This window comes from Brachyistius frenatus, unplaced genomic scaffold, assembly GCF_029030835.1.
Source record: "Brachyistius frenatus isolate BFR_SWC_R1_liver_20210118 unplaced genomic scaffold, ASM2903083v1 Contig_40, whole genome shotgun sequence".
In the NCBI taxonomy this organism is placed as follows: Eukaryota; Metazoa; Chordata; class Actinopteri; family Embiotocidae; genus Brachyistius; species Brachyistius frenatus.
Window position 1 is genome coordinate 1137022 of NW_027210639.1, and position 560479 is coordinate 1697500.

The 560479-nt window shown below is 42.1% G+C and overlaps 12 protein-coding genes across 27 annotated transcripts in view; 7 read left to right on the top strand and 5 right to left on the bottom strand.

The window, feature by feature from the left end:
* cdk14 (cyclin dependent kinase 14) overlaps window positions 1–43456 on the top strand; it is a 205327-nt gene extending 161871 nt beyond the window's left edge. For all 4 annotated transcript variants that reach the window (XM_069702140.1, XM_069702141.1, XM_069702143.1 and 1 more), the window contains one exon: window positions 43158–43456. The gene's annotated coding sequence lies outside the window, so the exon portion shown is untranslated. The remainder of the gene's footprint in view (window positions 1–43157) is intronic.
* A 12126-nt stretch (window positions 43457–55582) lies between these two features.
* fzd1 (frizzled class receptor 1) lies at window positions 55583–57643 on the top strand. The gene has a single exon (XM_069702139.1). It carries the CDS (start codon window positions 55805–55807, stop codon window positions 57476–57478), a length of 1674 nt encoding a protein of 557 aa, XP_069558240.1. The 5' UTR covers window positions 55583–55804; the 3' UTR covers window positions 57479–57643.
* A 94807-nt stretch (window positions 57644–152450) lies between these two features.
* Window positions 152451–188842, top strand: znrf2b (zinc and ring finger 2b). Its single transcript, XM_069702153.1, has 5 exons — window positions 152451–153285; window positions 171694–171789; window positions 181652–181757; window positions 183849–183922; window positions 184070–188842. The coding sequence occupies exons 1-4, from the start codon at window positions 152877–152879 to the stop codon at window positions 183904–183906; spliced, it is 669 nt and encodes a 222-aa protein (XP_069558254.1). The 5' UTR covers window positions 152451–152876; the 3' UTR covers window positions 183907–183922; window positions 184070–188842.
* Window positions 188843–189694: 852 nt separating this feature from the next.
* On the bottom strand, window positions 189695–202189 carry nod1 (nucleotide-binding oligomerization domain containing 1). Of its 2 annotated transcripts, XM_069702111.1 has the most exons (12): window positions 202058–202189; window positions 200455–200651; window positions 200173–200347; window positions 197198–199010; window positions 197014–197097; window positions 195568–195651; window positions 195402–195485; window positions 194917–195000; window positions 194757–194840; window positions 193370–193453; window positions 193182–193265; window positions 189695–191004 (listed from the first exon to the last, which is right to left on the bottom strand). In XM_069702111.1, the coding sequence occupies exons 1-12, from the start codon at window positions 202074–202076 to the stop codon at window positions 190932–190934; spliced, it is 2865 nt and encodes a 954-aa protein (XP_069558212.1). In that variant the 5' UTR covers window positions 202077–202189; the 3' UTR covers window positions 189695–190931. The 2 variants fall into 2 exon arrangements, with proteins under 2 accessions (XP_069558212.1, XP_069558213.1); XM_069702112.1 differs by lacking the exons at window positions 189695–191004; window positions 193182–193265; window positions 193370–193453; window positions 194757–194840; window positions 194917–195000 and having other exon boundaries at window positions 195401–195485; window positions 197203–199010.
* A 3654-nt stretch (window positions 202190–205843) lies between these two features.
* On the bottom strand, window positions 205844–240670 carry enpp2 (ectonucleotide pyrophosphatase/phosphodiesterase 2). Its single transcript, XM_069702121.1, has 25 exons — window positions 240606–240670; window positions 239787–239892; window positions 234047–234202; window positions 231333–231458; window positions 230692–230752; window positions 230519–230616; window positions 230302–230381; window positions 227735–227854; window positions 227067–227122; window positions 225153–225218; window positions 224232–224304; window positions 223855–223963; window positions 223016–223141; window positions 222592–222623; window positions 222279–222406; window positions 218103–218178; window positions 217194–217281; window positions 216837–217006; window positions 213393–213438; window positions 212684–212823; window positions 210968–211103; window positions 210807–210884; window positions 210579–210711; window positions 209052–209205; window positions 205844–208118 (listed from the first exon to the last, which is right to left on the bottom strand). Exons 1-25 carry the CDS (start codon window positions 240621–240623, stop codon window positions 207948–207950), a joined length of 2547 nt encoding a protein of 848 aa, XP_069558222.1. The 5' UTR covers window positions 240624–240670; the 3' UTR covers window positions 205844–207947.
* sqlea (squalene epoxidase a) lies at window positions 222162–310114 on the top strand. 2 transcript variants are annotated; one of them, XM_069702138.1, is made up of 12 exons: window positions 222162–222170; window positions 301959–302295; window positions 302619–302877; window positions 303818–303995; window positions 304309–304405; window positions 304535–304648; window positions 305377–305548; window positions 306067–306162; window positions 307069–307211; window positions 307794–307890; window positions 308032–308119; window positions 309048–310114. In XM_069702138.1, the coding sequence occupies exons 2-12, from the start codon at window positions 302017–302019 to the stop codon at window positions 309238–309240; spliced, it is 1716 nt and encodes a 571-aa protein (XP_069558239.1). In that variant the 5' UTR covers window positions 222162–222170; window positions 301959–302016; the 3' UTR covers window positions 309241–310114. The 2 variants fall into 2 exon arrangements, with proteins under 2 accessions (XP_069558239.1, XP_069558238.1); XM_069702137.1 differs by lacking the exon at window positions 222162–222170 and having other exon boundaries at window positions 300014–302295.
* Window positions 242749–279641, bottom strand: taf2 (TAF2 RNA polymerase II, TATA box binding protein (TBP)-associated factor). The gene is made up of 28 exons (XM_069702066.1): window positions 279610–279641; window positions 279368–279500; window positions 279012–279089; window positions 278472–278632; window positions 276704–276822; window positions 276323–276464; window positions 275954–276185; window positions 272866–273050; window positions 272572–272685; window positions 269154–269253; window positions 267122–267207; window positions 266857–266992; window positions 266028–266182; window positions 265622–265736; window positions 265336–265445; window positions 264437–264502; window positions 264009–264135; window positions 263405–263530; window positions 259904–260044; window positions 258450–258560; window positions 257740–257933; window positions 256748–256887; window positions 256481–256550; window positions 255196–255305; window positions 249987–250216; window positions 248442–248606; window positions 247370–247472; window positions 242749–244020 (listed from the first exon to the last, which is right to left on the bottom strand). The coding sequence occupies exons 1-28, from the start codon at window positions 279639–279641 to the stop codon at window positions 243722–243724; spliced, it is 3780 nt and encodes a 1259-aa protein (XP_069558167.1). The 3' UTR covers window positions 242749–243721.
* LOC138622956 (syntaxin-12-like) lies at window positions 279523–291854 on the top strand. 3 transcript variants are annotated; one of them, XM_069702152.1, is made up of 10 exons: window positions 279523–279541; window positions 285810–285957; window positions 286100–286169; window positions 286257–286356; window positions 286508–286645; window positions 286736–286779; window positions 288839–288947; window positions 289032–289104; window positions 289205–289287; window positions 291450–291854. In XM_069702152.1, exons 2-10 carry the CDS (start codon window positions 285858–285860, stop codon window positions 291540–291542), a joined length of 810 nt encoding a protein of 269 aa, XP_069558253.1. In that variant the 5' UTR covers window positions 279523–279541; window positions 285810–285857; the 3' UTR covers window positions 291543–291854. The 3 variants fall into 3 exon arrangements, with proteins under 3 accessions (XP_069558253.1, XP_069558252.1, XP_069558251.1); XM_069702151.1 differs by lacking the exon at window positions 279523–279541 and adding an exon at window positions 282482–282636; XM_069702150.1 differs by lacking the exon at window positions 279523–279541 and adding an exon at window positions 282482–282607.
* On the top strand, window positions 293187–297889 carry LOC138622955 (dynein regulatory complex protein 9-like). Of its 2 annotated transcripts, XM_069702148.1 has the most exons (11): window positions 293187–294470; window positions 294544–294591; window positions 295322–295451; window positions 295752–295786; window positions 295863–295961; window positions 296130–296250; window positions 296410–296571; window positions 296675–296749; window positions 297184–297315; window positions 297390–297458; window positions 297573–297889. In XM_069702148.1, the coding sequence occupies exons 3-11, from the start codon at window positions 295323–295325 to the stop codon at window positions 297684–297686; spliced, it is 936 nt and encodes a 311-aa protein (XP_069558249.1). In that variant the 5' UTR covers window positions 293187–294470; window positions 294544–294591; window position 295322; the 3' UTR covers window positions 297687–297889. The 2 variants fall into 2 exon arrangements, with proteins under 2 accessions (XP_069558249.1, XP_069558250.1); XM_069702149.1 differs by having other exon boundaries at window positions 293187–294591.
* Window positions 310115–311451: 1337 nt separating the features above from the next.
* On the bottom strand, window positions 311452–481327 carry oxr1a (oxidation resistance 1a). 6 transcript variants are annotated; one of them, XM_069702116.1, is made up of 17 exons: window positions 481221–481327; window positions 466789–466874; window positions 408756–408952; window positions 364215–364297; window positions 349175–349282; window positions 346581–346694; window positions 334720–334872; window positions 333050–333234; window positions 330309–330988; window positions 327723–327888; window positions 324475–324640; window positions 320049–320129; window positions 318516–318641; window positions 316520–316672; window positions 316299–316394; window positions 313726–313799; window positions 311452–312957 (listed from the first exon to the last, which is right to left on the bottom strand). In XM_069702116.1, the coding sequence occupies exons 2-17, from the start codon at window positions 466803–466805 to the stop codon at window positions 312822–312824; spliced, it is 2535 nt and encodes an 844-aa protein (XP_069558217.1). In that variant the 5' UTR covers window positions 466806–466874; window positions 481221–481327; the 3' UTR covers window positions 311452–312821. The 6 variants fall into 6 exon arrangements, with proteins under 6 accessions (XP_069558217.1, XP_069558216.1, XP_069558219.1 ...); XM_069702115.1 differs by lacking the exons at window positions 466789–466874; window positions 481221–481327 and adding an exon at window positions 433155–433195; XM_069702118.1 differs by lacking the exons at window positions 320049–320129; window positions 466789–466874; window positions 481221–481327 and adding an exon at window positions 433155–433195.
* A 7475-nt stretch (window positions 481328–488802) lies between these two features.
* LOC138622954 (uncharacterized) lies at window positions 488803–511718 on the top strand. Of its 2 annotated transcripts, XM_069702146.1 has the most exons (11): window positions 488803–488969; window positions 489469–489631; window positions 489805–489876; window positions 489959–490035; window positions 490641–490741; window positions 493010–493126; window positions 495047–495121; window positions 506914–507052; window positions 511009–511091; window positions 511243–511339; window positions 511450–511718. In XM_069702146.1, exons 1-11 carry the CDS (start codon window positions 488910–488912, stop codon window positions 511615–511617), a joined length of 1152 nt encoding a protein of 383 aa, XP_069558247.1. In that variant the 5' UTR covers window positions 488803–488909; the 3' UTR covers window positions 511618–511718. The 2 variants fall into 2 exon arrangements, with proteins under 2 accessions (XP_069558247.1, XP_069558248.1); XM_069702147.1 differs by lacking the exons at window positions 511009–511091; window positions 511243–511339; window positions 511450–511718 and adding an exon at window positions 508077–509664.
* Window positions 511719–512274: 556 nt separating this feature from the next.
* zfpm2a (zinc finger protein, FOG family member 2a) overlaps window positions 512275–560479 on the bottom strand; it is a 119134-nt gene continuing 70929 nt past the window's right edge. Inside the window, exons 5-8 of one of the 2 annotated variants that reach the window (XM_069702110.1) lie at window positions 557633–557741; window positions 517362–517568; window positions 516324–516551; window positions 512275–515948 (exon numbers count right to left, since the gene is read on the bottom strand). In XM_069702110.1, the coding sequence (XP_069558211.1) occupies window positions 513361–515948; window positions 516324–516551; window positions 517362–517568; window positions 557633–557741 (3132 nt within the window). In that variant the 3' untranslated portion in view covers window positions 512275–513360. Of the gene's footprint in view, window positions 515949–516323; window positions 516552–517361; window positions 517569–557632; window positions 557745–560479 lie in introns of both variants that reach the window. The other variant, XM_069702109.1, reaches the window with a different exon arrangement.

The window sequence follows — 560479 nt, forward strand, 5'->3', positions numbered from 1 at the left end:
GGATAAAGCAGCACTATTTGCATGTAATAAGAGGTGCAGAGGCCAGGACTGGGGATAATGGTGCGCCTAATGATGGACCTGAAGCAGCACAGGGACACAACGCAGCACCGTGGACCACATTATATCTGTAATCACAGACAGGTGCAGAGACACAGGAGACGCATCAGCTCTTTGACTCGTCATCTCCAACTTGCTTCAGCACTTATTCGCTCGATGTTCATCTTCAATAGAAAGTAGATGTAGCTGCCGTACCGCTGAATATGGTCAAGTGGGACGAGGAGACCAGGAGAGTTTCTCTCTCTCTCTCTCTCTCTGTGTGTGTGTGTGTGTGTGTGTGTGTGTGTGTGTGTGTGTGTGTGTGTGTGTGTGTGTGTGTGTGTGTGTGTGTGTGTGTGTGTGGAAGTCACCCTGCAGAGAGAGTTGTGTCCTCTCAGCTGCTGCATTTCCATTGAAATCAGTGTCTTTGTCCTGAGGCCTGACGGGCTGAGAGCTGCACAGATCGCAGCCTAATCCCTCTGCACACATTCCTATTAACACACTGACAAATTACACCAACACATGCACACAGCTATTTATAACTCTCACAAATGAAACTTTCTATATTTACAGTAAGCACACGTATTTATACTTGAGCCAAAAAAAAAGTTTTAATTATAATTCAAAAATATAGAAAAAAAAATGTATATTCCCACGTATTTATACAAACTTATCTATCTTTAAAGCGCTTCATGTCCATCTGAGTAAAATGATGAAAAGTAACAAAAATTATTCATCCTGCCTTCCTCTTAATTGCCCATTTTCTTTATTTCCTCTTTAAAAATAATTTCTCAAGATAAGATATTCATTTCTTTTGTCTCTCTGTTTGTGTATTTGTTTATTTATTTATTTCCCACAATTTGTATTTATTGTGCATTCTGGTAATACATTGTTAAACAGTTGAGTTGTCTTATTATCAGCCTGATTTACAAGTGGCTGAAGTAACAATATGAGTATTAATAATGTAAATGTTTTAACATATTATTTGTGTGTATCTACTACATTTCTTTCACCTCCTGCAGCCAAATCATCCAGTTCGTTAAAAGTGTGTCGGTTGTCAGTTTGACCAGTTTTTCTTTTTTTCCCTCCATTCAGTCGTTCAGCTGATCTGATCTCGGCCTGCTCTTCTTCTATTTTTTTAAAGTGCAGCCGACCGACAGCAGGAGAATTTTACTGCAAACTGACGTTATGAAGCAGCTGATTAGTGAATTAAAACACACGACGCTGGTTTCACCAAAGCCTCCTCTGGGTTTATCTTTGTTTCTTTTAGTTAATATCGTGTTATTCCGACACACGTCACCCACAGCAGTGGGAGAGATGCAGCGGAGATCAATAATTCATTAATAACGAATTAATGTAGAGAGCTGAATGTTTCAGGCTGTGAATTAGACTTACAAATGTTTAGACATTAATAACAAATTTCTGAAAACATCAGAGCCACAGCTGAGAGGCCCCGCCCCCTCTGATCCACAGCCCCGCCCCTTTCGGTCCACTGGAGACGCGCCGGAACAATGAATTCATCTGACCCGAATCATTGTGGTTCTGGTGTTCAGGTTCTTGTTCTTGTGCTCATTTACTCGTATATTTTCGGGACGTAGCCTACGTGTTCATTTGCATAAACAGCGGGGGAAGTGAGATCCCTCAGGTGGTCACCCATGTTGACGCGAGGTGGAAACACTCGGCCCGAAGTAGCTAAATGGAAACAGCAGTGTTCACCGTCTGCACGCCAGCTTCCGCGTGAAGGGTGCGTTTGTTTTAAATCCCGTTTAGGACAAGTGTTAGTCCCTCTGTGAGAACAGGAAAAAAAGGTATCAGCGTTGTTACTTGTGGGATCGATACAGACATCTGCTAACTGTCCACGACAGGAGGCGCAGCCGACTTCTCTCTTTGCTTCCGCAGGGAGAAATAACAAGCGCTCCCGCAGCAGGGCTGCAGTTAATATCAGTAACATGAACCCTTTAGAAAGCCACCACAATTATTATTATTATTATTATTATTATTATTATTTTTATTTTTTTTTAAAGCCAAACTTATCATGAATTTATCACGTGGATGCAATTTGAAACCACAGTGGTCGGAGATCGCAGTAACGGCGAGGCCACAGGGCGTTGAACAATGATTAAATATTGGCATGCTAAAACAACCGAAGTTAACCAGACAAACACTGAATTGTATTAAAGAGTAATATGAAGTTTAGTAGCCTGTCAGTGTAGCTAAGCTAACATTGCATCGGCATTTAACTTGCTTCAAACACACTTCAGAGCTGTAAGTAGTCGGCTTTCTATATCAAAACATGTTTCTAAGTATTAATAAACCTCCGTTAAAGTAAAACTACTTCCAAGTAATAGGAAGTGCCGATTTACCCAAATTACAGATCCTTAATTCAGCATGTGGATCTTTCACCACCAGAATGTGGCAGGCCCCGGCGGTATGTGTATGGGCATGCGCAAATGGAGCAGGAAATATGCCCATATTTGGCATACATGTCTTTTTCTAGTTACATTTACTCACATTTTGTTTTTCTAACATCAGAAAAGCAGATTGTTTAGGATTCATTAAACAATATAAGAAAAGCTAAAAACAAATTAAAATCTTCAAAAGAAGCTTGATTAAATCATGCAACATTTACGAGGGATCAGAATCTGTTTTTTCAATAAATAAATAGAACCTGCTCGGAGACGCTCTTACGGCCTTTTCCTTTGACTTCTCTCTGCTTTGCTTTCTCTCCTCCATGTTGTGGTGCACGCAATGAAACCAAACGGCAGTGACCATTTATCCAAGACTGAGTGCGTGGGGGATACTAAATTGTGCTCACGTTTTAATTCATTTGTGCGCACGAGATAAGCTTATATATAGAGACAGCACAACAGGCTTTCTCCTCTCAGCGTGGAGTTCACTGCACCTGCTTCAAGTGTCAGTTGACCAACTATAAAGTCAATAGCATCCTCAAAGTTATCATATTCACTCCAGGGCTCCGTACATGTGTGATACTAATCAAAGGAAGGGAGTTCATTTGAAATATCACTTTAATTCCAATTATTTATGGTATTTTCTATAGACGAGGTGCTGATGTTGATGTTTTCTCACATTCAGCCAGTGATACTCGAATCATGTAACAAACATAAACAGAATAAATTCACGTTATGGCAACATATTCGTGCCCTGGTGGACTTTTTGGAGTGTAGTGCATTGATAGTATAAGGCAGCAAAGTATAGTGTGCATAATGAACACTACTTTAAGAATTCACATACATTATTTATTGTAACGTGTAAGCGAATGTGTAGAAGTCCGGTCTTGAAGCGCTGGTTTTCTGTTACAATCGGAGGTAAAAGAGGTGAGGAGAAGGGAGACGGGGGGAAAGGCAGCGTGAGGGAGGGAATAGAGGAGAGATGGAAGCAGAGGCTTGCGGGAGCAGGGCAGGATTTCTTTTTGTTGAGGCAGCGTTGTATTATTTATAGGAGGTGGTGGAGGCAGGCCGCTTCAGACGGAGCAGAGCAAAGGAGGCGAGCAGCCCCCTTTCTCTTTTGTGGGTCTATTCCCAGTGGGCAGGCTTTGTGCTGGCTGGATGGCTGCCTTTGAGGAAACCCGGGCAGCTATTGAGTTGAGAGTGAAGGCCGGGCCCGACTCGCCCGCACTGAGAGACAGCAACACTACAGCACTACAATGTCTGTCACTGTTGTGGCCGGAGAGGAAAGGAAAGGGACGGCGAGAGAGTGACAGAGGATGAGGGAAGAGTGGGAGGGATTGATTTTGGCAGGGATGGAAGGAAGAAATGGTGTTTTTGTGGTGGGAAAAGATAAAGGCAGAAAAGGATAGAAGGAGTGGACTGAAAGAATGGAGGCGGGGTGGAGAGGAGAGGAAAGAAGGGAAAGGGATGAAAAAAAAAAAAGAAAGAAAAAAGGCAGGTCTCCTTTACAGTACTGCACTGCATTGATCTATGTTTATTCATGATTCTGCATTATTCACAAGATTAGCTGATGCAACTTGTGCCGAGGGTAGGCAATGGCTCCCCCCATCAATCCACTCAGTGACCACACAGTTCAACTCCAAGTCTCAACAACAAGTAGGAGACAGCTGCCCCCTCTCTGAGCTGCAACACACTTCGCTTTAGGCTACACTATATGAAGAATTGGATGCAGTGTGCTCACAGTCAGAATACATAACAGAGCATGAAACATTGATTCAATCAGGGAGGAAAAAGCAACATGAAAGCGGTAAATTCAACAGCTCTGCGCCTCAGTCCAAACAAGAATTTTGTTCGTTGTACTTTTGAAAGCAAATCATCTGTGGCAACGGATCTAATAGATATTATCCATCCATTCATTAACTATACCCACCTTATCCTGTACCGGGTCCCAGGACAGGTCACCAGTCCATCACAGACCCGACACACAAAGACAGACAACAGTTCCTACTCACCTTCACACCGACGGTCCATTTAGATTCAGATGATGAGGAGAAGCAGGAGACAGAGAGGCCTGATCGGTATTTCAATGTGAGATTTGGATGTTTGTCTAATATAATGTTAGGCCTTTAGTCCATGGTGAATATAACTCATTTAGAGTTTAAACTAAACTATAATATTTGTATATGATCATTGACTCAATTGACAACATGTAATGTTAATTGGGTCCTCAGAGAAGCGTCACCAGCCGCCGGAGTTCCCTGAGCGTCAAGGATCATTTTAGCATCTTTCAGCTTGTTGTTTTGGTTTTGCAGCCCACAACGTTACTGTTTTATTCACTTTACTGCTCCCATCCACTTGTCCCGAGCAGCAGCAGTTCGGCAATATAATTTCAAATACTACCAGAGCCGGTGAAAGCGCTGGAGCATTTAGCAGCTGGAGTGCCAGACAGATTTCTTAAGACTTGGTGTGGACCAAAAACAGCCCGTAGAAGAGTGAATCTCTATTTATTTTGTTGGCAGAGAGAGGACGCCAGCTTAAGCTAATTATTGCTCACGGATATTGAACAGGAATTGGTTTGCTAACAAAACAGAAGAGACCACAAGCAGTTTAAAACCACGACGGAGCTGATGGACGGAGCGCCAGATCAGGAAATACCTGCAGCATACATTGAAGGGTTCATTTGTATCAGACACTGTTAATCTTTTATTTTTCCAAATCATGTGAAAATGCGGTCTTGGTAGCGACAGTGCAGTTGGATCTGTTCTGACAGCTGATGTCGCACGATTGAGTGTTGTTCTCGGTGCTTCTGTCGGTCACCTGGCCGGGCTTCACACAAAGCAGCAGCCTTTGTACAGTGTGTCTGTGCAGTCAGCCATCACAGGTCGGACACAGGACACTCTGGCCCTGAAGCATCGCTGTGCCACTTTGAAGATAACAGCTACAGGCAAAGCTCGACTGGAGTGTCCGGAATGTGGGGGTGCCAGCTATTTATCTGACTGCATGCACAGACACACTCGCCTCGGGTATCATCTCAGTGACCGCGTATATTTCTTTTTAGGGAAGAGGATATAATGCAGGAAACCTTCATCGCTGTGCAGGCATTTCTCTTGAAAGTAAAAACACCATTTGTCCTCTGGTGTTTTTCTACCCTGATGCCCGTCTACTAAAGCCGTCACTGTCCAGAACTTACAAAGTCAAATGGACAGAGAAGAAATATTTTTGTCTCTGTTGCGGGAAGAAATAGATTTGTGCAGTCCACAAAACAACCTGTCAGAAAGTTATTCTGGGTAGAGGACAAAGTGATTTAAAGTATATCCCTGCTGTGAGCCTGAGGGAGGGGGGGGTAGGAGGTGGGGGAAGGAAGGATAACCGGAGGCATAGCCTTGAGAAATAGAGAGCCTTCAGTCAAATCAGCCAGCTTTACTCTCCCACTGCCTCTTATAACCGTACAGTTTCAGTGCCTGGCAGTAATGTGGGCTTTCATTTCATCCTCTTCTTATGGAAAAGCATTGTGAGCGCAGTAGATATGAACTGCAGCTCGACGCTGTATGTCAGAACGTCTGGGGACTAACTTTCCAGCCCTGTTTACCTCATTTACCATTTGCTTTTGTGGTTGTGATGTTTGCACCACAGGCTCTCATTAAAACTAATCCATGAAATGCTGAGCATTTCACACAAAGACATATGTTACATTCTCGTCCGAGGGTAGGTCAACAGGCTCCGAGACGACTGCTCGTGCGCACGCACGGAGCCGGAGAGCGATATAACACTAAGTTAAGTTAATAAGTACTAACTGGTACAAATTTTGTCGCTTGATCATCATCAGTTCCTGAGTTAGACACATTTTCGTGCTAAAAGTTGTTGCCCCGTGTCACATGACCGTGGGAACCAATGAGACACGAGGATAGAGTGATCGAGCGCCTGCTGCACAGGTGCCAACTGCACACCTCTCTTCCGCATATTGAATTTACTCGACATGAGAGAATGGCAGAGAGGAAACGTAGCGTGGTGGTGCTACTTTTCATCGGTAGACAAAAACACAGCAAGATGCACAAACTGTGACAAAAGGGTTCCACTCAGCTGCAACACTAGTAACCTTTTCAAGCATTTAAAAACAACCCAGGGGTCTACCCTGAGCTCCAAAACATCTTTATCACAATTTAATTTTAAGGCCAGACACTACAATAGAGTTAATAGTTAATAAAGTAACAAATAAATGAATAAACTATAAGATATCACAGTGAAACTTCCGCAGTTGGTTGCTTAAGGTACAATATGTGAATCATTAATGTAAGTGTAATGAACTTTTTTTCTAAAAACTATCATTATTATGAAAAATCACATACCCATTTAAGAAAGTATCGGTGTCAGTAAAATTCTTGCTAAAAGTATCGGTCTCATATCGAAATTAAAAAGCTATCGTCCATCCTAATGTTAACTGACCCGCTCACATTTGTGACAGATTATTTCAAAATGTATCGCCCGATTTATATATTTGTCATGGCATTTATAGATTCATTTCATTTGAACATAACATATACATATAACAGATAGTCTCAGTAACCTGTCTACTACAGTGTATTTCGAGGGGCAGTGTACATAGTTTATTATGTCCCTTATCTGAACACATGAAGCCATTGTAAAAAGGATCGACATCGCAGAGTCCACTGCTCTCAAACACAAGTGGAACTCAGGAACTGGTGGTGATCAAGTGACGGAATTTGTACCAGTTACTCATTAGGGTTAAATCTCTCTCCGGCTCCGTGCACATTACCATATTATCATATTAGGATTATTGGTGGTTTTTTTCTGCTGTTTTTTAAATAAAATGCCTTTCCACACACATTTACCCCTCTGAGAAAACAGGAGAAATGAGACACTGAGATGACAAAATAATACGACGGAAGTTTAGTGGATGCCTCCGAATCGCTGTAAACAAATCTCAACAACAGAGGATGTTTTCCAGTGATGCAGAAGTCCCATACCTTTTTCACTCCATCTCTCCCTCTCGCAGTTTTTCCTTCTTCTCCTCCTCTTTCCTCCACCATATGGCTTCCCCTAATGAGCGTCGCACATGTACCTCCTTCCTTTTTTGCCACTCCAAAATGAAAAGAAAGAGCAATTCCTTCTTATGTGGTGCAGCCAACAGCTCCTCTACAGCAGCAGTTCTGGAGCTTCTCGTATCAGCTGAGTGAATTAGTGTCAAACAAAGCATGATAATGAGTTTAAAAAAAAGAAAGAAAAATGGTGCGATAATGAGTTCAACTCAGATTGATACAAAGAGGGATTGTCCACATTGTTATGCATGTACTGTATGTAAGTTGCCTCATTCTTTCCATCACAACCTCTGATTGCAGAGGCACAGTTTCTGAGCAGGAGGCTCGTTTTCTGTTGTTGAGTCAGAATGACTGCAATGATAGCAAAAAAAGTACAGAGAAGCTTTATGATAAGCTTCAGTTGAGGAGGCTACATGGCGTGAAATATCCTCACTACTAAACTAAGGCTGTGTTCAGACTGCAGGCAAATCAGTTGTTTCCTCCAGTCAGTTCCTTAGGACTGACTATCCGCATTGTTATCTGCATGTGAACAGATTGTATTTGATGTGTCCAGTTATGAGCAACCTATCTGCATGTTGCTGTGGTAACCAAGCGTAGTATACATTTATGGAACGTCTGTGTAATTGTAGATACAATTCAAAACGTAAGGAAATGCAAACACAAAAAAGCATTCACATGCTGTTGAATTTAAGCTGTTGTGATACAAATTGTTAGTTTTGAGGGGGGGCGTTATCATATCATATCGTTCACGATAATACGGGTATATTTCTTCAGACAATGTAAAAATCTAATATCGTCATAAAGACAATTTTCCGACCTGTTGACGTAATGACGTCATACCGTTACGCAGCAGAACCGTATGAAATAGGTTTGCAGCTTATCGGACAACAAGCGTGGCTGAGAGCCGCTGGATTCTGCAGGTTTTCAGCAGAGTGCGAGTTTCGTCCACGGTTTGTCCTCCTCTGTCCCTCCTCTGTCCCTCCTCCGTCCCTCCTCCGTCCTCTCTGTGTTTCACACCGGGAAGCTCCGCCCCCTTTCACACACACGGAGCAGCAGACGCTCCGGTGAACTTCTCCACTCGTTACGTTACAAGAGTGCAACAAAAGCCCAAAACTACGTTATTAATGAGCAAAACCCTCGATCATAAACTCGATCAAATCCGACCCCGACATCTCTGAATGTGTCGACAGCGGTGAGGAAGTAGTTGGAAGCTCTGCTGCTGATGGTCGTCGTCCTGACGGAGCAGCAGCTCTCCTGCATCGCTGCACCTCCAGATCCTCCTCAGCGCTGTTCACAGGATCTCAATCTCACTTTGAGTTACTGCTGTTTACAAGCTAAAGAACTAACAGGTCATTTTTGGTGGTTTTAATGAATATTTGAAGCCATAACGTTACGTTTACGCTGACATATAATCTATAACACTTATTTTGTTCAAATGTTATGTTATTAAAATTTTAAAATCTATTTTTTTCTCTATTTTGTCATGTTAAGAATATCGTTATCGCAAAAATACCCAGATATATCGTGATATTATTTTATATATATATAATATCGCCCACCCCTAGTGTTCAGTGTCAATTTGTTACTGTTCATATAAAAGAAGCTCATTCAGCTGGTTTGGGTGGAGCTCAGCTATGTGAATTAATATTACTAAATATGAGTAGTCCTTGGACATTTAGAACCCCCGCCATAGATGTTTCTTATGCCTTTTTTTTAGGGTGTCAGGTTGGTTGTCCATCCATCTCATTTTCATGAACACGATATCTGAAGAATACCTTGAGGCCGCAAACGTCCACCTAATCCCAAGGATGAACTGATTCGATTTTGGGGGTCAAAGGTCAAGATTAGTGTGACCTCATATATGTCCCATCCATTTGTTCCACTCTCATTAACGCAATATCTCAGGAACGCCTTGACAGAATTTCTTCAAATTTGGTAAAAACAATAAACTGATAGACTGTCAAAGGTCAAGGTCACTGTGACCTTACTAAACCATAACTCAGGAATGTATACGCCAATTATGACAAAATCTCCAACAAATATATGTAATAGAATAAAATACTTCTAATGACATCAGGATGTACTGGCCATCGTTCAACAGCATATCTCGGGAACAGAAGGGGAGATTGTGAACTTGATACAGAATTGGTGACACTGATCAGATATGGATTGAAGCTGACTGGTTGATGGAAGCAAACAACAACAAGCTGGTCATTTTGAAAAAAGTCAAGTTTGATAACAGCTTTGAAATCAGGTCTACAGGCTCACTGTAGTTCTGGTTCAACATGTTTCATCACCCTGAGTCGGCAGCTGTGACTTTCCCCTGATGGTCTCAATTCTCTGTTCCACCATGACACTACAAACAAGTGAGAACTTTGAAAAATGATTATTAATAGCTTGGCAGGAAACGGTCATGTTTAATGATACGGTTCAGCACAACACATGACAACTTCAGTCTAAAACTGTCGAGTCATTCTTCGGCATCTCACGCTGGTTGTTGGCCCCAGCTCGAGGGTCTTGTGACGGCTGTACTGCGGTAGATTTGTTTTCCCAGCGTTCACCAGCGAGCTGAGGCAGGAAGTCAGCAGGAGTCTCACTGGATCTGAATTGGACACGACTCACAAATTATACACTCGTGGGGGAGTCTGCATGTTAACAGCACACTGCCGTCCTGTATGTGAGCAAGTGGCCTGGAAACACTGGGCCCAGTATACATGAGCCCCCTCTGCAGGGGAAGAGAGCGGCAAGAAATGAATGTCAGTGCATGAAAGGGAGGAGTGTTAGAGGAGAAGCGGGGGAAAGATTCCCCGCCACTCAGCCTGTTTAGAGAAAAAGTGCAAGGAAATATTATGATTATTAATCGTCTTTTGAAGTTGTATTCAGTTGACCTGCTCCTGCAGTGAGATAAGTGAACTTATTCTGCCTTCACCCCGACATGTTGATGAATACTAAGTGTGGGATCTGGAAGTGCCTGATTTTATTTTCATTCAATTCAGGTGCCTGGTTGACCTTAGGCTCTCTGTAGTTATCTTTCAAATGTTGCTGTGGTTAAATGTCAGCAATATAAATAACGCGTGAATGTGGGCAAGTTGCTTTTAACAGGGCCTGATTTTGTCGGGAGTATTGCTGGTATAGCGCATAATTTCATTGATTCCGGTAAATTTAATATTTATAACGCGGGAAAGTCACGCACGCATCTGCAGCGATGCCACATTTAGTTCAGCTTAGTTCAGCTAATTAAAAGTGCAGAGCGAGGGCCGACTTCCGACCGAGCGTACCAGGTACGTAGCGTGCCGTGTGTTCCTCCCTACAAGGCCACGAGCACCCGCTGCTGTTGCAGGATCTCTGGCTAGCGTACACACACACACACACAAGTTTCATTCATGTAGACTTGAAAACAGGCCAACGTGGAGCGCTGGCTAAAACGTAAAGCTGAACCATCTGCAGTGGAACCCGCTCAGAAAAAAAAAAAAACAGAACCAGAAAGAACTAGCGTTAGTGCAAGCTACAGTTACAGTGATGTTAACGGTAACCCTCTGACACTCAGACAGGGAAGTCAGGTTACGAAGGAGCAGCAGTCCAAAGATAAGAAAGGAAAAGATGAGAAAAATGAGGCCGATGCAGAAGTGCCTTCAACTGCAATACCACCGAGGGCCGCCAGAGGTCGGCTCCAAAGAAAACACCAGTTATCTCGGTGTTGTTAGCTAAAGTCGCTCCTTCTTATTCGTTTTCTGGCGGTCCATCTGAAAATGATCCCATCTTCAATCATAAAATAGACTTTTTCCAAATAAAAACACTTTAAACTAGCAAGATGTCGCCAATACCCGAACATCGAGGGTCATGACGACCGTTTACAAAAGGGTGTCGTCGCTGTCGGCTGCTGCTTGGTGCCACACTGCGATAAATGGTGGCGGGTTGCATTTCTGATAACGCAGCCCGGTCCTGGTGCAGACAACAGCAGGGTGCAAACGTTCAATGTGGAAAACATCAGGAAGAACCACAGAGGACGGACCCAGACATTCGACAGAACATCAGACATTTGCGGTATGAACAGTCAGAACGACGTGATTACATAGATACTGAGAACATGCTGTATTCAAAGATTAGGAACACAAAAACACTTCTACATTCAGCGCCGGCCTTCAGTCGCCCTTTTTAGTGCGACGTATCGTCACCCACCGGGCCACACTGCCCTCGCCCTAACCCTCCCAGCACGGCACGCTACCACTCCCAGCCCGGCGCCCAACCATCTGATCCGGGACCAGGCTGACGGCGCCGAGCTTTATCGGGGCAGCGCAGGGCCCTCGTACTGGCTGGTACAACACTGGCTGGCTCTGCAACAGAAACGCATTCCTCTCCAAAAAAAAACCCACCCCCTTCATCTGGTCCACGCTCCCATCCCCTACGCCCCCCTCCCCCTCCTCCCGCCCCCCTTCATCACTCTGCTCTCTCTTCGTTTTCTTACAGCTTCGCTTAAAATTCTTCACTGCTGTTTGTTTTTTTCCTGAACTGACATTTACCTATAATCTACACTTTTACATGTCTAACCGGTGGTTTTGGTCCAGACATGATGTATGTTTCAGCTCCACATAAACTTTAAGCATAAGCATTTATTGGATTACATGCAGGCGGAGAAACACCCTGAACTCACCATTCATTCAGACTTCTGGTTGGATACAATGCAAAATTTTGTGTTTTATAAAATTCACGCAAGCTGAATTTGCGACATGCTACATTGTTCTTCTTGGCTTTCTGCAGTCATGCTGGCAGGTTTGATTTCAATACCCAGGATTGAAAAATGACGTTCCAAAAACAGGAAGTTATTTTCCGGAAACACTTTTACTTTGGCTAAAAACATGATTTGAAGACCTTACTGTGTACAAGTTTTTAGGTTAACTGCTTTCTGGTTCAGAAAATGTCTTCATGAAAATGGTTAAAAGTGGGTTGCAAGAAGTAAATTCAATCATTACTGAATTGCACGTAAATATTATTTTGTACCTGAAATTGTTGCAAATTGGTTTAAAGCAAGACAGCAGTTGTTGGAGGTGTAATGATGTATTCAGACCAAATGCTCAGCAAATTATGTAAAAAAAAAAAAAAAAAGTACGCGAATTTGTGCCGGGACACGCTAAAGGAAGTGAATTCACATCCGTGCGAGTTGAAAATATTTAACTGAAAGCGTCTGTAATGGAGTAAAGCCAGTCGAAAAATGTGCTCCGTGTTCGGTCTGACCGCAAAGGAGTGGGTTCATTTCTGCAGGCTCTATCGGGTTATCCAATAGTTTTGTCTTTTTGAATACAGGTACTGAAAGATCTTGAAGGATGAACCGGCCAACCTCTACCAGATTATAGATTTCTCGTGCTGCCAGAAGAGTTTGGGCTGGCTGGTTTGATTGTAGCGGCCGGGCCACACAAGCCCGTCTGTGCCGTGTGTGTTTTTTGTAAAGTAGAAATGTTTAAATGTTATAACTCCTGGAAAGATGTTGCACTTGAGTTTTTATGAATGTAATTGTTCTCAACGCTGTGAGCATCATAAAGTAAATTCATGTGCTGCTATTCCAGCGTTGTTGCAGCAGAAGTTTCAGAGAGACACGACGAAGTGCAAAGTGCAATTTACTAAGTTTTACGTCGACATATTTTGGTGAGACACAGAATTTTCTCCTGATTATTATCATGATGAATTCAAACAAGTTGTACATTGCATCATTTTTTTGAGCGGCCCTCCTGATTCATTGTGGTCTTCCTGGGTTCACTAGAGTCTCTGAGGCCAGAGGTTTCCCGGCAAAAAAACCTCCCTCAGCCTGATCCTCTGAGGGCTAAATAGGAGCCGGCACCTCCCCGCGGTCCTCTCCGTGTCTTCCCATGCCCCAGCCAGTCTGTCCCGTAATGGGTTCACTCTCCCATACAATCCTTTCACTCCTCAATGCTCTGAATATCCCTTTTGCTGCCTTTCTTTCTGACCAGCAAGCCCCCTCCCTCCACCCAACCCCCTCGCCCTTCCTCCACCCCTCGCTCTATCCCTTTAGGAGTGTGTCCATGAGTTTAGAAGAAGGGGGGACTGATGTGTCTCTCAGTGGCTGGTCTTGTCTGATGCAGTGAGGCCACCTCTCTCCCACGGGGAACATGTTATGTTGGACTTTGTCTCGGTGAGCTTCACACTGAGCTCTTTGCCCCTGGAAGAAAAGTTGAAGCGAGCTCTGAAGTTATTCCAGCTTCTCACTTCAGAGTGCAGCAACATGTGTAAACTTAGTTCAACACAGTTCCCACTCTGTCAGTTCTGACACACTCAAAGCAAAGCAACAAAACACCAGCTATCACACATGTTAGGCATCATAAAATCCATTCCTGCACTCCTCTCCCTGTTGGCAAAACTATAAAACATTTTGTATATTTGTTATGTTGCAGCAGCGAGAGCAGAGCCTTTCTTCTGTGCCATTCTTCTGCCTAATGTATGCATGTGACTGGGTGAGATGGTTGAACGCAGCGCGGCGAGCAACAGAAAGGAGACGGAGGATTGCGAGGAAGCTGTTGCATTATTCATCATGTTGGATAAGGTTTAATTAAAAGTGCTGCTCGGCATTGTGAGAGGAATGAATGTGTGTTTTGCCTCGCCTGTCGCTGCCTCATTCACGTTCGCCATGCTCGACTTATCAAAGCAGACCTTTGGCCCCTCCCCCTTTTTGCCAGTGTAAGTTAGCATAATGCCGCAGCCGAGAACCTTGTGATTACCGAGAGAGAACGAGCGGCGCAGAGCTTCAATGCGGCAACTTGCTGGCACTCACCAGACTCTGTAAAGAACTGCACTGGCACACAACAGAGAAGTGCAGCAGGAAGTGTTGGTGTCTGTAGTGTGTTTTTCTCTGGCAGCGTGAACCTTGAAGTGAGAGTGAAGGTGATGCTCGCGTTCAGTGTTTGTTTCCATGCACTTCTTCTTTTTTTTCAAAAGAGTGTGTGTGTGTGTGTGTGTGTGTGTGTGTGTGTGTGTGTGCGTGCGTGCGTGCGTGCGTGCGTGCGTGCGTGCGTGCGTGCGTGTGTGTATGTGTGACGCGTGAATCGGTGTATTATTATCAGCCTAATAAGTGCTTACAACTCTCTATTGCTGCTTCCCAGCTCAAATTGCATTTCGAGATGAAACGACTGGTTTAGTGATAAACTACAGTCACATTTAGTTCGTGTTACAATTTCAAATTATAATTTTCATTAAAAAATGTGTTTGATTACTATGCTTTGATAAAGTCACAGTCAATAAAGTTAGCAACCGTCTCCAGACACAGGCGCCATATGGGTTTGTTCTGCGTCAGTGGAAACATGGCGGGCAGCGACAGTCTAAAGAAGAGCTGCCCAATGTGGGGCCCGCGGGCTGGGTTTGGACCGCATTTTCTTTGTTTTGGCCACCATAGCATTTGACAAGCTTATTATTCTCCTTGTGTTTATTCTCCTACGAACTGTAAATTTTGTTTTACAGCAATGCACAGCTTAGTGCTGTTAAACTTCCCTATTATAATTATAATTACATTGACCTACGTCTTAAAGGAAGAGTTATGGTATTCTCTCTTTCTCTCCTGCTGTTTGTGTATCACTGAATTTAGGCTGCCAGTTAAGATGAAGAGTTCGGGGTAGTGGCACAATGATAACACAAGATTTAGAAAAATCTTTGACCATTTCTAGAAAATAATAAAATTTCTATAAAATTAGTAGTGTTTTAATAATTCAAACATTTTATTTTAGATTTAGAATATTCAGTTTTTGTAATATATATTACATTTTAATGAAATGTAATGTCACATGACATAAATATTTGTTTTTGGCCCGCGCCCGTGCATCAAGATGAATTTTTGGCCCTTCATAGGTACGAATTTGGGCAACTTTGGTCAACAGTGTGGTCGTGTTTTGCTTCGCCAGGAGTGCTCAGGGAAATTGGATTGAAGGTGACTAACCGGTGTGCAGAACATGCAGAAAGAAAATTCCTGCTGAAGGGGAGAACACTTGAAACCTCACGAGATATCTTTGTGACCACCATCCACTACTTTACAGTGAATGCATCTCAGCTCTGCTCGGTGCACGACGTGGGAAAAATGTTCCAGCTTGTCTGACTTCATTCACTATTAGCTCATCAATACTATAAACAGCATGACTTACACTTGTAAAAATGCAACATCTTGTTGTGCTGCTGTCTCATTGTGTGTCTGCGTGTGCAATTCACCCTCCGCACACGATATTAAACGTATTGCATAGTTTTGTTCTCAAACCAACTTATTTCATTTGAAATCCCAGCAGTCATCGAATTGGTTGTAAAAGTTTTCCAAAAGGAGAAACATTATTTAATCCTACGCAAGACTCATCTGTATATGCCAGTTTTTTAGTTCGTTCCTATCATTTTTCTATCTTCTATCTTCTTAAGACTCATTTGCGTTTATATATGTTTTGCACGGGGCCATTGGAAAGCATGCATTAACAACACTATGACAATACTGATGACCATGATCATGTTTTGTCACTATACATAAAATTGTCATACAATTACATCTGTGATTGTTTACGTTACTCACATTTGCATATATACATGTGCATTTTTTGGTCTTTTTAACAGAAAGACAGCGATGTGGAACTCTTCTGGTTGAAGCCGCCACCGTTCTAGTTTTTCAGAGACCAAAACCAGCCACACATTAGACCGTCTCTCCCGTCTTTCTTGCTTCCCCATCCATCGGTTTATAAAAGGCTCAGTAGTCTTCTAAAACTACTGGGATTAGCAGATGTAAATGTTCCTCACACAGCAGGAAACAGAACATTTACTTGGGACTATTTTCAGCTGTGGATGAATCCACATTTAGCTGACTACTGGGTATTTGTAGCAGCAGGACGTTGTATATGTGGGACACAGTGAAAATAAACCACAGTGTTCATGGTAATGAAGAAACATGATGCTCAGTACAACAGTGAGGATCACTTATGAATACTTTTTGGACTACAATGAAGCTCGTGGCACAGAGGAATTAAACATGCCAGGCCTTGATGCAGACTCAACACTAGTTTGTAGATGCATTCAGTTGAAGCCTTAGAAGAAAACTTTGCTCAACAGCATGTCGGCAAGTCACGCTATTCTGGACATGTATTAATTTAACAAAAAATAATCCAATATCGCTTCTACTTAATATTTCTGTTTTTAGCATCCATCAAACCAAAGAGGTTACACTTTAAGCTAGCTTGACTCAACTGACGCCAGTCAAGTAGTGAGCTAAGAGAGGGTTGCAGGACAAGTTCTTTAAACTGCAGAGGTCACAACTATAAAGGCTGAGAACTAATGATGGCCAAGTCACGGGAGCTGTAGTCTTTAGGATGCTAACAAATTGTCATAAAGGCGTCAAGTACATAGACAATGAAAAAAAACCTCAATGACAGCTTTTAGTTACAAAAGCTTGCGAAGCAGCAGCGACGTAACCCGAGGTTCACCACAGCGCCTCTCTTCTATCACCTTACATTCAAGCCCCAAAGCCAAACACATAAATGCTTCTCACATAAATGACCACGATTCTGAAGGTGTTTCCAGGATCCGCAAAGACTCTTCGAATTATCGAGATAAAAAACAATCACCTCTGGTGCACCGGTAAAAGAAAAACAGTTTTTTCATGTTTAAGTGAGACAAGACAAAAAGCGCCACCAGCAGTGGGCCATAATGCCCCGTTTACACATTTGGACGTGCTCGGCAGAACTAATGTATGTCTGTATACAGCATTTCCACAAACACATTACCGACTCCATTCTGCTAAATTTCAACTTTCTGTTTCCACCAAAGAAAAAAGAGGTTCAGAAGCCAACAAGATGGTTCCACTGGGGAACCACAAAATACTTGAACCTGAAAAATGATCAGTGTGCATTTAAAATGGAAAATCTGGTCAGAGACAAACTGGGGCTCGTTGGAGGGGATGTCAAACCTGGAAATAAGACAATAAGTCTAAAAACATCTTGATTAGGAATCATTCTTCTTCAGCGTCTGTCAAATTTTCTGTTTGACAGGACAAAAAATAAGTTATTAGTAAGTTAACTTTATAGCTTAGCAAAAGTGGGGGAATAATATTTACATGATGTAGAGCTTTTTTCACATTTCAGACATTTTCAGCCAGCTCCAATCGTGCAGAAGAACAGGTGTATGGAAATGTGCCCGATGAAGAGCGTCTCATTTAAAGTCGGGAAAGTTAACTTAATCCTCTGATACTGTGTTTAGGATGCACAGCGTGAGGTGTGTGTCAGAGCGGAGCTGCAGAGGAGTCTAAACAAAAGACAGGCAGCCAGTCAAAGATAGAGCTCTGCGTGGCCTGGAGGAAAACCAGCAAACACACTCATCCTGAGCGTGCACACACACACACACACACACACACACACACACACACACACACACACACACACACACACACACACACACACACACACACACACACACACACACACACACACACACACACACACACACACACACACACACACACACACACACACACACACACACACACACACACACACACACACACACACACACACACACACACACACACACACACACACACACACACACAGAGAGGCATGAACAAAGAGAAACAGGAGGTATAGATTGACTCATCGTGGTGGGAGTACGGTGCAGTGATTTCACGCCTGGTTGTTGGCTAACAAGGCCCTACGCTTTCTGCACTGCAGGGCCTGTTATTATGTGTGTGTGTGTGTGTGTGTGTGTGTGTGTGTGTGTGTGTGTGTGTGTGTGTGTGTGTGTGTGTGTGTGTGTGTGTGTGTGTGTGTGTGTGTGTGTGCGTGTGTGTATCTGTCTGTCTGTCAACAGCTGTGTGTTACCTGGGAGACGGAGTTAAACCCCCAGCACTCTGGGAGAGGGAGGAGTGGTGGTGAGGGGGCGGGGAGGGGGGCTCCGGCCTCCCCCTTCCCTCCCCCCTCCAGCCCTGCTCCCGGTCCCAGCGCCGCCCGGGCTCCTGTGAAGCCCGGCACCGGGGGGTGTTTGGCAGCTTATTACCAACCCAGTTGCAGCTTCACGTCTGTTCTCAGCTGGACGTCACGTCTCTCTCCTGTTCAGAGAAAAAAGAAAGTAGCATCTGATCGTGCCCACACCATCCAGGCTAATCTGATTATATTGTTATGTTATTACTGTGTTTATTTGCTTTGCTGACTTCCTGATGCGGAGACAGAATAGTTAGCATTTTTCACATGCTATGCCTCGCAGCAGCTCAGCCTCTTTTAATGAAAGATTAGAGCTTTACTGGCCGACTTTCCGTCGCTACGCGAGCTCACTGAAAGTCTACTTTCTGCTCGGCTGCCATATCAAACACCAGCAGCTAATACGAAGAAGAACGGCTTGGCAGAAATGAATTGACAAACGCTATAAAAATATTCTTGACTCTAGCTTCTCCCCAAAAAATATCTCACCATAATGGCATTTAGTTTGCTGTATTATTCATAATGTTATCATATGATCCAGTCAGTGTGACCTACTTGTGTTATTATGGATACAAAACAGTTTGACTGATGCTACAAAGCAGCATGAGTCTGTATTACTGTCTACACGACATCACACCGATTCTGTGTTCAGGCAGATACATGCTGCTCCGTTTCACATTCATGTGGCTTCATTCAAACACACCAAGACCGCTTGAGAGAGAGAGACACGGTTCTTTGGGCTAAACAGGAAATTACATATAATGTGTGGTCCCATCAAGTCCTGACCGTCTATCTGGTCGTCTGTGTGAAGGGAAAGCAGCTCTCTGATCTCAGTCAGACACATTTCAGTCTCTCCAGGATTTCACTGAGTTTGTTTTTGATTGTTACGATAAAAAATTGTAGATTTTGCAGTGGATTTCCTCATAAATGTCGATGCAACTTGTGGAGTTTTTTTTGTAAGAGTTTTTGGCAGAAAATTGCGAGAATTCTAAAAAAATTGCAAGTCAAGAAAGAAAAATGGGATTTTTTTTTTTTTTAAGCACTACCTGATAGAGAAATATATATGTAATCAATTCCTGTGCTAATAATCATGATGCACATGACAGAAATATTTTAGTTGTAATCTTTTATAAATCTATTTATTGAACTTATAGAACCATGGGGCTTAAAGTTACAAAAATAATTAATAAAAGTGGCGTGTGTTTCCAGAACAGACCGTCTGTGACTGTAATATAAAATACAACGACTACATCAGATGTCAAAATAAGAGCTTAAGATGTTAATTCAACACAGGCGTACTGTATACACAAAATAAAGTGCAGTCTCTTACAACTTGACGTGTGTATACATTTTCTGTAGCATACAGTAATGTGTAATCACGTCCATTATAAACGTTTAATTCAAAATCTTTATTGTGAAGGCCAGATTTTCCGAAAACCCTGTCGCTTCCTGTTTTTTTTCCTCTTGTTCCGGTTTCCTCCGGTGAACAGTTTTATTTGTTGACAAGAAAACAGGAGTGGAGTCTTTCTAAATACAAATGTCGAGTTATTTTTGTTTGAAAAGATGTTTTTTTTTGGTGGAAAAATAGCGGGAATTGCAAGCTCCTGCAAATTTTGTGGAATCTGTGTTAATTATTGCAATCACAGGATGGTGATTTCCTGGAGGGACTGACATTTCCTCCCATTTTCGCTTCATATTTTCACGTGTTGCAGTCAAACTTGCAGCTTCTAAATACCATCTGGATCTAGGTCTGTGCTTTTCAGGCGTCACTTTCACAGCTTTTTGAATTAGTCGACACACTAAATGTAAAAACGTTTTGAGCGTGCAGATCCCTCAATATGACAAATTTCACGTTGAAATTATATCAAGCGATGGTTTGCCTTGGAGCCAATTGCGCCATCTTTTCTGCTTGCAGCCGGGACGTTCAGACGTTCACCAGTTTATTGGAAGCACCAAGCTGTGGTGGCTGCTTTGGCTTTTGCTAACAGGACATTCAGCATTATGAACTACAAACACCAGAACATCCTGTTAGGGCTTTCTGAGTGTAACCCTTCACCAACATACATTTAAATGTTATTCTCTGAAATGAAGCTCAGTCCAACTCGATGTGAGTTCAGGATGAAGAGGGCAACAGAAGAGCCAACTGTCAATCAAACATGTCAATCAATGGCCACACAGCAGGCATCAAAGCCATCGTTAAGCCTTCAGATCTTATTAATGGAGCGATAGTTACCAAAATAACCATCAGTACACTTAAACAAACCCAATTTAGCAATTCAGGTCAGAATGGCTTTTTGAAAAACATTATTAAGAGGAGAGTCAAGGAGATCTGATCAGTGTGGATGAAGGAGACGACTGAGGTTTGTTGTTGCTGCTGTTCACTTAAGTTCAAACAAAAATATGTCAGGTCTGTTGGCAGACCTGAGAATGGAGCCGTGTTTCCACAACATCCACGAAAAGTAGTGACAAATCCAAACACTAGTGACGGCCATTTCAAGCACAACTATGATTAGAAATTCTCTCTGAACCCTATGCGAGCTTTACCTGCATGGTTTGCACCGGCCCTCATCATGATTATGTTTTGAATGACTATTTGTCGATACCTCGTTAAAAAAAAACCGGTCTGCTGACGAGCTTTTCTGTGTGTTTCCAGCTAGTTTGCTCAGCTTCATGCAGTTGGTTCAGTGGTCCTCATCCTACATATCAAACATTCATGTGACAGGCAGGTGCTTGTGTGCAGAGGTGAAAAGGAAGGTCATTAGATGCTGCAGTAAGCTTTTAAAAAAAAGCTGGTAAGCAGACCTCGAGTGAATATCACTTTACAAAGGAATTTTTCACACTTGAATATTTACCTAATTGTATTAATACAAGTTGAGGAGACGTGGTGGTATCGCTGTTTAGAGTATACTGTCAGCCATGTGCATCAGAACATGAAGCTGACCGTGCTTCTGTTAGACCTCCGGTTAAATACAAATTATTATTTTCTTAATGAAGGAATTTAAATGTCAATGTCTGCCTCCGTCCTCTGTGTCCAAGCAGCCATAATAAACCCACCAATAACAGCGTGCTCGTGTTGATACGTCTGTTGAATCTGAGCAGATGCTGAGCTGCAGCTTCAGTTTGAACTATCGGGGCCTTATCAGTGGAAACCCAGCATACAGTACGTGTGCCTGCTCGCTGCAGTGCAGCCTGGTAATTAGTCTTTTTTAAGTGTAAATGGGATCTCTGGTGGTTTGTCATGGACCGCAAGCTTCGTACAGAATACGTGCTCTTCAATCTCTGCTCATCTACTGTGCGTGTGCGTGTGTGTGTGCGTGTGTGTGTGCGTGTGTGCGTGTGTGTGTGTGTGTGTGTGTGTGTGTGTGTGTGTGTGTGTGTGTGTGTGTGTGTGTGTGTGTGTGTGTGTGTGTGTGTGTGTGTGTGTGTGTGTGTGTGTGTGTGTGTGTGTGTGAGAGAGTTTGTGTGTGTCCATGTGTTAGCGCTGCAGGCTTGAAACAAAGTGGCTGCTCTAACAGAAGGCACAATTATTGAATGATTTTTTTTTCTTTTTTTTCTGGAAGCCAAAAATATTTTTTCTAATTGTTTGTGTAAGCAGCCTCAGACTGACTTGTGGGGGTCTCAGCAGGGGTGCTTGGATTGAGGAGGAGGAGGAGGAGGAGGAGGAGGAGGAGGAGCAAGGGGGGCGCACTGGTACTGTAGATCCATACTGTCATCTTCAGAAAATCCTACTATTACATGGTGTTTAGGTTGGCCACTATTGATATAGTCCAAGTCTTCAGAGTATCTGGCTTCACATTCACAGGGAGGAAGTGAAAATATTACATTTAAAGAGTGCTCATCTGAGCAACCTCAGTGCCAGACCCCATGCTTGGAAAATGAATTATACATATGCTTGATTAACCAGCTGAGTCCCTGTGCACAATCCCTGAGCAAACACAAGCCTTTTGGAATAAATTAAATCCCAAAATTTCAGTTTCAGCATCAGCAGGAGCTTCTATATAATTATGTAAATATGAAACAAATTTCCCAAGCAGATTTCCTCCTCTGCAATCCTCCTCCATCATTCTTATGCATGCCCCGTAAATTAACTAAACTATGCAGATCGTTATACTTACACAAAATAGGCTAATTAATACACTTGACAATAGTGTTCTCCAGAGGGGACGATGCTGAACTAAATCTTCATCACACAGAATTGTAAACCGGAGGCCAGACAGCAGCACGTTGAACTGAAGCTGCTTCAGGACAAAAGATGGGAGGTTTATAAAAGAATCACATTTTTCCTACTCGGTCACACCACAGTGTTTCTTGTAGAGGGTGAAACAGAAGGAGGAAAGAGGAAGGATCTGGATCAAGAACAGCTTTGGTTGTTTTGGTTTTTTTGTCTGTAAAAGAGAGGCTCATTGTCCAAACCAGTGGTCCCTCAAATTACAGTCCAAATCCTCCCAAACACCCGGCAACGCATCCCCGAGTGATAGCTTGTCTTTGGTCTTCGGCACGCTGTTTCTGTGTCAGTGCTGCATTTGAATATGGATTATGGAATGTACAGCTGGTGGGGAGGAGGGGGTTGGACCGCCTAATTACATCCCGTGTTATAATGACCATCCCTCCTCCATTTCCCTCTCCTCTCTCCTTCAGAACTTCTAATGAGGGGAGAGTGTGAATCTAATGTAAATCCACTGCTGCTCTTGTTTTCTATAGGGAGAACATGGAGGGAGATTCATGACCGCATGATTACTTTCAAAAGTGCACATTTTTTTTGCCATTTATTTGCTCTCTCTACACTGGAGAAAGTGTCCATTTGTCGTGTTTACCCACCATAGACTTTACATGAAAGTGGACGCAGCTTCCGGGTCTGATAAATGAGGCCGATGCAGAAGTGTCTTAAACTGTAATACCACCGAGTGCCACTAGAGGTTGGCTCCAAAAAGCATCCGGCTCCTTAGACTCCCAGTTAAATTCTCAGTCAATAAAATGTCTCCACCAGTTATCTCTGTGTTCTTAGTTTAAGTTGCTCCTTCTTATTAGTTTTCTGGCGGTCCATCTGAAAATAATCACGTCATTAATTAGAAAATAAGCTTCAAAAAGATGTTTTTGGGGGCGTGTCTGTTTGACTGACGGGCTCGTCCAAATATGGTCACTTCCTGCTCCAAACCGCTCAGAAACTGGCGAGATGGTGACGGACAGAATCTGAACTGGAGGATTCATAACGGCTGTTCACAGACCAACGGGTGACGTCACTGCTGGTTGCTGCTTGTTGCCACACGCAGGAGCTTTTAGTTATTGTTCCAAGGGGAGAAAGGTGGTGCACAGCCAGACCACACATTTATTAGACACATTTATTTTATGCAAACTGAAGGCCTCTGGAAAAGCCCCCTGTGTATGTTATGGTGGGCATTTTGGTTCCACCACAGAGTCTGTTGATTTAATTTGTCTCTGTTTAGTCTGTGAGACCGCAGCACCTCAGAACTCTGTGAACTTGACACCAGCACAGTCTCACTGAACCACACTCTGTCTATAAGCCTATTCAGTACAATCCATTGGAATAATAATGTCAGACACAGAGGGATGACAGACATCAGGTGAATGTAAAAATACCAACATGAAATCTCTTCGTAAGTGTCGATCCATCACGTGCCTGCAGAAATGATTATTAATTTCTCATTCGGTGTTTTAATAATGAAGGTGGAGAGTGCTGTCTAAGACACAAAGGGTCTGTTTGGTTGAGATCTGGCCACAGCATCTGATTCAAGTTACTTTTACACTCATCAAACCATGAAAAAGCAAAATTTGTTAAGTTTGTCTACTCATTGATCGCCCATCTGCATCAAAAGGTTCAAGATTAAAAGTTAATGTATTTTCCATATCAATACACATACAGTGGAACGAGATTACATTTCTCAGGACCAGGGTGCAAAGATAATTATCTAAAAATTGCTAAAAACATACATAAAACATACTGCAGAATTAGAAGACAATAACAGAACAGCAGAGACCAGCTGAAAATCTAAAAGTGCATCAAGTAAGAGGTAATAAATATAAGACATAAAATTCCATGCAGACCTTTGAGTGGTTGCTGGAGCCTTTCAATGCCACAAAAAGTTCAAACAGCACAAAACAACACTGGGAGTTTAGTTCATCAGTGTCAATGCAGATTAGGAAATATCCAACACCATCACCAGACAGAACTTTATGTGAGTTGTGGTATTTAACAGCTTTTTTATCATCAGAGTTACAAAGTGTTCAACAACAGAAGCAGCTGAGTAAACAGCAAAAAATGCTAAGTTAGTTAAATGAGAAGAGGAATGTGATGAGATTAAAACAGATGAGAAGATAAAGAAAAGCTGGACGGGAGCAAGGAAATAAAAAATGTGTTTTTAGAGGTGCCTTAAAAGATGCTCCAGAGATGCTCCTGAGGATCTCAGGCTCCACCAGGGATCATAAGCAACGTAGTGACAATATGAGTTGGCTCCCGACCTGACCTTAAGACTTGCTAACTTATTAGCAAAATTAAAATCACAGGGTTGAACACAACTGTTGAACTGCAGCGCTCTGATTTCAATAAGTGGAGACACACACATGACAGGATACATGAGCATGCAGTAACAAACACACACACACACACACACACACACACACACACACACACACACACACACACACACACACACACACACAAATTCATGCAGCTGTAGGCTTTTACTCACACTCGCTCCCCCCTTCCAAACACCTAAATGTTCTCTATGTGCCGTGCCCTCTCTGTCTCTATTTGCCTATAATCCCATTAGAAAGAGAGAGGAGAACGTACATAAATAGAATGGTATGTTCAAGCTGATTTCCTCACTAAATGCAGCCGTTTATGCCTCAATAAAGCAGCTTTCACAACCACCAACAGCAGCCCCACCGCTCCGATGTGCAGGAACACTAACATGCCTAGATGGTAGTGTTGTGTACATGCTCACAGGCACATGAATGGTAGTAATGGAAATGTAGCTGCACATTTTTTTTACTGGATTGAATTTGGATCTAGATAGATAGATTAGATAGATAGTTACTTTATTAATCCCCAAGGGGAAATGTTTTCGCTACAGCAGCATTTATAGATACAGGAAAGAAATAAAATAACAGTAAAAAATATTAAATCTAAAAATGCACAGTATATACAATAAAATAGAATAAAATAGAATAATTCAATTAAAACTAACTAAACAATAGTGCAACTTTTTTTTATTTTTGTATTTAAACAACCAAGAAAACCAGACAACAGACAACTTTATTATTGTGTTATTGTTGTGTGATGGATTTTGCCAGAGGTGAGTTATTGTACAAACAATACGTGCTGCAGTGGCACCTTTTAAAGTGTTGTTCTTTCAGTCAAGAACTTGTACAAAGTTCTAGTTCGAACTAACTAAATAAAATATGTAATCAAAATGTATTCATATTGTGGGGCAATTTCCTCTCAAAATATAAAACTGTTTGTGAGTGCGATCTCCGTTTCCATGGCGATACATGGGGTAGGACTAATAACTAATGTAATGTTTGCAATGTTTACTACTCCAGGAAGTAGGCCGACCCTTAGCAACGGCCCTAGCAACAGAGAGGATTTCTAGTCCGTTTTATTAGTTTCTAGAGATGGTTTCTCAAACTGAATAAATACAGCACATAGAAACACTAAACTGCTCAGCTAGCTCACTCTGGTAGTAACTAAGATATCTGATGAAAAAAGATATCGATGAACTCATGTATTTTGAAGATTTTAGCATCACGTCGTGTTAAAACCAAACCGGTCAAGCTAGCCGTCGCAAGGATTTTAAGTGCGTGACTATCCGTGGTGTTACCGTACGGGTGCTCGGAGCGACAAAAACGGACCAAAAGAGACCCGACTTCACCAAATGGGTCACATTTAATATAACAAGTAAAAACAACATTATATTGCATATTATATAAAACTCAATTCAAGTTATATATTGCTACTGAGAAGGCGGAGTGATATCTCTCGTGATGAGCAGGGTGTGATGTCACGATGATTTGAGCACGTTCCAAATGTCCAGTTGACCAATCAGATCGCTGGGTCGGAACTACTTGTTGCATAATCACCAGTTCACAATGTCAGGGTGGCTTTCCAAACAAATGTTCTCTTGAATAGGACAGAGTATCCACGTTCCAGTGTGGGCAACACCCAGTCATTTTAACACAAGCTGTAGCTCACAGTAAAGTGACACCACGGCGGCCAGAACGCGACCACAACTCCCTCTGTCTGATCTCGCTGTCCTCTCACGACCAACCGCCTCGCATGTATTTTAGAGTGCGCATACGAAGCTCAAGCAGTCTCGCAAACAGACCGAACAGAGGGCCAGCGACCGTCTCCCAACGACACCGCAGAGCTCTAAAATTAAACTGCCGGCCTCACAGCGCTTCACTTGACCATACAAACCCCAAACAGTTAGCTGCAGCGACTGTCGGGTCTCACTGTCATTTCAAAGCTCCCCGGAGCCCAGAACGAAACCGCCCAGCGTTCACATTCACCTCTGGTGAAACATCGTGTTTCTGAGCTCTGGAATTGAAACTGTTCTCATCCGAAAAATAACGCCATGGGTCATATTTGTCATATTAGTCGAGTGAACGGCTTTCTTTGTTTTGACAACCAAAAACCTAAATCCTCTTAGGAAGTAGATGTTTGGAAGTATGTGACTGAGGCTATCATCCTGCCTTCTACCACCTGTCAGCATCAGTGTAGTTCAGCTCTGACCACAACCTTTCCTTTAAGCAGGCAGTGGGAATTTCTTAACTAAACCGTCCACTTGTTCTCCTTTTTTCCATCATCTTTGTACCTCAGGATACGTTTTTCACTAAAGTTGAAGCATTTTGAACTTGTGCATCTTTGTCAGTTTGGACCATTTTAAACAAATTTGCATCTCACCGAAACTTTCCATCAACTTCGTATGCAATTGTGCTGCCTCAAAAATGTGAAGCAGTGTGTTCAATGTGAACACACTGGAAGGATCAAAGACAACATTTTAGGAAGCCAAAAGTAACTTTTTAATTGTTGCTCTTTTGGTAGAGGTAGCACAGATGTGCAATATATTGTAGATACAGTAAAAAAAATTTAAAAAAAAAGTTTAAAGTCCCAGAATTGTATTATCGTATTGACAAAAAGGTACAAAAAAAATATATGCATCAAAAAACACGGCTGAACATCGAAGTTCAGCTACAGTCTACAGGTTGCTCCTGTCATGATACTACAAGAACTACAAAATGAAAATCATGAATTAATTAATGTAAAATATTAGATAATTGTTTTTAACAAAAAATGATTTGGGTTAAAAACAAAAAGGTCCATTTCCTTGAAACCATTATTATGTCGGAAGGGAATGAAAACATTTTGATATTTGTTGCATACAAGCAGAAATGTTGGCGTCATCGTGAGGCAGAGCAGATCATCCAAACCACTGATTGTAAGAGTCAGAAGACTCGACACTCTTTTTTCCAACAGTCTTCTCGGTGCCATTAATTGTATCAGCAAATCCTTGAAAACCTTTTTGCATTTAACTGTCTCGGGCCTTATGAAATATTAATCTGTCTAAATTTGAATTTGTAAAGTCTTCAGTTCCATATAAATAATGTATGATGTTTGTTTTTCTTCCTGTCGAAATTGGTGAATTTCTTCAATAGCGGTTTTGATGGTGTCAAAAACAATGAGCTAACATAATACTGGCCTCAATGGTCGGTAGACCGTTGAACCTACCTGCTGCCTCTATTTTTAAAATGAATGCCCTGAGTTTGGACATACTCAGGCTTTAAACTGTAATGAAAGTCCAACCTCAGACAATCACATTTCCGTACTTATTAGTACTCGAAATATGAACGCAGCCAATTTAAGGTAATTTATTTTTCTCGTGTAGAGAAGAGATACTTTGCCAGTATCACAGGAATCCTGTTATATGTTCTGCCAACATGTTGTTGCTGTTCAGGATCTCAGCTCTTTGATGAATTTCTAAATTCCCATCCTTGCTACATTCTCACTAAATCTCCTGTACTTGTCCTTCAGGTTGTGAGTATGACTTCACATGGCCCCTGCGCTCCTGTTTTAAGACCAGTTGTCACAGAGCGTGTGAGGATTTAATCTGTATATGCAGGGACTGGATGGGGACACCGAAAAGATAAAGCAGTTTGGAAAACAGCCTTTAAAGTAGTGCAAATCTTTTTCTTTCTGCTATCATTTTCATGACAGATTTATCTTGAGAGAGATTAGGCTGGCTGCGGTGTGTTGATGTCTTCATCATGTGCCTCGGTTGGGTGAGGGTTTAAGCCTGGCTTTATAAATAGTCTGTCAAAGAGATCAAACTGTGCAGTGTTTCTGCAATGTTCAGGCTTTAATGTTTTAACTGGTCATAGAGAGGCATTGAATTCTTCCCCAGAATGTATTATGGTGAGCAGGCAGGAGATGAATGGCTGTTTTACAATCCTGAAGTTGTAAGAAGTTACACCCACCATCTTGTTGCCTTGTGATTGGTGGGGGCCTGAGGACGGAAGGTGTTGGTTGGTCAATCTATCTGCCCATCTAACACTTTGGTCTCAGGCAGGTTATCTCAGAACACACATTTTTTTTAAATCCAGAAAAAATGTTTTTACTTCCTTGCAGCTTGAAAGATTTCTGAAATCTTGGGTCTGACTTCAGGAAACATCAGGATAGCGAACACAGACTGGTGATTGATTGATATAGGTTAATGGGAGGAGGTAGAAAGAGGTGCAGTATAATCCATATGGATGTAGAGATGTGAATAGATGAATCTGTGCCAGCAGCAGGATCGATCAACCCTTCCCCCACCGCTTCATCGGCACGCAGCGATGGATATGAAGATGAGATGTGATCGCAGGGTCCTGATCCATCAGTGTGCCCCCTCGGCTGATCCGATGAATAAACCATCAGTAGTATTGTCATGGAGTCCGACGACAGTCAGTGTAGCAGAGGTGTGCAGAGGCACAAAGTACTTTCTGACAGAACCTTCAGCTAGTTTGATTTTCCGTCGCACAGGGGTTGGGTATCATTCAGGAGGAGCGGTGCAGCAACCTGATCGTCACCTGCCTTTCCTGAGGCCTTTGTGCTCGTCTGAAAGCAAACTTCTCCCCAGATACTTCAGCCTGGGACACACCACCTGCGTGGTGGTCGCAGGTTGTCTTGGTTTCCATGTTAACATGTTAGAGCAGCCACATAGCAGGCCTGAGGTGCTTCATCAAAATCTTCTTCATCTTGCCTATTTTTCACATGGGATCCATGCAGTTCTCAGCAAAAACAGAAAGGACAAAGACATGTGATCACATGTGCTCTATATAGTCATAGCAGGATCTCAATTTAGGGTCTGTATTATGTCATTCATTTACCAAGTGAAGGGCAGCGTTTTTCTGATGGGCTTTCTTTCTATAGTTCTCTCTCTGAGTGTACATGTGTCTTTCTCCGAAGTGGGTTAATAAAAATCACGTGACTGCTGTTTGGTTTCAACTCTTCACTTGTTGGACTTCAAATATTTGATTACTGATGGCTGTTATCCAAGAGAAACTCCATGTAGAAAGATAGGGAGGGCAGTAGCGTCACTGCAGCAGACATGCTGGTATTTGTGGAAATCCACACCCGAGAGCTCTGCAGCCAGGCAGTAGTCATGCTTCAACCCAGTATCAAGGCAGTGTGTGAAATAGACACGCCTGTCCACTGCAGTAAAATGTGAAATAGCCACGCATTGGCCTGTCTAGTTGTTTTGAAAGTGTGAAACTTACACGCATATATGTGTTGCGGGATCGTGTGATCAAAATCCCACAATAGAGAAAACAAAGGACATTTTTTGGTGTTATTAGCGGGAAGGAGAGGTGGCTTGACGGCATTAGTCACACACTGCCATGCTGGACGATGAGATTCAAATCCAGGAGGTGACAACATTTTTGTTGAGCTGATTTTTGTTTTCTAACCCCAACCATGTGTTTTACCTACAAGTTTCATTTCCCTGTAAATCACGGCTCTACTCATGCAGTAGGTTTAATTTCCGTCCACTACAGGAAAACATTTAAGTGTCACGCCTACACAGGCCAAACCGTGTCTATTTCACGTTTTGCTGTAGTGGACCAACTTGTCTATTTCACGTTTTGCCCTGATGCCACACATGCAGTGTGTTCCTGGTATTATGGCCTTCTTTGGTCTTTCAACAACCAGACTGCTGGTGAATCCTACAAGAGCTCACTTTAGAAAATTTCCACAAGCTTTTTAATGTAATGAGGTATCTCGGGGCTTTTAGCAAATTGGCTGTAGATACACGCCCGAGGTTCACCATGCTCATCATGTGTCTCGCTGTAATCCCACCATCACGTCAAAATTTCCACTTTTAGAGGAAAAATGTACGACATAGATGAGCTGTACCAAAACCATGACTTCAGCTTTGAATAGGAGATATCCCATAATGAAGAAGGCAAATAGCTATAAATTCACTTTCTGCTCCCAGGAGGATAAACCTTTTTTATTAATAACAATTGTATCCAGTCTAAAACAGACATTATTTTTTTAAATCCTATCAATATAAGTTGATTCTGACATCGATTCTTTCTTGTTTCTGTCTGAGTCTATTTGTGTGGGATGTAAATACCATTGCAGCCTCCAGGGGGCATTTTTTCTTGTTACAGTTTTTCTTGGTGCAGTTGCATGACATGCAGGGACACACACACACACACACACACACATACACACATACACATACACACAAACACACACACACACACAGATTTTTCTTGCAAACACCCCAGAAGAGCTACTGAAGTTGTCGTGGGAATGATGATGATTTTAATAGAGTCTTTCACCATGCGTTTGGCAACTACTCAGCTGGCTCAACAAAGCTAACTGCCCTCAAATAAAAACTTGTAATTACGCCAAGTTTCCAAACTGCTTTTTTCTTCCCCAAGTTGCCTTTTAAAGTCGTGCAATCCAACACAGCTTTAACAGAGGGAGCTCAACAAACATTCATGTGATTATTCTACCATAAACTGAAAATACTGCATATCAGAGATGTTTTGTAAAAGTCTAAATAGAGACAACGTCAGTAGTTTTGTATTCTGTTTTAAATCGCAAGTGTTTTCAAATAGTGAAGAACACTGTGATCAATGTTAATATTACATACTTCTTCAGCAGCCCCATGAGTTAGTTTCCAACAGAGAAGCATGTTAATAATTCAGTGTTAAGAATTTCAAATGTAATGTTCGAACTTGTTTCTTTTGTCCATTCAATAGATTCTGTGCCTGTTTTTTTTTACAAGCTTTTAAGTCAAAGTTTTTTTATTTGTTGTTTTTTTGGCGGGGGGAAGGTAAAAATCACAGACAGATTTTTCAGCCACACAAGCATTAATGACAATAACTGCCTTTGAGTAGGTTCTCTCGATATTTCCCCAATTTAAATTCAGGCTGAAATATCTCAATATGGACTTTAGTTTAGTTTTTGATAACTGCCTGTGGATGCATCTGAGTGACTTTAGTTCAACCCCCCCGAGGCCACCATCAGATCAAAAATGTTTCACTTAACCAGTGAAATATTGCTACATTTACAGTTTTGCACAAAATGATGCTACATATATTCGTATTTCCAAAAGAATGAAACCTATTTGGTAATTCGCAGACTTTACCTGCAGTGCCACCACCGAGGTTGACGCTTCAGGAGAAATGTGAAATGTCATGACACAGGAGTTAATGCAGACGTTCATGTTCCCCACACGATGAGTTTTAATAACGTTGTTGATTGTCTCATTTTCACCCTAATTTGGCTAATTTCAAATTATTCACATCTTTAGTTTATTAGCATATACCTTCAAAATGAATTAGTGCTCATTAGCAAAGGATAGCATGTGAACATTACCTGCTAAACATTGGCATGTTAACATCTTCATTGTGAACATCTAAGCATAAAGTGAGGCTTCCTAGGACTGCGTGTAAACTATCAGGTTTCTCAAAAACACAAGCTGTAAGATATGTTTTCAAAGATATACAAGTCTTTATGTACACAAACAGATATTTCATCAGACTTTCAGGTGAAGTTCCTGAACAACCTTGTGGGTGGAGGGGGCGTTGGGGTCAGCTCATTGAATCTCTGTGTTGTCAACAATGGTTTTATAGGGGAAAGCAAACACAGCCGGACTCTAACAGGACAAGAGCTCCATGCCTGCCCCGTACTATCTACTCTGTCCAGATAACAGACACCGTAGACCCAGCAGCCTGCCGGGACTCAGGCCTAAAACATGAGCCCCTACCTTTCAATGATGCTGTATTTTACTGAGGCTGGTTTACACTCTGTTGGAAATACCTTCCCTGCAGAGACAAGCGTTCCCATGCTGAGCAGAGCACCAGAGCGGCTCCTTCTCCAAGTTCAAACAGCCAAAGCTAAACTCTGTTATTTGTCTTCTGCATCAGGCCCAAGGAATGCAAAAGTTTCTGTCTCCACACCTTGCATTTACCCACCTCTGTGGGCTTTTACTCTCCTCCAGTCCTTGCTGTAGTGCCCCGCCCCGCACCAGGAAGTAGATGTATTTACATTGAATTTTTTCTCCACTAGTTATCTCGGTGTTGTGAGCTAAAGTCGCTCCTTCTTATTAGTTTTCTGTCCATCTGAAAATAATCCCATCATTAATTAGAAAAAAGCCCTAAAAAAAATCTGTGTTTTTAGGTGGACGGGACGTAGTATCGGCAGGTTTCCAATCAGATCAGTCATATCCACCGCTCGTTCCTCCAAATATGGTCACTTCCTGCTCCAAACTGCTCCAAACTAGCAAAATGGCACCGGCCAAATCCCGAACTCTGGGCTTCATAACGGCCATTCACAAACCACCGGGTGACGTCACTGCTGGTTGCCGCTTTAATTATTGTTCCAGGGGGAGGAAGGTGTTGCACAGCCAGACCGCACATTTATTAAATAATTCATGCACTGAATTTGCATCAAGAAACACCAGGCAACAGAAACTCTGTACTTTGCTGATATGTGAAACAAAACTTAACTTGTTATTGGTTGATTGCTAACACTATGTTGAGTTTAGTGGCTGGGCTGCACTACAGAGCCGTTCCACGGTAGATCAGTTTATCCCGTGTGGTGGTGTACAGGTAAAGCAGATTGAAGTCTTAAATTATGTCTGCAATGTTCTGATTATTTATAATGCCTGTCTGTGCTAATGGAAGGTGATGGTGGTCTATCTGATTTAAAGTGCGCGGTCACATTGTAACGGTCACCTAAATTTGCCATTTATATAGTAATTGTGATGGGGGACATGTCATTTGTTCATTTTTTTTCTATCACGTCAATTACTGTCAAATATTTATTGTCAGTGACTGTTGCATCTGCTCTGAAACTGGACCTTTGTGATTATTGTTTTCATTACCGGAGTCTATAAATGAGGGAAGTGACATCCCTGTGAGGAGAGCGCATGGCTAGGTGGAGAAGTCTGCGTCCGGAGAACGTTACCTGCCAGTGAGTCCAGCGATCTTGCTAAGGAAGTCACATTTTTTGGTCTATTTCCTTTAGATTATTATTAAACCTGGATTTTTACTGCATGACAGTTCTAACTTCTGGACAAACAGCAGTGGTGGAGATCTGCGCGGCTTTGATTGGAGGCATTAAGCCGCGGCGGCTCGCCACTCTTCACCTGTCATCACACCTTTTTTGTTTGGGACTATTCTTAAAGACAGTTTGAATTCATTTAAGTTTGCGCACTTTGGGAACAGTCAGACTTTGTGGGGCTTTGGGGGTAATTGGGCGTGTATTAATTGTGTAGACGGGTTTGTTAATTGTCGTCCAGGTGGGACGTGTCCTAATTTGAATCTTTTGTTTAATATATTGCATAATGACAACCCACTTGTGTCACTTTTATGAATATATATTTTTTATTGATATTATAGTAAGGTAAATGGTAGGCTATTATGTTTATTTCTTGAGTTTTTTATTTAATCAGGAGGCCAGACAGCGGTTTCCATATATGGCAAATCAGGTCCGCCCGTTCCTTAAAAAATCAGCCTTGTCACTTTCCCCTTAAACGTTTTTTAGTTGGGGTGAATTATTACAATATAAACAGTGAAACTGCTTCTAAAAATATCAGGCAGCAGCCTCTCATGGCTCCTGACCGTACTGCCGTGTCTGGTTCAAAGGATCTCCTCCTCCTCTCCTCTTCATCACCTCTGTTTAAATCTCTCTCCCAGTCCAACTTCTCACTTGACAAATGCACTAACCCTGCATGTTCTTCTTTGCTTTCCTTTCCCATTCCCATTTGAAGGCTCTCCTCCACCCATCTGCATGCTTCACCCTCCTCCCAGTGTTTCTGTTACCTTGCATAAACCCCAGTGAGGGAAAAGTCCGCCAGGCCTCAGACAAGAAAAACATACCCCCAAACAAGGATTTATGGAATGGGAACCTGGCAAACCTCAAAAGTGGGTGTGTTTGTGGATGAAGGCATTTTCCTGTGGGCCTTTTCTGACCCTCAGTATACACTCATTACTCCTCAGCACAGCTCCACACGCAGCAGGACACAGGCTGAGCTCAGGAATGGTGGTAGTTTACCTTAAACTGCACTTTGAGTGAGACTGCAACTCACCATGTCTTTAAAATGGGTCACAGTGTCAGTCCAAATAAGTGTCTTTGGTTTGAAGGGGAACGTTTTAATGTCCCACTAAGGTCTAGCCTCCATTTCTAACTTGACAGTAGTGAAAGTCAAGTGGAAAACACTTAACTTTTATGGAGGAATCTGTGGAGGAAATACATATTACTGCTACTTTAAAAATATTACATTCAGATGTTTCATTTTAACTGGACAGAAAGTCTGGTCTGCAATGTTCAAGACAGCAAAGAACATTTCTGGATTGACTTTAAAAATAACCTGAGACTGATTGTTATTTTGGCCTCATGTCATCCAGCAGGCAGTTCTAAACAATGCGACCAACGGAGAACATGACTTCCCTTGATGGCTGCGTGCTTTGTGGTATGGTGGTTTATTGGTTGCAACAAGCACCTTATTATTTATTTATGCATTATAAAAGTACTTTGATTAAGATGCTGGTTGAGTTTTCCTGACAGATTCATTTTAGCTTTTAGAATGCAAAGATTATTACGAATACTTGCGTACAAGGATAATTGGTGATTGGTTGTAGGTGTTAATTTTTGTGTGAATTGTTTTCTATCTTTCTGTGTTGGACTGGTGACCTTTCTGCAGCTCACCATGACCCTGCTCAGCATTAAGTGGGTATACAGGATGGATGGATGGATGGATGGATGGATGGATGGATGGATAGATGGATGGATGGATAGATGATGGATGGACGGACGGACGGACGGATGGACGGATGGACGGATGGATGGATGGACGGACGGATGGATGGATGGATGGAGGGAGAGATAGATAGATCCATTTCCTCCCCTGTATCAAAGTGCAGCTTAAATCATTCATGTAGATTTTGATAAATATTGAATACATGGAATTTAATTTAATTTCTTTGACTTTATAAAAAATTGAAGATTGTTTACTTCCAGTAGTTTTTTTACTGAAAGTTTTTGCTCAGGGGATTATCAGGAGGTTTTGGTGTGTTGGCAGACTTGGATATAGGTTGCCATGTTGAGGATGTAAGGAGTCCCTGATGCCACAAAAAACCCGGTGACCTCGATGCATGCAGGAATGTGAGCGCAACACGTCGTCGCACCTGCAGGAGAAGAGTCAGGTCTCACTGTGGTGAGAACGTGTGAGCGAGGACTGGCGGGCTTGTATGTTATTCTTCCCGCTGCAGTTATTACAGAGTTAATGTTTGTATGTCGGGTGTATGGAGAACGTGGGAGAACTAGGTATGTGTTTGCGTGTGTGCATGTGTGTGCTCGCGTGTGTGTGTGTGTGTGTGTGTGTGTGTGTGTGTGTGTGTGTGTGTGTGTGTGTGTGTGTGTGTGTGTGTGTGTGTGTGTGTGTGTGTGTGTGTGTGTGCGCGTGTGTGCAGAATTAGTCGGGCTTTGTGATTCCTGCTATTAACTGCTGATTCTGGTGAAAATGAACAGAAAGAGTGCTGCGAGGACACGGGTTAATAAGAAACACATGAATGTGCTGCACAGTGCCGGCTGCTTGTGTTACAGAACTGTGTGTGTGTGTGTGTGTGTGTGTGTGTGTGTGTGTGTGTGTGTGTGTGTGTGTGTGTGTGTGTGTAGGATTGTGTCTGTGCATGCTTTAAAGACTCACACTCAGTGACTCTGGCCCAGACAACTGAGGCAAAGAAAAATAAAGAAGAAAGTGTTTGTGTTAAAGCGGAGAGAGCTGGCAGGTCTGCAAGTTGCAGAGCTGAGTGTTCATTTTCCGGCTTCCTACTGACTGGATCTGGAACACTTTTATTTCTCAGCCACATTACTGAGACAGAAATACACAGCATGGTTTGCTAAACTCCTAATACACCGAAGAGACAGACTGATTTTTATTCCGGTCCATTTTGATCGGTGCAGTTCTGGGGGGAAAATGGTCGAATGGAATCAACCATGAGTTGTTCAACAGCTTCTGACATCTGTAATCCCAACAAAAATACTGCAATCAACCTTGAACAAGCAAGTCCGAATCGGTCATGTAGCTTCCAAGAGCTTGTGAGATGGTGTGTTGGGGCTGAAAGCCATGAGCATGAAGATAAAACAACTTTCCCAGCTAAAGCAGCAGAGCCTGGTCAGTGGGCGGAGCCTCTGTGGAATGTGGGCGGAGCCTCTGTGGAATGTAGCTGGAGGCCCCCTGAGGTGTGACAACTGTTCACCAACACACCACTTCATCGCCAATCTCAGATAATTCTTTGTAGACTGGCGACAGTCAAATCAAGAGAAATCAGCCCCATCAGTCTCCTTCTGTTCAGTCTTTTGTTTGGATTTTACACTTTGTAAAGCTCAGATATCTTTCCACATCTCAAAATGATTGATCCCCCAGAGCTCTTTGTGGAAGCGCTGCCAGACCAGATGGTTGTTCTACATGTAAACAAAGCAGCAGTTTTTCTGACCACATGGGGGCAGCAGAACCAGCTGAAAGCATATGAAGTTGTTATCATAGATGCGTTATCATTTGGAGAAGTTTTATTGGCCAACTGATGAATGAATTTTAAGTTCCAAATTTACCACCAACTCCCATGAAAAATGCTTTTCTCGTTTTGTGTCGGTTATTGAAGGCAGTAAAAACAGCTACGGAGAAGCACTGTGTTTGTGTGTTGGTGTGGAAACAGTCCTCTGAGCTGTGTTTAGTGTGATGCCTATCGTGTCTTTCTGCCGTAGCGACGGTAGAGAGTTTGTTGGAGATGTGGCAGTTTATCACAAACTTGGCCACGACGCCGCATTCCTGTCCAAATTACTGTCATCTCTTAAGTCGAGTTTAGTTCCAGAAAAAAAGGGAATTCTGCATAAAAAAAGGAATGGAAAATATATTTATGTACGTCAAAATGATTCAAAATCCTCATTTCACACATTCATATTCAACACATACCAGTCACAAACACACTCATACACACATATATATGCACACACACACAGAACCATCAAAAAGCAGCTTATTAAACCATCAGCACTTTCCAGGCCGAGGTATTCAATGACATTTAAAGGCCGTCGGACTCACTTCATTAAACAAGATCAGATGTAACGGCACCTCCCTGCAGGGAGGGGTCGGAGGCTGTGACCCGGGGAGGGGGGGGTAGAGCCATGTATCAAAATAGCTGAAAATGGGTTCCACAATTGTATGACATCTAAGAAATCAGGTTCCTCCATTCAGTCAACAATAACCAGGTCACTGAAGTGCACAGATGCAGCACTGCATCTCTGTCCAGTGTGGGGTTGTTTATGTTTCCACGAGTGCGTCTCCCTGATGGTGACAGCTCTTTGATCGATCAGAAATCAGGGATTAAAATTGTGTTTTGGAGAGCAGTGCCTGCTTGGAAGTGGAGAGGATTAAGAAGATATTTTATGAAAAAGCAGGTGAAAAGGAGAATGAGGAGCGGCAGTAGTGAGTAGGGGGGAGATTCCTGAGTTTGTGGTTTTATGGTTGGACCATAGGCTGTATATAAAAGTGGACGTAGCTTCCGGCTCCGAAAAATAAGGCCCATGCCGAAGTGCGTTAAACTGTAATACCACCGAGTGCCACTAGAGGTTGGCTCCAAAAAGCATCCAGCTCCATAGACTCCCATTCAACTTCTCTCGTTACATTCTCAGTCAATAAAATTTCTCCACCAGTTATCTGTGTTCTTAGTTGAAGTCGCTCCTTCTTATTAGTTTTTTGGCGTCCCATCTGAAAATAATCCCGTCATTAACTATGAAATAATCTTAAAAAATAAGTGTTTTGAGGGCGTGTCTGTTTGATTGACAGGCCTGTGTTGCAGTCAGGTTACAGCTATCGGTGGGCGGGATGTAATATCGTCATGTTTCCAATCAGATCAGTCAGATGCACCGCTGGCTCCTCCCCCAGCTCGTCCAAATATGGTCACTTCCTGCTCCAAACCGCTCCGAACTAGCAAGATGGTGACGGACAGAATCTGAACTGGAGGATTCATAACGTTCACAAACCAACAAGGTGACGTCACTGCTGGTTGCCGCCTGCTCTGAACAGACAAAGCTTGTGAGGTGCTCCATGTCAGCAGTGAGGCAGTCGCCACTCTGAGAATGGACAAATGATGAACGAGCAGGGTGTGTGTGGAACCGTTAGCATATCGGACAGGGTCGACATAATGTTGTGACTCGTTATAGGGTATGACACAACTGAGGAGGATTGAATCTTGAATGGTTTTTAAAGACACTATCAGAGGATTTTAGACCAACGTGTGTCCCTCTCAGGTGTCACAGTGAAACTTTCTGTCCTTCCCGATCTTATTACTTCTCCTTGCTTTTACTTTTTTTTCCATTTGTGTTGTAGAATTGTGTTTCATTGTCGTGCGTCTGCCTGTCCCGACACACACAACATTTTCAGGATTTCATTTTTGGGGGGAGGGGGGACAGCCAGCAGCTGGCCTTGCCTGCTAAATCCTCCCCACAAAGTCCACCCAGGAGCTCCATCTGCTTCCCAAGTGGAACCCCCACACACACACACACACACACACACACACACACACACACACACACACACACACACACACACACACACACACACACACACACACACACACACACACACACACACACACACACACCCTCGTGGTGCTCTTTGATCCCAGGAGAGCGGAAGCCTACATCTGTTCTCACTACATCGGATCCTTTAAAACAATGAGTCCCTTTGTTGACTTGCAGTGTGACAGTGTAGTGAGAGGTGATGACATCCATTCACACACACACACACACACACACACACACACACACACACACACACACACACACACACACACACACACACACACACACACACACACACACACACACACACACACACACACACACACACACACTTACTGTATTTTCTCACACACTGTAACGGTGACCTTGACCTTGACAGCTGAACCGCGACTTGAACTATTTCTCACAACAAGCTGTTAACGTTTAGTCCTTCTGCATCCTGAAAAAAAGACACAGAAAGATCCAGTTGGAGGTCACCATGGTTCTTTCTAAATGGACATTTAAACTAGAAGGATTCTCCTCCTGGACCAACCACTGGTCAAACATGAGATCTGTTCAGCCTTGGACTTGATTTTAAAGGCTTTGTATCACACAGTAAAGCCACATATGATGATTTGTATTATTTTGGATGTGGACACACTTCGTCTGTCTCACCAGCTGTGAGTGCAGCAATCTGACTAGAAAACTGCTTTTATTGCTTTTACTGTTTTATCTTTTACCTTCAATATGGAGGAAGTCACACATTGAACTTCTACCTGGTGACCTCAAAATATGCAGAGGTCTAATCAACCTTATAACAGATAACGTATATGCAGGAGCCAGAAACAGAAAGCTGTCGATTAAAACGGTGGAGGTTTTAAAGTTATTGATTCGGGAAGTTTGAACCTCCTCATATATTTTCTATCCGTACCAAAGTTGTGTCTCCGTGTCCTCCCGTCTGATGAGGGTGTTTGCTGTGTGACACTCAGGTGGAGCTGATGGACTCTTTTTTTTCAGTGAATAATAATCGTGGAAAAGTGATCACCTTCGTTCTGCTCTCATTATCAGCTCAACACAAAGTTTATGTGCTTCACAGGTGTGTAAATGGACCTGGATCTGAACTGTGCGTAGCGAAAAAAATAATACAACGTTGCAAAACATTTTAGGAGCGGTCCTGTTTCAACAGCTGAGGGGCTAAATGCATACGAGGGAAACGCCAGGTCACAAAGACTTTTTGTATTTCAGAATTCTTCCCAGTGTCTCTCATCCATAAAATCCACTCTTGTTCATTTTGGCCTCAAAGCTTGGGGATGTTTTTTCAGGCACAAATTCAAAAACTGAGCCTCCAACCTGCTGTGTAGCAGCTTTAATCCTTCTTAACGTGTCTCTCACAGCTCACTTCCATTCTCCATCACTGACCTCCCAACAGTTTAAAACTTACAGTCACAGGAAGATCGTTCATCACCAGGAAGTCAATAGACTGGTTCGGCTCACATCTGTACAGATGTTATTTTAAGAACACCAGCTGCATATTGTGACAGTTGCTGGCGAACAATTTTGGAAATATCCTATTTCTTTTATTACAAATGTGGTTGGTTACACAGCACGAGAGACGAGAACTTTAAGGTGACTCCTCTCTGGGTGCTGTGAAGAAATGTAGTTGTTACACCTCATTTATATATATATACATATATACACATACATATATATGTATATATAAAATATGTAATCTACATGTAATCATATTGTGGAGCAATTCGCTCTCAAAATATAAAACTTTTTATTACTGCGAGATCATTTCCATTCATGGGGTATGACTAACAACTGGAAAACAATCAGTCGTGTCAGTAGACTCTTATGTAAAGTATGCCATTTTTACTACTCCAGGAAGTAGGCCGACTCTTAGCAAGCTCAGTCTGGTTGTAACTAAGATATCTGATGAAGAAAGATATCGATGGACTCTAGGATTTTAAGTGCCCGACTCTCCATGGTGTTACGGTACGGGTGCTCGGAGAGACAAAAAAGGACCAAAAGAGACACGATCTCACCAAATGGGTCACATTTAATATAACAAGTAAAAACAACATTATATTGCATATAAGATGCAATTCAATTACTCTAACATAATACCATTGAGAGGGCGGAGTAATATTTCTAGTGATGAGCAGGGTGTGATGTCATGATGATTTGGGAACGTTCCAAATGTCCAGTTGACCAATCAGATCTCTGGATCAGAACTACTTGTTGTATAATCCTAAATAAATCTGGTTTAAATCATTTGAATAAAGTGGCTCCACAGGGTCCGACCATCCTCCTGACCCCCAGTTACAGAACAACAGAATCATTTGATGCTGATTTTATTTGGACTCGTCATTTAGTGATGTCTAGAAACACATGTTCACATGTGCAGTATGTATATGTTTGGAGTCAGGAGGCTGCAGATAAACGAGACATTCATCCAACATCTGAGACTCCTGTTCAACAACGGCCTGCTTCCTCTGAGCCGACCACATCCAGAGACTCGGAGAGAGACGAGGGAGGGAAGGAGGGACGAGAGAGAGCTATGCATTATTTATTAAGCTGCAGCTCCCTCCTCCTCTTCATCCATTACCCCTCCTCCTCTTTCTCTGTTCACTCCTCCTCTTGTTCCTCTGCGCCTTCTCCCTCTTCGTACTCTCCTCCTCCTCCTCTACTCCCTCCAACTCACCATCCTCTGCTCCCTCCTGCTCCACATCTTCGAGTCCTTCCCTTTCATCTTTTACTCCCTCGTTCTGCCCTTCATCATCTGCTCCCTCTTGGTCATCTCCCTCCTCCTCCACCTCCTCCCTTTCCAATCTGCCATTCTACTTCTGGTTCCTCTCCTTCTGTCTTCACCTGTGACCCTTGACTATTCTCCAGAGTTGTTCTTATGGTTCTTTCTGCTGTGTTGTGACTTCCAGAGGTGACGAAAGCCAAGACCACCTTCCAAATGACAGTTCACAGCATCAGGCCATTCACATACTGAATGTGTGTATGTGTTCAGGTTGGACACGTCTGTCTCTGACATGTCTGACAGATTAGACGCTTGACATCAATCTCATCATTTATTGTCACACTGTTTTTTGGTTATTCGTTTGTTGGTTTCGTGCTGGTACGATTTCCTGACAGGTCAGTTATCTGCCCAGTTATTTTATGCAGTGTCACCAGCTGCTCACCATATATAGCTGCTGAGCACGTTTTGGTCTCTATAAAGGCGAGATGGTACCAAAACAAAGAAAAAGACTAAAACTGCAAAGTATTACTATACATTTAATTTGATTTCTTTTGGGGGAAATGGTTCCAACATGTTAGTTAGCTTTAAATGTTGGTGTATGTTTTTGTCCACATTCGAGACACTTCCTGTTTTCTAACTGTATTCCTACTCCAGCTCCATACTCGGCACACGGACATGAAACTGACATCAGCATTTTTTTCTGAATTTAGTTGAGAAGACGTAATAAGCTAAATGCTAAACTATTCCTTTACCTTCCCTTTGGTTGGTCTCTGTTAAATAACTGTTGATTTCCAGCTGCAAGAAAACGTGTAAAACAAGCGTGCTGTGATTTCTGCAGTGTTTTCAGGAGTGTGTCACTGACGGATGCTTTTTCTCTCTCTGTTTGTGTTTCAGGTGGCTGATGTGAAGAAAACAAGACAAAGATGCTGACATGGAGGATCCAGACAGATGACAGAGCCCCTGTTCTCTTTATTTATTACCTTCACAATATATGTGAGCGTGTGTGTGTGTGTGTGTGTGTGTGTGTGTGTTTGGTGTGTGCATGAGGAAGAGTGAGCATTGAGCATGTGTGCATTATGAAGGGTACCTAAGATTTCAGGCTATCATTTGCAAATTTTGTTTTTTCTTTTTATAAGGTTCCAATAACTCATATATCATCGTCACAGTATAAACAAAGGACTTTACTATTGGTACATATTGTGTTCTGTGTTTCTAACTAGCCTCCTATTTAAGAATGTATATTTGTATGTATAATATACTCATCTAGAAACTATATAATGGACAGTTTAATATTGCTTCATCTTCCCACCACTATACTGCTCTCGCCAAGACACGTAACTCAGCAGACACACACAGGAGACACGAACAAGGACTCATCTGACAAACAAATAATACAGTCAGTTCTGAGAAAACAATGAACGCTGAAGAACTCGTTTTCTATTTCTGATTTATGGAACTGTAGACAACAACAATAATAATAATGATGATGATGATGATGGAGGGCTTTCAAGTGACGTAACACATCCTCTAGCAGCCATATTGGAGGTCTTCTGGTCTTTGGTAGCTGAGAACAACAACTCAATAGTCACTGCCTGGTTCATGTGCTTTTTGAAATGACTGGCACACCACGTCAGTAGCTAGCTACTGTATTTGTCAGCTATCTGTTGCCATTTTGGTTACAATAAATCTCACTGCAGTGCACATGCAGTAAGCAGTACTAAATAGCTGTTAGTTTCACTGAACATATTGATCTCTGCCAGATACTACCTTCCCTGTTTGTCGGCCTGACTGGGTGAAGGTTGAACAGTTAAAAGAAAAACATTTTTACAGCTTTATTTTGGTAGTTTTGACCGTCATTCCTGTCAGTTCACTCACAAATACTGAGACTGGCGGACTTCACTGTTGAACAACTTATAATGGACAATTTGATCAACCAATAGTTGGACTGAGGTGAAAATCCACACAACGCGCTGGTGAGCTTCGAAGCTCTTCTACTTGGCTCCTCTGTGAGTTTGTGCGACCTACATTCACTGAGATGTTCTTGTGTATCTACACAGAAACATTACTCCACAGGGTGAGTTTCAATTTAGCCTGACCGCTGTTTTCACCCAGTGGTCTGCTGCAGTACTGCAACAAAAAGACCTTTTCCTTAATGAACACCATTATAACCAAAGTGTTCTGGACCATGACGTTCCTTTACATCCACATATTTTTCTGTGCATTTTTTTTTAATCTGCACGTAAAATACTTGAATGGAAATTTAAAAAATGCACGATATCACTGAAGTGAAAAAGTTGGCACACAGTTATAAGCAAAATGCGACAAAGTGGAGTGGAGACAGATGTACTTGAAACATGTGACTTGATCGTTTACTGAAGCTTCCACTTCACCAAAGAGACCTCAGATAACTGTGAAGTCTTTTTCACCATTTGACTGGTGGCCTTTCAATTACATCATCTTGTTGCGACCACAGGTGCCGCTCGGCTTCAGGGATGGGAAAGCCTAATTAGGAGAGGGGACGGGGGCCGCTGCACAACCCAAGTCCCGACCCGGTGATCTTCATGTCCATTCTGATTCCATTATTGGTAGACGAAGCTGCTGGGTTAAACCAAAGTCCTCGTCGTCTTGCTAAAATATGACTTAATAAACCTTTTTAACCTGTGAGCATTTAACACAGAATTATAATCAAATTTCTTATTAGGCCTATATCTTAATATGGTTTCATCAGACTAGACCTTAATGTTACGAGGCTAAGACACTGCAGAGTCAACAGGATATGCCTTTAAAATAGAGTTTTATGCCAACATTTAGACAAACAGTCCAGTTATATAGTTCAAGGAAGGCACAATAATGTGCTGTGGTTGACAAGTGTGTCAGAAAAGTATGAGATGAAACTTTTGTTGCAAGAGCAACTAAAATGAAGATGCGACGTCTTATAATAATAATAATAATAATAATAATAATCTAGGATCCAATTCATTATATTACATCGATCATAATGCTCACATTTGCCCTCATTTTCACTTCTTAATAATACACCAGTTTAAATCTGGATTCACTTATTTACAATGAAATGCAGTGATTATTGTGGACTTTTATACTTGCTCAGAGAGAGAGAGAGAGAGAGAGAGAGAGAGAGAGAGAGAGAGAGAGAGAGAGAGAGAGAGAGAGAGAGAGAGAGAGAGAGAGAGAGAGAGAGAGAGAGAGAGAGAGAGAGAGAGAGAGAGAGAGAGAGAGAGAGAGAGAGAGAGAGAGAGAGAGAGAGAGAGAGAGAGAGAGAGAGAGAGAGAGAGAGAGAGAGAGAGAGAGAGAGAGAGAGAGAGAGAGAGAGAGAGAGAGAGAGAGAGAGAGAGAGAGAGAGAGAGAGAGAGAGAGAGAGAGAGAAGAGAGAGAGAGAGAGAGAGAGAGAGAGAGAGAGAGAGAGAGAGAGAGAGAGAGAGAGAGAGAGAGAGAGAGAGAGAGAGAGAGAGAGAGAGAGAGAGAGAGAGAGAGAGAGAGAGAGAGAGAGAGAGAGAGAGAGAGAGAGAGAGAGAGAGAGAGAGAGAGAGAGAGAGAGAGAGAGAGAGAGAGAGAGAGAGAGAGAGAGAGAGAGAGAGAGAATTCAAATCACAGTTTGTGAGTAAAATTATAATGAATAAATTTGATCAATTGTGAATGATGGCCAAAACTCCCAAAGCAAGCCTCGGTTGTAGAAAACTACCAGAGATAATGATTCTCCTTTGATTTTTCCGTGGACCAGATGTGGCTAACATGATTCTTGTGTTGTGACTTGAAACGCCTGCACCGACCAGAGAGACGCAATACTGTAACTGACAACAGCTGTGTGTCTGATCCAAACGTGTGTGTGTGTGTGTGTGTGTGTGTGTGTGTGTGTGTGTGTGTGTGTGTGTGTGTGTGTGTGTGTGTGTGTGTGTGTGTGTGTGTGTGTGTGTGTGTGTGAGCGTATTAAACATGGGCAATAGCTACAATAGCTAAGCATTGGTGCTTCCATCCATGTATATGAGCTAATGAACAAAAGGTAAAACACCACCGAGCCCACGACAATCCTCAACTCGTTCACTCATCTGAGAGTCAGAAGATCTGCAATATTCTATCAGAAAGAGATGATCGAGAACTGAAACGTGTTGTTCAGTTCTTGAGTGAAATGTCTCAACTGATCTGGAGCGTTTCTTTTTTTGACGTAAGTGCGTGTCAGGATGAGTGTTTTTCTGTGTGTGTGTGTGTGTGTGTGTGTGTGTGTGTGTGTGTGTGTGTGTGTGTGTGTGTGTGTGTGTGTGTGTGTGTGTGTGTGTGTGTGTGTGTGTGTGTGTAGTGCAGGTGGTGAATAACTGTGATCAGTCCCCGGACCACCAACAGACGCTCTCGCGCAGAGATCCTCCCCCCCATACGTGTGCATGTGCTCCTCGACACGCTACATGTTCTAAATGTTTTGGGAACTTTTTATGCTGTCACGACGAAGGTCAGCTGCATATCGTAGTATCATCTGCAAAGATGTTTACCGGGTTTTTCGTCTTTCTTTTGATGTTTTGTGATAAAATATCGGAGTATTCCAGCTTTAGACGTCTGGTGATAATTGTGAAGTACTATCAATACAACGACTTCCTTTTGATCAATCAGTTTGAAATAGACTGAGACAATAATATTGGCCCTGCACTGTTTATTAGCCAAAAAGATGAGGCTGCACAAAGCTTGGGGATGAACACAAACACACACACACACACACACACACACACACACACACACACACACACACACACACACACACACACACACACACACACACACACACACACACACACACACACACACACACACACACACACACACACACACACACACACACACACACACACACACACACACACACACACACACACACACACACACACACACACACACACACACACACACACACACACACACACACACACACACACACACACACACACACACACACACACACACACACACAATATAGATGTCTTGCCTGCTAGAAAAAACCTCTTCCACCCATCCAGTCCTGTCACCTTCAGCACCGTGTCACCCTGTGGCCCCTCCATGCCCCCTTCAGCTGGTTCTGCTCTGCAGTCTGTCATACTCAAAGATAACTTTTCATGTCTTCCTTGATACGACACTTCCATAATGTAATTAACCCTCTTCTCCACGCTGGCCATGAAGTGATGCTTTCATGTGAGTGATTACGCTGTAAGAAATGTCATTCCAAAGCTCAACTGGAGCTAACGTGACGGTTCAGCTGTGGTCACGTTCATATCCAGCTGGTGGACCAAACCAGAGCTACAATGACTGACGAGTGCGTCGGCTGCGTTGGGATGCTCCTGGTGTCGTGTAGTAAGAGATATAAGCGGCCAGTTATCTGCTAACACGTTAGCTGAAAGACTTACTGCACGTTCAGTGAGTTGATCACTGCTGTCTGAAACAAAAATTCCAAACACGAAGGCAGAAATCGTGAAGTTTTAGCTCCAATGAAGAAACAAAAATAACAGCAGACAAAAACATAAAATCTGTGTAGAGCGAGGATGAATCTGTGACCTTCCTAAAATAGTTGTGTTGGTTTTTTTTAACGACCATTTTAGATTGGAAACCGAACTGTAGAATTACCACCTCCCAACTATTCACCTGTCAGTAGTTTTTGCTGATTTTCTGGAAAGTTTCACTTGAACTTTGGAATGTAATTTTATGGATTTTGGCCCCTTGTCTTTAACTGTGTAGTCACTGGTTGAATGGATCGCCTTTAGACAAAGTGTTGAGAGGAGGGATGAACACAGCGACCCTTAACTCTTTCAACCTGCATATGGTATGAGAGTATTGTGTTCAGATAGACTTGAAAATATCTGATCCCAACCTTTAAACCCGATGAAGAGAAGGAAGTCTTGCAGCGCTTTGACATCTTACCTCGACTGTGTTTCCAAACCAGCTTCTTCAACCATCGGGAGAAATGGTTCAGAGGCAAAAGAGAAGATTACGGGCTAAAACTCTGCCAGCAATGTTTTAAAAATGCACTTTAAGAAGAATCAGTTTGCCCTACATTCCAGCCTGTACGGTCACTTTTATGCACTGGCTTTGCCCGTAATGATAAATATATAAATATGTATGGTTTTGCCTGATGCAGAGCGAACCGGCCTTCCTCACAAATGTAAATATGGTCCCTGGTTTTGAACCTTTACGGCAGATTGAGGAAAGCTCGTAGAAATGCTGTACTTGAAGTTATCTCGCGGCTTTTCGGTGTCATCCCCGGGCTGTGATTGTGCGGCAGAAAGAAGGGGAGGAGAGGCGGTGGGTAATGCCAGTAAAGCGGCGTGACAGAAGAGGGTTAATACCATCGAGCTGAGCTGAGATTGCCCGGCCTCGTGTGGCTTTAAGGGATTGCAGGCAGTATTAGCAGCTGAATAATTATTTTTGGTATGTTTCTCCTTGTGTGCACACTTCTGGTGTGGCACACATTGCTCCATTTAACACTGCCACCCCCCCCCTCCCTCCCAACACACACACACACACACACTCACCCACCCACCCACCCACCCACCCCACCCCCAAACACTCTTCTGTGGAGCTTCAGCAGCCTGCAGTCTTGTATAAAATGTATATTTTGGAGTCCAGTGTGTGCAGAGTTCAAACTCTGTTCAAACTGGAACGCTCTTCATTTATTTCAAAGTCCAGTGAAGGAAACACTCGGTGGAATTGCACATTTAGCACTGTGAGCGGAAAAATGAGGAATCAATAAAATGTCAGTGGTAGAAATCAAGTATGAAGTGAACTAGTGATGCTTCCACAATGTTTGTATACAGGGTTGCAAATGTCCCCTTAAGGCTATTAAAGAAAAGTCATATATGAATATGGATATATGATGAATATAAATATAAGGCATCTATTTTTGGCATTGTTTATCGTGTGGACAGAGTGTGTAGGAAGGACTTATAGGTTGGATTCTCGCTCTGCTCATCAATGAGTCTGTGTTTGCAACTTTTTTCATTGAAGCTTCTCTCACGTTTGGGTTTTTCTTTATGTATGCTGCACTGAACATTCATCATTTACACAAGTGGTTTGGAAAACAGAAGTGTTGCCAGTCACTTCATCCAGTGAAATAATATAGTATACAGTAGAATAGCTGTTGCATTATTTGTTACGACCTGTATGTAGTGTTATTATGGAAGATGTAATGTCCTTCTGTAAATGTTGTTTAATGTTGTTTTACCTGAAATAAAATTTATTAATGCTTCACATGTGTCTGATGAGCTCAGACATTATTTTAGGGAATAAATTAGACACAAATTTACACAAAACCACTTAAAAAAAACAACAACAAAAAAAAACTTGTATATCTACACATTTATTACCAAAAAAAATGTGTGAAGCAGGTTGTAGTGTTGGTGCAGCTTATATTCACTGGTGAGAATTTTGCTTATGAAGCTAACCACCTAATTGTGTCACAAAAGGTTTGGACTGTGAATCAGGCTTCTTTATTTGGGGGAAATTTTGACTTTTTGAGAGACAATAAAACAACTAGCTGAATAAGCAAAACTTCAATTTCTGTGACTGAAACCAACAAAACTGAGTGATACTTTGTTCATAATCTGTATGATTTTATTCTTATATGTTTATATGTTTTTACTTACAATTTGATTTTTGTTTGCAAGTGTGAGGAATATGCTCTCAAAAGTCCATTAAAAAGGACACAAAACTAACTTCATGGCGAGATGATTAGAGAAGAAGAGAAGTCAAAGCTCTGATACACTAATCTGTTTTCAGTTTTTGGACATTTTCTCTTATCTTTGATTTTTGGTGTTTAATATTGGATCATTGGAACATTTATTGAAATGAATAAAGTTCAGAGGGAAAATCACTATTTGATGCAGCTGTTAACAATTTAGACATCTGAAATGTTGCCCCGACTACACACTGCTATTTGTAACAAGCCAGAAGCCAAAAAGGTTGGAAAGCGCTGGTTTAAACCTTAACATGTTGATGTAATTTTAAATCTTGTTGTATTATCTGTCAAATCTTCATCTTAAAAGAAAGTAACAAATAAATGTAATGGAGTAGAAAGTACAATATTTCCCTCTGAAATGTAGTGAAGTGGAAGTATGAAGTGTCTTCATCAAACATGTAATGGAAATACTCAAGTAATGTACAAGTACCTCATACTTGTACTCATCTACAGTACTTGAGTAAATGTACTTTGTTATTTTTCACCACTGAACAGGACACAGAAGTTCTGATTGTTGGAGTACTTCGATTCAATTTCATTTATATCACGGCAAATCACAATACTAATCATCTCAAGGCACTTAACATGGTAACGTCGTTACAACAGAACTTTACAACACTATAGAGAGGAACCCAACAATTTAACAATTCCTACATGAGCGACAGCTGAAAGGAAAAAAACAATCTTTAAGCAGGAAGTACAATTTGGAAACTCAGATGTGTGCAGCCATCTGCTTCCATCGGTTGGGGGGGAGGGGGGGCAGAGAGAAAAAGAACAGCATGAAGATGATCGAGACAATAAACATTGGGTATTGTTGGTGGTGCCAGAAACATGCAGCTCCAGGTTCAGGGATAAAGCACAAACCTGTGTGAGGGAGGAGAACCGCAAAGAGATACAACAAACCATAAACAAACATATGAGAGAGGAAAGAGAGAAATTACAAAGGTTTTTTTAAATTCTAATAGTACGTTTGTCGTGGATAATCACTTTATCTTTCTGCAAAAACAGAAGAAAAAAATCCTTGTGGAAAAAATGTTGCATTTAGTTACAGAATTGAGTGTAAAGAATGCAAAAAATGAACATTAATGCACACTGTAGTTTGTTTTCCCGATCATCACAGGTCACATAACAACAAGGCCTCTTTGATTTACACTAGTTGTAACTCGAGTCAAGTATTCTAGTAACACAAGTTGTATTGCAGCTCCCATCCCTCTCTCCTCTGTACAGACCGAGGAGGAAAATGTAGCATTCCTATGTCAGTGTGCATTTTACAGTCCGCCCTCCTCTCCTGCTAGTAGACAGACAGACCACAGAGCCAGTTGGACAGCTTTCCTCTCATCTTGTCTGCATTAGGGATTGTACGTATTTTTCCACCTTTGACTGATTTCTCCATGCTGTTGGATAATAAACTGATTTTTCGTGCTCAGACTGATTACAGGAAGTCGTCTCGACTGGTGCTCGGAAATGACACAAAACTCAAACTGTATTCCGTCAGAGCTGCAACGCTGCATGCTCAATTTCCGAGGGATAAATTCCAATTCTAGTCAACAATTATGAATCATTTAATCTTCAGCAGGGGTGATTACAACCCAGCAAGAAAACAAGAAACACTGTTTAACAGTTTAAAGTAGGTCCCTCTCCTGGCAAACTGATCTGTTCATCAAAATTACATATTTAGAAGGTTTTTTTTCTAAGAAAAAGAATCTGTTTAAAGTGGCTTAGATGTAACTCTGCAACTTTTGCTTCATCCAATACCTGCAGATCTAACAAGATGCAAACAGTCCCCACAAATATCTCCAGCCATCCCTCCGCCACTTGCTTGCAGCTTAAGCTGGCAGCTCGATGAAGTGAAGATTTTTTAATTTACACAATTTTACTGCAAAAACCTCAAAAAAAGAAATCAAAATCTTTGAGAAAATCCACTGCAAAATTTAAAAAATTTGATGGTAAGAATCACAAAAGAAGTGGGACGGACGCACCGACTACCCAAAAATGAATGCATTATGTTGTTGCGTTGAATACTTTGTGTAGGTCACCTACAGCAGGCCAATAGAGGCCCGTGGACCACATCTAGCCCTTTCTCAAAAATGTTAGTCCCCATAATGGGAGCAGAAGCTAAAGTCCATCTCTTTGCATTGATGAAACCCCTGAAAACTACAAAAATTACATATTTAGATATTTTTTTCCAAGAAGAAAACGCCAAATGCCGTGAAGTGGCATGCAGTTTATGTCCTCTATAAAAATCAGCACACGTTAATCAGGTTAAAAACTTCATTTGATTTTGATAAATATGATCTTATAAGATTAATTAATTGTCAATAATTTGCATCTCAAACAAATAAAAGTAACAGTCTAAAAGAACATCTAAAGCAGTGCAGTGTTAGATAGGCTGCTGTAGCTCTGTTAGCCCTATACGCTTGTGTGCACAATTATTAGGCAAGTGAGTATTTTGACCATATCATCATTTTTATGCATATTTTCCAACTCCAAGCTGTATAAACTTCAATGCCCATTGGATTTAAGCATATCAGGTGATGTGTATTTGTGTAAAGAGGGAGGGTGTGGCCTAAGGAGATCAACACCCTATATCAAGGTGTGCAGAATTATTAGGCAGCTTCTTTTCCTCAGGGCAAAATGGGCCAAAAAAGAGATTTAACAGACTGAAAAGTCAAAAATTGTAAAAAGTCTTTCAGAGGGATGCAGCACTCTTGAAATTGCTACGATATCGGGGCGTGATCACAGAACCATCAAACGTTTTGTTGCAAATAGTCAACAGTGTCGCAAGAAACGTATTGAGAGAAAAAGACGCAAATGAACTGCCAAAGATTTGAGAAGAATCAAACGTGAAGCTACCAGGAAGCCGTTATCCTCCTGTGCTGTCGTATGCCAGAACTGCAACCTACCTGGAGCCCCCAGAAGTACGAGGTGTTCAGTGCTCAGAGACACGGCCGAGGTCAGGAAGGCCGAAACCCGACCACCACCGAACAAGACGCATAAGTTGAAATGTCAAGACTGGGCCAAGAAATATCTGAAGACAGATTGTTCAAAGGTTTTATGGACTGATGAGTTGAGATGAGAGTAACTCTTGGACCAGATGGACGGGCCTGTGGCCGGATGGGCCCGTGGCCGGATGGGCCCGTGGCCGGATCAGTAACGGGCACAGAGCTCCACTTCCACTCAGACGGCAGCAAGGTGAAGGTGGAGTACTGGTAAGGGCTGGTATTATTAAAGATGAGCTGGTTGGACCTTTCCGGGTTGAAGATGGACTCAAAATCAACTCCCAAACCTGCTGCCAGTTTTCAGAAGACACTTTCTTCAAGCAGTGGTCCAGGAAAAAGTTTGCATCCTTCAAGAAGACCGTGATTTTCTTATGCAGGACAACGCTCCATCGCATGCATCAAAGTACCCCACTGCGTGGCGAGCCAGCAAAGGCCTTAAAGATGAACGAATGAAGACATGGCCCCCTTCCTCACCTGACATAAACCCTATTGAGAACTTGTGTCCCTTCTTAAACGGGAGATTTACAGTGAAGGGAAACAGTAACCTCTCTGAACAGTGTCTGGGAGGATGTGGTTGCTGCTGCACAAAAAGTTCATTGTCAACAGATCAAGAAGCTGACAGAATCCATGAATGGAAGGCTTATTACTGTTATTAAAAAGGAGGGTGGATATATTGGTCACTGGTTTATTTGTTTTTGTTGAAATGTCAGAAATGTTTATTTGTTAATTTTGAGTTGTTTATTATTCTCACTTTAACAGATAAAAATAAACAAGTGAGATGGGAACATTTTTGTTTTTCATTTAGTTGCATAATAATTCTGCACACTAATAGTTGCCCAATAATTAGATATTGTCCTAAGAAAGCCAAAACCTCACTTTTACTTTCTTAAATATTCAGGTTTGAGGGTTACTAACATTTTGGATTGACCTGTATCCACTGTAGTTGTTCAAGAATAAAATCAATCATCAAAAATACAACTTTCCTAATAATTGTGCACACAGTGTAACCTGCATTAATTTACAATCATAAAATAAACTAGTAATAAAAGAAAATACTCAAAATAAAATAGTTAACATCTATAACATAGATGCCCATAAATCTCTTTGAATCATGCTGAAAAAACTGTACATTGAATTCTGGCAAAGTTGTAAAAAAAAAAACCTAAACAACAACAACAACAATTTGTTATGACCTACTATCCATTCATACAAAGTGAGGTCCTATCTATCTATAAACAGCAATGTAAGAGTGGAACACAGTGACACGTAATATTAACAGAACAGACACTGAAATATCAGACTAATGTCACAACAAAAGAGAAACCGGAAACCGTACTGAAAAAGTACAATTATGAACATATTGCAGCATTGTGACTGTGTACAGCATGCTGTAAGTGACTAAATAAAGAATCATGCACTATGACTAATAATTATTCATAATGACTATTTATGTTAAAAGATCTCATTACATGCTCTGAAATGAGACAAAACTGACAGGCTTCAAAATAATCACAGAGTAACAATTCCTCTTCAGTACTGGTGATTTTCTGTTTTCTTAAAGCACTTTTCAGCTCATTTAAAACAAATTTACTACAAATCACTAAGGCTTCATATCACCCAGCCAGAACTGGGAAAAAAAAAAAAAAACACTTCAAAAAAGCTGTATGAAGTCTGGCTGCAAAAGAATATGAAGCGAGAAGGATTGGAGATAATGCTTTGCGAAAAACACTTGCACGGTCCTTTAAGATGCTCGGCAGCGCTGTTCATCCCGCATTCATGCCAATAACACTGCAGAGGTGCTCTGAAGTGAACCTCTGCAAACCAGGCAAACATCGGGGAAAAATGCAGACCCTCCCTAACCTCCATTTACCAGGTCCTACTGAGAGAAGGGGGGGGGGGGGGGGACGGGGGGACGAGAGAGAGAGAGAGAGAGAGAGAGAGAGATGTAAAGCCCGTCAAAGTGAAATCAATTTAAACCGGAAGTTTGTCGATGTCGCTATAGTTGAAGCTGACTTACGTTGTACTCATCAAATACATACACACACTTATACAGACGTATGTGTGTCTACGGCAATATAATAAACCATTAGGTGTTTTTACAAAGTGATTCTTTTTTTTTTTTTTTTTGTCTTTTTAAATTTGGAGTCAAATTAATATTAGCCTACATACAAAGCCTGTTTGTCTACTGTACTATTCATTGTTGAATACAAGGCAGACAACGTAAACGGGCTCCCAAAATGAAAGAGAACGAATGATATCGTTGCAAAATGTTAGTCATCTGCGAGTATTTTAGTTTCCACGCTCATCAAACGAGTCACTATTGTTCTGCGTTAAAGACTTTTATTGTGAAAGTTTCGAGCGGAAGCCGTGTCGCATGTCGGTCAGCTTGTCGGCAGCGCAGCTGAGTGAAGCAGCGCAGCGCAGGTTGGAGCAGCAGACTGACGCCGCGTCGGGTCCACCGTAGACCGGAGCTCACACTCTCCTGCAGGAATACCGTTTGGGTTTTCATGGTTTGTTTTGATTTTTTGTTTTGTTTTTGTTATTGTTTTTTTTGTGTGTGTGTGTGGATTTCAACAGAGGAGTCCGAGTTCGATTTGAAGAACTGTGGATTTTTTTTTTTTTATTATTATTATTTTTTTCACATTATTTTATTGTCGGCACCTCGGTGCGGTGAGAATAAACCGGGGCGAAAGGACCGAAGCCACGCTGGAAGAAGCTGATTTGACCTCGCTGAGAAACGCCAACAAAGAGCATTGGGGGAAGTCGCCTGCCGCCTGGTGAGGTAACGTAACTTAGTTCGGCAACAAATAGAAAGTATGGCCCTCACCACGGCTTACAACAGACTCCTCCGTACGGGTTTGACTCTGTGGTTTTGGATCCTGTTCCTGAACGTGGGGATTTTTCGGGTAAACGGGCAATACGGCGGCGGTGACCGGGGGATGTCTATACCGGAGCACGGCTTTTGCCAGCCGATTTCCATCCCGCTGTGTACGGACATCGCGTACAACGAGACTATCATGCCGAACCTGCTGGGGCACACCAACCAGGACGACGCGGGGCTGGAGGTCCACCAGTTCTACCCGCTGGTGAAAGTCCAGTGCTCCCCGGATTTAAAGTTCTTCCTCTGCTCCATGTACGCGCCGGTGTGCACGGTGCTCGAGCAGGCGCTGCCCCCGTGCCGCTCTCTGTGCGAGCGCGCGCGGCAGGGCTGCGAGGCGCTCATGAACAAGTTCGGCTTCCAGTGGCCCGACAGCCTCGCGTGCGAGACCTTCCCGGTCCACGGCGCGGGAGAGCTGTGCGTCGGGCAGAACATGTCGGACCGCACCGAGCCGGACGGCCCCGTCCACGACCCCACGGAGCTCACGCTCCCCGACCCCGTCAACGGCCAGTTCAGGTGCCCGGCGTCGCTGCGGGTGCCCCCGTACCTGAACTACCGCTTCCTCGGCCAGGAGAACTGCGGCGCCCCGTGTGAGCCCAAGAGGTCTCACGGGATGATGTACTACAACGAGGAGGAGCTGAAATTCGCCCGGATATGGATCGGCATCTGGTCCGTGTTGTGCTGCGCTTCCACTTTATTCACCGTGCTGACCTACCTGGTGGACATGAAGCGCTTCAGCTACCCGGAGCGGCCCATCGTCTTCCTGTCCGGCTGCTACACCATGGTGTCCATCGCCTACATCGCTGGGTTTCTGCTGGAGGACAGAGTGGTTTGCAACGACAGGTTCGACAACGACATCAGGACTGTGGTGCAGGGCACCAAGAAGGAGGGCTGCACCATCCTCTTCATGATGCTCTACTTCTTCAGCATGGCCAGCTCCATCTGGTGGGTCATCCTGGCTCTCACCTGGTTCCTGGCAGCGGGAATGAAGTGGGGCCACGAGGCCATCGAGGCGAACTCCCAGTACTTCCACCTGGCAGCCTGGGCTGTTCCCGCCATCAAGACCATCACCATCCTGGCCGTGGGTCAGGTGGACGGAGACGTGCTGAGCGGGGTTTGCTTCGTGGGCATCAACAGCGTGGACGCCCTGCGGGGCTTCGTCCTGGCGCCGCTGTTTGTCTACCTGTTCATCGGCACCTCCTTCCTCTTGGCGGGGTTCGTGTCCCTGTTCCGGATTCGGACCATCATGAAGCACGACGGCACCAAGACGGAGAAGCTGGAGAAGCTGATGGTGCGGATCGGCATCTTCAGCGTGCTCTACACCGTGCCGGCCACCATCGTCATCGCCTGCTACTTCTACGAGCAGGCCTTCAGGGAGCAGTGGGAGAGGACGTGGATCGGCCAGACGTGTAAGACGTACGCGGTGCCGTGTCCCCTCCAGAACCACCCCAACATGAGCCCGGACTTCACCGTCTTCATGATAAAGTATCTCATGACGCTCATTGTGGGCATCACCTCCGGCTTCTGGATCTGGTCCGGAAAGACCCTGAACTCCTGGAGGAGGTTTTATACGAGACTGGCCAACAGTAAACAGGGAGAGACCACGGTGTGAAGAGCTTTGACCTCACACCTCCTCCTCCACCTCCACCTCCTCCTCCTCCTCACACACACACTGCTCTGTGACATACTGAATGATAATCCTTTGTTATTTTCTTTTTTTCCTCGGACTTACAGGAGACATTTGCTCCTTTTTTTTTTTTTAAATGTATATACACATTTGTGAGATTTTTTTTTTTGTAAGTATATATTTGTATTTAAAGATTTAAAAAAAAAAAAAAAAAAAATCTTTTTCTTTTTTTAAAAAAAAACAACAAAACACTCTTTTTCATACTTTGGACTTAATGGAATTGTACTTAATGATCACAAAGAGCCAGCTGACCATCCGGGACCCCGAGGTCTCATGACCTGACTTACTGCGGACACCACTGGGAGTATTTCACATGGACTGTTTGTGTCCTCTGATCAGCGAGCGCCGGGTCTATTCTGAGCGGGATCCCGTGAAACCCGAGTGCTTCCTCGTGGCTCCCTGTTACCCCGATTAACCAGCTGTAGTTTGTTGTACGGCGGAGCAGCAGTTGTCCCGGTGTGAAGGGAAATGGGAGCAGTCTGGGACCAGAGACGGTGTGCGGCTTGTGAATGGAAGTCACTGTGACAGATGGTTGCGGCCTGTAGCTCAGGCCCCGACTGCGAGAGCATTCCTTTCTAAATAAAGCACACGCAACCGTGCGCACGTGAAGGAACATACCAGTGTTTTTGCACGTCTTTTACGGTCCTCCGCACTCTCAGGCAAATACTCAACATTTGTCCACTTTTTTTTGTTGTTTTTTTTGGTCTCTCTCCTGGAAACCAGCGTCTGTAATCGGAGTTGTAATTCTACGCCGGCAGCGTCACCACGACCTTTCTGTCGACGTCGCGTTACCGTCGTCCGCTCAACGCCGGTGCGACTTCCTGCGCGGTGGCGTAATAACAATAACACAACTTAAAACAAAATTTGAAGAAAAAAAAAAAGCAGGTAAGATGCTCAATCTGGTGAATCTGGTGTGTTTGAAGGGCCTGTAAATGGAAGCGATGCGTTTTCTCTGTTGATGAAATGCTGGTACGTTCCTTTACCTCAGAGATTCGCAGCAGAACTCACGTGGTCTTTATTTCATGAGCACAAGTTCAACTCAGCACCTCTGTGTGTGTGTTCAAGCACATTTGTACTTCGCACCGTTTTTATACACACAATGCCATGTACAAGTCATTGGACACCCGTTGGGTCTTTACAGTATATTTTGCGACGCATTAATCTTACAAATATTTTCTTTTTCACCAAATCTGTTTGAAAAGTGGATTGTTTTTTTGTTTTTTCTGTGCATTTAAATCAGTTTCTCAGTGAAAAACAAGTTGTATGTTGTGGAGTCATGAATGTCGAGCTGAAAGGATTTAGTCGACGAATCAATCCGACATTTTAAGGGAGATCAACCGGGAACGATATCAATGATTGATTTAATGTTTCAGCTAATTGTTTTCCAGCAAAAATGACAAAATCCGCAAAGGACTTGATTTTTCTGGGGTCGAACTGAAACAGCTCCTCTTGATGTGCGATGTGAATTCTGACGGACCTGTTGATCTATTTTCTAACATTTCATGAAAAAGAAAAGCGACAGAATAATAATCATAATCTGAAGGCTAATTGATAACGGAACGAATTACACAGACATAAACTGTTTTTATGAAAAAAGACAAGGTGACATCTGATGCTGGTTAGATCTTGTGTTTAGTTTCTAACTTTATATCAAATTGTGATTTTAATTGTCAGATCATCTAAAAAAAAAGCAATCTCATCAGAATTATTAGTGTGTTTGTTCAATGTCAGAAAACACAAGAATATGGAGAAATGCGAGACGTGTCGACGGCTTTGGGGGTCAGAGTTCAGGTTTCACCAGAAAATGAGTGCTGGTTGCTCCTGTGACGTCACCTGAAGATCGGAGACAAGAGAGACTTTCAGGTGACGTCACGTTTTCAGATTTCCAAAATGGTCAGTTTGAAAATGATATATATATATATATATATATTTTTTTTACAACAGATTGTTTGTTCAGAGGCTTAAGGGTGTCCAAACGTGAACATGGCGCTGTGAATACATCCACAGCTGACGATGACAGAGGTTTGTTTGTGCCGCGCACGTCCTGAACACGGTGAAACCTCTTTCTCGTCGGCTTTGCGGACGTGGAGGTCCAACGTGCGAACGGCTGCTGAGTGACGTGACGGCGGCGAACGGAGCTGAAGAGCAGCCGGCAGCTCGCACGTCTTCCGCTGCAGGAGAAAGGAAGCCTTGTGTTCAAATGCAGAGCGTCTGCTGTCAGTGCAGCTCCACGCTCACACACACACACACACACGCACACACACACACACACACACACACACACACACACACACACACACACACACACACACACACACACACACACACACACACACACACACACACACACACACACACACACACACACACACACACACACACACACACACACACGCGCACACACACATTTCCTGACTGCTCTTGTCAGACGCTCTTCCACACGGTGCTTCCAGTTCCTAATAATCCTTTTATTCTGTCGACGGCTCTACAATAGTCACGGCTTTGAAGTCCTTTCCTTTGCATTTGCTATGAAGAGAACCTTTATATTTATAGAGAAAACAGAAATCTTCTATATACACCACGTTGATTGCTTTATGAGAATAAAAAACAATCTCACCATTGCAACTGTCGCGCCTTGTAAAACGTCTGTTATTCCCTTCAACACGGCGAGAGAGCGGCGACGCGTCTGTCCTCGCTCCCGCGCGTCGGATCGTAACCCGATAATCTGACGGCAGGTTTTCTTTGAAGAAGATATTGATCCTGTTTAATAATTCTTTCAGAAGCGACCTCTTCTTACAAGATGTCCGCGTACGAGAACAGGGACCGAAGCCGCACTCCTCGTTCCGTCGAATAATGAATACGGCCGAAGCTACGTTCGGCGCGTCGAGCGAGTGTTTTCAGTGTCGTGATCTTTTTAGAACAAAATTCCTCCTCGACTGTTTCCTCCTCGCGGAGCAGCTTCAGAGAGACGACGGCACGAATAGGAAACTACTCTGGAAAGAACGCGGCGTTGGAAAAGACAAAGTTCATGTTTGACTGTTAACTTTGGCTGAACTTTGTTCTTATAGAATGAACAGTGGATTGTGTTTTCACTTCTAGCAGTCCTCCAAATAATAAACTCCTCACTGGTCTTCGCTGTGAGCAGTTTGTTGCGGCCCTCGGCTACAGACGATGCCTGTAATGTGAGTTTTTCTTTGTTTGAGGAGGAAGGTTTGTGGGATAGTTTGAGTCACTTCCTGTTTCCAAATACGAGTCCGGAGAGTTTGTTTTTTAAAGTTTTTTTTAAACTGGTTACTTACTTTAACGCACGGCACGGTCCGAGTCATCGTTTTTTGTCCCAAACTTTTGTCTTTTCCTAACCAAGCCATTATGTCCATAACCCTAAGGAGGTGGTGGGGGCACTGATTTAGGAAACCCTCCTGTGGGTCGTCTGTGAGGGTCAGGTCGAAGGTCGTGTGTGTTGGAGGACTTGTTGAAATAACCACGGGAAGCTTTTGCCTCACGGTGGGATGAAACAACTGGAGCAACCAACAAATCAAAGTTCACTGTGATCGTCACGCGTGAGTTTAGTTTTTGTTTAAGATACCAAAAAAAAAAAAAAAAAAAATCGAATGAGAAAATATCAATTTCTTTTACGTTTATTCTGTTGAACAATAGAGCTAGCCCAGCTTAGCACCACAGCTACAGGCAGGAGACTCCAGAGTTCATATTTATGACTTTTTATTGAGCTGGAAAAATGCTTCCAAGCGGTTCCATAAAGTTAGAGATCGGACGCAGCCGGGAAACCCGACACCTGTGAAGACGGCCCTCGTGGTTAGACAGTAGAAGAGAAGCTCTGGGAGTGAATGAAACTGATTGGAGCCAATAACGCGCGCGGAGAGAGAACAAAAGAAAAGGAACCGCATATAAGAAAAATAACTAATTCAAGTATTAAAGTCATAATCAAGTGGATTGTGTTTGAGTGCGCTGCCCGTGTGGAGCACGTCTGCAGGCTCTCGGCCTAAAACTCGTATCCGGATCGTTCGCTCGTCGGTGTCCCGACAGGAGAATCCAACGAGCCCGAATGCAGCTCGGCCCACGGCAACGCTGACCGGGGATCCCGCGCTCCATCGTCTCCAGCACGCTGCAGAGGTTTGTGGGGATCCACGTGTCCATCACAATAAAAGCAGTCGGCATGCAGCAGAATACGATGGCAGCAGTGTGCAGCATTTCTCCTCATGAATCTCTAAACTCGCATCTTCAGTATAACAGCCAATGACCATTACGCAATATAGTTTTACACATATATAAATATATATAATACGATTCACTGTGGTCGATATTAACATGCCAACATATTCCACACGTCTCATTTACACCTCACAGCTGTTATTTAAACTTCCAGTTAGTAAGCAACACAACACTCAACACTTTTCTCACAATCTGACCGTTCAATTCTGCCGCGAAGCCGAGAAAATAACTTTAAAGAAGTTCCCGCTCGGCTCAACAGGTCCCGACAGCGCTGTGGGTACACAGTCACAGATATCAAGCTCAGGAAATAACATTCAACAACAAATCAACATGGATGCCCAACTGTGGTTTTCCCCCCATTTTCTCCTGATGGATATCTTTAGTCCGACTGAACCTCCGAGCGGCGTGTATTCACCACTCACCGGAGATTCCTCACCGTCACTTAACAGAAACTTCTTCCTGGGGAGACGGTCTGGTAACAAGTAAAAGAAATAAAGCTCCTCAAAAGTAATAAGCAAAAAAAATGCCAAAATGAAATTCTTAAGTGGGGCAGCACACGAGCTGCTGTTTCACTGGAGGCATGAAGGGTTTTCTGACTGGCGTGCACGAGAGCGCCTCTCTGGTCAACGTCAGTATTGCGGGTGTGAGTCAACCCTTTAGTTGCTGGTAAAACGAATGTGGGCTACCCATGTATGAATGTACAGTTTATTGTTTTACATGGTTCAGGCTTTAGAGGCTGCTAAAGATCAAATCCGGTCGCTCTATAAGTGTGCTGCCTCCTGTTGAAGAAAGACAAACGTTTGCCTCAAATTCAGCCTTCAGCTCTCATTCTTAAAGAAACAAAGTTGTCTTATTCATTGGATATAATCTTTGCATTTGTGACTGCAGTGTTCGTTGTTTTTGAACACGATTGGACGTTCTTTAAGTTGATGTGTGTTTCAATCTAGTGACGTCATCCCACCTCTGGGCAGCTGTGGCAACACGGATGAACTCAAGCTGCCGCAAAACTTTCTATTTTTTTTTAAATTTTTTTAACTCTTGTTACAGAACCACATATTAAGATATAGAGCATGATGTAATACTAGAAATGACAGCATAATCAACATCAGACAGTTGCAACAAACTTCAGCAAAGCAGAACATGATCTACATAACAAGTCATTATCTTGTTATGTACCAGGATAATAAATTTAGAGCTCTATGAGAAACATATGATAGAAAAATGTGGTCAGGGAATGAATATGGTGGAAAAGTTACACACAAATAAAAAAAAAAAAAATGTTTTCTTGTAAATAGTCCAGAGAGCAACATACCCTGACAGAAACTTCCTTTAGTGTAGTTGGAGTTTGTTGTGTAGACTATGGGGATGTATGATTTATCATGTAATTTGTTTCGAAAGATATGCAGAGTTTCCAATTTTTGGAAACATCAGGGCAGCTGTGGCAACACGGATAAACTTATAACTTTGTTATTCCAAAGTCAATAACAAATGAAATATTGCAAAAATAGCTTGAGGACCGGGGTCAGGTTCAGGTCTCACATGTAGCCCTGGTTGGGGTCTCGCGTTCAGCTGTGCAGACCTTTAACAGAAGCATGTGGCGCGCGTGTGTGTGTGTGTGTGTGTGTGTGTGTGTGTGTGTGTGTGTGTGTGTGTGTGTGTGTGTGTGTGTGTGTGTGTAATGGACTGTTTGTTTTGTGTCTGCCTTTGTGCTCCTTTCTTGTCACCAGCTGTTGTTGTTGTTGCTGCGAGCCTTTCTGGACCTGCAAGTTGTCTTCACCCGGCTTGAACGAGCAGCACCTCAGGGTGCACTTTATGAGGAACGCTGAACTAATCGGCTCCATCAGCGTCCACCTTACCGCATGAAGATGCTACGGTACCAGTTGTGGCAGTTTTCCCTTTGTTGGAGAGCATCGCTTTTCCCGGAATAATGCAAACTACTGCTGTCACGTGCTTCTGTTTTCACCTGAATTGACTCCGCCACCAGACATGCATAAAACTAAAAGGGGAGAAAGGAAAGATTGCGTCATTTCTCAGAGGGCGTCTGTCTGAGTCGACCTCTGTGTGCACACATTTCCATGTCCGCAGTTATCTTGTAGAACCAGGAATTAAATAAATAAATACAATTTTGAAAATTATTATTATGTTATTATTATGTTAAAACTACTGATTATTAGCTTATGCTAATATACTGTAGAGGGATTTCGCATTTTGTTGCCTATTTACTAAATCCTTCCAGCTTTCAGTTTATCGAGATGTGGCATGAAAATGAACATGCTCGTTTGGTTAATCCATGCATGCATCCACAGCCTTTTTAGGGGGTTGTGTCCCCCCCTATACGCAGAAAATATCAATCTGTCCCCCCAATATGGAGTAGAAAATATGTTAAATATATTCTCCTTTTATGAACACTGTCAACAGTTTCGTCTTGTATTATTTGTAATTTATTTCCCATTGTTAAGGAAAACCTAATCGTGTGACACCCCCCCCCCCCCCCCCACACACACACACCTCCTAATTGTCCACTTGGTTAACACGATTGCTAACTACACCGGGAGTGTTGGTCAGTCAGCGGATGTGAACAGAAGGAGAACGGTGACGTCGCCCAAAGAGCAGAGAAAGCAACACGGCACACGGACATAGGAGTCTTTTTCAGACAGTAACAGATCCCTGAACCGGTAACATCTCAGCAAAAGAGGCAATAACCAACATTTCAGCTGACTGTTCCTACTGTACAATGTACACTTTATAGACTTTCCGCTAAGTTAGCCTTGTTTTGCTGCCGACAGGTTCAAAGTGTGATTATAAGTGTCTGACGGTGTTTTGGAAAAGATTCCTACGATGTTAGACTCTCTGATCAGAAAACAGCTGAAATATCACTGCTCGAAGCCACCAGACTCCATTAGTAAAAACAGTCATTTAATGTGTAGAACACTGGAGTTATGTAGCCTGACATCCATAATACAGACATATTAATATCCATCAGTGATATTTATCAGTGATCCTTTAGGTTTGTAGGTTTCCCAAGTGGACAGAATGAAAAATGAATGAAAAGTTCATCCTGGTGATCGCGGTCAACAGGAGACCAAATCATGACGTTTTCAGACGACGCTGAAGTTAGCTTCTGATTCGGTACTTAAGGAAAAAGTTAACGGAAACCTTGCTTACTGTTATGAGGTGGTGTTTGAACAGACCCACACACACACACACACACACACACACACACACTGCAGATGACTTGATGTAACACAGGTTTACTCTCAACACAACTGGTGAACGGTCCAGCGGATTGTCCGTGAGCCCAGAGGCAAGTCCAGGATGGCTGTAAGCCAACAACAGTCTCTCCCGACCCGGGATCGTTGCGGGGTCGCAGCAGGAACTCTGGCAGAGTCCAGAGGCGGAGAAGGTCCCAGGGAGCTGTGCAGGCAGGCGAGAGTGTCCCCGTAATTCTCACCGGGACCGAGACAGGCGAGTCCAAGGTGGCTTGTGGGCGCGTCCAAACAGCGGCAGCAGGTGATCTCCGTGGACCAACGGAGGACAGCAGGCCGGATCGACTGTGGTTTTCCGTGGACCGACACAGGATTGCCGAGACACGTCAGCTGGTGATCTCCGAGGCTCGACTCTGGACAGCAGGTACGTACCACATTGTATCAGACAGACAGGCACACCGGTACTTTAGATCTGCAGCAGGCAGGAGACGGACCGGGTGTCAGAACCAGAATTGCAGAACAAGCAGCCGGACTTACTGAACTGCACCGTGGTACCAGGCGGGAGGATCGGACGGACCGACGCAGGCGCAGTGCAGGACCGGGGTTCATATACTGGATGCTGGATGGTGATTACTGGACTGAGAACCAGCTCTGCCAGCTGATTGAGGTGTGGTAGTGGGAGGTGGCTGGAGGCGGGCAGTGGAAGAATCCAAACCCTCCGGACACAGACCAGAACACAGAACACATGACAGACATTAACGAACAGGGGAGAAGACAGGAAACGTGAGGACAAGGGTGATCGAGGGAAACAGAGGGAACTACACATTTACAGCTTTTAGCCACGCATTGTCCATTTTCGCACCTCTTAATGTTGTTAAAGCATCTTAGACACTTTAGATGAAGCCTGAACTATATCTGAAATGCATTTTCTATTTTAGGAAACCTTTACTCTATTTGTAAAAATAAAAAAGAGGGACATTTCACTGCTTTTTTCATCTCTGGACCACATTTGAACCTGGTCCAGGTCCAAAACTACAGTACTCAGGTCAAACCTGGATTGATTTATCACAGAGTTGCTCAAGATTCTAGAAAAAAAAAAAACAAAAAAAAAAACACTTTCTGGTTTGGGAAACCTTTATTCTATTTGTGAAAACAAAAAAAAGGGACATTTCAAAGCTTTTTTCACCTCTGGGCAGCATAGCTGATGAGGGGTGCCGCTCTGGGCTGGACTGGTAGCGTGATAAGCAGCACAGCTGCTAACATTAGCATTCTTACTACTGTCAGTAGATTGAAGCAGGGTGCGTGTAATAAATGCAAAAAAAACAAAAACAGGAAATAAGTAAATAAATAGTAGTTACTGGACGCAACTGCAGTCCTACGTGTAGGTTTGTACTTGTTTCTATTTCTTTCAGGGGGGGGCGTGAGATGCCGTTGGCGTGGCGACCCGCCCTGCCGATACGATGGTGGTGGAGACACAGTATACTGTGACATTATTTTTTACCTTTCGGAGCACATGCTATACCAAGACATTATTATGACATTTTGGACGACATACTATAGTATGACATGCTATGCAATGACTGATATTTCTGCACGGGGTGATTTTGATCCATAGCAGTACATCATATTTTGTTATATTTGTGGTATCAAAGGTTTCCCCTCGGGGATTAATAAAGTATATACCTACCTACCTACCTACCTTTTGTAAGTAAACTCTTACTCTGCAGAGCTGCACATACATTATGTTTTCCTCTGAAATGTGCACATTTATAACATTTAAGGCTGATTTATACATTTTTAAAAAGTGTAACTGCTTTTAGGCAATGAATATATTTCAATAGACTTACATACCTGTCCGTGGAGAGAAGGCTTTGAAATAACATTTAGATCATAAGGTCACTCCAGTACATGGCTGGACATTTCTTTGGTGGACGGGGTTCTGTTGGAGGAATGTTGAATCATGACTTTAATCCTGGCTGAAGCCACGCTGAAATGTGGTGTAGTCACAGTTATGCAGACCTCATGCCTTTGACCTCATTCAACTAAACTCCTGCATTGTACTCATCAAATCCGTGTCTGGATACACCAAAGTTTCCTATAAATAAATAATGACAAAATCAAAGTCAAAAAAGGAAAGAGTGATTGTAATTTACTTTATCTTATGATAATAATCATAAATGCGTTGTATATCTGGGGCCTTATACGAAGATGTTAGTCACAGTCACACGGGCCCAAGAGGTCCAGGTGCTCATGGGTCAGAGCTAGTTGCAAGTTTGAAGTGACTGTTGAAATGTCTTTGTAGAAAGAGAATAACAACTGACGAAGAAAAGCAAAACTACCCCAATAGATGCAAAACAATCACAAAATGGCAATAAACAACCACAAAGCAACAAGACAACCCCAAAGAGACACAAAACAACCACAAAGAGACACAAAACAACCACAGAAACACAAAACAACCCCAAAGAGACACAAAACAACCCCAAAGAGACACAAAACAACCACAAAAGAGACACAAAACAACCCCAAAGAGACACAGAACAACCCCAAAGAGACACAAAACAACCACAAAGAGACACAAAACAACCACAGAAACACAAAACAACCCCAAAGAGACACAAAACAACCCCAAAGAGACACAAAACAACCACAAAAGAGACACAGAACAACCCCAAAGAGACACAAAACAACCCCAAAGAGACACAAAACAACCACAAAAGAGACACAAAACAACCCCAAAGAGACACAGAACAACCCCAAAGAGACACAAAACAACCACAAAGAGACACAAAACAACCACAGAAACACAAAACAACCCCAAAGAGACACAAAACAACCCCAAAGAGACACAAAACAACCACAAAGAGACACAAAACAACCACAAAGAGACACAAAACAACCCCAAAGAAACACAAAACAACCACAGAAACACAAAACAAGCCCAAAGAAACACAAAACAACCACAGAAACACAAAACAACCCCAAAGAGACACAAAACAAAACAACCAAGAGACAAAACAACTAATTAACCATAAAAAAATAACTATACAAATGCAGTTGTCTTGTCTTTGCTTCGCCCTTTAAAGTTGCCTCAGATGAAAGCACATCAGTAATATACAGGTAGCTCAAGTAAATATACTTTCCATCACCATATATACACCTCAAGCATGTCTCTGTATGTTTATTCACTGTCATGAAATGAAGTGGATCAAATAGCAGTTTGAAAGGTCGGAACAACTCTGTAGAAGTTTTTGGAAAATGGTCAGCGATAATGTGAAATATACATAATTTCTAGTTAATGGGAAAACATACCAACACTAATATTCTAACATTAAAATGATCCTCTATGGGTGTTAATTATGTCTTTGTTTAATTCCCCTACATCATCTCTGGTTTCCTTCAGTATCATGCAACCTATTTGTATATGAAACAGAATTTCTGAATGCAATCTGTGTTTTCTTGGAACTCAGTGGAATGTGACATAGATACGAACCACAGGCGTCAGGAAAATGGACTTCCACTTTCCTCATTGTTGAATCTCAAACCAGCTAAAGGTCAGTTGTGTTTGTGCCGCTCTCCTCCTACAGCAGCAGCTTCCTGCCAAATGAGCCGGCATCACGCTGCCTGACGGTGTGAACTCCACCTGCGTACCTCCACCTGCGGATGACTGATGTGCTGTTTTATACACTTCTCAGGCTGTCTCTCACTCATACACCCGTGGATGTCAGTGCCTGTGCTGCAGGAGTCGGATCACTGCCTTTCACTTGTTATCCTTCTTATCTCCATTATATTTCCTTCCCTCCGCTGTTGGCTCCGTCGGTTGCATGCATGTGTTCACATATCATTTGCATTGCAACTTAGATAACGTCTGCTGAATCCCTGAACCTATACATGGCCCTGTTTCTGCGCTGATGTCAGTGTGGAGATTACAACACAGCGGGAGCGGAGGGAGGCTCTGCTGTTCTCCCCGAGGAGTTGTTGTCAATTCTTTAGCATGAATCACAATGAAGGTTCGTGATAGCGCGTGACGGAGTTATCAAAGATCGCACTGTTAAGTTGCTCTCTGGAGAGAAATTAAGAGAGCGGCGACAAACGTGGTGTCAATCACATGGACAGTCTTGGGAGATGAGTGTGTGTGTGTGTGTGTGTGTGTGTGTGTGTGTGTGTGTGTGTGTGTGTGTGTGTGTGTGTGTGTGTGTGTGTGTGTGTGTGTGTGTGTGTGTGTGTGTGGGAGGGAGGGGGAGTCTTGTGGTTATCCTCCACAGCTCCCACCCATATCAGCCCAATCTCCTCTCCCTCTGTTGCTTCATGCTGCATGAAAATACATTATCATATCCACATTTCAGTCCAACATTTCAATTACTGCACTGCAGTCACGTCTGCAGCCGCCATACAGCTGCAGAACTGACTCAGTCTCTGTGTACAGTTTATTATATATCATTATATCATATTCTGTGGGAGAAATACAACACAACTCTGATACAACCTACTGATATAAATGAAACTTCTAAATGAACGGTTTTAAGTGAGGGGGGAGGGAGGGTAGATCGAAGAGGTTTTCTTTCTTTAGCATAGCTTCTGTAATCAGGTATTGTATGCTGTCAAATTGGAATATGTCGTCCAAAATATCAAAGAAATGTAATGGTAATGTGTGTCGTCCAAATCATCGTAACATGTATGTCGTCCAAAATGAAATTAAAATGTCATACTATTCTACGTCATCCAAAATATAATACAAATCTCAATATAAAATATATATCTTTAAATATCGTCAAATATCTCACAAGATCTTTACAGTACGGAGCTCCTGAAGGGTCACAGAGGAGGATTTCTTTCAGGACTACTTTTGCATTCCCTCGCAATACTTTTCTTCTTCCGTTGGCTGTCTGTCTGCATTCAGCTGCTCGGGTCCTCATGACCAGCCGTGTGTTGGTCCATGTCAGCGATAACACTCAGATATGAGAGTTAGAGATGATGAGACAAGTTAATGCATTTAGTGCTCATTCATGTTAGAAGGCCGATCTTCTTGATGTGAGCAGAGCTGCAGCTGCTCTGTCTGCTGTGATGGTGAAGCTAGGTTTATATTGGTTATTGTTTGGACTTCAACTGCTGCTGTGGCTCAGGCTGCAGTGTTATCGATATTTCTAGATGTTGCTATATGAATTTGCAATGCTTCTATGACAGTATGTGTTACAACCATTAAAAAAAACAAATGTGTCCCAGCCGTAAGCGTAAAAATCAAGGAATGAAGTCAGCTTCTCATTCGTAGCTTTCAATTCGGCACTTAAAGGGCAGATTAAAGTAAATTACTTTTGAGTTCTGAGCTCCACAGTTTATGATAATGTCGTCCAGATTAGACCTGTCTAACGCAGTGAAATGCCCCGTTACAGTATTTTCCCAAATAATGACTAATAAAGGATTTACAAATTTTAAAATACATTCCACACAGTTAGATCTTTATCTGAAACTTCTAAAACGCCTATTCAGCAATAAGAAGTGCAAAAGAAACAGTGGCTCAATCACGCAGAGCTGTAAGTCAGGATGAACCAAATTCTACGTGTGAAAATGCTGCAAAGGGACATTTCACTGCTTTTTACACATCTCGACCACATTGGTCCTGGTCCATTCGAAAACTACTAGACTATTATACTTCTACACAGTTAAAAAGTTTTACTGTGAAACGCTTTGAACGATGCTGACTGACCACATATACATCTGGAGATGCAATGAAAAAGTCAGCTTTCATTCAGACCACTCTTGTTGAGTGCTCGGAGCCACAGGAGCAGCTGCTCCTCAAAGGAGAGGAAAAACAAGAAAGCAGAAGAGAGGAAACCGATCAAATTCTTTTTCTTTTTTTTTCTTTTTTTTGTGTGCGCCCATTCTTTGTGTCTGAGGCTCAGCTGAATGAAACTATGCGAGCATGAAATTTCCTAATGCAAGCTGTCTGTTTCCAACCTTGACTGTTTCTTAAAGAGCTGCAGATAAGAGCTGCGAGGAGAAGAAAGGCTGCAGTCTGAAGCCTTTTAAGAGCAACAGAGGGAGCGACGAACTGTCACCGTAATGAACAGAAGAGCCACATGCTTTTACTGCTTCACATCAACTGGTGTTCGTATCCTCGTGGCCCCGTAAGGACTTTGTGGGTTTACAGTTCAGATGGGAAAGTGGGAGTTTATAACCACGTTGTGAAGAGTAGAACCCAATAAAAAGAAAAATAGCTTTTTTTTTATTTTTGGAACAGACTTTACTCTAAAACACTTTCCATGTGTCGCTCACAGCATTCAAAATTACATTTCCTGATTATCTAATTTAATTTCTAGTCCCAGAGACTCCACGAGTGGAAAATTTATTGAGTTTAAAAAGCGGATGACTTGTGTTGTATTGATTGTTGTTGGGAGTGTTTTACATGTTGCAGTATTTGTATTGGTTTGGCCATGTTTTCACAACATAATTTCAATGTGCACACTTCTGAACACAAAATGCACGTATCATGGTTGTAGAATCACAACACAGCATCAGTTTGCATTTTCTGTTCTGCATGTACAGCAAAGTTTGTTTTAATTTAAGTAGCTAAAGATTAGATACTGATGTCACTTGTAAGTGAACAAAATAAACCAATCCTGTAATTTCACTTCTTTCAAAATGTCATCAATGATCACGTTTCTGTTACATTAGGAAAGGAAAGAAAAGATCTGGAGTGCAGTGTTCTCGAAAATACTGACAAATAACAACAATAACAAATCGCTGAAAAATACAGTCGGTGCACAGTACACAGCTCTTGTTGCTGAATAAATGCTGTTAAAGATTTCCCCCATCAGAGCTTCACAGAAAGTGTTGAGACGGTGGGGAACAGTCTGTCTGAGGAGACGGAACCCGGAGATCATTTCCTCCAGTGAGCTCTATGTGGTGGAGCGGCGGCAGAGGCTGAGCCGTCCTAATGGGAAACACAGACCTGGGTATAAATATCCAAACTGCAGTGCTCTGTGTGTGTGTGTGTGTGTGTGTGTGTGTGTGTGTGTGTGTGTGCGTGCGTGCGTGCGTGCGTGCGTGCGTGCGTGCGTGTGTGTGTGTGTGTGTGTGTGTGTGTGTGTATTGCTGAAGGGGAGGAGCAGGGGAATGTATGCCAGCACTCTCAAGGCTATGGTGAGGGTAATGAGAACCATGTTAGCGGGGGTTAGACCTCGCTAAATGACTCATTCCATAACAATGCTCCGTACCCAAAATGGAGTGTGGGTTCATACATGAGCTCACAGCAGTCACACAAATCTGTGTCGAGCTTTGTGTTAAATCTGGTACATAACGAGCAACGAACATTCATAATTATGACCAAAAGAACCAGAATGACATGTTGCTGTGGACATCGTGTATAAGCAGCACGTCATAAAAGAATTTAAAAAAAGACGGCAATGGCATCAACAAATTTTTGCATACAGTACATACAAATATATGCACACACGCACGCACGCATTCTGCAAGTAAACAGACAACCAAACATACTTTACTTTTTTGAAATACACTGATACGTCTGCAAAACATCGCTGTCTTTATCAGGGATAGAACAATAATGTCCTGTCGTCCCTGTGGTTCAACGGTCCAACAGCCTCATCAAGACGACAGCCAGCTTCCATCTGTCAAAAGAACACAAATGAAAGTGTCAAAACACATTAAAAGAACTCAACATCCAGGGATGCAATGATTATAGCTTTATATTTGTTTTAGTCTGAGGGTTGAAAAAAACACTGAAGTTTTACTTTATTTATCCCCACAACATTTCTTTGTTGACTTTTGAATGTAACAATTACCGTCTTTTGAAACTTACAAAATGTTACAGTAACCAAATAATGCAGTTCAAAATAATAAATGAAAATAAACAAGTTGATTTATTTCTTTGAAATAAAAAGTGAATAAGGTAATAAAGAATCCATGGCAAGAAAAACTTTGATTAGACTTTGCAGTAATTACTTAAATTGGTTACTAATATTTAAAATGTACTTTAATATTTGTAAATATTTTTTGTTATTAAGAATTTGTAAGACTACAATAATTAGGGGAAAAGTAGGTGATAAATTGAAGTGTCATCTATGCCTGGTTTTTAAACCTCCACACTGGCGACAGTTGTGGACGCAGCCTTCATGTTCACCATCTGTTCCTTTGTTCCACTCTCATGATATCTCAGAAAAATCGTGAGGACATTTCTTAAAATGTGTGGGACACTGAATTGGGTAACACCATAGACATAAAAGTGGACGTAGCTTCTGGTCCTGAAAAGTGCCTTAAACTGCAATACCACCGAGTGCCACTAGAGGTTGGCCTCAAAAGCCTCCGCCTCCATAGACTCCCATTCAACTTCTCTCATAAAATTCTAAGTCAATGAAATTTCTCCAGAGTTATCTCAGTGTTGTTAACTAAAGTCACTCCTTCTTATTAGTTTTCTGGCGGTCCATCTGAAAATAATCCCGTCATTAATTATGAAATAAGATTCAATAATATGTGTTTTTGGGGCGTGTCTGTTTGATTGACAGGCCTGTGGTGCAGTCAGTTTACTGCTATCGGTGGGCGGGACTTAGTATCGGCAGGTCTCCAATCAGATCAGTCAGATCCACTGCTCGCTCCTCCCCAGCTCGTCCAAATATGGTCACTTCCTGCTCCAAACCGTTCCGAACTAACAAGATGGTGACGGACAGAATCTGAACCGGAGGCTTCATAACGGCCTGTTTCTAGATTATTTTTATGTGATACAGATAAAATGAAATGCATGAAAATAAAAAAACATATCTAGTCCTTGTTTGCATGCAGTCAGTTCTCTGGCAGATCTCAAACATTCCTTCAAGGTTTGGAGACTGATATTAATTTCTACCTTGAGCCTGAGCCTGAAAGGAGACGAGGGGAGAGACTATTTTCTTCAAAAAGCTTTATCTCTCAGATATGTTTTTTAGCTGAGCAGGAAGAGGTCGGACAGAGGTGGATGGATTGTGTGGTATTAACACTGTGTGAGGCCTGAGCAGGACACCGTGCCAGAGTGTGGCTGGCAGCTTCATCACAGGGTTGGAAGTATCTTCAATCTGCAGTGAGACTGTTGTGATTTATACAGAACAGCTGTCGGGGGGGTCGAATCATGGCACATAAGTAGCAGCCAGTGACTTTCAGCAAACAGACAAAGACCTATTTATTTTGTTGCGTCTTCTCCGTCGGAGATGGATGTGCTTTCTGATGAGCACCAAATACTGCAGCCCGGCTCTGTGCTGGGGAGAGAAATGAAGAGAGGAAGAAAAGAAAAGGGAGAGAGCAAGACGAGGAATCCCAGGCCGGCACCAGCCTTTATTAGTGGTGTCCCAGTATTATAACCACCTCTCAGAGGACAGCCATAGAATTTCCTGTTCCATCCAAATCTCGGCCAAAAATGAGGCCATCATTACCTCTGGTGAGGAGAAACGCTGCCGCAGCCCGGAGAGAGGAGGGAGGAAAACACAGACTGAGCCAGACTGGCTTCACACCAGCCCTGCAGCTCGGGCAAGGAGCTCTACTTTATTTTCTTTTTATCATTGTACCTCAATAGTCTTTATTCCATGCTTCATCTTCTAATTCAAGCCAAAAAGGCCTTCATTTCCTTTTGTCTGTGTACAATGTTAATTTGCAGTGCAATTTGTTATTCTGTGGCTGCACACAGGCATTTCCTACATAAGCTTTGTATTTAGAAGTTTTCTCAATTCTGACTGAGGTTCTTTAAACAAGAGAAGTGAATGATTTAAAACCAGCCCGGTTTATCAAGGAAACTGAAGTTTTAGAACTATTTTTGTGAACCTAGACGAGAACCTAACGCAGCTCTAAGTCCTGTTCACTGGGAGCGCATGTAGGTTTGGACAACTTTTTTGGTAACTTGGTGAATTCAAGTGTCTGTGGCACAGTGGTAAAGTAGGAGGAATGCATAATTAGATGGTGTTGTCATTAGATGAGCCATGACTTCAGTCATGGCCAATCAAATCAGATCCTCTTCTCGTCTTTAAAACTGCTGTGGCGCAGCGCATTGTCAGTTTCATAATGGCTGAAGAAGGAGCAGGCCGGCACCACCAGCCAAACTTGAGAAAACGGACGTACCTGTCCAGGAGGTTTAGGCTTGTAATCACCAAATATATGGTACTACGACTCGGCCTCTACAGGCTGATGATGTTAAATCAATTTGGGAAGCGGCAACTCATTTTGTAAATGCTTGTTCCTCTGGTATTATTGGAACCGCTGCCCAGTGTAGGAAGAGGCTGAAAGATATAAAATGAAGGGACAAACAAAAACTGGTCTTATAGACGTCAAACACTGACATTAATTAAATGTCAAAGTGAACAAAGAAAACTCTTTCAATACAGTGAAATCAGGTGATTAAATAATGTTGAGGAGTGAGCAGAAGTAAATTACGCACACTTAAAGCTCCCGATGGAATTCATTTATTAACAACACTGAAGGAGTGTTTTTCTGTAACGACCTTTCTTTTGAGAATGAGTCTTTGTTATTGTAACCATGACGCCAAAAGTCCTGTATTTAAACTCAAACCTTGATCTTTACCTAAACATGACATAATGCTATAACGCATCACTCGATAGGGACAATAGAGGGATTCATATAGCTTCAATCAAATGTTGGAACATTCACATGTAGAAGTTAGTTCCAAACATTTTTTTAAATTAAAGCACTTTAGGGAAAATGTTTAAATGCTAAAATGCCTCTAAACACTTGAGCTTTGTTTTTGTTTTTTTGTCCCATACACTTGCAATGACAGGAAATGCCTTCATTCATGAGCTTCCGAAACCTGAGAGCTGCTGGGGCCACCGGCACAATACGTCCGCCTAAATCTCAGCACTCACTCAACCAGCCAATTATGCATATATCTAGATTAGAGCATTTCTAAAGAGAAGGAAGTCTGAATCAAACCAGGCCAGCACTATTTTCTCTCATTATCCAGCTGTAAAACGAGCCTGCTCATTTGATATCTTCATGACCTCAGGGTCAGCAGATCTCTCCAGCCAGTTAAAGCTCTTCATTGCTAAGTTATGGCTGTGGCATTCTTCCTGATTCATGAGTAAATAACCTCCATGCCATACACCATAATACATCATAAAATGCCCATTGGTTACTTTGGTCCAGTGTTTTGGCCAGGCTGTAAGAATTTAAGGTGTTTTCCTGCAGCCTGCCCATTACGTTCCATCAACCCACTTTTTATTCTTTTGTATGTCTTTGTAAAACTATTGCGTACCAGAAAATTCTGGTAAATCCTTAAACCTTTCGCTCATCGTCACCATCAAGCTATAATTTCCCCCGAGGCTGGTGTAGAATGTTTTTTTTTTACAACATACTTAAGGCTTCAACCTGTGATCTGCATCATGTCTGTGCTCTTGATAACAATATCTGATCTACGAGCATGTGCATTCACACCTGGTACATTCTGCCCATGTGATGAGATATCAAAATACTTACATGATATTATAATTACTTGTAGCTTCTACTGGGTATTTTAGGAAGAGACAGAGTCAGGGGACCTTTGACAAAACTTTGGGTAATTTTTTCATCAAGAGTTAATTAACTTGAATTTATTTAGACATTTATTTATATAAATAATGATATATTTATTTATCCAGTTAGACTTTATTTACACTGGGCACGAAGTGTTCCCTTAAAGTTTCCTTACATAATTCCTTCTGGATTGTCTGAAAAATGCTGAAAAACTTTGTGACGTCCTTATTCTTCCTGTAACATGCTGCAAAAACATTTAGCTACACTGCAAGTGCTGCAGGATGCTGGGGGAAGTGTTGGAATCCATTTGACCTGGGACAGGGTTGGTAACAGATGGATATGACGAAATTCTGATTCAAGGTACTGGGAGTTCAAACTTGGCGAGGTTACAACTTGTTAGTCCAAACTCCTGAGGACAGGAGTAGTGTTTGCAATTGGAACAGTGGAGTTTTAACTCCACCAGTTCAGCTCCGGGCTCTGCTAATTATATTTAAATTTAACTGTGCGTTACTACAATGCAACAGAATCCTCTCATCTCAAAGGTAAAAAAAAAAGAAAGAAGATTGTCCGGGAAAAACACAATTTACATTGACTGACAGTTAAATGAGGCACTTGTTGTTCAATTTGTGATGTATATTAAATTTAAAGGGCACTCAGGGAGAACGGACCTTCACCAAGGCCAGTAGTCCACTTGTCTATGATATCTACCACAACTATTATATATGTCTGAATATATATTTGTGGGAAAGTTACAATTGTACCAGTTTCGGTTTCCCCCTAAGAAGTCACCCTCCCTGAGTGGTCCGTTGGGTATATAGGAACAAAGGTTTTATTGGCCCTGTCTGTCCCCTTAGTGACCATGTGCCTGTTATTCAGGGTGCTCATGGGAGCGTGCTGCAGGCAGTCCAGTCTAAGCAGATACGTTCAGGGCTGACTTTCTATCCTACGCCTCGTGGTACTCCATAACAACTGCTTGCTGTACTAAGTTTGAGCAAGTACATGTTTATCCCAGTAGATTACTGGTACCTGTGAATGTGGATTTCCATACGAAGCGATCACCTTTTGCCTTTGATTTCTCACTGTTGAACTTTACTGCCATATAAAGACATTTAGGAGCTAAAATCTTTCAATTCAAATGAAAGTTAAAAACTATTTATGGATCTGCTCCGTGATTTGAATCTGCTCCAAAATGTAATGGGTTCTTCCTTGACCCATGCTACACCATTCTACTGAATTTCATGAAAATTGGGTCAGTAGTTTTCCACTGACAAACAGACAAAAACAAAACCTCCTCAGCAGAGGTTCATTTCTCTTTTGAGTTTCATTGACATGTGGTAATATCTAGATTTGTAAAACTCTACTTCACCTTCAGACAAGCTGATAGATGTAATTATTATATTTAAACTAAAACAGACATCAGACCCAGCAGTAATGACCACAGTTTATGAAAAATATGGTTCTTCCTGGGATTGTGAATCTCTGAAAAGAATTCAGGTCAGTTGCAGATTTGATTTGATTTATAATTTATTTGAACAAACTGACCACATGTTTAAATATAAATAGTAACTTTCCAGCCTGATGTTAGTGACATAAATGCAGTCCTGGTAAGAACATTATAACAATTCTGTTTTTGATGCAACACAGAAACTACATGATGTTATCATGGCAATTTTTTTTTTTTATGACTTTCCTCTGTTTAAAACATCACATGGTAACTGGAAGTAAAACAGTTGAGGCTCCTTTTTCTTCCCTTATAACAAACATATGCCGTAGCAGAAATTTTAATGATTTAGACTACATTTGAACCTGCCATGACTGCTGCTGTAAAGCTATTTCTTATGGCCCATTTTAATTAAGCGAGGAGCTTGGCCACTGCTCTGTGCAGTGCCATGGCAAAGCCACTTGAACTGTAAACCACACTGGCAGGGTTTAGGTTTCCCAGCTTCCTGGATTTAATTATGTTCTCCATCAACTCTCACAGCAGCCACTCATTTCAGGATTTTCCAGCCCTGGTTGGTGTATGTAACCACTCGGGCTCGACCGACATGGTTTTTTAAGGCCAATACTGATTATTGGTAATCAATGAGACTGATAAACCGATATTTGGAAACAGTAATTTGCAGTAAAAATGAAAATAACAAATCCTAACACAAAATTTTATTCAAATGTCTATAAATAATTAAATGACTCCACTATGTAATGTTATTATGAAGGTATATTGAAATTTGGGAGAACATCTGTCGGTCAGATACAGGATTGTAAACTGAGCTTTTCTGTGGCAGGTCAAATATTATGGTTGTTCTTTATATTCTTTTGTAGCTTGATCAACATCAGTACCTGAGTTACACATTTTTGTGAGCACCGGTCCGGGTGTGTCCACTATTTCTCCGTGGACGTGAGCAGAGAACGCACATCAAGTACTGTGTCAGACTCAGGAAATTGGCAACAGAGACCCTTAAAATGCTTTAAAGCCCACAGTAGTGAAGTAATGAGCATGGAAAGGTGTTCTGGGTTACGTTCATATTTCCAAAGGACAGGACATCATTGTCCAAGACTGAAAAAAAAAAAGTAAGGAACACAACCAGGAGGGTTTTCTTTGACAGTCGCGGGGTTGTGTGTGAATTCGTCCCCCAGAGTCAGACTGTCAACGTTCAACTGTGACGTTGTGAGGCGTCTGAGGGAAAACGTGAACTGTGGCGCAATGGCACTACAGTTGACATGACAACGCACCCACTCGCAGCGCACAACTTTCTCGCCCGCAACTACACTATTGTCGCTCCCCGGCACTCCTACTCAATGATTTGGCTCCCTGCAACTTCTTTCTGTTTCCCAAAAACTTGATGCAAACTTTGACGTGCAGTCTCTGCAGTTTCACATGCACGGAGAAATCTGCCATGCTGCAAACGAGTGATGATATTAATAAAGTGACGAAACTCTGAAAACGTATTCATAACGGATGTAGCACCGTTCACATGCGACATGGGCAAACCCATAGTAGCTAAATACGGTTAGATTATGACTTCTTTTATTTGATCAAAACACAAGTTGCCAGGTTTTGTAAAATTGTGTGTGTGTGTGTGTGTGTGTGTGTGTGTGTGTGTGTGTGTGTGTGTGTGTGTGTGTGTGTGTGTGTGTGTGTGTGTGTGTGTGTGTGTGTGTGTGTGTGTGTGTGTGTGTGTGTGTGTGTGTGTGTGTGTAAGGAGAGTCTTTTAATTAAGAGTAACAGTTCAAGTTTCCCTACAGGAGCTCCGTGTGTTGTGATACCTGGGGCGGGGCAGAGTGCTGCTTTGGGGGATGAAAGGGGGGTTTAAAACAAACTCAATCATACTTCCCGTTTCCTCTTTGACCCAGAGAGGCGCAGGGTGGGGGGAGGGGAGGGGGCAGATTTAGGGGAGGAGTGGAGGGGGGGGGGGGGGCAGCGTGGGAGATGAGTGGTGTTCGGGCCCCCAGGGCGGTGCAGGTTCCCTTCACAGGCTCAGAAGCCCGGCAGTGTCCTGTTACCAGTCTGTGGATAGAGATGAGTGAGGTGGGGTCAGAGGTCAGTGATGCTTCCTCCTCAGTGTATAGTCAACAGGGAGGAGAGGATGAGATCTGATGGATCCATTTCACTTTGTTATTGTCCCTCTGAAAGCTTTCTGGGTTTTTACTTCAACTGGACTAAAAACATGACCAACAGGAACATCACTGGATTTTAAGAATGTATAACAACAAAAGTCACATTGAGAATTAAGAATTAGTTGATCACTATTTTCCTTTGATGATATTAAATGATATTACTGCACACAGAAGTAAAAGCTGAAAATGTCAGTTAATAACTTGCTTTTAACCCTCATTGCTCTCAGGATGACTGAGTCTGTGTCTGAATAATGTTTAAAAGTAATGAAGAGATTGACATAAAATTCTAGACTAGCATTCGTTCTTTAACTTCATATAGTCTAGAAGATAATATAAACTATTTTATTCTATCCACTTCATGTGTGTAGGGAGTCGACAGGAAGTCTCTGATGTGCACGCTCAGCCAAGTCCAATGGAGAAGGACCCCAACATGCTCTGTGAACACAGGTACAAGTTGGTGTCGGGTGTTTTCCAGAGTATGTGCCAAGAAAAAAAACGTTCATAGGTTTAGTGTTGTAATTTCGTTAATAAAATACAATTTTGAGTTTTTTCCACTTTTTTTTTTACAGTGTACATGTTAGATCGAACATTTAAATATATAACAATAATTATAGCCGCAAGCAGCAATTTGCTGGCTCAACAGAAGTAGAGAACCATAGACTGTATTACTGTATGAAAAATGGACCTCCATGACATCAGCTGTAGGCTACCTGAGGAGCAGTTTTGAAGTTTAGTTCTGGGTGGCTTTGTGCCGTTGTCATCAATAAACCTGTACCTCAAAGCAGCCTTAATCTTAATGAAGGATAACTTTAATTGCAATTGGAAAATTTAACTCGGACAGAAAAATGTTCACCATGAAAGCGTAGCGACTACAGCCAGAATGTCGGCCTTCGTTTCATTTTAAACCTCAACAGAGGAATTACTATCTGACCTCTGCTGCAGGATCTCGGGATGCATTCAGGTTTGTGAGGGATTAGCATGTCAGGGATATATTCAGCAGCCAACCCCAAGTGTGTCTTTAATGTCATCTTTAAAATTTTAAATGAATTCTAAAATGTACAGGTAACTACAGTCGGGATGCTAAAACAGGCATTATTTGGATTCTTTTATTGGATTTAATCAGAAGTCTTTAAATTTGGATTGTATGTACAGACAAGACAGAGTTACAATAATCTGAACAGTGACAATTTTTCAGAAGTGCCAAGAGCAATATTTCACAACCGACTTTTTTTTGGTAGTCAAAATGTTGTTGTGAAATATAAGACCTTCCTACAGTTGGTTTTAAAGCAGGAGGACACAGAACCAAAGATGGGGAAATGTTCTCACGTCTGTCACCATCTTGCTAGTTCGGAGCGGCTTAGAGCAGGAAGTGACCATATTTGGATGAGCTGGGGAGGAGTGAGCGGTGGATCTGACTGATCTGATTGGAAACCTGATGATACTATGTCCCGCCCACCAATAGCTGCAACCTGACTGCACCACAGGCCTGTCAATCAAACAGACACGCCCCCCCCCCCCAAACACTTATTTTTTAAATTTATTTCAGAATTAATGACAGGATTATTTTCAGATGGACTGCCAGAAAACTAATAGGAAGGAGTGACTTTAACTAACAACACCGAGGTCACTCATGGAGAAATTTTATTGACTGAGAATTTTATGAGACTAGTTTAATGGAGTCTATGGAGCCGGAGGCTTTTTTGGAGCCAACCTCTAGTGGCCTAAATTTTCAGAGCCGGAAATGGCATCCACTTTTATATACAGTCAGTGGTTCATCCTCAGGTTCTGCGACCAGCAGGCAAAAGTATTGAGAACTCTGGAAAATGTTTAGAAAAAGACAATTTCACAACATTGTCTCTAATTGAATTTTGGCGTTAGATTTTGACAGCATCGAGCTGGAGCGTTTGCTGGAACTCATCGTCACTCTCCTGACTCCTAACAGTCCATGCACCCTGCTCAGATGCCCAAGAACGCCTAAATATTACAAATCCATTCAGCCCGGGAGCCAACCTGATCTTGGTGTATTTGCTTAATCCTGTGAATCTTTTTGATAGCACTGTGGGGCGGGGGGTGATGTCATCTGTTTCTGCTGCTTAACTGGGCTTTCCCTTTAAGTGCTTTCCAGTATGTTTGGAGATCAAAAGCCACACTCACCAGAGCAGCTTTAATCACCTCCTCTGCTAGGGGCAGGTGTGTGTGTCAGTGTGGGGGGGGGTGTGTGTGTGTGTGGGGGGGGGGTGTTGGTTGTGTGGTGCGGATATGCAAAGGGTTGCTGGCATTTCCAAAGATAGCCAGGCTGACATTTCTATTGACTTTGATGTTGATAATCCCTCACAAGTTCCCCAAAGCTAACTGATATTTTATGTGTGTGTGTTTGTGTGTGTGTGTAAGCTGCCACAAAGTATGTGTATTTACTAGCAGGTTGTTGGGTCAAAATCAACTTTATCAGTGTTTACCTATAAAACTGTTCCAGATTGGAAGGTAAACAGTTTTTAAGAGATTTAAAATTCAGACTAACATCAAGGCTGATTTTTCATTTACCCTCTTTGATTCTCATGATTTCCCCACGGATACATCACAGTTAAAGAGCATGACATCACTGTTTAAAGGGCACTTTAATGCGCCGTTCTCACATTCAGATGTGGGAAGTCAAAAGCGGAAATCACCTCATTGTGATCTGTGTTGAAGTTGCCATGGTGGAAAAATGTAAATGCGGTATTTGTTGACTTCTGACTGTGTGGGCAGATGTTTGCTTGACATCACACTGGGAACTGTCATTTGACAGCAGTGATCTCCTGAGGAAAAATCTGACTTAAAGGATTGTTTTATTTCTATTTAGTTTTCTTTGCATAAGCAGACAGGCTTATGATCCCTATGATCAATAGACTTTTATTACAACTGTTGCAGAAGACTGTGCAGAACTGAATGACAAGGGAAACCACTGTTACAATGTCAGTCTCAACATCTAACAACGTTCAACCAGACATACAGTTACATTTTCAATTGGTTAAACTGACCTACTTGAAAAGTTATATTTCTATAAAACCAGATCTGATAGTATAGAGATGTAAAACTTTACACACAGTGGATCCAAATGTCTGGAAATGGAATTGGACACCTGCACCAAATCGACTCCACATAATTTGGTACTATGAGGATACGATGGCGTCCGGTCATTGAGGGCCTTGCAGGTAAGAAGGATTGCTTTCACAGGGAATGCTAATATGGGAGAAAAATGATCCGTCTTGATAAATGCTTTTCGTACTTTAGGTGCAACATTTTGGACCAAATGGGCGCTTTTCAGAGAGTTATCCCAATAAGTGTCACATTTTCAGGGGGCTTGAATTGAAATGCAGGACGACAATAAATAATGTTTAACAAACTGAAGTTGGTACAATGGTCGTCCAGAAGTTCACAAAAGTCCAGACCTTGATCCAAAAAAACATGAAGAGAAAACAAAGTCCAAAAAGGGAAAAACACAGGTCAAACATAAAACGCATTCAACACAGGAAGAAGGGAGTGCAAACCCAACCAGCTTAGAGGTGAGAATGACAATGATCTGACACAGGTGGTGAGGAGCACACAGACTTTATTCACAAGAGGGCGGGGAGATAATTGAACACAGGTAACCACAATCAGGTCAGAAGAAGACAATCAGACACAAGTGGGAAGACTTGAGGACAGGAAGTAAACACAACAGGAACAAGACACAGTGAGTTACCAACATAAAACCCAGAAATTAACACCAAAACCTTAAAAGAAAGTGAGACAGAACTGAATGACAAGGGAAACTGCAGAAAGACAACTAAACAATGAGAACAGACTGAAAATGAACAACAAGGATGAACTGTTACAATAAATTCGTGGGGTATCCTGATGATAAGAAATTCAAATAATCCAGCCTGGAAGTAATAAATGTATGGATTATTTTTATTAGCATATCACAGGATGTTCATAATTTTAACACTCTTACACAGATGAAGCAAGCAGTCCTTAGAGACTTGCTTTATGTGTAAATTAAAAGAAATATCCTCGTTAAAAATAATTTCAATTTTCCCCACGGAGGCAATCTGAAGTGTTTAAGGCCAAATACAATAACTTCAGTTTTGTTTGAATTTAAAAGCTGCAAATGATGGCCATTCAGGCCTTTATGTCTTTAGACACATTTAAACTTTTCCCTGATTTGTTTCATGAATAAATATAGCTTGGTGTCATCTGCATAGCAATGGGAGTTTATACTGTGTTTCCTAATAATATTGTATGGGAAGTATAATGCATGTATAAAATGAAATGTATCGGCCCGATCAGAGAACCCTGTGGAACTCCATAACTAACTTTTGTGTACGAGTCTTTGTTGACATTACCAAATTGAGATTTATCTGATAAGGAGCATCGTGTATTTCATTATTTTTAATGACATGTTCCAGTCTCTGAAATGAGATGTTGTGATCATGAATGCATTACATTTACCTGACGCTTTTATCCAAAGTAATTTACAACACACCGGTGGTACACCATCAAGAGCAATTTTAGGCTTCAATGTCTTGCTCAAGGACACTTAGGCATATGGACAGGAGGAGCTTGGATTGAACCATGTATGATTAGTGTGCAACCCACTCTACCAACTGAGCTACAGCCTCCCGCAGCATCACGCAGGACAAGTACAGAGGCGAGTCAATGAGAACATCAACTTTCACTAGCCAACTAACACCTTCAACTGTGGCTTGTTAATAATGGTAGCATTATCTGATCTAATATGAAAGTTAAAACATCCCTGAGCAATCTTGTGTAGATGGGATCATAAAGACACGTTTATGATTCAGATCATTGATTACAAAACTTTATTGGTCATGTACCAACTACCACGGCAGATTTCTTTTTTCATAAAATTGTATTCACTAATGTAACTATGCAATAGCCTTAAAAATGCAAAATAACAACAACATACGTAGACCTACTAATTATAGAATTATTTAGTGTCACAGTACAAAGGATGAAGTAAACAGTGGAAATGGATTCATGCTTTCCCCAGCTTAAAAAAAAAAAAAAAAAAAAAAAAAAAAAAAAAGTCAGCAGAACTCAGAAATCAGCTTCACAGAGTCTTTTAATCACAGTGATGTTTCCATGTTTGGTGTCATGATGCCTATAAAGAGTTGATAACTTGTCCTCACAGACAGCAGCTGGTAATTTGTACTATAAATAGAGGCACTCTTCAGAGGTGCTGATGACTGAACTTGCACATTATCCCCTTAAAACCACCATGTTGTTACAATTTCTGTTAAGATAAAGAAAAGACAACTTTAGAGGTATTGGAAAATATATTTTTTTCAATTTTAGCTGTTTCCACTTCTTTTATTCTTGATGCTAAGCCAGGCTAAATGCATTTGAAATTCAACTCTGTACTAAATGCATATAAATTAGATTGATATCTTAATACCAGAAAGAAAGCAAACAAGCAGGTTATAATTACACAGACACAAATAATAAAGTGCACCTATAATTCTTAACAGTAAAGGACATACAAAAATGAATGATTGTTTTCATGATTAAGACCAACTAACCCGAGAAGCCTACTTGCATTTGTTAAAGGCAAATATGTCACTTAAAGTAATTTGAGGCTTTTAAGATCTTGAAGTAAGAAGCACCCATCTGTCTTCAAGTCAGTGTGACAGTGAGCAGACGTGCATGACGAGCCTAATCCTGCTCGTGTTGCCGTCTGAACCGGTGACATCCTCGGTCCACACAGAGCTGTGTTTGTCTCTGCCAGAGGTTAATGCGAGTGTGTCATTAGCCCTGCAGGAGGGTGAGAGGCCGAGGACGTCAGAGGTCAGTCTCCATCACAGACAGTGTATCTGATCATCTGACAGCAACAGTAATGAAAGCCCGTTATGAAAACAGGGTCTTCTTCCCCAGCCTCCGTTATCTGCAGATCACTGAAGACACAGCTGTGTTGTGGCGGGTTCAGACTGCAGGACGTGTCTGACTGATAAGATGTTCACTGGGTCAGATTAGGTGATTACAGACAGAGATACTTGCTGAGACTCGGCTGAGAAACAGAGACAGACTATGCATTGGCCACCGACCAATCACAGCTTGAGTTGTCACAACCTGCATGATGGGAAGCAGGAGCTAGAGGCATGAATGTGAACAAACACTGATGTCAGAAGCCATTTCTAAGAAAAAAATCTCCCATAGACCCATCCGTGAGTCTAGAGCACAGTTCGGCTTATATTTCCTTCAGCCCTCCTTCTACTTAAAAAGTTCTCATGAAATTTGTTACACGAGGCAAGAAAGGTAAAAACAGAAAGACCAGCCTGTGTGTTGGGATGTCGTGAGGTGTCCAAGCTTTGACTTAACTGCTCCTCTAGAAGATTTTGTGTCTTTTAGAAACAACTGAAACAAGTGAGTGTAAAATCATGTAAAGTGTAAACTGCGTGAAAGCCTGCACCGAGACAACATACACATTTATACAACATGCCTGGGTTTACATGCAGAACAATAACACACCAAAATGCACCATTGTCCAAACCAAACCAAATTCATGAAGTCACTGAAATTGATTATGTGATTGATGATGGCTAAACTGTAAGTCTTCTGTTTGTTTGTTTTGCTGCCTGTGTTTTATCTTTTTATTACACCCATTTATCATCCTTAGCTACTATACGTCTATTGTTGAATGCCATCGTTATGTCTTGTTTTACCTTAGTTTTATCTGTTTTTTTCTTGTTCATCACTGCTGATCCTGAGTTGCTAACTTAATTCTGTCATACTCTTACAATGACAATAACCTGCCTTATGCCCTTAAGTTTTTAACATGAGAACCTGTAATCTTAAGAATACAGAAGAACTCGCCAAAACAACAACACCTGGACATCGTAGAGAAGTTCAGTGGAAACTGGGCTCTCAAAGTGAACATGAAAAAAACAACCAATTATTTCTCAAACATGCCTCAGATGTCAAGAAAACGAATACCAGCTCACCCATAAATAATGGTATCATTATGGATTCATTCTTACCTTGATATGACCATAACAGCATCAGGGAGTTTCAACATGGCAGTGAATGGACAAAAAAAGCTTGAATAGCTCTAAATGCAATGAAGAGAAAATGTTACAATGCCCAAATCCCAATTAAGATCTGTTATAAAATAGTTGATAGTATTATCAAGCCCCCTGCACTGTATGGGAATTAAATATGGAGTCCACTCAGTCATCACGGCGATATCTGTTGGCCCAAACATCCAATAAAATTACAGTTTTTACTTACACAGAAAAACACCAACACGCGCATGCAGAGCAGAATTTCCACACGTACCAACAGCTAATTATTAACATTCAGAAAGAGAACGCTGATATTTTTTAATCATCTTAAATTCAGCCCGAATTCTCCAAACCCCAAAACTGAGCCCAGAAAAGAGTCCCTGATGTCAGTTGGTACTGAGACCAACTGCTCCCTCTCACATACACTCTCATCCATCTCAGAACAACCCTGCTTTCCAAACACCATCCAGCCATCATCTATACCTGCTTTATCCTGCACAGGGTCATGACTTTGGGCGAAGGCAGGGTACACCCCGGACGGGTTTCTGGTCCATCACAACACAGAAGGACAGACAGAAACAGACATTGCCTACAGGCAGGTTTGAAACACCAATTAACCCAACATGCATGTTTTTTGGTGTTGGGAGGAAGCTGGAGGACTTTGAGAGAACCGTCGCGGGAACAGGGAGAACATGCAAACTCCACACAGACAGGGTCCCGCCCCAGATAAGGCTGGGACCGAGCCCAGAACCTTCTTGCATTGAGGCAGTAGTGCTAAACACTGCACCACCGTGCTGCCCTGTAATGCATTGCAGTACGGGTTCAGTGACAACAAAAAAACTCAAGGCTGCATTAATATCACTGACCAGGACCATTAGTATTAAAATCCCCTATCTAAATGGGCTTTTATGGTTATGGTAAAGTTCCCCAGCTCAATCCAAACCTCTGCTGTTTCACTGCTGAGACTAACACAGAGGCTTTTGTCATTTTGTCTAATGCATGCAGCGCCGAACGCACAAATGTGCTGTCAGTACTTAAAAAAAAAGAAAAGAAAAGTTGGTTTTATTTCCTGTACTGAAGTAGGCATCAATTATCATTACTGTAGAAAATACAGACAGAAAATAAGCAGTGTTACACAGAGGAAGGAGAGTGCAGTTAAACAGAGAGTGGCCACCTCTGCACTGCCCCATTATATCAGTAAGTGAGGCCTGACAGCAGCCAGCTCTAGTCCCTGCTTGTCTGTTGTTGTCTGTCTTCTGCTCTGCAGCCTGAATGAACAGGTGTTGGAGTCTGTCACTGACTCTTATCGCAGCAGACTGAAGGTCCGGTGCTGAAGCAGAAATGAGTGGTTTCTTAGACAGGTCGTCTCCTGCAGGAGGAAGCCCTGTCATCTGACACGGCCCAGCCTCTCCTTCACTTCTCCTTAAGTCCTCCCTCCACTCCCTTTGCCCTGTTCGCTTAAAGTCCATAATGCCTTCAGACACCTCCTCCCCAACCAACATCTTTTTTCTGTGTAGTTCAAAGGAGCCTTTGGCTTCTATACTATATATACTTTTTCTCAAGTGATTTGCAGGAGGAAGCAGAGTTCATGACAACACAGTCTATTGTGACATATTAACCTGTATGTTGGAGGCACATGATCAAACACAGTACCCTCGCTTTGACTTTGAGGATTGCACTGCAGTCACTTTGAATCCTCTTGAAGCCCCTTTCATTTTTTGTATCAAAGGAGCACCAATAAGTGATTTATGGTGCTGAATTTGCAGTGGTAAAAGTAGGCATGTATTCACCAGCACGCTGTACCATTTTACTCTACTTTAAACCTCCACTTAAGGGTTTAACTTGTACGAATTCAAATCCCATTTTGTAATACTACTTTGTACATTAGGAGGCAATAGTGAGTCAAAATCGCATCGAATAGTAAAAAAAATTGCCACAGCAAAACCATTTATTGATGATTTAGCAGCACTATAATTTTTTGGGGGAAATCTATACAAAGTCAGGGCATCTGGTTTGCTCGCTACATAAAATTGCCTCAGTTTGGTAGCGAGCTAGATGACGAGCTAGAGCTGGTCACATACAGATATTGTAACTGTTCTGAACCACGTATCAACAAACAGTTAACATATTAACATGGTCAGTAACATTATACAGAAGCGTACCGGGAACAAAATTCACCCCGGCCTTATCTGCTGGGACTGGACCACAATAAGTTGTAATGCACGCCCTGAATGACAGACACACAGAGACTCTCGCTAAGAAAGAGGGTCCTATTTTTATACCCAGGATCAGCGCAGCACAATTCCAGGGACATTGTCCCGTACTTGCAAGTTTTAAACTTGCGAGTTTAAATTTTCAGGGATCAACTTCAACCCAGCAGCGCCAAGATGTGCAAAACGGCGCACCCGGGGTTTGTCAGTAAAGATGCGTCAGTGCACTGCAATTTTTGTGTCAGTTTTCAGGTTAACTACAAATATATTATGATTAAATTACACATAAAGGGGTACAAATTTGAATTGTTTTTCATCTGTTCATCTAGTTTAGTAATCTAGCCAGCCATGCAAGACCATGGAGTGTGACACTGCGTCATTTATGCACAAAAGATAAGAGCACATTTGGAGCACATTGCTGTTTGTTGTGTTTGTTGTTCATAAATGAATTGCATCGGGAGCTTTAAGTAGCCGTAATTTACTCATTTTTACTGCTCAACATCGTTCCAGCACCTTATTTCACAATGCTGGATGAATGTTTTTTGTTCACTGTGACATTTAATTAGTGCCCATGTTTGGCATCTATAAGATGCAGGTTTTTGTCTTATATCATTGAACCTCTTCCCACACTGGGCATCAGTCCTCATAATACCAGTGGAAGAGTTATTTATAATATTAGTTACCTCCTCCCAAGCCAGTTTAACATCGTCATCCTGGAGGTCAAAACGTAGTACCATAAATTCGATGATTACGATCTTGAGTGTTCAAGACAAGCAGGTCAGTTTCCACCCGTCTAAATTTTGGATGGTGGTGCCGGTCTGCTCCTTCTTCAGGCAATAGAGACTGACAATACGCTGTACCACAGCGGTTTTAAAGAGGGCTAATTTGATTGGCCATGTTTAAAGTTGGCAGACATACCTTCTAATTATCTGTGCGTTCGTGTTTACCAAATTACCCACAAAGTTGGCCACACCTACATGTGGTTGCAGCGCACAGAACTTAAACCAATGTGTGCGCTGTGCCTAAACTAACGAAAATAGAGTCTCCACAGAGCCCATATTGTCAAACGAGTGACGCTCATAATCACAGAATGTATGTTACTACGAGTCGGCCTCCACTGACTGATGATGTTAAATTGGCTTCAGAAGAGGTAACTAATATTAGAAATGCCTCTTTCCCTGGGATAAAGGCGTGGAGGTCAGCGTATCAGGTGATGCATTGCAAATGTGGATAATTTATTTGGATAGAGGCGGAGGAGCTGTCAAACTGAGAGAACTTTTCTGCTGAACTGTTGAAATATAACAGCCATTGTAATATAACATGACAATAATAAAATTCAAATCTAAAAATAATTATTAATTGATTGGCAGCCATGGTCATGATATTGATATAGCGAACAGAATAATATTTTTGGGTTAAGTTTGTTATTGTTTTTAATTAAACCAACACAGGTATATTTAAACTTAAAATGAATTGAAATGAAGTCACTTTAATTGGCATGTTTTCCTGTGTCACTGTGTCACTTTCCAACAAATTTGTTCGAACAACTGGTTCTTGCATTAGGCCCTGTCATCTACTAATTGTTTCAGCTCTACTTGCATTTAAAATTGCATTGTTAGTCATTTTACTTAATCTAACAAAGCATAACCTTTTGAAAACACCTAATAATTTGTGTATGCAAAAATCGTCCTTGCAGGGGGGGTGAAAAATGCAATAAAAGTGAAGTAAAAAAAACCTCAACATTGTATTAGCGCACAGTATTTCAATAAATGTATTTGGAGACCAGGACAAATATTATGTATTGATTTTAATTCATTAATATACATTTCATGTCTGTTGCTTTAATAAGGCTGTCAGTCATTTAGGAGGGATTGTGCTCTCTTTGTCTCTCTGACTGAAGCAGTGATCTGTTAAAAGGCCTCCGCTTTACTACAGAGCTCAGACTGCAGCTGCCCAGATTCAGGTTACAGCTCTGCATTTAGAGCTGCTCTCCCCGCTGAGGATGTTCAGGGAGGAACAATAGGGACTGTGGGTGGACGTGAGATCAGACACCAGAGTTTCACTGGGCTGCACTCGGACATTTCTTTACCCTCGAGCCGCCAGGGTCAGGTCATGTGACCTTCTGAAGTTTGGAAATGAAGCATCTCGACTTTCCCAGATCACAGCGTGTTAGACTTTCATCATTTTACAGTCTAAGAGCTGTGATTTGTAAGTCTAATTGTATCAAACATGCAGTCAGCCTGCTGAGGTGACATTTCAGATCCTCCAGTGTTCATCCAAACTTTTCTTTCCATCTTCTGTAGAAACACAAGTGCAAGTTCCTGTACCCAACAACCACGATGACTAATTACTATCTTAAAGCTAGATTAAAACATGACGAGGCCACCAGGCAAACAGTTTTAGAAGGCGCCTCCATTATCCCATCTTACGACTGCTACCTGCCGTATTTAACTCTATTTTTGACTCTGTTTTGAATCGTTTGCAGTTGTTCCTTCCTACTTAGCGGAGACTTGCGGTTGATTTTAACAAATCAGCTCGCGCCGGAAGCAGCCGACACTCTGCCACCGCTGCAACGACCTACCGTGTCCACCAAAGTGTTTTTTCCTGAGTACAGTATATTTATTTTATTGTTTTAATGGACGCCAGCAGCTTGACGAGGTGCTCATTTTTTCGGTGCTGAACACTGAATGTTTGCCGATTTCTTTCTGGTCAACAAGAGTTGAAGAATGTGAGCAATTCAAGAGCATTACCTTTATCATTAAAATGATGCATGTAATTATAATCAAAGAAATTATTTGTTTTGCGTTCTTCAGGTTGCATTGGTTTCCAACAAAACAAACTATGTATATTGATGCTCATGGAGACATCTGACTGCATAAAGTGAGGCTCCTTGTGAATCTGTGGAAAAGCTTTGGTTGGATAACAACAACTGTCTTCGTACTGCAAGATAAACATGTCCTCTCTTCAGCCTCTTCATTTTAAACCAGTGTGTAACATTAGTACGGAGGACATCATCAAAAACATTCATGACAAATTTTTATTGAAATGGAGATGATCGGACGGGCGGATAGGCTAAATGTACGGTGTCCGTGCAGTAACTCAACTGAGAGAAAGCAGCTGCTCAAAGTCAGTATATGGATCAAACTGTTGTGTATATCAATGTCAATAATTTGCGCTGCATTACAACAGTTCTGCAGCTTTGTCAGCCGTACATTCATGATGCCAATCTCCTGCTCGACCACATTCCACAAGTGTTCTTCTGGATTCACATCTGGTGACCGAGGAGTCACAGACATCCGCTGAACTCTGTCATGTTCATGAAACCAGTTTGAGTTTGTTTTGTGATATGATCCATTATCCTGCTGGAGGTAGAAGATGAGATGCCGTGGCCGTAACGGGAACCATGTGGGCAGCAACAGCACTCAGATCGGTGCATGTAAACAATGATTTATTGGTATTATGGTGCGCACGGAAACATTCCCCACACTGCTAACGTCTATGGATTATTGCTGTGAATACGGACAATCTGCAGCCTCAGTAGAAATGGTGATTCATCAGATCAAGCTGTTTTTTTTCCAGTTTTGGTGAACCTGTTCTCACCACAGCCTCAGATGTCTTTTCATGGCTGACAACAGTGGAACCTGTCGCTGTCTTCTGCTGTCGTCACCCGTCTGTCTCGAGGTCGGATGTGTTGTTCATCCTGAGATGCCTTTCTGCTCAGCTTAAGGCAAGGCAAGTTTATTTGTGTAGCACATTTCCACAACAAGGCAATTCAAAGTGCTTCACATAAAACCATTAAAACCATCCAAACATCAGGCAACAGAAAAGGACATTTAAAAACAATTAAGAACATTGATTAAAACATTAAAAACAGTCATTAAAACATTATACAAGCTAAAAATAGAATAAAAGTTACAGTGCAGTTTAAGAAATAAAATACAGTAATAAAATGCGGAAATGCGTGCAATTTAAAGAGTGTTTTTATGAAATACTGTAGCTTTTCTATGAGCAACCAGTCTGACTCTTCTCATCTTTGAGGTAGTTTGCCTTCAACCAGATGTGTTATGGACTGTCTTCATCAGTCTCTATGACTGGGAGAGTGATGGCCTTCCAAACTGTAATCACCAACAGGAAACTCAAATCATCAGCCGCTGCTCAGTAGTGACTTTTTTTTACATGTTTAATGAGTGCTGCATATCCGTGTAATAAAACACATTTCATAGTAGCTAAATCTGTGGAAACAACATCTATATTGTGTTTTTTGTATTTGTCTTCATCTGAGAACTGCAGTTACTGATAAAGATGTACAGCATGTTCACATGAACCGTAAAACAATCACAGCAAGGTGCATTGTGGGTGAAGGATAGGGTACATGTTTTTACAGGAAAGAAGAATGCCTTGACTGAAAGACCATTTCTGGTTCTGCTACACTGATTTGTTTTCAGCTGAGTTACAAGAGTGTAATCCTGATTGATGAGGTATTTTTATTTTGGTGTGTGTTTTATTTTAAAATTGATTAAAAATGAGAAAAAAACGCAGGTGACAGTCGGTCACCAGCAGCAGGTGCAAAACCTACATATTAAGTTTGAGGTCCAAATATTACAGTGGAGCAAATTGTCATTGCTGGGAAACATAAGGCACGGAAATGTTTAATATTGACCTTTTCAAAATATTATCAGTCTGTTACAGCTCTAACTAGCAGTATTGTACCATCTGGGACACCATCTGTTCTCCTTCTGAGGCTCGTGGAGTTTCTAAAACTTCAGCAAAAACTCCTGAAGTACAGCTAAGATCTGCTGCCCCCCCGCTCCAGGATCCTGGTGGGACCTGGCTGTCCTCTCTGAGAAGCACCGAGGAGTGTTTTCATAGGAGCATGAACAGGTGTGTCGGAACCATCAGCGGGCCGTCATGGTTAAATCCCTCCAGTTTCGTTCAGAGACTGCGTCCGGTTCGGCTCTCTGCTCGCAGCTGTTGCAGCACTCCTGCAGCATGCAGCGGTGCAGCAGCTCCACCCTCATCTCTCCCAGGCCTGTGCCTCTCTCTCGGACACTTTCTCACGCCTCTCCTTCCTCTGACTGTAACCCCGGGACTTGTTATCTTTCATCCCCGCCGCCGCACTGACACGTATCCCTATCGGATGGCACGGCACCGGATGTTTCTGCACACAGGCGGGGAAAGGCTTCCGTGTGTCGGTGTGGAAAGGCAGGAATGTCCCTCAGCAGCCTCAGGTGCTCTGGAGACGAGACCACAGGCAGGATGTTGTGTCAGGAGTTTAGGCCGATCAGAACCGACTTCCACTGCTGTAATTGCACTCTAATTACACCGTGTCTGTGTTAACATATGTAATTACATAGTCAGTACGTCGTACGCTTACATGTGAGGCTCTGCAGCTGACCCAACTAAACACTGGAAGTCAGATGGTTTTTCTGCCTGTGAGGAAGCAGATCAGATCCTGAGATAACTGTGATCCTTCACTGCCAGAGATTTATCCAGCTCTTCCCCCTGAGGCTCGCCTCACCACTTTACATCGCAACAATCCATCATCCTGTCAGACGAAAGACGACACAGCCAAAAAAAAAACGGTATCCCATATCTACCTATACCGACTTCCAAACCTGTTCTCCTGAATATACAAGACACAATTAGTCATTGTTTGTGTTTGGCTCTGAGACTTGTGTTGACTGAGAAAGCTTTTATTCTTGAAGAGTTTTAAAGAATGTCATGTCTCCTTCAGTTTAATAATGATCTGAACAATCCCCTCATTAGTTCATATTGTTAAGGTTAGGAGGCCTTTGCTGTCTTCATTTCCATGCATTTCCACTAGCATTTGGTTAAAGGAGAACCAAATAGTAGTACAAGGCCTTTAGTGCCTTCAGAGGGGGTTGTATGAAATGTCCTCAAATGATGTGACTTGACTCAGCATTAGTTGGGTCTGAAGACGACACGTTTAAAAGCCAAAAGCAATCTCGTGGGTGGAATTAGAAATATATATTTTGTTTATTCCAGTGATTTTTCTGCAAAAAATGTCATCAGCAGAAGCTGTGCTGAAAGTATGACGACATAAAGTAAATTATTTTCAAACAAAACTCCCTTTATTAACAAAAATAACTTCTCGTTTACGATCAGAAAGACTCTGCCTCCTCTTCTCATTGGCAAAACTAACTCTGTTCACCAGAGGAAACCGGAAAAAATGGGATTTGTGGAAATGTGGTCTTCACATAATATTATCTAATTAAATGCTTATTATCAATGGAAATGATTACATATTACTGTATGTCAAATTAATCTTATGTTTATATTATTGTATTTATGTTATTTAATCTTTAAAAGATTAAAACTAAAACATATATGATGTGCAGCGTGATTATTATCACCGGAATTCATTCCATATCACTGTTTATCACGTTATACTTAAAAAAAAAAAAAAAAAAATCCCATTTCTTTCTCAACTTGTAATTTGTTCTAATTCCCGCAATTTTACCGCAAAGGAAACTCATTTAAAAAGGAAAATTACTTTGCCATTTTTTGAAAATTTGCGACAAAATCAAAAACTTTTGATCGCAAAAGAACTCCTGGAGGGACTGACAAACAGGCCAATTCTTGGTTTCTGTGTCTGCAGGTCTGGTAGAGTCCACATGAGGTCACGTGATGTAAACTTTGTCATCAGACCAAGTCAGCCTCAAATTTTAGACCGTGCAATCTTTCCGCCCAGCAGAGGGTTAACTGAGAATGTGCCTGAAAAGTAAACTGTGGGTTAACTTCATGCTCCGTATACATTTCCTGACCTTTGTGCTGTAATCCACATCATCGGTCCTGTTCTTGTTAAGCAGTTGCACAGTGTTTTCTCTTTTTGCCTTTTTTTTACACACAAACAACAAAGCACCTCTTCTTCTGCTGTCTGGTCACCATCATGTTGCCACTATATTAAAAGCATTTAATATAGTGGCAACATGATGGTTGTTGTATGAATAGAGCACTTGGAAGTCAGCAGCTGCCAGTGGACGCAGACGTGGAAATGAATTGACTTCAACGCACCAAAATCCCAGAAAGATCTGTTGGTGATCATGTTGCATTGATGTCCACGTAGTTATCAGGTTTTAACAAGAAGGAATGTGGTGATAAGCATGAAGAAGATTTGTACCCTCAGTTTTTTTACCACCTCTGTCATACTCTTCCTGCTACCTTCCCCCGTGTGTCTGAAGTAGTTCAGGTTCCCACCAGGGGAATAATGAGAAGTATCTGAAACGGAGCCACGAGGCATCACAGGGCTTTTATTTGTGCTTCTGTAACAGATCTATCAAATACACGTCTTAATTTGAATTAACCACAAACAAAGTTTAAAGGCATTTTGTGCAAAAGCTCCTCGCTATACAAATCATACTTGTTTTTTATATGCTGAGTATCCTTACCCGTGTATTGAACACACTGGAGGACTCGTGTACAGTGAAGTGATGTCTGCACTTTGCTGAATGATATCATTCACAGTAGGCTCCTGTGGGAATGGCTTGTCCTAGATTTAGCCCGGCGTTTTGTTTCACTTGATGTTGCTTATGTCCTCCCTCAATTCACTGTGGACTTCCAGCGCAGCATCGTGTACAGATTTCAAACATAAGGTCAGCCCTACAGTGTGTGTGTGTGTGTGTGTGTGTGTGTGTGTGTGTGTGTGTGTGTGTGTGTGTGTGTGTAGTTATCATTATCTCAGTACACAGAAACAAAGGAATGCGAAGAACTGTCAGTTCATAAAACATTTACTGATTTATTAAAACCAATTTTAGATTGTTATTCCAACCAAACACATGGAGATGGGTGCACCTTCTTCTCCTGCAAAGTTTTAATACCAAACAACTGATAGCTCCAACCTAACTACTAAAATTTGCATTACAGATTTGGTCAATATTCAGTTCAAATGTTGTGCCATATTTGGATGGAAACAAAGCTAAAGCTGCACACGGATAACTTCACACAGTAAAAAAAAATAATACATCTCATCTGTCTCACCTATGTTAGTCTGTCTGGAAGCAACAGAAACACGGTGTTACAAGAGGGGATTCAATTCTTACAAATGACATCTTCAACAGAAGGATTATTCACTGTGACCAAATTTAACTTCGAGCACTTTCGAGTGAAGTGCTCAAAGATAACTTCTACGCTGGCAGTTTCTCCAAAGAGGACTCAAGAAAGGCCATAATATGTCATCAAAATAATTAAAAGAAAATAACAGAATTATCAATTGAATCGACTGCTCCGTTCAGCCTTACTGAGCTTTAGTGTTATTTATAAAAGGGGTATTTGTATTTTAGTTTTAGGTGAGTCATGGCTACTGCATTCATCCCACTAACTCTGTTTGTCTCAGCGTACCTTTCTTTAAACCCGTGAACTGTGTAATGTTCTCAGGTTTTCATTTCTCCTTCAGTGTAGATCTCCATTATTCCTGCCAGTCTCCGCCCAGATTATTTTCACAAGTGTCCAGTAATGATCTATGGATGTGATGTCCAAACTTCTCTCCTTCAGGTCCTTGCAGGTCTCTGGATGAACATAATAAAATTAAAACTAGAAACCACTTTGAAGATGAACCTTGATACCTTGACATGTTTGAAGTTCATCATCGGGTAAAATACAAAGATGTTTAGTTAATGGTGTGTTGAATTACTGATGTTACGTGCGCTCCAAACTCTATGCAATGCTTTTGAATCTCAAACACTGCTGAACCTCTGCATGAGTAAACGATTGTTTTACATCACAAGTACATGCTCACAGAATATGAAGAGTCTGAAAGCTCAAAGACAGGAACTCAAACTCAAACCCCAACTGAAAGCTGTGCATACGCTCGAGTGATGACTAAAGTAAAACTGCAGAACACCTGAGTGTTGTCAGTTGTTTGTTTGCTCGTCCTACTTCTTTCCTCTCTGACGGTGCTCACAAGAGAGCACAAGGACTCACAGACAAAGCAGGAAAGAAGGTACGAAAACAAAGAAAAACCTGTCTTCATCCAGTTCAAACTTAAGGTCATCTACACAACTCGACTAAATATTAAGGGACAAATATTCAAAGATGTTTATTTTTCTCCCATATGGTATTGGCGGCGCTAAACATTTCGCCAACTATTTTAGTAATCAGTTCATTGTTTTGATGCTTTATGTCTTAATGCCTTTTTGTCTGTTTTCATTTGGTACTCAAACCTTTTTCTAAGGGAGGCGGGTAATTAATCTCGCCTGATGCGGACACAACCCAATCTCACTCTTTCAATGTACGATGGTGATACTCCATAGAGAATCGTTTACAGTTGTTCCATCCTGCTTGGCGTAGACCTCGGGTTGATTTCAACCAATCAGCATGCGCGGAAACCGGCCGACACTCTGCCACCGCTGCTACTATCTACCGTGTCCTCCAAAGTGTGTTTTCCTGAGTACAGCGTGGTTTTAAAGTTGTTTTTAATGAACGCCGGCACCACAGCGAGTTTTATTCTGTGCTGAGCGCTGAACGTTCAGCGTTTTTGTCTGGTCACCGAGATTTCACCAAGAGTTACGCTCATCACTGTCACCAGCCGCCCAATGACAGTGAGGGAGGGGCGGGGCAAGCGTGGTTAACCACCGATACTGGTCGCTGATTGGACCGTCATTCAGAGTGGCTGTGCAAACGCAAATACGAACCGAGTTATCAGATGTTATCACAGGGAAAGAGTCACAGTCGGCACAGCCAGGCCTTCATTAATCTGCACTGATCAGTGTTTTTTATTCAGTTCAGTGTATTTTGGTAATTTTTCACAAAGTTGGCAAGATTGCTACGGCTGATTAGCTCTCAAATAAGTAATATCTTCCTAAAAAAAACAACTCAATTGATCCCGAAGGGGAAATTATTGAGGCAAGCATTGTAATATATGATATGAGAGACTAACAGTGGCCACATGGCAGAGACGTGGCTGGCAACGGTTGCAAAACCATCTCTAAAGAATTGGAATCCATCATTACACAATGAGACAGACTGCACAAATGGAGGAAATTCAAGACCAATGTTGCCTCCCCAAAAATGGTCGACCACTATCATGAAAACACTGAACAACGATGGTGTGCACGGCAGAGTTGAGGAAGAAAGGCACTTTTCTCCAAAAACAACATAGCTGCCTGTCTGCAGTTTGCCAAAAACCATGTCGACAAACCAGAAGGATATTAGAAAAATGTTTTATGGACAGATGTAACCAAAATATAACGTTTTGGTTTAAATGAGAAGCGTTAATGTTGGTACAAAGGGAAACAATGCAAAACAACCTTGTCCCATCTGTGAAACATGGTGATGGTAGTAATGTCCATGAACTGAATCTGAAGAGAGTGTGTAATCCGGTCCGACCATGACCTGAAGCACATAAGTCATTCTACCCAAGAATGGTTCAAGAAAAAAGTTGATCTTTATCAAGTAATTTCGAGGAAGCACCTGAAGCGAGTGGTTCATGTGAGGAAACCCGCCACCATCCAAATGTTGAAGCGGTTCTGTGCGAAGGAACGGCTGAAACTCCTCCAACGCAGCTGCTCAGCAGCTAACAGAAACACGTAGTGATGCTCTCAGAATAGTGAGTTTTTTAACACAGCGTAGCTCTCACTCTCACTCTCACAATGATCTCTTTTTTTTTTAAATTCCTCGCATTTGTCTCACTTTTTGTGGCTGTAACCAAATAAAACACTATGAATGTCTTTGAGGAGAGACGGTACAAAAGGGAGAAGCATTAGGAAGATTTACACCCTCAATTATACAATAACACAATGTTCATTTGAAGAATGCTGAACTTTCAAAGCCCCGATAGCAGCCCCCTACAGGCTGCACAACGGGGTCACACAACATACTGAAAGCAAAGGCTCACAATGTTGTGTTAATGCCCACAGTTGTAATGTGAGTGGGGAGAATTAACTAGCATGCAGGCAATGAAAAAACCTTTTATTATTTAGAGCAACCAAAAAAACAAAGCACACGAGGGTGTACTCCCCCACGCCACAGAACCAAATGCAGAATCGTTAGAAGTTTAGTAATTGCTGGTGTTGCATGGTTTCTCCTTTTGGCTGTAAATCATCATTCAGTTCATTCAATAACTGAAAAATGTCAGTCTTACTCAAATACATACGCAATCACTTCTCCTATTTCTACTTTCAGGTTTAGTGAATATTGTTGCGGGTGCTAAATTTATGTATTTGCATTTTCCCTCCCAGTATTTTGCACGTTCAGGTAGAAACGCCCAATATTACATATGCATTCAGGCAAACACGCAAAATGGACAACGTGTGTTAAATCGCACATTTGAAAGACGCAATCATCACTGCATGTCGTTAGTCGATCAGCTTGGACATTTTTGTGGGTGATGTGAAGTTTGCACGTGATTTCACACACGCAGACCTTCAGTCAATCAGGCTCCTGGAGTACGGGCCGAACACAGTGCGTTTGGAAGGGAAAGGGACGTGGCACTGGGCCTGTCATACACCAATGGCTGTAGCGTTAGTTAGCTGTAGGGGTTAGTTAGCTGCAGGGGTTGGTTAGCTGTAGGGGTTAATCCCAGGTAAGAAAGGAAGACAGGTTTGGGAACTGACCAGAGTTGATTAGGCAAGCAGCCTCATATAAAGTCTGCTTTCCTCTGGTTAATTCTTGCTGCAGGGCAGTGCAGACCCCTGCAGAGGGCAACTATTCAGAGTCCCTGTAGATCATGGGTGGGGTCCTGGAAGACGGAGGGGGTTTGTCTGGGGGATTTGCTGATTATGCAGTGAAGTCAGAGACCAGAGGGGGTGGCCTGCGATTCTGGAGCAGGTGGCCGTTGTTTTCTGGAAGCACTTATTGTTTTGGATTGAGGGAGAATGAAACCAGCAAATGAATGTGAAGTGCATTCAGCTTTTAATAAAAGATCTGTGAAATGTTTTCATGTTTCAGCTGACCCCAAAAGAGTTTATCTTCCTCAGACAAAAGTGAAGCTGATGCCCTTTTTGATTATCCCCTCATGTGTTTGTCATTAATGACGGGTATTTGTACTGGTGTATATCTTCGATTGGTTCCCGATGCATTGTGGTCGCCCTCCTCCCCATCTCGTCTCCTTGATCTTTGAGCTGTCACACCATTCTTTGAACTCAGTGGCGACGGACTTCTGATCCCGGGCAGCGCCTGTTATCAGGGAAGGGTGCACAGCATCATCCAAAAACTTCCTTTGGTGGCGATTTGAATGTCACAGCTGAGGTAAGAGGACACAGTCCTTGGGGTAAATTATCTGCACTTAAATAGTCCCTTTACAATTTGCCTCCCAGTCACACACGCCAATTGGCAAATGAACTATATGCAAGGTGCTCGTCTGCCATCAGCAACTTGGGGTTCAATGTCTTGCCAGACCTGGGGTTGAACCACCGATGTTACGATTAGTGGGCAACCCACTTTTCCATCTGAGCCACAGCTGCCCGACAGGAGATCAGAGAACTTTTCATTGGCGAGCAGCTTCTAAGTTTTAAAGGTGATGAAGTCCACGATCCACAGAATGAACCGATGAACCGATGATCCAGGTTGAGTTCTTGAGTTTCTTGAGACAGTACGTGGGCTGTAGGGTGTTGAAGGCAAATGATAAGTCAGCAAACAGTAACCTAACAGATGTGTTTGGGCTCGCTGGGTGTTCATGATGAAAAGTTTGGCATCACTGAGCCCTTTCTTGGTGCTTTAACAAACTGAAGTAAGTCCAGCTGTGGCATAAGTTATGTGGTTTGTTACTTCCCTCAAAGGTCCTAATGACAAAGGAGATGAAGGCCTAAACTCTGTGGTCAGTCAGGACCTCGGGGCTGCTCTTCTTGGGAACACTGGTGATTCTGTAATGTTTCTAAAACTGAAAGACTGCAGTAGTAGTGAGAAAGCTTTAAAATAGCTGGAATTAGTGCTTCTTCTCAAATCCTGTGCAGGGTTTTTGATGATTGATTAATTAGCACTCCAAGCTACACAGACAGGTTTGAAGTCTCCCTAACAAAGTTAAACTGCTGCTTTAATCCCCTGCAAGAATGCCTAGGGACGCCTGAAACTGTGGTCCTCCACAGAGATGATGCATTCAGTTTCTTCTCTCAGTCACTGTTTTGTTTTCTTCCACTTCATGAAGTACGTCATGACGGGATCTAATAAGTATGAAGCATGATTTTCCTGCAGAACATCCAAGTCTGTCACAGACCACAATCGCATTTTTTTTTTTTATCTAAGTTTGGTCTATTGGTGAGATAAAAAAATAAAAAAAAGCTATTTAAACAAACCGTTATTGTGTCTGGAAAGTAAAAAAGTCGATTTTTGCAATTTTCAGTCAGTTTATAAACAAAACAGTTGATAAATCAATTGAGAAAATAATAATACTCGTGTTCCTTCTGGCAATGTCAGTTTATCTGTTGTTCCACAACTTTGTTCGAGACTTCCATTGTCTCACCAACTGCATTTATTTGAGAGCCCAGTGGACGGAGCTCAGTGATCTTGTTGATCCTCGGACCTTTAACACCAGTGGATTAACATGCAGTTTTAAGTTCAATTTGATGTTGATTGCTATTCAATTTGATGTGGACGTCCTCAGGATGATTTGTCGCTTTCGGTGGTCCCCTGACTTTTAGCCAACGAGAAGACTGTAACACTCCTCACAGTTATACATGGAAACGAAATGTCATATTTGCATCATGTTTCTACATTCTTTTGCACCGTTGCATCATCATCTTGTTGTGCCCTCCTTTTCTGCAGCGGTTCAATGGCACAAGCTGGAGAATGAGAACCACCGGCTCCTCAGATCAAACAGGAAAAACATCACACTTTCTTTTTCTGACTCCACAATTTGGAAAATCAAGCCAGTAAGAAAACTTTACAAATAATATTGATTGAGGACAGATTCTTTTTCTATTTCTTTTTGTTGTTTTACTCTTTGGACTCAGTGTTGACTAGGACTGGATGTTTTACTGATAGAAAATAATGAGTCTGGCTCTTCCTCCTATCTTCTCATTGTGTCTTTTACTGGCGCACCAGTATTAAGAGTTCTGTCAGAGTTAGTTGGCTGCACCTGAGAACAGAGTGGGAATATAAAACACAGTTCTCTCTACTTTTGCTGAGCAGCCAGGAAGCCCACCACATGGCTTTCACCTTTGATTACATTTCTTTTGGTAATTTCCTTTACTTTTGCAATTCTATATTTCATTAGGAGTTGATGAGCTTAATTTAATATATGGTAAATGGTCTGCGCTTGTATAGCGTGAATAGCTGGGATGTGCTCCTTCTCAGTCCCTCTGCCTGATGATCAGATTCAACTATAAATAAGAACAGATGAATACTTCACACAAAAGGAGCGAAGAGTTACTATCATGAATGATTACATTGTATGTGTTAGAGTCAGTGTGTATCAGCAGTGTGTTAGAGTCAGTGTGTATCAGCGGTGTGTTAGAGTCAGTGTGTATCAGCAGTGAATTCGGACCGACTGGTTCTTTTTCCGTCTGTGCTGACAGAACCGTCTGGAACACTCCTGCAGAGATAAGAAGGTGGTGTCGAAGGGAAAACATTTTTTAGCTGGAAAGAAAAATGTAACACCTAAATACATGTAATGTGGAGTTTTTGAAGTTCACCATAGATGGATGTCTTTTGTTTTAGGCTTAGGTGCATTTTAAGCAAAAAATACTAAATAAATAATTATTACGGATCAAACCTGTTATTACATCTGATCAGTCCTGAAAATCACAGATCATGGAACCTCTTCTTGTATAATGTTGAGTTAATTATCTATCTGTTAATTTCTATTAATTTTATTTGTTTTGCGAACATAACTCAAATGTAGCGTCTTCTATTGTCTTTCTCTCCTGTTGTATGATTTTAATCTCTTGTGACAGGAATTCAACTTTTCTTAATCTCCTGCTTCCACTTCCTGTTCTTTCAGTGTTTGTTCTCACCTGTTCTCACCTGAGCACGTTCAGCTCCCGTCTGCTGGAAGAGAATTTTGTCTTCTTGATACGGGAATGTTAATGTGATGACAGAGTGACAACACCTGCATAAATACTTAATGTCGTTCCCTCAGGAAGCTCGTGAGAACTGTCACTGCAAGAGAATAGGATGGTTTATAATTTGTGTTTTAGCGTAACACGTGCCTCAAGAAACAGTTTTATTTTTCCCTGGTTCTCATTTCCCTGGTCACCTGCCCGGACTATATGTACCCTGCCCCTTCAGTCATCTAGTGTCGGTCCATACTGCCAGTCACCCATCCGTCTGCTCCCGCTCTGGTACCCTGTTTCTGCTTCTAGTCTGTGTGATCAGTCAGTGCTCCCAATCTCAGCTGATTGCTGAAGCTAAGCAGGGTTGGGCCTGGTTAGTACTTGGACAGGAGACCACCTGGGAGTGCCAGATGCTGCAGAGCCACCAGTCAGAGCTGCCCGGTCACTTCAGTACCAGAGTCTGTTGCCGCTAGCTGTGGAGGACCTCGGGATTCCCCCAGTGCAGCCTGGCCCCCAGGGAAAGTTGGTGGAGTTTCCCTCCCGACTTGGGAATCAGACATTGACTTTAGGTACCGGCCTGTATTGAACAATAAAGACTGTTTTTGAACTATATCCTGCCTGTCACCTGAGTCTGTGTGCCTGCGTTTGGGTCCAGAAACACCTCAACTCATAACAAACTGAAAGCTAAAGCTGCATGGTCTTTTCTTGAACAAAGATGAAATGTATTTTTTTCTCACCGGCAACCTGTTTCCTGTGTAAAATGTAAATGAAAACAGAACACGATGATTTGTAAACGATGTAAACCCATATTTCCATTTAAAAAAGACCAAAGACAACATAATAAATATTGAAACGGATACATTTTTATTGTTTTATGAAAAACATATGCTCACTTTGAATTTGTACATTGTAGTGTACAGTTGGGAGTTTTGTTACTTGGAACAAGATTAATTCAATTAAATTCAATTTGATTTATATTGCGCCAAATCACAATACAGGTTATTTCATGGCACTTAACACATTAAAGTCCTTACAGCAGAACTTTATTTTGGTTCAGTCTCATAGCTTTCTTCCATCAAGCTGAAAAATCAAACTCAATGAGCTAAAAGAAGCTAAAATGATGTGTAGTCTTACAGAGTGGCGAGATCATTATCTTTTTTTTTCTTTTTTATGAGGGACATGTGTGGAAGAGGAGTTCTCTGACTGTGTACGGCTTTATATCACTGCTGTAATGGAGGCTCTGTTTTTCTCAGTCTGCAGTTGAACTGAGAGTTCAGAGACTGTCTGAGACTATGTCCTGAGAACATAACAAATAATCTGGAACTGTTTAATACTCCACTTCTTTGGCACCTTCACCACACAGGTTGCCTTTCGAGGGGTGTTGCACATGTTTTGCCAGAAAGAGATGATTGTATTTGTGTACAGTCTCCCTGTTTGGAAACCAAAGCGACTGCAGACTCTCGGTGGACAACACTCTGATTGCATGTGTGGACTGAAACCAAACCAGACTACAGATACACTGTGCAGTGGCTCCACCACAGAGAGAGAGTGTGTGTGTGTGTGAGTGCACGCGTGAGCGTACTGGTGAATGAGTGCATCTTGGTGTGTGGCAAATGTGACGTGAGAGGAGAGAGAAATTAACTCTGACCAGAATTATAGTGTATTATTCACTCAAGTCGTGCTGTAGGACACAAGTCTCTAATTTTCTGACTAAATGAGAAGCAGGGCGGCAGCCTGAGTAAAACGCTGGGACGCACCACTCGGACTAAACCTCTGCACACCGCCTTCTCACAGTCACTACCGTAAAATTGTTGGTGGTAAAATGGTGGTGGTTTTTCCAGAATTCAAAACCCAAAGTAGTACGGAGTGAGACAACACAGTGTGGAGGAGCAGTTACAGAATGAGCAGGCAGGAAGTGAAGTCCAAACAGTCTTTGAACAAGCAGGAGTAAAACTCACCTTCTGAGGTAACTTTCTGTGAACGTACCGGCTCACTTCTCCCTTCCTCCTGCTGACCCTGACTCAACCGCCCTACACAGTGTTTGAATTCTTTTATGTATTCATTCATGCAGTCTGTATCAAAGGGAATATTGGAGCGCATTAATCTGCAGAAGTTTACATCAGGAGAAGAACAAAATCCTACCTGGATATTAGTTTGTTACCAGAGGCCTGTTTTTATTAACGTTACCACTTTTATGATGATTCAGTCAATATAATGGGAGAGATTGGAGTCCTCACAAAGGCTTTGTGTGTGTGTGTCATTGTGCAATAATCCCATAATAGCCTTCAGCATATTGTAGTTCAAGTGCTTAGAGAGAACACTAAACTTCTGCACCTTCGCTTGGCTCCATATTCAGGCTTCAGAAAATCTAGTCTGAGACGTTCAGCCAATCACTGGTTATTTTAAGAGGCGGGCCACACACCCGGGGGGGGGGGGTTCTTCAACATGATGCACCGTAGTGGACAACTGTCAGTCCTAAAACAGGACAAGCAGGTTGCAGAGAGAAGGAGTTTTGTTTTTGGATTCAGGTGAGCCGACCAACAAAGACAATCCTGTGTGCTCTGTCATCGTGTATCAGTCTGTCGTGTCAATAACGCTGCACATTGGTTTCCTGGTTGTCCAGCCATACTGTTTCACAACCCATCCAGTTTGTTCGTGTTTTGTAGAGACGACTTGGTTCATAATTGTTTAATGTCCATCTGATCATTGGTTTCAGATTTTAAGTGTTCTTATTTCTCTTTTAATTAGTTCTCTTGTGCATCCTGAATACTCGCTCTTTTTTCAGTCAGAAGCTTTTTAACCTCAGTAGTGACTCAGGTTTTAGTATTTGTATGTTTTAATTTGTTTGGTGGGGATCACATTATTTACAAAGGAGTTAATATAGAATGTACATTCATTTAAATTAACGCATTCAAACATTTCCCAGTTCGCATGTTCAAAGCAGTCACTACACTGTCCTCATGCCACACTTTTACTGATTTCCATTTTTTATTAATTTCTGCGGGATGGCAGTAAAAACACAGTGTCATGGTCAGATGCACCTATTGATAGCTTCCTGGTTGCCATGTGACCACAGTTAAGATCAATAGTTTTTGATCCTCTAGTATAAAAGCTCCTGTGCTGTGCGTTAGTGTCTGGAGCACGAGTCTGGATGCTCCACCAAAAACAACAACTCGTCGTTTTTGCCTGCATTGCAACTAGCCATGTTTTCAACAGCGAAAAGGGCATCTCATAGTTTGAATAAAGAAGATTTTACAGGAAAATAATGCATCAGAGGAGCTGATGCTGTGACTGCATTACTGCAAGAAGATCTGTCCGGCAGCGCCAGGATTTCACAATGTTTAAAATCCCACCAGGATCTGCAGGACTTTTATCCTCCACATCTCCTGCTGGTTTAAACCTGTCAGAACGGAGCTGCAGTCACAGTTTCCACGGTCAAACGATACCAAAGCCAGCACAGCATTACTCGTGCGTTGTTATACATGGATTAGTTATATTTATGTTGCTCGTGTTTACACTGACAACAGAATCTATTGCTCTGTAAACCGAGCGTATCCCCACCCACAGGCCGACTGTAATCACAGGAGACAGTGAATCGGCCCCGCTGCATTCTTCCAGCCCCGCAGAGCAGAGCGGCAGAAAAATGTCTCAGATCATTGTACTCTGACATGTTTGGCTGACCTGATAGGAATCCACTGATAAGAGAGAAGAGATGCAGCACGCTGAGAGGGCCGAGCCGACCACGTGAGAAAACACACACGAGTTTTAGATGAAGAACAAACAACAGAAACAAGCAGCTTCTCTTCCACATTGGTAGGTAGGTAGGTAGGTATTTACTTTATTAATCCCCAAGGGGACATTTTTTAAATTGGAGCTCGTACACCATCACACCCAGATTTCCTGATGACTACCTGTGTTAGATAAACAGCAGTGAGAGCGCGGTGAACGATTGAGTGTGAGCGTGAGTGTATGTATGTACGTGCATATTGTGTGTGTTGGTGACGATGTGGAGAGCAGAGCAGTGATGGGATCTGTCAGCGCGGCCGTCACTGAGAGGGAGACACAGAAACCTGCCCGGTGAGACGCGGCTCCTCCGAGTCTCCTCCGCTGGAATTCCTGGGAATTCTAGCCAGCTCAGATTGTTATCAGATCCGAAGACAAGCTGCCACTCAACCGGACTTTTTTGTTCTTACAGAGCAGGATACACATGCTCTAATGACACAACACAGGTCTTGAAGTCCTAATGAAATCAGTTTTAGTTATTTGGGGTTTACCAAAGCCTGAAGGATTGACTGGACTTTTCAAAAGAGGAACATCCAGTCCAAAGGAAATGTTTTTAAAAAAAATAAACACTGAAGAGAAATTTAACTTGTGGCAATCTGAAGTGTTTAAGTACAAAGTGCACCTCCTGGAGGAGTTTTTATTCTGGATCTGTGAGGTGTGTTATTGAACTTGCCTGAACTGTCCATCAGGACCACCAAGATTGAACATGAGTAAATGATTTTGAATATCAGAGTACCAGGCGCCAACTCAGCAGACTCTCCTCCAAACTTTTCAAACCCTCTGATGTCAAAATGTGTTGTTCTGATTTAAGAGGGTTCACAGGAAAAATCTGCTCATACTCTCCATATATCTTTTCCTCTTGTCAACAGAACGAACCAACCAACTACTAATGTTATTGTGTGTGTCCACATCAAATGCATAATTTACTCATGTAAGTTTCTTAGGTCCAAATTAGTCTTTCTTTTTCTTTCTGTGTGTGTTCGTGTGGACGTCTTTGAATAATTATTGAATAATTTCCAGCAAATAAAAAGTATTCTTGCTTGAAATACCCATCGTCCGTACGTGCACGTGTATATTCTCCCGCTAATGACGGCAAAACAATCAAATGTTTGAGGAATAAGATTGGTATCTATAATTCATAGGTTTTGCCACAACATGTTGACATGTACAGATTTGTGAAGCGAGCTCTTGTATGTTGCTGTGGCAGCACACATTTTCCATTCCAACTGATCAGTCAACAGATCAGAGGATTTAAAACAGGCTTGTTTGAGCGAACCGTCTGTTCTCTGGATGGAAACATAGTGTCTGTGGGCCGACAATCAGTTTTTACATTCTTCAAACATTCTCACATTATGATCTTATTATAAGACCGCTGGCCCCTTCAAACCAATGACCTCTGCAGTCAGTGCATCCACTGTTTAATTTTCCAAATAAAGCCTCATTACGTCCTCCATTCTCTCCAATCAAACATGCTTTGATCTCGAAGCAGCTGAATGCCTGCTTACCTGTAAAAGATTTAATTTTGGAAACACAAACGAGGAGTCTGAAGCCATTAGGCAACATTTGAAAAAATTTCTCCAGATGTGATTTATATACACTCCAAGATTTTCATCCACACCTCCCTTTGATAAAACTGACAGACAAAAGGAAACATTTACTCTTTTGCACAGGGTCCAAACATTTCTTCTTCTTTTTCCCAGCTGTGTATGTAAAGGCTCTGCTGAATGACTGATGCAGTCTCGCTGTCTATCTGGCAGCAGATCTATTAGTTCAGCTGCTAGGTGGACTTGGACAGATGACATACTGGCTTCCCTCTCCACCTTTGTGCCTCTCTTAGTCTGTATGGACATATGCAGCGGTGCATCTGGAGAGCAGCTGCACAGCTTAGTGAGCCGGAGTTATAACAGACACCTCAACACTGGACAGGACTGGACTTTAACAATAAGACTTAACTGTGACTTTGAGACGAGAAAACACACACATGACGAGGCACTTTATGCATTGAGCATTTATTTTCAAGGTCAATCTTGGCAGCCACAAAAAAGGTAGTTTTCTGGAGGTCCATCTGAAAATAATCTGTCATTAATTATAAAATAAGCTTCAAAAAGATGTGTTTTTGGGGGCGTGCCTGTTTGATTGACAGGCCTGTGGTGCAGTGAGGTTACAGCTATCAGTGGGCGGGACGTAGTATTGTCAGGTTTCCAATCAGATAAATCAGAACCACCGCTAATTCCTCCCCAGCTCTTCCAAATATGGTCACTTCCTGCTCCAAACCGCTCCGAACTAGCAAGAGGTTTCATAACCGCTGTTCACAAACCAACGGGTGATGTCACCGTTGGTTGCCACTTGGTTACTAGCTAATATGAGGTCAGCACACTGCAAGTTTCAAAGACTTTGCAGTATCTTTTAATACAGAAATGCACTAAATACCTTGAAACAGAATTTCACTAATTCTCACTTTCATTGGTGTTAGAAACTATCGACTATTATGACCATATTCCAATCTTTCAAGAGAAATGCATTTAAATAAAAGCAAAACTTCCTTTTGTATGTAATCTGAGCTGGTAAAAACAGCCTTTAGTGGACTTCACTGGAACAGCTCTTTGTGAAAACCTAGTCTTGACTTTCTTTGTCATTAAATCTTCACTGATACATCTCCATTCCAGATATTTTCCAGCATGTTTAAATGTTTAAGAGGAGGCTAAGACCCAAACTACTTATTGTTGTCAGTGTACGAGAGGAAATGTAGTTTATTATATTACATTGTTTTTCCTTTTGTCTAATTTTTATGTCAACAAAGAGTTCAGATGGGTTTTCCCCTTTCTATGATTCTTTCCCTGTGAGTTCTGGCATGACTGCTATTGCTTTCTTAATAAAACATGTTTTTTATTCCTTTGCTTATCAGCAGCTTAAACTGAATCACATCTATGTGAGTGTGTACATAGATTTGACATTTTTTACAAAGCGAATAAACAGTATTTGTGTTTCAGATAGTTTGTTTTGTTGTATAGGTACACTTTTATGCTGTTCTTTGCTAATCACATCTTTCTTTTGAGAGTTATAACAATAAACTGTAAGTCGTAAGTAGAGTGCTTGGACCCAAAGATGTTTCACGTCTCGTGGTTTATTGTTAAAGGCAGTTTAAGCTTATGCCTCAGTTAAAAAAACCATAATTACGCAGCCACTTGGACATAAAAATTCTGTGCTTCACACCTGAACACATGATTTATTTACCAGTTAGCGCCTCTCGGGTCTCATTAGTGTTATTCAACTTCAGTCACAGTGAGCTCATGTAAGGTTGAAATGAAGCAGCTCTGCCGACAGTATAGTCCATTAGTTCGCTCAAAGTTTCATAGACTTTTCAGTAGTAGGGAATATAAACCATGAGGACAAAGCAGCAGGTATTGTGTGTTATGTTGTTATTATAAACTGGTTTGAGAAGTGTCAAATAAATCTTTCTAATGTAAGATTTAAACAGGTGTTTCCGCTTTGATTCAGACCCCCCGCCCCTCCTGAAAGAAACACATATCTAAGTCAAAACCTGGCTTAACCTGTGTGAAACGGGAGGGCTTTTAATTTGAAAAGTCACTGTCTTCAGCCAAACTGTGGTGTAACTTTGATCTCTCGCGCTTTCTGTTGCGTTCCAGCCAAAAATATTGTATTTATGTTATTTGGGGCGGCACGGTGGTGCAGTGGTTAGCACTGTCACCTCACAGCAAAAAAGGTTCTGGGTTCAAATCCGGTCCTGGGCCTTTCTGTGCGGAGTTTGCATGTTCTCCCTGTGCTTGCGTGGGTTCTCTCCGGGTTCTCCGGCTTCCTCCCATCATCCAAAAACATGCACCTCAGGTCAGGTTACCTGGCGCCGCGCTAGTGGCAGCCTGCTGCAGCATCTCCCCCCTGAGAGCCCCCCTGCTGTAGTGAAGAAATTTCCCCTCGGGGATTAATAAAGTGTATAAAATCAAATAAAAATCAAATTTGCCTAATTTCTGAGCAGCTGTTTGTTTCTAGCTCAGTGAGAGTCTCTGCAGTGTTTCTGTCCTCTGATCTCTGTGTGTCACACTGTGGGCGGAGCTCCACGGAGCAGACACAGGTGAAGGGAGCGAGGGGAGATTATCCACTCGTTCATCGATCACGTTGATAGCGTCATTCTCAAAAAGGTTACAAAATGAATAAAGGAAAACTGCTGAAAGGAATGACTAAATATAGCTGGGCGGATTGCCCAAGTAGGTTTATGTATGTGAAGCACTGCATTTTGTTTTTTGTTTTTTGTATTTTATTTCACTTTATTAATCCCCGAGGGGAAATTTCTTCACTACAACAGGGGGGCTCTCAGGGGGGAGCTGCTGCAGCAGGCTGCCACTAGCGCGGCGCCAGGTAACCTGACCTGAAGTGCATGTTTTTGGATGATGGGAGGAAGCCGGAGAACCCGGAGAGAACCCACGCAAGCACAGGGAGAACATGCAAACTCCGCACAGAAAGGCCCAGGACCGGATTCAAACCCGGAACCTTTTTGCTGTGAGGCGACAATGCTAACCACTGCACCACCGTGCCGCCCAAATAAAAAAATAAAAAAAAAAAAATAAATTCACACAGAAGAATGTTTAGTTTAGATTGTTGAGATATTTCCTGTGTGAGCCTGTCACAGTGTGTGCTCAAAGGTGTCCTTATAACAATGGCAGCAATGCACAGCACTGGAAATAGCAGCGAGGCCGTGACTCGTACCCTTGTGGAGTTGAAAGGTATGTGCTAATCCATCTGACCTTCGCAGTGCAGCAGAAGGACGAAAACAGAGTCAGTGAAGGGGTTAGGGTGCCAAACTGATCTGGCAGGAGTACAGAGAGACTCTCTCTGCTACAAAGCAGGCCAGCGGAAACCAATTTAGCCCACCCAAGGTCACGGCTTCTGGGCAGCTGAAGCAAAGACAGCTTCGCAGCTTTCTTCTGCCATGAGACCGCAACAATCTCCATTTACACTAATCCCCACCAGTCGGACAATGGAATGAGAATATTTTACATTTGTACATAACCCATCAGGTTATACACCATCGAAGGAGCCATGATGTTTCCGAGTGTTGTGTAAGATTAGTTAAATCTATCGTGTGATTTTGAATTCTAAACCTGCAATGGTTTCTCATTGAAGGGTTATTTTTCCATTTGCTTGCAGGGTGACGCCAAACTGATGGTGGGTAATGATTTTTGATTCCTCTTGTAAATTTCGAACTCCAGATTAAATCCATTGTTAAAGCCAGCTTCTCTTAGCTATGAGCTTTAGCTGAGGTCAAGTCCCCTCTCTCCTCAAAAGACCTGGAGAAAGTCATTCATGCTTTTATCTCTTCTAGGTTGGACTATTGAAATTCTCTATAGGTTGAATTAGGCCAGACTCTTTTACACAGAATGCTGCAGCTTGGCCTCTGACTGGTACAAATCTCTTCATTGGCTACCTGTCCAGTATAGGATTGATTTTAAAATATGAATATTTGTTTTTCAAGTGTTTAAATGGAGCAGCGCCTGCCTGTCTGACCTGCTGCAGCCATATATCCCACCTTGCTCACTCAGGTCTCTTGACAAACAGCAAGCATATCAGGTCGTCAACCTCTCTCCCAGTGTTCAAAAGCCATTTAAAAACCTATTTATGTTCTGTGGCTCCACTTTAACCAACTTAAGTTTTGATTTACTGCTCTTACACTTCTGCGTTCTTCGTGTTCGCTTAATCTTGCTTGATTTTACTTGTTTTTTGATCAAGTCTATTTGACTGTTTGACTCTGTCTGTTAATGTGCAGCACTTTGCTCAACCTTTTGGGGTTTTAAATGTGCAATATAAATAAATTTGACTTGACTTGACTAATGTCCCTTTTAGCCCAGTCAGCTGAAAGCTCTGCCAGCAGCTCCTAAACTTCACTGTTAATTACAACAAGGTAGAAAACATGTGCACAGAATCTTTCACAAGTGGGAATGATTCCGGGATGCAACATTTTATCATGATAGTAGCAGTGGCATGTGACATGAAAATCCCTTTTGATGCTCTTTGGACTAACATGGGTTGCTTCTGGACAGGGCACTGGATAAAACTCCGGTTTATTTCCATTTGGGTTCTTTCACACCTGTTCTGTTCAGTTGGATCCAACACATATTATCACCAGTGAACTGAGAAGTTTAAACATGAATAACAGCCAATAAACTTAATCTTGCAAGCTTGCTCTATATTTGGAATAAATCATGTTTTCTAATGTTTTAGTCGCAGTAATATTACTTCAAATTACGCTATACGGTATGAAATCTTTGTCTATTTTTTTTTTTTTTTATCTCCCAGTGGATGCCATCACAGCCCCCATACAAACTGAATCAATACTACGATGTAACAGATTTATTCACCTCATGAATTGATGTTCAAAATGTACTTTCTTTGAACTGAATTTTTGGTCTTGACCAACTCCTGCTCAGCTTCACCACTAACAGCTACTCTTTAACGCAACTCTTTTTCTAAAACACTGATACAGATGAAAACTTAAAATCCAGTGACGGTTGTCTATCCATCTTTACTTTACAAACTGGAACCCCTAACAGCTAATCAGTATACTTTTAATGACACCAGTTTGACAAAATGGAAACAGATATAGGTGAAAACAGGGTTTGAAAGAGGACAGCATTCCCAACAGTTTATGGGGTGTAGTTTTCCTGACAGCTTTAATGTCTTTCGATCATCGTACTGTAAATGTTCACCATTAGGCCCATATGTTCATGTTCATGTTCCTCCATTTTCAAATAAAAGCTGAGTATGATGATGAGTTTGGAAAATATAGAGGAAAAGATCTTGTGGGAAAAAAATCACCTCAAAATACACTGAAGTGGCTGCAGACGAGGACTAGCAAGTTTGATAAAAAAAAAAAAAACAAGAGGATATTGTGGCTGTAATCTTTCCTGGGGAGGGGGAGAGAAATTACATACACAAGTAACATTTAAATAACAGGTCGCATTACCAGGATGAAAAGGAAACAATTATAAAGACTGCTTGACTTCAGTTTGTACCTAAAGTTTGGAGACCTAAATATGTTTGAAATCAGATAAATAACATGGAACAAAAGTATTTATAAAGCTTCATGAGAGCTTGTAATTCTTGTAATTTTACAAGTAGCGTATCATCAGCATACGTTCTGACTTTCTAATCAGTGCTAGTGGCAGTCGTGAATTAAATAACTGTGAGAGCCATTGCAGACAGGATGGAGGGTGGACAGGTTTGCCTTGTGTACAGATCGAGAGCCTTTTGAGTTTTCTTTTCTTTTTTTTTGAGAAACGTCACACTTTTTAATGTTATTGCCAGTAACGAACCATATTAGAGGATCACAGTTGGATAAAGTCTCTTCCAGAGTTTCTCTTCACATTTGGTGCTTCTTTCCCTTCCTCCTCCTGCAGCACGATGAAGAATAAATAACTTGAACTGCACGGATACCCAGCAGGACCTCATGTATAAAAATGTATGTTTGGCTTGCATTCAGGACACTGAACTGAGCTGGAAAAAGTCATAAACTGCAGCACAGAGGGAGGTCAAGCTTTGTTGCTTTTACTTGTTCCAGCTTTAACTTCCACACACACAAGCACGCACGTTTTCAGTTTCTCCTTTGATATGATGCGAGGTCAGGACCCCCTTTTGATATTAAGACCCTGTAAAGCAGCGGTGCTGGTGCTAGTTTGGCACACCATATTCCCCTAAAACCAGAGCCATGATTATGCAAACCAGGCTGTTTACCTTGGATTACAATCAATATCTAGGTGCCCTGTGAGATTTGTATTAAAGCGAGCGGCAGCAGGCGGCTTCGCCCTGTGAAGTGAGTTGCGGCTGTGTGGAACTGCGAGTAGGACTGTGAGTGCCAGATAAAAGATGAATTATAGATATCCAGCCCCAGGGCTAAAAGTGGAGGTGGTTGGAGGTGAGGGGAGTGAGATGGGGGTTTTGGGGTGGGATGGAGTGTTGCAGTGCATGTCTTGAGTAATGACTCTCAGCGGTGGTGCTCAGAGAGGTGAAGAGGTGGGTTTATGTGGAGAAAGCTGATAAATTACAGGACGTATTTTATTGGTGAGAGGAAGAGATGCAGGAACATGGCACACTTATCCTGCTGTGAATTATAAAGAGGGAAAAATAGTTGAAGAGACTGTTAAAGATGTGTCAGGGACAAGGATTTTCTCCGGTAGAACAGAATTACAATTTGGAGCTGCTCAACTTCAAACACATCGCAATACCTCAGAGAGTGACGGGCATGTAATTTCAACACTGTGTTAGATGTGCTGGCTCCAACTCTGATGCTGCAGCTGTGCAAAAGTTGTTAAATGTATACCAGCTATTAGAATGACATGAGCTTCAGTGAGCTATGCACAGGCTGGTGCAGTCCAAATCCCAAGGTGAGCCTCCACAACTCCTCCAGTCTTTGATTTTTCTGCAGGCTCAAATAAGAGACGGCGGCCTCACAATGATGTGATACAGTATTACTTTCTATGTGATAGCACTACGGATAACTGTTATAGTGTTCAATTATTATTGTACACTATAATAATGAGGCCGATTATTCAGCAAAACATAAGCTGAACGCTACAGCAATTTTAGAAATACTCCACAATATTATTAACTGACATCATCTTTCATATGTTTCTTAATCTGTCAAAGACACGTCTACTTTTTTGTCACATTATTTAAATTGCCCTCATTCCAACATAAAATTATAAGAACAGGTTACCCTGACCCTCTTCTCATAAAACAGGCAACATCACAGTTTTCACAGCAGACACTTTGACTTGTCATAGCAGGAAAAGCTTAAATGGAAAAACGTTTCCGTTTCATCAAGCCTCTCGGTGGGCCATGCATGCCGGTGAGGTGAAACCAACTTGCCGTAATGGAATGCAGTGGATTTTAAAGCAATCAGTTTCACTTGTGCTTCTCCAGCCATCACATGCACAATGTGAGCTCTGACTGAGGTCTATTTTGAGGTCACCATCATGTTTCCAAGTGCAACTATTTTTCATGTTGTTAAGCCTATTGCAACAAACGAAGGATCTCGTCTTGCTTTTGTAAGACTGCCATCTTGTTTGTGAGCACACATGGGATGTGTGGAACACATATTGTAGTTTCCATGAAAGGGTGTCCACAAGCAAGTCTGCAGCTCTATTAAAGCGTGAACAATGGTTTAGCTCCGACTGACAAATGGGTTGAGTGATGGTTGGGGTTGCACAGTCGTAATGGTTCAGAAAAAAGCAGTAAAGCAGAAGCAACCACAATAACAGAACAAGAGGACATGAGGCTTCATCTGTCAAGTATTTATATCACCAGAAGGAAGAGTTTAAAATGGTCTTTATGCTGTGCAATAAATTATAGTACCACACTTGGTCTGAAACATAGACTGTAGATAACGATGGCATGGTGAGCAGTGGCCATTGGTTTGGAATGGAGCCAGTTATGGATGATATAAGGAGAAATTGATTCAGGAGTACAAGATGGCTCCCCATCAATTTTGAATAAAAGCCTCCAAAACGTCCCTGAATGTTTCATATGCTTCCATTATTTTGGGCCCATGGGGAATTCACGAGTGTCCCTTTCTCCAAAAAGAGTCGGCTGTCTACAAGAAGGTGATGAGTCGACTCTTTTTCTTGAGGAAACTTCGATCCTTCAATGTGTGCAGCGAGATGTTGGAGATGTTCTACCAGTCTGTTGTGGCCAGTGCATTGTACTTCGCTGTGGTCTGCTGGGGGAGCAGCATTGGAGCCGGTGACACCAACAGACTTAACAAACTGGTTGAGAAGGCCGGTTCCATCATCGGCTACAAACTAGATAGTCTGGAAAAGGTGGTGGAGAGGAGGACGCTGATCAAACTATTGTCCATCTTGGATAATCCTGACCACCCTCTCAACCACCTGCTGCAGGGACAGAGGAGCACTTTCTCTAAAAGATTCCTCCAGCTCCGCTGTCACAAGGACAGATACAGGAGATCATTCCTGCCCACTGCCATAAGACTGTACAATAACTCACCTCTGGCAAAATCCATCACAGTACAATAACACTGTTGACTGTGTTTCTTGGTTTGTTTGTATATAATATATATAGATATATAATGTACTGTATATACTGTGCATTTTATATTTTATAATTATATTTTTTACTGCTATTTACTGCTATTTTATTGCTTTTCTATTATTCTATTCTATTCTATTCTATTATTTTATTCTATTATTTCTATTATTATCCTATTGCTTCTGTATGCTGCTGTAGCGAAAAAAAATTCCCCTCTGGGATTAATAAAGTAAATACCTACCTACCTACCTACCTACCTACCTACCTACCTCTGCCGGCCAAACCATTGTTTCCTATTGGAGCCAGAACCTTCCGAACACAGAGTGTAGGGTGTCACCTTTCACACCCTGGAAACGTTCCCCCAAACTTGAACTGAGGCGACAAACTTACTGGAAACACTAACTGGTACAAAAATGGGCTCGATGGCTACTTTAGCTACATTATTCTAATTGACCAGGTTTCACTTTTATCGAATGATAATAAAGCATGACCTGTGTGGATCTTGTTAGCGGAAAGGCCACTTCATGGTTTGACGTGTTTTCAAAGCTCCACCTTGCGTAACTTTCATCATCTGCTCTGGTCCGGGTGCAGCCCAGCTAGCACACACACTGCATATGCCAGAAAGGTAAACTGGATGCTCATTTTTGGCTACATGTGTATTTCATTATGTGCATTCCACATTTTTGGCTTTATTAATTTTAACAATAACAATCACATAAAGTATAAAAATAAAAACTCTTCTTCTTGTGGAGTTCACCATTATGTTTCCAAGTGCACATTCGTGGAATGTGTCCATATACGTATATCCCTTCTGCTGGTGTGTATAAAAGGGTTTAATTTAAGTTTTAGTCCTGAGTTGTCTATTAAAACCAGGGATTGGTATTAACTCCATAGCCACAAACCTGAAAGAGACCTGAAAGAAGCAGAGAAGAAAACAAATCTGTTTATTCTTTAAACAGAAGCCGTAGATGAGGTGAGTTAAGGAGCCAGTAAATCATAGGCTGGCAGACATCAAAGTCAAACCTAAATTGTTAATGGGCTCCACTTATATAACAACATTTTACCTTTGCAGTTAGGAAAACATTTAACAATTTGTGCCCATTCACATACAATTTCCGACATCAGTGGTGATGGACCTGCTGTTTGAGATGCTCGCCTGCATTCAGGAGCAACTTGAGTCAGTGTCTTGCTCAAGGACACTTCTGGCATGCGTACAGCCAACCTGGTACCACGGCAAAATGTCAAACGGACACGTCGGTCTACTGCAGCAAAATGTGAAATAGCTAAACAAAAAAACAACACAACAAAAGCAGTGTCACCTCCTGGATTCAAACCCTTTTGTTCCACATGTCAGTCTGTGATTAATGCCACCAAGCCACCCCAAAAATGTCCTTCATTTCCTCAGTTGCAGGACATTGTTCACATGATCCCGCTTCACATTACATTCACGTGCGTGCAGGTTTCCCGCTTTCAAAACATGTAACTGTCACGCCAAGACAAGCCAGAGTGTGTCTATTTTACACTTTGCTGTAGTGGACCGGCGTGTCTACTTCACACCTTGCCGTGATAGTGGGTTGGTACAGCAGGCCCCGAGGGGTTAACCCACCTGAGCCACAGCAATGCCTATAAGCCTTCAGATCTTATTAAATGAGCAATAATTTCCAAATTGACCACCAGCATATGTACTAGAGATGCTGAAATTAGCAACAGAGACCATACTGACCTGGTGAAAAAAGGTTGTTTTTTTTGTATTTCCAGACAGAATGTGATGCGTTTTTGAATGGGAATCATTGGCGCCAGTTTTTTTTTTTTTTTTTAACCAGCAGCCAGCAGCCATGGGTGGCATTGCACTTCAAGGTACTTTCACACTGACGTCAGCCTTGAGCCATGGTCGTTGCTACGTGGTCTGAATTGAATCTCAAGTGCTCTCATGTGGACACACGGTGGCCGTTAATCCAACACCCACTGCTGCGAGTGATTCTGTGAGGCAGACAAAACGGCACAAAAACTGCAGTCTTCTGTTAAATGGAGGAAAACATTTCCCCCTGAAATCCAAAGTAAGAGTGTTCGGTTTCTAAATGCAGAAATACTCTCCTTACCAGTGGAATTTAAATAGCCGTCATGTCTTGATCTCAAACTAATTCAACTCTACTGAGGTCACGAAGCAGGAGTTCTTTAATGACTGCTGCAGCTTGAAGTTCTGTAGATGGAGAATAGACTGCAATGATTAGCCATGCACAGCAGAGCGAGCTGCTGCAGGATTAATGTGTTTGACGTCTCACGTGCAGAGCAACACTCATCGCTGGTTCAGGCCTGCGCAGGGAGACAGTGGGATGACTGTTACTGTGTTCTGCAGATGAGATATAGTGTGTGTGTGTGTGTGTGTGTGTGTGTGTGTGTGTGTGTGTGTGTGTGTGTGTGTGTGTGTGTGTGTGCGTGTGTGTGTGTGTGTGTGTGTGTGTGCGTGTGTGCGTGCGTGTGTGTGCGCGTGCGTGCGCGTGCGTGCGTGTGTGTGTGTGTGTGTGTGTGTGAAAAAGACTGGGAGACTTTCCAGTGGTGGGGAAAAAGCTCAGACTTCAAAGGTGTGTCAGGGCATGCAGCACTCTGCATGGCCATGTAAATTTCATGACAAGTATCTGTGTATCCTGTTATCCAGCTATAATCTTGCTTCATGCACTTCTTTGCACTTGCACACAATTTTTCAAACAAACACAACCCCTCAAACAAATTAAAGTGTATTTTACACCATTCTCACATCTCTCCCCCTCTGTGGTCTTCCCATTGGTGTATTGTGTTTCTCTTCAGTTTGCCAGCTGTCAAGCGCGAGCCAAAGCTTCACTCCACCTCTTTATTTCACCCCTCCTCTCCAGCTCTTTCACCTCATTGGCCCTCTGTCTTCCACACCTTTGCAGTTCTCGCCTCCTCAGCTCTCTGAACCCAGATCCTCTCTCTGGGGCGATGCTGTCAAGGTGAACTGAGCCCTATAGCTCCTCGTCTTTTTGCCTGAGAAAGCTAGAAGCTCACTGAACAGAGAGAGAGAGCAGGTCTGCAAAGTCTAAGAACTTGATTGCTGAAATGGAAGACCTGCTTTATGTTTACCCTCACACTTTTTACTCTTCATTAACAGGTGTTTGGTAAAGTCTTTACGACATTTCTTAAGCCCGATATGGATGGAATTAACAATATAAGAGGAGGTGGGGGATAAAATATTCCCTGTGATCCCAGATAATGTAACACATCACTCTGGATGGGGTTTTAAACTCTGTAATGTAATAGACATCATCACGGCAAGCCAAAACAGAGAGCAAATGTAAATTCATGTAAATAAATATGCTTCTCAATGAAAGCGAAACAAATTATTTAGAGCTTGCCTGATAGCATGGCCTGCTTCACTATTATTATTTTTTTTATTTGCAGTTTTATCATAAAATATGTATGTGGATCTGTATCTTAATGAAGTGTATTGTGTTCAGAAAAACATTGAATTGAGACCTTTAGAACAAAAAAATAATATTCATGGAATATTGTACACTGGATTAATTGGACAGGAATTGGCACCAGATTTTGGGATACTTTCCATATTTGAGCTGTAAAATAGTTTTGAGTGGTTCTATTTTGGGATACTTTTTGTTAACCTTTTGTGCTCAGACCCAAATTTACTGTGTGAATACAAAGGTCTGTGTACACTATATAGGGAATCGTTCGCAGTCCTACTGAGCGGACGGCTCTGGTTAATCTGAAAAAAATTAGAGCAGCTTTAACCAACCAGTATGCGCCAAAACTCTACCACTGCAACTACATTTAGAAGAAAACACTTGACTTCCACATCATTGTACTTACCCACCTAATTGCTCACAGCAATAGTCTTCAGCAAGACCACTGAAGGCCATCAGGGGCTGGGTTCAAAACACCTCGGGCTCCAGAACACCAACACTGAAGCAGTCTTGAAATAATAATACTGCCCACATTTCTCACTCATATCATTATTATATGCAACTGTCATAATTACTTTAATTTAGTTTAGATTTTTAATATTAACTTCCTGTCATACATGTAAAGTGGAGGTATCATTATGGGTGTAGGTGATGCTCCATAAATTGCTGTTAGCCACAATTGCTGTTGTACACAAGCAAAGACTGGATTGCTTTCCACATAAAAATGTAAATTAGTCAAAGTAAGTATAATGATTTCTAAGTGAATTCAGGAATGTTTATCGTTGACAGAAATACTGATATGAAGGTGATATCCAAGCACGAATCGATTTCTGTGAAACTGTTCTGATCCCATGTAGCCCTCAGCTTGTGTATTTTGGGGAGTTAATCCATAACATCTGCTTTTACTCACAGAAGTACAGATTTAAGCATTTCACGACACAGACAAGCATAAACAGTGCTCGTCATCACTGCTGTGGTTTCATGTTGAGCCTTGCTTTGTAAAGTGCAGTTTTTACTTCGTATCTGATGGAAACTCTTGAGCTCTTGTGTGTGTGCTAAGTTTTAAATTACAGCTGAGCTGAATTGTGGGGCTATCATACTTTGGTTTGGTGTATATGTATTTGCCATCACGTTTGCTCTTGTTGTTTACGGTAGATCATATAAACTGAAAGAGAGCAGCCATCTGAATGGTTATTATATTAGTGGTCTTGTGGTCTGCGTGTGCAGGGTGGTCAGAGCTGCAGAGTTCCTGTACTGGAGGAGCCCCGTGGAGAGTCCACAAAATAGAAATATTTCTAAGGAAACCATTAAAATGTTATTGTTATAATATCTTTTTTTGCCTGTCTGGCAGTGGAGTGAAATGAAGGTTCTATTTATCCACACTGTTTATCCATCAGTCTGTCTGACACTTTGGCTATTCAAAACTGTATATAAAATATTGTGATCCCCAGAGATCCTCCTGACCTTTCGTCTAATGCCACCATTAGGCCAAAATTTCCATTTGTATGTAGAAAACCAGTGGCCTGGCTGCGTTCACAGCTTCAGTTTTCTTCTCTGTGGCGACAGTTTGGTAACTCGGCTCGTATTAGCGTTTGCACAGCCACTCCGAAGGGCGGACCGAGCAGTGTCGGTGGTTAACTGCATTTGTCCCACCCCTATTTCACTGTGATTGGACGGCAGGTGACAGTGACGAGCGCAGTGCTTTGATTTTTTTTTTTTAACTCTCATTACTGGGAAGAAAAAAAAATCGCTGAAAGTTCAGCGTCCAAAGCAGAATAAACGGTCAGCACCTCATTATTATTTTTGAAATATGCTGTACTCAGGAAAAAACCCTTAGGTGGTTGCAGCGGTTTCGGCGCATGCCGATTGGTTAAAATTGGTTTTCTTTTTCGCACCATTCTGAGTAAAATCCAGAGACTGTTGTGGTGAAAAACCCAGAAGATCAGCAGTTTCAGAAACATGCAAAATAACAATCATGCCAAATTCAATTCAGCCACTGAGATCAGATGTTTTCTCCATTTTGATGTGTGATGTGAACATGAACTGAAGCTCCTGACCTGCACAGCACTGCAGCCACATCATTGACTGGATAATCATTTCAAAGTCTGACTCTTAGTTTCTCACACTGGAAAATGGGAAATATGTTGTTGTTTATCACCCACTTGGTCCTTATTCAGAGTTTCTAACTGAATCCTCTGACCTTTTTATCTGATTTAGTGCTGAGTTCAGATAAAGTGATGATAGTGGGTGACTTTAACATTCATGTTGATGTGAACAACGACAGCCTCAGTTCTATTCTAATTCAGCTCATTATTAGATTCAATTGGCTTTTCCGTCCATCCATTATCTAGACCTGCTTTATCCTGAACAGGGTCACTGGAGAGGTTGGGGGGGGGGGGAGGTGCAGCCTATCCCAGCTCACATTGGGTGAAGGCAGGGTACACCTGAACAGGTCGCCAGTCTATCACAGGGCCAACACATAGAGACAGACAGAAACAAAGACCATTCACGCTCTCATTCACACCTACGGGCAATTTATAGAACCACCAATTAACCTGAGATGCATGTTTTTGGATGGTGGGAGGAAGCCAGAGTACTCGGAGAGAACCCACGCAGGAGACCCAAGCCTGGATTTAAATCCGGAACCTTTTCGCTGTGAGTCGACAATGCTAACCACTGCACCACTGTGCCGCCCTCAATTGTCTTTTCTCAACATATAAATAAACCCACTCACTGTTGTAACAACACTCTCCATCTTGTTCTGTCATATGGCATGGAAACAGAAAATTGTATCATATTTCCTTAAAGCCCTCTTTTGTTGGACCACCTTTTAATTACATTTGAAGTTACAATAATGGACTACACAGCATGTGGGAATAAATCTCATTACAGTAGATGTTTGTCAGATAATGGCGTGTCCAGGTTTAAGGAAGTGATTACATGTTTATCTTCTTCAGTGCCATGTGCCAAAGCAGTGGAAGGCATCTACGTCGACTTTACTCCCAAAGGAGTCCTGACAGAGATCTTCTCTCTCAGCCTGCTTGTGGTTCCCAGAGTTTCCAGAAGTAGAATGGGAGGCAGAGCTTCAGTTTTCAGGCTCCTCTCCTGTGGAACCAGCTCCCAGTTTGTGTTCGAGGAGCAGAAACCTTCTCTAGCTTTAAGGTTAGACTCAAAACTTTTCTTTTTGATAAAGCCTATAGGCTGCTCAGGTGGCCCTGAACCAACCTGCAGTTATGCTGTTAAAGGCCGAGGCTGCTGGGGGACCTCGTGATGCACCGAGCTTCTTTCCTCTCACTCTTTCACTCTTTATAACTCATCTCACCATAACATCTCATTAACTTCATGCTTTTTCTCTCTCATAGTTTTTGCTTGTTGTCTGTTGCCTCTCCATTTAGTTCCTTCGCTCGCGTAGTTTCTGTTCTTTCTTTTGCAGATGTCCCGGCTTGGAGCTGAGCGTCTCTGCTCTGTGATTGTTGTCTCCACCAACAGTTCTTCTCTTCTATCGCTATGCTGTCCTTTTCTCTCTCTGCTCTCCTCTCACCCCAACCGGTCGAGGCAGATGGCCGCCCACCTCTGAGCCTGGTTCTGTAGGAGGTTTCTTCCTGTTAAATGGAGTTTTTCTTCCCTCTGTTGGAGGTTTTTCTCCCTTAAAGAGGAGTTTTTTCTCTCCTAGCTTATGTGGGAATTGTTGAATTTCTCTGTATAATATTGTAAAGTCTTGCTGTAAGGACTTTAAATGTGTTAAGTGCCATGAAATAACTTCTGTCATGATTTGGCAATATATAAATAAAATTGAATTGAATAACCAGCAGATAGTATTAGCGCACATCAAAGTGCCACATAGTGTCACAGTAAACTGCCTTTGCTCTGCTCAAAACACAACTGAACTGGTTCAGTGGGCCAAAAAAACTCTTAAAATCAAATTGCATATTTGCCTGCCTGGTTTGCATGGCAGCATTTCAGCTTCTAAATCCTGACTGCAAAGACATACTCGCTAGACTGATTGTGTGAAGGGCTCATTGACTCATGTTAGCAGAGTGTGTTTCCAACAACAGTGTCATCTGTATCCTCTCCTCTGCTCACTCCCCTGGGCTCTGTGGGTAAGCAGTCATAGTGTGATAATTAGAAAAGCCTGCATAGCAACATTTGAAAATTGACACCCATGATACAGAAATTTGTGTGAAGCCACACTGCGTCTTATCATAATGTTACCATAACTACCTTTGCTTGGCTGTAATGTGCAGCCCGTTAATTGGCTGTGGTTAAACTATCCCTCACTTGCACGAGGCTTCACAGGCAAGCAATAAAACACAGCAGGATTCCAGTGACTGCCACTGCTTTATACTTGTGATAGGTAGCCCACAGAGAGGAGGCAGAGTGTATATGTGTCGCTGCACAGATTCAGTATTAGCATTATATCCCCATGTCTGCTCATTAGCAGGCAGCAAGAGCATGCTCAGCCAGCTCTCATAGAAATAATGTTGGAGGGTTTTCAAGAAGTGTGCAATAACATGCAGAGCAAAGGACTCTCTTAATAATCTATCTATTTTATGATGTTAAAGATGGAAGGTATAGCATTTTGTGTTTTCTAAAAAAAAAAACTGTGTCCCTAATAAAACAAATCTGTGACCCCAGCGCCTCCTGTTTCAAAGAGCATGCTGCAATCTGGTAACAGCTTTCATAACGACCGAATTGGATTCCAATCAGTTAACCAAGTAGAAACTATGCAGTCAGATCGGAGGAACGATGATATGGTTTTTGAATTACCTGAAATGTTGAAGTCCCTTTAGGTTTGTGCTGTAAAGCAACAGCCAACATGCTCTCCATAGAAAATGTGAACGGTTGTACAGTACTCGGTGCTAAATGGAAAGAGTCCATGCAGGAAGTGACGTAAGACACAAGCCTTTATTTCTATTGGTCATGACAGCGTTACATTCCCCAAATAATTTGTTTTAAACAAGCATACATTTTATGCTTGGGGGATTGTGTGTGCATGCAGTTAACTCTACATGACTAGAATTAGAAATATATTAGTTTAACATCTAAGCAAACATGAACCTCCATGACCTCTGACCTTTCTGTAAATGTCAACAAACACGTCACAACTCCTGAACTCATGATACTAATGTGTCAAAATGAAAATAACTGTTATACGTAGCAGTTGGCTCCACTATACACCACTGCATTAGGTAGGTAGGTATTTACTTTATTAATCCCAGAGGGGACTTTTTTTTTTAATTACACCTAATAATTACATTTTCAAGCTTCTGTTACTTCTGAATTCTCAAGTGACATACTTACTTTAAAAAGTGTAGATCCTTCTAACTCAAACAACATTAAAAGAAATAGATGCCTAAAATGACTCTGAACATGAAAGTCTTCACGAGCAGTTATACAACGAGCTAATGTGCAAAAAAGGAAAACGTGTAAATAAACCAATAAATCTGACTTTTCAGTCTAATACTTTCTCTGACACTGAGCTGAAACAGTTACAAGTCAGAAGCCTCAGCACATCCAGCAGAAGCAGCTCCCTTTTGGCAGGAGTGAGAAGTAAAAGACAAGAAAATGGCAATATGATATGCTGACTCTCCAGCCCAGTAATCCCAGATGACTGCAGCCCTCAGGGCGTTCCTATGTCTTCTGAGAGTCACTTTCAGCTCTGGTTTTGTGTAGCTGTGGACCTTCAGGGTTGCAATACAAACCAACCTTGCTCTGCATTGAGGCCACTAAGACGGCGGTTGTGTTGTTCTCCATCTGTTTTGACTCAACAATGCACAGCCTATCCAGCTCCATGTCACAAACACAGGCAGGATGCATTTCTGTGGGAAATCTGATATCTCTTTCTCTCCTTCTAAATACAAGCTGCATGTGTCAAACAAGAAATACAAGGATATAAAGTTAGTCATTTATCTGTGCAGCACTGAGACAAAGAAACATTATCTGTCTGTGGATCAGGGACACACCCATGTCTGTTTTCATGTTCGGCTCACGTGTGCTACTTTTAAGAAAGCCACGGGTCATTTTACAACATTCAATATGTGTACTGGGAGAAAACTCAAATGTCCCCCCATTTCCCTGCTAATGTTAGTTGAACCAGACGTACACTGCACTCAGTGATTCTGTGTACTTTCCCAACAAGGGGAAACCAGTTTAATATCGTAATTGGATTAATTCTTGATCTTGTTTAAACTCAACCTTGATGAAGAAGCATATGTTTCCAACAGGGGGAATAGAAAAAATACTTTTGCCAAGGCTTTACCACAATACAAAAAACACATAAGGAGGGCCACAGAGGCAGCCTCCATCAATCCCAGCTACTGTAACCCATATTTATTCTTGTCATTTTCCCATTAAATCCAACCCACTTGGTACCCTTATTTCACCCTGATGGCTCCCATATGAACATGGTAATAGTAGGAAATGAAAGTTGAACAGATGTGACGGCACCATGGTCCTGTGTATTTATGTTTTAAATTATCGGCTACCTGTCGCAATGCAACAATCAATAAACGCAACATTGTTTATTTCTTACAAACTTTTTTTTCAACAAAGAGATCTTTCGGAGTGGAAAACAATTTATTGAAGTAATAACAGTTTGACTTGTATGTTTTCTGGTTGAGTGATGAGACGTCGCTTCGTAGAGCGATGTCCCAGAGGGATGTAGGAGATGGGACAGGACCCCCAGGAGCCTAGACTCTGGAGGGGAAATTTGTGTTAATGCAGCACCAAATCATAACATAAGACATCTCAGGGTACTTAAAGAACCCAACATATCCCACATGAGCAGCAGCTGGGAGGAAAAGCCTCACTTTTACAGGAAGATAAACCTCTTACAGCATTAAGGAAATAACGTCCTTTTAACAGGAGGAACTTGTTATTACAATTAGTAATTCTTATTTTTAGCTATTTTGGTCTTCACCAAAAGAACATCTGTATCGTTCGCTGCTAAATGCTCCCCTATGTTCACAACCTGGCTGTTAACAGTGTCTCTGCTGTTTGCTGTAGGGCAGATGGATTTTTTTTTAATGAAAATAACTGCCTGCTGGAAAGAAGGTAACAAGGCCCCATAGAGCCGAAGGGAACTTCAGAGTTGTTGATAAATCTCTGTGGGTTTGTCACATTGAGTGAAATCTTTCACGTTGCAAGTCATCTCAACCCTTGTCAATATACAAATATTGACTAAAGCAGCTTAATAATGTTTTTAACTTCGTTATTTTTGTAACTTTGTCAAACATGACCACTTTTGTTATTTGCAAAATACAATCCAACTTAAATGAACAGTATCCCAATACCTTTCTATCCCAGTCCTGCCTTTTGTAATTTTACATTATTTGAGTTATACCATTTGAAATCTGTATATCAAACAGAAACAAGCAGAACTGGAAGCTTGAAATTGTGAGCAGTGAATTTAATATGTGTGTATATTGTGCAGACAGTGCTTTCATAGGCACAAACAGTAGTATCAAATACACACTGGATCTGGGTCAGGGTTGAGTGTCTGATGAAAGGGCAGATATTGTGTGTAGCACATACTATACAAAATCACATGTAATCTAAGGCTTATTTTGTGGTTTGTGGTTTATAATTCTACATTTCTTAACATCACAACAAAAAAACAGCCTGCATGTATATCCATGTCCAATAAATATAGCTGTAGTTATATGTAAGTAATATATATGTGTGTGTCTATGTACATAAACTAACAAAATAGATTGAAAGTGGAAAATAGCTTTGCAGTTGTAACTGGTGTAAATTACAGCTTGCAGTGATGAGGTGCAACACGAACACGGAGACACTCTGATGTAGAAACAGATGGGAGCTCCCTTGTCCCCCCCCCCCCACCCCCACACACACCCCTCCACACACACTCAGTTCTCCCAAGATACAGCTTTAATCCTTTAAAGATCATGAACTCATGATTTCCCTCCCCACAGGCTGACCGCAGCCGGACCTTCGTCTCCCAACTAATTGTGAACATATGTGACACTCAGAGGCTGAAGCCTAGCATGAGATAAAATATGATCTGTTCCTGATCATACCAGCAATCTCCAAAATGTTCCATTATTTATGTAATTTTCATGTGAGACAGACCAAATGAGGAATGCAGCAATTTACTGGGACACATGTTTACCTATACAGTGCCAGAATTGTATCGTAAATACGTAAAACTGCAAACCACATAGAATATAAGAGATTACACTTTCACTCTTCTACTTCCCGTTTTCAGTATATAAATCTCTAAACAAAAGAATACATCTCTGAACACAATGGTTCCCAAAATGAGTGACTTAAAGAGCAGTACGTAGGGTTTAGTGGCATCCAGTGGTGAGGTTGAAGATTGAAGCCCATCTGCTCACTCTTTTCACAGGATTGGCTAATGGACATGCTTACATGCTAATGCAAAGCAGGAAGCTCTTCACAAAATTGAAACTTTCATCCAATAGATGTTCAGATACTTCAGTCTAGAAAAAAGTGGCAGACCGAGTAGTTGATGTGCCGTTAGCATACTAGCTAGCCGATTTAAAAAAAAAAAAAAAAAGGTTCAGCCCAACACAATTGTCAAACAGTATTTAGACAGATTTCTGAAGCTCCATACTGTCACAAGTTATATTGTTAGCCTCCATCATTGCTAAAAAAAAAAAAATTTGACATTCGTGAATATATTCCCTACTCGTATTTGAACACGGAGCAGGAGGAGAAAAGAAAAGAGACAGCCTACGGGCTGAAAGAGAAGCAGAATGGATGAGCAGCTTCTTTTTCCATTGCTCTAATCAAGGCCTGCACTTGAGTCTCCGGCTGGTAAAATCGTGAACGTTAATTGCGCCATGAGTGTGCACTTGCCTTTGCACTTGCTCGCAGTTTCATTAAAATCTAGCCGTAAGTCTGAATCCCGCTCAATATGTTTTTCCAGTCTTACATTCCAGCTTTCTCTTTCTGGGTCGTTCTGCTGCAGCCGACGGGTAATCGAGTGTAAATAGGAGCCGTTGTCTGTTTGGATATTGACCGGTGGCCCTGTGGGAGCTCCTTCCTCTGTTCTTCGCTGAGATCCCAGATGACTCCATCATTTCTCTCCTCCGTGGAGCTGCAGGGGTTTCTCTTACCACTCAGATGGAGATGCTGCATGTGACCCGGACCAGAGGAGCCGGTTCTGACTACCTCACAGCGTAGCTGCGTGTTGAAAGAGACCACCCTGCTGATCCGGCTTCTTCTCTTGTGGCCACACTTCCATCTAACGTCAGGTGCCAGGGAGACTGGAGGGGAACTTGTATTTGTGTGGTGGAGTCTAATATCAAAGATAGAGCCCGTCAATATGTTGCCTTTGGCTCCGCAACGTCTCGTTACCCAGCTGCAGTGTGTTGTATGAAACGGTTGTCGGGCTGCGTGAGATGAAGTCAGAATCGAATTTTAAAATTAGGATATGTGAGCTGAACACCTCTTAAACACTGTTTGATGAATGGGGGAGTGAAGGAGGCTTCAAACACTCTCATCAAAGTTTTGAAAAGGCTGCTGCAGGCAACACAAGCTCATTTATCCAAAGACCGCAAACAAATTAATAATATTTAGTAAGTCAAGAATAGACAATAGAGTCAGTAAAACTGTTTAGTTTGATTGACAGCTGCAAGCAAGGCGTGCCTCATTGACAACAGCTGGAGGGGTGTGTCTTTATTTAATTGACCACAGCTGGTGGTGGTTTATATTTTAATGACAGTAGCTGGAAGGGAACATCTGTGTTTGATTGACAGGAGCTAGGGGATGTTTTCTCAAACAGAAACAATGCAATGTTTCAGGAATATTTTCAGCGGGATGTTGTTGTTTTTTTGTTTGTTATTAAATGTAGGATCGCACTCTCGATGATCATTTAAAAATAATTCTAAATTGTAACGGATAATGTAACATTTAATGAACATTCAGGTGATGGTTTTAAAGTAGTTAAACTATAGTTACGGTCCTATAGAATGATAACAATCAGGGAACATCAAAAACATTTTGAGAATTGGGGCATAAGATTCTTATTCATTCATTTTCGATTGTGTCGTTTAACGTGCTGTGATCAGGCACAGTATCATGTTGGAGAACCAAAAGTGCCACAGTTGAGGTTTTTTGCACCGTAAGTTCTTGGCTCAGACACATCAGACGGTCACAGTCGAGCTCTGTGTTGACAGTCTGCCGCTGGGGAAGGAGTTCAGGGTGCACAATCCCACAAATGGAACAGAAATCTCACCTGGTTGCTCCTGACCTGATGCACCTTTTATGATTTTGGCATTCTGCCACCCTTTAAACACAAATGTCACGTGAAAGACGATGTCCGGCTCGTTGCTTCATTGGTTTAGGCTGTCTGAAGAATTTCGAGGGTCTCCTTTGCCGATTTCTGGAGCTTGACCCAGAAATCGCTGACGTGGAACACCAGCGCTCACAAAAACGTGTATAACTCAGGTGCTGATGATGATCAAGTGACGATAAGGTTCTAGCCTCCCCGTGCTCCGTGCACATCACGGTGTTACATACTGTTCATGCGCACCAGGGGCAGTCTCTTAACATTTTGATCTACCCTCATTGAACGTAAAAGTTCATCGCTGGGGCTCGGGGCAGGGCTTGGTCGATGGAGGGTGCTGGGGGGCATGTCTCCGTATGGATGCAGCTGGAGGGACGTATTGTTGTAGCCACATGCAGACGGCATGATATTCACAGCTAGAATACTTGGAGCCGACCTCTAGTGGCACTCAGTGGTATTGCAGCTTAAGGCTCTTCTGCATCGGCCTCATTTTTCAGACCAGGAAGCTACAAACACTTTTATATACAGTCTGTGGTCACGTAGCAGGCTGCTGTCTTTTAATGCAATATTTGAACTAAATGAGAGCACAGGACAAGTGGTTTACAAAGCTGATATATTTACTACAGCAAATAAATACGGAGTTTCAGTTTGATTTGTTTTGAATTTTAACATCTCCATTTCACACATCTGGTTGTTCTGAACACAAGTTGTCTTCAAAGTGAATTCATCATCTGTTGCAGAGCTTTACTTTACTGATTGTTTGCACTTACTTGGTTACAGCTTCATTTAGTTTTTGAAACCGTTTAAACCAACCAACAGTGTAGGTTACATCTGAAGTCTGTTTTGTCACGATAGGTCCAGCCTGTTTGTCAGCCTCCTCTCTGGAACAGCTCCTTCGTCTCCAGCCTGTTCGTTTAGTCAGAATATGGAGAGCTTATTTACATTCCTCCATCCTGCAGGAAGAGCAGCACAGGCGAGGCAGTAGAGAGGATTCGAGCTGTCTGTGTCCCTGTCCTCATTAGTGCAGAGCTGGTCTGTTTCCTCTCTTTCTCACTTTCTCTCTCTCTCTCTCTCTCTCTCTCTCTCTCTCTCTCTCTCTCTCTCTCTCACACACACACACACACACACACACACACACACACACACACACACACACACACACACACACACACACACACACACACACACACACACACACACACAACAATCTCCAGTTCTAAACAGGCTGACAGTTTGAAGATAGGCCCACTGTGCCGAGCCGAGCGGAGCAGAGGGCTGTGAGATGAGAAAGCCACTGAGTAAAGGAGAATGCTTGTAATTGGGCCCTGAGTATCAGCTGCCAAATATCTTCTGTTAGTTCTCTGCATTTTTTTCCCCGCTATTACTATGCTAATACTATGCCATCTATGCATGTAAATGAGACGGGGCACACTTGGCAGAGTTTCTGCCCTCAGCCGCTCTCTGACACAGGGAAAGCAACGCTCACTTTTCTCCCGCTGATTACTGACACCAAACAGACATATATACACTGCCTTCAGCAGGTGTTTTCACTGCAACCAGAATACACTGCAGAACAGTGTTTCGCTGCCTAAAACCGATGTATCGTTCCACCTGTGTGATGCACTGCGACTCTGAACGGTTTCTATAGATATACGATGTGTTCAGAGAGCACACAGCTCAAATTGTTTGTTGAGACAGAAAACATTTGTATTAATACTTATACTTTTTTGGCTACTAAAGTATTAAGGCCAACAATAAACAACCAGTCTATTATCACATATTACTATATGAACAGTTCATCATGCAGAGAGCTGTATAATTAGGGCCCGAGCACCGAAGCCCTTATTATAATGCAAGGAATTAATATTGTTCTCCCGAAATAATTGCATTTTTGGCGGTTTAAACATACTCAAAAACTCATGAAACTTGGCACGTGTCAGTCATGGCAAGAAATTACGTATTTTAATGGTTTCGTACATGGGCGTGACCATTATGGCTCGCTAGCGGCCCCCACGGTTACTTTTACCTACTTGAATGAAATTCAATGAACATGTGTAACATACCTCGATCTACAAATAGGCTCTTGGCACCATGACCTCAACTCAACGGAAGTCTGCCATTTAAGATTTAGTGGCCACTTTTGGCAATTCACACGTGTTGCACTTTAACGAACTCCTCCTACAAAATGCATCAGACTGACTTCAAATTTGGTGTGTACAATCTTAATACCTTTGGGATTCAAATTTATGAAAATAATTTGTTTTCCTCAAACTTCGGGCCTGTGCCGTGGCAACCGTTTTGAGCATTTTGACATAAAACTATAAGTTACTGAAACTTTGATGTATATTGGCTGATCATCCCCAAACGTTTCATGTTTGATAAAAGTGCCAGTCTAAAGACATCTGCATGGATATATTCAGGGAAAATGAGAGCGTCACCTACTGGCAGACAGGAACAACATTGTTTTCGGTTTTCGTGTGATAGCAGGTTAAACAGATGCACCTCAAATCAGGCATGCAGAAAACTCCACAGTCCTGCTGGGTCCCCAATGGGTGGAGGTGCCAGGGCACGGATATCACTGCTTGTAGTTTTATTTATTTTTTACTTTCAGTTTTTTTAAACAGCTGACTGTCATATCTCATGATTCCTCTCATATTTTTATTTGAAAACCTAAAAAGTATATACTAGACTTTTTGATGAGCCAAAACATTACAACATTAATGTGTTATATGTTTATCTGTGAGAATTTACAATCTGGAGCAAATGTTGTGTGCAATAACGTTCAGTTAGCCCACTGAACCCAGCAGGAATTACTTGCCAGTTTGTTATTGTAATAATAAAACTAAGCGATTTCTTCCATAAGAATTTCAAAATAAAATGCACCATTTAATAAAATGTACCAACATACCTAGCTAGCAAGAGAGTCATGAGGGAGCCGCCTCCCCATGTTTCGGCAGATCGTTACTAGAATCATATATATTTCATGGGGCAGAGGCTTGTTTACTTTCCATTTTTTCTAAAGATGGAGTTTCCTGCTGGAACAGCACAGACAAGATGTCAGTTAAAACATCACAGATGCTCCCACAAGATCAACTGGACAGATTTGTCATTGTACAGATATTACAGTGTCTCATATCGGGTTATACTTCAGACGCCACCATATTGATGGAGAATTGCTGAGGATGTCACGTCTCAAAGGAAATTATTGATTGGACTGTTTTTATTCATCTTGTCTCGTGTCTGAAATTGATATAAAAAACAATCTGATCGATGACTGCAACTGGATCTCATCTGCCTTTTCAAACCATCCAGTGTCCACAAACAACAAACAAACAAATAACAACTGTGTCCCTCTTGGCCACTGGGTGAAAGTTTTACTGATCCCTTGTGAGCTTTCATTGACCCAACAGACAAAACATGAAAATAGCTGCTTTTCCATAATTTTGATGATTTATTATTCTGTCAGACATACAACAGTAAAGTTCCCTTTGTTTATAAGACTGGAAAATAACAGAATTTATGTTAATAACATTTCAGTGAGGACTTACGACATTGATAATAAACTCTTGTCTTGTGCCACGAGATACTTGTAGTGGGGGCTGGAGCAGCATGTGTACAAAGTGTGTCCAGAGACAATTTACATATGTTCCCTAAACACTTTATACGTAGACTATCAGTAGATGTTAAATTGGCGGCTGTGCACAGGGAAGCCTGTAGTGTCCACTTAGTCAAATTTGAGGTGCAACTGCGCTTCGCTTCCGCCAGCTCAAACCAGGTGGAAAGGCTATTTTCCACTGGTTCCGTCTCCGACGCGGCTGCCAGAGTGAACTCCCAGCAATCAGAACAACCCGTGTTTGAGATGATTGACAAAATAGAGAGAGCCCTTTGTCTCAGTCACAAGTCATTGGTTCTCCAACAGGATGATGAGCCAAAACACTAAGCTGGCATCACCCCAGAACAGCTCAGAACAAAACATTGGACTATTCTGAAGTGGCCTTCAATGAGTCCTGATCAAGTCCTATCAAACATCTACAGAAAGAGCAGAGACAGTCTCAAACCGGAGGCAGCTGGAGAAGTTTGCTTGGGAGGAGTTGGCCGAACTAGCAGCATGAGAGCTGCTGCAGGCAGTCGGGTCCCAGCATAAGAGTTCAGGGCTAAATTTCTTTCACAGTGCACCCCCAATGCTCCAAAATGACTGCTTGCTGTATTAAGTTTGAGGAAGTACATGTGTATCCCAGAGGAGCCCCGGTACCCATGAAGTGGATTGAAATATGGAAGCACTGTATTTCTAGAATGGACTATGTTTTCTTCAACTTTCTACCATTGATTTTAAGATGTGTGGTCTTTAGTAGGCCAAATATCTTATCTTAAAGTGGTTAATGGAAGTAAAAATAATGTGTGGGTGCACCTCATGAGACAGAATTTGATGGGTTCTTCTTTGGCTCATGCTACATCCTTTCATCAAGTTTTGTGAAAATAGTTTTTCTGTAATTCTGATGACAAATAAGCAAATAAACAAACGAACCGCGCCGAAAACAGAACCTCATTGGCAAATTTTCTCCACTGTTTAAGAAATTCTTCATCCTCTTAAAAGTCCTCCTCCCTGCTCCCAACAGTTTTGCACCTTAGGAGCTTTTTTAAGTGTTAAGATGCTTTTTGAATAACTCTTTTACAAGGATCTACTCTTAACTTTAAGGGGAAAATGTCACAACTCTAAGAATTTTCATAGAAATTTGTCTCTGGGAGGAACGTTTAATCCGTTTAATGTGAATACGGCCGCAGGACTAAGACCAAACAATGAGTTACTTGTCAGTGTAAATATGTTTATTCTAGTTACTCTAGTTTGTTTGCAGTGAGCTCGAAATAAATCAGGACTAAAGAGAATCAATGGAAGCAGTTTTTTAACCGGATGTGACAGTGATCTCACATTAGCTTTTGCCAATATATCATTTTCATATAAGAGACAGAGATCCTGCTCACTTTTGTTCACAGAGCCGTGTTGCACATAAGGGAAGGGCACAAAAACTCTTTGTTGCTCTTCCTTATGTTTCACAGAACTATAGTGGATCTTTAAAAAACAGGAGTGCAGTTTCCGATTGTGTGTGTGTAGGTATCAATTTACATTGTGTAAATCTGCTCAGGAAAACTCTTCAGGCTTCTAAGGATGAAATCTCTCCCTGCCTTTGGTCTATCTTAATTCCTTTCTTATTGAATTGGGATTATTTTCAACAGGACTCACCTGAAATACAATTTACAATAATATTTTTTTTTTAAAAGACACTTTACATAAGGGATAACAAAACTAAAACATTTCCCTCCAGAGCTCTTCATGTCTAAAACTGTGTGTGTGTGTAGGTAGGTAGGTAGGTAGTTACTTTATTAATTCCCAAGGGGAAATGTTTTCGCTGCAGCAGCATACAGGAAGCAATAAGATAATAATAGAATAATAAAAAGCAATACAAATTGTGTGTGTGTGTGTGTGTGTGTGTGTGTGTGTGTGTGTGTGTGTGTGTGTGTGTGTGTGTGTGTGTGTGTGTGTGTGTGTGTGTGTGTGTGTGTGTGTGTGTGTGTGTGTGTGTGTGTGTGTGTGTGTGTGTGTGTGTGTACTGAACTCTTGTTTTAAGTAAATTATGACACGATGTGTAGACAGTCCAAACAAAGGCTGGGAGATATTCCCAGGGTGTCGGATGAGTGGCTGCAGGCTGAGCTCCCCACACTGTGTGTTCCCATACAGACACAGTTAATTGCAAGTTAGGATTACATGAATGAAAGTAAAGACAGTTCAGCCTATCTTTAATTTGCCCTCATAAATACAAGTTGTACATGGCAAATATCGTGACTGTAATTAATTAAATTACTGTTTGCTATACAATCAATTCTATAATAACAAACAGCTATATTTATCACATCCATCGACAGACGGGTTTCCTCTTGGTTCTCCAGCTTTCTCCCGCAGTCTAAAAACAAGTGTGCTAATTTAGACCAAGTGGTTGTAAATTAGGTGTGAATGTGAGCGTGAACTTTGTCTGTCTTTTTGTGTTGGACCTGTGATTATGGGCATGGACTACTCCATCCACTGCACATATTACAGATGACCTCATCCAAGATGGCGCCGAGTCAGCATAATGGCGGGATGTCAAACGGCGGATGCTCTGGTTTATAACGATGGAGATGACAGTGGAGTTGAGCAGACACCCTCTCAGCTCTGCCCACATCTTACTTTGGATTTCAGCAGCAGCACAATAAACAGCTAAAAAAATCTGCCTGCTAATACAATTTGGGTCATTTTGGGGGTAAAATGTTGTAGTTCTTTTCCCTCAGTATCACTGCTAACATACGTGTCAGTCATTGATCTGTAGGATAGTCACCAGCTGAAAGACCTTATTTTTTTCTTTCAACAATATAAAGATATTACAGTAATACTATGACATAATAATGCTTCACTTTCAATGTTCAACTATTTCATCTTCACCTCCGAGGGCATGATGAAGAGAGAGAGAAAATTGCTGAGTAAGAGAAGGCTACGTGTCTTGACTACCACATACTAAATATTTACTTAAAGACGCACCTCATGAGCAAAATAAGCCATCAAAGCCACGGCTGAGTATTTCCACTTTGGAGCTGCAGCGTACCAACGAAAGTCTGAAAAAACTCTGACAGGGTTTCATATGTCACATACCGAAGGACTCAGTTTCATCAACTTGCCTTATGGGGCTTTCCGTATCATGTAGCTGCAGGCGTGTGGCCGAGGGCTGGATATAGAGGACTATCTAGATATTCCTCGATACACTTGCACTAAATAAAGGCAGAAGTCATATTTAAGCGACTTTAAGGCATGAAGGGATTTCTTTTATAGGAAAAAAAAAACTTCTAAATATGTCATTTTGATGAACGAAGAAGAGTTTTTCGGGATTCAGTCAACAAAAGGAGAAGATCTTTAGTAAAATAAGGTTTTCAGTTTGACTGCTCACATTAGGTTTAGATGCATTCATTTCATGAATAAAGAATGTTGAGTTTGACCCCCGGCCTTTTTTCATTGCTGTAACTTAATGTAGATGAGTATTGTTTTTTTTTTTTTAAAAGGCCAATTTTTTTTTAAAGTCAATTTTTTAACAGCTGTCCAATTTAAGAGTCATCTGTAAGTCTGGGTATCAAATTTAGATATTTTATGGCAAAGACCAAATTGTTGTGATATTATCCCGTATCAAACCATGCCTTACCATTCGGTACCAAGGTTTTATGGCTTGGCTACATCAACACCACCATGTTTTGCTACGTTTATGCAGGAGTAAATCTCATCTTCATCATTGAGCTATGTGCCTCTTGGTCTCTACAGCCTTTTACATAAAATCACTGTTTCAATTTGAGCAAGTACATGTTACATTAGAACCATTTTATTCACTATAATTAACAAGCTCATTTGTCCCTGTCTGAGTTGTGTTTGCTTCAGTAACAAAGGACTGGATCTCTTTACACAGACGGGCAGATCATGTCTACCAACAGGCTGCGTGTGAGGCCTTCAGGGAACATCGTTAATAATACTGAAAACATACATCTTCGTACCATGGTGCGAACCAGAACCCAATTTCACACCGTGAATATATGTCCACCCTCCATAGAGAATCATTTGCAGTTGTTGCTTCCTACTGGGCGGAGATCTCGGGTTAATTTTGACCAATCAGCATGTGCCGAATCCAGCCGACACTCTTCAACTACCTACCGGGTCCACCAAAGTGTTTTTTCCTGAGCACAGCATTTTTTTTTTTAATTGTTTTAATGAACGCCAACAGCTTGACCAGATGCTGACCATTTATTCTGCGCTTAATGCTTAACATTCAGCGTTTTATTTTACGGTTAACAATAATTGAAAAACTTCCCTTCAGATTGTCTGTGCGAACGCTAATACGAGCCGAGGTACCAGGCTGTATTCACAGAGAAGAAAAATTAAGCTGCGAGCCACAGTCGGTGCAGCCCAGGCTAACATGTTAGGGCCTTTTAGGGAAGCAGCAATAAGATTTATAGCTTGCACGTGAGGCATTCAGGGTGCATCTGTAAACTGTAGCATCTCCAGTCTGCATGTGAAGCGTACTGTTACACTCCTCACCTCGAACCTCCATGAAAGAAGATTTGTACTGTAAGTTGTCACGTAAGTATCTAAGATTGTTGAATGATACTCAGCCCCCGTTAACCGTACCCTGACCTGACCGCGGTTTTCTTCCAGTCTCACAGAGGATGTCTCCACTGCAAAGGAAGAACAGCGACTGTCACTGGTTGGAGGGAAACTGCTCTGATATCGGGCTCATTTGAAGTGTTGATAGGCAAACAGCCACAAAAAGCTGAGTTAATAAGCAATTTCGAGCTTTAAACCCAGCGCATGATGAAAGTTTAATGATATCAACACAAATTTGATGTCACATAATCTCCCCTTTTAATCATTTTTCACTGTCAGCACAGGGCTCACAGAAAAAAACAAGTCTAATCCAGCTGATTGACGTCTCCCGCTGAACCGGCTCGGAGACAGACGGGAAAATATGTCTGACAATTAATTAAGTGCATTTTTCCTCTTTACAAATTTTTGTGAGGAATGCCGAGCTGTCGGAGTCCGAACACAGAGACAGTGTTGGAGTATTACTGAGGTCAGCCACTGGTCAGTTGTGTAAGTAAAACATGATCAGAATCTCTATCGGCTCCGGGAGCAGCTGAATGTTCCACCGTGTTCACCAGCAGGTCAGTCTACTGGTTGGAAGTGCACGCGGGCTTTACTCAAGCTTTTTACATGAAAACGCTGGAAATCGATTGTGGGACAGAAAACTAGTCTCCAGGGGGGTCGTCGAACTGATCACTGTCAACTGTGAATACAGTTATTTGATTCATTGTTTGTATAATATTTATAAGTGTAGATTTCTTCTTTATTTTACGTTTAGCATTTAGTAAGCTGCTGTGGTGGCTCATCAGTTGAGGTGAGTCAAGACGTCACACATGGGAGCTTTTAAATTTAGTTTATCATTAGGAAAAAGGAGACTTTTAGTTGCTTTATCAATACAAGAGGGACTTTGAGCTCTGCTCAGCTTCTTCTTGTTTACATCCGTCAGTTGTACGGTACATTCACAGGACAAATTCCCATATTACCAAATTTAGCATTTCCAGCTCCACTATGTCTGTCTAGCAGGTACCCGCCAGTGCTGTGGTCCAAATGGACTTGTGTACTAACAGAAGAATCGGTGTGTTTATTGAGTGTGTAAAACACAAATGATTTCTGGGTAAAATAATTAAAGCTGCAGATATTTTGGAGGGTGAGTTTATTTCCCATCAGTGCAGAACAGCAGCGTTGATATGAAACAACACTACCCTGTCAAAATATAAGCACTGCACAAGTAAGAGTCCTAAGATGTAAGAGTACTATTTGTTAGTGTATTCGGGGAAGAATGTCATCTGGAACAGGGAAAATGTGTCCAAAAAGAGGTCCAAAGTTGTTCACGTGCACGGCAGCATACATTATTTATATTGCTGCAGCTTTAAAAAAAAACGGAGGCCTTTAATTATAAAGCAGAAAATCCGAATTTGAAGACAAGAAAATGTTTTGAATTTGATTATTGTACATTCCTGTGCATTTATGTTGATTTTAAATCAATTGAATTGTGTAGCAGCTGCAAATTACCCTGACTCCAAAAAACTCCCATTCTAGGAGAATCAAAGTCATTTTTTTTATGGTGATCTCAATTACTAAACTTGAACCTTCCCATGGAGTTGTTTGGTTATTGACAGTCGGCTCCCCTGTTTGTCTCATGAACTCGTTTCAGATTTTTTTTTTTTAGCTTTGTTTTTAGACATGTATCTCTGCTGTGTTTCCACCTGTCCTGTTAGAAATATGTAAAGTAAACATTGGCCCAGGTGTGGACTAGTCGTTGGTCCTAGTGAGGTAATTCAGTCCGAGGTAGCAGGGTGTGTTTCCACAGTGAAAAATTGTGGCTCCAAACACAGAAGAGGGTGCGAACCATGAGCTGCAGTTCTGGGCTTCAAACGGGTTCCAATGCCAGGCAATGGATGACATCACAGCTCTCAACGTCCATCTGTATCTACGGTCGATGTTCGAACTGAAGACTGTGAGCACACTGTTAGCAGTCAATTTGCATTATGGGTAATTGGAGTAATGCAGGCTCTTTTTTTTTTGTATTTTACTTTTCATTTGGAACAAATAGGTGTAATACAGAAAACCGGTTATCCATCATGTTCCACCCACCTTCTCACAATAAAAGCAAGGAGAGGAAGACTATGGACCCGTATTTGAACTACATTGTAAGTTATTGCAGTTAAGCGTCACTATGGTTGTTCTCTGTTTATATTGTTACATATTTATACTTTTCCTGTTTTATCTTTTTATTTTGCACACCGTGGGACTGTGAGAAACAATATTTCGATCTTTGTACATATGGTGGATTGACGTTAAAGTTGACTTTGAGTATTGATAGAAACAAACACCAAACAACTAAACAAAAGCATCAGCCTACAGCCCACCTCATAGACATATGTGTATGTACATACACACATAAGTGTACTGATATATGTCCATCTGCACATTTACATACAGGCATACAGTATAATGTCTACAAAACACAATTTAGAAAATAATTAAATAAATAAATAGAAGAAAGACAGTTGAAAGAAAAATAAAATAAATAGAATGAAATGATATCAAATAAGTTAATTAGTTGGGGTGTCTTACCTCATATATGTTAGAAATAAAGGGAACTAGTGTAGTTTAATTAAAGTCTGATTTAAATGGTGATACATACTCAATCCAGGATTAGACATGTATTTATTTGAGAACCCTGGATGCATGAATGCAGTGTCTCCAAACAGCAGGGGAGCAGGACTACAGAAGAGCAGTGATACTCCACTAAACATGTAGAGCAGTATGATGAATAAAGCCGAGGAGGAGCAGCTTCAGAATTACAGACACCCTGTAGAGACCCCACGGAGACCCCTGCTGTGCATGAAACTTACATGTATGAGCAAACAGCACTTTGCTACGATTTCATGTCACAAAGGGAGCAATCATGCAGGAGGTCTTTGGTTTGTTATCAACATGTCTCCACATTCAGACCAACAGAAGCGTAATTTGTGAAGATTTAGATGTGCTGTCGGGTATATCAATGCTGTTACACCACATGACGAAGACGAATGTATTCCATTTATGTAAGTAAATTATAATAACAGTTTTAATAATGTCACATGTTGAGTTTAATACTGTGCAGGATCTCAGCTGTGTGTGACTCATGCCTTTATTTTTTATAGTGAAACACACACATTATCTACACACACTAACATCATCAACACTGAGATGTTATCAGCTGCAGCACTTTAAAACAGGGACAACTAAACACAGTCTCTGTACCGGAGACAGAGATCATTTTATCAGAGCAACACTGCCACCTGGTGGTCTGTTATTGAAAGACACACACGTGTGCTCTGGGCTCAGCCTCAGAAAGATTTCTCTACATTCGCTGCAGGAGTTCATTCAGGTGTTTTCAGCTCTCTGGTGTCTGTGAGGTTACTGACCGCCACAGCCTGAAGGATGTTTGTCTTTATGTTGGACACTTCATCCTCAGGTTGGATCTGTTAGAGGACAGAGCTGGAGGAGACAACAGGGGAAAGGACTTCTGTCTGACACGATTTTATCATCTAGATTAGAGTTGGGAATTTAAAAAAAAAAATCTGAGGTCATTATTTATATATTTGACATTTGAAGCTCACAAGATTCTCCTCTTTCCAAGAAGGTATCCTGAAAGGGTATTTAAATTATGGGCAGGTGTAATGCTGCTGTACCAGCATACCAAGTGAGGAAATACACATTTCAGTTATCTTGATCTGGTTGAACTTCATTTAAAGCCGATTTTTTTTTTTTTTTTTTTTTAAAGTGGTTGAACATCAGTCATCTCTAAAGTGTGACATGAAGGAGAGCCAATAAAACAAAGGGAATGGTCAAAGTTTTCATATTGACATCCAAGATATATTGATTTAATCACAATGTCTCCAGACCTCCTTTGGATCAGTTACTGTTTTCCTTGTTAGTGAAGGGTTTATAGAAACTCCACACTTCCTGTATGTGTTTCAAATTAAAAGCCCTCTAGCCTTTCAGCAGACAGAAATCTTTTGTGTCTTAACAAAGTTTTTATTTTGAAACATTTGCAGGAACGTGTTGTGACTGAAATCAGACAACAAGAATTCAGACAAGTAATTCAAAACACACTTTGACATAATCAGGATTATACAGTCGAAGCTATTACATGAAAGCAAATAAACACCCATAGTGTGTGGTATATTTCAAGTTTCAAGTTGAGAATACAACTGACAAAGTAAGCAGCAACCGTATGTCCTGAAGTAACCCTTTACATGTTTAAACACCTTATTGAATCTTTTAAACAGCCTTTTTGGTGGCAAATGAAAACATCTGTGTTACGCCCTGTAACTAGTGAGGCTCATGTGGCCTCTTCCTGCATGAGCTTGCGTCAGGGAGGCTCTAAGGTGAAGTGGTGTCACCTGTGTCGGTCTCTACCAGAGCTACAAACATCAGCAGGTTTCAGCTCTCTCTCCAAAACTCCACGTCTCCTGGTTTGGTTGAACTTTTCGTTCCAACCTTCAACACACATTTATCACCCATCCAGGCATTACACTCACCCCTGATGCTAATTTTCACACCTCATGTTTCCTTTATGGTTAAAGTCGTTCATTTTAAATGAAGCTGAACATTTAAAGTCTCGCCTCCTCTTTGTCACAAGCTTTGAGCCGATGGTGACACTGCTTCTTAAAAAAGAAAATAAGTACAGCACAGTAGAAAAAAAAAAACAATTCAACTGTTTTGTGGAACAAAGATTATTAACTTGACGGGGATTTATTTAACGTAAACTCTGATCACGTTAATATCACATTTTAATTTTGATTTAGGGACCAATGACCAAAAAAACTGGATGGCATCAAACCTTCTATAGCTAAATTCAGAGAAATCAGAAATTATCATCATATGTCCAGACTTATCCCAAAATTATATTTCCTCCCATCTCAGTTCCCTCAGCTAACATTACTTCCTCCTGCAGAAACCTCGGCGTAATCTTTGACAACCATCTCAACTTTGACCAGCACATCAACTCTATTGTCCCATCGTGCATTTTTCAACTCAGAAAAATCTCATTTCTGTTCCCCAATAACCTAGAAACAGTAATCCATGCTTTCATCTCATCCCGTTTAGATTGCTGCAATGCACTTATTTTATCATTATATTTTATACTGTTGCATTTTGTGTTTTAAATGTAAAGCGCTTTGTAACTTGTTTTTGAAAAGCACCATAGAAATAAAATTATTATTAGTAGTATTAATAAGAAGACAGTGACTCTCAGTTTTCTGTGTCCTCTTGGAGTTGTGTAATCACAGGCTAACCCAATGTTAAACTTTCTCCCTACAACTGCAAATTCATTCCAAGTTAAAGGGTTGTAAATGTACAAATAACTGCCTTAAAGATTTTATAACATCACCAAATATTTACTATTTAGTTGGCTAGCAACTATTTCAATTCAATTAAAATTTTATTTACAGTCGATAATCACAGTGGAATATTGTCCAATGCACTTTACAAAGGGGGGAAGAATCACAATATCAGTGATATCAGTGTAAAGGAGATATTAAAAACAACATGCAGTCGTGGCAAATGCACAGACAGCGGAGAAAGCACATCATGTTCAGCATGTTATACAGATTTGGAAGGGCCTTCATATAAAATCGAATCATTTAATACAGTCTTCATACATTAGTAACACATCATTAATAGTGCTTTGTGACATACCTCACTACCAGTCACAGGGACCATTTTACTGCAGACTACTTTTACATGAAATCCCTTCAAAACATTTTGCTCATAATATTTAAGTAATATTTGTACCTGCAGTGCAGTATTTTGTTATTGTTTTTATTGGCACATGTGGTTAAATCAGTGTCTGAGTCCTTTTCCACTACTGCTTTTACTTTTTTTTTCTTTTACTTTGAAATCCCGTAGTTGCTGAGCTGTAGTGTCATCTGTCAGCCAGCAGGGGGAGCCAGTGTGCTGCTTTTACATGGTGGATCCTGTTAAAAATGGAGCAACCAGCACCTGATTCTTTCAAAAACGACATTTTATGATGGAAACATAAACACTTTAACTTCACAAGCAGAGACACAGGAAGAGGATTTGTGATGCATGAATGATGTAATGTTGAGCTGTGACTTGGGCAGAACAGACCGTCCATGATGCAACCTGAAGTCCTCCTCTCAGAAACGGGATGATCTCTCGCAGATGAAGTGAAGGATTTGAAAAGGTGCCTGGTAATTTACGGTCCTCACCTTGAAGTTTGGCTCAGTTTGATCAAAGAGGGGATCAGATCACGTAAAGATCATGATTCTCAGAGACCTGGTCCCACATCCTTCCAGATGATGAAATGTTTGGATGTTTTAATATCTTCCTGACACAGTGATCCTACTGTTCTTTCTTTTCTAAATGCTAGTTATCTGCCTTCAGGGATATTTAATAGTTGAAGTATATTCGCACAGCATTAGGCAACAATTTTAATTGTAATTCATTATAGATACAAGTGCTTTTTTGTGGATTTTGTGTGGATTGCAAGATGACAATATTATTCTAAAATAACACATCCACACACATCCACAAATGGAGTCTGCGATGTTAAGGTCATGCCTCCATGTTCCCACCTTAAGTTTAAGTATCACAAGGTCTTATCCATTGTTATCGACAAATGTAGTGGAAATAGACTGAGAGGTTGATGGTTGCGTCGGCAGTGTTGTGAGAGGCCATTGCAGTTCAGAGGTGACTGAATCACGAGGTGAAGCTTTCAATGCGCTCGTCAATCCATGTTCACACCCTCATCTCCGGTCAGGAGCTCTTTGTGACTGAAAGAATGAGGTCTCCAGTTCAAATGGCCAAAATGAGATTTCTCTGTCGGGTGTGTGGGTTCCGGGAGAGTGTCTGGGCACAAGTGGAGACCTCGGCCTCGACCCAGAACAAGCTGCAGTGATTAAATTCAAATTTAAACCACATTAACAATACATCTCATCTGAAAACACCTCAGGATCCCCCACCAGGGGCTGGAACAGAACCTCACTAACACGACCACACAGACAGTTCATTAAAACAAACAACCCATTAACACTGATGTCATCGTGGCGTTGCAGCATGGCTGCTGAGCTTCCTCGTCCTCTTCTTCATTATGCAGGCGCTGATGGAGGCCACGGCCATCGATCAGCAGTTAACCCGGGCTATTTCCAGACAGAGGAGATTAGAAAGTTAACGCTGCTGAGGTTGAGAACCCCCCCCCCCCCCGGCTGTCTGACCTCTGCTGTCTCCACAATGACACCACTATTGTTGACAGAAGCTCATTTCAAAGCCTTTGGAAACCCTGAAGGAGCCATAACTGAAGCTTTCTGCAGATCCAACATTTCATTTTCCATAATTTAGTGGTTTATGTCTCACCAAAACCAAACCAGGGCACTGTTGACCAATCAGATTCATCACAAACACTGTCTCCAGGTAGAAAGTTGAGGTGAAATGTGTCTCAGTAGGATTGAACTGAAGCTTCCAATAAGGGAACTGCTGTCCTGCTGTTTCCTGGTAACACAACCTATTGCAAACAGAGATTTAGTGTATTTAGAGGATGGTGTAAAGAGCATTGCAGCATGCCATGTTCCTCTGCTGCTTGCATCTGGGAATTAGTTTTATTGTTATGCGTCCAGTTGTTGTGCAGCAATTTTACTTGCAGTCAGATTTCCACTCCGCTTCGCATGCATTTGCAAGAAAAAAATAAATGTCAGTGTAGCAGCTTTAGCAGTAGGATAGCATTTTGGCAGAAGTATCATTGCAATTTTGTCCTTTTATCTTTGTGATACAAACATAAAAAAAAATAAAAGTAGAAGTTAATCATTTTTAATAATTACGGATTCAGTTGCTCTTTAAGATATTTTTGGACATACAGTAGATGTCGTCATATTTGTTCTTCATAACGTCTGAAGCCACTATTGTGCTTCCATTTCATCGAGCAATTAAACAAAATTCTACTTCATAGAGAATACTTGTGATCATTCAAAATTCTTCAGGTGCAGGCCTTAAAGTTTGACACGAAATAAGGCAGTAAAATAAGGTCCTTATGATAATGCTACATCTGAATGAGAAAGACCATAAATGTATGAGACACTTCGGCCTTGTTTTACTGCTGACATCACCAGACAGGTAAATTCTGCTTATCAAGCCTTCATATTTAGGCACCATCAAGCCAAAATAATCCCTTTGATTTTCAAAATAAGTGCATTAATTCGGTTCTGCAGAGTGATATTCAACATTGTGTTGAGCAGAATAAACACGGCTCTGCCCTGCTCAGTGTAATTGTTATGTAAAATACAGAGTAAATGAATTGGCACAAGAGTCGACTGCAAAATGTCCTCTCCCAACTCTCAGTACCCAGCAAGATGGAAGATAAGGGATTGAATTATATGCATTGATAGAAAAAGTTCCCTGTATGCCAAAATATGATAACTATGCCAAAATATGCATTGTATTCCTTGTTGATTTAAATATTCATGTGTGTTGTCCTTTTAATCCAATAGTGAATGACTCATTTAATCCTGAGCAGATCCAGGTCCTGAGCAGCGTCACACACTGACCTTGTTCTATCCAATGCTTAAAATGAGCTACAAACCATTAAACAGTAGTGACTCTTCTACATTTTGCTGTGCACCGGCACTTCTCACAGCCTGCTGATACTCTTTTGACTAGTGCTAGATTGGATCAGCGGGAGGAAAGTTCTGTTGTGATCAGTTGTTATGTTGTGGGAGGATTAAGAGTAGGGTTAGGGACCAGTTCATTGATACTGAAGCAAGTAATCACAGCAGGACAGAGTGTAGAGCGGGCCTCCCTCCTAGCTGGAAAATTCATTCTTCTACAATGAATTGACCTCAAATCCGTCCTATCCGCCGGTCTGATTCTTGTGGCATTTATATCAAATAGTCTACTCAATTGGTAACATTCCCCCGAGGTTTCTATCTCAAAAATCTTTGGTGTCGAAGGGAGTCAGCTGAAGTGATTCAGGCATCTGATCAGGATGTCTCCTGGGCGCCTCCCACTGGAGGTTTTGTACGCCCAACTAGTAGGACACCCCGGGGAAGACCCAGAACAGCTGGAGGGATTATATATCCCAGCTGGCCTGGGAACACCTCGGGATCCCCCAGGATGAGCTGGAAAATGTTGCATTGGACAGAGAAGTCTGGGCCAACGAGCTTGGCCTGCTGCCACCGCGACACGATCCCGGATAAGCGGAAGATGATGGATGGATGGATGGATGGATGGATGGAGATGGATGGACTACAACCTAGAGTGGTTCAGCGGAGGCATGCAACCGATGGGCAATACTTGTTTATAACGTAGTAAAGTAATAAAGAAGTTTTCTTCCAGCAACTAGTCTTTAACAAGTAATAACGGCATCTACAAGGTTTTTCAATCTGGTTTTAAGTCCCATTACAGGAACTAAATCTGCCTGTTTAATGTTGTTTGAATGATCTTTTGCTCATTGCTGATGATTTAGCTGTCCTTGTACGACCGGATCTCTGCGGTGTTTGATACAGTGGACCGTGTGTTTCTCATCTCCCGTCTCGAGCAGTGCATTGGTATTCGTGACACTGCTCTTAACTGGTTTTAAATATTAACTTTGGTGATTACTCTTGACCTCTGACCCCATAAATCTTTCACTATTGGTGTACCGAAAGGTTTCGTTTTGATTTACGCCCCGACTAGTGCCAACTTTGAAGCTTTGGAGGAGCTCCCCCCTCCACATCAGGTTATCAACTTCACTCAAAGTGTTCAAATCTCAGTTGAAACTAATTTATTATTTCTGTCATTTCTAGATTAGTCACAATTTAAATTAAAAAAAAATTCAGTATTAAGGAATTTTAAACGTTTTATAATTTGTGTTTTCCTACTTATATGATGGCTTAATTTGTCTCAATTTTATCTAATATGTTTTGATTCTGTCTGATGTTGTACAGCACTTTAGTCAACCTATTTTGTTTTTAAATGTACTATCTGAATAAAACTGACTTAAAGATAAATGTGTAATAAGTCTTGAGCAAAGTGAGTCATTGCGTTGGTCTGAAGCTGAAATGAACACGACAACAAGACAAATGTACTGTCAACACTATTGTTTTGCACTATTGCAACACTGTTGCTGGCTTTATAGCCACATGGTTAATTTATCATCTTTGAAGAATGAAGTTGGTTTTGAAGTTCCTTCAGTGTATGTCTTTTTTTTTTTTTTTTTTTTTTTAAATCAGAGGGATGTACTACGAAGCAAGTTCAACATTGGCAGACTTTCTTTGGCTGAGCTGCTCAACAAAGTGGAAACTCTTAGTCAGAGATAATCTGTACTACAACGGTGGTTCTCAGCTTCCTCTGTTGTCTCAGGCTTTCTGCTTTAGGCTCAGAGCGCGTTCACAGAAGAGGAGTTTGCAGCATCTGACCAATCACAAACATGGACACGTGTACTGACAGCAGTGACATATTTTAAAAACGAGGAGCAAATTATAATTTAAAAAAAACAACAACGTTGAAAGCAGCACAGCTGCAGCTGCTGTATGAGGAAGTACAGTGGTGTGAAAAAGTGTTTGACCCCTTCCTGTTTTCTTATTTTTTTGCATGTTTGTTACACTTAAATGTTTCAGATCATCAAACAAATTTAAATATTAGTCAAAGATAACACAAGTAAACATAAAATGCAGTTTTTAAATGAAGGTTTTTATTATTAAGGGAGAAAAACAATCCAAACCCACATGGCCCTGTAGGAAAAAGTGTTTGCCCCTTAAACCTAATAACTGGTTGGGCCACCCTTAGCAGCAACAACTGCAATCAAGCGTTTGTGATAACTTGCAATGAGTCTTTTCCAGCTGTGGAGGAATTTTGGCCGACTCATCTTTACAGAGTTGTTGTAATTCAGCCACATTGGAGGGTTTTCCAGCACCAACCTCCTTTTTAAGGTCATGCCACAGCATCTCAATAGGATTCAGGTCAGGACTTTGACGAGGCCACTCCAAAGTCTTCATTTGGTTTTTCTTCAGCCATTCAGAGGTGGACTTGCTGGTGTGTTTCGGATCATCGTCCTGCTGCAGAACCCAAGTTGGCTTCAGCTTGAGGTCACGAACAGATGGCCGGACGTTCTCCTTCAGGATTTTTTTGGTAGACAGAAGAATTCATGGTTCCATTTATCACAGCAAGTCTTCCAGGTCCTGAAGCAGCAAAACAGCCCCAGACCATCACACTACCACCATATTTTACTGTTGGTGTGATGTTCTTGTTCTGAAATGCGGTATTACTTTTACACCAGATGTAACGGGACACACACCTTCCAAAAAGTTCAACTTTTGTCTCGTCAGTCCACAGAGTATTTTCCCAAAAGTCTTGGGGATCATCAATATGTTTTCTGGTAAAAATGAGACGAGCCTTCATGTTCTTTTTGCTCAGCGGTGGTTTTGGTCTTGGAACTCTGCCATGCAGCCATTTTTGCCGAGTCTCTTTCTTATGGTGGAGTCATGAACACTGACCTTAACTGAGGCAAGTGAGGCCTGCAGTTCTTTGGATGTTGTTGTGGGGTCTTTTGTGACCTCTCGGATGAGTCATCACTGCGCTCTTGGGGTAATTTGGGGCAACATCTTTTCCTTTATTTATGGCAAATATGCTATAAATAAAATCCTGATTTAAAAAAAAAAAAAAAAACGTGCAAGAATGTTTTACTACATTCATTTTGTGGAAACACAATGTCTTTTCCTTCAGGTGGTCTTCACATGGTGTGCTTCCTGTTAGAGGATAACTGCACCTATGATTGGTCATTTGAGAAGTCATGTGATTTTGATTACATGACATCACAGCTTCTGTTGGACCTCAGTTTTATTTGCATTCATATATTTGAGGAGGACCTACACCAAGTTGGGTTTTTTTTTAACCCTGTATTAAAACACAACATGGGGCAAGTGTCACTGACTCATTTTTATAAGGCTGCTATTTAATTTAGAATTTTGATGTGGCAAAAGTAAACATGCATTTTTTTGCTGGAGTTCTTCAGACCACACTGATACGGATGAGACTTATTCTCTGTAGTGTCTTCTATTCATAGAGACCAAAACTGTTGTGTTGTGTTTTTGTCTAAAAGTCAGTTGGAGAAAGTAAAATACAATCTTTATTTTTTTATTTTTTTTATGCATGCACGTCATCTGTTGTGAATACCAGTTTTGTCATTATGACTGTCAGACCTGCTGTCTGTGGTGAACAGCGCACACACCGCAGACAAAGAGAACAGACAAGATATGCAACCGGAAAATATATTAGATTATAAATTGAGATCGTGTTTGTGTCAGGTTGGTGGACTCTACATTACAGTGGGAACTTAAAACGCCGCAATGGCTTTATTTTGAAGGTCGGAGCGGAAGTCTCCGTGAGCCCAGCTAGTTTGGCGGCTGGCCTGCGCAGCGAGTCTCCTCGCTGCCGCTGATCAAACGGTTTATAGCGCAGGACTCTCTCCTCCATCACTTCCTCCTTTTAAGCAATGTGTTGTCAGGCGGGGAGGTGTGAGGAGCCCGGCTCTTCACTCCTTCACGCTGCTCACGAGCCATGGCGGAGCAGACACTGAGCACGGCGGCTCCACCGGAGCGGAGCGGACGAGGACGGATCCACGGTACCTGCAGCGCGACCTCAAATCTCCCCGACGGACACGATGGTGACGGCTGCTGAACTTTTCCTCACGTCTCCTGCTTGTGTCACAGACGGCGCGTTTAACTTTTCTCTGACTGGCATTTTGCTGATCTCGATGGGATCGTAGCGACGCAGAGTTTGTCCCCCTGCTCTTCTTCCAGGACGTCTGTCCCGTAAAGCCATCTGCCTCGGGCGGAAACCTGGCGCACTGTCCCGCAGCGGCACGCAGAGCGCCTCTTAAATATTTCAAGCCGAGCCAGTGGAGGTTAACATGGGGGCAAAGCAGAGCAGCCCGACTGCTAACGGACGGACCAGAGCATACTCCGGCTCGGACCTGCCCTCCAGCACGTCCACCAGCACCGGCAGTAACGTCGGCAGGGCTGCCGCCGGGGGCGTGAGGTTCCACGCGTCCGGGGCCACCGGGGCCACGTCCAGCACCAGCCAGCAACTCGGGGCCAGGACGAGGTCTGTGGGGGGCTCCGGGGGCTCCGGGGGCTCAGGTGCGAGACCCCAGTCCGGCATCAACATTCCGAACAGCGGCGGAGCCTACAGCTCGCCGGAGTCCGGCGGCAGCAGCCCGGAGGAGGCGGCGGACAGGGAGCGCTCCGGCGGAGGGCGCGAAGGTCCCCGGCTGATGATCGGATCATTACCAGCACACCTCTCGCCTCATCTGTTCGGAGGTAAGAGGGCACACACACACACACACACACACACACACACACACACACACACACACACACACACACACACACACACACACACACACACACACACACACACACACACAGCAGCCGCTCACTGAGCTGTGGAGACGCTGACTTTGTTTCCAGCAGCTGGGTGGAGATGGTGCAACATAGATGTTAGTGTGGACAGTTTTATTAATATGGCGGGAGCTCTTCACTAAACTATAAATCCAACACTTATCTGAGATAGAACTAGTTTTAAACTGTGGCAGGAAGCAGCGCGACCTAATGACGTGTGACTTAAGTTGAATGTTGAACAAGCGGAAGATGGGTCACGTGACAGCAGGCGCACTCCAAAGACACACGTGAACATCTGGTCAACTAAAACTAAACTTCTCAACAAGACTTTAAGAGCTGATCAGCCCCCCAAAGCTAAATAATAAACTGTGGACAACTGTGTCATTTGCTTTTCCATAGCCAGTTTTCTTTTTTAAAGTTTGGCCTGGAACTGAATTTTGAATAATAAAATATGAAAATACATTTGGTCTAAAATACTGGACATTAAAATATCCACAATGTAAACTTAGCCTGGTTGCAAAATAAGATGAACAAAGTTAATTGTCATTTGTCCCAAAAAGGGGAAGCAGGTCTGTTTCAGTCTCAGATGTAACTCTTTGCTGCTTCTCTCTCTCTCTCTCTCTCTCGCTCGATTAAAAACTTTTGAAGTTTGGGACAAAATCAAAGAGCGAACACACCAACTGAGGATCCACATCAGTGTGAATGTACTTCCTTCCTTGGAAGCAGGTGACCTGAGGCTACTCTCTAATTGGCTGTTTAAGATTTTTTTTTTGGGGTCATGTTTGAGCTCATGGGATTGGACAGCTCTCTACTGTCTCTCCAGTCCACACCTGCTGCGGCTCAGATGGTAGAGCGGGTTGGTGGTTGCATCTCAAGTTCGCACGCTGAAGTGTCCTTGAGCATGACGCTGAACCCGTGACGCTGAACCCGCGGCTGCTGTGTTGTCTTTGGTGTGTGAAAGTGAATGTGAATGTGCAGACCGTTGACCCACCGTACCTCAGCGTTCCCACCACAGACTGCAGACAAAGATGGACGACGTGACGGTTTCTCCAGAAGTGAAGCTGGATATGTCAGAAATGGTTGTTGCTCATCAGAGTCTGCAGTTGTGTCTGTGGGGGGTGGAAATGTAGAAAACTTAAATCCCAACCAATCTACGGGAGGAAAAGTACTAAAGTAAGTACTAAAAGTAAAAGAGTATCATGTTTAACGATTGATCCATTATAGTAGAGCTGAAAAAATTCATCCTCTAGTGAACTGACAGAATGATAATCGACATCAATTTCAGTTCATAGTTTTCATAATTTTTTCAGCCAAAATCCCAAACATTTTTTAAAAGCTTTCAAAATGTGAGAAGTTTCTACTCTTATTTGTCAAATAGCCGTAAACTGATGATTGATGTCACCTTTATAAACGTATGTCATATTTTTTTCAGGTTTCATCGAAAAATGACTGACAGATTATTTAATGATGAAAATAATTATTTGCAGCCATAGAACATATTGTTAGAAATGAACTAAGACGTAATCACAAAATTAAGGAACAATATAAATAATGGACATTTATTTCAGTTTGCACTTGGTAAATATCATCCTTATGATTTCACACTATGACCATTAAACAGACATTAAAATCCATTCGAATTGAACGCCTCAACTATAACTTTGCTTAAATGATAATAATAATCCAGATATAAATTTCCGCAGTTTAAATGAGGAGTATGCGGTCAGACAGTACCGCTGTTTGAAGCAGCTGTGTTAAGAGGTGGAGATGGTGTCGCTGGCCGCTGAGCGAACAGCACCAGCCGAGGTTGTCCAATCAGGAGGCAGAGCTGCTTGTCCCTCTCCAATCATCAGTGCAGGTGAGGAGCGGCGGAGTATTGTCCACCTGTTGCTTGATAATCCCTCTTTGCTCTGGAGTTCCTTTAAACGGATTCACATGTTGGTGCAGAGCACAGAAAATGTGTCCGCTTCCATCAGCTCTTAGAGAGAAAACAAACTCCCTGAGGCCGTTTGAAGAAGAAGACAAAAGATTCATTTGAGACATATTTCCCTTCTTCTGTGGAGTGAGTGAATAATCACGAGGAATATTCCCTCTTTATTGCACCAGAACAACAATACGTTGTCTGTCATGATGGTGACAGCGTTCATTGTTCAACGTTCATATTTCTTACTCCATTTCTTGATAAATAGCTGATGTAATAATAAAACACTCATATTCACTGTAGCCGTTGAAACAAATAAAACCAATACAACAAAAACGACCTGAAGGAAAATCAGTCGGCTCTGTGATAAAAGTGTGTTTTAAGAAGAGATTTCAAAGAAGTCCCAGACATCAGTCTGATGTCTCCAGGCGGTCCCGGGGACCCCGACTGCAGTCGCTCTGATAAAAGATCTCTGCCTGAGGATCTCCGTCTGCACACCGTATGAGCTCAGAAATACAGAAAGGCTACGAGGAGCCTGAGGAATTAAGATGATAAGATATAAAATACGTTGTGGTCACACCTCTTTGTTCGGATTAAAGATCCTCGCAGCTCGTCTGTTCAGTCTGAAGTCGATCAATAGGTCGATCAACAGGTCGATCAATAGGTTTTGATTCAGGCAGGTGGAAAAGCTGCTGCAGTGATGGTGGTGTATAAAATATCTTTAAAACTGATTTTGAACTAATTATTAGAGGAACGGTAGAAACATGGTTGCACAAGCTTTGTGTGCTGCTCAAAACCTAAATGATAATTCCAGTTTATTTCAGCCATTGGTGTGGATATTGTGGGTCATGCTTACTTTGCACTCTCCACTTCTGTTGTAGAGATTCAAGGCTGCAAGGAGTCACACAAATACGTGAATATTGGGGCGAATAGTGAGAGCTCCATACAGCTTTCCAGAAATCCAATTTTTTTTATGAATCATTTCAAACACTTGTTTTCACTCTGAACAAACGTAAACACAGAAATTAGCCACCTGAGATGTTCATTTTGCTCCTCGGGATCTTCGTCTGGGACGACTCACCTGTTATGTTAAGTTCTGCCGGCAGCCACAGCTAAAGAGATTTCTACCAGACATTGTAGTGATTTATCAAAGTAGGTCTATACGGTTAAAAAAAACCATTGTTATCTTCTTTGTCAGGATGATCATTGATGCTAATCTGAAGTGTATAATTTAAGTCATCAGTGTTTTGTTTCTACATTTGGTCTAAATCTTTCAGGGTTTCCTTGAATCTCTCACTATTTCTGAGGATGGACTCTTTGCTGTTGTTTGTTCATAACTTTCAGACAGTTGGACTAAAAGGATTTTTTTTTTTTTTAATGTGAACAGATGAATGTGGGACGTCAGACGCACTCCGTTAAATAAAGAATGAGGTGATAAAATGATTTGATTCCTATCAAACTGTGATTTAAAGTGAGCATAAAGGATTATTATTCGGCAGAACTGATTGTTGCTGCTAAGTAACACATCTCCTATTACAAGTTAAATTGTTTTAAAATGAATGATTTTAACACATGTTGAGCTTTGATGAATGTGCTGATGAAACCAGTAGATTCAGAATTAAAGCTGAGGTAAACAGCTTTATCACTGCAGTTGCTTTACAATTTGCTTTACACATTCACACACCATCCAGAGCAACTTGTGGTTCATTGTCTTGCCCAAGGACACTTCAGCATGTGGACAGGAGAACTCGGGGATCAAACTACCAACCTTCTCATTAGTGGAAAACCTTGGGGGAGCAGACAGAGCTCAGTTTGCAGTTCTTCCAGATGATTTTTGGGGAGATGAAACATCATCTATAGAAATGTTTCATCAAAGCTCCACATTGAATAGTTGTAGGTCCACAGCTGGGAATACTCTCATCCATGGTGGCCACAGACTGTTTATAAGTGTTCGTAGTTTCCGGCTCTGAAAAATGAGGCCGATGCAGAAGTGCCTTAAACTGCAATACCACCGAGTGCCACTAGAGGTTGGCTCCAAAGAGCCTCCAGCTTCATAGACTCTTATTAAACTAGTCTCATAAAATTCTCATTCAATACAATTTCAAGTTATTTACAAGTTATTTCCGTGTTGTTAGTTAACGTCACTCCATCTGAAAATAATCCCGTCATTAATTAGAAAATAAACTTCAAAAAGATGTGTTTTGGGGGGGCGTGTCTGTCTGAATGACAGGCGTGTGGTGCAGTCAGGTTACAGCTATCGGTGGGCGGGACATAGTATCGTCAGGTTTCCAATCAGATCAGTCAGATGCACCGCTGGCTCCTCCCCAGCTCGTCCTAATATGGTCACTTCCTGCTCCAAACCGCTCCGAACTAGCAAGATGGTGACGGACAGAATCTGAACTGGAGGATTCATAACGGCCGATAACAGATCAACGGGTGAACTCACTGATGGTTCCAGCTAGACGGCCACATGGGGATGTTTCAAGTCTGGCAACAACAAGTCATTATTTGCAGTAGAAATGTTCCCTCCTCATGCAGCAGAAGAGCAGTGGTCTGCCTCCGTCCTCTCAGTCTCCTCTTCCATTTGATCTGTTTTGTCCGTCTCCTCGTTGTCTGGAAAGTTTAGGTGGAGAGTACAAAGTCAGCATGATTCAAAGAACCACAATATCCATATTATTAGGAAATATGTCAGAAAAACTATTAAACATTCAAACATCCTTTCCCATGAAATATTAACTAAATGAAAGAATTCATGAGGTTCGAAATCCATCTTTTAATTTACAACTGTTCACTTTTTGTTCGGTTTCTAAAGGACCTCAAATCTACCTTGACATGAAAAAAAAACATCTGCAATATATTCACAGAAAGTTTCAGTCTGTCAATCCTGTCGATCCAGTTGTACTAAGTGTTGTTGTGTCTTCATCATTCTGTTCTAATAATGTCATCACAACATTGTATGCGTGCAAGCGAGTGTATTTACTGAAACACACACACACACACACACACACACACACACACACACACACACACACACACACACACACACACACACACACACACACACACACACACACGTCAGGTTGTTAATGTGAGTGTCGGTAAGCAGACAGCAGCTCAATGATTAACTGGACTCGCTCACTGTCCTTCCTCTCTGACGGCTGCGTGAATGAATCCATTTAAAGCTGTTAGCGGGTGGAGGGTTGTTCTCTTTGTTAACACCGTCGGTTCTTAGTTTACAGAACGGCCTGATGACAACACAGCAGCTTTCGACCCAACAACCAAGTACAGGCTCAGTTTGTTCTCTGAAGAATTACAGCTTTAGCTTCCCTGCTGCACCAAATCAGTTCATTTGCAGCCCGATTAACAAACATCATAACATTGCCTGTATTTCATTGACAGAACAAGAGATGGCTGCTTTCATTTTATAGTGACAAAAAGGTTTTTTAAAGTTCCTCTCCTGCCGTTGAATAAATTCCCAAAACGCTCATATCTGTTCATCAAAATGACATATTTAGCCGTTTTCTTTCCAAACAAGTAATCCCTGACTACCTAAAGATGGTTTAGATGTAACAAGGCGCCTTCGCCTTCATTCAGTACAGAAAAAGCTCTAAATATGGAAAGCTGCATCCCTCAGGTTGAAGGGACCGGTTCCTGGGGTGTGTTGTGCTGAATACCGGACTTTGGTACTTTTATGGCACCGAGAGAATTCCTTCATTATCTATGAAAAAAAACACCTTGTCATTCAAGACCAAACTTTAATACTGAGGCTTCACCCAAATACGTTTAGGTTTTAAAACACATAACTTGTAATGTTTATGCAGGATTCAATCTTTTTAGCCACACTTTTTTTCCCCATGCTCATCATCAACATTAACCTTTTGTTACGAGACCCAAATTCACTGCGAACTTTTGGGTGTGGCCACGCACCTTCATCAAAGAAGAAAACTGACGCTGTGAGCAATAGTCTGTCAGCACCAGGCTTCCTCTACGTGGACGGGGCGTCCACATAGATAAACTCAGTTTCAACTTAAATCTTACAATAACACACCTTAGTTCGCTCTTTTCAAACTCAGTTTTGGCCATATACCCTTTCTGATGTGCGTGTGCTGCATTGATTGGAGGCTTCTCTGTGTGGCGCTGACTAGTTAGCATCCACTGATAGCATGTGAGGCATTAAGGGAACATTGGTAAATTGTAGTATCTAGCAATAGCTTCCATGTGAGCCGTTTAGGCGATCTGAAATTGGTATCGAGAGAAAGTATCGTTCAAGAACAACCAGCATTGTCATCTCCATTTTTTGGAAAGCTACCGGGCTCTAGGAATGTGACATACGAAAGCTTGTCTTTCTGAATCTGTATCAGGACACTGCACCTGTGTGGTATGCTTTATAACCACTTGGCCAACAGAGAATTGGGATCATTAAGAGGTTCGTCAGGCTCATGTCGTGTCCAGATCTCAGCCCAACAAAACACCTCACTGCACATTTTCCTGCTCACTTAAGCGAGCTGTACTGAAGCTGCAGGTAGCAGCAGTAATACATAGAATACATATAAAGAAAATTCAAAATCACAGAAAGTAACTCAGTGGAACATTTAGCAGCTAAACAGGCTGATATTTGTCTGGAGTTTTTCCCCCAGGTGGCCGAAACCTTTAACACCCACAGGAACAAATTTAATCACAAATTTATAGCTTTAATAAAGAGCAACAAAACAAAATAAAGAAAGAGTTTTATCGTTTCATTTCGCTCTGGATTGGAATTTTCGGGTAAATGTTTCATAGCTGAAACCAACATATTTTGTCTGGATGCATTCATCAGGATGTTGAAGTGAAATACAAACGCAGACATTTACTCTATTGTTGTTGATCTAATGTAAAAAAAAAAAAAAAAAAAAAAAAAGTCCTTTTGTTTTTAATCTGCCTTGACAGATCATTTTCATCTGCTTCCTGTCTGTCATCACACCTATATAATGATTTATGCCATTTCTTGGGGTTCTTACAGCTCAGTGAAGACTTCCAGCTGAAACATGTTGGTATCAGCCTTATAATATTAAATCATTTTGATTCTACCTTATAACATTACGTTTGCCCGCCAGTAGCACACACCTCTTGTGTTATATGCCCCCAACCTTGATACCAGCTGCTTGACATTGAAACTATAGATACATAAATTCATCAGCTTGTTGGGGTTTTGGCTTCGCAGTCCAAGTCTTCAGTACATCTGAAAAGAAAAAGGCCTTTCTAGTCCTCCAGGGAAACGTACAGATAACACAAACAGCATGCTGATTCAGGTACATACACCCAACACTGGATAAACTCTGAACTTCCTCACATTATAGAGTCAAACCTTATCATATAGACCCACTAAAAACCCTGGAAACGGTCAACACTGGATGTGGGCCACGGTAAAAAGCCTGGAACCTTTATTTTCCAGTTTTGTGTGGAGTTTCCGTCCCTGCATGGGATCTGTTATCTGTAATACATCTTAAAATGGAAATTCTTCCTCGTTATCAGTGTCATGATGCTCCCAATCACAGAGTTGGATAACAGCCCAGTTTTGCCAAATGGACACCAACTTCAGATTTGTGTGCTCAGAGTGGACTGTGCTGAAGTTTAGAAGTTGGATTTAAGGACCTTTGAGGGACTTTTTATTGTTGCAATCAATGATTTTCCATCTGAATGTCACCTGTGCTGCTGCCGCCTCCCGTTTCTCTGCAGAAAGTAATTATAGTGGATTCAAAGGTCTTGAGTGTTGCGCAGGCTTGTAGATTCTCTGAAGCGTATTCTGTATCATTTTACAGTGATTGGAACACCAGCTGCAATCTATTGTAATAAACATTTCATTTATAGCAAGCTGTAATTCATACAACTGATATTTGATTAGCTGCGAAGACATTGTTTTTGTAATTTTACGTAGGTGGATGCTCGGGGTGTCCCATATCATATCGTTCACTATTGTGAACTACGCAGCGGAATCATGACATTCGTACCTAATGACATACATTTGCAGCTTATCGGACAACAAGCGTGGCTGAGAGCCGCTGGATTCTGCAGGTTTTCAGCAGAGTGAGTTTCATCTACGGTCGCGATGTTTGTCCTCCGTCCCTCCTCTGTCCTCCTCTGTCCCTCCTCTGTCCTCCTCTGTCCTCTCTGTTTCACACCGGGAAGCTCCGCCCCCTTTCACACACACGGAGCAGCAGACGCTCCGGTGAACTTCTCCACTCGTTACGTTACAAGAGTGCAACAAAAGCCCAAAACTACGTTATTAATGAGCAAAACCCTCGATCATAAACTCGATCAAATCCGACCCCGACATCTCTGAATGTGTCGACAGCGGTGAGGAAGTAGTTGGAAGCTCTGCTGCTGATGGTCGTCGTCCTGACGGAGCAGCAGCTCTCCTGCATCGCTGCACCTCCAGATCCTCCTCAGCGCTGTTCACAGGATCTCAATCTCACTTTGAGTTACTGCTGTTTACAAGCTAAAGAACTAACAGGTCATTTTTGGTGGTTTTAATGAATATTTGAAGCCATAACGTTACGTTTACGCTGGCATATAATCTATTACACTTATTTTGTTCAAATTTTGTTATTAAAATTAAAAATCACGTATTTGTCTCTATTTTGTCGCGTCGTCAAGAATATCGTTATCGCAAAAATGACGCACGTTTTTGTGAGCGCTGGTCTGTCTGCACGCCGATTTCTCCGCGGACATGACCAGAGGATGAACTTCAAATTTTGTGTCAAACTCTGGAAATCGGAGAGAGAACAGAGAAACTTAAAATGCTTCAGGTGTTGTTGCATCAAAATGAGTTCACACATTGCACAACGCAGAAAGAAACGAGTTCAATTAGTGTCCGCCGAAGCTAACAGCTAGCCTCAACGAGCCTGAGTGAAGTTTGGTTTTTACTCGTGTTTTCTAGTTCTTGTTAAATTGATGTGCTGATTTTCCTTCCAAAAATGATCCCGCAGCATAACATTTTGATCACATGACCTGCAGTCATGACATCCCGATCGTGTTTTGGAAATGAGTTTGTTCCTGAATTTAGAAGTAAATCCAACCTGCACGTGTTTCTTTAACTGCGTCTGTTGTGGTCGTGATGTAACGGGGACGTTGAGAACTGAAGCTGGCAGAACTCGCCTCTCTAGCAAAGAACAACACGACAGGACAAAGTGCATTATTCCACCAGCGCCACACAGCCGCAGTGCGTTTGACCCGGGGTCAAACAGAACCATCTGTCTGCTACTGGACAACACCGAGACGAGGTCCAGGCTCACGGTGAAGCTGCAGACAACATCGATGAATTTAACGAAGGTTCTGTTTGAGGTTAATCATTTGCTAAATGCCTTACGAAGTGTGCCAGAAGCAATAAGAGGCTTGGCTCCATGACACTGAGGAAGAGCACGGTGGAAAAATACCGCTTCGCCTGTTAAATTATTAACAACATAGTATAACCCACACTGGGTTTCTGCCGTGACTGGATACTAACATGTGGCTTCCACTGTTTTCACATGCAATAGCTGAAATGGTTGAAGAAAAAAAAAAAACAAATTCAGATATATCGACGAGTGGATGGTGTCAGTTTTGAGTAATGTTGCAGGTTTGATGTCGACAGCAGCGGCAGCAGGTGTTTTCTATTTTTGCTTCGAACCGCTTGCGTCATGCGTGAAGAACAGACGAGGCTCACCACAGCAGCGAGGTGTGATACGGGCATGACTCTCGCGTCTCACGCTGCCGGCGTGCAAGCTCTATCTTTACACGCTCTGCAACCACCACACACACACACACACACACACACTGAATTATGACTGATGACAAGGACAGATACAAGAGATCATTTCTGCCCACTGCAATAAGACTGTACAATAACTCACCTCTGGCAAAATCCATCACAACAATAACACCGCTGTCTGTTGTCTGTTTTTCTTGGTTGTTTAAATATAAAAAAATATATATAAAAATTTTGCACTATTGTTGAGTTAGTTTTAATTTAATTATTCTATTTTATTCTATTTTATTGTATATACTGTGCATTTTTATATTTAATATTTTTTTTACTGTTATTTTATTTGTTTCCTGTATCTATAAATGCTGCTGTAGCGAAAGAATTTCCCCCTGGGGATTAATAAAGTAACTATCTATCTATCTATCTATCTATCTATCTATCTATCTATCTATCTATCTATCTATCTATCTATCTATCTATCTATCTATCTATCTATCTATCTATCTATCTATCTATCTATCTATCTATCTATCTATCTATCTATCTATCTATCTATCTATCTATCTATCTATCTATCTATCTATCTATCTATCTATCTATCTATCTATCTGTCTGTCTGTCTGTCTGTCTGTCTGTCTGTCTATCTACTCATGAGATGGTGATCACATTTTTAGTCATCTCCAGTCAGTATGAGAGACACCTATTAATACACTGTTGTGAATGGTGAAGCTAGAAACCGAGCTGGAGGCCAAAAGAGAGTCGACCTCACCCGGAAACACATTTGTGAATTTGGTGCATTGGCGCTGTAATTATTTAAGGTGGATTTGAAGTCACATCTATAATTTTCCGTGACTCTGTGTGCAGTGTTGGTGATTGGAGCTCACCTCCTGCCTGAATTCACCACCTTCCCGGTCACACGCAAGCAGCAACCAGCAGTGACGTCACCTGTTGGTTTGTGAACGTTATGAATCCTCCAGTTCAGATTCTGTCCGTCACCATCTTCCTAGTTCGGAGCGGTTTGGAGCAGGAAGTGACCATATTTGGACGAGCTGGGGGAGGAGCCAGCGGTGCATCTGACTGATCTGATTGGAAACCTGTCAATACTACGTCCCGCCCACCGATAGTTGTAACCTGACTGCACCACAGGCCTGTCAATCAAACAGACACGCCCCCAAAAACACATATTTTTGAAGCTTATTTTCTAATTAATGAAGGATCATTTTCAGATGGACCTCCAGAAAACTAATTAGCTAATTTGACTAACAACACTGAGATAACTCATGGAGAAATTGTATTGACTGAGAATGTTATGAGAGAAGTTGAATGGGAGTTTATGGAGCCAGAGGATATTTGGCGCTAACCTCTAGTGGCACTCAGTGGTATTGCAGCTTAAGGCACTTCCTCGTCAGCCTCATATTTCAGAGCCAGAAGCTACAAACACTTTTAGATACAGTCTGTGGTCGCTCACCTTTTGTGAAGCAGAAGGCAAAATGAGATATATCCTGATTTTAACAGAAGAATATTCATCTTCAGCTGCCAGGTTTCATAAATCAATGATGAGAAGTGGAAACAGCTTTATATTGAATTTTTAGGGAATCCTAACAGCTCTGTGGTGACTTCAGGGAGCTCCTTGCAGGATATTTGTCAGAAAAACACCAATTTAAAAACTAAATATTTCACATCAACATGAAGCAACACAAACCAACATTGAGCTATTACAAGCTGTGTCTATCTGTGATAGGAATGATAGGCTTAAGGGTTTTATTTTATGTTGGATGGTTTGGGATTTCTTCACATTTTTATTAACAGACAATAATCAGTTTGTTTGACTGTGACATGCAGGCATGCGATCGTTGCAGGACAGTGGTACCGTTGAAAGTCAGATGAGAGGCTTTTGTCTCTATAATAATCGAAGGTATCCTCTGCACACACACTACATCGTCATACATACAGGGACAAACAGATCTCATTTCTTTTCATAGATGTATTTTGAATTTCCCAATCAGATTACGGTAATCAAATTGTGACATTTCTTTGTCAATAGTTGATGAAGGATATTAAAGACAAAAATAGTTTGTAATTTCGACTTTGTGTATTTTTCCCAACAGTAGCTGCATTATTTGATTCCTTTTGAAGAAAGTCAGCAGAAGGCTGTTTCTGCTCCATGAAGCTGGCTGAAGGATTTCATCTGGTTAAAGTCAGACTGGAGCTGGCGAAGAAACCAGAGACAGATTTTTATTATTGTGCAAAGACTCAGTGATCTGAATCCTCCTACTGATCATAATATTATTGTGTCTGAGTGGAGAAACTTCCAGCAGGTCAGTGTGATGTTTCTGGAGATCCTGCAGCAGAGCTGAGCCACAGTGGTGTTAGTGTCTGAATCAGACTGGATTAGCTCAAATCTACCTTGATGAGATCAACCAGCAGCTTCTTAACCTGCGTCGCTGATCTCTGCTGCTGAGAGCCTTCAGTTGAAAACGGCAGCGGATGTATGTTGGTGTCTCGCTGCGGGACGTGACGTCAGCTGCGGGACGTGACGTCAGCTGCAGGTTTCTGACAGGACGTGGTGGAGCTCGGATTTGGTTAACTGGACTTTACTTTATTCCACCCATCTGACCAATCAATGCATGGAGGACTCATTATCTGTTCTGGAAAGTCACAAAAACGCTTTGACTTGTAATAATTCCAGTTTCAGATATCCACAATGGAATTTTGACCAGCTTGCAAACAGACAGTTAAACAAATTGAAGATATTTTTAACCGATTAAAAGTTTTGTTTTGTCAGAATTTAAACAAAGATATATGGAATTTACATTTCGGATTTACAGAACTGAACAGTACATTGGTTTCTATATACAACGCACGGGGCAATTCTTATTATCAGAATGTAATGATGGATATCTTAATTGGACTTTTGACGGGATGTAATTGTATCATGGACATCTGCAAGATGAATTGTGTCAGTCTACTAAGTGAACAATGAGAACAGTGACATCATTTCAGATATCCAAGAAGAAATTTGACCAGTTAAGATGTTTGTAGATATCCTAAACTGTTATTGTTACTAGTAAAAATGTAATTGCAGTTATGATGTTTACGATTGTCTCATTATTATTGATGGCTGCTCAAAATACACTTTTAGACATCCAGAGTGCAATTATTGATTTTGTGTTCGAACCAAGCAGCAACCAGCAGTGACGTCACCTGTTGGATTGTGAACGGCCGTTATGAAGCCTCTGTGGTATTGCAGTTTAAAGGACTTCTGCGTCGGCCTCATTTTTCAGAGCCGGAAGCTACAAACGCTTTTATATAGTCTGTGGTCACTCACCTTTTTTGAAGCAGTTTCTCCCCAATGTCAGTCCAAAAACCAAGAAGGCAGAATGAGATGTATCCTGATTTTAACAGAAGAATATTCATCTTCAGCTGCCAGGTTTCATAAATCAATGATGAGAAGTTGAAACAGCTTTATATTGAATTTTTAGGGAATCCTAACAGCTCTGTGGTGACTTCAGGGAGCTCCTTGCAGGATATTTATCAGAAAAACACCAATTTCAAAACTAAATATTTCACATGAATATGAAGCAACACAAACCAACATTGAGCTATTACAAGCTGTGCTGGGAATGATAGGCATAAGGAGTGTGTGTGTGTGTGTGTGTGTGTGTGTGTGTGTGTGTGTGTGTGTGTGTGTGTGTGTGTGTGTGTGTGTGTGTGTGTGTGTGTGTGTGTAATGCTAATATTTACTGAGGGGGGACAGACAGACGGAGACTGACGCAGGTGGAAGACGGCGTTTCATCATTCATCCGACTTACACCCAGTTTTCCAGAAGCTGAAAGCACATCTTTTTATACTCGTCTTGCTGCTGGCCTCCAGCCTCTCCAGCCGACCCTCAGTGGTCTCCGCCATCGACTCTACCATCTTCCCATATTCATGGAAGGAAAATGTCATCAATCAATTTTAACAGCAAAACCAAAATCCATTCATGATTACAGGCATGTTAAAGACATGTTACCTCAAACCGATCTTTATTCAAGGGTTTCATTTGACTGATGGTGTATAGATTTGAGATTGGAGGAAGTCAAACATCTACATCCAGTTTGGCACACGCACAAACTAATAATGGGAAGTACTGATGGAAAAAAAATTCCCCTCGGGGATTAATAAAGTAAATACCTACCTACCTACCTACTGCCTGAAAATATTCATAGTATCCACATTTCTTTTTTTCTGCCTTGTGACAAGAACTTCAGTTTCCTGTTCAGTCAGACTGTCAGCACATGTGGCGTGGGAGAACGCTGCAGAAACACTGAGGTGATTGAGTCGTGATGGGTGTATCTCTGAAGGAGCTCCTTCTCTCGGCCAGTTCTCAACTTGAGAATATGCCGACCCGTGTAAAAAGCTGAGTGATGAAGCGGTGGTGATCGTGGATGTGCTGATCGGCATTTGTGTTTGTGCATGACACAGCGAGCTGGAGGAGTGAAGTTCAGCCAGGCCAGTGGAATGATCAGTGAACTGATCAATGAAATGATGATTTATAAATCCCATTTAATAGCGTGGAGTGCAGGATGTGCTGATTCAGGGGCTGCGGGAGAGCTGAATTAAGGACGTTGGATAATGAACTGGGAGCCCCGGGATGCTGTCCAAAAAGCAGATTAGATGGAAGCAGTGATGTGGAGCTCGTACAGTCACAAGTGTGAAGGCTTCTGGTGAACAGTGTGTGTTTTCAAACTAAAGCCAAGTTGTTGGCTCACAGCTTGTTCTGGAGAACCTGGTCTTTGTCAGCAAAGAGAACACAACGAAGGAGAAATAAAGGATTCTGGTTCTCGACTCATTTTATACACCTCCAGATTTGTGTCTTTCATGTAAGACGATCTTAATGGTAATTCGAACCGTGGATTAATACACAAAGAAGTGAGACCTAACAAACATAACCGGCATCTGTTATTATACAACTAAAGGACTCATAGTTATTGTGGAAGGAGAATCCCTCCAGACATCTGAAAGTCTTCAGCTCTGTGACGGTGCATTGATGGTGCTAAAAGTCAAGTGATATTTGTTTTTGTCTTTGCAGGATACTTTTTTGTTGTTCTTGAGACATGAATAATTTGTTCTGATTAATGATGTGTTAGAAATAATGTTTTGATTTTGCAAAACTAAATGCATTGGTTTCTAAATGTTTATCTGTATTTCCAAACCACACTGTGTTTGTTCGTGAATCACAGGTTGTTGGTTTTTCATGTTTTGGCTTTAAAGTGAATCGTCGGGCCTCGACGGCATCACTTTGGTTCGGGCTCCGATTTTTTTGCTCATTCCATTAGGTTAGAGAGGGTTGAGCTCTGCGCTGCGGTAGACAAATGAGCTGTCAGTCTCATGTGTCAGAAATGACGGATTCATTCAATATCATTCAATATTTCACCTGAAGATCTCCTAAATTTCCTGTTTGATTCCAATGATTGTTTTATCGGACGGCTCACAGCAGGCTGCTTCCTTCACACAATGATTGATTGTTTGGTCTGCGCTCACCCCGATCCCACCTCTCCTTCATCCACCTCCATCAAAGACACACTAACACAAAGATGTTGTTAAATTTTAAAGAGGAGAAATTTGAGGAATCAAGAAGAAGAAAACAACAGAAAACGTATATAAAAGCTTGATGGTTTTGTAGACGTCAGCAGCGGTCTTCCCATTGTTTCAGCATAGCGTTATTCATTTAAACCGCTTAATTTAAAGTTTGGAGTTGTTTCATACGCAGCTGGGAGGACTGTTTACTGGTGAGAGGTCTGATTTATATGTACACATGTTGTTGTGGCGCCACAGAGCAGATTATCCACCGCATACAGCAGAGAACATACAAAGCTCTGAACCTAAAGAGCCATTATACTGTCTGAGACCAATCCGGCTTAGTTAATCCTGCAGGGTTCAATCTTCTTCACCAAAACAAAGCACCTTAAGAAGGAGAACAAAGTCCTACAATGCTTAAAAAAATGTTGTGCAGCCTGTTTTTAGAAACTAAACGAATCCAGCTTGCTTGGAGCCAAACGAGGAAGAACCTGAAACTTTAGATGTTGAGTTTTTAGTTTCGTAGGAGAAAGTGTTCAGACAGTTTCCTCAAACAGCAGCACATGTGATGCTGAAAACAAAAACGGTGACAAGTGGCATTTGAAGGTTTTCCTTCGACAACAGGTTTTAATCTTCCTCTTTTGTTTTGCCTCTTTTTAGTGAAACCAGCAGAAGGATGTATTCCTGTCTGGAGGCAAGCTTTTATCAGGGCATGATGATGATGATGATGATGATGATGATATGTTTGTGTGTTTTAAATGGAGATGAACTTCCACGTTTTAAATAAATTACCTCTTCATCTAAACATTTCCACCTCTCTTCAGTGTTGTTTTGGGAATTCCTGAGTTCGGAGCGTCGGTGCCTGAAGGCAGCAGACGTTTCAGATCGTGTGACTTTGTTGTCTGAATTCACTATTTGTGTTCACTGGATGTTAATCTTTCGACAGCAGCAGTTTGCTGCTGGGCAATACAAATATATACAGATATACAAAGATATACATGTCTCCAGGGTCAGATATAACACTGGTGTTGTTCATGTGTTTGTATTCCAGCCTTTGTGAGTTGTATCCAGAGACTTAATGTGACCAGCAGCAGGTAGGACCTCAGACCGACATGCAGCTGTTTAATTCACAGAGAGAGCGTCTCATTCAGTTTACTGGATGAGTCATCGCAGCCTCGTGAGAGTCGTGCAGAGCTGGAATTCATCCTCTTCTCTCCTTCAAATAAACACACCTATACTGAACATCCCTCACTGTCAGCAGATGGCCAGGAGATCTGCCTGTGTGTGTGTGTGTGTGTGTTGTGATTCACTTAAATAGGTCAGACGAGCAGCGGAGAGCATGTTTGTAGCTGCACTAATCTATTCATCCAATCAGTATCACACCATGTGCACCGTGGTAGGGAGCTCCACACACAGCTCACATTCACACACCGCTGACGACGTCGGTCACCTGTCGGGATGTGTGACTCTCGGCACCCTGCTGCAGGAATGTTTTGCCAACAGCTGGTGGAGGAGGATACGCTGAAGATAATCTGTGACAAAGGTCACAGTGATGTCAGGAGGCTGCAGGATTTTTTGTGACAACGTAACTGTGATGGAAACTGATACAAAGGGATGATGACACGCTGAGTTGTAACTGTAAATATTCAGGGAGCATCCTGTTTGGAGTTTTGTTCATGGAATTATCTGTGACCTCTCCTGTGAATAAATCTGTTTTCACTGATGTAATGTAATATTGATTAATCCTTTTACCAGCACTTCTTTAATATGAACAAAAGCTGGATTTCTGGCCTGTCGTGAATGGTGTAGTGTTTTGTAGTGATGCTCCAGGAGGTTTTAAATGGTTTGCTGACTAAAACTGTTCTAAAATCTGAATCCTTAAAGCTCCACTTTGATTTTCTTGTAATAGTAAACATAAAGGGATTTCCTCAGGTGTCTGGTGGGCTTCAGCAGCAGTGTGTGTGTGTGTGTGTGTGTGTGTGTGTGTGTGTGTGTGTGTGTGTGTGTGTGTGTGTGTGTGTGTGTGTGTGTGTGTGTGTGTGTGTGTGTGTGTGTGTGTGTGTGTGTGCGTGCGTGTGAGAAAAACACACCATCTGCGATTATAAAAACAAGTTACCAACTGGTAGAGCAGAATCTATACAATTTTATAGTTTTTATGATTCTAGCAACTTGTTACGTGTTAAAACCAAACCGGTCCAGCTAGCCGCCGCTAGGATTTTAAGTGCCCGACTCTCCGTGGTGTTACGGTACGGGTGCTCAGAGAGACAAAAAAGAACCAAAAGAGGCTCGACTTCACCAAATGAATCCCATTTAATGTAATGAGTAAAAACAACATTATATTACATATTATATGAAATTAGATTCCAATTATATATTCCCATTGAGAAGGCGGAGTGATATTTCTACTGATGATCAGGGTGTGATGTCATGATGATTTGAGCACATTCCTGGGACTTCTGGTATGTTTCTGCCTCTGTGCTGAAGATTTTCTCAGATTCTGCCTCCTGAAGACTGCATGTAACCTAACAGCAGTTCTCCTCAGCTCGAAATGGCTTTTTACGATCTGTCTGTTGGTTCTCTGTAAACTTCAGTCTCATCAACCTTGTTTCTAGTTTTAGAAAATAAAAAAACACTTCTAAAACTTTAATTCACTACCGGCCAGCTTCCTTCTGACCAACCACAGTACTGAAAGTAAAAAGATCCCCTCCACCCTCACAGTAAATCCAGGACACCTCAAACAATCCATTTTTTGTTTGATGCATTTTGTAATGATGAACCTTTAATATTTGGAAAGCTTTAAGAGACCCTACGCCGAGCTGCACACATTAATATGTGTAGCTCAGTGTAACATGGAACAGGCTCAGTCCTCTGAGAAACAGTAAACTGTACATTTACAATAAAACTACTGTTGTTTACAGAATGCAAAAGAGATGAAACACATGAAGTCATTGATTGAGGCTGCGAAGAAATATGAAGAGCATCACCTTGATGTACTGAACAAACTTAACTTGAAATGAAAAACTCCTCAGTAGTGCTGAGGAGTGAAGAAAAGTCAAAGTGTTTGTAACTTGATTGTTTTTCCTCGTAGTCCACCTCTTGTTCATTGTGTTTTTTTTTTGTCTTCCAGGCTTCAAGTGCCCCGTGTGCTCCAAGTTTGTGTCCTCAGATGAGATGGATCTTCACCTGGTTCTGTGTTTAACCAAACCCAGAGTGACCTACAATGGTAGGACTCCTTCCTTTCTGACTAACCTTACAGAGTGTGTGAGAAATATATGTAGCAGCAGCACAATAATCCCAAATACAACTATAATATACATCCATTTAAAATGAACTACCTGCATTACGGTGGTAAGTTAACAGAAACAGAAAGTCTCCCAACAGACTGATAATGATCCCAGAGATGATCATCACCGTCACATTAAAATAAAACAAACTTCCTCATGAAACCAGATGATCCCAGCTCTCTGCTTATGTAACCACGCCCTCATCTAGCAGTCTGCTTCCCTGTGAAATCTTCTATAATCTTCCTGTGACATTTCCAGCCCTGCAGCCTCCTGCTGTAGCAGCCTGAGGCCAGCTTCTCCTCGTATCTATCAGAGATCTGTAAAGCATTTAATGATATCACAGTCAAGGTTAATGTGTTTTCATCCCGCTGCTCAGGTTTGTTTTGTGTGTTTCTTCTGCCTCTCACTAAACCTAAATACGGGCTCGTAAAGGTCATTAAAAGAAGTCCCTCATCCAAGTTATAGGCAACAAGATACAAGTACAGATTTGACAGACTTGGTTTGGTTTCTGTCTCCAGACTGAGATATCATATTTTGATATTTTGATTCTTAATGCAGGTTATTAAAGAAGTGAGACCTGTGCTGAGTGGTTCATTAAAAACTTGAAAAATAAATGCTGGAAAATGACACCACGTAAAGGCATCACTCGCCCTTTAAATGAGCTCATGATTAATCAGCTGATTCCAGTATCAGTTGTGAGTTCTGTCGCATCCATGATGATTATTATCATTTAGAGAACCAGATAAAGTCTTTCAAGATGGAGTCATATTCTTTCCAGACGTGGCCCAAAAGGTTTTTTAGGCTTTGTTAAACCTCTGATTTTGGGCTCACTTCCTGTGCCCTCCCCACACTCAACAATAATGAAGTGACATGGGTCTTTGAGAGGGTTTTTGTTGTTCTGGTAAACAGCGATTTGTGTTTATCTGTTTATTGACATTTAGTTTGTTATCACTTTGATCAGAAACAGTAGTTTTTGAACTACTCTGCACCGCATGAATAGAATAAAAACATTGTGTTTACGGGGGCTTAGGTTGCACACAACCTCAGAAATGAATACGAATTGGCTGATCATTTTTTTCAGGGCCATCAAGGAAATAACCAATGTTTGAAGTCGATCGTCTGTATATTTGTTGTAAAAAATGATCATATAGATTTAGAATTTACAGTATCACAGTATCACATCTGTTAAACGTCTACTGTGACTTTAAGCTTTATTTTATCAGGAAGTCTTTTCAAAGAGACCTGGCCAAGGCAGCAGCTGTACAAACTCACAGCATATTGAAATCAAACAAAATATAATACACAAAATTCCACAAACAAAGAGACCTCTTTAAAAAAACAGCCACATGTCTCAATGTCCACATTCTCCATGATGCCTTAATGGATATAAGTCTGCTTATTTTCGATCCTTTTTATTATCTAATTACTTTAGAAGTATTCCACGACCGAGGTGAAGAGATCCGTCAGGAGCCGGGCTTCTTTAAGAAGCAGCCTCTTGGAGGAAGTGGAGCTCGTAACGACCAGAGCTGAGACAGAGAAGTGAACAGAGGGAAGCTGGAAGTTTACCGTCACTGATTCATAGATCAAAATATATCAACATAAATCAACATCCGTTACATTCAAGCCCTCACAAAGTCATTTCGTACAGTGCTGATTGAACCTGTCACCAAACGTCTCTGTAGTTCACAGTGTCAGGAGTTTTTAAACCTGGTGTCTGGTGAAAGGCTGTACACATTCTTTACAAACAGAACTGAAATTTGGAATAAAGAACAATAATTCAATACAGTGGGTACGGAAAGTATTCAGACCCCTTTAAATTTTTCACTCTTTGTTTCATTGCAGCCATTTTCTAAAATCAAAAAAGTTCATTTTATTTCTCATTAATGTACACTCAGCACCCCATCTTGACAGAAAAAAACAGAAATGTAGAAATTTGTGCAAATTTATTCAAAAAGAAAAACTGAAATATCACATGGTCATAAGTATTCAGACCCTTTGCTCAGTATTGAGTAGAAGCACCCTTTTGAGCTAGTACAGCCATGAGTCTTCTTGGGAATGATGCAACAAGCTTTTCACACCTGGATTTGGGGATCCTCTGCCATTCTTCCTTGCAGATCCTCTCCAGTTCCGTCAGGTTGGATGGTGAACGTTGGTGGACAGCCATTTTCAGGTCTCTCCAGAGATGCTCCATTGGGTTTAGGTCAGGGCTCTGGCTGGGCCAGTCAAGAATGGTCACAGAGTTGTTCCGAAGCCACTCCTTTGTTATTTTAGCTGTGTGCTTCGGGTCATTGTCTTGTTGGAAGGTGAACCTTCGGCCCAGTCTGAGGTCCAGAGCACTCTGGAAGAGGTTTTCTTCCAGGATATCTCTGTACTTGGCCGCATTCATCTTTTCTTCAATTGCAACCAGTCGTCCTGTCCCTGCAGCTGAAAAACACCCCCATAGCATGATGCTGCCACCACCATGTTTCACTGTTGGGATTGTATTGGGCAGGTGATGAGCAGTGCCTGGTTTTCTCCACACATACCGCTTAGAATTAACGCCAAAAAGTTCAATCTTGGTCTCATCAGACCAGAGAATCTTATTTCTCATAATCTGGGAGTCCTTCATGTGTTTTTTTTTGCAAACTCTATGCGGGCTTTCATATGTCTTGCACTGAGGAGAGGCTTCCGTCGGGCCACTCTGCCATAAAGCCCCGACTGGTGGAGGGCTGCAGTGATAGTTGACTTTGTGGAACTTTCTCCCATCTCCCTACTGCATCTCTGGAGCTCAGCCACAGTGATCTTTGGGTTCTTCTTTACCTCTCTCACCAAGGCTCTTCTCCCACGATTGCTCAGTTTGGCTGGACGGCCAGGTCTAGGAAGAGTTCTGGTCGTCCCAAACTTCTTCCATTTAAGGATTATGGAGGCCACTGTGCTCTTAGGAACCTTGAGTGCTGCAGAAATTATTTTGTAACGTTGGCCAGATCTGTGCCTTGCCACAACTCTGTCTCTGAGCTCCTTGGACAGTTCCTTCGACCTCATGATTCTCATTTGCTCTGACATGCACTGTGAGCTGTAAGGTCTTATATAGACAGGTGTGTGCCTTTCCTAATCAAGTCCAATCAGCTTAATTAAACACAGCTGGACTCCAATGAAGGAGTCGAACCATCTCAAGGAGGATCAGAAGAAATGGACAGCATGTGAGTTAAATATGAGTGTCACAGCAAAGGGTCTGAATACTTATGACCATGTGATATTTCAGTTTTTCTTTTTGAATAAATTTGCACAAATTTCTACATTTCTGTTTTTTTCTGTCAAGATGGGGTGCTGAGTGTACATTAATGAGAAATAAAATGAACTTTTTTGATTTTAGCAAATGGCTGCAATGAAACAAAGAGTGAAAAATCTAAAGGGGTCTGAATACTTTAGTTCCTCAAAGGTTGTTTTCCTATAATAAGGAATGCATCAAGCAAAAAACCCCAAACAAACAAAAACGTCTTCTCCATTAATCCCTAGGAGGAGCAGGAAGCACCACCTGATGGAGGACGACAGGTGTCACAGAAATATCAAGCTTTTCCGGCATTAATAAATGTATGTGCAAATTGATTAATACAACTATACATAACAGACTAAAATAATTTTATATTTTAATAGGCACTAAAAAGAGGAATTACAGAAATCATTTACAAGATAAAATATTAATCAACTGCACTGGTTTCTCAGTGGATGATACCCTCCCTGCGTCTGTATGAAGACACGACAGCAACCATGAAGGTGAACTCAGTACAGCAGCGTTCTGGTGTGGTCACGTCTTTGTTTGACAAAATGTACTTAGTTCCTCATTCAGCTTCGCTCCACATTTCTCTTTCAGCTGAATGTTCGTGAGTCCACGTCGACTTCCTCTTTGCGTAAAACTGACTTCCTGTTCAGCTGCGACAGATTCCGCTTTGACTTCCTGTCCCTCAGCCATATGACGATGATCGGGGTCGGATCAGTCTGCTACGACATGGAGAACACATTCAGCAGAGAAAGAATTCAACAAACAACTACAAAACTGTCAAGCAAGCAAATCTAAATACATTTCCCAAGTGCAGCCATGCAGGGACACACATGGTGTTTTATTTGAGGGGGAAGTTCTCAGTCTGGGTTTCAGTAAACAGGTCAGCCGGTCACTTCAGGGAGGATAGTCCCGGTCTGTTTGTGAGTCAGTTGGTCAGCGGGTCCGCCACCTTGTTCCACACTGAAATATCTCAACAGCCGAGATGAAATTTCTCACCTTCATGTCTTTAGCCTCAGAGGATGAATCCTGGTGTTCATCTGACTCGTTCTCAACACACTAGGCCTTTACTAAAATATCCGTGACCCTTATTGTAGCTGGAGCTCGATTAATTCTCAATAATCTGATTAATAACTGGCCCTTAGTTGAATTTAAAAATGTAATTACGTGCAGACTACATCAGAGAGATTTTTTTTTTTTTTTTTCAGAAATAAATTCTCCACCATGAAAAAACCTTCAACACATGATTCTGGCGATGAGGTTAATAAATGTGGGATAAACCTTTGCAGTCTCGGGGTAAACGTTGGACCAGCTGATTTTACAGCAAGCGGTGGTGTTCCAGACGTATGTAACCCGTTTTCAGTGTATTTAATGTTACCTCTCTGGTCTCTAACAACACTATCAGCTCCTTGTCCAGGATACAACAAACTGTTACTTTACTTGGCAATTTAAAGTTCTCTCCCAGATAATCCAGCCACCTGTCCAACTATTAACTATCCAATCATGAAATGAAACCACACACTTCACGGTCCTCTTTTCCATTAACATTATTAATGGTTCATAAGAGTGGCATTTGCGCAGGCACTGACACAGATCTGAACATTGCCTCTTGTACATAGAACATATTCCAGCAATGTAATCCAGCAAATCTCTCTCAGGATGTTACCGTCTATGTAATCCATTAAAAACACTTCACTCTTACTGATTATATGATTCAGAGTGACAACAGGTTTGAAAAAGGGCAGGCAAACGTAGATGAGTAACATTATTTCTTGTGTTTTTGAGAAACTGCCTTATATTTCTTAAAGGTGCACAAGGCCACATACTGCATCAGAGTCTGTAGATTCATGGAATTAAATAAGTGAATATGGGTCTGACAGCCCTGCTGAAGTGAAGCACAGCACAACAACCGTCACCAGACACCCAACGTTCGTGAGGCTCTGACATTTTCTGTAGCGCCTCCAGCAGGTCAGATTTCTGCTCCTCTCCAATGAAATATGGGATTGATTGGCAGAAACTGTAGTAAAGATGGTCCACAGAGGAATTTGCTCAAAATCCCATTTTTTTTTTTTTTTTTTTTTATCAGAAGCAAAACATCTGTGGCTTCGAGTGAAACAACTCAACAAATAATAGATTAAGTTTCCAGTTTCTACTAATAACTAATGTCAATAGACCTTTTTCACGGCATAGATTTTGACTTGTCACAGTATAGGTGATGCACCGGGGTATCGACGATAGCTCAGTTCCATTAGGTCCGCTGATCTCTGTGTCTCACTGTGGGCGGAGCTCCACGGACCAGACACAGGTGGAGGGCGCGAGGGGAGATCGTCTACTCGTTCATCAATCGCCTTGACAGAGACTTTATCTCTGTAAAGTTACAGACACTTGGGTCTTTCCACTGTCTTTTAGCACACACACACACACACACACACACACACACACACACACACACACACACACACACACACACACACACACACACACACACACACACACACACACACACACACACACACAGACACATCTTAAATGCCTTTAATCTTTTTAACGTGTGTAGAAGAAACAGGAAGTGGTGAAGGTGAAGATTCTCCCGACCTCGTGTTAATACAAGCTGTGGTTTGTCCTTGAATACTGTTTATTTTCACCCACACACACACACCTCTGGTACCTAAATGTATCCAGTGCTGGTTCACACATGCCCACAAACAGCAGCTGTCATGTACACAACGTCACAGCTGTTTCCACTGAACTGTTGTGACGCTTCATGACCTCGTTTCTGACTCGCTGTGGATCCTGCTGTGAAACAGACCGATGACATTCTCACAGCCACGCTGCTCTTTATAGTGAACAGAAACCAGAGGAAGTCCCGCTCAGAGGTCCATCTGCTGCAGTAAGAGCTGCTCTTTAGAGGAGGAGGAGGAGCCCGAGCCCTTTACGGAGGTCAACGGTCACTGAGACATTTTCTAACTGCTGTCAGGAGCTGTTGTCTGTATTTTAAAACACTGTGTGTGTGTGGAAATAAATGGGTTGATAAAAAACAGTTAAACTTTGAAGTCTGCAGAATTTCCGATGCTGCACTTTTATTTTGAAAGGCATACATTTCCCATGACACTGAGCATGCAGTGGCCGTCGCTGCCAGCGTTGTCATGACACTATTGTCCAAATCTGACCTTGTTACATCAATGAATTAATCAATTTCAACAGTCTGCAACAGCAGTGCGCTCTGATTGGAGCATTCGTAAACATGGTGAAAGGCAGTGACTTCATTGAACATGGGTCTTCTTACGCTGAGCACAAAGAGAGGAACCTAAACCTCCGTGTGCTGAAAATTAAATGTCACTCAGAAATGAGACACTCTGCTGAACACAAACGTTCTTTCAAAAACGACTTCAGGAGCTAAAGGCGTCGCAAAAGTGTCAAACGTCTTCCTGTCCGAAGAAAGAGTGCACACTCAGCATCTTATTTATGAATTTGAACATGAGCTTAATTTAAAATAAGTCTGACTTTTGATTTAATTGGGTTTTTAGCATTGGGGTTTCTTAATATTACAAGTAATATTTCGATTATACAACAAGTTACCAACTAAATAAAATATGTCATCTAAATGAATTCATTTTGTGGGGCGATTCGTTCTCAAAATATAAAACCTTTTGTGACTGTGATCTCCGTTTCCATGGCAACACATGGGGTGTGACTAAGAACTGGAAAACAATCAGTCACATCAGACTCTTATGTAATGTAAGCAGTGTTTACTACTCCAGGAAGTAGTCCGACCCTTAGCAACCACCCAGCAACAGAGAGGATTTCTCGTCCGTTTTGTCGCTTTGTAGAGATGGTTTCTCAAACTGAATAAATACAACACATAGAAACTCTAAACTGCTCAGCTAGCTCAGTCTTGTTGTAACTAAGATATCTGCCTTAAAAAGATATCGATGGACTCGTATTTGTAAGATTTTAGCACCGTATTGTGTTAAAACCAAACTGGTCCAGCGAGCCAAAAAGGACAAAAGAGACCTGATTTCACCAAATGGGTCACATTTAATATAACAAGTAAAAACATTATATTGCATATTATATGAATTATATATATTGTGTATACGCCATTGAGGGAGTGGAGTGATATCTCTAGTGATGAGCAGGGTGTGATGTCACGATGATTTGAGTACGTTCCAAATGTCCAGTTGACCAATCAGATCTCTGGGTCGGACTTACTTGTTGTATAATGGTAACTTTTGACCATAACACAATTCTAGTAAAGAGCATTTCCAGCATCATAAAATCCACAGTGATGACATCCTGTGAGGTTTTAAATAGAATCAAATGACAAAACATACAAAGTAAATCAAATGTCTGAACCTCCTGCATCATACCAGAGACCGTAGACGTGTTGGGTCTGAGCTGTGACAGAGCTTAGATGACCGTGTGCATTACATTTGTACATTTTTCTGGCAGAACAAATAATACATCTCAACTGAGAAGTTGTTGGATGGATAGTGTTCACAGCCAAAGAGAGGAGATCAGATGATGAAAGCGTGGTGGCCGTATCGGTTCGGACCGGTTAAAGGCCCGTTTTGTGTCCGACTCGTGAAGTGATCTCTTTCGGTCGTTGTGTTTTTAAACCTACATTTCTAATGGACAGTGTCATTCTGTGCTTTGTGTCATCATCAGTTTCAGTGTGTAGACGTTAGGTGCTTCACAGAAAGTGTGAAATCCAAAATTCTGTATGGGTCTCAGTGCAGAGCTCTCAGGAAGTTATTAGCCTGGCTTAAAGACTGGAGGCCGAGGAAGCGGCTCACCTGGCTCCGTCCTCAGCTGACTCGTACGCCACCTGGAAGAAAGGCGAGCTTTTTCCACTTCCTTTCAGCTTTTATGCTAAACTAAGCTGCCAACGTCCTGCCTCCAGCTGAGATCAGATGAGATTAGAAAGCTTCTCCATTCAGGCTGATTGAGAGCATGTGTGCTGCTTCCTCCTGAACTACCGAAAAGTTAAAGTCAACTTTATTGGCATTCAAAACACACAACAAGGAGTGACCAGGGAAACAAAACGTGTTCCTCGGCCGGGGAACTTTGTGTGTGGAGTTTACATGTTCTCTGAGTTCTCCCTCAGAACAACAACCTGCATGTTATTGGTTGACTTGGTTCTAAATTGAAGTGGTTGTCTATCTGTCTGTGTTGGTGAACTGTCAAGGCTCCGCCCCCTGTGACCCGGTACTGGATAGTGCAAGTATATAAAACCAAGGGCGTGAAAAAGTAATACCTGTCTCTTTGTCTTTGTCTGTCTGTCTGACTGTCTGTCTGTCTGTCTGACTGTTTGTGGGTACGTTAAAGATGTTTTTCCTCTCAGCTGAGCAGGATGATGTGCTGCATCCCATAATAACAGCCCTCTGCAGGCCTATGTGGGTTAATCCTCTGTTACATAAGGCCGTCCTAATGACTCTGTGTGTTTGGCTGCAGGTGATGGGTTTAATGGGGCACATGCTGACTTCCACTTTAGAGCCGGACCAATGCTATTCATAGCAGGGCACACACACACACACACACACACACACACACACACACACACACACACACACACACACACACACACACACACACACACACACACACACACACACACACACACACACACACACACACACACACACACACACACAGACTTTAGCAGAAGTAGAGTTTCACTGGTGGACATCCAACAGTAAGACTGAACGTAGTAACACTGATATGAAATTATTTTTAGCGTCCTAACATAATGACGGTGCTTTCAGGGGCCTTCTGGAAATACGAGAATTTATAACTGAACATCCTTTGCAGTGAAAACATGCTGTGTACAACAATGCACCTGCAACCTGTCCTCCATTATGTATGCTTCATCTATTCTATATATATTACTTCATATTATTTAAACACCCATACAACAATACTATTATTATTGCCACTGATTATGGTTGCATGTTTAATGTCATATTGTACACTGCTGTATATCATAATATTCATTTCACTTCCTGTTTTATATAATGTATTTCATATTATTGTTTTACCATAATAATAGTTGTTTACAACATACTCAGCTCTGTCTAGTTGCCCCCGAGGACCACCACATAGATCCATCAGTGTTATTCAGAGCAGCACAGACGGTCATCCTGTTTCCCGCTGACTGGGAGTGAAAACCTTGTTCATCTGATTTCAGTCACATTATTCCAGTCTGCCCTCCTGTCCTCTGTCTCTGAAAGAACATCATTGTTTTATACACACGCACACACACACACACACACACACACACACACACACACACACACACACACACACACACACACACACACACACACACACACACAACCGCAGTCCACATAAAAAGTCAAGTCTAAAAAAAGTTATTTGTGAAAATAAGTCGGTGTAGACTTGTGTTGTTTTGTGGTTCCTGTCAAAATATGTGAAAGTCTTCCAGATTACCATCAAGTTAGTTTTGTTTATGTACATTTATTAATTCCATTATGTATAAAGTGTAAAATTCACTACATAACTGTGATGTGTGTGTTTTCTTCCAGAGGACGTGTTGACCAAGGATACAGGAGAATGTGCAATCTGCCTGGAGGAGCTGCAGCAGGGAGACACCATCGCCCGCCTGCCCTGCCTCTGCATCTACCACAAAAGGTTGGAGGCTCCCAGAACATCGCACGTACACTTTACGTCTTTTCTTCCCCATGAGAATGAACTATATCCAGATACAAGTGGTTATCGTCGTCGATTTTCCTGCTAAAAAAGGTTCACGGTTTGAAGGTCTGTGCAGAGAACAGTTACAGATCTTCTACAACACCATCGGTCAGAGTTTCATCCTTAAGTACTGAGCTGTACAACTACAAACCAGTGTGCTTCCTAATGCTGATAACAACCACCGCTTTGGCAGAGTAGTCCGACTCGTGCTTATTAGACAAGAGCTGCTGAATTCTGTCTCAGTCTCCACTCAGAGTAAACATGAATTTCAAAGTTTGAAGAAATTAAAGCTGACCAATGTGAGCCAAAACTGCCTGAGTACCTAATCTCCCTTTATTTTCTCCCTTAAAGAGAAGGTTTTTAACTTTGCAAGATACCGTCTTGATTTTACAGCTGGAGCCTCATGTTAGTGTCAGATGATGCGTTCAGGAACATGTTTTTGTGTCAGGCAAAGATTGTGGATTTTATCATCCTTCACTTCCAGAGGAATTACATGATGAATGGATCTCTTGTCGGCCAGTATGAGCAGGTTGGTTGACTACAGCACCAAACATTGTTTCAATGGATAAAGACTAAAAATATAACCACCACAGCGTCCGAGTCTGGCTTGAAAAGAAGTCGTTTGTGTTACGTTGTTGAGCGTCCACAGTGGAAGGCGGGCTGAAAGCTGCCCGTCGTAGGGAGGAACTGAACTCTGCTGTTCTCGTTAGGAACCACAGAAATATGCGGTTGTTCAACGGTGAAAAGAAAGAGCCGAGAGAAAGACTTTCCTCACATCGGCCAATCAGGACGCGGAGTGTTTGACTGACAGGTGTTTCAGAAACTTTGAATCTATTTTGGCTTGAAGTGACTGTATTGATGACGAAGGTCTTTAATGAACGGGCCAGTTGGCAGTAAGAACGTCAGCTCCTGCATCTTCTCTGTTTTTTTACATAAAGGACCTCAGAAGTGTGACTTCATTCACCGTTCTGGTTTCTTTTCTTTTTCTTACTCTCTGAAGAATACAAACTGCTGCTGCTTCAGCCTGACCTGATGCTCAGCTGCTGTTTCAACTCAGACCAGTCTGATGCACCGTGACTTCAGATGTCAGTTTGTCATATGTCCTACATTCATAAATTAACGTTTGCTAAAGAAAATATATCTGTCAAACTACTGTTGCTCCTACTTTACAGATGCACAGTAAGTCCCCCGGGTGTGTTAACTGGATATACGCTGGAGACTTGCAATTGTTTCAGTATAATAAAAAAAAAAGAGAGAAGGAGAAATTCATTTAGCAGCCGGAATTACGTCTGATAAATAAAACATTACTTAACTATATTAGGAAATTACTAAGTATTATGAATGACAGCCTCTTATATCCGACGCCGTCAGCCGTGTTGTTTACGTTTGCATCGTGGACTACGTCGCTGCTGGTTTTCACTGCTCAACACGTTTTTGTCAGCCCTCCGTGAAACTTTGCGACTTCACCGTGTACTGCATTGCTTCATCGGCGTGGACATGAGCAGAGAAGCGTCACATTCTGTGTCAAACTCAAGAAACCGGTCACATAGACCTTTGAAAAGCTTCAGAAAGTCTACCACAATCAAGCAACGAGTGACATTCAGGTTTCGAGAACGTCGCCGTCCGAGACGGAGCAGAGGCGCGTCGGTCCGGAGCCGCCAGGCGGCTTTTCTTTGACGTCGGGGGAGTTGTTCACCCTGAATTCGTCCCCCAGCGTCAGACTGTCAACACCGAGCTCTACTGGGACCCTCTGAGGCGTCTGAAGGAAAACAGACCACCTGAACCGTGGCGCCATGGCAACAGGGTTCTCCATGACAACACGCCCGATCACAGCGCGTTGAAAACATTTAAAATACCTGTTTTCATTTCAGAATATTTTTTATTGTAGATGGTTAACCGTAATATTTTTTTATAATATAATATTGAAGATGTAGCTCGTGTAATTATTTTGTATTACTTTGTAACACGTTTCACTTCAGTACACAGAGTTACGTTGCTTCCTGCTGACACTCCTCCCTCCGTCTCTTCCAGCTGTATCGATGAGTGGTTTGAAGTGAACAGATCCTGTCCAGAGCATCCATCAGATTAAAGCTGTTTTTGCACAGGTAAAGTTGTTTCCAAACCTCTCGGGTATCGAACGAGGATATATTTCTGTGACAATTCTGTTATCTGTGATGTAAAGACTTCAGTGTGATGGATGTAATTTGGTGCCTTTGTTTTTCTTCTTTGCAATATCCTGTGTTTGATGCCAGGTGCCCCACCATGACAGGGATCTACATCACGAACCGTGGATGCAGAGAGACTGTGGGACACTGTGACCACTGTGATCAATTAGCCCCCCCCCCCAACCACCCACCCAATAATGTAGTACCATAGTGTGCCAAATCTCATCTAAGCAATCTTCAGGGATACAAACTTTACGTTTGAGTTGCACATCCACACTTGTGTCGGTGTGGACGGACTCGTCTCCACCTCGCATCCTCTGCAGCGCTGATGGTCGGGGTGTGACGGCAGGCAGGACTCCTCTCAGCTGATTGGACATTAGGACGGCGGAGGAGGTGGATGTGGTCCTGAAGGGAGGGCGTGGTGGACCCTGTGACTCCTCCCCTCCTCGTTGGGTGTCTCCCAGTGCCTTGTTGTAGTGACGCCCAGCAGGCAGCAGGGCGGGACCCAGGAGTCCAGCTGGACCTGCAGGACCAGGACAGACAAGCCAGAGACAGTCGGTCAGCAGCTGTTCAGAACTGACGCTGCTGCAAACATGGTGCCAATCAACTGTGAATATTGTCAAACACACAATCATCAGTGCTTTTTAATCATAAACCACGGAGTGGAGGTCCTCAGGTACAGAAACCGGACCGCAGCACTCACCAGCCTGAACCTACTGCAGCATGTCGCTGCCCCCAGGATACAAAAAAGTTTCGTTTCTTGTTTTAATTTGAACATGTTCTTGGTTGAAGTTGATCCTCGTCGTGTTATAGCCAGATATTTTTCATGAATGTTAAAATGTGTAGCGCATTACAAATTTTACTAACATTTAGAACTAATTAAAACACTGTTAAAAAAGGATCCAACAGGATCAAAATAAAATTAATTCAAACAATAATAACAAACAATTAAAACACGCATAAGAAGCACAAACAGTGACATAAAGGTCAAAGAAAAAGTCGCACTGACAAAAATCAGATTTATTATTTCCAAAACAGGACTAACTGCACGCTTCATATACTCATTCATTTAAAGAGTTAACACTAAAAAATGATAAATTGTCATGTTTGTTTCTATTCTTTAACTGAATAATTTGATGTAACCGGAATATATCACGATTAGTCCCCCCGCCACTTTCCACAATCAGGTTGCAGTAGTCTAAGCATGACAGTCCAAGTGTCCCGATAGCACTTTGTCCCGCTCCTCCTCAGGGACGCCCAGGTGTCTCCGGGGAGGACAGGATGTACTGCAGAGTTCCCCCGGTCTGCTCCATAGTCTCCTCCCGACATGAAGGAGCAGCGGTTCCGCTCTGAGCTCCCTCCCTAGCTCCGCCCCCTCTCCCTGAGTCCACAGACCCCGTGAATCCAGCCGACTGTCTGTGATCTCGTTCTCTGTCACTACCTAGAGGTCATGGTTATAGATGAGGACAGGACGGTTGAGAGAAGAGAAGGCTCCTTCTTCTTCACAGACGTTAACAGTGTTCACATCAGCTGCAGCCTCAGATCGCTGAACTCCTTCACTCGAGGGCAGCAGCTCTCTGCCCACCAGCAGGGGGCAGTCCAATGTGACATGACCTTGGAGGTCATCATCCCGGCCTTCACCACCGGCTGCAAACAGCTCCAGTTAATCCTGAAGGTCTTTGTAGTCCGATGAAAGCGGCAGGACTGTCATAACATGAATAATATCTTGTTCTAACATTAATGAGATCTTTCACCAAGAAAGTTTTTCACATCACAGAAAAAGTGAGAAAATATTTTTATAGTTTTTGTTGTCGTTTCTTTTTTTGGTCCAATTTTTTGTGTGAAAAAATGAGTTTCTGTTGTTTTCATCAAACTGTGTATGAACTGCATTTGATCATATTAGTAGATACTGCAGGTAAACTGGTTCCCACTCAGTGACGTTGACACCAGCTTTGTTCTGCTGTCTGTGGGCTCGTGTCTCTCAGCTCAGTGTGAACCCGTTTACTCCGGTTTAAAGGCACCTGATGAACAGGAAGGACTTCTGTGATAGTAGAAGAACATTAGTTGCAATAAGTGACCATTTAATGTACTAAAAGTGTCTGAACAGGTTGTCGTCACTCTGGGAGTCAGTAGCTTGTTTCCTGGCTGTTGGTTTGTGAACCAGGTGACAGCAGACTGGTTTGTGGCAGCTTCAATCACAACTTCAGTCAATGTGTTCAGGCTGGAATGAGTGTCACTGACACACGGAGACCGTCTGTTTGGACTTTCTTGAACACCTCAGAGGAACAAGAGTGTGCAGACTTTTAATCCTGTGAAAAAAAAAAAAAAACGATCACAGGAGTGGAATCAAACGGATCCGGTCTGTGTGGATCGCAAAGCTCCAAAACTCTCTTAGAAATTATACACACCCTCATTTTTTTCCACTGCAGCTTCCACCATCTCAGAGATCCTCTTTATACTGGAAAAAAAACAAAAACAAATAAGCAGCTTCATTACTTCTTTAATAGCAACTTTAAAATCAGAGCTGTGTAACCGCAGCTTCATGGAGCCTTTAATGAGGACGTGATGAGGAGAAGGAAGTCTTCCATATGTCGAGTTACCTCCAGGCTGCACACGTGCAACAATAGAAACCTGAATGTGAGCCAACACAAACATATTTGGGACAGACTGTGTACATCAGTGCTATCGACAACACGCCTGCATTAAACAGTCCGTTAGTGAACCACAGAGCAGCAGTTCTTCATCTGCTGAGTCCTAAAATCCTCTTCTTCCTCACAGGCAGCGAGCTGGTCTGAGATCAGGAGCAGATTTTACAGACTGCGTTCAGTAGATGCAACATCAACCTGACAACTCCCATCTGCTCTGATGAAGTGATCATATAACACGTCATTTAAACCTCTGCTGATGTGTTTAGTGTGTTAAACACAAAACACAGCAAATATTTATTTGGTCATAACTTCTATCTGACTTTTTGACATATGTTTTCTTATTTGACATCTTCCAGGGAAAATATGAATGACACAAAAATGTGTAATTTCCCTGTAATGGAGTTTTCTAAAAAAGAAAAAGGCTAGAAACCAAAATGCAGTAGATGATAGAAAAACAGCTGACTGCAGATAGAGTCGGAGGGCTGAGTTAGCTGTGGCTAGTCGAAGTTTAGTTATTAATTTTCCTCTTCCCCCTTTTATTATCTGAAAATGAAAAACATCCATTTTGATTGGCAGTTTGTGAGTTTTATCATTTAATAAGGCAGCAATAGAATCGTTTGATGGTGGAGAAGAACTAAAGAGCTAAGCTGCTAAGTGATGTTACATATCAGAGTACTCAGGAGAGTTCAGCCTGTCTGCTGCTGCTTTTAATCCTCCATGTTGGGAGTTGTATTAGTGACTGTGGGTAAATGGTTGGGATGTGGAGAAGGGCAGATATCTTTTATTTGGTCTTATAAAATCAGCATCAACTTTTTAATGACATTTTCTTACCCCCCTCCCTCCCTCCTCTTCATCCCCACACAGTCAGAACAGCATGTTTATGGCAAACAGGAACTGTCTCATTCATAAAGAAAGGAGAGCTCTAAACAAACAGCTGTACAACAACTGGGAACAGGATGTGTTTTCTTGAGCACCACAAATTAATATAAATATCAGTGCTGTAATGTTTAGTCGATTAATAGTTCAAAAGAACCCTTTTTTGATAACTGTGGAATCATTCGGTCAAACTACAAAAAATGTGTTGCTTTCCACGCTGCTCTAATGTGAGAAATTGCTGCTTGCTTTTCTCTCATATGAAATAATTTGGTCAAAACATTTGTTTTAAGACAAAAAGCTAGATTAATAGTCAGACTTCTCTTCCAGCAGCCTCTTTCTCTGAGACGGTCCTCAATTACTCAGACGTATAGGTCTTCATTCAAGCAGCTTATTACAACCCAGAGATCGTACGACCCAGAAATTTCAACGACCTCTTACTGTCATAGAAATAAGTGCAATGTTGTCTCGTGTGGTGGAGTTCAAAATAACAGCAAATACTGGACAGTTTTTTAAAACCACATTTACTGTTGCAATGACGATGAAGGCAGATTAAGTTGTAAGTTTAAAGTCATCATTTTAACCCAGACCGTTACTGACACACAGACAGAGTGGGAGTTGTTTAGTGAAATGCTTTTGTACCTTTTCTCTTGTGAGTCATCCAACTTCATGAAGCTGTGCTACTGAACTACTGATGCCCTTTAAAACAGGAAACTCCCACTAAACATTTCTGAATGTATTTAAACTTCTGTCGGTGTCTGGGTGGGAGGACAGCCCGGAGTGTGCTGTGTGTGGGGGAAAACTAAATGTGTGAACTTTGGAGTTTTGGGATCCAGGACGACCAGGACTACAGCTTCATCACACTGGACATGTAAACCTGAGCCCTGTAGTACACACTGCCTCCACCAGGTGGTGCAGCAGCTCCATGTATCTGCTCTGTTCAGGTGGGCTCAGAGTGGACTGTCCTCATCACTGTCTGGAGCAGCAGTGTGAACACGTGGCTGGTCGATGTCTCAACTGAACTTCATCTCTCACTGTAGTCTAACGTTGATTATCACTGATCATCATGTTTTCATCACTGATTCTTCACCTGATTTCTGTGAGCAGGTTCGACTCTGACTGTGTTTTCATGTCTGTCTGTGAATTTAACAGGACGTGCAGCAGATTTGGCCTTAATAGATACGACGATGACATTTCACTCATCTGACCTCGTGTTTTTTTTTATTCTTTCTAACAGTGTCTCATCCACAAGCATGAACTTGTCACAAAGAAAGAAAATGTGAATGACAAATGTGCTGCTGAAAACTAAAATCAATACACAAGTGATTGACAGTCTGGAGCTTTTTGCCTTTCTGCATGGGCTTCTTCCTCAGTGGATGGAGTCAGTTGTTACTACATGATGTAAGCATGGTATTAGATCACGTAGTGACAGCGGTCATATATGAGAGACCTCTGACACGTTCGTCAGATGAGCTGTTTTGATGATGCTATTGTGCAACATCAGAACTTCCTCTATGTGCACAGTCAGTGAGAAATCCCCCGTTTACATCACTGGTATAATCCTGTTTCTGAATAAGACATTAAATAGAATTAAATGTATTGGTCATACTGAAGAATTCCCTTCACAGACAAAAAGCTCAGCAATTAATTCCTCCTGTAGATACGTGGAGTTTGTGCTACTTACTGTACAAACAATTTTGAAAGTACTTCCTACCTGTGCAATTAATTAGTGCAAAAGTCCTGGAGCCAATGTTTGGATTATTGAACAGGCCACAGCCTCTGCATGAGGTGAGTGTTGTTTGGAAGTCAAAGAGCTCAATTAAAAGACGATAAAGAAACTAAACTGCCCCAAAGAAAAGAAAAAGAACCACCAAGACAGAAAATAACTTCAAATAACTACATAACCATTGTCTCATATTCTGTAAGATAACTGATCAAATAATTCACATATTAAAAAAAAAAAAAAAAAAAGGTGCTGCAGACAGACTGGTTACAAAGTGTTTGGTGTGAAGCTCAGGTTTGTTTGGTTTGTTTGTCAGACTGTACAAGAAATACTGGACTGAACACAGAGTTATAAAATCAGCCGTACATGAGCTCCTAGAAGTCAGACATCTTCACGGTTTATTAAAAAATAAATAAAAGAGAATGTGAACTGTTCAGAGTGAAAAAGAAACCACAACAAACATGAATATAATTTTTCTTGTAAAGTTTTAGTTAAAAACAAAAAACAAAAGTAAATCCTCCCATCTTCAAATCTAATTCATATTTTTAAGTGGGAGTCCAGCTGTTTATTTACTGTATTTGTATATTTTTGCACATCACTCGCACAAACTGTAAACATCAGGAGAATCTCTCCACATGCTGAAATGCTCCTTAAAACATTCCTCCTCGAGTAAGTCAAATAATAAATAAAACAGTTGCTGTTCACAGAATATCTTCATACATAACAACATGAACATGTCAGGAAGTCGGCGTGATGTTTACTTCTTCCATTTCCTGTTTTAAAATCAAACTCAAACATTTTGTCAAACTTTCAGGTTAAACTTCCCCTTCACGAAACATGAAACATTCACTTCAGTAAAAAATAAAACAAGTGAAGAGTCCACACGAGTTTCAGTAAATGAAATGGTCAAATGGTCCACAACATTTACACTGAAAACATAAGGAATAATAATAATATAGCAAATTATACACAGTAAACACAAACTCCATGTTTTCTCAGATATTGATATGAAACAGCGTGTGCACATGCCTCACAACCACTCCACTCTTCAGAGGAAAACTTGTTCTTTTTACTCCATTTATTGGACATCTTTAGTTACTTTTCAGATTGAGATCTGACTGGTGATATAATAATATAACAAGTTTTTAAAATACAACACATTATCGAAGATTTAATCGATAGTTTCCAACCTGTTTAACTTCTGACGTCTTATAAACAGCTGTGTGTGGTCGGGGCAACATTTCAGGGATTTTTCCCTCTAAACTTCTCACATGGTTTTATTTCAATTAATCCTTAAATTATTTTAATATCTCAGCCAAAATCCAAGATCAGACAAAAAGTCCAGAAGCTGAAAACATATTTGTGGATGAGAACTTTTCCTCCCCCAGTAATCATGTCACCACCCCTCACATTTATCTGGATAGCCCTTGATAGAAAACTGGATAGAAAATAGTTCAAACCAGCAGCTGCTGACACACTGATGCTTCACCGTTAATAAACCAATGATGTCATATATAATAATACATCAGTCTGAAGGATCAAACCAGTACTGATACTTTAATCCTTGAACTACGTTTTGCAGCTGATACTGGTGTACTTTTACCTCTGTAGGGTTTTTCCTGTGATGGAATACTTTCACTTTGCTGCATCGGTACTTTTACAGACGTTGAGGATCTGGGTGGTTCTGGTTCTGCTTGGTGCCCGCTCAGTTAAACCGCAGCCGCTTCTCTGTCTGAAACGGTTCCTGTTCCTCTTTAGAGAGCTGGTTTCCCTTCACGCTGTAGAAACATGAACAGACGCCATCATGATCAAAACACATCCAGAGGTATGTTGACACATACAAAGAATTTGACTTTGGTTTTAGGTTCGCTCTCAGCATCCAAAACAAAACAGACAGTCAGACATAAATAGACATATAAAGCATAAATAGACATATTTACAGAATAGAAATGAATAAATATATACATATATACACCTAAAACCATGGTGCAATTGCACCTAGAGCAAATTGTGCTGATGCGGTTGGGTCTAGTGCAAAAAGGTCCAGTGATGTAAAACATTTGAACTGTTTAGCAGAGTGACGGCCTGCGGATAAAAACTGTTCTTGCTTCTGGTGGTTTTGGCGCACAGCGATCTGTAGCGCCTACCAGAGAGGAGGAGCTAGAACAGCGGGTGTCCAGGGTGGGATGGATCTGCAGAGATGCTCCCGGCCCGTTTCCTGACTCTGGATGTGTAGAAGTCCTGAATGGAGGGCAGGTCGGCACCGATCTCTTATAAAACACACTCACTTAAATTCAGTCTTTGCTGTTTGCTTTCAATTAAATCCTCAATGTTTCTGGTCAGATTCATACAGTCACACAGATTCTGTATGTTCCACCAAATTCATTGATTTCAACTTTGTTTCTGAGAAATTGAATTTGGGCAGGTGGACTACTTGAAATACTACAATACCCATGAGCCTTTGCCAACATCTCTATGTAGAAGAAGCCCATCAGTCACAAACATAAACTGTATATAAAAGTCTTCGTAGCTTCCGGCTTTAAAAAAATGAGGCCGATGCAGAAGTGCCTTAAGCTGCAATACCAGCGAGTGCCACTAGAGGCTGGCTCCAAAAATCCTCTGACTCCATAAACTCCCATTCAACTTCTCTCATTAAATTCTCAGTCAATAAAATTTCTCCACAAAGTATCTCGGTGTTGTTAGTTAAAGTCACTCCTTCTTATTAGTTTTCTGGAGATCCGTCTGAAAATAATCCATCATTTATTAGAAAATAAGCTTCTCAATCATGTGTTTTTGGGGGCATGTCTGTTTGATTGACAGGCCTGTGGTGCAGTCAGGTTACAGCTATCGCTGGGCGGGACTTAGTATCATCAGGTTTCCAATCAGATCAAGTCAGATCCACCGCTCACTCCACCGCTCGGAGTCACCTGATCGTGTTCATGCATAAAATGAGTTTTTCACACATGGATCCTGAAATAAGTCGCTCCACTTTGCTACTTGATGAGCCGAGTCAGTTCAGAGCCGTCCTTTCAGCAGCAGACATCAGGCATCAGCAGGCTGGATCAAAGTTTCATAGAAAAGACTTCATTTCAAAGGTTCACGGAGGGCAAGTCCCTCCAAGGGTAAGCCACATGGGTTTGGGTTTGTTCATGCAGTCATACTAATAGCAAACCAAAGGTCAACCACAATACAAAACTAAAATAAAAATCCGGAGCCACGCACATCAGGTCCAAAAATGTATATTTTGTCTGAAGTATAAAAAAAAACTTGTACAATAGCATGTAGTTGAAAACTGGAAAAAAAAAAGTGACTTTTTTTGTCATTGTGGACGACATGCTATACAGTATGACTTTTTTGTCATATTTGGGACGACATGGTATAGTAGGACTTTGTTTACATATTTTTGATAACATGCCATAGTATGACTTTTTTTTTTTTCTATTATTCCCTGACCCGCTGGCTCCCCGACATGCAGCATTTGAAATAATATTGCTGCTTGTCATATAAATCAAACCAAAATCAAAAGCAAATCTATAAATCATGAATAGTATTTTTGATAATCATACATGTTTGCCTCCCTTTAAATATGTCCCATTGTTTTCCTACATACTGGTCCTTTAAATTACCGCTGGGATTATTTTTTTCTGCTAGTTTACAGCAACTAATGTTCGCTTTTGTTTCTGATATTTCGGTTTACTTTCATCATCTTCTCCTCCACTTGTACGACATTTTAGTGTTTATTATGCTGTGATTCCAACTGTTCAACAACAACTTGTATTGTCTCACTTTAACTGTGACACTGTCTGTTATTTTTTATAAAATAGAGAATTTACAGTTATTTCCCATTTTGATAAACGGATACAACCTCAGCGAGGACAGATCTGAAGCCGTGACTCTGCGCCGCTGGTTCAGACCTCGCGGAGGTAAAAAGAAGACACCTCGAACCGATCCTCACCAGATCTCTTTGAGTCCCGTGTTGTGAGCGAGCGCCTCTGCCAGCTGTCTGATTCCCTCCACAGTGAAGCGGTTGTTGATCAACCTGCAGACACATTTCCACAGCAAGTGACTTTCTGAGAGTCTGAGCAGGATGTCCGGCAGCTTCGCGGTGAACTCAGCGTGATCGTGCATGTGTGTTTTCTTTACCAGAGGTGGGTTAGAGTGGCGTTCATTCGGATCAATTCAGCCAGACGTGGAGCTGCATCATCGCTCAGCTCGTTCTGCACCAACCTGCAACACACAGACAGGTACTGCACTTCACACACGGGCTCACTGTACATCAGAGAGTCCAGTTTTAATCAACCCAGCTGATCACACAGGCAGCGTGATGCCTCACAGCCAGAGGGACGAGTCTATTTTTCTGCCTTCTGATTGTTGTTGTGCTGCTGCTCAGTCTACAGCCGCCGGGCCTGATTCACTGAAGGTCTGTGTGTGAAAAATCACGTGCAAACTTCCCACCACCTGCAAAAATATGTCCCAGCTGATCGACTAACGACGTGCAGTTTAACACACGGTGTCCATTTTGCGTGTTTGCCTGAAATGTAAATATATGAATTTAGCACCTGTTATGATGTTTACTAAACCTGACAGAAGAACTATTGATCAGTGTGTATTTTAGTACGACCGAAAGGAACGTATTAATCAGATGCACATCTGGAGACGGCTGCTCTTATTGTGGTGAGAAGGAGACTCCTGAGAATATGTAGAGAACGTGGTTTTACAGCCGTTAAGCATTTCTGATAGAGGCATAAATTATTCAGACATATCGTCTGTCCAGAGATGACATTTTTGAGTTATTGAATGAACTGAGTGAGGATTTACAGCCAACAGCATGCTGTAGGTATCACTGCTGGGATATCTCAGTCCTGGTCTTCCTGTGAGCTGTCCATGGTCCTGAATGTGTCCCACAGAGTTAACAGGTAGCTTCATAAGGTTCACTGAATGAAAGTCAGTGAACCTGAATGAAGTCAGCTGTTCATCACAGAAAAAGCTGGATCAGTATTTGTTAGAGGATCTCATCTTTTATTTAAACACGTTTTATTATTGAGCCTTTTTTTAAAACAATATTTTCACCTAATATCTTGCCATCTTCTCTTAATTATAAGTCGTTTTTTGTTTTTCCCACAGTATTGACTTTCTTGCTGATAATGGTCTATATAGAGTTTTGTTCTTGTTATATCTATATTTCTTAATTTCAATTTGATAAAATGTCCTTTTACTTTTGCGACCGCAGAAGTAAATCAGGCTCTCTGTGTAGAGGATGGATTTATTATCAGAAGTGAAGACTGCATTCAGAGATTGCTCTCACTGCAGAATGAAAGCTGTTCGTGTGTTAAATGAGCCAGAAAAGTTTTCCAACCGGTTTTCTTCTGCATTGTGAGGCCCAGCACACTTCTGCATTAGTGTTCCTGCATCGGTCCCTCTCATCGACAAAATAAAAATCTGTTTCAGGTTTTAGAAAGTGAACAAGTGTCGGCCAGACCCAGCTCTCTGAATCCGTCCCTGATGTGGACTCAAAGGGAGACCTGCTCACCAGAAGATCCTGAGGACTCTGTTCTCCTTCAGGGCTTCTGCCAGACACTTCCCACCAGACGACGTGATGCCGTTGGCTGACAGACTAGAAGCACAAAAAAGAGTAGCGATTTCAGTCAGTGAGCTCAGATGATCATTTGTTTATGTTCTTATCTTCTGACCTGAGGTTGGTGAGATTCGGGTGGTTCCTCAAAGCTTCAGCGAACGCTTCTGCACCTTCGTCACCGATACTGTTCCCCCACATCCTGGAAGCACACACATCAGAGCTGCTTCAGGAACACACAAAGCCTGTCTGGTACTCTGCTGTTCTACAACGAAGGATAATCAAATCCTAAACAACTCTTTCCGATATACCAGAATCTACTCCCTGAATGTTTTCGGCTAGAAAGGACAACTGAAAATGGATCCGATGTACATCATCATGTCATTTTATTCAAACAAACATTGTTGTGCTGCTTGGATGGCGAGGATAAAGATACCTTCATCTCACCCCAAAAGCAACATATTTACTCAGATGTATGCTGCTCTTTAACCGAGGATGCTGTTTTCTATCATACAGCACCACTTTCATGTGATCAGCTGGTTATGAATACCTGGATTTCCTGAGCTACAACAGCAGAGAAGTATTAGGAATATGAATTCTTACCCCACATCAAATATCGACGTGCTCTTCTGTACTGCATTGGCCAGATATCTCCCACCAACACCGGTGATCTTGTTTTTACCGATCCTAAACACAAAGTAATATCAATTTAAGTGACATACAGCAATAACATATTTATTGGAATTCTTTTTTTTAAATGTTTATATACTTGACAACTCGTAGCTTCGGGCATCTCTCGATGATCTGAGCGACCAGCTGGGCTCCAACATCTGTGATGTGATTGTTGTAAAGCCTGAGGACACAAATATAAAGAACAGATTAGCTATGAAGAATTAACTGGACTATTATTTTCTCAAATCATTAATTCATTGTTTAGTTCATAAAATGCTGTAAAATACAAAAAAGTACAAGGCACAATTTCCCCGAAGGGCAACATCTTCTGATACCTTTTTTTTACCTGAAAATATTCAATAAACTGCAACAAAAGACAAAGTAAACCAGCAAATATTTACAGCTGAGAAGCTGAAACTGATGAATGTGGGCATTTATTCATAAAAATGTATTTAAAAAACATGATGTTTATGATTAGTTCATGATTTGTGGATCAACTAATCAATAAATTGAGTAATTGAGCACAAATGTAATTTATGGACTAATAAAACGTATTGTTGGGGCAGTACCCAAACTTTATTTGTTCATTAATTTTGTGCCACACGACAGCAAAAACAGGACACCTTAAGCAACATTTAGCTTCCACTGCTTCCTGTCAAAAAAAATATATATATGAAAGAATACAAAAATAAAACTTTCATAGAACAGCAGAGAAGAATACTCCCACATTAACATATAGGTCTACAGTATAGTTTCACATCTGAAGTTAATTCTGCTCTGCTTCTTAATACACACATATTTAATTTGAACCAAACTGGGCCTGGCAGAATGGTCACAGGTGTTTCATCTGAGCTGATCAACAAAGCGGAAACGCTCAGTCACAGATAATCGGTACCTCGACGGTGGTTCTCAGCTTCCTATGTTAACTCAGGCTTTCTGCTTTCGGTTCTGAGTGCATTCACATAAAAGAGGAGGACTTTGCAGCATCTGACCAATCACAGACATGGACAAGTGTTCTGACTGCAGAACGACATATTTTACAAACCAGAAGAAAACTATGATTTCAGAAAAATATAAAGTTAAACACAATTCCAGCTGCTAAATGAAGGCAGGATGTGCTGGCTGGTGAATTTGTTGAAAGTCTTATAAAATCACGTAACCACTGAGTGCACAGGAAGATCTGACTGTAATTACATGTGCATATTTCTTTAAATTAATATATTCTTAGATGTAGTCTCATAATATGTATGAACCTTTTAGTCTTATTCATACACCTGCAGCCCCGGAGGTGTAAAATACGAAATAGAATATAAAAACATAATTGAAAGCAGAAGGTAGGTTTACTGTCAGATCTTAGAAATAGAAGTGCAACGCTTTAGTGCTTTAACCAGTCTCTGTTGTCGGATCAGTAAAAAACACAAAGGAATAGAATCTATACCTCAATCTGCCCGATCCTACCACATCCAACACGATGACTGCGACAGCTGACCGTTCCATCATTGTCTGATATCACATGAACTGACGTGGAAGGATGTTTACTCACCCCAACACCTCGACAACTTTGTGTTTGCACAGCTCCTCTGCAAGAACCTCGATGCTGCTGTCTGACAGGTGGTTGACGCACAACCTGAAGGACATCAGTTCGATCACGATCAATCAGTCTGTCCAATCAGAGTGTCCATCGGTGGAGACTAGATGGTAGTGTAAAACATGTTTAAACCTCTTACCTCACCACTGTCATCTTGCTGAAGGAAGGTCTGAGCTGCTTCACCCCAAAGTCTCCGATGTTGTTGTTGTCCATGTCGAGCCCCAGCAGCTTCTGACGGTGCTGCAGCACAAAGTTGAGGGCGGTGCAGTCGCCTGAGTAAACGTTGCAGTAGCCCAGCTTGATGAGGGTGGCCGTGATGCCCTTCGCCGTCACCTGAGCGACGTCTTTGCTCCCCGTCTCAAAGATGCACCTCAGCATCCACAGGAAGTTGGGCAGAACGTGAACCTTCTTCCCCTCGTCACCGTTGTAGTGAGGTAATCCGTGCAGGTGGGACCGGACGCTCGTAGACAAGTAGGACTTCAGCAAGGCCTGTTTCTTCTTTAACAACACGGGAGACATGATGTGTCCCACCAGGCCTGTGTGACTCTTGGACAGCAGCCCGCACAGGAACAGATTGGTGAACTGAAGGTGCTCGTTAGTCGTAAAGGGCTTCTTCTCCCTGGGCTTGGAGGATCCGCCGGTACAGAAGCCAAAGGGCAGACAGGACGTGTTTCTCCTCCTGCTGCACTCGGTGAAGAACTTGAGGATGGAGTCGGCAGCGGCCTGCTCATCTAACACAAGAGCGACCGCTGCCAGGAAGGACTGGAGGGTGATGTGGAGGAACTCAAAGGTAGCGGGGCTCCCACTGGCTTCAAACTCCCTGACAGGTCTGAGAAAGCCCAGAGACAGGTCCTCCTCCGTCAGGCCACACCCACCGACCTCCTCCTGGCTGCAGATGAAGCTGCCTCTCTCCATACCCTGCAGAGCCAGCTTGGCAAACGCAGCAAGGGGCCTGAGTCCGGCTTTGAAAGTCTCCGAGGTGCAGCGGGTTCTTTTCTTGAGTAGAGATGGGGCCGGCGAGGCGAGGCGGCTGAGGAAGACCTCGGACAGCAGGAGGAAGATGTCGGTGAGTGTGATACAGGTGTCGGGCAGGTGGAAGCTGTCGTGCACGGTGTGGAGGTGCCTGAAGCTCTTGAAGACGATCCAGCAGAACAGCGGGGTGGAGCAGAGTCCACAGAGGTGGGGGCTCGCGTCCAGCTGGACCGACACCAGCTCCCGGTGCTCCTGATCCTTAAAGTGCAGATTGATGTAGGTCTTCAGGTGAGCCAGGGAGAACCCGCGCAGAACCACCTTCTTCCTGATCACCCTGCTTTGGATCTCGATCCCCGTCCGGGCCGTCAGCACCTTCTGGGAGCCCTTGAGGAGTTTCCCGCTGAGCAAGCTGACGAGCAGCTGCAAAGGGTTGGCCTTGTCCTCCGGTGACACCACCTCAGGAAAATTCATCCTGTCCACATCCTCCTGGATCTCATCATAGCCATCAAAAGTAAAAACCACCTTCTCCGGGAAGCGCAGGATGTAATCAAAGACCTCATTGTCCAGGTCGTGGTTGGGGTAGCAGTTGTGTTTGAATAAAAGATCTCTGAGGGAGATCTGCTCCGAGTCCTTAAAGATGCTGAACATCCTGCAGCGAAACCTAAATAAGAAGATGGCGTCCGTCTGCAGCTCCTTCTTGGACCAGAGGTTCTGGAGCTTCTGCAGCAGGATGGACTTTCCCACACCAGCGTCCCCCATCACGTAGATGATTTCACCCTGCGGATTGAAGACCGCGTCGTCTCCCAGCAGCTGGTCCAGACTCTCCAAGAAGCCCAGGCTCTCATTGCAGTCGTTCAGCAGCTCCATCACCGTGTCGGTGTAGAGTTCATCCAGCCGGGTCTCCTCCTGCTGGCCGTACGACATGATGAAGCTGGTGTCCTGCCTCGCTTCATGTCGCAGCTTCTCACGGTATCTGCTGACTGACAGGACGCAGTGAGTTAGAGGCTGTTTTCTGTTTAGGACCAAACGTAGTTTTTACAATTCAAAAATGGATCTGTGAGAAATCTCTCAGGACATTAAGGGTGAGCCTAACTTCTACATGTTTAAACACTCTGTTTCAGTATCACATTGACACGTCTTCCCTCCATGTGGATCAGAACTACAGTCTAACAATAACCATCAGTGACGTCACCCGTTGGTCTGTGATCGGCCGTTATGAATCCTCCAGTTCAGATTCTGTCCGTCACCATCTTGCTAGTTCGGAGCGGTTTGGAGCAGGAAGTGACCATATTTGCACGAGCTGGGGGAGGAGCCAGAAGTGGATCTGACTGATCTGATTGGAAACCTGATGATACTACGCCCCGCCCACCGATAGCTGTAACCTGACTGCACCACAGGTCTGTCAATCCCCCACAAAACTTTTTATTTTTTATTTTTTAAGTTTATTTTCTAATTAATGACGGATTATTTTCAGATTGACCGCCAGAAAGAAAACAAATAAGAATGAGTTACTTTAGCAAACAACACTGAGCTAACTCGTGAAAAAATGTATTAACTTCAAACTTTATGAGAGAAGTTAAATGGGAGTCTATGGAGTCGGAGGCTTTTTGGAGCCATAGACTTTATATAAAAGTGTTTGAAGCTTCCGGGTCTGAAAAATGAGGCCGATGCAGAAGTACCTTAAGCTGCAATATCACCGAGTGCCACTAGAGTTTGGCTCCAAAAATCCTCCAGCTCCATAGACTCCCATTCAGCTTCTCATAAAATTCTCAGTCACAGTCAATAAAATTTCTCCACCAGTTATCTCCGTGTTGTTAGCCTCATTTTTCAGACCTGGAAGCTACGGACACTTTTATTGACAATCAATGATTCACACATTGAATTTAAAATGTTAACACCAGCTTTAACAGTGAAGTGCTACTTATACATAGTGTACAGTGTATTAGTAAACACAAACAACCATAAAATAAGTTACATGCTGTACTTCAAATTGTAATGCAGGTTTTTTCAGAACATTTCTAATCATCATTTTATGTAGGTAAATGAAGTAAAAACACTTCTTATTAAAGAAACATCCTCATGAAATCTATGAAGTACCAGAAAGGACATTCAAAGAGCAGCGTGAGTGTTGGGAACACTTACTGGGATCTGTGTTTACAACGTTCATCACTGTTACGTTCCTGCTGGGGTTGTAGTTGATCTCTCTCAGCCATGGCTGGAGGTCTATGTATGCATCATAAACTTTATATATGATGAAGATGAAGTATTCACAGGCCTCTTCCCCTTTGCATTGGACAAGCTCCAGGATCTTACGCACCTGTAAAAGAATAAAAGAACATATAAAGTCTGTGTTTGTTGAATATACAGTATATTTTAAATGAAGATGGACTTTTCTCAATAAATGTGCTGCTCTGGTGTTCCTACCTGGTCTGTCTTGGTGACAGTTCTCTGAACGATCTCGACATCCTCCTCACAGAGGAAGCCATTGGCCAGCAGGTTGTCCAGGACGCACTGAACGCTCCTCAGCCGGGACACCAGGAGCTCTCTGTGGTAGGTGAGCAGGCTGAGGCACGACACTCTGGCTTCTTCTGTCTCAACCATACTGACGTCACAGCAGTCGCCTTTGTGGGACAACAGGAGATTTTCTGAGCTGTGAGAGTTTCACTTTAGACATGTACAAATGTTTCTAAATCAGTTACAACCTGCCTTTTACTGACTAAAATGTTGAACCTCAATGACCTCTATTGAACAGAAACACAGGCAGCTGTTGTGCTGAGCAGACAAGAAACAGACACTTAAATGTATTCACATAAACTTGCAGGTTTACAGGTGTTTGCAGTACAAAACTTTTTACAGCTTAAGCCTACTGCACAATTATGATCATATACAAATAGGCCTTTGCACCCGTTTAAACACACTGTGAATGCAGCATGAGTCTTGATCCTGATTGGCTGCTGCATAACAGTCATTGATCAGGACAAGTTGATGGATCAGTACAGCAGCTGATCAGTATTCTCATTTTTTTGATTGATTGACTGTAAACCCTCCACCTTCATCCTCCAGTCTTCAAAAGAAACCTGTATGTGAAATTATAGTAATAACAGACCGAGATAGTTTTAGTTCCTCTTTTGTTTTAAGGTTTAATTTTATTAAACGCATCCAATTCCTTCCGTGTGAAAAGTGAATCCGGTCACACGGGGGAAAACTTTTCTAACATTTATTCCTCATCAGTACTGAACGGTAACTTTCAGGAAGGTGCTACCAAAACTCTCGAATTAAACAAAGGCAAAAACCCTTCAACCAGAAATCGAAAGTAGAAGCAAAATAAAAATAAATGCAATTGCGGCAATAACTTGTAGATACAAACTCAAAATATGGATTAAAGTGCATTTTCAACTCCGTTACACGAGCAATTAGCAGACAGCCTAATTATTTAGTGTATAAAATATCAGAAAATAGTATTAATTTCATAATTCTAGTTACTAATTTTATCTGACTAGCTGTCTAAGGTAACATTTTAGAGACAGCATTGAAATTTGGATATATTTCCTTTAAAAGAAGAGCACTGATTTATTGCTTTGGACGTTTTTCTGTTTAAAGAAGATTTGACACAGAAACACAGAGTTCACCTAATAATTTAACTTAATCTGACTGACGGCTGTCTTCTTACGAAATATTTGTATATATATATATTCTCCCTCTATTGAAACAGTTTTGTCTTCCTAAATCTTCTAATACCTGCGGTTGTTTACCAGACGTCACGCCTGACATTCACATTCATAACACTTGACTGACACTAATCCATCCAGCTAATCCACTTTCAAAGATGGTAACTTCCCTTCGTGCCAAATTTAATCCCTGAAAGTTTAGTTTAAAAAAACTCCTGTAACCAGGTGAAGCAAACGTTACAGCAGCTGTTCGATTACATCATTACGTTTGATCTACTGTGTTTGTTATGAAGTCATGTCGCCCGGACCAAATCTAACTGTACTGTACTCCACACTAACTTTAATTAAATGATTCTTACCATTGTGCTGCGTCCACATAGAAAAGATGAAAACAGTTCAAGCACTTTAAAATAAAAGGAGCAGACTTCAGTTAAACGTCACGTGCCCGTTAGATGACATTAAATCCACCGTACAGCTGTGAAGGCGACAGAAAACCGTCTGCTGTAGGAAGTGAATGTAAATTATTATCAGAGCGTCATTTCTCCGCGGGATTTCGCAACCGGGCGTGATACGTTCAAAGACCCACGGAAATATGGCGATTAAAGGGGTCCTATAACTTCAGCTTCTTTAAAATGAATGAATGACTGCATGAATGAATGAATGATGAGAAAAGGTCTGAATGCGACTGAGGAATTTCAAACGATTTAGGATTTTGATTCATTCATGTCGAATGGGTAAACAAATAAAGAATGATGGTCTTTTGTGGAAGTGTACTTGCAGCCGTAGCTGCATTCAGTGTTTCTTCCCTTTTTCTGAAGGTTATAAAAAAAAATCCCTGACCGCTATTAAAAAACAAAAACAAATATCAATTTACTCTACGAGCAATACAAATAAACAAACGTGAGTAAATATTTTACTACAGAAATAACAATATATATATATATATATATATTTTAAAACACTTTAAATGTGTCCTGTAGATTTGATTTTTGGACTGAGGTTAGGTCCATCCACTTAATGTTAAGGCAGAAATAAATGCAAATAGCCTGCTAAAATAAATAAATAAATGTACAAATAAATAAATGTGCAAATAAGTAAATGTAGACATAAATAAGTAAATATAGAAATACAGAAAGAAATAAACAAATAATTGTAGACATAAATAACTAAATAAATGTAGACATACAGAAAGAAAGAAATTTAGAAATACAGAAAGAAATGTAGAAATACAGAAATAGCCAGAATAAATGTTGATATGTGGAAATGTAGAAATAAATTCAGCACATTTGTGTGTGTCCCTTTTCATCACCAAATAGTATTTAATTTCATTGATGTATTAAATTATTTATTCCAGCATTTATGTGAATTTAAGGACAATCACCTTTCTTTTAATCTGGGAAATACAATTTTAATGTTAAAAACATGTGTTAGAATAAACATGAAGGACGATCTTGGGTTCCTGATGATGTCACTCTTCAGTCGTTGTGGTGCAGCAGAACATCGACCTCAACATGTAGGAACTAGGACAACAACTTTCTTTTGGTGTGTGCTTGCGTCTTTCACATGGTCTTTCTGCAGAATCGTTTGGACCGTCAGAACCAGCAGCAGCTGAAGTTGTTGGTTCAGGGCTGGTGCTGGGTGCCTCTTGAACTGAGACTTCTTCATGGGTTTCAAAGGTTCTGGTTCTAGGTTCTGGGTCCGCTCTCACTGTGTGGGATGACGTCACATCCTGGTGTGGGACTGTGTCTCTAGGACTCTGTCTCACAGGGATGAAGCGGTGTTTCAGACCTTCAGTGGGGATGATTCTGATTGCTGGATCCACCTGCAGCATCCTTTTCAGCAGGCTTACAAACGCCTGCGTGTCCTGCTGCTCCGAGTCGGTCTCCGGCTGCATGTGGTCCTGGGTGATATGGTCCAGACAGGTGTACTTATCGGAGATCATCTTCACTTGTTGGCTCTCCTTGCCTGTTGTTTTGGTGTATTGACTTCGTGTTTTCAGCATCCACTTGCGGTTTTTGGTGTTTCCTACCCTCTGAAAATATTTATGGCTGTAGAGCCCAGCTTCCAGCAGGTGATCACCTGGCAGACCGTGTATCTGTGTGATGACTCTCACGGCTTCATATTCACAATTGCAGGGATACAGGCGTTGGCCAAGGTACAGGTACGCCCCCACGCAGCCCAGAGACCACATGTCCACGGCTTCATTCAGCGGGAGGCCCAGGAAGACCTCGGGGGCCCGGTAACTACAGGGCTGAATGATGACGCCGCTCCTGAGCTCAGAGACAGGGATGGCCAAACCAAAGTCAATGAGTTTGACCCTGAAGGGCTGTTCAGGGTGATTGACAAGCATCACATTGTCTGGTTTGATGTCTGCATGCAGCAGACCGATGTTCTTCAGCTCGTTCAGAGCCTCCAGCATCTGCTGTAAGATGAGCCGGATCTCTGACAAACCCAGCGGCTCATCTTCTCTCTGTTTCATCAAGTCAAACAGATTCATGTCCAGCATCTCCAGAACCAAACACATGTGGCCTCTGTGCATGAATGCTTCATAAAACCTCACCAAGTTGGACTCATACAGGTTCAGACTGAGGATTCTCTCCAGAGCAGCCAGCTCTGTCCAAGCAGCCCTGACTTCTGACCTCCTGATGACCTTCACTGCCACATCCTGCAGGTTGTCTAATCTGATACAGCAGACCACCTTGCCATAGACCCCCTGTCCAATCAGGTTCTTCACCTTGTAGTCACATGATTTACCTCTCAGGAGGGACAGCTCAGACAGCTCCACATCATCTGGTCTGGACATGTTTTACACATCTAAATGTTTTCCAGCTGAAGCCTGTTCATGGGGTCAGTAGTTCTGTGGTTCTGATAGTGAATATGACACGCAGTTATTGTGACAACGACGGCACGTGACGTCACAGAGGGCCGAATTAAACGTGTTTTTTTTTTTTAAGTAAAAAATCCGATCAGACCAGAGTGAAGTGCGGTAGTTTAATAATAATAGATAACCATATTCCCGACACATTTTTGCTGTCTTTCTGATCGAAATGTGCATATCAAAATGAAGGAAGTTAGGTGCAAAGGACCGCTGTTACGTCCTCCAGACCCCGCGCATCTCCGGCAGTTTCACCCGCAGTTGGTGCTGAGAGGACGGCCGGACCGGTGCCGTCTGCTGGGCTCTGGACCGGATCACCGCGCGCTTCACCTCGCTGACGGACTCATCAGTAAATTGTCGTTTGAGTGAAACAAAAGCAAAATAATTTTCAATCCCATCCTGCTGACCTGCATATACACTATTATAATGGCCTGTTTTCAAACTTAGTTGGTGTCATGTTACATTTTTTTTTTTGTCTACAATGTGATTAATTAATTTCACACAGCTACTTTAGCTTCAAGATTGGAAGATAATTGAAGTTTTTTTTTTTTTTCAACTTTCATGTCACGTGAGTCATAACCAATACAGAATTGTATCACCACACTGGACATTTAAATACCTGTTTTGAAACGTGTTGCTGGCATTAAAATTCAATATGAGCATATATTTTTCATGAAACAATAACATTTTCCGTTTCAATATTTGATATTTGGTTTGAAATTAAATATGAGTTTACATGATTTGCAAATCATTGCATTTAAAAAAATAAAAAAATAAAGATTTCCATTTTGCAGAGTCCTAACTTTTTTGGAAACGAGTACTCAGATCCTCCAATGGTGTGGTATTTGTGAAAAAGTGCACCTAGTGTTTAAATATGATCACCTCAAATAGCAGTTTTTTTACACCCACAGCCATATTCATAACAAGTGATCTCTGACTTCAGGCTGAATGTCATCTGAACGCTCAACTGAAGGAAATGTGACATTTTGTTTAAATGAGTTAACACGATCAAAGCCACTAATCTGCTTCAGTTTGATTGTTGTCTTAGAAATGACACCAAATCTGAAATATCCTGACATTTGTCGTACATATCATATTTCATTTTCATTTACATACAACTGATAATTATCTGGACAAATCAAGACTACTATTTCGGGTCTCTACTTTAGAACTTGAAAGTTGAAAAGTGTTCGTGCTAAAAGCTTCTGAGTCTCCGACGTGTGCAGCTAAAAGGTCGACAGCGGTGTTAACTTCATCTGATTTAGTACAAACACTTGTTTATTGTGAAGAAATGCACATTGAGCATAAATAGGTTGATCTCACAGGTGATACATGTTTTTGGGAAAAACGATACATCATCATTAACATTATTGTTATCGTGCACAAATCAAAATCACAACACACACTCGTCAGTCACACATAAACAGAAAAAAAAGACTGAATTCAACTCTGCACACACACAAACACATTGCATTGTCATTCCACACCAAATACTAAACGCCATTTCTTCTTTATTGTTGAACATGAGAAAGTGTTGAACGCAGTCGTAGTGTGAAGATTTAACTTGAAGTCATGTCCATATCATACAGGAAACTGCTTTCCTCCTGTAGTGATAGATTAACCAGGGATTCATTCTGTTGACAGCTTTGTAGTGCAATTCACTTTGTTTTTGCATTTTTACAACATATAGCATCTTACTCATGCATGGAATCTAATTTTCTGGAAAATAATGGCTTTTTCTTTTTTTAAAGAAACCAACTAAAAAAAAAAAAGAACATCTGTCGTCCAATATGTGTACATGACTTGACGGAAGATCCTTGATTCACCCTGCCAGCTGATGAAAATGAGAACATTTGGTTACGTGATAGATATGAAAGACGATAGTAAAAAAGTCCTCAGGTTCCAGCCGCTTGGTTTCTTTGCCTCGGGGCAATTATTGCAGGTGTTGTGTGTGCAGCACTGGATCTGGGAGGCGTTACTGTTCAATAGACTTATTGAAAAAAATGACGCAGAGGAACTATTAGACTGCTGGTCCCATTCACAGAAAAACTGCCCTCACACTGATGAACAAAAACACGTGTGATGTGAGGATCTTCACAGCAGCACAACTTACAGATCATGTGTGTCGAGAGACGTAAAAAAGGGCGTCAGACTGACGATCTAATGAGAGGGACGCAGTGCATCAGGTGTTCTGATCAGCCGGGAGTGTCGTGGAGAGCAGAACATCGTGCTTCGTACTTCTCTCCTCCTCATTGGTCTGTGTTCATAGTCTGATAACCAACTTATGTCTCTGGAATCACATTTAGGTTATGCTGCTGATGTCCCTCTGACTGAAGTATTCATTTTTCATTTACATATTTTAAACATCTTGGGAGTTTGTGACGTCTCTTGAACTGTCAGACTCGACTCCAGACCAACACTATGAAAGACCAGTGTGTATTGCAGTTTGATGGTTGGTTCATTGGTTGATTGGTTGGATGGTTGGTTGTTTGGTTGGTTGGTTGGTTGGTTGGTTGGTTGGTTGGTTGGTTGGTTGGTTGGTTGGTTGGTTGGTTGGTTGGTTGGTTGGTTGGTTGGTTGGTTGGTTGGTTGGTTGGTTGGTTGGTTGGTTGGTTGGTTGGTTGGTTGGTTGGTTGGTTGGTTGGTTGGTTGGTTGGTTGGTTGGTTGGTTGGTTGGATGGTTGGTTGGTTGGTTGGTTGGTTGGTTGGTAGGTTGGTTAGTTGGTTGGTTGGTTGGTTGGTTGGTTGGTTGGTTGGTTGGTTGGTTGGTTGGTTGGTTGGTTGGTTGGCTGGTTGGTTGGTTAGTTGGATGGTTGGTTGGTTGGTTGGTTGGATGGTTGGTTGGTTGGTTGGTTGGATGGTTGGTTGGTTGGTTGGTTGGTTGGTTGGTTGGTTGGTTGGTTGGTTGGTTGGTTGGTTGGTTGGTTGGTTGGTTGGTTGGTTGGTTGGTTGGTTGGATGGAAGGTTAGTTGGTTGGTAGGATGGAAGGTTGGTTGGTTGGATGGAGACTATTTTAAGTTCCTGTCACTGTATAGCAGAGTTTCTGTGAATGAATCAGTTGATTTTGGCCAGAAGCCTTTTCACAACCCTTTTCACAAACACTTTATCTTCTGAAAAGCTTGAAGAGCGCAGATCTTTTTTAACGATTATTTTCTTCTGTTAAACCAACAAGCTAAAGTGTCCAGTACTGCAGCAGGTAGCTAAGTGGTGTTGAAGCTGTATCTAAACAGATGGATAAAATGAATGAGATGAAATGCTCAGTGAAAGGCAGCCGGTGTCGGTCAGTGTAACAGACATGACTGCATCTCCTCCAGATACCACATACATCCACCACGGTTGAAGAAAGAGTCAGTAACACGAGGACCCAGCAGAGGTCAGATCTCGCTCTCGTAGGTGTGCATGTAGGTCTTGAGAGAGAGAATCTCAGAGTAGCTCCGGGTGGTCCTCCGGTACAGATCCAGGCCCGTCAGAATCTCCACGTCTCTCACCCGAGCCGTGTGCATCTTCAGCAAGTCCTCCACCCACCGAGACTCCTCCTCCGAGCTCTGTTGGAGCCGGTGGGGAGGATATTAGCATTAGCATGAGCACTTCTCTCTCAGAAGTCACTTCACTTTAATCACCACATCACCAATCATGTCACTGATCTGTTGCCAGTTAACCTAAATTAATTGTGAGATGTTGCACCAGGTGTTTTGGGGGTTTTACACAACTTTTCCAGCTACTGACATCAAATTCAAAATAAGCATATATTGTCTTTGGTCGATTTTCAATTAAATATGGGTTTACATGATTTGTAAATGATTGCACTTTGTTTTTAGTTACATTTTATACAGCGTCCCAATTTTTGGGGAAACAAAGTTGTACATGAGGGTGCTGATGGTGAGGAATTAGGTTTCTGTGTCATTTATGAATCAGATCATTAAAAAACAGAGTTAGAGCATGAAAATGATGGACCTAATTCAGTATGAATGTAACCGTAGATACGTCCCATCAGTGTGCAGAGAGCTCAGGGCTGATGAAAGAACCCATCAGCTGCCTCCACCTGCTGCAGGACACAGCAAGGTAGTTTGACAAATGTATGAAATTATTTTAAATTTTAAACAAAACCAAAATACATTTTTGTTTTTCTTCTGAGTAGTTTATGTTAAAGTATTCTAACATGTGGCTTCATCTGCCTTCTGTGGCTGCTGGATCACTTGCAACGCCAGGTATGTGTTTGATAACAAACTGATGCATGTAAAGGGTTAAAGGGAGACTCTAACAGATGTTCTGTAATTAAGAAGATCATTAGATGATTGTGATATTCAACTATCTTCATATATTGATTCTGATGGTTAAAATGAAATAAAGTTTAGATTTTTTTTATTTTTTTTTCCAGCCTTCCTTTAAAGCCACTGATCTGGTGTTGATCTGTTATGTCATACATTGTTCCTCATTAAAAAACGTGATGCATTTGGAGATGCTGTGCAGCTGCTTACGTTGCAGGTCTCGTCATTGCTCGGTCTGTGCGGCAGGATGAACGCGGCGCTATTCAGCGGGCCGTTGCACGAGTCTGCAGCCTGGGTGAAGTCCAAGCAGCTGCTCAGGACCACGAAGTAGTGAGTGGGGACGGGTATCGTCCCGCTGACATACCTGCAGCAGAGATCAAACAGAAGATCTGAACGTTAGAGGGCGGGTTTAGTTGGAACAGATTTTAGTTTCAAACATTTCTCTCCAATAATTAACAAACAACTTTTCCGGAAGCTACGGTCTCTGTTTAGAGACTCTGTGGTGTCTTCAGTAAAAGGGAAAGAAAACAATTAATATGTTGTCTATTAACTAAAAATGATCTATGGATCATGTTTTCATTTAAAAACAACATATTTAAAAAAAAATTGGGAAGAGTAATGACCAATAAAGTATTTCACATTGGAGAAACAATATGTTTCTGTCCCTTTAAATTACCCATCAGAAGAGATGCAGCTACAAAAATTCCAACATCTGATCTGGATCCCAATGCTGAGCCTCAAACTGAGGATGGATGACAAGCAACAATTATCAAACTGGAGCTGATAAACTGTGACTGTGTGTGACAGCTGATCTGTCTGAGGGGAAGAAAAGTAGATTTTGTCCTAACTTTTAGATCCTGATAGATCCGGTCTCTGTGTCGAGGATAACATATGATTTATGAGTAATTAGGGCCTGAGCATCGAGTGGAGTGAAGGCCGTAGTGTAATGCAAGGAATTCTTCTTCTTACAAAATAAGTGGAAAAAAAAATAAGTGGAAAAAAAAAAAAAAAGATAAGCTTCAGCTTCGCTCGAATGTTCCATAAAATGTAGAGATCTACAGTATGAGTGTCCCCAGCGTCTCCTAAACTGAAGCCCCCTCCACAGCTACTTTCACCAACATGTATCAAATTCGGTGGACATGTGTATCATAACTAGATCAACAAAAAAGTCTCCTGGCGCCATAACCTAAACTACAGGAAGTCGGCCATGTTTAAATCAGTGCCCGTTTTTAGTGATTCCATCCACTGTTGGTGAGTCTCAGTAATCGAACCTGTTATAGACTGTTTTCATCACAGTAAAGTTTTATTGCTAAACACAAACCACGGCCTTTGCTCTTCCTGTGATGTTTATGGCCCAATATTGTTAAAATATATATCAGACATTGTCCTGTGTGCAAAAAAACTCCTGCTAAACATCTCACTCCAAACATGAGAGTTTGGAAATAACCCTCCTGTTATTTGTGAAACAAAATCACTGAAGTGAAGGTCTGTCATGAAACTATATTGTTACAAATCCCTGCAGATTTAACCAAAAAATGGAAATCCCCGGAGTTTTAATTGTGTGTATCTTGTAGACTACACAACTGTAGAGTCTGTAGAGTCTGTAACAGTCTTTGATACCACCAGGGGGTGCAAACCACAGGTTGGGGATCACTGCATCAAGTCACCCTTGAGTAGGAAATGCCAGTGCAGATGTTTCGAGACTGATGTGAAGTGAAGCATGATGGGTGTTCCTACTCTCTTATCTTGTCCATCGAGTCCCTGACTCCATCGTAGTTGTAGTCAAATATGGGTCCGATGAGGACGTTCACTCCGTTTCTCTCGGTGGCGTATTTCTTCACCAGCGCTCTCTGGAAGAACGCCCATATCCCTGAGGAAGAGGAGGAGGAAGAGCAACAGTGAGGGAGGACAACAGGATAAACAGAGCAGGGTATCAGTCACGCAGCTGTGAAGGTGAAGACTTACTCTTGAAGGCAGGATACATGGGAACAGTGTTGGTGATGAGGACAGCATCGTATTTTCTGTCTATGTTTGAGGACAGTTCTGTCAAGAAAAAAACACGATTATTATAATAAAAATACACTTTGAGCACAATAATTCACATCAAAGTAAGCTGGCAGACTCACGTGGAGGGTAGAGGAAGGCGTACGTGATGTGTTTGTCTGCTCTGTAGTTGGTACAGGACTGACTGTAGGCCGGAGGCACTCTGGAGTCTGGTCTCACACAGTTTGACAGAGCTTCAGGCAGTGGGGACACTTCTACCTGGAGGACACACACAGAGGACACAGGTCTACTGACGTCCACGTTCAACAGTTGTACGTATATCTTAAGAGACCAGAGACAGAGACAGGAAGACGTCCAACTTTACCAAAAGAGGGCGCTTGGAGCAAAGAAAACTGTCATAAAAGAATCAGTGCTGGGAAGAACAGCAGACACGCTGACACAGCAGGAATAGCAGAAGAGACAGATTTAGTAAACAAAGGCTCAGTTCCATCAGATGTCCCGAGAAAACATGTTGCAGCGTTCACAACACCAGGAAGCTGCGAGTACTTCAACCAACCAGGTTTGATATTATCTTAATTACACCAGAGCTTCTCCAGCTATGACATGTTAAAATGTCTGCTGTCAAAAAGGTACAGTTTCATTTAATGTAAATATGTATGTATGTATAAATATGTATGTATAATCTATATGTAAAGAATAAAAAACACTATTGAAAGGAACAACAACAAACAATAGATCGTAGGTTATTATGATAACAATATCTCATAATAATATATAAATCAAATAATACAGGGGAAAAACTCCCATAACACAATAATAACCCAAATCATTCATTTATAATAATCAGCCCAAATCTACTGTACTGTATGTGCTGCTGATAAAAGGTGTTTACTATTTTATGTACTTACATTTACACTACATAAAACATTCTAATGTGAAAAGTTTGTTTTGACTCTAGTAGAATTCACCTAATTTGAAAAAACATGAAATCAAACACTTAGAGGAATATATTTGAATGTGTACATCTATTATCAAGCTAAGTCATTAGCTCTAATGGGTATAAAAAGCTGAGGAAAAAATTACCAGTCTTCACTTTCCTTTCACCCATTAAATTGTTCAAGTAGCAAGTTTTTCTTCCATGTTATATTTATTGTCTGTGAAAGTAACGAGCGATCAGCTGAAAAAGTCATCAAATTATGGTTTTATAACTTTTATCTGTTTGATTCAGAGCCTTCAAAAAGTTTGTGTTCCTGCGTCCTGCCTCTGTGAGGAGCAAGCAGCAACCAGCAGTGACGTCGCCTTGTTGGTTTGTGAATCCTCCAGTTCAGATTCTGTCCGTCACCATCTTGTTGGTTCGGAGCGGTTTGGAGCAGGAAGTGACCATATTTGGACGAGCTGGGGGAGGAGCCAGCGGTGGATCTGACTGATCTGATTGGAAACCTGACGATACTACGTCCCGCCCACCGATAGCTGTAACGTGACTGCACCACAGGCCTGTCAATCAAACAGACACGCCCCCAAAAATACATCTTTTTGAAGCTTATTTTATAATTAATGACAAATTATTTTCGGATGGACCTCCAGAAAACTAGTAAGAAGGAGTGATATTAATTAACAACACCGAGATAACTCTGGAGAAATTTTATTCACTGACAATTTTATGAGAGAAGTTGAATGGGAGTCTACGGAGTCGGAGGCTTTTTGGAGCCGACCTCTGCATATTGTTTAGGGTATTGCAGCTTAAGGCACTTCTGCATCGGCCTCATTTTTCAGAGCTGGAAACTACGAACACTTTTATAAACATCCTGTGGTGAGTAAGAACAGAAGATGAGCGTTACCTGTCTGCTGACTGTGTACGACGTCCACAGGGGCATGGACAGAGTTTCACTGTAGCCGCTGATGTAGTCACTGTGGTGGAGGACGGAGTATTTGGTGCGGAAGAGGACAGCAGGTCGGCCATACGGCAGGTTCCTGCTGTCTGAGAGAGGACAGAGGGACAGAGAGGACAGAAGGACAGAGCACAGAGGGACAGAGAAACAAAGAGGACAGAGGGAAAAAGAGGATAAAGGGACAGAGAGGATAAAAGGGCAGAGGAACAGAGAGGATAGAGGGACAGAGGGACAGAGGAACAGAGAGGATAGAGGGACAGAGGGACAGAGGAACAGAGAGGAGAGAGGATAGAGGGACAGAGGGACAGAGCACAGAGAGGACAGAGGGACAGAGAGACAGAGGAACAGAGAGGACAGAGGGACAAAGGGACAGAGGACAGAGAGGATAGAGGGACAGAGAGGATAAAAGAACAGAGAGGACAGAGGGACAGAGGAACAGAGAGGACAGAGAGGATAGAGAGACAGAGGGACAGAGGAACAGAGAGGACAGAGAGACAGAGAGGACAGGGATGGAACAGACACTCTCAACAAACTACGATCCGGGACAGACACGTTTCATCGCATAATTTCAAGGTGATTCACTGTTTTCCGTATTTAAGCCTCATTAGTTTAATGTTTCTCATTATCCACATTTTCAGTAGCACGGTGACAGACTGACCATCAATAGCTTGCCTCAGTCGCTGGTTTAGCTCCTCCACTTTGTTCTGTAAGAGACAGAGCCACAGTGACTCCAGGTTATAGCCTCGTACAAGGGTCACTTTCAAACCTCTCTGGCCCCTACTTTTTACACGCAACTGCAAAAAGATCGGAGATTGAAACAATCTCTTGCCAGAGATCTACATGGGAATCACAAACACAGAAGAAGGTGAAACAAGAGCAGAGCAGAGCCGAGTCGGTTCACCTCAGTCCAACCAACTCACATTGTGATGGAAAGAAACGACTGAACTGAAGGTGAACAGACTGCAGCTGTGCAGCAGAAAGCAAAGAGGCAACAAGAACATTTCAGCTCCAAAAACAAAGCAAATAAATATTAAGATACATGTTTACAAGTTAAACTGCAACAAACAATAAATGAATCATGAATGATACGCCCATGCAGATGATTCTTTTTACAAGTCGGTTGTGTAAAAAGTCAAGTTTGCAGTTGAACATTTCAAACACACACACACACACACACACACACACACACACACACACACACACACACACACACACACACACACACACACACACACACACACACACACACACACACACACACACACACACAGATATGAAACCCCATCAGTCACTTGCAGAATCTCACAGGCGAGCACACATCGGGCCGATCCAAAGACTCTGATCCATCCAGGGTCAGTGAATGCTGCAGGGCCACGGGGCCACCGGGGGCCTCTTCACAGCGATCTGGGGCCAAATCTTGCAATTTAATGTGGGATTGACTTGTGTCAGTCCGTGTGTGCTACAGCTAATTCCTGTGGTTTCTCTTTGCACAGTGACTGAGGAGTTCAAAATAAAATACAAGATGACAGGACTTAAATACATCAACAAGTGCGTGTCGTCTTTTGGTAAGAAGATCTGCACTGACACTTTTGTTTTTTCTATTGTCTTAAAGATCCAATCCAGATCATCTCGCCTCAGGACCTTCATCACCGTGTTCTCCTAAACAGACAGGATATCTGGAGAGTTTCAGCTCTCTTGGCTGCACACGGAAAGTTAAATTTGCTTTCTCATTTGAACTGAAGATTAAAATTTTCTCACGAGATTTCAACTGAACTGTTAACTTTTTTGTTTCCAAAAGCCAGACTTCTCTACAAATTCTAGTTTTTCATAGATAGATATGAAAAAAATACGATCTAACGAATATAAAGGCAAAAGAACAGTTAGTATTTAGCAGCCAAAATAGCCGACAGTTCACATGAGCAATAAGATAAATCAAATTACCCTCATGTTTCATCTCAATCCAAATACTGACTTCATTCTGAGTGTTTGGATTGAAGAGATTTATTTTGGTTAGGGGTGTAACTTCTTTATGTTTCCCTCATGTCTGTAATATACAAGTATTATAAGATACATTCAGTGCTGCACAAAAGTTTGAGGTAATAAAAGTAAAGTGAGCTTTCAAAAAAAATGCCACAGCATCAGTTCTCCTCGAGACACATTCACACAGTTGTTTCAGGTTCTTGGCGGGTCGGAGGTCGAGTGTCGCTCACAGCTTCAGTGTTCTTCTCTGTGAAGACAGTCTGGGAACTCAGCTCGTATTAGCGTTCACACAGCCACTCTGAAGGGCGGACCAATCAGTGAGCAGTGTCTGTGGTTAAGTACGTCTGTCCCGTCCCTCCTTCACAGTGATTGGACGGCTGGTGACACTGATGAGCGCAGTTCTAATATTTTTCTAACTGTCATTGACCTGAAATAAAATTGACGCACGTTAAGCGCAGAATAAACACTCAGCATCTCATCAAGCTGCTGCCGTTCATTAAAGCTCTTTAAAAAGTAGAGCCGGCCGGTTCATGCTGATTGCTCAAAATTACCCCGAGGTCTACGCCCAGTAGGAAGCAACAACTGCAAATGATTGTCTATGGAGGGTGTACAGACCCATATATTCACAGAGTGAAATTGGGTTCCGGTTGGCACCAGGCGAGGTAGGTGGTTCCATGTTGGAGAACTTGGTAAAGTTGTTGTGTGACTTCGGGCTGTCTGAGTGACTTCATGTGATCCCAGACTCACACCATGATGTCAGAATCAGGGCTCTGCTGCAGGTCTCCTTGTTCTTCATGTGGCTGAACAGAGTTCTTTATGGTTCTGACTGGATGTTTGTCCTGCTGCAGGATCAATTCTGGGCCAATCAGATTCCTCCTTGATGGTGCTGTACGATGGAAGAATCTAAAGCACATAAAACTTTTGCACAGTACTGTATATATATACGTGTGCTACTACACAGGAAGGCTGAGCGGTGTCTCATGGTGGCACATGAATGTTTGTCCTCTGGGCAGCAGCACAGTCCGGGTAGTCACTTTGTAAGGATCAAATTTGACCCACTGAAGTGTCAGATAATTATTATTAACCTTTAATTACAGGTGAGGGAGGTGAAACATAAGGAGGTGATTTTACACAGGAAACTGTTAGCGAACATGCTGACCAGCAGTCTTACCAACATTTATGACCAACAGTATCTTACACTGTGTACTGTATGAATCATAAGCTGACAGTAATCATTAGTGTCACAGACTCAGCTGTCAGACCTCACAGGAAAAGTTGTCCTCGTGATGTCACCATCACAATTAAGCATCACATCATGAATGTTGGAGATCAGCTTGTTGATCAGCTCACATTAAAGTTTATCATCCAGTGAACCTTCATTAACCTCAGTGACTCCGTACTTGAGTCAGTTAAAAGTTGTATTCATGTCCTTTTCTTTGCTGGTATTGATGGTTTCATTGACAATCTATCCTTATGTTTTGGTGACCATTAACTTTCATCATCAAGTCGTGTCGCCCAGCGCGTACACGCAGACATTGACGTCTTTGGATTGACTTTGTATGTAATCGGGAGTAATTCGCTTTACATTTGGTTTGAACACGGCTTCATAGTTCATCACAACTTTAGTGTTATTTTCGCAATTTTTCCCATCATGCCTGTTAGTTGTGATCATATTTTACCCACTAAAGTATTTGCTGTGACAAAAAAAAAAATCCGTTTTAAAACTCCGTGTAAGATTTGGTTGGATGCTTTTAAATCCATTTTTAAAGAGCAGATGACGGATTCGTTAATGTGTCGATGCTTGAACTGATGTCGTTGGATGCATAACTTGTATTGTACTTTTATTGCCTTCAATGTTATATATTGTAATTCTGTTTGCTTTGTTTATATCTGTTTAATTTAAATTATTCAATACCATTTCACATGACAAGACTCCTACTGCTAAGTTTTGATAACTATCCCCGACCTGATTTATAGTAAGCATGAGGTATCATGGCAGCTAATGAAGACCATTAGGATGTTGGTTTATAGTGAGCTGACAGACAAGCCATCTCCTTCAACCTTCCTTCCTCCGTCTACATGAAGCCGGGCCGCGGTCGGCCACTGAGTCATCATGGCTGACCTTTTCGTCACAGCTGCAGCCCAGGTCGTCTGTTCCTGCGGGAACCAGACCGGAGGTTGTCGGCCTGGAAAGCTCCTCCGGCATGGTCGGCCTGTAGGCGGGGCTTCTCAGCAGGTGGTTCAGACTCCCGTGGGTCCCGTTGTTAGGAGCTGGCTTCAAACCCAGAAGATCTAAGAGTGGAGAAATCAGTTGGAAATCAGCTAAAAGAGTGAATAGAAGTGGTCACACATAAACAGTATTTATGTTGCGATTATCCCACATGTTCATGGAGCCGTTTAGAAACTCAAAAAACAAGTTGTTCAAAATCAAACACAAGCACACACACTAAACACAAACAGACAGAAGAAGATGCCTTACCACACATGACATTATAGAGCTCAATGTTCTCAAAGGCTGGAACTTTAGTCTTGAATTTAAATGTTGGTCCGTATCCCAAGAAAATAGTCTGAAAATGACAGTTGATGACAGAAGTCACATGATTTGTGAAAATAAAAGAAGAAAACATGTCTCATCTTTCAAAACCTTTGGGTTATATTTTAACGAGAGATAATCGGAGTGCAGAATAAGGAACATGGTTCTCATGATGTTCTTTCTCTCTTAATTGATGATAATTGTATTTTGGGTGTAACATTAAATAAACCAATCAATGTCATCTCTCATTCCCTTTAAAAACCAGGTGCATTGGCATCATGGCGGATCAGTGGCACATTTGTCAAGTAGGACAAAACTCCTTTTTACTTTCCTACAGATTTGCTCATGCTCAGATTGATGTAAACAATAAAAACCTTTGGTGAAAATGTGAAATGTGCTCTTAAAATAACAATAAAATACTTACTTAAGAGCAGGTTTTTGTTAGTCAGTTGATTTTAACCGCTTTAAGATAACATTACACCAACATTACACATTATACCATGAAAATGTTCCAAAACCAAGTTTCCCCCAAAAATACTTCAAAATGTGTGTGTTAACCTGATTCGTTTGCACATGTGAAATCCACGTAGGTTTGCATTGCATTGTGCTGCATGCAAGTCTTCCATGTTAAAGACACATAATTTATTCAATCATTTATATTTACACATTAAATTTAGGAGATTTAGAAGTTTTTGTGATCATTTATTAAAATGCGTGTGATGTGTATGGGATGTGCACCCACTATGTCTCTGCTTGTCCTCATATTAAAGTGCCTGTATGCTCCTCCTAGTGGATACTTGCCCTTGAATACAGAAGTGGAGAAGTAAATAAAAACAACCAAATCTTTTTAATTACCTGCATGCTGTTGATCTTGTTGTCGTATCCGTGGTCCCCAGAGAAGCCACAGTGCCTCCTCCCGTCGGGGACTTTCCTGTAATAAAGGATCCATCAGAATTGAATAATATCTCCACTGATGTGTAACAAGGGAAGTCTTGGGTCTTTTAACTTGCTTTCCTGAGAAAAATCTGCTGTTACACGGAGTCCATGTTCTGTATCCTGTGGGGTTAACGCTGTTCTGATGGCAGAACATTTTATCTTTAAGGGATCTATGCGCAAGTTGCATTATTAGATTTAAAGAGAAAAAGCAGAAAGTGTAAAATCTTTTTGCAATAGCGTCAGGCCTCCATGTGTGTTAATTTACCGGTAGAGTATTGGAGTGCAAATGCTAACACTCATGGTAAGTTTGACTTGTTCTCCTGAACACAATATCTCAAGAATATCAAAAGGGAATTTCTTCAAACTTACCAAAAAGATTCACTTCATACCAAGGATGAACTAATTAGATTTAGGGGGTCAAAGGTAAAAGCCACAGTGACCCCAATTTGACCCATCCTCATGAATTATAATATCTATGGAACACCTGGAGGCTATTTCTCCAAATGTGGCACAATTGTTCTTGGTTTCAAAGATGAACTGATTAGTGTTTGGTGGTCAAAGTCAGTGTGACCTCATATCCCTCTCATCCATACGTTCTGTTCTTGTGAACAAAATCTGAAGAAGGTTTTGAGTTTATATTTTTCAAACTTGGCAAAAAAAATTCACTTGGTACCAACAGTGACCTGCGAGGATTTTGGTGGTCAAAGGTCAAAGTTACTGTGAATAAAACATCTTTCCTGCTCTTTTGAAGGCGATATCTCAGGAAAGACTTGAAGGAATTTCTTAAAATCTGGCACTGACATTTACTTCGACTCAAAGATTAACTAATAAGATTTTGATGGTCAAAGGTCACTGTGAGCTCACAAAACATGTTTGTGGAAATAACTCAATAATTCATACATTAATTATGGCAACATTTCACCCAAATATCTAAGATGGTTAAAATGAATACAATTATCATTGAATACATTGATGAGCTGTACCCAGACCTAAATTCACTGCATGAATATATGGGTGTGGGTACGCTACATAGGGAATCATTTGCAGTTGTTGTATCGTAGTGGACACAGGTTAATTATGAAAATCTCAAAAGAGGTTTAATTAATCGTTGTGCTCCAAAACCAGCCAAACTCTACCACGGCTGCAACAACATTTAAAGAAAAACGCTCGACTTCAGCGACATTGCAGCTCACCACTGACACTGGTCACTGATCGGTCTCTTAGAGTGGCTGAGCACATGTTAATGCTGCCCAGACTATAATAGCAGCAAAAAACTGAAGCTGTGAGCAGGAGTGTGGTGGAGCCAGGCTAGAATTGAGACACAATGTAATGAGCTGCTGCACCTGTTGCATCATCCCCAAGCAAGAATCACAATATTTTGATATGATTTAAGCATTCAGTGCATGTGCAATGAAACCATGGCAAAAAGTTTGCCCAATGATGATCAGCACCCCAATGTTTTCCCTTTAAGAACTTCAACGACAGTGTCCAAACAAATCTGCTTAAACGAGTGCAGTTGACCTGCAGTGTGTTTTCAGCATTCACCTACTTCAGCTCATCACCCCATCGTACCAAGACCCAAACGTACTGTGTGACCATATGGAAGAAAACTGAAGCAGTGAGCAGCAGTCTCCAGGGCAACCGCTCATTCAAACATCTCCAGCCACAGAGCTCTAATTGAAAAAGCCACGTTTTATTAAGTGTCCATTAAAACACTGCTTTCACTTATACGCTTTAATGTGTGTGTGTGTGTGTGTGTGTGTGTGTGTGTGTGTGTGTGTGTGTGTGTGTGTGTGTGTGTGTGTGTGTGTGTGTGTGTGTGTGTGTGTGTGTGTGTGTGTGTGTGTGTGTGTGTGTGTGTGTGTGTGTGTGTGTGTATATCCAGGGGGTTGAAGCCGCAAGCACGTTGAAAATGTAAATGATGGCGGAAATGAGACAAACACAGTGTTTCATTTAACAGGTAGTTGGTGTGAGATTTACGCAGATATTACTGATGTATATGTGAGCGAGTGAGTGTGTGAATTATCCAACACTCTGCTCACAGCTCGGTGCCAACCATTAACACATCTGTCTATCTGAGCTGCACACCAACCTCAAAGATCCCTTTCATTCAGCAGCCCGTGTGTGTGTGTGTGTGTGTGTGTGTGTGTGTGTGTGTGTGTGTGTGTGTGTGTGTGTGTGTGTGTGTGTGTGTGTGTGTGTGTGTGTGTGTGTGTGTGTGTGTGTGTGTGTGTGTGTGTGTGTGTGTGTGTGTGTGTGTGAACATGAGAGACAGAATGTAGCTCTCCCACAGTTTACCAACCAAAACAGCACGACAGCTCTGAGCTAGGTGGCTGTTACTAACACACACACACACACACACACACACACACACACACACACACACACACACACACACACACACACACACACACACACACACACACACACACACACACACACACACACACACACACACACAGGCAGAGTTAACTGTGCTGGTTTGTTTTGACTTTCAGGATGACCTCATGGTTTACTTTGTCCCTGAATCACTGCCGGGAGACTTTTCGCTGCTCCCCATCAAACACCTGTCAGAGCTCATTTCAAGAAGCCGTTAATGTTTCAGCAGCCGCTTGCTGAGAAATATGTTTTCTTTTTACATGTGACTGTGAACGACACATCGTACAGCTTTTCAGCGCTGCACGTGTTAATGATGCGTTGACAGCAGCCCACGTTGACATTAAATCTGTTTTTAAGTAATGCAAGATGTGCAGTAAAACGTTGCAGTGCGGATCGGGCTGAGAGCGCCACATCTGCACCGACTCTATTTCATGCTAATAAAATGTGTGTTTTCTACCTCCACATTCATAAATGTAATAGAGACATAACTATGTTGATGTTACAGTCAAAAACATGCAATTAGAGTGTTCATTTTGAAATTAATTATAATAAATTTAATAAAATTATAATGTTTGTCTCCTGTTAATCTTCTTATTTCCATTTTAGAAAAACATGTGCTTCAGTACTGCAGTTCCCATCATGCTGTGTGGGGGAATTAGACATAATGTATAATGTTGCCATGAAGTGAATGAGGATGAGATGAACACATGAGCATCGTCTAGATTAGATTTGACAAAGAAAGGTTTCTAAATGAGAGGATGAGTTAAATCAGCACCTTCTGCATGATTTACATGTAGATGTATTTGTATTTATTCTCAGAGTATTTGAATCATGTCTGTGCATCCTGGTTTGACTGAGAAGAGGTGGTACGAGTAAAATCAGATGCTAAGTTTCAATAGGAGAAATCAATAAGGTTCCCATGATACATCTACTGTTCTGTATATTTTGTCATGACAACTTGAAGGCTACAGTTCAGTGTTCATGAAACCTCTATCACTCCAACAGCTGCCTCGGCATCAGAGCAGGTAGGAAACAAGAACAAATCCTTCGATACGTAGAGAGAAGTAGCAGCACTTTGACAATCCTGCATTGCAGACTATTATTATAGCATGCTGTGCAGTTGAACACACTTCTCTACAGTTTGAGCCTGTTAGTGACACGATGTGAGGTTAGCATTGTTTGTCCCCCGCAGACGGTGTAACATCTACTGTATGTGTTTTATCATATGATGTGACATATAACTTCATGTCAAACCACTCTTCCTTTATTTCTGTCTTTATTTCTGTGCGTACTGCTCTAGATGTCACAGTTTCACCAGGACTGTAACTGCTACGTCTGGTGTGTATTTGTCAGCTGATTTCTGAGCAAAGTGAAGTTCCTCTTTTCACTTTTTGGTTTCATTTTTATGAGTACAAATTGCCCAAACACAGCTAAACAAATTGCGACACAATAATTTGTGCCGCAATTTCGTGGCAACTAATGCGAATGATGAATTCTCACAAACATGCACTTTGTCATGAGGAGGAGGAGTCCACTGTACGAGCAACAAACAACTGTACGAGAACAAGTTTGACAGGTTTAGGCTAAGAATTATAATTTTTTTTCCAGGTACAGTGCTTTTGCGAGACGTGGTCTATTCCATCTTCACAATTGTTCGGTTTAGCTTCAAAACACTGATGTTTAAGTCGTATGCATGTGTACTTCCTGTTTTCCTACCTGGCAACATGCCACTTCCTCTCCACCAGCAGGTGAATGTCTTCGATCCGCCGGTTGTTGGCGTAGTGCAGTCTCTTCGGCAGGTGCCGCTTCAAGTACGGCTTAAAGTGCTGATCTGCTTTCTTACACTACAAAAAGAAGTACAATTGTTGGTATGTCGATCTTAGAAGAGCCAATCAGAGTAGAGGGACATTATCTCTCAATATTTCATGTTTCACCTTACTTCAGCTACAATAGCATCATTTTCATCTTAAAATATACAACATTTTCCATCAGGTTTTTTCTGCATTTTTCATGAGATCATAGTACTTACCGTTAGATTTGCAACAACAGCCTTTGGGTCATCTGAAAAAAAGACAAAGGTCAAAGCAGTGCAAGTGTTGCAGAGCATTTATCATCACTGGTAAAGAACAAAAAGCATGTTGCCAACAAAATAACATACTGTAATGTATATTTTAACAGTTCACTTAAAAAAAAGAAAAAAATACATTTCATTATTCCAGAGAGGTAGGTTAGTATGACAAATTGAACAAGACAAATCAAGGCTGAGGTGTAACATTGCTTCGGAAAAAAACATTGTTTCTAGTGGAAGTTACTGAACTGGATGTACTGTGAACATCACCGATGATCAGATCAGAAGATTCTTTTTTTATTTTATTTTTTCCAATCCTCAAATTAGGTCATGTTTGCTGATCAATGTCTATCATCGCGAATCAAGTTTTCTCCCACCATCTCACATTTAGTGTTGTTGGGGTGTCGGGAGCGTATTCTGCCGAGGGACCCAGGGATGAGGATGATGTCATCAACACTGGTCATGTAGTTACTGAGGAACTCTGTGCGGTCACAGTGGGCCTCTTCCATACCTGAAAACAAACAGGAGGGTGAGTGGTGTCGTGTGCGACCCGCTGGTGAAACCAAGAGTTACAGTCAGCCGGTTCGTTTTGGATCAAGTTATGTAAAATTTTAAATCAATCTTTTGAAAATTTGGGACATTGACAGCTGCTTTTAAAACACTGAAATGTTGAAACAGCTTTTCAAATTAAATAGCTAAAATTAGCTTTTTAAAGGATTTAAAAGTTTTTGAACAGTGAAGCATTTAAACACCTTTTTGAAAAATGTTATGTTTAAAAAAGGTCAACACTGCATTTTAACAGATTAAATTATTCTGCAGGACAGGTTTTTTTCTCACTATGTGTGTGTGTGTGTGTGTGTTTGCGCTAATTGTTTAATTGAATTGCTGCTCCTAAACTCTATAGTATTTCTGACTGTTTTGGACACATCTAAACTGAATCTTTGACCTTTTAGTTATTTACTGTAAAACCTGAGTTACTTGCAAATGCTGAAAACTAAACTTGAAACTTGAAAAATGAGATTCAATATAGAGGAAAGGATTCAGATTGGATAAAATACAATCAAAACCCAACTCTACCTTAAAAGAAGCAATGATCTTCTGTAGAAGCACCTTCTGCTTAGTTTGCTTCATTGAAGCTGTTATGTGGATCGAGCACATCTGTGGTCGTCCAGCATGACAGTTTAATACCACGGCATGTGTTTGTGCGGGTGTGTGCTGCTGTACCGTGATCCCCCACCAGAATGATGTTGACACAGCGGTGCAGTTTCATCTGCTTCAGTCCGTCCATCAGTTGGCCGACGATCTTGTCAATCACCCTCAGAGGGTTGTTTAGCTGCAACACAAAAAGGGGAGTTATGATCTCCAAAATACACACAGAAAACTGTGTGTCTGATTTCTACTTTACGATGAGCTTTCCACACACATCCCGCAATATACAACTCAGTTTCCCAAAAAGTTTGGACACTGTTGTTGTATTTTCTATTTCGTATGGGTTTACATGATTTGCAAATCATCCCAGTCTGATTTTATTTACATTTTACACGGCAGCCCGACTTCTTTGGAAACACGGTTGTACACACATACAGAAACGCAGTACTCACTTCTATGCTCATGGGCCCCATTTTGTGTCCATATGTGTCTGGTTGCTCAGAGTGCATGGCGTAAACATAGGGCCTGAAACAAGATGCAAGTTAAACTGGAGATGTGTTTGTTGCTGTAGGAAAGGAAGGAATAACTCATAATAACTTTGGCAAAAGCATTGTTTGGATATAGCTGCATTGTAGTCACTAAGTTTTGGTACTGTAGCAACACAAACCTTTTCCTTAAAAATCTTATGAAGTATATAAAACTCTTGTTTGCTGATTGTTAATAATTGTCACAGACTTCACATCAAACACATTAAGATCGTAAACAATAAAGTAAAAAATACAATATCGACAACAAAATGTTTTCTTGTTTCTTGTGATGATGTGTTTTGGTCAACGCAAGCAGCAAACAGCTACTGCACGGCTACTTCTTAATTGTGCAAGCGCATGATTTTCCCCTATTATTGGTGTCAGGAACATCCCTCCTTCAAATGCTCCATAGAGCATTGGTACATACAGTATTTCAAGTACTGTATGAAGACATTATGAAAACATATTTGGATTCAGTGTGAAAATAAAAATAAAAAATACATATTCTTTTGTATGGAACACAATCTTTGTTAACCGATGTAACAATCAATGACACAATATACAGCAGAGAGGCTTTTGTTTGTCAGATAGTAAAAACGGACTCGCTCTCAAACATTAACAGTGACTGTGAGAGAGTGAGCGTCTCGCCAGCTGGGATTATTTTGTGGTGATGCTTATGTGCATCTTGGATTTTTGCATTTTTTTGAATTGTCACTTCAGAATGAGAAACAACCAGTGAGGATGAAATGGTTTTTGCTTCTTTTAGTGGTGCAAATGACAACCAAGAAAAAAACAAAAAACAAAACATGAAAACAGAAACATTTAAAAATATTAAACTGTATTCACCTCTCTCCTTCAGGGAGGTGGAGCCACTGCAGCATGGTCAGTATCCTCCTCTCCAAAGGGATGGCGCTGGAACACACACACACACACACACACACACACAAAGTAAAATATGTTTCATATTTTAGATCTTCAAATGCTATACTTTATTTTTGGTCTACACAACAGAAAGCAATAATGAAACCCTTTGAATGAGGAGGCGTGTCGTACTGTTTGATCGGCAATGGGAAAGCGGTGTTACGGTAATAGACTCTGATTTTCATACCCTGCTGTCGTCTTCAACCATTAAACCACTAAACTGTTCTTTTAACTCTCTGAGGGCCTCGTAAAGTTGATGGTTGTAGCGTAGAACACATTTAAAGCCCTCTAAAGTGTCTGAAAGTCAGAGGCTGCCTGATGAGGCCACCAACCAAGCTGCTGGCTGTCATACAGTCCACAGCTGACAACCATCAGGGCCCTGAATGAGGCCCGGTGTATGAGGCCTGGTGGTGGTGGTGGGGGGACAAGGAGGCACTGCTTTAAAACCAGCAGGTGTTTCCCTCCATGTCTGCTCTCTTTCTATGTTCACACTTTCATCTCCAACTTCTGTGTGTTTAATACACTCCCCGTCTCTTTCTCATTCTTGCTTTCCCTTCTTACTTTTTCTCTGCTTGTTGTAACCTCCCAGAAACCTGAACCCAACACAGACCTTCAACCAGTCAGCCAGTCATTTAACAAAAATCCCTCGTCCCCATCACCATGCCAGTGCCCATAGTGGTATTATATCTCTAATGTGTCATATAAACTGGCTTTCTGTATCAGCACAAACATCCACTCGGTCATATGAACCCTCCTGTCTCTCTTCCACACACCTCTGTCGGTGCCAAGTGCAACAACATCAGTGCGAAGCACCCTTGGGCCCCCGATGGTTCTGTGGAGTGGCACGTCTGTGACCCTGGTTCACAGAGGAATCCCGTGCAGTGTAAACAGGCCCATTTTCACAAATTGCTGTAAAAACAGAGGAGCAGCGTCCCTCCGCAGAGACTGCCGCTCTGTAAAAGCCGTCTCTGTGCTGATAAATGTGGGCTCGTCTCTGTTCCACATGCTGCAGCGGGAACATGGACCGACATGTTCTAATGACAACTTTCACCACCAAATAATTTACAACACATTAACACCTACATGTTTATTTAAACTCTGGAGACTTTGGCTGGGCAGGCGACACTGCATCAGGAACCCTTTCAAGTAACTCAATTAATTGAATAAGTGTGAGAAGACAGTAGAATACCATTTAAAAGTTTGTCACAACACTAAAACAACAAATTCCATTTGTGTTATGACATGCAACATGTTGAATTATGTGGGAAACCAAAATAAGTTTTATATTAAACTAATAAAAAACTGGGAGCGAAAAAAAACAACAACTATCTATCACTGAAAAAACATGAAGAAAAAATCTGAAGATTGACATTGGAAAACACATTATAATACAAAACATATCAAAATGAAATAAGATAGTGAGATTATAAGATCATCATTTTTTAAGGATTGTGTTTTATTTTCAGAGAAAGTTTTTTCAATGTAAGTGCTTCAATACCAATGATTCCTTTTTCAGTGTCAGGTTTTGTTTTTCAATGCCAAACTACTGTATACTGTCACTGTTCTAGCTCCGTACTTCCTGAGGTTGTCATCTGTCATGGTTTTCAGTTAACAGGTGTAAAAGACAGCAGCCACCAGGTGCTCAGTATACAGCAGGTGTGATTGATGGAAAAGCTTTGACTGTCCTAGTTTAAAGGTTCCTTACACTTTAAACACCCACATTTCTATGTTATGTGCTGTGTGTGTGTGTGTGTGTGTGTGTGTGTGTGTGTGTGTGTGTGTGTGTGTGTGTGTGTGTGTGTGTGTGTGTGTGTGTGTGTGTGTGTGTGAGAGACTTACACGGGCCAGAAGAAGGTGGCAGCCTTCACTCCCTGTTTGACTGCTGTTATCCAGATCTAGACAAACAGTTCACTCTCATTATTTTATCAGGCTGACAGTTTATTAGGACACTACAGGAGTCTTCCAGAAAACTGGACACAAACTGTAACAGGAGTGACAGGCAACCAAGGTTATGGTGTGCAGTACTACAGTGTGAGGGAAGGAGCTCCACTGTGTGTGGGAAAAGACACACTGCTGGGACAGACCTTTTTATGGCCCAAATTTTGACTTGTCACAGTATCAAAAACGAATGAGGCTACACTTTCAGAGGGTCCATGACTTCCTTTGTGACTTCTTGGGACATTAAATTGAACTAAGCCACCATTAATTCTTCATGTGTTTTTTCTTCTGTGACAAGAAGAGAAAGCAATGCTTGTCTGCTGTGAAAAAGTTCTATTGATACCAGCACATATATTTAAGGTTAGAGGTACTCGTCAAGTATTTTGGAAGCTACTGATAAAGTCTCGTTAATGAGTGTTTTCTGTTGAGCAAAAAACAAATTCAATCCCAGCACAGCTTTCTTCTATTAGTCTCTTTTCATTAATTGCATATGAACATCTGCGGTTAATTTTGATAATAATAAAGCTGAGCCAAAGAATATTCTCTTCCTGTTTCCTGTCAGTACTCACTGGTTGTCCTCCCCACCAGCGGTGATTGAGCTTCTCTCGGCTTCTCAGGTTGAAGGTTGCATCAAACACCGGGTCATACATGGAGTTTCCAACGATACCATGAGACTCCGGGTAGAGACCCTGACACACAAACACAATGAGTCGGCTTTGGTGCAATGATATTCAACAGTAAGATAAGATAAGATAATTTGCGTTAAGATAATTTGAGATAAATTAAGACTATACAGAGTTACCAACTCACATGATTCTGACAACTTTTCAAACTAACCATTAAGTCAAAGAACAAAATATATCAGCAGGTATTTACAACCCTGTTTCCAAAAAAGTTGGGACCCTGTGTAAAATGTAAATAAACAAAATGCAATGATTTTCAAATCCAAAGACCAAAGACAACATATCAAATGTTGAAACTGAGAAATGTAATTGTTTTATGTAAAATATATGTTTATTTGAATTTGATGCCAGCAACACGTCTCAAAAAAGTTGGGAGAGGGGCATGTTTACCACCGTTTTGCATCATTTCTTCTTTTTACAACACTGTAAACGTTTGGGAACTAAGGAGACCAGTTTCTAGAGTTTTTCAATTGAATTGTTGTCCCATTCTTTCAATATATTTGATTTCAGCTGCCCAGCAGTTCGGGGTCTCCTTTGTTGTATTTTTCGTTTTGTGATGCTCCAAATTTTTTAAATGTGTGACAGGTCTGGACTGCATGCTGTCAATTTAGCACCCGGACTCTTCTACTAGCAAGCCATGCAGTTGAAATACGTCCAGAATGCAGTTTGACATTGTTTTGCTAATATTAGGAAGACCTTCCCTGAAAGAGACGTTGTCTGGATGGCATCATATGTTGCTCCAAAATCTGTATTTATGTATCAGTATTAATGGTTCCTTCCTGGATGTACAAGCTACCCATGCCATGTGTACTAATGCATCCCTGTACCATCACAGATGTTGGCTTTTCAATTGAGCGCTGATAACGAGCTGGATGGTCTCTCTCCTCTTTAGCCTGGAGGATGCAACGTCCATGATTTCCAAAAAGAATCTCAAATTTTAATTCATCAGACCACAGGACAGTTTTCCACTTTGCCTCAGTCCATCTTAAATGAGCTCAGGCCCAGAGAAGACGGTAGTGTTTCTGGATCATGTTTATGTCTGGTTTCTTCTTTGCATGGTAGAGTTTTTATCAGCATTTATGGATGCAGCAATGAACTGTGTTCAGAGACAATAGTTTTAAGAAGTGTTCCTGAGCCCATGCAGTGATTTCCGCTACAGAATTGAGTCTGTATTTAATGCATGCCTGAGAGCCTGAAGATTACAACCATCCAATATTGGTTTTCAGCCTTGTCCCTTGTGTACAGAGATTTCTCCAGATTATCTGAATATTTTTATGATTTTATGAAGTGATGAACCTCTCCCGATCTTCACTGCTGATACTCTTCCTCTCTGAAATTATATTTTTATGCCCAATAATATTACTGATCTGTTGCCAATTAACCTAAATAGTTGTAAGATGTTCCACCAGGTGTTTTTTTTTTTAGCGAAACACAACTTTTCCAGTATTTTGTTGCCCGTACAAACTTTTTTGAGAAGTGTTGCTGCCATCAAATTCAAATAGAGCATATATTTTACATAAAACAATAAAATGTGTCTATTTCAACACTTGATATGTTGTCTTTGGTCTATTTACAATTAAATATGGTTTTAATTGAGATTTTGCAAAGCGTCCCAACGTTTTCAGAAACAGGGTTGGACAATGAAAACACATTTTACTGCACCATAAGTTATTGTAGTAACATAAATTATCATCACACATCCCCACATTTTTATAAGACTTCATGCTGTAGCCCTGGTGGGTGAAATGTTCCCACTATGGTGAGTGGTGAGTGGAGTCCAATCGAGCCAAAATTATTTTCAGCTTTATAGAGGAATAACTTCACTTCATATTATACAGACAGTGTGTCTGAACTGGGCAGCAGTTCTCATAATACAGGAAAGAGGCCTTTATAATATTAGTTACCTCTTCTTCACAAGCCAATTAAACATCATAAACCCATAATTATCTATTCCTCCCACTTTACCACTGATTCACAGATGCGTTTGTGTTCCTGTAATTAAAAAAAGTTGGCCACACCTACATCCGCTCCAAGTGTACAGAACTTAGGCTTGTGTTTGTGCTGATGGTGATATTCTTTCTAATAGCAAGTTGCTGACAGTGACGGAAACACTTAATCATAAAGTCCTGATTAGTGACGTCAAAATCTTACATCATGTGACGTGCCTCATCCTCCATCATCATCTAACATACACAACCTTTTATCTGAGCTGCAAAATATCCCATCTCTCCCTTTTGATTGTCAACAACACTGCTTCCCTGCCTCAGTACTGCTGCCAGTACTTTCAGACCCACCACCATCACCGCAGCATCCACCTGCAGACTTAAGAAATTGGCTCATCACTCCCCAATATCTCTATGTGATCCTAGTTGCAGGAAGTGAATCAAAATGTTAAACTGTAACTGTTCTGCTGTAAAAAACATTAGAAATGTGAGATGTCTGTATAAACTTACTGTCGCCAGCGAGTAGAGGTTGGGGAAGGTTTTGGAGGGATAAACAGGCCTCATGTACGGAGCGTGGGTTCCGCATGTTCCTGAAATACACACAGAAAAGCAACTTCCTAGATTAGAGCAGAGGCACAAAGTCCACCATCAGTTGTCTGTTTTAGTTCACGGCTCCATAAATCTCACGACACAAAGACACCTCCATCTTGTTCTCATCATGTCTTACTGAGCTTCTCGATGTTGGGTATGATGGCGCTCCCTCTCTTCACGTAGGAAGCTCTGAATCCATCCACCGACAGCATGATGAGCGGCGGACGCACAAAACTGCACACATGATAGATAAAATGCATGAGTTCAGGCCTGTCGCCTTTCTCTTTTACTGCTAAGATGTGGACGTACCCAGCAGGACATTCAGCAGTCTTGATCTCCTCACAGTCGTCCTGCAGCCATGAAGTGTCTCCTGAAGAGAGGAAGAGACATAACATGATGCTCGATGGCAATACCAACGTAGTACTGTGATGTACAGCCTGATAACTACCTTGCTTCACACACTGCCATAGAGTTTGGTGGAAGAGGCAGACATAAGCATATCAGTGCGTTGTGGGTTTGGGTGCTTAAATTATCTGCTCATATTTTGAGCAACTAGTTGTAAAGTGGGATTGCTATGATATTCAGAGTGACTGTCTATGGTTGATCTTGCGTGGTCATTATAAAGTGGACTATGCATACGGATTTACAGTACCAGGCAATGGTGACCGTAAAATTAATATATGTTTTTTTATATATACAAACAACTCTCAATGCACAAACTTGTTGTTATTTCTTCCTGTTTGCGAGCATTTTTAAACATTGTCTCCTTTTATAATTCATGAAGATACATCTTTTGTGCCTTCTGTGTCATTTTTAGACGTTATGTGTGCTTGTGTTGTTACAGTTATTTCCTGTTTAAACAGTTATTTGAATAACTTTACAGACTGTTGGACTAATGACATCAGTCTTGAACATTTAAATGTATATAAAACACATTTAAAGTTGCACACCTCGACATAGCTTCTTGTAGTTGGTACAACAGTCTCCTCTGGCCAGGCAGTCATCAGAGCAGTGGCAGGCGTGCTGGTCATTTCGAGTCTCCCCACATCGATCCTTACTGCACTCATAACCGCCCTCTGTACACAGCAGGAACACAGGAGACATGGCAGAATAAAAAGTTTTCACATGAGAATCAAGGAGGGTCTCCAGAACTTCATACAAATAATCTGATATATTAGTACTGAAACTGCGTGAGAAATGAAAGCTGATATTACTTTAATGTAACAGCGGTCTGGTTGCACTCTGAGCAGGCAGATTGGAAGAAAGATTAAAGTAGGATTTGACAGTGTCAGAGTAACGATCCGGGAACAACCATAAAAAAACAGTAAATCATCGCAGGGAGGATTAGAGCGAGGAGGCAGTGGTGAGCCGGAGACCACCAGGCTGAAGGAGGGAACATTAAATCAGACCACCAACATTGGAAGCACCAGGAGGGAGATGTTGACAACAGAGAGAGAGCAACAAACTCATGCAGCTTTTTCAAAAAGTAAAAAAAACCTGTCCAGACCCCTGTCATTAAGTCTGTATGACTCAGGTCCAGATCAGACAACTGAACTGTGCAGCTGGACAATCAGGATTAAAAAATATCTGGATATTTGTAAGGCTTGATTAAGGCAAGTGCATTTTTCAGATGAAAACAACAGTTTAAACTAGTAATGTTTAAGAAATATCTGTAGATAAGATCAGGGTTTAACAACTGTTCTTTCGATGAACATTATTACACATTGTTAGGAGTATTGTAGATCAACTAGGATACAGTTTGGTCCCAGAATAACCAGAGGTTGGCTAAAGGGCTCCACAGAAGAACAGATATGAACAACACGGATGCAAGTCGCAGCCCAGTATGACAGCGAAGCGTGAAATAGACACGCCAGTCCACTACAGCACCTAAAAGTAATGTAAGGAAGAATCATATGACCAAGTACAAAGGACATTTTTTGGCAGTAGCAGGCAGGAGAGGTGGACTGGAGAGGTTCAACTCTAGGAGTTGTTCTTGAGTTGTTTTTCGTTTCCTAAACCGAACCACGTTTTTGTCACAAACCCCAACCATGTGGTGATTTCCTAAAAGTTTCATTTTCCTGTAAATCACTTGGCTTATCCATGCAGTAGGTGTAATTTTCATCCAAAAATGAAAATGTGAAACTGTCAAGCGTAGAGAGGCCAAAGCGTAGCTAATTCACGTTTGCTGTAGTGTGCCGTCGTATCTATTTCACGTTTTGTCATGCTACCGGGTTGAAGTTCATCACCAAAGAGGCTGAGAGAGGTCGGTAAAGAATTACTGAATGAGCTGCAGCAGAATGAGAGGAGCAGAAGAATGTGAAGGATGGGGTCCCTTCTCTGAGGTTGGAGACTCTTCCTAAATCCCCTTTGCAGCGCAGGGCGATGGTCACATTCATTTGTGTAGAAGATGAAGCAAAACGCGGGGAGATGATTTAAAATCCTGTTAAAATGTGGATTCCTCCTGATGATGGAGGACTTTCAAACATTCCGCTAACAGTTTGTTTTAAAAAAAAAAAAAAAGTAATAAAAGGCTTCAGGGAAGGTGTGGCTATAAGAGGTTTCAGGGGTTTCTGAGATTAAACCTGATCATTTGGAAACCAGAGGGCGCTCCTGCAAGAGCAGCAGGGTTCAATGCAATCTTTGTGAAGAAGTGGTTCCAAATATATAAAGACATGAAGGAGACCCTGGGACTGGAAAATGTCCCAGAACATAATATGGAATTGTGATAAAACTAAACGGTAACCAACAGTGATTTCACTTATTGGTTGGTGAAAGGCTGTTATGAAATGCCATCTTGCTGGTTCGGAGCGGTTTGGAGCAGGAAGTGACCATATTTGGACGAGCTGGGAAGGAGCGAGCGGTGGATCTGACTGGTCTGATTGGAAACCTGACGATACTACGTCCTGCCCACCAATAGCTGTAACCTGACTGCACCACATACCTGTCAATCAAACAGACACGCCCCCCAAAAACACAGCTTATATATATATATATATATATATATATATATATATATATATATATATATATATATATTATATTATATTATATATGTTGCCTTTGGTCTACTTTCAATTAAATATCTGTTTAAATGATTTACAAATTATTTAATTCAGTTTTTATTCACAATTTACACAGTGTCCCAACTTTTTGGGGAAACGGGGTTCTATGTGTTGACAAAAAAAAAACTGCAAACATGGAATGATAGTGTAAATTGTACTCGACATTTTCTTTTCTCTCATAAACAAAAACAGTCCCAGAGTCACAGAAACACATGAAAGTCACAATACAGGTTGGAAAAAAAACCTTGACCACCTGATAAGTATTAAATACCGGAAGTACAGGGATTTCCTGCAGCCTAATGACAACAAAATCTGAGACTGTTTTATTTGGCCTCACCCAACTTATCTGCACCATCAACAGCAGCCTTGAGTCCTTTTACCCGTATATACACCATGCTGCCAAAAATCTGGGAGTCATTTTAGGTTTTCAAATCGATTTAACCGGGATGGTGAGTTTAAATCATCATACTTTTTTAATATTTAGACTGAGCCAGGAGATGTTTTTAAAGTCGAGTTTCATCGGTTCAATTTTTGCTCTTGAAACTTTAAGACTAAAATGAGGGGAATGAATGTGAGCACAAGTAGGGAGGGAGATGGAGCACCTGTTCGGAGGCAGAGCTGGTCAAAGTCGGAGCAGCAGCCGTTGTAGGTCTTACACAGGTTGTCACAGCGACAGTTTGGTGGTTCCACGTCAGCCAGCTCGAAACACCTGTTCCTGCAGGAGCCGGAGGTCGGAACATACTGAGACACAGAGCGAGCTGGGGACAAAAGAAGCACAGCTGTTAGTAGGTTCTTTTCAAATCATCTTTGATCTAACTTTCATTTCTACAGCTGTTCTGAAGAAATGTGCACAACAAACACTACGAGGTGGTGAACCCTTTGTGCAATATCCACAAGCACGTGACTGATTCGTGATTACTGTTTCTTTGCAATTTTACATTGAGGAACATTATTTCTAAATTGTTGTACTGTTCGCCCACACAGTCTTTCACAGAGTAGCGAACCTTTCCCAAGCTTCACACCTGAGAGAGTCTGTCTCTCTGAAATGCTCTTTTTATACCCAATCATGTTACTGCTCTGTTGCCAGGTAACCTAATTAGTTGTGAGATGTTCCACCAGGTGTTTTTTTTAAGCATTACAGAACTTTTTCAGTCTTTTGTTACCCCTGTCCTTAATTTTTTTGAGACGTGTTGATGCCATCAAATTGAAAATGAGCATATATTTTTCATAAAACAATACAATTTCTGTTTCAACATTTGATATGTTGTCTTTGGTCTATTTTAAATGAAATATGGGTTTACATGATTTGCAAATCATCACATTTTTGGAAAAGGGGCTGTAATAATTTCCACATATGTGTATATCCTTTAATTCCTTCTTGTGAGTATTTGGCTGAGGAATATCTACTTGGTTGAAGAACTGTTTATAAAAAATACAATCCCAGATGTTGGTACAGCATCCAATGGTTCCCCCAAATGTCACAGCTGATTAATTTCTTTTATGTGTAGATTTTAAAACATTAACAGTGAACGGTGAGAACATTGTGGCATTTTGTGTGCAGTAACAAAATCAAAGAAAACATCTTTGGATTTACTGTATATTTCCTGACAGCTTCATGAAAGGCTGCAGTGTTCACACGTCTTTAAAAGAAATAATGACTGTGACAAAAGGCCTGTATGTGCCATGAGCCAAACTCAACAGTCAGTGAACGTTAACTCTGCTCCTGTGCTGACGTTGTCTCCCTTCGGGGACACTCAGGTTCCCTAAAACACAATAATGCTTTTGTCACACATAATTACATAATATCCAGAGAAATGTGGCCCGTTTTGGCTCCTGACCCACACAGCCCCCAGCAGCTTAACTAAAGACATCCTGGAGATCTGAAAGTAAGACAGACTGAACTTATTCTAACAACATGCTCCTTGTGCCCTCACTTGTGAAAAAACAGCCTTCCTTGCAGAGAGAAGTGGAGGATGCCAACAGGGCTTTTTCAGCGTGCGTTTGTGTGTTCCTGTGTGGACGGAAAGTATATGTGTGTTTTTGGATGTACATGTGACTGTGCATATGGACTTTATTTGAAGGAACTGACGTGTTGCACTTCAGACTATTTATGCTGCTCAGTCAGTGAGTATAGTGTGTGTGCTACAGTGCAGGAAAGCTTGAATACTGTCTTTGCCATACGAATCTGTCCCAGTGAATGTGGACCACAGATGGACGGCGAAATCTTTGCAATGTCCTTTGTTCTCAGTCTAAACAAGTGTTGTCGCAGCTTTGTGACTTTGATTACTGCTTCAGTTCACTCGTCTTAGATTTTTTTTTCTCCTGACACTGTGTTAAACCACAAACTGTTTATAAAAGTGTTCGTAGCTTGTCGCTCCGAAAAATGAGGCCGATGCAGAAGTGCCTTTACATGCAGTACCACAGAGTGCCACTAGAGGTCGGCTCCAAAAAGCCTCCGGCTCCATAGACTCCCATTCAACTAGTCTCATGAAATTCTCAGTCAGTAATATTTCTCCAGAGTTACCTCGGTATTGTTTGATAAAGCCGTTCCTTCTTATTAGTTTTCCGGCCATCCATCTGAAAATAATTCATCATTAATAAGAACATAATCTTCAACAAGATGTGTTTTTGGGGGCATGTCTGTTTGATTGACAGGCCTTTGATACAGTCAGGTTACAGCTGTCGGTGGGCGGGACGTAGTATCGTCAGGTTTCCAATCAGATCAGTCAGATCCACCGCTGGCTCCTCCCCCAGCTCGTCCAAATATGGTCACTTCCTGCTCCAAACCGCTCCGAACTAGCAAGATGGTGACGGACAGAATCTGAACTGGAGGCTTCATAACGGCCGTTCACAAAACAACGGGCGACGTCACTGATGGTTCCCGCTCGGTCACTACCCAGAGCTCATGACCAAAGCTAACGGTCGGAACGTAGATTGAAAGCTTCGTCTTTTGGTTTGCTCCCTCTTCACCAAAACGATCCACCTGTCAGTCTCCCACTTCACCACATCCTCACTGTGAACAAGACCCTGAGATACGTACACTCCTTCTCATGGGGCAGACACCTGGTCGCCACCCAGAGTCCATCGTTGTCCGGCAGAGCACCATGGACACAGACTCTCATCCCACTGCTTGTTGAAGGTCACTGCCGCAGTGCAATGATGAATCGTATTGTTGTATTTATGGACATTTATTTACGTAAAAACATTTTTTATTTGTACTTAATATTAATCTCTATAATCTATTGGATGAGGGTATTGTTCTGATTTGTGACGATATTTCACTCGTAGGACTACTACACTGACTACTTAAAGAATATGAGTACAAGTTCAGATATTAGCCTGCAAGATCATATTTACTTTGCAGAAGGGTGAATGGAAGAGGAGACTTTCTAATGTTTGTCTCAGAAGCATTTGAGGTGTGGAAGAGTGTCAAGAAAACAGGAAAACTCCAAATACAGCAAACAAATTCCAGAAAAGACGGCCGCCATCGCCTGCTGCTGTGACGGTTGACGGCACGGCGCAGCTAAACTCTGTACTGACAGGATCTGAGAATCTGAGGCTGAAAATGAGCTCCAGCACTCTCTTAATATTGACTCAAGGTCGAGCAGCACAAACACACTCTCTCTCCTCAGGAAAACACACGGGCTGCCCAATCACGACCTCACGTAGTCACAGTGATCCGTTGTAAACCCCCACCTCCCCCCATCAGCACCACCACATGCTCTGCTCGCTGGCAGACACTTCACATAGAAAAAAAACCCCAGCAAATAAACAGAGCAGTTGAAATTCCTCCGAAGCTGCAGTCACCGGTTCTCATCTAACTACCTGTTGTTCGTGCTCGTGGAGACACTCCGGTGGACGTCTGGTTGACTGATTCGACTTGAAGCCGGGGTTCGAGGTTCACTGCGCCCGAGAGAAACCCAACAGTTTTTCTTTGCTTGTGTTTTGGACCTGGAGTGAAGTCTTAGGCAGGTCCTACATACACTTGGCCAAAGTACATGAGTGTGCTTCCAAAAAACACTTCACTTTGCCTGTTTGGCAACCAAATTAAAGTGTGTAATTTCTTTTTCTTTTATTTGCATTACTGAACACGAGTAAACCTGTTCTGAAAATCCTTCACATTGTTCTTAATGCTCCTAACAAACAACATTAGGTTAATTCTCATCCATTTAACACCAGACCACCACTACATTTTTGCAGGGTGGGGATGAAGAGCTGCAACAGTTTCATCACTGAAAGTTTAAGCTACATACAAAGTGCCATATTATTACACCCCAAGAGTAGACTCAAGTTTACCACCTTTCTTTACCCACGAAATACCTCACTAACAAACCCAGTATCATGACAAAATGTGAAATAGACACGCTAGTACTGCAGGCATGTAGTGGCCTTACAGGCGTGGAATAGTCACGCCGAGGAAAAACGTAAAACTAATACACAATCCTATAGTGTATGTCTATTTTACATTTTGCTCACAGGTAACTCACAGAATACTATGCAAACACTTCCTTAATATGCTTATACATAGAGCTCACACACCCAACTAAGACTCTAACACAATAGTATACTGTGGTATTAAAATGTGTGTTTATCATACTGTGCACAAGTGCATATTACTGTTATTGAAGAAAAAAATGCAACAAACGGAGATGCTCGCCTGTAAGACTCAGCAACGGACGACAGACAACAGGTGCTGCGGAGAAAACAAAACTGATAACATCGACATCTCCACCCGCCAAAGAGTGATTAAAAACCAAAATAATGGAATACCGTAAACCGTGATAATGTCCTAACGTGATATTTTCGGAGACGGTTATCATACCTCACTCACTCTGTTGCAACCCAACTAGTTCAAAGTCAAGGTCAGAGTGAGCGGTGTCTCACGGGAGTCATGGAGTGTGCACCTCCCTTCACTGGTATCACGCTGAGTTATCTTCCTTCCACTCTCCTCTTCTGCCTCCACGTGTACCCACCCTGAGTCAAACTAATCTTAAAACGGCTGCGGCCGTTCCTCCCGCTGAACATGACGGACAGGTTCCATCCTCACCTCCCCACTGCTGGAGGTTCTGAGGTGATGGAAGCAGGTCAGACGTTGCTCCCATCAGAAAGCCTTCTCAACCTGCTCTACATCATTCAGAGTCTCCCAAGACTCTTCACAAGACTGGTGGACTCTTCATATCTAACACAAAGGGAGTTTATTCCTCACCTAAAAAGTCATTTCTATTCACCAGAAAGATGCTAACAGAACTCTGTAAGAGTAAAAAGGAGGAGAGGCAGATTACACACGTTTTCTGATTGCAATGTTGTTATTTTTTTAATCAAACAACAATACTCCATCTTAATTCGATGGAATTAAATCTTTTTTTTTGTAATTCACTATCCAGTTCCCTCTAACTGTATCTTAACTCCAGCACCTGTGCATAAATCAGCTAAACGAGTGCATGGATGTGGTTTGCGATGCCCTGTTTGTTCAAAAAAAAAAAAATCTATTTTACAATTTGATTTCATTTTAGGCATGTTAATAAGGACCCGTTTAAATGAAAAACACATTGTTTAGTTGGACTGGACGAGCTGTTATATGCAGAAACATTTGCCAAAAATCTAAAATCATTCAGTCAATCAACTGCAACAAAATGATGTCATCTGTCATGTTTCAAAAACAAATGTCAAACATTACACAAACCCCAACACGTTAGTTGGGAGAAATGTGCAGATTTATTATTTGTCTTATGTAATAGTAAATAGTTATTTTGGGGTTTTGGACTTTTGTGGCTCCAGGAAACTGGGATTACATCCTCTCTGCAGCGCCCCCTGCTGTGTTGATAATGGCAGCCTGATATTTGGTACAACTGAGGAAAAACATGGGAACCAGAACTCAAATGTTTTATAAATCATATTATAGTTTTGGAAAACTATTTTTATGGAGAGTAATAAATTCGATAATTAAAATCTAAATATATGGGTGGATGTATTTATGTCTCAATAAAACTGCACGGATGGGGGAGGAAGGGGGTTCTAAAGTCTGTGCTCTCTTTTGGTGAAATAGTGTCAAATTTTAAAAGTGGAGCTCAAATATACATATATCTCGCAATGTAATATTTTATCGACGTGTAGAAAGAAGGAAATGTTCCTTTTGCTGAAATATAACAACAAAGGAAACTTTTCTCTTCACGTTTGTCCACAAGGACATCTGATGTCGGAGTCAGTTACAGAGTCGCCACATTGAAGCTGGCAGGGTTTTGGCGTCCTTTGCGAGGCCACCTCAGCTGTGTAAATGCTTTCTGTCTCAGGGTCAAGCAGTTCAAAGATGTTCTCTGTGTTTTCCAGCAGTGGTGTACTCACAGTCTGCCCGGGCTGAAGTCCCGTCCTCTCCGGAGCGTCTTGGCCGGTCGTACACAAATCCCCAACACACATCAGAGGCACACAGGATGGACAAGATCCATGAACACTGAGGAAAATCAACATGAACTGACATTGGAACAGGAATTTATTTTATAACTGCTGCACAGGCTGATCAGAAGTCATCAGGTTCATTCATTAGTGAGTGAATAAGAAGAGGACTTACTTCAATAACTCTTCCATTGCTCTCATGCAAAGTCAGTCTTCCTGGCTGTTGTTATCTTTATGTGTTACTGTATCAGAGACACTCTGCAGCCTCAGGGAATCTGAGTCTTGTGTTATGCTTTGTCTGCTCCACAATTAATTCCAAAACAGAAGTTTAAAACTTGATTTATTTGACAAATGCACTGATTAGCAGAGTTTTCCTACTAAATTGGATTTGATCTAAAACAGCGAAGACCGATTGCATTGTCTCCATGATTTGCCAACACAGGAGCGGTACTGGGTTCAAAGTGAATAGAGACCACCCGCATTCGTGTCACAATCGCCTTTTGGTAGTTTGACAAGTTGTTCGTCTCTCGGGAACTTTAAGACAAATCAATCAATTGTTTTGCAAATGCTCAGCAGCAGGCAGGAAAGGATAAAAGCGTGGGAAAGGCTGAGAACATAAACATTATTTCCTAAGGGAAATAAAAAAGGAATATCGCAAACTACCAGAATATACGGTCAAATGCGTAATTACGCACGGATTTACGCATCGAATTACGCATATTTTTGAAGTACCCTGTAGCTACAACTCGCAGACATGGGCTCTTACCGTACCAATTTCTGCAGCAACATGTTCCTCTGTCGGGCTGACTGTAGTCCTGTGCTGTAGATCGGAGAGCGAGTGATGCTGACACTGAAACTGAAGGACCACCGGAGAGGAGGACGGTTGAGGAGAACAGAAAGAGAGAGGAGGGGAGGAAAAGGAGGAGGTGTCTGAAAGGAGCGCATCGGAGTCTTATTGGTTCTGAGGAGGACTCCGGTCTGAGCCAGTGTTCAGATAATATGATGGGTTGAATCGCAGTAAGCTGTCAGCTTCCGCAGCAGAACCTCATAAGCTCCGCACGTGTCACAATTTCCAGTTTTCAATATGTAAAACACTCAGACGGTCATCTTCACCAAACTTTGCGAAACAAATATGAACAAATGACCACAAAACAGCAGACTTGGTTTTACAAATGTTGTTGGAATGTTGTTTGAAACTCAAAAACTGTTGATGTCACACTGCAGGAACTCAGAACTTAGTTCCTGGAACTCTGTTTTGGGGGAATATTTTAGTTCCTACCTCAGGGTAGGTACTTTTGCAGCACAAGAGGGACTGTAAAGAACTGTAAGGGGGGAAAAATTATTTAAAAAAATAATATATATATATCTTTTATCGCTGATTTACCAGATACTTAGACTGTCAGGAGTTCACATCTACAGATGTTGTTTTGAAACATCTTACCTCCGACTTACCAAAAGTTTTCCTGTTGAATTCTTCAGGAATGAAATCAGTCCAAAGCTAATTTACAATAGACAGAACTGTAACATACTGTTTATGATCTGTAATATGAAAGTCTTCATATCCTCTGACTAATACAATACAATAACTCACCTCTGGCAAAATCCATCACACAACAATAACAGTTTGTTGTGTTTTCATCTTTGCACTATTGTTTAGTTAGTTTTAATTTAATTTAATTATTCTATTTTATTGTGTACACTGTGCATTTTTATATTTAATATTTTTTTACTGTTGTTTTATTGCTTTCCTGTACCTATAATGCTGCTGTAGCGAAAACATGTCCCCTTGTGGGATTAATAAAGTAACTATCTATCTATCTAATAAACAGGCACGGTGCTGCAGTGGTTAGCACTGTCACCTCACAGCAAAAAAAGGTTCCGGGTTCGAATCCGGTCCTGGGCCTTTCTGTGCGGAGTTTGCATGTTCTCCCTGTGCTTGCGTGGGTTCTCTCCGGGTTCTCCGGCTTCCTCCCGTCATCCAAAAACATGCACCTCAGGTCAGGTTACCTGGCGCCGCGCTAGTGGCAGCCTGCTGCAGCATCTCCCCCCTGAGAGCCCCCCTGCTGTAGTGAAGACATTTCCCCTCGGGGATTAATAAAGTGTATAAAATCTAAAAAATCTAAATCAACCAACATTTATTCTGCTAATAACAGAATGAACCTTCAAAACATTTGATAAAAAAAGGACATTTTGTCTGGAACGTGATCTTGTTGAGTCCCATTTAAACCAGCTGTTAGATCAGGTGAGCAGCTGGTGCTTCCCATCATCCCCTGGGTTCCTCGATCCTGTGAGGTCATTACTACTTACATTTGCAGGACGTTGAGCAACTCTGGATCAAGTCAGACAGAAATCAAACCGGCATTCATTGCGCAGCGAACACTGTTGAACGGTTCTACTGATGCTGTTGAGGTTTGTTTTTGTTTAGAAAAGGTTCTGGATTTAAATGGGTTATTGGACAAGTAGAAGCAGACGGACAGCAGTTAGATAAACAAGTAAACAAAACAAAAAAAACTCTTCCATGTTGCTCAAAAGTGGCTGAAGTCAATTTTCCACAAACACATCAATACATTTTGCCTTCTGTAAAAGTATAAAAGTTTTTTATTTGTTTAATTCAAAAACAACTAATTCAACAATTATTAAACAAAAGTTTTAGTACAAAAAGTTTTCATTCTATGTGAATTCTTCTTTCAGATCATATTTCAGTCATAACTGGTATTAATCTGCTATAACACATTTGTAAAACCAATATTGCTTCACAGCTTTGATTGTGTTTAATAACAGGCACCGACTGAAAGAACTTTGATTTTTTTTTTTTTATACCTAATTAGCAGTTTGTAATCTCACAGAGTGAATTCACAACACAAACAGAGACGAATGTTCCCAGAATGATTCACAAGAACTGGATGAGAGTGAATTTTTAACTTTTTTTTTAACAATGTCAGGAATCTTTACATGACTGTTGAGACTGACAGTAATTTGTCTTTTAGGCAAGATGAAATCAGAAGGTCAATTACAAAACTATCTCTGGCCGTCTGACTTCTGCTTCTCTAAACGGCCACTACTGGATGCGAAACGTTCTTTTTAAAGTGTAAAACCACCTCATCAGACCTCAGACACTCTGCCAGAAGAAAACCGGCCGCTGTGGAGCTGGACTTCATCTGGTTCAATTACAAAAACATCTTCAAACAATGATGACAGCTGGGAAACAAAAGTATTATAAAAAAATTAAAAAAAAATACTACTAGTATTACTGGAGTTGTAAATTGTACAGTACAGTGAAATTGTGAAATTCCTCTGTTTGGTTTGAATCACTGAGTAAACAAGGAAAACGTCATCCGCAGACTCCACAGCACCATCCATCATGTTTCCTCTGAATGTGGGACTGAGCTGTGGGATGAGGCGCACCAGAGCGGTGGCTCCGTACCGAGGTCGGCCCAGACTGTTTGACTGTTTGTGGAGAGGTGTGTGGTTGGATGCCTCAGACTGCAGGTTGTTTGTGTTTGTGTTTGTGTGTGTGTGTGTGTGTGTGTGTGTGTGTGTGTGTGTGTGTGTGTGTGTGTGTGTGTGTGTGTGTGTGTGTGTGTGTGTGTGTGTGTGTGTGTGTGTGTGTGTGTGTGTGTGTGTGTGAGATGTCTCCGGAAGGTTCACCTGGATGAAGCCTCAGTTCAGTCTGTGTTTCTTCCTGTAAGCCGACGTGCAGCTTCTGCCTCTGCTGAAGGATCCAGTGTTCATATATCAGAGGATTAAACTGAAAACAACGACTGAGGACTCCAAACTGAGTTCTATCAAACATGGAAGACAAACGCATCTCCAGACTCGCAGGAATAAAAACCTGCTACTGCACGTCACACGTGTGCAGTTCACCCTTTGCGCGCCGGCGGCGCTGTTCAGTCGGACAGCGAGGGCGAGCGCAGCGACCGTCCGCTGGCCGGGCTGTTGCTGTAGGCGTGCGAGTTGTCCCGGTCTCTGTCCTTGTCCTTGTCCTTGCTGTCGTGTTTGTGCTTGTGCTTGTGTTTGTGCTTGTGCTTCTTCTTCTTCTTCTTGTGCTCGTGGTGGTGGTGGTGGTGGTGGTGGCCGTGGTCGCCGGCGTGCTTCGAGGACGAGGAGGTGGTCTCCTTGGGGAAGGACGGCACCGGCGTGGCGGGCATCGAGAGCAGGGACTGTTCCACCGACGGCGGCTCTTTACCTGACGAGAGGAGGAGGACGACTGTGTGTTAGCAGGTAGGAGACACGCACACATTCAACTAAAAGAGGTGCAACTCAAGGGCATCACTGCAGACAAAATAAATAAAGTTCAAGTAATATTTAACACTTTGTCTGAGTTCTTTGTAACGACTGAATTTAGCTTCTGATTCAGCAGTTAGAGGGAAAGTTAAGAGAAACTTAGGTACAGTGCTGAGTGACCACAAAACTGACTTCTTTCATATTTGTCAAATTTAATCTTATTTATAAAAGCACGTTAAGGCAATTTAACTGTAAAAATGCTCTTTTTGCATTTTTACAACTTAAGTCTTTTATCTCTTTTGATCTAGTTTGGTTCTGACAAGTCTTAGTTTTTGGATCTCGACCTGGTTTGATGTAGTCTGGATGTGGAAAAACTTGTCTTTTGTGATTTCATAAATAGAATAAAAGGTTCACAAATGTGAAGCTGTGTTTAAATCTGATTTTAGGTTCTCTGAGATGATGTAGTTCAGGATTATTACCTCTTGAAGTTAGTGGTTTTGATTTAGACTTGTTGTCAGCTGAGTCTGTGATTCAAATCCAGGATTGATAAGTATGAATGTAGGAGTTTCAAACTGAACTGGAACCAGTTTCACAAAGACATTTTAGACTGACAGAGATTTTTTATACGAGTGGCTACAAATGTGGAGCCTCCTGCCACAGACTTGGCTGACACTGTCCCGTGGACACGTCCTCATGTCACTGGACCAGCTGGACAGGCTCGCAGGATTTATTCTGACGTCGTCCGAAACTCTGGATTAGCAGCTGAGGCTGCTGCACCCGGCTCTCCTGGTGACACATCGTACCGGCATCGCACTGGAGAGGCTGAAAACTTCAACTCCAGCCAGGGCTCAGTTTGACGTTATCCGCCGCAGAAGCAAACACATGAGGACCACAGCTCCAACGCTCACTCCACCACTGGAACTCTCCCTGCACACCGGGTGTGAGCGACGGACTCAGAATGAAGTGTGTGATAACACTAAGTATGTGGAAAACAAGGAAGCTAATTACATTACCAGCAATAAGGCCAATCGAGGCAAGAGTGAAAGCCCCAAAATCACTGCTAGATGGAGAGCCAGAAGAGACACAGTAAAGGTCACACAGGAAGCAGTAGTATTCTGAGAGGGGACGCCATAACCAGGCATGCTAGAATGACAAAGACTGAAAATCTGTGTTTGGATAACACGACTGTCATAGTTAACGGAGTTACACATGCTGACATCAGCATGTCTCAACCATGGGATACGTTTTATTGACAATCTGAACACGTTGTGGAGCTGTAAGAACCGTTTCAACCTGATGGTGTTCATCTGAACTTCACGGGATCCAACCTACATCGTGCTCGACCAAAACAAGATAAGGACAAAGGACAGCTTGATCTCTGCCCCCACGCAGCACACAGGACAGAGCAACAACCATGGCACCAGCACCCCCCCACCACCACCACCACCACTCATACAGGCTGACAGCCTGCACCCCCCCCCCCCCCCTCAGCAGACCCACTACTTCACATCACCCAAGGCATCCAGAGGATGCCTCTGTCCCAACCAGCCATCCAGCATGCCACCACTGATATTAAACAGCCGGTGGCATGCTCGCACTCGTCATAACAATTACAGACCATCTGGTACCTGTTTCAGTAAATCTCAAAACTCTCACTGTTCAGCCACAAGCAGCCTCCTCTCCAGTCTAAGAGTCCCCGCAGTTGAAATTGGCTCTTTCCAATGTCAGATCTTTGGCCAATAAATCTTTTCTGGTTAATGATCTCATAATTAATAAGAGTTTGCACTGTATGTTCCTAGTTGAAATATGGCTGAACAACTCTACTGGTGAAGCAACACTGGTGGAGGCTTGTCCTCCGAACTATAAGTTTTATCAGTCAGCTAGACAGAACAAGAGAGGAGGAGGATCGCAGTCATCTCTTCTCTGATATTGGGCGAGGTGAATTTACATCATTTGAATATCTTGCTGATAACCAGAGGGTTACACATGGATCATGTTTCAGTATGTGTATTACCATCTCTGTATATTTTATGATGTGATCGTAACCATGCCAAAGACTAAAATGGAGATTCTGGTTCAAAAGAGACCCTTGATGAGATGATGAGATCATTGAGCCATACCGTCATGAGCGCTCTTTAAATGACACGGTTGATCACTTAAATAACACTGTGTGGTCTGTTTTAAATACCGTTGCTCCTTTAAAGGTCAGAAAGAAGAAGCAATAATTTCCTAAAATTAAACAAGGATAAAAAGAAATCTTACATACGAAGCTCTTAATGGGACCGAGTTACATCGCGAAGTCTCTGGTTAACTACAGTGTATCCAGAAAGTATTCACAGCGCTTCACTTTTTCCACATTTTGTTGTTACAACCTTATTCCAAATGGATTAAATTCATTTTTTTCCTCAACATTCTACACACAATACCCCATAATGATAACGTGAAAAAAGTTTCTATTAAAAATAAATAAAAATTTAAAAAAAATCACATGTACATAAGTATTCACAGCCTTTGCCATGACACTCAAATTTGAGCTCAGGTGCTTCCTGTTTCCACTGATCATCCTTCAGATGTTTCTACAACTTGATTGGAGTCCACTTGTGGTCAATTCAGTTGATTGGACGTGATTTGGAAAGACACATGATGGAGAAAAATCACGATGTTCAATGTATTTACCATTCTCTATGTTGGAAAATGTACTTTATTCTGTGTATTGACAACAGTCTCTCCTTTCCCATCCGAGTGTGTCTCTTCCCCACCTGGACATGTCCCTTCCCCATTCGAAGGAAACGCTTTCCTTTATATGTTTTTATGTCAAACACTGCATGTCATTTTCTTGTTGTAAAGCACTTTGAGCTGCATTTCTTGTATGAAAAGTGCTATACAAATAAAGTTTATTATAATTATTATTATTAATAAAGTGTACTAGTGTAGATTAGTGTAATGCAGGTTAGACAGTCTTCACCAAAACAAAGGCAGACTACTTCTGAGCCTAAAATCTTTGCCCTCGTGTTCCCAGGCTAATGTTGACCTCTAATTCCATGTAATCACTCAGTGACACCTGCTGATGGAGAGGAGCAAAACATGTGTGTTTGCTCAAAAAAAGTAAAGTAAAGTAAAGTCAAATGATGAGAGTGTTCAGTCAGTTTTCATTTACCCAGAAATAACAGCAGATTAGTCTGATCTATGATATGTGTGTGTGTGTGTGTGTGTGTGTGTGTGTGTGTGTGTGTGTGTGTGTGTGTGTGTGTGTGTGTGTGTGTGTGTGTGTGTGTGTGTGTGTGTGTGTGTGTGTGTGTGTGTTCGTTCACCTGGTGTGGACGGTCTCTCTAACAGGTTGAGATGATGGTGAATGAAGGCCTGACTGTCATGAACAGTCTCCATATCAATATCTTCCTCCTCCATGGTGTTGAACTGCAACGGAGCAGAACGACATTAATAAACCTGATGGACTCATGAAAATCAGTCGAATTTGTTTGTGATTTTTACAATTAAACATGCTTCTCATAAACAGCTTTTTTTTAAATTAATTTATTATAATTGCATAAAAAAATGGTCATTTATAATCACTTCTTACGATGATAATAATCAGACAGCACACCACAGAAATTGGTGGAAAATATTTCAGTTCTCTTCTTTTTTCTGAACTTAAGGAAACATGGAGCTCCAAGTTACAAAAGTATTTTTTCATAAAAGTGACAGCCTGTGACGGTGATATACTAAGGCTACATTTTCTGTAAAAAATAAGAGCTTTAAATACTTTTTAAATAATATTAACTCAACACAAAAACAATGTACAGCCTCTTATAACTGTAATGCTGTAAAAACACACGCAATTTAACAGAAACTGTCTGATTAGACTGATGCAGGGAAGTGTGACGATTGGAGTCCAATTATCATAAGAACACATTTCCCATGAAGCTCTTCCTGTTTTTGGTTTGTTTTGATGATGAGAAGTTAAAGAGAAGAAGAATATATTATTATTATTTTTTTTTATAAGTAAGTTTAGCTTTGTGCTGTAAAACCTACAGCAGAGCTTCTGTTGGAAAAGTTTATTGCAGAGAAATCTCAGATTTAGCAAAATTTTAAGCTCCCACAAATATTGCAGAGATCAGTTCAGTTTGCATTAAATATAACAATCGCAACATCTTAATTTCCTGAATGATAACTGCAGTTTTAACAGACCATCATTATTTCTGAGTCTCTGTGGACAGCACAGATGTTCTTAAAAACATACTGAAGACATCAGTTTGACAGTCCATCAATTATTAGCCGGAATGAAGTTCAGGTGAACTTAAAGATGAACGGAGAGCAGCGCACAGCAAAGCATGGAAACAGTGGAGAAGAAAAGAGGTCAAAGGTTACCGCAGAGCGCCGTCTCACCCTGATCTTAAAGCGCGCCCCTCGTCCATCATCGTCCTGCTGCTGCAGTATCTGTCCCGGCTCTGGAGGAGACCCCAGGGGGGTCTCAGCCTTCCTCTTCAGGCCCAGGGGGGGCTGCCCCACCCCACACACCCCCAGGGAGATCGGATCCGGCTCTTCATCCACCTGACGGACACAAGCAAAGAAGCCTGAATATGTAGTAGTGCGTCTTCTTATATAATACAGTAACGTTATTAATGGTGTTTGCCACATTCAGACGGTGTACATGAACCTCCAGGAGCCATTCAAACTTCAGCCGAATAATACTTAATATGATTTCGTTATGAAGTTTTTTATTTTTTAGTATTGTCAGTATTGTCATTTCAGTCTCAATCAACTGTCACAGATCAGTTATTGTAACCGAAACAGTCAGACTGCTGCTCTTCCTGCTGGTTCTGGGTGAGACTCAGGCAAACACTGCATCATCCTGTAGGATTCATAATTATAAATCCAGATCCATCATAACATAATACAGACTTTATGAAGTGGTTTTCACCATCTGGACGTTCTTGTGTAGCATCCCTAAATCAAACAAATCCAAACTGAAGGAAATAAAGACCACCAAGCAGCCTGCTGCTTACATCACCACTGGCATCAAAACTAACGGACCTGACACATTATATTGACCCCATGACTCATGATACTAAACTGTCCAGTGACTGGAGACAGCGTGGCAAACCGCTGCAGTATATTCTGTTCTTTCTGGCAGGAGGTTCACAAAGTTTTACAAAAAGTTCTCCAGGCTGATGTTCTGTTTAGATTGGACATCCTCATGTGACTTCATTAAAATGGAAAAAATTACTTTTCTATTTCCTTCTTGTTTAAGTGAATTGAAGATCACAGCAATACTCTGTTTCTACTATTCATTACATAATACAGTATGTCTTTGCCAAGCAGCAACCAGCAGTGACGTCACCTTGTTGGTTTGTGAACGTTATGAAGCCTCCGGTTCAGATTCTGTCCGTCACCATCTTGCTAGTTCGGAGGGGTTTGGAGCAGGAAGTGACCATATTTGGACGAGCTGGGGAGGAGTGAGCGGTGGATCTGACTGGTCTGATTGGCAACCTGATGATACTACGTCCCGCCCACCGATAGCTGTAACCTGACTGCACCACAGGCCTGTCAATCAAATAGACACGCGCCCCAAAACATGCCTTTTTGAAGCATATTTTCTAATTAATGAGGGATTATTTTCAGATGGACCTTCAGAAAACTAAAACGAGTGACTTTAGCTCAAAATACTGAGATAACTCTGGATAAATTGTATGGACTTTGTAATTTATGAGAGAAGTTGAATGGGAGTCTATGGAGCCGGAGGCTTTTTGGAGCCGACCTCTAGTGACACTCGGTGGTATTGCAGCTTAAGGTACTTCTGCATTGGTCTCATTTTTCAGACCTGGAAGCTACGAACACATTTATATAAAGTTTATGGTCTTTACGTAATATTTTAATTTGCTGAAATAAAAAAAAATATGCTCTCCTAACAAATGACTCTCCACCACTTACCGTTGTGTAGCTCATGCCCACACCGTGGATGCCGATACTGGCGGGCGTGTCGATGACGGCGCTGACCCCCATCTCAGGCTTGATGGTGGGGTTCAGGACAGCTTTCTTCTCCTTCAGGTTGAGCACCAGGCCCAGTTCTGGCAGCGGTAGGCAGGAGGGCCGAGTCAGACCGAACAACGTGTAGTAGAGGTTCACAGCATCGCAGCGCAGCCGCCAGTCATGGGAGGTACCTGAGGACAAGGAGGGCGAGGTGGAAGGGAGATCGGGTGGTGACAAGAGGTTCAGAAGATGAGGCTATTAGATCAAAGGAGTCGTACAGGATGAGGTTGTCAGTTTGTAATGAACCAGTTGTCTAAGGTGGCGATAGAGAACCGGAGATGGAAAGACAAAATTTGTTGACAAACAGCTCACCCGCATTTCAAACTAACCGCCATTGATGTGAGCTGGATGTCCGAGGATGATGTAGTGAAATGCAGCACAGCCACCAGTCACTGGATGCGTTACCAGAGAAAAATTAGCAATAGCAGCAACTCTGCAGGGTTCACATTCAAGCAGCAACCATCAGTGACATCACCCGTTAGTTTGTGAACGGCCGTTATGAATCCTCCAGTTCAGATTCTGTCCGTCACCATCTTTGCTAGTTCGGAGCGGTTTGGAGCAGGAAGTGACCATATTTGGTCGAGCTGGAGAGGAGCAAGCGGTGGATCTGACTGATCTGATTGGAGACCTGACGATACTACATCCCAAAAACAGGTCTTTTTGAAGTTTATTTTCAAATTAATGATGGATTATTTTCAGATGGACCGCCATAAAACTAATAAAGAGTGACTTTAGCTCACAACACCGAAATAACTAGTTTTATTGAATTTCATGAGAAGTTGAATGGGAGTCTATGGAGACGGAGGCTTTTTGGAGCCAACCTCTCGTGGCACTCAGTGGTACTGCAGCTTAAGGCACTTCTACATCGGCCTCATTTTTCCAACCCGGAGGCTACGAACACTTTTATATAGTCTATGACATCAGTCCTTTCACCCTTTGTTTGAGTGCAGCTGTTTGGAAAAGCTATCAACACTGTTGCCATTTTCTTTTTTTTTCGGAGTACATGCCAGCCATTAATCCTTCAACCACACATTTAATTTGACATTCCCACAAAGATACTAGATACAAGATAATCAGTTGAGGGTTAAATACATCACGATATGAGTCATTTGAGATGCTGCAGCGGCGATGCATTAAACATGGAATCTTGCTGAAGTTGACAACCTGAAGGCCCGGCCCGGCGCCTGACATGGAGAGTGGACTGTGGTCTGAAAACATGGTTGAAATAAATGACTAACAGCAGCAGAAGGTACTCTGAGTTTGTGTTCTTACAGCGCTGACCTTCAGCCAGTGAAACATCATCCTGTGTGAGTGTGTATGTTTAACACACCGGGGGGGCCGCGGGGTCCGGAGGGAGACGGGTAAAACAACCAACACGTTTTCTGAACGTAGTATTTAAGGTGACCACACTGGTCACTACGTATTTAAACTGGCAGCACTGTCCTGCAGCCACACACACTAACCCGACCAACAAACACAAGCTCACTGGAAATAATGACCATCAATATTTGTGCTTGCAAGTCAATAAATTAAATAATGTCTTGCAATAAGAGCCAAATGGTCTTCAGGAGTATAGAGCTGTGAACATGGACCCGTATTTAGTTTTTGAGGCGGTGTGTATTTGGATTGGCAGACTGAACCTCAATGGCCTGGCTCGCTAGCTGAAACACACATCGGACCCCCAGGAAGAGACAGAAATAATGAAACCTGAGGACACAATAGAAGCAGAGCCTTGAGTGTATAGAGGCACTGCACCAAGAAGTAGACCGAAGCCTTTTTATTACATGACTGAGAGAAACGAGAGTAAATCAATACGTTCTGAGACTACAGCACGTGCGTGCACACGGAGCAGGAGAAAGATAACACTAATGAGTAACTGGTACAAATCCCCGTGGTTTCCCTCCAACCCTCCTGGGATGAATTCACGGCACACAGCCATGTCAAAGAAAACCCACCTGGTTGAACTCCTGACCTGATGACCTTTTTTTCAGTTTTGGACAGCGATGTTCTGCCCGTCAGAAACGTGAATGTCACTAAGAACACCTCTCCAGACTCACTGCTTCATTGTCTCAGCCCTCCTAAAGCACTGTCAGAGTCTCCATTGAAGATTTCCAGAGTTTGATACAAAATCTGACGTGTTCCCTCTGGTCATTACGTTGCAGCCGGTCCACCGCTCGCAAAAACATGTGTAACTCAGGAACTGATGATGATCAGGCAACGGAATTTGTGCCAGTTCCTCATTAGGTTTATATCTTTCTCCTGCTCGGTGAACGTCCCGGTGCCGGGATGTGCTTCGTACGTGCGCAAAAGCAGTAATCTTGGAACTTATTGATTTACCGTCGTAGGTCATAGGTGATGTTAATGGATTCAAATAAATATGTCAGTTAGTCGATGTGTTTAAGTTTTGCCGTATGTCTGATTATCGAGACTGTATGAGCTCCTCTCGATGTACTGAACAACACAGAAAACATACCCTCTGAATAAACAGGCGAGACATCAAAAGGTCCTCAAATATGACAATGGTATGATCTGGCAAACTAAAACCCTGACGGACTCTAGATGACTTCCTGCCGGGTTACTGAATGTGGCTACCAGTCAGCTGACGGAGGAGCCCCGGTGGTTCCAATCATCCACGTCAGTGACGGAGCCAACTGAGCTGCTGGGAACTTTAAACGCTTCAGAAATTCTTAAAAACATTCATTTTAAATCAAATCCATAACACGACAGAATGTGGAGCGGGTCAGAGGACTTTCTGAAGCCAAAACATTCAGACAGCACCGCGAGGTTGTGAAATATCTGAAGCCAGATTGCTCTGTAAAATGAGCCTGGGTCGTGTTGTGAGCGGTATTTCGCTGTGGAGTTCTTCAGCATGATGGAGAACAGCCACCGCTGCTTTTGATAGACAGTAAAAGTCTCTGCAACATCCTGCCTCCTCTAGAGATTAATGGATTTACTGGAACTTTGTCCCAGCGCAAACCAAAGAAAATATGTTATAAATAAAATGTTTTCTTGGTTCTGCCACATGCAGTGTGAGAGCAGGAACAACTGAGCGTGCATTAACCAAAGTCCCCTCGGTGTAATTTGCCCTGCTGGGGTTCAATCAGCTCATTTGTGGTAAATTTCTACTGCGTGACAGCTGCAGGAAAGGCTAAGATGTAATATGTTTTTAAAGAACAAAAGCCAAACAGCAATAGTTCAAAAGCTTTTGATCATCATTCAGAAACACAACATTTCATCTCCTTTGAGCTGAGCAGCACTGTCATGTGATAAAAAATGATTAATGACAGTAATGTGACAACGCAAGAGAGGATTAGGTTGAGAGTTTAAAACACAGCCTGAGGCTACTGGCACATTTGTTTTGGATGTCACAAGTGCACAGCTTTGCTCCACTTCTCTAACATACAGTCCGCTGCTTCGGTTTGAGGTGAATGAGTTATTAATGGTTGGGTCATATCCAGTCACAGGCTCTTCAAACCAGACTGATACACTACATATACAGTAATACAATGACAGCCTGTTGAATCTGTCTGTTATAAGGATGGGTCCTGATACCTGGTTCAACTTTGGTTCCGGTTCCCAGTTAGACTCATTAAACTGCTGTAATAACCATAAACTGTATATAAAAGTGTTCGTAGTTTCCAGCTCTGAAAAATGAGGCCGATGCAGAAGTGTCTTAAGCTGCAATACCACCGAGTGCCACTAGAGGTCGGCTCCAAAGAGCCTCCGGCTCCATAAACTCCCATTCAGCTTCTCTCATCAAATTTGAAGTCAATAAATGTTTCCCACGTGTTATTTTGGTTTTGCTAGCTAAAGTCACTCCTTCTTATTAGTGTTCTGAAGGTACATCTGAAAAAAGCCTGTCATTAATTAGAAAATAAGTTTCAAAAAGATGTGTTTTTGGGGGCGTGTCTGTTTGATTGACAGGCCTATGGTGCGGTCAGGCTCCAGCTATCGGTGGGCAGGATGTAGTATCATCAGGTTTCCAATCAGATCAGTCAGATGCACTGCTGGCTCCTCCCCCAGCTCGTCCAAATATGGTCACTTCCTGCTCCAAACCGCTCCGAACTAGCAAGATGGTGACGGACAGAATCTGAACTGGAGGCTTCAGAACGGCCGATAACAGACCAACGGGTGACGTCACTGCTGGTTGCCGATTGGTGGTAATTAATATTTCTCCTGTTTATTTATATTCATATTTGTATTTATAGTGATGAAAACGTGCAGCTTGACATTTTTTGCTGGCACTGAAACTTTCTGTCTGGTGAAAAATGAGCACTGTCAGCAGTGGAAGATAAAATCACCTGCAGCTATTCAATGTTAAAAAACATGAGTGTGTTGGTGAACTTTCTCTCTTCAAGCTGCTGACTGAACTCTGCCAAAGGTTGTTTCTAACTGAAAAGACATATCAATGCAAAAATCAAACCGTGATTGCTGATTAGGATATAACGTCCAAAAAATTGTCAACAGTCTGCCACGTCAACATGTAGGTCTCCGTGTTTATGCAGACAGATCTCAATTTGCATCATGTCTCTTCCCAACATGACAGCTGAGGTTTGAAGATAGGCGAGTGTATTAGAAGTGTATTAGTTGGTTGGGGGAGGCCGAGCGTACTCTGCACTGTGCAGATCCATCATCTCCAATCATAAAGCACCTTCACGGGGTGGAGGCTTCTCTGCAGAAATGATCAGCTGATTGCAGCACCTTAAATGCAGCAGAGTCCCACTGCAAGTTTTCACAGATTAAATCAGCACTTTGAGCACATTAAGCTCATAGTTGTGAATCAGGACCTCCATTTTGGATCAAAAATCAGATGTTAAAGTCAGTTTGTTCCAGCTGTTTCCGTGACGTCACCACAGTGTCAACATTTCAGATCTGTTGCTGCTCAGCTCATTTTCCAGTTATAGCTACAGGTTGCAAACATTAAATAAACTGGCTTCATTATTGGCAGCTACCAATAAAAAAAACTGTAGGCTTTCTAGCTTATTGTCCAACAACAGCTCATCATGGATCTAAACTTTAGAGTTATTTATAACTACAGTTACTCATATACATGATGAAAGCTAAACTGAACATTTGAAGAATGAGATCCAGATGTGTGTGTGTGTCTCACCTGAGTTCATCAGCTTCCAGAGCTGGTCGACCAGAGCTTCATTACACATCGCCGAGTCGGTTGTCTTAGTGAACGGAGGATTCTTACAGAGCAAACCGAGGATCTCATGTCTGATTGGACAAAAAAAAAAAAACAATGATTAAAATCTATAAGTTGACTGTTGTGCAGTTACTCAACACTAGTTACAGACCGATGGACAATCAGTAGAGACAATAAAGTCCATTATTGTTTAAGTGCATGTATATATACGCTTTTTGTTTCAACTTCCCAACTGTGAATAACATGTATTGTTCGTGGTGTTATCCAATTGACTAATTATGAGGCAGAAGATTGATGGATGGTTTTATAAATTAAAAAATAATGAAGTTATGTTTGTGCTATAATTGAAACTTGCTCATTTTGAGCTTCTAAGCTCCTGTGGCTAACAATAATAATACAAATTGTTAATACATGTCTACACAAAAAAAGATCTCGAAGATTCTTTCTCACTTGTAGATATGTTAGCCCACAACCTCATACAAAAAAAAACACAAAAGCTCTTGTTACTGTCTATAGATGGCAAAAACAATATTCAACTAAATGCTTTTGAAGACTTTTCATGACCAGCAGATACTCTGATTTTGATCATTTCACTCATCTGTATGGTAAAACATATTCAAACCAAGGCATGTGTCTCAGTAGGTCTACATTATTATAATAGTAATAATAAATTTGATTTATATAGCACTTTTCATGATACTCAAAGACGCTTTACAGGTTAAAATTATTAAAAGAGGCACAATAAAAGTAAAAACCACACATTAGTCACAGTAAAAGCAGCTAATACGAGTAAAAATTAAATTATCATCAAATCAGGGGCAGCAGCACCATCACTTTTCTCGTTCCTGTTTTTGGCTTTAAGTTCTGTGGTGCCAGAAAGCACCTCTGGGACTGACTCAAGAAAACATCTGAAGAAAACATCTCTGATGAGAGAGGCAATTTCAAACTCTCAAACATGGAAAGCTTTAAAGACTTTTGAAGGACCGTTTCTTTTGAAATGTCCCAATAAACATTTGACAGTGTGAGAAATACACATATATTCCATATGAGGCCGAAGTCGCCACATTGCTCATGTAACAATATCATGACTGACAGAAGTGACAACACATTTGGGAGGCTGAGATTTAATGACATGCAAGACAAGCAGAACAAAACAGCCAGATAACAGCTGTCTAATGTACTGCATGCTAAATGAATGCAAAGTGTGTGCGTGCTAACTGCAAACATGTATTAGGTGTTATCTGACCTGACGTAGTGAGCGGGGTCATTCTGCACCATGTTGAGCAGCCACTGCAGCTCTGCTGAACTCCTTTCAACTGCACAACAAAAACAACAAGAGAGAACAAACACAACAAACCTGAATAACAAGGAAACCACACGCACATACACAAGATGTGTCTCATTAAACCAAAACTGCAGAGAAAGAGTGTTTCGACTCTCATCACACACTTATTGGCATAAATTGGAATTAACTGCAGATTTGGTTCCACAACAGGAAGGAGAGACGTTGTACCTCTGGTGTAGTCGACGAGAGCTTCCAGCGCAGCGACGCGAACATCCACAAAGTGTCCGTACTCAGCGTAGGACCTGAAGAGAGACGGGTCGCTGGGAATATGACCGTTCTTCTGCAGCTGATGGATCGCTTTCAGACAGCTGGACGGAGGACCAAGGACACCACAAAAGTTATTCAAGCTGAGTGAGAGGAATTCAGGGAAATCACATATACAAAGGCTGCAATTTGTTTTTCTCTCTAAATATTAAAAACAATATAATATAATCCTATAAAATCAAAAGGAGGTTTTTGATTGGAAAATGATAAATATAACAATCTTTTGTTTCCTTCCTCTCACTTTCTTTTTCACAAACTTTATTTATCTGATGCTTTCTACATTTCATGAGATGACAAGGAGCAGCAGATATTGTTGAAAACAAAATAAAAGTTAGACTGCCTTCAGGTGTAATATGAGAATTATACAGATATAAAAAAGGAGATATGAACAATGACTTTGGGTCCATGCAAAGCTTAGAAAGAAAATTTTACATTTTGCATTATATCCTCATAGAAATCTACCTTCCATATCTATCTACAGTCTCTGCACAAGTTAAATAAATATGCATGTTCTCTAATCAGTAGTCAACATAAGTCTGCATGCTGCACTGTATCATCTAACAGAAAACCGACTTGACTAATTGGGCTTTCTTGTGTGTGTATTGATCCTGTAAAAATGTTTCCTCATTTTGTTGACCTCTTATTGTCGTAGAAACCACAGCAAGTACATTTAAGTCTAACATACGCAGAGAATAAGTGGATGCCTGTAGATGGAGACAAGGTTACTATGGTAACATGTTCCTGTTCTTTAACCTGCTTTACAACAGTATAAAAGTAATACACACGACGGTTTGGTTTTCTTTTGCTATTTATTTTGTCCTGTAGAGCTGAGATAAAGAGCTGCCAGTCGTAACGGATCAGTTTGCATACCGAGACCGACACGCTGGGCTCCGTACCTGACAGTGATGGTGTTCCTAAAGCTCGGCAGCAGTTTCTCCATGTTCAGGAACCGTGTGATCTCCTCCAGGATGAGACGCACGTCACCGTTCAGATTGTCCACCGTCCGCACCTCGTTGTTGATGCTGATGGCCGGAGTCAGAGAGTTGGTCAGAGCTTTGATCAGATCTGCGCGGTAGTAGTTATCTGAAAACTGGAAACAGGTGGAGAGGAGGGATGAAAGGAGGAAGAAAAGGGAGGAATTTAAAATCTCTGCTTATGAACACTGACCAGTGGGGCTGCAGATTTATTGTCTGTATCCAAAAACAAACACTTAAACACATTTTTATGTTTATAATGTGACAATATAACTTCAGCTATTCATTTCAATAAAGATACTGAGTAACATGAAATACATTGTGTCTATTTGCTTGGTTGTGGTTATACACATAACTGATTAAATCTTTAAGAGTTTTTTGTTTAAGTTTATTATATCTATTTGTGAGGGACCAAGTACAAAAACATTCATGTCACATAAGAGAAAAGAGTCGCATTGCAATAGATTGCGTTATTATTTCATTTTCCCTGGACAAGTACACAAAACATCAATACAACAAATGATTTGTCTAAAATGGAAATAAATAGTTGTGACTAAGTTAGACATTCTTACATATTTCATCCTTATCACTGAATTGTAACTGTTACAATAAATATGTGAGAGGGTCTTTACCTTGTTTTTCCTGTTGTCGTTATACTTGATCAGGTCAAGTATAAAGTTGAGGACATCTTTAGGACAGAGGTTTTGCACATCTCTGAGTAACGCCATGGCAACCGGCATCGTCTGACGTAAGACACAAAAACAAAAGTCATCAAGATAAAATTTCTACAAAATAGACGGAGAAACATGATTTGACAGCTGAATCTCACAATGAGGCGCGTGGCCTTATATATCATTCAATATCTACTTTGGACATAAACATGAATTATTAAAATGTTCTTATCAAAGAGTAGCGCTGAAGATTTGATCATGATGGACATTTTAATGTTAAAAAAATAAACGCATATGTCAAAATGTACAGAACTGATTTCCTACCAAGCAAACAAAACATGTTTACCAAATGTCCTCTTCCCCAATAACCACAGTATGGTTTGCAAATACACAACACCATCAACAAACTAATGCATTTTGTTAATATAAAACATACCTAACAGGCAATTACACATCATCTTTCTATTATATCACCCTACAGAAACAAATACAGCATGTCTTACAAGTGTAAAAAATAGGTCCAAAAAAGACCAAAAAAATATCACGTACCAGGACTTTTGACACAATCGTTCACCATCATCACATCCTCAGTAATGCACCCTCAACAACATCTAGTGGTGCTCTGACTCAAGTTAGCCAGGGGATCAATCCGCCAAAATTTGTCTATTAAAACCTGATGAATTATTTTATTAAGTTTAAGTTGTAATTCAGCTGCATTTAAATACAACTGACAATGACACTGCAGCATCATAGCAAGGTTTAGTTTATACCCGAGTACGCTTCAACCACAGACTGTATATAAAAGTGTTTGTAGCTTCTGGCTCGGAAAAATGAGGCCGATGCAGAAGTGTCTTAAACTGCAATACCACCGAGTGCCACTAGAGGTCGGCTCCAAATATCCTCTGGCTCCATAAACTCCCATTCAACTTCTCTCATAACATTCTCAGTCAATACAATTTCTCCACGAGTTATCTCAGTGTTGTTAGCCAAATTAGCTAATTAGTTTTCTGGAGGTCCATCTGAAAATGATCCCTCATTAATTAGAAAATAAGTTTCAAAAGGATGTTTTTGGGGGGGCTGTTTGATTGACAGGCCTGTGATGCAGTCCGGTTACAGGTATCGGTGGGTGGGACGTAGTATCGTCAGGTTTCCAATCAGATCAGTAAGATCCACCAGCTCCTCCCCAGCTTGTCCAAATATGGTCACTTCCTGCTCCAAACTAACAAGATGGTGACGGACAGAATCTGAACCGGAGGCTTCATAACGGCCATTAACAGACCAACGGGTGACGTCACTGCTTGTTGCCAATTGGCTGAGATACAGTAGTCTCGATGCGATGATGGAAATGGATGTACGAGCTTCTGCAGGTCAGTGTGAGAGAGGAAGGAGCATTTTGTTTGGTTTGTTTGACTTACTTTTTGCAGAAAGTAACTCTGGAAGCTGATAAAGTTGTTGGTCTTGACGATGTTGGGGCAGCTCTTACAGCAGAACATCCTGGTGAACAGTGACTTCATGGCAGGTGGGCCCAGCCACGTGCTCACCATGGCGTTGGCTATCTGCAGGAATCACACGATAACAGAGGAACACAACTTTACAGCCAATCTGGGTTGTGTTTTTATTTCATCTGTCAGCCGTCCTCCATCTGCTGTCATCGCAGGAAAATAATGATCAAACATTCACGATTACACCAAACCATACGGAATGATAAATGTTCTCCAAAGTGAAAGCTGCACTCATAATTTACAGGAGTTATTTGAGAAACACAGGAACAAGAATGTAGTAAGTTGTATAACAATGGGCTTTCTGTCCGCTCGACTTCTTGTGGTGAGAACTGAGCCACAAAGTAAACAGAACATGTACACATGAGCAGCACATGAGGTTTCCTCAGGTATGAAGACCAGCGGCTCCAACGGTCTTTGAGCTCAACAGGATATTGGGGAATTTATGTCAATGTGGTAATACGGGGTCAAGGGTCACTGGCACGGGATGTTGTCATTTGGTTAGATAAATAAATGGGGGCACGAACACTGGGACGCGCTCACCAACACATCTGTCCTCTGTGTCTGTGTTTTTAATGTGTGCATACATTTGTCCGTTTTCTGTGTTGGCCCTGAGCTGTTGTTTCTTCTCCTTCCCACATTTTCTAGCAATAACACGCAATTAAAATCCATCCCGACCAATCAGAACGCAGCCAAGTCCATGAGAGAATTAAAGTCTGCCATGCTGCACTCTGTGGTCAGTGAGAAGTCTTGAGTGCATGTTTATGCGCATGCCAGAGTGTATGCGGGAGCCTGTGTGTGTGTGTGTGTGTGTGTGTGTGTGTGTGTGTGTGTGTGTGTGTGTGTGTGTGTGTGTGTGTGTGTGTGTGTGTGTGTGTGTGTGTGTGTGTGTGTGTGTGTGTGTGTGTGTGTGTGTGTGTGTGTGTGTGTGTACAACAGGGTCTGCTGGGGGCTCTGCGGCAAAACACAGCGACTTATTGAAAGAAGCGAAGTGCTGCCTTTTCAACCTCCACTCAGTTTATCATGGAGAGAAAATATTGGTTCAGGTGGAACCTGACAGCCGGAAATCCAGTGGGGTGAAAGTAGGAACCGACTGAATCCAGAGGATAAAGAATTTCCTGCAGCCACAGAGCAGAAGTATTCAGTCGACCGAGTCTAAGTGCAGAAAGGGTTAAAGTGGTGGGTGGCCTCGCTGGGGGTGCTCGCGTTGTTCTGCTACTGTGGCCCTGCTCACAATACTGTTGGAACATTTGGTAAAGATTTTCATTTTCACTAAAATATCAAGTGCATAATGTGAATGCGCAAGAAATACGGGTCATCGTTTATGAACAACCGTGTTGTTCTGGGTCCTGTGCTGTTCTCCTTTTATATGATGCCTCTTGGAGAAATCATTAGCCGCTACTCTGGCATCTCATATCACTTTAATGCTGATGAAATACAGCTGCATGGCTGTTTTAAACATAATCACAGCAACCAACTGTCCATTTTAAATGACTGTTTTGAACGCCATTGAGACTTGGATAAGAATAAGAAAGAATGCCAAATGCAGCTGCTCGTCTTTTAACTGGTCATCACAGGAGATCACACATCATCACTGAGGCCCGCCAATCAAAAATGACGGGCCGTCCCTCGAACCTGTTTTAAAACCCGAGGTGACTGAGCTTTTTAAACTGTTGCACCAAAGATATGATATATTATCCCCTTGTCACTACAATCTCATTTTTAAAAGACAAGTTTAAAACTTTTTGTTCGCCTTGTATTATTTATTATCCTCTTACTGGCTTATCTCTCCACTAGTGTTCTCGTGTGTTTGTTGTTTTGTTATTTTAACTGCGGTGGTGATTTTAACTGTTCAGAATCATGCTGTTTGTGGGCTGTTTCATTATTTGTGAAAGGTGCTGTACAAATAAACTTGTCTTACTTACTAACAATGATGAGTTGATGATGAAGAGAAATTTAAAGAAACTGTGACGTGTTCTGAAGCTATAAACTGAACCTTTGTTCCTGTTTGTCACCCATCTCTCCACACATATTTCATTCAGACCTCCTGAGGCTCTTCATTCATGAAAATACCCCGAGGCCTTTGTTTCTATCACATTTAACCATTTTCTCTACATCTGTCCCAACAAGTCTCCCCCCCGTCTATGAACGCTGCTTTTAGTGTCATTTGAAGTGAATTCTTTCCAGAGTTAATTCAAACGGCAACGGTTAAAATCAAACACTCCAACTGAAGACCACATGAACCACTTCAGTCTAAACACCCACAGTAACATCAGGTCTTATGAACTGGGACCAGAGGCGTGGGACGGCCCACGTTCACCATCTATAGTGGGAATCTTTGAAAATGTTTCCGAGGAAATTAGGTTCATTTGCACTGAAGTGAAAGGTGCCGTGTGACGAGTGTTGTGTTTACGGTTCAGTGTCGTCACTCTCATTATCAGACCTGAGAGAAGTTTACATTCCAGGATAGAAACAGCAGATCATGATGAAATGTGGAAATGTGAAGGAGTGCAGGAGGCGTGTGATTCCTTCACAGAGCTTCACAGGATGTTGGAAAGATTAGGGAAAACCTTTGAGGGAAAATGCATTTACAACAATCTGCTCCATCATCACAACTCACTTTGGCTATGTTCAAGCTGCCAGCACAAACCCAGTTTCTGCCATATCCAGATTGTATCCAGTTTGATTTTTTTTTTTTAAAGTGTGAACAGCAAAAAAAAACACATAAAATGTGATTTTTGCAATCCTGATCCAAACCACATTTGGAGGAGGTTGGAAATGTGATTCCAATCAGATTTCTACAGATGTCTCTCAGTCCAGATGCTTTGCTGGCTCACAGGCTGCTATCAGAAAGTGTTGATTTTTGCGTTGCAAAAGACAACAAAAACAACACTCCATGGCCAGAGGTCAGAAGACAGAGGTCAGAGGATACAACACAGAGGACAGAGGACAGAGGACAGAGGTCCGCTGCCACCTCCGTCCCGGCAGCTTCTGTATTGGAAAGCCTGTCACCAGTTTAGCTGCGCGTACGTAGTTACCACAGCAACCCATGCAGATAGGTTGGTGATGTGCGGACATACTAAATCAGATCTGTTTCCTTGCAAAGACTGTCAGTCTGTCCTAAAGATCTGATTTGAGAACCAAATCTGATTTGCCTGCAGTCTGAACATGGCTTTAGTCCCGTGGATGTTGCTGTCTACCACCATATTTTACTGAGGTTTTACCGAGGGAACAACCCCACATCTAATCACAGGTATATCAATATAAAAGCAAGTGTGTGGTGATGTTCTTTGTCATTTTTGCTTTTATTGAGATGGTGGAGTGTAGACAGACAGGAAGTGTGGTGAAAGAGTGCAGGGGAACGACATGCAGTAAAGGTCTGGTCCACTGGGAAACACTGCTGATTGGTGCGCATACCTTAGCCAAACAGAAGCAGGCCTGCATACGGACTTTGTAGAAACACTGTTCCTGCTCCAGGATGTCAGTCAGAGCCAGTCTGGAGGCCGGAGTGGAAAACTTTTCCAGCGCATAGATGGCCTCCTCCTATCGCAGAGGGAAGGTCAATTTAGGATCACAATTATTGAACTCTGCTGACGTTGCATAAGTTTGCACATCAAAGGTTTTCTGATGATCCACTATAAAAAACAAAAAACATTTGTACGAGTTAAGTGACATGATAAAATTGATTAGAAATTCAATAAGCACAAGAACACAAACAGAAACACCTCTTTGCTCACTGAGTTGCATTTTAATGCACCATGTATGGCGAACATGGCAAAGATAAGGAATTGATTTCATTACAGTAAAGAGGAAATGGTTTAGAAAGATTTCCATGACACTTCAAGCTCTAAGAGACATCCTTCATCACTGCGGTGTGGAAGAAGGAGCAGCATTTCCCAAAGAGGAATCAGGATGGTTGAAAACCTCCAAGATTACTGCCAAAGACCTGCAGGATAAACCCGATGAAGGCAGGAAGTAAAGTATCGTACAGATAATGACGGCACTCTTGCCGTTAGCCCACCTGCGCGACCACATCCCGCTCGTAGCGCAGCTGGTACTGCCACATGAAGTCGGCCTGCTCAAACTCCACCTTCCTCAAGATGGACATGTCCGGGTCGATCCGGATCCAGAGGAGAGGAGAGTCAGCGCTGCAGAGGCGACAAGGGACACGTTGAGTTCAAGAGATTTGAAGTACCTCAACACAGCTCACACAAGTACCTCTTGGCACCCAGAGATCTATTGGCAATTTCACACATTTAATGCAAACAAGGTGTGAACGATACACATCAGGTGGGTTTAATACCGAGCACAGAGAAGATGTTTATTTCAAGGAGATAAGCCCAGTTTTAAAAACTTGTCCTTCAATGAAAAAAACAAAACCACACAGTGGATTCAAATAATACAATATCTACATTTCTAATTATGAAAGTGACAGATTTATGTTCTTACTCCATCGCAGATAAATCCATGTCGACTTCCTCTCCATTCATCAGAGGGATCTTCTTCTTCTTGTTTCTGGAAAAAGAAACCAAGATTAGTCAGACAAAGACTACAGGCTAAAATTTGTTATTAAAAACCTTTTGTTGCTGCTCTTTCTTTTTCACTGACAGAAAACAGTAAAGATGGAATAGAAACTGAAAAGAGGCATTACAAAAGACTGTGCCTGACAGTTATATACTGGAGTGGAGTATTGGGTCATATTAACTGTGCACACTTCTCACTTAATGGTTATAACTTTATAACACAACAATTAATAGCCTACAACTAACACTCCTTAACAGGGCAAAACATTAATGTTTCTACTAATAATTACAGTTACTAAATTACCCCACCGAACAGCATGCTGGGTACACTTGCTACTAAGCCAGGGAACAAAACAGCTTGTTAACAGCTGGGTGAGGCTTGATTGCTAAAGTACATTCAACAGAGAAGACAGATGAGAGAACTTGGACCAAACAGAGCAGCTGTGTCAGCCGTTTGGAAGTTTTGAGGTTGAACTTTTTTTTTTTTTTTTTTTACGAGCCACTGTTGTTACCGGTGAACTTAACCTTTGACCTTTGACCACCAAAATCTGATGAGTTCATTGCTGCGGCACAGCGAACACTTTTAAACAAATTGTATGAAATTCCCCCCCCAGCATTTCTGACATATGATGTTGACGAGCATGTGAGGTGACAGTAGCCTTGACCTTTAACCTTTGACCTCCAAAATCTCATCAGTTTATTCTTGGTACCAGGTGAGTCTTTGTGCCAAGTATGAAGAAATTCCTCCAAGACATTCTCAAGATGGAGCTTTTGTAAAACACAATATTCACTGAAGAGAGAATGAACCGTTGAGCTCTGCGGTACCTTCTGCTCTTTGAGTGACAGGGGATGTCGTGTTTGAGGCTGTTCTCTTCTATCTGCAGCGTGTGGTTGAAGGATCCATCCAGCTCCTGGACCGTCACTTTGATGGGACCCTGCAGGGAAATATTTCTTTCGTTATTTAATAGAAGAAAGTCCAAATTCCGGTGAGAGGAGAACCAATAAACCAGGTGTGGATTTAGATTAAACATGTAATGGTTTGTTATTTCCCCACACTGCTGGACAGACACCGTCTACAAACTGTTTGTTTCTGTTGTATCTTAAGGCTCACCACATATTTCTGAGTTCCAGATGACATGTAGTCTTGACGGATCTCCAGCTCGAGCACATTCCTCTTCCTGTTGAACGCAAAACTACCAAAGAATTTCACCACACTGCTCTGGTCTCTAAATATGAAGAGTTGAGGAAAATTTGGGGAAATTATGTGTTATATTTACAAGGAAAAGGTTTCTTTTGAGTTCAACAGCACATTAATTGTCTAAATTCAAAAGATCCTACTTTCAGTGTTTGGTGTTATTTCATGCCAGTGTTTCCGCTCCTTATGACAGAAGTTGAAGCAGTTACAAAGTCATTCGAGACGAGCTGCCACGCTGCAGAAAACCCTGCTGAGTGATTTATTTTGAAGGATAATTTCGACTGTGCAACGTGTCCCAATGATCCGTTTTTAAAAAGGATACACCCATTGTTTAATGAGGGGGCCGATGTCTTTGCCCGAGACGTTGGAAATGGATTTGAGGAAAGCGTGAGTGGACAGAAGCATCTGGCTCCACATGTGACTCTGGTACTTCTGAGACGAGGCGGTGCTGGCCAGACTCAGGAGCTTGTTGAAAACCTGAAGGAGAGGCACGACAGAGGGCAACAGAAAAATAAAGACTTTAAAAAAAAAAGAGACAGGAGACAAAGAAACAAGCAGTTTAAAGTTAACTGTAACTTCTTTTCCTACAACATTTACACCAACAACTGGATTTACCGCCTATCGGTTGTAGTCCTCCGCTAAACACTCAAGTTTTAGTTTACATGTATATCTGTCCAAACACATATTGAACTAACAGTGAACATGACCTTTGACCTTCAAAATCTAAACAGTTCATTTGTTGAACCAAAGTGAACATTTGTGACAAATTTGAACAAATTCCCTCGAGGAGTTTTTGATATATTGCATTCACACAAAAAACCCAGACGGACAGTCGAGGGGAATGTAAAGTCATAGTTACTTTGAACTTTGACCACCTTTGAAGAAATTCCATCCAGGCGTTCCTGAAATATTACGTGAATTTGGCTAATTGGCGTCACAGTCACCTCGACCTTTGACCCCCCCCAAAAAAAGTCTAATCAATTCATCCTTGGTATTAAGTGAATGTTGTTGCCAAGTCTGACCGAGTTACCTCGAGGCGTTCCTGAGATATCACGTTCACAAAAATGGGACGGACAGACGGAGAACCCAAAAACATGATGCCTCCAGCTGTGGCTACAAAACCAGAGAAGAGAGTCGTGTGTGTGTCGGACCTGCAACATGAACTCCATGCTGATCCTGTTCTCTATCAGCCTCATCACCAGGTGGGCCTTACACTGGAACATCTTGTAGTACTCCCAGGACAGAGTGTGGGGGTGCTTGATGGAGAAGTGAAGGTGGGGAGTCGGGCTGAAGAGGAAATGTTCAGTCAGCATGTCACATGTTATAGCAAATGAGGTCAGACTCATACTTCAAACGTTAAAAAGTGAATGAGTGCAAGAGATTCAGAGGGATTTAAACTGGAATTAAAGGAAGTACTTGTCCTTCTCTTTGCCTCCGCTGAAGGTTGGGTGCAGCAGAACTCCTCCCATCTTCAGTTCATATTCCACGATCTTGTCCAGCTCCTGCGGAACAACAGAAGAAAATATATGAACATTTATTGAACAGCAGGAATAAATGAAATCCCTTCAGTTTAATATATATTTCCACTTTATTTCTTTTATAACATCATGCACGTCATTTGCAGAGCTGCTAATTTGACCGCAACTAAAAATCATGATCGATTCATCTGCAGACCGTTCTCATCATTTTGTCAGTATAGCGAGTGCCTGCTATGATCTCCCACAGCTCAACACGATGAATTAAAATTATTTATTTTATTATGCCATTGGTCACAGAAATATTCAGGTTTTTTTAATCTACCATTTTTTCATTTTCTTTTCGGAGTAAGGAAACAGCAAAGAAAGAAAACGTAATAAAAGTTGTGAACACAACTCTCGGTAGGAACTGGTTCATTTAAACAGTATTACCATTTATGTTTTTTAATTACTGTCTATTACAAAATATCCTTTCTTCATTTGTAACCTGTGTGAGTTGATTTATCACTAAAATATCATGCATGATGTTCAGCCATTGTTGGTCTGGTGCATCGGTGTTGAGACACTTCTCGGAGGTAGAGGAGGAGAATCTTGATCGAGTGTTGGTCTCCTACACAAACAGTTACGTCCTCAGAATATCTGACACGGAGCCGAATGAGTGCCGTCGCTGATGAGTGCTATTTTCATGCAACTCCACAAAAATGTGTGTGGTTTGGTTCCATGGTTACCAAGTCTTTAGCATCGTTGTAGAAACATATTAAATATTTAAAAAAAATTAAAAAAAAACAGATAGTTCTGCTTAAAAAAATTACTAAAATAATTTATTGATAGAAATAGTCACATATTTACTTTTATCAACACTGATATATAGCTATAAAGCTCAAATGAAAATGAAAACCAAGATGTTCAGTTTATACTGATATCTGGTGAAGAAAAGCCGTCCAGCCTCTTAGTTGAAAATAAGTTTTTGTACTATTTTTACTTTAAAATGACAGAAACAGCTGATTATTTTCCTAACAATCAACCAGTTAATTAACTGACTCATTGTTCTATCTTTACTCCTTCGCAAGATAAACTTCGAGGCTCGGCTTTGAACACATCCGACTAACTTGAAGGGACCTATTATTCTATTTCCAGTGTTCGTCTATCTTTCATTTTAATTCTGGGACTCCACCACAATAGATTTGTCGAATTCACAGTTCAAACAAGCGTCCATGAAGCCGAGTAGCAGCACCGCGTCTCATCCTCTTGCTCACGCCGACAAGAAAACTCTAAACCAACGAAGATAAGTTCTCATTCTTAACTGGAAATGTCGACTCAAATCCATCTGGACATGTTTGAGCCCGAATATGATTCGATTCAAATATGATATGATGAAATGTGAACAAATTCTTTAGATGACGCCCGTCCCCTTATGGTTCGACTCAACCAAAGCAACGACCCGGCCGGGAGAGTCAGCTCATATCAATGATGTAAATGTTTTCAAAACCGAGTGTTGAGAAGACTAAAAAGTTCATTATTGATTTCAGAGGGAAGAAGGGAGAAGAAATGTGCTGAATCCAAGCTTGAAGGACTTTTAGCTTGGAATATCTTTGCATGAGCAAAACTGCTTGTGGTATTACAGACTGAAGCTGGATGAAGGACAGATGTTAAGAAATCTGTGACGAGCTGACGTCATCATGTGGATGACAGATGGGAAAAATTCTGAGCGATACTAAACTTGTATCAAGTCAATATAATTAATGCTGTGACATGAACAACAAAACAGAGATAAAGAGATTTGTGTTCTTTTGATTGCCTCAATTTATTTAATTCAGTTACCGAAGGGGGGCTTGATAGAAATTGTTTGAGAACCACTGGTTTAAACCCTCATCATTATTAACGGGATAAGATCCTCCATTTAGCAGATGACTGATCAAATACAGCACAACTGATTCATCACTGAGTAAACAGCTGGATGGAAATCACCTCACCTCTTTGATCCAGTGCCGGTACTCGTTGACTCCGAAGGTCTTCTTCAGGTAGAGACCATAGATGTAACCAGAGATCCCCTTCAGCACCCACTCATCAGCCCTGAGAGGGAACATGGCACAAAATACACATTATTTCAAAAAATATGTTCATTTATTCAGGGATTTATGGTGTTCAGGAATCATTCAGAATGAATCACAGCAAAATGACAACAATGAAATTCAGGTTGACTCCATGACTTTTGATTGAAGTAACTTGAACCTCTGTGTGGTCCAGGATTTACAGCAACCATGAGGAGTGGCTCGACGTAACAGTCCTCAGTGAAGCAACTTAGTTGCTCCTACTCTGTCTCCTGCTGTCTCCTGCTGTCTCCTGTTCTGTCTCCTGTTCTGTCTCTGTCTCCGTCTCCTGCGCTGCGGTGTCAAGTCACGTGCAGGGACGCCTTCAAACGGAGACTCTGGTGACCTCTTCATCCCTCACTGCTCTGAGCTGCTTCATCGTGGACAACCTCTTTAAATCGTTTAAGGCCACACTGGAGGTGCTTCACCACTCTATAATAGTGAGTTTTACCCTGATCTGATACCCTCAGGTTTGATGGAGTTTGACATGGCACAAACCGCTCTCATAAATTTATCAGCCTGGATTTATTAGCTCGTAAAAACAAAGAAACACAATATGCTGATTCAACCTTGGAGGTTTCACCGCCTCGACACTGAGCTGAAGCAAACATGATGTCATGTGTGCATCAGCTGTAATCAGCATTATGGAGAGAAGTATTTTGATCCTCTTTGCTCTAACACTCATATTATAGCCGATAATCAACACCTGATGGACTGTTAAGCTCAGAATTTCCTCTCTTTCATGAGCTCAGCGTCACAGCTGTAAGAAAGCTTTATTAAGAAGGAGCCCCAGCTTCAGGCTTGGAAAATTGCAAGCTGTCCAACAACCCAGTATGATGGACAATAAAGCCTCCAGAGACTACAGGTCACATCTCTCCAGCACACGATCACTAAAAAGAAAACTTCAACTTCTGGAATCACAAAGCAAAACAGTAATCCAAGGTATTGTTTTTCACCATTTATCAGTTAAGTTTCACAGATTTTTCTTTTCCTCATGCTTTCTCTTTTATGTGTCTGACAGGCTACTGAGCTTGGCCTGTTTTCAATTACAACCCCCACTCAGATTAATTGCTAGCAGGCAGCGCCACACTTTGTTAAAATCAAAGAGATGTGACTCTCCTGAGGTTTTTCTCCTTTCACAACATCAGCCAGCTCAACAACAGAAGTACATCTGATGTGTGTTTCGTGGTCAGCGAGGGAGGAGGAAGGTGAACGGAGGATGAATGAAGAGGAAAATAAGGACATCCAGGCATTTTTATCAACAGCACTGCACCACCGCATTTCCATGAGCCCGTTACACTTTTTATGAATCGCTAAAACACTAAACTCCATTCTCTGAACCAAACACTCAGTAGCCTGAACACATTTACTGAATCACAAACTCTTTTGGCAAAACCGTAAACTGTTTTCACCGATTTAGACACAGTCAGCAGATCTCATCGAGTCTTTTTGTGAAACTTTAAACACATTCTCACTCACGAAAAGAGTTTTCACTGCGATGCACTTGTGGTTCGTAACGGTGACCGCAGGCAGCAAAAGTTCACAATTCAAACACAACCGTCATATCTTAAACACAATGACTCAAAACTGATCACACTTATTACAAAAAGCAATAGAAGCCAGATCAGAGTGAAGGTTGTTCATATCAACAACAGACAGAAACTATCGGAGAGGTCGAGGAAGAGTAGGTGTATACGAGGAAGAAGAGGAGGTGTATACGAGGAAGAAGAGGTGTTTACGAGGAAGACGAGGAGGTGTATATGAGGATGAAGAGGAGGTGTATACGAGGTGCATCAATGACCTCCAAGGACATCTTCTCGTTTACATTTCATCTTTGTCCTTTTCCACAACTTTATTTTTTACTGTATGAAAATACTGAATCCAATTGAGTTATATGTTTGTTTGTTTTTTGGAAATTCAAAATGCATTTGCTCTATTGTAAACAAACATTGCAGTGTTTCCCCTTCATCCATTCAGCAGCGCCGCACGTCCACTGGAACAACTTCATCCTCGGGGAAACACTGAAATGTGTTTTCCATTTTTTTTGATGCGGTTATGTTTTTTATTTTGACGGGCTTGGAGCTCCATCTGACAACATGATTTGGTTTTGAGGACAGATGAAGCTGTTTTGAGGCGATTGTTTGGTTTTGCAAGAAGAGTCCGAGGTTTTGTGAACATAGTTTGAGATTTGGGTTTTGTGCTTACAGTTTAGAGAAAAGGATGGAAGGTTTGAAGAATCACTCATCTTTCGTGGACACGGACCACGCTGGCAAAGCTGCCACACAGTAACACCGCAATTCATCATGCTGGGGAACACAGCGATTGAGGCCAAGGCTGGCCCAACTTCTGACTCCTGGTTCTCACAGAGTGGCTTGGTTCTGCTGTAAATCTTTCACCACCGGCCATGTATGAAGCGGTCCCAGGGCTAAACAACACCACACACTTCTGCCGGGCTCGGTTCACGGCGGTTTGTACATTGTGTGAGAACGCTTCCAAACAATGATGACACTTATTTTCCATTACATAAAAATCTGGCCTCGGAGGGTAATCATGGTCTGACTCAGAAACAAACTACCAGTCTGATTACATCTACATCAAAGTGTTTACACCTGAATAATCGCACTCAAAGGTGGTCTGCTGTTGTACAGGGAGGACGGAGTGAGCAAGGAAACAACACCTTTTTGGACAGTCGTTCCATGAAGGATTTCATAGTGCTGAACTTGGTAAGTAATTGTATGAAGAGAGAAAAAATGTCATGTCTGCATGATCAAATAGACATTAGCTCTTCAATTAAAGCAAACCAACATTCATAAAGTTAATTTCAGGGATGAGATGTTGTACATTTCAAAACGTCAACTGCATCAATCCAGCCTTTTCAATCCCTCAGGAGGTTTTTTTTGTGATTGTTTGATTTTGCGACAGATTTTTTTGAAAAATTTGGGTGTAATTTGTGGAGTTTCTTGTGTAAAATTACAGGAATTTGAAAAAATTGCGAGCCGAGTAAGAAAATTGCTATTTTTTTAAAGGGACTACCTGATGAAGGAATAAATATGTAATTACTTCCTTTGGTAGTAATTATGCTGCACATCACAGAAATATTTTGGTTATAATCTTTTTAAATGCATTTATTCAAATAGATTTATTGAAAAACTGTGGGATTAAAAGTAAATATCCTAAAAGTGATGTATGTTTCCAGAACACACCGTCTGTACTGTAATATCAAATACAACGACAAAACTGACTTTGTGGAAATGATCTTGTGTGTCAGATTTTGGCTTTGCTGCACGATCAGAAGTCTCACCATGACATCCTGGAGATGAAACAGCCAAAGAACTGCTGAGCCAGGGCCTGAGCCAGACAGCGGCGGGTCTGAGGAGTCTGGTCTATGATCGTGGCGCTGTGCAGCAAGTTGGTGCTGAAACACAGAAACAACAGCTGAACCTTCAGACGGAATAATGAACATACAGTATGACTATAACTGCATTAATGGCAGTCTACAGTACATTATAATAGTTTTATCTAATTTCCTGCACCAATTCCAGTTTTACCTTAAACAACAAAAGATGAGGGAAATACACACTTCCTCCTGGCCTACCTGAAGATGCTCATGGAGGCGTAGGTGGACATCTGAACGTAGGCCTCGTCCACAAACACAGTCTTGAAACAGGCGTATGGATAGCGGCACGTCAGGATCTCCTCGTAGAACTCGAAGATCTCATGCAGGTAGGACATAGAGTGTTTGAGCAGAGGGAGCAGCTGCGGCAGGCAGAAGTGGGTCACCTGGGAGGACAAATCATTTGTTTAAATGATCACTCGACAAACAAGGTAGCAGTAGAGGTTTTTTTTCAAATGTACACTATCATCCTTTTGAAAAACACTTGAAGGACACCTGACCTTAAATCTGCCACCTTGTGTTCAGGGACATCTAGTGGTCATTGTTAGATCACAGTTCACACTCATTAAAGAGATTAGCAGTGTGCCATATCATATCAATCACAATAATACCAGTATAATCTATCAACAATATAAATACATGTATGTGGTGATAGCACGTAATGACTTCATATTTTTACGAAGTGGAAATGTATGTCATACATTTGCAGCTTATCGGACAACAAGCGTGGCTGAGAGCCGCTGGATTCTGCAGGTTTTCAGCAGAGTGAGTTTCATCTGCGGTCGCGATGTTTGTCCTCCGTCCCTCCTCTGTCCCTCCTCTGTCCCTAGTCTGTCCTCCTCTGTCCCTCCTCTGTCCTCTCTGTTTCACACCGGGAAGCTCCGCCCCCTTTCACACACACGGAGCAGCAGACGCTCCGGTGAACTTCTCCACTCGTTACGTTACAAGAGTGCAACAAAAGCCCAAAACTACGTTATTAATGAGCAAAACCCTCGATCATAAACTTGATCAAATCCGACCCCGACATCTCTGAATGTGTCGACAGCGGTGAGGAAGTAGTTGGAAGCTCTGCTGCTGATGGTCGTCGTCCTGACGGAGCAGCAGCTCTCCTGCATCGCTGCACCTCCAGATCCTCCTCAGCGCTGTTCACAGGATCTCAATCTCACTTTGAGTTACTGCTGTTTACAAGCTAAAGAACTAACAGGTCATTTTTGGTGGTTTTAATGAATATTTGAAGCCATAACGTTACGTTTACGCTGACATATAATCTATAACACGTTTGTTGAAATTGTATGTGATTAAAATTAATAATCACATATATTTCAGTATTTTGTCATATCGTCAAAAATATTGTTATCGCAAAAATACCCAGATATATCGTGATATAATTTTAGGGCCGTATCGCCCACCCCTACACCTGAATTTTAATCTGCTAGTTTGCCTTTAGGGACATCTAGTGGTCTTTGGTAAAACATACAAAAAGGTGGACAAACAACAGAACCACTGCATTACAACTGCAGTTAAAACCACATTAAACTAGCAATCATAGTTCAAACTCATAAAGCAAACACTTGTGCAGACAGCATGAGTAGATTAATGACTAAAACTGTGTATACACACAAAGACAGAAATATTTAAACGCATTGTTGCGGTTGGATTTACGAACGCCTGGTTCTGTTTGGGAACTCGGTCATTATGGATCCAGGTACATGTGCACGAGCCTCATTTTGGACTCACAGTTATAAATAAACAGTCACAGAAACACCCTGAACTTCAGTCAACTGAGGAGACTTGAACCTGTGCGCCACTCATTAGAAGAAGTGAAGCTGTAACAATAATTTGACACATCTATCATCATGTATCTCAATCTGCATTTTTTTTTTTTTTTTTAAATCAGAACAACGATAGATGATTAATTTATAGCTCAAACTGAAACAGACCATATTGAATCTCTGTAGCCATAGAAAACTGTGCAGGTCTGTGTGATGTCTTCACACTCTATCCTCTCATTATCCTTTATAAATACACTACATCTGTTCAAAAGGGTGTACTTCATGGTATTGTTTACAGTGTGAAAGCTGTTGCGTTGCCGTGACGATTGACACATAAAGGCTGTCAGGCTTTCCTGCTCTGTCTCACAGCTTTCTCACAGGAGCTACTCAATACCACTCACTTTGTGTTGCTGTCTTTGTGATTGTAATCTCTGCACCGAAACTGCTGGTGCATCAGGCAATGTGTCGTGCAATGTTTTGGTTAAAAAAACATATAATATAATGAATACATAAAAAAAAAAAATGTCCTGAACAGAAAGATTAGTGAAGTAGGGATAGTGTTTAATTACAGTGAACCCTCGCTATAACGCGGTTCACCTTTCACGGTCTCGCTGCTTCACGGATTTGCATCGTGCATTGTGTTCTGCATTCTGATTGGCTAAACAGTCTCTCCGCTTCTTCTCTACCTGTTTGTCAATAACGTTGCGGTTTAATATGTACACGTACGTAAAACAGCTTGCCAAATTAAAAATAATCGATGGTGGCATGTCGGTTTATAAGAATCTTTTTGCCCAGAAGAAAAAAGAGCGACAACAACTACCGATAACTATGTTCTTCTCTCGAAAAACCACACCTGCACCGCGGGCTTTAGAAGAAAGAACCGCTGCAGAGCGGAGTCAGGATGCAGCGGCTCAGTCAGAAGAGCAGTGAAATACACGAGTCACTATTTGTCCTACTGTACTTTGTATTTGTTTTCATAATCATTTTTCATTTCCTCCCGTTCTAATCCAATGACTCGGGTCGCAGTGGGGCGGTGCCGATCTCAGCAATTTGAAGCCTTCAGTTCGTATTGATGATTAAAATTATTATTTTACAGTACAGTAGTTATTTGTAAAAAAAAACATTTATACAGTACTTTTATTTGTTAAACAAATGCTTGGGCCTGTAAAAAGGTTTTGTTCTTTGGTTTCAATGTATTATGGAGTATTTCATTGTATAATAATTGTAAAAAAAAAAAAGGTTACTACTTCACGGATTTCACCTATCACGGTCTCTATTTGGAACGTAACCCCCGCGATAAACCAGGGTTCACTGTATTGCTTTTCTAATAAGACTCTAAATAGATTGTGTATTCTAGAAACAAAAAGTATCTTCTTTTCAAATGAACTGTTCTGTTGGGAGTCTTCTTTATGTTTCTCTTTTCTTTCATCCCAAATTGTTTGTGTTATTATTTACAGGCTAAAATAACTGTAACTTTTATTTCAATGAGATGCAGAGGGGTCGTCATTTAAACCCACCTCATGCATGTAGGGGTCCACGAGGATTTCAAAGGGGCCCACAGCCAGGGAGATGTTGGGGGCGGCGGTGGGGATGGGGAGGATGTAGTGGAAGGTCTTCTTCCTCATGTCGTGGGTGTAGATGGTCTCCACCAGGTCCCCGCAGGACACCGCCACCATAGACGCGTCCACGGTGAACTCCAGCTTCCACGTACACAGCTCGGAGTACGAGTCCACGCAGGGGAACCAGAACCTGGGGAGGAGAGGACTTCATGAATGAAAACAAGCAGATTCTTTACGAGCAGCTTGTCTACACGCTACGCGGCAACACGATTCAGTGTTTTCAGTGTCATTGTGGAGGAGATGAGTGTGTTGTTTTTGTTTCTGGACCTTGTGGAGTTCTGGTATCCGAAGGAGAACACGTGGGCTCCTCGCTCCGCCATGCTGCCCTCCACATCAGGAACAACAAAGTGCAGCCCTCCTTTGGGCTGATCCAGGGAAAACTCGATGTACACCTTCAACACCTTCAAGTCTGGACACACAAAACACAGAAATCAGGATCTTACGTTTCCGTTTCTGTCAAACATTTACAATCAAAACTTATTTTAAGGAAACCTGGTGATCATATCAATTCAAGCTCTCCGGAGAAGCATTTTTTTGGAAAGGATGATGGAGATGTAAAAATATGTAGATTATGTTAGTCGTCATAATTTGTAAGTATGATGCATAAGATTAATGACACAAAATCCTGCTGTGTGCCCTTGAATTTACCGTCTCCCTGTTTCCAGAGTTCAGAGGGAACTTTGATGACCAACTCTCCGTGTCCTGCGTCGGGGTCCACGGCGCTCACTGCTGCCGTGTACGCACTGGAAAAATAGTTCAGGTTCCTCCTGTAGAGACACATTTTTTTAGACAAAATGATGATATTGCTACCAAACAGTCCCTCTTAAAGTGGACAGACGGTGATGTCGACAATAACGGACCAGGAGAAACATAACACAGCTACCGACGTGTGAAACATAACTTCTAATACTTTCTGTCTCACTGTCACAACCAAATGTATTTCAAGTTTCCTCGAAGCTCATCTGCTCGACAAAATGCCTTCAATAGTATTTTAAAACCTAGTTTACACTCAGAAGTTACACAGAAGAAGATATTGTGATGCGAGTTGGTTATTTTTGGGGCAAATTCTGTTCATAATTTACATCTAAAATGACCAGACATCTGTGTTGGTTTCAGGCTATTTCAGTGAATTATATACTGAACTTGTCACCGTAATTCATCACCTGGATGATGCAACACTCCAATACGAAGTCCAGCTGACTGATTGGTCTCAATACAACCGGAGGTGTTGAAGGGAAACATCCCCCCGTATAAACAGTCCTATAAAGTATCCACCCTATGATATCGTCGCACTGTTCATCTGATTTCATTTCATAGCACCGGACACTTTTTTCCATTTATCCCAAACTGTATTTATTCATTTTTATTTGATTTTATTTGTTTTTTGTGTATATTGTCTGTGTGTGTGTGTATTTATTCTAAAATAATTATTTTGTACCTATCTTATTTCTTATATCTTATACATATTTGTAAATGTTTTCATATTGTGCTCACTTTTTGGTTTTCTTTGCTGCTGTGACGACCAAATTTCCTCACTGTGGGCATAATAAAGTCAAATCTAATCTAATCTAATCTAATCTATCCTAAAGTATACAGCACCAGACAAACGTTTGGTCACATCTACTTATTCAAGGTTTTACTAACCTTGAATAAAGGCAAGAAATTTCCTTCTCAACTTTTGAGAAGTTTCACCTGTTAAGTGAAAACTATTCCAGATGACTGCCTCATAAAGTGGGTTAAGATTTTTCCAAAAACTGTGCAAAGCTGTCAACCAGATAAACAGTGGCTGCTTTGAGCAATCTAAAATATTGTACTTTATTTATACCTTGTTTCTTCACGGCAAAGTTTTTTTTCATAGATTTAATGTCTTCAGTATTGTTCGAAACTGTAGAGAACAGTAATAATAAAGGTCTTTGACAGAGAGTCTAAACCTTCGACTGTTTCTGTTGAGCCGATGAGCCAAAACGAATCTGTACAGTCACATGGATTTATAAAGCTGTTTGGAGATTTGGATGGTTGAAAAAAAAAAAAACAACAGAATACCAGACTAGTAAAGACAATCGATATACGTAGTGATTCAAGCATTTCTATTAGAAAAATCAGTCACTTTGACACACAGAATCGAGTATGATGGTTATTATTATTATTATTGTAATAATAATTGGGTTCCATACCCTGGAGCTAATGAGGCAGAACAAATAAAAACTGCTTTTAATTATGAAAAAACTTGACTGCTAATTGTCTTATGTCACTTGTAGCTGATGAATTTGGCTTTTTATGTAACAAGTACCTAAAATGTACATAATGTGAAAGCTCTGATTCGACACAGTGAGGTTGAGTCATTAGCGATGATTACGTGAGTCCAGCTCTTTTGAAATGTGCATCCAGAACAAGCAGTTCACAACGACAGACTCACTGCTTGGACTCGTGGTGGCACACCTCCAGGGTGGGGTCGTTGTAGATGAACGGGGCCTCCAGCTCATTCACTCGGACCCTGTAGATGCGGCACTGTTTACTGTTGAGCTTGATCCTGTTCAGGTTGACCACCGTGGGGAAGATGGTGAGCTCCACGAAGCCCTGAGGGACGAAGAAGGGAGGAGGACGACGTCGGCAAACATTTGCTACAGCTGTCTGCTGTCGTGGCCGCCGCACGTATAGATGCAGAGGAGGGTTTCTAAACCCGAAGTAGTGACTTCTGTTTCACATTTAGTGACACGAAACATCTGCCTGTTTATCTTTCACACATGTAAGATGTTTAATAAATAGGAGTTCTCAGTGTTGGAGCGTTTTAATACCATCAGTAAATCATCTCGCGTGTACTTTCATATTTCAGTAGTTCTCCTTGATTGGAAAAACGAATATGCAACTAAACGGGGATAAAACAGCAAATTCTCGACCTCTTAAGATCGACGATCACATCAGAGGAGATGAAGCGTGAACAAACGTGTCTACTCACAATGACAGACTTCCTCTGGAAGTTGATGTTGTTGATGCACACCACCTGATGGGTCGTAAAACCAAAGACAACAAGCTGTTAGTGCGTTCAGTCACTCAGCAGCACGACGTCCGGTCAGCAGAGTGTTTGCTTCACGCAAAGAGAAAACATTTCAACAGAAATACTTATAATTTAAAGGGGCGTGGGCTCTCAAAGCCTTTATCCTTCTTCCGGTTCATCCTCGTCGCTTGTTATTGTTCCTTCACAGAAGTTTCAACACGACATGATGGCGGTGATGCTCCTCCGCGTCACGAACAGAGTTCAGCAGCTTTGTGCATCTGCAGGACTGAACCCGTCTACAGAAGAGCGACGCTGACCGACGTGTTGAGCTGAAGCTCATGTGACGGTGTGGACGGAGCGAGGCGAGCAGCGCTGCGACCAGCCGGCGCGATGAGCGTCCTCCGCCGGCGTCCCCGGGGGTCCGCCGTGCCAAACCCTGCGGCCGAGGTCCTGGTTATTCGCCGGTCATGAGTTGCAGTGGTAGATATCAGGTGCGTGTGATGTTTGCTCCACCCGCTGTGCATCGAAACGTCCAAATATATCCCCTCTGTTCGGTTACATTGCGGCGGTGGCTGCACTGTGTTCGGCCATTTTGTTAGCAACCTTTGACCTCCCGCGTAAAAATAATAACAAAAACGACTTTTTATATCGGAGGGACAGTCGCCAGAATTTACAACCTCAAGTATCGCATGGTATATGTCACGGTAGATCAAATAAATACGAAGGAATTTAATTTAGTTCATTCTAAGAAAGAGTCAACTTTCCGCTGCGTCAGAGAGAGGCGGGGCTTGCCAAGAAGAACATCCGGTCCTTTTTCGCCACAGACATGTGACACATACACAGACGCCGCATTGGTTACTGCCACACGTTGCCTGCGATACGTCAACGCGTCCGCCATTTTGGTCCGGGCAAGACCGGGCTGACATCACATACAAGTAAACGGGGGAGCTGGAGTTTTCCGGATTAAAAAAAAAAAAAAAAAAAATCATTATAAATTTCCAATTCCCGACCGCTTTCAATTAGTTATATTTATAACGTTTCTCATCAACGTGGAGTTCAAAATAAAGATTTCTCTCCAGTTGCTTAGAATCTTGAGTTCTGCTATAATCTCAAGACACTCAAGAGATGAGTGTGCATTAACATCAAGCTCACATGAAGTGATTTATTTGTATGGTGAAGACTAGTTGTCATTGCAAAAACTCAGATTTTCAGAGCTTCGATAAATCGGTCTGACGTCACTTAACTCAACGCAAAAATAAGTCACGTTATGGTTAATTTAGGTCATAATATTCAGTTGTTGTGCCGGTAAACAATACTAATCACTACATTGACGGACAACGTAAAGTGTTCACAGCTCGTTATTTAGTTGTCGTTACTTTGCTGGCTGTTTTAAACGTTATCTGCTAAAAACAACAGAACAACAATAGAAATGTCGTGTACAAACAATATTGACTCTGTTTTGTCCCTGTAATGGTCTAAATGGGTGATGACGAGGTTGTCTGCCCTCTTCTGTATTCAGAAAGCAAATAAAGCAGATTTTCTAATGTTAGGTATTTACATCTGACTACAAGTCCTGTATCAAAACCTGACTTAAGTAAGTTCAGTAGCCTATTATAAGCAAAATGTTCTCAAAGTATCAGAAGTTAACACAAAACGCTCCCTGTCAGTGTTTTACTGTGATATTTTAGGATTAAAATGTCTTTCACTACAGAGCAGTTAAGGTTGTGCTTATTTTATGGACGTTGGTTAGTTTAATCAGCAGTAATACTCTGCTCTGTATGAACCAATATCTTATAATACCAACAAGCTCAGAAAAACCAAATAGGCTATATTTTTTTCCAGCCAATCCAAGTGGGTCTTAAAATAGTTCAGAGTACTTGTACTTATAAGTAGGATCATTTTCTCAACGCATTAAGGAACATCTAATTCTTTAATTTATCAGGAATTACAACGAATTTCATACATGTCTATGATTTACGACGAAGGGGAGGCCCTTAAGCAATGGGGGGGGAGGGGGGGGTCACAGACCCCCGTGGACCAAAAAGAAACTGTAGAACAATAACAGCTGATGAATATTGTGCACCAAATTATTTTTTTTAAAGTGTCCAGAATGATAGAAATATTTGTATTATATGTAGTTTAGATTTACAATTAATACATTTTCTTTATTACCCCCCCCACCCAAAAAAAAAACAGTATAGTTTTGCTCAGAAGTGTTAATAAATATGTTGACATGAGAATAAGCAAAACAAAAACACGCTTACAGTCAGTCACAGGTTTCTCCACCAGGTGGTGCTATTAGCAGAGCAAGTTGCTTTCGTGCGCATCATGTAGAGAGAAGAACACACATGATGAACTTCCCAGTAAAAACCCATCAACTGATGTGTTTGCGGTCACCATGTTCAAATGGAGAAGTGAAATAGTTGCTGATTTACCTTCATCATTAATATGTGATTTCATTTATCTGATGTTTGACCTACTTATTTAATACCTTCTAGGCTGAAAGCAACACCTAAAAAAAAAAAAAAAAAAAAAAAAGCTGTGAATGTGTGTTAATTAAAATGATCTGGTTGTTTGTTTAAAAGTTGTGGGGGTTTTTTTTTGTTTTTTTTTAAACAACACACAAATATGACCAGGAGGCCTTTTAGCAGCCGAAATTAAATGTAACCAAAAGGACACTGAGCTGTAAGTGTTGACTGTGGTTAACAATAGGCTACTACTGGGGTAAAGTACACAAATATACACGGCAGAAACAGTTTTTATAATTATTAAAACGTTTATTTGTGAACCTTTTTGCCAACCATGCCGTTTAAATTTTGTAAAAATTACTAATTTGATGATAAATTTGCAACGGCCACACTCAAAGGGCCCCCAACACCACATTAAACCTGGTTCTCGGTAACACTGGAATGGGATCTATTTACACGTAGTGGCTGTCTTTCTGAGAATTTATGTGAAATAAGTGATCAAACAACCTTTTTTCTGTCAGCAAAAAGACAACTACAGGCTAAGACCTTCCACCGAGAGAAGCGACCATCTCTAGTTGTTGTGTGTCGTTTTTGTTTGTTTGTTTGTTTGTTTGTTTGTAGTGTTTTTCTCTCGGTACATGGGCCTTTATAATGATTTTTTTTTGTCTGCTGTCACGTGTAGGCCGGCACAGTGCTGCATTTATTACAGAGAAAGTCATGGGACAGGCACGGGATAATCCCAGCATTAAAAAAGGCTTCACGGACTCAAATAATGAATCAGACATTAGACTTCTGCCTCCGGGACCACGTATGATGTCACCACATGAATAGGTCACGATTTTAGATGTTTTATAGCGCCACAGGACCGTGTTCACATGTTGCATTAGTCTAAAAGAAATATATTTGCTGCGGTGGCACGACTATTTCCCAAATTTCGAACTGACAGTGAACGCAACATCAAACTCTCGTCGGATTAACCGCTAGAAGCGCGTGACGTCGCAGACGGGCTGGGATTGTTATTTATGATGGGAAATATATTTCTGTGATTCATTTGGAGCTACAAACAGTCGACGGCAGCTTCTGTGCAGAGTAAGAGCTTTATAGCGATGATATCGGAGGTGTGTTTAATCTGCGGTAGAAAATACCAGAATTGATGTCTGGATAGATGCGCGAGACGCGTTGACTGACTCGTTATTAACGTTGAATAATGACTGTAGTAGACGTGAGCCTGGTCTGATGTCACTTTTATAAAATAATCTATGTTACAGAGGTTTTCTGTGATATTAAATATTCAATTAAAGACGGCTTTAATCTCGCGCTTGTTGTCTATCGGCCTTATAGACTGCTTTATTTTCATCCCTGAATTGTCTGTGAGTAGATTTGATCCACGTGATGACCTGGGCTTGGCTCTGGCTGCCATCTACTGCTCTGTGTCTCCTGTTCACGTAAAAGATGAGAGGATTCACACATTGGCGTCTCTATGTAGCCTGCTGTGTGTTGGACATTGTGTGTTGGTGCAGACAAAGCATGAAGAAGGGCAGTGAGTGGCAGTCGTTTTGTTGTTAAAAGGCCTACGTACCATGGAAAGGCTGTATTATCTCTAGAAATCATGTATATCAAACCAAAATAATGTTTTGTGGATGTAATGTTCTCACCAGATTCTGTAAAATGAAAAGGAACAGCGTGATAGAGTATAGGGAGAGCAGGGACACTTTTTTTTTTTTTTTTTTTTTTAGTATTTTACCAATAAATCATAAACCATTTACACTGGAACAGCCAATTTGCTATGTTACAAACTTTAATTTGTCAGTTACTTAAATAACGAATTTTAGTGGTTTTATGAAATATGTACAGGTTGCAAAATCGATTTAGGTACTGACCAGGTGGTGACCGTTTGACAGAATCAAACATCACTAGGCCTACAGCATATTTTTGACCAAATACCTTGATTTCGATATTGCAACAATATCGTAGGGATGAAAAACATGTGTTTCTACTCACTGTTATTATGCAACTGATTATTGTTCATTTACAATGTAATTCAGTGTATGTAGGCTTTCAGGTTTGTAATATTTAATTGAAACTAAAGTGTCCCTGTATCACCGGCCATGTTTTCACCTCCTGTGAGTGAGCTTGACTGCTAGATTGACACGTTAGATATTTCTATATTTAGCTCAGAAAATAGGGATTTCAATAATGTTTGTTTGGATTTCTACACATTTGATCTCAGGACTGCATCCAAAAAATATATCTGATAAAAAAAAAAGTAGAATTTTTACCTCAAAAAATGACTTTTGCTTGTAATTTTCACTGAGAGTTTGACATGTGGTTAATTTTTTGTAAGGAAAAAAACAACCTATTTGAGCATCTGTAAACTCAGTGTAATCACTTAAACCTAATTTCAGACCTAAATATGGAGCTTTGCACACACTGTTTGTAATTAAAAGCTGCAGTTAATCTTTCAATCTCTAAAGAGCTTTTTTTTGACCAACAGTCCTGAAGATATTTTACTTTCACATACGAAAGCAGAACATCTCCAGCAGGAAGCAATACACATTAGGTATGTGTGACTAAAGAATTACTGCAAACATTAATGGACAATTTAAATAGTGGCTGAATAATTTTCTACCCTCTGAATAATGAAATAATCACTGGATATAAATATAATGTACTGGTCACATGACACGGTTCTCCTCAAATGCTTGGACACACTGTTCCGTTCGTCCGTCCATCCCATATGTGTGACGGTTATGTATAAGGAACGTCTTGAGGGGATTTCTTCAACTGCAGCACTGATAAGTGAACTAATAAAAAAAAAGGTGGTGGTCAAAGGTCACCGTAACTAAATAAAATATGTTTGTGGCTTGAACTCAATAATTCTGCAAAAACATGTTTCTGTCCATCATTCAGCTCCATAACCGAGCAGACGGGGACACTGTGATGTTCCACATGTGGTCAGATACTGAATCAGTGAATGGTGGCGTCCACCTCGACACTGTGCTGCACTAAAGGTGTTGTGTGCTGTCGGGTTGAAGAAGCTTTCGATGTGAGGAAACTGTAGCTTCTTTGCAGCAACCTCCATATTGGGAGTATCATGTGCTGTCATGTCAACACGTGCAAGTAAAATCTTCACTGCATATACGATATGAGTCTGGACCAAGCAGCAGCCATCATGACGTCACCCGTTAGTCTGTTAACGGCCGTTATGAAGCCTCCAGTTCAGATTCTGTCCGTCACCATCTTGCTAGTTCGGAGCGGTTTGGAGCAGGAAGTGACCATATTTGGACGAGCTGGGGGAGGAGCCAGCGGTGGATCTTACTGATCTGATTGGAGACTTGACGATACTACGTCCCGCCCACCGATAGCTGTAACCTGACTGCATCACAGGCCTGTCAATCAAACAGACATGCCCCCAAAAACACATATTTTGAAGTTTATTTTCTCATTAATGAGGGATTATTTTCAGATGGACCTCCAGAAAACTGCAGCAGTTCCACCCTGAAGGCCTGAGTCACACAGTCTCCTCCAACAGCTGATGTTGAGATGTGTCTGCTACATGGAGACGCTCTGATGTTGAGTTGTGAGGCTGGTGATGAACTCCTCTTCAGTACAGGGAACTCTTGGTCCTCTTTTCTGAGGCGGTCCTCGTGAGTTTGATGGTTTTTGCGACTGAACTGGAATTAACGTTAAAAGTATCTGAAATTTTCTGGACTCACTGAACATTGTGTCTAAAAGTAAAGATGGGCTGGTGTTTGTTTTTGGTTGGTTGAGAGGTTCTTGCCATGATATGGATGACCGTAGTAGTTGAAAACTATACCAAGTGATGGCCTTATTAAGATGTTTAAGATATTACCAGTGCAAAGTTGTCATCACATCTGAAGGTGGCTACTTTGGACAAACTTATATTTTCACTGTATACCTTTTTTTTTTTTTTTTTTTTTTTAAATGTACTAAATATTCCATTTGTTATTTCTAATATTGATGTCTTCAGTTCAACACCTCATCCAAACAGATCAGACTGATTCAACCTCGACAAGCTACAACATCAGAATATCGTTTACCTATATAATTAGTAATAGTGACCTAGTAATACCACATTTGTTCTAATAATATTGAATGCAGGAGTTTAATTTGTTGTTCGGTATGATCACATTGAAGTATTTCTAGTTTTCCGAAGGCACAGGATCCGTTTAACCTCAAAAACATCTTTTTTCATTTCAAGTAACTTTCTTAAATTTCCTTTCAATATAAAAATTGGATTGTGTGTTGTCTTCACTGTACTTGTGTTCAGTTCAGAGTGTGTTCATCAGTGTGACGGGCTGCGTGGACAACAGACAGGATGTCCTACATGAGAGCCGACAGCAGCTGGTCCCAACCGCGGGACTTCAACATCGTGGTCCAGACATGCAGCTCCAACATCCAGAAGATCAGCCAGAACTGTGAGAGCACACACACACACACACACACACACACACACACACACACACACACACACACACACACACACACACACACACACACACACACACACACACACACACACACATTCATGTTTCTTGTGTGGTTTCCTTTTCGTTGCAGCTGGTCAGATCAAAAACCTCCTCTCCCAGACGGGGATGAGACAGGACGCCTCAGAGCTGCAGGAGAAGCTGTGAGTATCGACCCTCATCAGCGTCCCATCGAGTCTCACGTGTTATTAACCCTTTAAAGTCTCATCCGTCTCCGTGTCCCCTTTCAGCCAACAGCTGCAGCACTACACCAACCAGCTGGCTAAAGAAACCAACAGACACCTGAAGGAGCTGAGCTCTCTGCCTCCGCCTCTGTCTCCATCAGAGCTGGTCTGTGTGTCTATAAATCCAACTTTATATTCCGATATATTCTTATTAATAGTAATGTATTCCTTCTGCTCAGGAAACTAGAAGTTTAAAATATCCTGACAACATTTAAAACCACTGAAATGATCTTTGTTCTTTCCTTTTTCCCCTCCAGAGGCAGCAGAAGCTGCAGAAGGAGCGTTTGATGAACGACTTCTCTGCAGCTCTCAACAACTTCCAGGTGGTGCAGCGGAGGGCTGCGGAGAAGGAGAAGGAGTCGGTGGCCCGAGCTCGAGCTGGATCCAGAGTCATGGTGAGGACCACAGAGCCTTTACAACCAATATCATCACTTTATTTGGTATTACTTGATGTTGATCTAACTTTGTTTTGTTCCTATCTACAGGGAGACGGAGGCAATATGAGCGAACAGCTGGTCACATTTGAAAAGTGAGTTTTTCCCTTTGTGTTTTGAAATCGTTTCACGTGTGTCCCGTTCTCGTGAACGCGATATCTCAAGAACCTCCAGAGGGAATTTCTTCTAGATTGGCAGAAGCATTCACCCGATACCAAGGATGAACTGATTAGAGTTTGGTGGTCAAAGGTCAAAGTTTAAAGTCACTGTGACCTCATATTCCCCTCACCTGTCCGACCCATTCTTGTGAACGCAATATATCAAGAACTCCAAAAACACCCAGAGGTCAAAGGTCAAGGTAATTTTCACCTCACATCACCCATGCTTATAAACGTGATATCTTAGGAACGCCTGAAGTAAATCTCTTCCAACGTGGCAACTGTACTAAGCATTCACTTGGACTCGAGGATAAATTGATCCGAATTTGGGGTCGAAGGTCAAGGTCACTGTTAGTTATATGCCCATATTGGTCTGGACAGTCATGCATGTCAACTACTGTACAATTTGAGTTGTTAGAGGAGGTATACAACTGCTAATTCAAGTTTGCAGCTGTAGATACAGTAAACAGGCTTTATGTCTTCTGATTAAAATAATAAAATAAGTCAGTCAAGAAATGTCACAGATTCTGTATTGTAACGGAAACACTGTATCTACGTGTGTCCCTATATAAACCTAACCATGCTATATCTACAGTAACTGTGTTCTCGTATAAGCCTAACTATATCTAACAGGCACTTCTTTGTCTCTCTTGAATGTGGGGGAGCTGACAGTACCCTCCTGAGTCTGTTATCACTCAAAGCTGCTTTGAGCAAGCTGCTGTCTCCTCCCCAACTCCATAAATTACAAGACACACTCTGCACTCTGGGTCAGACTCTCACAGACTCTCCGTACTCTGTATTGTCTGAACTGAGCTTTGACCAAAGGACCTTAACGACAAATCTTGGCGCAGACTCATCATTTCCAGATTCCCACCACAGTATGTTGGTGGTTATTTAGAAAGAGTGTCTCCATTACGTCGTGTCCATCAACTTTGACAGTTTTTACAACCACAAAACATCAATATCACACTTTACTTTAGGTCTTCATCACAACAAAAGCAAACTAAAAATATCTTTATGAAAAGTGCTTTATGTAGCAATTAATATTGGTCAGTAAATTGATGATTTGAATTCGTACATATTGATCATCTGCAGAAATCTAATATTGGTCAGGTTTTATTCTCTGGAAGCTGCCATAGCTGGATTAAACTGTAAATGGGTCTAAAGATTTACTGTTGATCCTACACTTAATTAAAATACATGCAAACACCCATTAAGCCCTCTAATGTGAGACCTAGAAACTAAACTGTACTAATTGTAAACTGAAGAAATCCGACCTGGCTTCCGGTTTTCTATGTTAGTTTGTGCTCTTTGGATTGAATTCAAGGTTTAGAGGAGAAGGACCAATGTGGACGCTTTATAAACTAAAGAAACACACATCTGGAAATCTAATTTGACAGTATAATAATAAATGTCAGTCAGAAGGCAAGTTCTTCTTTGAGAACCTGATGGTCTCAATAAAGTCACAGTCATTTACTTAAGACTGGTGGAAAGTCTTTAATAAGAAATACTAAGTTCTGCATGTTAAAGTTAAATTAAGCTGTATGATTGTGCATGATTTTGTCATGTCAAAATAACAACCTTCAGTTGGGCCTTTAATCTTCAGATTCTCCAAAAATATCTCTTCTTTCGTAATTGGTCAATATTATTAATAAATTCCAACAAAATGAGACAAAATGCAGTCAGGCTGGCAGAGTTTACTGCAATGTAAGATTTACAGCAACTCTGAGGGTTGGTTTCCATGGAAAGATCCCCGAAGACGCTCTGTTTTATATCTAAGACAAGCTGTGGATAAAAATCCTCTTTTAATACTCGAAAAGATTCAGGACTCAGAGACATAAAATGAAAGAATAATTTACCATTTTTTCTGGTATTTAGAGGCCTCAGATGAAAGAACAAGTGGTTTATGCCCTCCTTATAAGTGTATGTCTTTGAATGTTTTAAGTCTGATCCCACCTTTAAACTGTCCTCTAATAGAGAGTGATATATTCCACAGGGAGGATGAGTGGGGTCAGAGCCAGACTCAGGCTGAAGAGCCTGCCACCATCACAGAGGAGGACCTGGAGGTCATCAGAGAGAGAGAGACCAACATCAAACAGCTGGAGGTATTTACTCCGACTACAGCAGCAGTGGAACACCTTCATTTATAGTCGCGCTCACCACCTCACTCCTGCCTCTGTCCTCTGCAGGCCAACATCATGGATGTGAACCAGATCTTCAAGGACCTGGCTGTGATGATCCACGACCAGGGAGAGATGATCGGTAAAGAAGATGCTCCAGTTAGCACAGAGTTGATCCTTTATCAATGCTATTTAGGTGCGAGAGTAAATGTGTGTTGACCTTTCTGTGCTTTGATTAACAGACAGCATTGAGGCCAACGTGGAGAGTGCTGAGGTTCATGTTGACAGAGGGGCGGTCCAGCTGCAGAAGGCATCTTATTACCAGGTGAGACAGAATAAAACGTGAGACTTCCATGGAGGGCTGAAATGATGCTTGAGAAGGCAGCTAAAGATGAAAGTTTGATTTTTATACAATAAGTCTTGGTGATATTCTGCATTATCGTGGTGTTGCTGCGTCTTCAGTCATCGACCCACCTGGCTGTCATGTGACGCGGACCGCCATCACCTGAACAACAGCAGACAGTCTTTTGAGGACAGTGATGTGCACATTATGGCCAGAGATCTGGGCGTTCGTGGTTCAGATGGTAGAGCGGGTCCCCCACGACGGTTTGATCCTCCTGTCCACAAGTGTCTTTGGGCAAGACACTGAACCCCAAGTTGCTCCTGACGGCGTACCGTTGGTGTGTGAGGGTGTTCCTGATGGGAAGCACCTTGCATGACAGCTCAGCTCCAGGAGCATCTGCAGTGGCTCCGCCAGGATTATACTCTAAAGTACGCAACAGGAAGCGTCCGCTCGTAGGCTTCCTGTAACGTCTGCAGGTTCCCACACACGCACACAGCCAGCAGGAGAGATATTGATTCAAACTTTTTAGCTCAAAAGTTACTGACACAACATAACCATGAAACCCGGAGTAGTCCACCACATGTTTTAAAAGGCTGCAGCCAACAGGCCTGAAAGGCAACAACAAACACGTTTAACAATAAGCTACAATAAACTAGATAATTGGCTTCATCCCAGAGAAACCTGCAGTAACAGTCGGCATTAGAAGCAGGAAAGCTCTTCTCCAAACATTCCTCTGGGATTTAGCCTCGCTTCCCACAGATGTTCATAAACGGGGCGATCCATCCTCTTGGAGGCTTGAATCCAGACCATAATGACTTTAGTTTGAATCAGATGCTCTTCTGAGTTCATCAACCAACACTGATGACATCATGTTGAGAGGCTAGGGGACGGCATACCGTGGATAAAGGCTGCTTTGTCCTCTGGACCTGAACAACAGTCACTGATGGTGGTAGCTGCAGCGGCCGAGTCCTCCCAAGTCTCCTCTCTCTAAATAGTAAAAAAAAACACAGACATGTCTCTGATTTCTTTAGTGATGCGTTTCCTTCTTGAGATTAATTGTAACATTTAAAGAATCACACTATAAAAGTTTGATTAATTTTGATTTAGAAACAAGCAATTGATTGCTGTCAAACTTGGAAGGCAAAGCTGTTGTCCAGTCGTTGCAGTGTTATTGTCGTGATTATTGAAAACCATGATGCTTTGTAAAGGAAGAAGACATTTCTTCTTACGAACGGTTGGTGAATGAAGCCCGATGAGTCCTGAGGACACATTTGAAGACGGGCTACTCAGTTTAAGGAATACAAGTAAATGCAGCTCGTGTTCGCTCCGACGTCTTTCCATCACGTTACAGCTGGTTCGTTAGTTTGGGATTTTTTTTTCCTCCGGTCGATCTCTGACTGCTGTTATTATTAAAAAGTCCTGTGTGATTGTGCTGAGTGCAGCTGAACTGGACAGAAAGCAGGAGAGTTTTACTGCAAACTCACAGCAATAAAGCAGCTTTTTAGTGATTTAAAACAAGCTGCTACATGAGGCTTGTTACACCAAAGCCTCCTCTGGGTTTTAGGTTTTGTTGTTTTACTTTATCTTGTGTAATTTCCGACACACATCAGAACCACAGCTGTGAGAAGCCCCGCCCCTTCCATTGGTCCACAGCAGCACAATTAATCAATCTGAGCGGGATCATTGGTGTTCTGACGTTCAGATTCCCGTTCTTGTGCTTGTTTACTTATATAAACTACTTACTTACTTATATTTTCGTGACGTAGCCTACGTGTTGGTTTGCAGCAGCCATCCACGTCAAGCTGTAGCAACCATCACTAAGCAGAGGAGGTCTCCGTCACCACCTGCCAGCTACTTACAGTGCTGTCCTGAGATCACTGGCCAGGAAGATTAACATCCGTTTACACCATGAAACATGACCGCAGATACTCACATGACGGCCAGGTGGTCACATCCTCTCACACCACCACAACGGTGACGTAACGATTCACACGATGGCTGCAACGGTGGGATCATTCAAATCCACCTGGGTTATTAAACCGTAAGGTGGGAGCCTGAGAGTCAGTCACAAGAGACAGTCGATGGATTACTGAACAATGAAAAGGTTCCTTTGTAGTTCTGACATGTTATTTTGTTGTTTGCAGAGGAAGTCCCGTAAGAGGATGTGCATGCTGGGCATGGTGGGGTCGCTGGTCCTCATCATCCTCATCATCATCATCTGGCAGGCCATCAAATGAGACAAGAAGCACGCCACGCTGATACCTTCAAATGACTTCCAATGTGTGTGTGTGTGTGTGTGTGTGTGTGTGTGTGTGTGTGTGTGTGTGTGTGTGTGTGTGTGTGTGTGTGTGTGTGTGTGTGTGTGTGTGTGAGTGTATGTGAGGGTGTGTGTGTGTGTGTGTGTGTGTGTGAGGGAGAGTTATACACTGATCAGACACAATATTGAAACCACCTGACTAATATTGTGTATTGCTGCATTCAAATGGACCTCGTGATCTCGTGGTTATGGTATGGAAAGTATAAAAACACTGTTGCTAGGCAACGACAACAGAGGCTAACAATTTAGCAAGCTAGCGGGGATAAAGATGAGGCCGTTGGGAAGAGGAACATTTTCCCTCAGACGTTGACTATTATCTAAGTTATGAACAAACTCTACATGACTAAAATCACAATATATTAGCTTAACATCCAACCAAACATGAACCTCCATGACCTCTGACCTTTCTGTAAACGTCAACAAACACGTCACAACTCCTGAACTGGAGGCTTACAGAAAGTTCTGACGCCGTGAACACCACAAGAGGGCGCCGTTCACGTGGACTCTTCTCCCGTGCGCCGTAAATACGAACACATTTGAACGCAGCAAAAGTCACTCAAATCCTCACGCTTGTACATTTTTCCCGCTTCAAACACATAAACGTCCGCTGACTGTCCCCCTACTGCTTATATGCCTTAGTAACGATCTAATCAGTGTTATTCACGTCACCATGTCGGTGGTTCTCGTGCTGTGGTTGATCGGTTTATGACTAAATAAACCCTGAAACAGAACAGAAAGTACAATGTTCCTCAGTGAAACCTCCGTAGGACTCGTATTAAATGCAGCGTTGCACAGTTTTGCACTCCGTCGGCCCTTATGAACCTTGTCTTGTTTGAATGTGAACTGTATTACACTCACTGGATGTCTCCCCCTAAATATTATTTAATACAGTTCCACTTGATGAGGTACTGCCTTGCGTTGTGTCTCATTTTGTCCAGCAGAGAGCGCTGCTAACCGAGACGAGTGTCACCGGTATGTGCAGCAGAGACACCTGCTGCACATACCGGTGTTTCAATGACCCACCTTCATTCACCTGAGCGCATTGAGTATATCGCCATGGAAACGCACAATTATCAGCAGGAAAACATCAAGAATGTCAACGTGTCATAAGTTAAGGTCCCTCGGTGACGTGCAGCCCTGTAGGAAGGGTTGACCGCCACACGCTGCTGGTAACAGAACAACACAACACGTTACAACAACACAACACGTTACAACAACACAACACGTTACAACAACACAACACGTTACAACAACACAACACGTTACAACAACACAACACGTTACAACAACACAACACGTTACAACAACACAACACGTTACAACAACACAACACGTTACAACACAACACGTTGCAACACAACACGTTACAACAACACAACACGTTACAACACAACACGTTACAACAACACAACACGTTACAACACAACACGTTACAACAACACAACACGTTACAACACAACACGTTACAACAACACAACACAACACAACACGTTACAACAACACAACAACAACACAACACGTTACAACACAACACGTTACAACAACACAACACGTTACAACACAACACGTTACAACAACACAACACGTTACAACAACACAACACGTTACAACAACACAACACGTTACAACTCCCTGTTGGATTTGAAGCCATCGATATGAACAGTAAACGTGGCCTCAACACAGACGAGTGAAAGAAATACAAAAATGACCGTCTCAACTCCACGTGAGTGTAATTGTCTCCCAGACTATGTGGATTTGAGAAATAAGAGCAAACGTTACTGAATATAAATACCACATTAAATGTGTTTTTAGAAGCGGTGAAATGTTCTTGTTAAAAAAAAGATCAAATGACTGATTCATTTTGGTGTGTAGTTGTTGATGCTTCTGTCCTGGACACCGATGGAGGAAGAACACCGTTTTTATAAAATGGATGAACTGAATCCTGTAAAACAAAAGACGGTTCTTTGATTGTGTCACACAAAGTGTGAATGAACTGAGCAGGAAAGTGAGAACGTGGATGAGTAGAAGCAGCTTGAAAGGGTTTACCTTGGTTTAACCTTGTATGTGGTGATTGTGATGGGCTACATGCTGTTTCTTCATTTTGCTGTCACTTTAATATATTATATGTAATCAGTGGAGGAGGACTTTGGGAGTTTGGGTTTTTGGGGAAATGGTGTAATCATTTGTTAATTGCCGTCCAGGTGGGACGTGACCTAATTTGATTTTTTTTCTTTAATATATGGCGCATTGACAACCTACTTGTGTCACTTTTGTTAATATATAATGTGTGTTGATATGATGGTGAGCTGAATGGTAGGCTATTTTGTTTATTTCTTGACTTCTCAGTTGTTTGGGAGGTCAGCCCGGGTATCAGGCCTGTTTCTTCGAATATTTGCGTTTTATTCCCCCTTAAACGTTTTTAAATGAGTTATTTGTCACTGCTAAAAGTACAGAACACACGGAGAACAGCTGACGTGTTGAATCTGAAGAGGAGAGGAAATATATTGCCTTAATTGAGTTTTTGAAAAAAAATCCGGGGAGCGGCCATGTTGCCTCTTTGTTGTTGTCGTGAACGCAATTAACTGGGAAGTCGGAAGTTACCAGTTAGTCACCGTGACAACAAATGAAATGGTTAAAAATCAACAAAGACAAAGAAACCAGTTCCGTTTCGCTTTTTCAATAAATTTGCGAGCAATAACAAAACATCGTCCTGTTACCATGGTGACATGAAGAACTGCCAGTTGAACGTTTGCTTTGTTTTTCATGAGGATTTTCTTCGAAGAATAAGATTTTTTTTTTTTTTTTTTTTTTACCAAGATTGAGAAGTAAAGTTACGCAGTGAACTAAAGTAAGTAACTGTTTTTAATCAGATGTTTTTTTTTTCCATGACAAGTGTTAATGAAATGTCTCTTACTTTGAAGGTTCACGTCCGGTGAACAACGGCCTCTGATCAGCATCGCTTGGTGAACGTGAGTATCCCACCTTAACAAGTCAACTCTGACTGTTGTGGTGGATTTTAAGTGCGAGTCAATCCGTAAGAGAGATCCGATTTCGCGTAATGGATCACATTCAGGGCCGGACTGGCCATCCATCGCGTGGACCGGGCATTTTCCCGGTGGGTTGACGCACTTTTGGGCCGATACAATTTAATCTATAGGCTAATTGATATATGGAAGAACAAAATGGGGCCAACGGCCGACCCATAAAGTATCGGCAGCAGCCCATTGGTTTATTTTCTTTACTGACAGCGGGCTGGCCCAATCACATCTCTGAATCGATCATTTTTCGTGGCCCTTCAAATGTAGAAAAACCTTCTTTTTTTTTCATCTTTTTTTTATCCTCCTGTGATCACCAGTCAGGAAAGAGTGACTGATGCATTTATTACTCAGCCTTGCAGTAGGTTTGGGGTATAGTACAGTTGGTACACATATTTAAGTGGACTGTGATTGTGGTGGGCCGCCCGTTTAAAAATGCCATTTTTTGTCCTAGTCCAGCCCTGGTCACATTTAATAGACCTACAACAAGTAAAAACATCAATTATACTACATAATATATAACATTCAATTCCAGTTATATATTGGCCATTAAGGTGGCACAGTGTGTGGCTTCATGTTGATTTGAGCACGTTGCAAATGTACAATTGATTTGATTTTTTGTTGTTGGTGTTGTTGCTTGTTGTGTAACCTTTATTTTCATCAGGATGTCTAAGTCGAGGAGTCCGAGTCTCAGGATGGCAGCTGCAGTGGAGGACTGCTCACTGCAGCTGGACATACTGGGGCATAGCATGTACGTGAAGGCCAGAAGGCAGCAAGGAGATGCTGCTGAAAAGGTGACTCCACTGTGTTTACCATCAGTTCATGTTCAGAGCCCAGAGGAGCATGTGTGGGATGTGATGTTTTTATTATGTCTTAGTTTATTCTCCCTTTCTAGAGCAAGACAAACGTATTGACTACAATGATGTGTGTGTGTGTGTGTGTGTGTGTGTGTGTGTGTGTGTGTGTGTGTGTGTGTGTGTGTGTGTGTGTGTGCGTGTGTGTGTGCGTGTGTGTGTGTGTGTGTGTGTGTGCGTGTGTGTGTCCGTGTGTGTGTGTGTGTGTGTGTGTGTGTGTGTGTGTGTGTGTGTGTGCAGGAGAAACTCCGGCTGACCCTGCTGAGAGGCGAGTGGTGAGTAGCATCAGAACCGACAGAAAAGAAACGTGTGTCCCAGGAGCTTTCTCTCTGACTGCGTGTCTGTCTGCAGCCAACGTCTGTCCCAGCTGATGTCCGCGCTGGATTTGGAGCTGGAGGAGAAGCAGACTTTCACCTGCCTGCAGCTTTTCATGGAGGAAGAAATGAAAAGGTTCGTCACCGAGTTGTTTGCAAAATGCTGTCCGAAGCCCGGTCATAACACCGGATAACGCCTGGATTAGACATCACGCGGTGTGATTTCTGAGCAGAGGAGAGCGGGAGAAGAAAATAAGGAGGGATGGAGAAAGGGAGATAATCGAAGAAGTTTGTCTCCACCCAGAGAGCGGGAGCGGGAGCAGCAGCAGGAGGTGGAGCAGGAGGTGGAGCGAGAGGTGGAGCGGAGAGGAGTGGCTTTGAAGCTACACGAAGCGGAGCTCGAATGCAGGCGTGAGGAACTGAAGGTGAGAAACAAGGTAGATCCGGTAGGAACCAGAGACGTCTTCACCAACGGCTGTGAGGGATGAGCGAGAATTTGCTAATTTGGGTGAACTGACCTTTTCTTTGAGAACAAAATCAAACGTTACGGGGGTCCGGTGGCCCTCATACTCTCTCCCCCTCAGGAAAAGGACCATCTCTGCATTACGCTCCAGGCACAGCTGCATTGTATGAGAGAGAAGCTGGAAAAGAAGAAGGAGGCTGAAAAGACGGAGGCCGAGTGGAAACTCCAGGCGACGGAGGCGATGAACCGCCGGGCCGAGGCTCAGCTGAAGGACGAGCTGCAGGTGGGTCCAACAGTCCATTTAGTCCTCTCCTGTCTGGGTTGGTCCTCCCTACATCTACACTTTAGACTCCACCGTTGAATGTCTAAATCTCCTTCTCCCTCAGCGGCTGGAGACGCGGGTGAAGGACGAGAAGAGATCTCACGAGTTTGTCATGAAATTCCATCTGGACGAGCACAAGGTTGGTGCTGCAACATTACTACCAACATCAGATGCTGTTGTGTCACTGCCATTAGCACAACAAAACCCTAACCCTACCAAAACACCAGTGATCAGCCAATAAATCTGGTCAATCAAAAATCAGTTAGGCTCTAATTAAAAGAATAGACTGATATTTGTGTTTTTGTATTCATCTTAAATGTAACTAGAACATCAGAACACATTTATTCAACTAGTGACCATTTCAAATAATTCAAATGTGCTGTTATCTGAGAATACTGACTGTAATTGTAAGTGACATAGAAACACAGAACCCGTTTGGGTTTCCTCGATTATATTGATTATTGTGGTGGTCTAACATCCAGGGTATGTTTTGGAGTAGGTGGTCTTATTAATTCTACCATTAATATTTGTCACGTGGACTACTGCAGCTGATCTCGTATTGTTGCTCATCAGGAGCTGCAGCAGAATAAGGAGGAGTGTCAGCAGAAGAAGCAGAAGATGCTGCAGGAGAAGAAGCAGCAGCTGAGCGACATCTGCCACAAGAGAAAGCTCAACATCGACAGGCTGACGATGATGAGCAGGAAGGTGAGCTGCTCCCAGTGCTGAACAGCTGACGATGCTGGACGACCAGACGGATGTTAATTAGTTGTTGATTTCAGTATAAGGAGATGGTGCAGGTGATGCTGGAGGACAGGGAGGAGCAGATACAGGCCAGAGCTGCGACCAAGGTACCAACATCCAATCAGAGCACAGATCCACGAGCCTTTCATGCTCTTTTAGTCCTTACGTGTTGTTGGGTTATTCGGGGTACTGATCCCAACTTGTGACCCCCGTGTGTGCAGGTGCAGGCCTGGTGGAGAGGCTGCATGGTCCGCCGAGGCCTCGGCCCATTCAAAAAAGAACGGGGAGACAAGAAAGGCAAGAAGAAGGCAGCAAAGAAAAAGAAGAAGAAATGACTCTGACGTAATGTTTATTTTTCTATTTAACAGAGCAAAAACCAAGAGATGTGAGTCAGGATTTCAAAATAAGAGAAATGAATAGTCAGCGGGAATTAATTTATTTAATTCTCTTGGTCCTTCTTATGTATTGTGTTTATTTGTTGTATTTTTGCGATATCCAACTGAATAACTTGCACATAAACATGATAAATTGGCTCATATTTTACTGTTCTTTGACGTTTATATAGCAATTCATATATCAGCGAGGTCTGTGCTGCCCCCTGCTGTCCAAAGCTGCAGCCACACCTCACCTGATCTGTAACATGAGAGCAAGTTCGACTAATTTTTGTTCCAGAGTGATGTCATAGCAGAAATGCATCACTGTCTCTGTCAAAGCTCCTGAAGATACAGAAAATATATGAAAGACACTGTCTGGTGTTATTTTCTCCCAAATGTGACACCCGACTATATAATAGTTTTCTCGCAAATTATTCTTATTTATGTAAAACTAGTTGGTCCCAAACTGCAGCACTCACTGATGGAAAAGGCCCCAAGAATCTGTGGGTCCAAAGCCAAGGAAAGGGGAGCTTATTTCTAGAGCACATTTCAACTATCAATTCAAAGTGCTTCACCTAAAAAGATTAAAAGCATCAAAACATCAGGCAAAAGAAAGACATTTAAAAACAGGGATTAAAACGTTAAAATAAAGCAAGCTAAAAATAGGATAAAAGTTACAGTGCAGCGTAACACATAAAACACAGAAATAAGTTGCAGTGTAAAGTGCAAGAAGTTAATCAACATCCTCAAATCTGGTTCAGTGAAAGGCAGCAAACAGAAAAATCTTCAATCATGATTTAAAGCAGCTTAAGGTCTCAGCAGACCTGCAGCTTTCTGGGACTTTGTTCCAGATATGTGGAGCAGAAAAAAAAAAAGGACTCTTTTACATGGTACAATTTTTCTTTTGATCAGTTTATGAAAAGGTTCAAACTGCTCCTTCGCAACCACTTGCAACTGGTTTGGTTTCGTCCTGTTTATTATGACTGAAGGGTTTTTATGGAGCATTTTTATTCTTTTTAAACTGTTTGTAATCAGAATATTAGCCTCCATTATAGCCGGTGGCTGTAGAGCTGTTTCAGGGATGACTGATACAAATGTTTGTGTAATGAGAGACAGTGTGTTGTGGTTACAGAAGGATAACTGTCTACTATAAAGCCTGAGGACAGATTTATGTAGTTACGCTACAATATGGGACCTGAAGAACGGTCTTGTGCAAGAATTACTTGTACAATGTTCATCAGTTGGAATTACTTCAGCTAATTAAACTAACGAATTAAAGTCTAACAAATTGCTCTCGTAAAAAAAAAAAATCCCCCATAAGTTACTTTTTGCAAGCAGTTTATTCAGCCCATCGTCACTGCTGCTGTTCTGTCAAAGCAGTAGAGGAGTAAGCTGTCATCTGCACTGTGACCCCCCCAGAGAAGAGGGAGTAACAGTCTGCAGGGAGGCGGGTTGGGGATGAATTCATGGCACAAACACAAACAGTTGTCTTAAGAGTGAATACCGAGTTCAAGAAAAGCAAAAGTTAATGCAGGTTTCTTTTTAAGTAACATACAGTTACTTCCTTAACATATTTAACTTACTTGACATCGGTAACATTACTTTAGTAAAATTACTTATTTTAATCCAAACCGTGATCTTTTCCGAAACCTAACCTTTTGGTTTGTGGTGCCGAAGCCCAGACAAACGCATTGTGTGTGTGAGGAGCCAAAGGACTCATTGTGCATGTCTGCCAGACACCAGGACGATAACACACTTCACGCTCATTTGAGATGAGCTCGGTCTCACCTGCAGACTGGGTGAGAACAGGCGGTAGCAGCAGGGGGCGGAGTCTAGTTCCAGCACCCTTCAGTTTCAGGAGGTCATAGAAACAATCACATCAAGATCTGACCCCATTTTTATCAAATGTTATCAGTTTGTGCAGTCTGCTTTTTATTTTAGTTATGATAGGGCCGGCAAAATTATCGTGTTGTTCATGGGAAGGCTGTGGCTCAGTCGGTAGAGTGGGTTGAACACTAATCAGAAGGTTGGTGGTTCCATCCCCAGCTCCTCCTGTCCACATGCCTAAGTGTCCTTGAGCAAGACACTGAACCCTTAGTTGCTCCCGATGGTGTACCATCGGTGTGTGAATGTGCTCCTTGAGCACCCTGCATGGTGATCTGTCTCATTAGTGTGTGAATGGGAAAACCATGTTAAAGTGCTTTGAGACCAAAAGGTGATAAAGCACTACCATTTCATTTAAAATGATCGTGTTGTTCATGGTTGATCGTGTTGTTCATGGTTGATCGTGTTGTTCATGGTTGATCGTGTTGTTCATGGTTGGGTCCAGAGAGGGAGGAACAGAGGATTTTATTTGCTGCCTGATTAGTCTTTCAAAGCACTTCATGACGGTGGAGGTTAGTGCAACAGGGCGGTAGTCATTAAAGCAGGATGGGGGTGACTTCTTGAGCACAGATGGTGGCGGCTTTGAAGCCCGCGGGGACAACAGCCCGGCTCAGAGATGTTGAAGATGTCTGTCAGCACATCCTTGAGCTCCTCTGGTCTGTGCAGGAATGTTGTTTTGTGCATCAACACGTGTAAAGAAGTGGTCGAGTAGAGAGATGTCCCTGTCACAGGTCTGTGGTGAGGGTTTGTAGTCTGTGATGGTCTTCATGTCCTGCCATGTCCTGCTGTGTCTGAAATGGCAGCTCATCCGCTTTGTATGTTGATGTTGGGCTTTCCTGATTCCACGGGACGGGCTGCGTCCCGGACCCCCCAGCAGCCTGTGGACTTCCCCGTCAGCCTGGGTTCTGGTTAGCCCAGGTGGTGATGGTTTTCATGTGTCAGTGCATTAGGCGATGTAGGCAGTAACAGTCTCTGGGTATTCCTGCATGTTTGTGTGGTTGTTGTCGGTGGCCGCCTGGTTTAAAGAATGTCCCGGTACCATTTCCTGGCCACACCCCTACCTGTTTCTGAGCTGGTCTGGTGACTTCAACCCTCGGTCTGTATGCTGCTTTTTTTTTTTGGAGGGGGCTACAAACATGGCATATTTGATATTTCTGCATAAACAGTGACTTCAGCAATTACCCAAGCTTCAGCTGTACACACAGTTGTAGTCAGATGTTTACATTGACTGGTTGAAGTCCTTCAAACTTTTTTTTTTTTTTTAACCAATTGTAAGTTATGAAACTATAATTCTGCTAAGTTAGAACATTTACTGGACTATTTTGTAGTTTAATAAAAGCATCATATTACATAGACTCTTGTGGATCAGATTTGAAACCTTTTGTCTCCCTTGTTTTATCTTTCACAGCTGCTATTCTGAGGATCCTGTATTTATATTGTTCTCTGTTCAGTGTTGCAACTTTTGCAACTCAAGTTTTTTTTTTGTTTAGTTTTATGTATTTTATATTATATAAATACGTATTACCAGCATTTGAAGTGTGTATAAACACATATTTTGACAGAAGCGAGTGATTTATAGTTCACCAGTGGCTATTGGAAAGAGCTCTCACTCTGCACCTTTTTATGGGTCCCATAAATGTCGCCAGGTGTCATAGTCAGACTCTAAAGCTGGACCGATGTGACACTTTGGCCTCAAGACTTTGTAAAGTTAATTTGTTACTAGGGATACCGTTTTAATGACGTTTTACGTTTATATATTGACGCCTTTTTTCAGTAAGCGCAACTTTAGTTGCTATGGTAACAGCTTGGCTTCACTTCTCGAGCAGGAACAGCTGTAATAATCAACACACAGTCCAACGATGGTCCAGGATTACGCCGCAGAGTGATTTCTCCTGTTAAACGTGAACTATCTTTGCTCTCATTCAGCTTGGACTGTAAAAGAAATGAACACGCGCACCTTTTCCACTGACATCACATCATACTACTATCCTGCCAGACGACCGACCAATCAGCGGGCGTAAACGGGACCAGCGCCGGCGCGGCCGTCCAATCAGCGTATAGCATGAGCTCTGCTCACCGGCACGTCCCTCCTGATTGGAGGGTCGAGCTGTGGAGAAGGCGGGACCTGAAACCTGCGAATCCGAAGTCGTCCGTGTTTCTCATTATCATAAAATATTCAGCAGCATCCCTCCGACGGTCCGTGAACAAATGGACATGAGTTACAAAGATAACTGCACTTTTTAGGCTGACTTGACTTGTTTTCGGAGCACCTGAGAAACAATATCAAAAGAAGAGATATTATGAATTGCTCTTAATTGCTTTATGATTTTTTTTTTTTTTTTTTTTCAGCCAAAACAATAGTTTCTCACCGGTGTTCATTTTCGTTTTAATTTTTAATTTTGTAAAGATGTGGATTTTTCTAGGAATAGCAAGCTTCACATACCTTTACAAAAAGTCCAACACACTGTTGACTTTGGTTCACAAAGAGCTTGTCATGGCCGCAGCGCTATTTCTTACAGCCGGGCTGCTGTTCTCATATATCAAGTACTTTCACGGCCAGAAGCTCCAGATCTCTCGGGTACTTCATTTGCCTCTGAGCCTGGTGTCTTCTTTACCTGTTATCAACCACTTAATCCCTCAAACTGCAACACAGAGGAGCGAGAAATCAGACAGAAGCAGCAAGAAGGTAAGACACTGCGTGCGGACTCCTGCAAGCCTAATTATGTAAACAAAGGAAGGCACAGGCAGATTACAGGGCAACGAAAAGATGCTTAGTTGTCCATTCAGTTGAAGTCAATCATTAGATATATTCATTTGTGCTTCTTTTTTGTGTTCATTATTTCTGGGAAGTTTTAAATGTCAGAGCTAAAGACAAGTGCATTCAACTTTCAAGTTTATTTGTATATTCTAAGGACCGCAGCTAGAATCAGAGGGCCGCTTATTTGATTTAGAGAAAACAAATTCTAAAGATTTTCAGTGTGATGAGACTCTCCACTTTATTGTTTTCAGAGCCGGAGAAAAGGGACAAGAGCAGAGCCAGAGTCCTCTGCCTCACACGCCGCCTCAGCCTGCGGCTCCTCTGCGGTCCCGGAGCCAGATGTGGTGATAGTTGGGGCCGGGGTCCTGGGCTCAGCGATGGCAGCCGTCCTGGCCCGGGACGGGAGGAGGGTGACGGTTGTGGAGCGGGACCTGAAGGAGCCGGACAGGATCGTGGGGGAGCTGCTGCAGCCTGGAGGATACAGAGCTCTCACAGAGCTGGGGCTGGAAGGTCGGTACTGACTGTCCTGTTGTCGAGGTGTCTGTGTTGCAGGGCTCAGCTGGGCGAGGCCAGGACTTCACAGTCCTGATGAAGCAGATCAAACTCTTTAAAAACAAAAGCCTACCTGAGGATGTTTTCTTTTCTTTTTTTAAACTTGAACCTTGATTGCAGATAGTCACATATTACGTAATAGGGAGTTTGAAATGTATCCTGTAATAAGGTGTGTGTCACAGTGTCACTTCATGGTGTATAAATAACATTATTGCATTAACGGGGTTCCGCTACTAAATTTGGGCTTTTAGGCGCTTTGCTGCTGAAATGCCATCTCATACACACCTCACACTTTTTCAGATGGATGATCAGAAATAAAACATTTCATGGTGGATTTGCAGCGAATGCATTCTAGCTGTTCTCCTGAAACTTTGTGAAGTTCATGTGGTTCTTTGGGAGCATGTGACGACTTCTTTAATGGCATCAAAAACATCTTTCTAAAGAGCAGAAAATATGAGTCGGGTTGCCAGTTTGCGGTCCACGTTTATTCCAGGACTCGTCTGAGCTGATCGGACTCCAGTTTATTACTTATATTTCAAAAGAAATTTTTGATAAAATGATCCCAAAAAAATCGGACTATTGGAGGTGTAAAACTCATTTCTGATTAGTTTGAGTGATTTGAGCTTATCATTGTGAAAGACTTAACACATACTCATGAAAACAGTGGCTTTTATTCACCCTTAAGCTCACTAACCTGTTGGTGCGAGATGTTTCAAACTCCAAACATTGTTCAAACATTTTAAGTCCCTGTTGAGATCCTAAAATGTGCAAATATTCTGAATATGATTATATTATACCTCTCACCTTTTTTCCACGTCATCATCATCATCATCATCACTGGATGAAGAGTGGATGTGTGCTGTGTAACTTTACCCCGTCCCGTTATGTTTGGCCTCAGGTTCGGTGGAGGGTCTGGACGCCCATCTGGTGAACGGCTACGTGATCCACGACCGAGAGAGCGGCACCGAGGTGGAGGTCCCCTACCCTCAGGAGGAGCAGAGAATCTGCTGTGGACGTGCTTTCCACCACGGCCGATTCATCACGGGCCTGAGGAGAACCGCCCTGGCCGAGCCAAAGTGAGCAGAGTCGTTAAAAAGTCGACGCGGCTTGTTTTAGACATCACTGATTGTTTGGAGGAACACGAGGATCATTTACAATCTGTTCTGTCCTACAAAGCCAAGTTCCATGACTTTGACTCCGTACGTTCAAACAGGTTGCACTTTGTTCTTCATATTTATTTACATGTAGAGGCTTGTGTACACAACGATCAGCGGTCCGGTAAAGAGATGTAACCTACTGATAAAGCCACCGTGGGTCAAAGAGGCACAAGTTTCCCTTCACCTTTCCGGTGTTCCCTCCCTTTTCTAACTGTTTGATTGCGCCCCCCAGTGTCACATTCATAGAAGGCACCGTGAGCAGTTTGCTGGAAGAGCACGGCTGTGTAACCGGAGTCCAGTACAGGGAGAAAGAAACTGGAGACATCAAGGTGAGAGGAGGGAACTGTGCAGTACAGATGCAATTTTTACAAGCTCATGTCTGATCCCGTCTCACCTCTCGGAGAGAAATACAGTATCTGCTGTGAGTCGGCCGCTGTGTGACGATCTGTGTCCCGCAGGAGATCCGTGCGGCTCTGACTGTGGTGGCTGACGGCTGCTTCTCCAAATTCAGAAAGAGTCTGGTGTCGGGGAAAGCTCACATCTCCTCTCACTTTGTCGGATGTCTTATGAGGGTAGGAAGAGCAGCAGTGCAAAGTCTTGACTGATATTCGGATTACTGATGAATGCTTTAAGTGGGGGGTTTTTTTTGTGCAAAATTTCAACGAGGTTTCAGCCTCTCAGATGTGAAAATGTTGTCAAAAGAGAGAAAACGGAACATCTTTTGGTCTCCAACTCTCGTTTGGAGAGAAACAAATAATTAGAAAATTGTCTGGGACACCATAACTGATTATAAACAAAATAAGGAATTGAGTAAATAAGAATAGGCTGATTAATCACCTATCACCATCGTGGGCTAGTTTTTATTTAAATAAATACTTGTTGTTTCTTTGTAGTATTTGGAAGATAAATTCTATTTAATACGGAATGTGGGATTCAGTTTGGATATCACATATGTGAGCAATCCTTACAATTTTACATTTACAATTTGCAATACCACCTAGAAGAAATAAAAAGTTTCTTCCAGTTTTGTAATATCAAAGATTGAAATAACTTGTGTCTGATTTGGTTTTCCCATTAAAAAAAAAAAAAAAAGTTCAATTACCTGGTTAGAAATTCAGAACATGATGCCCTAAATGGAAAGAATCTATGAATATACTCGTGTTTTTCAGTTCAAAAGTTAAACCACTGCACACGTGACACATGTTCAAGTGAAGAGGGGTTTGAAAACACGTCTGCGATCTCATCAATCGCTTAAGTTATGAACTAATCTGGAGTCTGTGGCCGCTGTTCTTCTCCCCAGGACTGTCCCCAGTTCAAAGCCAACCATGCTGAGCTGGTGCTGGCCAACCCGAACCCCGTGCTCATCTACCAGATCTCCTCCTCGCACACCCGAGTGCTGGTGGACATCAGGGGAGAGATGCCTCGCAACCTGACGGAGTACATGGCCGAGAAAATACACCCACAGCTGCCTGGTAAATAATGAACGACGCTTTCTTTTGAAAACGTTTTTTTTTTCAGTAATTATCCCTGATGGGACGTGACCTTTGACCTGACGAGGAACATGTGTAGCGGGATGAATGAAAGGTTATCAGAGGATCGGCGTCTTAGGAGGATTTTTTTTTTTTTTTTTTTTCCTTTGGTAACTTCTTCATGTGTGATTGATGCCAGAAGTCGAGGTAGGCAGGACACGCTCGGGCTGCTCGTGTCGGGGCGTGAACCTGCAGGGAAGCTGCAGTTGAAGGATTTGACATTCACGGTGCGCTCTGCTATTCACCTGAAATATCAAAGTCCCAATATGAAAGCAGCAGCTCCAGTAACCTTGACAGAGGTCCAGCTGGAACGCCCGAGTCAGTCACACTGATGCATCGATAAATGTACATTCAGACGCCAGAAGAAAAGGCTTTTTTCTCGTGCACAACCTTTTGGTTTTCATCCACTGAGGCGTCTGAGTGATCCACCTCCCGCGCTCTCTTCCTCTCTTTTCCTTCAGAGCATTTAAAGGAGCCTTTCATGGTGGCGCTGCAGAACGATCGACTCCGGTCGATGCCGGCCAGCTTCCTCCCTCCCTCCCCTGTCAACAAGCCAGGTACTGAAGTGCTATTGACTGATTTGTGGTTGGAGACGGCCAAAGAGAATGTATTGAACTGATTCTGGCTCGTGTTGCAGTGTGATGTATGTCAGGCCTCGCTTGGGTCATTACTGTATGATGAAACAAATTACAGCTCCTGGTTGTTGACTAATTTAAAATTAGTGTTTGACATTGAACTGAAAACTTGCTCTAAATGCCGACTCGTTCAAAGCTCTTCTTAGACTTTAGTAGCACCTTGTTATAGTATAGGGATACTTTAAATAAAAAAAACATTGTTTATAGACCTTTACTACATTAAATTCTGTAGTTTGACATTTTCTCTCGCAGAGAGTTGGACACAACGGACACATTTAGTGTCTGTAGGGTTGCAGCCTGACCTTGGTTCGCTTACAGCAGCACAAAGAATTGAAAAAGAAAGAAAGAAAAAAAAAAGAAGAAGCTGCCTTCAGCTATATTTAATCGTACAAAAACCAAAGTGTAAACATGACATGTCGTCGTTTTTGCACTCGGATTTTTGTAGGATTAAACAAATGAGATAAGGTGTTCATCAGTGAGCTTTAGAGCTGCCAGGTGAGCTGTTTCTTTCCTGTTGGCCTTCTGGAGCTGCAGTCAGTTAGCTTAGCTCGTTATGCTAAGCTAACTGTCTGCAGGATGTAGCCTGCAGTAATAAGAGGGATGAAGATCTTCTCAATCAACTGTTGGCAAAAAGGTGAAAATGCTTGTTGTAATCAAAGCGACAATGTTCTTCAACACTCCCGTCATATTTTTACAGTCAGCACAGCAGAAATGAAATCACAGAAAACTGCTCAGAGTCTTCCAGATGTCTTCCCGCTCAGTGTTTGAAAGACGAGAGAGACAAACAGCTGTTTAGAGACGAGACAAACAGCAGCGTGTCATTTACAGGAGTGCTTCTCCTGGGCGACGCGTACAACATGAGGCATCCGCTGACGGGAGGAGGGATGAGCGTCGCTCTCAACGACGTCGGCATCTGGAGGAGTCTGCTGAAGAACATCCCGGACCTGTACGACGACGGCGCCGTGCTGCAGGTGAACACGGGAGCAGCTCGCTGTCCGATCACAAACTCCTCCGACTGATATTATCACTGAAAAACAGTCTGACCTGTAAGATAATGAGAAGGTATCCGGCCTGCGTGCCGAGTCTGCAGAGGAAGGTCCAGTGATTTTTTTTTTTCTGGATCAAACCAGTTTATGAATGCGAGCAGAAGCTTATGTTTAGAGTCTCGACCGCGTCACGTGTCTTGTCCTTTTTTCATTTTAATTTTTTTAATACATTTTTAATTAATTTTTTTTAATAAAAATGTAATTTAAATTAAATTGTTTTTAATTTAAATTGAATATAATTTAAATTTAAATATTACATTTTAAATTTAATAATTTTAGATAATTTTATTATAATTTTATAAATACATTTAAATATTTAATTAATATTAAATTTAATGTAATTTAAATTAAAAAAATTAAATTTAAATACAAATTAAAAATACATTTTTAATTTTTTCTTAATCTTAATCATCTACATCCCTCTTATTACTGTAGGCTAATTTAGATTGTAGACCAGTGCACACTATCACACTCAGGCTTTTTTTTCCTTCTCATTCCTCTCAATAGGCAAAGAAAAAATTCCACTGGGAACGCAAGTCATCCCATTCTTTTGTGGTGAACGTGTTGGCCCAGGCGCTGTACGAGCTGTTTGCAGCCACCGACGGTGAGTCTCGGCCTGCATCTGCACCCGATGACACAAAAATGAAACGGCGACAGTGGACGATACATGTTTTGTTATTTGTACGCGTGTCAAAATCTGCAATCATTTCAGTGGATTCTCACCGTGTCCCATGTTTTTAACCAGATTCTCTTCATGAGCTAAGAAAGGCCTGCTTCCAGTACTTCCAGCTGGGAGGAGAGTGCATTGCCGGGCCTATTGGACTCCTCTCTGTGTAAGTAGGAATCCTGCACAGTAAAACCTCACATGTTGCACGTCTGTATTGTGTTGCACGATGACCGGCCCGTAACCTTTGCAAAATCCGAGCATGCACACGTTGGTTTTCATGTCGATATATTCCGTCTCCGGCGTTAATTGCAATCGGCAATATTTTTCTGGGGCTCCCCAAACGTCACAAACACGCCTGCGTGCACACGGACGCACACATTTAGCTTGTGCCGCCAACTTCTTGTCCATTTGCTGAGAAGCTTCTCGCTTAAAGGTTAAACTGTTGAGAAAAACCCGACGTCATAATGTCAAATTATTACAAACGACAAGGATCAAGGTCATTGGACAAACAAATGAGCATTTCCCAGCATGCCTTAAGTTCCGTGGGAACTTTTGAGAACACAAGCAACTCATTGAAATAGGCCCGAGTAATGGGTGAGAACCAGTAGCCTGTTCATTTTGGATAAAACGTGCCGTTTTGGAACATTTCAATGAGGATAAATAAAGATACCTAAAGTAGGCTGTGATTCAAAACCACAAGAGGAATACACAAGGTGAGAAGGTGAGAAGGTGAGAAGGTGGCGCGTAGACACGTGGAAGTAGGTGAGTAGTTACTCTGACGATGATGCACATGATGCCCCCCCCCCCCCCGCCCCCCGAGATGGTCTGATTGGTCCTCTTGCGGCTTCCGGGCCTTCGTGGGCTGCACTCGCTGCACTTGACGAGTTTGAGTGCGACACCATTTCTTGGCCGGGAGCAGCGAAGGCTAGCTGTTCCCCCCCGTTTCCAGTCTTTATGCTAAGCTAAGCTAACTGATATCTGTACAGACGAAAAGCAGCACAAAAGCAAACCATTTCCAACAGATGAAACTATTCTTGTAAATACGTGATTGAATATAAGAGGCTCCACATTCTGACGTAGTGATTTCTTACCAGGTTGACGCCCAAACCCATGACTCTCATTGGACACTTCTTCGCCGTGGCACTGTATGCAATCTACGTCACCTTCAAGTCCGAATCGTGGAGCACCAAACCCCGAGCTGTGTTCAAGAGCGCAGCCATCCTGTACCGAGCCTGCACAGTCATGTTTCCACTCATCTACTCCGAACTCAAGTACCTGGTGTACTGAGGAGCATCTGGACTGAAGAGCAAACTGTGAGGTCTTCACAGACCTTAAAAAGGCTTTTTGAACCACCATCATGTGTAGAGAGGGTTTTCTACAACCTGCCTCTGCCTTACTGACGATTGTCCTACTTAATGCCTTTTTTTGTAATTTGGACGTTATGCAACAACTGCATTGGTGTAGCTCTGTTTGTGCTCACTGCTGTACACATTCTTTTTTTATTTGTATTCCTGCCAACCAGAACTGTTTTGTGAAACATGGCATCTGAATTTCATCACAATGATTTTAAGAGAAAGGCACTTTTCTGCTCCATATTTTCCTGTGAAGTAATTTTGGTCTGTATTTTTTTAAGGCTTAATTTTAAAGCGCTGATGTTGGGATGCCATAATGCCGTTTCAATTCTATTTACATTGTGTTTCAAACCATAATCCTTTCCCAGTGTATCTTCAGCCTCTTTTTTTGCTGAGCAAACACTTCCTGTCCTCTTATCGATCATCTCCTCTTTTACATTATTGCAATAAGGGGGTCTTTGTAGCACAATTTGGTTTCTACACTCGGTCTGAAACGAGCTGACTGCGCAGCTGAACGTGACAAGACCATAATCCCAGAACCCGAGAATGATCCCTGCTCTGTTTTAGTTCTGCTGGATGTCACTAAGACCTGACGCAGCGTGGACGGGCCGCGGGGGGACAGAAGGGTTCGACATGGAAAGAACGATCCTCGCTCCGAGACCGAGTCACGGGGATGAGGCTCGGGTGTGCGTTTGTCCCGAGTGGACAGAGACGAGGAACTCCCGAAGTGTTCGATCACCACTCAGTCCTGCGCTGCTGTGTTTACCTGCGTGTGCCTTGATGAGCCGTTTCAATAAACATAAAGACGATTCACGTCGGTTCACTTTTACTTTACGTCTTGTATAACGAAGCCGTGATTTTGATCGATGAAGTGTCTGACCAGAGTCCACAGCGAGTGGCTGTACTAACAATAAACCAACCCCAGCACATGGAACCAGTAGATGGCGCTCACTCACAGCTGGAGGATTTCGCAGGAGCTCTGCCTCAGAAGTGGATGAGGTCCCTCTGCTGTGTTTTAGCATTTCAATTCAGAAGTTCTAATGGAACATGATGAATTTGGTATTAAAGTCTATAGCAGCAGTTTTTATATCTTCGCCTTTAGAAACACAGCCACGGAGAAAGTGTTATATTTTCAACTCGTAACAGTTGATCACGGCAGTGAAATCACCTTTTAAAAATGATTTCTGCTTCTGTAGCAACATTAAGTGTTTACACCAACAGTGGTGAACCATGTTCAGGATTAGGCACACTTTAAATATTTATGATGCATTTATAAATGTATCAGTTCATCATTAGGATTCCCTAATTCGTGCAGTGAGAAACTCCAGACTCCATCTGGGTATCTACAACTACCTGGTCACCAAGTACTAGTGACTCAGCACAATATAAACCACCGATTACTGGCCATTTCTGTTGGTCACTGTCCATCCGCCACACCATTTCACACGTATGACCCGGAAGTAAAATAAAAGAAGCATCGCAAAATCAGATATATCCCAGGTTACAACAATTAATTCAGCTTTATTGTTATTTATACATTACTGATACATTGTATTCTGGTGAAATAATTGGAAGAATGATCCATATTATTCTTTGTGACTTTCCACGAGGACACAAATACTGGTGTGGAAGACCAGAAAAGGGGGGAAGAAAGCTCCACGGAGGGAGGGGGACGCCCTGCACTGTACACACTTCCCTTGGCCCGCCATCCTCTGCCTGTCGGAGGTCAGTCTGCCTGCATACCTACCTGGACCTGCTCAGACTCACCTGGCGGCCGGCGCAGAGAGAAACCGAGGCCCGCTGCCCTGTGTGACCTCGCTCAGCCCCCCCCCCCCCCCCCACACACACCTTTGAGTAATCCTCCTTTTTAGACACAGAGCATTAGGACGTACCCCGTTGATATGGGTAGCAGCAAGCTTTCTACTAACGGTTAACATCTTAATGGTCTAAAACAAAAACCAAAAAAAGTACTGTACAGCTACTGCTAAGAGAATCTAAGAACCTGGCCATGACGCTTTTACACCAGATTAAAGTGCTAGAAGCAACCCACCAATCCACACTTTATTATATATATATACATATACATATATATATATATATATACATATATATATATATATATGTATATATATATATATACAATTATGTATTTATATATATATATATAGGAACAAATCTACTATTTTAACATTAATTTACAGGGTAATATACATTATATAGTAACAGCTGAAATGATCAGCACAAAGAGATCACTGTCACACTCAACAGCAAAATATATATGATTATACAAACCCATATATAATCATATATACCAATATATAATTGTCATATATGCATGTAAAACAGTTAACCACGTCTCAGGCTTTTCAAATGATACCCGGAAAAGCAATTGTGTATCAAGACGTAAAAGCTTTACAAGTTTGTCTCTTGAAAGAGCGACAGGCGGCAGCAAAAGTGCCACGACCTGCGGGTTATTTGAGGTCACAGGACAGTTATTTGCATATTCCACAAATCTATTGCAACACGTTACCGTCTACGAACAGTACAGCCAGCATCTCGCGAGAGGAGCTGGTGTTAGCTGGACTCACACGTACACCCACTGAACAGAACATTACGACGATGGGTGGTCAGATTATAGCTATGTGCTTTCAGATGGTGTGCTATGACAGTGAACAACAGGAGGACTACAACACACGATACTCTATAAGTTTAGCCTCAGAGGACAACCCCGGACTGTACTGTAATGTAAAAAGACCACCCCCCCCCTCACTACACACACACAGCAAATATTCTCCCTTCTCTGAGTTAAGTGTGATCGTATCCTGATGTGTTCGTGTATGTGCGTGTTCACCACAAATCACCACGTGTATTTTGACACTCCACCATCACCAGTAATGGAATGTGTTCAGCTGCTGTCTCCGGTCTCTCCCTCCGTCGAGGCTGACAGCACAGCGAGGAACATCCCACTGAACGGACAAAGTTCTAGGAGGGGGGGGTCTGAGAGGGCTCGGGGGGGTGGGGGAGTGGGAGGTGGGTGGGGGGGGACTCTCTGAGGTTCTGTTAAGTTCTGATGCACCATCTGGACCAGCAGGGCAGTTGTCCCTTCTCGCAGCAGCCCCAAACCTCATCATCATCACCTCCTCTCGGGAGAGAGGAGCTCCGGTGGTCCTCCCGGAGGCACCGCCCGCCTCCCCTCCCCTCCCCTCTCCTCCCCTCCCCTCCGACACCAGCTCATCTCACCGCCGCTTCTTTACACTCTCCCCCTACTCTGCAAAGACGCTGCACAAGGCTGTAACAAGATACACACATAGGTAATTTTTCACAAAGAAAAAAAAGCTCCGTAATAACTGCAGTAGTAACGCACAACAAGCATCCGATAGCGGGCTTCCGGCCTGGGGAGCCCTGGTGATGTGCAGTTAGGTTTGGGACGTTCCATTGTTCTAAAGGAGGAGGACTCCTCGCTTTGCCCTTTGCAGGACTTGTTTTTTTTTTTTTCCCCTGTGGTGCACAGTTCGGTTATTCAAAAGCCCAGATCTCTATGTCCTGCACATAGAAATCCTCCTTTTTAGAGAGCATGGGGTTCCCGAATGTTTTACAGGAGTGACTCCTGCCGTGGTAAAGGTCTCCGTCCAGCCACAGGCCAAACTCTCCGCTACAAGAGAAGAAAACACACAGTCACCACCTTTATATTTATTGAAGTCTTTGAGTCTATTCGAGGGTTGTTGTTGTTTTTTTTTTTCCAACAAGTGAGCTTTTAAACTGCATTATTTCATGATGCCTTCAACATGAAAGTGGCCTCTGAACCCAGACACCTGCTGTTCACAGCCCTGAGGATCAACAACTGTCAGGTGCCAACAGTTGGTAATATATCCGAGCGTGGATCGGAGAGTTGTGATGAGCAGAGGGAAGCTGGAACCGCGTTGAGGACGTATTCCAGGTTACGTCACTCGGTCTACATCAGCAGCAGAGTCGGACGTGTTTGTTCGCTCTCTGCTCAGGTTTCAGGTTCACGGTGAATCTGACGCTGATGACGTGGAATCCTTCCTCAGAGGTCGCAGCTTCGCCCTCCTCCGTGCACATCACAGCACCTCAGACCGCTTCAGATTTGCACTTTTACTTCTTCTTCGATCGGATATTTACCGGCTCATGACATTTATCGTTAAATTTGGCCATTTCAAGGCTTATTTCATTCAGGAGATATTTGATCTATTTAAGTAAAACTTACAGCAGGAGTACTAAACATGAAAAACATCAACTCGTACGAATCATTTCTGGCGAAAAGAAAGCGTGTTTTCCTGCATTCAACACTTTCAGCTGTCGCAATAAAACGGCAATACGTCCTCTGAACTTAACGGAACTGCTTCAGCGTCTTCGCTGCCGCAACAATCGTCACGTTTCTGTTTGTAGATCTGTGGCTCACCTTCCTCCACCAAAAGCTAAGGAGTCCATATCTCCTTTGATGAAGAACATGTTGTCACCTGTCCACTTGTACACCTGTTGGGCACATAACAGAGCACGTGTTAGCGTATGAAGTATGACATATTCAATGTTGACATCATCTAATATTCTCTGTCCAGCAGACTTTATCTTGAGGACAGGACGGGTGCATGTTTGAGGATCCGGCAGTAACGTCCCATTTCTCGACGTCTGACTGCCGAGTACAACCATGAAAGTGTTCCACGGTGCCGTGAGAGGAACACGCAGGTCGGCTCTTTGATGGAGGTCCGACTTTTGAAGAATCGAACATCGGAGCGCCTTTCAAGCTGTTCTGGTAATTCTGCTTGTTGTTTGTAGAGAAAGGAGTGCAGCCAGATCCGGTCCATGTGCTGCCCTCAGCCTGTTTATCTGTGTCCGCAGGCGTCAGTCGAGCTGGCTTCTAGTCTCAAAATATTGAACCTCTTCAGTTGTTTAGAGAACATGGAGCTGCATGTCTCTGATCTGCGCTTGTCGTCTCCACCAACAGTTCTTCTCTTCTATCTCTATGCTGTCCTTTTCTCTCTCTGCTCTCCTCTCACCCCAACCGGTGGAGGCAGATGCTCCGCCCACCTCTGAGTCTGGTTCTGTCGGAGGTTTCTTCCTGATAAGAGGGAGTTTTTCTTTCCTCTGTTGGAGGTTTTTCTCCCTTAAAGAGGAGGTTTTACCTCCTAGCTTATGTGGGAATTGTTGAATTGTTGAATTGATGAATTGTTGAATTGTTGAATTGATTGTTGAATTGTTGAATTGTTGAATTGATGAATTGTTGAATTGTTGAATTGATGAATTGTTGAATTGTTGAATTGTTGAATTGATGAATTGTTGAATTGTTGAATTGATGAATTGTTGAATTGTTGAATTGTTGAATTGATGAATTGATGAATTGTTGAATTGTTGAATTGATGAATTGTTGAATTGTTGAATTGTTGAATTGATGAATTGTTGAATTGATGAATTGTTGAATTGTTGAATTGATGAATTGTTGAATTGTTGAATTGATGAATTGTTGAATTGTTGAATTGATGAATTGATGAATTGTTGAATTGTTGAATTGATGAATTGATGAATTGTTGAATTGTTGTGTTTCTCTGTATAATATTATAACGTCTTGTTGTAAAGACTTTAAATGTGTTAAGTGCCATTAAATAACCTGTGTTGTGATTTGGCAATATATAAATAAAGTTGAATTGAATTGGATTGAACACTTCAAAGGAGAAAAACCCTGAGACTTGTGTCATGTGCAAAGATGAACAGATATTTCCACAGCGAGGATTCTGTAAAGATGATTTAACTCTCTGCAAGAAGTATTTACAGTGAATTCATCGCAGTCTTATTGTCCACACAGCAGAGCTGTTTCATGTGTGTGTTCAGATGCTGCTGCCACTCTCTGACGTATGACATACTTCACCTGTGTTTTTAGGGGCAGCAGAACAACAACAACAACAACATTAGACTATACGCAGGTTAAATACTGAACGTTTTAGCTCACAGTTGCTTATTTACACAGCGAGCAGCATCCATTCGGAGTTCAGATTCCCCTTTCAGCTGCGTCTCTGCCGACTCGCGATGGACATATGTGACTCTGCTTGTAACTAACTGCTCCTTTCTGTTCCCCGGCTCGCCATCTACTGTTTGGTGCTGGACAGGGAATGCAATCCGGAGCTTCTCCTCTGAAACAGCTGCCCGCTGCAGCTGGAGGGGAGGTTTGCTGAGGTCAGCGACAGTGAACCAAACGTTGGGGCCACAAAGGTTTTTGTGGAGCTGATGAGAACTGCAGAGGTTGCGTGTTGAATCTCTGTGTGCTTGTCACCAATATTATTATACAAATATTTGTCAGTGCAGCTTTAAACCGAGATCAGCCAAACATACTGTGCATCAGTTATCCTGGATGTCCTCCAATAATGAGGGATACTGAATCGGGCTGTGTCCCAAACTTTTGGTACATTTATGGATGCGACACCGTCACTGCAGTAAAATCTATTATCAAAAAATGCTGCGTCATTCGGTGTTAAGTTGTGATACCAAGGCGACATCCATACTGACAAGATGTCGTTTTAAAATGCACCGTTTCCACAGTAAATGTTGTAAATATCCTCAGCGTCAGTGAGCAACCTGCCCACTTCCACAAATCTTACATTAGGACGCTTTCACTCTTTTCATACTAATGTTTGCCCACATATCTGTCTGAATTGTGTGTGCTGCTGTGACTTTAGGACTCTCTGTGCTCAGTAGCATTCACTGGGGGCATGTGAGGCGTTTAGGGGACATCAGCAAATTGTAGTTATCTGGTGATAACTTGCAGGTTTAGGGGATATATGTTTATTGTGGCCAAAGAAAAAACACAGGGTCACACTCTCCCCCTCTGAACTGCATGAAATCTACAGAATTGCGCCATAATTTGTGCTGCAATTTTCCTTTTCTGAAAAATATTGAAAATTCCTGGTCCTAATACTGTATATTGAGAAAACTGCTCATTCAAATGCTGAATATTTTGAATATTTGCTGAGAAACGTATCGTACCTCAAACTCTGGGTTGAAGCTGAAGAGGAAGGTCTCTCCTGTGCCGTAAAAGCCATCGCTGACCTTAAAGGGCTCCGATGCCAACGCACCAAACACCTGCAGAAACAGCAAACGGAAGAAGAACACAGGAGGAGGTTTTACAAACTGATCAGCACCATAACTTAGTCCCAACAGAGAGCCGAGCACCAGGCCGCTGTGTTTCTGTTAAGCCTGCAGCTTACCTGGCCGTCGCTGTCTTTAATCACCATGAGCACCGGGGTGTCCTGGCCCTGCATGGCTCTGTACAGCGACTTAATGCTCATGCCGTGCTTTGACGTGCCAAAGGCCAGCGTCCACGGGTACCCGATGGTCCGTGGTGGGAGATTCCTGGCAAGCTGTGGGGAGAAAAGGGAAAAAAAAAAAAAACAAAAAGAAGTAGCGGGATGGAGAAAGGAAGAGGAAAAAGAGAAAGAAATTGAAACGCAGAAAGGCCACAGCCACCAATGCTCAATTACATCTGCAGCGACCTTTTAACACCGTGTGGCGTTTAAAGAAGAGTAACAGGGCTCCAAACACCAAGAGCAGTCTCCAGAGAAAGAGAGGTCCAGCACTCCCTGAGAGAGCCGGCTGCCCTGCTGCTGACAGACTGAAGGATTAACAGCCGCTGTGCTGCACGGGGAGATAAAGCCCACAAAGGCGCTGGAGGAGCCGCGCTGCGTATGCTTCATTTAAATGGACAGATAAAACAGACACGGACTAAAACATGGAATTAAAGTGACAACTCTTTATAGTATGCTGTTTCCGCTGCGTGGAACAAAGGCCTTTAAATGTTCTGTTCATTCTCCAATAACTCATCAGCCACTTTGCACTTTTCTTGTTGGCTCAGCACATCCTACAGAGGTGGAGCTGAAGCAGTCGTGTAATCGGCAGGCTAGAAATGAAGCCCGACTCGGTTCACCTCTGCACTGCTGGGAGCCGAGCCGAGCCGAGCCGAGCCGAGCCGAGCCGAGCTCTGAGCTCTGAGCTGCATCCTCAGGGTGATTAAAAAAAAAAGCCACATATTGGCATCCTATTGGTTAATACGCCAACTGGGAGCGTGTTAACCTGCAATGCCTGCGAGGCATACACCACGCTTCAAAACAACATGAAAGGTTAGTGACTTGGAAACGTCTGTTCTGTCTCTCTCTTTGATTATTTCTGACTGTTTGCGCCGCTCTTGTCTGTAAACAAATTACTCACAATCCATATCGATTTTAAATAATTCAGCACATAATAAATAAAACGGGACGTGTTGTTGTAACTCTGCCACAAATCAGAAAACCGACCAGTTCATTTGTTTCGACGTCTGATGTAAAGGAGGCATCAGGTGACCATCAGGTGCCGGCTGCTCTGTAAATACTATTGTTTCTGCTGAATGTATTCGTTTAGCCACCAACCAACTGTTGGACGGGCCGCTGCATGTTTGATATCACAGCAGTAAAAACATCTATTCCCCGACTGCACTGTGTTTGGAAGCGAAATGACCAGCCTACCCTCGGCATTTACATGTTAGCTTTCAAACCCAACATGACGGGACACACAGGCTGCACACAACATGAGAATACCCAGTGAAAGAGTCAAGCTATTTGTCTCATTGTCAACATGTTAAAAGGAACACAAACAAACCCAACAATGTCTGACTTTCCTATTGTGTGTGTAGCTTTAAAAGCTGTGAGACCATTGGTTTCTACTGAAAACAGGTAATCACAGGTAATTCATTTATAATAGTGTAATTCCATTTCAAGAAAGGCTGGGTAATTCTCCAACAGCTGTTGTCTTTAATCAAACTTAATGTGACAGGTGTAAATAGAGGAACTGCTGGGGACTATTTTCAGCAGTGTATTTATACACGTACGGCACCAGTGAGTATTTACAGTAACAGAACAGCGAGCGTGGCACCGACTCAAAATAACTACGATGTCCACTTTAATGAAGGAACATGTCAACCAATGTGACAGAGCGGCGCATGAATGTGTTTTAATAGTGTTTAGATAACAGTATTGTTCTGTGACACAGGGGAACAAAGAGGAACGAGATGTATCAGGCTTTGACAACACACACAATATTAATAGAATCAGTTCTTTGTTGGTTTCGGTTTTCGCAAAGGATTTGTTGAGATTATGTTATTAATTCAAGTTTGATTAACATGGATGCAGTTTAATGACTCATATACTGTATGTGGATCGCAGCAGCCTGTACCTTCTCTATCTGGTCGGCCTCCAGGAGATCACTGGGTTCTCTGAGGTTGGGCTTGAACGTCTCGGGCTCCAGCTCCGTTTTGATGGCCGTGCCATGCTTGGAGTTCACCTCTTCCTTGGTGGTGATCTACAAGTACAAGCAAATGTTCAGAGACACACACGCACTGACAGGGTTTGACTTGCAGAAAGCACCAGCAGCGCATGGGTTCAGGTGCTGTCATCCATCTAGCACTTTGTTTAGCATCACATCGGCCTACTGATAGAACAGGCCTGACTAGACCGGCTCTGTACGGCTGTAACCACTGACAAGCTGCAACCTGTAGTAGGTTGGGATTAATTTTACACCGAGTGAGGACTGGAAAACATAAAAACGTAGCGGTAGATAATGAATTCTACGGAGCTTAAAGGATTCAGCTACACGGGTCAGGGATAAATGCTGGATGACGGGGGCAGCATGGGAAAACTAGCCTTAAACCAAAGCCCAACCTCAGCAACAAAAACTCTCATTTAAATTTCTCCTCCATTTGGGGGTTCTGAACCTCCAAATTGTCCTGCCGAAATTACAAATGCAGTGTTTGCTAGCGACACACTGATAATCCAACAATTTGATGAGGACAGCTGAATATCTTCCTGCTACTCTCCGATGCCAGATGACTAGGACTGCTTTTGGAAGAAGTGGGTGAGCGGGCCGAGACGCTGTCTGGGAGAGGAGAATGCAAAGTGAATAGGAAATCAACCCAATGAATAATTTGCACTCCACTGTTTGACATTTTCTCTGACCAACGGACTGTTTGGGTTATTTATCTTTCTCGATAACAGAGGTTGATTGTGGAGCGCTTCGCCACTGGTGGCTGCGATGCTCTCATGTTTCAGGCCTCATTCAAATAGAGCCGACTGGCATTGTCCTCAGAAAACTTCACTCACCCTGTCAGGGGAGTCTTACTTCCACTCTCTCACCAACACACCGCCTCTTTGTCCTTCAGTCCTCTGACCGTCTCCTGAGCTGTCCTTAAACAGGCCTTCAGTCTTTGCATTCAGCTCATCTCAGCATTAAAGGCAATTGTCTTTTTAAGAAAAGTCAATTCTTATAGAAACGGCCCTCGCTTTGTGCCCTATATCCAATTTCACATATCTGTCTACAGCCAGCAGTTACTACGTTATAACTGATCTGCTGGGCTGAAGCACTAAAAAAATGTCAGAGAAGAAGGAAAGTCTGACACACGGAGATAAGACTGCCGTCACGTGAAAACCTCCTCACTCCAAGCAAGCCAACTTTCCTGTAATGAAGCGATAAACACTATTTTCAGTCAAATGCTTGACAAGTTATTTCCAGTTTATCTGGTCTAACAACTTTTTCAAAAGGTTTTGAGAGCTGAAACTACTCAACCCATGATGCTTATTTAGATCAGTAGGGACATGTGTTTCTGAGGTCAGTGTGCTACATGAGCAGGATGGAGCCTAAAGGAGGCCATGTCGGCGTGGACAGCAGCAGTACTGGGCGGAGCGGAGAGGAGAGGAGGGGCAGACAGGGCACCTGGAGTCGTTTGCAGAGCGAGCGCAGATCTTCGCTGTTTAGCGCATCGATGCGACGGTGGTACTCCGTCAGAGACACTACCTGGTAGTACAAAGACAGGAACAGGTGGAACATAAAACTCTGCCAGTTCTATTGCTGGCCATGGGGAGAAAAGGATGAGTGTTGATAGGCAGTATGTGCACTAAGTAGTGTGATGCCGACAAACTTAGCGCTCCTCTTTACAACAGGGCGGATGTAAGAGTTGTGAATAAAACTCCAACACTAAAGCCCTCGTTGCGCGTTTACTTTGAGTATCAGAGGAGGGGACGAGGTATTTAAGAGCGCTGTCGTTTTGCATGTTTGTGTAATACGTTTTGCGTCACCAAGATAAGATGTTTCTGTTAGTATAAAAGGAAAAAAACAGCCTGACAAAAAACAAAACAAAACAAAAACCAAACCCTGCTGCAGTGGAAAGTAAACCGTTAGAGGCCTCTCCAGAAACACACAAGATTTTGGTGCTTGAACATGAAACATAAACAACACCAACTGCTGAGGCCTGACTGATGCAACAATACTTGCCAAGTCCACGATCCGTTTGTCAGGAATAACAATCCACTAAACTACAACCCAGACAGACCAAAACAATGACCCACTCAGCATGGCTACATTCCAGCAAAGCTGCACCCCATGCTGCTGCTGCTGCTGCTGTTTTTACCGCTGTTGTTACTATTGTTTTTACTGTTGTTGTTACTGTTGGTTTTACTGCTGTTGTTACTATTGTTACTGCTGTTGTTACTATTGTTTTTACTGTTGTTGTTGTTACTCCTGTTGTTGTTACTATTGTTTTTACTGCTGTTGTTACTCCTGTTGTTACTATTGTTGTTGTTACTCTTGTTACTGTTGTTGTTATTACTCCTGTTGTTACTATTGTTGTTACTGTTACTCCTGTTGTTACTATTGTTGTTACTGTTGTTGTTACTATTGTTGTTACTCCTGTTGTTACTGTTGTTGTTACTATTGTTGTTACTGTTGTTGTTACTCCTGTTGTTACTATTGTTGTTACTGTTGTTGTTACTCCTGTTGTTACTATTGTTGTTACTGTTGTTGTTACTCCTGTTGTTACTGTTGTTGTTACTATTGTTGTTACTCCTGTTGTTACTGTTGTTGTTACTCCTGTTGTTACTATTGTTGTTACTATTGTTGTTACTGTTGTTGTGACTATTGTTGTTACTGTTGTTGTTACTCCTGTTGTTACTATTGTTGTTACTCCTGTTGTTACTATTGTTGTTGTTACTGTTGTTGTTACTGTTGTTGTTACTCCTGTTGTTACTGTTGTTGTTACTGTTGTTGCTACTGTTGTTACTCCCGTTCTCACTATTGTTGTTACTGTTGTTGTTACTCCTGTTGTTGTTACTCCTGTTGTTACTATTGTTGTTGTTACTATTGTTGTTACTGTTGTTGTTACTCCTGTTGTTACTGTTGTTGCTACTGTTGTTACTCCCGTTCTCACTATTGTTGTTACTGTTGTTGTTACTGTTGTTGTTACTGTTGTTGTTACTCCTGTTGTTACTGTTGTTGTTACTCCTGTTGTTACTGTTGTTGTTACTGTTGTTACTCCCGTTCTCACTATTGTTGTTACTGTTGTTGTTACTCCTGTTGTTGTTACTCCTGTTGTTACTATTGTTGTTGTTACTATTGTTGTTACTGTTGTTGTTACTCCTGTTGTTGTTACTCCTGTTGTTACTATTGTTGTTGTTACTATTGTTGTTACTGTTGTTGTTACTCCTGTTGTTACTGTTGTTGCTACTGTTGTTACTCCCGTTCTCACTATTGTTGTTACTGTTGTTGTTACTCCTGTTGTTACTGTTGTTGTTACTGTTGTTGTTACTCCTGTTGTTACTGTTGAATACTTTACGGAGAGCTGCCGTTGGCGTTTAATGGTCCACTGTGTCGTAGTACAGGGAAGATTCAGAAAGACTTGTGCATGAGGTAAACAAACACAACAGCCAGAAATACACACAGTCATGTACACAGGTGTATCTTACAATAATCTTCCTCACACAAGTCGTTTTTACTAAATAAACTATTTCGGGGCAAAGATGTCAGGAGCTGCTTGTAATTACTGTTTTACAGCTGACATAATCCGCTGACCTTGTGGCGACTGGTGTAAATAACTTTTCTGGTAACAAGCTGCCTCTTTACAGGTCTCAATAATGCAGCAGAAAGCGTAAACTACAGCCCTCATAAAAAATACATGTGTGCTCCTCTTTACCTCCAGCTGAAGGTACATGTTGCCCCGGATAGCGGTGAGCTAGCAGCACGCTGGCCTTCAGAAGCTGGAGCAGAAACAGGTCATCAATGATGCTGATGATCAATGAAGGTCAGCATGGGGACGACACCGGGGAGATGACTGCTGGTTGAAAGCTACTTTACCAACAGCAGGGTGTGTGACAACTCATCAACATGTAACGCAACGTTAAATAAATGAGAGCCACCCGGCAGCTCCGGAAACTTTCACCCAGTTCACGGAGCCACACACGCGCCCGACGAGGCGGTGCCAAGAGGACCGGCAGCGGGAGGAGAGCTGCGCTGTGACGGGAGGAGAGCTGCGCTGTGACGGGAGGAGAGCTGCGCTGTGACGGGAGGAGAGCTGCGGAGGAGCCGCTTTGTTCAGCATCAGTCACTGAACAACTGGACCCGACAGGCTACCAGGGCTAGCGGGCTAACTGGCCGTGCTAGCGAGTTAGCACGGCTGGCTGGCTAACAACAACAACAACAACAACAACAACAACAACAACAACAGAACGTACATACGTCGCTGGAGACAGAAAACGTGAAGTGAGTACAAGCAACATACACCGGTGTACTTAGGGGTCAGCCGCTTCTCCTGGTCCTTCACCCTCTTGGAAAACATCTCCTGCTTACTGGGCGCCGTTAAAGCTCTAAAGTCACATTACAGATCCGTGAAGTTCCCCCGTGTCGCCCGGAGACAGACGGACGGACAGAGGGACAGAGGGACAGACGGACAGACAGCCTGCTTCACTAACATAGAAGCGGTTTTTTTTTTTTTTTTTTTTTTCCCAAAGGGGTCTTGTCGCCGTGCGATTTGTGTGACACCGCTAAAGTCCAATCACAGTGCGGGACGGGAGGAGACCCGGCTTCCTATTGGTTAAAAAAACAACGACGATGCCGCCCCAAAGCAGACAGAATTTAAAGACACAGTGACACGCCTCTCCCAGGGGACACATCTTCTGGGCTTTAACACGTGCTGTTCCTCAATGACGAAACAAGGAGGAATAGATATAAAGCTCTCATTGAATCAATAAATCAGAAACTCATTTTTTTCTTTAAAAGTCTATTATGGCAATCTTAGCACTAAACAACAAATACATTTAGTATCAAGAATTTAAATAAACTTCCTTAAAGCTGTATGAAAATAGGTGTTGCTTAAAATTCATGGTTCAGGTTCCTATTTACTTATTCAGATGTAATGGATCATGTGGCCTCTGTTTGCCAGAAGTCCAGGGACAAACAAATCAGTCCACTTTGTTTCCTACATCATTCATTTACATTAAAATTTAAATGCAGGACACTGCTTCCATCGTATCAATTTCTTCATACAATGAATGACTGCATCCTTTTCATTATCCACAGGCTTGTAAACAGTCTCATTTGACTAAATCTCATCGACCTGCCCAAAAAGTCAAAAAAATGTAGATGAGCAACCTTGGTCTATACTTCCTGCTTCCTACTCTCATTTCCACAATCTGTAAATTTACAATAAAGGTTAGTTTGACAAAGAAGGAATAACTCACATCAGTGCCACATTGTTTGGAGGTTTGTCATAATCCAAAACGCATGAGCAACTCATAAAAGTGTTAGCCTTTTTCCATTCAGCAAAAAAAGTTGCCAAATGCTGACCAACACAGGTGACAGTCACACATGTGATGAAACTATAATACAGTGACTGAGAAGAATAAACAATTACACAAACATGCAAAACACTTTGGTTGGAAGTTCAGGGAAGCGCATTTCCAAGCAAAGAAAGTGTTCACACATCTTACATAAATTACATGTGATCAAAAATTGACAAAAAAATGTACCATCAAAGAAATATGCAGTGGTTCACAAAAGGTACAAAATACAGAAGCAGAATACAAAACTAAAGCTTCACAACTACAAAATTCAAATGGTTTACAAAACAATATCAGCACAATACATTTGCTCTATGTATTGCATAATGACAGCAAATCAACAAAATTACTTAACATTAAATTTCACATATAACAATAAATTAACAATTACACCAAATAAGATTGTAGTTTCACGGGATATGGATTATAGCAGAGTGGGAGCTGTACTTAATCCATATCTGTGAAGCTGGAGACAACACATGAGGCGCACTCTAGGCAAGATGAAGTAACAGCTGTGGCTGCGTAGACCTTACCTCCCATTCCTTCACATTGAGGTCAGTGATGAGCTCGTACTCAGTCGTTTCTGTCACCTCATTCTTCTTGACGACCATGAAGCCGGGCTCTTGTCCCATCCCCCGGACGCCCTCACCGTACATGTCCGGGCTCCACTGCATGAAGAACACATACAGGTGGTCTGATCTGAGGGAAGAAACACAGGGGACAGAACAGATTGGCTGTGTGCGATCACATATTTTGCAAAGCATTCCACTAAATTGTGCTAAAGTGTGGTTACCTCATGTTGGAACAGATATTCCTATAATATTTATAGTTAAATAATATAAAATAGTTAATTGAATTTGTTGGCCACCCGTATTACCATCGACAAGGGCAACTGTGTTCGCTCACAGCTGCTTTACATCTCAAGGACACGGCAACTTTAGCATTAGTATTAGGAGTTGTGTTTCTGTACACACAACGATTCCAAGTCCAATGTTCATTCTCGCATTTCAGCTCTTTTTTCTATAAATATCTCCACCATCTCCTGGGATAAATAACTGACTTTGTAATTGCTAAACATTACATTACATTTCATTTCATTTAGCTGACGCTTTTATCCAAAGCGACTTACAATAAGTGCATTTCAACCATGAGGGTACAAAACCCAGAACAACAGGAATCAAGGAAATACAATTTTCTTCAAGAAAGCCAAACTACAAAGTGCTATCAGTAAGTGTCATTTTAAGTTCTACTAAAGTTCTACTGTTCAAGGTAAAGTCGGAAGAGGTGTGGTTTTAGTTTGTGGTGGAAGATGTACAGAGTTTCTGATGTCCTGATGTCGGTGGGGAGCTCATTCACCATTTAGGAGCCAGGACAGCAAACAGTCGTGATTTTGTAGAGTGTTTAGCTCAGTGAGGAGCAACAAGCCGATTGGTAGATGCAGAGCGGAGGGAGCGAGCTGGGGTGTAGGGTTGGACCATGTCCTGGATGTAGACTGGACCTGATCTGTTCACAGCACGGTACGCAAGTACCAATGTTTGGAAACGGATGCGGGAGGCTACTGGTAACCAGTGAAGGGAGCGGAGGAGCGGAGTAGTGGGAGTGAATTTAGGAGGTTAAAGATCAGTCGAGCTGCTGCATTCTGGATGAGCTGCAGAGGTCAGATGGAGCTAACAGGTAGACCTGCCAGGAGGGAGTTACAGTAGTCTAAACGTTTCACTATGTTTGCTGGCTGGTTCCTATCTTTGTCATTCTGTCATTTGGTAGAGTACAGCGGACGTGTCAGAGGTTGTCTGCTGAAAACAGCTGCCCTTGGAAAAGAGGTTGATAAGAAAAACTGAACCAAAACAGTAAAGTTGTAAAGCATTTAAACCAAAACAATGAGCTCAAAGATGCTAAAAAAAGAAGCTCCTCGGAGCAGAGGAAGCATTCAGAGTTGGGCGTTAATTCTCTGCGGCTTTTTCAACATCGTTCACATTACACACAGTAATGAGACCCATTGTTGACATAATAATATCGACAGAGCAGGTTAAAAGTTAGTCGTAGTCAGTTTGCGTAAATCAAGGATCTCTGGTGATCTGCTGCTGTAGCTCTCCAACACTGGGACGATCATTTTACCCCTCTGCCTTCCTTGCTAATCAGTCATGACACAAAAGAGGAAGCTGTTTTATGTCAACTGTTATATGATATGATAGTATGTACTGTTAAAAACATCAGACAACACAGTCAGTCTGTGTCGTGCTCTGCTTTGGCTGGTGGACATGAAAGAGTTATGGCAGACTGAGGCGGTTGAGCTGTAGTCAGTGTCCTGGTTGTCTGCGGCTCATTCAATAGCCTCCTCTTCTTCCCACGCTAATGCCAGGACACTTAAAAGACACATCATGCGGGTCGCCTCCCATCTAGGTCAGGCTACATTAAGCGTCTGAGGGAAAGGACTGCGAGACACCGTGTAGACAGTTTGAAAGGTTTATGATCACTTCTCCCTCACACCTCAGCCTGCAGCAAAGACAGACCGGTTCACAACAAGCAGAATTAACACGTGTGAGCTCTGCATTTGAATACCAGCTTTAAATCTGTCATGTCCCTGGGCAACGCGCATCACAGCAAACCTGTTGTTGTCAGGTGGGAAATGAAGTAGCTGAGCAACCCGGGGGATAAAAACAACAAGGCTTTAACAAGCACGACTTCATAAGTTCATAGCGACTAATGATGAGAGGGGGATTTCAGTGTCATTACTGCAATCAGGCACTCAACACATTGCAAGATGAGGCATTTGTGGTAGCATGACTAACTAAAAAGGACACGCCTGTTTGTCTGATTCAAATGTGATTATCAGCCTGGGAGAGCACCATGTGTGCTGCTGCTGGACTTCTATAGATACATACTGCAAAGAGAAGCGGCGCAGTGCAGCGTCTTTATCCCTTTGCTTCTTCACTTAGAAAAAGTAACCACACTGAACAGAGCTATGAACCAGCGTCGTGCTGCGTCCAATCGGCTGTAGATCTGGCCCAAATAAATGGCTTTTTAAAGAAAAGGGACTTAAATTAGGCTGTTAGTGCAATTGGGATTAATTCGCCACATAAACATTCTACAAGAACGTGCAAGGAAGCCCATATTTTCTCATCATCATCTCCTTCCAGTGTGAAGAGCTCTAATGCAATCATGACTACTGCTGACTTGGCAGCGTTACATCCAGGCTGAGCAACGCAACTTGGAACAACACATAAACAAGCCGAGGCTATTTTCAGCTGATGTGAAACATCACGAATTTCAGCGCAGGTCAGAAAAAGTCCAGGAGCACATTTGTGAGTGAAACGCATACTGAGGATACAAATCATGAGCTTTGGAAAGAACACAGAGCGAGTGAGCAGCTGGCTGCAGCCGATCCTCGGTCGTGTGTGCGCCCCAGCGCAGACATAAAGTGCGCGTCTGTCTCCCTGCAGAGTGAATGAATAATAAATCATCGAGCTGTCTAGCAGAGGCAGCACAGGGAGATGGGCAGAAGCTGCAGTGGGAGACAGACCTGACAAAGAATGCATATTTGATTGGTTTCAAATATTAAAAGGACTGAAGGTGAGGTACCTCAGCTATTGTGGCTTGTTAGGAATTTAATATGGGTTCACTTTGCTCTGTGTCCATCTTAAATACTCCTTTATAATATAGGGCACAGCAGTGGTTATAAGATTTTTCTTGGCCTACTACTTAGGCTACCACAACCCTTATTTGCTTGTATTCAAATGCATCATGCCCGGGGAGCAGTGGAAGGTGAGGCGGAGGTACTGACCTCTCCTGCGGCACAGAGAACCAGTACTCGTGCTTCTTGCCCTGCTGGGCATACTGCTGCATGGAGGCGCTGGCGTTGGAAATGAATGTCTTCTTCATGGGCTTTCCCACTCGCAGACACAAGAACTTGTGAGAGCGGTGCTTCCGCTTCTCAGCAGACCCTGAACCTGGACAAGGAGGCAATCACAGAAACACAGAAATCAGCCAAGGAATGTTTTTTGGGGGTATAAACTCTGGTGGCTGTTAGTTAGTGAGATTTGAGATGTTGATAGCAACATATTGTTATTTTATGAGTCAGCCAGGCTAGCTAAGCTAAAAAAAAAAAAAAAAGAGCATAGTTCCCAAAATGTCAACATAGGATTTTTTGTTCTGGACCAAATGTCTAAAAACAAAAACAAAGCACATCTTGCTGACTAACTGTTACTCTTCATAACTGTTTTTTTTTATGTGACCTAGTTTTGGATTTATTTACTTGCTACTTCAGCGAGCATTAGTAATTCTGTGGAAGAAACACAACAGATGACAGACATAAGTGGAGTAACACACTATGATTGATAGTGACACCAAGTCTTCTGCCCGTGGTACATTATCAGTGGCCTATTATAAGGTCAGAGCCGCAGGAAGCTGAATGAGATCACTGTGCCGGTGGCATCACACTGAGCCTGCCCCTGGTTGGACAGAAGCAAAACGCTAAATCATGAAGCTGCTTCCAGTACGTAGCCAAGTGGGACAAATTCATTTTTTGTTTAAATTCATGAATTCTGTATTAAAGCAGCTTGTTTAGGCTGTTTCTTGTGTGGCTTTGTTAATGTGCACAGAATAAAGGGCAGCCCTGCTGAGATGCCCGTGAATTAGAGCTGCTTCTGAAGCTCAGCTCTCTGTGAGACAATGATGTCCAGGGAGTAAACGGTAAATCTGTCTCTGACTGTCTTCTTGGGGAGACGAATCATTTTGGAATCACAGCTGTGTGTTTAAGTAGAGTGGGTTATATGGACACAACTAAGTCAGTGAGTGTGACAGACAGACAATAAGGCTGCCGTGTTATTTTAAAAACTACTAATAGTGTATATTTTACTGCTCATTTTCCCGCCTGCTTTTTTTAGAGTATTTCGATGCAGTTCATGTGGTCAGGTGATCCATCACAGTGAACATCCTGCTACCTTCATAAGGTTACGTGAAATCATGATGTCACTTTGTTACAGCTGAGAGCAGAAACTATTGTGAGACTTTGTGCTGGTGTGTTTAACGATAACCTGACATCTATAGTAGAAGCGCATTATCAATCTGTCATGAAATCAAACCTCAAACACAAACAATAAGACAACATGGACACTTTGAAAACCATGATGTGTACTCATGATTGACTGTCGAGCTGCCAGGAGATTATATTACAAAATAAGAGCAACAATTAGCTCACTGTGATGGACAGGACACCATGATGGAACAAATGGAAACCAATGGATGTCTGGAAGGAGGAAAGCGTTCTAAATCCCCTCGGGGATTAATAAAGTATATACCTACCTACCTACCTACCTAAAACCAAAAAGGGTGGCTAGTAATCTTATGTATTTGTGATCTGTAGTAAAAACGAGACCAACACAGGGGTATAATACCGGTGTTAGGGTCCTTAGGTTGAGCTTTGGGAGAAATCCTCTGTAAAAGCAAAAACCTTAAGGATACATGATTTCAAACGCATTCAAAACTCGTTATTTTGGCTGCAATTTGTAGCCCAAGAAATGTGTCTAGGGATTTTTTTTTTATGTGCACAAATATGCAGCAGGCTGGAGTGCAGGGAAATATGGGCTGGGAAGTTTGTCTCAGGGATGAAAATAAATCCTGGTCAAAAACATCAACATTGTTTTACGACTATGTTTTATTTTAAACCATTTCTCAGGAGGGTTGTTTTTTTTAAGATTCTTCACGAAATATATATAATCTTAAAACGTATACAAGTACATGTGATGTTAAAGCTGATGTTTTTCTCTTGCTGTCGTGTATGTTACCAGCAGATAAGTTTGATGTTTGATATAAACACATCTAAAACCTCGGGTCAACCCTTTAATCTTAAACATGCAGGTTTGTGCAATCTGTAGTTTGTCTGAATGCACATGAAAGCAAAGCCAGAGAAGGATGTGAAATATAAATATCAGCTGTCTGAATGCCGTCTCAGAAGGTGTTTTGATGTTGGGTTTAATCGTCACCGTGTTTCCCCTTTGGGCGCCAGGTGTGTTTGTGGCATTGTGCTGTTTGATAGGCTTTAGCTTATCACCCAGAGGAGTGGCCCCGGACCACCAGAGCCACAGATCAAAGAGCCACATAAAGCCCGGCTAGCTAGAGAGGATGCCATTTCCCTTCGTTTTTACGTTCTAATTACTAGCACCGAGGCAGAGTGGAAACGGAAAGGTTATCAGGAGCCAACATGAGAGAAGCGATGCCGTAGCAGGCAGAGAGCAGACAAACTCACTTTGATAGTCTTCAGAAGAATGTGGACGGAGAGGAGCAGCTAAAAGACAACACAATGTCCTGTACCTGCACCTCCTGGTAGAAATGATACATTTCCCGACTGAAACTCAGGACGTGTGTTTACCCTCTGCAGAGTCCTCCGTGCCGTCCTTTTGCGTCTGCTCTGCGTTCTCCTTCTCCTCCTTGCCCTGTTGCATAGTGTCCGTTTTGGAGACGTCCGTCCCCTGGTTGGCATCTCCGTGTGGACTGGCTGAGAGGGTGGTGGTGTCTGTGGCACCAGTGGTGGCTGAGCTTTGGGACCCTGGGCGAGAGTTGCTGCTGCTGGGACCCTGGGCCTGGCTAGTGCTGCTGCTGGTGGTGGTGGTGGTAGTGGTGGGTGTGCCTGGTGGCTTCTCTACGCTGTGCTGCTTGGACCCCATGGGGGACCGGCTATTCTTTTCTGTGGCGGTGTCTGGTGGATTGTCCTCTGCTTTCGCCGCGGCGGCGGGCTCCTCCGGCTGGCTGACTGAGCCACGGGCACGGCCTGGGGCCTGGGAGCTGCTGCCGGTGGCCTCCACCTTGGTGACGGTTTGCACAGACTCTGTGGAAGCGCCAGAGGACTTGTCCAGACGGAGATCCTCAGAGGACGCTTGCTCCTCCTCCCGGATGGGGGACAGCTCCGACTCGGTGAAGACATCTTCAGAGAAAGAGCCCTCGGTGCCGAGTGGGGCCGTGCTGCCGCTGTCGTTGGCCCCCGGCTCCCTCAGGCGTTGCTCTGGGTCCTTCTGGGAGGGATGCCTCTCAGCCGGCAGAGGCTCCAGGTTACTGGAAACATGAAAGTGGTACAAAAGACCGTCAAAATAAAAGAAATATTCAGATGTTGGACACTTACAAACTACAAGTTCTGGTGTCAAGAGAAAGTTCTCGGTTGAGGCTTGACATTTCAAATCTTTTACAGACATCCTGTTTGACAGAATACTGTTTCTGTCATGGAGGTTTTAGTGAAAGACACCAGATACATTGTGGAAAATTTAGGATGCAGTTTTTTTTTGGGAAGACCTGAAATAGGGACTCAATTCTTCTAGTATCTTCCATTTTACGAAGCCAACTTTTTTTTGCATGTGTCTTGTGAGTCTGACAGCTTTTTGAAATAGCAAAACCAAACATATTTAACTAATAATCAACCATTTGTATGGTTCATAATTTCTTATTTATAGTGTCAGAGGCTATTTCTGCAGCACAACCTCATTCAATTTGAATGACACATTAAATAAAAGCAAGTAAATTATGTTGGTCACATTAATTTAACTTAATAATGCTGTCACACAAGATTGCTGCTTCTGCTCTCATTCCGTCTCTGAACGGTCAAACATGATTCACAAGATTAAACACGATAATTACAGGAGTACATACAGTATGTTCAGTTGACTGTTTAGCAGATCTAACAACAGCCCTGTAATAAAGCCAAACATGTTGTTTTTTTTATAACTGTTTTAATGTTTAGTTTTTGATGAAATGGCAATTCCCATTTTAGATGATTGTGGTGATTCTGTGTTGTGTTTTATTACATTGACAGGTGTTTCTATTATTTTGTCCACCTTATTTACAGTGTGTCAATGTAGGTAGGCTAAATAATTCAGCACAAGGCCAGGAACAAAACACCTACAAGGAGAAAACTGTGTTTTTGTTTTGTGATTAATCCATAGTTGTGTAATTGCTAATATCCCAAACATCAAACTAATTTATTTCACTGAACAGGGGAACAAATTACTGCAAATAGAAATGTTGAAGTCTTGTTTTTGAAAAACTCAAAGAGGCTGCATGCAAACAAAACACTTGAGAGAATGACATCCTACAGGCACTTGTTGCTCAGCTGTGTTCAGACAGAGAAACAGCAAGAGAGAGAGAGACAGAGAGAGAGAGAGAGAGAGAGAGAGAGAGAGAGAGAGAGAGCAAGAGAGACAGAGAGAGAGAGAGAGAGAGAGAGAGAGAGAGAGAGAGAGAGAGAAAGAGCGAGAGAGAGAGAGAGAGAGAGAGACAGCAAGAGAGACAGAGAGAGAAAGAGAGAGAGAGAGAGAGACAGCAAGAGAGACAGAGAGAGAGAGAAAGAGCGAGAGAGAGAGAGAGAGACAGCAAGAGAGACAGAGAGAGAAAGAGAGAGAGAGAGAGAGAGACAGCAAGAGAGACAGAGAGAGAGAGAAGAGAGAGAGAGAGAGAGAGAGAGAGAGAGAGAGAGAGAGAGAGAGAGAGAGAGAGAGAGACAGACAATGAGCCTCAGCTGAGAAAACAGCTGGGCACAAAAAGCACCCATTTGCCTGCACAATAACAGCTCCAACTCAAGCAGCTAAATACAGCTCTGCCACAGACCCTGCAACCAGCATGAGGAACAGAGAGAAATGGTTCATAACTCTACACTATTTGTCACTTGCATACACTTGGCTTTGGCAACATTAAATCAATAAAAGTAAAGAAAAATAAAAAACGGACAAATCTGTGGAGGCAACACAAGTGAATCCTGTGAAGTGGCTGCTTCCTCTTGCATAAAGAGGTGAGAAATCACAATGTAGGAGGGTGCAGGCACACTTCATTAACCCCATTGTAATTGACATTTCCTTTATATTTTGGTATGTGTGTGTGTGTGTGTGGGGGTGGTGATGACACTGTCCGATGGTTGCTAATGGTTGCGGAGAATGACATTGATTACAGTGAGGTTGCTGCCTTTCTGTGTGGGTGAGAGACACATGGAAGATCAAAACTAAGAATGCAGATTTATGTGGAGGTAAATCAGAGTGAGAGGTCTGTGTTCACATTCATAGCTGCATATACTTTATGTAATGCCGTCCTCCTCACAGGAGCCATCTCCTACCACTACACGTATTCTCTTACTCGGGGACGGCCTCTCTGATCTTGGGGTCGGTGATCTCCTTGTAGATGGCGGCAGACTGCACCTCCTCCAGGGGACACATGATGCCGTACTCCTCGCACCCATGGGCCAGAACCAGGGGGTCCATCCGGTGAGGGTCGAACATGATGTTGTTGGGCGTCACCAGCAACACCCCGCTCACCGCACCCTGACAGCAGGACAACAGAGGCACAATGAGATCCATCAGACTCTGTTCCATAAAAGGAACAACTTAGCATGTTATCTGCCATAAAGCGCCTCCAGCGCACAAACAACTGGAGGCCAAATCCATTTCAGCACAAATGTCCTAAATCAAGTAGAAGCTATTGACTGCCAGCGCCGACCACTTCAGTGCTTTCATTTGGTACCTGGGAGTGAATCAGCAGTGGTTCAATGCCACGGATCTGTGTGTGTGTGTGTGTGTGTGTGTGTGTGTGTGTGTGTGTGTGTGTGTCACACACACACACACACACACACACACACACACACACACACACACACACACACACACACACACACACACACACACACACACACACACACACACACACACACACACACACACACTTTGAGAAAGGCTGTGTTTATTTCAGTTTGGGACGTCCTGGCAGCTGGCTGCCATCATGCTGACTCTGATTCAAACCTCGACCAACAACCACAGAATGTATGCAGTTTTTCGTACCTGCCAATCAGTTGTTTTTATTCTCTCCTGAAGTTACTGATTAATTATGGTACAAAAGTACAAACTAAATATACAAAGATCTGATCAGACTTAGATCAGAAGGTAAAGAAGACCCGAACACAACATTTAACCATACTTTAGACCTTTTAACATCCCGGACTTGTAAAACACTTCAAGGAGCTGCAGACTTCCCGGTTAAAGACCATCTGAACAACATGAACTATAATCAGCTGAATTAAACTACAGTCAGCAGGAGAGACGCTCCTCTTCATGTGCTCGTCTACAGGGTTGGTCATGTCTGCTCACACACGTGCCCACAGACATCAGGATGTTTCTCTACTGCTTACTGTAAAATCTCCATTCCTGTTTCTTAAATTAATAATAATAACAACAACAATAAGCATAATGATAATACGATAAAGACGAAACTTGGGAGGTGTGAAATAATTAGAAGGTATAATGACTTTGATATTGCTACAAATACCAGAGGAGGGAAAAGCAAAATAATATGAGAATAACTGTGATGACTCAGACAGAATTGTAGATCTATTAGATTCTGGATGATCAAATGGATGATTTAATATTTTCTTTGATTTCTTCTGGTGTTATTCTGAAATCTTAACGTATATTACTGATTGTAAAAAGCAGCACTTGATCTTCCAACTGAGTGACGACAAGCAACAACGAGCAGCTTCACTGTGGAGATTTGTTTTAAAGTGCATTGTTGTTCTTTTCATTTGTCTAATAATTCCATATTTACAGCGAGACTGTCTGAGGTATAAAGTGTGCCGAGTAGCTGCAGCTGGCGGCTCTCCAGTGTGTCTGCATTTACTTTGATTCTTCGATATGCAACCACTTCCAGCCACTCTCTTCCATCTTCCACATTTAGGTGTTTGCTGACGGCAATTTATGCTTCAGTCTGCAGTTGCCTGTCAAGTGTTCATACTCATACATGGTTGTGTGTTTTCTTACCTTGCCATCAGTGATGTACTTGCAGTTGATCTTGAGGAACTTCTCTGTGAGGGCCTCTTCCTCCTCGGAGGTGGATGACACCACTCTGGCCTGGCGCAGGGCCGAGAACACCGGGGGGTGAACGCCTTCTGGTCTGGGGGGGCCATCGGAGTCCTGCGAGGAGGAAGCGTGGCGGTGGGGACAGTGCAGGGGAGAGGAAATAGTCAGCATGATGTTGAACTCTTCTGTGTTGGTCCCGATAAACAAAACAAGGTGCCAGGAAACACGGGATGGATACAGTTCATAGTTCGGACGCACGTAAAACTGAATAATGACAATAAAGCTGGATTCCACTTTATCCTGGTGTACACATCTTGTCTAAATCTCTCAATAGGTTTCAACCCAACAGACAGCCCCGTAAATAATAAGCACTGGAGAACAGGCAGAGCTCGGTGCACTTGGTAAAACATGGTGGAACTAATTTATGTCTCACTTCACCAAACTAATGTGTTTGAGTCTCTAAATGTATTATCTATATATAAACAGATATATTCTGCACAGCAGAACAATCGAGTTAAAAGAAACCCAGTGATGAACCGATAGCATTTGCCTCCTGTGTGCCTGAGCTTCACAGTGGTAATTAGGTGAAAACATTCATATGAGACCTCAACTTTAATGATGTTGAACAATTTCATATCTAGTTAATGTTATTATATTAGAGACTAATACGCCCTTGAGTCAAGGGTGGGTTTAGACACTCATGAATTGGGGCCGGGGGTGCAAAGAAGGTCCAATTGGGAAATGAGCAAAAATATGTTAAGACCTGGTTATTGTAATAATAAACTGTGAACAGTTACATCATTTATTCAGTGTAATAGAGGAATGCCAAATAAACTCGGAATATTTTCATCTTAAATAAAATCAACAAAAAGCTGCAATTTGGAACTCCAAACAGTAGACAGCCATGGACAGATGATCAGACAACGGGATCCTGGACACGGGCATGCTGAAGGCCCTCCAGGTGCAACATCCCGAACTGGAGGACACAAGACTACAAAAGCTGTAGCTGTATTTTGCGTCTCTTGGTGATTGTTTTGCATCTCTTGGTGGGTTTTTTTTGTGGGGGTTTTTCCAAGCCTGTAGTGGTTTTGCATTTCCTCACAACTGTTTTGCATCTGTTTGTAGAGGCTTTGCACACATCCACGGTCATTCTGTATCTTTCCAACAACAACAAAAGTAAAAGTCCTCTCAGGGCCTCTACACAGTAGGTTTGTTTAGTAATCCGTCAATAAAACTAATACTTTCCACCGTGTGCACAACCATTGACTGTTTATAAAAATGGTTGAGCTCCTTGGTCTGAGAAGTGAAGCCGACGTGGAAGTGCTACAAAGTGAAATACCACTGAGGACCACTAGGGGCTGGATCAGAAGAACCTCTGGCTCCATAGACTTCCATTCAACTTCTTTCATAAAATGCAAAGTTAAATATTTTTTCCGCAAGTCATTCTGATGCTATTAACTACATTTACTGCTTCCGATTATTTTTCTGGCAATCCATCTGAAAATACTCTCATCATTAAAAAGCGGGACATTCGGGGGCTTGCGTGGTTCGATTGATACGCCTGAGGTGCAGTCAGGTTTCTGCTATCATTGAGCGTGGGCAGCATCCTTGGGTTCCCAGTCAGATTACTCAGATCCACCCATTGCTCCTCCCCAGTTTGTCCCAATATGATCACTTCCAGCTCCGAAAAAAACAAACCACGATGGCGACGGCTGAAACGCTGCACTCGAGGCTTCAAAACGACAGTTCATGTGTCGTCACGGTAAGTTGCCACTTATGCACGAGATTCCTGATACATTTGAGCACAAGCAGTTCATGCACTAATCTATGAGTTGTGTGAGCATGTATACTTGTGTATTTTTATGTACGAACCAAATTTAACCACTTATATGTGTCGGAGTAAAATTAATCATTACCTTATATATGTAATATTATTATTCAATGTAACTTTCCAGTTTACCTCCAACACTTCTACCAGCGTATGAACTGCTGGCTTAACTATGTCTAGTGAAGAAGGAAACATTCCAGTCTCATGGTGGAAGATGTCCTTGTTCTGGCTCCATATTTCCCGATAAATATGTGCCTGTATCTATAAGCTTGGTCTGACTCATCATGTGCACTCTGTGAAAGCTGTCCTTTCAGCTGAAACAGATTGACTCTGTGATTCTCTGATATTCTTTGATATTCTCTCGTTATTAAATTGACAAAAAAAAGTCATTGTTCATCTGTTCATTTCTCACGTCAAAATACATCATTTCCATGACGATATGTGCAAAGGAAAGTAAACTGAAATCACCAGAAGCAAACAGTGAAAAATTATAAATCAATATATTCCACACACACACACACACACACACACACACACACACACACACACACACACACACACACATTCATTTAATTTGTTATTATACATGCAGCTATAATACTGGATAAAAACTATTATTTTCCTCATAATTATGCTTGTTTCTCTACAATCTGCCAGAGGCTGTGCAGCCAAGAAGGAATTTAAATTATATGTCAACCATGTTGTTCCTTTTTACAGTATGTTGACACATAGACCATAAAGCAATTTTGTTACTGCTTCCTCATCTGCGCTATGCTAACTGCAATCTGCCACAGATGGTGTGTGTGCTGGGCTGGAAACACAAGGTGTGGTGGGATTGCTGTTTCTACCAGCGGCCTGTTGCCATGCAATGAGAGCCTGCTTCAAGTCTGTCCACAGGGACAACTGTTGGTCTGACTGACTGGACTGTGGTCGACAGGACGGACTGTCTCCGGCACAGAAGGACTGTTGAGAGAGTCAGATTGGATGCGAAGATGAGAGGAAGTGTGGGATGTGAGAAAGAGGGGTGAAAAAGGAAAACAAAATAAAAGGGAGCAGAACCAGCAGCAGTGGATGCAGTCGCTGCTGTAGAGGAACAGATAAAGAGAGCTGAAGGCAATGAAAGGGCGGGATTGGAGTGAGGACAAAGACGAAGACGAAAAAGCAGGCCAGAGAGGAGTGTGTGGGAGTCATCATCGAGGGGGGATGCTGACCGCGAGGGGAGGGCGTCAAGAGCCGGTGGAGAAGTGGAAGTGAAGAGCAGCGTCGAGCTACAGCAGCAATAAAGAGCTCAGAGAAGAGAGCCCGAGCCCATAACAACTGTCTGCTGTCCTCCTGACACCCACACCCACACCTCCCCTCTCCGTCTCCCAGCACAGTCGACAAACAGCCTGCAGCTACTGACCCACACCGACACAAGCAGCCCAGACACTGGCAGCCGGGGAAGGCTGAGGAGGCCGGCCAATCTGTTACAGCCAAAACAAGCCTCTCTGAAGGAGGAGCAGCGAGAGGGACCTACAACTGTGAGGTGGAGATAAATAGGAAAGGGATCGGAGCAAAAAACAACCAGAGAAAAGCAGGTTGTCTGACCTGTCAGAGCATCTACTGCTGATGAATTTAAGATCTGAGGCCCAGCTGGTTAAAACGAGGACAAAATGTGTAGGAATTCAAGCAGCTCGTCATCCTCTTCAACTAAACACAACCTCACCTACACAACTGCTCTTCATCGCTCCACTCTTCAACCAAGTCGCTTTCCAGTGACTCATTTAAGCTGGCCTTCCTGCTCAGAGGTTAAATATGAAAAGAGAAGCAGGCTTTTCCATCCCTTCAAATAAAAAAAAAAAAAAAAAGACAGGCCACAACACACACCTGGACTGAAATGAGCAGCTACCAATGACAAAACTTGTCCTCCTCCATCCAAACGCAGAACAAACAGTTCTTATAGTCGCTGTCATTAAGTCTGACACGGATCAGAAAGGGGTGTTATGTGTTGGTACAAAATAACACCCATTGCACATCCAACACAGTCCACATGACTGTGAAGCACACTCGCTGTCCATCAGCTGAGAGCAGCTGCTCATAAGGCGACACCATGTGACAGGTAAGGATTTCTCTTTCTGGTATTTTGCCAAATTTTAAAAGCAAAAGAAGAGAGATCCTGTTGCAGTAGCATTTGTACGTGATGTTGCTGTGTGAGCTGATGATTAGTAAATACAATTAAAAAAAAAACAGCAAACGGTGAGCAAAAGTTCTTCTCGTGAAGCTGACAATCTGTCCTTTTATTCATCTTTTAATCTGAAAATCTCCTTAATAACATGGCTAAGAGCCCGTGGAGTTGGTGTGATGATCGTTGCTACATAGTTAAATAGGAGTTCTTCTTTTTCCACAAAAACTGCCCAGTCATCAGCCCCTCTCTCCCTCCATCTTTTGTGTTAACTTGATTTCAAAACTGGGTGTTATTTAACACTGATGATTACATTGAATGGTTTGCTTTATGTAAATTTATAATTCAACTGAACTGTCAAAATTCAATGTTGGTCAAGTTTCCCAAAGTACCTGCAGTCACTGAAGCGGGGTGTTCGTTTAATTGAATTTGAACTTTAAGCTTCTTCAAAATGTATCCATTAACTTTTGCTTTTTACCACTTAGCTATCATTTTTTTACCTAATACTTTTATTCATCCATTACTTTCAGCTTTTTAAATAATGTATCACTTTTAGTTCTAGATCTATTACTTTGAACTTTTTAACCACATATCTATCAGTGAACTACTTTTAGTGATCTAGTCTAGTTTTTATTCCACTACTCTGTAACTTTCCAACCATGCATGTACTTTTAACTATTTCAAATGGTGAAAGGTAACTTTAGCTATTTGTTTTAGCCACTTTTCCATCACTTGTAGTTTTTTTTTTTATTTTAAAATTTGTGACTTTTAGCTTTTTAAATATTTACTTTAATCTAACTAGGTCCACTGTTTATATTATTTTTAGTTAACTAGTTTGTATAATATTTTACTACCATTTCATGTATCCATGATTATAGGTTCTCAACAGTTCAGACTTTTAGATCACAAATTCATCTTACCACATTTAGTCACTTATTTGAAAAGTATTACTAAGTATTACTTCAATATTGAAACCATTTCTCTTCATTAGACTTTCTAACTAGTGTTCATGCTCTCTCATTCGCAGCATTTAGTGATTTCATTTTTCAATGAAATGGTCATTTTCTTTTCTTTATTTCTAAATGAATTGAGCTGCCATGCTAATGTTTCCAAGTGCACCCCGGGGCGCGAGCAGCCTGTTTGGGAATCAATGGTTTAGACGATTAGCTTACTAAAATGAGCAAACTAGCAGTGAACACAAAGGTCAGCTGACAGTTTTAGGCTCTGAAATATAAAAACAGCACCACTCTGCCAAAAACACTTCACATAATTGAAGTGAATATTGCTTTTCTGCTTTTCTCCTCTCATATATGACCAGTGTTTGTCTGGCGCTGGCCTCCAAGGCATCTGATATTTTCTCAGCGTTGTAGCGTGGCACTGTGAGGGAGTTCTTTATTATATCCCATATTAACCCTCAGCCTCCTCCAGACATCCAGCATGGCACGGCAAGTAAGACAGAAGGGTGAACTCAAACGACCTCCCAGAAAAATGAAGACAAACAGACTTTCTTTGACCACGTTTGAGGTGAGCCGTGACATGCCGACGTCCTGAGGTGACCAGATACCAGACAGAGTCGTATGTGTGTGACATCAAAGGGAGAGAAAGAGCACAGCGCAGCGTAGTGGACTGGCTGCTGTGCTGAAACCCAAAGATGAAAGAGCCGCTGTGCTGGCCACTGTGAGTACCGTCTGAGAGGGGGAGGAAGGAGGAGGAGGAAGGTAGGATGGAAGAGTGTTGAGTTGAACTGGATGTAGAGGAAGAGGAGCCGAGGTGAGGTGAGGTGAGGATGGGTGGGGTGGGGGGGTCGCCCGGGAAAACCTAAGGCCTAACGTGGCCACCATGAGCTTACGTGAGGGTTTCGGTGAGGTGGATGGAGGACGGCATCGAGGTAATCTACTCTATGGGAAGCTGACAGGGATGCTGGGGACAGCAGATGGGTGTAACATTGTGAGATGACAACTGTGGTGGGGCGAACAGAAATCAATACCCTTTTAGTTTCAAACCGATATTTCTCTCCGCACCCGCAGTTAAGTTAGAAAGGAAAAAAAGAGGCTGCGGCTTCTGTGATATATGGCCCCAATCCAGGTCATGGTGAGGAAGTGAACGTCAGAGGCTCTATAAGACTGTACTGATCCGCATACATTAGAAACAAGCAGCATCTTGTACATTTTTTTTTTTTAATGTGACGTATTTGAGCATAATTTGCTTCTATGTAATAATAAAGATTTCAGAGAGGAAGTCTTGAGGTGCCACCTGACTTTGACCTTGACAGTGACACATGGTGCAACCAAAAATCGATCCACAGCTCCACCTTGTGGGCATGGCCGCGTTCTGCAAGATGGAGCACACAATAGTTGGAATTCATCAAACGCCTCGAGCCAGAAGTCTTCAAGTACAATCTGTACTGTTGTTCCTATCACCCAGTATTACAGTCCAATATCATGCCGCAGCCCGAGGAGCTGATATTTGGAATCTGTCATGCTTGATAACATTGAGATCCAATCTGTAACACCTTTTTTTGTTTTTACAAGTTAATCACAAGATTTGTACTAAGATACAGCAGGCATAGGAGGTGGTTTTAAGAGATGGCACCACATACAGTACATAGGTAACTAAACGGGTGCTACTTCCTCCAATGCTAATTTTAGATGGAGCCCCAGTGGAGGAGAGGAAGGAAGGAGGGAGGTAAAAGTGGTGCCAAAAGAGGAAGAGACAGACAAGGTCACAGTAGTAGCTGTACCACCAGGGTGTGTAAGCATGTGTGTGTGTGTGTGCGTGTGCGTGTGTGTGTGTGTGTGTGTGTGTGTGTGTGTGTGTGTGTGTGTGTGTGTGTGTGTGTGTGTGTGTGTGTGTGTGTGTGTCAGTGTGAGCACGAGGAAGGTCTGGATAGGATGAAGAGAATGCGCCTGCCCACACATATGACCAGAGAGCAACTACGCCAGCGAGCCAGTGGATGCCAAATAATCCGACGACAGCAAGACCGCCAGCCGGAAAGTCAGCCAGTGTGCACGCGCACAAACGCACACGCACACGCACACGCACACGCACACAAACACACACACACACACACAAACAGCCAGCCAGCCAGCCAGCCAACGATCCATGCCTGCAAGATGTGTTACTTTTTGCTGCCAATACCAGCAGGCCAGCAGGCAGACCGAGAGCATGAAGACACTTCAGAGCTGCTGTATCTGGCCTTTAGCTCCCACAGAGAAACACTGAACAATGTAACTGCATGGTGAAAAAAACTTTTAGCATGCTCACTGAAGCACGGGTAACAAGTGAATTAAAGCATATGATGGATTCATAGTTCACATCAGATCCTCTGTAGAAGTTTGATGTGACACCTCTAACTCTTTTCTCTTCTACTTTCTGACAATGGAAATTAAAGGGTGTCACTTCAGAATCTGATCATCAGATGTTCGTTTGAAGTCCTTCACCTCCAAAACCTTAAACTCACCCTTCATTGAGGAGTTAAAGGCAACAAGGGGAAGAAGAGGCCAGCTGAAACACTGCGTGGAGACACACAGATCAGCAATTTATGGGACACATGCACACACACACATGCACACACACACACACACACACACACACACACACACACACACACACACACACACACACACACACACACACACAGGTTACTCTATTCCAAAAATAAACTCCACAGGCCACGCGGTGTGATGAATGTTACTTTGCCAAAAGCAACAACACATTCTAAAGATCAAAATAAATGCACTGCAGGTTGGTCTAGTATGACCAGGATGGGAGAACTGTTGTACACCAGACATATGGTGGTTAATATTAGCAAATGTAAGCTGTCGTGTAAATGAGTGGGTTTTCTGACTTCATGGCTCCTTCACATTTGCTTCTTTCTTAGCATGGACTGTTATTCTGTATCTACCACTAATTACACAAAATCCATATTTCTTTCTCATTATTATTTCATATTATATTATTTCTCAGCTCTCCTCATTACTCAGAGCTCCTCCTTAAGTCTGCAATGATCATTTACTGATGCCAAGTTGCATTTTGCTCACATCCAGTGAGGGTCTGTGTTGTTAACAGCTTGGTGAGTTTTGGCACACAACATGCATCATATGGTGGTCAGTGCTGATTGGTTAAAGGCTCTTCCAACAGTTTCCAAATGAACTTGAGGTCTGCGCCTGTTTGGACGCAACGACTGGAAACAATCTCCAATGGAGCCTGGCCAGACTCATTAAGTCATGCAGTAAATTTGGGTCTGGTAAAACCAGGCTAGGTTGGTACCAGAACCAGACTTTTGGGTCAGGCCAGGCCTAAGTCATAATCACTTTTGTGGTTGACACGGATACATTTATTACAACACTGAAATGTACGAGATCCAGCTTCACTTCAGAACTGGCTAAAAGACTCGATGAAGACCGGCCAGCGTTACTACGAAGAAAGTGGAGGGTTGAAGGTAAATTCAGACATTGATCCCAATCTGAATGGCAACTCTTCAGTTGATCATGTTAGCTACACCGATGCGCCTTCCCACATCTTCATCTGATTCTAGTTTTGATGGCAATAAATTATAATAACACTCTGCCGGAAAATAACTGTGTTGTGTTTAATGGCTTTGATTATTTGTCAAGCTATTTGAACCTCCAATAGGCTTTTTAAAGCGTCTTGTGTGGGATCTGACTGCCTTCATATCTTCATCTCAAAGAGACGCATCTGAGAGTAGTTTCTCTTCAGGGCACTCGTCTTCATCGGGGTTAGACCAGCTTTTTGCTGCTTGCACTGCTATTACTATACACCTCCCAGAACCATTCATGTCGATAACAACCTCATTCAGACGAGCGTGCCGAGCTCCAAAATAGGTTTGTAATTAAAAGATGCTGGGGATTCTGGAGAGAGAGAAGACGCAGGGTGAGTTATTAAGGTCTCTTCCTGTGGTTTAAAAATGAAACGGCACCTGGATGTCACATCCTTCTGTATAACTACCAACACGCATGCACGCACACGCACACGCACACACACACACACACACACACACACACACACACACACACACACACACACACACACACACACACAGAGGGAGACAGATAGGAATGTACAGGCAGGCACACACAAACAAGCAGAGTTGACAGATACAGACGCACGCTTTCTCACACAGACAGTCAGACACACACACACACACACACACACACACACACACACACACACACACACACACACACACACACACACACACACACACACACACACACACACACACACACACACACACACACAGAGTTGACACATCGAGTGAGGTAATGTTCCCTCCCTTCTGCCTTCCAAGCACACTTCCTCTGCCTGGAATAATTGCTGCCTGGCTGCGTGTTTGAGAGAGCGAGCTCCTCCGTTCATTAGTTGCTCTAAATATCAGACACGCCATCACTTTTAAAGGCTTAATTTCTCTGCAGTCACAGCCCCTCTTTCTGATCCTCCCCCGTCGAGAGCCGATGAATATGCTCCTGTTCTCGCAGGCAATGGCCTAAATAGATAAGTAGTGAATGATCGGCAGCCTTTCTTTTGGCAACCGAGGAGAAATTAACGGACAGGGACGGGAGCCGACCAAAGGGAAAACCGATTGGTGGGAGGGCGTCCACACTCCGGCGGAGCGGCAGTGACAGTGACCCGCAGTATCCATTTTCTTGCGAAAGCAGCAAAACAAGACCGACGTTTCTATGGAGACCAGGAAACAGTCATATTTCTCAAGGAACCACTGGGCTTCCTGCGGTGCTTAATGATTGGCTCATTCAGATGCTGCAGACGCAGCACCTGAGGGAGATGGCTCACGGTGCCAGCCTGTAGAGCTGTGAGGCCGGGAGGCGTAAGGCTGACCGGACCGGACAACGTCTCGCTTTTCTACATCTCATGGTTCACTAGTGAAGCTAAGAAGAACAAGTGGGAAGAAATGTGATGCCATGTCATGTAGATGAGGCCATATGTCAGGGCAGGAAGAAATCCCACTACAGAGCAAGGCGACAGCAATTAGAGGGATATTGCGTCGAGTTTTTGCTCTCGTATCTACTCATCAGTGCCGTGTATTTCCATCTTTGTGTAAAGCAGTTACAATTAGGCGTCAAGTTACGTGTCTATGTACGAACCGGCGGCGGTCCGGACCAATCAGTTGATAGACAGAAGGTCCAATCACCTGGCATGTCGATTTTGAACGTGCCTGCCCTTTTCCAAACAAGACGACCTCTCGGGCGGTTCTGTGGAACAAACCATCTGGTGCTCCGGGTTATTTACACATGCACCTTCTAGTGCAGGGGTGTCAAACATACGGCCCGTGGGCCGGATCCGGCCCGCCAGGGGGTCCAGCTCGGCCCGCCGGATGACTTTGCTAAGTGTGAAAATTACAGAAAGACATAAAGTGCATTTCTATGAGAATATGGAGGTTTATGAGTACAAACGTTTTTTAATTTTTTTTTAATCGATCCAGTAATCGCTTCAAAAACAGCGTAAATGCGACGTCTGCTCCGGAGGGAGAAGCGATCGCTGCTAGGGAATCTGCAGAGGAGAGTCCAGGCAGATAAACAGTGGGCTGATGTCTGAGTTTTTGCTCTTTATGTTTCTAGTTTATTGTAGAAAGACCTTAAAATAGGGTTTATCATCCAAAAACCTTCACCAATGATTTAAACATGGAGAAATATTGTCGTTATTATGCTATGATTTTACTGGTCTGGCCCACTTGAGATCAAAGTGGGCAGTATGTGGCCCCTTAACTAAAATGAGTTTGACACCCCTGTTCTAGTGTAAACGATCCAGCCATGTTCCATGTCTGCCTCGTGTTTGAAAAGAGACCACGAGTTTCTGCTTCCTCTTTAAACATAAATAGGCCACATTTATAGGGCATGCACAAGATTATGGTGTGCTTGAATGTACATACCCTATACAGTACTGATAAAAGTGCATATTTACTGAGGCTCCTTGTAAAGTCTTACATTCTTTTAAGTGCTAAAATGACACTGGACACACAACATTTTCTGAGTCGATGCACGAGAAGGAATCATTTTACAGCTTCACACATTGAGCAACAACCATTTTTAGAAAGTAACACATCCTTGCGCCTGACTATATGTGCACACAATATACAAACATCACTTCCTGGAAAACATCACATTACTTGGAAAATAAAAGGACTGTTTTATTGCCACCTCTTGTTGTCTTTTCTGTCCTTGACAGCATGACCCATCATCCTGGATGTTTACCTTTAGGCTAACAATGAACAGAGCTTTAAACATGACAGCAGCGGTTGAAGGATGAGTCCGTGTTTACGTGGATGCTGTGTGTGTACGTGGCGGGAACAGAGAGGCAAAGAGCTTGATTGCTTTTGGTTCCGGTGTGTATGTGGACAAAGCAATTAACAGTGTATGGTAATCAGGAGCCTAAAGGTCTAACAGTTGATGTTATGTCTACTTGTGACACCTTAAATGGATGATGGGGAAATGGGAGCTGGTTGGTAAATCAATAACAGTCACCTGCTTCAGTGACAAGTAACCTCTGGAGATGTTTGCCTGTCTTTCATGTGGATATTAAACCTTCTGATAGATGATAGTGAAGTCTCTCTGACCAAATTAAAGTAAAACAATGGTTCTGCATTAAACCGTATTGGCTGTGAATGGTAACATAACGTTGCAGCTATGAGGCTACTTAAAAAAAAAAAAAAAAAAGACCGATAAGATCTGTTTCATACGCGAGTCATGTTTTATATCAAAATGAAAACATTTGAATATTTCACACAGTTGTTTCGATCCTTCAAAGAACATTTTCTGAGTGTGCGTGTGAGATGCATCAGCGGTGTGGTCAACGTACCGTCACCTTCTCTAAATCAGCTTCTGAGGAGGTGGGAGACAGGGGGCTGATGGGACTGAGGGAAGGGGAGCTTCCAACACTGGAGACGTACTCGGGATCAGGAACGTACAGAACCTGCAAACACAATCCATGTCTGTATTTACACAGGCAATGCCTTCATGCAAACACACACACACACACACACACACACACACACACACACACACACACACACACACACACACACACACACACACACACACACACACACACACACACACACACACACACACACACACACACACACACACACACACACACACACACACACAGAAATAGAAGTGGATCTCTCACACATTCCAACCATGAGTTTAACAAGGCAAATAACATGGAATCATGTGAATAGCCTCATGCTATTGACAAGATAAACACAGAGAGGGAAAGTGATGACAGTAAATCAGTGATGGGATGTGATGTCTGCTGGTTTTCATGCTTATTAGACAGTGAATGTAGGCCATGCTGATATTTTATTTAATTAAAAGGCTGCAACTTATTTTCATTACTGATAAAGCAAATGATTATTTTCTCAGTTAATGGATTCATTGTTTGGTCACTAAAATGTCATAACATAGTTAAATACGCCCATCAGCGACAGACTCTCTTTAATTATCTCGGTGACGGGAGGCTGAGCTCCCTCTGTGGTGCGATGATGTCACAAAGCAGGGGAAAGACGAGCTCTTAAAGGAGAAGTTTAGATTTTATTTGTTGGCCAGTCTGATACACTGAGTCCAGTTACTGAAATGGATCAGTTGTAATATGCTTATTCACTTTTCAGCTGAGAATTAGAGGAGAAAATCCAAGTTCTGAATACCAAATGTGAAGCTGCAGCCAGGACATGTTAGCTTAGCCGAGCATGAAGACGGGAAACAAACTGGGAAAGCTGGCTCGTTCTAAAGGTAAAGAAACGAATAAAACTCACTTAGTAACGCATGATGTCTTTTGTTTGAAGAAGACTGTTTTGGTGTTTTGGCTTCTTTAGTTAGGAGGACTAGAGACAGACGGGAAATGTGGGGGAACAGTCGAAGTCTGGCTGGCCAGGAATCCAACCAGGGACTCACTCCTGATGGTGTTTGCACCCCAAAGCACTCGGCTATTATATCACCTTGTAACATATTATATATTGTTTGTTTAATGGGAACAAACACCAAAGCTGTGGTTTTACGAGGGCAAGACTATTTTCCAGGAGGTTCAGCTGCTTTGACAGTAACTTTGTCACTGGGAAGTTGCCAGGTGGCTTTTGTGTGACAAGATGCTGTAAAACATTTGAATAAATATGCTTTAGAGGTGTTGGCTGGTGAGTTTCGTGACTTTTGGACAGATCCAGGTGAGCTGTTCTCACCTATTATCAGTCATTATGCTAAACTAAGCTAATTGTGTTCTGGCTGTAGATTCCTATTTGGCCCACAAACATGGTAAAGAGAGTGGTTTAGATCTTTTCATCTAATAATCAGCACGCCAGCCATTAAGTGCATTTCTGTCGAACTATTCCTTTATGAGAGAGAAATTTAAGCGTATTATTTGACCATAATTCAGCCCAAAATTACAGAAAAGTAAATACAGGGATTAAAAAAGAATCCCTGAGAAGGATACGACAAGTGGTTCCTCGACAGTGACCACATCTGGAGGGACCTTTAGGACCGCCTCCGTGTACAATATCTACTGTGAGAGAAAGGTCCTTTTGCACTCAGTCTTTTTGGACTCTAAATTTTTGGCCTGTTCTCAGAAATGAGGAGAGTCAGCAGGGTTAAAGAAGGTAGGCGTGTTTGTCTTGGTATAACTTCTGCGTCAGCCGCGGAGGGAGAGCGGAGATGATGGTTCATTAAGTGCTCCCCACACCCTGCTGTTTGGACGCAGCTTAACTCAGCATTGTTTAGAGAGCTGAGAGAAGGAGGGGAGCCAGCAGGATTGGTGTACGTGGCTCGTCTCCATTGGACCGGATTTAATTTTGATGCCAGGAAATACAGACACAAAATATCATTCTGGATGTTTGTAGCTTTCCCCTTTTAAAAAAAAATACAAAATAAATTGAATTTGGGTCTATTGCCTAAGAAGGAAACATCAAATCCAGGGAGGCTGGCAGCGTGTTTAGCGAGTTAAAGGTGGGTAGCTTGTGCCGTGTTGTCGAAAGCAAAGCATCATTGGGAGAATTTAGGCAACACACATGTAATTCTACCTTTTTAGAAACAAAATAGTTCTTATGCAATGAATTGTATCCTAATGGGACAAGTGACGCTGTAATTAGCAGGCAATTACGAGGGGATACAGAGAAGGGATGTGGTTAGTGAGTCAGTCAGTTGCTGTGAGACAGGAGGAGGATAAACACATGCAGTTCTTTAATGTTCCCTCAAAACTTTCCATGTTTCATTTTTCCAGCTAAATTGCCATATGCAGAAAATGTTAAGTGACTGAGATAAAGGGAAACCATTCACGCTTTCAAATGCGGTTATGAGGAGTTGGAGCGGTTAGTGGGTGACTGTGGATATGAGGCTGTTGCAGGACAGTGATGAAGCGATGCCGCTGAATACATCAGTGAGGGCGTGCACGGCGGTTCACACCTGGCCGGGCACCACTGCTCTGGAGAACAGCTTGTTCAGCTGAACCAGCTCGTTGGGTGTGGTGTCAAACTTGAGCGCAATGCTGTTCAACGTGTCCCGTGATTCCACCTGGACCACAAAACAAGAGAGAGGACACAGAAATCACACTGCTGCTTGTGTTTGGGGTAATTCCTTGACGCTGCAGGGAGAAGGCGTGAAGATGAGACACAAAGGAAGAGAGACAGGCTGAGAAAGCATATCTGAAGAGCAAAGCGGTGAACTTATTTCTGTTAAGTGGTTTAATGTGGCTTCCGTTTCGCATGTTAGATTTTGGGATGTTATGCAGATTCGAGCTGTCAGCTCTTGACCAGGAATAGATTTCCATGGGATGCAACGATCTCGGCAGAGATATGAACTGACGTGAGTGTCAGAAGCGGTCTTATGTTATCTTGTGAACCAATTCTGTCGCAACTTTTACATTTTTTCCAATTAAAAACAAGAAAGTCTTGGGTTGTAACTGTGAATCAAAATTATGCCTTTGATTATTGACGCATCTTTAAATTAAGTTTTCAATTACTTGGTTATTCATTTAGCTTATTAATAACCAGAAAATCTGGAAAAATGCCAAACAGGATGCCGTAAAATGAATCGTTCACTAAACCCCTACCTGAAAACAATGGCTGTCCAATCACAGTTTGGCAACTGCAACTAAGATCAGCGCATCTGCTGTTTTAGATGTGTCCACATGTTGAACCGTTGCGTACGAGCCTGCAGTGAGAGGGGTCGTCTGTAGTTGGTGTGTAGGTTTTGTCTTTAGTTGTTCTAAAGTTAAAGAGCAACTGGGAAAGTTCTGACCTCTAAGTGGGGAAATGCACCTGAACACCTGTCGCACTGGGAATGTTCACTTAGGAGAGTGGTTCGTTTTTAAGAGCGGAGTGTTTGTGGTTAAGGGAAGAAATGTACCATAAGCCAAAGTTAATTAGCTTGGCCTACCTGGTTGGCTAGCAGTAGCTACATCGAAACATGTCAAAATGTATTTACAAAATATTGATTTCCAGAGCTCCACTTCTTCGCCATGTTATTATTATTATTTTTTTTTTATGGATTATGATGATGCGGTTGTTTGTCACTTTTCTGTATTTTGACAGCAGAACTACAGCTCGTTTTCTGCAGGCTGCCATGTTGCCTGTTGTGTGTTGCTCTCAACTCAGAAGTGAGACATTCCCAAATATTCACAGCTGCCTGTGAATTGGGAAAGTTTTCAAGACCAAAAAGCGTTTGTGACGACAGGATTTTATTCCGCTACGGGTAACATTCATGAGAGCACATACACTGTTTAATACTGTATGTCCTCACTGTCAGAGTGTAGCTTAACTTCTGCTCTTTATTACTGTTCTAAAAGAAATTAATGGCAAGTTTGTAAACTTAGCAGAGAAACGGGGTTATGTTACAATTTCCTCATACTTCTAATAGGATTAAATACTTAAAACTGGGTTTTTTTTTACATTTTGTTTGCATTAGCTTCAATCTTACTCAAATATATATTGTGTGTAACTATCAAATCCATATTTAAGATCCTATCTGAGAATTCCTGTTTTTACACATTAGAAAGTCATCCCTGTCAGGCAGCTCATGGAGACAACTTAACTAAGTAGCTCGCTACGGTTGATAAAAAAAAAAAAAAAGCCACCTGTCATTTTTAGATGGAAAATTTTGATTTTGTTGGCTCACATCAAACAGATCTCTCTCTCTTTTTTTTTTTTAACATCACGCATTGTTACAGCATCTGTTAGCATTGTAGGCTACATGTCTTTATTGCAAGAACAAAAGCTTGATAGGTTTATTAATTACAGGGTCGGGGTTTAGCAAAAGATTCTTTGTTTGGCCAACAGCTTAAATTCAAAGATATTTAGACTGCAATGAAATAAATCATAGAAAAGCATCCAAACAATCGTTTTCATTTAGTTCACAAACTTGTAGTCGATTCATTTTTTGCTGGTTGATAAATTGAAAAATCGACCATATTAAGTGCACAGATAAGGCAGAAGCAGTACTTCATGTCAGTCGCTGTTTAACATCATGCGGGCTGTTGTGCTGTTGTAGCTGCACCCTGTGCTCAGCTGCTGCACCCTGCAGTGACACAGGTGCGTTTGCTTGTCTCCACCAGTTAAAATTCACACAACAGAGATGGGCTTCACGTTTTTTTTTTAGCTAGTTAAGCACCTAACATGCCCAGGGGGAGTTTCTACCATCCAAATAAGGATGACAAGCACGTCAGAAAGCACCTGCGTGTACAAGAAACGAGATATAAGTGGGAAAAAAAAAGTGAGCTCAGGGGAAAGAACCCCTCAAAAAAGCAGACGCGCAGTGCTGACTCTGAACTGTGCATAATTAGGACAGGATAGCGGCACTGTGTGTTTTAGTGCAGCAGTCATGGGACCGCCACCGTCATTCTCAGCATGTGTGTGCAGATTTCCACATGTATGTGAAAACAGTCCAACGAAAACAGAGAGGAATGACAGCTTCTCCAAAACTCTTGACATGACAGATGGTTTCCAGGAGGATGTTCCCGCACAGACAGACAGTCAGACAGACAGCACAGTCACAGGCAAGTAGCTAAACACAGGAACCCAGGCAGACAAGCTGCAACATTAGTGACACACACGCTCAGGATCATGTCGGAGGAAACACATCACAATATTCAGGGGAAGAAGCAGAAAATATAGAAACTCAGAAGCCATCAGCAAGCAGCGAATGTGTTCACATCACAGACTCGGGCTGTAAAAACAACAGTTTTGTCTCCAGGTAGCACCTGAAAGTCTTTATGAACGGAACAATTTGACACTATTAGCATCTTTCACTGTACAACATGGGTGTTTCATGAGACAAATAACATAAAGAACACACAATCTCCATCACATGCAGTTCAGCAGGCATCAGTGTTTAAATTCAAATACAATCTGTTGTAGATTTCCGGCATATGAGACGGTGGTGAAACCCAACAAGAAGCAGGAACAGCAACTTGCCAAAACCCTGCAAAAAGCTCTGGGACATGCTGGCCCTGTATTGTATTTGGATCCAGCACTAATCCATTTTAAATCAACTTCCGCACAGTGATTCCCCCGTCTTCTAAAACTGAATATACCTGTCGTTTTCAATGATTAACTATAATTAGTTTTTAATATTGGTTCAAAATATAATTGGATTCAGGAAAAAAAAAACAATCCCATTCCTGTCCAAGAGGAGACCACATATGCAACCAGAGACTACAATACTGACAGATTGGAAAACCCTCCGAGTGTAACTGACAATACAGTCGTATGAGAAAAGCAGCTAATGATGGCAGAAATCCAGAAGAAATGACGAGTAAGAGACTAATCATCATGAAATACAGTGACGGCAATACTGCTGGGTCACTTGTTTTGGCTTCAGAGCACAGCTCATTAGCTTTAGGAGCTGAGGTGTCTTGTGATGCTGGTCACTTACTGTTAAGAGTTGGAAAAGGAACATTTTGAAGTGCCTTTTATTATATAGAAGCAGGTTTGGTTTCAAAACTGAAAACTGTCCGCAGTGTGAGTTTTGAAAGCCAGAAATCTCAGCAGCAAACGGAGTAACAGTTGAGTAATTGTTATTGATCAACAGTAAACTGTAATTAACAGTAAACGTATTAACATTGTGATCTCGATTCATGCTTCTGTACGATCTCATTTCTAAATGCCAGCGATTCTGACGCATCTTCATTTGTCACATCAGCTGCATCAAAACAAGCATGCCTATTGTCTCCCTCAACAAATAACAAGGCAGAGTTACGCCACGTGACGCAGAGCAGCAGAAACTGGGAGGAAGGAAAATAGACCCAGGCAGAGCAAAAAGGAGAGAGAGAGAGAAAGAAGAAGAAAATGTAGGAAAAATACTTGTTCAAAGGTTGTTTAAAAAAAAAAAAGCCGATAGACTGAACTTGATTGTTTTTATGTTATCAGATTCTTAAAGCTGCTCCATTTCAGCTAAAAACAGGATTGCTCCCTTTCTATTGTCCAAAGTAGATGAGCCAGCGTCATGCCGAGTTCTGCCCGCCCGCTGAGAACTGCATGCATCTCAGGACTGCGCACAGCTACAGGGAAAGCTACTACTAATGATTTAGCAAAGTAGCAGATCTACTGTTTAAAAACAATGTAATCTTCTTTGTCAGGTTCATCAGTGATTATTCATTTTGCTTATAAAACCATTTGATTACCAACAAACTTGGATTTTAAGTGTTGTTTTTGAGTAATAGGAAGTGTGTGCCAAGTAATGCATCCCCTGTTATTTAAGGTTAGGTCAGTATGAAATGTGTGAAATTTACACTGTTGAGACAAAACGGCTCACAATACAAAGTATAAGAATGTAATTCTTGGCATGCAGGCAGAACTCGGCATAACGCCGGTCCTGTATCAGGCACAATGGGATACATTTGAGTTGTTTTCTGTATCAGGTAAATGAATGCACTAAACATTTACCCATACAGAGAAAAAAATAGCGAGAGACAATCGTGATTTAAATTCTAAGCAAAAGGATTGTGACTCATTTTATCCAGAATCGTGCAGCCCCACTAAATGCTAACCGAGGCCTTACTGTGGGCTACACTGGGTGTGGATGCCTGAGCCTCTGGGGAAATGAACCAATCAGAGCCGAGTTCAGTCACGCTGCTGGGACACACTCTCCCTGACTCGGCAATGTGAGCAACCCAACAATGAACAGCTCAGAGCAGGGTTGCACTGTGCAGAATGGATTGGGAGGGTAAACATCACAGGTCTCCCTGTAAGCAGAAGTACACTGCAGATGATGCAAACCTTTAGATCTCCTTCACTTTACTGATGATCGTACGAGTCAGATTAACTTCACCTTCTCACCAATATTAATGCTGTAAGTGATAACAGAAAAATGGCTCAATGTCTCACACGGGAAACCTGCTGTGTATCCAGACGTCGATTTTCAGTCTACAAGTGGAGCGACACAATAACAAGTCTGTTGGTTTGATTCAATTATCCGGCTTGAATAAATCTTAATCTTAGAATTTTCTAAAACACAAATCAAATTACAGAGCAACCATCATATTTCAAAAAGCTATTGGAGAACTTCAGATTTTTACTGCTTGTTCATCAGAACAGAGTTAATTCAATGATTTCATGAACATTCAGATTAAGATAAATGGAGGCTGCACAGCAACACAGGGCAGTAAATACAGAAACAAAGCTCATGGATAACAACATGTCTACAACTTTTAATACAAACCAAAAGATCAGTCACTCAATAGGCTCACACAGGAAAATGTATTTTCAGCTACTCTTCCCCAGTATTTAGCAAGAATGGACAGAAAAAAGTATATTCCCAATGTTGTACTTGACAATTTGTATTATATTTCATTATATTATTGGCTATGGTTTCTAACCAAGTTAACACCTTTCTTAAGGGGTTAACATAAACAACATGATTCCTTTAATTCTGTTCATATAACTACACTTCCTGCGTTTACATGTAGGCAAGTAAAGATCCGTTTTTTCCAGAGTCCAAAATATACCCCTGATGGAAACTGTGACGCTGCATGGAAACATGTTAGAGTTTCTTTTTAGCACTGTCTGCAAAACACAAGTGTGGTTAGAAACAATGAAATGAAGAGGATCTGAGTAATCTGCAACCATTTTGAGAACGGAATCATCTTTGTTCTAAGCAAATACACAAAATTTGCTGTTTCTAGTGTCTCAAATGTGAGGATTTGTTGCTTGCGTTCGGTCACACATGAGAACAAACTGGGTATCTTTGGATGTTGGTCAGAAACCTCAAGACATCCTTCACCTTTGTCTGTGGAAAAATGTACAGAAATTTTCATCATTTTATGGAATTCTATAGACACAATGGTCCAACCAAAAAAAGTAATCTGCAGATTACTCAATAATGCATTTTATTTGAATTGCAGCCCTTGTCTAACTGTGACAATTTTGTGTAGTTTTCCGTTATTGGTGATTAAACATGGAGTCCAAATCCAGCAAAGCAAACTCCCCCTGAACTTCTGAGGTGATTCGGTTGATGTTGAAGTGACACAGTAACCGATGTGTTGGGGATTCATTGACGAGCCTCGTACCGATGATCAAAAACCTGCATACTGTTCCTTTAAAGAAAACAGGAACGTTAATAACCAGCCTTCTCTCCAGAATGCTGCATGTAAACATCCCACCCAAAAAGCTGTAATACTGGTTGGCATGTCAACAAGCTGCCTGATTTTTTGGGATCTTTTTTTTTTTTTTGCCAGTCAAATCAAGTAAATGTAGAGCAACCTCAAAGGCAGCATGTTAAAACACCTCGGTGCCTTTCACCTCCGCGCAGACGAGAACCCACTGAAGTGGAACCACAAAGAAGACATCGTGGTGTGGTGACAGCTGAACCTCCTCCTCACAACATTAACAACTGCTCTCGGACACCTGATGACAGCAGTGAGGTTTTACACGATTCATTATCTCGGGCTCCGTAAAGGGAGTCCTGCTGTTCATTCAGATCACAGCAGCGCATCAGACTGATAAACATTCTGTCGCAAAGAGGACAGGAGGCGTCAAGATCCGACCCACGATGCCAAAGTCTCAGAGACATAACGACGACACCTACAAAACATGAACTTGCCATGTATTTACAACATGGCCATGAAAAGCTGGATAATGGCTTCAGTATACCCAAGACACTGATCGTCAACCCTTCCATCCTAAAACTATTTACAACCCCGTGTTCGGTGTTTGTGTGATGTCCTTGGTTTTTGACCAGCATTTCAAGACTCATCTCTTTGTTTTCTGGGTCAAAAGAGAGTTTCTCTGTTGATGTGAGTGAGGAAGATGAAGAGTTAATAATCAGTCGGTCTCCTACAGTGTCAGAGCTTTTCATCCAGGCCACTCCAGTGCAACGCATCGATTCTCCCTAGGTGCTATTTGCTAACGTCTCATCCGTGAACTATTTATTTTTAGCTTTATAGCTGCTCTGTTGCTCAGCACAGAGCCTATAGGACCTTCAGGACATTTACAGCTGATTAAAACGCTCTCTTAGAAGGTTTTCTTCTACATTCTGCAACACAAGGTCACATTATTTGTCTCGTATTCAAGACACCTCTGCTTTTTCGCTCTACAAATAGCTCAACCTAACCCATGACAGTTGCTGGCTCTCGTATCAAATAGCTGCTCTGGTAGTTCTTGTATCAGGAGCTCAGCCAATCAAAATGGGTATAAATATCCAGTGATGAATGAAGTAAACACTGGAGAAGCCAGGTGGTGGGCTGTTCTTGGCATAAAAAGCGGTGGAATAATAGTATGATTCAAGTTTGCCTTTTAAGCTTAATTAATAACTTCATCCTCGTGAGATAGAAATATTAGCAACACGGCGCGCTTCATACGTCACAGGAGCATCAGGTCAAATGTGCGTCTGCCTCCAACAAGCCTCACAGATGCAGCCATTGATCGTACTGTAAAAGGAGCTATCTCTAACTCAATTAAGGCCAGAGGACAGGGGACATGCAAATGTGACCCACTGATAAAGACCTCTTATTGACACACTGACAACAGGACGAGGGGTATGGGGGAGGGGGAAAGGGGTAGAGAGAAAGTGAGATTAATAACAATCAGGATCATGACCACTAATGGCAGGTGGACCCTATCTTCTTATCCTGCGGATCAATAATACACATTATTCATCTCAAACTGGGGCTGAGTAATTAAGCTTCTTCCTGTTCGGGTGACATCCCTGTTTTTGAGGAAAAGGGTAGAGGAAGGCCACGGCAGCCATCTTGAGAATGACTGACATCCAGTTAATGGTCACCTTGTCAAACAAGAAAGGATGCACAGATTCAACAAGGGCGCTCGTCCAGGACGGCTAAAGACTAATAGCTCTATTTAAGAGTCTGCTGCCATTAAGTATGGAACGTGAGAACAAATCTATAAGCGCTACTGCAAAAGGTCAACACAGGACAAGAGATGTAATCACAGAGCTTTGACTTCTGGGTTAGATTATTCAGCAGAAGTGTGTTTAATCATTCACAGGGGCAGGCTGATTCACACCTTTTATACAGGACCTGTTTTTGTGCCTTCAGATTTTGAATGACGGATAAAAAAGGGAGTGGACAAAATTAAATGACTGGAAAAAGAGTACGAAAAAAAAACCCAACCGTAATGAATCGACTTTGTTGCCATCAAACTGGAAATAAAACCTCAGTGTACGGTTTAATCACCCTTAATGCCACATCAGAGCAGCTATCGCTCCTCATTTTATAATAAAGGATGAAACCCAGCTTTAGCATGACAGTTGCCATGGTGACTTTGTCGTTACTACCCTAATGGTATGTGTATTGTGTGCAACTACACCCTTGCCGGTCATTTGCAGATCTAAATTTAGAGCCGCATTAACTGACACGGAGGAAAGTCACATCGTTTCGTCCTTTTTAAGGCAACGCTGAGCAAGTTAGCTGTCTCGCTTCCCGTCTCTCCTCCTTGTGTCGGGCTCTGACCTGCTGCTTCAGGCTTTGATGGCCTTTCCACTGATTCACCAACTTAAAAGAGAAACACGTCCCAGTAAAGCAAAAAAAAAGAAGCTCACAATGACAGAAATGTATTTTATTATATTATGATTTATTTATGGGGTGTATGCTCATCTAACGGGGGCATGTAAATACTGTGTAAGCTATGAGTACATTAAATCAGAATATTACTATGAAATAATTGATATTTCACACCGAAAACTCAACAAACAACTAATTTAGTTTTTGTTTGCATAAAGAAACAAGAATCGTAACAGATTATAGACTCATATAAAGGACAAATATTGGATTAATATGCACACTGGGAATGAACTGTGCCACTGACATATATCTTAGTAAAGACAAGAGTTCACCTGTGTCTGGAAAACCAATTTTCTTCACAAGTTCACCTCAAATTTAGGGGCAAACATAAAGTTCAGTTCGGTATGTGCCTCGGTTTTGGAGTCTGTACTGTATGTTTTCAGTACAGCAGATAAAACAAAAGACATTTATAAATAAGAACACATTTTTATCATTTAGTTTTAAAACAATGAAAACATTCAGAAGTGTCCAATTGGCCATGATTCTTAAAATAACAATTAAGGCACTCAATAAGAAGAGACTGACCAGTTTATACTCAAAATCGAAATACACTCGATCAAATCAAATCAAACAAGTGCAACATCGTCCTTATTAACTTAAAATGACCTTTTACCACAGCCAGCAGTGTAAATTCAGCTTTAAAACGGCCTTTCTCTTGTTTAGTCAACACTGATAAACCCTTACATCTCTGGAACAAAGCGAGCCGGAGCTCGGTGCTTCGTTCTGTGTGAGCTGAGCTCCACATAGCGGCCCCTTAAATGGATATGTGAAGTGAATTAATACGTCTTTCAGATTTAATCAAATTCACACAGAGTCTGCCAAGTCTCCAAAGCTAACGCTGCTACATGTAGCGTGCTATGGCTGACAGACAACAAGTGGTGCACGGGCCAAAACGTTCTGGTGGGAACTTGTGATCGAGAACTTTTGTTCTGACATAAAAGACTTCCGACAGTAAATGTTTGGATCACAGGCTGCACCGAACCGAAGAAGTCTCAAACCTGAATGTGGGAGACCAAACCATCACATATCGTTTCACCCGTACTAAAATGATTCTTCACTTTTCAAATCGTTACATTCAAAAGTGGCTTTATATTTAGAAATAACTACCGGTACGTAATGTTACATCTAACACTGAAAGTTACATCTGACAGCAAAGCTGGCGATATAATTTAAAGTGACCAGCTGACAGCTCTCAGTCCTTTAGCTGGTCGGCTAACGGCAGCTGATGCGATAGTGTCATTGAACGACAGGAGCAGCTGCTGCTCGGCTCTGAACGGCCAAACATTACGATTAAAGGGATTCAAATCGTAATGTCATGTGCTTAAAGTATAACTGAATAGACTATTGTTAAACACCCGTTTAACATCAGCTGTCGGTCAGTACTCAAACAAAGCATCTGCAGGTAGCTAACGCAACACTCGTACACCTTGTCCAGGCGTTCCATCTTTTGGTTTTAAAAAGGTCTTCGCGATGACACACTCTGGCACCAGGTCGTATCTCCCTGGCTTTCCATTTCAGCTACATTTAGGCAAAAATCACAGGCTGGAACGTGTAGGTGGAACATGTGTAATAAAACAACGCTTTGACTAATAGGTAAGAGAGTGAGCTGCTGACATCTGGGGATTGTACTGTATTAGTCTCCTCTTTCACCGATCCATCGGTCTCCTTCTCCACATGAATTCTCCACTATCCCGTCCTCCGTCACTTCTACCGTCATTATCCACACACCCCTCCAGTCCCATCATTTCTCCATCATCTACTGACTTGTTCTGCTGCTCTCAGACAGGAGCTCAAACAGTGGGATCCCCTCTCCTCCCCAGCGCTGGATAATGCAATCAGAGTGACTGATTGTCAGGAGGGTGCAGAGTTAAGACTGCCACTGACGTGTGCATGTGTTTGTCTATGTCTTTGTGTGTGCATGCGCACACACCTGGTGCATGGTGTATGACTCATCTAATGCCCACAGAGCTTCCTCTCAGCCCGGCAGAGAGAACTTGCAGACTGGTGATGCAGAGTGACCACAGCTGCACCATTACCATCGTTTACCTTCCTCACATCTGGTCAAATCATGGCACATCTGCTTCAGACTTCAAGTCACATAAGTACAGAGTTGCATCTGCAAAGTATGTAAGATATACCGTTGGTACAAAAGCTCATGTTCTTTCATTTCAAACAAAAATGGACTAAAACTGTCAAACGCAAAAAAGCTTGCATTGAATTCATGCTCAGATTTGTAGGCTTGTTTACTTATTCTTCGATCCGTTATAGAAGTATTTAAGCGACACTTTTGTTATTTATAAATAACAAATTCCTGTGGAAATTCCTGTGTGTTTGCTTGTTTTTAAGCAACACTTAACATTTTCTTTGCTGAATTAAAAACATTCCCAAAGCTATTAATCATAACCAAGAGACGGGTCAACATGACGGATCACCAATTCATCCGGAGCGGAGCATGAACGTGGAGAATAAATTTCATTACTGTTCGTCCAATATTCTTTGAGACATTTCATGCAAAAGCCACATTCATTGTATTCAGTGGTTTTGAAGAAACATCTTGGGATCACCAAAGTTATTAGGATCAATCTTCTCGGCACCATGACTGTCCAAATGTACCAACTCATCCAGTAGATGTTTACATATAAATGACAACTTTCATCTGGTCAAAAAGGACTAATGAAAGTTTATTCTCTGGGCTTAATACATGTCTGTAAATCATTTTCACTGTAATCAAATCAGTCTGGATCAAAGTGATGGAGCGACAGACTGATTGGTCAACTGACTGACCTTGCCATACCAAAGGCCATGCTGCTAACATGGCTAAAAATTGAAATTAATACACACCACTTATTTCCTTCCACATAACTGAGTCATATGATCCCTGTTTTTCTACAACCAACTAGAGCACATACACTGTATAATTCCATCTGACTGCTCGTGTTGTTGGCCTGTATGACTGTATCATGAACACTGACAACTTCCTTTTTTTCTTCCCAGGCCTACAAATCTGGTACCCAGACAGCCCTTCCCCTCCGAACGGCTCTCTAGTGTCACTATACAAAATGTAATGAGAGCTCTGCCGTGCCAGTTCTGCTGAGAGCCCTGTAATAGACTGAGAGAGAGAGTGGGTACGGATGTTCAGGCCAAAAACTTGACGTAATATGACTCAGCATCAAAGAATAATTCCAGTTGATTACGATGTAAACTTTGTAGTTTTGGTTATGATAACACTGAACTCACTAAGCAGCTGAAGACACTCAGAAGAAGTCTAAGGGGGGGGACGAAATACAATCAAAGTGTATTTCTATTCAAATAAAGGCATATTTGTTCTTATTAGAAGCAGTACAGAGACGAATCTGGGATGTTTCAGCTTCATGGATAGTATCTAATAAATCTAGGCCACTAGGACACCCCGATTAGACAAGCTTTCAACAAACTCCTCAGGTTGGCCAAATATATTTGGAAGAGAGTACAGTTAACAGAAAAAAGTTACATTTATTGTAAGTATCATAGTTGGGTATAGCCCCAGTTCGTGACTCTTAAGTATTACCTTACATTCATAAGCATCCAGTTTTCACAAATACTAGACAACCTGTAAAAAAGCCAGAAAGATACATACCCTGGTCCTGCAGGTATTTCCAGATTCCTCAAAGACTGTTAACCATCTGGAAGTAAAACAACCTGATCTGGTGCATGTCCACTTCTCAGGCAGTAAAACTTTCTATAACTTCACACTATTATATTATATCACTATTATCCCTTCATTCATTCTTTCTTTAAACAAAAGCCTAAAATATTCACGCGTACTATTGATTTGACTAAATATAAAGTAATAGAGGAGCTGTGTGCACCGTGTCTCTGTGAAGTGAAGGATCGTTATCAACATTTCACCTCAAAGTTATCGGCCTAAACTTGCTTACAACACTCTGACAACACTCCACTTCCTGTCCCACCTCACTTCTTTTTACCAGTGCCTCAAGATCAATTGCTGCAATAACCGATAGATATGAGGGCCAGAGCAACAAGAGTAAAACGCCGCGTCATGTGATGAACGGGAACCTCTTACTGGTCGGGACACCCAGTGGGTCTGTGAACCCAACTGGAGCATCTGTGTCCACGGTGCGATAAAACCGGCGTGTCTGGAGGTAAATACGTGCGGCCTGCACGTTCTCGGCTCTTCATTTTGTTTGACTTTGAGTGACCGTCCGCGCAAGCCGTCTGTGGGAAGACTGCCCCCCTGTCCCCTCTCTCGGTCTGCGTCTTTCTGTCTCCTCATCTATCTCTGTTGTTCCCGGAGACTTCGAACACTTTTTTAATTGGATGCAGGTCAGCCAATAGCTGGACTCGGCTGAATGGCCCGGCATTATCAGTGTCTAGTCAGATTGGTTGCAGCTGCACAGGTCAACATGAGAAAATTAAGAAATATTTAAAAAAAAAGAAAAAGGGAAGGGGCGGGGTGGGCATTGTGTGTGTGTGTGTGTGTGTGTGTGTGTGTGTGTGTGTGTGTGTGTGTGTGTGTGTGTGTGTGTGTGTGTGTGTGTGCGTGCGTGTGTGTGTGGAGAGGGGTGGGGGGGCATAAGCGGAAACCCTCCTTTTTCCTGTGGGTGCCGGGCAATAGATTATGAACTTATCTGCTCTCAAGTGAAATAAGGAAACATTGCCGGCCGTCCTCGCTGAGTGGGAGATGAGTTTAAGATAAAGCCGCTTCTCAATCACACGGTCATGTGTCTCTCACGGTGCCGGGGAGGCTCGGTTATACCGCTTTAAACACTGTCGGCGGCCCAGAGCCTGCTACGTGCCGCTGCAGCATGTCAAGCTACAGGACACAATCATTGGCAGAGCTCCATCCATCCATCACACGATCAGCAATCTAGCGGGAGGGGGTGGGGCGGGGGTGGGTGGGGGGTGGGGGGGCGACTGAGAGAGAGAGTGATGTCTGACAAGACCAGGATTGGTATGCTGACTGACTGAGATATGGATCTTCTCTTTCCCCCAAACTAAACACTAAATTTCCCCACATTTGTCTTTACCTCCAGGGTTTCTGTCCATCTCGTTGGCTTTCTGTGGCCCTGTTGCTCATATCAGGGCCGTGACACGGTGCTTTGGCTCTGACAAATATCCTGTTGTAACGGTTTAGGCTGTTCAAGCCCCGGCAAGGTAAACAAGGGCCTTGTCAATCAGAAGGTCTCGGATGACTGACAGGTGTGTCAGGCGGTAGAGGTAGAGGTGGTGTCGCTGGGGTGTTAGAGAGCCAATCAAACCTACAGTAGCTCCTGGAGCAAGGAGCAACGTCCGGAGAGACCCGACGGCAGAGAGATCGCCACAATTAACGGGAACAAAAAGAGACGGGTTTGGGAATAGGGATAGAAATGATGATGGTAAGAGACCACAAACCCTCCTCCCCCCTCCCCTCGCTCCCTTTCCTTTTTCCCGGCTCCCTTCATCTCCTCAGTAGGCAGGCGGACGGCCAGAGCTGAGCCACGGCAATCCCACTCCTCACTGTTGCCACGGAGAGAAAGGCGAGGAAAAGCAGTCTGACTGCAGCTGGATTTGAGGGTCATTTGAAGAACACAACGAGGCAAAGCACAGAGAGCTCCATTTTCAGTTCATGCCAGGGAACCAGAGTCCTCTCTCTCCGTCTCTCCCTATCCCCCTCTCTCTCTCTCTCTCTCTCTATTGCCTCCCCTCTCCTCTCCCCCCCTCCCCTCCCCATCTCCTACACAACAGCTAAATCAATAGAAATGACAACGCAGTTGGAAGGTCATTCGCGAGCACACTGAGCTCTGTGGTGGAATGCTCGCCGATTCCCGGCACAGAGAACGAGTGGAAAAACAAATAAACCATCCTGCCAGCGCTGCTGCCTGTCCGTCCTGCTGTGGTCCAGCTGGAGGAGCGAACACAGCGGCTGCAATTCTCTCGTTCCTTTACATCAACATGCAAAATGGAGCTGAGTGTTGTGCTGCCACGGAGTCTTTAACAGAGGATTCACTGTTTCCTAAGATTTCTATCAGTCGCTCTGCATGCCTTTTTTACACACACACACACACACACACACACACACACACACACACACACACACACACACACACACACACACACACACACACACACACACACACACACACACACACACACACACACACACGCTGCCCTCTTTATGTAAACAGTTGGAGAATGAGGTACACGTGTTAAGACGGGCAAAATCCCCAAAATGCTTCTCCCCTTCACTAATGAGCTACCGAGCATGGTCAGACACGGTGCCTTCACAACAAAAACACAGCCGCTACAGCCTGGATATTGCGGGAGCTACTCAGAGGTAGAGGGAGCACCAGCAACAGACACACAGAGAAGCAGCAGCAGAGGAGAGGAGCGGAAAAGCGTCAAAAACACATGAAGACGTTAACACAGAGGGAGCAGAGTTGCTTGCGCGCTACTCACAGAATATTCGGTGGTCCCTTTGGGTCTCTGGAACGACATGCGCCTCCCATCCTTCTTTTCTGGAGTCTTCTTCTGGCCGGTATCTGAAAGCAAACGAGGCAAGGTGCGCATTACATTCATGTTCCTCTCTCCCCAGCTTGTCACAAGCTGCCGTTTCCCAGCCCCGTGGGTAGACAGCTCATTCGTCAACAGTGAGTGAGCCAGCCAGCCAGCGATGTGAGCAGTGAGTGCAGGACCACTTTCTCTCTCTCTCTCTCGTCCCCGCTCTGCTTTTACCCTCTTGCTCTCTCTCTCTCTCTCTCTCGATCACACTATCCTCCCCTCGCTCTTCCTCTCGCTCTCTCTCTGCCGTCTCCTCCCGACACACAGCGCTACGGCGGCCGCTGAAAACGCTTCACCTTGCCTTCGTCCCTCTGTCGCCTCTCACGGCAGACAGAGACCAGGCTGACCTCCGTCGGGGCATCGGCGCCGTGTTCGCGAGCCCGAGAGGAGGAGAAGGAGATGGATTCAGATGGGAAGCGGCGCGTGCTGAAGCTGGAGACGGAGAACAAGGAAAGTGGGGGCTGAACCGGGGGGGGGGGGGGGGGGGTTGGAAGGAGGAGAAGGGAGGGTTCAGTGCTGGTTGGGTAATGGAGGGATGTTGCATGGAATAATGACAGCTGAAGAAGAGGTTGGCTGGAGGTGTAGTTTGTGAGCATTTTCAAAATTACGACAACCGCTTCTCTCGGAAGGACTCGGCGGGGTTGGAGTGTGGTGAGGTGAAGGAAGGGGTGTGAGGCAGAGGTGAAGATGAAGGTTTAGACAGAGAACAAGAGGAAGACAACGGTGGCAGCTGGGAGTTTAGTCGGACAATAATATAATTATGAAACAGGAAAGTTTGGTTGGTTTGGGGGTTCAGAAGACGAAGAGATAAAGGAGGCTTAATGGTGACAGAGGAAGATGGAAGAAGGCACATGGAGAAGATGGGGGGGGGCGGGGAGAAGGAATGGAGATCAAGGCAAGAGGGTGGATGGAATAGACAGAAGCAAGAGATCGGATGGGGGATGAAAGAAACTGGAAAGGAGACTCTTGGGAGAGGAGACGTTGGCATGAAAAGAGACGACTGGACGAGGTCACTGCGGGTTTGGGTGAAGGTTTGATGTCGGACATGTGCTGACCCAGTGCCCTCAGTCACCTCTCCTCAATGTCTTTCCTATGTGGTTGCTGCACATGACTAATGAGTCCCTTAATCCGTGTGTTTCCTATCAGGCATCTCAGACAGCTCAAAACATGAGTCATAGACCAGTGTTGCTATTTGTGGGGCTCGAGTGCCCGGCAGCGAGTTGGGGAGGAGGGGGGGAGGGGGGGGGGGAGGGGGGAGGGGGGGGGAGTCGGAGCGGCTTCAGGTGTAAATATCAGTCTGGTAAAGATACTGTGGGTCACGTTTAATGAATGTTCACTAAAGTCCCGCTGAGACCGGAACATCACTATGCTGGTCAGGGACTTTAATGCCGTCCAGAACACGTACAGTATGTGGGTCATTTTTTTTATCCCCACCTCAGTAATGTTTACAACTGCTACCACTGTACCTGCTGCTTTATAGCAAAGACAACAGTCCCCAAATTTGAAAGTAGACCCCTGATTTTTTCACAACCTGCTTCGTTCTACGTTTTACATCTGAAAATAGACGAGGTGATGATAAAATACTGACACCGACATGAACCGACATCAGAGGTTTTTTGGGGGGACATGCTGAAACAAGTCGGATCCACAGCAGCTTCATATCACAACCGACAGAACTCAAAGGAGCTGCGGCAACGTTTTGGTGCCTGATACCAGAGGACACCTTTACAGGTCTTACAAGCCTCAGCAGGTCACAGCTGCTCGGGCTGTTTTGGTGTTAGGCAGCAGTGGTCTTAATAATATTTGTATTCAGGAACCAATATGATGACAGAAAATAACGAAACCATCAGGACATAAAGACCCGCTACAGAATCATCAAATGGGCTGTGTTAAGCTACAGATATATACACTTCTTCTGTGCCCTGTTTTCAGCCTTTATTTGTTTACATTTTGAAAATGTGCCAAATGAGCTATTAGCACTTCCTGTTTGTATAATATACACACTGATGTACAGACACTCGACTATTCGAGGGTTTTGAAACATATAAACCAAATCCTTTTGGAATTAAGACCTGTGACTTTATATTTGCTCTTCACATAATCGTTACACTTTGACTCCAGTTGCTTGTTCATGGACAGAGCATCGTGCTGCTGTTTGGATTGGGACTACTTAGCATTGGGTCTGACTCTCTAGTGCTCATGTCCATACCAGATCAGGTCCCTCTTTGTCTGAGAAATAATTCATACAAATTGGGTTCAAGTAGGTTTTCGACTGATCCATTTTGGAATTGGGTCCAACGATTTGGACTCGAGGAGTTTAACCAGAGAATGACTTTCTCTCCTCAAAGTCATTTATGGTTTTAAAGGCCTGAAATCAAGAGAATAGTATTAAATTAAGTCTCAAGTAAAAAGTGTAAATCTGTGTTGAAGAATTGAAGGATTTGCTTCTTTTTTTTTTCCTTTCTACTCCCAGTGATCATTGTGTGACACCTTCGAATGACCTTGTCAGGTGTACAACGCCTGAGTTGGGAAAGCCACTCTGTTGGAGTATAAATGTATCTCTTCGCTCAGACTTCAATATATATTACGAATACAATATCGCTGGACATCTCCACTATAACTGCACTTCATTCAATATAAAATCCCCTCTCTCAGAAATGCTCAAACGTTTGATTTCGACCGACTCAGCCCGGCCAGACTGCTATAAGCTGTGGCGCCATGAAAATTTTGGATAAGGAGTTGTGTTGATCAAAAACACGCTGGCTGCACAAACTGTGGGCGTGTGCCAAATTAATTATTCAGTATCCAAATGAAAACCTTGGAAGGATGATTGCTTTCGGTGGGGAAATTCAAACCGGAGCTGTCGATTGTGCATGATTGGGTTTGTGTTGCTATTTAAAGGTGACGCGTCATGACTGTAATTTCATGCTTTGCTGTTATGAAATATAATCCAATGTGTCTCTGTTTAATTGCAGGTAATGCCAATGCGGCAGGTTGCACGGAGCCAGACTCGGCTAGCAGACAGCAGAGGTGTTGGTCCGCTTTGTTTGCTGCAGAATTGCAAAGGCAATAAATATTTTTGCTTTTGTTGTTGCGTGACATGTGCACACGCGACTGTAAACACTAAACCGGTGCAAGTTGACGAGATCACACTTTAATGCCTCCGCCTTCCAGATATTACGGGATAAAAGGAGTATAGGAGAAAGATAAGAAGAGAAAGAAACAGAAAGAGAATAGCATATATGCATTTGCAGCTGCAAGGGTGTTAGCACATGGTGAGCCGGAGATTGGTCTAAAATTAAACCTAGTCCTTGATGGTGGCACAAGAAATGGGCATTTTATTCACACTCCAGACACGCAGCGGAGCACAGCACCGGGGCAGCTTCAAAAACAAAAGCTCTGGTTTCATCCTACTCCACAGGAAACCAGCAGCGTCTGTTGTCTCCATATAAGCCCTGCTTCTATAGAAGGAATCTACTGCCTAAGTCCACAAATAACCGCCTGTTTGTTTCATGTGATCCGTCCACATCCAGTGATGTAGCACAATTTGGATTTGAAGGAAAGCATGTTTTTTTTGTTGCATTTAATACACACATTTTTCCTGCTGGCTCTTTACTCTCTTGAGCGGGCCAACATGTGAGGGGCCCCCAAAAAGCCTGGAAATAAGACACCACATTGATCTATAATCATTAGTATAAATAATGCTCTCTTTGTGTGGGGGCCAGAGAAAGATTGACTTACACTTTGATTTACTTATTTGTTTAGGAGTGATGCATTAAAAGGGGGCGGGGCCTGCTGAAGCTGCATATGTACGGAGCTCACATTTCTGTGCACAGCATGGCAGGAAGACACTGCAACACATGCATTGAGCCAGCATGATGAAATACACTCAGGAGCACTGGGAGGTGCAGAGGTCGGGAAGAAACGGGCCTGTGGTCGACGCCAATCTCCCCAAATAAAGAAGAAAATCTTTGCTGACGACAGAGGTGAGGCGAGGATGTTGGTTATCTAATTTGTTGTTCAACCAAGTAAAACAACAGTTACCACAGCGTAGGCTCTTTTACTGTTGTCGTTTCCTATAAAGAAGATTTTATTTGGCTCATTAATGGGCTGAATTACAATAAGACCGGGTCAGCTGTGAAACTGGCTCAGACTCTGAAAGGAGCTGCTGTGTGTCAGGAAAAACAAAGGCTGCCTGTCATCAGTCCGAGATGTAAACGGTCACGAGACGTCCCGCCTTTCTGAGCAACTTTACGAAAAAAGAAACATGCGGCTGGATCCGCGACACGTAAACTCGTGGCTACGAAGCAGCGCAGACAGCAGGTCATCAGTGGGAGGATGTCCATCCACGTCCACGGTGGATTCATTACAAACCACTACAAATGAGAACACGTTTCCAGTCCCGTCAGGTTTAACGCTCACCTCTCTGCAGCTCCATGGTCTAATGTGTCTGTGTGGGGTTCTGTGACATGAAAACTGTGAGGAGCCCCTGCTGAGTGACATATTTCTGAAGTGAGACTTCTTGAGGACAAAAGAAAATATTAAAATAGGTCATCAGCCAACTTTGTTTTCTTTTTTATAAAGTGAAAAAAAGAATTGGATTCAAAGCTCTCCTCAGTCAGCCCTCTTCACGAGGTTTCTCTTTACGTCCTTTTTCACGTTCAATAAAAACACAAACGAAAGACTCGTCAACAGAACGACATCATCGCCCAGTAGTATGCAGCCGTACACTCGACACCGCTGCAAAGACAGCACTGTGAACAGGTTGTGAACTTTCAGATCCCTTTCAAAGCTGGCATTAACGTGTATAAAGGGTGATTATGTGACAACTAAAGAGAAAAATGACGCAAAGAAGGACCTCTATCAGAGTTCAGCTGTGAGGTGTAACTGCTGTTAAGGAATGTAAGGAGGCTGCATGATTCAGGGCAAGCGCTAAATGCAAATGCTACTGTAGTGGAGTCTAAAAACACGCTGTGTTCTGTACCCGCGCAATCTGCCGAGTATGAATCACTGCTGCTAAATATATAGTTGCCCTCACTTTGTACACAGCCATGACAAACTAAAGCAGGCGGGGGAATAGGAGAGTCAACAACTCTCTGACTAACAGTCCCACATGGTCTGATAGAATACACAAGCAGCCAATTCCCGGCTCCCTTGTTTCCCTGCCTGCTGGCGATATACAGCCCTCCCCAGATGTTATTTTTAGAAGCCGCCCCCCTCATAAACAGTAGGGGAGTCAGGAGCTCTGCACCACAGCCGTACTGAACAGGTGCAGCGCAGGACCATTAACAGAGCTGGAGACTTCCCTCAAAAGTTTGTGAGAGACGGCAGTTTGTGGTGAACAGGACGGCCACAGTGGAAGATGTAATGCAATCGGCTTGCAACACGTCCCTCCCTGTTACAAGTTCAGAACAGTTACTGTTCGTGAGAACGCTGTCAGAGAGCGGTGGATTCAACGCATCACGTTACGTTTAATTCTAAATAGAGGCCTGACTGTTGATTAGATGATAGACAGGAAATTACCATTGATGACTGTCAACACTGTTGTATTGGACCATTATAAGTAAATGCTTAAAATCAATAAACACTACTGCATTATGGCAGCTTTGAATTTGGTTATTTTGCTTAAATGTGATAAAAATATGTTTTTTTTGTGTCTCATAGTTTGCTGTTTTTGCAGAAAATTTGTTTTGGTCATTTCATCCATAAAGCCTTTCTCAGCGAATATTCCACAATATTTACTTCATCAAGAAACACAGAAATATTAGGATATGAATATTGGGACAGAGGTCCAGGACACACCGCTCACCTGCACGAGACAGTCACTGAACCTCTTACTTTTCATCTCAGCGCCCATGTTAACAGATTAGAGCAGCTACACAGCTTGTGGAAGACGAGCGTCTGCGCAGCGCATCATCTAAAGTTTTGGTGAGGAGCAAGCGGCAACCAGCAGTGATGTCACTAATTGGTTTATGAGGCCTTGAGTCTGGAATTGGGACGGTGCCATCTTGCTAGTCTCGAGCGGATTGGAGCAGAACGTGACCATATTTGGGTAAGATGGGCGGGAGAGCAGTGGATCTGACTGATCTGATTGGAAAACCGGCGATACCACGTCCCGCCCACCGATAGCTGTAACCTGACTGCACCACAGGCCTGTCAATCGGACAGACACGCCCCCCCCAAAACACATCTTTTTGAAGCTTATTTTATAATTAATGACGGGATTATTTTCAGATGGACCTCCAGAATACTTATCTGGAAGAGTGAATTTAGCGAATGTGAAATAATGTATTGGCTAAGAATTTCATGAGAGAAGTTGAACGGGAGTTTATGAAGCTTCAGGCTTTTTGGAGTCGACCTCTAGCGGCACTCGGTGGTATTGAAGTTTAAGGCACTTCCTCACTGGGCTCATTTTTGGGAGCCAGAAACTACGTCCACTTTAATATACAGTCTATAGTGTGTATTAGCAGCTTTTCTCGATCTCATGAGTTTTTAATGTTTGGAAAGAAGATACCCTGACGAACCAATTAATAAAAACATTTATGAAGTGACAAATTCATTCATTAGTTTCAACCCTCTTCGTTCTATCCACTTCCTCTCAGCCACCATCAAGTACTTCAGCTGTAACATTGGCTCTAACAGAGAAAGGCAGCACAGTTGTGAAGATTCTAGAAATCAATAAGCATTAAATAAGCTTCAACGTGTATCAAAGGAAGTGAACACCATCAGCAGCCCTTCGGCACAGTTTATGACAACTTGTTAAGGAAAGAAGTCGCAATTTCAAAACAGAATTAGCTTGCGAGCTTGTTAAATCAGAAATCCAATATGAAGGTCAGCTAAAGAGATAACAGGCTTGTTTTACAACGCAAAACATTATTGCTTTGCCATTTGCTTTTCTGGCACGAGAGCAAAACGTGTTATGACACACATGGCTCAAACAGAGCAGGATCCTCCAGTGCTGAGCGGATCCAAACTGAGGATGAGAAGGTGGAGAGGAGCACAGAGAGGAGTCGGGAGGTGGGTTTCAAAGGTTTTGCAGTCAGTGCACCTGATAGCTGGTTCTGATCCAGTGACCCATCAAAACCATGCAGCTTATGTCAGGATGATGTAATGATAATACTGTTATTCTGAAATGTGGGACACAGCGTTGGGCTGAGAGGGTTAGATGGAGACGTGAGACCGGGGTCATTCAGCGGTCATGCAGTGAACCTTTGAGTCCACATAGGTCTTAAAGCGAAGCCAGAGGTGCTGTTATCGTAACACTAAGCCGTTAAGTGCACATGCCATTGTTATTGTAGCGAAGTGCACCTGCAGGTTTCGCGGGCCTCTTTCTGCTTTGCAACAGGGAGTCCATAGATTATGTATCGCAGGCTCCCATACAATACAGTGTGTTATCACATACTATAAGCAAAGTAGTAATGTAGCTTGACTACATTAGAGAGAAGAGTGTGTGGAGAGAGTCCGGCTGGTGCCAGAGCCTGAGGATGCTGTTTGAGACAGAATAATGTCTCACTTCATGTTTTCCTCCAACCAAAACATCCAGACACGCGCAATCCCCACTGAACCTTAAAGACAGCAACATGCAGATAGATTTACTTATTAAAGGTCCCATGTTCTACACTTTTCTGGTTATATTTACAGTTTGATGTCCTTTGGGAGATCATTTTATGGTTTTAAGGACTAAAAATAATCTCAAGATAGTTTTAAATCTTCGTTATTAAACTTCTCTCTTGAGCTCTAACAAGAACAGGCTGATATGTGTCTGAGTTTAAGGTGCACCGGTATCATTGACCCTCTCTTCTGATTGGCTGACTCTTTTTTGAGTGAGACACACCCACGTCAACCACAGGTTTTCTTCAGCCTTGTAGCATACTAGCTCTGCGACGGTGTTTTGCTCCACATAAAAGGTGGACAGTAAGCCATGCTAAAGGTGGACATGCGTGTGAGTTTGTGACTTCACAGAATTACTTAAAGAAACTTAAATCCAAAGAACACCATTGCTGAATACAGGCTGAGTGTATTTCTCCATGCACTGTGTTTTGACACTATTATAGTATAGTCCAAAAAGAAACGTAAATCTGATTTTATGTGAGTCTTAAGGCTGCCTGCTACAAGAGTAGTTCTGGTCTTATTGACCATCATATTCCATAAAGCCAAGCTGTTTGTTAATACATGTTTTAATACTTTAAATGCCTCCAACCTGCTGTAAAGTAATTACACTAGTGGATCCTCTAATTACTTCTCATATTACGAGTTGCAGGGAGATAAAAGCAATGCATCATAGCAACAACAGCAAATGTCAGCTTTCTTAATCAACAGTCCTGTAGTCTCAGAGGACTTGTGAATACCAGCGCGCACAGGGAAAGTGACAACAGTGCTGCATGAAGAAAGAGCCCATTACTGCTGTGAAACTCTGCTAGCTGCTATAAGCTGCACACTTTCCATTGTAATGAATATACAATGCATGAGTAGAGTGGAGCTGTCAACCTAAACACAGAGAACGCAGTGTGACAGGAAACATCCGTTTGCCAACAGTCTTCAGTACCACTCAGCTCTATATTACAGTGGCAGCCTCCGTGGACCAGCCTATACACCACTCAGCTGTTATGGGAAACTTTGCTGAACTGCAGTACTGCGCCTCTGCGCGCGGGTGTGTGTGTGTGTGTGTGTGTGTGTGTGTGTGTGTGTGTGTGTGTGTGTGCCCATGTTGGAGCAGGAGGCCCTGGACCTGCCCTGTCCTCTCATTAACACTCTCCCCATGTGGACTCATCATCATCAACCCCCCCCCCTCCCCCCCGCCCCTGTTGTGTTGCTGGCACAGTAATGTGGCTTAAAGTCTTTACACGGCGAGCTGATTCTCCTTCCACACTCTCAGTTTTAAAACTCAGACACTGATCGGTACTGAGGTGCGTCAATGCCAACACACACTCACTTCAATTAGTATTCTCAGAGCGTGTACATGACTGTTTCCATAGTGACGAACCTGGCGCAGACATAAAGAGTAAAAGGTGTTATTGAAAAAAAACAAAAAAACTGTCTGCGTCATACAGCAGCAGGTTCAGCTTGTGGGAAAACCAGTTGTTCTGAATGGAAAGAAGTGTTAAAGCTGCCTCACTGTAATTATGATCATGTATTAATCATAATCAGCTTTACTAGTAAAGTTGTTGACCTATGTATAAATTAGCAATATATTCAGTTTGTAAACTAGTTGATGCTCAGTTAAAAATAAAAGGTGCTTTAGTTATTCTTCCAGGGATGAATCCACAGAAACTGAACAAGTCTGTATGTATTGTTGTTACTGTGTTCACGAGTACAGAAGCAATTAGCTGATCAACTGATTAGTAAAAAAAAAAAACAGAAAATAATCTTGCAAGGATATGAACTGTGATTATAATCATAAAGGTTAATTATCAGGCAGCAATGCCAGACACGTCCTGGTTCCCACCTCACAAATACAGACTTTCAGTATACTGCATGCAGTTTAAAATGATTATCAATGTGCTTTGGACAGTTGGTCAAACAAAACAAGTAATATGCAAATGCGACCTTGAGTCAGAGCTGGGTATCAAACCTCTTTTTCTGGTACGGACTAAAATGTGACCATAGCAACAAGCATCAAAAACTGCTGAGTCCACTGAAGCTGAGATTGAATGTCTGCTCACACCAACATGGCTCATGAAGGTAATTCTAATGTTGATGATCAGAGGGTGTGATGTTCACCATGGTCACTGTAATCAAACTGTATTCATATAGCACTTTATATCAAGTTAGTGCAGTTCAAAGTGCTTCATGGATGATTGTCAAGATCCATAAAACAGGTGTAGACTCAGAAAACAATTACAAAAAAATATTTAAAAAACAATTTAGTCCTTATTAGCGCTAAACACTTAAAAGAGTAGAGCTGAGGCTGATGGGAATGGAATTATTTTGCAGGTGTTTGGTTATAAAAATAAAAAAAATAAAAATGTAACCTGATGATTATCACCGAAGTTGTTCCAATTTATGCTAAAAGGGGGGCAGGGATGTTTGCACCACAATTCACGGCTACCCATCGACGCATTTCACTAAAAAACTAAAATGTCAACCTCATGCTGATGCTAGAGTAAAAGTCAGAAGATCCCCAACATTTGTAATTTGTAACAACTTCATCCTCTGGGAACCATGAAAGTCATTACAAAGTCTCACAGCAATCAATCCCATAGTTGTTGGCACATTTCAGTCTTGACCAAAGTTGCAGACCAAATGATTTTGCCTCTTCTGGAGCTCTAAGTGAAGTTTAAAAAAGTATATTTTCCTGGTTGTGCACCAGGCCTCACCAGGCCTTCCTCCTGCTCCTCCTCTTCCTCCTCCTCCCTGCTGTCACATGAGCTCAGCCTCCAGACACACTAATCACACCGTGATTTGTCCAACCCTTGGCGGTAACATTATTGCACTTACAGCAATATGTCTTTCCAATTCAAAGTTGGGAGAGGGAGGGAGGGAGTGAGGGAGAGAGGGGTAAAAGAAGACACGGTGAATAGTATGGCTTAAGTCTAACGCTGTATCGGCCCGATCGATGGCGATGATACATAAACATAATGTACGCTTGCTGCAGCTTCCACAACAACTCTGTGATTCATCATCACCAGGACAGTAATGCAACGCTGCCACTGAACTAATGTGTGATCATATGTAAAGAACACGTGCGTTGACCAGTGTCCATTCATTATTATTAAATTATTACACCATCAGTCTTAATTAATGAAATGCTGTTTGGATGGCCTCAGGAGAAAACCTGTGGCAGTAAACAGAGCAGTGTCGGCATGAACACTTGTCCCGTCCACTTCTGCGTACAAAAGCGCCTCTTTATTGGTTCACGCTGCCGCTTCGGAGCGCTGGCACTCTGCACCACGACAGCAACACTAACTCCTCAGGTTACAGGACCAATCAATAGCAGGAGAAGTGATGAGCTCAGCTATGAGAAACACAAACTCTGCATTATCAGATCTTCGTATTGAGCCAAAAGCAAAGAGTCCTGTTCTGGAGTCAAGATTTGAACCGACTGTGGTAACAACCAAACGCAGGTACGGGGAAGGAGAGAGCAGCTCCTGAGTCTGGAAACAATGTGAGCAGAAGAGCAAGTATGGAGGAAAGCAGGAGCACAATAACTAATAAAGCTAGTTAAGTGACTCTATTATTTATCATGACGGCAACATTTGACCTAACTTTTTCTAAAATTAGCCTCCACTAGCAACATGGTCCTATCCGACTAAGTAAGGCTGTATCTGTATGATATTAAACATGGATTTACTGCTCATGAGTTCAACTTTTCAGTCTGAAAACAAACAATTCTTCTTTGAAAAGTCACATGGTTATGCTCTACATATAATTTTGCAGTACTTAATACGTGTTTTTATCTTCGGCTCCCTGTCAAAGAGGATAAATATAGCACCACCCATGCCCGAGGAAAATGTTTTACTTTTTAGTCAGAGGCTAAAGACCGTGACTAAAGAAGAAAAACTTAATTCTTACTTAAACAAAGTAAAAGTTGAACACTCACGTCAACTCATTTTTCTGCTACAGTCGTGAGACCAAAAGCTGAAATTATGATGGCTAATGTTAGCGAACATTCAATAGATCCTCTGCTGTATTGGTGTGGTTTTGTTTGAATAAAGCTTTGCAGAAGCTTATAGGAAGTTGTTTTTTATTGCTGTTGCTGAGACATTTCAAGTCATTGTGCTCAGCTAACTGGCTGCTAGCCGTCCTGTTGATTATCTGAACTAACTCACCAAAAAAAAAAAAGTGAATAATTCTCAAAATATTCCTCTTTAATTATAATAATGAAAAAAAAAATAGTAAATATAGAATATATATAAATACCACTCATTTTGCATAATGATGTGCTTTTGATATTTAAAGCACATTTTGTTGGGCATACTGCAGTAAAAGTTTGACACTTAATTGGAGCGGAGAACTTTTACTGCAGATTGTTAGTCATACATGCATACATACATGTGAATGCTCTGAAAACATCTCCCACTGCTGAATGAAATAAAAGCCGTCAGTGCTCCTCCCGTCTCACCACAGTCTGTCATGGCCGACCAGTAAGTGAGGCTGCAGCACCAACACACACAGCTTACTTTCCATTTAGCCAGACATGTCTGCCGACATCACAGAGAAAAACGAAGACGGCGTCTCTGCAAATCAATCTGCATGACTAACTATCAGGGGGGACAAAGGTTGACAACTTGATGGACTGTCTCTCTCCTTAGCAATGAAACAAACAGTTTCAGCGCCAGATGTCGCTGTGCTTTACAACACAGCAGGCTCAGAGGGAACGCAGGTCAAGAAGAAGAATAACCACGTACTGTATTTCCCTTCGACCGTGGGGGGGCATTTAAACCACAGGTAAGAACAGAGCACACATGAGTGCTCCGTCAAACATTCACAGATGATCGTTGACCTCACTGAAGCCATAAAGCGAGCAGCTCGCACCACACGCTGGTCACTGCAATTACTTAATCTGCAAATATTTCCTTTGGACTGTTTTCTAAAAGCTGAGTTTTGTAAAAGCAGTTCAAACCGAGCACGGCCGTAGCTAACAATGATTGATCCATCTAATGATTATTTTCTATAATTAATCAAGACATTTTTTTTTGTCTTTAACAAGTCAGAAGCTACAGAAAAAATGTCCTGCTTTACATTCAAAGAAGTAGAATTTTAAGGATTCTCATACAATCATCAGCAATAAAAAATTAAAATAAACCAAGCTGCAGTTACTGTCATATTCATGGAGCCTAACATGAAAGTAAACTATGTTTATTATGTTTTATGCAGATGACACGCAGCTATATCTTTCTATAAAACCAGATGAAACAAATCAATCAGTAAAACTTGAAGAATGTCTAAAAGACATAAAGGCCTGGATGACCAACAATGTCCTGCTTCTAAAGTCAGACAAAACGTTATTATATATATTATATGTAAACACCTCAGAAACTCTTTCTGTAATCACTTAGTTACTCAAGATGACGTTGTCTTGGCCTCCAGCAAAACTGTGAGGAACCTTGGAGTCATCTTTGATGAGGATTTGTCCTTTTGCCACCATATAAAGCAAATCTCCAGGACCGCCTTCTTTCATCTACGTAATATTAATAAAATCAGGAAAATCCTTCCTCAGTGTGACGCAGAAAAACTCATTCATGCGTTTGTTACTTCTAGGTTAGATTACTGTAATTCCTTGTTGTTAGGATGTCCAAATTACTCATTAAAAACCTTGCAGCTGATCCAAAATGCTGCAGCAAGAGTACTGATGGGATTTAGCAAGAGAGATCATATTTCTCCAGTTTTAGCTTCTCTTCACTGGCTTCCTGTGAAATCAAGAATAGAATAAAAAAAATTATCTTGCTCACTTACAAAACTCCTCATGACCAGAATCCATCTTATCTCAGAGATCTTAAAGAACCATATAATCCTAGCAGAGCACTTTGCTCTCAGTACGCTGGTCTACTTGTGGTTCCCAGTTTAAAGAAGTAGAATGGGAGGTGGAGCTTCAGTTTTCAGGCTCCTCCCCTGTGGAACCAACCAGCTCCCAGTTTGTGTTTGAGGGGCAGAAACCCTCTCTAGCTTTAAGATTAGACTCAAAACTTTTCTTTTTGATAAAGCTTATAGTTAGGGCTGCTCAGGTGGCCCTGAACCATCCTGCAGTTATGCTGTTAAAGGCCGAGGCTGCTGGGGGACCTCGTGATGCCCCGAGCTTCTTTCCTCTCACTCTTTCACTCTTTATAACTCATATCTCACCATCACATCTCATTTACTTCATGCTTTTTCTCTCTCATAGTTTTTGCTTATTGTCTGTTGCCTCTCCATTCAGTTCCCTCGTTTAAAAACTACTACCTATCCTGTAAACAACAAGTTAATACTTATGTGTTACAGTCTAAGGTTATTTAATCATTCCAAATGAAGTCACTGTATTTACATAAACATACTTTAACCTTGATATGAGCAGTTTAAATGAACTGGGATTCACTGAACGCCTGCTTCTACTCTTGTTCCCAGAGGACAAACAGAGAAATCAGCTGACAGGACAGCAGAGAATGACCCCAGTTGTTCTCACAACAAGCATCTCACACTAGATTTAGCTTAGTTACGCCATGTTTACTGGCTTTTTCAACAAGCCAGGCCCTCTTAATGTAGCTTAACAAAATATTTTTACAGAAATCATCTCTGACCATTAGCAACAACACAATTACACTAAATGAGTTGATCTCTGGAGTGGTGAACCGATGTTTCACTCACCGGTTGTCATGCAATATAGTAAATACAATGTACAGCTGTGAAATGTTCATCCCGACAGCAACTGTACTGCAGAGACATTACATTGCTGTGAATGAGTTTTTCTTTCACTGTGAGACATGACATCATCAGGTGTTCCCCAGCCCCTGTAGAAGAGTGACAGCGTGGTCTTTGCACGAGATCACACCCCTCTTCACACCGGCTCCCTGCTGCTTATCTTCTCATGAAATCACCGGGAAAACTCAACGATTTTTTTAGACGACCACACGAAGAAAAGCTCATCAGCTTAAGACAAACTATGCACAGAAAGTTTTCGAAGAGGTAAACCAAATATCCAAACTTTCAAAACAGCTCTTTGGAAAACACCAGCTGACATCACTCCAGTGTGTAGTTATATTTTTGGAATGTTTTCAGAAGAAGTGAAATTACTACCTGCCTGTTTTCCTGAGGCTGCGAGCCTTTTTCAGCTGGAGTACCAAAGATGCAAAAAGGAGCTCAGAACAGAAGAGATCATAATTACCTTCCCTTAAAGTCGTCATCTGGCCTCTTCCAAACATCTGCTGTTGAAATATCTAAGCACCGGCAATCAAGGTATGCAGTATGTTATTCAACCCACTGACATCAAACCTTCCAGGCCTTTCACTGTTGTTTATCAAGTCAGCGCCACTCTTTCATCACACAGTGCAGGCTTGAAGCCTCAGAGTCTCTGTCTGTCATCTGGATTTGTTTTTCTTTCTAAACTGACCTCCCCTTTAGTTTTTCTTTTCGTAGAAAATGCATCAACATGTTGGTGGGACACGGCCATTATACAGTCTATGTTGACTCCTTTAAAAGTCAGGCAGCAGTCATGAGTTCACACCCTGAACACAGGTGTCTAAGTGCAGAGCAGGTGCTCTGTGCCGTGGTCCGCCGGTCCCTCTGGGAGTCCTGGCACTTAAGCTCCCCCGCCGGAGCCATAAAAGATCCCAGGAGTGTCTCATAATGGCATGCGGGGCGAGTGATACGATAATACAAACTGCTCAAGGACTTTTTGGAAATTAAGGTGATTAAAATCAGCCATTACAGCGCTGAGAGCATCAACAGATTCTGAATCATCCTGACAATTGCAGCCGAGTCGGTGTCAGCCTCAGGGTGAACGTGAACACTGACAAATAAGTGAACACCCTCGGGGATTGAAAGAACCTGGAGATGCGGAGGAGAGTTCAATGTCGGGAGGACAAACAGTGGCCCCGGTGAATCATCTATTAATACGCAGTATGAGCACGCGGTCTGTTTATGTGATATTATGGCCACTTCAGTGTAACAGCAGGTCCACACAAAAGCTTATGTTCAAGCAGCAGCACTTTATGTGCGTTCCAGTCCCTGACAATCAAGCTGGAAGTTCATTTCTCACACAATTATTTGCAAAAAATGATAATGAGGGGTGATAGTAATTCATTTTCTAGCCATGTTCCTACTAGACTAGTTCAGTGCGACACTTTTTCAGCAGTGTTTAGACCACCGGAGTGGATAGAAGATAAATTATACAAAATTGTTGTTGTTTTTAAAAAAAAATACTTCCTTTATTATATAACAGGAAGTCCTCTGTCCACAGCTGAAATTTCATCAATACATCTTAAAAGTGCTTTAGAAATATTTAGCAGAGTGAAATACCTGTGGGTTGAGGGTGACATTTCAGTTTCAAGGTTTTGCAATCAAAATCATATTCATCCATAATCATCATCCATCTGTCTAAGAACCCTGAGGAACAACCTCGCTGAACATCCCGTCTTTCTATTTTTGTTTGTTGCACATTTCTGTAATCCAATCAACGGAGAGAAAGTACATTAGAAGCATACACAGTACCGTATCTGTTCATTCAGTGTGATCTCTGGGGACATCCAGGGAAGTCATTTGTGGCCGATTACAGCTGAGACGAGATGTTTGGTGGACCGGATGGGCCGGAGCTCGCTGAGCTGCAGGGCACGCTGCCTCTGAGCTCACGCTGCCTCTGAGCTCACGCTGCCTCTGAGCTCACGCTGCCTCTGAGCTCACGCTGCCTCTGAGCTCACGCTGCCTCTGAGCTCACGCTGCCTCTGAGCTCACGCTGCCTCTGAGCTCACGCTGCCTCTGAGCTCACGCTGCCTCTGAGCTCACGCTGCCTCTGAGCTCACGCTGCCTCTGAGCTCACGCTGCCTCTGAGCTCACGCTGCCTCTGAGCTCACGCTGCCTCTGCAGGACTTTTCATCTCGTTTGAGAAGATGCATTTCAGTTCTGCATGTCGGAACGAATCCGACGGCAGGTGAAAGCAAAAACTGCGCTTCCACTTGTGTCTCTTTTCTGGTCCTGATAGAACGACAGCTTCCCAGTTCCACCGACCACCTTTGTGATCTCACTTCGACATGCATTCCTGATGAATCTGCAGAAGCTCATGGCTGTTTCACTGTGAAATCAGAAGGGGCTCCTTCCAAGACTTTACAAGTCACTAATGCCAACTTTGAAGTAGTTTGCTTGAGTCGAGTTCTCACAATTCACAGTATTCTGATGCTACAACTGGAAATGACTGTTACAAAAACGATTAACTATCTATGAAAACTGAAACTGTGGCTTATCAGAAAACGTTTCAGCTGATTACAGAGACGTAATCATCACTGTCGGCACGCACTTCACATGGGCTGCAGCTATGTGAGGCTAACGTTAGTTCTCACACGTGAAAGTCGCTCACTTCCCACAATGATGGCTCACTGGACCTACGTCGCCATGGTTACCCGCAAGGCCACCTTTCTAAGGGGAAAACCAGGCATTTTTTTTAAGGAAGTTGTTGATAAAATCTCTAACAAGGTGCAGTTAGAGAGGTTTTTATCTTCCTGCAACTAAACGCCTATTGAAAATTTGGTGGACTTTTCTCGTCAACTATCGCTGAGTCAACTATTTCGAGGCCGCCCTGCTGGCCTCTTTAATTTTCTCTGGCTAAACACTACTGATAATCCATGAACAGATTGTCATATTAAACAAAATATGAAATCTGATCTTCACACTTTCCTCTGTTCCAGGTAAGGTGAGTTCACAAAGTGCTGTCTGTTTCCTCTTAAAGCATTTGGAGCACAGAAAGGTGAAGTCTGTGTCGGTTGTATCTGGGCCCTCATCACCCTGCACTGCCCACTCCCGCTTCGTCCACTGCCTCCACGCCCACCTTCATCTCTAACATCGTCTTCTCACTTCCACTACCTGACTCCCCGTCCAGTTAGTCCCACTCGAGAGAGAGAGAGAGAGAGAGTGGGACTAACTGAGCGGGGCGGTAGGCCCCGAGCCGCCCCCGCAGTCCACCCCGCTGCCAGAGAGAGAGAGAGAGGCGAAAGGACTGCTAATGAACCCGACTGCCATCCGTGGCGTTTCAAGAGCAGCAGAACATGCATCTGATTAATCTTTGTCCTAATTAGATCGAACAATTAACCTGCCTGCCACCGGGCTCTGGAGCCTGATGACTCTGCATGAGCTGCAAACCTCCTGTACGGGAGCGGCATGCGAGGGAGGGTGCCCCTAACTGTGTTCAACTTCCTGTGTTTTCAGAGGAGCCAATTAATGCTAACTAACAGCGCAGAGCATTCTGTGGGATATTTCAGGGGACGGAGTGGCGGACAGCTCGGAACCGTCTCTGGTTTTCATGTCAACAAGACTACATTTCTCCGCTTTTAATTCAAAGTGAGAGACGGCACTGATGGGTCTCGTCATAAATTAAGTATGAGAGGCAAAACAGAAAGGGGGACACACAAAAAAAAATCCAATCTTTATTAACATGGAGATACTCCCTGATGTGAAAGGCCCCGAGGACATACTTGTTCACTCCCTGGCTGGATTGTTTAAGCATGCACTGCCTGCTGATCTGAAATATTTGGCATGCCTCACTTGTTACAGGCAGTGTCCTCACAACAAACCGGACAGGCACAGTCCGGCCGCTGAGGACATGAACTGAGCTGATTCCTTATGAATTAACATGAGTTCTGCAGTAGGAATTCAGGCATACAGACCCTCAGTCCTGAAATATATGAATCTTAAATTTTATGTACTGAGTAATGTAAAGGTTTAGGATTGTGAGGAAAAAAAGGGGCATAGGTGATTGACAGATGTGAGTTCCAGGTGATTCCTCACAGCTTTGATCTTTAGCTTTAGTTTTTGCTTCTTGTTCCAGTTGAATTTTTGAGCTTCGCTGTGCAGAGTGACGCGTGTAGAGATTTTAAAACTGTATTTTACATACATCATCAAACAGGCCTGGAGGGGACCTTTAAGGATGAGCTCGTATCTGTTCACAGTCTCTACTTGTCACTTGGCTAAATGCAGTAAAACTATTTAATATCACTAACCCTGAAACATTAATGTTTTCAAGGCACTGAAAAATAATTAAATGTATTAAAGGTCAATATTTCAGCTGACGAGGCTGCGTGCTCCCAGTTAGAAGTGTTTGAGGGTGCAAAATTATAGTTTCAAGTCTAGTCGTAATGTCAAATGTTAAATCACGCAATGTAATCTATGAAGCTTTGTGTGTTGTCCATGTTCAGGTGAAGTCAGTATAATTACAAAATATAGCTGAAGAAGCTTAACTTGGGTATGCCACGCAGTTGACAGGCACAGACTGTACTTTAAGGAGTAGCCTGCAACGGAAATAGCAGGAGGCACTAAATTAAAAGTTTAAATTATATTACATGAATTATATGTATTAAGTAGAGTTTCGCCGAAACTAAGAGTAGTACTTAATGTTTATTTCACATTGTTAAAATATGTTTTATCGGGTAAGGACATGATTTGAGCTACGAGGAGACCTTAAACTGATGGATTTTGTAAAGGGAATCTGCCACCACACACTGAGCATGCTTCGGGTCTTTTAACGTTGAGTACATACTCTCCAAAATAAAGGACACCGCCGAAATTATAAGTGATACTTTCAGTTTATTTCAAGATATTAACCTAAGTTCTATTAGCTAAGAAAATGATCGAAAGCAGTAAGAAAACGTTCAACTTGACGATTTTTAAAGAGAGTTTGGCACCGCCCACTAGAGCATACATTGGAGGTTCGTATGCTCTATAAAGTTGAATACGTGTTCTCACACTATCAGACAACAGAAATGCATGGCAGACTGACCTGTCTTGGAGTGGACGGAGCTTCTGTCGAAAATTGTCCCAGCGTAGTGCTGCTGAACCTGGACAGTCTCCTGTCCGGGTCCCGGCCACAGTCTCTGAGAGATTGCGTCCCTGACAACTCTCGCACCGCTGCCCGTGAGAGAAAATAAGAAGTCCATGGAGCTGCTGCCGCACAACCCGGCGAGGCTCGCCAACAACAAAGCCTTCAAAGTGGCACAAAGCTCGCGATCATTGCGCAAAACACAAACCTGGCAAAAAGTCACAAGCTCAAACTCGTGGTGTGAAAGGCCTCCAACACGCGCACACATTCCAAAACAGGAACTATTTGAAATACGTCAACAAGTGCAAACTTTTGTTGTTGTTGCCCCTAGTGGAGTCAAGCTGTGCAGCGCAGCCTACCGCACTGTTGGTCGATATTTACCGAGCTTGACTTCGACCTCTAGATCAAAATCTGACGGTAGTTTGGTTTAGTAGAGCCTGTAACAGTTAAATTATTGTATTTCTACTACTCTTATTTATGAGAGAAACATTTTTAGTGTAGCCTAAAATAAGAACAACAGGAAGGAACAAGGTCCTGTGAGTCTGTTTGCTGAAGAAGTTAGTAAAAGATGTTTGAGTTTATAGCACACTACAATACAGCTAAAAGGACACCGATAAACTACGATCAGTAATCAGCTGGAACTCCTGTAAACACGGTGGATGTAAGACATTTTACTACATTGTCATTTACTGTGTGTTTATGTGACAGCTCGCACTCATGCGGCCCTACAGGAGGACAAAGACATGCATGCACATTCAAATCTGCTTACAACTACATTATAGTGTGTTATAAACCATATATTACATGCTCATACATGAAGGCCTATATAGTGCATGCACATTTTTCAGTCAAAATGTGCTTAAGAAATAGACAATTTCTTCTGCAGAAAATTATTTGGATGAAGATTGTGAGGATAAAATGGAAATCTTTAAAATAAAACACCTTTAAAGTCTGGCTTTTTTTAGTGTGTGTTTTCTTTTGTATGTTATTTTTTTTTAATTTACTTATTCTTTCACTTCTGCATTCACCACTTGGAGTTGCATATGATGTACGTGTGCTGTATAAATAAATGCGTTGATTGACATTCTACATCCATTTTTAAAGGCCTACTTCTTTTAATTTGAAATGAATAATGAGTTAGAGATTCGGTGCTGATTGCAGACAGACTTTAAAAGGTCCTTAAAATGAATGAAAACTGAACTTTAAATAATCTTTACAAATAAATAAATGCATAAAAAAGGCAACTCTACACAGCCCAAACAAATTTGCGCTCTGTTGCTAGGATATGTCATCGCCATGAATGTGGGGCTTTATGGCACCGAAGAGAATGACATCCATCTGACTCCCACCATAATGACATTCTAATAAATTGAGACTTTCACATGCGAAACCAAAATACACTTCTGCACCCGTAGTTTAAGGTACAGGAGGGGGCGCAGTGGCAACTCTGAAGCCTGTGACATATAAGTGTCTGCTCATCCAGTGATGGCATTTGCGGCGCACAAATGAACGTGGAATTCAAAAGAAAATGCCAACAGACTGGAACAGGGTCTAATAATTGGGCAGCGGGCTCAGGTAGTGAGCTAGAAAGGCTGTGATGCATTATTCATCCAGGGGGGAGAGCTGCTGTGGCGAGTAAGAAGTCAGAGGCGTAGAGAGGCCCCCGTAATGTTTCAGGCAAATAATAGAAATGATCAGAAAGAGGGAGGCGCCACCATTTGTTCACTCTTTCACATCATAAAAGGTAATGATGGGAAGCGTGCATATAATCTGACAGGGATGGCCCCTGCTTGTCGTCCCTGTTGTCTGTAGGAGGAGGGCTGAGGTTGGAACAGCTGTCATAATTGAGTACATTGAACCAGTGTGATCTGAGACTGAGACAGGGCCACGTTCACTACTGACAGTGCTCCATCTGCTGGTTACCTTGGGTAGTGTGGGCTTAAGTGTCAAGATGGAGAGTTTGACTGAAAAGCAGCAGCAATCATGACAAGAATAAAGATGATCTCAGAATAATTAAATGTATTTCATTAGCTTTTTTCCTTGTTTTAACAAATTGCAGAGTTTTCTAACCTTCTTCAAATGGTGTACCATGAATGCAGATTTACAACTAATAACTATTTTCATGTTGATGAATTTTTCAGGTAAATTAATGATTAGCCCAAAAGTCATTTAGTCCATAAAAGGTCAGGGAGATGGTGAAAAATGCCCATTGAAATTTACCAGATGTCAAATGATCTCACATTTTTGCAGCTAAAACATGTGAATGTTTGGAATTTTTTTAAATAAATTACTTCAGTGATCACAAAGATTTACAACGTATCATTCTGCACTTCAGATGCACTGGAGGTCTGTAAAACTATGTGGAATGTTAAAAATGAGTTTCAGACTAGTAGTAAAACTCTCAGTCGAAACCTGTTTGCATTCAACGTGCAGCATGTAAACTGGTCAAACTTGAGTTTTATGACAGATGTAAAGTCTAATCTTAATGGACTTTCACTGAGGAGGATCTCATCTTCTCCTGTCTGACCTTGCATAGACACTATGCTGGTAGACTTGACACTCAGTGTGTTTAGCTGGATCTCAGACTGCCCCCCACCCCCCTCTCAGAATGGCCCAATGCCATCCCCTCACGCCCCTCCCCAACCGCCTCCCACAGGTCCTTGTAGCTGCGTGATATACTGTGTTGGTGTACAGCTGCCCAGAGCAGTCATTAAATCATCCGTAACATCCTCAGAGGGGGCCTGACCGGGTAACTCTTCTCTCCACTGCAGCCTCATAGGTTGAGAGATATACAGGCTGCCGTGCACGCAAAACAATAATGTTCAATCTGCTTTTGAAGACCTATTTTCTCTGAGAACTCTCTAATTATGGGGTGTCACACCACACCACAAGGAGGGAAAATGAAAGAATTCCCTCTGTGCTCATCCAACTACACAAGCAGCATCGCATGGAAATTAAATAAATCACTTTGTTCTACTTAAGCTGGCATGTTTGATGTGCGTGTCTCTGGTATTTTAGAGGCGATTAAAGAGAATCTGAAGCCAATTAGTTAACTGACATTCATTTACGTGGTATGTTCTTCTGAATCTTTGCAAATGAGCCTGTTTGTGGGAGGCAGATAGGTCATTACAGTGCGACTGTTTACAATATCCTAAAGGGACACACTGTAATTTGTGCATGTGTTTGAAGTGCATGCACAAATTTATATCATTACCTTTCTTATTAATTTTCTAACATGATCAGATCAGCATTTCAGTGTGTAGCACCAGTCAGGGAATCATACTTTTTAATAAGTTTAAAGCGTGGGAGTTTGCTGTGAAAACAAAACCTGCTGGTGTCAGCAGCTACCAGCAAAAGCCCTCAGAGGGTCTCGCAAGAGGCTTTGTCGTATAGTCTGGGAGCGAGGCACCGGGGAGCGAGTGTTAATCTCAGCAGTTTCCCCATTTAGAGGCAGGTATGGCTGCAGCCCACTCCTGAGAAGAGGAACACTTTCATTATGGAACAAACATGTAGGGCATTGGGGAGCTGCTGCTTTCCCCACTGTCAAACAGTGGATGGAGTTCACAAGCGATGTTACATAAGCAGAGCTGTAGGAGCACGCTGCTGTAGGCACCAGCATGTGTGTGTGCGCACTGGAATGGCTGTATTAGCATGTGCTTTAGCACACACACACACACACACACACACACACACACACACACACACACACACACACACACACACACACACACACACACACACACACACACACACACACACACACACACACACACACACACACACACACACACACCGTTTGCACATTTTCCACAAAATCACAATCTGCTCTCTTCTTCTCAGACATTTCCTGTTTACAGTAGAAATCATTGTGACATAAATGCAGCCAAGAGTTCACTCATGCGACACAAATGCACCTGCTGGCAAACACAAACAAGCCTTTGAGTGCGTGGTAATTGGGGAGGTTTATTGAGGTATGCGAGATAGTTTTGTCAGTAGTGATGGATCTCGCATGGCACTTCTTGGAGCGTGGAGCTGTAAATACAGATCATACATTGTCCTGCGTTTCTCCAGCGTTCTGCTCTATTATCCCGCAGCTCGCACAAGATGACGACCAATAAAAACATTTTGCTGCCGGGAGGAGCCGGGATGAGGCATCCGGACAATGGCGGCAATCACAGGTGTTTAACAGCCCTTGTCAGAGAATCCCACCCTCTCTCAAGCTTTGCTACAACAGATGAACATGTTTTTTCACGCTGGCAGCAGGACCCAAATATTCATGAGAGGGAAACATGAATCGAATGTACTGAGGCGCCTGTTAAGACCACGAACAATGCCAAGCTGAATCACCAGATCATCTGGAAGAATAGGGGTGTTTAATTACTCCATGCTGCAGTTACATAAGTCTGGTTGCTATCACTCAAATGTTGTTTACCATTTGTCTTCATTTTCCATGAACAGTGTACATGTCTGAGCCTGCAGCAGCTTGCAGCTTATGAGAGATGCAGTTAAAGGACTATACAAACATTTAAGCAAGGCTATCAGCGAGCGTGCATGCAGGGATGAGTAACTGTGCGTTCAAAGTGGGAAAATAACTTTGTAGTTGTGATGCTAAACGGCTGGTTGAAATAACAGCTCCACATTTTGCAAAATACGCTCATTTGTTTTCATTAGATTATGTAAAATACATATTTTCCGGCTCTGAAAAATGAGCCTGATGTGAAAGTGCCGTAAGCTGCAATACTTCCTGGTGCCACCAGAGGTTGGCTCCAAAAAGCCTTTGGCTCCATAGACTCCCATTCAACTCGTCTCAAAGTTTTCAATCAATAAAATTTCTCGGTGTTGCTCGATAAAGTCACTCCTTGTTATTGGTTTTCTGGCCGTCCATCTGAAAATAATCCCGTCATTAATTACAAAGTAAGCTTCAAAAAGCTGTGTTTTTGGGGGCGTGTCTGTTTGATTGACAGGTCTGTACTGAAGTATGTGTATCGGACTGAGTATCGTCAGGTTTCCAATCATATCATTAAATGAAGCCTGCAGCTATTTCAGTGCTCCGTACTAATACAGCTAATTGATATGTCCTCTGTATGAACATATGTTGAGATTTACTGAAATGCTGTTAAGATGTATAACACTTGAATGTAATGCATTTTAAAGCACTAATTTGGTTATTTATTGTGACAAAACTAGCTGCTAAAACAACTTCTTCTCTTGTAACTATTATAAACAAAATTCCCAAAATGTTGAACTTTCTTTTTTATTTTAATGATGTGAAAATTTGACCTGAAAGTCGAACTTGGGTGAATTCAATCAACCCAAAAAGAAAGCCGCGCACTTTTGAACTACGTTTTGTGGCAGAGATCTTTCTTTCGACAAAGACTTGTAGTGCAACTTCCATCCATCCGTTCTCTCAAACATCTTTCCTTTTCAAGGATATGGGGAAGCTGGCATCCTTCCCAGCATGCGAGGGGTAAAAGGTAAGGAAACCAAACACCCAAGGCAGGTTTTCGGTTTATCTCGTTTGAGGCATTCCAATTCACCTGATCTGTAAAACTTCAGCGTGTGGGAGGAAATGGGGACAGCTGGTGAAAAGAAATTCAGCGAGAAAACCAACAGGCGCTTTCTGGTAGCCTAGGTGATTAAAAAAAACACACAGCATAAGTGATTTAGACTTTTCTCTCAATATGTTTTCGTTCTATTATTAATTGTATCCTGTCAAGGTACAAGAAATAACCTAAAAACATGAGCAAAACATACCAAAAAACCCACAAATGAAGAGTTACGGGACTGAAATTCCATCAAAGCACCTCCTTGTGAGCTCCTCCATCGACTGTGAGGCCGTGACATTTGATTGAAAGCTTTTGGACGCAACCAGTACTTTAACCATCTGTTCACAATTTATCTCTCAAGGTCAAGAATAAACCTTCAGGCTCACGCTGAAAGTGTTTTGAGTTTTGTGAAAAATTGGCCTGTAAGTATAGAGAATCAAGGAGACCACCACTGGGCCACAACCTGTAAAATATGAGAGAAACCTTCCACTCCTGTGCAACTGCTACCAAGAAAGGCTCATAGTTACTGAAAGTAGCCTTCAGTTTCCCAAAGAACTTCACAGCAGACACACACTGTATACCCTAACACCATCCTGCCGTGAGAAAAAAACGGGAATTAAGCAAATAAAAAAACATCATAATTTTATAATTAATATATACATTTAATCATAATATAATTAATTAATTGCAATGTTTCATTCATCTGGGTAGTACCCATTAAAACGAGAGTTTCTCCTCACTTTAAAACAGATGTGACCACAGGAGCTGAATATATCATCCAAAAAGTGGATCTGTAATTACCATGAGAGCATATGTACAGTGAAATAAAGAATAAGGACTAAATGAACTTTCTGGATGAATAAAGTCTCCACATTCAGCTCCATAGCTGACGTCAGGGTGTGGAAATATACCTCTGCATTCAGCTTAATGCCTCTGGCGGAGACAGGAAACGAGGAGGTGATGGTTGAGGTGCTGTTGTCCCGTCCAGCCTGACACTGACCCGCCGCCACAACAATTCAACCCGCTGTTATTGCCTGGCTTCTCTCTCAGGACACTTCTACTGGGTGGCTAGTGGTGATCGATGAGCGGTGGCGTCAGAGCGGGCTATCTTTCACCGCCACTTCCACTTCCACTGCCCCCGCTCGCGGTCATCTATCCTCTGTGGGTGTCTGCGCTGTCTGCAGCCGCCCCGAGAGGCTGGGTGGCCCCGGCGACGGATGACCACTGGCTCAGCGGAGAGAACACATCCGTCTGCTATCTCCTTCAATCTTTTCACCTGCCTCCTCTCTCTTTGCGCATGCATTTCAATTTATTCCCGACCCAGAGTGCTGTTTATGATGACGAGCCGCTTGACAGCCTCCGCAAAGAGGCTTAATTGTAGGTGAAGAGGTAAAGAGAAATAGCCGAGGCGGGAGGGAAATACAGGATGGTGAAGGATGAGAGCGACAGAGAGACTGGAGGAGGAAAGGAAGGCGAAGGGACATGCATCAGAAATGCACCACTGCTCGCTTCATACAGGGCAATTTATTAAAATAATAATGCCCAGCCTTGCGCTGAAGGTTGAGCCCACAATAAACCTGACAGGGAGACAGAAAGGGGAGCTCGAACACTGAGGCACTGTCAGGCAAATAAACAAAACAAATGCTCTGTTATGTCAGTGTCCACTTTATTATCTGTGCTGAACTCTTCAGGAGTTAATTGCTTTCTTTTAAACTCAGACACAGTCATATATTTCATCATTACCCTAAAACGCCTCTCATGAATCACTCAGCTACAACAGAAGCACAAAAGCTCAAAGACCGCTCTACATAAGCCTCTCCACCCTGGACGGTCATTACAATCAGACTGCGAGCGGATACAGCCGCGCGCTGTGGGATGGGAGGAAATTAAGAGCCAAATGGACATCTTAAATCCAACAAAGATACTAAGAGGTTCGATGCTCTCTCCGTCTGCTGTAAAACTGTCCTCACCCCGGACACTCTTCATCTATCACCTGATATCGCTCGTTCCACAAGTACGCTAAATTGGATAATGAATCTCTCCCCTCAGGAGATGCAGTAGATGGATAATTTGTTGGCTAAATAACGAGCCGGGGACATATTGCATCATTCGAGATGTGAGATGTTAGTCTGGTTAAATGGATGCAACCTTTTGGATAAGTCCACAGCGGTAACATGAGTGAATTAAGATCCAATGAAGATGTAATTAACTGTGCAGGGAGAGGCTCATTAATAAGAGTCACACTGACTGATGATGAAACATTCTTACGTCAAATATGGTGTCAGTCTACCCGTACACAAGTTATGACATAACCAAGTGGCAAATGATCTATTTAGCTTTGTTTCAGTCGAGGACCAAAACACCAATCTACACATAGACGTACCATCATTACACAAGGAAGAGCTGATGATGCTGATCAAGAGCTATTGATACTGGATACATTTACAAGTTAAACCATTTTAGTTAAGTTGGTAGCTTCAGTTTAAAAAGGAACTAGCCTAGCTTTTTTTTTCACCTGGTAAGCACAGAGACATGTTTGTTCAAAGACAACCTAATAAAATCCCAACTGTAAATCATACCTGCCAACTTTTACATTTCATCTTGGTTTTATGGCCGCACATAAATAATTTTTTTTGATTTTATTAATCCCCGAGGGGAAATTTCTTCACTACAGCAGGGGGGCTCTCAGGGGGGAGATGCTGCAGCAGGCTGCCACTAGCGCGGCGCCAGGTAACCTGACCTGAGGTGCATGTTTTTGGATGATGGGAGGAAGCCGGAGAACCCGGAGAGAACCCACGCAAGCACAGGGAGAACATGCAAACTCCGCACAGAAAGGCCCAGGACCGGATTCGAACCCGGAACCTTTTTTACTGTGAGGTGACAGTGCTAACCACTGCACCACCGTGCCGCCCAAAATAATGGAGAATGTTCACTTCAATCCTGCATAAATTTGCAGGTGTATTCTGTTTTTTTGGTAACAGCTAAGTTTCCTCCTTACTTCATTCCACGGAACATATATTTGATGTCATCGCACCACATTTGCATCCTGCCCTGGGTCAGACGATGTCAGCACTTTGCATCTGGTTGCTTCTCTCCTGCTGTGCTCACACTGTATTTTAATACAGGTGAATTCCCAACGAAGCTGTTGTCATTTAAAATATTTCTTTTCCCTGCTCTCTGAAGAGGGGATAAGTATAAAATAGTAACTGGAACTCATCCCATTTGGGCTACATGTTAACTAGCAGTCCTCTTCCAAGCTGCTGCTCTGCACTGCAAAAATGCAGATTTAATAACCACCATCATTGACAATCTGGCGACTTGGGTGACAAGAATACAAAATGTATGAATCTGTTTGGCAATTATTCGAGATAAAGTTTGAGTGTCATACAAATGATAGAAGTTTAACAGGAGAGACAGTAGCACCTGATGGTGCTGGGAGACGGCCTTAAAATAGAAACCTGCAAAAAACGGCAGTGTTGGCAGTTATGCTCTTGAGTATTACTTTACACACAGATGTGAAGAAAACCTCATTCAAATTCTTACGACATCTGTAACTAAGCTAACAAATAAAAAGCCAGGCCTAGAACAGTATTTCGATGTTTATGTTAGAAAGATATTCACTATTGTTTTTTACACCATCAAATGGCCACCAAAGCTCAGAAAATGAGCTCAGATGTCAATGATAGCTTAGCAGGACAGAGATTATGTGTTGTTATTATTATTATTATTATCATGAAAAGCATATTATGCCATTAAATGAGAGTGTTATGTTAGTACATTTAAACGTTATGCAGATTAGTTACATTATAACTCATAAAGTTCAGATGTACAGCCGATGTACTGCATCTTAAGGCAGTAACTTCTTCCTGTGTACGGACTATTATTCAGGGCAACACATCAAAATGCGTGTGCTTGGACAGATAACATCATGACATGCGTCAATCAAGCCAACATGGCAGATGAATGCCCACAGCCTGTACTTTGTTATGTCTGAACAGACGACTGATATTGTACCTGAGGCCTCACATGGAAACGTCTCAGCAGCCATGAACCAGCGTGCACCGCCCCATGATTAATGTGTTGCCTTTTTAATTCAATCATGTTTTGAGTCTCTGCAAAAATGCAGCACAATAATGACAAAGTGCTTCAGAAAGTGGAGCATGAACAGATTTTTGATGAGGCAATAGCAAAAACAAAGACAACACACTTATGCTAAATGACTCACTGGAATTTAACTGAACCAAATTGAATTTTCCAATGCCAAGAGCCATTTTTAAAGCCTGCTTTCATAACAAGTTTGTCCTTTAAGGCCTGTGAGTTCTCCCCAGCTGTACTTCCAGTGATACTTTATGCAGCCAGAGTGTGTGTGTGTGTGTGTGTGGGGGGGGGGGGGGAGGCATTCAGACATGATACATGTAGTTTCTGCTGCTACACGTCTTTGTGACAGTTTTCCAGAGCCCTGCCATCCATTGAATGTCCAAAGCAATGACCCATGCGGAGAAGACATGACCTGTCTACATCTTCCAGCCATTCTTCCTCTTGGATAAACCGGTGCATAACAAGCGTGGCCCCGGAAGCGTGTACAATACCAAGTCCTCCACATTCGAATAAAAGAGCTGGAGGAGGAGATGGATGTGGTCGAGTTGTAATCACTGGCCTGGATCCAACTTTCCCATCTTTTGTCATTATATCCACTGATTGGGTAAAACTAACAAGGACGAGGGATACTACAGAAGTTAAATCCAGAAGCACTCAAAGTACACCTCTCTCACACCGATTGCCTCCTCTGCAATGACACATGCGTGAAAATATGGAAATGTTAAAACCTTTTCTCTTTTTTTTCTTCTTTAAAAACTGAGCAGTCAAAGCATTTGGAGCTTTCAATCCCAGAATGCCTTTTGATAGAAACTTTTTTGAATTTCTTCATTTAAATACTACATTTTGCCTTTCTCGGGTACGTTTGACACACACAATGTTTGCAATGAACAATCATGTCCAGTGCTGATGTTAGGGATGAATAAATTACATTTCTGTGTCCGTTTCAAAATAAAAGCCAAATTGCGCCGAACCACTTTAGCACTTTATTCATGAAGCAACATGATGTATTAGCAGTAATTTGATATATTCTAACAAAAGTGAACAACGGCTGTGTTATTTTCAGTGGAAGTGTGGAAACATGCAGTGCGCTGTGACATGGTGTAGTCATGGCAGTCCACAAATTAAGTATGAAAGGATGTACACTTTTCATTCTCTAAGGTCACCATCGTGGTGAGAGAGACAACCAAAGTATTTTCAAACTGTGGCGGCTGAGGAAGTTGCAGCTGTTGCATAACTGAAAAAAATTGGAAGTTGTAAACGTCCACACAAAAGTGTTTATTTATTACTTGGTACAACCCTTCTGCTGCTGGATAGAAGCCATCTCTATGTTTACTTTGTGCATTGAACAGAGGGCACAAGAACATGTTCATTTTCATTTCCGGTAAATGTGCGATTTGAGAAAACACAACCCTGTTGAAAATTCACGCACTATACAGGTCAGTCGATGTACTAACATGTAAGCGTACACAGCACATTTCTGGAGTGGAATATCCTGGAGTCAAAGAAAGAGTTGGATTTTGGGAGTTTATTTTCTAAATTAAACTCCAGCTTGTGTTCAGGGAGACTCTTTGCTGGGGTAATATTTTGAGGTTCATTCGCTGAGTGTTGAGGAGCACGATTCAACACTACTCCCGGTGTTGACTGCACAGCTTTGTTGCCATATTAGCGTTTCCCTTTATGCCTTAGTTATTTCTTTGGAACTTTTGAGAATAAAGCAACCAAATTAAATCAAAGTGATGTGCAGAAATTATATTTTGTTTTGTTAAAAACCTGCTGTTTATTCATATTTCAATGATGACATAATCATAAATAAAATATAATTTTATCATTCAAAACCATAAGTGTACAAGTTAGGAACGTAACATACAGTATATACCAATCACGGTCACATTAACACATGAAATAGTTTGTAAATTGTTACAAAGTATCCATGCAGAATTAATTGTTGCACACTGCGTATAATCACCTTGCATATAATTGTTAATTATAAATTGGTGATGAATATGTTGTTATCTTTTAGAGAGTCTTACCTAAAACCTTTATAGTGTGATGACATTTTAACTCTATGAATGTCAAATAATTCACGCTTTTAAGTGTTGGCTGTCAACACTGTGAAAGAGTTCATGTTCAAACAACTCAGGGTGAAAGTAAAAATGTACTTTTCATAGGAGTCAAGTTTTAACTCCCAAAGAGTTCAGGTTCAACTCCTGAAAAGTGTTAAAAAAAAAAGAACTCCTAGAAAGGAGTTACTTTCGATGGTCTCACATGTACAAGCAAAAAGAGTTGATTTGAATTGACAGAGTTTATTCCAAACATGTGAATTTGCTGTGTACTAACACAAGTACGCTACTTGAGACACAGCGAGTGTAACACTGGATTACATGCAGCTTCACTACCTGTAAATCTCGTATTATTTAAATCCTGTGTGGGAAAGTTGGACTCCCCTACTAGCAATGAAAACTATCATTATTATAAATAATTAGGTAGGTTAGGTTAGGTTAGGTAGTTACTTTATTAATCCCCAAGGGATTTTTTTTTTTCGCTTCAGCAGCATACAGGAAAGCAATAAAATAATAATAAAATAATAAAAAGCAATAAAATAACAGTAAAAAAAAATATTAAATATAAAATGCACAGTATATACAGTACAGTATATATATATATATATTATTATATATAAACAACCAAGAAACACAGACAACAGTGTTATTGTTGTGTGATGGATTTTGCCAGAGGTGAGTTATTGTACAGTCTTATTGCAGTGGGCAGGAATGATCTCCTGTATCTGTCCTTGTGACAGCGGAGCTGGAGGAGTCTTTTGGAGAAAGTGCTCCGCTGTCCCTGCAGAAGGTTAATATATGTAAATACACTGACCAACTATTAAAAAAGAAAGAAAAAAAAGCCAACCACAAATCGTATGGAAAATCTGATGTGATTTTATGAATACATTCATGTTTAACTTTAACTCAAGGCCAAGAGTTTTAAGCCACATCTTCCTCAGCAGGTTTTCTTATAACTTCATGTCAAACAAACATTGACAGTAGCTGCTGTGTTGTTGAGAGTCATTACTTATGCTGACCTTGACGTTTTGAAGCACCCAAACACTACTAGCAATGGGACACTGACTAAAGATGAGAAAAACAGGTTTGTTTTGATAATAAATATTAAGGAGCCACTGAGGCGGCAGCGTGCATTTCAAATCTATAACACTGCAACTAATCAGATTCCAGTTCTTCTTTCAATTCAATTAACTATTATGTAAATAACATCCATTAATCTGTAATGGTTTATCTGCTCCTTAAAGGCATTGACTAATAATGTACACTGGCTGACCTCACATAAACAGGGTTTCTGGTTTTAGTAAGTACAGTGCATTAGACAGTGGCAAACTAAAGCTGTTTTTTAATAATAGGAGCCCATAAATTCAGGAGCAAAAGGGAAACAAATATCAACAGTTATGTGAAGTGGCAGATCTTATTTTCCCTGCGCTGTAAAATGAATCAATAGCAGGGGCTGGTCCTGGCGTTCGACAGTGGAAAACTGCTTACTCTTCATTTGAGCTATACCTAATCAATCCTAGCCAGAGGATGGCTCGAGCCCTTTCCAAACTAAGTGGGGAAACAGTGGGATTACTAGCTCTGTGGCATTTATAAATTGAGCCCAGTGAGAAGAGGGCCACCCAGAGACTCCCGGTCAACGTAATTACACCGGCAGGCCAATAAATCCAACCCACAGATCTTTTACAGTAGTAAAGCCTCTTTCCTGATGCTGCTTTCTTGCACTACACAAGAAAACGTTAATGTTTTTGTTGCTGTCTAAAGCAAAGTAAAGGAGAAAGAAGAAGAAAAAAAGGGGACCTTGGTTGGAACAAATCTCTTGAGGTTTTTGTTTCTGGCAATCAACACAGTGTTGACTCATACATACTGCATGACAGCGTCGTATACTGTGGATAAAAATCTGAATTCAGTAACCTTGAAACAGGTGAAAGTAAAGCGCACTTTGAAGTCCATCTAATATTGTTCCCTATTGGAAACAGAAAGGATACAAGAGATGCTTAAAAGCATTGAATTGATTAAAGGACTACATGCGTCGTCTCTGGGAACATTTCTAAGTGACAAATGTCAGACAAATATATAAAAGGGCATTTGTGGCAGGGCTAACATCATACTGGTCTTTGTGACATTGAGGCAGTATAAGGATAAGTGATTCTCTTATAGCAGGTGCGTGTGTGTCTTGCATGCATAAGTCCGTCCACAGCGAACACAAACTTCATGATGTCTTTGTTAACAATGTTATGACAATTTCAAAAAGGGTGGCAGCAGCTGCAATTCCTTCTGTTTGAAAATTGAGTGTTACAAAAAAACCTTTCTTTTATAAAAGTATAGGGTGACGTTATGGTAAAAGGATGTTCACCTTATTCACTCCAGATTTCTGTCCAGATGTAACCTAGTTAGTGTGAGATTGATGGAATCATGCGATGTCTCATCCTCTCTGGGGGTCCATATAAAAATAAGAGCAACATAAATCAGTCAGCAAGCCTCTCTGTCACGGCTTTGTAATACAACTTACCATCTTGGGTCAACAAACTTCTGTCGAGTCATGCTCGCTATCTATGAATCAACTTCCATCTCTTATTGTTTGCAGCCATGGTAAAAAGGAAAGTGTCAGACAGCTCCACGGAGCGGTGATTAATTCTGCAGAGCAGCTAGTCTGGACTGGATGAGAACATGACGGCGGGTCGGAGAATAATAAGCACAGAGTAAAAAGTCAAAACCTGGTAAAACAGAGGTGACATTCTCTGCCTTTAACCAAGTTAGTGTCAAAGCTGCTCCGCTGCTGTCTGGAGATGACTAAAGCATACTATTAACCTTTGTGGAAATGGTTTCTGATCCCTCCCGGGTTGCTGTGGAGTGTGTGTGTGTGTGTGTGTGTGTGTGTGTGTGTGTGTGTGTGTGTGTGTGTGTGTGTGTGTGTGTGTGTGTGTGTGTGTGTGTGTGTGTGTGTGTGTGTGTGTGTGTGTGTGTGTGTGTGTGTGTGTGTGTGTGTGTGCGTGTGTGCATGTATGTGTGTGTGTGTGTGTGTGTGTGTGTGTGTGTGTGTGTGTGTGTGTGTGTGTGTCCCCGTGTGTGTGTGTGTGTGTGTGTGTGTGTGTGTGTGTGTGTGTGTGTGTGTGTGTGTGTGTGTGTGTGTGTGTGTGTGTGTGTGTGTGTGTGTGTGTGTGTGTGTGTGTGTGTGTGTGTGTGTGTGTGCAAATGCATGCCTGTCCATCTCTCTCATATAGCAGAGTGGACATTAAACTGAGCTGAGTATGAAGACACATCTTAAAGCCGGCCAACAGGACGCCTCTGTGTGACTCGTTCAAACACTGCGGGCGCCGAACACGAGCTGCACCTGAACAAAGAAAATGACTCGGTTTGTTGTTTACAGACAGAAAAAAACTCAAATCCAGACTATCAGATATCCCAATTAAGGTTTGCTAGAACAGTGTGATTTGACTGCCTCTGGTGCTGTTTAGTATAAATGTAGCCCTGGAGGCGTGTTGTTGTCGGGTTTTTCTTATCAACATGCAGTGTAGACTGCGCTTCCCTGTGGACAGCAACACTTTCACAGGATTAACTGTGGAGCTGCTTGTACAATATTAACCAAACTGCTTTAAACCCTGCCGTGTGCAGAGACTGCAGAGTGTATGGGAGGGCCAGGTCCACGTGGCTGTTACTTTGTTTTACATACACTGAAGTCAAATTTCAAAACTGTTTCCAGACTGATCGTTTTGACGGATAACACATGCTCGTAAGATGGTCTGCACCATTTTAACACGAGGGGTTGAACATCTGTGTGAACATTTAAAGTCCAACAGGAAGAACAGTTGGTTGAGCAACGTTACAAAAGATCTTATTTGAAGATTTCATGGCGTTCCTAAATAATCTGGCATGTAGTATAGTTGGATCTGGATTGGATGAAATGCTGTCAAATTCTGACTCCTATATATTTTCTTTGAGAGTTCAATCTCCTTGCACACAAATGTCCAAACCGAGGTTGTGACGAAGCGTTATATCTCTGAAAACATCAGTGAACTATTTACTCAGAGGTTCTCCTCCACACCAGCCCTCTCTGGCATCTCAGTCAATGTGCTTGTAGATAGCTTCAATTCTAAAGTAAAAAATGTTATTGATGCTATTGCATCCACTAAAGTGAAGGTTGTTGCTGGTAAGCAAAGGTCTCCTTGGAGAAATGCCACGCTGGTCAGAATAGAGAAAAGAGAGTGTCGAAAAGCTGAGCGCAGGTGGCGAAAAACAAATCTCCAGGTTCATTGTGACATCTATAAAGAAAGACTTCGCAATTATAATTTGGAACTGAGAAATGCAAGGCAGGCCTTCTTCTCTAACATCATAACCAAAAACAATAACAATACACGCGCCTTATTTGCTACCGTCGACAGGCTAACGAACCCTCCAGTGTCAGTAGCTGCTGAGCTCCAATCCACTTGGACATGCAATCAATTTGCCTCCTTTTTTACTGACAAAATACAGAAAATTAGACAAGCAGTAAGTGCCTCCACACCAGCCGCAGGATATGTGTTGTCCCCGTCTCCAAATAATATCCATTCAAATATCATGACGCAATTTCATTCAATCAACCATGGAAGTCTGGAAGACAATATACAACATCTGAAGTCCTCCTCCTGCAGCTTGGATATTATACCAACAGCCTTTTTCAAAAATATTTCAAACTGCATGACCACTGATCTTCTACGAATTGTAAACTCATCCCTTCTCTCAGGTGTCTTTCCTGAGGCCCTAAAAACTGCAGTTATCAAACCACTCCTAAAAAAGGCTAATTTAGACTCCGCAACAATGAAAAATTACAGGCCAATATCAAACCTTCCATTTTTAAGTAAAATAATTGAAAAGGCGGGTTTTCAACAGCTGAACAACTTCTTGGCCGTAAATAAGTGTTTTGATGTCTTCCAGTCAGGCTTTCGACAGCACCACAGTACTGAAACTGCTCTTGTTAAGGTTTTCAACGACATCCACTTAAACACAGACGGTGGCAGAATTTCAGTCTTAGTATTACTGGATCTCAGTGCTGCATTCGATACGGTCGACCACGACATACTACTAGACAGACTAAAAATCTGGGTTGGACTCTCTGGCACAGAACTAAACTGGTTTGAATCCTACTTGAAGGACCGAGAATGTTTTGTGTCTGTAGCTAATTACACATCAGAGCGGACTAAAATGACATGTGGTGTTCCCCAAGGTTCAATTCTGGGGCCTCTTCTGTTCAACATCTACATGTTTCCACTGGCTCAGATTATGGAAAGAAACAAAGTGTGTTATCATAATTATGCAGATGACACACAAATCTACATAACTATGTTGCCAGGGGACTATAATCCCATACAAGGGTTGGGTAAATGCATTGAACAAATCAACAACTGGATGTGCCAAAATTTTCTTCAATTAAACAAATAAAACAGAAGTAATTATATTTGGGGCCGAGGAAGAACGATTGAAAGTCAGCGCTCAGCTTCAATCACTGATGTTAAAAACCACAAACCGAGCCAGAAATCTAGGTGTTGTCATGGAGTCAGACCTCGATCTGAACAGCCATATCAAGACAATTACAAAATCAGCCTACTATCACCTGAAGAATATATCAAGGATTAGAGGATTTATGTCTCAACAGGATTTGGAAAAACTTGTCCATGCATTCATCTTCAGTAGACTCGACTACTGTAACGGTGTGTTCACAGGTCTCTCTAAAAAGTCACTCAGAACGCTGCAGCTGATTCAGAACGTTGTAGCTCGAGTTCTCACTGAGACCAAGAAAGTGGATCACATCACTCCAGTTCTGAAGTCTTTGCAAACAAAGAATTGACTTTAAAATCCTGCTGCTGGTTCATAAAGCACTGAATGGTTTAGGGCCAAAATACATTTGTGATCTGCTGCAACCTTATGAACCATCCCGACCCCTCAGGTCGTCTGGGACGAGTCTCCTTTCTGTCCCCAGAGTCAGAACTAAACATGGAGAAGCAGCGTTCAGTTTTTCTGCTCCACATATCTGGAACAAACTCCCAGAAAGCTGCAGGTCTGCTGAGACTCTCAGCTGCTTCAAATCAAGATTGAATACTTTTCTGTTTGCTGCCTTTAATTGAACCAGATTCAAGGATGTTGATCAATTTCCTGCATTTCTCCATTTTATTACTGTATTTTATTTATTAAATTGCACTGAAACTTTTATTCTATTTTTAGCTTGTTTAATGTTTTAATGACTGTTTTTAATATTTCAATCAATGTTCTTAATTGTTTTAAAATTTGCTTTTCCTTTGCCTGATGTTTTGATGCTTTTAATGGTTTTATGTGAAGCACTTTGAATTGCCTTGTTGTTGAAATGTGCTATACAAATAAACTTGCCTTGCCTAAACTTAACCAAATTGCCCCCGCCTCACATTTAACCAAAACCAGGATCTTTTCCAAAACCTAACCACATAGTTTTTGGGGCCTAAACCACATGCGTGTTCTTGTCATGCCTCGGCAAGGCAAAACGTGACGCTGACACGTCATCCTCTAGTGGACTGACGGGTGCATTACATGATCTGGTGTGATATCAGGTTTTGTTAGTTATATCTTCCATGAGATATTCAGCTTTATACTATTGAGTATAAATATTTGTTTTGCCCAGCCAGAACTTCAAAACCTGAAAATAATCAATTTATGATAATATATGCAAAAGAAAGGAAGCAAATCCACAAATCTGAGCCAGAAATGGCAAAAGAAAAATCGTTATGCTCTACTTGCTACAAACAGCTGACCTTTTTTTTTTCCTTCCCATTCTAGTCGAATCTCCCCAAACATCTGGATGACCTGCACTGTCACCACCTCCTGCATGCGGCTGCTCATTCAGTGGTTGCTAGGAAGGGTAGATCTCTGGAGTGAACACGTGTCAAACAGTGATGGAGACGCAGAGGAGAGGAAACGCCAGTGACCGTCGACACAGATGGGAAGACAGACAGTGAGGAAACAAGGCTGCGTGGGAGGAAGCGAAGGAAAGAGCGGGTGAGAGAAAGACCCTCCATTGGATTTGTGGTGGGGCTAAGCTGCCTCCCAGTGCTACGTGACCAGCCTATACCGCCAAGGCAAGAAGGCTCCGGCTTATCTCAGCGCACACAAGCAGCGCTGCTGGCAAAGGCACCGTGGCATAGCTGTGGGTGCTGCCGTCAGAGCGTGACGGATAGCTCTTACTCTGCCTCTCTTACTTTTACAGTTATTCTCTCTCACGGACGTTCACCTCATTCGCCATTCTCGCTCATTCACTCCGGGAAGAGCATGTAAATGTTTGATACAACATGGCAGCCACTCGTACTTATAGGTGGATTTAAAACCAGAGAAGTGTCCTCCTTTGTCCTTAAAGTCTGCATCCCTCATGGTCTGTAATAAGAGCACGGCAGTGAGTGAAAAGGACTTTTCCATTTGTCTGGTTTAAATGTGAAGACTCATGTTGTAAAGGATAAAGGCAGAGGTACATTTCTACTGAAACAATGTTTGCCAAACTTTCTTTCCAGACCTTTAATACTACTTATAAAGTTCAACAGAAAACTGTCTGAATGTTTCAGTTCCACTTTACAAAATTAGCATTTCCAACCACAAATCTTTACAGAAAAAGAAAATCAACCAAAGTTAAGATCATAGCCTCCGACACCCATCCGCATTAAACAGATGATGACAACAAAGTGACATTTCACCAAAATCAATAAGTCTAAAGTCACGTGTTATTTGTGTAGAATCAGAGAAGCTGTTTCGTTTCACTTTCAGTAGCTGAACAAATCAAAGATGTGAGCAATGCCCTGGAGGCAACAGAAGTCTTGTATTGTTGTTATTCAGCCCTTCTGGGGTTATAGAATGGTTAAACCAATGGATTTTAACCTGCAACAAAATGTTGGTATCTAAAATAGGAAGAGCTGCTTGGGGAATTTGGTTTGATACATACAGAAAAGTTCGGGAACCTCTGACCCAGAAAGAAAGAAGATGTCTCACTCTGGTGGAGTGGCTGGGACTACAGAAACACTCAGTCCACTTGTGGTTCATCGTTGCAGAGAGATGAGAAGCTTTTTCTTGAACAATTTGTTCTCTGATCTTTCCTAATGATTAAGATCAAGGACACATACTGGTATTTGGTCAAATATGCAGCTTAGACCGAATGCTTCCTTGTAGAGCCGGCTGTCATTAATGGGAGCAGCAGCAACACTAGCAGGCTGAGGTGGACAACACACAGCACAGTGGAGTGAAGAAAAGGTTTTGATTGGCTTCATTTCAGCTGCTCCATCATAATGCATTATAATATGCCCGGATGCTTAGGATCATCTCTAGTCCTCATGAATACTGGCTCGTTTCATGGGTTCCTATGAAACAAAAGAAACTGCACAATGGGGGACACAGCATGCCTGCATGAGGATGTGGACTCCAAAATGGTGGGATAAACCTGAACTCAAGAGAAAAGTACAGCTAAATTTACGAGGACTGTGACCATGACAGTAGCTGCTCGTTATACTGTGTAACGGGGCTCATTCAGCAGGTCCTCAGATCCAAACATTGACATAACAGTGGGGTAGAAAAGGGGTCACATGCATCTGTCAAACAGGTGGCCATGGGTGGGAAACATGCCCCATTACAGAGTCATGACCTTTGAATTCTTAATCATGCGGTGATGCCCTCAGCGGTGAAAACTCAAGGCGATAATGGAGGACATCTGAGTCTTTAGAACAAAGCGTGACAGTCACGTGAGATCCCAGCATCTTCCACCATCAAGCTAAACGAGCAAGCAGAGAATACCGTACGACGCCATTTCCATCTTCTCGAAAACGGTCACAGACAGGTAATCTGTCCCATTTCCATAGAGAAAACGCAAAGGGATGTCTCACAGAGGCTTGCATGTAATTGCCACCCCTGGCTACAATCCGGATGTGTAAACACCAGAGATGTGCCACCTGAGACAATTACATCAAACAGAGTGAGAGCGCAACACGTGTGTACAGCCCACGGCGCTGGCTATAACTGTCAACCACCGTAGTGATTAGCTCCTCCTGCCACATCATGCTGCTGCTGGGGACCGGAAAGTAAAGCTTTCAAGGACAAGTGCTGCAGCTGCGGTTCAACGCACAAACAAAAACACAGGTATCAGAAGTAATGGAGCGACAGGGCTGCGACTTAACACCCCAACCTGACACTTCCTTCGATCTATTGAATAGCTGCTAATGGAAATCCGGCCGCTCCCTTTCACGAAACTGCACATCAAGCATCAAGGTTTGGTGGCAGCCTGCAGCGTGTTAGCGTATTGCTCCCCCTCCTTCTGCATCGGTTCCTCCCCTCTTCGACCCTGCATTGAAAATCCAATGAATAACTAACAGGGGAATAATCAGTCAGAAGGCGGCGGTGGCAGGGTCCGCCGCTCGCTGGGCGTTAGGGCACGCCAACACGTGTGCTTTTGACTTGTTTATTAGCATTTCCTGTGTCAGCTGCTGTAGATACAATGCTGTGTTAGCAGAGTTGGGCCTCTGGTGCTGCCTGCCAGCCACGCACATTCACTGAGGTAGCAAGGCACGGCAGCACTTGAATAATTTCACACTCATACAACTGGTCTTGTTAAAAGGAAATTATTTATGATGGATCCTGATGAGACTTCAGAACAGGGTTGGACTGATTGGTTTGCCAGTACACAAGTCTGATACTGCACCTTTCATAAAATCTTAATATCACACACTCAAGGTTTTACTAGTTTAGAATTTAACAACCTACAAATGATCATATCTTAAAATTTGACTTTGAATCCATAATATCTTGATAGAAGAATGTTCCAGGTATATTTGCCCCCTCCTGTAAACATCTGTTTTGTTTACTATTGCGTTCATCTTTGTGTCTAACCATAAGTAGGAGTTTTTCCGTCTCTGCGAGTGTGTAAACAACTCAGACAACAGCTTAACATGATAAAATGTCTCTCCTCACGACTGCAGACAAGCTTGGTGCCACAGTTTGTAGCAATCTGTTGGTGCTGTCCGTCTGTCCTTAAGACAGATTACCTTCCTACCTATACCCCCCCCCCCCCCGGTCAGACACACAGGAAATACATTAGAGGATAACAAGGTAGAGAGTGTGAGGATGGAGAGAGTGAGAGATGTGGTGGTGGGTGAGGGAGAAGAGGAGAACATGATGGTGGAAAGAGCAGGAAAAGAAAAACAGGACGGCGGGCGGTGAGGAGGGCTGTGAAGGTCTTAGAAGCCATTAGCTGCAGTGACATGCTGTGAAGGCTCTCCCTTTGCACCCATACAAAGATGTCTGCAGGAGGGACGGTGGCAAGTGTTCTGCCTGCGAGTGCAACACCTAACACAGTTCCGATCTGTGGCCATAGTCAACTTTACAGAGTGCACAAAAGCCCACAGAACCAAACCCAATTGTGCTGCACAGCGAGCATGAGTCAGCCCTGGAAAATAAAGACAGAGGAGAGGACTTGTACAGCAATAAGAGCCCAGTGTGATGAAACAGTTTTCACATGCACTCGCAGGCAGGACCACAGTTCGACATACTTAATGAGTCTACAGCTGTGGAGCCTCTCGCTTCATCTTCTGTTACTGAGCAGAGCGCAGCGAGCTGCACAGAGCGGGCTAAAGGCTGCTTATAATGATGTAAAGGTCAGACGTGGTGGTGGGACTGGGAGGCTGTCAGACAGAGGCGCCGGGAGTCTGGGGAGAGTGGTGTCAAGTGTCGTATCCTCTCAGGAATCTTTCCTTTCTTTTCCTTCTCCCCTGTCCTTTTCTCTCCAAACCTCCATTCCTTCATCTTTCATTTCCTGTCCTTTCCTAATATCTGTTCTTTCCTTTCCTCTCATTTCTTGTCTCCTTTCTTTTGCCTTCACTTCCTCACTTTTCCATCTCTCTACCTTTTCTTTACATTTCCCCTTTGTTCCTTTACACTCTTCCACACATCCGCTCCCCTTTCCTTTTCTGAGCTTTCCCTTCCTTCCCTCTTCTCTAATATGCCTTCCACTTCCATTTTTCCTTTGTCTACTTTTCATAATTTTCATCCTCTCCTGTCCTGTCTTTTGTCCCAAACATTCTTCGAGAGCACATCACCCTCTAATCACCACGAGATGGGACAAACAGCTTCCCTCTGTCAGTGTACTGCACAAGTCGCCCTTGTCCTCTCTCCTCGTTGCTCTGCTGACAACAGCCCAAGTAATGACTGACCCTCATCAACGTCAACACATTTAGACGCTGCTACTCTTCGCTCTGGGTTAAAGGACGCTGCAATGACCGCAGCACATTTAATGGAAGAACCCCATCAACACATCAATCACTGCTTCTCCTCCGAGGTGGTGTCGCCCTGGTGGGAGGCTCATTGGTCAGGTTATTAAAATGTCTTTTGTGAATGTGCTATGTGCCTCCAATGACAGGTCTGTCTGAAGCCTGGCAGACAAGCACAGCAAGACGTCTGCCACATTATTACTGGACCATTAGAATAAATTAGCATGATCAGCCTTGCAGGAGCAGCCTGGTCTGGGTCTGACTCTATGAAAAAGCCACAGGGCTGCAATCACGGCATCCCATCTACACAGGACCGAGAGATACTGGAGTCACTCATCAATGTCTTATGCTATAAAACAATGTAAATGAGTGAATGATGGAGTATTTAAACGATGAAAACTCAGGCCTTCCTCTGATTGTTTCATCTAGGCCAAGGTCTGCTGTAGCAAACGATTAACTGACTCATGCTTTCGAGGCTCGTACAAATGGTTACGTTGCAGTTAAAAGCCTTAAAAGCACATTAAGTCTCAGTCGCGTTTCATTTGATGGCCGAATGACTGTGACTTCCGACCCCCCGCTTTCAAAAAGAGACCAGAGTTGCCATTGAGTGGGTAATGGACGATAAGAGTGGCTGAAATATCAACAGTCAGCCCACCTGTCCTGCCAAGCTTTCATCCCACAATTTCCTTCATTGATTATCGCCGACTGAGCAGATACGGACGGCCGCAGATCAATGCACTCTCCGCTCGATGGCTGGCTTGCAGGGCCGCAGTCGATGCCTGATGGTTCTGTAGAGAGCCCATTAGCGTGTGACACCAGCAGACACACGAGGGGAGTGACACACCTTCACCCAGTCCTGCCTAAGCAGTGACGCACTGCGATCCCAGCGTGACAAGGTCTTCCTGCAAACCAGCCCCGACCCTGCCCTCTCCCACTGCTGCAGAGTTTGAAGCTGCTTCGCTGATTTACATGACTAACCAGGCTGCGCGCGCAAGGACATGCAGGGAAACCATGTTAGGAATGAAAACTTGGTCATTTACATGTTTGGCAAAACCCAAACATGCCAATACCCCACTTGAATTACATTTTTCAAGAGACAGAAGTAGCACTCTAACAGGCCTCCGAGCATGCATTGTTTGAGAGTTAAAACTCTCCACAGACTCTTCTTTTTTGTAGTCTGAAGATTAGAATTGAATTGAGTCGTTTGTTAACAGAAATCAAAGTCAGGCAGAATTTACCCAACTGAATGAAATGAATGTTCAAGTCCTACCAAACGATTTAATGAAAATATATTATTGAATTCAAAACAAATAAATAAAACCTCTATATATATATATATATATATATATATATATATATATATATATATATATATATATATATATATATACATATAAATATATATATATTATATTATATAAATCTAGAAATTAGAGTATAGAAATAAACACTTAAGCTCCTGCAGACCACCTTCAGCAGCACTAACTACCTTTGCCTACTCGCATCCTCTTCCTAACCTTCACCCAAGCAACTTGCTAACTGAATCACATCAATGAAGTGAACAGAGATGCATTTGCATTCATCAGTGTGGAATTAGTTGAGCTCAAACTCATTTCATCATCTCTGAGGAGGCTGCTCCCAAAAGTGTACTTAACTCTCACAGCAGCGACCAACCCACCGACATGGAAATAGACCCGCAGCAGACAGTTACCCATCACCGCCACATCCCAAAATAGGATTCATCCCAGGAGTAAATGTCATCACAGCCACGTAATTAGAATTTGTAGGCAGGAAATGAATTAGGAGTTGAGGACGGGGAGAGCCAGCCGTGGATGTGACACAGTAAAGTCTGGCTGTGTCAAAACTTTGTGTCAACAGTTCAGCGAGTGCATGAACTCCAAATGTCTGCACATCCACATACAACAACACAGAATAATAACAAGCCACGTTTTGACGGAATAAGAGCTGGATAGTCATCTAAGTCAAATTAAATGTTCCAGTTCAAATTTGTACATAACCAGCAGCTGCACAAACACACAGATCAGAGCCCCGGTCCCTGTGTCTGTTACCTATGGTGTAGCCTCTCTTCAGCTCGCCACATCGAGGGCTGCGACGCTGGGAGTTGGTGGTGTTGTTTTCCTGCACCGCGAGGACAGTGGTTGTCTTGGCAACAGGTGGTGCAGCCCTGTTGAGGGGCGAGGCTGGCACCAGTGTCGGGGAGTAACCTTGACTGGCAATATCCACGGACTGAGACTTCTTCTTCAGTCTGCAGGGGGGCAAACACAAAGCAGGGAAGCAGAACCCATTATTTCAGTGTTCATATATGAATGAAAACCACAGTACGTGCCCATGTTAATGTGAACACACAGCACAATGAGAAATGCTGCATGACCTTCACCGTTCAAGGACAAAGGGGGATCAAACCATATTTGCAACCGAGGTTGTTGGTGTCAATGTGCCGTGGCACAGAAATGTCATTGTGCAGGACCATTTTTGAAGCGGCGAGGAAGTTGGGAGAAAGAATCAATAGGCTAATCACACTCTTGTTAAGGGTGAATTTATTTGCACCACTCTGCTCGCCTCGTGCAGAGCTGTCTGCACTGTGAGAGGGATTAAACAGTGGGATACTGGAGGAGAGCCGTAGGAGTCCAGACCTTGCTGGAAGCAGTGAGTAACAACCTGAAAAATAAAAGTTGGAGCAAATATAATTTATATTTGACCTCCTCTAGAAAACACTGACTACCATTAACATTTTAATTCCCCTGGATTGTTTACAAGTGGTCCACAGTGCACAATCCTTTAGTTGCTTCTTTACACGGTCTGCATTAAATTCAGAATCCATTTTACATTTTCAGAGCTTACTTGTTCAGGCACCTGTTTAGCTCTAACATCTAAGTGGGTCTCTAAGAGACATGAGAGCTCGTTGCATGTTTCCAAGCTCCAGGCTCAAAACTAAAACAGTCACGAGAAGTCAAGGTTACTAAACTGTGGAGCTCTTTTCAGACTTCTGGCATCAATACACATACAAGCACAAATGTTGTGCACAAAATGTAGCTAATAATCTAATTAACTGCTTGAGGAAGCTAAAAAAAAAAAAGGTGTCTTCATTTGTGGCCTTGACAAACAGCAAGACAAACAGCCAGGGAGTCTAAAAGCTATCATTGATAGTGTTTTGGTTACGTTGCACCATTGTTACTGATCTCCTCATTCAAAGTAAAAATGTTGTTTGGGGAGTTATGAGACACCAGTTCATGTAAAAATATCATCTTTTGAATTAACAGTGTGACATTTCTTGTGCTGGTGATGCTAATAGAAGTGAAGCTAACAAGTCTGCCAACAGTTACATAGTAAGCTTGGAAAGCCTTATTCTCCCTCTTTGACCCCTTTGCATTGAATTAAATGGTGTGTAATGATGAACAAATTGCTGGAGGAAAGAGAGCAGAATAGCAGAGAAAACAAAGACATGCGGCGGGCGCGAATTTGACTGGGTGTTAGCCCCGAATGCTAACAAGGTCCCCTGCTCACCACCACCAAGCTGACGCCTGTTACAAGCAAATGGTACCATTGCTGCTGTGACCACAGACACACAGACACTGTAAAACGCAGAATAAATGAATGATGTGAAGCATTTTCATGAACTCAGATTTTGATTTATTTCTTTTTTTTTTATGGTCGTCTTATTCTGCAAAAGCCATTTAGTGTTTTACTCAACCTCAGGTTTTCAGTTCCTGCAGGTGCTTTGTGGTCCCAGTGAGCGGTGGGTTGAGATGACACTTAAAAACGATGCATTTCTACTATGCATATTACACATCGTTTTGTACTATTATCAGTACAAATTTACTTTTTACGAAACACTGTGCCATGGAATTAATAATAAGAAAACCTTGGTAAATACGGTTTACAGTGAATGGATTCGAGCTGCAATTTTGTCATCCTTCCATATTTAGCAATCAGTTTTTTGTTTTTTTCCCTGTTCATTTGATTTAGGCACTGTGAAGAAAAAACTCTTGGGTGCAGCGCCCAAGTGTTTTGGTGGGGCAAACTACATAGTAGTTTTCATTCCTGTCCTTCAAAAGACACAAAAAGAAACATCAGCTACAGAGGAGAATAACTAACATATTCTCTTTTGCTGTACAAGGCTTTAGAAGTAGACTGCTTGTGTAAAATGTATCAACAGTTTTGGCTGGCTGAGTGAGGTCAAATCAAATCTGCCTACAGCAATAACTCAAAGCCTATTAAAAGTCGGATCAGATCCCGGGTTTGGGTTTTAGATTTATAAATGAGTTAACTGGGCTAATCTGAACAGGTAATCCTAAAACACTCAGCAGCAGGTCTATCCACTTACATATGTTCTCACACCCACATATGTGAGAGAGTGCACTCAATTCGCACTAACACACACATCTTAACATAAGGTTTAAAAAGTATACTTGGGTATTCCAGCAAAAACCTACAAAAGTGAAAAATGGCTCCCGAATCACTATCTGTCTCCAGTCTGAAAAAGTCCTGAAACAGCAATACAAGATTCCCGGCACTGCGCTGCCTCACACACACTTTCAATCATTCCAGCAAAACTGCTGAAGCGAACAGAATCTTTCTGCCCATTTCACCCAAGTGCCCAACCCCTCGTGGACCGAAGCAACACACATGACATAGTGTCTAACTGGCTAATGAAAACGCATAATCTCTATGGAAATGCCGTCCATCACTGCGTGTGCTCCTTCTGGCATCAAACACACCAAAACCAGCAGAGCACAGGCTGGGCTGTGTGTAAACACCACCTGCATATCGCACTCCATATTAAGATAAAACACACAAGGACACGTTAGTATTATTCTAAACATATATCCAATAAAACAAACAAGCAACAAAAACCTTCATGGACTGCATTCTTTTTTATTTGCATTGATTTGTCCTCCTTTATGTCGTCTCTTTTCTTTACAGAGCTGCGTGTCGTGGAAGTTTTCACGAACCTAAACAAAGGCAGACAAAGTTAACTGGATGTGCCAGATTGTTTGTTTTTGGATGGGATATAATGAGATTGGAGAATGAGTGAGAAGCAGAGACCTGCTGCTGCTGTTAATGACAGTGGAGGACGAGAGAGAGAGAGAGAGAGAGAGTCAAGCTGTGTGAAGTCTATCTGCACTCCCTTAGGAGTTAGTGCTAATTACTGTCTCATCAGTACAACAGAGGCCACTCTTCTAGCTCAGTTTCACTGAGCGACAAGGCCAAACAGTATCAAAACATGATGTATATGTGTGCGTGTGTGTGTGTGTGTGTGTGTGTGTGTGTGTGTGTGTGTGTGTGTGTGTGTGTGTGTGTGTGTGTGTGAGAGAGAGATCAGCTGAGAAGGAAGGGACTGAATCAATGTGTTTGTCTCAGAAAGCATGCAAACAGAAAAGAGTAAACAGAAGGACAAGTGTGTGTGTAAATAGAATATCTGTGTGTGTGTGTGTGTGTGTGTGTGTGTGTGTGTGTGTGTGTGTAGTCGATTCATGTTTTTTTTATCACATGGCAGACAAATTATTTTTAAAAGTTATATTTATTCATGAAGCAGCACTTCAAAGTGAAAGATGGAGTAAAATCAAGATTTAGTCCCAAAGCAGAAGGAGACAATGGAGCACGCAACTTCCTGAAAAACTAAGAAACAAATTAGCATTTGGAAAAACAAGAAACATCCATCTGCTGGGAGCTTTTAGAAAATTAAGCTCAGCTCAAAACTCACTTTTGGCAGCACTAACGAAACTAACTTCTCTGCTGTACTGCACATATGTTCGACTGTACTCCGAGACCAGTTCAGAACCAGGCAACTTCAAGATCCCAAATCAAGACCTGAAGAACCAAAAAGTCCTCTTTAACTGTGGCCAGACTTCAGTTTACATGACCTGTTTTACATTTTTCTTTGGTTGCTGATTGGTCTGCTCTTCAGACTGGCTGTGCGGTGTCAGTGGTTAAATGAAATGAGAGTAAAGTCAAGTGTTTTTTACAAATATAGTTGTAGTGGTGGTAGAGATTCAGTGCATATGGTGGTCAATGCTGATTGGTTAAAGGATGTAACAATAGTTTCAAAATTAACCCGAGGTTTTTGCCTTGTCCAGACTAATATATACACACGGTGAATTTGGGTCTGAGAACACCAGGCTACATTTACTGCTCTTTAAATATGGATCATTCAAAGTCAGAGTAAACTTTAATATAATTTCAATCCCTTTGATTTAAATGTGGTTACATTTTCTTTTGATGCTGTTCTAGAAGAACCAATTCTCCCACTGCAAAACTATACAGCCTAATATAATATTATCTGACACTAATGCCTGCTAGCTCTTAGCAGTTTGCTGGCATTAAAATACCACCAGTGTAATGGCTATAAATATGTAGGAATCAGCAAACAGTAGCAGTGATGAAGGAGGTAAACTAGCACTGACGTATGTCAAACATCCCGGGCTCACTGATGGCAGCTTTAACACCAGAGGATGCTGCTTCTTTTTCTCTTCACTGTCCCCCAAACATCTAACCTTCAACCTCCTGCTGTCCAGTGTTTTTTGTGTCAAATAAAGTTGGTTTTATTTTTTTCTTGCTGCAGTATATGCAGTCAGCATTTTTCCACTGCATTTCCACTGCCTCTGGCTCTGTAGTGGGGTAACAATATCCTACATCACATTCATGCATGAGCGTATCAACTGCATTACAGTAATGTGAAATATGTAGTACAGTATGCCTTTTTTGTCCTTTTAATCTGTCCTTTTTTTTTTTTTACATTTTTGTCCTGAAGCCTTACTAGGACGTCCTGCTCAGAGCTGATCTGTGGTCAGCAGAGTCCTTTCTAATGTAACATCCTCGCTGGGCTACGGAACCAGGAACCAGATCAGCCTCAGAGCTGTAACACTGTGTTCAACTTCTACAGCTTCTGTTTCTCACCGGTGTTAATGGAGGAGCAAATAAGTGTTATCCCTTTTCTAACTTAAGAACATTACCTTCACAGCAGGTTTCCATTAACTTATTTAGTCTACAGTGAAAAGCAGACACACTTTGCACCAGAAGATTCAAACGCAGTTACAATCAAACAGGATCACTGGTATGATTGGAAACCTAACTAGTCAAGCTACGTTACTCACAGTTGCAGAGTCAATCAGAATTATTTGGAGTGTGACTGATATGCATGATTCAAAAGCAATCCAACACTATGAATGTCTGGCAGCAGGTGTGATGTGTACTGCATGTGTCGGACTCCCCGTTGTCTTGTGTCTAGCTCCAAGCGTGAGGTGTCAGAAAGTGAGAGGAAGCATTTCAAGTTTAAAGGTCATTGTGACAGATTGTATAGCACATAATGATGGAATAGGCACACTTGCTTCACCGGCAGCGACTGTTTCATAACCACACGGCCCCTTTACATCGAGGAGTTTCACAACTTAACGGATAAAGTCACAAACGCACGGAAGCCAGAAGAAAGACCCTGGTGGGAAACTGTAGAAAGATGAAGAGGCTTTTCCTCTTCCACCAGTGAGGAACTGGCTGCTTGGGATGTTATTGGTTGGCTCTCTTTTTTCTTAGGGTGGGGTGGAGGGGGGGTAAATATGCTTCGTCCTGAACTATGATTGCACCAATCTCCATCTCCCCTGCAAGCAAAGAGCTCACGAGCACCAGAAAGGAATGAGAGGCGCACGACAACAAAGCCGCCAGCTTTGACAGATTCCTATCTATGAGTAAACGCTTAAACAAAGATGAATAGAGAGGGGGAAAAATGAAAGCAAACAGACGCTGAGGCATTTTGCTTTCCACCCCGCTGTTGTGATCTGACCTGGGCCAGGAGGCAGTGGTATATTTGCAGCCCTGCCAAACTGGCATCACTAAGATTATCCGACTCTACAGGGATCCACGTGGTTTGGCAAAGGATGCATAAACAACAGGAAATTTTGGGCTAAGTCAAAACACGCTTATCGCTCCCCTACTAAGAGGGATTAGACCTAGAAAAAAAAAGAGGGCTACGTTTGAATTGCCTTCCTCTCTGCTTCGCTTCCTGCTCCTCGCCTTGCAGCGACAGCACAACACATTTTTTTTTAGGGAACTGTTGTTGTACATACAGCAGCAGATAGTTTGCGGTACTATATGAAGCCCATAAGGGAATGCTGGGTTGACGTCATAGTCAGTTAGAGTGCCAGCAGCACAATGACCTGTCTGACAGTGATGATGGCTCAGAGTCCCAATACTCTCAATGCTGCTTATGTAACTTTGAAAGGAAAGGGAGGGGGAAAAAAACTGATATTTATTTATTTTATAAAAAACCTCTGTGAAATAATAAACAAACAAAAAATATGCTCCTGTGGTGCCAACTCTACTTTCAGAAATGGAAACACAGTTCAGTCACTTATATTCAAGGATCTCACGTCTTTATTGGGCTTCTGATAGGAGTTCAAGGTGAGCAGATTGAATTATTTTGGACATTGTATAATTTTTCCAAAGCTCCGGGAGATGTCATGATGCATTCAGGGAGAGAATCCCAGAGAGTTGAATCAGAAGCAGATATTTCTGCATTTTAAAGTTGCACTTATTCATATTTGTAAAAATTATATAATTAATGATGTGTAATGTAAAAGCTGCTCCTATCGATTAATCCCCAGACAATTATAAACCACTTTCTGGCAGCTCTCTGTCGGCGAGCAGCTCATTGTTTTACTTTCACAGCCTGTAACTTGTTTAATGTTTGTTTCAGTCCCACCGCTTTCTTAAACCATCAAACAGCTGTTTTTGGTGAAAAGCTTTATCCGATAAACTCAGTGAGCTGCACGCCCTGCACCAAATAACAGACAAAGTTAGAAAGTTAGATGTCTGGTTGCTAACACATTCCCTCCATCAACTTTATAAGCTGATCAGTGAACCAGAAGTCTCATCTGAACAAAGGAAGCAGATTTAGATGTTCTTGCAAAGGCTTAATTGTTTTCGTTCATAAATGTACTAGTCATGCTGTTCGTTGTGAAACCATATTAACCACTCTATGTATTGTACCTGCTGTTTTAGGGCCCTGTGCAAACACTAAGGCATTAGGAACCTCTCTGTGTCAATGTGCTATTCGCAAATAACATGGCAAGAGTACAGATAAAAAAAAATCTGGTACGGACCTGAGGGCTGATACTTGACCCTACTTTAAGGAATATAATGAAAAGTATATATTAGCTGGTATATGTTTGTTGGATTTTTTTGCATGCAAACAGATGTAAAATAGGCCACATTGTTATGTAAATTAGCACTGTCTGATCAAACTATGAACAGCAGCCATGTTTTCAATGCATGACCGTATTTGAGACTACAAGATGATATCTCAGGTTGTTTGCGTGAACTGGCTATTACGACCAATAGTTATGTTTCATTGTGACATTGCCCTCTAGTGGCCCCAGTAATTATGACAGGCGCGAAAAAGGACAAAAGGTGACATTGTTATTTATTGAGCCACATAATCTATAGGGAGAAGGTCGGGGTGGATGGACGGGTTCATTGCATGTTTCAAACAGACAGTTGATGTCACTTTCACCCCATGACCGCTTCTTAATCAAATGAAGCCATACATTTAACAGCCTTGTTTTTGTGCATAAACCTTACTAATCAGAGGGGATTGTATTCCAGAGACAAGCAACAGACTGGTTTTCCCATGATGATGCTCCTGAAACATGTCGGTCGCAGCCAAAGAGGTAGAGAAGTTTGATACATCTTTGTTTTCTAGCTCTGGTTAAACAATTATGAATTATGAAAATTAATAAAACATTTAGTCATTTTCATCCTGTGAGGATTCATTTAGTTTACATGTAACAAACTACAGAGAATGTCTTCAAATCCTGAGGGAATCATCTGCAGAGTATCTGCTAATCATCTCATGTCAACATCCTCTCAGCTTCACACCATACATCAGACTTGCATCAAATTACTGTTTGAAATGGATTGCAGGGATTTCACTTCCTGCGTTCTCCCAAGAAGGCAACTGTAACAAAACAATTGGACAACTGTGGACTAGTTTAAGCCTAATAAGAATGAGTCAGTCGCCGTTGTGGCTGAGCATCTGACAGAGAGAGACAGAGGAAGAGGGCAATAACAACCTGTGGCCGTGCATGTTAATGAGGCCTTCCATTTCATCCGGAAGCCTAATGAAATACGGCCTGGACCTCGCCGCTCTCTGCACTGCTGTCGGACACCTCCACATAATGATGCCCTTGCTAAATGCCAAAGCAGCAATTGTGTGTCAAAGGGTACTGTGGCGGTTATGACCAATGAGGCCTTAAACTTAGGCAGCCTCTGGAACAAAGTGGTGAGAATAACAGCTAAAGGCCAGCCACAACGCAGAACAAAAATAAGTTGAGTTCACTGAAAAGTGATCAACTGCACAGTCATTGTTAATTCCTACTGGAGTCGGCTGTGATGATGTTTATTTTACAGGAAAAAAGATCCCCAAGCATTTGTCATTTCGAGTTTGAATGCTGTAAAGTGCCGGTCCGTAAGCCAGACTTAAACAGTGCAATCAAAAACCCACCTCCCATCTCTTTTATGAGTTATGTAACACATTAAAAAGCTTTCCGACAAATGAGACGCACTGTTTCCTCGGTGCGTGGGTGTCCATTTTGCATTCCCCCCTCAGCTGAATATCAACTTTGATGTGACTTTTCAGTACTGACACATCTCCTGTTCAGCAAATGCCAGGTTTTTTTTTTTTAACTCTTTGAGACCTCCAACAGTCCCTTTGACTATTTCTTTTAATGTCTCGTTTTTTTTTTGTTTGGCACTGGGGAAGGCAGACAGAGGCCAACATCAGAAGCACCGTGTGGAGGGAAGAAGAAAATAAAAAGTTTAGAAGCCGTTTGGGTGGGTGAGTTTCAGTTTCTGGTGTTACATTGTAGAAAAGAAATGAGATCTGCTACTGAGAAAAGACAGAAGTGCAGGGCAGGCAAACCTCTGAACGACCTCACGATAGACTGAGGAAGGAGTGCCGCTTTTTATTTGTATGGCAAAAAACATGTATCATCATTATGGCTTTCAGTTTGCAATTAGATGATGAATATCCAAGAATGCACATGCAGTAGTAGAAAGTTACTACATATATTTAACACTTATATTAATCAGTTACTAAGCAAACCTACGTATTAAAAACTTACATATTGTATCATGAGTAGGTTATTAAAGTACAGAATAGTATATAGTGTCCACCTTGATAAGCCACTATGCAATACTGTCATTAAAGCGAGTTCACTTAAAAAAAACTGTTTATGTTCCACTGACAAATACATTTTGAAATAAATCTAATTATGAATGACTTATATTTTCTTGTAACCTAATGATAAAATGTAGCTAGTTCAAATACACATTGATGATACGTAATCAATGCGTTCATTAATAACATTTTTTTAGCTGAAATGTCCAATCTTCCAGTACAATTTCCACTTGGTGAGAATACAACATTACTAAACTGTTTTATGGTTCTGTTTAGGCACAGCAGCACTTGGTTAAGGTTGGAAAAAAAACTGTTGTTTTATAGAAAAAGTCCATCGTGACAGGAGACACATTTAATTTAACTAAAATCACGATCTGTCCCTCATCTTAACCAAAGTACTTTTGTTGCCTAGAAACACCACACAGGAGTCTGGATGTGAAACCTGGTCTCTGGCATTAGTGCAGAGCACTTTGTATGCCGACCATCAACCCCAACCACATCAAACCGCTGCTGCAGTTCACAAATTAGACCCAAACTATGACTTTGTAGCTGTATATAAATGCAACTTCCATGGAGAAGGGGTTGAATCACGACTGTTGTCCATCAATTATATTTAAATTATATTTAAGTCAATATTTGAATGCATGACACTTAGAAACAAGTTCCCCTTAAAACTTCTCCAAAAGCTTAACTGAAAAAATAAAACCCTGTAGAGTCTAAATTATCCAGTATTTTACAAAGCAATGAAATTTGCATTGAAAAGACCAAAAACCAAATTTCAGTGTATTGCCATTTTTGTACTTGTATATTTGTACTTTAACTTAAGTAGGATTTTGAATGTAATGGAGTGTTTGGTACTGTTAAGTTGAAGTAAAGGATGTGAATATTCTCCCACCAAGTGACACACAATACCACAAGTGTGCCTGAACCTGCTCGGAGTTTAAAATTCATCCCCGCTAGCTGTGGGTTTAAATAAAATCCTCCAGATGCCAGTTTGCACACTTTAATCACCCTTTAACTGATGGCACAGCATTACACAGTAAAATAATACCAGACAAAGACACTAGCACACATAATGCCTCACCAGCCAACCAGCCCCGGAGCTGCATCTAATGATTTCTCCATCACTTAGCAGCATCTGCCAACAATGTTGAACAGCTCCATTTTGATCAAAAACCCAGTCCATAAATCAACAGTTCGGCTCGTGAGCACACAGCTGCCGGAAAAGCTGCTATTCATTTTCTAAAATGTATCAATATCACACAGAAACACCCCTCAGCCATGGCCTTTCACTTGACAAACAGAGGAATTATCTTAGCTGACACAAGGCAGGGGGGGGAAAGAGGAAAACAAAAAAAAAAAGTCACTGCTTCATTATGTGCTTGGCTCTGACTCGGGGGCATTTTTTTTTTCCTCCCTCGCTTTTCTGTCTCTCTGTGTGGCACTCAAGCAGCAAATACAGACACATACAGGGAAAAAAAACATGCACACTTGCTCCCTTTGTCACCATCTTGGCGACAAACACACACACACTCCCCGTCAGACTCAGCTGCTCAATCATACACAGCCTTCAGCGTTTGACTCAGTGAGTATCTGCGGGGCCATGGGACCGTTACTGCCGTTACTGCGGTCTTCCTCCGTCCTCCTCCTCCTCCTCCTCTTCCTCCTCCTCGTTGCTAGCCTCAGTCCTGCTCTCGCGCTCTCATTTGCCGAGCGCCGGCGACAGGAAGCGACACGATTGGTCAGCACAAGTAGTGGATACAGCGTCATGCCACTGTGGCAGAGCAGAAATCACAGATGTGTTTGGAGTTATTGGCAGTTTTCAGCAGCGTGTGGAGCATCGTGTTAGATCATTACAGATGGAGAGAGCTGGAGGAGCAGGGCGAGCAGCAGAGATGAAAAGGAGACTTTTAATTAGCAAAGTTATTAGACTCCCACATTGTATCTAATTTGTTTGACAGAATAACAAGCAAATATATCCCTGAGCTACAAAAATTAATTTGTGAAAAGTGTAATATACAGCAGACCCACCGACTGCTAAAAATAATGGAAATCCTGAAGATACCGGTTGGTTTGTCAATGTAGATTTTATATCAATTTTTGCAGAAAATCCTGCAGCTCATTTAAGATGATGGAAAGACAAATTTGATGAGTACGATTTGCAGAAATAAACTTTTTTCTGAGAGATTGAGTAACATTTTTTTTAATTCTAATTTTAGAGTAGGAATGTAACTTATATTTTGGAGGACAATGTTTGAGCTGTGTGTTAAGACAGAACGCCAATTTTAGAAGCAACATGATTGACGTCAAAAGAAAGATGTGTCCAAAAAAGGTCAAAATTCTGTTTCCTCGAGACAATACATTTTTTTTCCCTGGAGTAGCAAGTGAATTATAGTAAATATACACAACTTTGCTGCCTAAATGCAATAATTGTTGCAGTTGTGGCATTATTGCAACCATTAAAACTGATCTAATCACAGCCAATTAAAGAAAAAAAAACAGTTTATTACACAGTAGCTTACATTTACCACCGTTAATATAAGTTACTGTAAACACTTTGTTTGGGCCAGTGCAAACATTTGTCTATTTTTATCTATGGTAGAAATGTCAGTATCTGTTGAACCATGAATTAAACGCAAATGGTAATAATTTACATACATATAAAGAGAATAAAATGCTGCTGTGTATTTAGGTGTAGGTATTGAGGTGTTGTATTATTGTCCTTCTCTTGATGTTTTGATAACAGGAGTCAGGCTGTGATTAGCCTAGTGTATGTAGCAAAATGGAAGCAAGGGCAAACTGTTACAGGAATTTTCCAAAGTAAAAAAAAATACACCTATAAGGTTCTCTTATTTATACTATTTATTCTTGAAATAAAGGATAAAATAATAATAATTAAAAAAAAGCATTTCTCAAGGGAATATAGCAATTTCTAACTAGGTGATCCCCATGTCTTCAGTTTTAAGCTAAAGTCCTGACTCTTATTCATCCTCTCAACTTTATATTTAAGCAAAATATTAACTATTAATACATATTTAAAGTATTTAAAAAAAGCTATAACTTTAAGGCTGCTTCTGTATCATATTTCATGCAACAGTGACAAAAACATGGAGAAGAATTTACAGGTAAATGAAGAATTTTACTTGTTTACTTTGCTTGCTCATTTTTTTATACTAATTAGCCTCTTAAGTTGTGATGGGAGAAGCGTTGGGACCAGTGTGGGCAGAGGGTTTAGTGACTCAGCGAGCAGCCTTGTGTGATGAATGCTCCATTTTGGAGAAGAAAAAAAAAAAATCTATAAAAAAAAGATTAAAAAAAACATCCTCAACTTCTGTGCTGCTTCACGTTCGTCTGATGGAGAGATGAACAAGACTGCCAGCGATGTAAACATCCATCTGACCTACAGCAGAGGCGGATGTGAAACCGTGCTTATTCGCTGAAGCACAAACTTTTGATTGGCCGCCCTTCCTAATTGGCACAAAAACAGATTTGCTCGACCCCGGATGTTTCTTCTGCTGCGTGTCCTTGAAACAGCGCATGGCTGTCTCAGCGTGGACAGACACAGGCTCTGCACATGAAAGACGCTACATGTCTTCACTGCTAAAACGGTCTTTGACTGCCAAAGCCTTTTTTTCCCCCCCGAGGACGTCCACCACACGGGTGCTGCCGTTAAATGCTGCGCAGAATGATTTGAACTTCTTCCCCGTTTTCATCTGAAATAATATCACTTTTTGTTTGATAATTTGCTTTTCGATGGTTTCCATCATGAGCAAATTTGAGGATTTAATTGAAGAGGCGTGTGGTCGCCATTTTGATCCGACTAGGGTTGTAAACACAGAGCTTGATATTTATAGCTTTAAACCTGACATGAGATTTCTTGAATTTCAGCTAAGCTATTTTAACAGTCTTAAAAGAACACTTGCAATATGTACAATAAAACAATTGTTGGTTGTAACTGTTCCTCCTCTTCAGACCCAAGTCCTAAACCTGCAAAGGGGGAGGAGCTATTTTAGGTGAACCTGGTTCTGGAAATCAAGCAACATAACCAAATAGGGTATTTATTGGCCATGCCAGTCCCATGTTTTCTTTTTCAGCAAAATTAAAGACATCAAAAAGGAAATAAGATCTGCCCTGGGTATTTGACTTACTGTTAGTCAATTAGAAAAGTCTTAGTTAACCAAGTTTTCATGACAAGAACCCCCTCAAACTGCATCTTGTGAGAAATGTTAATAATAACTTAGAGAAACATTTGTTGCCGTCTCAGCCTTTCACTTTAGGAAGGAGGCCTTATGGGTAACCTGGGTGACGCACGTCCAGTGGGCCCTTGTTGTGGGAACTGATCAACTCTTACGTGTGAGAAGTAACATAAGCAGCACGAAGCTGCTGCTGCTGCTGTGACGTACATGCCAACAGCGGTGATTAAGTTACAGTAATCAACCATTAAGTGTCCACATAAACCCAAGTTTCAGCACACTGGAACTGCATCCAGATAAAGAGGAGGAATGATGCACTACATGTACATACAAGCACCGTTTTTAAAATCACGACTCGTGTCTCCAGCGCTGCCCTTTCCTCTCCTTCTGTATGCCGAGACTTCAACAGTCACACGATCCCTTCATTCCATTGTGTTCTCTCACTTGCACATCTGTTCATCGGCGAAGAGGAGGTGCTGACTGGAGGCATCAACATCTGTCACCACTGGTGTCACGAGCACCAGCTGATAGGGCCGCACCAATCCTGGATGTTTGTGGGTCAGCTCGGCATCAGGATGTGTGTATTCAGGGGCTGAGTACGAAGTCTTTGGTTTGAAGTCAGTCTTCTGCAGCTGCACTCCAACCTGCTTCCCACAGAGCAGCAGACGGATGTGCGGTTACCTGGCGTGACCCAGCAGACACATCTCCGCCTCCGTCATTCTCGCCGCCTCATTTCTCGAATCACCTCCTCGTCTCTCTTTTTCCCACGTCCTTCTCGTAATTCATAATCCCCCCCCCCCCCCCCCCCTCTACAATTGGCAGGCTGGTTGGCTCAAACTGGTCGACCTGATGCCCTTCTGCAGCAGGCACCGTTGGCAGCGCTCGGCACATTCTTCGGCTCACTGAAATTCACCGGGCGCACACATTAGCTTACTCTAGTGTGACACAGTTCAGCTGACGTGCAGAGGAAAGGGGATTCGTCTCATTCTCTCAATCAGACACAAAGACACCAGCGACACTTAGTACGACAGGAAGTAGTCTGGCAGTTAAGAAAGCATGAGCAGCTCTGGCGGGAAGTTAACCTTTCAGTGAGAGAAGATGTAAGAAGGATATAAGAAGTGTCACATTGGGCCGGATGGACTTCTCTCAGAAGGAGGAGAAGACGAGGGTGTTGGCCACACTGCGAGGAGAATGAGCAGCTCCTAAATGGAGAGTGACAGTTGAGATGGACAAGACAAATGAAGACACAGCCTCCAGGAGCTCGCTGGGCAGCTGTCAATCCCATCAAACGGACTCTCGTACCAAATCATCACAGAAAAGATTTAGCCCACTCCTCTGCAAGGGCAACCGATGCTTTCCAGTCAAACTACAGCAGTGAAAAGTCTGAAGTATTCACATGTTTATCCATGAAGATCAATCGTTTCCACAAGCTAATTTGGCGAGATGAAGTTTAATTACTGTCTTTTGTGAATTCCTTCTATAGCTATTAAAAACCCACGCAGCCCATGGAAGTGTGTCTCGTTTTATCCAACATACAGTAAAGCAGCAATGAAAGATAAATGTTTGAGTTACTGAAGGTTTGAAGGATGTTATCAGTCTTTGTAGTAGCAGCATCTGAACTAAAGTGACGTTAGGAAATGAGAATTCTTTCCAGTTAATTTAGCATGAATTGAGCAACATCATTTATATATGTGGGTACTAATGGTTCAGATGTGGGTGGAATCATTACAACAGTAAATCAAGTTTGGAGTTTTTCAATGCATAGTGAAGGCGGAGCACAACACAGGTTTGATGGACGGTGTTTGTGTATGCCCTCTAGTTTCTGATCTACATGGCAACAAGCCTCACCACCTGTAACTAGGCTGAAAAGACACCATTATTGAGTCCATTACAACTTACAGATGTTGCTCAGAGTTACATAAGAAGATTGATTCCTCTATGATGTGTGTAAATATAGCTAGAGCTATTTACAGACCCATTAGCAGCGCTAAATGAAGGAAACGGCAAGCCTGGCTACATCAAAGGTGAACAGACCCCGCTTGGAAACCTCTGAGGTCGGGTTCACTCTGTACAATATTAATAATGTCTGATGAGATTGTCATATTTGACGAGTAGAGAGTCCTAACTGTTGCCATGACAGACTACACCTTGACCCTCGACCAAGCTTGCCATCTTTCACGATGTCATCAGGAAGATTTCATCGAGAAAGATGGACCAGCAACCGAATAAAATGTATGTCCGGCCATGTCAGGATGTTGTGAGATGCCCAGGATACGGTACCAGTTACCCAACAATGATGCATTAGATGAGAAAAAACAAGACAAAGATTGTCAAACTAGATGCTTGTTTTTGATGTTATTTTAGTGTTTGTATTGTTCAGTCTGCATCGTCCATAAAGTTCACATAACAATACATCTCGCTCATTTAATATGTGCAACAAAAAAAGTGTACAGTTGTGGTTTTATGGGTGAACTGCATGTTGTCTGGGTTCAGGAAGAAGCGATGTCACGATCCATTTGGGATTTTTTTTTTTTGCTTGATTTTCTGGGGTGAAAAATGCCAGCATGAGAGCACAGACAGAAGGATGTACGCGACTCATTATGAGGTGGCATCTTCAGATGTGACCAAACGAGACTACAGGTCATCATGTGACTCGGTGTCAGGGTAGGATGAGTGAGAGATCGCTCCCACTCGGCAGCACTTAGTAAACAGCCTGTCCTCCCGCTACAGCAGCCAACGAGCGCCATGCAGGCAGCTACACTTGATATTCCCAGCAACGCTCAGCTCAAACGGGACATCTGTTAGCTTCCTGCAGTAAGGCCTCCGCGAACCACCTCCCTCACAAAAAGGTAGCATCAGAGGAATATGCATGAACTGCCCATCTGCTTCAGTTTTAATTAGCAATACAAACGGATGGATTTGAGTATAGGATAACACTGTGATATCCTGTGAGAAAGCAGCCTGCAGGTAGATTGTGTTGCACAGCTGTAGCGCTCAAGCATGTGTTGTGACAGCCTTTGTGAATTTTCTGTTTATTCAGGAAAACAGACAGGTACGCAGATATAGAGGGATTAGAGAGCAAAGTGCTGCAAATCGATCCGACTCCCATACAGAGTGATTCTTTGAATACGCGAGTCGGCCGCCCAGAGGCTGCGGCAGACTGTACATCTGGTGCTTGAGGAGGTCGAGAGTAGATGCTGCCGACAGGTTTATCCACTTCAACACTCTCCAATCTACTGCTCTGCTTCTGAAACATGTTCAAATTGCTCCACCTATGCTCTCTTCCTGCAGCCGTACTATTTCTCCTCTCGGCTCACAAAAAGATTGTCAATTGAAAGATGAACTTCAAGCAGAAGATGTCAGTCCATCGTAAGATCAATTGTCACCATTAACATGCAAACAGTATTATTTCCACAGACCGTGATTGTTCAAAATGACAGTGTTGAAGTGAACGGCAGACAAAGGTATACATCTTTTTATAAATTAATTATTAATATATTTATAAATATTTTTTCAAACACTGATGAATTTTGCGTGCAGTGGCAGAATAAAAACAAGGCTTTGTGTGTTTTGGAGGAAGGGTCAAGGTTAATTATGCAATGGTGAGGGTTTTGGTAACAGGTTATGTATTAAGTCATCGGTCAGAGGATCTTGTTTACACACGCACGCGTGTGTGTGTGTGTGTGTGTGTGTGTGTGTGTGTGTGTGTGTGTGTGTGTGTGTGTGTGTGTGTGTGTGTGTGTGTGTGTGTGTGTGTGTGTGTGTGTGTGTGTGTGTGTGTGTGTGTGTGTGTGTCCCCTCAGGCCACTGAGTCGCTGTCTCAGAGCCCATTGCGCTGCTAAAATGGTCAAAAGGCACAGTGACGCACGACTCCGAGTCCCCATGAATTAAACAGTGAGTGTAGTCTTTCTCCTTCGCTGGCCGCTGCTGATGCCCGCAGCTGTTGGCCGCTGGTCGCAGCAGCAGTGAGCTGATGTGGAAGGCTGCTGCTGAACTACAGCATGACTTCGGCTGTTTTTTTTTAGCTCTCACTCACAACATAAAAAACACAGTAAGCCTGTGGCCTGTCTTTGCTTTATCCTTGTCTTGTTGACTCTCCGTCCCTCCGTCCCTCCTTCCTTCCTTCCTTCCTTCCTTCCTTCCTTCCTTCCTTCCTTCCTTCCTTCCTTCCTTCCTTCCTTCCTTCCTTCCTTCCTTCCTTCCTTCCTTCCCCTCCCTTCACCCCTCCCCCCGCCCCCAATTACTTCACCCCACCCACCGAGCCAGCACAGCTCCGCCCGGGGAGCCAAGCACGGCGGGATGGAGCCACAACTTCTCTCTGTTCTCTCGCATAACCCCCCTCCCCCCGCAAAACCCTCCCCGCAAGCATCTTCCGCACCACTGCTCTGCCACCATTAATTCATCAGTGCAAATCTCCTGCAAACTTCCTAAGCAAACAAGTACACTGACTTCTGCTCCTCCACACACACACACACACACACACACACACACACACACACACACACACACACACACACACACACACACACACACACACACACACACACACACACACACACATCATGTTTTGATACTGTTTGGCCTTGTAGGGAGTCGCTGTCCAACACACTGAACGCTGCCTGTATTGACATCTGCACTAGAGTCTGGATGGATGGAGACGGACGGAGGAGCCTCTCTTTGCGTTTGACCTGATAGCTGCTGACATGAGTGCAAGTTATTTAATTCAGTGCCCTCCAAAAATGGAAGTGCAGATGTGAACCTGTTTAATGATAAGTTACTAATGAGTTTTCCCGCTCTATGATTCACATCTGCTTTGTTTACCTCACTCGGAGCCGGTGAAGCCCCCCAGGGAAAGAGCGCGTTAACACCGATGCTCCATCAAAAAGAAGCGGGTAAACAAATCTCATGCTCTTGCGTACTGTGTTCATTTACAGTAGTAGGTAACGATTTGAGAAGCTCCCACTCTTTGCTTTGCATATTTATAGACAAAAAAAAAAAAAACTGCTACAGAAGCAAAATGAAAGAACAGAAAACACATTTAGGGAGAGAGACAACAATCCTTTGTACTTTAAACCCAAATAAAGGAAAGACAAAACATATATATATGGAGAATATTTGAGGTATGTCCATAACAATATCTTAATAATTCTAACTGTGAAAGACCATCAGGTGATTTTGACTGGATGAAGGTGTGGTATATTTTTCCTGTACAAGTACTTAAAACATGATAAAGAATCTGTGGAGGTTAAATCAGAGGCTGTGAGTCATACTACTTCAACATATTTGAGAAACATGGGAAATCCTGTTGGAAAGATGTGTTCTTACTCCAAGCAAATTTCAGAGATGTTGGTGGCTCAAATGTAACATGTAAAATGCCAGGTTCAAATAGTGTTGCAATACGTGTCACAATTCCTGGGAACTTTCTGTCATTAGTTACAGATCGTCCCGTGATTTCCTTCAACAAAGAAATTACATAAACCTCAGTTCCACTAACAGGAGGGGTCAGGTTGGATATGAAGGAAAGCTCTTTTGATACGTTATTTCAGTGCTGCACTCAACTCAGCCAGTTTCAGAGTGCTTCTGTGACTATTCCCTGATGATTTTGTGAAGAAATTCATAGAATGAAGTTTATTGATGTTAAGAGAAAATATGTTTTGGAGACCTGAAGACTTCTGGCCCAGCTGAAGGTTTTTCATGACTAAGGTCGAAGGACCAAAACATTCAAGTGATGTGAAGTGGAGTATTTTAAGAGTTTATAGTCCCACAAACACTCACCTGTCCTTAACACTTTGTGGAGGACAAACGGTGACCTAATGATAAGAATGATCATGATCTGTACTGAGCAAAACATTCAACACCAAAGATAAACCTGTCAGTTCTCTGGTCGTGAACATGCTGCTACCGATATGCTCATACTGAAATACTATCTCTAAAAAGACACTTTATCAGTTCCCTTTACTTTAAAGTCCAACATTTCAAAGTTTCCAGTGACATTTCTGAATAGAAAAGAAGCAACAATGCATATTGTAACATAAGGACAGCAGTTTAACAACAGCTTTGTTAGTGAGCTCTTCTTCCTGTAAGTGATTCTAAAGTCTAAACTGCAGGTATCTGCCAATGCAGAGAACTGTTTTGACACTTGGCATACGGTGTTGCAGCAGTGAAAAAAGCTGTGGCTGCATAAATTGAACTAAACACTGATGCAGATCCGTGGCCTCTCGCCAATACTCAATCTGCTTAGTAAGGCCAGTATAGACACCGACACCAAACCAAAGAATTGGATCTAAATTAGTAAAAGCTTTCATGCGAAATGAAATGATTTGATTGGCTATGTGCTGGAAACTGTCAATTTCTTCCTTTCAGGCGCTAATTACAGGACATGTAATATAAAAGCAACCCGGGAAAAAGCAAGTAAACTGTTCATCAATAAGGGGCACTTTCAAACATAGAGGATGTTTAACTTTAACTTAAATCAAGTTTTTAACCTTGTTATTATGTTGGTGTGGTGATTCTTATGCTTCAAAGCATTTTGTAAATGAAATAAGCAGCCATGGCCAAACATTTACACTTTAAGTCTCAATACACAGATTCAGACAGCGAGGGTTTCATACGTCACATACCCAAGGAACCAATCAGGTCACCTTGCGGGGTGGGGACAGAGACGGGGACTATTTGCATATTCATAGATCTGCACGTATTGAATAAAGGTGAAGGTGTCAAGTTACATTGGAGCCCATTTCTTGGAAAGACTTCCGAATATGAAGATTCGATGGACAACATGAGTTTTTGGAGGTTTAATCAATGCCAGGAGAGGAATTTTAAAGGACCTGACGAGACCTGTTATGTATTTTGCCGAGTTGCATATTTACATTACCCAAACTTTTCCAACAATGTTCAAACTCAATGAAATACATTTAAACCAAGGTAATTGTGTGTTTCATTATGTTGCCTGTCGGAGACATCATATCCACGTCATCCCCTGTACTTTGTATAACTTCCCACCCCATGAGATACCAGAACAACCAGGTAGTAGCAACGATGGCTCAACTCCCACTGGTTAACCTCAGTAGCTAACGATTGGGTTTCCACGGTGCAAAGCGATGCCTGTGAAGCACTGACCCTTGTCTCCAACACGGCAAATAAACTACATTTTATGATTTTTGTATTTACCATAATCCCTAAAGGAGGCAGAGGAATAATTACGCCGTACAAGAAAGAGAAGCCATCGCTAACTGCTCAGCTAAAAATGTATTTTCATTGGCAACGGTGGTTAACAATGAAGACAACAACTCTCATAATCCCACACTACTTCATGATGTCAAATTCAGTATATGGTTCCTGTTTTGATTAGGAGACCCGTAGTTGCAGAAATGACATACAATGCATTTAAAGTTTAACATTTAATACTTACATATCTTTTTTTTGTTGTTTATATAATCCAAGCAGCTGGATATTTGTCACAATTTAATGTCTTCAGACACGTCCAAAGAGCTGAAACACACACTGTGACACACGTTGTGACACAAAGCATGTTGTTGCCCTAAGGTTCAATGTTAATCACAACCGACAGCGAACAATGCAGCTACCACATGCGTGACCTTTCAAGGTGTGACCTCCTTACACACACACACACACACACACACACACACACACACACACACACACACACACACACACACACACACACACACACACACACACACACACACTTCTTATTTCAAGCTACCACATGCGTGACCTTTCAAGGTGTGACACACACACACACACACACACACACACACACACACACACACACACACACACACACACACACACACACACACACACACACACACACACACACACACACACACACACACAGTGACATGTGACTCAGTTCTGATTATTCATGTGTAATAATCAACATACAGAATACAGTTGCTGCATAATTCAGCATTTTCAACTCTCATTCTGTTCAATAAAACATGCAAATACATCCAAACTCCAACTGTGCATTTATCACAAACACTGCGCAACATTCATATATGTTAGATACTGCATGTTCACTAACCTTGGTATGTATGTTTTTAGGCATTATACACCTTTAAAATGGAACGTCAACGTCTCTGGGGAATTTCAAAGTTGTATTATGATGATTTGTGATAATTTCTTGTTCTCGGGTCTCTCTTGAAAAAGAGCTCTTAACTTTGTCCAACTTGAATAAATAAAGTTTATTACTATACGCAGTACATGCGCCCCAAGTCACTGGTAGGTGAAGCCCTATTCTCATCAATTACTTTCCTCATTGGAAACAGATGGTACCGTTCGGTCAAATGTATTAAAGGACACTTTAACAGATTTACTGTGGTGATCCCAAGCATCGTTGAGTATTTATGATCCCTGTGGACTTAACACATGCCAGCATTGACATAACGTACAGCATTAATGGCGCTAAAGCGATCGCCGTGCAGCCTGAGATTAATATTATTAAGCCACAAGAGTGTTACTTGTTGTAGATTCCTCTTACACTCCTTGCTCACCTTGCAGCTGGATGGTGTGCTCACTTCTTATGTTTTGCCCTTTTATGTGACAGATTTGACTTGACATTCACAAGAAAACCAATGTATCCTAAATCTTATACATGTACAGTATGACCGGCCAACTGTCAGATCGGGAGGTTTTCACGTTGCACTCCATGAAAAAGCATCACATCTCCTGGAATACAATGAGAGTGGACAGGGACAAAAAGGGTGCAATTTTACTTCATCATTACCTGGTTCCTGTATAATTTCAAGAGACAAACATGTCCCAATAGGCTCTTCCTCTAGTTACTCTCTCAGAACTTCCATCAGCTTTTCTGGGCGACCAGGTTCCTTCTTATACTGTAATGCCAAAGCCACATTTTCTGATCAAAGTGGATTAAAGTAAAGTAATGCAGATTAGAAACATGTCCTGGAGTGCTCATTTTCCTCGCTCTGCCTCGGTCTGTGTCAACCGAGATATCTGTGTCCGTGTACATATAAAGCTACCAAACACACCACCAGGGCACCAGGTCCTGACTAAAACATGCTGACCCAGATCCAATAAGGAGGCAATAATACGGATTGAAGGAAGATGGAGAATTTGCCCTGGGTAAGGTGTGGATTTACTTTATAGGTTATCTGGGAACTCAAGCGGTGGCTTCTTTAATGTAGGTTAAGTGTCCAGTTGGGTTGGACAACTTGTTTTTGGCAAAAGTGAGTCAAACATTAGGACCACTCATAGATGACGTGACAAATGAATGCTATCATTTAATGTCACGGTCTGGGATGTGTTAGATGGTTAGTTAACAGTCCTTCCTGTGGTCAACAACTTGGATACGGGAAAAACGGGAAACTGCAAGGAGCTGAGTGACTGTGACAAGAGCCAAGATGACTGGGTCAGAGCATCTCAGAGATCACGGGGCTTGTGGCTGCTCCCGTTCAGCAGAAGTGAGAAACCACCAACAGGACGGACAAACCAGGAACTCCTGTCAGGCTGTTGGGGGATGTGCAGGGATAAGTCAGATCCACAGTGGCTACAACACACAGGACTTAAAGGATTTACTGCTACAGTCTTGGTGCCAGATACCACAGGGCAAATTTCAGAAGTCTTGTGGAGTCCATGTCTTCGTCGAGTTGAACGGTTCTGGCAGCGTGTGAAGGATCAGTAGCAAACTGGGCAGAAGTTATTCAAAAGTTTTGGCTCATCAGTGTGACACACGTGAAGGTGGGATGAAAGGCCATAAGTCATCTAGCCTTGATCTCTTTTCAAGAATAAACAGTCTTTGGTGCGTTTGTGAAAACTTAATGTGATGAATCACAAGTTCAGAACTTCAAACATGGTCTACTGCGCTCCCTAAAATTCCCTCTGGTTTCCCCCTGTAGGAATCAATTCCTCTTCTGGTTGCAACCAATCAATATTTTGGTCACAACAATTGTGGCTAAAATTTTAAATCCTTCTCTGGCGGTCCTAGATGCATTTTGTAGCATTTCATTTCGCCTGTCAGATCTCTATTAAATGAAATCGGGTACCTTATACAGAAAAAAAGCAATGAAAAAAAGAAGTGACTAAAGTTACAATTCCTCCTTCGTGATTACTGTGAAATGTTAATGATCAGACATGACAGCTACTGGTTTAAAGCACTCGCATTAAAAAAACGAATGCGTCTATAAGAATCATCTGTTTCTAAAATTATATTAAAAAGGTCTTTACTCAATATGTCCGTTATTGCTCTCAAGTTGCTGATGAAGCCGCGCTGAAGCTTTACAGTTATTCAGCCAGACGGACTTGATTTTGTGCGATCATATACAATAGCGGAAAGATGATCTTGCAAATGGATGATGTGCCTGTGAAAAGCTGGTGTGTAAAGTGACACACTGCATCGCACTTCAGAAGGCCTGTCAGTGCAGCCTAATGACAACTCTACCATCTGGTGTCAAAAAAATCAGAGGGGCCTATTAGGACGCTGCAGCTACTGCTGAAAAATGACCTGTTCTTTGATGAGCGCTTTCAAACCCGTCGCTGACAAAGTAATTCTTTCTTCCACAATCTCACTAAGCCTTTCAAATCTCTGCATTCGGCTCTCCAGGGAGGAAATGCCAGCGTTGTCGACTGTATCATCTCACTTAAAAAATAACCCCCCCGTTTCTCTGCAAATACCTCGCAGAATCGATTGAAAGCGGTTCTCAAACCACTCAGCATCAGAAAGGGCTTCAGCCTCATTTGAAGAACAAAAATTATTGGAAAAGAAATCCAGAATTCAACAAAGTACTTAAAGTATTTCCTATTAAACTGCTCAAAATTCCAGCCCTGGGAGAAGCCCTTACACGATAAAAGCCTTGCCGTTATTCCTCCTTTGATTTCCTTGATAAAGAGCCTGAACACAACAAATAGGCTTCTCCACTAATTCTACCAAACAGTCGCCTCCATTTGCACAGCAAAACACATGATTATGCCTGTAGTCCTCTTTCATTGTCCCTTCTCTTCCTTCAAAACAAACCTCAGTTTAAAATAAAACACTGTAGGGGAGAGAAATTGCTTTTGGATAAAAAGGAGAAAGCAGTTAAAAAACACTTGGTACGTACCGAGCAGGTTCTACGACGGGTTCCATTGACTGCAGAGGAGATAATGGAATCGATCCCTCAAACTGCTTAACTTAAGCACAGGCTTGTTAAGATGTGACCTTGTCCTCATTAGCAGAGTGGGGCACTGTGCTAATTTATTTACCCAATATAGCCCAGCAAGCAGGGACGCTCAGAGAGAATGGGGAGGAGGAGGAGCAGGAGGAGCAGAAGGAGGAGCAGGAGGAGAACTGGCCAAGCCGATTTGAGCCTGTTACTGATGCCTGAGTCGAGACCTGCGAGAAGTAAGGAGGAGGAAGTGTGTGTATGTGAGGAGGTGCGGGAGATGTGATGACAAAGGAAAAGATTGAGATGGACAGGACGGAGGGGAAAAGGATGGGGAGGCTGTCAAAGCTTGCAAGACAGATCCAGACAGAAGGTTGGTAATGCAGGAGTAGCAGAGACGAGGAGAGGAAAAACATCAGGCCGGCTAGGGACAGGATAGAGAGGCGTTATGTGCCGAGCTTTGCCTGGTCTCCACTGTGCTTCCCGGGTGGTCGGACTCCAGGGGCGCGTCACTTGGGCCTGTTCCAGGTGGTAAACGCATAAGGGCTCCTGGTGGCGGAGACGTGCCACTCTCACACTCAGCCATCTGGTGATGAGTCACCCCGTCTCTGCTCTTGTTTGCTCTGACTGGGCATGAGATTGCAGGTCACCGATGTGTGTGTATGTGTCCCTTCAGTGCATTAGCACCCTGTTCTATTTGGTGGCAACTCAGCGGAGACGTAATCAGGAAAAGCTTCAAGTATCTGGATTCCATCTGCGATATGGCAACGAGAGAGGCCTCGACAACTCATTTAATATAGAAAGGTTTGACCCTCGAATTGAAAGTTCAGTGTATCAAACAGAAACAGAAGTTATCATGAGTGTGTGAAAAAAGAGGCATGAAATATAATTTGTTACAAACGATAAAGTTACAGACCAAAGTGAGAAGACAGAAGTGCACATTTCAGCAGCAGTCTATTCCATTAAGCAGTGCGGCTTAAAATGCATCGGTGTGCTGCAAATTAAATGCAAAAAGTAATGGAAACAGGCTGGAAGCGATGCACGCAGTAATCTTCCCAGTATTGTGCACGCCTGATGGCGGCATGCACGCTGCCTCCTAGATAGATGCAGCCAACTAACAGCTCTGTTCCTGTGTGACAGCTCCCCTCCTCCGGGCCACGGCTGACCCAAATCTATGTTGTTGTTGTTGTTGTTGTTGGTTTTTTTGACACTCCATCACTCCACTCTCTCCTCAAATCCCAGTATCATTCCTCGCACAATTATCATGCTGGGTAAACTGGTTTAAACAGCCGTACTTCTACTGCCCCCTATCTGCCCACATGCAGCCTTTCTTCACTGTACAGCTTTGAAAAAGGAAATGGGACTCAACCCACCAACAGTCATGCAATTTATATGTAGGCCATATACAAGAAACACTGTAGTGTTACAAGTTTCAATCACTGTCAAGTAATTTCTCTCTTTTAGTAAGTCCTAAAACGTTTCTCACAGTTGTAACAATCTACCGAAATTACTGTAATACAGTTTAACTTTCTAGAAATGTGTCTGTATGTTGAAACAAGAAAGAATCAGGATGGCAGATAAGCTAGAGCTCAAATTGAAACTTGTTTGTAGAAAATAAATTACTCTAACCAAACTATATGATTTATGATTTTTTTTCACTTGTTCTAATAAAATAAAACTTGAATGATTCACTTGCAAACAACAATGAAAAATGTGAGCATTGTATGTGAGAGAGGATGCACATAACCTGGGTAAAAAGCAGCCATGCTGCACACATAATTCCCATTAAGGCATGACATCATTACGTCAACAATTTATAATAATAATATTTTGATTATTAAGATGTGAAAATGTCTTTTATCATATTAAAAATTGTACAGATTAATAGATAGATAGATTTGACAATAATTGAACCCTGAAACTGACACAGCCGAATGGAATTCAGCCATTATTAGTTTTCCTATTTTTTTTCCCACAAGTAAAAATATATTTGTGAAAATGCTGTCAGTGGCTACGACACACTTGTGTAACTGTGGGCAACTTGTAAAAATAAATAGATACAACGTGCATTTCATTGGCAAAAGTGCATTGTTGGCAGACAAAAAGGGAATCCCACCTGGACACTCCCTACATTTAGATGCCTGCAGTGCTTAAGACTTTACTGTCAGAACTGAGGCTTATTTCACTGGTGCACTCTTACACACACTATCAAATCTGGAGAATCCTTCCTCTGTCTGAAGTAAAAAAAAAAAAAAATCACATTAACATGACTTGACCGCTGATCCTGGATCAGTGCTCCTATTGTGACAGCATGTATAAGCATGGCCGCTGAATGGAAGGCTGGCCTTGAGCAAGCTGTCCTGTTACATTATAACTGTAAAGAGCAACACACAGAACACGTTGTGGGGTCGCGCCTCAAAATATAAAGCTTTTTTTTTCAGAAAGAACATTGTTCACACAATGTCCTGAAACGGCAGCAGTGGAAGCTGTAGAGGTAACATCTCTGTTGGCCCACATCCATCTGTCACCGTCATGGAAACTCAACAGCACCTCTGGCAACACAGACACAGTGAAGTGGAGTGATATCTTTCATGTCTAGCTAATAAAGGATTGTTGTATGTGTCTGTGAAGGCTTTCCTGATCTCATAGACCTGTTGTTATGTTGGCAACCCCACAATTTGAATTACTGCCAAAGTAGCAACTGTCCAGGGTCATCAAAAAGCCTCATATCAATCCTGTCTGCATAATATGACTAATCACACATTTATTTGACATTTCTTCACTATCAGATATGACTTGTCCTCCTGCTTTGAATTTGTCTGTGGTTAGTTAATGCACAGAAAACCTTGGAGAAAGTAGTAGTATTCCATCAGAGAAGCTCTGCAAGGCAGCAAACAGAAATCCGCTTCATTACCAATGAAGGCAATTATTTTCTTAGTTTTAGTTGTTCAGTATAGTCTTGGAAAATAGTGGGAACAAAACCCCTCTTAAACCCAGGTACACATTCAGTGTAGTTTTTGGTCCAAACAACTGTGAAAAACCTAAAAATGTTGAGTTTATTGCCACTGATACTGGCAAATGCTCACATTTAAGAAGATGGACCAGTGAATTTATGATATATTTCTTCATTTTCTGCTCCAGACTGCTGGTGGTTTTCTGGGGAAACAATGGTACTGATGTTTACAGTGGGGGATGGAAGGGGGCAACAGCATATTTGTGCCCCATGGTCCCCCAGGAGGTTCGTCGCGATAATAATCCCATTTTTTTTTCTTTTTTTTTCAGGATTCAGGATTTTTCCTGAAATGATTAAGATCAATTACATTTTTCCACCTGGAGAGAAAACACCTCATCAGTTAAAGCGACTCCGAAACTTTCTATAGACGTTACAGGCAAACTTCCTTATAAATCATCTCCACTGTCACCAGTTTGGTAAGAAAGTCACATGGCTCAGCAGTTTTTATGGCTGACTAAACCTCCGGGCTCTCCATCTCCATGAAACTCTGCCAGGGGGCAGAATGAAGAGGTTGGGACCACCGCAGGTCTCCATCTTTGTGAGAAACGCCGCTCTCGCCCGGCCCATCTGTACGCTGGCCCGATGCGAGTAGTTCCGTGCATGATGATGTTTCTGAGCACAGGGTGAAATATAACTCTCCCTGACAGACAGGCGCTGCAGAATACTGAATCTGCCAGCTTGCATGTGAAAAACAAAGGATAATATCTGACCAATGGGAAACGATGAAAGACATTTATTGGTACCAAGTTATGTTTTGCCGACATGGAAGCGTGATGAAAGTTAACAACTGGTCAAGCTTGAGATGCCGTGTGTGAGCATTAGAAAAACAGCCGCACTTCACCGTGTTGTCCGTGTGGACTGAGGGATAACGAGAGACAAAGACCAAAACAAAGACTCCTTCTTCAACAAACTATCTCACCATCACTTTCCGCCATTTTTCACTCCTTATCATCCACTCATGTTCTGTATCTCCTGTGCAGGGCTGCAGGTTGTTGCATCCTCTCCCAGCACACAATGCTCGAGCTCTCCACATCACAAACAACCAAGAAGTGACGCAGTCGTGTCGTCCTCAGAGGAACAGATGGCTGTGTTATGTTACGCTTGTTCTTCAGTACGCAGTGTTTTAAAAGTGTAGTTTCAGAGACGGGCTCGTGTTGCACAGTTGTAAGGAAAGCACCAGATGTCATGTTATATTTAACAATGGCTATAATGACTGATATAGTAAATTAGCACAGCATCTGTACGGTGACTTTGTTTCAAGGTTTTTAAGCTCTGTGCCTTTACCACTTGTTCTACTACATCAGTAACTCTTTATTTTAGTTTACAGATCATTCCTTGCTTTTAAGATAGCAACCAAAACTGCAGTTAGGTGATAAATATTGCAATAAAATAGTATAATTTAGTAAGAAAAAAAGAACAAAAAGAAACCAACTTTTTTAAACACGTGAAGCATAAAGACTGAACTTGACTGTTCACATGAGACATTAAAGACAAAATTACTTTCAGAAAACCTCAAAGATAAATAAAAAAAGACCATTAAGTTTAGAATGAATCCGCAATTTCATCCGTTGTTCTGCTCAGCAGGTAAACACTTTATTTAAAGCTAGTGTGTCATTAACACAGTAGTCAAGTGCCCTAAATATATGAAAAACAGACATTTTTATTTAGATGGACCAATCACTAAAAGCCTCGAAAAGCTAAAAAATGTTTTTTTAATTTCTGTTCCAACACTGAACACAACCGCTGTGTGTGCTCTTTTTGGCCATTTTGTATTGTCTGTACACAGTTGTTGTTGTTTTTTTACAGGTCTCATACATAACAGTCTATTTATTCACTCACTCATTTGCAGTTTTAAAAACGGCGTCTGTGGTTTATTCCTCGCTAAACTGTGGAACTGAGGAGGTTGTTGGTAAAAAAACACTCCCGGGGTGCGACTCTGTGACAGGAGTGTGCATTAAGTAGGCACTACTTGCTGATTTTGTGTTAGTGAACACTGACACAGCTTCATTTCTATGACCAGCAACATTTACCATTAGGCACCAGCGCTTTACTTTAATGTACTGATGCCGGTTCACTTATTACCTTAACTCTAAAGGTTTGTACATTTTGTAGAGACAGAAAGATAACTTGCTCTAGTATAGATTTTCTTCTTTCCTTCTTGTAAATCAAATGTATTAGTCATGTATATTTAAAATCTGAGGTTTGTATTACTGTTTTTGCATGGCGTTTTAGTAAACAGGTTAAAGAAATAACAAGGACAACATTTGTTAAGAGAACATCCAGTGTAAACAAAATAAATCCTGCAACGCAGAGAACTTTATCCCCATCTCTCTTTGTGTCTTTTCTGTGATGTATCAAGTAAAGCCTGTGACAAGGGAGCAGTGGGGAACGGGTTTTTAATCAGAGAGGCCAAGGCCGGCAGAGCAGTAGGCTGTGGGGGAGGGGGAGGAGGGGTGCATTACATAAATAGTTTTACGCTGCATCAAAATTATTATCAGACCAGACATTCATCTTGTCATATTTATATTTAGAAAGGACTTACATCATGTTGGCAAAGCAGGTTAATACTTTGCTGGTACAAAAACATGTTTATGTAAGCAACAACTGGAAAAAAGTCAACATTTCGAATGGTTATTATCTTATCAGTGGCCCCTACTGGTGAACAAGGGAAGTGCAACAAAATCAGCAGGTATTTCGTAGCTTATGGGCGCTTTAAAATATTGTGTCATCTCCACCCAAAGTAAAAGGTGTCAATGACAACATCCAAACATGAAAATTCAAAACTGGATCTCATATTCAGTCCTTTAAACTGGTCCAAAGCTCTTCTAGTGATGCACTAAAATCTTTACTAATTGTGTCTTTAGCCAGTTCCAACACGTGCACAGAGTTCCAGCGAACAAAGCCATCCGGACACACTCATGACTGATGACACCTTTCAACCAAAAGTCATAAAAGTGAGAACGACACGCATGCACACAACAAATGATGAAATGTCTCCGTGCGCTGCAGCTGTTTGACAGCTTGGAATGAAGATGCACGGTGACAACACAGCTCTGTTCATCACATAGAGCACACATAGGAGACAGTGCTGCACGTGTCCCAGAGCTAACCGCGGGAAAGACTGAATCGTTTTGACATTTGAATCAGACAGCTGGCGGCACGCGGAAAGGAAGATCTAAGGGGTGAAGACTCCTTTCTAGACATAGTTTTCCTCATTTGAGGTGTAAAAGCTGTTTGTGTGGACATTTCTGCTCTCACTCACACCTCAGAGCAGAGGCGAGAGGAACTCTAGGTGGGATTTTCCTGTTCACACACTTTCTGCAGGAGACTCCTCACAGGTACACCGGCAAGAGATGAATCTCGATTAGAAGCAGAAAGCACTGAATCTTCTATAGCTAATCAATCTGACACACACACACACACACACACATTGGACTCTATTTTTGTCAACTATCTTTTGGTAATTTCTGTGAACACAAACGCAAGCACATCTGTGGTGCAGCGCAGCGCAGTGGTAGAGTAGGAGGAATAGATAATTGGAAGGTGCGTCGGCCAACTTTTATCATGCACAATCAAATGAGCTCCTCTCATCCCCTTTAAAACCCCTGTGGTGTAGTGGATTGTCTATTTAGTAGGGCTGAAGAAGGAGCAGATCGGCACTGAAATCAAAAAAAGAAAAATCTTGTTTTCAATATTTCACGGAAGTGCGATTAAATACGCAAGAACATCCACCAAACCTGTCTGTGGGATTGTGGATCTGTCTGTTCATGTGGACTCTGCCCACTGACATCGGCCTCCACCAGCTGCGCTGCACGAGCGCATCTTTACCGACATTTCCTTTGTTGAGCTGTACCACCAATCTCAGCACGGCGGGTTCAATTTAAACCACGGAAATAGCAACTCCGCGCAAGCGTGGAAAAAAGACCCATCTGCTCCCCTTAGAAGTCCGCTTAGACCACTTTGCTCCAGTATGAAATTAGGGCTCATTAAATTAGCATGTACATTGTTTGCTGCTGATCTTCAGAGCCTTGATACAATTACACCAGACTATTAATTGTAGCAATGGAATAAAACATTGAATTCTCCCCTTTCTTTGAGGAATAATCTAATTCATCCAGTTGTTACAAGTGGGACAGAAGAGAAATACATTTATAGACTGAGTACATTGTTTCCAACTTCCAGCTCGTAAGAACAGCTCAGACTATTCTTAACGTGATTATTCAACAGTTAAACATATTTTTTTCCTCCAGTGTGAGTCATCAATCATCCTCTGGCAGAGTTCAGCGGTGTAAGCACTGTAAGTGGGAACACCATGGGGTGAAAATAGAGGGCTAAAAAGCCTTGCATACCGTGAGTGAGACGCTTCTAGTACGGCTCCAGCTTCATCCTTCACCCACTTCATTCTGATGAGTCCGCCATAAAAACTCTCGTCAGTTTAATTTATTTGAATATATTTTAATAATATTCTAAAACAGGCTTGATCGAGTTGCCACGCTGACCTGCCGGCAAACAGAAAGAGTATATTCTCCCCCTGAACTCGTTCTCCTGAATTATGTATGCAGCCGTGTGGATGCATCGTATTCAGCTCCACTAAATGACCTTTCATGATAATTGTGGCCGGGCGTCCTTGGGCTTCCAGCCTGGGAGGGACTATTATGCAACTGGGATGACGACGCCGGACTGACTATATGTTAGCTCCAAATGTCACAAATGTCAAGGATAACAAGGCCAGATGAAGGGTGTCCCTTTCGCTGCATCTTTCATGGGATGCTGACAAACCTCTGGCTCACTCAATGACTTTCCAACATGACTGAACCCTGAGAGGAGTGCCTGAGATTCTGCTGCCTCCTCATCAAAACATGCTGATTGCAAATACACACAAGAGTTTGGCAGTAATCACTGTGTGCATGCATGTGTGTCTGTATGTTTTTTTTTTTTTTTTTTTATATATCTCTTATCTGTTTTATTTTGACTTCATAATAAAAAGAAGACATGGCCAGAGGCATTATGTCTCAGGTTGCATGCAAGAAGCAATATTTCAGGAATGCCTTGAGGAAATTTCTTCAACTTGAGTCCAGGTGAATGTTTGCACCCGGACTCAATTATGAACTGATTCGATTTTGGTCATCAAAGGTTAAAGCTACTGTGTCCTCAGGAAGCCACTTTGTGGCTTTAAGTCAAAATTCCTACGCTAAGTATGACAAAATTTTACACAAATGTGTAATCGGAAAAAATGGTGAAGTAAAGGACACTTAACGGCACTTCACTTTACTGTCCTGGTCATGATTAAACGCCATAACTGAGGAACAGAAGGGGAGACTGAACATATTTCACATTCGGTCAGACACCGATCTTGCCCGTCCACCTTTAAAATGTGCTGACTGTACAGATCTTCTGGGCTGTCGGGTTGACGACGCGTGTGAAGCGTCCACGTTTTAGACTTTGCAACTTCTTTTTGGTAACAGCCAGATTTAAAATATTGTCCGTCATGGCTACAACTCTGTTCATTGTTTTATAACAAAGTCAAGACAAATATACCTTATTTCTGTATACTGTTCCCACCTCACAAATCAGGAATTAATATATTTAAACTTGACTGGTTGGCAGGAATTCTAGTTTTTCACAATTATTTGTGAAATCTAAAGTTTTAGATCTCACTGTCTTTGTATCTGCTCTTTTCTGTCTTTCTACCTTTATAAATACAGCATATGCCGTTTTTACCCATCTATCCATATACCCATGCTAACACTGTTCTATATACCTTTTACACCCATATACCTTTGTGCTCACTTATTTTAATACCCCATTTACCCAGCTCCTTATGTAACCATTTATCTATAAACCCACAATACCCATATATCGCCCTTATATATTTACTCATATCAATATCAATAATTATTTTTCTATGTACTGTATACTGTATATACCTTACAGTATACAATACACCTAATTATGTATAATAATCAATCTACTTGTATATATATCCATCTAATGCAGCTGTATGTCCTACTGTACATATCAATCTACCGTACCCCTGATAATCATCTATATACATATAAACCCATACCTCCAGTTTATACCCTACAGACCCATCATTTCATATGGATGGTAGATATAGCCTTAAAATGATAACATAATAATTCAGAGTATAATTTAAGCCAGCAATATCTTCAAATGATATGATCTATAGAACTGCATTAAGGTTATTACAATACAACTGTAATACAACTTCAGTTAATGAGCGTACTGGGTAAAGCCCGGTCCGGTTGGTGATCAAACTAACTCCTGCTGTTAAAAGGCTGCGGTGTACCGCTCTGATTAATTACTGAACCAGTGACAGTATAATGTTATGATCGATCAGTCTCTGTCATCCGAGATGAATCACATTCTGATGCAACTCATCTCTCAGCCGGTATAATTACTTCATGATGGAGGATGTGGTCCAGCCTGGTGTGCAGCATCTTTGAAATAGACTCTTCATAGCGTCTGACTGTTTGAGGCTTTGACTTCTTTGTGAAAAAATAAACAATCTATGAATTGTCTAATGTGTTATGGTATTATATTTTTGTAATTACCACCAATATAATGCCAACAATATCCATCAGAATGTGTGAATTTAGTTTTCTTGATACTAACAAAACATTGTTTTCCTGAACCCTTGTAACAGCATGACCGTGGTATAAATTAGAAAAACAATACAAGTTAACCTGAGAGAGTTTCCTCTTATATAATGTAAGAAAACCAGCACCTCTTGTGAGATCATACTCCCAAAGCATTTTAATTTCCCATCAGCAAAACTTCTGGTGTTATCTCGATCCTTTGATAAAGAGCTGATGCAAGCCTAATCTCGCAGTATTAGCTTTGATAGTTTCTCTTTGTGACAGGTTGACAGGTACGGGTCATGGCTGCTCCAGTCTTGCATCTTTCCGCTGCTTGCACGACACTGACCGCGGGACGACCCCGAGATGGATGGCGAGGAGCACACTACTTTCATACAGCGAGACCACGACCCGCAGTCACAAGCTGTCTCCAACGACAACAGAGCCATCTGTCCTGGCAGCAGCGGCTTTAACATAATCTAACAGAACTCCAGAGGAAGCGAAGAGCGTGCTCATTTTATTTCCTTGTGCTGCGTGGCATATCGGGGTTAATCCTGCCTGCACATACATGTCCATCAGTTTTACACGATTTGATCGGAGAGAAATGACAAAATATTGATGAACACAAATGTCTTTCGGTGTGTAGATTTTATTGTGAAGGAGCAGCAGAAGTGTTTCCTACAACTGATTTTTAGCAATCCCTTCACTCCATTACAAATTGTATTAATAAATGTATCTCTCATTAACAAGGAACTCCCCACTGAGCCAATCAGAAACATGCTGTAGATACTCCAAGATGCCATGTGTTGATTTCGACACCCCTACTTCCTGAAGGCCAAATAGATGTCACCCTGCGTTCCAATATCCATACTAGCATACTATTCAGTATGCCAGAAAAAGATTTAGTATGTCCCAATACATAGTATGTTAATTCAGAATGGCAAAAGTACCCAGATGTCCTACTACATCCGGTTGTGTTTTACAGTATGCAGGCCAGCATGTTTCTATGACGGTCCTGACCCACAATCCACTGCACAGTGGAAGATACATCACATCAACAGAGACAGTTGGTGGCGCTAATGCTCCGCCCGCAAAAGAGAAAAGAAGGAGAAGAAAAAGAAGGAGCATTAAAAGGAAGCGTACTACAAACCCACATGCATCCAAACAAACGCCCAGACCAGGTCAGGTTAACACATCTAGAGAAGGAGGTGCAAAAAGTTAATTGGCAAAAAAATAAGTGCTCTTCTTCACAGGTGGGTTCTCAAAAGCAAAATATTTCCTCCCGTCACATTAGGCAGGGCTGGCTGTGGCTGCAGTTGTCACCTGTGACCTTCTATACAAACATATGGCAACACAAGAGGACCTCTGGATAGGCAGCTGCAGGCCGCTTTCATGCTGCGAAGCTGGAGAGAGGATTAACTGATGACATCCTGCTTTCCCACATTCATACTCCAAAGTACTCCACCCTTCTGAATCAAATTAATCTTGACTTCTTATTTTGCTCACGTCTTCTCTTTCCATTATTTAATACAACTTATACATCAGAGAGCCTCAACAACAAAAGCTGGACCCAGTGTCCTTTGGATGGTAACACTGAGAACAACTTCGCAGCTGTTCCATAATACATCAACTTTAAGGTAAAATGCTCCTTTAACAGCAGCAGTCTTAAAATGCTTGTTGGTTTTCACTGCACTGCCTTCAGCATCTGCCTCCTGCACCCCTCTGTAGGGTCACAGAACACATCATTTATCAGGCCTTGTTAAAGCCACTATCAGTGAAACACTGATGCGTGTGTGTGTGTGTGTGTGTGTGTGTGTGTGTTTGGGTGGGGGGCGGCGTAGTGACAGGATAGAGTCACTTTTCAATTATGTAAGTGTAACTGAGACATGCACCGCTCATACCATGACTCCATCTTTATTATACAAGATGTTTACAATGGATGCCTGTATGCTACCTGACCAGAAGAATGTGGACCCCCCCTGCATTTGCATACATTTAGTGTGGAGCACATTTCCCCCCCTAATTTGGGTTGAGCAGTTGCAATTGTGGCAAAGCGCAAGGCTACGACAAAGAATGGTATTTTAGACGAGAGTGTTCACAAACTGGCCACATGGCTGCCACCAGCAAAAACTCCGTTTCTGCAGTCCGAATACAGCAAAACGAAGAACAACCTTGTCATCCTCGCCATGAACCAACACAGGGACAAAATAGAAGTCAGAAGGTTAATATTATTTGCACACTACTGGTGTGTTCATAAGCAGCCAGATAATGGGAAATTCTGTTTTGATTTACTTCCGTTTTTAGTAAATAAGGTGAAATAGATCAACTTGATGCATCAAGTTGGTCTATTTCACCTTATTTTTGGAGCAAGTACGTTTCTTCCTTCCATTACAAACGCTGCCATGTTAAGTGACGTCAAACCTACTTCTCTCAGAAACCACCCGCTTTCCTGGAAGGATATTTCCAGTCCAAGAGGTGTTTAGGTGTATTTTATAGGCGTGGACATTCCCACTTCTGAGTTGCTCAATAACCTACCATAAGCAGGAAGATGATGCCCTAATGCTTCATCTCATCAACAGAGCTCTGATTGGTTGATTCTTTCTCCAGCTGCCAGTAACTGCCATCAATGGGCACAACACCTGTTTGACTTGCTTGATGTAGGTGGCGATTCAGAGGTCCAGAACCAGGCTACCAGACCTTAAACCAACTGAATGAACATCTTTGGGAGGAAGATGACTGCACTAATGTTCTTAGGTCTGAATGGGAGCAAATTCCTGAAAGCAACATTTCGTGGAAAGCCTTCAGAGAAGAGTTGGAGCGATTATAGAAGCAATTACTGGTGTAACGTTCAGATACCCCAAATTTCCTTTTCATGGGTTTCCAAGTATTATCAGTGAGATGCGCACAGGCACCAACCAAATATACAGCCACCCAAAACAATGAGATGATGAGAGTTTCTGAGTTGTTTTTGTGCCTTAAACTGAATAAATTGCAAAAGTAATGAGTGAAAAATGGTTATTATACAAAAAAAGGAATCTGTCTATGTTGCTATTACTTTGTGGTGTCATTTCATCTGATTTTATCAAATCGCATTACAAGGTAAACGACAGGACTGTTCCTGTGAACACATCAACAACAAACAATAAAAATGGATCCAACAAACAAACACATAATTCAAACCCTCAAAACATCTGATACACAGTTTTTCACAGGGGTGAGGGCAGCCTGCAATATAACAAAACAACAGACGTAAAAGAGGAGACTGAACGATTCTGTTCCTCAAGACAAAGCCTCTGTTTTGGTCGGCTCATTAGAAAAGTGAGCAGACAGCCTGGTCTGACCTCTCCATTTTCTCAGCATCATTAAAGTTTAGGGCAGCTTTCTTCTCTGGATGGATGCAATCTGTTATTGTGTATCAATACCAACATGTCCCCAACAAGATCAAAGCTCATTACAGCTGGGGGTATGTGGGTATTTAAAGAAAAGGGAGGCAGTATCATGGCCCTTATAATTGAACATTCATGTCCATACAGCACTGATTTTCACTCGCTTTTAACCTGTCAAAAGCCAACATTAGTCAGTGATGCTCCATTTATGCAGACAATGACAGTACGGGTCTTTGTAGGCCATCAGGCATAATGATTTGTAAAGCTACGCTGCCACATAGACAATTTAATTCCTCCCTTAACTGGTGCTAGAAACCCAATCGTGGCTTTTCATGTAGTTTGAATGGGATTCATGGATTTCTCAGTGGCACACTGTCACATCCACAGAGAACGTTTGTCAGGGCCCACATGGAGATCGTATCAGAAACGGATGATTTGCATGGCAGGGCAGCCGGCATGTGTGTCTGAGAGAGAGCACGCTCCCAGAAAAACACGAGCAGGGCATCAAATATGGATGTCACAATTTCACAAGCCAAACAGAGTGAAAATGAATATATGATGCTGGAAAGCTTGTGTGTAACCTCGGCCATCAGGAGGAATTTCACAAATTCACAGATTTAGTCAGTGTACATTTCCCTCCAGGGGAGCTGCAGTGTATACAGCAATAGCAGTAAGTATTTTTTTTAGCTAAAATGTTCTGTATATCTTATTTTATTTAAAAGGCTAGCATAAAAAAAACAAAACTTTAAATCACTGACTAATGTCAAAATATTAAAACATTATGTTGTATGAGTGCTATTCAGTAACTCTATATTTGACTTATTATTGTTGCAATGCATGTTAAGCTTTCTATTCTCATGTTACATATATGGAATTTACTTTAATGGTTCCATATTCTATAAATTCTTTGTTGATTAGAAAGTCTAGGTACTATATAAATACTGTTAAAGTGTTAAAACTCCCAGTTCCCAGAGAAATACCTACAGACTGTATTCAGCTACTCGGCTGTTCTGATGAGCCATTTAGATTTCTGAATATTTGTGATGTCACAAACTCAGGTTAATGTCATATTTCCACCCTCAGCATGGCCCACTGTCCAACTCTTTACATAAACATTTTTGGGGCGGGGGGTGTCAAAGTCTGAATTTGGGGCATCAGACCATCCCTGAATCTTTTCACAATTCAAACCCTGGTTTTGACATCCAGTCCACAGCTTTACTGTTCTGATTCACTCTCACTGCTCTCATAGCGTCTCATATGGCCACAACAAACATCTATTTTCAGCGAAAAATCCCAAAGAACAACCTGAATGTTCAAGGAGACCAAATTATCCCCTATTTGGTGAAGATACAGGAGCATTTAGCAGCTAAAGAGCCAGATGTTGATGCTAGAGGCCAAAAACTGAGCTAAAAGACAGTCAATACTAGAACAAGTGGTCAAAAATAGAACTGCAAAGAAATCATATGTTACTTTGCTACTGAAAGATACCTACTAAGAAACCATAACTGCCAGACGACAAGTTGAAATGATAAGACAATACTATGTTCATTACTCCTTTCTGACAAAAGTGGCCAAAGAAACCTGTAATTGAAGGTTTAAACTTAGGCTTCATCAGACAGTTTAATATTTCTAAATAAACAGCATCTATCTTAATACAGCCACATGCACACCACTTTGGCATGTGGTAAAATGTAGGGTTGCCAACATTAGTTAAACTACAGGGGGAATCCTGGGCATTTCTCTCATTTCAGCCATTTCAAACAATGGTGCTAATTTACTTTAAATCTAACAGGTGAGCAGGCAGGTTTCTGCTGACTATGGCACATTTTTCTCCCATGTGTGAGATGCTGAAGCTGGTTATGACAGGCCCCATCTCACCTTCCCACTTTAATTTAGCTGCAGCTGCTGGAGAACAACCTTCATAGCACTTAATCAGCACTGTTAGACTGTAAACACATCAGCAGCTGCAATCAGGCTGCAGAGCTCAGATCAGGAGAGTGAATCACGTTTGATTAGAATTAGATTTAAGAGTTTGCATCTGCTATGATGTTGGACTGGATACACATATATACACATAACGCCCCATACATACAATCCACATGACTGTAATACCCCGAGGTAGACAAAGCTGCAGTGTGAGGTTAAAGCCAGGATTTATGAAACTGGGAAAGAAAGCCATGAACATAATACAAGCAGATTCATTTTTAACGACTTGAAAAGAATGCACAGGAGAACAATGTGCAATTCACAAAGTACACATAGAACAGAGCTGGGAATTCGTTTACAACCAGTTCATGTTTGATGGATGTCAAATTTTCTTCGCTCTGATACAGTTGTACCAGAGCTTGCAAATAGCTTCTATTTTACAGCATTACAGCTCGCCAATTTGAAGATTTGCTTTGACAACTGGGAAATACTGGGGGAAGTCTCCACTTACATGATTTATTTGAGGTATTTCATGCCTATTTACAGTGCACTGCAGTAAGGTATGCACTATGAACTGTATAACATCAAAATCTAATGAGACACATTCAGTACATTTGATCTTGATTGCAGTAAATTACCTAAACTAAATCAATCTTAATAGTGCTTTTGAAGGAGATGGAGGAGCAACAGATTAGCATTACTGAAGGACAGAACATGTATTCATCTTCTTTTAATAATGATAAAACAACATTTCCTTCATATATACAATTTAACAAAGCGGGTTCCGTCACAGTGAAAAGTTCCCTCTTCTATTCTAATCTGGTTTTATTTCTTACATGTAAATATATATTTTTTATTTTCGACTTTATATCCTCTACTTAATGATAATTTACTTTATTCTGCTGAACACTGACAATTAAGACTGAATAAATATATAATGTATTACGTCATTCATAAACTACCGTTATAATGTATTAACTTGACACCTGGATTATTAACCTTTATATTCTAAGAACAGAATGTACACAAATGTAGTAAATAATAAACAATAACGTAATAAATAATTATTTTCTGATTTATTCAATAAACCTGCCTCCAGTCTGGCTGTTTCTCCACACCATTGAATCCCACTGTGCACAGCCTCATTAGTATGATTATGTGCATTCCCATAACATACACTCAGTTATTGACCTTATGTCTTTGCTCTAACATAATATTTCTTTCTCTGCATGCCATGTGCATAGTGTTCAGTGTGCCACCACATTATCTAACTCTCTCCTTCCTTTATGATGAGTCATAGTCCCAACCTTAGGCAGCAGAGCTCAGGAAGAGGGGAGGGAGATGTGATCTGAATTCAGGAGCAGTCAGGAGGAGATGGAGGGAAAAGGGCAGTTTATTTTAAGATGCCTCTGTACCACTGGGTAGATTTGTCGGAAATCATTTAGAGACGCTTCGGTGGAACTTGAAAAGAGGAGCTATCTGGATGAGCATATATGCGTGTGTTTGTGTGTGTGTATGTTTTGGGGGCAAAAATTATTTCATAACCATGCAGTTTTTCTAGAGTGCATACATCACAAAGTACTGAGGGAATTAAAACATCGGGCCACACTGTGTTGGTGCCTCCGACAGCAGTTGGCAACAGCTGTTTCTTTTCTTTCTTTTTACTGCAGGTCTCTGATTAGTTGATTGAACCTTCTGTTGGCTGTTCGGTAAATATATTGCCTCTTCTAATCTTGATGTTCCAACACCCAAATATACATTGTGAATACATAGTCTGGCTACACTCCATTGGGAAGTATTTCCAGTAGTTATATCCCAATGGACGTACACATCGGGGTAATTTTGAAAGTATTGGATGAGCTTTTAACCAATCAACATTGAGCACCATATACGCCGAGACACTACCACCGCTGAAAATACATTTAGAAAAAAAGATGACTTCAACGTCATCGTATTTAGCTACTGACACTGGTCGCTGACTGGTCCGTCCTTGCTGAGCAAACCATAATGCGAACAGGGTTTCCAAACTATAATCACAGAAAAGAAAACTGAAGCAGTGAACTGCAGTCTTGCCGAGCCAGGCAAGCCTAAGCTATTTGATAATACCAAGTTTATAAAGGAATTGTTGTACATTTTGGTGAATATCAAGATTCAGACAAGAAGATTGATGTCTATAGGGAAAACACAAAGTTAACATTAGCTGCTAAGTTAGCAATAAAGTTAGCTAAGTTGCTACTGGCTATGGCTTCATGTTTAGTATACAGAAATGCACAGGTGAAATTGGACAATAGCACTTTCAATGAGTAATTACCAACACCTTTTGAAAATAGCACGATTGTATTGTTGATTTTATTCAATTAAATTGATGGAAATATACATTATTGATGATTGTTAATTGTTAAAGATGCCACTGTAGTAATAGTAGTTACACAACCTTATAAACAAATCCACAACATAACAGTGCATGCCACTTCATAGGCACGCTCTGGTAGTTAAGCAAATTGCAGACGTGGCATCAATCTTTTCATCCAACAAAATCTGTATTTTGCGTATTTCTATTTAGAGCTAATAATTTGAACAATTTCCCTCCTAACTAAGTGTACTCTATAATGTTTATCTCAAATAAATGCCCAGCGGAGTATTTCTCCTTAACAAAAACACAGGTTTCTTTTAGATTTGTGCTGTAGTTTGTCACAAATTTAGACAAACTAGAGCCCCTGCTACAATATCTATAGCTTATCTTTCCTCTATAGCTGCCATAGCTGCAGTACCTTAAAGCTGCAGAAGGGAAAGATTGAAAAGAAAAATCTACACAGAGGAGTAAGTGGAGCAAGCAGCCGGCCCCATGTAGGAGGCTGACGAACACTGGTGTGTCGTTGATGCTGCTACTTTCCTGTGAACCCGGTATAAAATGAGTACAACTGACACCTTCTTGCCTTTGAGACGTTTTCATGGCGTGCGAAGGTATTACAACAAAGCTCTTATTCCTGCACATCTCTTCCAATGCCTGTCAAACCCTTCTTTTATACCTACTCTGTAACTGGGCGAGATAGTGTGTGTGGTAGGAGGCTGAAGGGCTTGTTAAGTCAAGAGGATTGTACCTTTAGTGTTCTTTTTGACATTCGTAACAGCTTTCTATTTGACATTACATTTTCTCTGACAATCGGCTAAAGAGCCACACAGGGTGGCCATGACAGCAATGTGTCAGCTTTATGATGATTCATTCACTCCATTTTCAACCTATCTCATTTAGTTTTGCGTGAGGATCCATCCTCTAGCACTGCTTCTACTATAGGACCTTTTTAGTGCTTTTAATATTTTAAGATATTAACTTGAATGATGACATAAAACATTTACTCTGCCATCTGTTGCAAAGCCATCACAGTTAATGTCAGATTGGGAGCCTCGCAATGAAGTAAAGCTTGTCTTGGCTTTTAGTTTTTAGGAGCGCTGTGAGACCAATACACTTGAAAATCCAGCCAATAAGAAGGGTGACCAACAACACCACTAGCTGTTATTCAATCACATCAAACGGGTTGAATCTACATCATGTGACTTCAAGTGATATTATTATGGGCCATGCAGGGTATATAAATCACCAACTTCCTTTGCACGAAAGTGAAGCCTAAATATCTCAGAAATGGCCGTTGACTTCTTGCGTGGTGATGTCATCTGCAACCACAGTCTGCACAGCAGTGACCGGCAGCAGCACCTTGATACTGTGTGTCGACACTTCATGATATTTTATCATTTAAAACATTTTCAATACCTGTACTGATACCTTGACTTTGATGCCGGTTCCTGAAAAATACTTTTCTGTATACCAAATTCATATAAAAAAAGAAAGTTACATTCCACATTATGATACAAATCATTCATTTTTATGCAGATTAAGGGGGACAGTGTAACCAAGGTTGTTTTATGTATCAACAATTAACAGAGGTCCTCTAAATGCCTCATATATTATCAGTATAAAACTAGCTGGCTGTACACTGAGAGGCCTAAAGTTCACACAACTTTTATAGGTGTGTGGCCAAAGTTTTGCAAGTTTGCAAAAAGTAAAATAAGGCATTCCAATATTTTACCTAAATTAAAACCGGGTGATTTTACCTACCTAGAGGTGGTAACACATGGTGAATGCTACTGTTCCTGCGCAAATAGGTTAAAGTAAATGTAGCGTAAGCTTTAAAATGTTGTACCAATTGACAAGGCATTTTCCTACACAGCTACTTCTATGGGAGAGACACAAGGAAAAAGTATCTAATTTTTGAAACCAGCTTTAGCCAAGGGTCTGTGAAAATGCGAATACTTTGAGCGTCAAGCATTCAGTTTGGTTGATTTTTTTTTTACAAATTCATGCATGCGTTTACAAGCATTTCTGATGAGGGGTTCTTGCATGAGGCCCATAGTTAAAAAAAAACAACAACCTCAAAACAGATCGTATCTCACTACTGTATGATGTTCTAATTTTCAATTGAGACATTTGCTGTCAAATTACCCCCCATTACCCCAGTGCATTTGAAAGTTACAATATGTAATTTCCATGTGCACATTCATTTCTGTTCAGATGATTCCTACATTTCTTTTATATCCTTCTTCATCCTATAATACCGCCATTCGAGTCACTTTGATTTTGGTCACCCTAAGCCATGTCGCTGTCCTTACTGTGATGCAATTGTTGGTCTGTCAGTTTCAGAAAAGGCAGAAAAACAAATGAGATCATTCATGTTTTAATGCTTCCTGCCAGATAAGGATGAGCTCAGTACGCATTCATCAAAACAGCAGAGGCCCTGTGACAATAAATTCACCCACTGCACTTTTCTATGATCAAAAAATGTCAAAGCAGTCAGCAAATTCAGTTAAATGCACTGGGAGTGGGAGATAGCCGTACAAGCTGCAAATCTGACTCTTAACTGCTTGCTGTTTGAAGCCATTTTGTATGGATGCACTGTTTTTATTTATTTATTTTTCCTTAATCTGTCTTTATATAAGATATGGAATAATCTGAGCCACAGGGAGAAAAGACCAGTCATTGAAAGACGGCGTAGTTACAGAAGCACAGTATCTTTGAAGCTGTAGCGTTTTTTTTATTTATTTATTTTATTTTCTCTGGCATTCTCCCCACAGTAACTTACTATGCTTAACAAACACATCCAACCACCCAGAGGTGTTCTTTCTGCTGCTGGTCCAATCTGTTTGTGTGACATAATACTATACCCTAAGAGATAGAGAGAGGAAGAGGGGAGCTGCTGCAGGCATTACAAATAACTCCTATAGTCCAAAATACAGACATTTTAAAATAAACACCAGCTCTGTTTCCGGTACTAACAATATAAACTTGTATGAACTTCTTGCATGTGTGATGGTGCTTTTGATGTTGTTGTTGTTGTTTCCCCCTGGTTGAGCAGCCTTTACCCTCTGGTTGACATTGAGAACTGCTGCCACTGCTGCTGCTGTTTCAATGCCAGTAATGAAATAAAACGTTAATTTGACTCTCTTCAGCTTTCACCCCAGGTCAGCGGTCTCCCCGGGGCACCAGCGGCTGCACCTAACTTAGCTGCAAACCATCCGTCCAGCAGGAGCGATGACAAGAGGGAATGAAAGGGAGGAGCAGCAGGAGAGAGGGGGCGCACTGGGGAAGGATTGGGCCAGAGGGCCAGGTTGACTGTACTTGAATGCAACATGGATATGCATCATGTCCCAGGGACTGGCTCAATTAGGCTGAACACTGAAACATTCTGCTGCAGCCTGCAAAAAGGGTGTAATGTGCTCTTTCATAATGTACCTCCGCATTCGCAAACTCCTTGAACTCTGCATTGTTCTTTAGCAGGGTCTTTTAGAGTTTAATCAAAGTACTAATGTTAAGTGAGCAGTTATTCCCTCGTATTGACTTTGCTTTTGTTGATGTCACTTATCTTAAAACATCCCTGTAGTGCCGACATTTCTCCTCTTCTGCCTCCCTGCTCAACTACAACGAGGTTAACATGAAGGAGTATCAGTTGTGTTGTATCAGATGAGTTCTACGATTACAAATACAAGGACATGAACACAACATTGGATCCAATACTGATATCGGTGAATGCATAGTTTAAGATTGCTGGCTGGACAAAACAAGCCTTTTAAAGACGTCACCTTGACCTTTGTAATATTGCAATGGCCATTTTTCCTTAATCTCTCTTAATTTATAAAGAATTTATGAATTAAATTGAGACAATAATCTCCAGAGTAAATAGATAATTATGTATTTTTTCAACGACATTTTGGGGAACACACCTAATTGCTTTCTTGGAAAGTTTCCAACACGATTGACACCATTGTCATGTTTATCGATTCAATACCAAGCTACAGTCAGTAGCTGGTTAGTTCTGCATTAAGTCTGGAAAGAGGGAAATGTCAGTAACCTTTTAAGGCTCCTATTGAAGGTGTTCTATTGGTTAGTGACAGGGATTTTCTGCTGATGTTTTCCTGGCCTTGATTGCTTTATTATACAGCTTTTGCTGCATTTAATTTGCATGTAAAGTATCATGGGAGCTTTTGACTGTCAAACAGCAAACAGCAAAATGGTACAAGCATCATGGGGTTTCCACAATGGGTTGACACATTTTTGTTCTTTCCTAAAAAAAAATGGTCTTCACTGTATTTTACTCCTGTGTCTCTTCCACGTGATAGACTTATTTACATACATACATCAATGTTCTAACCTCCCCTTCCCGTGAAGTCTGTCACTTGAAGTCATTTTTCATTTGTTGATGGAGCTTAGGGAGAAATAGGGAACATTTGACGCAATGCAAAAGAAATCCCTGCTGATGAAAACACAGAAAAAACAATCCATCAAAATTAAGAATTGAAATGGTGATCTATCTTCCTTCTATGTGCACTCAACACATGGAGACACCAGTGAGATGCGTTAACATTAGCTCCAGGATATGAATGCATTATAGCAGCAGAAATTTTTACATAATTAAACAAACACAGTGTACATAAAGCTGTCATCAGTCCAGAAACATTTCTATGGAGAGACGACAGTTCTATAACAGCCACCCCTCCCCCCCACCTCATGTGTCACTCTATCTCTCATCTGCCCACAAGTGATGAAAGCATTAATCTAATCTAAAATCGAGAGAGCCACACACAAACCTGCTGCATATCTCCCTTCATGGATTAAAAGAGCGAAGTGGGAAACGGATGAAAAATGAAGCCAGATTAAAAGTGATCACTTGAAAGCCTTGTGAATGTTGGAAGATTTGGGAATGAGGAGGAGGAGGAGGAAGAGGAGGAGGGGGAGAGGGTGATTGACCCAAGCGCAAAACTGTGAGGAACCTTCCCATTATGGGGATTGGTGAAGCTACCCCCAGCAGTGGTGAAAGCTCGCCTTTGAAGTTGGAAACGGAGCCTGGAACGTAATCCTGTAAAATATAGTTCTAAATAAAGCTGCATCAAAATTTCATTAGCTGGTGCCCATGGCCTGCAGGCTCGCTTTCACCAATTTCACTGGGTGACATTCAACCTCTGTACATTGATCTGATATGCGAGGCAATACATTTCGACTGATTAAGACTCCTGAGGATAACTTGAGCCGTTTCTTACCTCTGCGCCCGCAGCAAAGTAAAACACCCCTTTCCAGTAACGCTACAACAAGCACCGACTCTAAACTAACAATAACTATTGGCTTGTGTTTTATATCATATGTGCATATATGCATATATGCATTCGCCACTGCCGTTCAGCTGTCAGTCACAGAAAGGTCACAGCAACATCAGGAAAAAGCAACAAAAAACATGTGACCATGTGGACATGTTAAAAAAAATACCGGGCATTTCGGTTGTTTCCTTTTATCGAGCTGATTTACAGCCTCCAGTTAGAAGTGGACGTCCGACAGCTCATCAACATGACTGACAGGTGCGATGATGGAGGAGGAGGGTGGGACAAATAACACACTTTGGGCCTCAAAGAGAAAATGTACTCGAAAACTACTTCTACTAATTTTGTAATGTTTCTATGTGTTGTTGTTGTGACATGTTACCCAGGTTTCTCAAAGTTGACAGCAATAAACAACAACAAAAAGCTACAAAACTGAACAATGACTTGTCTAATCTCAGGGGATGGTACTTGGCATTTCTGGGACACACAAATGCAGTTTTAGAAGCATGAAAACAACATGATGTCTCCATTCAAATCTGAAATAAAGACATTAAACTACATGTTTAAAGCTGCACCTATTAATCTCTTTGTATTTACAGCGGATCACATGACTGTGTGTGATGTAAAAGGTCTAACTCAGAGACAAACTCCTACAGAATTACCTCTTATGATAAAAAAATAAATAAATAAATAAATAAATAAAAAATAAATCAAGAGCTATGCTACTATGGCGACTGGGCGCTAAACAGCTAAATCAGCAACAAGCTGGCGAACATCCTGGAACCACGAACCACTGATGTGGTCAGAAACACGACCCAGAACAATCCCAATTCACGTTACTCTGTGTCTGCTACATGTGGAGCTCTTTGCTTGCATGTTCACCGTGACAACTTCAGGTCATAACAATGTTTTATTCCTAACTAGTTCCACCTGATGCCCTCAAAGCATTTTTCTCCACATTTCTCCTCTAAAATGACTCGATTTAATAAAAATCTGATCCAGTCAGTTCGATAATATTTAGAAAAGTCTAGAATAGCCAACTTATTTCATTTTATTCCATTCGTGCGTGTGAGGAGCCAACAGGAAGTGAGCTGGTTCAGCCAGCGGGAGTCTCGGACTCACATTCTCTCTGAAGGTTCGACTGAGAAGGACACTAATGCACATGCTGTATGGGCCCATATTTTCAGGGGTATTTGGGTCCTAATGCTGAAGTGCAGTGCTAAATAGGTGGGTACTGAAGGTCAAGTTGATGCCTCTAAGTTGTAATTTAATTTTATGGCAGTTGGTAATGAATGTGACATTTGCTGAAAGCTAGGGTAGAGTAAAAATACATGTTCTCCTGCTTGAAATGAATGCTGCATATTTTGCAGTTCTATACCTCTCTTTTGAAACATCCAGGGTTTTTTTTCTCCACCCAACCCCACCTAGTCTGGCATTACCAGATCTGAATTCACTTTGTGAACATATGGGTCTGATGACACTAAACTGAAGATTGTTTCCAGTTGTTGCATCCCAGTGGCTGTAGCCCTTGGGTTAGTTTTGAAACTATTGGCGCAGCCTTTACCCAATCAGCATTGACCACCTTACACTGTATGCTGTGCACTGAAAGCATTGCCGCCATTGTTGGAACTACTTCAACATCCTCATGCTTTGTCCTGCCCACTGGCTGCTGATTGGTCTGCCCTTCACAGAGGCTCAGCCACCTTCAATGCAAACACAGTTTCCAGACTTTAATCACAGCGAAGCCTGAATGTCTGAGCAGCAGTCCGGCCGAGCCAGGCTAGCACCAACACACACATATGATGAAAACACAAAATATGTCCGTGGCGATACTTGCGTGGAGGACACTTTTCCCCAAAACTACTGACTGAAAAAAGGCCAGGGCCTCCAAGCAGGCGAACACACTCTGTCCTCAATGTACCTGGAGTGCACTCCAAACGGACCGAGGCCATGTGTTCCAGAGAGCCACAACATACATCTGCTGTTGTCATGGCAGTTGCTTTGTGTGGCAAATGCGGGCAGGCAGGATTTTAGTAGTAACTAACCGCAGTCAGCTGTAAGCTTGCCTCATCCTATCAAATACAACAAAAGGTGTCATCTTGACCACATAATAGACAGACTGTGATGCCGTTCAGTCCGGCCGCTGTAACGTTCAGCTGGTCATCTGCATGTCATAGGGGCTGTGATTTTATCTCTGGACACTGATCATCGACCTACACTGTGTTCATCTCCAATCCAAAGTCACAAATTCCCTTTAAACAGCATGCAAAATTAATAGAGTGGTCGAGTCAGTCAGATTACTTGCTGCCTTCAGTCAATAAGAGAAGTTAGGCTGAACAATGCTCTTATTATACAAAGAGAGTGACTTGTGCGAACAAGGCAATGCGGAAGATAAATAGCACTCAGTGACATTTAATAGCAGAAGTCAATTAATTTAGCCCCTGATGTGTACTCAGGGCTTTTCTATCACAGTCAGCATATCTGAGAACATGTGAACAGGCACATTCAGTGACACTCACAATTCCTCCATATTCATCCAGTCTTACTTTGCATAAGACCACCAAGAAACAGTATAATTAATGTGTCCCTTGACATTTGATACCTCTCTGTTCCCTGTGTCAGCAGAAAGCCCGCTCCTAATCACTTTCCTGCAGAGTTTAGCAGTCCTCCGGCTCTATTACTGACGCTGTCACTTCCTACAGCCAGGACCTGCCACTTCAGAGGCTGCCTGATCAAAATGCTGCTGCCGTCTGCATTGTTAAACTGAAGCAGTGCAAGTACAGACCAACTTGGACTTCTCCAGCCAAGTGACTGATTAGATCCCCATTATTCTTGCAGGGCTCCGTACCAGCCTGTCATCCACTCCGGGTGTGTTCTCCCCACTCATTAGGCTCCAACAGACCCCACAGAGTGTATTTAGTTTGACTGCAGTCTACCTCATCTGCTTCACATGACTTTGTGATTTCCTACATCTCTTAAGAGTGCAGTTTCCTTTTATTGTCAGACTGAGTTCTTACTCAGTTTTCCCACTTGAGAAGTTTTCACTCTCACTTAAAAGATGACATATTTCTGCGTTCTGATCTTCTGATGCTTTTGTCTGTCTCGGCTTCTTCTGTGATAGATTACTCCCTGTTTGATTGCTCAACATCAGAGCCAAACAGAAATTTTGGAGAGAAAAACTTTCTTTTATCAATTCGGAACTTACACCGAAAACCTGACAGTTCCCTTTGATTTTGATTTTAACACAGGTTAACTTTATTTTTTATTTTTTTGCTGTTAACCTCCAACATAGCTGTACTAATGAAGTATCTTAATAGTAATCACATCAGCTGTGTGCTGCACTATGATTGCTCACTTTGAGGCTGGCAATGTATCCATCGCAATCCAATATCTGGTAAATACAAATTAATGACATGCTGCATCATGTAGGAGGCCCGGGCCGCCTTGGGAGTAACATCCCTGGTTAGTCCCAATTCCCATCTTTTCTCCCTTATTTCCTGTCATCCATCAAATAGAACAAATCCAACAATGTTTATATTAATGTCTAATCTCAGACACATGTACTCACTGATAAGTAATGCCTAGTTATCAAAGTTGATTCACATTAAATAAAGATTAATTGTAGGTATATAAAGATATCAGTAAATTACAACCTTGGTCAAATTGAAGTATTTTGGGTTCCCATTTCTAGACCGTCTAAACACTCATCTTTGCATCATTAGGGACAGGTGCCATGTTACAGTGCATCCGCAAAGTATTCACAGCGCTTCACTTTTTCCACATGTTGTTATGTTACAGCCTTATTCCAAAATGGATTACATTCATTTTTTTCCTCAAAATTCTACACACAATACCCCATAATGATAACATGAAAAAAGTTTTGTTTAAAATTTTTGCAAATCTATTAAAAATAAAGAACAAAAATATAACACGTACATAAGTATTCACAGGCTTTGCTCAATACTTTGTTGAAGCACCTTTGGCAGCAATTACAGCCTCAAGTCTTTTTGAGTATGATGCTACAAGCTTGGCACCTATTCTTGGGCAGTTTCTCCCATTCTTCTTTGCAGGACCTCTCAAGCTCCATCAGGTTGGATGGAGAGTGTCGGTGCACAGCCATTTTCAGATCTCTCCAGAGATGTTCAATCGGGTTCAAGTCTGGGCTCTGCCTGGGCCACTCAAGGACATTCACAGAAATTCATACTTTTTGAGCAGCCGTACAAATTCTTGAAGGCACTATAAAGTGCACACATTTTCACACAGCACTAGTTCTACCCATTTTGCCATCACCTCAAAGTGTGTAATACGCCTGTCAGTCTACTACAGGATACTGTATCAGTGTCATGTTTTGCCTCGCCTCAGCATGAAACAAAAGGTGCCTTAGGTTTAGCCAACAAAAACTGGGTGGTTAGGTTTTTGGATTAAAAAAAACGACTTAGTTATGGTTCAAAAAATAATTCTTTAGAGAAATCGACTTTGCTTTCTCACGAACTCGAAACCTGATTCTCTGGCTAAACATCCCGGGTTTGTCCAGCAACCTCTGACCTACCATGCTACCCGGACTTTATCACTTTTGTATTTTGCCACCTGCCTTTCATAACAAGACCTTCTTCATTGATCCTGGTCATACGTGCATGTCATTTTGACACCTAGGAAAGGCAAACTGATACTGATACAGTATCTTCTACTGGACTGATGAGTAAATTACTCAGTTTGGTATGATACCAGGCTGAGAGTAAATCTGGACACAGCATTAGTAAAAATCTCTCCTTGCACAAGGAAAATGTGTTCATATACAACTTTGGAAAGTATCATACTTCTTAGTGTTGTGGCAGTTCAAATCTGAACCAGGAAATCTGTCTGTATGTATTTTTTTGATGGACAGTTTATTTTCTCTTCCAAAAAGTATGTCTAACCTTGAGGCTTGTTCGAAACTCATGTTATTGTCCCGCCTGACTATATTTAAGCAGAAGTTGTTAATATTTGTTTTATTTGTTTTTTTTAATAATTAACCAGTAACCATGATCCAAGAAAAAAACAAAGTATGAATCGAAGATGTGACTTTAAATAGGACTGTGGCACAAAGAGGAAGTAATGTTGCTGCTGTTATCTGCAGCTCAGCATCCTGTACCTTGTGCACAGCTTTACAAAAACAAGTTAAAATGCTGACTTGGACTACTGAGGTGTCCTGTTATTCAATTATAGTAGACACCTGCCAGCCACTCAGAAACTACTACTTTCCATGGCCATACTACAGTATAATTAAATATAAAAACAACTCAATTAGTATTCAGCTAATCCAATCACATACAGTCCAACCTGATGTATATTACATTAAAAAGTCCTCAAAGTGCAACACACGTAATGTCTTTGAATAAGTGGCTTTCATGCACTGAGTCGTAGACACACTGTTGCAACACCATTCAAGGTCGGTCCAAGGAGAGTCAGTGTGAGGCGTCGGGATGGCAGCCTGTTCATCATGATTGGATCAGCAGGTCTTTGTGGGGGGTTAACACATCCCAGCATGAACTGTACTCCCCAGACACCATTCTCTTCCCTCCGCATACATAAGTAATCAAGTGCAAGGCCCCTTGATGTCGATCAACAGCTCAGAGCTAGAGACAGTCAGATATCCAATTACTCCTTATGAAGGTCAGGATACTTGGGTGGGTCAATGTCGGATCTGATATTTCGTTAGGACTGTAATTACCAACGTGTCGTTATATGCTTAACTACCATGATGGGGATGTGACATATTGATCGCTGTATAAATGAGGACAAAGATGCAGGTACACCGTATCATCACAGTACAAGAGTTTGTCAAGGACAAACTGAGGAAATAATGAGATTATGTGGTGTAGAAGGTAATAATAAAGGTGTTTACGCTCTTTATTGTTTGGAATTGTTTGTCATGAGTCATCCAGTGACGCTGCTTCCAGGCAGGCGATGTGGCATCCCACACAGTGTGTTTAGCACACATCCCAGCCAAGCTACAGCAGAGCGTTCGCTCTTTTACTTAAAATGTGGAAAAAAAGGGGACAGATTTGGTGACAAACTCTTCCGATTCACCCATTTTGCCTCTGAGCCATCCAACTCATATTGCGGTAATTTTATTACCGATCCAACCAAAAGCAATTACTGGTCCAGTCGTGTCACGTCGTCTCTCCGAGATCTCTGTCTGAGCTAATGCAGGCATCGACAGTTATTTCCTGTTCCTGTCCCAACAGTTTTGAAAAACAGCTGGGAGGAAGCTGGAATTGATGACCCAACATGGCTGACAACCAAGGACGGAAGCCGAATTTAACTTCATGACAGTTATCCAAGCAAACACCTCCACAGCCCAGGATGACAATGCTAAGTGAATTAGAATGAAAAATCTGGGGTCAAACTGAGGCTGTGTTGTGTTTTGGAGAAGCACAAAAACTGCATTACAAACAACTCTATGTGAACAATACTATGTTTGCTGTCTTCTGAGACCTGAAACACAATTGTTTTGTTACCTTTAGGTGCATCCACGCTGATAGGATGTAGACTTGAATAATGACTAGAAGATTAGCTTAGAATAAATAGCTGAAAGCATGGTAACAACAATCCTTGTCCACCCACACTGGCTCATCAAACTGGAGCCAGGAGCCATGCATGAGACCTTTCAGATCCAAGACAAGATAAAAAATAGACAGTGAACAAACCCTGAAAAACCTGTGCAAAGGTTGCTACTAAAAACAGAGAGTATACACACACACACTGTACTTATTGGGAACATATTTTACAATGCAATGGATGATCATAGCAGACAACTGATGTACAGACACTTTTATTTTCATTAAATAAGGGTTTGGATAAAATTGCAGTGAGATTTTGTTTACAATTTTAGTGACCGCTTACCTGCCCGTCTGAAGTAACTAGGGAAGCAACCAAGTGACTGTTTGTTAGTTGTGGTAGAACGGCCCAGTGTCACAGCAAAGCCTGTAATACACTCACCACTCCACTAGAGGGTTGCATGTCTATGTGACTGTTTTCATTGCCGCGTTGTGAGATGCAGTGACATGACAAAGGTCATGTGATGACATACAAAAGCCGTAGGGAGGGAAAAGTGGTGGTCGGGTGCATAGACAGTACAAAAAAATGGATGTAGATTTTGGTTCTGAAAAGAGAAGCCAATGCAGAAGTGCAGTGCAATCCCACCGACGGCCACTTGAGGTTGGTTCCAAAAAAAATATTTTTTCCACAAGTCATTATAATGTAATTTGCTAAATTTACTCTAGAGCAGTTCTATGGTGATCATCCTGAAATTAATTCCATATTAATGTTAGGCTGTATGTTTGCTGCCATGCCTGGTTTGACACGAGTGGGGTTCAGTGAGGTTCAGGTGGGCGGGCCTCTCGGTCAGATCGAGTCAGATCCACCGCTCGCTCCTCCCCAGTTCGTCCAAATGTGGTCAATTCTGGCTCCAGCCAAAATGGCGATGGCTGATTTTCCAAACTCGAGGCCTCAAAATGGCAGTTCACAATCCAAAGTTTGACATTCGTTGCTGCCTGGTCTTGTGGCATAAATCGAGGACTTGCACGTACAAGACCACAGTTTGAGTCTGGGAGGTGGCGTGGATTTCTTTAAAACAATGTTGTAACCCTAACCATGTTTTTTTTCTGAAGCCTAGCCACGTCATTTACCACAAGGTTTTGTTTTCCATAATCCAGTGGTTTTTGAGGGCTCAATGAGGCAAACCAAATTTACTGACACGCTGTCCTCTAGTGGAATGGCAGATGTATTACAAGTGTTGGTACAATACCGAGTTGGGAAGAAAGTGAAGCGGTACCGTTGCCATGCATGTCTCTGATTTGTTCAGAAATTCCAATAGATATGGTGTCATGCCCACCGATATCGGCAACTGGAGAAACAATCAGCTAATCAAAGCTCCATACAGGATAAGTTAAAGTCGTTTCCTAGTTCGCTAAGGAGCTAGCTACAATGTCCATTAAATATGATGACAGAGAAATGGCCACGATAATGGTGAGAAACACAGAAATAACTTTTAAATGAATATATTACTTCAGCTGCGGTGAAAATTTGTACAAGTTATTATTTTCACATTACATGCTCCTAGCAGCTGCAGATCATTTCAAAGGAAATTACAGCTCTTGTTTTGATGGAGCTGGATGAGGGAGGTATAAGATGGCTTAGCTGAAATGAGTAACCAAAAATCAAACCTGTGGTGCATCACTGCATAAATGTTCTCATCCAGAATGAAAGACTGAGATTACTGCGCTCCAGTTACATTGTAAATGAGCACATATAGACACAAACAATCAAGCTGTGCATATGCACGGCACTGAGGCGCTCAGCTTCTCCATAATACTGAAACACCGTTTTAGTATACAAAGCCAGAAGCACAAAGTGCTAATGCTTTGGATTTATGATCTGTGCCTCTGGTCCACACTCCTCATTCCATTCCAATCAAAGGTAAACCACTATGTTACAACATTTGTCTGATTACATTTTAATGAAAGTTTTTTTAATTACACACGCATTAAAATTACAGCAAGTGTTGTTGGAGAAGACTCAAGGGAAGAAAAAAGAAGAAGAGCACCATTATTAAAAGCCCACAGATAAAGCCACAACAGCACATAGAAATCTCTGACAGACACAGATTCCCTCAACCACTTTACGTCTCGTTCAGCAGTTTAGCGAGAGAAAAGCGCTTTGTTTCAACTTCAGCAAAAATGTGAATGAGCTTTTGCAGTCATTGAATTTCAAAATAGCGGCCTATTGCAGTCATTTTGATCGTATCCGTGTCATCGACTGTGCTGACGCAGCTCCCAGAGGATGGAGGGGCAGCTCGGCTTCATCTTCTCACTCACAGTATGATGATCACAGTGCGAGGAGACAGGTGGATGGATGCAGCATTGTGACAACACTCAGTCCCAATCACATTATAACACAAAGCCTCATTTTCACTTGCCAACAGAAACGTTCTACTGTAAACACAGTGCTTTACTTTTAGCACTATCTCATTCTGATAGATAAATACCAAAAACAAACCTTGGTGGCCTTTGTTTGAAAGTGTGACTATCAAAGTGTCGGAGGAATCGATATCCGACCAGCACACTGGCAACTTCTTTGTCAATATAAATCAGGACTTGAGAGGTAAATGTCGGTTTAATCTCAACTTGTAGTTCTCTCACTGGATTCTGCTGTCATCAATACAACGGCCTTTCACTTATATTCAGATAAGAGCTCGGTGTGTATGTGTGTATATGCGTATTTGAAGGACAAGTGTGAACATCTGATACCATAAGTAGCAGCACGATATCACCTAAGTATTGCAGACAGAACGATGAAAATTCAAGTCTCAGTTTGGGAAGCAAGTAGAACGAAAACAAATGTCATCATGGGTGGGCACTGCAGGCTTTCTGCTTTCTCAAACAGAAAATACCTCAAACTTCACGCCGACTTTTCAGTCCTCAGAAAAGATTTAAAAACAGATTTCACTTTGCTGCAAAGACTTCAACAGATGAATGGACTTGGCAAAACCCCACCCCTCTTGATTGCTGCTCATAGGGCATATGCAGTTTTCAATTAAAAAAGGGGCAGAGTTCCAAATCGCAGTAATTTTTCAAACAATGGTCCCAAGTGATTCCACAAAAAGACAAAACTTGGCATTTCCCTTCCAGCCAGCCCCTGTGCATTTACAAGAAAAGATTACAACTATCACTAGCAGATTTTAAATGTTCCATTAACACCATGAATTGGGCAAAAATACGCCACCTCCGGCTACATTTTTTATGTTTCCAGCCTTTAAAAGGAACTTATGACAGCATAAGTCAGATGTTGACTGGTGTTTGTAGAGCTGTTAATATTAGTAGCAGCTAGCGTACAAAAAAAAAAAAGGAACTGCTGTGTGATGCTTCATTTAAAGGTTGTTTTAATATAATGCTCAGCCTTTAATAAATGTTAAGTGGGCTTGTAGTTCTGTAGGTTACATGACTAAAGAAGGTAGTGAGCTGGTTAGCTGGACACAAACATATGCACACTTTATATTAAATTATCTTAAACTTTTGTTCTTGTGTTTTTGAAAGGAAGGCCAAAGAATTACTCTTCCTGCAGCCTCATGCTCGTCATCGTGTCAACAAATCCAAAGCTTATTGTTAGCACTTCTGCTATAAGCTACGATTTAACAATCGCAAACTGGGAGAGGGGTTTTGCGAATGGTCATTAAATGGATTTTGTGCAATCAAAATGCATTTGATATTAGGGTGTATATTTTACCGTTCACAGTTACACTTTCTGTCATGCAGGACCTCCCATGGTTATTTAGCTAAAGGCTCAACATTGTGAACTTAACGATTCAAGATGCATTGTTCTTTTACAATTCAAAAAAAATTAATTAACATTATTAATTATTACTCAAATACTAAACCGAGCTGTGACCTGACCCACCCAGGATTAAAATCACATGACGAACAACCAAAAGCATTTTGTATTGATCCATCTAACCCCCCTTACTGATACGAGCTCAGCAACGTGACCACTTCCACCTTGCAGTCAACATCCAGAAAAGCCAAAGTGATAAATGATTCACGCAGACTCTACACTAACACAAGCCACAATAAAAATACACAATGTACACACAACCAAGCAGCGCTGTGAACTGGGTTTCTTAAGCATCCAGTGAAGGCTTCTTTAAATAGTTGTTCTCGGTCTAATTATTTAGAGATATGTTAAGCGGAAGCATCATTTCAAAAGAGTGTATGGGGAAAAATATTGTGTCTCACATTATATAATTCACAAACTCTAAGCTGGACACATTGTGAAGGAAGATGTTATGGCGTGGTGACCTAGAATCTACCGTTGATTCAGATCAATGTCTCGTCTCATCCAGAATGATCTGTGAATGTTAGCTGACCAGAAATGTCAGCCATTATCAGCAGAAACCATTTGAAAATGCCCCACAGATTTTTTTTTTTTTGTACTTTTTTTATTTATTTCATGAGCTTGTAAGAATAGATCAAAAGTGACATTGTGCTGACCTTTTGGTGCTGAACATCTTGGCAGCGACTTCTTTCTTCTGCTGAGAGGCTTTGGGAGGTCGAGGTCTGATGTTGCCTTTTCAAACCTGCAGGAAGCGCACACACACACACACACACACACACACACACACACACACACACACACACACACACACACACACACACACACACACACACACACACACACACACACACACACACACACACACACACACACACACACACACACACACACACACACACACACACACACAGACGACAAGGGCAGGGGACAGAAGGAGATAGCGGTGAGATTTTCAGCATCACAGTCAAGTCACCCTCAAGTTGTCTGGATGCCTCGACCACGCTGACTTCAACAACCTCCATTAGCCGGCCTCCAACTGAGCGATTCAAATTGACTGGGCATGGCAAGAGACAGCAAGCAGAGCAGAACTCAGCCAACAAGACAAAGACAATGCACAGAATCAAATGGCAGTTTTAATAGCTATTAGACTGACCTCACCACAACAGCACCCATTTAAAACTGAATAGAATTAATTAGCACTGAAGTTCAACTGGAACAATGAGGAACAATTCAAATGTAATTCAAATAGGGGCAGACTATATATCTGCTTGTGTAGGCAAACATATCACACACACACAAGTCATTAGATAGCACGCTCTGTGAATGATTAAATCCCCAAAACAGTCCACTCTGTGTAGATCTCTGCTATACCTAGCACCAGGTATAATGGCTGGGAGTTAGCCTCTGCTATTTTATGTAAAGGTTATCAGAGACTGTGGAGGAGGAGCCACAGTAAAAGAAGATTGGGTTCAATAATTAATGCTGAGGTCTATACAGGCCTCACTTCTCACCCTCTCCTGTCTGTAATGAGATGAGTGGAGGGCCGCAGGGAAGGAGGGTGGGGAAGGGAAGGAGAGTGGGGTGATTAAAGCACCCACTTCAGTCCTATCTGCTGTTTTTTACCCTCTCACATTCGCACCACCACATTTATAACACCTGGAGTGTTTTCTCGCTCGTACACACTAGCAAGGCGTGGAGGAGAGCTGAATAAGCAGGCGGAAAGGTTAAACTAAGTCACGTGACACTGGAAACATCTGATAATTCATTAAGGTGACATGGAAACCACGAATGTACTCAATTCTGTAAGTAATCTAAGTCTGAGCAGCAGCCAATTTTGTAGTTTCCAGGATTCACAGAGGACAGCAGCACAGGGAGGCAGCCACGAGTCTGGATTATACTTATTTCATCATATCATGTTTGAAAAAAAACAATATCAGATGAAAGAAATAATTTCTCTGACAGCACAACACTCCACAATACTCCCAAGAATGCTGTACACGTCGTAACGCAATTAAATGGATTAAGGATTAGTCTCACTGTTAGAAGCCAAACAAAAGACAACAGTTCAGGTAAGGGTGAAGTCTGTCATTAGATTTACACTCCATCAAAGTCTGCTTCACCTACACAAAAAAGATTTTTTTTACCCAGATAGAGAACCTACAAGAATCACAGAGAGTCTGTGTGGCTTTGTTAAAGATCTGTTTCCACTGTAAAAACTTTTGTCACGCAGAGACTAAGAACCTTTGGAAAAACTCAGTTCCTACCTGTGTTTACATCAGAGGAATCAGTGTTTGAATGAAATTAAAGTTAGATTGTTTTGCCCTTCAAAGAAAAATCAATGAAGTTTCAGGATTACAGGATTCAGGATTGAATGATGCTGATTTGTCAAGTACGAGAGTTTTCGCCAGTATTTTAAAACTGACATTTTTGAAAGCCTATAAAAATGGCTGACAAATACATTTAATTTTTGTTTGGAACTACAGAACAAATCCAATGAAGGAGGGACGAACACCAAAGTCCAGGACTGCTTCAGTATTTATGGAGGGAAAGACATCCAGCAGATGTTTGTCGGCAATCTACGATGAAAAGGCCTTCCTCACAATTATATTTCGTAGGGTCGCACACAGAACTGATGTAGTAACAGCTGTTACTTTTTGAATTATCAACTGACTGATTTTCCTTATCTTCATGGAGCTTCACACCGCTGTGGACATTCACCAAATAAAGGGCTGAAAGTGCCTTTAGTTCCTCAGACATGAGATTGTGCCTCAGAACAACACAGTAGAACTCAGTGTTGACAATCTGTCCCTGAGGGGACAAATTCACAACCCTGCAAATGTCAAAGAGAACCCATTTGGTTGTGCACCTGTCCTGATGCAACATCATCGGTTTTGGTGGTGATTTATGATATTTCATGAAACACCTCATTTCCCTGAATCTCCACCATGGAGGTACAAGAGTACAAAGCAAGCATGGTCCATAGAATCACAACAGACATTAATGGCATTCATGCCAGGTTGAAATAAACCAGAATTATGCTTAAACAACCTACTGGGACTTGAAAACAAATGTGTAGAGGCACATGTAGCGTCGGAAATGAATTAACTTTTTAGGTGGTGCTTAACTCTTCAATACCACTGTGTGCCAATGACCTACAGCACGAGTTTGTTTACTTTGTCTCTTCTTCCCCTGCTGGGATTCTGCCAGGTAGCAGCTGCCAATCAACCACAGAAACAGACATGCCTGTCTAGACAGAAAAACAGTATTTCTGCTACATGGCCAGTGTTTTTTCCTGTCATTTTGTACCTTTTAAACAATAACATTTTTGACTCCAACAAGGGGTGACAAGATGAGATGTCAGTCTGACTTTAAAATGACATGCTAACCTCATAATGATGATAATGGTTGAGTTGGTTCAGGCCAAAATGGTGTACTGACTGACTAACCAGCATTACTTCACATTTAAACAGGTTTATACACACAAAACATTTCATTTTCATTATGGCAGCCAGGGGACATTACTCATGAGAAATGCCTCACCATAAAGGGCTATAGGTAAATGCACACATGCATGAAAACCAATCATAATAATACATTTAATTTCATTAAATCCAACTATTTATCTAATCTGAGAGAGAATTCAGAGCCCAGGGAGTCCAGAGATAATTTCAAAGAGTCACACAGCTTCCTTTCCTATTGCTGTTAAAATGTGACTCATCCTCCCATTTGTCACAGTGTTGCAGGGCTTTAAAATGATTACAGAGTGCTTCACCAAACCCAGCACTCTCCTCAGGAAAATAACAACAAACCTTCAAGCTTCCAAGGGCCCATACTAAACTGAAAAAAAAATGGAAAATACATCGAGACATTATTATGGCTTATATGAGACGTGCTTCACCTGCCAGTGAGAACAAACCAACAAGGTTATTTTTAAGCAATATACAGTAAACAAAAGGAGGCAAGTTCAAAATATGAATTAAACTAATTAAATTGGACCCAGGCACTCAGCTCTCTTTCGGGAGTAACATTTATGAAAATGTATCTATGAGAGCTTAAGGGACGTAACATTTAGATGTTTGTATTTACATGTTCCACAAACTGTGGAGGCAGACATCCCATTAATGAGCTTTCATGTTCCATCAGGTAAGAAAATGTGTAGAGACTTGATGTTTGCTGTTTAGGCACCAACTTTGTCACTCCCAATTAACATCCACCTCAGCTCAGAGCAGCGGAGATTGAGGAGTGACAATAATAATTTCCCAACAAGGGAATTTTAGATTTGTTAAAGCAAGCAGAGCATGAAGCACTGCCTTGCAAGCATTATCCTGTTTTAATGCAGCCATGTACAGCCTCACCGTAAGCATCTTAATCAATCAATAGTTTATTAGCAGATTTGATTGTGTATTTTAAATAAGTATGCAGTATTCACTGTAGGTGTAGGTAACAGGAGAAAAAAAGTATTGTAAATGAGCGGTAAGTTTTGATAAGAGTTTTATTTTTTTATACATATGGGACTGAAAATGATTTTTATATGCTGCTCAAAAACATGATGGAAAATAGCAATTTGTTGGAAAATGTTATGATGAAAGTTCCTGACAGACTCAGTCCAAGATAATAACATTTTGTTGTCACAGAGTTTTTGTACACCAGAAAAAGATTACATTCTATTTTAAGTGCTTCTATTCGATGATCATCATGCTGTAGACTAATGTTTGTGTGCTACAATCCAAGAGAAAACAAATCAAGCTACCCAGGTAGTTGGATGATTTACAAGTTCAAATTAACTTGACTCCTGTCTGGTTGGTCTTGATACATAAAGCAACAGATGGAGGTGATGAGGAAGATGAGCAGGTTCCTGGACTATAATTAGTTCACTGTGAAGGATTTAGGGGGAAATCTTGCCAGAAATGGAATACAATAAAAAATAATTGTGTTCTCATATGTATATAGTCACCTGAAACGAAGAATTGTTGTGTTGTCTTAGAATGAGCCTTTTATATCTGTATATGTAACATCTTCCAGCCTGCCATCTACAGTATAGTAGCCCACAATGGACAAAACAAACACTGACTCTTGAAGGGTCCTTTTGAATTTTTCTGACCACTGTAATATCTCGTACATGCTTGGAAGGCGAGGGTGAAGCGAGGGTGATTCAGTTGGTATTCAGCTGCAGCCTCCATCCAGATGCCACTAAATCCTATGAACTGCTCCTTTAAGTTGACCCCAGAATGTTAAATCTCATTAATCTTAGCCACTTTAGCCGGCACAGCAGAAGGAAGTAAAAATAGAATAACCTTTAGTGTATGATCAGAGACTTGCCGCTACATGTACAAAGTCTCCATAAGGTTAAATTTAATATTAGCTTGAACTTATTTGTGTGGTTTATCTGCCTTTCTGCACCACCACCAGTGCATGAACCTCCACCACAGCGATGCACCAGTGGAGCCGTGTGGTTCCCCCTGACATTGTCTGCTTCCATCTCTACGGCAGAAGAACCTTGTTTGAGGATGTTTTTCCTGCCGAGCTTCATTAAGCCAGCCTTGTGTTTCAGCTTAATTGTCTCCGGGCATGTAGAGCATCCTGACAAACACCATCAGCATCCAAGCATGTAATGGATTGAGGCGAATCCGTCAGACAGACAGAAGGACAGCAGGTATCACCGGTGCTCGGGTCTTCACTTGTGCTGAAAGCTGCCGACCGTAAAACAACAATGACACAGAAGTGATGTGTTTGGCCAAACACGGGCAGCTTTAAGCTCAGGGCTGACAGAGATATTTCACAGAAAAGAAAGATGAGCTAAGCATGACCGCAGCGCACAGCCAACTGCAAACACATCAGGCCAAATGCTATTCAGCCCTCGCTGTATCAAATCCTGAGTATTTTAGATGTAAATTGCAATTCTGCGTGACGCCGGCTTTATGAATGACTGACGAGAGGAGAAGGTAAACAAAGATATCAGCTGCACTGGTTCCTGGATGAAATCCAGAGTGTGAGCAGTGGAGTATTGATCAGGGGCGGGATTAGCTGGCCCAGCATGCAGCTAAATCAGTATCAGCCACGGAGAAGCACAGTGGAAAGAAGACAAGTCAGCGCCGACCACACATATACAGCAGGCAGAGCTGAAATACTAGTTTTAAGCAGCGGAAGTCTATTTTCTTTTCCAGTCTGACTCAGAAGCAAATACCCCTTCTCTATTAATAACGGAGATGATGTGGCTGTTATGCTGCTAGTACTTATCAATTCATAAGTTGAATATGTTGACTGCTAGAAAAACTGCATACAGAAGTGTGAACATGTGTTTTCTACATTCAGCACATGGCTTCAAAGTAAAGAACTACATGGACAGAAAGCATTGGTTAAACTGTAAACATTTGTTGAGCTATATTCCTATATAGGCCAGCCAAAATCCAAAATCGAAGTTCAGCAGCTGCAGAGCCATTTCAATCAGGGCCTGGTTTGCTGCAGTGATATGACTCATCTTCCCTTCTGTTCTCCGCTTCTGTCCCCCTGTTGTCCCATTGTCTGCACCTCTCCTTTGTTTACATCTCCTCCTCCAGTCCCTCATCCCCGCCATTTCATTTCCTTGGCCGTGTCTGGCAGCGCACACAGACACTGATTACGGTACGTTTCCTGAACTAATAGGGGTCACATTAGCCTGGCAGGAAACACAATGCCATCATGGAAATGCTCAGTCAATTATTGGGCAAGGAATAAGCACCCTCTCTGTCATTTTTGACTCTCATATTTGTGTTGGGCTAATGGTAGCGATGCATGGTTATCTTCTCAGGGGCATCTTATCTGCGCCTCCTGGAGGAACACAGCAATATGCTCCAGGTCAGTTCTGTCATTGTGTTTCCCCTGCAAATGAAAGTGTAAATTTTGCAAACCGCCCATCAGTAGAGGGAGATAATGGATTTGTGTTTAATCTTAGTGTCCGAATAGCACATAGCCTAATAGTACTCCTACTGTCACGACTTTCAGAATATCCAATAAAGGCCTGAGAATGACAGCTGATATTTGACTCTGAGCCTCTTTCTCTTCACTAATTGTATTGATTTAGACAGAAAAGCTGAAAATATAATAAAAAGTAAAAGAATAACTTTCAAATGTTTCAGAGCTCCCTGCAGCTAATACAGCCGACCTCTTCGGTTTACCTCCTATTTTTCTACCATCTAATAGAGCACCAGGAGGCCCATTCCAGCCTGAATCGTAACACCTACATCTTTTATATACAGCGTGCTCTGGGTGATATTACAGCCACACTCGGAATGCCACTGCAATGAGGTTAAAATATGGAAGACTATACATTTTTCTTAAATTACAGTTTCCTCTATAAAAACAATACAAATTCCTACTAGCTGATTTCATTTTATATGTTTTCTTAAACTTTTTGAACCCAGTTCAACAGCGAATTTAAATACACAACTAGAAGTGCGCAACAGACCCCCGCCAAGGCCAATAGTCTTCTCTTCTACGAGATGCCAATCTGCAACCTCAATCACCATATACAAGGGGGAATCAAAAAGTTCACAGGCTGCTCCTGTTGCAAGTGAACGCAGCATGGCACTGTGATGTGCACGGAGCAGGAGGAAGCTATAACCGTCAGGAATAAATATTCCATGTTACGTTGCTTGATCAAAATCAGCGCACAAGTTAAACACATGTTGGTGACTAATGGCATGTGCGTATGTGTGATTCCACCATGGACCTGAAAATTATGCAAAGAAGGCTCATCAAATGTAATGTCAAATTTGAACCCAGTGTCAGTATAAAGCATGTAATAAACACACACTCGTCCACTAGAAGAGATAATGTCAGTTTCACGTGCTTTCGGAAAACAAAACCATGTTGAAACCCACGTGCTAAGGGTTAGGAAAAACAAACAACTTTTCTGATTAGGGGTAAAAAACAACAACTTTGCTGCCTCGAATCCCATTCTCCCAGGTGAATCGTTGTAACTTAAGTCACCTCACCAAACCACCCCTCCTTCCTACTTACGCAGACCTCATCAGCCTTTCGCCTCCATCGCAGGATGTTTGTCACGTGACCTGCTTCTGCTACGTGCCTGTTCTTCTCATGTCTAGACAATACCAGATGCATCAAAGACATGTTTTTCCTTGGTGGACAGACGAGTGTATTACAAGCTTTGTTGTGACACGTGGCAGAACATTTTGGGGCACAAGGATAGCCAAACATAGGGAGTAGTGTTGGTGGGGCTCTCAAACCATCACGACCCAATAATCAGCCCAGCAACTGTCCCAACCAAAAAGTATCCTCGGTTATCCTCAATTCCTTCACTTCTCAAACCCACATGTCTAACTGCATCTCCTGCACATTACATAAAGATGTGACATACTGTAGCTCTATTAGAAGTGGCACAGTCGATGAAAGGCTGGATGAAAAAAAATGAACCACTTACAGAAATATTGACGTGAGGGCCCAGCAACAAAGTCGCTCCTCACACCGGGGGAATGCTCTTCTCTTTTGTTTGCTTATAAAGTATAACATCATTCCAGTCAGCCACTGCACAACCCCTTGAGATTACATTATGCCAAGAAAAGTACTCAGAATCTCGTCTTCCGAGTTCACCGTTTACTGAAAATATACCTCTGCTTTCCTGGGCTGATCTATTTCTGTCTTTGAGTGTGCATGGAGGCTGCACGTGATGACGACAGTGGTGTAAATAAAAAGAGAAAACCTCAGCTTTCCAAGAGAGTTGCTTGCGGCAAGGTATCTATGAGAGCTAGAACACTGTCAGATTGAGTTAAAGACATGCACACAGTTGGGATGGGGACTGCTCTCTGCTGAGTCACTTCACTGTGTGATATTAGGCTGACAGAGACAAATGCCCATGAACTGTCAGTCAAAATTGACCCCATCCTATGGCTTTGATTCAATTAGCTTTCAAGCAGTGTCCCAAAGTGGAACCAAAGGCAATGTTCGCTCAGCTTAAGTGACGGGGCCAAATCAGATTTTAGTTTGCCGACAGCATCGCCTTCTTCCCATCAAGTTACGTGGCGCTGGTTTTGTGATGCATGTCATCTGGCTGTCACATCATCACTCCGTTGACAAGGCAGGAAACGCACTCAGAACACGCCCTCAATTTACCCTGACAGCTATTTGGATGATAAGTTTTGCCATTAAAGCAAAATTTGTAGATGCATCAGGAAACGTCGACCTGAGCAGCAGGTGATAAACTGCAGAGCAGAGGATTCATTGCTCTCAAACCAATTTGAGAGAAACAGATTTAATCACTCTATGAAACACACAAAGAGTGCCTCTGTCCTCATTTCTCCTACCCATACAATCACTGACATGGTTCACATGGCCGGCCCCGGTGCATCATGGGCCGATCAGGAAGGAGAGGGAAGAAGAGGGTGGTTTGTTGCTCTGCTCAAGGGAGGAGGAGACATGAGGGGTCATCGGGCTGGGTTCCTGTGGCTTAGCATGGCAAATCCTCTGTAATCCTCCAACCAGTCCCATGGTGCTGTTTACTGTATGTAGGTAAAGCTATTATGGACCCAGACCAAGCCCTCCCCACTGGCTTGTAAGCCACATGCTACGACTACTCCATGTTTGCCTCCGCCTATTGTTCACCTGTTCTTTTTTAAAAGAGGACTGCTTAGGATGTTTATCCTCCGTAAGTCTCTTTTGAGATTATCATCATTAGACGGTGGGATAACAGAGAACCACACAAAAAGAGATGCAAATCACAGAGACGGGCGAGAAAACAAATCAGCAGTCGGGGTATTTATATTTAACTGCAATAACACTGTACAATAGCTAACGTCTGGCCAAATCCATCCTACATCATTAACAGTTGCACTGTTTGTTTAATTCGTTGCACTGTTGTTTAATTTATTATTATTCTATTTTATTTGTGTAGAATGTGCATTTTTTTTTAATTTTTGATATTTAAGATGTTTAATACCTGTGTGTATTCTGTAATTTGTATTGCTTTTACCCTGTACATGCTGCTGCAGCAAAAAAAAAAAAAAGTTCTTTGCGGGATTAGTAAAGTATCTATCCATCTATCTAAATGAGGGAGGAGGCTGCTTTATGGCCTGTAGTCTGGTTGCGTGATCACTGTTTTCTTTACGATACAAAGTAAACTCATTGTGGATAACTGGAACCTTCTCTACATGCAAGCATAAGCAATTTCATAAAGCATCAAAGTGGCATAAAAGCTCTGCCCTGTTCGGGAATCTGGCGTCCATCTTTGTAAACAGTGTTTTAAAGCAGCGTATACCCACAAAGCAACATAATGGAAGAATGCATTTCTTGGAAGCATTAAAATGCATTTTCAGCTCCATTCTTGGAATTACATTACAACCGAAGGCCACAAATCACTGGGTCGCTGCCCTTGTCATTATCTAATTGCCTTGTTGGAGATTCAAGACCCTTCCTCCCTCCCTCAACACTGTATTCATCTCCATCTTTTTATGTTTCGCAAAACCAAACTTACCTATCATGCTAAAAAAAAAAAAAAAATCAACATTACCTAAAAACACAGCACACCCAGTGAAAGAAAAACAATTGCAAAAGCTAAAAGAAAAAAAAAACCCCAAAGCTGAGTAACTTCCTGCAACGGGCCGTTTTATTGTTGGCAGTAGGGCTGAATTTAGATCTACATGTGCTGCTTGCCAACTTCAGTAAGCATTTATTTCACTAAATCCCCGCTGGAAACTAATGAAATAATTTCAGGTGGAGCAGAACCAATTAGTCTGACTGATTGTCAGAGAATTTAATGGGAAAAAACATTCTGAACTGTTTTGGGAAACAAAGTTTTTCAAGCAAAAACGTTCCAAAATTCTTTGGTTGCCACATTTTCAGTGTTCGAATTTCATACTTTTCTCTCCGTTTTATATCACTGTAAACCAAATGTGTAAACGTCTGATGAGCTCCGTGTAATTGTAATTAGTATTTTGAAATGGGGTGGAGATCAAACAATTCATCAACTACAGTATTTGACAAAAATCTATACAACCCTGTTTTGGTCTACTGTAGAGCTGCAACATTAAGGAGATGAAGTGATTATTCAGTTGAAACAAGTGAGGTCTGTTTTGATAATGGATTAACTGTTTTGAGGAACCACCAAGATTAAAAAAAAAAAAAGAAATCACTGGTTCCAGGTTCTCACATGTTTTTGTTTTTTTGTATCCTTCTATAAACAGGAAGTTCAACATGTTTGGATTTTTAAGTGTTGGTCAAACGGATATTCCTAAATTTGTCACTGGAGACGTTGTGAGATGGTGCTGAGCATTTTTCACTCTTTTGACTTTCTATCGACCAAACAAATAATAATTTACCCAAGAAAATGACCTAAAGATCAATCAACACTGAAAACAATCATTAGTTTCAGCCCAACAGTATCCTCTACAACAGCATCAGTGATATCCAGGGACACAAATTGAGTTTTCTGCACTTTAAATATTCATGCCTTCTTAAATGCTGCTCCCAATTTATCCATTTGATGTTTGGCTAAAGATTTCACTTTCATTTTAATTAACAATTGTAGCATATGGAGCAAACTAGTTAGATAAACTGCACAGACTTTGAAAAATATTGTATCCAGCTGCTGAATCTGCCATGTATGGATTGTTTGTTAGTCATCTTTCACAAATCCAGTGAACTTTCCTGGCCTGTAAAACATTACACATATGAGACCAAGGAGCTAAAGGGTCCTTCTGAAGCCTGAACAAAGTGATTAACAGTGTCTACAGTTTGGTATTTTGGCTACTGATCAAAGGGAAAGTGATTTTGGTTGCAGACAAATCCTCTTTTACAGATTTACTATTTAAGATTTTCATTCTCACGTGGCACCATTGAGCCTCAAACGATTCCTTATTCTTTTTCATGGCAGCAACTTCTACAATAACTTCAAGTGGAGGTTTGAGCATGGATTAGCAGCAGCTCGTAACGGAGGCAGATTTAAGGCTCCGTCTGCACCGGTGTTGCTGCTCCCTGTGGTCTGTTTGATTCAAGAGCTCTCAGAGAATCACTGGAGAACCATATGAATTACAAATACAACTACAGTAAGAGGCTAACAAAAATGTCATGTTTACATCACAGCTCCAGGCTGTTGCTATTGTGTCGTCTGGTTTATTAGCACATGAGTGGAGAATTAGCACCACCAACTGTTTATCTTGAGGCGTATAACTTTTAAAGTTCAACATTTCGATGAGAATCTATCGACAACAACATCATGGATTAAGTTGCAAAGCCAAACACTATAGACAATTAATTTCCCCTTCTTCATAAGGTGCATTTGCATTATGATTAGGCTTATACAACATGTTAAAGAACAGAAAAAGACGATTACATCTTTAATCACAATTACTTTTATGACAATTGTCTTGTGGCAGCTTTAAGCATGAGCTCAGTTTAAAGGAGATTTGTCAAATCTACTGTGAAAGGAAGCGGCTCATTTTAAGAGTAGAAAACGGCAGCAGCTTAACACTCAAACTACTTCACAAAGTGTGTTTTCAGTAAACACTTTGCCTGGCAACGAGTCAGATCTGGTGTTAGTAATTCAGTGTTTGTCCGTATTCCTCAGGGTAGTGCCGAGGTTCTCAGCTCTACCTGAGATCTGTGTGTGTGTGTGTGTGTGTGTGTGTGTGTGTGTGTGTGTGTGTGTGTGTGTGTGTGTGTGTGTGTGTGTGTGTGTGTGTGCGTGCGTGCGTGTGTGTGTGCGTGCGTGCGTGCGTGTGTGTGTGTGTGCGTGTGTGTGCATTAATGAGCTTGCTGAGATAGATGAGATAGTTGCAGCTGTTGGAAAACCACACGACTTAAGAGCCTTCCACAGATGAGAGATATGAATTTTGAGGTGGCCATCTTGATAAACATCTAGCCTCGTCTTTTTCAGCCTCAGTTTATCGGTGCAAGAAAAAAAAAGAAGCATCAAAAGCATAAAAGCACTGTTTGATACGCTTGAAATACAGATGAGTGAATATTTTTATTAGAAGCCAACTAATTAAATGTGTCTTTTTCAAAAAAAAAAAAACATGTGTCTTTTTAAAAAAAAAAAAAACATGTATGTAATCATTTCTACTAAGTGAATATAGCTCATGAATCTCAATGCAGTAATCAATTGGTAACAGCAAGCATTCACTGATGATGGCAGGGTGAAGGATTAATCAAAGCCAGCAGGACCATGCATAATTTGATCATGAGAGTCATCTCTCAAAGTGTGTTTGCGTGTGCTTGCGTGCGTGCGTGCGTGCGTGTGTGTGTGTGTGTGTGTGTGTGTGTGTGTTTTTGTCACCCCCATCCTTTACTGTAGCAACATTTTTTCTAACGTGACAGATTTTCAACAAGTGGATTTTTACAACTAGTCCAAATTTCCTGCTGATAACATGAAGGTGGAAACAACTGAACAATATATATACTGGAGTCTTTATATGTTTAAAAATGTTGGAGGTAGAGCTGAAACTCGTCTATACATTTCGTACAGTGACCATTTCTTTTAATCGATTCAGTATTTAGTCAATGAAATGTCAAAAGAATTGGCAAGAAATACTCATCACAACTTCACAAAGGCAGAAATGAAGACATTAAATGTCCTGTTATGTTATGTTATGTTATGTTATGTTATGTTATGTTATGTTATGTTATGTTATGTTATGTTATGTTATGTTATGTTATGTTTGACCAGGCGTGTAAATACCCAGAAATATTAAGTGTACAATAATATGATTTAGAAAAGCAGGAAATATGTCATATAAGTGGCTGGGATTGATCTTTTAATATTTAAGCATGAAAATTGACTTTCCAAATAGTTGCTGATTATTTTTCTGTGGATTGACTACTTGATTAATGTCAAATTTTGAGTCACTTTAAAAGCAAAACACTGAATTACCAGCTTAGTTTTAGACTAGGAGGCTAGATATCAACAAAACAAGTGATTTAAATGCTTAGGCAATGGGCTGCAGAAAACTGATTGGCAATTTTGAATTTTTTTCCAACATTTGACAGACAATCAATCAAGAAATGACCTGGCAGACAAATCAACAGTGGAGTAGCTCCATTTAGAGTGCGGTTTTCCTTGGCAGCATTATTAGAAAAGGATTCAAATGAGCAGCACTTCGGCTCATTGCAATCACACAGAGAGACAATGTGAACAAATGAAACAAAACATCACAAAAAAACGAGTCAAATCTTTTTCAGGAGTTGCAACTCGTGACAACTCCTCTACCCCTTTGAAATCGACCTTCAGCATATCACCGACCTTGACCAAACAACATCAGTCAGTGTGTTTCTGTGTCTCTGCGAAGACTCGGGCCCTCTCTCTGGACTGATGTGTTTTATTAGGATGTATAATAGGAGCTTAAAACGGAGCCTGGACAACACACAGGCTTCCACCCATCTCACCCCAGAGACAGCTCATTCTGCACCTTATGGGACTATACCTTATTGCTTTATGCAATGCTATAATAGGCTTAGCTATGTTCTACTCTGCAGGGGGGGTAGGGGGGGAGAGGGGGGGAGTTTTGGCCAGACTCCGATGACTCACTTCATTAAGTCTGCCTTCCTAAGAGCTTTCTAGTTGCTGAGGAGTGAACTTCCCACACATCGACATTAACACTGACCTCAGATAACATTTCCTGGGGAGGAAATAAGGTAAACGGTTTTAATTTTTATTTTATTGTGGTTTTATTTGAGTTTATGGTATTTTTGTTATATTTCTTAACCTTGCATTATTCATCAATTGTTATTATTTTAATAGTTTTCCTGCAGGGAGACGGATTCATTCACTAAGATCCTAAAATGCTGTGGATGTGAGCGGCTCCTTGATATCGATATACAGTACCCCCAGTTAAAGTGCATAAAGAACAAGCAGTGGCGTTTTTAGGAAGAATGACAGTCACCCTTTCACCTGAATTTCACCTGGAAGCATCAAAAGACTCAGCATCCCCAAATAACTATTTTTAACCCATCCGGGCTCCTGAGCTGCGCCAGCTGCACGGAAACACAACACTTTGCAAACATTAAACCTTTATAAGGAAACGACTTATCCGGCTACGTGCAACTATAAGCCGGGTGAATCGTTTCGGAAATGACAAACAAGTCGCTGCACATCGGTACTTACTTTCAGAGAGGACAAAACGCGACGTGCCGCTTCGGATGCTCGCAAACACGCTGGGACGTAGTGGGAATGTTTCTTCATCAGGCGTGCACCTTAGCAGGAATGTACACAGAGGCAGACATGCAGAGTCATTTGACCTTCTCCCAATAGAAACTACCATCGGTGAGACGTAGGAGAGGGGAGGAGCGGAACATACCAAGCAGGCGTCCCATTCAGGCGGCGTTGGGAGGGGTGGGGGGGGGGGGTACTTTTCTCGATGCTGAATATGAACTTCTGTGACGCTGGGAGAATCCATATCTTTTATTTGAGTAAAACTGGTAACACACTAGTAACAATGGAGAAATAAACAAAAGAGAAGTATCAAATTAAACTAAACATTAAAAGTATTCCACCATATATTTTAGTTTGCATTGTCACTTTGTCCTTTGAAGTATTTAGAGTCCTTTAAATATATCATACCAAATTATATCTTCTTTTTTTATATATATATTATGACTTCAAAAAACAATAACAAAAAACAATCCAAATTCAAGCAGCTCCATAACTGTAAGGACAAACTGACCAACTTTGTGCTCTCTGTCCCCTTCATCAGGCCTTCAGCAAATTATTTTTTTTTACCTCAGCCTCATCCAAAATGTAAATTAGTGAATCAATAACAACCTTTTACAAATTAAAAAAATTCTCAACTCGCTATTCCCATTTAAATCTGTGGTCCTTCCTTTTCCTATACATCGACAAGATGGAGGTCATTCAGTGTTTCACACTTCATTTTTAGAGAGTGTTGAGTATACCTTCCAGGTATTTGATGTGCACTGCATGTGTCCATAGACTACTTGTCAGTGTGAACACACTCATGCACTCACAATAATTAGTGTTAGTATATAAGTACACCATTTGGAAGACAGCAACAGCATACTGCACTCGGAAATCTTCTCAAAATGGTGGTGGGTGGTGTTTTAAAAACAGACACTGCCTGGTTCAGCTACAGAGAGGTACCAGGGTGGAAAGGGTTAATGTTATATTTTGTTGAAATGGAGATTAAAATAGAGTTTTTTCGTAGCAGACATGGGGACAGCAGGGAAATCATATGGTGTATTAATGATGGCTGTACAGAGGTCCTGCTTTTGTGCATGTTGGTTCACTGTCATGACTTTCTGGGATACTTGATGGAACTGAGTCCATTTTAAATCCCAACTGTGCTTTCCCTGCAGTGACAAGTCCAAATGTCTGCCGTGGAAAAGGTTAATTATATTAATATATAGATAGTTTGAAATATAACAGTGTAACTAAATACATAAATTGAGCCTGTGCAAAGCAATTAGTTACTACAGCTGTCAGATAATTGTAGTGGAGCCAAAAATATCATATTTCTCTCCGCAATAAAGTGGAGAAAAAGTAAGACGAAGGCTATTAAAAAAGTAAATAATCTAAATTAGTTCAAAATGTACCGAGTTACTTACTGTCTACCACCGATAGATGCTAGATATCAGTTCTACTGCACCCTCAAAAATAAAATAAAAAATGCATACATTTTGATTGCGAATATAAAACGAATTCACATTTAGTTTACTGAATAGAGCAGCAATACAGCATTTTTACAGTTTTATAAAAATAAAGTATTTGGTGCAAAGACTATAACCGCAGAGCACACAAAGTTACCAGAAACTTGGTTTTCGTGGGCCTTTCAAACACACAGTGTATGTACTACATATTATACTAAAACAATATATCAGATACAACAATATATACTTATTCTATATTTGAGTCCCAAGAAGAAGTTAATGTGACAATGTTGGATTGAAAAAGTAACTACTGCAACTCACACGCATCCATTCAGAGTGCTGCTGGAATATACCAGCAAACATGGATGATGAATTAAATGGCAAAATAGGTCAGTGAACTTCATACTGTTCAGATAAGTTACATCAAACTCCACTGACTTATTATCCCTGGCATAAAAAAAGGACACAAGTACAGTCCTATTATATCTAATATTCTTGAATGTAGTCAGTTACCATCAGCTACTAGTTTCACTCAGTAAACTATTCTCTGCAAAGTTGCATAGGTCTACAAGATAGGATTGTAGGGATTGAGAACATAGATGGCAGCCTGTTACAGCAGCTCCTCCGAGTGTGTTTTGTTTTAAAAATGCTGCTGTAGCGAAACAATTTCCCCTTGGGGATTGATAAAGTAACTACCTACCTACCTACCTAAAACACTTCGGGGCATTGCCTTGCAGGTGGCTGCAGGGGAACACATGCAGCCTCATATAAACCATTGCTTCCTTTCCAGGGAACGGCCCTCATGCAGGATGAAGTTATCAACATGGATGTAAAGGAGAAAACGTGACATATGGGATGTAGACACCAAACTAGTTCTATGTGGGAACCCTATACTTTGCCGAAAAATATCCACATGAGCACCTATGCACTCACTGGTTTCTGTTCATGGTGGTGCTTTCATTTAACATTTATATTGTAATGTATATGTTGTTGTGCCGTGACCTGCTGAAATACAGTCATGTCGGGCGGATGAGGCCGAGGCCAAATGCAGATCGCTGCTTCTCGCTAGCTGCATTGACAACACCTGGACTTCATGCCTGCTGAGTTGGAAACTGCATTTCTCAAATATAAATGAAGACTTGTTACTGTATTGATTGATGGTGCACTTCAAGCAGCGAGGGGCTAAAATCGATGAGCACCACATGGAGTCTGAAGACTGAGGGCTGAAGACTGATGCCTGTGATGCCGACCCTCCTGAACACCCCGGAGCTGGCTTATAAATAAAGGAAGGAGACAGTGCATTTCCTGAGAAACGGCTTGTTTTATCAAAAGGAGGACTTCTGTTGTCTGTTTCTCACCGGATCACATACTGATCAGAAAACTGTCCGTTATGATATTAGAGATGTTACACACAATGGAGTTTCACAATGTTTATTCATGGAGCAACACATCCAGTCAACAGAAATGAGTTAAAGAGGCACCCTATTGCAGCAATAACATTTAGTGTCTATGTGTGTGCGTGTGTGTGTGTGTGTGTGTGTGTGTGTGTGTGTGTGTGTGTGTGTGTGTGTGTGTGTGTGTGTGTGTGTGTGTGTGTGTGTGTGTGTGTGTGTGTGTGTGTGTGTGTGTGTGTGTGTGTGTGTGTGTGTGTGTGTGTGTGTGTGTGTGTGTGTGTGTGTGTGTGTGTGTGTGAGAGAGAGAGAGACGTTTTGAGAAGCAGTAAATATAAATTTCACATCTGAATGAGTCTGAGTGAAATTGCCTGGAAGACATTGCCTGTTGTGTTAAATAAAGCTCAACAGCATAGTTTAAAGATATACTTCAGACCTCTTCGATGGATCCTACAGATTCATATCTTGGCAATATAAAGTGGACAATGTCTTAGCATGTGTCTGCATGATTAAAATTAGCATTAATGGTGGCATGGAACATTTAGTTTTTAGATTGGTATCAACTGCTCCTACTTTGATTGTGAAATTGTAGTGAAGCTGTGTAGTTCAACTTAACAGACTACTTTTAATAGTCTTAGTGTTTCATTTTGATATTGAACAATTGAATATGACAGCCAGGCTGTTGTATGATCTGTATTAATAGTGTACTCTTCCACCTGGCTATATTATCATTTATTATAATTTAATGCTATGCTATACTGAATTCAACAAAACTACAAAGACTCCAGTCATGCTAACAACTTTTTGAGGCCGTGCTATGAACTAAACCAGCCCGGTGTTACAGCAAAGCCTGTAATACACCCGTCAGTTCACTGGAGGACCGTGTCAGAGTCAGATATGGCCTTGCCGAGGCATGAAAAGTACACACATGTATGACCAGCCGCTTGTCATTCCTAGTACGTCAAATACAGTCATTTAGTCAAAGCCAGTGACGTCAGACAGATACATCCAAGGTGCCTGTTGGCATCAGTGCTCTGATGATCTGGGTCGAAGAAGGAAGAAGTCCAAAGTACGAATAGGTCGCTGTTGGTTGGATTACGTACAGGACTTTAACCTGGAAGGTGGGAGGTCAAGTCCATGAGAAAATACAAGTAAACATGGAGATCTTTTAAGCAATGTAAGTAAGTTTCATAAATAACGTAACTTACGCAACTTACGTAATGTGACTCAGTAACTCATGCAACGTAGTTAATGTCACTTACTTAAAATGACTTGCTTTAACCCAAACCATAATCTTTTCCTAAACCTACCTACGTTGTTTTTGGTGCCTAAACATAAGGCACTCTACTTGCGCAAAACGTGGCACTGACACAGTGCCCTCTAGTGGACTGACAGTTGTATTACATGATTTGGTGTGATACCAGGTTGACGAAACGCTGACGTCATCATGCTAACATGCTCATCTTTGACACGTATATAAAGTCATCATCATATCCTCCTTGTTGGAGGGAAAATATTTACTTTTTACTTTTTACCACCTCAGCTACTAGCTACTTGGAGATTAAGATTTTACTTGTGATGCATATATTTGGCTGAAGCTTATGGCAGTTTATAACCGTTGTTATAGATGACACTACAAACAGTATAAAGTTCTTAAAATTCATCTTAAGTACAGTAGAACCGCAAATTAGACCGATATTTAATAGAACATGACAGCTGGTTTTAGTTTAGTGAGTTAGCATGCATCACATTTGCTATTTGGCCGTAAACACAAAGTATATCTAAAGATCAATAATGGACAAATTACAAGGTAAATCTGCTGCTGGCGGTAGATAAATAACAAATTTCTCGGCAATCTGAAGTGGTTCACTGACAGTCAGACTGACTGACCAACAGTGCCATCCCACATTCGTTTCCCTTTGAGCTGGTGCAGTAAAACATCATCATTAATCCAGCCAGGTGGATTTAATAATGGCAAGGCAACATGTTGTGAGATATGAATGCCCCTGCAGAATTTGGTGATGGCCTTTGGTGATACAGACAGCCCGGTGCGGAAATGTCACCCAGTTAACCTCCTTTGTGACAAAACAGATAAGACAAACAGGAAATGGCTTTCTATCCACCTGCCATGCTATCTCAATTACAACTTGATTTAATACAGGCTACATGTAGAAAGTATCTTGCATGTGTGCTGATGCCTTGGTGTGATGTGCTTTTATTTATATATATCTTTTTAAAGAAATCAATTTTCAGGGCTTTACATCAAGCGGAGAGAAAAAGTGATGAGCGTCGCCTGGGAAAGAGCTGAAAGTGGCCGGGGAGAAACGGGAGCAGAGGCATGCCAGAAATGTCAAAATAATATGTTATTATTGCACTGAGACGCTGCTCCGCTCTCTGTTTTTAGTAGCTGTCCCATCTTATATGTATTGTTTGGGCGAGGTGCCCTGTAACTAAGGGTGAAACGCATTGTGAGACTCTGCTGAATGTCATGAGCTGGGGTGTGGGAAGAAGCAACACCTTAAAAATGTCTGCTGCCTCCAGACATGGCACAACCATAACAAAGATGGTGTCACGGTGACCGGTGAAGAAAGGGCTCTTCTTCTCTGCGCACCGAGGGTGTGAAGATGTTACATGTGGCTTGAGGGCAGATGTTATTCATGAGCACAGCCTAATTAGAAAAGCTAATTATACAAACAAATAAAACTGTACAGAACATTTTGTTCTTTCTCTGTGGGCACTAAAGGGCATGGAAACATGGTAATCCCGAACAAACAGAACTACTCTGCTGTTTTCTATTCACATTAGGAGTTTCACTTAAAAGCATCATTACAGAACAATAGGATTGGAGTAACAGTAAAGATGATTTTAATAATACCATGTTAAGGTCGCTACAACAGAATATGCAGCCCATTTTAAATCCCTGGAGGGATATTGTAAGAATATTACAAGTATTTTTGTCAGGAGTCTTACTAGAAACAGAAGGAGGAGGTATCGGAAAAGAAAGTCATCTTATGTAAAAATGTTGCAGGTCATATCTGACAGTTAGGGTTCAATCACTGCTGGAATCTGTGGGTTTGATTTAGAGCTTTGTCGACAATCAGAGAGGCGTAAAGCCCTGAACCCTGCACCAGTAATACACGGAACAAACTACAAATACTAACCTTTGGTCAGTCTGGCAGTCAAGGACATCACGCATCATCAGATGTTTGTTTTTTTCCCCAGCGGAGGCAGACAGCAAGAGACCAGGGTGTTTTGTGTTATTCACTGCCGGCCAGATTGACAGGCCACACAGAAGTCAAGGACGAGGCGACTGTTGTACAAACTGTAGAGAAACTGTGGAGGAAGCTCCAGTCGTGTGATTAGACCATCATTCTCTCAGTCCTAATTATGTAGAGCTGAAACAGAAGCAAGAGGCTGAGAAGGCCCTGCATCATTAGCTTTAATCAACCCTGGATACCCGGAAACAAAAACAGCCCACACACACACACACACGGCCGGCCAGACAGTGAGTCAATACATGACATTCATCATTTCGGTCCAGCCAGACTTTTTAATTACCGCGATGAATTCCCTACATGGCTCCAGTCACCTGCTATCTAAACACCATGTGCTGTAGAGGTTGTGGTTTGTCCACACACTGTTTACTGGTTAAATGGTCCGGGCTTTATTCTCTCTTTGATGAATATTGAAGTGTTGGGGAAATACACAACTCAGAATTCCAAAATGAAACCAAAATAAGGTCTCACGATGCGTCTTTGATGTGATGGGAGTGCCTAAAACTTGAATCTTTTCCTAAACGCTTTGTTATGGTGTCTCTCTGGTGTCTGAAATGTGCAAGACGATTATATACATGGAGCGCAGCCAAAGTGCAGGCCCAGTGCACAACAAGTGCTGCGTGTATAGTCTGTGTGAATGATGCCGAATATAATCAGAATGGATGTCACAGTCCCCAAATGACGCAAGCCAGCTCTCTTTTGTGTGCCACACATGTATGATTGCATAAAAATGTCAATTTGCATAAATTACCTTGTCTGGAAACAGCTGTCCTGCAAACCATCAGTGTGTTGTTACACATGATGAGGGTTTGATTGGCTGTTCTAAGAGCAGCGAGGGGACAGCAGAGCTTCTGATAATCTTCATTTATTTGGTCATACCAGAGTCTACGTTTTCCATATGTTCAGTCATTGACCTCCAGTTTGTGTTAGGGTCATTTTTCATTTCACAGGGATTAATATTTAAACAAAGTCTTATTAAAGGGCTTGTAATGTTAATCCTCCTGCCTTTGCTGGTGTGTGCAACATTTAATGATGTGCAATACTGGATGGGCTTGTGGGATACAGGGACCCCTGCAGGCCAGTAGTTTTACTGCTGCAATTCTATGAGAGATTCTGTAGGTCTGCATGTAAAAACAAACAACACCCCCTTCTCCCCCCACCCCACCCCCAAGAATACACACAAAAACGCCAAAACAAAAATCACAAATTTCATTTGGAAAAGCAATAATAATAACAACAATAATACTAACAATAACAACAATAATAACAATAATAGCCAATAAGATTATTCCTGTATTTTTAGATACAGAAATTCAAATTAAAGCCTTGACCAACAAATTGGAAATTGCACACAGCAGAATGAGCTGTGGTCGGATGTTAAAACGCGATCAGAGAAAGTTTGTTCCTCGTCGGTGTCCGTACATCCAGGAAGTCAAGAAGTTGCCACAACAATTTAATTCATTCGATTACAATTTATGTTGGAATTATTGACGTTACAACAGTTGTTATTTACTTCATTTTAAAATGCGTAGAAGACCCGAAGCTCAACCTTCAAGCAATGAAGCTGGTAATGCTGATAAAAAGGTAAACAAGCGGTAACAGTGGTAGCTGCTGGGCGCTCCACGTGCTCTGTTAGCTCTGTTTGATCCGACAGCTGTTCAGTCTTCATTCAGGTCACATCATGTTGTCAAAGTAGGTCCACTGCAAGCCTTTCCATGCTGTTGTACTGATTCTCACACGACTTAAGGCTTTCCTTCGTTTCGCCCCGAGACAATGAAATGATAGTATTTCCGTGCGGGTTCCTTTATTTGAGGGAGGGTTTGGGTCTTTCACTGAAACAGCCTCGTATGACCAACTTGAGTGCTCCCAATTATCTTTCAGGGTTTTCGATAGCTGGCAGATATTATTGCATTATTGTTTTTCAGGGCAGGAACTTACCACCGAAATTATGAAGGCATTAATAAAGTATATACCTACCGACCTACCTAAATGCAATGTTTGTAAACATGCTTTCAATTGAAGTGTTTAAATTCAGGCAGGTTAACGTGTACATTTTTTTTTTTTTTTTTTTTACATAAACTAGGAGCCGGATCAAAGACAGCACAGTCGGTCTGAAGCTAAAAGCCGAGTGCATTACGGTTCTGTGCTCATAAACATTGGGAAGTGTTTACTTTTTATTATCATCATCCCTCCGTTCCTCAACTACGCATCGCTGCAGAGAGAAGGACAGATGCTTCTGCCAAAAGGTTCTTTTAAATCTAATGCAGTCATTTGTTTCTGTCAGTTTCATTTCACATTATGTATGTATTCAACGTGTTATTTATACAGCCCCTGTTTTTCAGCAGGTTGATGAAGTGGTCAAAGCCAAATGAGATGTGCAGCCTAATCTTTTTTTTTTTTTTTTTCTGTTTTCATCCAGATGGACAGATTATTGATGTCGGTTTGGGTCAAAAGATGCATCTTTTGTGTAAAGGACGAGGAAACCCAGTCGGTAATGAAGAGTCTTCTTTTTCTGGCACATGTTTCTGTCTCTGGCTTGTTTGTGTCTTTTCACTCTGCCCGTGTTCCTGTAGTCCTACTGGACGCACCGACTGGAATGTCCTCAGACGTTTGGCTTCATGTCCAAGAGAGTGTTGCTGCACTGACGAAGGTTAGGAATCGACTCGGTTACTGTGCATTGCATTAAATGATTCAAAATTATATGCAGAAATATTATAGCATTTTATTGATATGCTAAAGCAAAGGCACTCGTTGAAACAGAAACGAATGTAACAGAGGAACCATATTAGATACACTGAGGGTAAGTTAGCACTGACATTGACGTCGAAAAGTAAATCTGTGTGGTGAACTTTCTGGAATCAGCTACCACTAATGCGACCATGTTGTTTGTTGTCAGGGTCGTGTAGGGACGGTCCTCGCAGTAGCTCTGCCACATCCTCTCTGCTCAACAAGGACTGAGCACAGCAGAAAGTCGAGGCTGACAGGCTGCCCCATGTTGTTTGTCTGAAGTGTGACCCAAATGAGGTCACAGGCTTGATGGGGATGGGTCCTGATACAAACATCCAGTGTACTGTGTACACCTGTTTCTGTATCCTTTCAGGGCCACTCAGCCATCATGCATTTTTAAAGTGCTTACTTTCACAGGATAGGGAGGGTCTGCATCTGTATTAATAGCTGCTCATGTGTATGTGGAGCATGATGTTACTTACAAAAAAAAACAACCTCTGTGCTGTCCGTGTTTGTCGCACTGCTCAGGTTTGCACCTATGACAGAATGGGGCTGGGCTTCAGCAAGCGGCTGATGCAGAATGAAACCACAGGGACAGAGAAAGTTTGGGGAATGTCAACGACTGGACGGTGAGTAGACTACTTTAACAAGCTCTCACTGTGAGGGGTTGTGACATAAGAAGTGTGTGGTACAGCTTCCTTTAGCCACTCATGCAGTTGTACACCAGCTCCACATTGCAGAGTTACTGTACTATCTCTGTTTGTAATCAACCCTTTTACTGCCAGGATTTACTTTCTGAACGAGTGAGTGGGCTGTGTTTCACCTGCAGGGCCATCTGTCTCGTTTAACTGTTGTTGTTGAGTTTGAAAAATCTACTTGAATACATTTAAAAGAGGATGGAGGCCAAATGCAGTGAAGTGGGTGATGCATGTGATTTAGGGAAGCCAGTGTCTACTTGTCGTGTGACACAGATCTGGTTTGGAGTGTTCGGGTCAGTTTCAGGTCTTTCTGCTATAAGGACAAAATGTTCTGGGACGGTGCCCGGGTCTCGTTTAGGAAAAGATATGGCAAGCCACAGTCCTTTTTTATCATCGACAGAAGCTGATGATGAGTGTCATAGATGACCAAATGTTCATTTAACATCCAAGCTCATTTTATTGTGTTACCGCTGGCAACTGACGATCAGCGGGACAGCATGCGAGTCCTTGTGCATGATCCAAACCTGTAAAATCACTGCTTCATAGCTCTACTAGTGATAAAAAAAACAAAAAAACCCCGCCATGGAATACCTTCAATTGTTGAATCTAAGATAATGTCAGGAAATAGTAAAAAAAAAAAAAATGCCCATCACGTCTTCAGCAGATAGATGTCTTCATATTTCTTCTCATCTCTGACCATCAGTCACAAATAAAGATATTTAGTTTATGAAGATAAAGAACACATCACAACTGTTGCAGGTGAACTTACTGTTGATCGACATAATCAAATGAATCGTTTTTTTCAATTCAAGTGTTTAATACAATTTTCTGATCAACAAAAAACATGATGCAAGACAAGGCAACCATTTTAACTATTCAACTTGGCCCAAACTTCTTCAACTTCCCTGATTGGTTGTCGCAATTAAAGATCCAAAGTGGCAATGGGAGGCAAACACAGGCTTTCTCAGTCAAGTCCAAGTTTTTGTTTGACTATACCTGCTGGCAGGAGACACAGTTCCTTTTACTGTCAGTGGTTTGTGTAACCAGTCTTAAGTTTTTGTTTCTGAACAGGGGAAAAAAAAAAGAAGAATAATCCCACATTCACCATCAATTCTATCAGACTGTATCTGTTGGTAAATGTTACCGTTACACAGAGCCAAGTTTAAACCCCCGTCTGCTGCACAACAATGTAATGACACTCCTGAGATTCTGTTGTGTATTTTTTCTGAGGAAATACCCTCAGGGAGTCGGCGTTTCCTGTTTAAGGTGGCTGTTCAGGAATTCTCGTTAAATTTCCAGCCAGTGACTGATGTGCGTACGGATGTGACTTCTGAGCACACCCCTGGCCCGCCCCGCCCTGCTCCGCCCCGCCCCGCCCCGCCCCACCCCGCACTGCTGTGGGATTGGACTGTAATCTTCCTGTCTCTGACATCCTAGCGCGTTTGCTGAGCCTTAAATCTGCTTAAAGGATGAGCGCGCGTGGTTCGCTGTCGGTCAGCAGTCTAGTTTATCTTGGCATCTGCCCAGAAAGCGCTCGGCCGCCTGTTTGAGATGCGAGCAATCAATTTCCCAGAATTCAATATCTGAAGGAGTTTGATGACTGCCCATCCTTAACCCTGCGAGTCTTGTGAAATCTCTTCATTTCAGTGCGACACCTCGGGTTTGATTTATTAGCACAACAAACCTGGGGCAGCAGATGGCTCTCAGAAAGGAGCTGCTGCACCTCATGTAATGATGATGCTCCCCCTGATGAAAGAAGTTTGCTGCTGATTGTTTTTCGTGTGGTGTTTTGCGGTGGATAGGAGCCAGCAGTCGCTCTCCTCTCTGCTGTCATTTAGGTTTCAGCACTGCTCTTCCTTCTGGTGCCATGTCTGGAAAGTGATTAAATAGGAAACTGAAAATACTGCTGACCTTACTTTTCATTCACTTGTTTAACATTCCTTATTGTAATTTTAAGATGGAACACTTCTCTTTTCCCCCTCTTAGGTCACTTTTGTTTCTTAATAATGACTCTCCAGTGGGTTCTTATAAACCTGTTAATGAGCAGATTAGAGATTAATGAGATTGTTGATGGCCTGTTTTATTCATCTTTCATGTTGGGAGCCTTGGTGCCCCCTCGCTGAATAAATAAACCTCCTGGCCCAGTTTGCAGCGTGTCCTGGTTTTGTGCAGAGACTGATAAGTGGTGTTGTCTTCCAGGATGGTGGATGACCTGCACCGGCTCCTGCAGGCTGCTGGGATCGCCATGCCCTTCATCCTGGTGGGCTCCGAGCTCGGCGCGCTCAACGGCAGGTTCTACGGCCATATTCACGATGTGTAAGTATTGTATAATGGTAGTAAAGTGAGGATTTTACATTAGGATGGATGCTAATGCTTCCAAACATATGTGTATAATGTAATCTATGGTTCTGAAGGAGATTTCTCAAAGGAAATAACCTTGATCAGAGGGAGATTGGGTTGATAGAGATTTAAGTAAGCGGAATAAAATGCAATATTCCATTATGGGATGACAAATATGCTGGCAGGTGGCATATGGTCTGGTCAGAACTGATCAGATTCAGTTGGTTGGTGGGGCTTGGTATTTGTAATGCAGCATAAGTGACACACAGAGCTGTAGCAGACCCCCACACCTCCTTCTCCTATGACATCGCTCTGTTAGCAACCACGACCCACGAGTCGAGGTTTTGACCCCAAAACATATTTAATAAAATACTTTTGTGTGTTGAAGATCAGTCATTACAGATAGGGAAAAGATAGGAAATATTTTTATATCTTTGCATAAAATATATAATATTTGATCTAAGAAATATTTTCAGTATTCAATATACTGAAAAATATATTTTTAACATAGACAGGAAGAGAAAACGGAATGAACTCAGCGATGAGGGCTGGGTGATATGGCCAAACAAGTAAATCTGATTCACAATTTAAATTGATTTTGTTTCACGAACTCAAGACAAAATGTGAAATCATTATTTAAAAAAAAAATTAAAACTATTCATCTTTTCTGGTAACTAGACCTACAGGCCGTGTAAGCAAGAAAGATATAAGAAAAGCACCACGAGTGAGGCTGTTATCCTTTTACTTATTGTTAACATTCTAAACATAGCAGGTCCCACAGATTCACAAAGCACCTGTATTAGTAATCCCAGTGACCTATTTGATCTCAGTGTGTCTTTTGAGGAACATATCATTAATATTGCAAAGACTGCATATTTCCACTTACACAACAGGTTTCGTCCCGTACTCGAAAACGTTTGAATCTTTTGGGAACTATGTTGCACTAGTAAATCTAAAATCTGTGTAGCCACAGGAGCAAAATAAAGTTGCTGACACAATACAAGCTCTGTAATTTGGTCAGCAACAAAAAAACATGTCATGGTCATTAATTAGTTATTTAATTGCTTTTTCTATTGTCAGCAAATCAGACCAAAACCAAAAATGTGTTTGTGTCAGTCTTCCGAAAGCTTCTTTGTAACTGCTAAAAATATAAATGAAGACAAAACATGTCAAGTATTTTCATTAGCAAAACAAAGAAGACACAGATGGACACTGCATGTATTAACAAACATTACTTAAACGGGGCTAAATAAGTGCACAAGTTGGGGACTATTTTTTTTTTTTTTGCTACAGATTAACACACGCTTCACTAACAGGATGATGTGTGTAAATTGACTCAATATAAACTACAGTGCTGCTGGTCATAAAAAAGAAAAAACATGTCATGCTGAAAATGCAAAAAATCTGTAACGTGTCCTTAAGGTGTTTAACAAATCTTTAATACAATTTAAAGATTACTTATCTGAACACTGCTCGAGTGCATATGGTGCTCAGGGCCTCTCAAACTCACACTTTACAAAATATATTTCAGTGTCCACTCCCATCATCCTCCATAACTCAGCCGTGTCAGAGACGAGGTGGTGATTAACGTGACAAGTGGTCTGTACCAGGGATGAAAGATTTAGTATTTAATCAGGCATGATGTTGCTGCTGTTAAGGGAGAAAATTAAGTGGTGGTGAGCGGGTGACACCTTTCCAAATGGAAATATTGCCTCTGGATCTGGTGTACATGTGGTCATCTGTCCGTACGGCAGACAAATCTACGGAAAGACAGACGGGATGACGCCATCCATCTCGCACTCATTACGGCCCAGGCCGGAAGGGTAAAGCGGACGAGGGTATTCAGTGGGTCCTACTTCATCTGCCTGACTGTGTGTGTCCTCTCTTTGTCCTCAGGCAAGTATCAGACCTGGTGCTGATTGATCCCATCCCAGAGGACGTTTTTGAAGAAGACCAGTGGAAGGAGTACTGGTGAGTTTATAGGAGGCTTCAGAGACACACAAAGGACAGAACTGGAGAAAAAGGAAGGGAGGAAGGAGCTGAGGATGAAAAGAAAAAAAGGGGAGAAGATGAGAAGACGTTGAAGAAGCAGAAACTAGGGAGGGATGCCGAAAAGCGGAATGGGAAAGAAGATTGAGAAAAGAGGAGCGTGGAGGACGATAAGGAGCTCTGAAGGGCAGAGAGGAGCAGATAAAAAGTGAGAGGCAGGCAAAAGGAGAAGAACAGAGGAAAATGTATCAAGAAAAAGAGGATTAGGATGAGCAGAAGGCAGGCAGAGGCGCATGTGCATTTCACCAGTCAAGATCCAAACTCTTCTCTTATTGGCTCTTATGGTGGAAACAGTTGATAATCTCTGCTGGGTGGGGCTCATTAGCATGATTAATTGGAGGCCAAAGAAACTCATTAGCTGATCGCACTCTTTTAGCATGAAACAGATGAGGGGAGAGCGAGGGTTGTGGCGGTGGTCGGGACTGACTGACGGAAAATGTAATAACATTGCTTTAATCCTCCAGGCAAGATATATGTCAAGTGGTGGTCATTGTCACAGCATACATCTCATTATGCATTAATTATCATCCATGTGGAAAGGCTTGCTATTAATGATAACTGAGAGAGCCGAGCAGTTGTGTTGGTGGAAGTGTCAGTTCTGCATCACTAACAGCATCTTAGATTGTTTACAAGTGCAGCATGTCATTTGTAATCATGAAAAGGTATTTCTCCGCTAAAGAGATTATAATTAATCAGTTGTATAATTTAGAGAGCCATGCTAAGCTTTGAGATTTTGCTGCGTTGGCTCCAAAATAAACAAATCTCTGGTCTTTTTGTCACTTAGGGCCTGATTTACTAAGTTTCTGTGTAAAATCACGCGCAAACTCCACACCACCCGCAAAAATATGTCCAAGCTGATGTACTACCGACGTTCAGTGAAGAGTCTTTCAAATGTGAGATTTAACACACTTTGTCCATTTTGCGTGTTTCCCTGAATGTATATGCAATATTGGACATTTCTACTTTACAAAATACTGCAAATAATGCAACTGCATACATTTAGCACCCGCAACGATATTTACTAAACCTGAAAGTAGAAACAGGAGAAGTGATTGTTGTGTTTTAGTACGACTGAAAGGAACGTATTAATCAGGTGCGATAATCTGGAGAAACTGCTGCTCTTATTGTGGTGAGAAGGAGACGCAGAGAAACTTAAGAATACGTAGAGAACGTGTTTTCCACCTGTAAACATTTCTGATGCCAGAGGCTTAAATTATTCAGACGTATCGTTTGTCCAACGTTGACATTTCTGAGTTATTGAACAAACTGAATGATGATTTAAAGCCAACAACAAGGAGGAGCCACGAAATACCAAAAAAAACCCAAAACAAACTTCTTCTGACTCAGCATTTTCCTGCCCCTGGGTCGTTCCAGTGTGTATCTGCTTGAATATCCCACCAGTCCTGTTATTCAGGTGTGATGTCACAGGTCCTGAATGTGTCCCGCAGAATTCACAGGTAGCTTCATAAAGTTCACGAGCACTCGCGAGACACTTAATGAAAAGTCAGCTGCTCATCACAGAAAGATCTGAACCTGCTGATCGGTGTTTGTTAGATGATCTCATCCTCTCTTATTTGCCGACGTTTTAATATCGGCCGTTTATTTATTTTTTTCACCTAATATTTTGCCATCTTCTCATAATTTCATCTATTGATCTTTTTGTTGTTCCCACGGCATTGACTTCCTCGCTGATAATCTTCTCTATAGGGTTTTGTTCTTGTTATATTCAGAATTATTCAGTCAGATTTCCTTTTCCTTTTGCGGTCGTTCTGTTAGAAAGGTTGGAATCACTTTAACAAATACCTCATTTTAAATACAGCGATTTGCACCTGATGTGTACAAAGCCGGGTTTCTTTCAGTAGGAGTATCTGTAATTTGAAATTAGTTTTTGCCTGCCGATTAAACAAACATTTTGCAATACAAAAAATGTAAAATCAGTTCGACAAAATAATATATTTTGACACATTATACATGATTAACATCAGCAGGCTGGCATTGTCATTGTTAACATGTTATCCTACCAGCGTTAGCATTTAGCCCGAAGCACAACCGGTAACTTAACCTCCACATCGGTCCTCCCCTTTGTTTTAAACAGGCAATTTACTCTAATATCATAATCAGGTTATCCAGTTTTAAACAGCTGTTTACATTTGTTTTTGACCACTGACACAATTTGTGATTTGAAAAGCTTACCAACTCTCTGAATTTTACACCCTTTGATTTATATAAACAGATCAGTTGGTGCTTGATAAATGATTTTGTTTACAATAGTTAATTGAGCTGACTTTTGAAGCATACATATTGGATTTGTGTGCTGACTTACACAGTAATTAATGCATGCTAGAGTGAGTTAACAGCACAACGTGTATAGAATTGGGCCTAACATTGAGCCCGGAAGAACCCCACAAGTCTTTAATCTTCATTGATTTTGAATAACAATTATTTATCTGAACATATTGGTTCCATATTGATTTTCTAAGCTGCTACTAAATCAAGAGTGTGCAACTGCTTCACTGGTACATCTTTCACATTTTTTGAGTAGTAAGTCCTGGTCATAATATTCCAATTATCGGTGCATAGTTTGTCCAGATCAAAAACTTTATTGCTATTCACATGGTGTATATTTTCAATTTTCAAATCAATGGTAAATGTATGACTATAAAGTTTTGCCCAAGAAGGTATCCATACTTCCCTCCACCAATATTAGCTCAGCTTATATAAGCATGAGTCAAGCCAGATAAGAAATGGATCCCTAAAAATGGCCTAATTTGTACGTGACTCAAAGTGGAGCAGTACCATTTATCAGGGGTATGTGTCCAATTATCCACTGATTAATAGGCATTCATTTCACTGAGTACATGACAGTGCAGCAGCAATCCAATTACTCTGTGGAGAAGTGATGTAGAAATGAAATGAACCAAAGACTTGCATTTAATCGGTAAAAAACTATGTTGTAATCTGCGCTTGAGTTCCCTGTAGGAGTAAAAATAGAGGCAGGAATGGGATATACAATATGAAGATATAAGCATCCCAGTGCCATTGGCCATTCTTCAAGGCGTTTTACCTCCTTATTTTCCTGTTTTTTTTTTTTTTCGCGCCATAAGGTTGCATGTAGGTTTGTATTTCTCACTTAGATATGGGTTTATTAGCATGTCGGGGGTCTTACACTATTTGGTGCACAAGATAAGGGAGCAGGGCTGCACCTGAGCAGGATTGTGGGGAGACCGTGTCAGCTTTGCACTGGGACTGGAGGATTTACACATCAAAGACCAGCTCATTAACAGAGGCTCACTCCAAAAATTTGTTCTGTTACATCCTACAAAATGAATCACTAGCATCTCCTGAGAAGGATTTGTGTATGCGTATCTGTGTGTTGGCGTTTGCTTGTGTGCACTTGTTGTAAGGGGTCAGCTCTCTTCTTTGGGATTTTCCTCTGCAGATGTCGCAGCATGTGTCCCAATTCCTTGCAAGCATAGATAATGCTGCCTGATGAAAAATCAGGCAGTGGGTAGCAGTTGAGATTAGGAGAAGCCCCAACGTACGTCTGGGCAAATTGCATTCCGGATGAGAGTCAGTGGTCGGAGTAGCTCGGCCTTCTCAGTTGTTGTTTCACCAGCATGAGGAGCAGTAAAATCTCTGAATCTTTCCATTTAAAGACAAATAGTCATATTTCCTACATTAAAAATAACTTCACACTCTGTATGTTCAACTTGTTTACATTGTCTCATTGCTGTGACAGTACATGAATAAAAATATGTGGATAGATTAAAATTACATTAGTATATAATTGTGTCTCTAAAGCTGTGGCCAATAATATGCTCTTTTAAGAAGGGAAGCGTCTCACAATCGTTTTCCTTATTGATTAACATTAATGGAGTAGTTTAGACTATAAAATGTCATAAAATGATTAAATATGTTGACCAGTGTTTACTGAAGCCTTGCAATAACTTGATCCCAAAGGTGTTTAATGAAGTTCAGGTCAAGTCAAGTTCTTCCCTCTCAGCCCAGTATCACAGCAAAGTGTTTAATATACCCACCAGTCCACTAGAGGGCAGCGTGTCTTTGTGACGTTTTGATTCGTCTCGGTGTTAAAAGTAGACGCACGACAGGTCATGTGATGGCAACCCTGTATCTTCTGCTGCTGCTCTCCACTGAACGTTCCTCCACTCCTGGGGCGTCCTCGTGGCCTACGTGTCAAGGTGCCAGCCATGAACCGGACATCCCGGGTTCTCATGGATGTTTGTTGCATTCCCCGTCACTCCCCACATTTCCTCTCAAAATATGAAACAGTCTTATTGTGAAGGAGGCATCCGAAAGAAATGAAATGTATTTGTAGTAACTTGTCCTGTTATACTGTACAAATTAATCTAGACAACAATATAGGGACACATTCTGCACTATTGCGAGAGCAGATCACTTTTAAATTGAGGCAGGCGACTTCTTGTACCTCGCATGCTGCCGTGTGGAAAACCTCATGTCGGCACTGGTTGAATGGCTGCAGTCGCCGAGCATGGTGCAACGCAAAACAGCATTAGGAGCCCAAACTATGATAACAATCAGCGTAAACAAATACCATCACCAGTTGTAATAAATGCCACCAAAACAATCACTTAGTAATTCTTTCATCTTGTGTTTGAAAGAAAGATTTGAGAGCATTTCAACACTCGCGCGCGTCTCCTGTCTTTTTGCAGCCGAGTGTGTGCTCGTAGAGTATAAAACTAATTTACCCCATGGGGAATATATTTGCTCAGAGAGCAGAAACAGTGGGGGGTGCTCTCGTCTAATGGGATGGTCCTTACAATTTAATGAATGCTGATTGATTGGCAAACGCTCTGTTTTAATGTACCATCACTGTGTTCAGTGCAACTCAGTCCTCCCGGGAGCCCCACTTGAAAGTCTGCTCATCCCCTCCGTCTGCATCTTGGTTCTTTAAAACGTTAGTCATCGCGCCATCTTTTTTGGTGGTGGTTTGAATAATGAGTTTAAAGCTGACACATAAAGTTTAGGATCTAGTTTTCACATATGGAACTGAATTTTACTTTGACAAGTTTATGTTTGTATTTATATGCATCCTCTCTCGGTGTCTGTGAACGCAAGACGCATGCAAATGTGTGCTGAGGGAGCATGCTAGGTGAAGAGTCTCTCCGTGTGGGTTGAACAGCTGCGTCTGCAGGCCTGGACAGACGCCTGATTGAGTTACGAGTCCCAAAATGAAAATGGCACTTTCTGTCCCGTTCATCTCTCCGCCTGGCATGATATGCTCAGCGGGGCCTCCACACGCGCAGTCAGCATCACATGAACGTTTATACAGGCACATACTGCTAATATGCATATCACACACCGATCCAGCTTGCTGCAGTGTGTCGCAGATAGACATGTTTTGCAGCCCGCTCTGTATGACGGGCAGCGTACGACTGTCACTTTGACTGACGACCGTTCAGAGTCTCACAAACGCAGCATTTGGTGTGATTTATAAGTCAGACAAGGTTTAATATGAGGGACAAGAGGAGTGTTTTCATCCCTGCGCACTGCACTTTGTTAGTGGATGGATTTACAGGTTTAACAGAATCCTCTCCTCTCCTCTCCTCTCCTCTCCTCTTCCTCTTCCTCTTCCTCTCCTCTTCCTCTCCACCTTCCATTCTTTAGATATTTAAACATTTCAATTATAATCGCTTTGCTACAGTAGTTAATTTAATACTTTTAGCAGCATTATGTAATCTCTGAGCTCTCTGTCTCCTCTTCTTTCATTGGTAAACAGTAGCAGCCAGTGATGACATATCCACTCTCCCCCTCAGAGCCCATTTGCTTTCACCGTGAGCTTGTGTTCAATAACCCACTGGAGCAGATCCCTGCTCTAAACCCCTCCAGGGATCCTCAGCTTAGATTGGCAGCAATCACCCGGCCGTGGGCCGATGGAGGGAGGGAGGGAGGGAGGGAAGGAGGTGAGGGAGGGAGAAAGAAAAGAGAAAAACTTGGGACAGCAGAAAGTAAAATGAACTGAGCATGAGGAGAAGCTGCAGCGTGACGATAACATGATACAGGAACTATTGATTGGCTTTAACTTACAAGGATGGAAAACAAATCTTGGCATCCCTGTCAAAGAAGCTGAAATAGGTTTTTGAATCCAGACTACCGGGAATGTAGAAGTATGTATGTTATAGTTCAATATGTTTTATGTGATAATTCGGCTTCCGGGATTTAAGTTAAAGAACACAGATTCTACTTGCATACAGTGTGTGTCTGTCAGGTTTTTCTGGAACAGTGTGATTCATTATGATTCACATTGTGGTTCTTTAATGGCTCCCGGTGTGTCGGCGTCCCTTCTCAGTCCTCTCCTGACTCAGTGCCCCCACCCCCAACCCCCCCAACCACAATGATCCTCCACCCTCATCCTGAGACTCCCAGACGAGTCAGGAATGCCAATTAATTGTAATTAGAACCACTGTAAGCGTAACTATTGCTGTTTCGCTCCACTAATGAAGCAGAGCTGCTGAGGCCCCTGTGTATTTACCCCAGTGTAATCTATAGTATTGATGCAGACAGAGAACACTGGACTGATACCGGTTGTGGTGCAAGAATGACACCTTGTGGTCGTGCTTGATATTACAACTTTTAACTTCCAGTTGTCCTATATTTGAGACAGTTTGGAAGTTCTGTCTATTTCCTCTTTAAAATGACTGTGAATGCTTTCAGAGATTTAATATGCGCCAAGACCCAAAGTTACAGCTACACATATGATTTGTTGGAAATTAAATCTCATTGTCAGACAAATAATAAAGCAGAAATGTTGTAGCCAGTTAGCATACACTTTTCAACTGTCCTACAGTATTCACATAAAATACATAACAATACTAAATATTGATGAGTAATTCATGTCTGATATGGCTGCATACTGTTTGCTTAAGGCCAATGCGCATATAGCTCCTTTGTCATAATTTATTATAATATAATAATATTTTTAAAACATTTTTATTTAGAAAAAAAATCATTGAAATCTGATGGGTTCAGGTTATGGGAACATGCAGTTTGCGGGTTATTAAGTAGTGAGAGCAGGCCTGATAGTGACTGCATGTAGACATCAGTATGGTAGTTTATACTAGATAGCGAGCTAGATAAAAAGATACTTTATTTATACTGTACACAAGAATACAGAATAAAAACAGCAGTGTGAGTGATAGTGTAGAATGGCTGCAGAGCTGTTGAGCATACTAGCGCAGTTATTTAGAGGTTATTTAGTATCAGCTTATTTTACATTGTCAAAAGGAGGATGTCAAATGACACACAAACTGAATAACATCGAGAGTAACGGGGGGCGGGGGGGGGGGGGGGTCCAACCAAGGCAGAACCTTCTGCAATAAGAGGCTAAAAGGTGGCAAGTCAACAATATGAGAGTCATCCAAAAAATGTTTGGTGACACGATGGATCTCCTTCAAACTGGTGGAAATGTGGACTAGTTCACAAGATGGCACCGCGGTTCTGCTGTAAGAGCGAAAATACATAAATAGAAAGAGGGTTTTGCTGTCGTCTGTTATGACCATACTTTATTCAATAACCATTTAAAACGCCTTGAAACCTTTGTACAGTTAATGTAGGTTTGATTTGTGGGCTTTCTTTCGTACACTGAGAGAGAGTTCGAGGCCTCGTCGTGTACCTGTCCTCGTCCATGCGCCCTCCTTTTTGTAATGGAGTCTTTGGAGTAACCGGTCTTCAAGAAATGTTCCTGCGTCGTAATAGTTAGTTGAGCCTCGTGTAATAGTCCGTGTTTAAATGTTCTGTGCTCATTGTAATAGTTGGCAGAAGCTCGTGTAATAGTTCGTGTTTTGTGTGTGAGCAGGCTCTCAGGTAACAGAGGCCCTGCATATGAAATGAGATGGTAATGAGGAGGAGGAGGAGGAGGGGAGCCTTATCACTACAGGGCCAAATTCCGACAGTGAATTGCGCAGTTGTAACAAAAGTAACAGAGCGTCCATTCAGCCTGCACTAATCCAGATGGGAAAGTCAAACAGCAGAAAGTCCATGGCACAAACTCATTTCATCACTTTATTAATTTAGATATTGCCTCCTCGCTCCTGTGGGGAGGAAAAAAAAAAGAGCCCCTCTGAAATGACCAACATCGGTGAGGCGTTTTGCTCTACATGGTTCCCCCACTTCGTCTCCTCCCGTTATCTGTTTAATTCATCCCGCCAATCTTGGCTGTCTTTACCCACTAAATTTCCCTTTGACACGCATGCCTTGCTTCGCATAATCCTCACTCGGGGGCAGAATTAAAAATGGAAAAAAGAGGAGGGAATAGGACAGGTGGCTGGAGAATCCTTGAAATAATGTTCAATGCCAGACCCAGGAATGATTTGACCAGATTCAAACTGGGGGGCTGATAGGGAGAGGGGTTTTTTCCCCCCTTTATTTTTGGAACCACGGGGTAAGAGAAGGGTGACAGGTGGAAAATGTGCAGAGACTGAGAAGTCCCTTAAGAGCCAGGTCGAAGAGTCGGTTCTAAATTGTGGTGCCAGAATGACTTCAGGGGAAAACTGTGGCATGGAAGATGAAAATGTCAAAATGTCACTCTCCGGAGGTCTGATTTGAAAAGTTTTCTCTGTCTACTGAAGACTGAAAATTGGAGCAGTCGACTTGTTTCCTTTCTCCCTCTGCTTGTACCCATTACTGACCTGAAGGGACTGTTTCTCCTACCATGAATATGGCAGATATGTTATCTTTCCACTGCCATTCGTGGCAGATGAACAGCCGTTCTCCGCTGTTTGTATCAGCTTTATCTGACCAATCAGTGCTGACATGCTTTGCCGGAGCAGAGCTTGATATGTCAAGCTACAGTTCTTTTGGTAGCAACATTTCATATCGACAACAGGTGAAATGGGTTATTTTACACATGAAAAGTGCATGTTTATGATGGTGGATTGATATGAACAGTGTAATGCCAGTGAAGCCTGCCTGCTGTAAAATACAGTTTCCTGTGACAAGCACTGCTGACTTGTGCTGTGCCTTATGACTATTAGTCCGTTTTAGAGCTGAAGTGATGAGTCAATAACCCGAATAGCCAATTGAAAAAGAGATGTGACAGCTTTGATAATTGATCAGTTGTCTAAAGCAATTATCAGGCAACAAGAGTCTGCAGCAACTGGCAACCTCCTGTGGCGTCACCCACTTTATGTCCTGCGGTTTTGAAGCCTCGAGTCTGGCGTTTTGGCCGTCGCCATCTTTGTTTGTTTGGAGTCGATCACCTAATTTACACGCCCTGAGGAAGAACGTGGGGGGGATCGGACTGACAACCTGAGGACTCCATGCCCTCTGACTAATACCGGAAACCTGACCGCAAACTCACAAATGTCAGTCAAGCCAGACACGCCCCAAAACATACAACTTTCTTTGAGGTCTAATATCTAATTTAAAGTGGAATTATTTTCAGAAGGCACTTCTGCATTGGCTCCACTTTTCAGACCTGGAGGCTTCGGCCCTTTTATGTACAGTCTATGGTCTAAAGCCATACTGGCAGCTTTGTAAGGATGTTCATTGTAAGGACAGCAATGCTTTCAGTTAAATGCTAACATCAGGAAGGCAAAATGTTCACCATGGCAAAGCCAGCATGCTGACTTTTGTCAAATAATGTTCACCATGTTAGTTTAACATAATGCTATGCTAACATTTGTTAATTAGCACTAAATGCAGAAAAAACACATAAAGTATTAAATAAATCAAAATTAGGATGCAGTAAATACCATTGGGGAACCCTGGTAGCCAAAGTCATTAGGATTCATCTTCTAGGCACCATGAAAGTCTGCATGGAATTCAGACATTTTCTGCCAATTCAATTAGTTGTGTGGATATTTCAGGCTGGAGCAAAAGGTGGATCAGTTTTCAGACAGGCACAACATCAAATAAACACCAAATATTTGCTGGTCCTATTTTCCCAAATGTAAGGATTTGCCCGTTTTATTTGTTTTATATGATTATAATTTGAACATTTGGGGGGTTTTTTTGTGCTGCTTTTTTGACAAAATAAGCAATCTGAAGACGTCACCTTTGGCCTTTTTCACTGTTTTCTGCATCCGTATGTAACGATCTATGAAAAATTTGTAAAATAATCAATGGTTGAAATGCTTAACCTTACGTTTATAGGGCTGTAGTAGCATGTATGGTAGAAATGTAGAATGTAAAAGTGTAATTCACAGTTGTTTATCAGATGCTGAAACTGATGTGTCACAGGGGGTACAGTGCTGTAAGTCGGGCCCAGATCAGGCTAAAACAGGAATGAGTGTCTCCTGATGCATGTGGCACAGATCTACAGTGTGCTGGCTGCATGTAGAGGCAGCCTGCGCGGCGCGGCGATGGCGGCAGCAGGCGCGCGGCACCACTATTGATTGGGCTCCACAGGCTGAGACCAGCCAATTCAGAGCACCAGTGAGCCGAGACCGATTGGGCCTCCTGAGTTACAAAATCCCACAGCTCTTCTTCTCTCTTCTTCCCCAAAAAAAGAGGAGTATTTCTCATTCCCCAGGCAAATGTTTTCCAAGAGAAAGTTTGAGATTTTGGGTTGAAAAAGACTCGAGGAAGGCAAATATTATGTATGCAAGAGTCACTATTTGTGCTTGTCGTAATGGAACCATTCAGAACTATAGCATGCTGTTGAGCAACACAATTTAAGACTAACTTGATAGTTTACAGCTGCCTTATGTTTGAAGACCAGGGTACTCTGGCATTGACGCTCACACTTTACAATCCTCATATTACGACTGTCGCTTGAAAGTTGTTGCTGGTAGTGAACCTACAAAGAATTATCATCGAACTCTGCCGTCTACCAGCGCTTTGGTGCCTTTTAGCATCTCTGAGCAAATTGTTTTGGCTCTATGGCTCATTTATGGCTTTTCGTTGTGCTGGATAGCCCTCTGTGTACGTCCAGAATCTGTTCATCTGCCAGTTTTCACATAAATTTTGAGCCGTGTTTTTGATTGGTTCACTTGTTTGAATTTGCACTGCCTCTCATGTGCCATTCAAATCATTGTGCATTGCACAAAGCAGCCGTACCGAGGCCAGTGGACACGTCTGCAGATAGGATGAATAGATTTTTAAAAATTCAGGAACCAGTGTTAAAACATAATGACCAGAACCCAGAGGTGATATTTCCATCATCACTCAGCATGGAGTCGACCTGAGTGTAGACTCGGTCTGAGGTTCTGGAAACATTTTTCCTTCACTGCAGTCACTTGTGATCTACGTGCTTGTGATTTGTTTCGGTGCATGGTTGGCCTTTAAAATCAAACCATTCCCGTCTGAATCAAGGGTCTGATGAAGAACCTTTATGAGGTTTACACTGCCTAGTTTCTGTTTCTGTTTGAGGACTTTTCAGCCTTATTTAAAACTCAGTTTAAAACAGGTATGAAAAAGCTATAAAATGTAATAAGATACATTACTTTTAATGAAGTAATTGAAATAGTTACAATAATTAGGTAACCTTAAGGAACCTTATCAACTGAAATATATATATATTTTTTTTTACTGTTCTGCTGCTTTATAAAAACATGAGTTTTTATTGTTAAACTGAAGTACGTCTTCTGGTATGTTTTCTTATTTTCTTTTTTTTTATGGACGTGTGTGTGTGTGTGTGTGTGTGTGTGTGTGTGTGTGTGTGTGTGTGTGTGTGTGTGTGTGTGTGTGTGTGTGTGTGTGTGTGTGTGTGTGTGTGTGTGTGTTTGTTCGTTCAGGTATGGAAAGCTGCTGCCGTCGCTCCAAGCCAAGCAGTTTTCAGCAGCTACAGGGCTGAGCCGCATGCTGATTATCCTGGGGGTCATGGAACCGACTATAAAAGGCGAAAATGTCTCCGAGGAGGTCATCCAGCGTCAGGTCAGGCTAATACACACATACACACTACAGTGAAGCATGTCCTCAAGGCTGTGACTGATGGCTCCAAAAATAAAAGAGCAAAAGCTGCAGAAATCTGTCATGCTGAAAATGACACGGCAGGTCAGGAGGGATTTCAAGGTGATTTAGGGATAAATATAACTCGTCATCAGGGAAGAAAGGTGTTTCTATCTATATAAACGTTAAGATGTATGTAGGCTGATGGTTTTGTTTCTCTGCTCTGCCTACTTAAAAACATGAAGGAATGAAGTGAAACTGTATGTTTGAGGCATTTTAGATGATATTCCTCCCATATTTCCTGTGCAGCCACAGGATGGTGCTAGTGCGAGAATAATCACGTCTCCTTCTCAGTAGAGATACGAGTGGGTGATGATTGCAGGAGCGTTTGTCTTCATACTGTCAGAGCCTCTGAATTTGGCACGATATGACACCAGGTGTCATTTTTAAATAAATGAAAATTGAACCGGTTTCCTGGAGCTGACGGGATGATGCAAATGCACTGTATCTTGTGATGGCCGCTATATTGTAAAACTCTCCCTTTTGACAGGTCATACGGTTTGCAAGGAGAAGGCTGTTAATATAGGCTACAAGCTTTTTGCTGTGTATTGCAGATGAGGTTTTTCTGCAGGGGGAGGGGTTTTATTTTGCACCACTCACATCTGCTGTGAATCACACACACAGTTGTGACATTTCTGCCTGTCATGAAGTCCTGTAGTCATTTTTTACATCTTATTGAAAACATCCCTGGCAGAGGAGTAGTAATGGATTCTGATGATGAACAACAACCAATATCTTTAAGAACATGGGGAAATGCTCTCTATACACTGACACCTTATTTTGGCAGAGAAACAAACCTCTGTCCCTAATGCACCTAACCTGAGTGTTCAGAGACTTTCATTTTTTTTTGTTTAAAGAAGCGACTCTTCTTTTAATGGCCCCCTGTGAATGATCTGTGACATTTTTCCAACATCCGCTCAGTGTTAACTTTTTTATTTTTTTTCTGCAGCTGTCTGTATGATGCGATGACGTCTGTTAGGAAATGAATGGGAACAGTTCGTTAAGACGCCTTGTTCTCTGCTGCCAGCCACCCACGATTTGATGGCAGCAGCGATGAGGGACCTATTTCAGCTTTTCAAGTATTACAGTTGTTGCCAAGGAGATAAGGACATCATTGTGCTTGAATTCTCCATGGAGAGAAAAAGGTTTTGTAGACAGGCTAGTGAAGGTTATAATGTACACACACACACACACACACACACACACACACACACACACACACACACACACACACACACACACACACACACACACACACACACACACACACACACACACACACACACAGACTCACAAGCATACCGAACTCAATAGAGCATGCAGTCCATTTCTCAAGGGCATGTTCTGTAACCACCGCTTAATTGAACTGGAGCAGAATTGTTTGCTGCAATGTTAACGGCACCAAAGCTATCTGGTCTCATCACATGTGAGTGAAAGATCCAGTTAAAGGAAAATTCTGCTCAATTTGAGAGTTTGCCTCTTTTCTGCAGTGTAATGCACGTTCTGAGCTTTGAGCTACAAAATCGGAGAGAACAAGAGCGAGATTTTAAGATGTGATATCAGTTTCGGCTCAGAGCTGCTCCACTGGATGAACTGGACACTGCCTTCACTGCATTCAAATTGACTCACTATAGGAATTATTCTAGTTCATTTTCTCATCTTTTACAAAGCGTCTTGCAAATATAAATGTTGAATGGGATGAAGCAGTTAGAGAAGGACATCTTTGTTGGAGTACGTTGAGTTATATCTGGCTGATGTCAGCTTTTTGAAGATCTTGGTTAACTCTTGTGTTTGTCCAGTTTTGGACAACACTGCAGTGGTGGTAGAAAAACAGATAGTGATGCTCTGTTTTTTATGTGTGCATAAAATAGACCCAGGACTGTCAGGACTGTAAGTGGTGATACTGGAGCTGAGTGCAGTTAGGCAAAAGGGTGACATGCTGTGACTGTGGAATAGGTTAATTAACATGGTTGCCAATTGACCAACTAAGTAAGTCTTTAATTGGGATTGCCAGATTAACTATTCATGGGTACGTTAACTTGTAAAAAACATTCTTTGAATATGATTTTCAGCATAAGTGCAGTATTGTGCAAAATATTGAGGCTCTTAAGACGTTTAGATTCTTGTATATCATGCAATCCCATTAGAGAGTCATGTGGTCGGTCCCATATTTATTCTGTATTTGGGCTGACAACAGGCCAAAATATGTAGCCAGAGTCATGAAGAACTATCTTTAAGGAACAAGAAAAACAAGGAACCCTGCAACAAACAATACGGCTCCCGCTGAACCCTGACCTCAAAAACATGGAGTCAGTAAGGTATTACATGGAAACAGAAGATTAAAGACAAGTTAAATCCAAAAAGGAACTGTGGCAACTTCTCCAAGACACATGTAACAACTTACCTGGCAAATACCTGGACAAAGTATGAGCAAGTACACAAAGGAAAAAGGTGGACACTAATAATTGTGTTTTTTTTGTTGTGTTTAGCGCCCTTTGTATCATGTCAACCGCTAAATAATAAAAGTGTTCATGGCATTAAGTTTGAAGTCATCTTCACTTTACTTGTGGAGCCCAAAACATGTGCACAGTACTGTATAGAGGAATCAGCTGCCCTATAGTGTTTGTTATTTTAAGTCTTTGCTTTTTGAAATCATAAACAAGACAGTTCAAACCTAATCTATGGCTGCACCAGGTATGAAACGCTAGAGGGCTTTTAATTTGAAATACGTGCTTTTAATTTGCAATGAATACAGGAAGTATTGACATTCTGCCGGCCAATGGCGTAACTTCATTAGTCAGTCATGCAGCATTCGGCAGACCAATGGTATAACTTTCTCACTGACTTTCTCACTCAGTGACAGACATTTGCGTTTATACAGCCGGCCCCGGTGTCATCACAATCCTTGGTTTGTCTACTGCCGTTTTGAAGCCTCGAGTCTGGCATTTTGTCCGGCGCCATCTTGTATTTTTGGAGGCAGAATTGACCCTGATCTGACTGAGAACCCCAAGGACACTATGCCCGTTCACGTATTCTGGGAACCAGACTACACCCCTGGCATGTCGGTCAAACATGGACGCCTCCCAACATGACCCTCTTTGAAACCTCATGTCTAAATAATTGTGGAAATAGTTTTGGAAGGACCCCCAAAACACACTGATCAGAAGGATTTAGCTCAAGACACCATAAGGACTTGTGCAAAAATTCTATTGTTAATGCTTTTTGATTGGGAGTCTATAGGCGGCAGATGATTTTTGGAGCCAGACCCGACCGGCCCTCAGTGGTAACCTCTACACTGGCTTCCCTTTTCAGACCCAAAGTCTATGCTCATCTTTTTATACTATCTGTTGGCTGGCCCTGCTGTTGCAGACCAGTCAAAAATGATCAGAAGAAACATTAAACAAAGCAAAACGCAGAACATATTTTGTGAACTTTCCTCATATAGCAATATATCACCTTTAACCTGAGTAGAGCTCAGTTTGGCAGTGTTTGGCTGTAATAACGAGACACTTCATTCAGTCTCAGAGGAAAGAAACTGTCAGCTGTGTGATTTGAGGTGAAGAATTAATTGCATTTTATATCCCATTGTCATTTGTATTATGATCTTCAAGTTGAGCTTTCCCTGTAGACATTCTGCCTGTTTGATATAACTGATGAATGTAGATCACAGTGCATGTTTGCATACAACACATTTCACATACCTGAAATGCTTCCCATCATCGTGTGTTTGTATGTTTCATTTGTGTGCCTTGTATTTGACACATGGAAACCTGCATTCATTCTGTTTTCTCATGTTTCTGAAGGGTCATGTAAGTAGTGTCCTGTAAACCTACATTCATCACTCAGTCTCGATTGATTTTCTCCGTCTCCGCTGCCTATAGAAATACCTGCTAAGTAACCCCGCCCACCAAAGCAGTGCTGTGGATGAGCATTACTTTCTGAATGAAAGTGCAGCTCAAGTAAGGTAAGGCAAACATACTGAGAGCTTTTTTTTTTTTTTTTTTTTTTTACCCTTTATGTTCTGGATGCTTTTTCTATTTGCATGTTGAATGTGGAATTCAAAGTAAACATTGAAATATTACTCAGAATTAATATTTTGTTTTTGTTTTCAAAAGGGATATCACAAAGTTTAAGCCCCTGTCCAGCAGGACATCAGTGAGCGTGCTCACTGGGGATTCCTTTGACGAGCAAATGCCAGAACATCTAAACCAAGTGAGTATGTTTCCTGTAGCTGCTTAACTTCATGCTGCAATCATTAGGTCTGGGACAGTGACTGAACAATGCTCTGGTAACATGGTACATCATATTCCCCCCTGCACCAGATGGTAGCTAAGCTTCAAAAGAGGTTTCTGAAGGAATCCTACCCATCAGCCAATCACATTCACATAAAAGGAGCAGACCGGCGAATGATCTACAAGAAGCCATCTGCCATCAGCCAGCACCTGAGGAAGCTAGTCAACCAGCGACAAGCCAGACAGCAGAGCGAGTGACCCGTGGCCAAAATGGAACTACACCCCAGACATGGACAGAAGAATAGTTGAATATTTGAATATGTTTTAGATAGTCAATAAAATGTTATCTTTTTACCGTCTACATGTCTGCTAAGGTTAATCAGGAAGTCAATTTCTGAACATACTTTTGCACAGCTCTGTTCACTGGAAGCTTTTAATTGAAGATAACTGGAGGGTATTCAGTGGGATGACATATTTTCTGTCTTAGATTCATCTTATCTTTCAAGTTGTTATTTCAGGCTCTTCACCTGATTGGCCAGTGCCAAAAATTAATACATTATTCCTTATCAATGTAAAGGCCACACACGTCACTGCTCAAGCCAATACTTTTTTTTTTTTTTTTAATCTCATTTAGTTCTGTCCTAATATTCTGCAATGATATAGCCACAAGGAAAGGTACATCGAGTTCCTCTTGCTCTGCTGCATCGGCTTCATTTGTTACAAGCATATAATGGAGTTACATCACAACCAGACACAGAGCTCTGTTTTTACACTTTTATAAATTGCAATCCGACGAGCCTGCAAAGGTAATTTTGCATTTTTAAAAACAAGTCTTTATGTTTTTAAATGTCTGTTTTGAACTGCATTGTGCTTATTCTCCACGCATCGGTAGCATGAAAGAAAGACCAAAGAGCATTGGTTTATCCTGAGGATTTAAGTTTAATTATGACACCACATCAAAATAAAAATTTCCAACAGATCTGGAATTTAATTCCATCCATATACATGCATAGCAACAACGTTTTAAGAAACATTTTCTCCCATAATCAGGACATTGGAATGATCATTTTACATCAGTATCCCCACTGACCTCCCACCCATCTTGTTCATCAGCAATAAACGTAATTCTTGTACAACTTCTTTTTTTTCCCTATGGGGTAACAAATAATTATATGCACAGTCCCCATTTCATAATACTGCTTTCAGTAATGTTCCCTCATTTACAAAGTATTGCATTGAGAGCAAATTTCAAAAAGGGAGACCAAAGTGTATCATCAAACAGAAATACGAGTACTATACAAGAATGCTGCCATCCTCATGAAAACATCCACATCTGAGTTGAAGAAAAGAGACGGGGACAAACAGCCACATATGTATGCAAAGCCATGTGTATATGCCAAAATGTGAGATGCAGGGTTGTGCCTGGTTATCACCCCCAAATAGTGATTTTTAAGGCTAACAAGTCATTAGTAGCAATCTGCAAGTGACATTTTGGGCATATACAGAAACTGGTACAGCAAATAAGAATACACAAGTGCCTCAGTAGCTATTTTTGTGTCTAAAATGCATCTCATTTTTGTATTGTCTATTGTTTCATTGAGCCTACATTACAGTGTAAACAATATGTGTGCTACACAAGAATGACTATACAATAACATTACAAACAACTCTGATATAAATTTCATTTTGAATTTAAATTAAGATCACTACTCCTATTAATACTGATTGTAAAATAAATTAATGTGAAAGTGGCACCAATATTATTCTTGATTCAGTTTTCTTTTCTTTTTTTCCTTTTTTTTTTTAACCAATGGTTTTGCATTTTAAAGTCTTAAAACAATGAAAGAAGAAGCTTCTCTTGATTGTCCACAAGCAGCGTTTAGCACTGCATGATGCACTATTCCAGACACAACAGTGTACCAAAACAGAGGAGAAAAAAGGAGTAAAAGTCAGGAGGGAAAAGGTGTGGGAGGGAGAAGGACATGTCTTATTCTTCTCCACTTATTTTACATGCTCCGCAGCATGTGATGAACAGTAAAACTTCTTATGGGTAATAAAGTTTGACAGGTTGTTGAACTGGATATCACAGAGGCGGCAATACTTGCCACTTCCAGAGCCGTTCACGCCTTTATTGGCTGTGGGTGCCGCTTCCTCGTTTGGGGACTTGGAGGAGGGTGACATGTTCTCGTTGGAGTCGGCCTGATTTTCGGTGGCCCACGTAGGTGAAGGATTGGGGGGTTGGCTGTCTGGCTGGGGCTGGTTCTCCTGCTGCGGCGGGGCTGTGCCTGAACGCTCCTCTGGTTTGTGCCCCCCGTTGACGATGACCATGCCCCGGTTTTTGGGCAGGAGGGGAAGGGCCTCCTTGCCAGGGTGGGGGCAGCCATTAGCAGCCGGCTGTGGGGTCTGCTCTCTGGTCGTTCCTGTCTCGCCTCCTCCGGCGCCGCCTCCTCCTCCTCCTCCTCCTCCCCCATTAACACTCTGTTCCTGTTCGCCGGCCTCTCCCTGCATCACTGGTCCCCCAGTCACATAATCGGTTGGCTTTATCCCAAAGTACGGCGATATTTGCTCAGGACCCTTCACCTTCTTTATTGCTCCAGGATAAAGGCAGTGGGGCAGAAACATATTCTTGTTCTCGTCTTTTGATGGGATGAGCTGGGGCTCAGAGAAAGGCTTGAGTCCCGGCACGGGCCCCATGTGCGGGGGGAACATGCCTCCATTCTGCACCATCACCTTCCCGTTGCCATTCTTCTCACATTTGCCTGGGCTCTTATCAAAGACGTCATCAGGGTTGTTATTGCCTTCACTCTTCACCTCTGGGAACATGGTCGACTCCAGGTTGCCGCTCTCATTGTGTTGCTGCTGCTGTTGCGGCTGTTGTTGTTGCTGCTGACTGGCGGCGGCGGCGGCGGCGGCAGCAGCAGCGGCAGTTGCTGGGCAAAAGTTCTGTTTGTGTGCCAGGTAGTTCTCCACTTTGTTAAAACTTATCTTGCACACTGCACATTCGTGATAGTCCAAAAGTCTTTTGGGAGAGCTACATGTCTTGTCAGTGACTGGCGAACATTTTTTGCTGAGATCAATGGGAGCATCCAGCTCCTGCTGCTCCACAGTATTGCATTTGGGAGCCAGAATTGGTTTAGTGACAGTCAGAGAGGCCTCCAGGTGTTTGGGTACCATACCTGGGAAGATATCACAGCGGGGGTGGAAGCGGTCTGCTAGGCTCTCTACAGCTTCCTGGGATGTACAAGGATTCATAGGAGGAACTCCAAGGAATCCAGGCTGACCCATAGGGGGCCTCTGGTGGTCCTGATCAGGGAGACACATCTCGTACATCTTCCTGCGCTTGCGGGTCCTCATGGTCCTCTGCATGGAGGGCACCTTGTTGGCGGACATACGTTTCATGGGAGGATCGTGACGAGTGGCGCAGTAGTACTGCTTGTGGACCATGTAGGTCTCGTGACGGCTGAAGGTGATATTGCAGGCATCACAAGTTGTCTTGTTTGGGTCATTGTCGCTTTCCACCAGTCCCGTGCTGGGGCTTTTCCCCTCCATCTGCTTGCCATTGAGCCTCTCCTCCACCCCAGTTGGGGTAGAGACCTTCTTCACCTGCCCTGCTAGATCCTTATCAGGCCCTTTAGCTCCGGCATTGATCATGTCCAGCACGTTGGAGTTCAGGCAAGCAGACTGCATGAGGTGGCTGTCGGCCTCTGTAGGGTGGCAGCCGGCCAACATGCTGACAGAGCTGTGACCACTGTTGGGGCTCACCGCCTCTGGGACCTTATCTGAGAGGGCGGAGAAGTCAGGAGACTTTGCCATGTGTTGCCAGCGGCTGTTACAATAGTGCTTTTTGTGGACCAAATAGTTGTCCAGGTTGCTGAAGGTGATATTGCATTCAAAACAGGTGGCCCCTTTGGGCATAAGAGGACTGTAGATGACAGGGGGGTAGCTGTTCCCTCCGTGGCGCAGCCTCCGGTGAACTAGCTCTGACATTTTAGCCAGAATCTCAGAAGCCTGCGGGACTACTGAAATGTCTTGGGAGAAAGCAAACTGAGACAAGAAGGGGCCCATGGGAAATGTAGGCATGTTATGCTGCACAGGGGAGGAGGCCAGTCGAGGGCTGGAGGGCTCAGACTTGATCCGAGTGTATGAAAAACTGGCTTTGCTGCCTGGATGGGCCTCTCCCTTCTGAACAGACAGCATGGGCTTCTTCTCAGCCTTGTCAGCCTCTCCGTCTGTGCTGGTCTCCTTGTTGAGGGCCCCTTTGGGACTTCCCAGCAGAGCATCCTTCCTGTTGGCCAGCTCAGCGCGGGCCTGCTGCTGCTGCTGCTGGAGGCTTTCCTCCGGCCCCCTGGGGGAAAGCTCGGTGCCGTCGCCTTCCCTGTGAAGTTTGCTGCCGTGCCCATGTAAGTCCTGATGCTGTAAGAGTTCCCTGTGGCTCTGGAAGCTGATATGGCAGTGATTGCATCTGAAGGCCGCCTGTGACAGGTGAGACATGATGTGATGCTGGAATGTAATAAGAGAATCTGCCGTGTAGTTACAGATTGTGCATTTCAAGCTGGTGCCAGGAGGGAGGCTCTCTTCCATTTTGACACCTGTGAAGGAGATAAAAGGGAGAAATGCTCAGAATCTCGCCTCCCACTTCTCCTTCAGAGTTAACTGTAGAAACCATCAAACGCTCATGCATTATGCCAAGCTTATTCTCATGCACTGTATTTTTTTTCGCTCAAGGATAAACTGTCAACTGTGCTAGCTGACAGCAGGATATGTATATTTCTCAAAAGAAATGACAGTAATTTTTCCAAACGTGTGTAAAACTCTGCCCCTGTGTCATATTTTTCGAAAAACATATTTTTCATTTAAAATTGTGTGAAAGTAGTCAACTACAAGAGCCATCATATATATATAATTAGATCTATTTAAAAATCTACTTTCTCTCCAACTCTTTGAGTCATGACATTGTCACTCACCACTGTGTGAGGTGCTCAGGTGTATTTCCAAGGCCCTGGCTCCGGAGAAGCTCTTGTTGCACTGAGGGAAGGGGCAGATGCTGGGGGTCTGGTGGGGTCCGCTGTCGTTCTCCTCCACGACCGTCTCGGGCTCCCTCTGCCGCCCGCTGCAGTAGTACATGAGATGGGCCTGCAGATTCCTCTCACTCCGAAACCAGATTCCACATGCCTTGCAGGGGAAGATGTCCTCTGGAGGGACACAGAGAGGGACAAAGGGGACAAGATATCAGGATACAAACAGTTCTTTCATATTTACGTATATGTATAAAGATAAAGAGCTTCCACGTATGCTTAGACACACACACACACACACACACACACACACACACACACACACACACACACACACACACACACACACACACACACACACACACACACACACACACACACACACACACACACACACTCTTCTTCTATACTTCTACAGTTCTGACTCTCAAAGCCCACGTTAAAAAGGCTTTTCCACCAAATCCTCAGCTGCAGCATATCGCTGTGTTGCTACCACTGGGTTGGTGCCCTTTCTCAAGGGCAAACAAGAACACTGGACCATCTGCTTACAGAAGCCTCCCTGTTGAGCTGAACCCAGATAGCCCTCGCTAAGTAAACAAACACACTATTTGCATGAGGCGTGTATTTTGCAATTAACACGTTAGTTCGAGCCTCAGTGTGTTTATGTGAACCCAAAACTTGAAGGTCGATGGCTCTTATCTCCAGTGCAGAGACTCATCTGGGTTAATCTACGCCCGGCGGAGACGACGCTCCTTGTTAAGCAGGTGACTGAGTGCAGGCTGTGCAGGCTGTGGACCGTGTGTGTGTGAGAGACTGTGTGAGACTGTGTGAGACTGTGTGTGAGAGAGAGAGACAGACAGACTGACTGACTGTAAGAGAGACAGACAGACAGACAGACAGACAGAAAGGGAGAACAAGAGCACATGTGTGATTGTGCACGTCTAAACGTTCCAGGTCTGTGTGCGTGGTGCCTGCGTGGACACTCACTGTTAACGATGGCAGTAGGCAGGATGGAAGCCATGGCGGCCTGCTGCGGCAGGAGCTGGATGCTGTCCAACAGCCTGGCTGGGTACATGCCCTCACTCAAAGACATGTGGTTCACCGCCTGCAGACGCGAGTCAAAGTCCACCGCGAACGCCACCAGCTCCTCGCCCTCCATCATGTTCTTGGTGGTGGTGCACCACAGTTGGCCACCTGGACAAAACAGAGATAGAAGAGACATTTAAACGCTTGCTGCGAGAGAGGAGAAAGCTTTGCTGCGTGTACACATGAGTCATTCTAGTCTTAAATGTCAGGCCGTTATGCGGCAGAAGAAATTATATTTGTGTGCGCTTTGGATGGCACGCACAACTTGTCAAAGACTCAGCATTTCAATGGCGTGTTGCAGAACAGTGGAGTTGAAACAGGGTGCTGTGTAGGGCATGGAGTGAAAAAGTGATTTTGTTCACAGATTTTTCAAGGAAAAAAATACAACTTGATTATATTTTGACATAAAGAGTAGAGGGGCAGTTCACCAAAATTCCAAATAAGCTAGTTGCGCTACTCCTTCAGATTTCTGCTACCACTCTGATTCAGTGAGGGTGAACAAAATTTCAAAATTTGAGCAGCAACATGTTTCCAAAATCAATGCCAACATTAATCTGGACCATTGACAGTGCAGTTTCTCTGTTCTATCAATGAAAACACAGTGAGTTGTGCAGATCTGCTTTTTTTAATGTCACATTTCCCTGCAGTGAGCGCAACAAATGTTTGTTTGTGTTGGCATTGAAGCAGAAATCTCCACATTTTGTGTACTTTGGGTGAATGCACCCTTTAAAAGGTAATGTCCTTCTTTTTTACTGTCACTCAAATGTCTTTTTAGGCTACTGGTGCTGATATCCAGAAACACAGCGTCCCTCCACTGGGGTAAACTGTAGCCGTGAGTGCTGCTGTCAGCTAGAACACTGAGACAGGTCCTCCATATTATTAGATTGTTGTGTTTTGGGATTAAGCATTCCTCTGAAATCTTCTGAACATATTCATTAAGTCAGAGAAAGGGGGAGGGGGCAGGAGGAAAGAGGGAGGGGGTAGAGGGAGAGAGTGAAGGTTTTAGCTTCGATAATATTTATCTCAGCACATGACAGGCTTTTCAGCTGCACTTCATTTTCCATTGAAGAGATTAAAGTTTTTAATATGACTATTTACAGAAATCTGGCTGGGGAGATAACAACAAACTATGATACGCTCCCGCTAAATGGCAGAATTAGGACATTGTTTCTGAGGAAAGCTGGACAATTAATTAAAGCACGCTGTTAGCTTTCAAAGATGTGCAAACATACCGACGGAGCGTCAGGCTGAGAGGGGACATGTGATTTGAGCCCTGGCTGATGTGGAATAAAGAGAGTCCTGAGGAGAGGTGTGTAGGCAGGGGGACGCTGCTAGAAAGCCCCCACACATGTGCAACACTGATTACTCATGTTTACACAAAACCTCTGAATCACCGGGTTTAAAACAGCCCTGTAGACATGGTGAAGGTGCACGAGTGAGGCTCTGGAAGACAACGGTCCACTTCTCGGTCTGTCTGTTTATTAGAAATAGGAAAGTGTTGGATAGAAACAGAGCCGTCATGTCTCGACACTACCACAGCGTGTATTATGTATAAAACATAGTTAAGTTTCTGGAATGAAATGCCCCATTATTTCAATTCAAAATTGAATATTTCAGATTTCACATCACTGTCCTGATTAAAACCTTCCTAGCCCTTCCTATCTGCTGCTGAAGCACTGAAAATTAGACCAGGACAAACGTGTCAAAAGAGTGAAATGGTATTAAAATATGCTATCTTTCAAAGTCCCATTTGTGTGCAGACTTCCTCTCCACGTGTGTGTGTGTGTGTGTGTGTGTGTGTGTGTGTGTGTGTGTGTGTGTGTGTGTGTGTGTGTGTGTGTGTGTGTGTGTGTGTGTGTGTGTGTGCGTGTGCGAGAGCGTGTGCATGTCAGCCCCACTTTAAAGAGCAGTGCCTATCTGTCGGCCAATCTGCTGTGACGAGACACACACTTCAGGCCGCTCCACTTCATCGTTTTGATTCTGTCATACCACACACTGCCTGGAGAGGCCCTTTGAATTTTTATCTCCTAATTAAAATAACAAAACTCCTCTCCACTGTCTGCCCAAGTTACCATCAAGGTAGATACAAACTGCCACTGACAATGGCGGGGAATATATCACAGTCATAGCCACAAAAGTTTCCCTCCTCTGTAAGGATCTTTTAGTTCAGACGCACCCGGCTTACAAAGAGAATTATGAACTAGGCCCTGGCGCTCAGATACAAATCTGTGTTTTTTGGATCAATCCAAATCAAAGATACTGTATGCTCTCCTCAGCTGAAATGAAGCAGATTATGTGGAGACTGATGAAAATGTTTTACTGCATTTTGACGGCGGATTCTGCACTCCGATTGCGTCCCTTCAGCCAAGAATGCTACAGATCCATCTGTTGTGTGCGAGAATGCTGGAAGTGAGTTTTTAGGACTGCATGTCCCAGTTTTACTGAGCTATAGAAAACACTGAGGCAGCACTCTGCGTGTTACATTCACTCACTCAACCAAGACAGGGGAGGAAAATACATGTGCTCAGCCTGCAGGATTACGGTATAACTACACTTGGAGTATTTACTGATACTTTGTACATTCGACTCTGACTGTTCTCTGAAATGCATCATTACAATGCAGCTATAACATCTACACACATACCCGCAGCGCATGCATACAAACTACCGTGCAGAAATGGGTCATTTTCATGCACATATAGAGATCCAAGACTCCGAAAAACGAACGCACGGAGGTGTCAGGTGGGCAACAGACAAAAAAATATTCCATGAAGCCTCTCTCTCTCTCGAAAGATTCGTCATGCCTGTTTCCCTCTCACAGCCTTTTCATCGCAGGTGATTTAAATCACAGAAACACGGGTGAGCCACCTATGACAATGGCGTGATCGGCATGAATGAGGAAAGCGGGGGAGGCGTAGGTGGAGGGTGGGGGGTCAAGAGTTAGAGCGAAAGACCCAAACCGCTAAGTCGTGAAACTGGGGAAAAGGCAGGGAAAAGTGCAGCTTGTGATTTGCACTTGTTTGCCTGCTAACTGTCTGCAGTGTGAGCTGCCTTTGTGCAGTGGCCAATGCAGTTGGAATGAAGGCTATTGTCTAAATCCTCCTGCAGAGCACCTGATAAAAGAATAAAGAACTATGACATATTCTAAAAACAATGGAGGAATTAAGGGGAGACAATAGGCCAGCTGCCTCATTAAAACAATCAAAAACGGCATCCTGTACGTAGTCCAGATAATTAAAAACCACTGCTTCCTACAGTCTCTCAATACCACATCCACCAGCTCACTGAGGCCCTGAGACTATAGCTCTGCTGGCTAAATGCCCTCTTCCCTCTCTTCTTTTTGATTAATGGTTTATTTGAACATGCAGTTGAAGATGAACATATGAAGGAATTCATGAAACAAAATTATAATGCAAACCCTTTCCCCCTCTATAAGTACTCATAAACTAATCAAAGGTCTCAGGATGAATCGCAGGCACTGGGGGCGCGTGTCCCCTCCCCTTTGCCTAAAGCCCCGAGAGATTTCAAAGTGCAGGCATCACAGGGCATTTTTTAATTTTCTCACTTTAAATGACTTTATAAGAAAATGGATGTGTACAGTATCTGCGGACGTATGGGGGAGGCTGCGAGAAGAGAGTATGAGATACTTGAGCAGGAATAATTTTTTTTCTTCCCCTGCTCCCTGCAAACCGCTACCACCACCATATCTTAATGAAGCTGCAAACAAATCTCTCATGCCTCATGCAAAAAGCTGAGAGACAACAAAGCAGCAGAAATAACAGAAGGGCCCGGATAATTAAACTGGCCTGAAGACAGGTATTCAAATGTTGGTGTGTAAACAGCACAACTCTTTAATAGTTTAGCTGTAAAATGCGTAGTTAAGCACATCAGCACTTGCCTCTCCCATCTGTCCAAACACATTACCGTTGCAGGGGCCATTACAGCACTGGAGTACAGTCCCACTGTGCCGCAGCCACGTGTTATGGGTGAGGTTGAATGGGGCTTCTGGGAACACTAACAGAGGCCCATTGGCATTATCTGAAAGCATCGCGGGGCCATGTATTATAAAACACCACCGTACAGTTTGAGAAATTGCAGCTTGAGAGCAGGATTTGTTAGGTATGCTCATATGGAAGTGACCTGTTTATAGCGATTAAAGAGAGAAAAAAAGGTTGAATATGTGACATCAGATTCAGAGTGTAGCTCAAATTTTGTTGACGTGGATACCTCTTTTTCTCTTCAGCCTTTTAAAGTTCCCGTCTCTGTCCACTGGCTCTGCTCTCACTGCTGGTCCTAATTGTGAAGTGAGGCCAGTGGTGCCTGAAGCCACAGAGAGGGTTGTAATTAAAGACCTCTACTCTTGTCTTAAAATCAGCTCCAACTCCTCCTGGTCAAATGGGAACAAGCTGTTCGCACCTACGAATATCAAGTAGCTGCATGTCACTCTTCTTCTTCTTCTTCTTCTTCTTCTTTAACAAAGCTCCATCACACGAGGAGTAAATTACAACATGACACGACAAACAACCACCCAGTCAACTTCCCGAGAACTTGTGAAAATATTAATCGCAAATGGTGGATGAATAATATCTGTATCTGCACCTGACAGCGGACCTGATGGCGTTGCCTGTGACAAACACTAAACAAATCCTCCTCATGAATACTGGTAAATATTTGGACTGTTTCTGGATCATCAGAGTTGAACACATTAGGATGACTCATGGCTGTCAAACCTCGAGCCGGAGCAAGCAAGCAGCAGAAAGGAAAACGCTGAGTTAGACCCGAGCGGGAACATCATTCACAGGGTCAAACAAGCTTACTATTATTGACGGTACACTAAACTAGAATTAGCTGACTCTACTATTATTTCAGTGAGGCTCTGACACAGATTGACTCTCTCCCTCTCTATCTCTCCCTGCTAACTCCCTCCTGCTCATGTTTTCTCTCGGCCACTAGGAGGCACTCTTCTCCTGCTCAAGCTGCAGCCCGTGGATGTTTTGCTGTGATGATGCAGAGACGCCTCAGACATACGCCAGTCTGCCTATGCATCCTCGCAGGTAGGTGCTAAAGATTTTACTCTCACGAGAAATACATTCGGATCAAAAGGCGTTCGTCTGACCTCATTTTCACTTGATCTTTGCTTGAAAATCACGTTGCATCAGTGGAGCCTGAATGTTCTGGGATATTTTTTTTAATGTTTACTAATCTTTGGTCTGTTGTTGCTGCATTTCTGTAATGACAGCAAATCAAGCATGTGCGACCGACTTTGACACTTTTTAAAATGTTTTATATTTTATTCCAAAAAAATCGGACGTGAGGCAGGAAAAATAATCTTCTGTTTTTCCAGAGAAATATAATTTTGTAAATATTCGTTTACAGAGCCCTGACTTGCCTTGCTTTGTCTGACACCCCCCCCCCCCCAATCCACCCTCAACCACCACCACCACCACCACCATTACCAGATTTCTCTCCTTTTGCACTCCAGTGTCTGGACTAATTTTAGTATCAAGTGTTTTTGCAGATATAGCCAGTACCGAGAGCTCATGGATGGCCTTGAGCGAATGGCACACGGGTCAGAATCCACAAATTAAAAAGTCCTCCCAGGGGAGCCTCGTACACGCTGCTCTCTCTACTGTATACATTCACAGGCAACAAAGACATAAAACCAGCCCAGCACACCGCACAATGTCATTCAACACACATTCATGAATTGTTTGAAGACATAAAAAAAAACAAAAAAAAAACTGTTCCGATAAAAAAAGATGCAACGCTGTGAATCAGCAAATGTTTTACTGATCAAAAATTAAATGCTTTACTTTGAAATTAAAAGACGTTTCTGTGGCTGGTCTCTGGAGAGTCTTTTTAAGCAGTGAGAACGTTGCTGGCTGGCAGGGGGATGTTTGCCTGGTAATGCTGTTGTAATCATATTGACGGAGAAGAAAATAGAAATGTGAATTAGCAGCTATTTTTGCTCCATTAGACTGCTATGACGGAGCCTGAGAATTTCAATTTCAAATTTATTTCCTAATGAAATGTATTCAATTATAGGAGGAATAACGCACACCCCAAACATCACCCGTTTCATGAGGATTTTTAAAATGCACAAAACATAAAAGTTTTCTTTTTGACATTTTCAATTTCCAAAACAAATTAAATGTTGGCCCACAAACAGTAAATGTCTGTTGAGAACATTTTACACTTTCCATATTGCAAGTCCTACAGTTCAGACTTCTGTGCTGTCAGTCTGAATCAATAGCAGCCACATTCCTACAGTACAAAGCTGCTCTTCCTCATTAGCTGCCACACACAGTCAGCTCCTCCCTGTCCACAGTAAAGTGGAGTAGACTATTAAAGGAAAGCTGTGACTGGCTCCTCTCCGCTGCGCTGCGCTCCGCTCTGCTTTATTCTTTATTTGGACAGGTTTGTCCCATTGAGCACTCTATTAGCTCTCCTTCTCTGCGGGTAGTGCTGCCTGTGTCCTGGTTGTGGCCAGTCGACATGTGTTTACTGCGGCCCCTGCTGCGGCGGCAGGCTGGTTGGGGGCCCGTCCTGACCAAGCCCTGCTAATGGGACCAGAAGACCCCTCGTGACAGGACACCGCAGCAGACCCTACCCCTCCCTCCCGTCCAGCTGCGGCCCCGTGGCCCATGTCCCCCTACCCATCATGCCTCGGCGGGAGCAGGTGAACGGCGCGGGGCCAACGTCGGCTAGCTCGGTTTTCCTGGGAGAGCAGCGCGCCATCGCCACGCGCCTCAGTGGTTCCTCCAACATGGCTCCGGCCCTACACCACATGGGCTGGCTGGCCGTTCTGTATGTGTGTGTGGTGTGTGTGTGTGTGTGTGTGTGTGTGTTTGGGGGTGTATGGTGGATGCCAGCCCTAATGCAAATGCTTGCCGTTTAAAAAATGGGAGCCTCTCTCCTCCTCTGTCTCTCCTCTTTGGAAAAGGTCTAGTTTGGCCTTCTGGTGCTGGCAGTTTATTTTTTTCCTCTCCAGAAGGACAGAGAGCCAGAGAGATGCACCTGTCATCCATTTTGGAATTCAACATTTATTGATCTGATCACGAGGAGTGAAATTCATGAAGTTATGTGTTTTTCTTTTTGAGTTCTCACTGATTTGTGCCTTAAACCGTGCATTTCATATTTGCAGAGTGTGCCTTATTTACAAGCATGCTAATTTGGTATTCACAGCACAGCAATGCACAGGAAGAATACACACACACACACACACACACACACACACACACACACACACACACACACACACACACACACACACACACACACACACACACACACACACACACACACACACACACACACACACACACACACACACACACACACACATGTCACCGGTGCAACATCCCAGCATGCCCTCTGTCTCTGCACCCCTGTAATTCTACATATTGCTTAAAGTATGTGCTAATTAAATTTTCTGTCGGTTTGCAAGAGAAATAAATAATCTGCAGCTAAAAGGCCTAATTGCGTTTGTCACATTGTGTCTCGGTGGCTGGTGCATCGGGAGCACAGCCGCTGCCCTTGCTCATTGCCATTCTGTCGTCCTGGCAAGCCCCCGCGCTGCCCCAGGTATCACCACGCGGCCATCTGGAGCCGACATCTGTCTCTCTATTGATCACAAGGGTTTAGCACTTGATCAAACAGACTGCGACAGGAAATTGCTCTTTTCCCCACAGAAAAGGCCAATCGCCTGCGTGAGGGTAATAGAGTGGAACTGAGATGCAGCACCAGCGTGGTGGGCAGGCGGGCACGGGCACAGCCAGGCAGGCAGCGGCACGGCGGTGTCGGCCGCTGTGGAGGTGGCAGGGATGGAGCGCTGGAGTCCACTGCCACACGTTACCCAGACCATGTTTCTAACCCTGCTAATAGTAGAACAAGAAAACCCTCCCAAAATTATAATTTACAATCATGCTGGTTTGGAATTTCCCACTCTGAACACATGCATGCAGAAGAGGACCATCACCTCTGATTAAATCGTATTAAGTGCAGAGTTTATCTTTCAAGTCATTCAGATAACTGTGCAACCCAACAGCTGTCTGAAAGTGTTAGAAAAGCTGGATGCAAAAGAAATATGCCACATAATAAGTACACCAGATGGTGGGAAATGAATGTATTTCTTCTTGGAAAAAAAAGAAAAAAAACCCTCCATTTTCTTTATCATTAACACTCGGGCTGTCAGTTTTCAGAGTAATTAAAATGGACAACTGGGGGGAATTGTAGCAGAGTACAAATCTCTTAAAATAATGTATGTTTAATATGTAGCTCAGCACCCAGGTGGAGGGTTTCAATAGTGGGAAATCCCTGACAAGACTGCAGTTGTCTCTCGCTCTCTGGTATCCCCAGTGGAGTTCAACACACCATTAGTGCCCGAGGTGAACAGCTCCTGAATTTGTGTTACAGTATGTTAGCTGAGGTCCACATCTAAAATTGTGCCTTTTCTCTGCTCGGGCATGCTTTCGAGGCACTCACTGTAACAACATGTTTAGCAAGTATGGACAATTTGATACTGAAGGTGACATTTATTCAGCATTGTAGAGAAATATTTAATTGTTCCTGCAGAGAGCGAGATATGTTTCCCCTTGCCTACAGTGCTGGGATTGTCCTTTGGAATATGATGCAAATTTGGGATGAAGCAACTAATTCCTTCCTTGCACCCCTGTACACTCCCCCTCCACCCCCAACTCAATCCTCCGCCAGCCTCCATCCTCCCCAGACACGAGGATTCTGATTAATCGTGTGACCGCCCCTCGTTTTGCATTTTACACAATCTCACCGCGCCACCGAGAGATGTGTGTGAGGTGTTTCGCCACTTTTGGCAAGCTGAAAAGATGTAGCCCAAGGAAGAACAAGTCGAAAGTATGAGGGAAAAAAAATATGACCAGGGGACGTGATAAAAAATTATCAGCCAGTGTGTTTTCCTGTTTGGTTTTAATCTACATTTAATTAAATTCTTATCTGCTGTGTGCTTATGGCTGCATTTGAATGGCGAGGCTGCATTCATTATGAATGGTAAAATTGAACTCAGTACATTGTGTGTGGCCCAATAAAGAAACAAGACTCTTATTGCAGTGCATGCACAAGCTCCGACAGACATGCGGAAAAAATAAGTCAATTAAGATCGGTCTTTAAATTACCGCTGTATCAAAACAAGGGGCGGGAGCATGCTCCATAATAGAATCCTGACAGGGAGAGAGCACAGCTGACTGTGGTTAATATACATACCATTTGATACAGCCAATTGTATTAGCCTGTTTATGGAATACACACAGTTGATGCACACAAGATTTACTACTCTGTCATGATAGTTCATAATTGACAGTGGTGGGGGAAAAAAAAAAGTTGACTTCTACCAATGTGGAGGTCAGATGAAAAATGGCGTCAGCAGTATAACAAGAGTTCCTCATAAAGATTCTGCTGGTTTATCTGAATGTTAAAGGTCAACAGCAAAGGTCAATGACAGACCACGTAGACAATATGTGGGCCACAGCAGACACTGAAGAGTTAAATCCAAGGGAGTAGAAAAAAGAGGGAGAGAGAGGGAAGAGGAGGAAGATTTGGCTCCAAAATTGTAATACTATTGACAAAAGACACAGCTTATAACGGGCGGGCGGCACTTCATAAGCTAAGAACAATATCCCATAGGCAGCACCCCGGAAAACGTCGAAAAAGACCCTGAGCTGATACTACAAAGTTGGGCCCCGCAAAATCCCTAAATCTTCCCTTTTGCTTATTCCAGGCAGCGTGGGGGAAGAGGGAAGCTCCCCGCTGCCTGCCCATGTTTACAGAGCCGTTCTCATCTCTAGGCCTTGCTCATCCACGGCACTGACACACGGTGTCGACATGATTAGGGGTCTGCCTTTGCATAGGGCTGCGTGTGTGTGCGGGGGGTGGAGGATCGGCAGATGAATGACTTTGGTGCATCGGAGCAGGATCACAGCAGATAATCGCTCCCGACTGCTGCGCCGCAGCGCTCAGATCTGGTCTTTAAAATAATGTTCGGAGTCAAGTCTCTCCAAAGCTTTTTTCGCAGGTTATCTTCCGCATTTTATGTTTGCTGTTTAAATCTTAACAGGACACAAGCAGCAAGGGAGAGCAAATGTGTCTGGAGTCGGAGGAAGCGGAGTGGAAATGTTATTGCGAGGGGTTAAGATTAGCTGTAGCAGGGGCTGAGCAGATGAAACTCCTCTCTATTCGAACGGCTTTCGTTCCTCGAGGAAAAACTTGGAATGTGTGAATTTAACCTTGGGAGGCCGCACTCCTGCGAGAGGCACAGAGGGGATAATGAATCTGACCTCTTGCTAAAAGTGGCATCACTCAAACACAAGACAAACACCAAACCCACTTCAGGCCATTTAAATACAGACCACCAGCAGCACTCAGACAGTGTGAATACAGTACAACATAAATTCCAATATCATAAATACTGCTATCACACAAACAGAGGTGCCATAAAGTACGGCTGCCTGTGTCTGGGACTATAAACCTCTGGCGTTACTCATCGGGAATAAACACACATGCACAATTTACTGCACTAGATCCCCCTTTGTTTATCTTTTAAATAAGCACACTTTATCACCTTCCTGCATAAGCAAATTGCATGCAATGTGTGTTGTTTTAACATGTGATATGCTGTCCAGAAGATTCATTTCTCCCAACGAATTCAATTGTCTTTGCAATATCCTGCTGCCATAGGCATCAGGCCCCATCACCTGTTCGTTATCACTGGCCGTCCTGTTTGGGAGCTCTTGAAACGGTGCCATGGCATTGACTCTCAGTTAACAGCAGGTCTCTGAACTTCTCATGGTTGATGGCGGAGGCTGGGAAATTACGCTAACAACTAATTAACATCATAAAGAGCATTTAAATGGACGGACGACACCTGCAACCTTCATTTGCACACGCTAACGCAGAATTACCTGTGTTTTTATTTTTGCAGATAACGCATGCATTTTTTAACACCTTTTAGAATATTCATTTTTCCGTGGCTGGCTTTAAAGTTGGCACCGCCATCCTTTTTACTACGTACTGTAAAAAAGCCACCAGGCCAAAATTAATAATTGTCAAAACAGAGTGCTGGCGGAACGACTAAAGCTGTTTTTGTTTTTTTCCCTCCGAGTTTGTGTGCACCTTAAAAAAAAAATTTGCACTGCCATATTCTGTGCCTGAAATAACACATTCCATTTCTAATTTCTATTTGAATATAAAATATTTCCAGGCGGCAGACATGGACCTCCAGTTACTGGTCCGAATAACAAAGTGCTGCCTGTCAGTCTGAGACACTTTGCTGGCTGGCTGAACTAAGCTGGTTTAGACTGACAAGTCTTCAACGGTGGCAGCCTCCGCTTCCACTGGCAGGCCTCTGGAGTCCTCTCTCACTGCGGCTCCCAGCCTCCCAGTCTTTCACTACTGATGGCCACAATGCAGTCGAGTATCCCTGTTCTTTGAAACCGCTCTCTCCGTGTCTTCCCTTCAAAAGGTCTGAAACAGCGGCTAACTTCCACAGGACGGTAATGCACTCACACCTCATTACAAAGCCACATTATGGACTACAGCAGTAATACGGCTTTAATCTTCTCCAAATCGTTATAAATGTCAAGCTGGGGCCAGGGACTTCCCAGTCTACTGCACCAATGGCTTAGCCTGCTATCCCCTCTTTTCCGTATAAGCTATAGCCAGAGTATTACATTCACTGCCAGATCCCCTGAAACTTTCAACCCTTTTGTTCCAACATTCAATGCACCATTAACATACCCTTTGGAATTGTCTCTCTCTCTCTCTCTCTCTCTCTCTCTCTCCCCCCCACCCCCATCCCTCCCCAAAAAGCCCCAAACAGCTAAATATGAAAACAGTTGATACCCCTACCCCGCCACATACACCGCCCATACCTCCCCCTTCTTTTCCTTAGCCTCTCCTGATGAGACGCAACATCCCTGTCTCTCCACTGAAGGATCCAGACTTTCTGTGTGATAGAGAGACTGCGGCTGTTTATTAATAATGAATTTGGATGTTTGCGTGTGGAATGTTATCAGCGCGCGCACAATCCCACCAATAGTTTGCCCTGATGGGGTAGCTGGGTTCCTCATTAGCAGAACATATTTAATCCAGAAGTTTCTTATCAAATGTCACACCTGCATCTCTAAATGGCATTTTCACATTCATTCGCCTGTATTTGGGAGATGAGGCTCCAAGGTGCTTTGCAGAGATTAAGAAGGAGAGAGAGTGCAAGCTTATTTTATCATTTAGCGGGTCTGGAAGGAATCCAAGGAGTTTTTGTCTTGTTGTTGTAATTAGAAAGCCTTTTAAGTGATAACGCCTGCATAGGAATATGAATATGTAGCGATCAGGCCAGTCCCCCCCCCCTCCCCCTCCCTCCCTCTCTGTCTCTCTTCCCCTCTCTCTTTCTTGGCTTTTTTAAATTGTTGAATGCTGAGTTTTTGTTCTATGTACAGCAAGGATTAACTCAGAAGCTTCAGAAGTTTAATGAAAGACTTGAAAGTACACGCTTTGTCTTGTTCCTGACTGCGACAATGCGCGAGAGCGGACATGACATGAGTGCAGTTTTTTTTTGTTTTTATACCCAAAGCATAAAGGATGGACTTCACGTTCCTTGAGGGCCCATTTCAGCAGCAGGACTTGACAAAACCCGCCGTATAGAAATAAAACAAAACCTGCATTCTTCGACACCTATTCAAAATTAAAAGGACACTTTAATAAAATAGGCTATGGTTGTATTGCGCGTGAATAGAAATAGTATCCCAGAAAGCCTTTTTTTAGAGGATAATTTCCAGCAGAAATGAGCTGAAATGTTTAACATTTCCTGTTCCAGTGCTCCTCTCCAGCTGCACAAAAATGAAGCAGGTCTCTCAGTTCTGGCATTTAGTCCCTGTGTATATCCAGAAAAGCCGCTGCTAACCATCGGGCCAGAGATAAGTGCAAAACTGAGAAGTATTGATCCAGTAATAGTAGTTCACGCTTTGACTCTGACACCTTAACCCTGCAGACATAATGTCATAGCCTCTTATCCTTTCCTCTTAACACAACCTGCCTATCTCCCACAAGCTGTCACCTCTAGTAATACGCTTCTCAAAAGCTCCCCTAAATCACTGAAATCATTGCACTTTCGGACATTATTTATTTTCTCACCTCTTAAAAGTGAAGCGTGATTTACAGTTCTGTAAAAGCTTGTACTTTTTTCTTTTTTTCCCCTCCTCTTCCTCCATTTCCCACTCGACCTACTGGCGCTTTCCGTCGAGGTAATTCCATTTCTACCATTGTAAGAGCTGTTACGTAGCAATTACTATGTTAGGTCTGTGTAATTGTGTTGGCTTACAGCGCATGACAAATACAGTCGAGCTAGACCCTGCATAGTGATCCCACATGTATGCTGGTTTAGACGTTTTCATTAATTGAAAGCGTCACTGTGTAACAGTGCAGTATTACACTCTGGCAGGTATGAATGAAGCCTAATACAGCTTAATTACTCTGCAGCTAAATATGTATTGTTGGGATCCCTTATGTGGGGCTTTTTTATCTGTTACAAATCACAAGTTTAAACCACTGGAGGGTGGGAGTGATAATTAGTGAGGATTTAAGCATCCAGAATTCTAATAGAAAAATGCTTGGATAAATCCAAACATCTCTCTCATACTGTGAATGATCAGACGCTTTGCCCAAACTTTTTTGATCGATGCATTTCAAAAGGCTGCCACGAGAGAGACTAGACCATCGCTGAAGGATGCCAAACGTTGACATTATATGCAAATTTTGTTTATTATCTCGCAGGCAGCACAGATCCTGCCTTGGTTGGGGCTGGTGCAGCCCACAGCAACTTCCAAGCAAGGTTTATGCACAAGGGTTTCTAATTAGCTCTCTGAGGGCCGCAGTTAGTGCGGCACTTTCCACAACAGCCGTTGGGAAGTTGAACACTAACTTGGAGGGCTCCATATGTTGCCCAGGAGGCCTGAGAGACAGACTGATCCTGTGTGTTTCACGTTAGGAGACACTGTGTTCGCTCCGGAGAGCAGCTTTTCATTCTTCTGTGGATGGAGAGGGAAACGTAGCCAAACCAATGAATGGTGCTCATCGTTAGTCATGTATCTCTGGGCTGCCTTCATTTCAAATATACCACTTTTAACATGGTGCCCTTAATGCATAAGAAATGGATTCAAACAAAGATCATCAGGCGACAAGCACACACATGGAAAGGTGATTTGTGGATTGTAACTAATCCTGGTAGATGAAACGCTTCCATTCGGAGCAAGTATTTGAACGTTTATGTATGTACACATGGATGAGGATTACTACCCATTTACAGTATGTACAGCAGGTCATAGGGAAGTGGCTGGGTTGGATGGTGACTTCCTTTGTGCGATTAGGTTGAGGGAGCAAAGTCACTGTAACTTTTTCAATATTTAACCTGCCACAATCTTTTCCTTACATTAACCAAGTGCTACATTTGAGCCAGAAAAAGTCTCATCATGCTTTAGTTGCCATTATTCTTGGATAATGATGGAAAACGTGTGAGCATTCTGCCGATATGTATTTTGCAACCAAACAGATGCTTTTCAAACAAATTTGAGCAGTGGGAATTTTTATTTCGACGAGAGTTAAATTTAAATTATAGCGCTGAGGTGAGCCATCGAGAAGTAATGCTGTTTGACACGTTGCACAAACATTACTGCCCATTTGCTCAAAAAGGTCTTTTCTCGTACAAGTAGAAATGTTAAAATGTTTTATTTTCAGAGACCTGCGAGTAATTCTGTGTTTCTCTCTGAATGTAACTGCCCACTGGAAGGTGCAGCTGTATCCATGTAGAGTCAGTGTCCCCCCCATAGCCAGTCCTCATCTGCAGGTACTCACTGAGTTTCTATTTCAAAGCTCTGATGATCTTGTACCTCCTTTAAATGTTGATTTTCAGTGAAGAGAACCCCGTCTCGCCCTCCCTCTCTGCATCTCAGTTTTCCTCCCTTCACTCTCAATCAGCGTGCGTTCTGCTTTTGACCCCGGCGGCGCAAAAAAAAAAGACGATGCGCCTCATTAACTGAGGCATCACACTGGCTTTTTCAACTTATTGTCTCTCGCACCTTATCCGGCCCTTCATCTTAAACTTGGAATAAATTAGAACGATAACGATCGGGCGTGTGCCATTAGTCACAAATGAAGTGGTTAACGCAGAAAAGGGGGAAGATAAGGCTGAGATCTGATGCTGATTCATAAAAGGGAAGGCAGATTGTTGTAAAATGGCAGATAGACCGTGCAAATTGGGTGTCGACATCATGTGGCAACGTTATTACCAAATTAGCTCGTGTTTTTTCCCCCGCCCATCCTGATCTTAACCTCGGGAGGAACGGCAGAGAAAGGATATGATTGTGAGGCGCGCACAGACGTCATTCCTTTGAACAAATACTTATTACTTATTATACAGCAGGAACTGAGGCTGCGTTTACCTCCAAGATGTATTTGCTTTTAATTCATACATTCGATTGTGACATTTGAAACAATTTCTCTATTGAGGCTCCAGGTATTACCGGCTAAATGACAGTCCTGAGTAAATAGAAAATGGAAGGGGATGGGGTCTTGATAAGAGAATACAGTGTTTGTTCAAGTTGAGGCTACTGCTGGCTAAGGAATGTCTTTTGTTCTGAGGTGAAGCTTGGCCTGTATCTTATGTTTAGTCATGGCCTTACAGCTTTATACTTCTAATATTTGGTAGTATAGGTAATTTGTGCCAAAATGAGATTTTCAGAGGAGACTCTTTTAGCTAACTTGGAAAGGAGAATGAGGAAGATAACCCAATTTACTGCAGAGGACAATTATCATGGAAAAAAGCAAACGGAGTGACACATCGCAGGCCGAGGTAGCATCACTTCTTTCTGAAGAAGACAAACTGGTAGATTGAAGGTCTCTTGAATCCAGGCTGTCGCTGGGGGTAGGGGAGCTCTTGTAATTTGCAGAACTGAATCCATGGAGCGGGCATAAGGGAATAAGTTGGAAGGGGAAGAAGACAGAGAACAAACCTGGCAGGCACGTTGAGGCCATGCCAGTCCTGCCTGCGCCACGCGGTGTGGCAGGGGGGCAGTGCCAGGAAATGTGGCAAGAGGAGGAAAGATCAAACAACAAGGGCTGCAGATCTCCACCAATCTGCTCTGTATTAATGTCAGAGCCAAGGAGCAGCTGAACCAGACGTGATCCACAATGTGTGACAGCGATGTATGTGTGTGCGTGCTTGTTTTTTGTGTGTGTGTGTCTATATGACCATTCGCTGCAAACTGGACCAAATTCATAATGGCCTGGTGGTATGAGAGACAGCTCGTAGAGAGTGAAACATTTTTCCAACTTGTCCCCAGAAACTTGAGGACAGAGTTCGCTCTCAGACTGCATTTTCAACTTCTTTACTGCTACGTTTCTAATACCCGCCAGCAGCGATGGATTCCCAGCTTTCATTCGGCGGTATTGTGCATGTGTTTCTGGATGTCAGACACACAGTAGCCCATGATGGAGTAGTAGGAACCTGGTCCCTGTATCGACACGCCTCTCAGCTCCAGTGAGCTGCACACCCGGGCCTGCATCCCGCTCCAAAAACTTGTTCTGTATAGCCGCAATAAAGCAAGCAGACGGCAAATGAGCTGCACGCTGCCATCGCTCCCTCCCGGACAGATGGCAAAATTAGACAATATGCTTTCCAAAATTACACTGAAATCACATGGCCGCGTGTCTGTCTGCTCGCCTGTCTGTCTGTCTGTCTGTCCATTCTTCCACCCATCCGTCCGTCCCGCATGGTGTCCCGGCCATCTTTGCCTGGGTGTGGTGCCTGGGCAGGGGCGAGGCGGCGTTGTTTGGGATGATGAGGAAGCTGGAGCCAGCCTCATTGCTGTTGATTGATATCAGAGCGCTGCGATGGGATGTAGGGCCAGCAGGAGCATCGGCGGACGAGACGGGGATTGTTGAGGGGGGTGCGGGGTGTAGCAGGGGAACGAGCGGGTTCTATGACAATGCATGATGAACAGCCTGCTATTTGGAGTGCATCTGCAGGAGCCAGTTTGTTGCGCCGAGTCCTTAGAGAGATGTGGGAGGAGAGCAAATGTTTGAGGAGCGGACTCTGCGACTGCTGAATCTCCCAGTGCTCCATGTATTTTGGGAGTGACACAGAGCATCTTATGACAATATTAGCCTCTCTCCCTTCTTGTCTTTTTGAATAGAATCTTGAACTGCAGGCTGATAATGGTATCTCCGACTGATACGGGAGTCTCTGCTGCAAACAGGGAAAGGTCTGCTGTTTTGGGGGGAATCTCTGTTGAAAATCTTGTCTGAGGGAAATTACGTTATTCCTCTGCTATATGCAGTCTGAGATAGAATTGCACAAGTTGGCAGCTTGACTATCTTGTCATGTAAATAATTTAACAGAGACGCTTCTCCCTGTCTACAAAGAAAGAAAACACCCCTTTCATAGTTACTGTACAAACAGAGCACTTACAGAATGGCCTCATTTTGAAGTTTAGTCCTAAAAATAGATATACAAGTAAATTATTATCTACAGTAAATTTCATATAAAAAAAAAAAGTAGGGTAATTCTGACCCAAAAACTAGAAATATGACAATGCAAATAAAGCTTAAAACCTACAACAAGCTCGGCTGCATTGGTTAAAGTATCGATTTGAAAGTGTAAAATATTCCTCTAATTACCTCAATAAACATAAACACAGCCATTACTGGGATGAAAGTGGAGCTGCAGATGGCACGATAGTCTGATTCTGGACTGACTCATGCGTATAGTAGCCAGACAAAGTGGGTAAATATGAGGAAGTTGCACAGAGGCTGAAAGAGTTGGGACTTTCTGAGGAGCCTAATGGTATATATTCAGTAGAATGATCACAAGCACAGACCGCTCATCGCTGGCTTTGATTGGCCTCCCGCTCTGTCGCTTGGGAGGAACCTCGGTCCCCTCGGTGACGGCTCTGTCTCCGTCTTTGTGCCCCGTTCAAGCAATTACGCCCAGCTACATGTTTTCATATGGGAAATAGATGAGGGCGGGTGGCGGTGGGTGGGGGTGGCGGTGGTAGTGGTGGGGGGGTGTCATGTGAAAAAGTCATTTTGGCACTGCACTCTTCAGTTCCGGTCATGCTCTGTACCGACGCAAATTAAAACCTCCCCAGTAGCCTATGTAAATATGCTGCCTACTGCGCTGCGCTTTAATGAGCCATGATATGAAAGACATCTAAAACCAATGGAAAATAACTGGCCACTTAAAGGTGGGGTGCGTCTGACAGGTGACAGGTAGAGCCACGTTTAAGACAGTGTCGGGCGGTGGAGGGGGTGGATGTCGGGGTTTGCAGGCTGATGGGGGCACACCAGCTCTGGCATTCAGAAATAATCTGGAGCTGTGAGCTGCAAGCCAGGGGAGAGTAACCAGCTTTTTAGCCTCAGGCATTTCAAAGAATTCTGGGTGGCGGTGGTGGAGAGGGAGACGGGGGGAGCAGGTGGAGATTGTGTGTGTGTGTGTGTGTGTGTGTGTGTGTGTGTGTGTGTGTGTGTGTGTGTGTGTGTGTGTGTGTGTGTGTGTGTGTGTGTGTGTGTGTGTGTGTGTGTGTGTGTGTGTGTGTGTGTGAATACCTGGTGTGTGCTCATTTTTAAGGGGGTGGGATGTTGTTAGGTGAGATGTGAAAGGAGACAGTTACTATGTCTCCTGCTTTGAGACACAGCTCATTGTCACCAATTTAAAAAATGTACATAATTTCGCAGACACACACACACACACACACACACACACACACACACACACACACACACACACACACACACACACACACACACACACACACACACACACACACACACAGACACAGACAGACAGACACACTCAGCCCTCAATCCTCTAATAACCTGTCTTTTAAAAACCGTACATGGATTACCTATCTGCAAATCTGCTTTGTATGCAGAATGTGATGGCGGAATGGAAATGAGCAACTGTTCAAGATGGCGCCCACCAAAAAGGGAACCACATCTGCACAAACCGATTAATCCGAAACATTCAGAGGAATCTCAAGTCATTTACAATATCACAGAATCCATAATCAAGATTCACTGCCAGAGCCGGAGTCTGCGGCACAGAGTCAATGCCCAGTTCAATGAGGACTGATGGAATGTATAATTTCATGACAGATGCACGCATTCACAGAGGAACACAGGGTCATTTTAACATTCACAGGCAAAAAAAAATACAACAACTTACCCTAGAAAGGAAATACACACTCAATTATTAACGGGAGAAAAGAGGCAACAGCAAATGAAATATGTAAAATTTGTGTTCACTGATAGCAGAGTATTCATAAAATGCAAATTTTGCATTTTGTACAAATATGGGTGTTGCTTTTAATAGAAACAGATGTACGTAGTTGTTTAGAAACACAGCATCCTATGGATATGAATTTGCATCTGTAATTGGTCAAATCCCTGTGTATGCATAACATTAATTAGGATGATCATGTTTATTGTAAAGCTTATGGGCTTATTTGTTCTAACAGGTGACTCACTGAGAAGACACATTAGAAACAAACCACTGTGGTCTTGGGCTCATAGTGGGAGGAGACCAGTTTAATGTGTGGCAACTTGAACGCATTGCATTTCAAATGTAAAAATGGGGTGAACAGATATGTAGATTTCTCTTTAAAAAAAAAAAATCTGTGGCATGGTTTGTTGGTTTGAACCTTGCCAAGCCATGCTAAATCCAGTCTTTAAAGGCACACAGCGAGCTATAAAGGTAGGAGCCGGCTGATAGGCTGGTGAGATCCATTGTTGTTGGGCCATCTGACAGTCTAACTCGTGAGGAAGGGGGAAACAGAGGAACAAGCCAGTGGGGTGCCTTATGAATTTAGACTAAGTTGAGGTTCAACATTTGGCCAAAAACACTCTCTCCTGTGAACTGTCAACAAATGCGAACCAAACCCAACAAGAAGCGCTCTGGTGGAAAAACATTTCACCAGAGCTTCTTTGTAATCTATCATGTGGTTTTGACATAGGGACGTCTTTGACAACATGTGCCACAATTGCTTATCTGGGGTTAATGTAAGTAGCAATGTACAGAGAAAAGAGATGAGCATTGCTTTAATATGACTGATTACATATCTGGCAGAAACGTCACCAGACAGCGTTAAAGCTGCAGTAATCACTATTTCTATATTCACAATAAAACACATCATGATGTGTAATGTAAAGAGGGGCACTCAGAGAATAATCACCCATTTCTACAAATCTCTTCAGGTCCAGGGAGTTTGTTTTTTTCCGCCTCTTTTAGTTCACTGTTTTGGTTTTGCAGCCTGCAACTTTAATGTTTTAGTTCAGTCACACCGCTGTTATCAGCGCGACTACAATGAAGCACTGATGGAGCCACTGAACCAAACTGCAGACAGACAAAGTTAGCGAATAGCTGGTGAGCATATCGGAGCATTTAGCAGCTAAACAGACAGATTTTTTTTCCTTCAGCTTGTTTTCAGCAGCGAAACATCTCTGATAAAATCCTCAGTGGCTACAAGCCCAAAAGCAAATGGCACAAAAACTTAGTGACTAGCTTGGGGACACAATGAATCAGCAAGCAAACCAAACGAACAAATTTACCAAGATTTTGGTGTTTTCTCTAATATCTGTGTTTCCATGGTGCTAACAGGTTAGCCAGAAATATTTTGCAAGGGTTTTAATCGGGGTGGTCAAAAATGTAATTAATGCAGCTTTAGAAAAATAATTAATTAGACTTCAATGGATATGGGCGAAGAGTTCATTTTTGCCCACTCATTCCTAATCATTAATTTTTGATGCTGAAGTAAAAAGTTGTGCTGCTACGTGAAGATGCTGAGACATCCATCTGACCCGTTTGGGTCTTTCTCTCACCCTGCTTCCTGCCTCTGATCGCAGAATGGCTTTACAAGAAGCCATCTCTCACCCTGGCAACTTCGTGTGACCTTGTGGTTCTGAATAAGACTGTAAAATTGATTCAGCTCCTGTAATAAAAGAGCACACACATTATCAGCATTCTAATTATAATTAATACAGGCAGCAGCGGCAGGCCCATTATTTACGATGGGGGACCATGGTAAGCAAACACAATAATAATCTGCTCCATATTTTTATTGATATGTTGATGAATGGCTCTCTTTCACACAAAACACCAATGGAATGTCTCAGTGGCCGATCATACAAGTGCTGATTATTTCACTGGCAGTTTCCTTCACCCCCGCTCCCCTCCCGCCTCGCCTTTCCTTCAGCTTCTCCTCTTCAGGCTTTCATTAGCCCTTTGTTTGTATCACCTTAAGTCCCTGACTCCAAACCTCATTACAGGGAGCTGGGTCAGGTGATAGAGTCAACTAACCTCCAGGAGGTGAATTACTGTCAGAAATAAACAGACCAGCAGCAGCAGCATCACACCAACGTCCGCCTGTCCTGCAAACAGATACCCAGGACACTGACCCAAGTCTGCAGGAGTCTAAAGAAGATTTCAAAAGATGTTGAATGTTATAGTCTGCATCAATAGGGGTTTGATTCTGAATTCAACACGAGAGACCAAACCATGGTCAATTTTTGGCTGATTTTAATCTGTGCAATGAAATATTCTCACAAAAGATCCCTCTATGACTTTGAGACCTACTTTCTGTACAAACTGGTGAATCTGAATCATGTATGAGTAATTACAACAGTAATATTTATTCTTTTCATTTGATTGCTAGTTGGCTTTATCTGGGACCCCCAAAATCATCTGTTAAAATACAGTTTCAGTGGCTAAAAAAAGCTTTTAAATTCCCTCCTTGTCTCAGTGGATTATATACTAGTTACAGAATGCAGACTGCTGCCATCGAATATGAGAATACTTCTATATTAAACAGTGTCTGAATATTCTCTATCCAATGAATATCTGGTTACTGAGCACAAAGGACCCCACTGCCTCACAGTCAAAGTGTGTAAAATAAAAAGACAGCAACCTTCATATCTAGGTTATCCTTTATAATTAGGTGTCTATGTAGCTTATGCCATTTCCTCTGTTTGATAATTGTAGTCCATCCCTCCTAATTTTGCAGAGAGTCAAAAAAAAAAAAATGCTTATTTGTGCCTATCTTTCTTATTAATTCTCCTCACAAATCCTTGATTATTTTCCAATCCTTTCCTCTGATATCTCTGGCTCTGTTTGTCTGTTTCACTCACTCCTCCACTGAGCAGTCTGCCTTCCTTCTCAATCGCCTGTTTTGTTTCCCGTTTTAATGAACAGTTGGATTCTTTTATTTCTCTACAAGTGCTGGATTTGCCTTATCACCCCCCGTCCCTTTGAGGGTTGCCAATTGGTTTTATCCATGGATGTATCATTTCTTAGGCTTCCTCTTTTTTTCTCCACAAAGAGAAAGAACCACTCCGTCAACAAGCCTCTCCGGAGCCAGAGATTAAAAACCTCAACATCACCTACCTTCCAGCGCTACTCCCAACTGGTTTGTGTAAAACTCAATTAAACTTGTCCCCACTGAATTTCACATTACAGTACATTAAAAGGAAATTCTTCAAGCGTGATGACAAAGCTCAAACCTAGCTTCAGAGCCGCTATTTAGGAGCTTTCCTAAACGTTGTAGTCTTCGGGGTTTTAGCCTCATGTCTGTGTAAAAGGCGCCAAACGCAAAAACAAAGAAAAGGCTTCTTTTGACTCGGGAGAAAAACAAACTTTATGATTTATTTATTGACTGAGACGCTGAAAGTCACAGCGCCTGCTCGATGCACGACATACAAACAAGGTCTCAGTCTATCAATTAGCTCCCAACAAAAGGTAAAATGCAGCCTTCTGATGATTAAAGGTAAATACTTTCACAAGTATCCAGGACATAATGATAGTTGTCAACCGTGTGACTTTAGCCGTCGTTGTAAAATACAGATGTTAATCTTTTGGGAGGTGGGGCGGGGGGGGTTGTAGATTTTTGATCTCAATTTCAGAGCCCCTGCGAGTCGATAACAAATTATTCCACCGCCTTCTTACAATCTGTCTGGGTGAAAAGGGAGCGTTCAGTCAAGCGTTGCGCCGACGCAAAGAACATCGCAGGTCGATATGTGTGTTAACTTCATTCAAATGCGATAATGTGCTTTCAACTAGATGATAGCAAACCTGAGATTCAAGCAGGGGGAAGGGGGGTACTTAAGATGTCGTCTCTTTATGAGAGGCGTCTATTCTTTTGTAGTTTGTGTTTTCCTACCAAGCGTGAGAGAACAAGCGCGGCAGCAGTCGTGGAAGGTTTCCTACAAAGCCGAGTAGGAAGGAGAAAGGGAGGCTTGGCTTGGCTTCAGCCAGGTCGGCTTTACAAGAGGAGAATCTGGAGATATGCTCCTCTCCCCCTCCCCTTCACTCTTTCTCTTGTTCTCCCCCGTATAGACATCCCTCCCCTCAGCTCAAGAATTTAAGGGCAGCTTTGAACCCTCTCGCTGTTGCTCCACATTGTAACATGTGCTCACCGCTCGTCTCCCCCATCAGCCACATAGAGGTGTTTTTGTGCTGTGATTAGTGGATGAGGTGCAGTCTGTGTTTTGGGCCAAACATGCCCATCCTTTGACACGAGGGCGGACTCCGACTCTGACTGGGCTACAGACCAAGATCACTCCCTCTTGTCTCCTCTGCTTCCTCCCCAATCCTCTCCAACACATGACATGTGTCACTGCCACAGATCTGCACTGGACGATACGAGCAGTTCAAGGTCAGGGCAAATCCCCAAAGCAGAGAAAAGAGAGGGGAGAAGCTTTTTTTTTTCTTTTTTTTTTACAGCAATGGGCTATTTAAAAAGTTCATTTTTCTTAAATACTTAGCATATTTCATGGTGCTATAATGTGAGCGATATAATGTGAAATCTCCATTAGCCAAAGATGGGCGCTGCAGTAAAGCAATGGATGTGTCAATTTTCTTGTTCTGGAAAAAATAAATTTTGTGGGGATTTAAAACCCATGTAATATTCATATTTTCTATTTCACAGCACAATAGCCAGCGAGGAACTAAAGTGATTATACATAGCCAGAGTCAAACTCTAGCGCTGTTATCTATTATAGTTTAATAAATCAACAGAGAGAGCAGGGGACACAAATATTCTGTCACCATTTCTGCAGCCGTTTTCTCAACCAAACGTGTTTGATGAGATGAAAATGAGATAAGAAATATCTCAATAAAGGATTCTTTTTCACATGGACTTACATGGAAAGATGGAAAGATGAGTCCATAGAGTTTGTATTCTCATGCATCAGTTTCATGCATCTGTACTTGCAGGTCCCGAGCGACAACACTTCAATTAACTCCAAGTTTGAGCAGTGACAAAATATTATTCAGTCCAAATGCATTTCTGAGGCCAGGTTAACTCAGACAGGAAGGGAAAGGGGGCACCGTGTAATTATTTGCCACTTACAATGTCCTACACTTCAGATTTGTGAGGATGGCGAGCAGAAAATCTGTTTACTATGGAGCCGAGTTCCTCACTCTCTTCTGTGCGGATGAAGTCTTTGAATAATTCATAGTGAGAGCCATAGGCATATGCAATGGAAAAGTGTTGGAGAATATCACACCAAAGATGGCATCCTCCATTATGTGCGCTGTGCCCGGCGTGCCCACAGACCTCACATAATGTAATTGGATAAAAGTCAGATGCTGCATATTGAGAAGCTACATAAGGCAGCGATATTCTTCAGAGTCTCTGAAATGTGCTAATTGACTCAAAAAGCAGCTACAGGAAAAGGACTGCATGGCTTATTGTCTTCACATATTTATCTCCAACACCTCATTACTTTTTCATGCAGTTACAAGAAATAAGTGGAATAAATTTACTTACTACAGCTTGTGTTCAGAAAGCATGACCTCTCCCAAATAGAACAAGAGGGTGGAGGGGAAGAACAACAACTCTTACTTTAGAATGTCATTATTCTGATTTGGTCCAGCAAAGATGTTTTTGTTGTCATTTTACTTCTGTTGACAACTTGTCTCATCAGGATGTTACTGACTGAAACAGTGTGACAAGAGTTTTACATATCAAAACAACCGAGGCTTTCATTTAAAGAGGCTTCATCTTCACTGACAACATATTTATTGACAGGTAAATCCCCGGAGATTAGACATGGCGGTCTAATTAGTCTCTACCTCCACTGTCGCATCGACACCCTTGAAGCCCCGTGAGAGGAAGGTGATCACACAAACTACCCAATCAGCGGTCAGAGCCTGTACTTTACCAAAAGTACCACTACTACACTGTAAAGATACTCTTATACAAATACACTGTACTGCAAAGTTACTCGAGTAAAAGTACATTAGTACAACTGTATTTTCAGGAAAATGTACTCACAGTACAAAAAGCAATCAGTATTGTGTCCAGATCTTTGGCTCCATTGGGTATATTGGTACAGCCGAGGATACAGTATACGGCACAGAATATACATTATACACTATCAGAAGATTATTCACAATAATGTTTAATAGTGGTGATCGTTTTTAACTATTTCATACAGAGCAGCAGCTAATGATTATTTTGCATTAATTTGCTGGTTATTTTTTGTCATCAGCCAATGTATTGATTGCTTTGTGACAGGCAACAAAATTGTTCAAAATGCAGAATTCAAAAGGTGCTTTCCCACCAACACTTCCAGAAACTTGAACTTGCCTGGATTTCATCACCAGTCCATTGGTTGTAAAATGTCTCGAGTTGCTTCAACCGGATTCTTGTTGGCGACAAATTAAAAGCAAAACAAGCTATTCACAGCAGCAGGTTTTTAAAAATGCCGGATCTGAAACTGTGCTGTGGAAAACACTTTGATAACTGACCGTCAGCGACGTTCAGCGCTGCAGCCCAACCAAGAAGTTCCTGAACCTCCAGAAAGCCTGTGATCAGGGGCTTTTTTGGAGGTAAAACTATTTCCCCTGAACTTAATTTAGACCCTATTCTTTTGGTGGAAACGCAGGAAGGGGACCCGAGTTCCTCAAACGAGGATGACTCCCATAAGTAAGTTTACTGTCATTTCAAACAAGGAAAAGCCACACATTTTCACATTGCACCTTGGATTGCTTCGACGCAACAGCATTTCAGTTTGTTCAATGTTAATAAAGTCTATTCTAATTCAAAAAGCTGAAACCTTCAAAGTTTGGCATTATTGCATGAGGATTAATCAGTTATGAAAACAGCTGCATATCGTGTTTTTTGATTGAGCTCATATTTCATAAATAGTGGATGTTTATTAGTTTTTACAATGCATCATATTTTTTTTTAAATCATAATATTTTTTGAACGTAATGTCTGAATTTACAAAGTAATTCCAGCTATGAAATAAATGTATCATAAAAAAGAGACATATTTAGTGGAGCATAACATGGAATGTTAGGAAAACATAAGTATCTGAAATCTGTGTTTTAATCCGGTACTTGAACAGATTACGTTACATCTCACCACAGAAGCCAGCAGTGAAGAGGAAGAGGGGACGATGATGGATGCGGTGGCCATGTAACTGTAGAGAAGAGTCGCTGGGTAGGCTTGCTTAATTCTTGACATGAAATATTACCTGCAGCACTCGACAGAGCAGACCTGCTTGGATGGCGGGAGAGATAGCATCCATCCTTTCAGTATAAGAAACAAACAAACAAACAAAAGCTCTAGGACCCCTGACCCGACAAAGGAAGTACAACTGATAAGTTAGTAGCAATTTCTCCGTCTTCTCCTGCTCCTCTCGCTTTTCTTTGAATAGCATTTCTCTGCCTTTGGCCCCAGTTTCACCTTGCTACGCTTGTGCCCTTCTATTAAAGGTGGTAATGGCTGCCAACTTCCCTCGGGCCTTCTTTTTAATATTTGTCACTCATGAAAGAAAGAGGGGGGGGATTGGGAGATGATAAATCTTACTTTTGCCAGCTAAGGGCTTCTATCTCCCAAACAGAATAAAATCCAGTCCAAAACACTGCTGTGCGCATTAGGAAGCTGTGGGTTTAAGCCTTGTCCGCCATGATCAAACCAGGATTTATGAAGCATCATAACTCCCGACAACATCCAGCGGCTTATTAATTTTATATATTTCTGTCCATTTCCTGATATTCCCAGCCTTGACAGTCACTCAAGATAAGCCAAAAGCGTTCTGACAGGATGGAGTGTGTATATATTTTTCACTGTTCTGCTGCTCGCCTCCAGTTGAATAGCTTTAGTAGAAACCTTGAGGCTGCTGTGGTGTGATTTGTCTCTGTTTTTTGTCTTCACTTGCAACCTTCCCATTTGTAAGAGGCCCTTAAATCAGCCTTGCACTCTGCTGAGCCATGAGAACAGGCCAGACACAGGCCAGCAAGGGAGGCAAGTGCGGAGGATGTGTGTGTGTGTGTGTGTGTGTGTGTGTGTGTGTGTGTGTGTGTGTGTGTGTGTGTGTGTGTGTGTGTGTGTGTGTGTGTGTGTGTGTGTGTGTGTGTTCATGTATGTCTCGATGTATGTTTATGCACACAGAGACAAGAAAGGGAGGGGAGAGGGGGTGGGGTGGGGTGGGGTGGGGGGGATTGGCTCCACCAGAGTATAAGACATGTGGTTGAATTTTAATCAAAACACTCACTAATCACCATTTACAGGCCGACTATATAAAGGCCTGTTCTCTGATACGAGAGGGCAACATGCTGATAGGGTTTAATTTAACTAGAGTTTAGGTCGGAGGCTTGATTTAATGTGGCCCACAGGAAAACTGAGCAGGAGGGAGAGAGACAGAAATGCTAGCTCTTTATGCAATGATCACATAAGTTCACATCAATAAAGCCCGAACCCATTACCAGAAACACTACATGAAAGAGGAGGGGCCCTCGGCGAGCACAGGCGGCTCCTCAGCATACTGGAACGACAGAACCGGCTCAGACTCTCCTGACGGCTGCTTCACTTTTCTGACACGCCATGCAGAACAGGCAGAACAGGATCCTGACAGGCTGTGTGGAGATAACTCCTCTAACCTCTCGAACCCTGATTTCCTCTTAATTACCGCCTAAAGTGGCTTGAAGTGAGAAAACACATTTTTAAACTGTATGATGATATCACCCAGAGTATGCGTAATTTGTATCTCCTTGTTTCCAGAACGGTTTGAAGCTAAATATAACTACTATATAATTTTAGTTATTCCGTATCCCTCAGTATAATATCTGAACTACACAGCTGTGGCAAGTTTTAGCAAAAGGAACCATGTTTGAACCCTTTGGACATTAATTCCTTTGTTTTAGCGCTGATTAAAGATAACAACGTCTGCAGGTTCAGGAATTATTGGTGAGTTCCAGAGTCCTTAAAGTTTGAGAAGCTTGTCATTTATTTTAGATTTGACTTCCCGGTAATACGATGAAAAGACGAGCGAGACAAACAAAGAGAAAACTGTTGTGTCCCTTTACAGTCTGACTTCAAAAGACTTCCAGAAGACAATTGTTTGCATCTCCAAAGTGTAACACATCACATTACTTCCATCTTCTATCCTCCATGTTCAGTGTAAATCAGAGGTAGAATTATTATGCTTGTTAATAGCCAAAATATATGACATTGTTTTCATATCTAACCTACTGTGATTGATGCAGTCATAATGATTAATGCAAACATTTCAACAACCCTGACTTCTTGGAGTGGATCGCATTTTGTCACCATCCATGTTCCAGTGATTTCACACACCTCTGCTCATTCATTCCAAGTAGCTGAAGTCTGATAGTCTTCTACTTTTGGACACTGGAGAGCTCCTGTGAAACAGCTGGGTTCCAGCTGCCAGAAATGATCAAACAAAATTCACCTTGATTTACTCAAACTGCCCGACATCTCAAACAAACTACCAGGCCAGAGCTCCCCTGAAGCCTCCAGAGGTTCTCTCCTGAGCCCCCGCCTCTCTTTCTTTGTACCAAGTATTCCCACCGTCCTCTCTTCTTCTAGTCTTCAAGCTGCCTGCATTCTGGCTACGATCCTGACCGAGCTAACTAGCCACAGTGGCTATCACACCCAGCAGTGTCTGACTAAGACCCTAGCATGCACTGGCCGTCTCCAGCCCCGGTGACTGAAGCAGACAGCAGTGAGGAGGCAGGCAGGATGTAATCTCCAGGAGCTGTTGATACAGGGAAACACACAGGGTTTGGGTCAAAGGGATTAAAATGGTGGAGGTGCTGGTTGCATGAAGGAGAGGGGCGGTGAAATAGTGGCGGGAGCAGCGGGCGAGCCACCCCATAACAGAGAGGAGTGGGGAGATTACAGGGAAAATGGCGCAAGGGGGATTCCTGTGAGGAGAGGGGAAGCAGTGACTCCGAATGGCATTGGAACATAGCATTAGTAGCAACTATTCAACAGTATGCAGGCTTAGCGAGCTCAGGGCATCGGGAGAGGTGGTCATTTTGACGCCAAGTTTCTATAGGTGGAAGGTGTGAGGACAGGATGAAGAAGGGGAAAAAAAACCAGGGCTGAAATACTTCACAACCACAAACGGAGACATGCTACTCAGTCACCCCTCTGTCACTGTCTAAATATTGTCAATGCCAGAAAGAAAATCAAATCTTTAAACAAAGGAGGCCAACTCTGCTGGGTGATATTGCTAAGGGAGGTTTTAACTGAGCCCTTCATGCCTATGCAAACCGCACATGGTTTGGAAAGAGTTCCATCAACAAAACATGTCAATCACCTCTCCATGAAAAAGGGAGAGATATGAGACTGAAACCTATCTCGCACAGACCCTAATACTGTACTCACGGCTTCCATTTCACAGTGTGTGGGAGAGCGGGGTTAAAAAAAAAAATCGTACATCTTTTTTTTTTTTTTCAATCCACCTATCCAAGGGCTCAGATTCCAGTTACATTTCACATTGAATAGACTTGTGTTTCCAGCAGTCGAGCCCTCTTCTAGTAGGCTGGCTAGTGGAGCGATGACAGATTGGTTTCCACTCACTGCACGGGGAGCACAATGGAGTGGCTTTGACAGAGTTAAGAGAAACAGTGCATCATGCCCCCCCATCTCTCTTCTTCCTCACACACACACACACACACACACACACACACACACACACACACACACACACACACACACACACACACACACACACACACACACACACACACACACACACACACACACACACACACACACACACACACACACACACACATACTTTCCACTCCTCTCTCCCTCTCTCCCTTCTTCCTCTTTCTCCCCCTCTCTGTCTTCCCTGGGGCTTAGAGAATGGATGGCCCTGTCTGACCTGGACGACACTGATGTCTAGTCCTCTACACTACTGTACCTACAGCACGCCTGTCTGCTCGCTCGCCTCTCTGTCCACTCTTTCTCTCGCTCTCTCTCTCACACACACACACACACACACACACACACACACACACACACACACACACACACACACACACACACACACACACACACACACACACACACACACACACACACACACACACACACACACACACGCGAATAACAGGGGCACTCATCTCTGTCACCCAGCGCCGACAGGCAGAGGTCAGCAGAGCTCAGGCACTAAAGCAACCTAGAGGAGCTTGGGGTTAGTTTATAAGCAGTCAATATCACTGTCACGTTGAAGGCTTCAGTGTTACAACTGTAAAAGTGTAAAAATTAAGATGTTATGGTAACTATAACTGTAATGCACCTCAACAAGAAAAAAAACAGCTATCCCAAAAGAAGCTGTCTGATTAGTTTATGATCTGGAGCTCTAGTGGCTCAGTAATGCTGTACTGTAGTAAATTACATTACATTACATTACACTGACGCTTTTATCCAAAGTTGACTTACAACACACCGATGGTACACCATTGGGAGCAATTTTAGGGTTCAGTATCTTGCTCAGGGACACTTAGGCATGTGGACAGCATGTGGAGCTGGGAATGAACCACCAACCTTATTACACAATTAGTGTGCAACCCACTCTACCAACTGAGCTACAGCCTCCCTTGTAGTGTGGCCTGCATCAGACTTTTCATGCAGGAGACCAGAATTTGAGTCAATCAGTGACATTCAATTGATATATATATATATATTTTGCTAACCTGAGTCTCACGAAACACTATCTATCATTAACCATACCAGAGTCTTGATTCCTGGAAAATAAAAATTAAGTGAAAAAAATTCAATTTAACATGAGGACCGGGACTGCTGGAAGACTAGAAGTGATTGGCGTCCCCTTTTTTACAGAAGGAATACATGAGATAGAGGAAACAGTCATTGTTTGAGCCACTCAATAAGTTCAATATTGGCTTCATATCCCTAATACACACACACACACACACACACACACACACACACACACACACACACACACACACACACACACACACACACACACACACACACACACACACACACACACACACACACACACACTGTAGAAAGAGACCATTTAAAAAACATCTGGACTGCACATAATCTGGGATTTTGGAGAATGTCGCTGTTCTTGTCTGGCTGCAGAGCTGCAGCAGGACAACATGCCCAACATGTTCTCATTACAAATCATCACAAAATGGATTAATAAGAGTGGTTTCTTAACAACCACTTTTGGTTTGGACTACTAAAACTGTTTGGTTGAAGTTCGGGGAAGCTTGTGGTCATGACTGAGAACATCCAACAATGACTGTTGATAGGAGACAGAATGCAAACTACAGTTTTGAGTGTCAAAGCCAGATGTTATGAGTGCCAGATATCCACCCTCACCATGGACTTAAAAACTTTTGCTTTGGTAGATCAAGTTCACGTTACCGAGCATTTTTCAGGAGAGGACAGACTCAACTCAAACCTTTCTTTCGGTGGGATTCTTTGACCTCAAAAATTGCCCCCTGAACCCTACTTGATTAACCAAAACCCAACCTTGACCGCAGCTTTTCTCAAACATCTCGCAAGACTCAAATAAAAACTTGATTACTCATGTAAAACATTTACAGATTGCTAATATCACATCTACTAAGCTCATGTTTGAACTCAGCTCATGCAACCCCGTGTCCTTACCCGTGGCATTGGACTTATAGAGGGGTAGAATAGCTAAGATCGCTTCACCAGATCGCATGATAAAACAAGCCACAGATAAGGTACTGGTGTTAGAGGTTGTTGCAGTTGTGTTCCTCTGTGCGCTGCAATGAGAACAGAAAACCTGTGATATCACACTGATACACCGCTCTAAAGCCTATGGGGCCGTGTTCTTTTCTTTTTTCACACAGGTGGATGTACAATCAATAAAATGGATTAGCTGCAAAGGTATGTATAAAGGTTATTGCCGAGTTCTCCTGCATGAACACTGTGGCAACCCCACAAAACAATTTTGTAATGTCTCCAGCTATTTCTTTTAAGAAAATCTGATTATGTTTTTGCCCAACCTAAAAATTGACTTGCAGGGGTACACATTACCAAAGGAAAAATGGGCCCTACAACAGCAGGCCCTATAGCTTGAATGGATTGTTTTCTAACTCTATTCTCTACGCTACCTATTGTATGTTTTTCTTTCAAGGGTGGATCAGTGTTTTTCTTTCACTGTCATGTTCTTTTTTTGTCCTTCCCTGTGGGCTTTTTTTTTTTTTCATAGTATGATGATTTCCTCTTTCCTTCAGCACATCAGAGTTTCACCCAGACTCAGTTTCACTTGTGTCAACCCTCAGAGAGACTTTAACTATGTGGTTTTCCATCATGCTGACTGACGATCTAAACACCCCTCCACCCTAGTGATTCCTCTATCTCTGTCCCTCCATCTCTGTCTCTCTCTCTCTCTCTCTCTCTCTCTCTCTCTCTCACACACACACACACACACACACACACACACACACACACACACACACACACACACACACACACACACACACACACACACACACACACACACACACACACACACACACACACACACACACACACACACACAATGTGACCCCCCTCTAAGTCTGATGAAATAGTCCCCCTTCCCAAAAGAGACAAGCTGTGTGGATGTGCAGAAAGGCCTCTCTCTCCAACTCTCAGCTTTTGTCTCTGATTATCCCCGCACACGCACACACACACACACACACACACACACACACACACACACACACACACACACACACACACACACACACACACACACACACACACTCCTCAACCTGCTCCTGGATCTTATGTATATCTGTGTGTGTGTGTGTGTGGGGGGGGGGGGGATTGACTCTGACCAATGGCATCCAACAGCAGGGCTTTATCCTGAAGCACACTGACAATGCTTTTCACACCTACTTACCACAGCAGAGATGGAGGCGGTGGGCTGGATCATACCCAGGCCTAAAAGCAGGCTAAGGGCTTTTAGAAGACACACAGAATGGACTCTTTAATTACTGACTCAAGATCCCGGAGTAGATTAAAAACACCCGCGGAGGCTTATTTTCATATCTGCAGAATTTTTCAATGAATATAAAAACGGTCATTGATTATGCCGTTAAGGGAGGGAAGTTAAGAAGGGAAATATAAAGTACATATAATCACATTAACTTGCAGTGATTAATGTAATAAAATGTGATCTTTTTTTTCCCCATCTGTATTGAACACATTCAACACTGAGGAGACATGCGCCAAATACTAAGGAGCAGCTCCTTAAAATCCACTTAACCAGTTCTGTGTGCAAAGATTTCTACAAAAGCAAAGCAGATAACTCATATAACATACTTATAGTGGTCAGAAAGAGAGAGGGCACACGCAAAGAGGAAAAAGACTCCAAAACAATGACTCATGCATGCTTTTGATGGCTGTGTACTTGCAGTATGTGACTGTGTGTGTGTGTGTGTGTGTGTGTGTGTGTGTGTGTGTGTGTGTGTGTGTGTGTGTGTGTGTGTGTGTGTGTGTGTGTGTGTGTGTCCCAGACACACAATGCCCTCCTGCATGATCAATATCAAAACATTTCTTTTCATTGATTATACAATTATAAAGAAGTCAAATCTGTGTCACGCTCGCATGTAGAAGCAATAACCGATAGAGCTTGAGGTGGAGGCTGAGAGGAGGGAAGAAGCTTCCTCTTCACTATTTTTTTTTCCTCTTTTTTTGAGCGTGGTGCTTAAAGCGAGCTCAGTGCAGTCCAGGTACTTCACTCAGATGATTATAATGCCACGAGGGTGCAATACATCACTCTTATTAGCCACACTGGAGCACAATGGTATCATAATTAATGGTCGCAGCAGGATTGAACGCTGCCCTGACATGGAAAAGTGGGCCTACTTAAGCTCTACAAGGCATTTAAATATGCAGAGTGAATGGCACAACCCAAACCCTCCTGCTCTAAGGACAGCCCACGCTCATTAGCCCGACACCCTCCGTGGCATTGATACAAGGACGACTGGCTATACTCTCCAGCAAGCACACACAACACAAATCACAGGCACACACTCCAAAATGTGCACAGACCACCGCGATATATGAAAAGAAAAATGTTGTCCCTCATCAGTGCCCATCAGTTCTTTTGCATTTTCTCTCTGCATTGTTGTTTTTGTCTCGAGGCTTAGTCTACACTGAATACAGATGGACATATATGTGTCAGCAGCCATTATGCGAATTTTCGGTAATGGCGTTTGGTCTGTGTGTTGCTGTGTGTGTGTTTGCGGTGAATGTGGATGCCGTGGCAGAGAGTGGTGTCTGGTGCCTGTGCTATACCGTCTAGCACAGAGAAACTGCCTGCACGGCCGGGAGAACAATGCACATAAAAGGCTGTCGGAGGAAGCGTCTGGAGCTGATGTCGTTCACATGGCTCTGAATGGAGCAGCAGCAAAGTGCCTGTGCGTGTGTGTGTGTGTGTGTGTGTGTGTGTGTGTGTGTGTGTGTGTGTGTGTGTGTGTGCATGTAGTTTACATGCTTGTGAGTGAGATGAAAAAGAAAAAAAAAATAGAGAAAACGCCCTCTTGATTATGTCTCCTGAATGTTTTTGCAGACGGAGACAAGAGAAAATAATAAGAGTGTGTGCTCCCATCTTAGTCATGTGTACTGACATGTGCTTGTGCGTGCATGAATGCCTCCTAAATGCATGTGTGGGATGGTTAAGTCCTCTCAGATCGCCGTATGATTTGGATTTTGCTGTCCTTAACCCACCACACACTCTCCTTCTCCTCCTCCTCCTCCTCTCCTCTTCATAAAGCCAGCTTTATAACTTCTCCTAAAATTGTTAGCGTGGAAGCTACAAGACACGCTCCTCAACAGCTGCCAAATGCCTCAACCAGCAGCTCCTCTCCACCCAGCTCACTCCAGCCTGACCGTACCGAGTTATCGCGTAGTTCAGTGCAATCAATTATTGTTGCAGTGGAATCATTAATAATTTCTTAATGAAAACGATTCCGTTGATCTCTGTTGTCTTTTAATTAAACATAATTAGTCGGCTGCTCGGAGCTGTGGTGGGGACTCCTTTAGGGTACAATTTTGTTTTAATACACTGATAATGAAATTTTTACATTGTGTCAGTTGTTTAGTTATTATTCAGTCACACTATTTCGCTATGTTCCCAGATAACAGATAATAACCCTCGCACCTCCTATTCGCTGCAGTCATTTTAAAAGAGGAGGGTTGAAATGAAAAATTTAATTTTGAACTGTAAGAGTCCTCTTCTCTCGCTCTTTAATGCTGCATGCTGCAAGGGACCAGTGCAGGAACCAGTGCAGCTGTATGCTTTCCTGCCTCAAGAAAAAAAAAAAAAAATCAAAAAATCAAAATACCTTTGCACAGAACACTGAAAGGCTGTTTTTCTTCTATAAAACGAGTTGGATGGATACTACATCTGTGCAGGCAGGTCAAGCTGGTTCATCGTATGCCTCAGAGGTCTACAGCTCGGGATCAGTGGAAAGAGCAAATGAAGGCATGAAAAAGGATCTGATTGTGAGGACTTAGAGAATATGAAATAATACAAGGACAGAGCCAGTTAGCTAATTCTGCACTGTCCGGGCTTATGTAAAACGGCCTAGTTACATTGGTCAATTTCTGCACGAACAATGGGCTAAGTTGCTCTGGAGACTTATTGGACATGCTGTATCTGAATGTGGTCTGGCTTAAGAGGCTTACAGTTGAAAAGTTTAGGTGACCTCTGAATAATGCCACATAATGTGGTCACACTGAATGTGTATAGTTTCAATGGGCTCAGATATCAGGTAACAATGGGGTAAGCACAATGAGGGCTCACGCTAAGAATGAATTGAGTCATACATTGTACCTTAAAGAATTTCATTTTAACTGTAAGCTCAGATCTGACTGGTTTCAATTGAATACTCAGGCGAGAAATTTCATGTAAATGTACTGAATCTAAAACTTCCTCTGTAAATATGATCAGATATAGCTGACATTAAAATCACATGGTGCTCACAAGTGAGAGTTGCTGCATTTTCAAAAAGGTTGACGATATTCATGGCTGACAGTACAGAGGCCAAACAGCTGTAAGACACTGACAAATGCATCGTTCTTTTCATGGGAAAAATAGAGAATAACACCTCTCCTTTAGAAAGCTGTTTAACAGCATGAACACATCACACTCGGGCTTGGTCACACTGTCTCTCTGAAACAGTTGCTAAAATTCTTCTAATCAAGCAGGTCTGCAGCATTTCAACGGAGTCTCTACTGGTAACATATTCAGCTGGGAGATGTTAGATAAAGAAAAAGAAAAATCAAATTGTGTCTGAATTTGTTTTCCAGCTGCATTGTTTATCAATCTGTTGTTTATCTGTACAGAAAATTCTCCACTGGTTTCTCTCTCCCTGTCTGTCACCCCCCCCCCCCCCCCGCTCGGTCTCCAGCGTTACTGTAACATATAATTACTCTGCAGACTTGCTGCCTGTTTCTATAACTTCAGCGGTTCAAAGAAACTGTCGGAGTGTGGAGGAGAGCATTGTGGGAGTTCCAGGTGGATTTCTCGATAATGAGTTAGCGCAGTAGTAGAGTTGAGAGTTTTAGTAATGGCTGGCTGCTAAGGCTCTTCCTGGGAGTTTAATGTAAAACAAACAGGGCCCTGCTGACAGCCTGGGAAAAACAGATATTGCACTTTTCCTACTTCTACTTCAGGGCTCTTACTGCCTCTCATTGGAAGAAAGGGAATTCAAAGAAGTATTTATATTCATAAAATGGTTCTGAGAGTCCTAATTTGAGACATGTAAATGACTTTAACATTACTCATGGTCTTTGACTTCTATTCTTTGTGATGCATTTCTCTTCATCTGGATAAAATGATAGAGACAGGAAACCGAATGCAAATGGTGTGTGAATAAATCGTTTTAGCAAGGAACAGGAATTCTAGGATCCCAAAAATAGTTAAGAACAGTCTATATTTGACACTATAGGTTTAGCTTGTCTTGGTGCTGATGACCAGGGGCACCCCATGGGGGACATGACTATGCCATCCTGCTGCTTGTTACACACTCCAGTGCATGTATTATACATAACACATTGCAGGCATACAACTCTCAGAGGAATCATTTTGCTGAATCCTGTCCTCTCTCACTCTACACATATTTCCCCCACTTCCTGACAAGTTTGGGGGATAGAGGATGAGCAGTTGCACAAAATGTAATGCAGAAATCATAGGACAGAACGCCCAACGCTAAGCTACAGCCACTCAAACCAATCAGCAGTCCTTACTTAGAGATACTCCCCCATAGATTCACACTGGCAAGCATCCAAAGTGAACTGCTACTATCTTTGCAAGCAGCCATAAAGAAAGCCGAGACCAGTGAAACGTGAGCCAAAACATATTCTGCAAGCATACTGTGTATTGAGATATTCTCTGTTTTCCATAAATAACGCATCTCAGGGAGCAATGAAGCAGCCGACAGAGGGGAACCAGCACAGGGGTGAAGATATAAACAATCTGGGCCTCAGCTTTTTGAGGTGAGAAGAAAGTTCCTGGTGGACTCTGAGAAGCCGTTTTCCTTTAGTTGAATCAAGCTAGTGTCGATACGACAACCACAATTCCAGCACAGCTTCACAGCGAAAAGACCAAATTCAATATTGAATTTGTCAAAGATTTTACATTTCCGGCCACGCCAGCACTCAATTTCAATGTCACCTCCAGAGGGTGCACACACATGCAGATTGGAATATTTAAAAGAAGGCGATGAAGAAGAATAAGCGGCATAAATCGAGTCACAGTCTGGACGCATGAGTCAAACAGCTCAACGGCATCAAACGCTTCACCACTTTCTGAACTTATTCCAAGTCCACGTGGAAAAAAAAAAGTTACCAGAAGCAAATGGGGAAATTTTTTTGCAAGGGAAAAATCGAGAGAAACGGAGACCCAACCAACCAATTTATCAAACGCTCTTTGGCAAAGTCGTTACAAAGCTGCTTGAGTCAAGTATGGAATTACACAGCCTGAATTTTTTTTGTGTGGTGTGGTATGATACTCGTATCAAATTTTTGATATTTTGTAAATTTTGTAAAAAAAATTCCAAGATAAACATTTTCATTATGTGCGAATCATTAAGAAGTGAATCATGAGAAAAAAAAAAGAAAAAAAAATCACATTATTAGCGAAATTATTTCACGAGTTAAAAAAAGTTTTTAAATGTGCTAAAACTATAAATGAACAGAATCAAATGGTGCTGATGCATTTTATGCTGACGATTGTTTCACAGCTATTTGACGTAACAAGATATTTAACTTCTACTCTGAGATTTAAATTAATTCTTTGCATTTGACATTCCCTCTATTATCATCTATTATCAGTTGGCAAGCGTGTGCTGATTCTTGCGGAGGATTTAGAGTAATGAATTTATAGAGTACAACAGAACAACTCTCACAAGGGGTCGTCTGGAGATGTTATTGTGTGTAATTTAATAAGGTCAAACTGGAAGTGACAAACAAAACGAGACAGAGCTGAGGTGATGACGCTCGCCTGCGCGGGGCGAGATACTATCTGCAGGACTCGCGTATGAGGAAGAGTAAATTCTCTAGACTAAAAAAAAGTGAGAAATCCTGTTATTGCCCTTCTTTTTGTTTCATACAGTCAGTCTCCGAGCAAAAAGATTAGAAGATTTTAAAGAAGTGCATAATCTTCTTTAACAGCTTATCAAAACTTTAATGATTTGGTGATAAAGAGCACAAAGTTAAGTAGCCGGTTAAGAGGATAACTCCCCAGTGCAGTCTAGTGATTAGTAGATGAGAATTGGGAGACCGAAAATCCGGGTTGCAAATCCCACTCCTGCCACTTATTCACTTTGAGGGAGAAGAAGCTCCATTTCAGCTTTGGGGGTATTGTCACGGGGTAATCATTTTTGAAAAGTGATAAATGGAGCCCTTTTCCTTCACCCTTTGGAATCCAAAACACATCTTTATTTACGTATTTATTTTGCTGTGTGTCTCTGGTTAACACCCGTCAAGACCCAATTATAGCAGCGGAAGCCTTGCGCTTTCATGAGACGTGAAGCTCCACGCTGTCGTGTCAGTGCTGTATACAGTTTAAGCGTCTCCCCATACAATCTGCAACAAACCGGGCTCTCCACAGATCTGTGTTGGACTGTTTTAATGAGAGTTTGCTGGACACAATGCTGTAGATTGAGGAGTTTATCTTTATGACAGTGGGTCATTTCACTTTTTGTGCCTTTAGAGATCACTTTTGAATAAACAACATGGATTCTGTGACTGATAGTTGTATTTTTTTTCACACATATTTGCATAAATCCACTTCTAGCGGCGGTTGTATGAATACGACTGATTTATTAAAGATGTACGAGTGAAGCTTTGCTGAATTAGTGAGAGAACAAACGAAGCAAAGTGGCAAACCCATCTCCACTCATGCTTTCCTTGCTATCTACCCTGAGATAGGGATTCACTTAGTATAAAGGAGGGGGAAAAAAAGGGCATTAATTACCTTGTGAAATCTAAAGACCATTAACTTTGTGTGTCAAGTGATGTTTCTCAGTTTCTAATCAGAGTTTTAGTGATATAAATTACTCTTTGGATGAGAAAAACAGATATGGTGTGAGACTGTGTGCAGGCATGTCTTTTTGTGTGTCCTTGCAGCTGTGTAGATGCAATTATTTGTGCATGTTTGTGACTTTGAGAAGTGAGGAGAGAAAGGAGAGAGGAAAAAGTAAAAGAAAGACAGAGAGACAGACAGAGTGAGAGCGAGAGCGAGACAGGCAGGAGAGGAGTGGATGGAGGATTGTGGCGTGGTGTGTTGCGCTGCGGAGAGATAACAGGATGCCGGCGCTGCTTGCTTACCTTTGCTGTACACCACACAGTTGTTTTTGTTGTCTTCCGCTCCCTGCCAAGTCACATCCAGCAGCCACCTGGGGCCGGCGCTCAGCACCACCGGGACCGTGCTCTTCGTCTTCTGGTCGAGGACAGATAACAAACACTAATCATTTGCTTATTTTGGTGATTAAAGAAACATTAATAACCACTGAGTTACGCTCCTCTGCTGCTCTGAATGGCCGTAAAGAGACAATTTCAGAAACTATACAGCATTCAACTCAAGTCCACCCCAATCCAATTTTTTATACATTGCCGAGAAGATTTGAAAATCAGGGCAGGTTGTGCGTGTATGTATGTGCGCGTGTATGTATGTGCGCGTGTGTGTGTGTGTGTGTGTGTGTGTGTGTGTGTGTGTGTGTGTGTGTGTGTGTGTGTGTGTGTGTGTGTGTGTGTGTGTGTGTGTGTGTGTGTGTGTGTGTGTGTGTGTTTGATGGCCCAGAGACTAAGGAGTGATGACAAGTTGATGCAAGAGAGTGCATTGTATCAAAAAACAGGAATTATCATACAGGATTGAACCCAATCATCCAGCATCAGAACTCCCAGATTAAGAGGAACATCCTGCCTGGGAATCATAAAAAGGAAAGAAGGGGAAAAAAAGGACGGTGACTTTCAGAGAGAAGGAAGCGAGTGTTCTGCGGTGAACTTTGGGCACATTGTGCCTCGCTATCGCCAGGATCTCACTATTTCCTGAAACAAGCTGGGAAGAATTTAAAGAATCAGTATCCATTTCAAAGGGCGATTGAGGTTAGAGTTTTCATAATATGCCGGCAAATTATTCTGAATGTGTAAGGTCATTTTTCTTCTTGGTCAGAGGTCAAACGTGGAGTTTTATTCCTTTGAAAGAAGAAATAAAACTGCGATAGAGAACAACATCCACCATAATAGATTCACATGGTCCAGTGTCACCAGATTTGCTTGCTCTATTTATCCTCATATGATTTTCTATTCTGTTTGATTTTGTTTTGGTGTTCTTCCTCTTTTGCTTCTTGTTAAATGGTGTGTTGGCGGTGTTGTGAGCATGTTGTGGTGGTTGTAGCAACATCTTAGGCATCTGGGTACAGTAGCCTATTACTCAAAGGCAAAATGTCAGCATCTTGAGGCCATTACTTTTAAGCCCAGGCCCCCCCCCCCCCCTTCATTAGGATGTTACAGAAATAGTTTAGCAAAGAGAAAATGGATTGGGATGCAATCTTGACACTTCATTTCTTTTTCCATCTGAGGAAGCCAGTGACAGGACACTGTCCATCTGCCTAATGCAACAGAAAATATACCAGCCCTCTCCCGTGCTTTTCACTTATTTCTCCCCCGCAAAAGGCAACAACCTTCAAGGATAAATGCAAATGTCACTTGAGCATGTTAAAGGTCTGAATTGGCACAGATATGCACAAGAGATGAGCACTGTGCTCCGGCAGTGTGCCTGCATGGCCCCCTCCTCCTCACACTCCTCCACCCGCCCATTCCTCTTTTCATGAACTCTATCTAGTCGGAGGCTGGAGGACATAGATTTTTTTTTTTTTTTTTCTTTAGACGGAATTATTTACAAATAGCAAATACATCTCAGAGAGCTGATAGGAATCTGTTTGGATTTTGTCTGCAAAATTAAGAGAACAAATACAGACACTAAATAAAGACAGATTTCTAAATAGTCTCTCTTTATATATAGCTCTGCACATTGGCAAACTACACTGCCAAACTGATCAAACACAGACAGTAAATTGTGTCTGTTGATATTCTTATTCCTTCTCCTGGCATCTTCTTATCCCGTCCTGGCAGCAGATGAGAGAGAGAGGACCTCTGTAATTTAAGTCATCCGCGATTTTCACATTTCAAATTAGCTTCACAATAAAGTCTTCTATCTGGCTAACCTGAAAATCTCACACCCCTGTCAAAGGAGCAGAGCAGACCGGCCGATTGTTGCTAGGACGACTATCTGAAATGGGAATCAGATTAACCCTTTCTCAGATCTCCAGACTGGAGCCATCTCTTATTCGGCAGCGAGAGGCCTCTCTGCCATCCCTCTGTGCCTCTGGGAATTCATGATATTCCAGCTGCTCTTAATGTAGCCAACAGAGACAAGATACCACATTAACGAGCCTTGTCCCCACTGTTAGGAATCACACAGAATTAGTTAGACTCGTGGCAGTTATCACAATTGTTCCTTTAGTTAAGCTGTGATAGAAACTTTGAAAATTCTTATCATGTATTATTTAGATTTAATTGTCAATTTCGACTATTTTCTTTGTTTCCTTTTTGTTGGAAACTAAGCAGCAACAAGCCATGACAGTCTCTCAGTGCAGATTTACATAAAGCATCTATAGTGACAATATGTGCTTTGTAAGCATGCTGCATGTAGCAGCCGTCGCAAAAGACAAAGAAATGCACGACGGCAACCGCACACAACATATTTGGGATTAAGACCCAGTGGCGTCACTGCAGCGACGCGCGTCTGCAAATGCAAATGAAAACATTTGTACAACTGGATCAGTTGGCCTAAGTGGCCGAGGCCAGAAGAAATGCAGATTGACAGGCAGAAAATTACGATTTCCCTGGAGCGAGGGAGCATGTGATGAACTGGCTTTATTGAAACAAACTCCTCATCTACACCAGCCCCACAAACGGGGGGATGTGACGTATACGGAGGCTTTTTCCTGCCCAACACAGCACGATGAGGGGAATTTAGAAAATATGCTGACCCCTATTGGCTAGTTTAATATATCGGCTGCAAAAGAAGAGTGCATTTGCATGTAAACAAGTGGCTGTTCTTAACATATTTTTTTTTTATGTGAGGTCACCTTTATGATGTGAAAAAGCAAA

Bases quoted from the DNA above. Each gene is read 5' to 3' on its own strand.
- oxr1a (XM_069702115.1), bottom strand. From the start codon at position 433,180: ATGGAACCCGTCGTAGAACCTGCTCG. The intron at 349,283-364,214 runs GTGAGTAGCGCG...TTTGTGGTCCAG, and splicing joins AAGGGACCACCGAATATTCT to GTGGAATCACGGGACACGTT. The intron at 333,235-334,719 runs GTAAGAAAACAC...TCCTGCTGTCAG, and splicing joins AGTACATCACTGATGGCAAG to GGTGCGGTGAGCGGGGTGTT.
- fzd1 (XM_069702139.1), top strand. From the start codon at position 55,805: ATGGCCCTCACCACGGCTTACAACAGACTCCTCCGTACGGGTTTGACT.
- LOC138622954 (XM_069702146.1), top strand. From the start codon at position 488,910: ATGCGTAGAAGACCCGAAGCTCAACCTTCAAGCAATGAAGCTGGTAAT. The intron at 493,127-495,046 runs GTAAGTATTGTA...CTTTGTCCTCAG, and splicing joins TACGGCCATATTCACGATGT to GCAAGTATCAGACCTGGTGC. The intron at 495,122-506,913 runs GTGAGTTTATAG...TTGTTCGTTCAG, and splicing joins GACCAGTGGAAGGAGTACTG to GTATGGAAAGCTGCTGCCGT.
- taf2 (XM_069702066.1), bottom strand. From the start codon at position 279,641: ATGGCCGAACACAGTGCAGCCACCGCCGCAAT. The intron at 276,465-276,703 runs GTAAATTCAAGG...TTGTGTGTCCAG, and splicing joins ACTCTGGAAACAGGGAGACG to ACTTGAAGGTGTTGAAGGTG. The intron at 264,503-265,335 runs GTACCGCAGAGC...TTCTTTTTCCAG, and splicing joins TGTCACTCAAAGAGCAGAAG to AAACAAGAAGAAGAAGATCC.
- LOC138622955 (XM_069702149.1), top strand. From the start codon at position 295,323: ATGTCTAAGTCGAGGAGTCCGAGTCTCAGGATGGCAGCTGCAGTGGAG. The intron at 297,316-297,389 runs GTGAGCTGCTCC...TGTTGATTTCAG, and splicing joins TGACGATGATGAGCAGGAAG to TATAAGGAGATGGTGCAGGT. The intron at 297,459-297,572 runs GTACCAACATCC...CCGTGTGTGCAG, and splicing joins AGGCCAGAGCTGCGACCAAG to GTGCAGGCCTGGTGGAGAGG.
- nod1 (XM_069702111.1), bottom strand. The intron at 194,841-194,916 runs GTCAGAAGATAA...TTGTGCTTCTAG, and splicing joins CCGAATCTCACCAACCTCAG to TCTGTCAGCCAACGGCATCA. The intron at 191,005-193,181 runs GTGAGGATCGGT...ATGTTTCTACAG, and splicing joins ACGGGACTCAAAGAGATCTG to CGTGAAGGGAAACCAGCTCT.
- znrf2b (XM_069702153.1), top strand. From the start codon at position 152,877: ATGGGGGCAAAGCAGAGCAGCCCGACTGCTAACGGACGGACCAGAGCA. The intron at 153,286-171,693 runs GTAAGAGGGCAC...TTTGTCTTCCAG, and splicing joins CTCGCCTCATCTGTTCGGAG to GCTTCAAGTGCCCCGTGTGC. The intron at 171,790-181,651 runs GTAGGACTCCTT...GTTTTCTTCCAG, and splicing joins ACCCAGAGTGACCTACAATG to AGGACGTGTTGACCAAGGAT.
- LOC138622956 (XM_069702152.1), top strand. From the start codon at position 285,858: ATGTCCTACATGAGAGCCGACAGCAGCTGGTCCCAACCGCGGGACTTC. The intron at 286,646-286,735 runs GTGAGGACCACA...TCCTATCTACAG, and splicing joins GAGCTGGATCCAGAGTCATG to GGAGACGGAGGCAATATGAG. The intron at 289,288-291,449 runs GTGAGACAGAAT...TGTTGTTTGCAG, and splicing joins AGAAGGCATCTTATTACCAG to AGGAAGTCCCGTAAGAGGAT.
- enpp2 (XM_069702121.1), bottom strand. The intron at 212,824-213,392 runs GTCAGTCTGTCA...GTCCTCTCTCAG, and splicing joins ACTGAGGCAAGCTATTGATG to ACAGCAGGAACCTGCCGTAT. The intron at 210,885-210,967 runs GTGAGTCTGCCA...TTTTCTTGACAG, and splicing joins CGCCTTCCTCTACCCTCCAC to AACTGTCCTCAAACATAGAC.
- sqlea (XM_069702138.1), top strand. From the start codon at position 302,017: ATGTGGATTTTTCTAGGAATAGCAAGCTTCACATACCTTTACAAAAAG. The intron at 302,296-302,618 runs GTAAGACACTGC...TATTGTTTTCAG, and splicing joins CAGACAGAAGCAGCAAGAAG to AGCCGGAGAAAAGGGACAAG. The intron at 303,996-304,308 runs GTGAGCAGAGTC...TGCGCCCCCCAG, and splicing joins ACCGCCCTGGCCGAGCCAAA to TGTCACATTCATAGAAGGCA.